General features: G+C 33.7%; 5 protein-coding genes, 2 non-coding genes and 1 pseudogene across 10 annotated transcripts; 5 read left to right on the forward strand and 3 right to left on the reverse strand.

The window, feature by feature from the left end:
* Positions 1-33,823: 33,823 nt before the first annotated feature.
* On the forward strand, positions 33,824-66,402 carry LOC149412216 (uncharacterized). Of its 2 annotated transcripts, none has more exons than XM_089645869.1 (7): positions 33,824-33,938; positions 47,369-47,551; positions 56,190-56,421; positions 59,528-59,685; positions 62,195-62,405; positions 62,716-62,830; positions 64,520-66,402. In XM_089645869.1, the coding sequence occupies exons 2-7, from the start codon at positions 47,390-47,392 to the stop codon at positions 64,758-64,760; spliced, it is 1,119 nt and encodes a 372-aa protein (XP_089501995.1). In that variant the 5' UTR covers positions 33,824-33,938; positions 47,369-47,389; the 3' UTR covers positions 64,761-66,402. The 2 variants fall into 2 exon arrangements, with proteins under 2 accessions (XP_089501995.1, XP_089501996.1); XM_089645870.1 differs by having other exon boundaries at positions 56,193-56,421.
* Positions 43,874-44,665, reverse strand: LOC149412217 (uncharacterized; annotated as a pseudogene).
* An 18,770-nt stretch (positions 66,403-85,172) lies between the features above and the next one.
* Cyp303a1 (Probable cytochrome P450 303a1) lies at positions 85,173-88,235 on the forward strand. The gene is made up of 3 exons (XM_089645887.1): positions 85,173-86,233; positions 86,949-87,066; positions 87,915-88,235. Exons 1-3 carry the CDS (start codon positions 85,173-85,175, stop codon positions 88,233-88,235), a joined length of 1,500 nt encoding a protein of 499 aa, XP_089502013.1.
* Positions 88,236-94,406: 6,171 nt separating this feature from the next.
* Positions 94,407-475,138, reverse strand: Mgat4a (alpha-1,3-mannosyl-glycoprotein 4-beta-N-acetylglucosaminyltransferase a). Of its 3 annotated transcripts, XM_089646106.1 has the most exons (9): positions 474,844-475,138; positions 435,557-435,678; positions 108,340-108,507; positions 106,036-106,357; positions 102,730-103,174; positions 101,169-101,276; positions 98,737-98,933; positions 97,605-97,848; positions 94,407-97,214 (listed from the first exon to the last, which is right to left on the reverse strand). In XM_089646106.1, exons 2-9 carry the CDS (start codon positions 435,660-435,662, stop codon positions 97,185-97,187), a joined length of 1,620 nt encoding a protein of 539 aa, XP_089502232.1. In that variant the 5' UTR covers positions 435,663-435,678; positions 474,844-475,138; the 3' UTR covers positions 94,407-97,184. The 3 variants fall into 3 exon arrangements, with proteins under 3 accessions (XP_089502232.1, XP_089502233.1, XP_089502234.1); XM_089646107.1 differs by lacking the exons at positions 435,557-435,678; positions 474,844-475,138 and adding an exon at positions 195,578-195,626; XM_089646108.1 differs by lacking the exons at positions 94,407-97,214; positions 98,737-98,933 and having other exon boundaries at positions 97,709-97,848.
* Positions 232,239-232,311, forward strand: TRNAS-UGA (transfer RNA serine (anticodon UGA)). Its single transcript has one exon. It is a non-coding gene; the product is annotated as a tRNA-Ser (tRNA).
* Positions 279,887-287,790, forward strand: LOC149412221 (uncharacterized). The gene is made up of 7 exons (XM_089645671.1): positions 279,887-279,955; positions 280,527-280,643; positions 280,726-280,887; positions 281,106-281,374; positions 281,935-282,003; positions 282,845-283,298; positions 287,646-287,790. The coding sequence occupies exons 1-7, from the start codon at positions 279,951-279,953 to the stop codon at positions 287,788-287,790; spliced, it is 1,221 nt and encodes a 406-aa protein (XP_089501797.1). The 5' UTR covers positions 279,887-279,950.
* Positions 475,139-533,764: 58,626 nt separating the features above from the next.
* Positions 533,765-533,836, forward strand: TRNAV-GAC (transfer RNA valine (anticodon GAC)). The gene has a single exon. It is a non-coding gene; the product is annotated as a tRNA-Val (tRNA).
* Positions 533,837-540,746: 6,910 nt separating this feature from the next.
* LOC149412223 (uncharacterized) lies at positions 540,747-543,532 on the reverse strand. The gene is made up of 3 exons (XM_089645811.1): positions 543,461-543,532; positions 542,273-543,223; positions 540,747-540,897 (listed from the first exon to the last, which is right to left on the reverse strand). The coding sequence occupies exons 1-2, from the start codon at positions 543,479-543,481 to the stop codon at positions 542,273-542,275; spliced, it is 972 nt and encodes a 323-aa protein (XP_089501937.1). The 5' UTR covers positions 543,482-543,532; the 3' UTR covers positions 540,747-540,897.
* Positions 543,533-576,716: the final 33,184 nt, after the last annotated feature.

The raw sequence follows: 576,716 nt of genomic DNA on the forward strand, positions 1-576,716 counted from the left end.
TGAATTAGCAAAATATAGATATGCAAAGTACACAAAACAAATCATTCTGTATTTTTAATTTTAGGGTGTTGACAGTCGAATGTATGGTCGTGATTGACAGCCGATCTATATGAATTAATGACCGATCGCTGCAAAATTATACTTATTTTTCAAAATTGTAACCGCTAATGATAAAGAAAGAAACTATGAAAGCAGCTTAAAGAATAAAGGCTGTTTTAGGTTTGGTTAGGCTAGGCTATGATTGTTTAGGTTATGTTAGATTTTGTATTTTATTTAACATTGTACAGTAATCGCTCAATGAAACATCTCTATAAGTTAACAACAACAAAAATGGTAAAATCCGCACTTAAAATCCGTAAATTAAATTGTTATTGTTAATGCAGATTTCTAGAGATAAATAATATTTTTTTAATGGTAAACTAATGTTTAGAAGACAAGAATTTTATGCATAGCAAAAATGATAGTAAATTATTTAAAGATTTTTATAATAATTTGTTATCCTTTATCCTTTGTGCTATGCATAAAAACCTTGTCTTATAAACATTAGTTTGTCATTAAAAAATAATAATATTTGTCAAGTCAAAATATTTCACCAACAAATGTAGATACAATATATCTCGACGCCATCTAGTGGGAAATTCAGCACTAACAAAGCCTTTCCTAAAAAAATAAATTTGGTTGTTAACAGGTGGAAAAAAGTTGTACATTTTGAATTATTTGGCGGGTTGGGAATAAGCCGACGTAGCTCAGTGGTCCAGAGCACCTGACCGGACATCAGGATCTTCAATTCCCGTCGGCGGCATTTATTTTTACTCGGGAGATATTTTTAATTTGTATGGATATTTCAGCGATTAGTTAATGCTTATAATAATAAAGATAAATTGTTAGAACAGCAGGGTGGAGTAAAAGTTATTTTAAACTTCCCGATCTTTTCCTCGCCCGCCCATGCAAGTGAGACGTAGGGGGCGGTGTGTGCGGCAGTAGGAGTTGGGTGGAGATGCAGGGTGGGGGTGGGGGTCGTCCGGATTCCCATCACATTGTCATATCTCGTTTTTATTAATGCCAACTTAACCCTGAGAGGAATTCGCTGCGGAGATTGGGGGGAAGTGAGACAGTTTAGTACACAGTAAGAATGTTTCATTTTTCCAATCTCGATGAGACGGTGTTAACTGGTGTTAGCTGTATCTAAAAAGCTACCAATTTAAGTAAAATGATAAAATTAATTATTCTGGTTTTAAACGTAATTTTGAGATATTTGTTAAATAATTGCACAGATAATCGCTGAAAATCTCTTTACTGATATGAAAAAAAAACTAATGTCGTCAAATTACATAAAATCCTAGGCACCAGACAAGCCAAAGAAATTATTTATTTGCTGATACTTGGAGATTGATCAATTTTAACAGAAGTAAGATGAAAATTGTGTTTTCCTGGGTCACACTTAGCCCGCAGTACACTTCTATCGGCTTATGTTATCAGTGATAATACATGAAAATACCAACCTACCTTAATTAAATTAAATTTTAAAAAGTTATTCAGATACACGTGTTCCTTGTTAAACTTTTATGTTTGTTTAAATAAAAATCCGGAACAGAAATATGGAACGTCTTCGAAAGTTGAAAAAAATGATTTATTGTGTAAAGTTATTACAAAAACTTATTTTATTTTTAAATCACTAAGAAACGTTTTGTATTTAAATATTGCCTTAAAATGTCTGGACATATGTTGGGCACACGAATAAAATTTATACGAGCGTGCTCAAACGATGCGATTCGGCCAAATTTGGGAATTTGAAATACGCCCATTTCAACTGCGTTATGAACGTTATTCTATTGTTATCCGATACTACGCCATCGGCAATAACTACACAAGAATCATATCACAAGGTAGAAGAACAATAGAGAATTGGGTAAGTTGATGTACCTACCCAAAAAATCGGTTCGATTTTGACCAATTTACGCTAAAAAAATGCGTAATAATAATTTCAAACAAAGATAGTCGTAACCAAGATAGTATGTAACAGTTTTAGATATTTGTTAGACCATAAAAAACTTAGTGTAAGAAAAAGAGGGTGCCCGGGTTCAGGCTTCAGGGGTGACGTTGTATGGGTCTTAGCGGAGGTTGTATCTGCCCACTAACTGCATGGCAGGCCGGATCGGGAGGGACTGGTTGAGGGAGACCTTTTGTCCCCTCCAGCAGGAATCTATCGGAACTTCACTGGGCCACAGTAGAAGGGGTGGAATCATGCGTCCGTCATTCCTGGACACCCTGATATCCAGATTCCCACCCTTCAGACCTTTTTACTTCCCAGAACTTCCTCTCCTTCCTTTCCTAAAAAGACCCTCCACACAGCATCCCCAAAGATTACATAGACCCTGAGGGAAATTATTTTTCTCAGCGCCTTCTGTGTGGGGTTAATGTAAAAAAAAAACAAATACAAGAGTCGGGTCCTGTAAACATTGAGAGTAATAAAAGTAATGTGAACGAGAGGTTGCATGAATTTAAATTAAGCAATGAATGTATATAAAAAATGTTTACATATTTGGAACAAAAAATCGTTCATGGTCTGTAGCATTATTCAAGATTGATGGGGCCAATAATTTTCTCAAGTGATCTTCGTTGCTTGAATCTGGACTTTGGGACTCTTGCCAAAAGGGTTCTTATGAGGGCTGCAAAACCAGGAACTGGTCCCTCCGTGTTGGAAGCACTGCAATATCTGGGTAGGCCAAACATCATTCGTAGGCGAAATGATGACTTAAATAACGTCTGTAAAAATTTTAAAATATTTTTTAAATTCCAGATATTCTAGTAAAAGTGGTGTTATTTACGTAATCTCTAGATTAGAGGTAGTTCTAGAGCTTTTCATTCTTCATATTTTCTGTTTTAGGCGGTTCCCTCACGGGCCCCGGTAAGAAATCGTTATAAATGGGGAGTAGCCTTGGAATTAAGATTTTTGAAGAGGAACTTAAAACAAATTAAAATGTTTTATTTTATTTTTCGGAATAACTTTATTGAGTAAAACCTCAAATTGTAATATTTAAATATTGAAGACAATATTAGTGATTTCTAAACGAAAATCTGAAACAGAAAAATCAGAAAAGGAAACGGTCACATCTGGGACTCGAACCCAGAACCCTTGTCTTTCCGGGACAGTGCTCTACCAACTGAGCTAATGGGACCCTATTCCCCTCGGTCACTTTTAACTGTATCATAAGGGTCCTGGGTTCGAGTCCCAGATGTGACCGTTTCCTTTTCTGATTTTTCTGTTTCAGATTTTCGTTTAGAAATCACTAATATTGTCTTCAATATTTAAATTAAAATGTTTTTGCAAAGAAATTTTTAAATGACATCTTTGTTCTGGTCCTCTAAATTTAATAATTTTCCCGTCATATCACGCTCCCCGCTTGGGTGGGTAATTTTACCGTTAGGTTATCCCGTGGGATTTCGCCTTGGCAGATATGTAAATTCTTTTTTTCCGTCTGATATTGGCGCTAGTTGGACTTAGGAGGTAAGTTGCTTTGACTGACAGAGGGATATTGCGACTATCCTTTCGGCCTTTGACAGGCACATTCGTAATGTGTATATGTTGTGGATTCGGAGGATAAGATTAGAGCGAGACACAAAACCCTTTTATAAAATATTCCATTTTAGATAGTTATTGGATTATGGTTAGAAAATATAACCCAATTTATGGCACAGAAAACGTTATTATCGAAATACTTAAGATACTTTTTTACCCAATAAAAATAAGTAAAATTTCTATTTCAAACGGACCCCAAATTATGTATGTAACTTACCTAAAACTTGCTATTTATTTGCTCCGGTCTTTGTTATCCAATGATCTTAGTTACTAAAAAAGAACAATTTTTTAAGTTTTTTTACCGTTTGCTATCAAGTTTTACTAGAAACATGATTGTTGAAGATATTTTCATAGCTTTATGCAAATAATTGTAAAGTATTATTGAAAACAACTGCGCACATCATTTAGTATAAACATGCTTAGCTTGCTTCCTTGATGCGATCATATGAAGCTTCCGCGCCTAAAATACCGTGTGCACAACGTGTCAAGACTAAATAATTGAAAAGTTTACCTGCACACGAAATGAAACTTCAATTCAATGGTCAGAAAAAAATAGTAAGACGCCCCTTATTGAATCGTCCATAGACTTTAATTTCCTAACTTATAGCTAGTATAGCTACCCGACCAAATAATTGCCGGTGCGTAAGTAAAAACTTGATATCAAAGCGAATAGTTGTAACAAAGTGGACGCAGTCACGCATGTAATGGTATGCATATGCGAGCTCAGTTCAGTGTTCAGTGTTCACCCCGTTTTTTTATTACAAGTATCTTATTTTGCAAGGGATTCCGTGGGTGGCGCATACTGACTTCCCTCAGTATGGGTATGTAGCTATACACGCATACAGGTTAGCGGGGCTTTTCACTACACGGAGCAATTTTACGACGTACCCTCTTAACTCGACGGAAGGCTCAGAAGAAAACATATTAATATTTGACGCCTTGTAGCACAACGAGCGAAATATCTATGTAAAGCAAGGGTGGTGCAGGAATCACGGTTTAATAGCTATTGTTTTCTCCTACCCTGGGTATATGTGATCCGCTTTTTTAAATGCTAGGTACCTATACCGTACCTAACTACATAATACTTCATATGTAGGACTAAAGAATCTCTACCTATAGCAGGCAAATAGTTGTAGCAAGGGAAATTGAGAAGTCTCATTAAGTTTTGCCTCTACCGCCACCAGTGTTTGTGTCAGCAGCTGGTGGAGAGTGCCACTAGCGCTTATTTTACCCAAAAAGTATTATAATTTTTTTCACTTGGTTCTTTTATCATTGTCAGCGATAGTTTCAATTAGCCATGTTGTATAAATATTACAGTTGCTGAAACTGTTAGAATATGTAGGTGGTACGTTTTCTAAGTGTTGAATTATTTCAGGAATATGCTTACCTTAAATCAAATATTTACTTTTAATCAAGCCTTCTGTATTTTTGATTGTAAATAATATTCAAATGCATGTCTTAGATAGATTAGGATTTTTTTTGTTTTAAGTATTTTATTTTTTCGTCCAATCCCAACTGCTCTCGATCGTCGAGCCAGTGAGTCTATGGCTTCCACAATTCGGATATTCCATAGTCTTCATATGGGGTGAGGAAAAGGTGAGGAAATAACTGGCTGTTCAGATCTGGTCACAGCCAAAGCCATTTCAAGCAACGTTTCAATTCTGAATGGTGGTATTACACCAGGCAGATATTGAAAATATAGTACACTGTGGAAGCTGCCGCAAATATACTATATATTATTTTAAATGTGTAATTTGTGAAATAATAATTAATCAAATAAAATTTATTACCATTGAGTTATTACTTGCATCTCGATCTGTTTAAGAGCGTCCTGAAATTATTTTTATTTTGTTTTCGGTCACATCAAATATTTCTTATATGTCCTTCCTAGTTCGCTTTAACTGTTAGTAAAAATCACACAATTGTTAACTTCCTGACGTCCTTCAAATATTCTTTGAAATGAATTTCACAAAAAAAAACTGTTAATAATATATTGTGGTTTGAAATATAAGTTTTACAAAATAATTAAAATATCTATTTTCTCGATTCATTTCATTAAAAGATATTGACGCGGCGTGTTTAAACTCTATCTTTAGCAAAGTTTGGACTAATGGCCTCCTGCAATCCTTCACATTACGTCCCGCCTAGCGAGTAGCAGATGTTTCAAAACTCAACTCAAGGGCGGATGTAATATAAAGGGGTCCTTGCGGGATTTATCTACCCCAAGCAAGTGTTTGCGTGATTCGTATTACAGATAATGACATTCAATTTACAAGTTGAAGGAAAACTTACAACAGTTTGAAGGAATAATATTCGTAAAGCAACGCATTTCCGTCAAACTTTTGTTAAAATGTATTTCTCGCAATAAAAAAATCGATATTATTTCAGATTTACGAAATCTAATCTTCAAAATATGAGTTTTGAGATTTGTGATTGAAATTGAGAAGATTGAATTCGTTGAGAAGGCTTGACATTCCTTTATCACAATGAAGTAACTCTTCTGCAACCATGACCGTTACTTTAAATGGCTTTTGTGACCAGATCTGGATAGCTTTGTACTTTTCCTCAATCCTCTCCTCCACCTTCAGCACAATATTTCTCATTTGTTGATGCCACGATTTCGCATTTGTTTGTGTCCAAATTAGTTTGGTTCTTGAAACCTGGACACTAAATTAATCAAACACTGAATACAAATACAAAGATTAGTTTTGACCCCTCGAGCATTTTATTTTCACTTATGACCGGGAAACCAAATTTTATAAAAGTGTTTTTGTCCTTTTTCTATCATGCGGAAATACGTATTTTTTTCTATGTAAGAAAGGGAAATAAAAGATGTTCTCAGTTCGATTGTATTATATATTATATAATAAAAGCAGCCAAAGTGAATAATTCATGTTTCGAGCCGCTAACATAGCATTCGGTTAAATTATTTCTTATATTTTATAGTACGAACTAGATAAAAGTTATAGTTTTATTACAAATCCCTAAGCAAAAGCAATATGGTTTAGAAACAACGAGTTCTGTCAATTTTTTCTACGTTTGTAGTAAAAGTTAAAATGTGGTAATCGTTTTTGACGACATTTTTCATGTTTGATGGTAAAACTGTATTATTTAGAATTAGTAATGTTTATTTTTAATAATTACACCAGAAAAGAATTTTTAACTAGTTTACAAAACAGAATTTGATTTCACGTAAAATTAAAATATTTGTACAGCATATTCAAAATACATCAGAAACATTGCGAACTGGACAAACATATTGAAAAGCCTTAAGGGTTAACGGATAATATATTATCGACTGTGTTTAGAAAAAAGGTAGTAACCGTCAAAATCAAAAAAATAAAATTATAAAATTATAATTAAAATGGAGAAACGTAAAATAAGTAAAAAATAAAAATAAGAGAATAAATGAGTTTTTCATATGAATGAAAAAATATTCCAGTGCGAGTAACGGATGTCGATTAACATACACCTACATTTAATTAATATTATATTATAAAAAAACATTTCTGAAAATGATTATCCTAAGGTTTGTAAAGAAAGAGACAGCCGCACCTCTTGGCTTCAAAACTCATTTGACTTGTGCGACTTCAGTTCTTGTTCGTTGTAGTTTAGAAGGCCTCGATGTCTATCTTCTGAAAGGAAATGTCACAAAAATAAGTAATTTGCAGATTATTATTATTTTACTGCAGATGAAAAATGAACATGTTTACACGACTAATTGTTCATCCAATCTATTGCATTTTAAAATACTTTTCGAACTGTTTTTACAAATAATATCTACCGTGTGATAACTGTTTAATCCGCTTACAAGAGAATACAAATAAAATATTTATTCCAATGCACTTTACTGAAGTTATCAAAGCAATTCGTTTTGATTGAAAAAAATAAGCTTTTAATCACTCAAGCCCTGGTCTTTTAAATTTATTGAATAAAATTGAAATTAATGAAATAATTTATTACAATTGGAATTGTTGGTAAACAAACTGTTTTGTGCACAAGTTTCATATCAACAATGAACTCCAGTCAATTTAAATAAATCCAATTTTCTAACTTACACTCAAGTTACGTTTTCGTAGTTAATTTTATTTTTCAAATTTTAAAAGAAAGATATCTGGCCAGGTACGCTTGAGGTCATACGTACTTCGGTTTTTTAGGATAACAGTAAGGCAATACCCATACGGGTCGATATGAAGGTCAATAAATCCCGAAATAAATAATTAGCATGATAAATATAATGAAATAATTTGTGTACCGCAGTGGTGACCCGTGTGCGAGTAAGCGGGCAGCGCGGAAAAATTTGCGGCAAAATTGCGATCGGCCGACCGACTCGTGAGGGAGTGGCTTGTGTTTAAATGGTTTTAATTATTTTCTTGTGTAATGATTTATGAATTCTACACTTACATATAAAAATATTTTTTTTATAATCAGAATCAGCGTTTGTTGATGTTTATGAATATTTTAAAGCCATAACAATTTACACTTAAAGTCCTTTTTGATAAGTAAAGTTTAAAATATTTTCTTTCATTCCCTAAGCCTTCAGTAAGCATGAATGGGGAGGGGTGGGGTGCCCAGTTTCGCACTTCTAATGCATGTGTCGTCCCCATATCACAACAGCGTCTCTAAGCGGGACTTAGCACCCATTTACGGGAATTGTACCCGGGCAGATAACACTCGTATCGCGAGTCATAATCCTGAATCCGAAACCGAAAAATAAACAAACGAAATAAAACTTCAAAAGAGATAAATCATTCACACCGGTAACTTATTACCTTCTAAAAATGATAAGACTTTTTTCTTATTTGTTATATTTTTACTCGAGTGTTGAATTGCTCGGTCGGGACAGCCCACATGGCGGATATGTGTTCACTTATCATTGACAAATAGTGTTGGGGTCAACCAAAAGTATGCTTTGCTTTTCCGGAACATGGGAAAGAGTTTGGCGCATTTACACTTTAAAGTCAAATCTTCAATCACATGGTTACGAGGGATTTAGATGCATTTTGTGGATAGGGTTAAAATTTTTCTTTCCTATTTTTATTCCTTGGATACGAATGAAGTCAGTTCGAACATTTTATCACAATTGAACACTTTACGTACTTTACTTTCTCCTGTTATTATTGTATTGAATGGCAAAAATAATGGGGGGATTCGAAGGGGTGGGGGTGAAAGAATAGGAAAACAAAAACCTTATCACTAAACATAGTTCTAACTATCCAAAAAATAAACCTTGAATAATGAGATTATTCATAAATTTAAAACTTTTACGATATTATTGAATACTTTATTAATACGCCAATGCGAACCGTTTGATATTGTAAAATAATAATTTAATACAGTGAGAATTTTGACTTTTGCGGTATTACATAATACAACAAAATTGTATATAATCATAAAAATAGCAGTGCAATATCGTAACTATATACAATTTGCATGTTGCGATCTACATACACAGGTTGAAAAAAAAGTTGAACAGTTTTGTTTTAGAGAGAACAAACTCCGATGCAATAATAGCAATTAAATAATTATAATAACTATTCGCAGACATCACACAATCAAGCGGACTTTGTATAAACGATAACGAAAGAGCAAAAAAGTATCTTAATAGCTAAGGTCAGTCGGTGAGAATTTTGTCATAATTATTTTTTAATTTTTTTTTTTATTCATGTTTGTTAACGATAATTATTTTTATTTTTTTTATTTATCAATTTTATTTTAGTAATTTGTACATTTAAGTTTACAAATAACTAATTAATTTGTTACATATAAATATACTATATTTTTTCTTTGAAACACGGGTAGGTACTGTCATTCCTTTATTTTGTGTGAATTCTATACACTGGACATGGACTGTCAGAAATGATGTAAAAATACTTTTGTGCCATGAAATACATTAATTAGTTGATTTATACATGTCGGTAATGTTACGCATTTGTTTAAAAACTATTTTAATATGTTTTCTGTTGCACACATTTTATGTTGGTTTTCACGAGAAGTTATACTAAATCTGCTAGAGGTCAATAAATTAGTTTAAAATTTATATTTAAAGTTTTGTGCTCCCCTGAAAACTTTAGATTTTGCAGAAATTTATAGGAAACGACGACGTTGACTATACGGCGTGAGGCTGGGTCATTTTTGCGACCGCCTTGCCTCAAGAATTTTCACCCCCCTTTGATACCCAGGTTCATGCTTTCAATCATTGAAAACTCCACACAACAGTCGCATTGACATTGACCATGAGGGAGATCTTTTTGAAATCAGTATACTCAATTTTCAGGGCACATAATCCTGATGAAACCTACGATTAATTAAAATAATATCACAAGGTATTATAATAAGAATATGATATTACAACAGGACAGTTCTCGAGACCCTGTACCAATAAAATTGAAATCGCAACGATCTTACCAACGACCAGTGAACGTTTGGACCGCAATAAATTAAAGCATTAGAAGCAGCTACTCCCATTGGCAGGTTCGTAATTAGTGTTGACCGGCCCCGGCCCTTTCGGCGGCAGCCGATAGACGGTGCTAATTATCTGCTACCGACTCCACCAGGGCTTAGCATCACCCTCAACTATTCAAGAAAATCCACGAGAACGTCGTCAAAATGTCACATTGTTAGTAGAGGTGTCTTGTGGTGGATATCATGGGGGAATATGCCCTTTTGAATCGATGTCGGTTGCCGCTGTTGAGTTATGTTGAACTTATCGAGGGTCGGAGATTAAGGGTGTTTGGATGGGGGTTCAAACGAAGCCTTTATCTAACCTGTGGGTTAAAATAATGAGGAGATATATTGGGAATTCATGGTGTAAAAATAATAGTAAATGAAGATTGGGTGTCTGCTGTAATTCGTTGCAAAATTTTCATCAGCTTCGTCGTCGTTGGTCGTTTCATTGATGATTTTTTTAGGATTTCATCATGACTTCACTCCAATTTACCTGGTGGACAATGCTCCTCTCTCCTCGTGGTCCTGCGCTGCGTGGAGAGCCAAGGACACTACGTTCCGGACATGGTGGCATTTAGTCATTCCAAATTATCGGTGTTCTTTTCTGGATTTTCTAGTTTTATTATTAATACTCGCAGAGCCATAAAAAAATAGGTGACCGTATAAATCATCACAATGATAATTCATCACATCTTTAAAAAGTTATATAAAGTCATGGAAAGTGATGAAACAAAAACTTTATTAACTGGGTTAAGTAGGTTAGGTTAGGTTAAAAAAATGTTTTCATCGTTTCTAATAACTTTATATCACTTTTTGAAAGTATGTTGAATTGTCACTGTGTATGGAACCAAAAAATCACTAATAGACTGAATTCTCGAAATTCAGATCTAATGTTGAAAATGGCAATTGAAGAAATTTTCTGTTCAAAAATATTATATTAAAGGTGGATTTATCGCTTTATTACAACCATTTCCTACAGGCTTCCATGGTCGAGTGGTAAGGTTCTCGACTAGGTACCGGGTTCAAGTGCCGGCATGCGCAAGAACATTTTAATTGATTAATTTGTGTTATTTCACAATTTATTCATTTAAAATGATACATTGTATATTTGCGGCACGTCCCAGAGTGGAAGTATCGCACTGGTATAAGACCACCATACAGAATTAAAACGTTGCTTTTATTGGTTTTGGCCTGTTTGGTGACCAGATCTGAATGGCCAGGTACTTCCTCACCTTTTCCCCATCTCGTTCCCCTCTCCATTACATAAAGCCTCGCAACAAACCACAATTGGTAATGCTGTAGTCATGCTGGATCCAGACGATAGGAATCAGTTGGGAATCATTAACAATTCAAAAAAATAATTTAATTCAAATCAAATCCCATATCCAGAGTTCATCGAACCAGAGTTACTGACTGACACATTGAAATAAGTAAGTTTGACGATGACTAGCGCAGATCCGTCAAAATTACGGGATATTATAATTTCAATTTTGAAAAAGGAACTAATATAATGTTCTGTTTAAATATCATATTATTGGTGGATATTTAGGTACATTAGAATCCAATGTATCGCTTGTCTCAATCCTTCACAAAATGATTTCACTTTTTTTTCAAGGTTTTTTTCTTAAATAAATATATGTTTTTAAGATAATCTCTACACATAAAATGCAGTGTTGAAAAAATTATATGAAATTACCTCGAATGAAAAAAATGCCAATACATCACCGAAATTTATAAAAAACACATTTGGTGCTGCTATTTTACATGATATGTTATAAGTACTCACATTTCTTCAAATACTTCTTTAGACGTTTGTCGAGACAATTTTTTTTGCTTTGAATAGGTCTTGCTTTATTAAATATTTTACCTTACACTCATTGATTATATCAGCGCGCTCCCTCTACCGTTCGTATTTACAAAATTTCCTTTCAAATCACCTTGTTCTTCTTTTTAACGCTCAATTTCTACAGTGAAGATTTCTCTAAGATAAAAAATCTTTTTTCCAGAAAAAATATTGGTATCCGGCAAAACGTAGGTCCTACTATTATCGAGTTATTATTTATTTCAATAAGAGTAATGAACGCTTGCTTTTTCTAAATTGAACAAGTAGAAAAATAACTAAAGAGTGTTTAGTATCGGCAAACATACTAATTTCGGTTGTCTGCGATAAACTCAAATTTGTTGTGCATTTATGCATCATTTTTTAAATTTGAACTGCTCGTTTGAAGAATAATATTCAGTTATGAAGCATTAAAGTAGGTACCTACCTATAATATTTAAACAGCAAATTAACATTTTAGTTTTTTTTTTTTTTCAAAATTGGAATTAAAATATCCAGTAGTTTTCCAGTACATATTTATAATAATAATAATTATTATTATTGGATTATTTATATAGCGTCGTTTTCGAGAAAAAAATCACCTCAAGGGCGCTTAACAACTTAATTTATGCATTGATCACTTAGACTTATAACTAATTACTTTTGGCTTATAACTAAGTTTCATGCATAGAGACTTATAACTAGCGGCTTATAACTAATAACTTTATTGATAACATAATATATATGCATAACTTTACAATTTAAAAAAATACAACGCCCCCAGACAGCTATGCAAAAATTTACAATTACAATTACCAAAGCTCTCGAAAACACTTTATTTTATTAAAAATATCCTTAGCAACGCTTTAGGAAGTCATGAAGCCTTAGAGAACATAAATTTCAACTGTCTGTTACGCGCACATGGCAAAATAATTGTATTTCCACAGATTTCACTAATTAATAAGAAGAAAATCCGTTGTTAGTTAGTTAAAAAAAGGATCTCCAAGTCAAAATAGTTAAATAAATCTATTCATCATTGAGCGTTGCTAAGTACCTACTGTTTTACCTAGAGCGCTTTTGCATAACGTCTATCTGTAATTTTTTGTGTGTTCCTTGACCGGTAAATTCTGTTAAGAAGGTAGCCGTGTTGGATAGTTCCTTTTTACTCCACAAGAGTTCGTAGCAACGTTACAAGCTGTCAAATCTGAATAATCAATTTGCTAGGTCTACTGTTCACAGAACTACTATTTATTATGTTGCAATCTTCAATTAATTGTAGATATAGTCAAACATTCAATCAAATAAAGCTATTTTCAAAAAACTCACTACAAAACAGATCACTTTTTAGGCGTATGTTAAACCATGTATGACTGTCCAAACCTAAATAAAGGTCAATGTTGGAAGAAGAAAAGAGAATGGACGGATAACGAAATATGAAATGCTTGAGTTAAGTCCTGTCAAGAGTTAGAATAATAGAAGAGTAGGTAAGCACGTGACGGTGTATGAGTGTGAATACCAATACAGAGCGCGCAACTCAATCATCATGTAGGTATCTATTTAACTCACCTTTATTAAAATCTTAGCCAAACAGGAGAAATTAATTCACTAAAGAGCATTTAACTTCAAGGCTCCCAATTGAAAATGTTAGTTATCATTCATCTTCTGCGGGACACAATGAAGCAAGCCGTATCTTATCAAATACGTGCCATGTAAGCAGAGACATGAAAATGTATATCCCTAAAGTTATAGTTTTTTTACCCCGATGTAAGGTCATAATGGTTATTAAATTATATAAATGCATAGTAAGTAGTACACAAACTAATAGATCGAAAAAAAGGAAGATTAGCAAAGAAATAGATTCACATTTCCCAATTGTACTTCTAGTTTCTTGACACCGTGCATGACATCAAAGAAAAACGTAATTTTCGAAGGATTCTTGAGTACCGATTGAATGTTCAGTGTTAGTAGGTACCTACATACATGCTAAGTACACATACGAATATATCGTTAGTTTCATATGGTTTTACGGTCCCGAACGCCTGAAGCCTTCCAAGTATATAATGTTCACATTATGTACACGTTTTGGCGTGGCACGGGTACGGAATGGCATGGAATATGGAATGAGCATTCAGAGTTTTCTTTGTTGCAGAGAAAGGCGGCTGGGCGGAGCCATCGGAGGGCGGGCTCGCTGACACCACGCCTACTTTACAAATTTATTTATTCCCGTACTAACCATCCTTGAATGTAGGGATGCTACCTTTCTTGCCACATCGATACAATGATGATTTAATTTTCCTAAAACTAAAAGGAAAAATTATTCCTCCAATTGGCGTAATTGTTAGAATAGCTACCAACAAAAATAAAAAGCCACTTATTGCTTTAGTTTATTCTTGTCCGTCTAAAATATGGGGAAACACATACATTATATACAAAGGCGATGCTATACGTAGTAATGCAAAATCATGTTATTTTGGTTTGAAAATTTGGTCGCCTAGAAATGCTTCAGATGCTTTAATTAAATACTACGAGTAGAATACATCTTGGCCTTTGAAATAATCGAGTATTTTTTAGATAAGTCTTTTTATAAGCTTAGAAAAGATAATGTATAAGGCCTATGAAAACTGCTTTAAAGTTCAAATCTTCTGCTTATGAACCCATTTTCGGTTATGATTTTATTGTATAATGTGGCAATTAAGTTATCTATAAAATGAACGAAAAAAAAATATGTATGCCTGAACATCCACAAAATAAAATAAAAGGCACTCCATGGCCATGTTTTTTTCTTGCATAAATCAAAACAGGCGGATGGTGTTAAGCTGGAATTTAAACTTTATCGCCATCTTCGTAAGGGTTGTTATTGATAGCGGCTCGATTTAAAATATAACACGTAGTAGTGCATCGCCTTAAACGATTTACAAATAAAACACGTACACGAACACTACACGAAATCAATATAATAAATTGTACATTAAAACAATAAAGACTGAAAGTGGTAAAAAAAGCAAAGGCCGTGAGAGGATACACATTTATAATCTCCTTCCCGATAGCCTGAAAACAGAGAATCAAATAAATATATATTTTTTTAATTGTTAAATTCTTTTATTACGTACAATACTTTATATGTTTCAAACATTGTTTGAAAATGTGGGCCTCACTGGGTTCTTTAGCTGTGCTGAGGAATAAAGAGAACAAATTTTAATGTACTTGTAACTGTTAGATATTGTGTTACCAAAATTAATTAATGCTCCTGCGAGTTGTACTGATTGAAGGATTGTGAGTTTTGTTTTAAGTGAGTTACTGCATTAAGCACCAATAATGATTTATATTAAAATGGACAGTTGCGAACTAAAATCATTTATAATATTTTTAAGTTCCACCCTCGTCCTCCAGCACGACCCAAGCAAAATTTTACGCCTATTATAATGGTAGTAGGAGATTTTCATAAATTGTCAGGTTATTCGTAACCTAAAAATGTTTGTCTTTATTTAAAAAAATATCCGTTGTAATTCTGTTGTGTCCTACTAAAAGCCTATCTCAACGGAAACAATAACAAGGTAGATTAGTTAATTCCTAGAAGAAACTATACATTTTGTTTAAAATTAAATGCTTTCTTATAAATGTTTCCATGCTAACTTACACAGTGACTATTCAACATACCTTTAAAAAGTGATATATAGTCATTAAAAACGATTAAATATTTTTTTAACTTAACCTAACCTAACCTAACCTAACCTAACCTTCTTAACCCAGTTAATAAATTTTTTGTTTCATCACTTTCCATGACTTTTTATATCTTTTTAAAGATGTGATAAATTATCATTTTTATGATTTATCCGGTCACCCTTAAAAATATATTAAAGTCAAACCTTTCTTAAAAATATATTGCTTGAAGAAATAAGTGGAAAAAAATAAGATTTTTTAATAGAAATTACATGGAAAAAGCTTTATATTATAAAGAACTTAAAAATAACAAGCCCATAAAAGGTTTGCTTTAAAAAATTATTCGGACAACCTTCCCTCAAAAGTATCGCATATATAGTATATTGATCCGAGATTCCAAAATACCTGTATAAACTGCCAGAAGATATATTTTTTAATTCTTCGTCTGTAGAATTACAGAGTAAATGTGGAAATATCCGATAACAAAAACTGGTAAAATTATTAATTTTTAAAATGTATTTAAATATTTCACTTTATTTAATGTAACATCGATATAATTTGAGCACCCCTAACCGCGCCGGAACCTCCCCGCCACACAGATATAAAACATCCTCCGACTAAAGCCTCCATTACTGCTGAAGATTGATGCCGCTATGCGTCACGGTGTGCCCGGCTAACCCGGGTTATTCTAGAACCTAAATAATGTTTTATTGAATTTCGGGAAAACGTTATTGAAAGGTGAAAAAATTGGATCCCTTCTCTCATTTCGAAATCGTATCGAAATCCATGTGGCTTTGCTGCCTATTGTACGGGTATTATTGTAGAACTAGTAAAGTATAACACAAAACAATGTGTGCTTTACACTAATATATATTGAAGCGGATTACATCAATTATTTTATTTTTAAATGCATCTGACACATTGGAATTGAAATTCGACTAGATTTTCTTTAATAGAGCTCCTACAATTTGATATTGATTTTGTTCAGAACTTAATCCCAGCTATTTACCAAAAAATATTGGACACCTACTAAATGAGATTATATTGGACACGTAAGTAGAGTTTAAGTACCTAATTTTGCAGAACATAATGAAACCGTTTTTGTTTGCATTGCGGGCTAAATTTTATTTCTTAAGGAGGAAGTGAAACACGGCTTAATAACCCAAAAACTAATCACGATAATGATTTCATTAGATTAATTTTCACAGCTTATATTTTTACAGTATGGACAATAAATTTAAGACATGTCTTAATTGGAAATTTTTCTCTTAATTTACTTGTTTTAAGAATAAACATTCGCCTTAACAATTGTGCAGCTTCAATATGGGTTTGTAATAAAACATTCAAACATCTTTTTAAGTCGATGTTAACTTTAAAATATTTTTTTGTTACATTATTAAAATTAAAACAATTTATCTTAGAATTCTATACCGTTAATTTTTCTGACCGTACATTGATTTCTTGCAAAAATCTCTCGAATGCCCGGAAAACGGAAAATGAAATTAGGGTATTTGTTTATTTATTATTTTTAATCCATAATTTCCAAGTTATTTTATTCATCCTGTTCCCTGATGAGATGGTAGTTGTGCTCGTTTACATTCTAATACGGTTTAACTGTATACATACCTACACTAGGAATTATAAAAAAATAAGCATTTCAAAAAAGTTACAATTTTTCACGGGCGTTGAAGTCCGTCGCTTGGCCTCGGAGTGCAAATAATGAATAAATACAGATATCGTACTAATGCTGACGGCCAAACTGTAACTGTCATGGATTTAAACTGCAGGACGGTGGAAGTTTATTCCAGTTTCCTGGGTTTGGCTTCAGTAGATGTAGGCAGTTGTTAGCTTGGGAAGCACGAAAAAGCATCTGACATATGTATTCTCAAACCTCTCTGAATAAAATAATGTTTCGTTCATAAAATTTAACTGGTTTACAATTTTTTTAGTCTCATTCTTTTTCAGATACCGCATGAGAGTCTCAACCAGTCAGTTGATCTAATTACGCCAATCCAAAAATGGGAAATGATAGTAATGTGAGAGTGGAAGAATATGAAAAATGATTTTTGTTATTTGTTTTTGGGGTATTATGCCGTGTTGCGCTAACTCCTTCTTTAGCCAACGTTTCGGACAGCATTGCAGTGTCCATCATCAGGGCAGATGTCTTATTTATAATATTATTTATAATACCCCAAAAACAAATAACAAAAATACTTTTGGCCGTGAAAATCTTAAATCATATTTGATGAAAAATGATGTTTGAGAACAAAATGGTTATTAAATTATTGACTGAATATAGCTAAAATAACTTCAAAGTTTTAATCTTAATGGTTCTTTCCAGCTAGACCGATTCTGAAAGTTCAGAAATTAGTGTCAAATCTGATTCCACGTGGAAAACACACTCATATATATATATATTGATTAAAATATTTTTACCCAGGACATCTTTCTTATTTACCTAACTGAATATGAGGTCGATTAAAAAAATACCCACAATTTAAAAAAAATTATAATTATTGCGAATAATGCGGAATGCTCAATATTTATTTAAATACAAACGGAAAATGAAAGTACAAGTTAAAAAATACAAGGTATAAAGTACACAGCAAAAAGTTTAAAGTTTAATATAAGGTACAAAGTGTTAGGTTAAATTTAAATTTAAGTTAATTATAAAGAAAACATTATAAAAAAGAATTACAAAAGGTAAGAAAAAAAATGTTAATAATGAATTAGAAGAATTATTTGTCAACTATCCCAAACATAAATTATTATCAATCATCAAAGTAACGATAATGTAAACAATATTGTATGCTGAATTACTTATCTGTTGATACTGCATCTTTCATATGATAACATATTTTTCGTGTATCAATATCTTACAACCCCAGATTTTATTACAAAATATTTTTAAAATACACTAATCGTGACGCAAAGCTTGTCATTTATTATAATACTCAAGTGAAAAATGAGCTTCATACTTAGAAGGCTGGGGGGGTGGTGGGGGTGGTACTTGTGACATCAAAGGGATCGCACTGGCGGAAGTACTGAAGTACTGAAATGTTATTAATTTCATTGGATTAATACTCGTACAAGGGGTTCGTGGTTCGGTACCGTCGCGTCGGTATAACTTTGTATCGGTTTTCACTGTACTGGAAAACTGAACGTTATTAAATAATATGATTGAGAAATATTGCAATAACTACACAACCTACGTGAGTATTTGAACTATTACTTTATTTAATTAGTCTGCCAATACGCATAACTCGAACAACTTACTTCCAACTGGATTACTGAAAACATTTCATTATTGGTTATTTATTTATTTATTTATTTTATTTATTATTGTAGAAAGCAATCACTTTGTGGTTTGACATATTTAATAAAATAAAATAATTTTTTGTTTTAAAACCACGATATTTATTAATTTAAGAACCGACCGGTTTCGCTTTACTTAAGCATCATCAGGGTACAAAACAGGGTACAGTATTAATTTGTACCCTGATGATGCTTAAGTAAAGCGAAACCGGTCGGTTCTTAAATTAATAAATATCGTGGTTTTAAAACAAAAAATTATTTTATTTTATTATTTATTTATTTATTCAAAAAACAGTTTTTACATAAAAAACATACTCTGCACATCTCACTAGGGCATTCCCGTATCAAGATGTGCAGCTTTACAATAATATCATTTAAAAAAAATACATATATGTAAACTTAAAATAATAACAACATTAAATTTAAACCAAAAAAAGAAAAGTTTATGACACGGTTGTTTCGAGACCGGTAGACAAAAATAAACAAAAATTTAGTAACAAATGTACGAAAGAATAAAAATAAAAATGTCAACAAAAGAAGCATTAGTAAGTAAGTTGGCAACAACAATACTCTTCTGTTAACTAAAGTACAAGGTACCTGTGCTGGCTTATCAGACACAAGCATAGGGTAACCATACTAACAATTACAACATGGATAGTATGAATAATAAATTATAAGAAAAAATAAAATAACTAAATAAAAATAGGTAAATAATAACCAATAAATAATAGTTATGATTTGAGAATTTCAAATTTCTTCAAAGGAGGTAGCGCAATACGGCATAGTACCCCAAAAACAAATCACTATAATATTTATTTATTGTTGAACTTTTACAACTCACAAAGAAATGATTATCATAAGTTTGCGTGGATGCACAAAATAATACAATTTTTCGCCAAATATGCACTCTTTTACCACCCAACGACACAATTATGAATGTTTTTATATATACAGGTAGTATCGCATGTTTCAAAACAGTTTTTCAAAACAATTAGGAACCAACACTTGCAGTCCCCGACAATAGTTGCCTAAATAAGCTATATGTTAGCTATAATTTTTGTGTTTGTGAATACCCTGTCTCACCTGTAGCATCCTGGTGTAAGACCACCATTCAGAATTGAAACGTTGCTTGAAATGGCTTTAGCCGTGTTTGGTGACCAGATCTGAATAGTCAGGCACTTCCCCACCTTCCACTCCCCCATCTCCTTCCACTGCCCACTACCTTCTGCCTCACAACATATCCCAATTGGGGATTCCGTAGTCTCTAGGGACTACTGTACGGTTTCACATAAAAAACGTATAAAAATAATTTAAAATATTGTAATTTAATTATTTTTACCTAGCATTAGTAATAACTAACTTACTCAGGTACTTTTTGAAGTCACCAGTTTAAATAGATTATATTCTTAATAAGTAGAAATATATCACTGTTTTCGTATATGCTAATCTCCAAAACCGTCCAACCGATTTCAATGAAATTTTGTGTATGTGGTTGGTTCTAGCTTGAAATATAGGATAGTTTTAGACCTTTTTAAAATGTTTTAATTATTTAGCATGCGTATGTTTGTGCTCACAAAACTCAAAAAGTAGTCAACCGATATCGCTGAAAATTTCAACGTTAGTTGTTATTAGTACCGGGAATATTTAGAGATGTTTAAATGATAGAAGAAGTCGGGTACGCCCGAGGAATACTTAAAAACATCGATGTAATGTAGTTTTTAACAGTAAACTTGTGGTATAGAGTAGTCAATGGTGGAAGAAGTTAGTTTATTACAAATTATTTTATTTAGATTCGAAATATATTTATAAATTTCAAAAAATAAATATATTTCTATTATAATCTATTTTTAACAGGGTTAGTAACTTTAAATAGTATATTTAAGTATAAGTGGATAAACAGGTCTTTAAAACACGCGCGATTTTTCGAGCATGAGCGTAATTTAAATGAGTAAAAAAGGGTACCAATAAAAAAAAAATATTATCTACCTTTATGTTATACCCGTTGTAATTTACATTTTATTTGTTCATTTTTTATTTATTTGAATTTTAAATTGCATTCAAACATCAAGCATTACAAGTGTAACTAACAAGCATCTCTTTCTAATGATTGTAGTTGTAGTTATTTTAGTTTTTTACAGAACCATTAAAGCGATATTTCATAGGTGCCTCAGAAATTTGCAGAGTATTTGTTTTATTTTTAATTAATCTTTTCTACAGAATCCAGTATTTTCTTTAGCTTTTGCTTTTCTGGTGAAGTAAAATAAATTGATTCGTTAAAAATACAACCTCTTGAATAATATAAATGGTTAACTCGCCATAAGTACATTAAAAATCATAACGTTACAACTGTTAATAAAACAATTTTTTTTTAATTAAAAAAAATTATTACAAAAAATAAAATATATTTATATTAACAAATGTTTCATTTAAAATAAAATATTTATATTTTGTAAATATATATATGTCTTCTTTGGGGATGATTTGTGGAAGGTCTTTTTGAAGAAAAAAGAGGATAAGAAGTTCTGGGAAGTCAAACCAGCCTCTCCAACGTTCCAATCTGAAAATTTACGAAACTAGTAATAAATTGATAGATATCTGCTATATCATGACTGCGCAGTCGAGATGTATAGAGGAAAATAAAATAAAAAATTTATAATAATAAAACTAAACTGTAAAAACCTTCAATATTCTGGAGGAAAGCATTAACACGAAAGCTGCCAGTAGCTTTTGCTACCATTAAAATTACATATGATTGATCCGCCCATGGGAGTGATTGGCACTGAACCGGTTAAGTAACTAACGACTTTACGTTTTCTGCCAGTACTAAGCTATATTTTGAACCGAATTATTACGAAGACTTCATAAGAAAACCCGTAAAGCTACAAGACAAAGGGCTGCGGTGGTAATACGTCTGATACATTACGAGGACGAGAGAGCGGCACGGCACTCTGCTCCTGCCAACTACTGCACTCCCCAATCCCCGTGCCGCGCGATGCGATCAACCGAGCGTGCGATATGAACGAACATCAGACATTCGTCCGATATTAGCGGTCTAACACGATTACAAAGCAATAATGGTACACACGCATCAGGATATTGGTTTTACGGCGGGCCGAGCGCGGTAGGAGCACGACCGCTAAATTTCCCGTATTCTTTTGTTGCTTTCAACTGTATTTTTTGTAACTGCATGGTCCAAAGCAACGGGTTTGCATTCATGTGTCCCGGGTTTAATTCTCAATAATTGCATAATGCGCATTCATGATGTTAGTAGGGTGAATTCAAACAGTCGCGAGTTATTCGTATCCCGGGAAAATTGTTTTTCTTTTAGTAAAATATTGACTGAAAACTTACAATTAAAACAAAAATTTGATAGGACAGAGCGGGTTCAAATCTTGGAGTGTTGAAATACGCAATATAAAAAAATAAAATATTTTTATTTGGGTAGGTAATTTGTGTTATTTCTCAATTATTATTTCTTAATTTTGTATACTTTGTGTAGTTGGTGAAAGACCATCATTCAGAATCGAAGCGTTATTTGAAATGGATTTAGACGTATTTGGTGAACAGATCTAAACACAGCCAGTTGGTAACCCACCTTTATATTCCACATCTCCTCTCCTTCCCCACTAATTTCAGCCAGAACATACCCTGATTGGGGATGTCATACTTTTAAACACTTTTCATTCTTTTTCTCATAAAGATTATATAAGGCCGTTAGCGCTAAAGTGACATGATATGTTCAAAAAAGTCACAATTTGAAAATATGATATGCCTATTTATTTATTGATTGAGCTTGCCGCCACTCTAAAAGGTGTTTTAGAGAATGGGAGAGAATGGTACCGCTTAGTCATTCATAGCATTCCTCAATATAGGAGTACCAGACTGCATGCTGTCACCTGGTAGTTGGTCCATTGTTTGGTCACACTGTGCGTGCCTACACTAAATGAATACTATTTTTACTAATTGATGACAGTGTGTATGATTGTTTACGTTTGTTGGACAATGGGGAGTCTCGTAATATAGATTGAATGCTACTGCTACTTAAACGATTGACCTCCAAATAGTAGGAAGTTATTAATTCTATCTATAATCTTGGCTATAATATTGTATTTTTTTAAAGTTGTTTCCTTTATGCATTCATACATTTTCATTAAAAAAATATTTTTTTTAGTATGCTGCATTAATATTTTGTTATTTAGTAATTTATTTTTTTATTTGTAATCTAATCAAGCGAAGCGATAGGAAAACTTTCAATTCTATGGTATATAAAAAATATTTATTATTATTATTTTTTTTTGGTAAACTAATGTTTAAGACAAAATTTTGTATGCACAGCACAAAGGGAAACAATTATTTTTATAAACATCATTCACATTGAAAAATCTCCTGATATAAAAAATATTTTTTTTGTATTCATAATGTACACCAATTCGTTATAAAGATTAATCAAAATAGTGATTTGGCATTAAGCTTCGCCTTAATAGGTTTTCAGCTCGAGAGTGTTTGAATATTTTTTGGGATTAAAACACCTTTACAAAAAACTTACCTACTTTATCAAAAAACGATTGATATGTTTTTCGTGGGACTCTACCTAATATGTACAAAATATCATTAAACAACACATGCAAAGATACATTATATTAGGTGGATTCAGCTGAAACAAATACTTGTAAGTATTCCGAACTACATCCATTACCCTTTCAATCTCAACTCACTTATAGGAATAATATAGAAATTAGTATTGTCCAAATTAATTTCTGCAAAGATAATAAGTTGTATGGTACTTTCTGCAAAATAATTCAAATTATGGATCATTTTGAAGACCTCCCTATTTTTAATAGTCTACACACGCGAATATGGAAGCTCTTGCCAGTATGTCAAATGAACAAAATAATAATTAAAAACTAGTTTAATGATAGAGTTTTTTCCTTTTTTTTAAATGGCAGTTGTAAATATTGCCGTATTTGGGATTTTCTTAAATGGAAGGCCATTTATGAATTTTGTTTCCTAAAACTTTAAATTATTATCGTATCTGTGTTATTTTATTTTATTTTTTTTAATGTATATTTTATTTAGTTATAAGAGTTTACATCTTATACCTAATATATTATTTACCATGACTACTACAATATTATTTACTTCTTACATACTAAAATTTAGATTTCACAACATTGAGACATAATCCACGAAAAACTGCAAGACTTTTAGCTTCCTTAACAATTACCGGGAGTTCATTGAACATTTTAAAACCTTTATAATAAATATTGTTTTGTGTTTCTGATAAGTGTGTTTTAGGAAGCCTAAAATTGTTGCAGTTTCTCGTAGGATATAAATGAACTGCACTATTAATTCTAACATTCTTTGACATATAGTCAGGTAACATTTTATTTTTTAGCTTATAAATAAACACTAAGGTATTATAAACTAATCGTTGCCACACACTTAAAATATTGAGTTGACGTTGCATGGTTTTTATTCTGGTGTACCTGCTACAACACAGTATTGACCTCATGCCTCTGTTCTGGATTACTTCCATTCTCTTAATTTGGGTTTTGTTACTTAGAAATATTACACTTGTACAATAATTTAGATGGGATGCTACAGTGGTATTGTAGACCAATATCCTTGTTTTAATGTCCAATTTTCCTTTTATCCAACTTAAGAAATTAACCTTTTTCGCCATTTTTTTATTTAAAATTTCAAAGTTAGTGTTAAATTTTAACTTGTTATCTATTATGATTCCCAAGTATTTAATTTCTTTTACTTCTTCCATATTTTGATTGTCTATATTTAGGACAGTATGTACGTTTAGTTTTTTCCCTAATACCATGAATTTACTTTTAGTTACATTTAATTTCAATTTATTTATTATTAACCACTTCGATAATTCATTAAGTTCATTTTGTATTTTTGACAACGCATCTTCAATATTATTTGCTATAATATATAAAAGTGTGTAATCTGCAAAAAGTTTGATGGAACAGTACTTTAAGCACTTCACTATAACATTAATATATAAAATAAATAGGAGCGGTCCCAAAACAGATCCTTGAGGAACTCCAATGTTGATTTCTTGTTCTTCAGAGATAGTATCTCCAATTATGTGGAAAGTCTTAAACAATTCGATTCCATAGTGTCATTTGCCTGTTGAAAAACTAGTATAATATAATTAGATGACCGTAGCCATGTTTGGTGCCCAGTTTTGAATAACTAGGCACTTCTCAACCATCCTCTCACCCCATCTCCTTTCCTTTCTAGCTCCATTTGGTCACAAAACTACCCCAATTGAAAAAACTGTATGTCCACTGACTCTGGACAGTCAGGATCAGTTAAGACTATCCTGATAAGCTAAGACACGGTTTTCACATAGCAAATAAAATGAATTAAAGTATTCAGTTTGAGAAATCATTCAAAACAAATACTTACTTTTCTTGAATGCATCTCACAATGTCAGTCGTAAAAAAATAAAAATAAAAGAGGTTTCAATGTGAAGTATAAGATGATTTAAAAAATAATTAAAAAGATAATAAGCATTTCTTAGGTACGTATGTAGCAATAACCTCAAGCCATTTATTCTTCAGCGGGAAATCCTCGCTTACCGCTCGTGCCAACAATCTAAGAATCCAAGTTGTGGCAATAACAACGGGCCCAATAAAAACTTGACAAATGGCATTTCATATCGCGGCCGCATTCCTCCGAGGACGAGCCGGCTTTGTTGGGCCGGCAACCCTCCGCGCGGCGAATCTCAATCATTGCATTGTGTCCAACACAAACCCAAACAAACATTATATCACCGGATTAAATAAATTAAAACTTTATTTTACTACATTTTCAGACATGAATTTCTAGGCCAACACTAAATATATATATATATTTTTTTTTTGTGTTAAGTAGAGCAGGGGTTCCCAAACTTTTTGGGCCATTGAACCTTGAAGATGAAGAATGCGCCGCAGGCGTCACCTTTTCAATTTCTGTATTTCTACTCCAAGATTATTTTCCTGAATCACTGAAACCAATTATCCCCAAACAAGTTAGTATGCTGCAAGAAGGGAGTGACTTATGTGTTATAACTTTTTTTTAACATTCAAAAATATATCAAAGCATGCGAAAATTGTTTAGTTTATATATTTTTTCCCCACAGTAATTTCCCAGAGCCAATGGGACTATGGCATCCTCAAACGATAGATGTGTGCCAGAAGGGAGTGGCATATAATATAGCCTTTACGAAGACATTGAAAAATACGAAATGGCATATTCTCATTTTTTTATCCATTACATTGATTTTTATCGTTCGGAAAACCAGTTACCAAAAACAGTATTAAAACAAAAGATATTAGAAGAACGAGATATGCTATGTTGGCCGCCGGACCGTAGGCGGAGTACTACCTAATTAGGGTACTTTGAATACTATCGGGACGTGTACGCACAGAAATCTGTTCTATGTATTAGTGCGGATACCTTAGCGTAAGCGAAGGTGTGCAGTAGTATTGGTGAACAAAACAAGCGAGACTGGGCAAAACAATTCCACACAGTATGAACTGCTCATAGCACATTTCGTTCTTCTAATATCTTTGATTAAAACATATTAGCAATTTATATATCCAAACAAAAACGTCGCATGAGTTTTTTTGCATGAAGATGAAATTACAAAATGATGTAAATAATTTAATATCATACATAATAAATTATACCACATACTCGTACCTAATTTACTAATTAAATCTAAACCCAATTGTAAGCTAGTTAGTAATCATATTCCTACTTCTACATCCCTCTTTCTTTTTATTTTTGTTTCATAACATTAGTAACACTTCAAAAAGTTATGGTCTTTATTTTTATGTCGTTATTTTATTGGTCAATGATATAATAAATTCCTTAAATTGTAAAAAATGTATGTGTAAAGACTCATTATAAGGGAAATAAAATTAAACTGTTCGCCGCTTCTTCTTTATATGCAATCTATACAGATGATGACCGGAGAAACAATTCAATACGCTGGACTAAAAGTGTCCCTCCTATCCACATTTTAATCGGGCTTCCAAACTCAACAAACCGTTCCAAATCTGGAATGTAGCCTTTGGAATCTCGCGGCAACACTGCGAGCCTTTTTCAAAAATGGCATGACGCCTGTAATGAATTTGGCGGTATGTGCGGTGGCCATAACAATCGTAGAGCATTCATTTCCTCGCAGACAGCCCCCTTCCCCCCACCCATCTGCCGGTCCACCGCCGCCACCCGCACCTTCCCCCCTTTCTGCCCTACCGTTCTCCATTCCCCGCCAATGGACCGACGCTAATCTGGAATTTTATTGCTCACATTATACGAAGAGTTTGCTAATAACGGCGTAGGTAGCGTTCCACCTTTTGTTGGTGGCCCGCTGCGGGAGGGGCTAACAATATGTTGTTTTTTTAAGCGTACTTTAAATCTAATATCTGAGCGGGTGATTAATGGACCGACTCTGTTTGGCGCGCTGACTCGAAGTATCTCGATGTTATGGTTTTGATTATTTTTCAAAGATTGGATGGTTGTCTAATAATCGAAGTAGATAATCGGCCTGCAGAGATTTGAATTTTCCTAAAACGAATCTTGGAAATAGTTTTCACCCAACTTTCTTCCACAAATCAAACATCAGGAGTCAATCAAATGAGATCACGTGCCTACAGCCAAAATATATTTTGTGATAAAGATATCGTCTCATATATAATTTTTCACGATATGGCAAAAAATTTTCATACGTAGAACACACAGTAATGTTAATAAAAGCTAATACTTGGACGGAAGTCAACAACATGGCTAACGTAGATTTGAACAAATTGTGTTCCATTATCGCAAACATCTGTAAACCAAATTACAGGTAAACAATAAAAACAATTCACATACAAAATAAAATATTACAATCAATTATTTTATAAAAGCCCCTTTGTAACTACGTCCTCCAACTAAATGCATTTATTTTTCATATACATTTATAACATTGTCGTACTTGTACCTACACTTTCTATTATCTCTCTATTGTCTCCATGGTTTAAAGTGTATATAACTTTGTTATTTGTATTTTGATTTAGTTATGCATGTAAATATTCTTTAAGTATCTGAATATGTCTGTCTCGACACAGGTGTGCCCTAGTGAGACAGATGTCTCGTGCCTCTGAAAATACACGTAAAAAACTTTATATTGATAGATAAATAAAACAAAAAATAAAATGTTAGTTTGAACATTTGTTGTGTGATTGAAGATGGAATGGGGAAGGGGATAGACTAGAAGATATTACAAATATATACATATTTATATTCGTGATTACCACAATACAGTATCAATTGCTCTCAACTGTCCAGAGACGGTAGGAATGAGCCATCCCCAATTGGAGTTTGTTGTGTGATTGAAGGTGGAATGGGGAAGGAGATAGATCAGAAGATATTACTGAAATGAAGAAAATATAAACATATCTCCTATATTCGTGATTACCACAATACAGTATCAATTGCTCTCATCTTTCTGGAGACAATAGGAATGAGCCATCCCCAATTGGAGTTTGTTGTGTGATTGAAGATGGAATGGGGAAGGAGATAGATCAGAAGATATTATTGAAATGAAGAAAATATAAATATATCTCGTATATTCGTGATTAGCACAATACAGTATCAATTGCTCTCATCTTTCTGGAGACAATAGGAATGAGCCATCCCCAATTGGAGTTTGTTGTGTGATTGAAGATGGAATGGGGAAGGAGATAGATCAGAAGATATTATTGAAATGAAGAAAATATAAACATATCTCGTATATTCGTGATTAGCACAATACAGTATCAATTGCTCTCATCTTTCTGGAGACAATAGGAATGAGCCATCCCCAATTGGAGTTTGTTGTGTGATTGAAGATGGAATGGGGAAGGAGATAGATCAGAAGATATTATTGAAATGAAGAAAATATAAATATATCTCGTATATTCGTGATTAGCACAATACAGTATCAATTGCTCTCATCTTTCTGGAGACAATAGGAATGAGCCATCCCCAATTGGAGTTTGTTGTGTGATTGAAGATGGAATGGGGAAGGAGATAGATCAGAAGATATTATTGAAATGAAGAAAATATAAACATATCTCGTATATTCGTGATTAGCACAATACAGTATCAATTGCTCTCATCTTTCTGGAGACAATAGGAATGAGCCATCCCCAATTGGAGTTTGTTGTGTGATTGAAGATGGAATGGGGAAGGAGATAGATCAGAAGATATTACTGAAATGAAGAAAATATAAACATATCTCGTATATTCGTGATTACCACAATACAGTATCAATTGCTCTCATCTTTCTGGAGACAATAGGAATGAGGCATCCCCAATTGGAGTTTGTTGTGTGATTGAAGGTGGAATGGGGAAGGAGATAGATCAGAAGATATTATTGAAATGAAGAAAATATAAATATATCTCGTATATTCGTGATTAGCACAATACAGTATCAATTGCTCTCATCTTTCTGGAGACAATAGGAATGAGCCATCCCCAATTGGAGTTTGTTGTGTGATTGAAGATGGAATGGGGAAGGAGATAGATCAGAAGATATTACTGAAATGAAGAAAATATAAACATATCTCGTATATTCGTGATTACCACAATACAGTATCAATTGCTCTCATCTTTCTGGAGACAATAGGAATGAGGCATCCCCAATTGGGGTTTGTTGTGTGATTGAAGGTGGAAGGGGGAAGGAGATAGATCAGAAGATATTACTGAAGTGAAAAAAATATATGATAAAAACTTCTGCTGTCAACTTATTTCTTATTGCCTATTTTTTTGATTAGCACTTCCTAAAACATGTGAAGTCGACTTAATATTTGAATTATTGAAAATAGTAGGCAGAAACTCTTATTGATGATTGATGATTAAGAAAACGTTTAAAAATAATTTTTCAAAAGTGATGTTCACAAAGGTGCAGATCCTGATGAAATACCTTCAATTTTTATTAAACGATGTGCGCACAATCTAGTCTTACCTCATCACTATATTTTTCATTTTAATATGCATCTCAGGAATGGAATCCAGGCTGTGTAAAGAATTGACATCGTCCAAAATAGATTTTTAATGTACCTAAACTTATATATTAGCTTTTTATCTGCAAGTTCTTCAATATACAATCAACTTGCCGAAGAGATGTTGTGAATTTGGTCATGTTATTTAAAATCGCACACAACATAATTGAACGTGATCTTTTTCAAAGCCTGTTATTCCTTATTCCAAATCGGGTCAGCAGACTTTTACTTTTTACTTTTCATCTCCTTTGAAATACAAACTCTTAACTATACATAAAAACATAAAAGCTCCGACAATAAATTCAAGCTTTGGACAAAGACACTACCAATACCATGCTATAAAAGCTTTCAACAGTGTAAAACTTGAAATTAAAATTGAAGAAAATAAAAATAAATTCACACACAAAATTACAAAATGGATTAAAGAACAAAAAGACAATATTACTAAAATGTCATAGCATAAAATAAAAATAAAACCTACACGTAACACACAAAACCAATATAAACACACATCACTCACAAACACACAAGATTATTTTCATGTTTTTCGTATTATTAATTTTAAATGTCTTATTTTCTTTTTAAATGTATTATTTTCTCTTTAAAGATTTTTAAATCTAATTAAACTCTTTATGTAGATTATATTTTCATATTATAAAATGAAGGCCTCAGCACGGGCAAGCCACCCAGTGAGGCCTACATTACTGGAAAACTTAAATTGTAAAAAATAATGTACCAAATAAAATAAAATAAATAAACATGTGAAAATGCATTTAACTTAAATTTTACCAAAATTATCATTTTGAACCAGACTACGCGGAACAAAAAAACGAAAATCATTCATTAAAAAATCTCAACATATTTTTAATTTTATTTTATATATATTTATACGATGTATTTATGTCTCTAAATATGGTAAAAATACCTCATACGCGGAACACACAGTACTGCTAATAAAAGCTTATACTTGTACGGAAGTCAACAACATGGCTAATGCAGATTTGAACAAATTATGTTTGGTTTTGACATTTGCTGTGTGGTTGAAGATGGAATGGGGAAGGAGATAGATCAGAAGATATTACTGAAATGAAAATAATAACAAAATCAAACGAAAAAAAATTCCACATGTAATCACTGGTCATCCTATCTGACCAATACCTACTGATTTTTGATGTTTTGATCTTTTAAAAAAGACATCAAAACATCACCGGAGACCAAAAATTCATAATTTTTTTACCAAAACTATTAAATAATATGAGGTATCAATCACTGATTAAAGTAAGTCAAGTGCGTCTCTTAACAACCTGTATAACAAATAGTATTCACTGTATTAATAAATTATAACTCCTTTGAAATTATAAGTGTTAGTGATAGAATCATCAATACTTAGAATAGTAATATAATCAGTGTGGGTTTATATGCAGGTGGGTAGATATTACCATTTATGTATACCGTATTATATATAGACAAGCATATAGTTGTAAGAAATAAATAAAGGTAATATTTTCAATTATTTAAAAAAATCTGATGTTTTGTCGAGAAATACACTCAATTTTCTTTTCTTTCTCATTTTCTTGAAAAGGTTAATTTTCCAATGGGAGTCTCAACTTTTTATTTGCTTTGCTGGAAAGTTTCTACAAATTCAAATATACTCCATATTTTTAACTTAATATTCAAATTATTTTAATAAAAAAACAACGTGTTTCTTAAAATATAAACCAATCAAATCCGTGATAAATCTGAATAACTTAACCACTACATATTTTCCGAACACAATGCTTTTAGTAATAAGCAGGTAATCACTAACGAGAGGTAAATTAATACCTTCGTGCAAAAACCTAATTATCTGCCAAAATGGTGCGTTAGAACTTACAAACCAATTGTCAGTGACCACATGCAGAATAATGAAACTAAACCAGTAACAATGGATCTTCTATAACAAAGTTAGAAAAAACAGAGTACTACAAAGATCTTGGGCCCAAAGAAGGTGTTGCAATAGAATTGTGAAGATGCATGAACTACAAATGATCATTCAGCCCCTTGTAAACCATTGAGAATTAGTTGACTACCATAACATATATTGATCACCTAAGCTGAGCATCTAAGGATATAAAACTAAAGACTTCTGGGTATTTATTCTCCAATCCAGGCCGCTCGTAATCGCCGTCGAAAGTACATACATTGGTGTACATGCTTATTCTTGCGTCTCTTCGAATGTACATAATTGCATACGCCAAACGTCAAAAGTCATTCCACTCGAACAACGAGTAGGTCAAACCACTCGTTGTTCGAGTGGAATGACTTCGTCGAGAATCGATGCCCTGGTATGAAGCATTCACTTCATATAGACCAAGGCAGAACTTCTTGGATTTTGGACAAATTTCTAGCCAATCTAGAGAAGCTGGGAAACAAAGTTTGAATAGAAAGCATAAAATCATAGAGTGACAATATTGAAGGCAAAAACTCTACTTGGGCAACAAAAAAGTAAATTTATTAAAATTTACAAAAAGAATTCAAGATCAATTCAATTCAAGAATCCATTGGATGAGTGAAAAGGATTTCACTTCCCGAAAACAGTCAATCGTCGAAATTGGTCTTTTTCAATTGATTCATTGTATTTTTATTTTCAACCTCGTCATTTTTATTTATATTGTTAGCATAATCTATTATGTATTTAAAACTTTTTGTCTTGCCAGATATAATTAGTATCCAAGGGTCACTTGATTTTATTTCTAATTGACTTATAACTTACTAAGTTGGCTTATTGAAATTAGTATTAATATAATGATTTTTTCATGTCTTAAATTCAAATAAAAATATTTTTTGCGTAAAACTTACGATTGAAATCTTTCAAAAAAAAATTACTTGACTTAAAAAACAGCCAGACTATCAATCATTAATGTCAATGTCTCGATCATACAACAATACTGCTAAAACACATGCATGTATAGTTATTTTCGTAAATAATATAACTTGTTTCATGAGATATCTCCACGATTTCTGTACCTAAAAAAAAAACCAAAAAAAATATTGTTTGTTCATTTTTGATGGTTAGATATTTTATATTATATACCTAATTTAAACATATTTTTAAAATTAATATGTTTTGTAATTTTAAGCTTTGTATAAAAAAATAATGATATTGTTTTGATAGTGAACGTGCAAATGTGATTGCTGCAGACAGATAGGGACATTTATATTTTAATGTAAATTTATTTTATATTATGCAAGAATGTACTTTAAATGTGCTGTTTGTATCTCGATAAAAAAATAAAATTACTAAACTTAAGAAAGAGGTAGGTTTTAGAAAATAATTAATAATGACTTATTATTTTTTTGACAAGTTGTCAGCAAACTTCCACCACCTATCTTTCCATTAGCGTTAAGTTAATGATAGAAGTGTGAAAAAATAAGTGATTTAATTATTTATTTACAGTAATATGTTGAGAGGGTGGGGGGAGAGACATAGTATTAGAGCAAAGGGACTAAGGACGGGGTAGAATTAAATAGGTAGATTTAGTGATCTTTTTGAATTCTCTTTGTGTGATGATTTTTTCTTCTATGTATCTTGTAGTCGAATTAAAAATTTCAACGCAACGATTGTCTTTTGTCGCGGCTTTGAATTTGAAGGATCGAAATTATTTTGGTGCGAAGGCCTATAAAATTCGTAATATTTTTAAATACAAGGAAGTATTTAAATAAGCATTATAGTGAGGAAGCTTTACGTTATGATTAACATTAAACATGATTTATCCACAATATCGTCAATCCATACCAAAAAATGATTGAATAATTTAAAAGGTGGATAATCCTCCGTCAAACTTCTAGCCGACATAAGTCTTGGCGCGGAAAGATGCCAAGGCTAAGAAAGCTCGACGGCCGTTGGCGGCGGCGGCGATAGGCGTTCCTGGCGAGGCGCCGCCCAGCGTCGCGGCGCACCCCGCTGCGCCGGCCCGCCGCAGTCCATAGCGAGCCGCCGTCCCGACGCCCGTCCTCGCTCCTCGCTCTCTACCTTCCCGACCTTACTACTTGCTACGACGGTGAAAGTTTATTTTACGAGTTTTGTGTTTTGTGTGACATTCACGTAAGTCTCTTATTTTTTGTATATTTTGACTATTTACCCTTTTCACTGATTTTGTATTCAAATTTGTGTTTAAAAGAGATTAAAACATTTAAATTACTCAATTTATTCATAATTTAAAAAAGCAAGCCTTTATTAATAGCCCCATTTAAAAAAAAAATTTTTTTGGTCATCCTTTGCAAGACATCATTTTAATGTATTTTTTACATGTTATAAATATCTACTTTTGATTTTAAAAAAATCAATGTTTCTTTAATCATTAGCTTGAGTGTGACAATATCATTTTTATGGAATTTTTAATGTGTTCGAAGCTTAAGGGCTTGCTTTTTTTCACACTCAAGCTAATGATTGCAGAAACATTGATTTTTTCTGCAATCATTAGCTTGAGTGTGAAAATACCATTTATAGGGATTTATTTTAATACTTTCATATTGTAGATTTTACTAAGGTAAATTGTTAGATAAAGTATCGTATAATTTTTCAGACGAGCCCATATCCATTTGAAATGTTTTTCTCGACACGAAAACACCTTCGGCGGTCTAATGGCCACTAATCAAAAGGTTCCAGAAAAATCAAAGGTGAATTTTTTAAAATCTTACATCTACGCGACTCTGCGATTTTCAAAGCGTTTTTCTATTTTTGCGACCGTTAAAAAACATTTTTCTTTCATTATTTTTATGTACCATAATAATTAATAATTTTTGCATTTTGAAAGTTTTCTAAAATAATAATAATAATGTATCAGATATTGAAACTTAACATTATTTTATTTTGATACCAGGATTAACATGAAATATTTTTGGGGTTTAAAACCCCATTGCAATATTTAATAATTGAAAATAAGAAAAATAAAAAAGGTAACCGTCGAAACTCGAAAGTTTTCCACACATATTTTTATCAGTTTTAACACTTATCAGTTTTTTTTGTTTCCTGTAATTTCCTGTAATGTAATTTTTCGTTAATCGAATCATATTACTTTGTTATTTTTTTTACAAAAAACGTTTTATCCTGCATACAAAGTTATCTTGTAGGTACTATTGATAAATAGACATCTTCAAAACGCGTGAAAAAAATTATTAAATTTTATCGTGTTAATAATTAATATTAATAAAAATTATTAATTTATGAAAATTCTGAATAGTGGATTGTGATTATGTCAATATTTTATGTATTTGTCTATTTGTACATTCACTCAGTCCATTTTAACAAAATTTCAATCCGTATAGTGATTTTGTTCATTTGGGCAATATTTTTTTTTCCATTCGACATATTAATTTTGTCCACTTGAAAAATGTTTTTATTTGGACAACATTTCGTCCACTTGGACAATATTTCGTCCACTTAAATTTCTCTCTATTTAGACAATATTTTGTCTGTTAAAAATACTAACACCTGGCGAAATATGATGGACATGATGAAACATACAAAGCGTAATAAGATAAGATTAAACCGGGTTAAATACATATTTTAAGACACAATTTAAACACGATAAAAATACTTTAAAAAATGTTAATATTGAAATATAAAACATGATAAAAACACACGTAAATGTTTAAAAACATGGTAGACATTTGTAGAACATGGTAAAAGCTGGTAAAATACTGTTAATCATGGTAAAATATCGTTAAAAATGAGAAAATAGTTGGTAAAAACCCTAAAGCACGTTTAAACTCGTAAAATAATCGTGCCGAGTGTTAAAATAAAATTCTTTAGAATTATGAATTTTAAGCAATTATAAATAGATAGATCTGATTGGGTCCAGTCGAGCTTGGTCAGATTGAGCAGCGGAGGCAAATATAATAGAATACATACAATTTCTTTGGGCGGAGGTGTCAATTATTACACATTAAGTTTATAACATAAATCTTGAAAGATTATTGCTAGAAACGATGAGAAAAAGTAATTACCAAACCTTAAAAAGGTTGGTAATCCCGTGCTTTTATGTTTTCACTTAGAACTTGAATTGTTCTAATCTCTTCCCTCAAATTACTTTTTTTAAATTTGAAGTACGTAAATTCTTTTCACTCCAAAATATTATTATATAAACACTTAATTTTACCTATGTAATTCTTCCCTTTTTCACCACTCCACGTCTGACGTAATAAATTCATTTTTGATAATAATCAGAATCCGTAGTTTTTACGGATCATGTCGCTTTTTAAATATAAATTTGTTAATTACCCTTAGGTAACAGAGCAATAAGATTTTCAACCATCAACATTTTTTTTCATTCCTTTCTCTATTAACTTTCGCCGAATTGAATTCCTATATCGGTGCGTACATCGTAGATAGTCACTATCATCGACACATCCCTGTTTAATCAATAAATTTTAAAACTTTATATAAAATTCATCGACCACCTACCTCCCTGCAGTATCGGCGGTCAAGCATGAAAATTCATCATTAGGTTCAAATTTAAACAAAGGTTCTGCTACTTTAATATTAATTATAATATAAAGTACGCAGTGGATTACGTCGTGTTTTCGAACGCCCAGTAAATTGGGGGAGATCTTACAAACCAGTCGGCATACTTAGTAGGAACCTAAAAGATATTTAATTTAACTTCAACTCATTTTTTTTCCTTTCTTCTTCTGCATTTTTATTACGTGACCAAGCAACTTAAATTATTGCTGCTTTTTATTCTTAGATTGTCTAATAACACGCGGTAATACGCATACTTGCGTGTACCTCAAAATTCTCATCTTAAATGAATAAAATAAATAAAAAGAGATTGACAAGTGGACTCTCGAAATAGTCGAATGGAGCGCAAAAGTGGTTTTTATGTATTTTGAGAATAATTTTATTACATTGAAAAAAAAATAATCAAGGGAAACTGTCATACATAATCTTGCAGTGTAATTTTCTGGTCAAGAATAAATTGTTTGGTAGTTTACATTATTAGTTTTTACGTTTAATCAACAACTTTATTTTAATTCTACTCTAGCAATACTATAGTTTTTCCAAAGCGTATTTATGGTATTCACAATTTAAACTAATTTATAGTAAAGATTAATCCAAATTAGTGATTTCACGGATAGCTTCGTACAAATCGGATCGTTGAGCTTCGGTTACGATTAAAATGAAATTTACTTTAGAAAGGTAAGTATTATTATTATTACTTTAAAAAACGTATTTAACTCGAAAATGAACCTACCGAAGCAAAACCTTTTAGGCGGTAAAATCAGAATCATTATTGAAACTTATACACTTATAAAGCGAGTCGGGCGATCATTCTAAACGATGGCAGAATTAAGAAAAGTAACAACCAATATGAAATTCCGTTATTTTATTCCACAGAAGAATATTTTTATTCTTTACAAACAAATCAATATTCTTACGTGAAAACCACATATATTTTCAATTCTATTTGAATTTAACTTTTTTTTTCGGTAATTAATGAATGCAAATTTTGGAAGCGGAAATTAACCAACTTCCTGATATCCGATTGAGCTGAAACTGTGGCAATCACGTACGCACACGCCGACTTTTACGAAATTCTCTGAAATAGGTTGTCATTTCACGGGTAATAATAATAGTAATATTTGAATGATTTGTATAGCGCCGTTTTTGTGCAAAATCACCTCACAGATATAAAAAAAAAACTTTATTAAATATACAATAATTTCTACAAATGTAAATAAATTATTATTCTTATTTATTTATATTTTATACAGGCAGATAATATACAGTACTTACCCGGTAGGTCATTTGAGATTAACACTGTTTATTGTTAACGAGAGAAATTTAGATACAGTTCATAATTGGACTTTCTGGTGTTTCTTTGAATAATATGTATTTACGTTCTTTAATGAGCGTGTTTAGGAAAGGAAAATAAATTTTATGCTGAGATACTACAGTACAAGGTTTTGATCAGAATTCATATTACTAAACGTGATTCGTCCCTTGAAATGTAAATTCAATAAGAAAATAGTGATTAGGATGTATTATAGCAGTACAAGAATGCTACTCTCAGGAAGGTATTTCTAATTTAAAAGTATGAGAGGTTAAAGAGGTAACTTTTTAGTTTTAATACAATATAAATATAAGTCCTGCCCAATCGGCATTTAGCGACGTTGATAGAGTTTTTGACTCCAGTTTCTGTGTAGAAAGGTTCAATCTTCAGTCAAACTTATTTTTTTAAGTTTTAAAAGATATTTTCAAATAGAAAAATTACAGTAAAAAACTATTATTTGGGTTGATTTTTTACTTATTGTAGTTGTACCTTCCGAAATTAGTGCAATTTACCCCCGGATACCTTGTGTAGATGTATATTTATGTAAGTGCTGTGGAAAGTAAAGTGAAACATTGGTTATTTATTAAACTGTATTGGTCTTTGCTTATAAACTTGTTTTACATTTTACGCAACTGACAAAAAACGGTTTACCATGCATACATTGTGGTTTATATATTGTAGGCCCTATAAATTTAATCATTGATTGACCCATCCAGACGTAGTGTGATCAATTCCTTAGCTGGCTAATTTTTTCATCAAAACACAATCAATATATTCCGCTTACTGTGGTGGTAGTAGGAGATTTTCAAATATTGTCAGGATATTCGTAACCCGGGATTGTTTGTCTTTCTTTAAAAAAATAATAATTATATTAATAACCATTCCCAAACAAAAAATGTCGAACAGAAAAAATCTTAGAACTGAAACAATTGAAACAGGCCCCTTTCTTCGATAATAACGTATTAAAATTTGATGTTTTTCTCAATACGTTATTTTATTTCACTAAAAAATACACAAATTAAATCTACAGTAATTTCAAACATATTAAAATAAAGTTACACAAATTAAAAAAATAAAACATTTCTCGTAATTTTTTTAAAAATTAAATAGTAATATAAGCAAAATGAAAACATCAAACATATTGTAATCAATTAAAATTTTATAAAGGGACAAGGATCTATTATCACTACAAAGAAAATGTTAATTTAAATCCAACAAAAAGTGTAATTTCATGGAGAATCCTATTATTTATTTTTACCGAATTATCGAAAAACTTTGAAATACACCCCTGTTTATTGGAGAATTATCGCAGCCAGATTGTTCGTGATCCGATAATCCTACTCCGTCGCAAATAGTAGGTGCGCGTCCTCCTTCGTCGTAACGTAGTGGTGTAGCCCGGTGGCTAAGGCGCGGCGTAGACGCGTAGCAGGTGCCTAATCTAGGAGAATGGATTACCGAGGGAATTGTCTTGTAATAAGTGAAAAAACCTAGTTAAACTCTTGGTTGGGGGAGGTGTGTTGTGGGAGGTGGATAAAAACCACAGTTGTTATCAAATTATTATTACTGGATCTATCATGCAAGGTGGAAAAATATATGAAGAAAAAAAAATTTGGTGACACTGTTTTTGAATCACAGGCACAAAATCTCCACTAACATAGTAGCTAAGTAACCATCACGACGGACCACCAAATAATTCGGTGTTGGCACACTCTCCTTGCCTCATTCACGTTCATACATCGTTTCATACATACTCTTCTATTATTCTGACTCTTGACATGGCCCGATATCGAAAGAAGGGTAAATGCAGGTAATTCCGTTAATGGAGGACTAAACGCCGTAGGCGCTAACAAAAAATTGTCCAAAGAAGCGAAGTTAGCAGTCCACAACGGAGTGCTGGTACCTACCTTGATGTATGGAAGTGAGGCATGGAACTGGCAAAGAAAGGATGAAAGTAGATTAAATGCTGTTGAAATGAGATCCCTGAGGCGTATGTGTGGTAAAACCATGTTTGATCGTGTGAGGAATGTGGAGATCCGCAAAGAGTGCAAGGCTGATGTAAGCGTAATGAGTAAGATTAAGAAAGGGACGCTTAGATGGTTTGGGCATGTAGAGCGAATGAGCGAAGATAGGAGTGTAAGGAGGATATATGATGCAAATGTGAATGGTAGCAGAAGTCGGGGACGCCCGAGGAAGACATGGCACGATCAAGTGAATCAGATACTCGAGTCGGGCCATGTCAAGAGTCAGAATAATAGAAGAGTATGTATGAGACGATGTATGAATGTGAATGAGGCAAGGAGTGTGTGCCAAGACCGAGTTGTTTGGCGGTCCGTCCTCTCTGCCTACCCCTGCGGGGAAACGGCGTGATGGTTAGTTAGTTAGTTAGTTAGACATGGCCCGATTCAAGTATCTGATTCAATTGATCGAGACATGTCTTCCTCGGGCGTCCCAGACCTTTGCTACCATTCTCCTTACACTTCTTTCTTCGCTCATCGCTCTCGTGATGTCAAAATATTATTTCTTCATCTACTAGCAATAGTTTGGGATATACGTGAATTCTCTATGTTTACTGGTTAGTTTATTTGTGTGTTATGTCCGTGTCTGTGTTTCTTCTAAATAAATAGAAAATAACCATGTGAAAATAATTTGATTCTGTTTAATTTATTACATAGCTAAAATTAAGCTTATTCATAAGAGTTTATCGATAGAAATTGCTTTTTGGACTTGACTTTTTAATGGGTATTTAAATTTTCTTTGCCTTTATTCAGTTAATATTTAAGGCACCAAAACAAATGATCCAAATACCATTATGCTACACTACTGATGAAGTCTTAAGCCTTAAACACCAAAACAAATGATCCAAATACCATTATGCTACACTACTGACGAAATCTTAAGCCTTCAGCACCAAAACAAATGATCCATTATGCTAAACTACTGATGAAGTTTTAAGCCTTAAACACCAAAACAAATTATCCAAATACCATTATGCTACACTACTGATGAAGTCTTAAGCCTTAAACACCGAAACAAATGATCCAAATACCATTATGCTACACTACTGATGAAGTCTTAAGACTTAAACACCAAAACAAATGATCCAAATACCATTATGCTACAGTACTGACGAATTCTTAAGCGTTAGTGGAAACTGTTTTTTTTCTTCTTCTTTTGATGGCCTAACCTGTCGAAGTGTGCTGCAATCAAGAGAATTTACGCTGTAAAGCTTCACTCTTACTAATCATGAAAATATGACGTTATAAAAACAATAAGATTTTGAAGTTTTCTCTCAGCGAGATCCTCTGAATGACAAAAAGGAATAAAAATTAACAGACATTGAAAAATACTGATTAAAAGAAATGATTTTGTTATGATATTTAATCAGTATTTCTTTCACGAATTATGATGATTCGGAGCTACAAATTTATTGTTAAAAAAAATTATAAGTTTGTTGAAATTTGTTAAAATAAGTTTGTTTTATACTCTACAAAACAAATCTTAGATGAAAGTAACCTTGTGGAAAATTTGGTACATTTTTTAGAGTGAAAACATGGATTAGGAAAATTTATTCTACATAGCTTCTCTACCGATCACTCATCCCCCTTATCCGATGACAAACATATATTTTTATGTAAATAAAAGAATTCCATGTATCCTGCGGTGTTGAAACAAATGGAGGGCGCCCCCACTCTATTTGCTCTCCCCCGGGAGCCACTGAGCCCGCCACCTGCGGCACCCATCAACACCTACTCACCTCCTCACTGGCCCTTCAAGTATGGCCCTTCTAGGGCCGTGTAATACCGACGGCTTACAACAACTTTAACTTGTTTTCAAAGCTATTATTAAAAAAAATGTGATATGAAAACGCTTTTTCATTATTAATGAGCAGAGATGTGCAAAATGGGTACCCAAAACCATTTGAAATGCAAAATGGAAATGGGTCAAAACTTTTCCATTTGAAAATGCGAAATGCAAAATGGTTTTTAGAAAAGCATTTCAAATGCAAAATGCAAAATACCTATTTTCAAAATGCATTGAAAATGCAAAATGGTTTCTCAGCAACTCAACAATCTCAACAATCAAAATAACTCAACAATCTCAACAATCAAAATAATTATAGAATTTTTAAACAATTTTGTCATTTAATAATGGACATCAATGTAGAACAAACATATTACATGATGGTAAATCCAAAAACACCACGACTACAGATTATAAAACCACAAAAAAATTGCGCGGGAATAATGTTGCCAACGTAAAAACATAGAAACTGCTATCTAACATTCAATATTACAGCGTCATGGCCCCATGTTCAGTATTTTTTGTAATGATATCACTCAATTGCCAGGGCTCCTACCAGGGAGCAACTTGACAAATGTAAATTATCTCTCATAGCGAGGTTGAGGACCGACTGATATTTGGGGCTTATGAAAAAAAGATGAGTGGTAATAGTAGGAAGTATATTGCATAAAAGCATTTAAAATATAAAATGCATTGAGAAAAGCATTTAAAATGCAAAATGGAAAATACCCATTTTGCATTTCCATTTGAAATGGATTTATTTGAAATAAAGCACATCTCTGTTAATGAGTAGGTAGGTACCGTATTTTAAAATATCTTTTTAAGATTATATTTCTTGTTATCAAATCGGTGTATACCGAAAATGAAAAGCAAAAGTTTTCATTAGTTAACAGTTGTGTACATAGAATAATTTGTAATTGAAGAAGTAATAAAAACTTTATTGTGTAAAAAAAAAAAACGAAAAAAGGCACTTTTAATGAATAAGTATGTTGTCGGTGATTCACACGTTTTAAATTTTCTTCATATGGATCCTCTTAAACCATATAGAACTAAGTAAAAAAAACTTACATTCGAGAAAACTATGGTTTTGCGTAATGATATAATCTACTGTGAGTCGTCAATGTATTACTACTTTCCAAGACAATAAACAATGTCAGATATAAAATCGACTTAATTACTTCAAGAAAACATTTATAACAAAAATTATATAAGCTTTGAAAAATACAACATTTAAAAATAATCATAAATTTATCTTGTACTCTTTAAAATGGTAACTAAATAAAGTAATAATATTTTTAGCTCGCTACACCCAACAAAAGTGGTTACCACGTCAAGTACAATCAATGATTGTTTAATGTAGAAAAACATAACAAGGTTTGTTTTTGTGTAGCAAAATAAAAAAAATATTAGGTACTACTTGAATCATGAGCGTTGGCAGGGGGGGAGTCTGCTGCCCCGACCTAGACAAATTGGTTAAAAAAAATATTTAAAGAAAAAAAAATATTTTTAAGTGGCGCCAAAACTACAATTTTTTTTTTTAAATAATAAATGTGACGAGTTTAGTGCCAGTTACAGACGTAACTCGTCGTCTCTCGACCGCCTAGGCTCAAAGGTCCGGGTCTAGAGCTCCAACAGCACGCAAAATGAAATCCTCAGCACGGGAGATCCCAGTGAGGATATCATTATATCTATTTGTCACACAAAAAAAAGATAATAAAACACTTATTATTAAATATTATTATTAAACATCAGGGCGGCGATCCCCGGCCAGATAGGTACCGTTTTTTTTTTTTAGTTTTTTTTTTTAAATTTTTTATATGCACTCCAGACCCCGATGGGAAATATGTTCCTCGAGGCATAATATGTCATTTTTACACATTGAGGACACAGGTCTCGGAAAAAATGCATCGAATTTTCCATATGGCCTCGGCTAGATTCCCAAATGTTACATATTGAGGAAACAGTAGTCGGAAAACATATTTCACGGTTTTGTAAGTGGAAAATGTTGCTTGTGCAATAAAAGCAATCTTATCTAGCAGTGGTTTTGAAGTCACGACGCCTGAGTGGAAATTCGATGCATTTGTCCACTCGGCTACTAGCATGTCAAGCTGACATGTTTTAAATGGTTCCGTTTTAAAAAATTCTAAAATATTTGTTTAAGAAAATACTAAAAATACTAAAAAATCAACTTTTTAACAAAATTTTGGCCGGATATTGTTTATAAAAAAATATATATTAATCAGTGAGAACAGGCCTTCGATTGATAACTTAAAAATATACTTAAGAAGCTTGTGTTAAAATTTGAGACTGATTGGTTGAGCCGTTTCCGAGTAATCTTGGTCACCGACTTTAAAAACACAGTTTTGTGAAAAACGCGTTTAAAGTTTGAAGTAAAAAAAATAAATTACATCGAGTTGTCTATTCCAGGGCCATATAATACACCCTCCGCCCTTTCGGCAGCTTCTGATAACTCGAGTTGGTGTTGTCTGCGGACCATTCTTCCCTCTCGTGTGCTATCATGTGCTCTGCGGTCGGAGACGGCCACGCGCTGTTTATCCTCTCTTTCGGCGTATGAATGCCCTTTGGGCCCAAGTAAAACCTCTATTGCATTCATGTAATATAATAATGAAGTTGTACCTTCATTAAATATGCCAGCAGCTATTTATGCAGCCATTTCTATAGTTTTGGAACCGGCCTGAACTATTTTTGGAGAGATTTTCCATATCAGTTGATTGTATTCGTAGCTCTCGTTGTTGTTTTGGGTGAAACCACCCACACATCTTTCTAACAATTTCTCATTGCTGAGATCTGTATAAATGGGAAGTATAGTCTCAGCAAAATCTTGTGATGATGACGGATGATCATGCTTGAAAGTGGGTAATTCATTGGCAGCTACTGACCATGACTCTGATCCGATGGGGCATTTCTCGTGTTGAGGGCTTTGGCCCTTGAGCAATAATGATAATATGTGGCCCAGATAACATTATGCATTTTTTCGACGGGATCCCGATTTCTCCTAATTGCTAAGCCATAATATACTGTCAACTTGTCGATAATTTTACCACAAAGTTTGCTTTTTCCACCAAAAGTTTTTTTTTTTGTATTTTTTTCATTTTTACTATCAACTGTTTCCACATTTGTATTCACACAATCTCTGTGTCACGTGCCCATTCTCTTCTGTACGTGTCCAATACATTATTTCTTCATAACTTCTTGATCGCCGTCAGGTGCAACTTTTAAAACCCCCGAATACGTTTTGTAGTCACCGTCTCCGCTCTCACACGTCTTTACAAATATGCGTGTAACTTCGAAAATAATAGCCGGATTGACTTGAAATTTTCTGTGTGTGTACTTAAATAAATGTTCATTACGAAAATGAAATGAAAAATATCGTTTTTTTGAAAATTCTAACTGTATATAACCCCTTAAAAATTAATATACATAAATAAGTAATATTTAATTTTTATTTAACCTTTCAAAATGTAAAATAATATTTTAAGTGCTTTCCCGCCAAAAAACGCCCCTGAATTATGAATTAATCACTAATTTCGTCTCCAATTACCGATTATTACGATTTACGTGAAGACTTTCATCATGTCTTACCTGTAAGGAAAACATTATATGTAATAAAATATCTCTGTATGTAACAAATATTTTTTTAAGCTAATACGACTAACAAGTTTCTCTCAACACAAAAACTACCATCAGGGTAAAAAAGTAAATTAAGTTACTTTTTATATGTTTAATTTTGTACTCTAATGATGCTTGTGTTAAGCGGAACTGGTCGGTAGAAATTGTGGTTACTTACAATGTTACTATTCTTTTATTTGCATAATATGTCAAACCACAAAGTGACTGGCTCTCTCTAATATATAAAAAATACTAGTGGGTCCCCTGAGATGATTCGCTATTGCTAATGTCTTTTTCGGGCAACTCTGACTTCTTCCACCATTCTCTACTGTATACCACAATGTTACAATTAAAAAATTACATTACATCGACTTCCATTCGACTCTTTATCTCATTACGGTGTAGAAATATCGTGTTAAATATTTCTCGAGCGTCTCCGACTCTTTCTATCATTTAAACATATTTAAACACTCATGGTATTAATAACAACAAATTTTGCTAATTTCGAATTTTGCGAGCTCTAACATAAGTAGACGGAATTTTAATATATTAAGAAGAAACTAGTTAGAATTTAACTCAACCATTTGGAATGCATTTTAGAATATAAATGGTTGTTCTGCCACGGACCAACGATTTTATAGGGGAGTTAAAATTTGTACTAGTATGTATTTATGGATGAAAATTCTTAAAAAATTAAAATTAAAATTTTCTTGAAAAAATGTGAAACTTACTTTTGACACCACTATTGCTTCCAAAACTATCTTATAATTCAAGCTGGAACCAATCACACACATTCACAACATTTCATTGAAATCGGTTTGGCAGTTTCGGAGATTATCATGTACGAACAAATGATTGAACATGTGATTTTAATATTTATTTAGAAAAATATAATAAATATCTTCACGCTTACGAGTAAGAAAACAAATTTCATGTCTCTCATTTCAATGAACTAAATATGAAATAATTAAGGAACCTCTTTGTGTTTCTTTTACATCGCAGGACCCTAATATTAATATCATTATTATATGTTTCACATGTTTGATTAACTATTGGTTAGTGTTAATGTTTAATGTGTGTGTTTAATATTTTATTCAATAATTCGTTTTCACTTTGCCTTATATAGATTTTCTTTTGTTAAATTTCTAAAATAAAAAAAAATGTTTCAGTCGAATGTTAATTTCTTTTCAGGCGCAACATGTAACATTTTAAAGACATCACTTAAAATAACAAAATTAATAAATCGATAGCGTTAAAATTTCACTACACATTATCTGGGTATCTTCAGTCCATTAATGATGAAATGAAACAATTTGTTCAACTTGCTTACGAAAATGTGAAGTGACATCTATGGAACGAGCTGAAATTCATTTACTGAAAGCGTCGGGAAAATTCCGCGAGATTCCGCTAGCGTAAAACTCGACATAACATGTGAAGTGAGATGCTCAAACTTTATATATACTACTTCCGACTCGATATTGTCATGGAGGTCCGATGCTCTGCAGGAAACCCGCTTGCACAGCGCGGGTGTAAACTGTGCGCCTCTAGTTAAGTTTAGACTTATGGAGTATTCTTCGTATAATGAATAATGATTTGTGTGCAAGCACATTAAATTTGACATATTGATTGACAAGGCACGGTGTCCCTTAAATGCCCAGACAAAAATATACCTACTGCGGAGTAACATAGACCTTCTGTTTTTTTGAAGTTTTTTGGAAACATATTTTTCACTTTTTTAAACATACAGATTTGTCGAAAACATTTATAATCTTATAGAACGTTCAGCTTTATAAAGTTTGTTTTTATTTCCGTTAAATCATTTAATTAAACTTAGTTTTTGGATCTATAACTTCGAAAATATAATGTTTAACACTTTTGAATCAATGACGTTACAAAATTATTTGAACGGCCTTTAGTAGATACTATTTTCAAATATATTGCGCTTTCCTTATTATATCTGCGACCGATGCGATTTTGTTTTAATAATTATGTTAGCAAATAATTATCTTGTATTTCAGAATTTTCTTCTCTATTCTACATTATTTGTATGTATTATTAAACTGAAAATCTTGGATAAATGTCAGATAGCAACATAAAACAAAGGACTTTAATGTTTTCAAACGTGCCTACATGTCAGCGACAACTGAAATTATATTTTATGATTCATTATCAATACCATTGTGATGCGACACGAATGTAATTAGTTCTAGAATGTGAAATAATTGACTGACCGTTATTCAGTTTACAACTAATTATCTTCCGACAGCAGTTAAGGCCGACCACTTAGACAATGGAAGGGTTCCTGCAACACGTGGCGCCGCAGTTCCTACACCCGGCGCTGCAGTCCTTTGGGTGTGGTGCCTTCCGACCCATCGCGGGCGCCTTCCACCCGCTGTATCCGGCCAAGGCGTTTTCAAGACACTTTACGGACCAGTACGCTATATCGCAGGCGGTAAGTAAAAAATATATTATATTATATTATGTAAGGTGTCCGGGTGTAAAGTGTTCTAATTTCGGGAAGTGATTCTACACGATAGTAAAATCAAAATAAATCAGCGGCATTTTTGACAATCCAATGTTTTAAGGTAGTTTTCAGATAAAAAAGTCTATTGAAAGAAAACAATGGTATTACGAATAAGTATAATAATAATGATAATAATTTATCTTTCTTGACAACTCAACGCAGTGGCAGATCAACACACCTCTGAAAAGTGATATAAAGTAATTGATTTCAAGTGACGAATAAAACACTTTTCATAACTTTTATAAGGTGTGTTAATTTGCACTTTGTTGAGTTGTCCGTTAATTCTTTTTTAATTTCTACCATCACCAAGAATATTTTCCCGAAGTTAGTGCAATTAACTCCCTAGCAGTGGCGGCAAGTGACTTTTGGGAGTAATAGAGTGCTTATATTGTTAAAAAATAGCATAGTTAATGCTGTTGTAGCCAAAAAAGTTTTTTTTTTTCTCAAAAATTCGATTTTTTGTATGAAGATTTTCAGGATATCTGCGCAGTTCACTGCCAAACTGAAATTTCCTGAAAATCATCATACAAAAAATTATATTTTCGAAAAATTAAAAAAAAAAACGTTTCAGGCTACAACAACATCAATAATGCCATTTATTTAATATTAGCACACATTTGCGTAGCAAACATGGCAAGACGGGATGACGCTCTTTCACTTCATTCGGTAGTCTATTGACTTGTCGGCTCCTTCCTCCCGGCCTCCAAAACACTGTGCGGTATATTTGCATCGAAAATTGGCAATGGATCTATTCTAAACGATGTTGAATTTTTAATTAATAATAATACTAATAAAATAATGTTTTACTATCAGAAATATAAAGACTTGTTTACTTTCATTTTCACTTCCTACAATAAAAATCTATTTCAATGTTTCACATCTGCTAGGCGTCCAGACGTCTACTTTTTACAAATGAATTACAATTCCGTACTACCATAAAACTGATAAAGAACGAATACATTATTTTTAAAACGGAAAAAGTGATAGTCCACGATTCATTTTTTTACAATAAGCTTGCAACTCAACGAGAACAGTAGAGTCAAAATACTTTATATCCAGAAGATGTAACTGACCACCATGCAAACTGAAGTAGAAGTACATCTAATACAAAATGCTTGCATAAAGTTTATATTATCTTCTGTTTTATTGATTCAATTAAAAAAATCGTTGATTTCGCCTCTCAGATTAGAAAGAGACTTCTCTTTCTTATGTACTATAATAATTTAATTTCCACCCAATGTTACGATAGGACGTTGTTTGATAATATGTTTTTTTATTATTTATTTTTAAATTTGATTCGATTATAACGATTTCGAAGAAATTACTGTCGCCGGTCAGGTAAATTTGATCATCATTTGGGAATTAGATTGATTTGAAAATATCGTTGGCTTTTCGATTAAACTGGCATAGTAAGTAAACTGGCATGCAGAGTGTCAGACCAATCAGTTCGCTTGCTTTATCGCCCTTTATTTATTTAAATAGATAAGTACTTTATGTTTTTTTTTATATTTGGAATAAATGCACGGAAGCATTTTCATGGGTGGGAACGCCCGCATAAGAACGATTCCGCGAGCCTTAAGATATATTCCTTTAAGAGGGGAAATTCTAAATCTCGATATAATTGGGAAACCCTCATCCAATTGATCGTTGCCTCACGTAATTAATGTCAGAATACGAAATGTTTTAAAAAGTATTAGGCTATCTTCGATTTGATAGAATTTACACGACCACATAACGAAATATGGCTTATGCACGGAGAAAATTTACGGATGTGTAAACTATTCGTAATTCTTAAAATAGAAAATAAAACATTTTTTAACTTATTTCCACTTTTTTATTTTACCACTACCGGTTTCATCCTATTATGGACATCTTCAGGCTGGCAATGATGAAGATGTTGATATTGCCAGCCTGAAGATGTCCATAATAGGATGAAACCGGTAGTGGTAAAATAAAAAAGTGGAAATAAGTTAAAAAATGTTTTATTTTCTATTTTAATAATATATAATTCCACCAAGTATAACAGTATAATAAATAAAGTCATATTCGTAATTCATTTAAAATTTTGGTCAAATTATCGCATTCCTATTTAAAAGTCACTGCAATCCTTTAACGAATAAATCGATAGATTTTATAACAAAGTATCGATAAAACGAGAATGTTTTATGAGGACGGCGGAACACGTGTTCATAAACATATTAATATTGTCGCATTTCTTCCTAATATTCATCGGGAAAAGGTTACCTGCATGAACCCGTATTCCGATATATTCTCAATGGACTCCGATCTTTTATCAGGAAATGGAGAGCCATCACGTTTTTAACAGGATTTTAATAAATCATCCATATTAATTTTTCTCTGTGATGGTTACATTTCCTTTCATCATCAAATATCGGATGTAGCATATGATTTTTTAAGTAATATACGCCCCCCAATAATGATAATGAAATATAATGGCGTGTAGCTTTCATTCGTAGGCATTCAGTCGCCTTATGGTGATAAAACGTCATTAAATAGAAATAATCTTGAATCTTTAAATTAAACTCCGAACTTGAACAGCGAATCAAACAATGTAAGAAATCAATAGTGTTCAATCGAGTAACGATTAGTGATCGTGGCCCTCCGAGAAAATCCTCACGCTTAAAGTGTATCATCGTTACCCCGCTTTGCACCACCACCCTAATTACACCCATCCTCCGTTGAATTAATGAACATCAAATGACATTTTTTTATATTTTATTTTTTTGGGAATCATACAATACAATAAATACGTACATACCTACCTACTTCCAAAACTATGCTTGTTAATTTAAAGTACAATCTTAGAAGATTGAATTATTACCAATCTTTGTAATAATTCGACACTGCTAATTGAAAAAATATGTATGAGAAAAATCCAATCAAAATTGAATATTATATTTTTGCATACAATGCACAATTATACGATATAAAATTAAGCACTTTCTGACGGTTCAGAGGATACAGAGCAATATAAACGAACGTACACCTTGCATTTGCCTTCATAATATCACACGTGTTAATTCGTTCGTAAAGCCTGAAATCCCATTTTGAACCAGAATTACCAATAATTTGTAAAGATTCTTAATAAATTAGCAATAGTCATTTTTATCCGTGTCCTACTTATAAAATCCATCATTGATCTAATTTGGATGTCTTTAGTAAATAATGTGATTCTGTACATCTATATAATATTATGATCAATTTTGTTTTGTTTCACACTTGCATTTGAAATTTGAGGTAGGCACGTGACAATTAATGTCGTGCATGGGTATATAAGGAAACGTAATGAGAGATTTCCATCAGTCGCAGCGAGAGGGGTGAGCGGTGCGGTGCGGAGAGTGCTACTCGCCCGGCCAGGCGGGTCCGAGTCTGCAATATGCCTTTTCGGTTTGATTTGCACACCCCCTTTGATTGATGACAAGTTAGTGTGAGGGTCGGCAGAGGCCAGAGGGCGATACACCCGCTCGCGTCGGGTTAGACGTCCAGTAAGAGGGGGGTAGGTAGTTACTCCCAGTGGGTACCCTAAACCGGTGCCTCACAACCTAGGCGCCTCTTGCGTACTTCCCAATGATCCATTAACCTTTCCTTATCTGTGGTGTGCATAAACTACACATTGCTTCTAATAACTTTAATAATTCTAAAAATATAATAAATTCTTGGTTCAGATTTTAGTTATTCCTCCGTTATACATTTATGCACTGAATTAAAAAACAATATTTTACATAGTTTTCAAATTCAATTAAAAATCAGAAATATTTGTTAAAAATCGGTAACAAATACACCAAAACAATCAACCGTGCGACACTGCTACGCGAAGTGTGCGAGGAAATGACACGCTATTGATGTCCCGCTTTAGTTTGCTATGCGGGAACATGAGAAATCCAAACGCCCGCAGTTTTATTTTGATTTAGACCATCGATACCTACGACTGCATAGCTGTGTGTGTGCATCTAGCGCCCATCCAGCGCCTTTTGTGCCTGTCGGTCGCGGGCCGTCTTTAGATATAGACTCATCTGCTGATGGTTTTTTCATGTTTCCAGCAATTAAATCACAATTATTATCACTTTTGGTATAAAATATAGTAATAGTAGTATAACATAAGCGATTAGCTATGAATATTCAAATTTTTCCGATATTAAATCGCTTATTTTGAGATGTGTATTGACTACACAGCACCGTAACGCGTGGATTTTTTTAGCACAGTAAGGGAAAGGTTAAATAAGAAATCAGTTTTTTTATCACTCTTATAGTACTTACATTCCAGTATGTGAATAAAGGTGGATCGTCATATATGTTTACAAATAAGTGAAAATTTAAATACAAAAATAATAATCACCGTTCATGATCGAAATAACTGACCAAAAAGTCCAGTAAGAAAAGCTACGAGTAAAGTTTTAGAATTTAAACAAAAAGCTTTTCACTGTGTTAGGTTAGGTTAGGTAAAAGCTTACAAAGTTCTAATCAATCTGAAATAGATTTAATATCAATGAATGAAAATATTTGAAAGTATATTTAATTTCTATTGCTCATATCTGCACCATTTACGACGATACTAGTTAATAAACTAGCTATAAAAACTAGACATTTTGGGGAATATCATATCTCAGTTTTAGAAGCACTGTCCTAAACCACCCACCCCCAGTTTTCTCCCACCACCTTTATTAGATCACCACGATTTAATTTTCAATCAGTTATTCAATGAAACTTCATATTATAGCAAAAACGGTGGCTAGCCGGACATTTTGTTCGAATATCTGGTTATTAATAAGTCTCCATGAAGTAATAACTTTTTTTTAAATGTACACTTATGTGAAAGGAAATTAGGTTGACAAAAAAACAAAATCATTAAGTTTTTAACTTCCTGTCTAAATGAGATGTAAATTAATGGTACCTATTACATTTTAGGGTTTTTTTAGGTATGTATATTTATAGAAAAAATATGTATTCAGCTAATTTATTAAGAATCTCCTCAAATTATTGTAATTCTGTTAAAAACGGTATTGCAGGCCTATAACGAATAAATTGACAGGTTTCCCGATAAACTTTTAGTAAATTTCGAATACATTATCACGATGTCGAAACACGTGTTCGAACAATGTGAATGTTTTAATAATAAACGAGTTAACACATCAGCAATACTAATTTTTCTTTGTGTACCTAACTTATATACCTGTCTTCACTCGTATAATATGATTTAATTATTGTAGGAAACTCTCCGACCTTCAACTCCATCTCTCCAAATTCCTTATTTCACTCAATGAAGGCGTCATACTGACGAAGTGGTGATAACTGACCACTTTACCAGGGTGGGATTTGGCTTCCTCCACAAACGTTCTTCACTGGCTTTAGTCCCTCATCATTCGCCTCAAGTCCTCAGTCCGTCCCGTCATGCTCTAATTCTCTTCCTCGCAGTATGTCCACTTCTTCCTCGATCTGCCTCTGCAACGCTCCCACTGGGGCAGGGATTAGCAGACCGCGGCTCGCGAACTATATGCAGTTCTTCAGACATCAACTCTATTTTCAACTCCACCTAACCAGTCTTATGAGGTGGAGCAGAAAAAAACGATCTTAAACGAACTAAAAGATCTAGAGCTAAATAAAAGCATCAAAAAGTAGTTCAGCTTATTAGCTCCCTTTTCAAATGTTCTAGCTCTTTATTTTATACAGAATTCACTCACGTGAAATGATAACTGTATTTTGCTTCCTCATTCCCCACCAGGATACTAAAACATTCTGAAGATCCAGTTTTCTCAGAAATTATAAAGCCACCCCCCGTGGATTATATGGCTCACGGACACATTTGTCATCCTGTTTCTTCAACAACTTGGCTATTCTACCTTGAAAGTCTTCCGATTTCTGCACTAGGGCATCAACTTCATAATTTTGAATTAAATCATGCATGACATAAAAATGGACGAAATATTTTTAACACTTAAAAATGTGTACGTTCGAATACTGCATTTACTGTAATGTATTACTAGGTACTTACCTGACTATTCATTCAACTAGTAGCAACCAAGTTTACAGGGAAACTGAATTCCCGAAATGGTTCTCCAAAAAACTGATTGACTTTATTTACGTCAAAAAAATATCGCACAATAGTTTCAAACAAAGTCACCTGGCTATCGATTATATTGCCTTTCAAAAAATAAGGGCAGAATGTAATAAGCTCTTTACTAAATTTTATAACAGTTACATGTGTGTTGTCGAAGGCTCTCTCATAGAGGAATCAAATTTCTTTTGGAAATATGTTAAATCCCAAAAAGAAAGGGGAACTTATATACATAGTACTATGTCATTCGATTGTAAACAATCACAAAATCTACAGGAAACTGTTAATCTGTTTGCTGAGTTTTTTGGTGGTGTATATGTTAGTAAAAGTGTAGACAGTAAGTAATCTTGTTCTAATTTGGTTAAGAACCTTGATATATCTGACTGCACAGTAACTATAGAGGACGTTATATCTAAGCTGAAGAGTCTCGATTCCCGCAAATCCGCAGGACCCGATAAAGTTCCACCTAGATTCCTAGTTAATTGTATGCATTCATTGTCACATCCCATACATAAGTTATTTATGAAGTCACTCTCATCAGGTGTATTTCCTGACCTTTGGAAGTTTAGTCATTTGAAGCCTATTTTCAAAAAAGGAAATGAGAGCGAAGTAACAAATTATAGGCCAATATGCATAATGTTTTCTTTACCGAAACTTTTCAAAAGCCTAGTACTGGACAAGTTGATTTCTCAATTTAAACGAGTAATCTCACCAATTCAACATGAATTTATTAAAGGAAGATCAACGCTTTCCAATTTAATATTATACACTAATGATATCGTTAATGGCTTTATCACATCATATCAAACTGACTCCATATATACTGACTTCAGTAAAGCATTTGATAAAGTAAACCACAGAATCTTAATACGTAAATTAAAATTGTTGGGAGTGAGAGGGAGCATGTTTGAATGGTTAAAGAGTTATCTGTTGGGAAGGTACTTAGCGGTAAAGGTGGATTCATTCACTTCTTACAAATTTGCGGCATCAAGTGGAGTACCGCAAGGATCTCATCTGGGCCCAATATTATTTTGTTTGTTCATCAATGACATAGTAAATATTTTTAGCAAAGTCAAAGTTCTGTTATTTGCCGATGATCTGAAGATCTACAGAATAATTAAAGATGATAATGACCGCGCTATTTTGCAGTCGAATCTGAATAAACTATTTGCTTGGTGTTCAGAAAATGATTTTGAACTAAATATTAGTAAATGCCAGATTATTAGTTTTTACAAAGGTAAAATCCTCTTCAATTTTCTTATTTCATTAATGGCGCTAATCTTTTTCGAGTTTCACAGATTCTAGATCTCGGTGTCTTATTCCACAAAAGTCTACAGTTTAACTTACACATCGATGAAACTGCTAGCGATGCAGTGAGAATGCTCAATTTTATTTTGAGAATGGGGCAAAGTTTAAAAATGTGTTAACTTTAAAACATCTATATTGCTTATTAGTACGAAGTAAATTAGAATATAATTCAACAGTAAGGTCACCGTTCTACAAAGTCCATTCTCAAGCCTTAGAAAAGGTACAAAATAAATTTCTTCAGTTCATCAATTTTAAAATGAATATTTCCATCGAATTTATAAATTATAATAACTTACGTACCGGAACCAGACTTCGGATAGAAGAGTTCTAACTGATATATTAGTTTTATTCAAAATTATCAAATCTCTCATTGACAGCCCTGAATTATTGTATTTAATTTATATGAATGTACCTGCCAGACAAACTCGAAGCAAACACACTTTTAAATGTAACAATAATCTCAATACTAACTACTCTATGTATTCACCAATTCCAAGAATTCATCACCTTGCAAACAAATACTGTAAACTTATTGATATATTTGGTGTTAATAACTTTGTGAGTTTCAAAAGGCAACTAATTTCTAACCTATTTGCTAGTTATTAACTTGTATTATTTATTAGCTTTAAAATAAAGTCTTGTCTTCATACTTTGATTTACTTTACAATTTCAAGTACTATTATTTAAATTCAATATTAATTACGGCGTTGGTATTTTGCCACCACTTATTAGTTTTTTTCTCTATAGATACAATAGACATTATTTTTCTTCTTTTTTTAAACATTTGTTTTATAATACATATCAGTATATTACATAAATTTATTTTCTAATTACCTTATGAGTAAATTATATTTAGCTATTTTATTTATATACATGTTACACTTACATACATATACTGTCAACTTACTATGTAAAAGCTCGATAGGGCGTTAATAAATAATAAATAAATATATATTCAACTCGCTCACCTGGTAAAAAAGTGTATCTCTTCTTTTACATAACTCTACCCACAGTTGTCATAAAAAGAGGGAGAAATATTCACAAATTCACATATAATACAATATATTTGTAGTATGTACTTAAACAGTCTATGACGACATTGCTTTTTGTGTCATTTAAATTAGTGTGATTATCTTGTGTAATACTCGTATCTTTAAAAATTATATTGAACGTCCAATAAACCAGCAGACGCGTGTGTACGCTGTGCAGAGGCAGCCGTTCTTCGGTGAGGTGCGCGAAGATGCGCGCTCCCCGCCGCCTTACCGCGGGGGCCAACTTGGGGGCACAGGGCCGCTGGGGAATGGACCGCTCGCCCGCCCTGGCTCCTGCAGCTCGCCGGGCAGTGCAGCCTCGTCTTCGCCCGACCCGCGCGCTAAGGAAGAGGAAACGCAGTGCCAAGAGGATCACGACTTCCTCAGTAAGTGACAACCATGAACACTTATATACATATATTTATTTTTGGAGACACTACACCGGAACCTTGTCATTATTTTGAAACTATTGATGAAATAGTAACCCCTTATAAACGGAGACGAAATTCAATTCCTTCCGTCAGTTAGTTGAAGACAACAATGTAGCTTACTAAAAATAGGACTGGGTTATTTCGTAGCTTGTTTTGCCCAATAATGGTCAATTAGATTAGCCAACTGGCCTTTGAGATTCTTATATAAAAGTTGGGGATGGTATCAGAGTTCTTATGGTATTCTTTCCCGCGATTTATCTGTTTTCTATTTAGGTCAATTTACACGGTCAAGTATATGTAAACTATAGTAGTTTACAATGTTAATATTAGTTGTAAGTTTCTACATACGTCATTAAGATAGTAGTTATAGGCAGTGGCGGCTCGTGACTTTTGTGTTACTAGAGTGCTAATATTACAAAAAATGACATTATTGATGTTGTTGTAGCTGAAAACGATTTTTTATTTTTTTTTCGAAAAATTGATTTTTTGTATGAAGATTTTCAGGAATTCCGTGCGGCGCACGGCTATACTGAAATTTCCTGAAAATCTTCATACAAAAAATCGATTTTCGAAAAAAAATTAAAAATCGTTTTCAGCTATAACAACATCAGAAATGCCATTTTTTTTTAAATATTAGCACTCTAGTACACCCAAAAGTCACGAGCCGCCACTGGTTATAGGCCTTAGTCGTAAGTCACTAGAAATAAGTCTTAGATGAAAGTCAATAGTTTTAAGTCAGTAGTTCTAGTATTAATTATTTAAGAAATATATTTGTACAGCGCCCTTGATGTAATTTTTCACGAAAACGGCGCTACATAAATTAGCCAAATATTATATTAATGAAACATTGCATTTATTTATTTATTTATTCATTTCTATTCTCTTACATACAGTTTACATAATAAGCCCCCGCGATACATAAAAAAAATAATAGCGTCGTGAAATACAATCATATTTATGAAACACTTCTCCTAATGCAGTGAAAGAATCATGGTAAAATAATAATGCTGACAGAAGACGAATCCTATGACTATGGATTTCATGGGAGCGGTACAATATTTCAGATTTGTTTGATGAATTCAGTGACCCAAGATATTGTCAAACTTTTCGCAATTTAATTGACTGATATACAAAATAATATGTCCTATTTTAACTCGACCGCTTTGTATTTCTTTGTCTGTAAATTTGTTCGTGTTATTCGCGTTCGGTCAATCCTGTCAAGATGGTAGCCGTATTTGATAGTACATCTTTATTCCACCAGAGTGCAAGAGTAAAATAGTATTACAAATATTGCGCAAAGTTTACTGTTACCATTTAGACAATACAGAAAGCATGCTCAAACATAATGCAAAAACACGCTGTGAAAACTGCTTCAGTTGCAACCACATATTATGTACTTACACCTAATAGCCGTTTCCATGGGAACCTTTAGGCTCATAGCGCCCTAGAGGCTAGGCCGCATCGGCCAGGTCGCGGCGGCCATCGAGATTAATTAACATTAATATGAAATCGCCATGGAGCACGCGCACTTGAGAGCGGCCACACCAAGCCGCAGCGGCCAGCGAGATCAAAGCGATGCATTTGCGGCCCGTGGTCAGTCGCTGGCCGCTGCGGCCACTTTGATCTATTGCATTGTAGTTAAATCACCAGTGTGCGCGCACTAGCCGCGGCGGCCTACGTATTGTGGAACTGCAGCGTGATTTGTGATCATCGCGATGTCTTTCGACACGGAAAGATTGAGATTGAGACAAGGAGGGCGTTGTGGGACATGTCCTGTGAAGACTACGCTAACCGAGACTTAAAAAGGATGATGTGGGAAGAGATCATAGAAATATATATATATTTTTTTATTTTTTTTATTTTTATTTTTTTTTTATTTAATATTAGAAAAAATATTTTTTTACATAGAAAAATACAGGATATTGACAAGATATAAAACAGTAGAAATTATAGCCTTTCCTCACCATAAAGAGACAATGCTCTTGTGTTTGGTGAGAAAGGTAATGAAAAAATATTTGGTAATGAAAGATATGATCCAAGCCACTATGAACCTATGACCAGGCACAGCTAACGCTACTTACCCTCGAAGCAGTTATACCAACCATCAGGAATATCAACAGGGATATATTACTAAGCAATCGGATAATGGACCACAATGAGCTGCCGCCCTTCTCTGTCACGTCCCAGTGAACTGCCGCCGCCATTGGATTCAGGAAGAGAAGAAAATTCTATCCAATCAGACTACTCTCAGGCCTCGCAAGATTCAGAAATAATTGAAACGTTTTTTAATAATTATTGAACAACTGCTCCTTTGATTATGATAATACAGTACTTAAATACTTTTATGTACCTACTTGTTTCACTTATCTACCTGCATCCTTTTTCATAAAACAGACACTGAGATAAAAAATAATTTGAATAAAAGTAGATAGGCATAGGCTTACCTTAAAGTTACAATAAGTTTTTCCTTGGCAGAAATGCAGGGGCGAAATTTAGTTACAGTGCCGGTGATTGATGGACTTAATTTTCTTAACAGTTATTCAAACGAAGACTTGCTCATCAGAAAATAATTAAAGAACTTGTCATCATATTGCTGAAGGTCGGTGAAATAAGTATGAAATAATCCCTTTGTTCGCCTTTCACGTAGCAAGGGATGAACCCAATATTTTTTTTCCTTTTCTTTTTCCGCTTCTTACTTTTAAGATACAAAAGCACTGCTATTTCCTCAACGTTCATTTTGAAGCGCGCTGTATGAGCAACTGACGATCGTAGCCGCGGTTTTGGCCGCGTTGCAAATCGCAACAAATAAATTGTGCCTCGGCAAAACAAGGGTCCTGGGTTCGAATCCTAGATGTGACCGTATTTTTACCTGATTTTTCTGTTTCAAATATTCGTTACACGTATAGTATATATAATATCCTTACACGTTTTAACCCAAGTGGCCATTGTCTCTGATAAGTCTGATACCGTCTTCACATTGCCTGATTCTAAATGTGTAAAAGAAAATTTACTACGTCGTTTTAGTTCTTTCTCGAACGTAATTTGACAATATTGATTGCAGAGAGCAACCAGAAGCTCCGTTGTGGCGTGTGCGGAGCCCGGCTGGGCCCCGGAGTGGCGCAGGCCCACTTCATGCAGGAACTGCAGCACCTGTACAGCCTCAGCGCGCCGCCCCGCGATCCAATGCCACCTCACCACGACGAGGACGCTCGCTGGGAAGTGAGTAACTATCCAACCATACAATTATTATGATGCAGGTTGAAACACTCTCTCGGAGTTAGATAATAATTTAATTAAAGGGTTCCATGCTAACTCAACACAGTGACTATTCAACACACTTTTAAAAAGTGATATAAAGTCATTAAAAACGTTGAAATATATATTTTTTTAACCTAACCTAACCTAACCTAACCTAACCTACTTAACCTAGTTAATAAAGTTTTTGTTTCATCACTTTCCATGACTTTGTATAACTTTTTAAAGATCTGATGAATTATCATTTTGTTGCACCCCTAAAAAATAAATAAATTGTGCCTCGGCAAAACAAGGGTCCTGGGTTCGAATCCTAGATGTGACCGTATTTTTACCTGATTTTTCTGTTTCAAATATTCGTTTAGGAATCGCTAATACTGTCTTCAATAATTAAATATTTAAATTTAAGGTTTTACTCCTTAAGTTGTTAAAAAATAAATTAAATTATTAAAAAATCGATGAATAATGAATGATGCAGAAAATCTCTAAGTTAACTAAGTACTAAGTACCTACCTAAGTTTAAAAAATCATTATTCTCACACTGTGTCCGAAAGATTGTAGTGCAAGCGGGCAACTGGATCATTACATCACATTTTTTAGATAATGTGGTATAATTTTTTTACTTTGACCTTTCTTTTTTTAGTTAATTAAGTCGGAAGATGAAATTTGTTTGTTCAACCGATTCAAAATTTAAAGAAAAATGGTCACCAGGTGGTTAAAATCAAATGTTTTTTTACAATTGGTTTTTGGTTTCAATTTGGTTGCCGAGAAAATTAGAAAAAGAAAAACGAAACTATTAGATCGAAAAAAAAAGTTTGTAGGGTTCTCCATTGACGTAAATTCACCAGTTTCCCGATTGTTCTACGAGTTTCCGGACAACGTGTATAGCTAAAAAGGTAATAATAATAATAATAATAATACCTGGATGACTTTTATAGCGCCGTTTTTGTGCAAAAACACCTCAAGGCCTAGAGACCTACCTTTTAACGTTTTCCATATTAAACTATTGAAAATATGAAAGAAACAATGTATTATTTATAAGTATGACTTTTTATTTTTAACGGTAGAAGAGAGAATGATTATTCAGTACTCACCTTTTTTTACATTGGTAGGCCCTCAGGAAAATAATTTCTCTCAGGGCTTACGTCATTGGGTAGGAATCGTTGGGTAGGAATCGTTGGGTAGGAATCTAGCTATCAGTATGTCCAAGAGTGACGGATAAATCTAGGCGATAGGTCGAGAGACTAGTTGGACAGGTCAAAGGCTCTCTCAAAACCAGCCTCTCCCGATCTGGCACTCCACGCAGCTGGTGGGCACAGGGCAGTCGCATCCTGAACACACCTCACTAGATGAACACGAGCACCCCTGCTAAACCACTAAACGTTCTGAACAACTTGGGGTGACCTATGGCAGAGGTGGTAGTTATCCAATAAATGGTTCCTGGGGCGGCGGTACCCATACCCGCCTCCCAAGTTAAAAGGATTTTTACACAACAATAAGGTTTCTTAATCGACAACACCACAGAGATGACAGAAATTCAACAAGTTTCAAGAAGTTCGCGAAAGGCGAATTAGTCATTAGAATAAAATTTTGTGAATATTGTATTTCGGTGGCATCTACAGGTATTTTCTGCAAGCTATTTTTTAACCCATGACACAAACCATAAAACAATTTGTGTGCGCGAGTTTCAATAACTTTTGGAAAGCTCCGCTAGGGTCATCAAACACACCATCCACGTATCCAACATACGCAAGAAAATTTTTCTTTATTTTACGCTAGGAGTAATAGGCAGTAAATTTCATTTTACGAATATTTTGAACGTCAAATGTTCATCATTTATTCAGGAAGCTTAAACAATTCTCCTGTAAAGGTTGGGAAAAGGGGATAGGCTATATACACGAGATTTAAAAAATATATCTTGCAGACAGTTTTGAGGGTTAAGCGTGCAAAACATCACCAATCTCAGAATAAAACTGTAGATTTATCGAACGAAAAAAAATCACGCCGCCGGAGACAATATTCTTTATGTAATAAGGGTTCCATGCTAATTCAACACACTTTTAAAAAGTGATATAATGTCATTAAAAACGATGAAAATTTTTTTTTTAACCTAACCTAACCTAACCTACTTAACCCAGTTAATAAAGTTTTTGTTTCATCACTTTCCATGACTTTATATAAATTTTTAAAGATGTAATGAATTATCATTTTGATGATTTATCCGGTCACCGTAAATAGATAGATATATTTTTTTTAATGTAAACTGTTGGTCTCCGAAATAGAGAAATTAATAAATATATGTCAACTCGTGGGTAGGTAATGCACTTACCGTGAATTATAAATCAACGCCATTTATCGAAGGAACGCTAAAACAATAACTAAGTAATTTAAGTATTTTTAAAAAGTTTTTTCCTAAATTTCACTAATAGGGTTTTTACGCAAAGTTTTGACTGATAATATTCAAATATTCTTCCAGACCTACCAGCGGATCAAGGCCAACCGCCAGCGCCGCTTGCGCATGAAGTCTCGCAAGCGCCACTCAGTGGAGAGCCTTCTGTATGATGACGACGTGCTGGACGAGAGACCGCGCAAGCCGGAGCAGCGCGCATGTGACGAGGATGAACCCGTGGACGTTGAGGGCGACTCCATTGGCTGGCCGGAGGGAGCTCTCATGTCGCACACTGAAGGTAAAATATCTAATGGTATTATTCACTAGGGAGTTCTGCTATATAATCGATTTCAGCATTATGTGCTCGGAAATTTTTGCCCACATTTTGGCCAGAGTGAGCTCGCGGCCGTTTTCAAACTGGCCAAATAAGGTCCAGTGCTTAGTAGCCTATCTGCAATTTTTTTCTTCGATTCTTCACACACAAATTAACATTAGTAGACGTCTAAAATAACTCCGTCAACAGGCACAAGCTTTCGATAAAGACACCAAAAATAATAGGCAATAAAATTCAACAATCATACATAACGATTTTTTTTCTTTCCCTGCAGTGATGGACAAGGAGCAAACGATCGACTCTGATAACACAATGCGGTCTCAGCTGAGCTATGGGGAGGATCTGGAGATATCCAGCACTAATGATGGAGTACAGAGTCCAGAACACAGGTATGTCTACATTCTCAAGTGCATATAGAACCACACCTATCTCACGCAATCATCTTATAACAGAAACAAAATTAATTTCCCATCCATTCAATCGTAGAAGAGAAAATAGTTTCGTATAACGCCATAAGCAGCGTAAAATTTTATAAGCGTTTGTATTTTGGCAGATAAATTTTAGCACAAATCTAATTATATATATAGGTTGAGGAATTTATTTCTGCTTTCTTGCAGACAACATCTACATTCTTATATTTCCTAAGTAGGCATATGTTTTTTTAAAATTAATAATAACATTTATGCATTTAATGCAGCAAAATCACCAATTTCCCTTGTTCTTCAAACATAATTCATAATCTTTATTCCAACTCAATTCTTGACATATTTTTTACGGTCGTTTAAAAAGAACATTACTCGTAACTTAATCAAAGCGCACTCATAACTCTCCTCTAATATAACATAATTGACACACATAGGTACACATATACTTACACACCAAAAACATGTTAATTATTGTATTAACCCTACCGGGTAAAACCTATACAGGTATATACTATATACTATATCTCACCATATATTTTATGGAGACATATCATTGATACTGATCCTTGTAATAATCTCTAAAATCTTGTAAACTGTTTACAATTATGTAAAGATTGTTTCTAAAATAAGAAATAACCATGCAGGTTATAGCGGCGAATCAAATATTTGTTTAAAATGTTTACTGGGTTTTTTCCCTGAATTTGAACAATTCATCAAATTTAAACGTTCATTTTCGGGTTCTGTGAAAGTCCTATTCCCATTAGGTTTTTATATCATTTTAAAAACAGAATATTTATTTATATCGTTTAATCAGAGTCAGTAATCACCGCATACTGTGGATACGTATACTCAATGATAAAATACGGAATAGTTTTTTGGGGAAACTCAGTAAACGCCAAAGATGTTTTTATCATCCAAAAGAGGTGCCTACAAAAAATTACAAACTCTGATCAAAGGGATTCATGTAGACCAATTTAAAAAAAACTCAAACTTCTGACAGTGACGGACATATATATATATATATATATATATATATATATATATATATATATATATATATATATATATATTATATATATATATATATAGTTATGCCTGTAAGTTCGATCGTCTCCAGAAAAGTTCCCTCAAAAAACTCAACACATAAACACGCTACAAGGTTCACAGAAAACTCATTAATCCCAAAAGCAAACAAAACTATATTTCAAAAAGGACCACACTATATGGCCATTAAAGTATTTAACAATCTTCCACGTAGCATCAAACAATTAACCGACATACTTAAATTTAAATCATCACTAAAAACATTTATTTTAAACAAATGTCATTACACCTTAAATGAATACCTTACATAAATTAAATACATATATTTTTTATTTTTTTATTTTCATACATTTGTTTACATGTAATTGTTGGGTTATGTAATATAATGTGTATTTGTTGGGTTAGCTGGAAGAAATAGGATGTAACCTATAAGCTCTACCCTACACCCTATATTTTTTTGAATTTTGAATAGGCTAGTTGCTTGACAGAACTGAAATAATAACAGAACTTGAAAAAATATTTCACAGAACTTCAAAATCAACTTTGAAATTTGAAGAATAGTTAAAAAAATAATAATTTTTGTGTCTAACCACAAAATTGTTTGTGTAGGGCCGACACGCCGAAGCAGCCGCGCCTCGAGTCCGGGCCTGCTGAGGCGGCCGGTTCCGCTAGCGACCGGCCCACGGACTGCGTGTCTACCAGCGAGCAGGCCAGCAGCGCGTGGGGCGGGCGGCCGGAGCCGTGGGGCGCGCTGGCCGCAGAGGCCTACCTCAAGGCAGCCTCGGCCGCGGCGCGCCAGCACGCCAAGCCCGAGGAGAACCAGCCCTCATCCACCGATCCGCACAACTAAGCTGCAGCCCACACGTTCGCCACCCCGCTGCGCTACTTGAACAGCCGCGGGTACTATTATTATTAGGTCTCTGACCGACGCTTCTTAGCATTGTTATATCCACGTCATGGACCGACAACTGACTTACTGACTAAAGCCGACGACACATACTTAGACAATAAGTTCAGTTAGATAGACGCTCAATATTATCAAGTCATTACGTGTAACAATGTAACGGCATACGAATAATTTCACCAAGACAGCAATAAACTATTATGCTTCATAAGGGTATCAAAATAATAACAGTGGGTTTTATAATAACACTGTGGAAACTACGAGACAGTCATTCTGATAACACCTGAAACTGAGTTTAGTCTCACAAGACATCCATATTGTAATTGGGTAATTTCTCACTGAAGCATCACGAAACGACGCTCATTCTTATCAAGACACCATATATGAAATGGCACTATATAGATACTTATTTTATAAGAAAGCTTCACCTTGAAAACCCTGCTGATCCTCATTGGGATTTCATAAAACATTAACAACTCTAAAAAATAATGAAACTAAGTTCATTCTTATAAGAATGAACTCGACGATAAGCTTTATCGCTTTATTAGAAATCGTTTTATTTTGTCATCAAGAGATAACATAAAATGTCTATATTAAATTACAACATGTGAGTGATTTCACTCCCCATCCCAAGGCCCAGTAAAACACCATGCTCATTTTCATTGACAACCTGATAAATTTATTAATGTTTTAATGTTTTGCTACTACTGCTTACAATCAATTTACCATAAACTTGCTCATTAAAGATAATGTGAATAAAAAATCATATAGGTAATTTTATTTAATTATTCTTGGCTAATTTATATAGCGCCGCTTTTGTGAGACATCACCTCAGGGGCGCTTAACTTTAAGCAATCCTTGATACCATGCAAATTCTCTTGTTGAATCATTGAAAAACGACTATTCACATTTTCCATAAAGAACGTCTGAAAACGTGCTTTTTGGAACTAAATTAGAATAGTGAAGCATGAAAGTTTCACGAAATGATGCTTATTATAAAGAAATAACGAAAAGTCGATCAATGATAACAAGATATCACACACCGATGCTCAAATACGATATTACGAAACGATGAGCATTATTGTGAAGGAATCATGAACGGTACGAATGACATCACGAAACGAAAGACAGACACCCATCCAAATCAAATTCACTCTAACATTTATAAATTGTCTTACCAGCGAACGTGTACATAATAATTATTATGTGGAGGCTAAATATATATTAGGGATTTTAAGTTTCTAGATAAGGTAATCGCCATTTTTTTTGCATGATGAATGTATCCCCATTTTACATAATGTTCCAAGAAACTACAGCGGGTTTCAATGTCAAAACTATGTCACGCTCACTCCTTTTTTTACGCACATTCACCAAATTTGTACTTATTTACAATCGTACAGAAAAAAAATATCTGCCATCCTATATAACTTTATGTTCATATCTCTTTTAACATACAAAAAAAGATTTAACGAACATATAAAAGTTTGTCGATTTCAGAAAAAAAAATATTTCAGAAAAATCTGCACAAGTGATATTTTGTTTTGTTTTGTTATATTGTTTTGTTATTTGTGAATATCTGTTTCATCGTCTCTAATGTAAATTATCTTAATATAATAATTAATTTCTAGTCGTCAATTCATTATAATGTATTTATATTATAAACGTAGTTATCATAAATTTTATATCGTTTAATAGTTTATTTTTAAAGATGTAAGTATTGTAAGCATAATCGGAACGATTTAAAAAGTGTATAATTAATTGGTTAGAATATTGTTTGTAAAGTAAACCCTCCCCTGTGTTAATAAATATTTATTATATTATGTGAAATGATTTATTTAAACTAGGATATAAAAATTATATCTAGGCACGGCAAATCATTTTAAAGATACCCTTACTTGTATAATGGTGTACTGGGTGGATCAAAATAATAATTTAATTGAATAATAATTTGGTTTTTGTTAGGAAGCTGAAGAATGAAACGTGAAAAAACTTAAAAATAACATTTTCGAATCGAATCGCTATTATAAATGTACCTACGTACCCAGTTTCTTTGGACTTTGGGGTAAGAGGGGACTGCGGGCGGACTTTTTTAAAATGAGTTATTTTTAAAAATTATTTGCCCGAATCTTTGTTTAATTTCACCCATTGTATATAATTATTCAATTTAAAAGTTTTAATAATTTATGTTCTTTTGTTACATATATGTATTTAGTACAATTAATTATTATAAAATAAATGTTTGTATATTTAATCTCTTTAACCAACCGAGATGTTAGAATGAAATCGTAAATAAATTCAATATCTCACTATGAATATCACATAAATATTAATATACTCTATTGTGTCTCTTTGTAAGCCTGTTCACATCTTAAACAGACAAAATATTATATAAAATTATCACTCAAATAAAAATTATATTGATTATTTATTATTAATTTTGTAAAAATGTTACAATAAATGGATTTATGCAAAAATTTGTTCGAGCATTTTAATTACCCTTTAGTATTATTTAAATAAATGTCTCACTCACAATAGGCAATAAACAAGTTTCGGAGGAAGATCCTAACAAGAGTCTTTGGAGTTGTAAAAAGAAATAGTATCTGCGGGATAAGTATTCAAGAATTTTACCAATTACTGAGTAGACGATAACATACTCAGTTATCGCAAGCTTTTTACAAAGAAGAGATATAATATTATTTTACGAGTCAGTTAATATATTACCTGCTCGAGGAATATTATGGCTTATAATTGCTTATAAAAACACAAGGATTAATTCAAATGAAGATATGTCCTTTCCAAAAAATACTAATAAATACGGCCAGCGAACATTCGCTTATCTTTTACCTTCTATATTTAATAAGATGCCAATGGATGGACCCCCCTAGAGGTCGCGACCTACAGATTGAAAAACACTGGACTAGATAAACTATTATCATCTTGTGACTAACAGATTGCATCCACCGGTTTGTTGATCACTAATACAAAACTATATGTACAATATGTTTGACCAATGAACGTGATGCTGCGTTAAAATGTACATATATTATTACTTATTTATATGTTGCACAGACATATAATGTATAATGATGCTTCTATAAAAGAGGAAAATGATTGATTGTACGTTCTGTAAAAAGTAGTGTGTTGACTTTGTAACAGGTGTAGGCAACCTTTTCGCCGTCGGGGGCCATTTGGATTTTTATTTTAGCGGCGGGGGAGAGGGGGTGTCGGAATCGTCGATATATATTATAACCTCATTTGTCTCGATTTATTTTATTTTTATATTACATCTGACGAGAATTTTTCAAATAAAAATAAATTCAAAATGCTGGACCACACGTTAAAAAAACTACAGGACATTGTATCATTGATGTAAGAGACAGTTTTATAATAAGCTTCCAAGCTTTTATCGGTAAAGTCGGTTATTTTTTGTCAAAGTTCTGCAGATTGCCAACGAACAAACATCATTTCAGGACAAAAAAATCGGCTTTAGTCGAGGTGTACCTCCAATAAAATGACTTATTTTCAACTTGATATTTAAATGCATGCGAATAAAAAGACTTTACGCAACTCAGTTTATTTGGAGGTTGAATCACCAATAAAATCACATATTTTCAAGTTAATATTTAAATGTATGCGTGTTTAGTATTGAAAAAGTTTTAAATAATATCTAACATTTTTCCCTTCATATACCTACTATCCATTTCCTTCCTTAAAAACAGCCTTACCCACACTTGAAAAGAAGAAGATTTTTTGTTGCATTGTAAATTGTCGCAAGTACAGCATTCGAATTCGTGTCGTGTAGCAAGAAGGTGCAATGATAGTGTCCTCGTTGTATTATTCACATGCTTTGTGCTCGGTTTACAAATATCAAAATCATATTAAAGATTATCTCGTTTCGGAGGAAATATCACCCCGTGAACAGCGCAAGTTCGTCGAGCGCCCTATTGCCGGGATTTTTGGGAATTCAAGGTAAGCTGTTCCTTCATTCCACGTTTTCCCGTGATTTTTCAAAACCAATTGAATGAGATTTACACTGTCGTCTTATTGTGGATTTGATGTACAGTTCATTTACGTGTAATAGAACACGTTAATAAAAAAGCTTTACGCAAATCAGTTTATTTAGAGGTTGAATCACCTATAAAATCACATATTTTGAACTTGATATTTAAATGCAAACGATTAAAAAAACTTTACGCAACACGATATATTTGGAGGTTGAATCACTAATAATCACATATCTGTCTTCAGAACATTGAGTTTCAATTTCTTTATTACCACTTAAATTATTTAATATAATTATGATTAAATCTTCATTTTTAAATATCGCATTATAAATTTCCGATGTGTGTTTTTAAATCGGGAAAAGTAATGTTTTGTGATTATTACTATAACACATTTTGGCCTTAAAATCATCATTTCTCACAGTCGGATCAGAGCAAGTACCTACCTATTCGTCAGCAGAATATAAAACAAGTCTCTTTAAAGCGGTTAAGCTCAAACTTAATGATTTTATATCACTTTTAAAAATTGATATAAAATCATTAGAAACGATGAAAAAAATAATTTAAACCTAGCCTAACCTAACCTACTAAACCCAGTTAATAAACTTTTTGTATCATCACTTGCCATGACTTTATATAACTTTTTAAAGATGTGATGAATTATCATTTTGATGATTTATCCGGTCACCATATTTACATATGTAGAAACTTACGACTAACATTAACATTTACAATCTAATTTTACTAGCGTCAGAAGAAGAAAGAAGTTCTATAACATAAGGTTGTTTTTATAATTAATTTTAGAATACAGGTTTAAAATGAGCACAATCGGTTAGCTGGATTTATGGAAGAGTATACATATATATTTTAAATGAATGGAGTGAATGAATGAAATTAATCGTGGTATGTTAGTGGTGACATTTAGTAATCTGCATAAATATTTTTTTTAAATCAACTCGTAATAAACAAAAGTTTTTTACATGTACAAATAGTCCATTTTTATTATTGTATTTAAAAAACAGGTATACATTTCTTTTCTTAGGCTGAGGATTGAAACTCCCCCCCAGGGACTGGCACTTAACTGCTGTGAACATTAAAATTAAAAAAAAAAAATGTTTTGACTGAAGATTGAACCTGGGACTTTTTTTATTTTTTTTTTTTATATTAACTCCACACAGGAGGCCCTGAAGAAAATAATTTCCCTCAGGGCCTATGTCATCTTTGGGGATGCTGTGTGGAGGGTCTTTTTGTGGAGAGGAAGGAGTGAACATGGGTCTTGAAGAGTCCCATGTTGTAGGAGGGAGGAAACACAGAGGCCGGCAGTTCGTTCCACAGCCGAGCTGTTGAACTTAAGAACGAATCGTAGAAGCGACCCGTTCTCATGTGACAAATGTCAACCGTGTACAAATGTTGGGCGCGCGTTTGTCGTGTATCCCGACTACGCACCGGTGCCGAAGGGATCAATGACGCTAGTTCCTCAGAGCATCTTCCATTGTAATACCGATAGAACAAGGACAGCATACCTACCTGACGCCTGTGCTCTAAAGATTGCAGTCCGTTTGTTAAGATTGGGGAATCTATCAAACGGACCGCCCGTTTTTGCACAGAGTCAAGGGTTTTTTTTCAGGTATTTAGGGGCTCCGGACCAGAGATGGCTGCCAAATTCGACAGTAGGGCGCACTTGCGATTTGTACAGGGTCAGCAGTTGTGTACTATTAAAGTATCTGCGGGCCCTGTACAGTACGCCCAGCTTCTGAGAGGCCAACTTTACTCTGGCTTCGATGGAGCCCCCGTACCTGAGCTGGTCACTTATAGTTACACCAAGCATATCAATGGAAGGCCTGTTCGGAAGTGACTGGAGTCAACCGTGCAAACTAGCGGAATCCCGATTGGGTAGGACTGACATTTATTTCGTATATTAATTGCTGTAATATCATCCGACTTCAGAGAAATGTTTATGTCCGCGTATGTATGTCACTAAAATGCATTGTCATCGACAACGAGTCTATCTGCCAAGTTTCAGCTCGATCGGATGTCGGGAAGTGAGTTAATATCCACTACCAATATTTGCTTTCATTAATTTAAATAGATATATCTAAACAGATATAGTTGAATGATATATTTATATTTTACAAGGTAGGGAAGTGCTTGAGTGTCTAGTCACCGCTGTCTATTAGCGCTGCCTTGTAGTTTTTCATTGAGGCAGAGGTGAAGAATATACTTTTGCAATAATTTAATTTACTACCCAATGAGGTTAAATGACAAAGTATTATTACTTTCTTTACGACAGTCTTATAATTAAAAGTCTTATGTTTCGTAATTCTATAATTCTCGTCTCATTATTTTTTTGCATTGTATATATTATTGCTTCGGCAATCTATTTTTAATCCTTTCCACACTCGCATAAATGAATCACTCACGCACACTGGTGAAGGTTCGTTCTCAAAAGAGCTGTGTGGCCATCGTAAAGAAAATAATCGTTTTAAAATAACAACAAAGAAGGAGTTAGTACTTACTTAGGAGGAACGACTCGCGACCTTCTTAAAACAAAACATAATTTAGGATTTGAGGCAAAAATATCCAAATCTGAAACAATATATTTTTTTAAATAATAAGGTAAAGCAAATATCTATTACGGATGTGAGATATTTTATTTATTTGTGTTTTAAATCATAAAATATAGGCCATTAAAGATTGTTCATGATTATATACGGAAGTTTGGCAATTTTTTGCGAGTTAATCGTAATTATTGTAATACTACATACCAACTACAGGGTGGCGCAAAACTACCGTTATGGTTTAAGTGATTAATAACTTTTTTTTTTTAAACATATTTGCTGGACGTAGAAGCAACATGCGCTACTGTTTTTCTATCTATACAGACATACTGAGCATTGCGTGGCGGTATACAGCTAGTATAAAATAAAAAAGTCGTTTTTTTTAGTAGAAATTCCAAATAAATTACCCTCATTAAAGTGGTTCTTTTAAAATTTTTATTTTGTCACATGTCACGTCTGAGGAGCATTGACCCTTGTCAATCACCAGGGCTATGATGGGGCTAAGGCAAGGAGGCAGAATGTGTAAAAGCATTGATGAACCTTGATCATGTTGTCATTTCTGAAAGTGTTTGGAGAGTCCGCCAGCGGTGAACAGGACGACATGTTCCCGCGAAATCCGTATGAGTTAGCTCCGGGTAGAGATTCGTGGGAAGGAGTGCGCGAGGCCATTTTCAATCTACCAGAATCCATTGAACGTTTGGCAGGCTACGAGGGGACAATGAAGACTCATCTGACAGCATGCTGGGCAGTCCAGTGCAGTCTCTAAGGAATTAACCTTCAAAAACACTCATAAATAAAACCATTTGTTAATCCAAATAACTGATTGTATATTTTAATCTCATCCAACAACAACACTCGAACAAAGAACAGGCCGATCTCTCGCAGGAGTCATAATGTCTGTTTTATGTTTGGTTAGTTTACACGGAGGGATCGGTTCATGGTATCCGCGTGCTCTTTTTCATTTTCTTCAATATCAATTTGTCTCGCAAAACGCAACGCCACCGCGGACTCATCCTCTACCGTATTGTCACCTCGATCTTCCTACCCGCGTTATTTAGCCCGCTCGTCCAACCGATCGCAGGGCAGCCGCCCGAAAAAACTCTCAACAAAACAATAATCGGGCACTACCCTGGTAATCCAAACTTGCACAATTCTTTAACTTTACACACATTTATAAACTAGATAGAGAAAAAAAATGTTTATCATAAACTTGCAAATAATTGCCAAAGTTAATTAATTATTATCCCATTTATGTAGATCTCATATTTCAAATACAGAAATAAAAATATTATCTTGCAACTAATTTTTCCCATAGTTTTAGAAGCTATATTTTTTAATGTTTACAAATTTCTAAAGAATTGGTTTCTGAACTAGTTAGTGTCTCGGATAAACATATCTATGGAATAAATTACACTAAACCATATTATTTCTAGCATTTTCTCAGTATTTTAGAATATGCATCTTAGGTGTGGAACCCAGGCTATGCAGTTCTCAACAAAACAGAATTGAAAGCATCCAAAATAGATTATTAAAGTACCTAACTTCAGCTCATTTCATCTCATGTTAGCAATGAAGACTCTGCGAAGTTCTTCAACTTGCAGACAGTAACCTAGTAAAGTACTAGGTAAATTTAGCAGATCCAGAAATGCTATTTTAAATCGCAAATAACTTAGTTAATAGTTTTAATGCATAAGACATATTAGGCTATATTATGCGCGTATAAATTGGGCGTGGCAAGTACGAATTATATTTTGGGCTGACACACTACGCTATAATTTTCCTCAGGAGAGGGGATCAGATCAATTGGGGGACTGCCACGGAATATCATTTCTTTGTATGGGAGCTATCACTTTGACAGATCGCATCGACAGCACATATAGCACATAATTTTTTTAGGTGTGACTCTGTATGGGATTGTATGGCGAGCAATATGGAGTTAAATAAAACGCTTTGAACTTATGCTGTAACTTTAAAATATAATTATATAACTGTAAAATATATATTTTTATTTTTGCAATAGTTAGCGTATAGACATCTTTTATTTTGTATACATATGTTCATAATTTTAAAGTTTATTTATATGGTAGTATTCATAAAATTATTTAATGTTGAAAACACGAAACTCCCTCCATAAACACGAGTTATTCTCACTTAGATGGGTATAAATAAACAGCTTGGAACATATATTATTTACTTACCCTTATGCAGATAATTTGAAATAACATACATAGTCTTTGGACGGTTGGTATATATATATACTTTGTAGTGTTCTTAATATTAACCCTCTGTCTGCTGTACACTTACTGATGTTCTTACTTACTTATATCAATATGTATTATTTGTTATTAAATGTTAATAAAAAAATAAAAGTTGTCACACTTATATTATTTAAAATCAGCAGAATGTTCATAACTGGCATAGATTCTATTCTTATTATTATACTAGCTGACGTGTAACCGGCATCGCTCGGGTTTGTGGATAATAAGGAATAAAATTTTGAGGTTGTGAGGTCTTTTTAAGGTGTGTTTCAATAGTACATTATTTTGATGTATTTCATACTATTGTTTGGCCAGCATCAACAATGTTAGACTATTCTTTACTTTCTATAAATATAATATAGATGTAATACATACAGGGTTTTCCAATAAGAGGTTTTATTTTTATATTCAATTGTAAAAGATCAATGGTTTCGTTGCTTGTGTAACACGTAGCGCCGTCTTGTTGAAAGTATTGAAAAAATCATTAATCATCTCTCGATAGCGCAACCCATTCACCGTAACTGTTGCTCCAACCTCATTTTCGAAAAAGTAAGGTCCAATGACTCCGCCGGACCATAAACCGCACCAAACAGTCACACTTTGAGGATAGAGAGGCTTTTCAACAATAACTCTTGGGTTTTCCAAGCCCCAGATGCGAAAATTTTGCTTGTTGACGAAGCCACCGAGGTGGAAATGGGGCTCATCACTCAAGATGATTTGTATTTGATTCACTCAAGTGAATTTTAATAATTACAATGCGTTGTTGAAGCGTGTATCGTTCCATTTTTATTAATAGCGTAGTTTCTACTTGTCAAGTGTCAAAAAATGGGGAGACAATGAAAGATGATAGTTATGTTGTACCACAGCGTTTATTCTGAGTCAGTGGAGTTGCGCAGTTGGGAGATGACTCTGGACCGATGAGGATGACACCAGGTGAAGACTGCGATGTAGTTTAGAAGAACTATGTGCACAAACAGACAGACGCGGATAGCGACTTTGTTTTAAATTGTTTAATTAAAGATGTTTATTTTAAAGATTGCTGTTAACTTTCCGAAAAAAATAAAATGAAATAAAAATGACGTATAATAATTAGGTCCCAATGATCGAGTGGTTAAATAATGGTGTTTGAAATGGCTTTACCAATGTTTACTTTGATATTGGTCTATCTCTTTTCTATCTGTTCTCCCTCCGATTTTTATTTTTCTCTCTCGAAATTACCAAACATTACACATAATTTATCATAATTGTGAAAAAAAAAACAGTTTGTGACTTGTGAACCATTTAATATGAACGTTCGATGAATGACATCTATGCAGTTTTGATTTCACCTTCCTTAAGTAACAGTAGTTATAGTGTTATAATGATGTGAAAGATTGGCACCGGTTCTCAAGGAAAGAAAGACTTTAAAAAAAAATTCAAAATTAAAAGTATCACTTGACTGTCGGCTCCACTATGAAATTAGCAACCAACCTAAATGAGTTATTCCCATTCCATCTCTCCACTTCATATTTTTTAAATATATTTTTACTATCATATGTAATAAAAATATTTAGGTACGTAAAAATGATCGATGTACATGTGTATAAAGAATACGCAAGTAATACTAAAACCTCATGTTTTCCTAGAGATACTTTTACTGTCAAAGATCTAGAAAATTTCCCTAGACATCACACCATCGCAGTACAGTATACTGAAATGGCCCAGCTTGAAGATACTCGTACATTCGGTAGGAAAGTCGATTGCAAGTAGAGGAACCATAACAAAAGTGGGGGTTCTTTAATATATAGAAGCAACTCCTGTCTACTTCAATCGAGTCCAGTATGTTCCGTGGCCAGTGTCGTTATCAATAAAGCCTTTCTTTTGTAGGAATGTTGCAAAAGGGACGTTTTACCTACATTCGCGAAGTGTTCAAATCCAAATAAAAATAAAACTCAATGGTTTATTATATAAGGTTCATAAATGTCAAATAATCCCCAACTAAAAAACTTGTTTTTCATCGCATTGGGAAGTTTGCAGGATACAATTCGAGTGGGTAACGAATTAAATATTTTCTTCAGCTGACAACAAAACAACAATTAAGTAAGCAGTGATTTTTAATAAATTTAATTATAATACATTTACAGTTTTCATTTATTTTTTGCCGCATTTTCGCTTGCGTTGTTTTATGTTCGCTGATTGTATTTATTCCTAGCGTGTACAGTAATGGTTATTATTAAAATTTAAATCAATTGGTGTTAAATACATTATGTAATACTGTGTTATTATTTTTGCTAACTGTTTATGTTTGCTTTCAGCCTTTATTTGATGAATCTTAACGAAAATTAACTTTCTTCTCCTTTTCTTCTCGGTTGTAACAAATAGACGAATTGGAAGATGTTATTCGGAAATAGTAATGGGTTTCTAAATAAAGTTGCCTTATATTCGTTATATTGTTCTACTAAAGATACTATTCCGTGCGAATTTAGTTACTAATGATAATATTATACTAAATCATAATAGTTCACATTAAAAGCACCGTACGAAGCTAAAAACGTTAACTATGTATACTTTAATTTAACTTAGAAATAAACTACCCTGCTTACACAGATTATAAACATCGCTAGAATCGGGTAAAGATGAATGAATTGGGGAAAAATCAGTCAATAAATATAGAAATAAAATACAAGGGTAACGTCAAGCAATTCCCGTATGAGTAGGCAGGGTTGATGGGAGCCCACATACACCTGTCTCGGTATACCGTTTAACCATTTCTGTAAAAAGTATCATATGTAATATTTCGTTATACCAACACTTGGCATAACTCGATGAAAACATTCAATCCACATGCCCGTGCTGGAACTTCTTATAAAATTGTGGAAACGAAAACCATTAACAGAGAAAGAAAACAGAGGTAAAAAGGCCATCCTACTCGGTTACATGATTTGATATTAAATTAACCCTTTACGATATTGTATATATTATTTCCTCCTTTGCATTTTGCAATAGTCTTGGGAGGTGGACACAGTGTACACGGGATGTACTCTCATTACATCCAGCACATTTCTCACGTAGCATTAAGTGGTAAGAGAAAGCGCGAGGTTGTTAGGACAAAAAGGAATACCGGCGATGCATTTGCAGCTGCGGTGACTATGTAACACAGACCAGAGTATTATATCACATTTCCTGGCAGAAAATTCCGCATTACACATTGCACCGTACAGGTTATACTGGTAATAGGCTAGAGGCGTCATAGACGCATTATATCGGTGGCCAACATAAATGCACCATTAAATTAATGCATTTGTTATATTTTATCCTGTTAGTAACTACTTAATTTTAAATAGTATTTAGGAATTAGGAGAAAATGAAAGCAATGAGCAGGTTGTAAAGAATCTGGTTTCAAAATTTAATTTATAATTTGACGTGAATCATCTTCAACTACAAATGTGAATTCCAACTGATCGTAACGAAATCAAGTGAATCAAACGCTCAAATTGGGTCATGTTAGGATTAATAGAAGAATATGTATGATAAGATGTAAATTATGTATATAAATGGAGTAAGGAAATTGTGTCAACAGAGATCTGGGGTGTCAATCTACATCCTTTTTGCATCCCCCTGAGAAAGTTTGAAAAGCTAAGAATTATTTAAATAATATTATGGGTCTGAGTGTACTTAGTTGTGGATCAGGCCATGGAGCCATTACAACTCCAAACCATGATATTGACCAATGATAAAGCGGCCTTTCATCGGGTTTGAATTTTCTTTAGTTTCAGCAATGTTTTTGGAAATTTTGTTTTAAACGTTTAAAACATATGGGAGGCATAATGTAGATTATCGATTTTATTTTATTTTATCGATTTACTTTATTTTCTTATTATTTGACTTAAATAAATTATGTTGCGCAGTGAAATGTAGCGATCACCTAGAAACTCTAGATTTAAAAAGCTATGCAATTTTTGTGATTGTGGAACTAAAAGTTAAAGAGTTACAACTTAAGCATATTATATATGTAATTATCGTTCATCATAATAGACACCAACAGACTGTGTTAGAGGGTAATATAATGAAAATTCGTAAAAATGACTTACATAAAAAATACACACAATGGTATCCGTATTTGCTACAACATATCTACGACCCAAAACGTTTATTCTATCTTCGTTTGTATTAGAACCATAAACTTCCTAAAGTTCATTAGTTGTAAAAACACTCTAATAGCGGTATCTGGGCATTTTTCATGTTTTTGACATGTCCCCCGAATTTGGATGGGATTTTTCATAAATATTGGAACGTTATACATTTTTAACATGAAAAAGTGTTAATTTACTTTTTTTAATCAGTTTAATACAACTGTCTATCCTGTATATATTTTTGATAAATTGTTTATATCAAAAGGTAGAGTATTTTTCCACATTTCTACGTTCAATGAAACAAAGTCTGATTTTGAAAATAAATTTTAAGTGTATTCACAGTGTATTTTTGGAAAATATGCAGTTTTTACAAAAATTTGGACCAACATTGAAAAATATCACATTTTAGATTTCTGGTATGGAATCAGTTAATTCCATTCCGTGACTTTGTATAAGGGCATAAGGTAAGGTACATAAGAGTAAATAAATAATATAAATCTTAAATCATATATTACATAAGAGTAGTTTATAAAATTACCCACAAATGTATAACTTACATAAAAACACTTTAAAATATATTTTTATGTACATAAATGAAGTGCCCCAGCAACAGTGTGATAAAGTGAAGATGTCATCTGAAGAATCCAAATTATTAGTAGTTAGTCCAAAAATTTCTGCATTGAAAAAAATCCCGACTTCCAGTACCAAATCTGGTAATGGTGAAAACTTAAAAATAAAAAGTATTAGTGACGGAATAGAAAGCGCAAAAATTATAAAACTGTTACAAACTTTGGCGAAAATGCTCAAGTAGGTTAAGCGTGTTTGCAAATTTAAAAATAAAGAGGGAATGATTCATAATTAAAACAATGCTACGCTACGTTACGAGATTACGCGATAAAACCTGTCTCAGCGTCTGTATTACTTACATAGTATCATATGCGTGTACGAGTGCCTTGCGCTCAGCTGATGGTCGGCTATCGAAGTGTGAGGCCGCACTCTCCTTGTCGCTGGCCGTTACCTATGCATGTGCATCTATCAGTGGCGCACCCAACAGTTTTTCATGGGGGAGGGCCGAGTAACACTTGTATTTATTGATCAAAATTTCCACGTCGAATGTTGCGTTCGAATGTTCGAACGTTTCGAATTTTCCATGGCAACGTTCCCGGAGCCAATTGGACTAGGATAATTCCCAATGGGGCGAGTTGCGAGGCTGAAGATAATATAGAATGCGCCGCAGGCGAAAATGTTGCAATTTTAGCATTTCTGTCAACAGTAATATGAACTAATCAATGCTGTTTTTCTATTATTCGCAACATACCCTATCTAGGGTGTGTTGTTGGAGAGTGTCGTATGTATTTTAATACCATTCTTGAAGACTGAAGAAAAAGAAAAAATGGTTATTTTCTGCAATTCTTACCCAGTCAAACAGATAAATGCCGTCGATTTTTTTTCGCTCGGAAAGTCTGCTATCATTTTATTCATCTATGTAACTGTCACAAAAGCAAGATATATCATTAGTTTCTCTATCGAGAATTGAAAAACATTCTTTTTTTTTTAGTTATTTTTAAAATTATGCTGTTGTTGTTCAAACCATGTTATTTTTGCCAGGTAGCACTGTTAAAAATGTCAGTGATTTTAATGTAAAACTACTGCAAGCATTAAACGCACGCTTCAAATGCTTCACTTATTCTAAGAAATCTATAGGTCTTTTTATGGAATGTTTTATTTTTGAGGCCCCGTCCTCCTTCCCCCACCGGGAGGGGTCCTGTGTGCGCCACTGGCATCTATCACGCAGTTCTCAATGAAAGCGAGCCCCCTATGTTGCATCAGCCTGCAGAAGGTACGGCTTAAACCAGTTTAGTCGTAACTTATAACTACGAGAGATTATTACGGGAACCTGTTGAAGTGATGAACAATACAGTGTAGTACAGATGGATTACGTAAATCTAGGCCACCGTAAGTGAAAAATGCAATGTGAAAAAATAAGAATATGTTGAAATATACAGTAAGGTCTGTGCATTTAAATTATTTCAAGATAGGCTATTTTAATAGTACTCAATCTATTTCCGGCTTCGATATTTTGTATGATTTAAACCATGTAGGAGAGGCGTATATTATCCATACGCTTATATATATACATCACAACGCGATGGTTTCATTGTGTTACAGATGATAATTTAAATGTAACATTTTCAATATTAATGAAGATAGACTTATTAAAAACGTATTACAAAATATTCCTTTGCCAACGTACCAATTTATCGTTCCTTTTTTTATGTAATCGAAAAATGTTGCTTTTGCATTGATGAGTGACTTAGCTAGCAGTGTTTTCAACTCGCGATGACTTTGTGTGAAATTGACGCATTTATCCACTCGGCTTCTAGCCAGTGAAATTAATATCTTTTTTTAAGGTTTCCATATTAAACAATTTTCGTCTAAATATTTTTGGGATACTGACTTTCCGAAAAATAAAAAACGAAAGCATTTATTGGTTTGCTCTTCGACCTACAAAGAAGGCGTTATTTACGCGTATTTGATGATGAAATTATTCACATTGCTTTCCCTTCACCTACACCACACAAATATCTACCCCAATTGGGGACACCATAGAAGAAATTTTTGGCCTGCGGCGACTTTCCCAGTCTCACCAACAAACGGATAATTTTTTACACTCACTTAACTTACACCAATTGCCAATGCCGACTCCAAGTTTATTGAAGGTTTGGAACTAATGTGCAGTAATCACTATTATTCAATTTTTTTAGTATCTTTTTTTTTTTTTATCTAAGTATGAATATGCATAAACTTACGAAAATTTAAAAAGAATTTCTTCATGCATAAATTGTGTAATACTCAATTCATTCATGATTTTTTTTATGAATTAATTTATGTTCTGATATATTTCCAAACCATGATTAGGTGGCAATCTTGCATGAACCGCCACCGCATACATGAAATGGAAATCTCATGATGGAAACCGACACGGCACATATGAAATGGATATCTCATGACGGAAACCGCCACCGGATACATGAAATGGAAATCTCATTACGGAAACCGACACGGCATACATGGAATGTAAATTTCATGACGGTAACCGCCACAGCATACATGAAATGGAAATCTCATGACGGAAACCGCCACTGCATATGTGAAATGAAAATCTCGTGACGGAAACCGAAACGGCATACATGAAATGATAATCTCATGACGGAAAACGCCCCCCCGTTTATGAAATGGAAAACTCATCACGGAAACTTTTTTACTTTACTTTATATTACCGTTAAATAAATTAATAAAAAAATACCGCAACCGGATACATGAAATGGAAATCTCATGACAAAAAACCGACACGGCATACATGGAATGAAAATTTTATGACGGAAACCGCCACAGCAAAAATGAAATGGAAATCTCTTGACGGAAACCGCCACCGCATATGTGAAATGGAAATCTCATGACGGAAACCGACACGGCATACATGAAATCGAAATCTCGTGACGAAAACCGACACGGCATATATGAAATGGAAATCTCACGAGGGAAACCGCCACCGGATACGTGAAATGGAAATCTCATGACGGCAACCGCCACCAGCTACATGAAAAGGGAAATCTCATGACAGAAACCGACACGGCATACATAAAATGGAAATCTCATGCCGGAAACCGAAACGGCATACATGAAATGGAAATCTCATGACGGAAACCGACTCGGCATATATGAAATGGAAATTTTGTCCCGGAAATCAAATGATAGAAACCGACACAGCATAGATGGAATGAAAATCTCATGACGGAAGTCGCCAACGAACATGAAATGGCAATCTCATGACGGAAACCGACACGGCAAACATGAAATGATAATCTCATGACGGAAACCGCCCCCTCATTTATGAAATGGCAAACTCATCACGGAAACTGTTTTACCTTACTTTATATTGCCGTTAAATAAAAATAAACAAATAATAAAAAACCGCCACCGGATACATGAAATGGAAATTTCATGACGGAAACCGACTCGGCATTTTTGAAATGGAAATTTTGAAAATCTCATGACGGCAATCGACACGGCGTAGATAAAATGTAAATCTTATGACGGAAATCGCCACTGCAAATATGAAATGGAAATCTCATGATGAAACCACACGGCATACATGAAATGGAAATCTCGTGACGGAAACTGCCACCGGACACATGAAATGAAAAATCTCATGACGAAAACCGAAACAGCAAACATGAAATGGAAATATCATGACGGAAACCGCCACCGCATACGTCAAATGAAAATCTCATGTTGAAAACCGATACGGCATACATTAAATATAAATCTCATGACGGAAATCGACACGGCATAGATAAAATAAAATTTTATGACGGAAATCGCCCCCGCATTTATGCAATGGAAATCTCATGATTAAACCACACGGCATACATGAAATGGAAACCTCATGACGGAAACCGAAACAGTAAACATGAAATGGAAATTTCATGATGGAAAACGCCACCACATACATGAAATGGAAATCTCATGTTGGAAAAGACACGGCATACATTAAATGGAAATTTTATGACGGAAACCGACACGGCATACATGAAATAGTAATATTATGACGGTAACCGCCACCGAATACATGAAATATAAATCTCATGACAAAAACCGCCACCAGCTACATAAAATAGATATCTCATGACGGAAACCGCTACCGCATACATGAAATGGAAATTTCGTGACGGAAACCGCCACCGCATACATGAAATGGAAATCTCTTAACTGAAACCGACAAGGCATACATTAAAAGTAAATCTCATGACGTAAACCGCTACCGCATACATGAAATGGAAATGTCGTGACGGAAACCGCCACCGCATACATGAAATGGAAATCTCCTAACTGAAACCGACAAGGCATACATTAAAAGTAAATCTCATGACGGAAACCGCTACCGCATACATGAAATGGAAATTTCGTGACGGAAACCGCCACCGCATACATGAAATTGAAATATCCTAACTGAAACCGACAAGGCATACATTAAAAGTAAATCTCATGACGTAAATCGCTACCACATACATGAAATGGAAATGTCGTGACGGAAACTGCCACCGCATACATGAAATGGAAATCTCCTAACTGAAACCGACAAGGCATACATTAAAAGTAAATCCCATGACGGAAACCGCTACCGCATACATGAAATGGAAATGTCGTGACGGAAACCGCCACCGCATACATGAAATTGAAATCTCCTATCTGAAACCGACAAGGCATACATTAAAAGTAAATCTCATGACGGAAACCGCTACCGCATACATGAAATGGAAATGTCGCGACGGAAACCGCCACCGCATACATGAAATGGAAATCTCCTAACTGAAACCGACAAGGCATACATTAAAAGTAGATCTCATGACGTAAACCGCTACCGCATACATGAAATGGAAATTTCGTGACGGAAACCACCACCGCATACATGAAATGGAAATCTCCTAACCGAAACCGACAAGGCATACATTAAAAGTAAATCTCACGACGGAAACCGCTACCGCATACATGAAATGGAAATGTCGTGACGGAAACCGCAACCGCATACATGAAATGGAAATGTCGTGACGGAAACCGCCACCGCATACATGAAATTGAAATCTCCTATCTGAAACCGACAAGGCATACATTAAAAGCAAATCTCATGACGGAAACCGCTACCGCATACATGAAATGGAAATGTCGTGACGGAAACCGCCACCGCATACATGAAATTGAAATCTCCTTACTGAAACCGACAAGGCAAACATTAAAAGTAAATCTCATGACGGAAACCGCTACCGCATACATGAAATGGAAATGTCGTGACGGAAACCGCCACCGCATACATGAAATTGAAATCTCCTAACTGAAACCGACAAGGCATACATTAAAAGTAAATCTCATGACGGAAACCGCGACCGCATACATGAAATGGAAATGTCGTGACGGAAACCGCCACCGCATACATGAAATGGAAATCTCCTAACTGAAACCGACAAGGCGTACATTAAAAGTAAATCTCATGACGGAAACCGCTACCGCATATATGAAATGGAAATGTCGTGACGGAAACCGCCGCCGCATACATGAAATGGAAATCTCCTAACTGAAACTGACAAGGCATACATTAAAAGTAAATCTCATGACGGAAACCGCTACCGCATACATTTAATGGAAATGTCGTGACGGAAACCGCAACCGCATACATGAAATGGAAATCTCCTAACTGAAACCGACAAGGCATACATTAAAAGTAAATCTCATGACGGAAACCGCTACCGCATACATGAAATGGAAATGTCGTGACGGAAACCGCCACCGCATACATGAAATGGAAATCTCCTAGCTGAAACCGACAAGGCATACATTAAAAGTAAATCTCATGACGGAAACCGACACCGAACATGAAATGTAAAATCATAACGGAAACCGACACAGTTTACATGAAATGGAAATCTCAGCACGGATACCGCCACCGCATACATGAAATGGAAATCACATGTTGGAAATCGACACGGCATACATTAAATCTGAATCTCATGACGGAAACTGACACGGCATAGATAAAATGAAAATCTCATGACGGAAACCGCCACCGCAAACATGCAATGGAAATTTCATGACGGAAACCGACACGGCATAGATGAAATGAAAATCTCATGACGGAAACCGCCACCTGATACATGAAATGGAAATCTCGTGACGGAAACCGCCACATCATACGTGGAATGGAAATCTCACGAAATGTAAATTTTATTAAATCCTTAGGCCGTTACTGTTTTAAATGTTTATACAGTAATTGCAAAACAAGGTGCTTCAAAAACCCCTACATAACACACGACCCCCTTAATATCGATAAGGAAATTTTACTATAAACTATATTTAGCGTAGGGACCAAATAAAATTATATAATTCACAATTTATTGACGTAATATTTCTTTGTACTTTATGCAATATCAATGTTCCCGAGAAGAAACTTTCACTTGCATAACCTGTAATGAGATATTACTGCGCTTCGAATGCACTTATCAAGCCCACAGTGCATAATATTTATAAGAGAGATTGCGAACCTAACGACAATCAATAAAATAATAATGTTCGATTTTATTCCGTAAGTGGTGGAAATAACTCTATTCATTTTCTAACCGATCAGCGATGTCCTCCGTAGAGTAGTAAGCTCTTTGCTACGTCAGATCGATATTAGTTTCTAAGTATCAGAGATTTCAGGCACTGCTACTGTTTAGGAAATAAAATGTTATGTAATAAATTATTAACTAAACTTAATATCACATAACACATTGATTAAAATTGGCGAACACATGTATCTACGTACCTAACAAACCGTATTAGTAAAATGATCAAGCCAACCATTTGGTATAACAATGAATGTGTGTGTTTCAGGATGTGGCTAGCCTTGGCATTGTTCGTGCTGATAGTGTGTCTGATCGTATATCTGGACATCTGCAAGCCCGCCTGCTTCCCGCCGGGCCCGAGCTGGCTGCCAGTGCTGGGCAGCGCGCTGGCCCTGTCGCGCGCGCGCAAGCAGACGGGATACCTCTTCAAGGCGGCGCACATGCTCAACCAGCAATACTGCACGCACGGCGTGCTGGGACTGCGCGTGGGCAAGGACCGCATCATCATCCCCTGCGGCCTAGACTCCGTGCGCGAGATGTTGCTCAATGAGGACATTGACGGTCGCCCGCAGGGACTCTTCTACGAGACCCGCACGTGGGGCAAGCGCCGTGGAATCGTCCTTACAGACGGAAATCTCTGGAAGGAACAGAGACGCTTTATAGTCCGGCATCTTAAAGAATTCGGATTTGGCAGGCGAGGCATGGTTGACCTTGTCCAAAACGAAGCCGAGCACCTCCTCGCAGACATGTTAGCTCGGGTCAAAGGACAAAACGGCAACTCAGCTCTCGTGCAAATGAACGACGCTTTCAATGTGTACGTGATAAACACCCTATGGTCCATGATGGCTGGCATCAGGTACAGCAGCGACGATACCGAGTTAAAGCAGTTGCAAGAGTTACTTTTCGAACTATTCTCGAACGTCGACATGGTCGGAACTTTATTCAGCCAGTTTCCCATTTTGAGATTCATAGCCCCAGAATTTTCAGGTTACAAGCAGTTTGTCCAAATTCACACAAGAATTCTGAAGTTCATGCGAACAGAATTGGATAAGCACCATAAAGTGTTTAGGATTGAAAACGAAGACAGAGATTTCATGGACGCGTATTTGAGGATGCTCAAGAACTCGGATAAGAAAAGCAGCTTCAGTGAGTCCCAATTGTTGGCCGTGTGCATGGACATGTTCATGGCTGGCTCAGAAACTACCAGTAAAACTTTGGGCTTCGCTTTCTTGTACCTTGTGCGAGAGCAAGGCATACAGAAAAAAGCGCAGCATGAAATCGATTCCGTCATTGGAAAAGAAAGACTTCCTTGTTTGGATGATAGACTAAAGTGAGTACCTACCTGTTTAATATATATATGTATATATTCATATAGAGAAAAGTCGATGTTTATTAATCAAGTCGTAAAAAAATATATTTGCTTCGCTTTCATTGCTAACACCTTATGAGATTAACAAAGTATTTTTTACAGAATTGAATATCTTGATAAGGCCTACAGAAAAGTCCACGATGGTATATGTTTATTTCATGTGATTATATATGATTAGAAATACAGTTACGGCATTTTTTAAACGATGTTATATATTATTATGTTTTTAAAAAATAATCTAAACTTTTGTCTTTTCTGTTATTTTTTTAGTCTTGGGGAAGACCATTAAAATATGTTATCCTTTTGTAAATATAATTACTACGCATTTGTTGTTTAGAAAATAGAGAAATTTGGGTTTTTGTGTCTTATTGATGAATTAAGTTTTTATTATTATATTTATTTATATATTAAATGTCTCCCCCACACCACGGAATTTTGGCGTACCATATAATAATTTCCTATTTTGAAGAAAAAATTATATCTGACGATTTCTTTGAAGCCTAATGCAAAAATGGAATTGAAGCATTAATTTACATTTCTATAGAAAAATGAATAATTTTTAAAAGCAAATTAAAAAAAACTAATTATTAATGGTATTTTGAGTTTCTAACCAGATCGTTATATTTTTTAACCAAACCTAACTCCTTGTAAATAATGCTTATAATTCTATTTTCAGTATGCCATATAACGAGGCGTTGGTACTTGAATCGATTCGCCACTTTATGGGAAGGTGTTTTGGGATTCCACACCGCGCCCTGAAGGACACCAAGCTGTGTGGATTCACAATACCAAAGGTAAACCGAAAATAAATAAGATGTTAAAGTCGTATGCATGTGGATGAAGCAATGAGTATATGCCAGGATTGACGTGAATTCTGCGATTGTCTGACCCTGCGTGGAAACTGTTATTCCAAAAAAACCAAGTATTAGAAAATTATTCGCGTTTGACTTGTGATGCATAGGAAACTTATCAATAAATTGTAATTTTCCAGGAATCAGTCAATTTTTTCCAGAACAGTTGTTGATTACAATAGTTAGAATTAAAGTATTAGTTGTTTATTAACAGAAGTTCCATGCACAGTTGATTATATCTTACATGAACGGTTTGCCTTTCCTTTCTTTGCACCTTTGACGGCCTCCGTGGTCCAGCGATAAGGCCATCGTGCGCAAGTAAATTTTATATGATTAATTTGTGTTATTTCACAATTTACTATTTTTATTCTATAGATACTCTCAGTATCGCCTTGGTCTAAGACCACTATTCAGAATTGAAACGTTTCTTGAAATGGCTTTGTCCATGTTCAGTGACCACATCCGAATAGCCAGGTACTTCCCCCATCTCCTTCCCAATATAACCTCTACATATTGTCAAGATAGTTTGGTCGCGCTAATGGTGTGGCATTTTATATGTGACTGATCCATTTCATTTTTAATCATTGGCATGACAAATGATTGTTGTGACAAATCAATGAAGGTAAATAGCTTTGGTTCCATCGATCATCAAACCTCAGGAATTTTCATTATACATCGCCTGACCGGTCTGTTTTGGCTAGAAAACAAGGTGAATAAAAAGGGAATGGTTGTGAGTAGATACCAAGACTTAAATTTAACAACCTTGATGTTTAAATATTACTTAATTGCAGGACGCCATGGTGATACCAAATTTCTACAGCATCCTCATGAACGATAACATCTTCGAGAACGCCCATGAGTTCCGACCGGAGAGATTCTTGGTCGACGGTAAAGTGTCCATTCCGGAAACGTACATTCCTTTCGGCATGGGTAAACACCGATGCATGGGGGAATCTCTGGCAAGGTCCAACATCTTCATGTTCATAGTCACCTTGCTGCAGAACTTCGACTTCATGGTACCACCGGGGCAGCCGATGCCTTCCGTCGACCACATCGAAGGGGCCACCCCCGCCGTGGCACCCTTCAATGCGCTCGTCATCCCGAGACATTGAAACTAAAAATTTAATAATATTATTATATTTATGAATATAAATGTCAGTAGTTGCCAAACTTACTCTCGAAATTGAGTGGAAATCCAAGCATCGAGATATAATTTAAATATACAACAATAGCTCCAATGCCACTGAACTGATGGTCACTTTATCTATAGATAACGATTTGAAAGAAAAACTGATGTCGCCAATTTGCATAAAACCTGTCCACCCCTAAGGGACCAATGGAATTGATTATCTGTTCAAGAAACAATGTCGACATTTGAAAGCAAGATAAAATTGAATTTTCATCACTTTCGGCACATGGACAAGTCCACAACATACTTTTATAGGTAAATCTCTTCAATGTTCAAGCCTAATTGAGTTCGGAGCCCACTTGACTACCATAGATAGGAACTCATTTATTGCAGTCGATATTAAAGATCATAGTACAGTAGTACTTGAGTACTATCTAATATAAATTTCAAAAGAGTTCATTATATTTTTTTTCTGACGAATCTGACTTTCCGAACGATAATAATAGCAAGTAAAATTTTGAAACAGGGGTGGGGGGGGGGCGCTGTAGAAAAATCTACATTGGGAACATGTTAATGTGTTCCATCATAATAGATCCCATCCATATATTGTCTCCATCTATCATATTATGGATATTTATAAATATAAATGGGCGGGCAGCATTTGTTTAACTTTTATACAATAATAATTTTCAGATTCTAAGAGGTGAAGTGTAGGTCTTACAGCACGTGGGAGATGAGCTTCATTGGACGAAACCTACATGACACATTTTTGCGTTAGCATCGTGATATGGGATGCAATTACTTTTCCCATTTAGAGACAGTAAAGTAGATTCACAGAAGTGAATACGCTAGAACAATTTCTGGAGGTGTTGGGAAGTCTCAATTCGTTTTCTTTCAGGCCTGATAGGTCCTTGTAGGCCAGAGTACCTTTAAGAAGTGGGTCGCCAGCTATAGGAGCATAGCCTGAGACACGCTGAGGTCAATGTTTGAGTTCTGATCACCATTCACCGTTATTGTTTGGCTAGTGTAAGCCAGCGTAGTTTGAAAGAGATTTCATTAAATCTGATAGATTGATGAAATTTTACACACTGGATCATCAAAACAAGAGGAATGTCTTATTTCGAAAACTTCTGCGTAAAGCACGAGCAAGATAAGTAAGATATTTTCAGATATTATCATTATAAATTATAAGGCTAGGTCATTTTCCTGTAACGCTTTAGTTAAAATGTCATATTTTGAATTCCGTTTGAATGCCATAATGTTTATTTTGAAATTAACCCATGCTCAGTTTTAAATTAAGATCAAAATTTTAAATATGAAATTTTAGATAAATATTATTAGTGATAATTAGAAATTGTTAATCGTATAAGGAATAAAATAATAATATAAAAGTCGACAACAGGCATTGACTGATAAATTAGGTACAATACGTTGTTTTTGAAGCAACTTCATCTGGTGAAAATAAGTACCTGTTCCGAAGCTATTTCAGTTAAAGATATTATTATAATGTTGTTAATGTTTAATCTAGGAGTTTTGTGTGGTGTATTTTTTCTGTTACCTAAAATCAAACAAGAATGCAATGTTAAATTAAAATTAATATTATTGAAGATATCATATAGCTAGCTTCTTTAGATATTTTCAATAAAAAACATGAAGACTTTATTTATTTTAACGTTTTGTTTTAAATGTTTCCACTGTACACCCTCATTAGGTGAAGTGCATACTAAAATGTTAGTATCTCCGTTGAAAGAATTTGCTGTATTTAGCAAATTTTTTGGTGTAAAATGAAACTGGCAAACTTATTTGTATATCCATGTATTCAAAAAAAATCTTTAAGGCAATGAAATCATGTGTTTTGGTTTGAAAATTTGACCACTTAGAAATATTCAAAATTCTTAAATTAAATACTGCCAATAGAACACATCTTGGCATTTGAAATAATAAAGCTTATTTTGATAATCCTTTTTGAAGTGAAACTTCTTTAGGCGCGTAATGGATTCGGGGACGGAGTAAAACCGAGTCAGGATCGACACGAAAATGCGGGTACCCCCACCACCGCTCACCGTTCACTGTCCCTCTCTCACCATATGCGCTTGTTGAGGTGGGGGAGCCGCTCACGAACGTTCTCTCTCTTCTCTTCTTTCCTCTCTCTCAGACACCAGCGAACTGCGCCACGCCAAGCATCAGCTGCTTGGTTAGTATACTGCGTCGTGAGTGTAATACGAGTGAAATACGTAATTGATTGTGGTTCATACGGTTAATTTGAAAATAGAGAGAGAGGAATAAATTAAATTTGAAAATAGAGAGAGAGGAATACTAGAAGTTTCACTTCTGTCTTGCGTAGGCTTGACACACCCACTTTTTATTGTAAACCCAGAAAAAAAAATTATAAAGCCTAAAAAAACACCGCTTAAAAGTGCAGAATCCTACTTACTTCTCGGATACGGTTTTATTATAAAAGTTGTTTAGAAAATTACTGTAATTTTTTTTTAATATTTGTGCCTGAACTTTGCAAAATAAAATAAAACCCGCTTTTTGGCAATTTTTTTTTCTCCCAGAAGTCAAAACCAGCGGCTGGTGTGAAGCGGAAATAAACCTCATCGCCATCTACATAAGGAGTGTTATTGTTAGCGACCATATTCCAAATGATAAATGGCGTGGTGCATTGCCTTAAATGAGAATTTCAACCTTATTGCCATCTCCATAAGGAAAGCTATGGTTAGTGGCCTGATTTCGAATGTTTCATTTTAAGGCGAAGCTTAATGCTAAATGACTAATTTGATTAATCTTTATAACGAATTGGTGAACATTATGAATACCAAAAAATATGCTTTAGATAAATTGAAGGTTTTCCTATCGCTTCGCTTGAGTAGAATACAAATAAAAAATAAATTACTAAATAAAAAATATAAATGTAAACTACTAAAAAATGTTTTTTCAATATAAATGTATGAAGGCTTAAAGAAAACAACTATAAAAAAATACATTATTATAGCTAAAATTATTTGTGACAGTTTAACTTGGTTAACTTTTTTGCTTTCTTATAAAATTATTTAGAAAATAAATAAAAACCAGTTTTTTGCTTGAAATAGAATGTTTCTAGACTCCGTTTGTCAACCGATTTTAATGCCTATTACCTACAATACAAGGTATACCAAGAATATACACATTTTTGACCCACTATGCTTTTCTGCATGTGCAAGGTGGTAGACAGATAATATCTGTCCTAGGTGGGTACCTAGCTCGATTTATGAACTTTTTTCATAACAATACATAATATAATAGCCTAGCAACCTTGTCAATATTTGGACATTTATAAAAAAGCCAAATGAATATTTTACCAGAATCACAAATCATTTTGTTCAATCTTTTGACCTTTTTATGACAAACATATTTACATAACTACTTTGGCATACAATGGAAATATGCTGTAAGTATCTGCTATATAGGTGCTGTATCGAAACCGCTCACACACGAGTTTGTCTCATTCTAAATTCTAATACACATAAGCCGGGAGCACCTACCTATGTTGCAGGGTGCGTGTTTTCAGCTACCACTCACTAACATCCGCAATGGGATGAAAAATAAATACATTTGCTAATATTATAAGTGATATAACAATGAATAAGGTATTTGTGCCAATCTCATTTTTATATTATTTTTCAGTACTAAAAATAATATTGGTTGTTTTCGAGGGTATGCAAACAGATTGTATGAGAATTGTGGCTTCCGCTTCACCTTTATTGTAAATTGTACAGACACCTTAATGGTTTGAAAAATGACAGTTTTAAATTTACCAGTAAATCATAAAATAAAACAACACATTTATTTGTATATTTTATTTGGGTGGTAAGTACATGTATGGAGTTTGACATCAATATTAAATGGGTTTATTTCAAATGGATACTAATACTACTAATAATATTTTTAACAAATTTTTTTTTTACAGCGAATGTGCAACAAATTAATAATAAAAAGTTAACATTTCCTGAAATCTAATAATTGAAAATACACCTTCCATGTATTTTGTTCAGAAAGTTGCCACTTAAAAAAAATACATATTATATATTTATATAAGTACACTGACTAGCAACCATTTTAATGGTAAAATACAATTTAATAAAGAATGTAGTAAACGTCAAACATCAATTTACATTATAGCGTATAACATTTATAATATATTATTAATAAGCATCAAAATTGTGCCTACACGGAAAGGACTAATCTGCCATAAAAATAAATAAATAAAAATTACTCCAAGAATGTGTAATCTGACAAAAATGGCAATAAGCTAAGAAAGTAAGAAATTAATACAAAATTGAGAACATTACTGCCATCTCTTGGTGAATCTCACCATCACAATCCGCAAAACTATTCTGAATTAATTGTTCCTGCAATTTTCTCAATTTTTCTTGGATGGTATTGAATCTTTTTCACTTCTTATGGCAAATCATGATTATGGCTGAAAGACACAAAAGCGTTAAATTGTTGCTTTTTATCTCAAAAAAACTTTACACCAGCTAACAAAAATAATTCATCACCAGGGGTCTAACACGGTGAAATTGATAACTTTACAATATTGGATTGATAGGAGTAACTACTAATGATTTTATACCAAATTCCCCAGCACGGTTGCACTATTGATACCCAGACCATTGTTGATAATGCAACAAATCTGAAATCGATATACCTGGCAACACTGGCGCATCTCTCTGTGAATTGACATTCCCAAACGTGAGACGGCTATTTAAAAGTTAAAAATACTAGTAAATTGACAATATCCGATTGAAATATCAACTTAAATTAAACATTGGCAGTCCGCATGTTCTTTTTGACACTAAAAAGGGAGTTAATTACTTCAGGTCATAAGAAATTTTGTGTCTCGAAGCTGGAACAGAATCAATTCACCGCGTCTTAGAATTAATTAAGTCTATGAATCGTATATACGATTTCTTTCAGTTCTAAGAGCTTAGTTAGTTGACCCCCATTCATTAATAAGCCATTTATTTTACGTAACAAATGACATTATGCAAAAAGGTTGTGCAATGACAGCTTATCCTGGCCGTGCTAAAAGTAGTGGCTTTTGTCATCCGTGCCCACAAATTCCGCTAACTGACCATAGACGATGTAGTTCGTCAATTTCATATTGACATAGGGCTATATCGATCGTCCGTGCTAGACCTCCAAGATAATAAAGTTTGTTTGCCTAATTATAATTAAAAATATTAAAAGCATGTACTTACACTGCTTACTTACATTGGCAATCTTTTAAAACAAAAATATATTCGTTATTCAAAAATTACATTGGGATTGATTAAACATAGTTAGCTTTATCCAAAAAATATATACAGATTGTGAAAATATAAAGTCATACAATAAGATATATAAATTATTATATATTTTATAGAAAAAATGCTGTGGCCTTAAGAAAAGTACATAATTGTATATCATTTTAAAATAAGTTGAAAGAGGCTTTTTGAAGTTATTAGGAAGAGCTTTCGCTGAAATGTTCAATAAAATTTGCTTTACAGGGAAAACACATTTTGGCAATCGAAGAATTTTAATTGTAATTTTCATAATTATTAGTTATCATATCATTGTTATGTTTTATGTCAAAGGAAATATGGAATTTGACCAAGAACTGATTTAAAAAAATATATTATAGGGAGCATACACAAGTAATTTTTTCCAAAATATTTGTGTTATATAGAGTGAAACAAAGAAGTTTATTAATAATGGGATAAGGCAGGTTCATAATATATCATGTTTTCATTTTAAGAATCACATAAATTAATGTCAAATAATTAAATACATGCAAGTGATATATTTATTAAGAATCAACACATTGAACAGTTAGAGCTTCCAAGTTAACACGAAATGGACAATACTTTTAATTTGTGCTTACCGAATTTTGTGTTAAGCAAAACGACATGAAGTTTAAATTACGACATCGATAACAAAAAATTTGTTTGTAATATTTTCCACCGCTGGTGAACATTTTTTTAAGGGTTACGACCAAAAAAACTATTTCAAATGACAAAATTTTATGTTTCATTTGAGCTGAAATTCAAATATTTATTCAGTCGACATTTAATATTATGTTTTTTTTTTTAAATATCACAGTGAACATACAGGGGATTATAACTACATATTTATACACATTTATTAAAATTACATTTATAAATTTGTTACGCTGCCAATTTTATCAATAATATATTTTACATTGTATTATAATTTGGTAGGAGTTTTAAAGTACGTTGTAGATTATTTAATCATTTTTTTAGATATTCACACATACGTAATATTATTACATAAAAAATCTTAATAGTTATGATATAATTAAGTTTAAATAGTTGCAACAAAAATATATGTTGTTGTTATTAAGTTATAAAATGTTTGAATAAAATAGTGCAAATTTATAATGAAAATGTAACTTATAAGTTACATTAGTGAAATTAAATATATTAACACAATTTATTTAATAACCTAGCTTAGAAATGATACATACATTTATTTAGAGATAAAAATATAGCCAACAATCAATAGACGGAGGCTTTAAATAGGAACTGGGTGAAAAGAAGGGATATTGTGCGTTCATCACAATAACAAGGAGGTACTTAAACAAAACACAGTACATTAGGTATACAATGATGAAGTTAACAAAACTAGGTTTTCTTTTCTTAATTGTTACACAATTACGAAATAATAATTTAAACTTGCGATAATATTATAATCATAGATTAATAGAATAATAACTTTTAAACAGCAGGAATAACAGTTGATAGCACATTCTCTTAAAAACTAATTACATATCATATATGTACATTTTTATAAAGCGGAAAATAAAAACTCAAGTTTGTGACTATAATGTCTGACCAATTAATAAATAAACATTCTTTGTATCAATATTTGAACAACGATTTAGACAATATTCTAAACAAGAAAAGGAATGTCACTCACTTGCATTAAACAAAGAACTTTAAAAAAATTGAAAACAGTTGACACCGGCGTGTTGCCATCCAATCAATAGCGGTGCTTAGCCGACAAATGAATGGCCCCGCATTGATAAGGTATGAATAATAATTTGAAGGTTATAAATATCATATAACAATGTTAAACTTTGCAATTTAATGAAATCCTAAAGTAAATATTCAAAATCAAGCTCTCAGGTTAGCGCCAACCTTCAGTAAAATATGCCACGATTGTCAGTTCTGTTTCAATCATCCACATTTATGTTATATCCAGTTAGTTAATATTCCCTCTTCACTTCTTGTCACTCATACATATACATATATGTGTTGATGCTCCATTGTTTAGCTGGATTAGCAATGCCACGAGATGGCGATTGAAAAAGGTGAACTCTGCAACGCTAATTATACTCAATCTAGTTTTAATATAGCGATTGAATTGGTCCACGAAGATGAAATAGAGAATCCTTTTTTAGCCCAATTTTTTTTTAAATGTTTTGAAATAGTACTTTTGTAGCGGGACTACATTTAGGGATGCTGTTCCTATTAGTAAGAGCTGTAGTCAGTTGTAAAGTTCTTCTTAACCCTTGAGACGTTGTTGATTTGCACGAATCGAACCTTCTACAAGCTTCCATTTTTTCAAAGACAATAACAAGCACTATTTCGTTCTCTTTCTGACATAAAAGACATAATTAATTTTCAGATGAGAGGAAGAGAGATATATGCATTTTAATAATGTGCGGTCATTCTGGGACAAATATGGTCTTAGGAGAGTATAATGCGCGCACGGCATTTGGGACTGTTTGGGTCTTAGAAGGTCCCAAGGGTTAAATTATGCGTTTCGTCGATCCTAGAACACCCTTTTCCAGAAATATTTGTCTCTGTTGACCAACTAGGGTGATTACTTATTTTTATTGTGTATCCATTGATAACATATTATATTTAATGCTATGCTGTGTGAAACTGGTAGAGCATTTGGACTCGCTGGGTTCCTGACGATCAGTGGCATATTTCACTTCATATGTAACATAATAAGTGTACGGCGCTAGCCACAAATAAAAAAATTACAGCTCTTTAAAACAAGGAAATTCAGCACTACAAAAACCATTCCTGACGTATACCTACTTACAGTCTTTTTCTGTTACCGAACCAAAGTTTCAAACACTTGGAAGGTTGTAACAATCCAACAATAATTCTTATTTAAATGGTGGCTGTGTATTAATTCTATCTCTGGATCGAAATTTTGCACACAATTATCTTGTATTTTAAACAGCATGTCTGATGTTTTGTTTGTTTTGTAACACAAATGATAAATTTGGTCCACAGTTTTTTTTCAGAAAAAATTATAACCACCAATATTTTTATAATAATAATTATCACATCACGGTTCCAAATCAAAAAAATGAATTTAACATAAAATTTGCAAAGATGTTAAATTATCTAACATTATTTCGAAAAGTATGAGAAATGGAAGGTGTGGAAGGCATGACAAAAATCAGACTGCTATGTGAATTTAGATGAGTTTTTAAAATCTACGCATTAGTCTTATCAAATCTTCACATTCCTAAATTTTGAAGAATCCAATCTCCACTTTATACTGCAGGATTTTGGTGTATGAGAAATGTACAGCCAATCTGAATAAATGTACAGTAAAATAAGACGAGCAATAGTTCCATTTCTCGCGCGAGTCTTGACTCATCATTCCAATAATGGTTTAAATTTTGCATGCAATGGATAACCACGTCATTTTAAATGATTTAAATATACTGAACAACATTGAGATGATATATAAATGGTTATCTCGTGCATATGAGATACTTTCTGTAGTACACCATAAATTCTTAAGGATTCATGACTTTGGACAAGCTTTATTTGGAGTGGGGTCGGAAAGCTTCAAAGATCCTGGGATGGAAGGCATTGGAGTGAGGAAAAGTCAACTTTCCCATCGTACCCAAATCAAATGGTCAGCTCTGCTTCAATTCTTCAAAATGAATCTGTATAAAAATACATAAATATTAAATTTGTGCATTAGGTTAGTAATAAATCATTGAACTTAAAATTTTCAGATGGACCACACAAACCAAAACACAATGTTACAAGTTTGAATCCACCTAATTCCATAATGAATGTAAGCGTAAGTGCAATTTGGTCAGTTGTTATTATGTAACATAAATGAAGCTGATGGCATCAAAGACATTATGTACCTTAGATACCTTCTAGCAGACTATAATTGGAAAGCTTAGGCATGCTAAATAAACAGGCAAGTAATTTTAATTTTTCACTTAAGTTTAAGTGTATTTCTATTAAATATTTTGAAAGAAATATTGCAGTAATTCAAATTTTCGAAGAATGCAGTTTCAAATTCTGAACAAGGCGACACTTACCTCACTCAGGATGACCCAGTTTTCACTCTCGCTGTGGACCTTGAGCCTCACAGCGTACACCTTACCAAGGGAGAGGTCGACATTGCCCTCCGCCAGTCCCAGGGAGTCGAAGCGTCCGACCACCACGAAACCATCACTAGTTATGTTCTGGTGAGTCGGCTGTTTGTTCACGGGTAGTACTTCAACCGAGGTGTTATAAAACTTGTCCGAAAGATGTTCCAAATTACCACTGCGCAGAAGATATCTAAAAAACAAATTCTCACATAAAAACATTTCAGACAGTCAATAAAATTCACCTTATAGTTGTTGAACAACATCTTAGTCACATTTCGCACTTGAAAGAGAATTATAAGTAGATAGGCGATTAACAGGTGAGGAAAAAATATCGCAAATAACAGCTAACACTGTAAGGTTACACAAAAACATACATTTGAATATTATTAAAATCGCCGCAGTTAAAAAAATACTGCTTTCAAAATAACATAGTTATATTTGGAAAGTTTGTATGCAGTACAAACATGGAGATTCTACCTAATACGTATGTTATTTACTGTGTATTATTTATAGGATGCAAGTCAGTCGCTATGATGCAGTAGAATTTAAAGATGATATATTTACTAAATTGCAGAAGGCTATTAAGTTTTTAACCTCTTCATTATGTGAAACAACATGCTTAGTGTATGCACTGTTCACTCTACAGATGGATAGCTACTTTCCCTTTCAAAAGGTGTGCAAAACAATACATATATACAATCCAATGATGGGTATAATCTAGCATGTAAATGAGATATTTTAATTTTAAATGTAGATATTTACTGAAAGAGTTTTATACCAATTGTCGCAGAGATTTATATTGTCATGAAGGACTATTCGCATTATTCGAAACAACAATCATAACATCAAATCTTAACATTAAATTACTTTGCCAGAAAATGATGTTACAAGAAGTGTAATCAATAAACATTGAAAAGCAAGGCAAATATATTTTAAAGCTAAAAAGCATTAAGAAATAAGGTTTAACTGACACAAGTCAATTTCCATTTTTCATCAGTTTGGAACACAAAAACAGAACATATAATACATATAAAGTAAAGCATCAGTAAGTTTTGATATTGATGTGTACATGAAATACCTCGAAAGCATGATGGGATTTTGGAAATTAAATGTCAGATGGTCTCCTTGTTGTGGTAGAAGTCCCCAGAAGTAAGTGTCTCCCTGGTAGGCCCTTTTCGGCGTGTATTGTTTGTAAGCCTGGATATTGCAAATTACAGAGCCCAATGGTGGATTCTCGTGTGGGAAAAAAAGGGGAACCTTACCAAAGTGTTTATCCTAAAAAGTAAAATTATAATTGAAAACTAAAAATCTAACATGCCAATATAAAATAAGTTATAGCACAAGCAATATACATAATAAGAAGGTAATTTATAAAAACATGTCTCAATTATTACCGAAATCATTCTTTAATTCCAAATTTTATATAACTTGCAAAATTGTGATTGTATTAGAACTTACTGAAGATTGACGTTAATAGACTCCAGTACTATTTAATACAGTTATAAAAAGCGTGAAAGTTAAATTTGTAGCGTTAAAGTTTATTTGAAAAAAAAACCAACATTTCATTAACATTTTTTACTCCAAACAATGTTGGGAATCATTGGTAAAAGTAAGTCAAGTATGTCCCTTAACACCTTGTATAGTGGCAACAGATTGAGGATTCCATTCAAAGATAGCCTTTTGCCCATATAAAGAAACTCTTAACCCTTTAATTTATATATTAACTGGTTTCCGAAAAAAAAGACATAATTTCATGTTGCTCCTTCCTCGGAGCATAGTTTTAATATAATATGCTGTTATTATGGTAATTGAATGTGCCCAAGCAGAGGGACGGACATGAAACAGATAATATTATTATTATATTTATAAAAGTCAACTTACAAGGTGGCGAAAAGCCTAGAAAGGTTTTACAGAAAATAGAAAACCCTTTTTAACACTAGAAGAATATTAGTGAGGTTCTTCTAGAGGCCTAACATGTTAACAATGAATACAGATGCTGTGAAAATAGACTTGGAACAAATAATAAAGCTGAAATACTTTTATCATGCCAGTGGATGTATTTCCATTAGTTATTGCATGCTATCAGCTCGGTAAGATATTTTTAAGCAAATCCATAGATTTCTAAAGCAGATGCCACGTGTCAAAACATTCAGGTTGCTGATTTGCAAACATTGCTAGGTGCATTCAGAACTATACATTGCATTAGGTAGATGTTTAGAATACATTAATGATGAACAACTACTGCACCACACCGAACATATATCTTTACAAAACTTTAATATTCAATTTTATCAATGTACACTGACTTGTGTCCCGAAATATTCTAATGTTTAGCAAATCGCAAATATAATGGCGGTGACCACTTTTGGGAAAATTGATTTTGGCACTAATAGAAGAAATAAACTTAAAACAAATAATAAATAGTTTTACCACAATACTTATAGGCGGATGTATACTTTCAAAGGATGTAATACTATTTTTGGTTTCCTTTAAGATTATCCCTGTCGATTCTTATAAGATCTTATACAAATTTTAACTTGAACGAATTTTTGGAAAATGACGTACTCTTAACTCATAACACACTATAAAATGTACTTTTTTCAATATGATTTTGAGTGCATTAGTGACTACTGGTAGTAAGAGCCGGCCATACATGGGTGCAATTGGAGCAGTTCCCTCGTGCGCCATACTGCCAAGGCTCTGTTAATACCTAAAACCTAATATTCCTAAACAGTTGTGGCTTGTGACTTTTGTGTGTACTATTAGTACTTTTGTGTGTACGTGTTAATATTAAAAAATGGCATTATTGATGTTATTGTATTTGAAAATGCTTTTTCTTTTGAATGTTACAGTTTTTTGAATGAAGATTTTCTAAAAATCGGTGCAGTGCAATGAACTGAAATATCCTGAAAAATCTTCAGACAAAAAACTGATCTTCGAAAACATTTTCGGCTACAACAATGCCATTTCAAAAATGCCTATCAACAATGCTATTTTTTTTTAAATATAATACACCCAAAAGTTACGAGCCGCCACTGTTCCTAAAACATTGTCTTTGATATTATTTTTCATAAAACCGGTGCTACAAAAAAATACAAATATTCCGAATATGATTGATTACAATAATCATCTACCTAGGCGTATGTTGCTTTTGCCAAGGGGCCCTAAAATTTTACTTGTGCCAGGCGCCATTTGGTTTAGGACTAGCCAAATGTTACCTTACCAGATGGTAAGGTAACACGTGGGGTGTAGCAGGATAGGCTTTTGGCCTAAAAGCATCTGACAGCTTTTCAAACTGCCTACAACTCAATTCAGTACTACAAGAGTGTCCCTATTTTTTTTAATTGTAATTAAATATTATTTTTAAATGTAAACTACATTTTCATCAAATAAAATAGAATTCCTGCCAAAAATGGTTTAGTTGGTGACAGAGGTGGTTGAATTTATTATGAAACAAATATGCAATTAACGCCAAAGTTCTATACATAAATGAATTAATACTTATTATACCTTCAACCTCTGAATCTTTCCCTTTAGAGATGAATAAGTACCAATATGTTGGAATAGAGACGGTTTATAGTGCACCCACACCTGGGCTTTATCCGTTCTACATTGTTTCTGAAAGTAAAAAAAAAACAAAATGTTATTTACAAAAAATATATTATAGTGTTGTATTGGTTTATGGGAAACATAATTTAAAATAAGAATGTCGCGTAGTATAATATATGAACAGACAAATAATAATTTTAAAGAGTGCACTTTTGAATGTATTTATTCACACCGAAAATGGTTCAAAATAGTTTGGAACATTCTGTTCCCTCTTAAGGCTGAATTACACCTGCCAAGAGCTCGCGAGTCATTTCATTGAGGTTAGTTAGTGCTGTTAGTTTGGTTTAGCATGGAGGGAAAAGAGAAAAATCAAGATACTCTTTAACGACAAATGTCAAACATGAAGTACCGAGTTGAGTATGCAGGTAGAGGGGTTACTTACTCGACCGAGTCATCGGGTCTTGCTTCTATCGAATGTATCGCCTGAATCACTTGCCCGCTACTAGGCTAAGTACTGGCTGTACTGACTACATCAGCCGAGCACTCGGCCGAATTCATTGTCTCGACCGAGCCCTCGGCAGATGTAATTTAGGCAATACCCCGCAGTAGAAATACGATACAGTACACCACTACACTACACATCTCTTTTAAATGATTCTACTATACAAGACAACATTATGTTGAAATGACTGCAACATGAATAAGAATAAGGCAGAGGGTTCCATTATATTTAATCAAAATTAAAATTCAACACACCTTTAAAAAGTGATATAGAGTCATTAAAAGTGATTAGATATAATAGTTACCAATGTAACCTTTTTAACCTAGTTTTTGTTTTATCACTTTTCATGACTCTGTATCACCTTTTAAAGGTGTCTTGAATTTTCATTTTGAAATATCATCTTTTTGGAGGTGTGTTGAATTCTCATTTTGATGACATACCCGGTCACCATAAAAGTTTGTTAGCTCGAAAACTAAAATATTAATTTATAGTAGAGAAGTTATGGCTGTGATAACAAGGATTGCTTTAGCATCTATTATATTAGCACAGAAACGCTTACTTCAGAGCTCAGAGAGTTGTAAATTCTAATAAATAAATCTCTGATAATAATATGAATGTCACCTAGTTGGCATTTCATCTCTTCTTTATTGATATGATTACCTACGTTATCTGAACAAATGATGGTGGTTGAAGGACAATACTGCAACAACAGATGTCGAAAGATAATAAATATTAAGTAAAATATAAGAATCTAGACATAATTTATATTTAAATGTTCATTATTGATGGCTATGTGTATTTGGCTTGCAATTATATTAGCTGTGATTTGTAACCAGAACTGAAAAGTCAGGTAATCTAAGCTTTAATTTTTCTCTTTGTGTGTTCCTTTGAATTAACAACATAACTCAATTTGAGTTGGGAATGCCACCATCCTACTGGCTTTGTTCATTTGCGATTCTTGAGTAGAAAAATAAATACTTGAGCATAATAAGTCAATACGTATATAAAAATGATACTTACAGTTCCCTTCTCCCCATAGTTGCAAATCTTGGTGATAACAAGATAATCAAGCAACCAATCTACCGGCTTATCATTGTAGAACATCTGTATGAAGGTTATAGCCCAGGGTAGTTCTGCAGACTTGAACAACTTCCCAATAAAGCCCAGCTGGCAGAAGTCAAGCACAAACCAGTTGGGCTTCTTGGAAGTAACTTCGATGGCGTAATCCTTCATGGTGGTGATGAAGTTGTGCTTGGCAAGGATGTCGTCCTCTAGCTGGACGTAGAAGGTGCCTTTTGGTTGCGCGTACGCCATCAGGAAGACAAAGTCCAGGTTCTGTTTGGTTCTCCACTTGACGCGTTCCATTGAGTCTCCGAGAGTCTGTTTCAGCTTATCCATGTCAGGATAATAAGACTCTGGTGGGGACAATACTTCGATGAGACCTGATTCCACCTGACTGGGAAACCTGAAAATAAATTTGTACAAATATTAGAGTCAGAAATATTAACAACATAATCAATGTAAAGTAGAAAAAATGTTTTTCTAAAGAAGCAAAAACTTTTGAACGGTGAGCTTCATAGCATTTTTAATCTCTAATTTCTGCCGGTGAATGCAACTATTTTCAGATGGCTATGTCATCTCCATCATAAGTTATGGAGCCTTTAATAGCATCTATTTTACTGCAAAAATAAGACTAGAACTAATATTTTTTGTTAAGTGTAGACATCTTGGACAAAGCGAGGTAGTAAAGCTAGCGCACGCACAAACGCTAATCTACAAAAGTACATGAATCGGTTCGTGTTAAAAGTTAGAATAACAGAAGGGTATGTACGAATGGAATGAAGTGAGGAGTGTTTTCCAATACCGACTTGTTTTGCGGTCCATCCTCCCCCATCCACCTCTGTAGGAAACGGCGCGATGGTTAGTGAGATAATATTTCTTGGATAACACAGGCCTGCGACCAAATTGCTTTCTTTAAAATAATGGGTGATTCTTATGTATTTTAGTGCGCTGAGTTCAGAAATGCCCCCAGTTTTTTTCCAGCACGTAAGCATTTTCCGCAAAATGCATTTTTCTGCGGGATTGCCTACCTTAAGGCGTATATTTATGAATATGTCGAAAAAAGTTGTTTTTCCTATTTGGCTTTATAGTTTTATATCAGAAACTATGAAATATGATAAAAAATATTATATTTAACAGTATTAGTTGAGATTTGGAACTTCAGTCTCTTGGTACAGAAGCAGAGAAAAACAATTTGAGCCAAATTTTTCTCAAGATGGCGAACTTGTATATTGTTCTGATGTTCCCAAGTTGATGTCAATGTTTATCATTCAACATGTGTCAGATGATTGGAGGCTTTTTATTGACTCATCAAAAAGAAGTTTAAAAGCAGTTTTGCTACACAACGGCAATAAATACGCTTCTGTACCCGTGGGGCACTCTGTGCATATAAAAGAAAAGTATGACAACATGGCTTTTATACTTGATAAATTGAAATATAAGGAGTTTGGATGGCCTATCTGTGGCGATCTCAAAGTCATCTCTATGGTGCTTGGACAACAAGGTGGCTATACGAAATTCCCCTGTTTCCTATGTGAGTGGGATAGCCGGGCAAAAGCACAGCACTGGAGCCAAAAAGTGTGGCCAACGAGAACTTTGAAGGTTGGAGAAAAAAAATTTCACTTTGAGTCTTTGGTTGATCTCAAAAAAGTGCTTTTACCCCCACTTCACATCAAGCTTGGACTGATGAAGCAGTTTGTCAAGGCATTACCAAAAGATGGCGAAACGTTCAAGTACCTTGAAAAGAAATTCCCGGGACTGTCTGAGGCAAAGTTAAAGGAGGGTGTTTTTGTTGGTCCGGACATTCGGAAACTAATGAAAGACATTCAGTTTGAAAAGGTGATGAAAAAGGCTGAGAAAGAGGCGTGGATATCATTTAAAGAAGTTGTGACTAAGTTTTTGGGGAACAATAAGGACCCGGATTATGAAGAAATTGTAAATAAAATGTTGAAATGTTTTAAAACCTTGGGGTGCTCCATGAGCTTGAAATTTCACTTTTTGAACTCCCATTTGAATTATTTCCCAAAAAACCTTGGTGCCGTAAGTGAAGAGCAGGGCGAGAGGTTCCACCAAGACATCAAAGAAATGGAACGGAGGTACCAAGGACGATGGGATGTGAATATGATGGGAGACTACTGTTGGATGCTCCATAGAGAACTTCCAGATATCCCACACAAACGGAAAAGCTCAAAACGGAGTTTTGAGGGAAAAAGATGTAGATATTATAAAGAATTATAAATCCTTATTGTATATACATATTATTTTTTATCAAATTGTATTTAAAAATGTAAATAAACCACTAGTAATATATATTTATTTTTCATTTCAAAATGCATTTTTACCTATATGTACTGCAGGTTTTGCATAACTTTCATTTTCATTTTGCGGAAAATCCCTACGTGCTGGAGAAAAACTGAGGGCATATTTGGACTCAGCGCACCAAAATACATACGATTCACCCATTACGGTGAAAAAAAACTATCAAAAAGTGTCAATTTGCAGGCCTGTGTAATTTAGGTGTACGAATGAATGTATGGAAATTTAAGCGTAATTGAGTTTTATTATAATAACCAGATTAAATTATGCCGGAAATGAATTAGAATATCTGATAAAATTTAAAACAATACCTGATGAACAAACACATTATAACAATAGACCTTAAATAAAATGGGGTATTTTAGGTTATATTCAAAGTAACTCAATAAGAAGATAATAAATTAGAAGTCATACATAATTTAAAAATAAAAAAGGCGAGGGAGTCAAGTAGATGTAAAAAAGGTAATGAAGAAGATGAAATGACTTTTTATTTGATTGTATATGAAGTTAAGTTACAGAGATTCCTCCTTTGCATTCAGGCGATCTTTCTTTAAATACTTATGGGGAAAGAAGCGGAAAATGTGGAGATCCGGAAAGAAAGCAAGATAATAATAAGAGTAATAAATAGATGATTTTGGCTTATAGAACCGTTAAAGGAAGAAAGATATTAGGGATTATCCCTCCGTTCCTGTACATACCCAAAGCCTCGACATAAGACATACCCACGGAAGGCGTTGTTACAATAAATTAAAAGATAACACTTATTCGTGTAACACAGTTAAGTGCAATCATAACTTTCGAATGAGTGACATCGCCGTTCGTATTATTCTTCTTCTAGAAAACTTCAATGGTATCTACTTACAAAACCATTTATGAATAAAGCAAGGAGTGTGTGCCGAGACAGAGTTTCTGATGGGTTAGTTAGTTAGTAAATAGATTGAGCTAACTTACTGCGTTTCAATCAGCTTGGCAGTTTGCAGCACAAACTCTAGATCTGTCTCCGCCACAAACACGATGATCAGCGTTTCGGCGGCTTCAGCCGAGTTCATGGCCTCGACGAGGTTGTGCAGCGTGGCCATGAGGTAGTTCTCTTTGTCGCGCCGCACTGTGGGGATGCCCAGCACCACGGACACGCCCGAGCGGCCGCCCGTCAGCAAGTAGGCGGGCCGCACACTCTGCGGGTCGTCCAGCAGGTGAGGCAGGAAGTAGTAGGTAGTGGGGAAGTGTAAGGTCTTCAGATTGGCTTCGTTCAGACCGTTCGCCGCGCGGAGACCTGGAATCGACAAAAAATGTCACTTGTCTTTTTGAATTGAGGGAGTCAAAACCACCTTGGCTCATGGTGAGGTGGGGAAATGTTACAGAATCTAACAACCAAGAGAATGATTCATTACTATATGAACTGATCAGTTTAGGGGTATACAAAAGTAGTGCTTTCAAAGTATAAACAAACATTTTAACAAGGAACAAAGTAAGGTCAAACTTTTTACTTTTATAATAAAAATAATAACAATGATAGAAAATAAATACTAACAATGTTAACTCATTTGACAAAACAGTCAAAGTGGTCCAAATAGTCTGCTGGGTACTCAAACTAGAGGTGTAGCATACACATATTGGATCAACATAATGGTCATCACGTCCAGTGGAGATCACATTCCTTAAACTTGGAGAATATTTCAGAGAAGACCTTTTAACTCAAATCCAATGTTTTAATATCACAAATTCTTAACTGATTTGATAGAAGACCACTTCCTTGAATATATTTAGATTTTAGCAAGGTACCATATAATATGATCTTGTAACATATGATAAGTTATTATTTATCTCTACTCATTTTAAAATTTATGCTAGCATATTTCTCGAACAAATACAATACAAAAACACTCTTACAACACAATCACACCACCACAAATATAACCAAACGACACTGCAATGTACCCAAAGCTCATACTAGATTAGAACAAAGACAATTCAACTCCCAAAAACTTCAACCTTCTTCCAGATATTCTAAAAAAACTCCATACTATCAAAACACAAATAACTTTACGGATCCTAACATCTGCAATAGATTTCAATTACAACACCCATAAATTCTACTCTTTAAAATCCCCTAATCTCCCTCCACACATCTCTCACATTCCTTAATTGACTTAATTCATATAAAATATAATATTTATCAATGTTTAATTAATTATTAACTGATTATTTGTCACATTAAATATTAACTAAATTTGAATTGTATAATTTACTAACTATTATGTATATTATGAAAATCTTCAATCTGTAAACAACACCCGACATAACACAGGGGCACCCCTAGCATTGCGGTTGAAATAACATTCAAAATGTATCATCGAATATAAATTTTCTATGAAATTAAAAAAAATTACTACCTTCTACTTCATGTAATTATGTTATTATTAATGTAAAAAGTGATCGAGTTACCAATGCCATCAGTATCCTTGAAGTCATGTTGTTGAGTATACAAGGAGCAAACATGGTCTAGTATCCTCGCCATATTCGCAAGGCACAAGCTAACAAGTTGGAAATGTTATCTAGAGGTGAGCGTTTCAGTTTATTTTTCAAAATAACCGAAGTCGATTCAGTTTCTCGAAACCAACGGTTACTCGAAACTGTAAATAATAAACTGAAAAACTATTATTGTTGGAAATTAGAAAAATAAATCATTACGGTTTAATAATACTCATATACCTAACTAAGTTTTTCGATCATTGTATTATATCATTGATCATTTAACGTTATTTATATTTAAACAGCAACTTTGGGTGAACGGTTGCAGCGAAAGGTTTCACGCGAAAAAGTTTCGTCGCAACAGGTTACGGCGTATCACGTAGGTACAGCGTTGAGGATGGGCGTTTTATTTTTTGAAGGCGTTTTTCGAAATTTTCCTCCAAGGTCGAAACGGTCATCGACAGAGTTTTGGGTTTTTTTGCCGTTTCGTAGGCGTTACGCCGAAAGCGTTTTTTTGCAACGGTTTACTACGGATATAGCAGTTTAGCAAAGGGTTGCGGGGGCAGTTTTAAACGTTTCTCTTTAGTCTTGAACATTATCAGACGAATTGTACTCTGTTGGAATCATTTCGTGCGGGTTTATTGCAGGCGTAATTACAAGATTGAAAAAAGTTTTTTAGAAGTTTCAATTAAGAAAAATTCGCGAAACTTTTGCAACCGTTTCAGAAATTAAACTGTTACGAAAAAAATCACCTCTGAGTGAAGTGTTGATGTGGTGACTTACCAGTCATGTTGTTGAGCATGGCGCGCACGTTGGGCGGCGGGTCAGCGCGCGGCGGGGGCGGAGGGCGGGGCGCGTCTTCTGCTCGGGAGCGGTACACGGCCTCCAGGTACTGCAGCCGCACCTGCAACTCAGCCAGCCGCTGCACCAAAGCCACTTCGTGCGACATGTCTGCAATCACACAACAATAAACTTTTAATATATCGTAACAATCCCAACTTTTAAACGACTACACAAGAAGTTTTTTTGATATTTCTTTTTGTAAATTTATAGCTCGACTGTTGCGAACTCGTCTAGTCAACATAAGAGTACAAACTCGACACACTAGGCAAAGGACCAATGTCATCATTCACAAACAAATTATGAAGCAAGTTATCCAATTTCTCGCCTACATAGTTTAGCAAACGAATATTCAAATGACATGTTTTCATATTTGTAACTTAACTAATTCGATGTTTAAAACGGTGACCGGATATATCATTACAATGATAATTCATCACATCTTTAAAAAGTTATATAAAGTCATGGAAAGTGATGAAACAAAAACTTTATTAACTGGGTTAAGTAGGTTAGGTTTAAATTATTATTTTTTATCGTTTTTAATGACTTTATATCACTTTCAATTTTATTTATCATGGAACCGTTTAAAACACATTGGTTATTACGTACATTGCTTATTACTAACACTTAAGTAACTAATTAAAAATTAAATTAATAACCCATTGTAAAAGCCCTACGGGCGAATAAATAATTATCGGTCTGGTAGAATAGTCTAACAGTGAACTGAAATAAACCAACGGAGTGCAAAAGCCGCATAAAATAGACCTAAAAAGCCCGACAGAGGCTATAAATAATTTTGAAAATGAGTAGTAAACGATTTGAGGCAGATCTTCAAAAAAGTGCCAGAATCTATATTTAATGCATTCTAAGCTATTCAGCAACTTGGAGAACTCAAACCTCTCTATCATATCGACCATTTCATTATCAGAGAAATAAATATTTACGATTAACGATTTAAAAAAATTACAGTTGATAACTCTGGCCCTGGGCCTCAATTCTCGATGAAGTCATTCCACTCGAACAACGAGTGGTCTGACCCACTCGTTGTTCGAGTGGAATGAACTCGTTCGAGTGGTTTGACCAACTCGTTGTTCAAGTGGAATGACTTTTGACGTTTGACGTATGTAATTATGTACCTTCGACGAGACTCAAGAATAAGAATGTCGACAGATGTATGTATCTACTTTCGACGGCGATTGCGAGCGGCCTGGATTGGAAAATCGATACCCACGTTGACTAAATCTAATCTCTACTACATGTCAACTCCATGTTGTTAAACATTATATTATGTTAACTACGTTACAGCACACACAAAACCTAGTTAAGTAGAAAAGTCGTTGCTTCATCCATATTGAATGTGTATCCCCCGAAAGCCTCTCGACTACAGATTGCAATCAGTATGGCGAAAAATCCGGACAGTCGGATTTTTCGCAACCAGAATCCGCGGAATAAATATTAGAATTTTTTTAATATGAAATCCGGATTTGATTTTCTTTGTTTTCAATGCAATGTTAATTGAAGTGAACGCTTCCAAAATACTAACAGGCATTCAATACTTAATATTACGTAGTATGACAAATTTGTAATAATAGTTCCATAACACAATAACCAAATGTTAACATTATGCACAGACACACGAATTAGTACAAACAAGATTTCTTAATGTTTTGCCAGTAAAATATTAATCAAACAAGAAAAATAATATTAAATATAAGAACGAGCAAGAAAATATTGAATATATTGAACAAAATTTGTATTGTCTGAAACCAACTATATTATGTATTAGCTGAAATCACACAGAGAGTTTCGAAATCAGACGAAGACAATAATTTTCCTCCTATTTTTAACGTCAAGTGTGCGAAATTTCATCAAAAAGGATCGAAATTCTGCTTTGAGGGAGAGGAAGGTTTTTTTAGAAATCTCATGTAGACAGTGAAATTCCTCTTGTTTTGAAAGTCAAGTGTGCAAAATTTCATCAATCTCGGAATAAAATAGTAGAATTGTATAAAAATCAAATCCACGCCTCCCCCCTGGTGTCCGCCACAGGCCCCATTCTTTTGTACCTATACCAAAAGGATAATGTTCGTATATGGTAGCAGAAGTCGGGGACGTCCGAGGAAGACATAGTTCAATCAAGTAAATAAGAAACTTGAGTCGGGCCATGCCAAGAGTCAAAATAATAGAAGAGTATCTATGAGATGATGTATGAATGTGAATGAGGCAATTAGTAAATTATCAGAAAAATGCTTCTTTTTTTCTTCATATTTGATTATTTCCGGTCATTGAAATTATAAATTTTATCTAAAAAAAATCCTAATATAATCCCGATATCCGAGTTTTGAATTCCCAATATCTTGACTCTCGACTTAAATGCTTAACAGCTTAAAATAAAACTTGCACGCTCCGAGGAAAATTAATATGCAAAGGAAAAGCTTGCAATCCATTGGATCCCAGATGTCTACAATACGCTACTCTACAGTCTACAAGTCCCGCTCCCACCTACCACCTACCAACTAGGCTAACTAGTAAATGTTTTAATATTTGATCGCGTACAATCCGAAGCGACGCGACGTGACGGCAACTTGCGTAGTAAATGTTATTAATTTATATACTCGTAATGTATTCTATCCTCGCGGCATTGTGGCTCTATGTAGACTCTTTACTGTAGAGCAGTGTTTCTCAACCTTATTTGTGCCATGCCCCACTTCAAGATTAAAAAAAACCTCCACACCCCCCACCGCCAAAGAAATAACAATATCACACAACCAAAGGGAAATGCACCGCAGGCGAAAAAATGGGGGAGGGGGGTTCGCTACGAGTTTCATTAATAACGACTAATAAAGGGATTATGATTTTTTTCCTAAGGACCGCGGGATCCTACTCTTATTGAATTACCATAGTGCGGGTAACATTTACATGGTAAAAGGGTATTGAGATTAAAAATAAAAGCAACATAGAAATAGATTTTATGAAGGAATAGTAAAAGAGAACTTGTTTACAAATAAACCTTGAATTATGATATCATTTTTAATTAAATAGAGTTCTTGAAATTAAACTAGGTAACAATAAATAATATTTAATTCAATGGAACATTCATGAAAATAAGAAAAAAAACTACACCTAATCTTACAAATCAATACAAATCTTGCAACGATGCACGACTGATTTGAATTTACGAGTAATAAAAATTGCCTTTACTCCATCTCTTTCCAATATTTCCAGCCGTCCGTCCGTTCGCCAGTCCGTTTTACAATAATTGCCCTCCAAAACATTTAGATTGCCCTCTGACAGTGGGAAGTGAGTCACACTTTGAGAAACACTGCTGTAGAGGCTATGTACACTGTACAGGAGATTTATTATATATTCAAAGGAAACATGTATAGCACACTGTAAATAAACTCACCCTGTCTGCGTCTTATGTCAAAGTAAGTCGGTCTTAGACGACTTTCTCATGTTAGTCGACATGAAGAACAATCACTTGCAGGGCATACAACGTTTAATTTATCGTCGTATCTTACGTTTTCCATAAAGGTTGTAAAATCTACTATATATCAATCAAATTAATGGTAAATTGACTTAAAGTATTTTATTGTGCCCTTTTATCTATTTATTAACAGTAGCTTAATGTTTGTGTTTCATTTACACGCTTATTCGTTTGCAGATAATGAAACATTTTAAGTATCTTAATACACAGGAAATCAACAAAAATACATTAATATCATATCCTCATCTACTCCCCCAAAAACGCCCTCCCCGCCGCCAAGCAATTGAGAAATGGTGGCTTTAGACTTGAGCTATCGATCCGCAGAGGAATGGCCCTTCCAGCCGTATTAATGTGTCTAACCGGGCCAGTGAAAAACTCTGCAGCAGAGTGAAAACATGTGCAGCGCAGACACTAAAACAAACAGGCGGATAAAAAAACATCGCATCGGCCAGAAAGAAAGTACTCGCAGCATTTCAATGACGAAGTTCAATTACTTCAGTATTTACTTGTGCCATTAAACACTTTAATTCAACTTTAAAAAATGAAACAAAGACCTTCCTATCTATTGACGACATTCAACATTTAATTTTGGTAATCGTAATAATATTAATCTTCTCAAACTCAAAATGTCAACAGCTCCAGTCTTATTCGTTAATAGTTTAGTGAAGATTCCGGAAAATGAATGAATGAGATGAATGAAATGAATGAACATTTTTTATTTTACTGTGTCTTGTTCTGTTTTACGTTTCGTTTATACGATTAGCATCTTCTTCTTCAATTATATCTTACTTAGTATATTGTTTGTAACCCTCCAGGCTGTAGGTCCTGGTCAGAAGGGGAGGGGGAGGCATAGGGCGCGGATCCTTCGACGGCGCGAGATATTTTGGAACAAGTGAAAAAATAAAATGTTTTAAATTAGTTGATATTGCAAAAGTAAGACTGATGTTCGCGGACTACGAATAGCCTGACAATATTTGAAGGCCTTCTACCCCTATAATTATAGTGTGTTAAATATTGCTTGTGAAAAGATAGTGGACATAGCTAACAGAGGATTATACTGGAGGTGCCTGGGTAGGAACCTTTGGACTAATATTATCGTTTTGAGATTTAAATATCATTTGGAAAAAAATTGTATTTATAAGCTAAAAATTCGTCAAAGTGTGTTAAAATTGAAAGTTGAAAGTTCAGCTGAAGGATTAAAAATTATTTACTTTTTTATTGTAATTTTTTTACTGTAAACGACATAAAATTATTATTATTAACGGCTTCAAAATTATGAATGTTTCGGTAAGTTTTTTTACAAACATCAATGTTTATTTCAAAAACAAACAACTCAACTCAATCAAGTTTCAAGACAACAAAATACATCGGAACTTGAAAATATTTTAAAGGTTGAAGGGTTCTGCCATGTCATTCTGATAGATGTACTGCTATCCCGATTGAAATGAAAGATACCACAAATAATAATAAAGACTTACAATTAATTAGTACCATCACCGAGGTGTAATGATAGCTGACAAATCTCCATCAGTCGTTCGGTGAAATATCGCGAGGAATAATCGGCGAATAATTTAAGGCTCGTCATTGAACGTTTCGCAAACTGGACGACAACTGAACTTGATCAGCGTTTTCGGTTGACTTTTTATTTTTAATATGTCACAGCGCAGCGGCAGAATCTGGTACCCTCTGAACTCCTCAGACAAAGAATGATTGATTAAAAAAATCAATTTGATGCAAAAGTAATAGTCATTTAAGAGGTGGCGGGGTATTTTGATGAAAAGTTCGTACGAAAATTTGAAAAGTGTTATTGCTTGGTTTTGAAATGAGAATATGCTTAGTTCCTACCGGGATGTAATTTATCCAGTTTCTACCTCTCCTTAACCATCACCTTGCTGGAAAAGTATTAGAAATTTGGAACAATGACAAGAAAATAGTGCAAATTTGAGTGCATTTGTTTTGAAAACAGAAAAAGGATTAGGAGTACCTTGGAAGGAAGTTTTTGGTGTTTTCGCGTACATAATATCGTTTTAGTACTAATTCGTTTTGTTGTGGCGATAATTACCTCGAGGTATCGTGATCGAACTCATTATATTGTGATTGTTTTGTGCGCTCCTTCGCAGAGATTGAGTGGTGAGTGATTGGTCATCCCGTTTTTCTTCCTTTCATACCTTGTTAATTCCTCCACATACACGTAAAAACTATGTACACTCCATTTAGTTTCGGATATAATAGTTATAAATATGTAAAATAATTGCTAGTTAGAGTTTTAACAAAATTTTAAAAGTAGGTAAACCGCTGATAGTTCCGTTTCCCCCAACTTTCCCATAAATGTAGCATGTAAATCTATAGTTGTGACTTACATATATGCCAAAAGTATACTATTCAAAGAAATAAGGAAACCTCTACAAGACCGCGTATCCATCAAACCAAATCAATATGACATAAAAAAATATATTTCTCTCATTTAAACCAAAACAAAAAATTGCTCTGAAATCGTAAGATTTGTAAGTAGATACTTAAATACCTTCCTACTTAATAATATAAATATATTTTAACAACCCTTTAACTTTACCCGTCGTATGCCGATACTACATTTTCGCCATGCACCAGCTGATTCTTTCGTAATAGCTCACATGTTTTTTGCATAGTGATGTTTTTGTGAATTTTACCGTCTTACCAGATAAAGTGTTTACATATATTTAAAAAATATACAAATAAACTATCTACCACAAGTATTTTCCCCAGAATGGCAATTTAATTTTATTTCGTCTAATGCGGCGCACGATAGTTTAAAACGGCCACCATCTTCGAACCGCAACCGGAACGTAACAAGCAAATTTACAGACAAATTAATGTGTAGCGGTAACAATAAGTTGGGTACAATCAACGACTATTATTTTACTGTATCTCAATATTCCTAGGGTTTGTATGCCTCGACAGCTCGTCATTAACACTATTTATGGAAAGATTTTTTCATAATGTTATTCAGTGACCAAACAAAAAATGTGGCTTAAATATTTTGTCAAATAAATTGATGTTTCACAGCACAATGGCTAATTCAGATTCAAATGCGGCCAAAGTAATATGATTGGGTAAGTTTTAAATATATCACGTACACATAATTCTTTTACCATACCTAAAGAACATAATGCCGCCTCACTTTATGAGACGTGGCACAATGGAAAATAATTTTATATGCGAGCTTCTCTCGGCGTTCATGTTTCCCATACCTCCAGAGTAATAATGAGTTCACCTGAGAGCAGCTGAAATGAGGTAAATACTTTGCAGAAAGCACAAACTTAATTTAAAAACTATATATTTATTAAGAGTTTTACTAAACCGTCTTAGCTCGAGATTTCAACACGGTCTACCCCTATTACGTTTTGTTTATTTAATACTGTGCAACGGTAGTGTTGACCTAGACGTACATGGTAGAGAACTTAAAACAATTAAAGTTTATGAAGGAGTAGAAACAATGAAATATTTTTGAGTTATAATTGTAATTTGTAGACTATAAAAATCAACGCCTTAAATTTTTTTTAACAATAATTAAATGATTGAATCTTCCTCCCCAGGGACTGACTCTTAAACTGAAGTGAACTTTTAAATTTAATAAAAATTAAAAAAAAAAAACAAAAAATGGTTTGACTGAGAAATGAATATTTTTTCACAGGGGCTGGAGTCAACCGTGCTAACAACTGCGCCAAATCCCGATTGGATAGGATCGACATTTATTTCCTGCATTCTTATTAAATTTTAGAGAAATGCGTATGTGTCCGCGTGTGTATGAGTGTTTGCCACAAAAAGCGAATGAATGCATTGTCATCAACATTATTAATCAACCATAACTTTGAATGTACATTACAAACTTTGCAGCAAATTTGAGTGGGAGCTGATTTAACATTTATACATAGAATTTTAAACAATAACATCGACTGTCCCGAGCGTCTGTCCCTAGTTAATTCTAACATACATATGAGACGTACACAACACACAGTGCTATTCCACATACGCAATTACAAAACAAATGCAGTATCTAATGCAAGTTTCTGATTTGTAAAAGAACACTATACTAGATATATAATGTTAATTTTATAACAAAATAAAATATAGGCATTTTAAATAAATCTCTGCGGAGAAATTTACTCACACAAACCCACGCACCTACTTTCTGTTCCACCTGATATCGTCATAATAAATTTTACGGTAACAATAACTTCAAAGTGAAAACAACAAGAAAAGCTGCGACACGAGAACACGATAACTAACGCATAATAGATATAAAACATGAAAGAAAATAATTTCATCCAGACTTCGTTTATTCATTATCATTGTGTAAGTTATTTCCCCGTGTGAATCCCGCCGTGCCTCACGCCGCGAGGGTTGAAATAAATTCTAGGCCTAGTTAATAAAGTGTAGTGTATGAACACGAAGACTACCTACTGCCTACTCTATTAAATAATCATAAGGATGGGTGGTTTTGTGACCACATAAAGCAGGAGTCAGGTGTTGGGCGGTCCCATTATAAATATGTATATTCCACCTGTTTCTAATAAAAATTTCCGATGGAAAATAATATTTACATGCTTACGTTTTTCATACGACGGTCATACAGGTAAAACGAAAACGCTTTATATGTATATTCTACTGGTTTCGAATAAAAATTTCCGATTAGAAAATAATAATTACATGCTTACGTTTTACATACGACGGTCTCTATACCAATCTGTGCAAATTGATCCTTTCCAAGCTTGCTTACTTTTACTACCCGGCTTTGCACGTGATGGATTAGGAATTTTTATATTCTCTTGTACGCAGAAAGTAAAGAGTAAAAAAATTGTATTTGGTAAGTAGATGTCAACACCTTTTACACAAAATCTTTATTCTTATTGAGTCATTAACTAGAGGGATGTATGAAAGCTTCGTGTATTGTGGTGGGAATTACGTAGCGACCGACCCTAAAATACTAACCTTGATACAGATATTTTTACAGAACAAACTATGCAAATCACGACGTCAGAGCTCCAGGGATCAATAGTTATAATGAAGATAAAAACACACTTTCTCCTTCACAATTTTTTTTCTCTCAATGAAATTTCTGTATAATAATACATGTCTACCACATTCTTTTACCATTTCCGAAACGTACTAATGTAGTGAAATGTTTCGAAATGATAAATTAATAATTCAAGAGAAGTATTGGAAGAGGATTACGTGGGTATTTGTTTAAATGGCAAAAGTTACTCCATACTTCGCATAAAGGTTTTATCGGAGAAGCAGTTCCGTATCAAAAGAGTTAGAATGCATACTAGTACATATTTGCAAATGGCGAAAGTTACTCCATACGAGTACTTCGCGTAACGGTTTTAAATAGTATCGGAGAAGTAATTCATTATCAAAAGAGTTAGAATGCATTCATATTTGCAAATGGTGTATCGGAGAAGCAGTTCAGTATCAAAAGAGTTAGAATGCATACATATTTGAATATGGTGGAAGTTACTCCATAATTCACATAACGGTTTTAAAAATATCGGAAAAGAAGTTCACTATCAAAAGAGTTAGAATGCATACATATTTGAATATGGTGGAAGTTACTCCATAATTCACATAACGGTTTTAAAAATATCGGAAAAGAAGTTCACTATCAAAAGAGTTAGAATGCATACATATTTGCATATGGTGGAAGTTACTCCATAATTCACATAACGGTTTTAAGAATATCGGAAAAGAAGTTCACTATCAAAAGAGTTAGAATGCATACATATTTGATGCATCGAATATTAGGACCGAACCGGAAGAAGTGTCGCCTCGGTCCACTGGGAAATGGCCGATCTTTACCGGTAGCGTACCGCTGAAAGATAACCTCTCTCTCTCTCTTTCTGTTAACAGACGAAAATAACTGAAAGAGAGGTTAAAACGGAGCTCTCAGAGGAAGGATCTTAAATTCAGGTTTTTAAAAACTTGACAGGAAATTCAGCGGAAATAAAGCCTCCCCCTTAGTTTACTTAGTGCTTGAATATACCGCTTCATAAAAAATCTCATGGTTGGTTCATCAATCTCAATTTCGTTGCAGGTTCTTTTATCACGACGCAGAATTTTCGGGATAAATATTGGGTGGTATTAGAAATTATAAAATACCCTTGACCGACAGAGAAACCAATTTAGAAGTTCTTTTTCGAAATCCATTATCATCTCAGTCACATTACGAGGGACGGTAAATACTGAATTACCCAACTAAATTATAAACTAGGGGAAGACTGATGAAAGACGAAAAGAGGAAAATTATAAAATATACATTTTTTTAATTATAATAATGTCTCCTTCAAGAATTACTTCAAAATACTTTGTACCACCTTTTAATAAATAAATGATAATATTATGTAAATAAATGTATTAACTTCCAATGGGAAAAGCGGGCATTAGTCAGTCACAATTGCCTCTGGATTGCCTGATGACTAAAAGGCGGAAAGACACCTCAAGTCGTAGCAGTACAAATAAAAGAGGGAGAAAACGCCATTTTGCGTGATCAATATTTGATTGGGTAACTCCAGGTGGTTCAGCAGGGGAAAGGGAGCGTGACCATTGACTTATAAATATGTACATCATTCAACAGTAGGAAACGTACCTACAACAATAGTGTTGAAAAGCTTGTTACAGTGCGGAAGAAAATACAAGTGGACGAAATATCCATGTGGTGAGCGTGGCCATAGACATTTTGTCATTATTTTGAAGATGTCTGATGAGGAAGAAGTGAGAGCTCTCAGTTTTGGTGTTTTGACGAGGATTTATGAGGAGGAGATTTCGGGTTTGATCGTAACTTCGACAATGAAAGTTTTATATTTATATAAGGAATTTTTATAGATTTTGTTTAGGTAATTTCAATCGGATCAAATTATATTTTCAATTAATGCTCAGCCAGATATTAAAAAAAGAAACGTAGGAAATGCGTTGTTTATATTTTGTATGTGAATACCGCACAAGACTCCCAACTGTATGGAGCCAGTAAGACTATGGCATCCCTAATTGGGGTATGTTGTGAGGCTGAAGGTAGTGGGGACGGGAAGGAGATGGGGAAAAGGAACGTGGGGAAGTTTTAAGTCTATAAGTCTATTTAGATATGCTCACCAAACACGGCCAAAGGTTTTCATTTCAACGTTTCAATTCTGAATAGTGGTTTTACATAAGGGCGATCCTGAGAGTATCTTTTACTCTGGAACGTGCCGCAAATATAATTTACTTGCGCACGCCGGATTTTAACCCGCGGCCTCCGGCTTGCTAGTCGAGAGTCTTACCCCTAGACCACGGAGGCCATCAAAGAACACAGAGGCCATGGTGTCACATCTCGATTTCTCGCAACCGGCGATTCATATACAAGCCTGATGTACTACTTGAGAATCTCGAAACAATCAAAAATTATTACGGAGGTTTGTTGGGTCCTCTGCAATAGACTTAAAAACTTTCTTTAAAGGTGAGTTTATGGTAGAAACAATCACACATAACAACATTATTTATTTATAATTTTTAAACTCGTAATTATGATGCTTGCTCACTGCACATAACCTTAAAAACTCGTACGATTTATGCTACGTGACAGACCGCACCGCGAGGCGGATGTCAAAAAAAAATCCCCTCCCCTAATTTCCCGAAATTCCTTGAATGCGCGGAGGTTGTTTTCCATCGGTCACGAAAAACACTGCTTTTTCCTACACAAAATGTGGAAGGGAACGCCCCCTTTTCGAATGTCTGAGGAAATGTTCGTCGTAATGTTTGAGGTATTGTTTGTGGAAACACTCGCAGTAGACCCCGCTTTAGAGGGACATCATCAAATAATTTAAAAAAATTATTTTTTGAATTGATAATCGATTTCATTGGGTGGCCTGGAGTCGAAAGATGTGAAGCAAATTGGCGAAATCACTTTTCTTTAAAATCGGATCACTTGCATTTTCTGATCCACGGCTACTGAAATATCTTGCAATCGTCTATTTCGAGTGCAGATACTTCTAAGAGTACCTAAATCTGTCATTTAAGGCGATCCAATACCAAGTAATGCAAAATCAGATGTTTTTGGTTTTAAATTTGATTGCTTAGAAATACTACAGATGCTTTAATTAAATACTGCCAAGTAGAAATCCAACACATCTTGGGCTTGTCAGCAATCGATCATTTTTTTGATAAGACCTTTTATAAGCCTAGAAAAAAATAAAGTACCAGGCCTAAAAAAAACTGTCTAGTGCAAAATATCCCATTTACAAACCCATTTTCGGATATTTTTTTTATTGTATAATGTGGAAAATTCATTTTTTTATTTGATAATCGAAGGAAATTTTCATATATGTACCAGAACTTCACAAAATAAAACAAAATATGCATTTTCGCGTTGTTTATTTTTACACGAATATTGATCGATTTTCGGGGAGGTAAACATTGAATTTTCCATTGTGAAATAAACTCTATGCCGTCTACGTAAGGGTTTCACGCCTTTGTATTTAGTTACCGCCCGGCGCTGACGGGGTAAAGACGTTTTTTTATCTTAGTGCCGCTCTGTTCTGTGAAATTTTTTCAACTAAAATCAGTTTACGTGTAATCGTTTATTTTTAATTCCTAGTTTTATACAATGGGGAGGAAAAATAATAAAAAAAACTGGGTACGCTCAGTGGCCTAAAATAAAATACAAAAATCCCGAGAGACCAAGATAATCAAGACCCGCATTAATAAAACCCTTCCTTGAACCTCTTCCTTAATCCGCCCCGCAACCCTGCCCAACCAGTGGCGATATAAATATAAGTATATATATATATATATATATATATATATATATACTTTACTACATATATACCATACAACATATGTATATTTGTACAGACAGAGGCGCTTTTGTGAGATGTCACATAAAAAAACGAAGAGTTTAAAAAACAGTTTTTTGTGCTTCCTGTAAAATTTGATAAATGGAAGATTTATGCATTATGCCGATATTATATTGTACCGGATTTTTGACAAATTTTACCAGTGTGCGTTTATGGGCGTAATTGGGTAAATATAAGTCTGGGGTTCGGCTTTCTCGTATTGGTTCTCAAGTTTTCTATAACCCATCCCAATAGGCCGCGCCCCTTCCGAATTCGAAGGACATCTGGAATATGAGATCGTCTTAACGAGTGGCACAAGATTTGTGGAGTAATTAATACATTTAGGTGAATGTAATATATATTTCAAACATTTACAATATAAAATATTTACATTTAGCCAAGGATTGCCAATTTTTTTTTTTTCATATTTGTCCTTTTAAATTAATGTTGTTAAATATGTCGTTTTATAATGTAATTCTTTTTTTATTATCTCTGGTCCTTTTAAAAATGATAGTTAAGATTTATTAGAAACATTAATGTAACGATATTATTCTCTCGATACATAATTTTTGTGTAATTTTTATTTTTTTTTAAATTATTAACCTCAACACAGTCTTGTCCTAGTGAGGTTAAGAATTCGAGCTTAAAAAATATACAATATAAAGAAACAATAAACTATAAAGAATAAACAATAATGATAGTTATTAGGTATCCTAGTGAGGCTAAAAATAATGCATAAAAAAATACAATGTAAAGAAACAATAATGACATTTATTATTGTTCAATAAAATAAGATAAACATATAGATTGGTATCGTGACTGTAAAAATTCGAAGAAGTATTCTGTATAATTGAGTTTGTTGTTTATTTTACTATAAAATCGTATTTTTATAGACTTCGTTGTAAAAAAAGTAATAAAATGTTTAAGTTCATGAATGTTTGATTTTTCATTCCTATAAAAACAGTTTTCTAAATAAAATAGACATGGAACAAAGGTGCAAAAATTTCTCAGACAAATTAACACAAAACTTTCAATGTTCCTTTCTAAAACATTTTACTTAAAAAAACTTTCACATACATCATTCAAACATACGCTAGCAAAAAGACAATGCTGCGACCGAGACTTAATTAGATTAGGGATAACTCATTTGTCAGAGTAGCGGAAGGTTACGTGTTAAAGTCCAGTAATTAGTGCACACCATTTTTCTTGTGTTTTCGAAAACACATTGTGAAAATTAATCACAAATCAGATCTATACATATCAATTTGAAAAAACTGATGTCACATTCTTATGTAAAACTCTTTGATTCTTAGATACTAGTAGGACAATAATATCGATTACCTGTTCAAAAAGAATTTGGGTATTTGAAAATTTTTACATGAAGTAAAAGATATTAGAGAACTTACTGACATAAAATATTGCTAATTTATTAAAAATCTATTTAAAATATAAGTATTCCTGTTAAAAACGGGACTGCAAGCCTTAAACGAATTAATGGACAGATTTCCTAACAAGATATCAGTAAAACACTAATGTGTTATGAGAATATCGGAAAAGTGTTCATAAAAATTCTAATATTGTAGTATTTCGTCATTATATTTATCAGGAACGCATGAACACGTGTTCCGATATATTTTTGTTATGTTATTAGGAATTTTTTGATGATCGGGAATGTTGTTTCAACAATCAATGTGCATTTTTAAATTTTGTTTTTAAAACTTCAACTTTTTTTTTTTGGCAGACCGGTAAGAAAATTTGAGAATGAATTCAACTTTTTAAAAGTGGTACCCTGACACAGCAACACATACATATTTCAAACATAGTCGCAATTTTTATTTATTGAATCATTTATGAATATTCGCAAAACAAATTCAGCTTGACAAGAGCGGTTCCCTACGTGAATATTCAGGCAGCCTGCTAGACTATGCACGGCGTATTAAAGATGCAGAGCCCTCCGGCCGGCATCGTCTACCGGGGGACGGCCCCACGAGCAGGGGGTGAAAGATTAATCGAACCGTTTGGACTGACTTAAATAATTGCTGCCGCTACCTCTTGCGCTCTTCTGTGTGCATGTGAGTGTGGCCCTTGTGAGCCAAACCTTTGCAGGTCGCGTATTATTCATAAAAAAACACTGTTTGTACTTAATAATAACATTCTTCAAGACTATGCTATCGAAATGAATATACTACGTTGATTAAGGTTCTCAGTATTTATATTCCTTATCTTTTTCCAAAGGAATGCACAGCTTTACGGTCACTGCATGTCAGCGCAGAAATATACAAAATCTTATAATATTGTGAATCCAGGACCCTGTCAGGTAAGCTTCTGGTTATTTAAGCAAAAGCTAAGGCGTGTATAATATGAAGCTTCCGATTAAGGTTCACTCGGAAGAAAATTTATTCAGTTTTCGGAGTAAGGTACAAATTTGTGTTTAACTTAGCTTCATGAATTCTTTATGTCTAACGCCTTCGTCGTAGGCAAATTTTAAAGCAAACTAATACAGAAACAGTAACGCGTAAATCTTCCTTTGATCTACTTACTAATAAATAATGTAGGTTTGTGTAACAGTTTGGATTTAATAAAGTTTTAGGATGGGGAAATCCTTAGTTGTACAAGACGGAGACGGTAAAACACTTAGGTACTTTTAAATAGGTTGCGCAATTACAAAATTAAATTAGAATTCCGAAAGGTCAGTCACTTAATAGAAGTTTAAAAAATCCGCCGGCACTTGAACAGTCCAACTTAGTCCAGCGGAAAGTTCTGAATGAGTACACTACCGAGTCCTGCGCAATAAAGTAGAGACGGAGCAAGTGGGCGGTCCGAGCTGAACTTCAGCAAACACGAAGAAACCGGTTGCCTACTTAAGAAACTTTACTTTTTAAAAAATCGGTCGCCTATTTAAAGGAACTTAGCTATTAAAAGAAACCCGTGGTCCATTTTTCCTGTCCGTTCCTGAAAAGGAAAGACTTCCTTAAACACGCAGGGAAAATGATCAAATAACAAAGGTTGTTTGTTTTGACTAGGTTCCTACAGTTTCAGTAAAAGATTCTGGACTTCTTCTCTTCGGGCAAAAGAGCCCTCGAACATTTCCTCTGATTCGCAATTGCGAACGGGCGGAGAAGGACGGTGGGGAAAGTGAGGATCGGAATTGGAAAAAGATTTATAAGTCCCGGGCTTTGTGCGGACAAATGATCCAATTGCTCCAGGATTTGTGTATACGTTGAATACACTAACCAACCCGCGAACGGTCGCCTTGCGTAGAAATTCAGTCGCTCGCATATATTGTCAGAGGAAAGAAGTCGGGCCAGTCTATCGTGGAGGAACTGGGGAGGAATGTAAGGGGACAGTAGAGATAGTATAATATATATAAAAAAGGAAAGTACTAGGTTAGTACAGTTTAAAAGTAAATAAGTATTCTCTCCCAGAAACACAAGAATTGGTAAAGAGTTAGTTAAAAACTAGGCACACGTACGTTACAGCAACACAGCTCTGAAATATTATATAAAGCTATCTGTATAAGCCCTAGCCTAGATAGTAGATTATCCTACGTGTAACGGACGTAGTTGACCATATTATTTAATATCATAAAAATTGTTTACTTTTATAAAATGTCCCTACTCCACGCCACTGGCAAAATCACCACTCCCCGCCACTGGTCATTTTGTCCAGTTTTCGGCCCAAGCGGCTTGAAAACTTTGTCTACGAACGGCATCGATACCGCGTCGCCGGCTTACCTGCCGCGTGGATCAATGTCCAGCATTTTTTCTATGTAAAATTTACATAGAAAAATCAATTTTTAAACATTGCAAATATGTATATTTTACTTGTTCATCCCCTCGGCGGTAGTCAAATAAACACTATTTTCGATATACTACCGCTGAGGAGATATTAAAAAAGCTGTTTTTCACCCATATGTAAACCCATTTTTGAACAATATTTTTTACCTTTTTTGCGTGTACAAAAATCCAGGAACCTCGTAGCATAGTGAATCTTATCTCTTTCTGAGCGCTATGTTACGGGGGACCTCGGAAAAATACTAACTTAACATGTTTTACAAATTTGATCGCTTGAGATCATTTTTACACATTTATTTTACAAACATTTCTTATTTTTTGTCGTATCTTGGCAAACAAAAAATCTAGTTGTCAAGATACACATTCTCATAACTACTATGCTTTTAAACTATGTAATTGTCATTCATGTAAGCGTTCAAAATCTTTTCTAACTCGCAAATTTAAGCGACCACTATCACCATTGCTGCCGACAAAATGAATATGCAACAGTTTGTCGGAGGCTATAAACTCATTGTTGGCGCGGGTACAACCCCCCACCACTTTTGGGCTCCTAGCCCAATGTCGGGCGCGAGTCAGGCTAATTAAATATAAGCAGCCACATAATTCAAAATAAATCAGTTCATCTTTACCACCAAAACCAAGCGTTTTATTATCTACAAGTGACTCCTGCCCAACATCTGCCTCACCTCGCCGAGTCTTCTGCTCCAAGATCTTCTGGTGTTACCTCTTCGAGACCAGCCGGCCCTCCTTTGGAAAACCGCCAACACCAGAAGCGAGCAGAGACGAAAGCACACCCAGTGCCCACCATTCACCAAGCCTGGGTGCGGGAGGCAGATTTCATCACAATATCAACTACAATCATCATCATCGGCCGTAAAGGAGCATTCTCATCGGTTGAAGACACGGTTTGGACCCGGCGCCTAAATCTACAGTCTTGTGCGGACTCCCGTCCAGTACAAGTGGTCCTCCGAGCCGGATTCTCACACGCCTTCAACCAGGATGTCTCCAACTTTACGGTCGAGCCGGATCCAAGACGATGGATCCTCAACACCATCTGCAGATGCCCTGGATGCTGGGTCTCAGGCCACGGCTGCGGTTCACGTCACGCCTGACGTAACCCCCATGCCCACGCCCAGCACTACTCCTGACATGGCACCACCTGCACATCATGACTCACCGCCCTCCACATCTCAAGAGGATGCGATGGAGTCATTGCGACAACAGCTTCGCAGTCAAACCGAGCACATTGAGAGACTTAAAGCAGCTCTTCAATCAGCTCCAACAGCAGCAGCCCCTGCCCCTCCTGGACCTTCGAAGCTCCTGGAGAGGTCACCACCATCATGGACGCAGCCCGGCCAATCGAGCCCGGTGCCTCTGGTGGACCAGAGGTACGAGGAACCAGCAGCAGCAGTGCCTGCCCGATCTGGACCCGTACTCCTGGAAGGGTATCCTGCCCAAGGAGGACCCTGGCGCTTCCAAGGGTACAGCCCTGGATGGGTGCAGCCCGGCCAACCGAGCCCGGTGCCTCTGGTGGACCAGAGGTACTCAGCAGCGGCGCAGCCAAGGCCAGCCGGTCCCCCGCCCTCGTCACCCTGGCCCAATGCAGGGTGGCCAAACATGATGCAGCCTGGACCCTCTGGCCCCGTACCGCCCGCCCCTCTGATAGAACAGAGGCAAGCCGTACCTGAAGTGCCAGCCGGACCTGTACCTCTGGTGGACCAGAGGTACGCATCACGAGCGCAGCAAGAGCCAGCAGGCCCTGCGCAACCAGCACCCTGGACCATTCAGGGATGCCCAGTACTGGTGCAGCCTGGACCTCATGGCCCTGTGCTGCCCGTACCTCTGCCCCACCCGGGGTACCCAGCGCCGACGCCAGGATCACCTGCCGGACTGCTGGAGCAGTGGGACGTGCCATGGACACAGCCTGGACCACCTGGACCCTCTGGACCATCTGGACCATCTGGACATGTGCCGCCCGTACCACTGCGCGAACAGGAGTATGGCGTGCCGGCACGGCCAGATGGCCCGCCCACAGCCAGTACCAGCTCCATGCCGAGATTCCCGCCCCAACCTACGGCGGATGAGACGGCCCAACATACCAGAGCCTGGGTTCAGCATGATGGCAGTCCCATGGCTCAGCTGGCCTCCGCCCTGACAGAAGCCATCAGAGCTTCAAGGGCTCAGGACAGCCCCCGTCCCACAATCGAGGACGATCCACGAATGGCGGCCCTTATTGCCAGACAATCTATGGCCAAGGACCTGCCCCCATTCTCTGGAGATCCACTGGAGTGGCCCACCTGGAGGGCACAGTTTAACCAGTCTACCTCCACATGTCGGATGACCTCCAGCGAAAACTTGATCCGCCTACAGCGGGCCCTCAAGGGGAAAGCCCGAGAAGCCGTCGGCCCCCTTCTGATGGACCCTGCCCAGGTTCCGGAGATCCTGGCAGTCCTGGAGCAGAGATTTGGAGGGACTACTTCACTCGCTGCTCTGATGCTGGACAAAGTGAAGAAGCTGCCCCACCTCACAATTGAGGCCTCTCTGGAGGACATCGCAGACTTCTCTGGCACAGTTCAAAACCTGGTGGCATCACTCCGCTCCCTCAACAATGATGGCTATCTGACGAATCCAGCGCTGCTCAGTGACATCGCGGGGAAGATGCCGCCCACCTTGCGGTTGGCGTGGCTGATGGAAGTGCGGCATTACGAGGCCTCCGCTACCATCTGCCAGTTTGCCGCCTTCCTGAAAACCGTCGCGAACGCCATCCCAAAGTCCGGTTTGGTTGACCCCGCGAGGTCCCGCCCACGCCGTGAACACACGCTCGCGACAACGGAACAGTTTTCGCGCAAAAACGGTGCTAAAAAACGTGATACCTGTGAAAGTTTCTTAAATATGTCTGCCGCGTCAGAAAAGTTTTCGCGAAAAAACAATTCGAACAAAAGTGACACTTGTGACAACAGTTTAAACACGTCTGCCGCGTCAGAACGGTTTTTATCGCGGGAAAACAATGTTTACAACAACAATTCTAGTGAAAAACAACAGTTCGCGAAAAATAATCGAAAGCCCCAAATTTTGTCTGGTAATAATCGAATGCCCCAAATTTTGTCTGGTAATAATCGAGAAAATAATCGAAGCGGGGAAAAAGTGCAAAACAGTTACGATGAAGTTCGCGAGTTCGACAACCGCGCCGGGTGTGTTCAGTGCGGTGAAAATGGCCACCAACTTAGCGAATGTCGTACTTTCGCCGCGAAAGACATAAAAACCCGTTTTGTGACAGTTAAAAGTGCCGGATTGTGCCGAGTATGCCTCAATGGCAAACATTTTACCAAATTCTGCAAAGTTAGTGACTGGTGCGGAGTGGGGGAGTGCAGATACCCCCACCACCGACTTCTTCACAACCCGAACTATCGTGAAAATAACAATACAGTGGCAAACGTTCACAATATGTGACGCCACACCGAAAGTGCCGTGTTAAAAGTGGTGGGGGTCATATTGTCGGGCCCCAAGCGACAGATTAAAACCTTTGCGCTTCTGGACGAGGGCTCAACTGTCACCCTTATTGATGCCACCACAGCACAGAAAATCGGCACAACCGGACCTACCCGTGAGCTACGACTACACGGAGCAAAAAACATGTGCTCAACAGACTTGACGTCCCGCCGCGTGCCAATTACTCTACGCGGCGCCGGAATCTCTGATGAGTACGTCATCAAGGCCAACACCGTCCAGCAGCTCAGCCTTCCTGAACAGAGGGTCCACGGCCGCTACATCACCCCCACACTTCTCATCGGGCAAGACAATGTACACCTTATTGTCTCGAGGGAAGTGCGCGACGTTCGTGACTCTACGCGAATATTGTCACGGACGGCGTTGGGGTGGATCACCCATGGCGGAGGGCCCCCTGAACACGAAGCTGAGGCTACAACACTGGCCCTGCGCGAGGAGAGCCACAAAGACGACCTCATGAGTGATCTCATCAAACACAATTTTGCGATTGACTCATTGGGGATCACGTCCGCCTCTCGTGTAACTGCGCACATAGTACGTGCAAATCAGCTGATGGAAGATACAACCCATCAACTGACATCTGGCCGATGGGAAACCGGCCTTCTGTGGAAGGAGAATAATATCACACTGCCTGACAATCGGCAATGTGCATTAAAACGACTGTGGTCTCTGGAGAGAAAATTATCGAAGGAAAAGGACTTGGCAACCGCCTATGCAGCTAAAATCAACGGACTTATAACACAAGGCCACGCACGTGAACTTACGGATCGAGAGGTAGAAAAACCCTCTGCCCGCAAATGGTACCTACCGCATTTTGCCGTAGTGAACCAAAACAAACCAAACAAGATCCGTGTGGTGTTTGATGCTGCCAGCCGCTGCCGAGGGACCTCCCTCAATGATCAGTTGCTGACTGGGCCTGACCTGCTGACTTCATTGTTAGGAAATATACTCCGGTTTCGAGAGGGAAAAATAGCTCTCGCCGCCGACATCAAGGAGATGTTTTTACAAGTGAAAATCAAAAGTGAAGATCAACAGTCACAATTGTTTTTATGGAGACCAACACCTCAACAAGAACCACGTACTTACATGATGTCATCAATGATGTTTGGCGCTACCTGTTCACCAAGCAGCGCCCAGTACGTGCGAAACAAAGTGGCCCAGGAGAATTCTGCACTATTCCCTGCTGCCGCAGCCGCCATCCAAACAAAGTTTTATATGGATGACTATTTGGATGCGGTCGATACCAAAACTGAAGCGACAGCACTCATCACTACTGTTGCCAAAGTACTGTCAACTGGAGGATTCCACCTAACAAACTGGGCCTCTAACGACACTTCAGTGATGGCTACTATCCCGCTTATAGACCGAGCCAGGTCAGCCATCACCATAAACAGCGGAGAAGCAGATACCGAGAGAATCCTCGGACTTCTGTGGGATCCTGTCACAGATCGATTTTTATATGCATTTCGCGATGCTGCCGATCCTGAACTGATCAGCAGGCCTACCAAACGCCAGCTGCTCAGCATTGTTATGAAAATCTTCGACCCTGTGGGCTTCGTCGCTTGCCTCACAGTCCGATCGAAGATACTACTACAAGCTGTTTGGCGATCCAACATCGGATGGGACGACATCATCACACCTGAACACAACGAAAGGTGGATGGACTGGCTGGGACTTCTGCAAGACTGCAAAGTTGCCATACCTCGGCGCTGCTTACAAAACAAAGAGAGCTTCGTCACCCTCCACCTCTTCTGTGATGCCTCAGAGCAGGCATGCTGTGCGGTCGCCTACCATACCGAGGAGATTGATGGGAACACCACAGCCACCTTCTTGGCCAGCAAGTGCAAAGTGGCTCCTCTGAAACCTCTTTCAATACCCCGCCTTGAGCTACAATCAGCGCTCATGGCGGCCAGACTGGCAGCAACCCTGAAGAAAGAATGTCGCAGCAACATTGCGCGAACAGTGTTCTGGACAGACTCGACAACAGTGTTGTGCTGGCTGCGCACAGATCCACGCACATACTCCGCCTTTGTGGCCAACAGACTCGGCGAGATCGACGAGCTCACCCGCATTGCAGATTGGAGATGGGTCCCTACCAAACTGAACCCGGCAGACATCGGCACCCGAGACGTCAACACTCCTGACCTCTCGCACTCTGGACGATGGTTCAGTGGACCAGCCTTCCTGACCTCAGACGAGGCAGAATGGCCGCGCGAACGGTGCAAACTGCCTCAGCCTGACGATGGCACCCTGGAAGTGAGGCCTCAATACGTTGGCATCACAACAACTGTGGCAGAGACACTGCCCGAAATCAACAGATTCTCTTCATGGCGTCGACTTATTCGAACTACCTGCTGGATACACCGTTTTATTAAAAGGTGTCGTGGAAAACATCACGAACAACCTGATAAATATTTAAGAAGCGATGAAATCAAAGAAGCAGAGGCCCGATGGGCAAGAATATGTCAAGAAGAGACATTTTATCATGACATAAATGCGCTCCAGAAAGGAGATCCACTACCAAGTGACAGCCGGCTCAAAGCCTTGAGCCCCTTCCTTGGACCTGACGGCCTGCTGAGGATGAATTCCAGATTACAAGCCCTCAGTAAAGTGCCTCAAGCAGTGCGGACACCGATCATATTAGATGGTGATCACGCCTATACAAGACTTCTGGTGAGACATCATCACCAGGAAGCCAATCACCCAAGTACGGAGAGAACCATGGCTGAGGTGCGAGGCAGCTACCTTGTGCTGCGACTGCGAACAAATATTCGGATGATCGCCCACAACTGCCCCACCTGCAAGATGCGCAGGAGCAAGCCAGCCCCCCCACTTATGGGGCCCTTGCCGCCATCAAGGCTAGCCCACCATGTTCCTCCATTCACAAACTGTGGACTAGATTACTTTGGGCCGATGGAAGTCACCGTATGCAGACATCGGGAGAAAAGATATGGTGCAATCTTCACATGTCTGTCTACTCGTGCCATTCACCTTGAGCTGACAACTTCACTGACCACGGACTCCGCCATCATGGCTTTACAACGCATGACGGCGCGCCGAGGCCAACCAAAAGCTCTGTACTCAGACAATGGTACGAACTTCCATGGTGCTGACAACGAGCTGAAGGATGCCATCGAATCACTCAAAAATGATACCCGGATGAGGGATCATTTGTCAACAAAGGGGATCGAATGGAACTTCATCCCTCCAATGTCTCCTCATATGGGGGGAGCTTGGGAGCGCCTGGTGCGTTCTGTAAAAACCGCCCTGAAGGCCATCTTGCTGGAACGAGCTCCACGCGAAGAGACCTTGAGGACAGCGTTTGCCGAGGCCGAGTGGACTGTAAACAACCGCCCCCTCACACACGTCTCGGTGGATCCCAGGGACGAAGAGCCCCTCACCCCCAACCACTTTTTACTGGGAAGAGCCGGAAACCGACCTCATCTGTCACTATACGACAGGCAGGATGAGGAGGTATGCCTCCGTCGCCAGTGGCGTATCAGCCAACAACTTGCTGATATGTTCTGGAGACGGTGGCTCCGCGAATATCTCCCCACCCTGGCTGCTCGCCAAAAATGGCAACAGCCAGTCATCCCCATCAAGAAGGATGACCTCGTGATCATCATGGACCCCGCTATGCCCCGCAACAGCTGGCCACGCGGTCGAGTCCTTGATGCCACCCCTGCTGCAGACGGCCAAGTGAGGACCGCCAGGATCCAGACGAGCACCGGAATTTACGTCCGCCCCGCTGTGAAGCTCGCTGTAATCTTGCCGGCCCCACCTACCGATGCAGCCTCAACAGTACCACCAGCCCAGCACCATCCCAGAGGGACTGGCCGCCGCGGACTGCGCCGTACCAACAAACGTCCTATTTTTTAGTTCAGCATAGCTAAACGGGGGGAGTGTAACGGACGTAGTTGACCATATTATTTAATATCATAAAAATTGTTTACTTTTATAAAATGTCCCTACTCCACGCCACTGGCAAAATCACCACTCCCCGCCACTGGTCATTTTGTCCAGTTTTCGGCCCAAGCGGCTTGAAAACTTTGTCTACGAACGGCATCGATACCGCGTCGCCGGCTTACCTGCCGCGTGGATCAATGTCCAGCATTTTTTCTATGTAAAATTTACATAGAAAAATCAATTTTTAAACATTGCAAATATGTATATTTTACTTGTTCATCCCCTCGGCGGTAGTCAAATAAACACTATTTTCGATATACTACCGCTGAGGAGATATTAAAAAAGCTGTTTTTCACCCATATGTAAACCCATTTTTGAACAATATTTTTTACCTTTTTTGCGTGTACAAAAATCCAGGAACCTCGTAGCATAGTGAATCTTATCTCTTTCTGAGCGCTATGTTACGGGGGACCTCGGAAAAATACTAACTTAACATGTTTTACAAATTTGATCGCTTGAGATCATTTTTACACATTTATTTTACAAACATTTCTTATTTTTTGTCGTATCTTGGCAAACAAAAAATCTAGTTGTCAAGATACACATTCTCATAACTACTATGCTTTTAAACTATGTAATTGTCATTCATGTAAGCGTTCAAAATCTTTTCTAACTCGCAAATTTAAGCGACCACTATCACCATTGCTGCCGACAAAATGAATATGCAACAGTTTGTCGGAGGCTATAAACTCATTGTTGGCGCGGGTACAACCCCCCACCACTTTTGGGCTCCTAGCCCAATGTCGGGCGCGAGTCAGGCTAATTAAATATAAGCAGCCACATAATTCAAAATAAATCAGTTCATCTTTACCACCAAAACCAAGCGTTTTATTATCTACAAGTGACTCCTGCCCAACATCTGCCTCACCTCGCCGAGTCTTCTGCTCCAAGATCTTCTGGTGTTACCTCTTCGAGACCAGCCGGCCCTCCTTTGGAAAACCGCCAACACCAGAAGCGAGCAGAGACGAAAGCACACCCAGTGCCCACCATTCACCAAGCCTGGGTGCGGGAGGCAGATTTCATCACAATATCAACTACAATCATCATCATCGGCCGTAAAGGAGCATTCTCATCGGTTGAAGACACGGTTTGGACCCGGCGCCTAAATCTACAGTCTTGTGCGGACTCCCGTCCAGTACACTACGCGTAGGTATCGTGGATTACAAAAGTATCCTTATAATAAAATGAAAATACGCTAATGAAAATACTGGTCAGGTGTGCCTTTTTAAGTATACGTTATTACGTTATAGTAAACAGTTTACTAAATGAAAGCATGTAAAACAATAGAAATTCATAATATATCAAATGAAAAATACACTTTGTAAAACACCACTTTTATTTTGAATTAATATTAACAGCCCTAATATTAATTCAAAATAAAAGTTGTGTTTTACAAAGTGTATTTTTCATTTGATATATAATGTCACATCACAAAGTGTTTGCTTCCTTCGATAAAAAAAAAGAAATTCATAAGTTCCTCGCTTTACAATTTTTTTTTCAAAGGATTATTTCTGAACCATCAATCAGATAGTTAACTGAATACTTTCAATTTAATACATATTTCATCATAAAGTAACACAGAAAATAAATCATTTCAGAATCGTGCTAAAAACGTACACACAATATTTATATAAAATCATCATACACCAGGAAGCAAAATAAAGCTGGTCCCTTATGAAAAATAAAAGTATGATCATTACAGAAAAAAATGCCACTATTATTAAATCAGCGCTATCGACAGTGGACTGCTAAGTGCAAGGGTTCATTAATTAATTATGCGGCGGAGACGAAGCGAAGGTCCCTTTCTTCTGATTTTAAAGGCCGCTCCGTTTCCACTTCTTTATGCATTCCCTTTGAGTCCATTCTAATTAGGTACCGCCTGCTGAACTTTCTCTCCACTTCCATTCTCCCCAGTGCTCTGCTTAATGAGTAGATTCTGCTCTAAACAATGAGGTGACGCGAGCCTCGCGATCTCGGCTGTAGCATTACTCGAGGTGTTAATAATAGGTATTCTAGTAGTTTATTTCGTTTACCTGTTCTACGAATCTAAAGGTCACGGATTCCAATCCCGGCGCAGCGCAAATAAATCACATTTTACCACTATGTCTTATTTCACACATAATTCATATAAAATAATATATGTTTACAGCATATTTGAACACAGCAAACTTGTGAATCTACAAAATCTACATCACATTTGGAGTGTTTTTTTGGACCATAATGTGGAAATTACAAACCAATGCAACAGTAGAAAGGTTAAGAAAATTAGTTTTATAAACATTTTAAATTTAAGACTATTAAGACCAAAAATATTTTTTACCAATTTAATATGCATTACAATGGGATTGTAGGCTGGTGTGGCGCATTCAAAATTTCTCTCTTTATATAAGAAAATCCTCCGAAGAATATTAATAAAAATAATTTTAAATAAGTTAAATGATTACCTCACTATCGGATTATTTAAAGTCCATTCAATGCAAATTATTTAAAAAAGTAGCCCTTTCACAAAATCAAAAAGATTATTACAACAATGAAAACTTAACATTTTTTTCGAACGGCAATAAACCAAATGTTCTTGACTCTATATTACCGCGCAGTTCGACCACTACAGCCCAACTATTATACAAATATATTTGAGTGAAATGGTTTAACCAATTACTCGTTAATATAAGATTGGAAACGAATTATACAAAATTCAAAAATACTTCTTTAGTATTTCATTGAATTATTTGTACTTATTTCTCAATTTTTATACTTTGTCATGTAATATAATTTTTCTCATTCTATTAGATATTATTTTTTTACTCTTTCATATATATTATTGGTTTTTTTTTTTTGCACTCTTGCTCCCTCTGAAAAGTTAAATTTTAAAACCATGTTATAACTTTATTTATCTACGTTTCTCCGCCCTTTTAACACGAGCGTTGCTCTAAAAAATATGTAACACGATTATTATATTAAAATATATATATGTATCATTAGTATAAATGAAGAAAAAAATATACTATTCTTCGGCAGACAGGCCAGATGGACGGGCGGTAGACGATTCCACACGCCATTTTACAAGTTTTAATCTGCATAGATCCATGCGATCTGAAACCGAAGTGAGTGGATTCCGCCAAGACCTTTGGCCAGTGGTTCCCAATTATACAAGTTTGCTTGAAAGCGTAAAATTAAAATCGCCTAAATTTATCAATATATATTTTGAATCAATCAATTTGCGTACGACAGCGTAAGTACCCAAACGGGCGAATTTGTCACATTAAACTAAAATAACAATGTGTAATTTTCATTAATATTAGAATTCTTTCGCCATCAAAAAGGAATAACATTTTAAAGTCAATAATATAAAAAACTATGATTATTAAATTATAATTTAATAGTTATTGCTTAGCAACGGCATATGCTTTGCATCTGCTCTCTGATTATTTTTGTTATATAAGATTTAGCAAAGAATTAGCTAACTTTGATCCCAAAACATATAAATATTTGAAGATATATTTAAATAACGCAATAAATAAACTGCCAGTAAGCGATAGGATATTCAGGTAAATATTTTGACCGGTCAGTGGTTGAGTGGGCATAGCGCTTGGGTCTCACCCGAGCGTCGCGTGTTCGATTCCTCGGCTGGCTAAGTCCTCCATCACAACACAAGCAACATTTTCGGCTTTCTGTGGTGGTAGTAGGAGATTTTCAAACATTGTTGGGTTATTCGTAACCTGGGAATGTTTGTCGTTCTTTTTAAAAAAAAAAAAAATATATATATAGGATTTAAAAAAAAATGTGAGGACTCCGGTAACCAAGGTAAACAACAATATTTGACATTTGTTTGAAAAAAATAACATTTTATAGGTATTTATTTATTTTGATAACGTTGTTCTGGAATATAATATATTATAAATTTGTAAAGTTGAAAGGTAGTTTAATTGGAAATTATAGATTTGTAATGTTGAAAGGTAGTTTAATTAGAATATTTAATTTGGGCATATTGAAAATCATTTGTTGATAAATGAAATTACTAGGTAACGATAGTTGCTTGGTTACTGGAATGTAGCAGTAAAGATACAATTATCTCCAAGTTGTTTTAGTTGTTCCAAATTTTTTTTTTTTTTTTTTTTTTATTTAATAAAAAAGGTAAGTGTAATATGTTTTTTTTTTTTTTTTTTTGTAATTATTTTTTATTTTTAATAATATGTTTACATGGTGCTATGTTTCATTTTACATCTTGTATTTTTTTACTACTCTTCCATTGAAAGCATTTGCTTGTGTATGGAAGGGGAGTGTACAAAAATGTTGTTGTTAGTTGGTACTTAAATAATTCTTTTTACATAAATGTATGTTTGCTGTAGTATTTTTTTTGATAGTAGTGAAGGATAATATATTAATTTATTAAATTTAAAAAAGAAAGGAAGTTATGGAAAACTAAGGATATTTGTGAGATTAATTAAGTGACAGTAGTTTTTTTTTCAGAATATTTTTAAAATGTCTCTTGACAGAGAGCAGTATTCGGGTTTTATCATTAATGCTTCTGATTTCTTCTGGTAGACGATTGAAAAAAGTTCTTCCCTGGTAAGTATAATGATGTTGTGCAAAAGACGTATTTAGTTTTGGGCATAGAAAAACATGTCTAAGTCGCGTTCTGTTTTCATTTAAAAATTGATATTTATCTTTTTCTTTTATAATTTGGATTAATGAGTTTTTAATATATAGGTCTTTAAATGTAGGTACTTGAAATTCTTCAAACAGGCGTTCTGTTGGGTAGTCAAAGGATTTTTTTAATATAATTTTAATAATTGTTCTTTGTATAATTTCAATTGGAAGAAGGTTACATTTATACGCGGATCCCCAACTAATAATAGCGTATTGTAAAGTGGATTGAACTAAGGCATAGTAAATTAAATATAGATTTTTTATCGACAGAAAGTTTCTAATTCTTAAAAATATATATATTAATTTTCTAATTTTGTTTACTACTTGACATATTTGTTCCTTCCATTTCAGATTTTTATCAATAATTACTCCTAGATATTTAATTTTATTTGTTGTTTTTAGTACTGTACAGTTTGATTTGCAATAGTTTTGGCTGTGAATTTTAGTATTATTATGTATGACAATGTTAAAATTTTTAGGAGTATCATTTGTATGGATTGCAAATGGAATTACAAATGTCTTTTCTTTATTAAGTGACAGTAAATTAGTGTCGAAAAAATTCTTGAGCGTGTTGATGTCTTCTGTGGCCTTTAATTCTACATTTTCCCAATTCGTATCACTTATTATTAATACTGTATCATCGGCGTATGACGTAATTTGACCATGTAAGGGTTGAAAAAAAATATCGTTTACATATATAGTAAATAGAATTGGTCCAAGCACTGTACCTTGGGGGATTCCAAAGCTTGTAATCTCTTGATCACTATTAACACGATTGATTTTTACTACTTGAGGACGGTTTTTTAAGTAGTCGGTGATCCATTTAATTGCGTTGCCTTTTATGCCAATATTATTCAATTTTTTTAATAACATCTCATGGGATATGCTATCGAATGCCTTTCTAAGGTCAATAAATATACCCGCACATTTTTTACCTTTATCTAATGATTCGTAAATGTATGAAGTTACGTTAGCAATAGCATCTTGTGTGCTGAGTGATTTTATAAAGCCAAACTGGTTTTTGTGTAATATTTTATTATTATCTAGAAAATTTACCAATTGTTTTTTTACTATTTTTTCAAAGATCTTTCCTATATTAGAAATTAGACATATTGGGCGATAATTCGTTGCTTGATGTGGATCTCCAGATTTGTAAATAGGTGAGATTATTGTGGTTTTGTAGTTCATTGGAAAAATTCCATTTGTTAAACTTAAGTTTATTAAATGAGTGATAGGTTTTATTAAGTGAGGTTTCATAGTTTTTAACATGTGTGTCGTAATAGAATCAAAACCGGGGGACGAACCTCCTTTCATATTTTCTATTATTTTCGAGATTTCACATTCTGTTGTTGTTTCAAACATTGAAAGTATATTACGTTTCTGTATATTTTTATTTTTATGGTTTTCTTGGTTTGAAGGCTTATGAATATTTTTCGCAAGATTTTTCCCAACATTTGCAAAGAAGGAATTAAATATGTTTGCACATTGTTTAGGCTGTATATTGGCATCTATAATTTTTTTATCGTGTTCAATGTACTTAATGTTTTCTGTTTTTTTTGTATTTTCTATGGCGAAATTAACAGTTTTCCACATTTGTTTATGGTTATTTTCTGAAGATAATATTTTATTTTTAAAATACTCTTCTTTACTTTTTTTAATATAAGATGTTAATTTATTTTTATATTTTTTATAGAAAATATATGCTTTTTCATCTCGGGGATTTTTTAAAGTTATTTTGTAAAGTTTTTCTTTATTTCTGATAGATATAATAAGTCCTTTGGTAATCCAAGGTTTTAAACATCTTAATTTTGATTTTATGTATGTTGTTATCTCAGTTGTCGAATTTTTAATGTGTTGTGACATAATATTTTCGAAGTTAGTCGAACAAATTTCAGTATCATCACTGTTTAAAACATTATTCCAATCTTCCTTTTTTAATTTTTCAGAGAGAATAGTCATATCTATTGTTGATTTTTTGGTTATTAAATTATGTTTTTTATGTTTAATATTATTATTATACAGAAGTAAGCATGAGTGATGATCAGTTATGTTAGTTTTCCAAACAATTGATTTTATTTTGTGAAGATCTTTAATGTTTACATTTGTCCAAATGTGGTCTAAACAAGATGGAGTATGTTCTTTTATTTCCCTAGTATTTTTATTTATGCAAGATATAAAATTTTGTTCAGTCATACAATTGATGTATTCATTTTTGTTATTATTTTCTATTTTTTCATTAATATTAACGTTAAAATCTCCTACGACAAAACAAAGTTTATTTTTTAATTTTAATAATATGTATTTGAGGTCATTAATAAATGTAATAATACTCGAGCCATGCGTTCTATAGATAGCTATTAGATGGTATATGGATTTGCCGAGTTTGAAATGTACTTCGATGCAGTTTACTAAGTGTATTGGATGTTCTATTATGTTAACAATACTAAATTTATTGCTTGCAAATATTATTATTCCCGAATTTTTATTGATGTCTACTTTGGTAGAAATATAGTTGTACTCAGGTAAGTGATAAGGCGGTGACTCAGCGTTCGTAAATGTTTCGGATAACACTATAAAGTCCGGTTTTTTAATTAAATTATTTATTTTTAGAATTAATTCATCTAAATTTTTTTGAATTGAACGGATGTTTATGTGCATAATAATTATATCATTGATGTTTTTAGAAATAATTTTGTTACACGAATCGGTACATATACATTCATATTCTTGAATTTTAATATTTAAATCTAATTCGTTACTTAAGAAATCATCCATTTAATGCATTTTCGGTTGTATTTTACAAAATTATTTAAAAGATTTTTATTCAATGTCGTAGTTAATTCTTTCTTTGGCTAATTTAAGCATGTAAGATCGGAACTTACATGTTTCGCTGTTTGTTCGGTGGTCTACTTCATTCATTTTACTGTTCAAGGAGTTTATTTCTTTCTTCTTGTTAGCTGAGTTGCAGTTAGCGCATTTGGGTGGCAGTTCCAGGGATTTACACTCGGAGATGGGATGATCTTCTGAACAGTGCTTGCATGTTGGTTTATTCATTCTATTGTAGCATTTTTGTGCTGTGTGTCCAAATCTTTGACAGTGGAAACATTGGGTAAGAGGATTGCAGTCTTCTACATAGATTCTCATGAATCCTAGATGAATTTTTTTTTTTATTAATAAGATGTAGTCTCATTTCGGGATTTGTTTGTAGTATTAAGTTTTTGCTGTTAGTTTTTTTGTTTGTAATGATGGCCTTAACTTGTAATATTTCTTTATCTTGGTATTTTTCACATATCATTTTGATGTCGTTGTTTTGTTCAATGATGTCTTCTAAGAATTCTTTTTCGGTATAGTCTTTGTCAAGACCTTTGAATATTACGCATGGATCCGTTTTCAGAAGTACCTCCGCTATTATGGTTTTGTCGACTTCATTTATCTTATCTTTTAATTTTTTTGCGTCTTCTTTTTCTGGGCATGTTATTATAAGGTTTTTTTTTGTTTTTTTAATTTCGCATACTCGAATTCCCAACTGCGATATTTTAATCTTTTGTATTTTCTCTTTTATTTTTTCATTTTAATATATTAACAATAATGATATATAAAAATTAGTTTTCACAATTTTTTTTGAATTTTTTGATGTTTCTCCTAATAAGTATAAATGAAAATGATAATAAAAATGACAACAATGTAACCAACGTAGATGATCAGAGGATTATTATGTCATCTGCACAGATGAACATGGATAGTCTAAGACAACAAAAAACAAAAACAGGTATTTCTAGACAGCTTATGAAATGGACGAACGATGTCAATATGTTCATTGTTCGTTCATATTTTTATGTAACCATGACTAGATGATCATTTGTGGAAAAGTGTGTGGAAGGGTTTAGTTTTTCCTGTGGGGAAGATTTAACCCGGTTGATAAATTTATTATTTTGGCTACAGATGGTACTCGAGTAATTAGAAAAAAAAACTAACTGTTAATTACCAATTGGTAACTTCTGCCCTAGACGACATATAATGATTTTTTAACGTCCTTCGATACAGTTAACCGTGGCTATAGTCGGATTCTCAATAAGACTTCTCACATTTTTTGCTAGCTATCTCGCCGACAGGAAACAGCTTGTGTCTCGTGAACTATTTTATCTATACTATTTTGTTTATTTATTTTATTAGGTTATTTTATTTTTTTATCTATACATTCCCACTGTCCGATGGGACATTCCCACTGTCCGATGAGACATTCCCACTGTCCGATGGGACATTCACACTGTCCGTTGGGACATTCCCACTATCCGATGGGACATTCCCGCTGTCCGATGAGACATTCCCACTGTCCGATGGGACATTCCCACTGTCCGATGGGACATTCCCACTGTCCGATGGGACATTCCCACTGTCCGATGGGACATTCCCACTGTCCGTTGGGACATTCCCACTGTCCGATGGGACATTCCCACTGTCCGATGGGACATTCCACGATCAGGAGTAGGTACTACAAGGCTCTATAAAGATAGTTGCCAATAAAAATGTGCGGTGAAGAAAATGAAGACAATGTTGGTAGTTCTTATTCGAAGTATGATACAGTTAAAAGTGACCGAGTAGGATAGGGTCCCATTAGCGCAGTTGGTAGAGCATTGTCCCGGAAAGACAAGGGTCCTGGGTTCGAGTCCCAGATGTGACCGTTTCCTTTTCTGATTTTTCTGTTTCAGATTTTCGTTTAAAAAATCACTAATATTGTCTTCAATATTTATTAATAGTATTGTTGACTGGAGTAAAAGGAATCGGATTGAGTTCAATGTTTGATAATTCAGCTATCATGAAGAGCATTCATTCCTATGTTGCAATGAATTCATCACTGATATCATGAATTCGTGACTGTTTATCTCCTAGCTGGAAGACTAACTTGCCAATGGTCTTGCCGGTGAGGAGAGCAATCTTGCTGATTGAATCAATTTGGAAATCGATATTTCATTAGTGAAACTGCCTTTAAAAGGCAAGCTACTAGTAAAGTTGATATACCCACAGTCTATAATTATTATATAAAAATTGAATTAAAAATGAACTCAAATGAACTAATTTGTAAAATAATTGAATTGAATAGGTGCTTTAGGCGAGGCTATACGATATATAAATATTAAGATAAAATACAAATGCAGAAATAGCCAACATGATGATCCATGTAATATGTTCTTTAATAATGAACACTTCTATAACCATTCTATTATCAATCTTTCCATTTCATATTCGCATGGTTTTCGGATCATTCAATGAATACGTCTTAATATTACGTACGCCGGCATCCCCTTGCTATCTCTGTATTTATTGAAACTCATTAATTTCAAAGACACTGCAAAAACTCAACACTCCCAAGCAAAATATACTTATCTCGATTGTTCTATTAAATTTGGTTCTCTGGATTAAAGATGGTTTCTAACTTAACAGAGAACAGAAAACCTACTAAGCATCTAAATACTCTAACGTGTTCCATACTCCTTTAATAGGTTAACAAATAAATGATTAAAATTAGGCGAAACCGAACTGTATTTTAAAGAAAATCGGCATTTAGCTACAGGAAAAATAAAATTAAGCAATTTGTTATCAAATTATTCGCAGATTTTGACACCTACCTAACATTTTAATCTTAATTGTTTCACGAAATGTGTATTTTATGATCCCTATAATTTTTCATCGGGAAATTATTGTTTTTGAATGAAAACTAATAGTCACACGGACAATTTAATTTAATTTAAAAATAAATGTAAAAAACAAATTGCAGTAATGTTTTTCAGGTTGTGTAAAAGTTTTTAATTGCGACACAAAAACCAAAGTGTGTCCTCAGCATAAGAGAAACATTAGAGGGAATTATTATAATAAAAAACTATCATAGATAATAACATATAATAAAGAAGAACACAAGATACTTGGTGGACGTGTTTCATATATTTGTCAAAACCGTGCCTTAAATTTCCAATACAAAACTGTGTTTACGAAATTCAATTGGAAAATTAAAATGGGATGGAGATCTACGATGGTGACAAAACTCTGGGCTAAGGAAATCTGATATTATGAATCAGCACAAACTCTCGAACGGTGAGCTCTGGAGTTGTCAATTTTTTTACAGTTTTTGTGTATCGATTTTTTGCTGTTCAAATCGTAACGTTATTTCGATCATGAACTATGAAGTTTGAAACATCGATGTTACAGGACAAATAAAACGTACCCCGTGAAAACACCACTATTTTCAGATCTAATATACGTAGATACAATAATTGAGATGTATTGCCTTCTTATTTACGTTATTAATCGAATTATCCCGCTTGTACAAGATATCATAATGATTTCCGTATCTTTTTTACTAGTTTTCCAATGCAGGGCGCTCTCTCATTTTTCATTCTTTGATTACCATCAATAAGTCTGAAAAAACAAAAACTAAGCACAAATTAAGCAAAATTACAAACTCTAGTTACTACTACTAATTACTACCCACATTTAACAGCCATTAAAATCAGCTGAAAAACACGCATTACCTTCGTGTTTATTTCAGTTATTCCGCTTGGGCAAGACATCAGGGCCACTTACCGGCGTTAAATTACCGCCCATTTCCCGTGGGGAATGACATTTGCATCCGTTGCAATAGCGAAATATATTGACAACAACAACATAATATATCTGATTGCCCCCCAGTGGAGAATCACACTATGCTAGCGGCTATCCAATAGTAATTTACGCTCATTCAAAAGGGCGTTGTCGAGGAGGGAAAAGGTGAAGGTGGGAGTGGGTTGGGGAGGTTATTTCATAACATCAATTTGAATACAATTCCTCCGTCTGGAACTCGCATAACAATATTCGTGTACAAGCTATTGAAAGAACACAACATAAATTCTTACATCTTTCAAGTGTTAAAATGGGTATTCCAGCAATTTTGTTGAACTACAACATTATTTTAAATGAAAACAATTTGCTCAAATTGTCTTACAGAAGGATTCTCATTGACTTGGTATTTTTACATAAAATTATAAATGATGAATTTGACAGTTCAGAATTGCTTGCATTGATAAACATTCGGATTCCACTATATTCCATTAATAAAAATCGGGATTTATTTCAGTGCAAAAATTATGGTACTAACTACCAAATGTATTCCTCAGTATCCAGATTACTTTTGGAAGGAAATAATTATACCGAGGCATGCCGAAGAGATCAATGACTCTAGTTCTTCGGAGCATCTTACTTTGTAATACCGGTAGAACAAGGACAGCATAAATACCTGACAATAGGGAAATCTATTAAACGGACCGCCCGTTCTGCACTTAGTCAAGGGTTTTTCAGGTATTTTGGGGCTCCGGACCAGAGGTGGCTGCCAAATTCAACAGTGGGGTGCTCTTGCAATTTGTACAGGGTTAACAGTCGTGTACTATTAAAGCATTAGCGGGCCCTGTATAGTACACCCAACTTCGGTGAGGCTAGCTTGACTCTGGATTCGATGGAACCTCCGTTCCTGGGCTGGTCACTTAGAGTTATACCAAGCATACCTATATAATAGGAAGGCAAGTTGGGATGGTTGATTCTTTGCAGGAAACTAGATTGTCATTTCGATACCTTTTAGACTTCAGACACGAATACCCAAAAACAATAGTGATTACCTAAGGACCTATTATTTATTAATAACTCTCAGCATTTTTTCAATGGAAACATTGTGAATTCGAAATGAAGTCATGTGTGAATTCAAAGTTTGCAGCCGACAAGTGAACAATGTATGCATTTGAATAAATGACGAGGCTTTCTGTTAATTACTCCCCCCGAGCCACCCTTTGGTGGGGAACTTCTGATAAATCACGACTAATAATCAGCCCTACATGGAAACAATTATTCGACGTCAATTTCCGTTAATTTGGTACCTAATGACAGCGAAAAACGATTTCTAATTAACTATTAACTGATAATAGATAGTCACTCTGTGATACAATTACATTAAAAGCCATTTTCACAAAATTATCTACTGGTGGTTCTAATTATATCGTGGCACTTCGCGTGAGTATAAATGTTTTGAAATTGTTCATTGTTTAGTGCTTTCACACAGAACATGATTATTTATTCATCAGTCAGTTGATTTTATTTTTGTGTTTTTTTTTTAAATTTTATTTTCACGGAGATAAATCGATTTTTAATATAAATTAACAGGCCTCATTAGATTTTTTGATATTCTTAATTATAAGCACCCGTTAAACTGCTAAAACAGTTTGTCAGACAATATATTCGTAATTTTATAAAAGTTTATCAGGAAACCTGTTAATAATAATAATTATAAGAATTTATTCCAGAATGTATGCAGGGGTAGTGCAATGCAATGCATTCCATATTTGAAATAGTATACATAATAAGTAATCAAAATAATAATAAGGTAGGTAATAACATAGGTGATTCCGACAGGCACAAAAAAGCGGAATTTAAGTGAAAAAAGATAAAATATAAACACAAAAATGATTGTGAACAGCAGTTTATGGGGGATATTTGCACATCTCCCATCTCCAGAGGGCCATCAGAGGGGACTCCATCCAGGCAACCATGGCAGCGATGATTTTGTTACTTGATTGGCGCAGTCTGCGCCATAAGCTTCCCATGTGATGGCGGAGAAGAGCTCTGAAAGAGTGATCTCATCCCTCCAGGAACATTTCCGTGGCGCTGCAGTATCTCGGTAGGCGGAATAGTTGGCGATAAGCATTATTGTGAGCGACTTTTAGCTTATGCCATTGGGATGCAGAGTAATCCACCCACAGTTCTGACGTGTACCTACAGCGAAGTGCAAAATGCGTTGAAAAGTATATTTTTCACGTTTGTGCTGCAAAAGTGAAAACGCCTTTTCATTCGTGAGGCCTGCAATCCCGTCACGAATAATTTAAAAAGATTTGTAATAAATTGGCAATAGTGGTTTTACTTCTTGTAGTGTTTGGCAGAATATATTGCGAAATACATGTTGTTGAATAATTAATATTTCTTTTTAAGTTTGTTCAATACCAAATCGAACCATTATAACTATTTTGACTTTCCTCATAAGACGGATATATCCCAGCGTATCTTGGAAATAGCAAAGGAAGGATGAAAGCAGATTAAATGCATTGGAATTGAGTTCACTCGAGATCACACAGAAATATCTTAACTTCTACAATACAATACAAGTATCTTCCTATATATAGTACCTTACCGAGAGGAAAGTATACTACAGAATATATTGAAAAGCTAGTTTTCCCAATAAAGAGAGAAAAGAGGATTTCGAGTGATTTAGTTACGAATAGATTACGAAGTTCTTATTTACTACGGTCATATATCGTTATGTAATGACGTGAGAATGTCTGCGCCAGTCGAGGACAAAGGAAAAAGATTTCTTTAACTTGGTCAAAACCAAATAATGGCGCTTTTTTGAAGTTTCAAATCAATATCTACGTCCAGGGCTCCTGTCTCCCGCTGATACTGAACTCTCTGAAAACTTTGTCGTATCAACTTTCCAGTTCCCAAAGTGGAAGAAAATTAGACACGTAACGCGTCAACACAAGTTCCATACTCCTAAAAATGTTTTTTTAAAGTTTTGGAAATTTTAACGTTCTTTAACATTTGTCACGTAATGTTGGATAGTACCAACATAATAAATCACCTACATGTGTGTATGAGAACATATCTATCGTGCTAAGCATAAAGATTACAAGTTAAAAATAACAACTTTTTAGAATAGCGATTTAAATTTACAAACTGTGATTAGTTTTATTAACAAATATATAAGCTTATAAATTAAATTAAATTTTTATTTTGATATCACGTAAAGATTTTGTCCAGAGATTGAAAAAAAGAAATAATTTGAAATTTCATTTTTTTGACTTACACTATTTATATATACCTAGCATGACAGAAAAGTTTGGGAAAATTAATTGTAAAAATATTTTTTTTGTAAAAATCCTATTTTTGTGATAATTCACCTAATCGTATATCCGTTTTACAAAATAGCAAAATATAATTAAAACATAAAACCCTTTAATTACAACTTATAACTATTTATCTAATATACAGGATGTTAAGGGGTGAACTTGACTTACTCTAAACAGTGTTTGCTGATATTATTTGGGGTTAAAAAAAATAATTTTAGTCTCCAATGAAATTTTTGATGTTTTTTTTTTTCAATGTAACATTAGTCCCTGACTTCTTCTATCATTCACTTTTGCGGCATATAGTCTCTTGGCACTCCTGTCTTCGTTCATCCGCTCCTCGCTCCGCGTGTCCAATCCAATTAAGATATTACAGTAACTACTTATTGTCAATCAATGTCACTGTCCAGTTATAGAAAAAAAATATAAAGCATAAAATATCTCGGGGTACTAATTGATGAAAATCTTAGATGGGACCTACATATCAAAGGTATCACGGAAAAGAAACTAAGAAATGTAGTAAATAAAAAGGACATGAAAAAGTTAGTTAACCTTTATGTCATTTTCGAATTGAATAGAGAATTATAGGATGGGGATCTGCTGTATCTAAGTATATACATAACCTGAATATAATTAAAAAAGGAATCATAAAAACCATACCAAAAGTACCCATAAGAACGCCTTCCATTGAAATTTTCAATGGTTTTGATGTACCAAATGTACAACAAATATATGTTAAAAATATATCCTATTGAAACTAATAAAAAATACTGATTCAAATCACAGTAACATAAAAATATTCCAAGTCATAAAATCACATTCGGACAAAGAAACTACATTTATTTTGCGACAAAACTCCACAACATCCTTCCCCCAGATATAAAGCGAATAGAAAAAAACTCAAAAAACATAAAAAAAATAACAAAGAAAACAAATAAAATAGAAATTAATAACTTTAGTCCGCCTCGCCACATGTCACCCTAGTGAGGAAGAATAAGAAATACAATTTACTATACACATTTTGTGTGTGCAACGTTTAAATAGTCACTTTAGTAAAAAATAATAAAAAAAATGAAATAAATTCGTCGTCAAATATGTACTCATACTACAGGAGTTAACCAATTATTTGAACCCACTATTTGGAACCAATTATTTGGAACGAGGAATATCGGAAAACCATTATCCGGAATAAGAATTAATCCCAGTTCTACAGTGTGGTTTTAAACTACGAAACAACCAACTCCCCCCGCGTCCGGCGGCACCCGGTACGTCTGGCATTATTATGATGCATGGAATTAATCGAACTGGAACAAACGTTGCAATGCATTTAAACGATAAGCTGCCATTCCCGGTAATACAATATCGTTTCGCATTTATCATTTATATGAAAAACTTTCTGCTTGAACGCCCCATCGTATTCCGTAGGAAATTGCTAATGTTTTCTTTATTTTTAAATTGATGAAGCCATACCGTGTTCTTTAGTAAAGGGAGGAAAAATATGTTATTGTCAAGAAGATAATTATTAGGAAAGTTTTAAAAGATTGTTTTTTGTTCTCGTGGATGATTGCCCGTTGTTATTTATCTATTTGATTTTAGCTAGGGTTTTTTATTTTGTTTTAAGACAAAGAACATGTCATGAACAACAACAAAAGACCTTAAGGCGAAATAGGTAGACTTGACCTGAAATTTGGCATTTTTGAGGCCAGTTTTAGACGTATGGACACTTTTCTAGAGAAAAACACAAATTGATTTCGAAAGATCGTTATTTTATCTATTAAAGTAAGATGTTAAATTTTGAAAAATAATATTATTTTCATACCACAATAAAGTGTTACCGTTGGACGATGCGCAGATTTGTTGCATTTTCAAAGGCGAAGTTGTATTATACAACAAATATTTCAAATCATATAATAATACAGTAAAACAATCAATAAATTATCTATCATATGTTTGTATAAGAATTTTGTTTTTATTTCAAATAAAATTACTAATAAATAAATCCGAGGACGCGTTTTGTGACGAAAATCCCTCAATTTGACTATTTATTTATGACCTTACAAATTGGTATAGTTGAGATTTTTTTACAAAAATAATTTACTATGATATTATTGAAACATTAAAAATAATTCATGACCAAGAAATATATTCTTAAAGTATATAATAGTAACTAATTTCGATTCGCGTTTATTGTTTGTTCGTTGTTTGTGGTTACTCCGGCGCAAGCCGAAATTTTATCATTCCCCGCTGCGACAGGGCGGCGAGCGGACGTCTATTCAACGCCAGTCTACTTAATAACATTTTAACGAAATTCCTCGTTTAAAAATTGGGAGAAAAATACTATCGGACAAAAGTTTTATAAGAAAACAAAAATTTCGTCATCAAAAACGTACATGGGAGAAATATTTGCAGAAAAAAAAGGGTTAGTCATATTTAATTATCCTTGTACATTGTACGTACTCTATATGCTACAGGGTCGTTAAAACGAATCAGTCAGAATACGCATATATTTTTTATAACATTTAGCGATAATTTTGTATTGTTTAATTTTCAGGGAAAATAATCACCTAACGACGAATGATTGTGATTCTGAAGCAAATATTGTTTCTAAAATTCCGTCGGTATGTGTAATTTACATTAATATTATTATTATTTTATTATGTGAATAGGTAATACCTACAATATATTGTGAATCATGGATATTATTGTGACCGAAACCGTCAATATCGGGGTATTTATAAACTGGCAATTATTCCCGGCGTTACGCGAGTTACACGCACAAAACCATACCCTTGTATACATCAATTCAATTCAGTGCCGGCAACCCGGGCGTTTATTTATTATTAGTTATGTACATACATGATTTTTCTCCTTACCCTCCTCACTAGACAAAGTCTGTTCTGAGGCTGGTAACTAACAATTTCTAATTACATAAAAACAAATAAGTGGTTAAAAAAGAAAAAAAAAGAAATATAAATATTATAGTAAAAATAATAATAATAAAATAAGAGGAAAATCAGAAATTAGAAACAGAGTAGAAAAAAGAAAATATATAATTTTAGATATTAAGAATATTACTTATCTCTCTTCTTTCTTTGACATTCAACCAGTTTAAAAATCTTTTGAATACCCAATTCAAATTATTAGATGCGACATAGGTCTTTGTTTGGGCTACAAACTTATTGAATATATGTGGTGCCAAGTAAGATTCATGTTTTTTGGCAAAATTTGATTTGATATATGGTACTTGTAATTGATTGTGTGTGTTTGCTCTTGTGTTTTGCGAGTGAGTTATGAAGTGTGGTGATATTTTTATGCAGTTTTTGTAGATGATCTTCTTTATGAATAGTTTATTTATGTCTAATAGGTTATTGTTGATCATTAGCTGTTCTGTCGGATGTTGATAAGGCTTTCTGAACATAATTCTGATTATTGTTTTATGATTAATTTTAAGTGATTTGAGATGAGTCTCTGCTGCTGCTCCCCATACTGAAATACCATACATAAGAATACTTTGACAGAGTGCAAAATATACATTTTTTAGCTGAGGTAGTGACATAATGTTTCGAATTGTTTTGAAGATGTAAGAGAGTTTCCGTATTTTTTTTGTAATTAGGTTGATTTGGAGATCCCATTTTAAGTTATTGTCAACAGTTAAACCGAGATATTTAATATTTTGCGCATAATCAATTTTGTCACAAACACAGCGTGAGTTAGTTAATGAGGTAACTGTGCAGGGGTGAAGATGAAGTTGTGGGTGACTATCTGGCTGACCAGCTAATGTTTTACTGAAAGTTAAGTATTTAGTTTTAGAAATATTTAGTGTCAGTAGATTATTTATTAGCCATCTATTTACTTCAGTCATCCCTGTTTCCGTGTGTTTGAAGACGTTTTCCCATGATTGGGCTTTGAATAAAATTACAGTGTCATCTGCATAACTGATTACTTTGTACTCTATGTTCCCTAGGCTTATCTCAGTTAGACTGTTTATGTAGATGAGAAACAGTATGGGACCCAAGACGCTGCCTTGGGGTACTCCATACCTGTTGCCTACTTTGTCACTTTCTTGATTATTTATTTTTACAATTTGTTGTCTATTTTCAATGTAGCTAATGAACCATTTTAGTGGTGGACCTGTTATGCCAATGTTTTTGAGTTTTTGTTGGAGTAATTTGTGTGAGATGGTGTCGAAAGCTTTTGCTAGGTCTAAGAACACTCCTAACACCTTTGAACCGCCATCTAGGTTTTTCACTATGTAGGTGGTTAGTTCCGATAAGGCGTCTTCTGTTCCCATTTTCGCTCTAAACCCGAATTGACGGGTGGAGATCAGTTTGTGTTTATCAAGGTATGCGAGCAGTCTTTTTTTCATAGTTTTTTCTAGTAGTTTCGATAGCGAATTTAGCAGAGTGATTGGTCTGTAATTTAAGATAAGCGTTTTGTCTCCCGATTTATGTATTGGAGTAATACAACCTATTTTTAGGTGATCGGGGACAATGCCGAGGCTGAAACTTTGGTTGAAAATATGTTGAAGTGGTATAAGTATATGTTCTCGGAGACTAATCAGTATATGATTGGAGAGGTTATCTGGGCCCACAGCGCAATTTGGTTTGAGAGAAATAATTAAATCTGAAATTTCCTTTTTAGTTATTTTGTGAGCATAAAACGAATGATTTGGTTGTATGGTAGAGGATAGTTTGGTTAAAGAGTCTTCTGTTGTGCCGTTTTTTAGAAGAATTTTTTCAGCTAAGTTAGATCCGACTTTTGCAAATTGGGAGTTAATAAAATTAGCTATTTTACCAGGTTCATTTTTTGTAAGGCTTTTGTTTCCATTTATTAACAGTACTTTGATCTTCGAGTCTTTTTTCGGATTGGAGAAAGTAATATCTTTGACGATTTTCCAGATTTTTTTGGGATCGTTTTTGGCGGATTTTATTTCTTTTTTGTAGTACTTGTATTTGGCTTGTTTGATTAATTTATTACAAAGGTTTCTATATAGCAGGTAATTATTTTTTAGTTTGTCGTCATATGGGTTTTTGCGCACTTGCATGTGCATTGTGTCTCTTTTATGAATGCTGTTTACTAATCCTTTCGTGATCCAGGGTGTTATTTTTTTTTCTTTATGTGAGTAGTTTTTCGGGGTATTTTTTGTTGTATGTTTAGCAATGTAGGTTCCAACTGTGTTCATAAATGTGTTCAGCGCGTTGTTTGGGTCGGGTTCATTTATTACATTTGACCAAGATTCCTTATGTATGTCCTCTATTAGGCACTTAAAATTAATTTTGTCTTGTACGGAGTTGTTTTTTTCATCTTTTTGTTTCTCGTTATGATGTATGCTAAGTGTAGTAGTGAAATGATCTGTGACCGTTGATCGAATAATGGATGAAGATGTTTTTTTCCTAGTTTTAACAAATATATGGTCAATACAGGATTCAGAGTTTGACGTAATTCTTGTTGGTGAGTTGATTGTCGAATTTAATCCATAGTGAGTAAGTAGACTTAAGTATTCTGTGGTTATTGGTTGCCCGTTTAGTAAGTTAATATTCATATCCCCTGCAATAATTAATTGTTGTGTTTTTTTTATTTTTATCGAGAAGTTTATTTAAGGAGTTGAGAAAAGGTGAGAGATTGTTATAGCTTGGGGGTCTGTAGACGGCAAATATGGAGATGTCTGTTCCGAGGGAGATTTGGATACAGTTTGCTTCGGTTAGGTTGATTTCTGTTATTGATGGGTTTAGTGAATCTTTGGCAAAGATTACTATACCGTCGTTTTGATTTAGATGTTTAGTGGAATGGAGAGTTGTATAGTCTTTTAAGTTTAGGTTTGTGTACGAATCATCTAACCAGCATTCAGTCAAGATAATAATGTCGAAGCTTATGTTTATTTCGTTTAAGAGGACCGAGAAATTATCGAAGTTCTTTCGAATACTTCTAATGTTTTGGGAAATTATGTTTAAGTTGTGTTTTTCTGTAAACAGAGAATTAAATTCTGTCGCTTTGTCAAAAGTGTGTTCTGAGTTGTTAAATGTTTCTGTATCAATATTAAGTTGAGTGATCATGTTGCGGTTGCGAAGTTACATAAGTTGATCCATACAAAGTTCACACATTTTGCTAGTGGTGGTATATAATGAGTAGTATAGGAGTAAAAATTGAGAGTAAAATTAATCAAATACTTTGGATAATATAAACTTTTAAAAACATAAAATTTCATGGTAAAATAATTAGAATACTTTGGATAATAAAATAAAATCCTTTTAAACCATAAAATTCGATGGTAAAATAATTCAAAGATTTTGGATAATAAAAAATATTTAAAACAGTTACATTTGATGTTAAAATAATAGCAGTATTTTGGATAATAGAAACCTTTAAAAACATAAAAATGGATGGTAAAATAATGAAAATACTTTGGATAATAAACACCTTGAAAAGCATAAAATTTTAAAGGGAAATAATTTAAGTACTTTGAATAATAAAAACCTTTAAAACAACGAAATTTGACAGTAATATTATTCAAATACTTTGGATAAAAAAAACCTTTGGTACAATATAATTTGATGGAAAAATAAGTTGAATAATTTGGATAATAAAAACTTTTAGAACAATAAAGTAATATGGTAATAATGATGGTAAAATAATTCAAATACTTAGGATAATTAAAACATTTTAAGCAATAGCATTTGATGGTATAATAATAAAAAAAACATTGGATAATGAAAACCTTTTAAAACATAAAATTTCATGGTAAAATAATTAGAATACTGTGGATAGTAAAATAGAATCCCTTTAAACCTTAAAGTTTGATGGTAGAATAATTCAAAAACTATGGATAATAAAAAATATTTATAACAGTAAAATTTGATGGTAAAATAATAACAGTACTTTGGATAATATAAACCTTTAAAAACATAAAATTTGATGGTAAAATAATGAAAATACTTTGGATAATAAAAACCTTGAAAAGGATAAAATTTTAAAGGAAAATAATTTAAGTACTTTGAATAATAAAAACCTTTAAAACAATAAAGTTTGACAGTAAAATTATTCAAATACTTTGGATAATAAAAACCTTTGGTACAATCTAATTTGATGGAGAAATAAGTTGAATAATTTGGGTAATAAAAACTTTTAGAGCAATAAAAATTGATGTTAAAATAATTCAAATACTTTTGATAATTAGAACATTTAAAACAATAGCATTTGATGGAATAATAATAAAAATACATTGGATAATAAGAACCTTTAGAAACATAAAATTTCATGCTAAAATAATTAGAGTACTTTGGATAATAAAATCCTTTTAAACCATAAAATTTGATGGTAACATAATTTAAAATACTTTGGATAATAAAAACCTTTAAAGGTATAAATTTGTTGGTAAAATAATTAAAATACTTTGGATAATAAAACGCTTTAAAGGTATAAAATTTTATGGAAAAATACTTAAAAAACTTTAGATAATAAAAACCTTTAGAGCAATAATATTTTATGGTAAAGTGATTAACATAATTAGAGTAATAAAAACATTTAGAATAATAGAATTTGATGATAAAATAATCAGAATAGTTTGGGTAGTAAAGACATTTAAAATAATAAAATTTTATGGTAAAATAGTTAAAATACTTTGGGTAATAAAAACCATTGGAAAAATAGAAATTGAAGTAAAAATAATTAAAATACTTTGAAAGACCTTTAAAACAATAAAATTTGAAGGTAAAAATGTAAAGATAATTTGGGTTATAATTTGGGTTATAATAGAAAATGATGGTAAAATAATTAAAATAATTTGGGTTATAATAGAAAATGATGGAAACATAATTAAAATAATTAGGGTTATAATAGAAAATGATGGAATAATAATTAAAATAATTTGGGTTATAATTGAAAATGATGGTAAAATAATTAACATAATTTGGGTTATAATAGAAAATGATGGAAAAATAATTAAAATAATTAGGGTTATAATAGAAAATGAAGGAAAAATAATTAAAATAATTAGGGTTATAATAGAAAATGATGGAAAAATAATTAAAATAATTTGGGTAATAAAAACATTTAAAACAAACAAATTTTATGATAAGATAACTTAAATAATTTGGGTAAAAAAAACATTTAGAATGATAAGGTTTGATGTTAAAATAATTAAAATGGTTTTGGTTATAAATACATTTAGAGCAGTAAAATTTGGTGTTAAAATAATTTGGATAATAAAAAGAATTAGAAAGATTTTTGTAAACAAAATCGGTAGAAATAATTAATGAAATGGGACTTGTAGGGGAATAATATAGTTGCAATGATTGCAATGTGTTAAATAATTCTGCCATTATGATTTATTGCAATACAGGAAGTTTATAATAGAATGCTCAGTTATCATACATGGTGTCGGGAAACGCGTAGTATATTACTGTGACCGATTCAACTCCAATTACCGCGGTAATTATAAACAAGCATTTACTACCCGGTGTTGCGCGATTTACGCGCATGCAACATTACCACGTGAACACGGTGTCGGGAAACTCGTGGTCAAATTACGGTAACTGAAACCGTGAATATCGCGATAATTATAAAATATCAATAATTCCCGGCATTACGCGAGTTACACGCACAAAACCATACCCTTGTATACCAGCGCCCTTGAGGTGATTTCAGCGCCCTTGAGGTGATTTTGCACAAAAACGACGCTATACAAGTCATCCAATTATTATTATTATGGTGTCGGGAAATGCATGGTATATTACGGTGACCGATTCAACTGTAATTACCGCGATAATCATAAACCATAATTTACTACCCGGCGTTAACAGTACCTTGTACACACGGTGTCGGGTAACTCGTGGTAAAATGTTTCCAGTCATGGATTCAACGTTGGGATAAGTATATCTCTAGTCAAGCACAGTACTTCGAAGGAGATTAATTCCATTTCCATGTAAACTTATTTGTAATAAAATTTTCTTAGTTACACATTAAGCTGTACAATTTCTGTTTCGAAATCTTCCTCATATATATATATATATATATATATATATATTTAACTGGCTACAAAAGAGCAGGAAATGCCGCATTTTAGTCTATGCGTATATGATTCCCGTCAAAATAACGGTTTTGATTCGTGATGTGCGATTCAAATCATGTTTTTGTTAATCATTTCTATTCTATTGTCCAATTCCCTATTACATTGGTATAATTCAACATATTTAGTATTTTTCGTGTTACTTTTTGTCAGTTTCATAATGTCATATTGTTAATTGAGCTTCTTGTTTTAAAAGAAAAAAAACGAGTTTATTTTGGTATACTTACTTTAGGTATTAGAAATAAAACTTACTGGTAATACCTATCTTACAAACGGATAAATATGTAAGACGAGAGATTTTTTACAATCAAACTTAATGTTAATCACTTTTGTAAAACCTATGTAAAATAAAATTTAAAAAAAAACAATTGAATAAAAATATTTGAAAAATTAAAAAAAAATGTTTATTCAAATACCTACCTATTTTGTACCTACTATGTCAACGCACTGCATTTGTATTTATTTATGTTTACGCACTCCGACGTATAATTTACAAATATGTATGTAACTACTTATTAGGAAGAAAGCTACAACCGAAAATTCAAACACAATAATTGTTATTTCATCGGAACCATTCTGTAGGTTTCGACCGCAGCGCGGAGAGGACGGCTGGCAGTGGAATGAATATGGTATTTCTGTCTCGTTCTAAAAAACGTCCGATCGTGAGACTGTCTTTTGACGAAATTCGAATTCTCGGTCGCTGGTTAATACGCCTTAAATGTTCAGTTCTCCAGAAAAGAGACATTTTCAATAATAACCACTCGGGTTACGTAGTGGCGAATTAGCCACGAAAAATCTTATTTTATCGTCTTTTCTGTCATAGTCAGAAATATTATGATAAACCTTAACAATTTTTGAAAGAGAGAAAAGTAAGCTATCTCTTTGCATCTAAAGTCTTACTATAAGTTAGAAAATTTAATTTAATGTCATTTAAAAATATTTATAAATAAATATCTAATCCACAGATTTTATAAATAACATGATATTGTATTGTCTAAAACCGAGGGGTTAAGTGGGATATTTATAATAATAATAATAATTATTATTATTATTTGTTTTATAGCGCCGTTTAGTGATCAGAGCATGTTAAGAGATCCTTATATTTTGTACATAAAATAAGTAGTTTTTTGTTTTTGTTTTTGGATCTTTATTGAAGTTTGTGGCCATGTGTACTAAAACATAATTTCGCAAAAGTAACTACACAGACAAAACTTACCGATTTAAAATATTGCTATTTTATTAAAAAAACTATTCAAATCATACGCATTCCTGTAAGTACTGCAGGCCTTTAACGAATGAATTGACAGATTTCCTGACAAATTATTTATCAGTTAAGCGAATATGTTGTGAGGATGTCGGAACATGTGTTCATAAAAATTCTAAAATTGTCACATTTTATTTACAATTATTCTTTATTATATTTATCAGATATATTCTGAACGTACCAAAATTTTACTAAGAAATGGCTTGCCATCATGCTTTAAACAGGGTTTTAATAAATCAGCCGTATTCATTTTTCTTCGTGTATTTATATCAGAATTAAATTATTTATAATAATGGTGTTTGTGTTGAAAAAGGATTGCCATAATATTGTTTCATCCTTATCTTTCCTTAAATAATAAGGTTTGGTCTTCGAGGCTTCCATTTTTTTTATAAAGATAGTCACTCTGCCCGGAGAAAATGATCCTGTTAAAAAAGCAATAGCATACAAATTTCCTAATAAAATATTACTCATTCAAAATATATCGAGAACACGTGTTCTTTTCCAATAAATATTATGACAGAATGCGACATTATCAGTATTTCAATATCAATATAAATATTTGTGCCGCCATTTTCTATAAACATTCGCTTTTAACTGATACTTTGTTAGGAACTGCCAATTCATTCGGAAAAGGCCTGCAGTCCCGTTTTTAACAGAAAAACTAATAATATGACCAGATTATTAATTAAAGCTCAAAAATTGATAATGCGGACTATTTACAAAGTACACTATATTCACCCCACGAAGGACTTATTTAACGACTTCAAAGTACTCAACATAAAATCCTTATAGGTCAAAAACATATCCTCCTACTATAAATTCAAACATACGAAAAAAAATATTTTTAAATCGACCCATAATACAAGATATTCCAACAAATCCAATTATACTATTCCCCCAATAAAAACCTCAATGGCACAAAGACAATTTAACTTTCTTGCTCCAAAAATATTCAATAATTTAACGTTAGAAATAAAACAATAGCCAAATACGACAGTTTCAGGAAAGCGCGCGGGGATTTTTTGATGTGTGATTGTATAGTGTTAGTAGCCTATTCCAAGTACTCAGATAGAGATGTATATATTGTTTATATGCGTGAGGATGCGTCATATGGGTGTATGTATACATGTGTTGTTATATGTATATAGGTATGTCTGCTGCTATATACACATGTGTGCTTGCATGCACACATATTAAAAATTATATATATAATTATGTACATTTTTACAATCTAATGCTAATTTACTTCTTTCTCCTTTCTAATTTCTATCTTCTACTTTTTATTACAATTTTTCCAAAATTTTAGCTTCATCTATAGTTACTAATTTCATATGTTTACACTAGATTGCATATTTCATACAAAGTAATTATTACACTCAATTGGTCACCATGAAACAGGCAGCCGCCTAGTATGGTGATTCATTATATCTACTTTATGTAAATTTCAAAACAATGTAACATGTATTAAATAAATAAAATAAAATAAAAATTATAAATAAATTAACAGTATTTTATATCAGTAAGTTTTCTCCGTGTGGCTGTTGTCATGCTTACTGTGTTTCTTCTTGAGAATAAAGATTTATTATTCTGATATGGTTAAAATATCGTTATAGTGATGTCTTCATTAGTTAAGAACCGTTTAGATTAAGAACAGTTTATATTCCTGGCATAATCATTTAATTTAATACACCTATCATATCACTTGTATGATAATGTACTGTGTATGTCTTAATAAACAAATAAATAAATAAAATACAACGCATTCTCAAAGTTACCAAATGGCCACTCATGTAACATGTTTTTTCTTTCTACTTGTAATATTTTGTGTACTACCTACATGCATACCTTTATTGTTTAACCTTGCTTGACGCAAATGTGTTAATTGTTAACCATGCTACAGGCTTTGTCATAGTGAGGTTGATTATTACGTGAAAAAGTATGCTTTATATTCAGTGAGACTAAATAAATAAATATATATACATAATTTTTTTATTTGATTTTTACTATGTTGAGTGTGAAATAAGTATTCACTCACTTAGTGCATATTTCTTGCTTGCATCTCTGAGGCGATGGAGAAACGCGAGAGTATTATGATACAAGATTTCTATGAAAATACTTCCCTCATACTTTGAATTCCTCCTTTACGATTGTTGGGAGTAATGTCTAATGGAGGTATTATTAAGAAATTCTCCTCGCTTTCAAAGTTCTCACAGAAACAACACATTATTTAATTTCTCATTAGTGAAATAGATATTATGCTTAGGTTAGGTATCTAGGTGGTTCAGATCGGTGGGCCATATCATTGAAGGTTTTGAAAAAAAATTGCTTAGTAATAAAACAGATTGACAGATACCTTGCCTACTTTACGTTGAGAGCGTCGCTGAATTTGTTGTAATGTCAAACTGAAATGTTAAGTTTTATTGAAAAAACGGATTGTGGAAGAACTGACATTTAGCAAGTGCCAACAATCGAATTTTAGCGGTTGACAATTAAGGCGATAATAACAACCCTTACGTAGATGGCGATAAGGTTTAAATTCCCGCTTAACACCATCCGCCTGTTTTGATTTATGCAAGAAAAAAACATGGCCAAAAAGTGCCTTTTATTTTATTTTGTGGATGTTCAGGCATAAATATTTAATTTTTTTTCGATCATTTTATAAATAACTTATTTTGCCACATTATACAATAAAATCATAACCGAAAATGGGTTCGTAAAGTAGGAGATTTGGCACTTTTGCAGTTTTCATTGGCCTTTACATTATTTTTTTCTGGGCTTATAAAAAGACTTCGATCTAAAAAATACTCGATTATTTCAAAAGCCAAGATGTATTTTACTCGCAGTATTTAATTAAAGCATCTGAAACATTTCAAGGCGACCAAATTATCAAACCAAAAACACATGATTTTGCATTACTACGTATGGCAACGCCTTAATATGACATGTGTAAATTTTGTGTACATTTATGCATGCAATGGCAATCAACGGTCGATGCTGACTTTTATCAGAATAATTATTATTCAGCACAACGAACTATCCCGGTAACAGACGATTGCCCAGCTTATAATATAATTCAAAATAATAATTTCGGTTGAGTGTTTTATTTAACTACGGCATAATGGCGTCTATTAGATCTGGGTTTTGCTTCGATTTTCAACATTTTCAACTGATTGTGTGAATGATTCAGAGAACCGATAAAGTAGGTACCAACATCAATAATTCTAAATTTGAAGCGCGTATATCTTTTGTTTCGTATTCAATACCAGTTGGCAGGAATTGTATTATATGTGAGATTTTTTTGTAAGATACACACAAACAACACGCGGACACGCCGATAAAACTCGTGGATTTATCATTTTAGTGTGTATACCGATTTCAAAGAAAACTAATGTCGTAAATTCACGTCAATCACATACAACGAAATTGATTATGTGTTGGAATGATAATATCAATATATGAAATTATTTTGTTTAAAAATTAGACAAAAGAAGTTTTTTCGGATTCAGGGACACGCCATCATTATACTATCGGTTTATTCCTTCAGTGGTGGCATATTTTCAACGGAGGATTGACAACCATCAAAGGAGGCAAGCAAGCAGAGGGAGGGAGGCATTGTAGGCACTACGAGTACTAACTGAGTAGGCACTCAACAATGACATGTTGGCTGATTGGCACCGCGCTGTAACTCATGTTACCGATAAAACATTTTATTGTGTGAAAATCGGAATAAATATGATTTTGTAAGTTTCCAAGTTTCCAGTGTTATAATATCGCTATTTTCCAGAAAAAAATAAAATTCATTTTGTGCTGTCGAGACTTTTTCATCATTACCATTTTTATAGAAAATATTATCAGAAAAGATACATCATTAAGTTTTTATTTAAATTTTAAAGTCACATCTGAGGGCATTATACTAAACTACCTTCAAAAGCCGGGTTCGACTAATTCGATTGTAATTATTGTGAAATATGACATATCTGAATACAGTTTTTCAAAAGCCATGTTCGACTAATTCGATTGTAATTATTGTGAAATATGACATATCTGAATACAGTTTTCAAAAGCCATGTTCGACTAATTCGATTGTAATTATTGAAAAATATAACATATCTGAATACAGTTTTCAAAATCCACGTTCGACAAATTCGATTGTAATTACTGGGAAATATGTCATATTAACTAAAGAAAGTTTTCAATATCCATTACAGCATTACACACTAAACTTTGAAAATACAGAAAATGAAACAGTAAAATACATCTATTAATAAAAATTTATCTGTTTTAAGTAAAAAAAAACATTGTTTTTACGTGTTGTATTTTACTGTTTCATATTTCATGGAGATATTCTTATGATGTATATAACTATTAAATATTACATTTACATGAAAAATCTTGCAAAATTATTCCAACAAATTAAAGACAGAAATTGCTCTTATATAATATGTACAAAACTGTACCGAAAACACAAATGAAATAATAGATAATATTGACGATTGGTGGGTTTGTATACATATCACATAATATACATAAAGCTGGTATTGAACATACGAAGATTGAAAGTTTCCCGATTCGAGTCAGACTTTTTAATATTATTCGTATAAGTCGCCAGGTAGGTACTTAAAGATCAAGATTTTGAACCCTAAAGCCGGGAATACACATGCCTGTAGCTGGCACACTTGCATGCAAGCTCCTTGCACATGCCAGCTACTATCATGTGTATACGCTAACTTGCATGCCTGTACCTGCCTTGCAAGTAGATTGCACAACATTTGATTTACTGGCATGCAAGTGGAGGGAGGGGACGAGGGGGGCTATGAAACCGGCATGTTTGAACGTCGTGACAGGTACGGGCATGCCAGTAGCTCAGTCTCTCATTAAATTAGCCACACATTGTACTGCCAATTGCAATACGATGATATTTAATTCACTTCGAATGTTTTCCATTGCCAAAAAGCTTGAGACTACTCAGTCTCAGAGTGATTTGAGATACGTACTGTCTAGTGACTGGCATGTGTATACGTCTTGCAAATACAGGCATGCAAGGACGCAACTTGCATGCAAGTTTAACTTGCATGTGTATTCTCATTGCGCCAGTAACTTGTACATGCCATTAACATGCATGCAAGCTACTGTTCCATTTTACAGGCATGTGTATCGCCGCCTTTATAGAAGCTAATTTATCCATCCAGTCCATCCAGCTTTTGAAAGATGTAGTTTCTGCAAAAAATATCAGGCCACATCAAAAACAAAAATAAGCTTTGAATGATTCCATAACAAGGGCAATGATGATTTGATTTGGTAAACCTTCGAAAAGAGGATTTTTACCTTGCTATAAGTACTTTCAAATGATTCCGCCTGAGGCGCTCTCACTCCAATCCCCGATAAAACACTATCTAATTTGTTGCACGAAGAAGCTCTTAATTTTCTATCCCTTCCAAATGACGCCATTCGAGGCACAATGTGGAACAGGGAGGCAAAAGGAGGGATACAACAAAAAGTTGGGGAATCACGGCTTTAGCTGATAAATATAACTTCAAATTATCACGGACGTAGAATTTTAACTAAAAAAGTTTTAAAATTAATTAAACTCCAGCTTGCGTTTACGGGGTGGGAATATCAGAATATCACGTTTACAGAGAATCGCTTAGAAGTTGGACCCACTTGAAATTCTTAAGGGAAGTCCAAAAGAGTTTCCAATGCCACAGATTTTAAATTAGTGCCGGGATATTTTGCAAGCAAAAAAAAATTAGACAGAGGGTGACTCCATTTACATAATGGCATTGTGACGTGGGTAATAGCAGTGGACTGACTTTCCACTGTGAATAATGAGATGAATTCTTATTATCTGGGTGGAATATTCCTGGAATTGTTCGACCGTAGACATGCGTTATTTAGAAGCTTGCAGCCACTTCGTTCTGTAATATGCTACATGACTCCTGTTACATCGCTTTTTCGTGGAATATTGCACAAGTATTTCCGCTGGCGGCCATATGGCCGGTTCACAGTACGACTATTAATATTATTTAAGTGTTCGAAATTTTCAGGAATTTACAGCAAAACACCGGCATTGTTTTTCAGATACCGAAATTCCGTGGCCATTTGTCAGATTCCTGAAAATCGAGAGAACAATGGCGAGCGCACGGCAAAATATAAATATTTAATTCGTTCCCAAATGGTTGAACCTGTGGAGGGATGTATCGCTGGGTCAAAAAATATTATACCTTGTACAATATTTGCAATCATTTAATAGAGTATAAATATTTATTTACGTGTGGTTTTTTGTGATATGTCACACTCCATGCTAGGGATGACCCTGTGTTATGGCATATATATATATGGCGTATGGTCGCAAATACCTCATTTGAATTATTATACCTCATACTTGGAGCAATCTTTGAGTAGAGTATCAATATGGGTCGCAAATACCAAATTTGAAATAGTATACCTCGTACTTGGAGCAATCCTTGAGTAGAGTATCAACATAGGTCTCAAATACCTTATTTGAAATGTTATACCTCGTACTTGGAGCAATCTTTAAGTCAATATGGGTCGCAAATACCTCATTTGAAATTCACAAGAGAGCACAATCTTTCCCTTACTTTTCCAATATCTCGGCAGAGTGGGAAGAGAGCGTGTAGAGTGAGTGGTATCGGGGGCGGATTAGGGCGCACGGCTTCTGCATATCCACATGTGAGCCTCGGCACGGTACAAAATATATTTAATTATATGGTAGGTAACTTCTTGATATCTAAACAGTATATTACAAACAAAGAATGATGTTTATAGTTTTTAGATAAAGTGCTTTATTTTCGTAGAATTACAGAGCTATACAATATTAATAAACACCAGTTAAACCGGATTGGCACCAAAGACATAAAAAATAAAGTTATAACAAAGTCGCTCCACTGTCTTTCATTTAGCATTAAATTTTATGCATTGATAATTATCCATTATTGCTTCACACCAATATGATAAACACTAACATACAACAGCCGATTCCATTGAGGAAAAAAACAAACAGAAAGTGGTTCAATGGAAACAATAGTAATAACACATACTTCCATGTCTCTTTGTGGTTTCTTTATAAAATATTACATCTAATGAGTTATAAAATTTGCAAAGATATTATTTTAAAAATTCAACGAAAGTATTTCAGTTCGAAATGTCATTATTGTATATTCCACAGTTTTCAAGTGTTCTTGAAAATGTATTATTTAAAATCAACCTGTAAAAACAAGTATGTGTTTCTCCAATGCATTAATTTTTTTTTATCGAGATTTTTTGACCGACATTTGTGGCGTGTATTAACTGCTGTTCTAACATCAAATTTCAGACAATTCGTTTATTTTTCAGAGCTCTAAATTGAACCTTTCAATCATCTCTAAAATAAGTAAATTACTTATTCAATAATTGTAAAATTACTTTGTTGCATCATTTTGATTATATATAAATGAAACACTCTGTTTACACCACCTTGAAAAACACCCGTTTACACCTCAAGTTAAATACTTAGATTGAACCTTGAAAACTTCTATTTATTTATTTTAACTTTACCCTAAAAACAGGGACGAACCGCCACTGCCTAGCAACAGCGAAGTGAAGCTCACTTTAAATCTGCCTCTATCTGTTTTCAAAACCATCCAAATCCAGCGAGAGACCTGGAACTATTTCCATCCTGGTCTTAGATCCTTAATCCGCTCCTGTAACATAGTAGATCGGCGCGGGGCGAGCCGTGTTTGTTCAATACATGCGGATTTGCGAGTGGCAACCGGTCGATTTGTCAGTCTTTTTCCCATTATGAAACGGCACGATTTAGCGAACAGTGAAAACGCGTGTTTTAGTGTGAATGTGCCACTGCCGCCATCGAAGAGAAAAAATTAACGATAGAATGGTGCAGTGAGCGTTTCCGTGTGCCTGAAGAGAATTAAAACTTCTCTTACTTACGTTTAAACTAATCTTCCTTGAACTGATTTTTGACTGACAATTTATTTGTGGATCGATACAAGAGTTCTAACTGCCTGATGCCAGCGGAAGTATGGCATCCCCAGGGTATTTTTCGAGCCTAAAGGTGGTGAGGAAGGAAATGAGACGAATAATTTATATATATCTAACATCAATGAAGTTGCCATTAAAAGGAAATCTCTGTTATTACTAGTACAGTTGTCATACCCACAGTTTATATTTCCGTAATTTTGATTACATGTATTTGAAAACGCACTCAATTTTAAAAAAAATGTAATTTTTAAAAATAATAAACTGAATAATAAGTCACTAAAAGCTTTTCTATAAATCTAGGGATTATTATTAAATGCCCGCGGCTGACTCGTCGAATCTGCCGGAAATGATTAGCTTTTGTTGGAGCCATTCTTCGGGAAATAAACGGTATTATTTTCGAGAATCACGAATTTATATTGAACAAAGAATTTCCATTGAATGGGAAGAATTGGGCTTTGGTGTGCAATCAGTTCGCTTGAGAGCAGTTGCAACTCATAGGACCTAATGTTGAGGTGCGGGGGAGGTTTTCCAGATTCGGGTCAGTAACCTTTTTCAGCTTTAGACAATCACAGTGGAAGGGGAGTAAGCTTCTTGGCTCTGCACCCATTGGTTACAGGTTCAAAAGACAACTCGGACAACATAAATCAACTCAATTTTAATAGTTGTTGAACAAATACGATCCAAATATGTATATATTTTCACATTGAGATACTGGAATCGACCTTGTCAGACAAAACCTTTCAGAATCGATATGACTTATATTTAACTACTAGCACTACCTACCTTTTACAATACCTGATACTATGGCACGTAAACCAGTAGTTCTGTGAACTGTCGCCTTGCTTCAAAAAGTATATTTCTAATTTTCATTTATTTGATAAATAAAATCAATTTCCTTTGAAATCTTAAGATTTGTAGGTAAATAGGTACTGATATACCGATATACTTAATTTTAAACCTTATATTTTTATTTCAAATAAGGAATTATACAATTGTTAAAAGAAATGTCAATATCTTAAAGACATTACTGTTTTCAAAGATTCTTTAGGCAGATAGGTAAGTTCAAATAAATACGACGATAATACATTAGTTTTTTTTTTACTGCATCATTAAAACGGCCACGATCTTAAAACGGGTCTTCGCTACGCGTCTATGCAAACTATGAATGTTTTGAATTAAAATAATTATTGTGACTTCTAACAATCTTTGTACTCATACATATATGATATTCCCCAAACTACAATGCAAATATATTGTGATATATATTATAAAAAAAGAAACCCGTGTTTCCATACCCGCATAATTTTCTTCATAACCAACCGCTGCCACCCACTGGTGGTTATGGTGTTAGATAGCCCTTGGTGTCACATCGAAAGTAAGAAAGTTTATTTTGGGTGGCTAAGCGTGGGCAGGAGTGGGGACGAAAATGTGCTGTGTTATGAGAAAGCCGCGAATTATTCAGATTATTTCAGAATGAAAAGGTTTTGGATGGAGAAAGTTCGAGAAGGTTCCAAACTGAGTGGCGGAGTGTGTCGATGATTTTAGAAGGTTCCGGAAAGTTCGAGAATGCTTTTTAAAGTTCTGGAAGGAGCCACAACAACGAGTGACTGGCATAATAAACAAAAAAAAAGTTTTTCTGTTGAAATTTTAATACTATTTACGAATAATTTGTGTTTTAACCAAAATTAGTCATCCGTAATTTAAATTTAAGCCCACCAGAATGTTTTTTAGACAATTTAATATTTTTCTTTGTATTTCCATTATATTTACAAAGTAGGTAGGGTTAAAACATATTTAAAAAAAAAATATATATATATTATTAACTCACAAATAATTGCCGAAGTTGCCTCTAAAATCGTAAAAAAACAATTTATTTTGTGGTATATATTTTATAATTTGAATAAAAAATAAATAAAGTAGACATATCCTTTGTAGATATTTGCTGTATCTTTTGACTGAAAAAATAATTGTTCAGTAAGATCATGTATTTTGGCTCCATTTTTATGAAAAAGTCAGCGCTACTGTACCTCTTAAAACAAAGTATTAGATGTGAATAAATAATATCGAGGCGTGTCGCCACTTTCCGCAGCTTTTGTGGTAGTTTCCGCGCCCTATCTCTAGGAATATTACTTCAGTACTATTTGTGCGGAAGCAATGTACTTGTCGCTTGAGAACGGAAAAATTAAGCTAAGCTGGGTCCAGACATGTTCTTTTCTCCGTACCGTACCTCCGTTTCGTATCAGCGTCGCGATCAAGAACGCTAGTTTGGACGCCCGTTCGGTACGGTACGGTGGTACGGCGTCTCGATACGGATAGAGGTACGCTCCGATCCATCGCGAGTCGGTTTTTCGACCCGTTCAAAGGCGATACGGTACGGGTCTGCGCCAGTCTGGACGTGTTCGCGGCGTGCATTGGTCGTGTTCTCTATCACTACCCGAATCAGCGTGAAAAATGCAGTGGGATAACTATAATATTGTGAAGCCTATCGATGGATATAGGGCCAGGGAAGTTCTGTGGGATCCCGGAAACAGGAATTATTACAATAAAAATATAAAGCAAGATGCATGGGAGGAACTGTCTTTCGGTGTCGACGATATGAAGAAGAAGATGGATGCTCTTGATCGCGACGCGGATACGAAACGGAGGTACGGTACGGACAAAAGATGATGCGTCCAGAGTTTTTGGATCGCGACGCTGGTACGAAACGGAGGTACAATACAAAAGAACATGTCTGGACCCAGCTCTAGACGTTTAAAAGCGACGAGTGAAGCCGCGAGATAATTAGTTATCGGAAACTGTAACTACCTAGCTTTTAACTGATTTTTTATACATTAAACCAACATAGGAAGCCCTGAGAAAAATAATTTCCTCAGAAATTTCCCTATGTCATATTTTGGGATGCTGTTTGGAGGGTCGTTTTAAGGAAAGGGAGAAGATGAAATTCTGGAAATGTAAAAGGTGATGATGGTAAAATAAAGATTGGGTAGAAATCTAAGTCGATAAGTGTGTCCAGGAATTGCGAACCCGATAAACCCGGGCACCCCTGCTAAATCACCAAACGTAGCGAACCACTTGGGGCGACCTGTGGCAGAGGTGTTCGTTACCCAATAAATGGTTCCCGGGGCGGTGGTACACAAACCCAACTCCCAAATTAAAATGATGTTGATATTTTTTTATACAACAAAATTTAGAGGTTCAGTGAATAAAACCTGCAATAATTGAGAATACTGCTCCTGTTGGTGTCATATACACACATTTACCATTTTATTTAATTAAAAACATTCCTCAAAATATTAATATGAAAACATATGAATGCAGATTCACTGCGGTTTTAAGCTAATTAATTCACCTAGATTTCACCGATTATCTATATTTTCAGGTTCTATAAATTTGGAACATTATGGCAAGCGAACGCTCAAAACGTTTTTGCGAACTTGGGATAATATACCAAAAAACGCTGGAGTAGCTAAATAGGAACATCCTTACTAATAAATGGGTTTTATATTTTACGTAGGTAACTCGTAAAAATATATTTATGTATCATTTAAAACACGTTTATTACCAAGGGAGTAAGTATACTGCCATGAGCCAGTAGAACTATGGTACTAATCCCTATTTGATGTATGTTCTGAGGCTGAACATACATCAAATAGGGATGGCTGGGGGTTTAAAAATATCTAGCTTTTGAGATCTGGTCACTAAAACAATTGAAGCAATTTAAAGACGTTTCGATTCTGAATTATGGCTGAAGGGCGCTCGCTGTACTGTTAATAGGTAATAGTGATTACAAACGATTCGCAAAACTCGACACCATAGTCGAAATAAACAAAATCAATTCCATCTCCCAACAATCCCCGAAATGGGGTACATAAGTACATGCCATGGTTGTACGGGCAGATAAATGTATTGGAGCATTAAGATATGCGCTACTGGCATTTCGGCTATCTTGACAGAAACGACAATTAAAACACATTAAACGAATTATCTTTTTACGTTTGAATTAATGAATCGAATCACACTTAAGTATCAAACTTCATCCAGCTAATAGGTAATTCATCTCTCTAAAGTCGTTTAAAGCGTAACGCTGGTAAAGCGTAAAGTGGTAGCTTAAAATTCAAAATTGGCCATCAACGGGAGCAGCGCTGGCAAACGATGTCCCACCATCCGAGAATGATTTATATTACATCGATGGGTACGTCGCTCCAGTTCCTACTCACCCCACCCCTGTCTCGGCCCAAAACCGGCGCACACTGGGCGAAATGAAAAAAAAGACAACACATTTATTTGCTACGCAATGCAAAAATATAATGTTTGCTCGACTCTAAAGACGTTTTTTCAAACGTTATTTGTTCGTTTTCTTTGTCAATCTCAATTAATAAAACACTATGCATACCATTTTATTTATTGGACGTTTTGTATAGCGCCACTTTTGTGAGATATCACCTCAGGGGCGCTTTACAAAAATCTCAAAGTGAGCTCCGAAAATTATTAAAAACATGTTTTGTTCTAATAATATTAATATAATACAGGCATGAAAAAATTCAGTGTATTTTTAAATGCAAGTAAAGAATTTATCGACAAATTTTTGCTATTTTTAAAACTAGTCGTGTTTTATTAAATATTTTCACCATTTTCGCTAAATTATTATCGTATTTTAACATTCGTATGTACATATCTCCCTTTTAAACCATCTTTGATTGCTTACATAACAGAATTATAATGTTATTTAATATAAAGTGATTGTTAAGATGCGATGTTACGTGTTATTGTTACATTGTTCAATTGTTATGTGTAATAATATGAAGTATGTAATTAGTTAGTAAGCTAAATATTATTTTAACTATAATAAATAAATATAATTAAAAAATACAAAAACGACTCAATCACGTATGATATACAGGGTGACCGGTGAATAAAGGATAATATTTCAAGTGTGGATTGAGTTAATCGTGTTTTGTAAAAGTTCCACGGTTTTCAAGTCAATTGACTTTTTATTTAATTTTCTCAAATTGACTCCCTTGTCATTATCACAAATGAAGTGGTTTTCACTGTCATATACATACATATTGTTAATTTTCTTCTTATATAACAATATTATTATTCTTGAATATTAGTGCTGTTAGAAATACATTCCCTATCATTATTGTTACTGGTGTAGTTTGTTTGAGAAAAGTCTTAAAATTTAAATATGTGTTTTGTTATTTTTTTCACAATTCAAGTGATATAATTTTTTATGAAGACTTGATGGCCAATTGGCTAAAAGATGCTTATTTGAAAGAGATTCTTAAATAGTATCACACCAAAAAGTGTTATATAACGATTTTTTCTCTTGTTTTTAATTTTGTCCACCGTGCGGCGGATGGGAGCTCACCATTGACCGTGGCGTCATGAACCTTCAGTGCGATTACGCCTGCGTTAGCGGAAGAACTCTAAACCTATATAATATTTTATGCGCATGCATACTTTTCCACATACATATTTATATCTCTGGAAACTAAAAATACCGAAGAAAAATACACATTCCGAATTTGATTATCAACCATTTCTCAGAAGCTCTCAAATTGATGAGCAGTTGTAAAACTGCGTACCTACTTTTAAGTCTTTCGCTACGTTCGTGTTTCGAATGAACAAATTGCAACATAAAATGCGAGTAGTATGTGTGCATAAGCATTTAATGGGAGCTCTGAAGAATTCTCCAGAACAAAGGTATTTGGTATTTAGATACTTTCCTATTTGTGGAATTTTGCAATTGTGCATTTGCATCCAATACAACGACTATTACAGTTGCCACATTTCTTGAAACAGAGCAAACCGTATGCAGCAAGTTCATGACAAACATCCTGACTGTTGTAAATTGTTTCCTTCAATAACGATATTATACAAATTATACTGACCGAACAATTTCAATCGATTGAATTGAATTTGTTGATATTTAAAAACAAATAATTGATTAATGAGAATTGAATGTTCCTATTGAAAACAGAAAAAAAACTGCCGGTTATTTTATTTTTTTCAGCAACAAAGGGCCTTTGTTTAGTATCAGTTCACACGGTCAATATTGTAAACGTGTTCTTGAACTGTTGTCGTAACAACTTTGAAAATTTCATAGCTCTTAAAAGTTTGATATCTAAGGTTTAAAGGAAAATATATAAGGTTTCCAATGAAAAAAAAATTCTCAAACTATAAGCTTTTAAGTAAGTACTTTTTAAGGAATTTAAGATAAAACGTTCGAAAACCTTGATTTTCAAACTGCACTGTTACAGACATTTTGGTATGTATTTCATAGAAACTAAAATATTAAATTTTGAGGACATTTGTCACTGAAAACCTTAGTTATTTTAGTATACAAAATCTACAAGTATAAAATTTAAATGTTAATCGTTATTTGTAGTATTGACGGCGTCCGTGGGGTAAGATTTTCGATTAGCGATCTGGAGGCCAGAGGTTCATATCTCAACGTGCGAATTTTTTCTTTCAAATACTTGTTTTGTTTCGAAATATATTCTCAGTAGGTATCCCTCTGGTAATAAACATTGTTTGAAATGACTTTAACCGGGTTTGGTGACTATATTTGAACAGGCAGGTACTTCTCCACATTCTTCTTCTCCATTTTCTTCCCCTCCCCACTACATTTAGCTTATAGTTTTATTTAATTCCTTAGTAAGGATTAGACTTGAAAGTGGGTCGGTGATTTGGAGTCCACACCAGGTAAAGTATTCTCTCATGTTGGAGAGAGTTCAGAAGAAATTCTTGAGATTTCTCTACATGAGGGAGTATGGCTACTACCCGTGGCTCTATCGCACTGACTTTCTTTTGGGTATGCTCGGAATGAACTATCTACGGGTCAGGAGAGATGTGCGCATTGCTACACATTTCTTTAGACTGATTCGTGGATGGTTTGAAAACTCGGTCATCATGGAGAGCATTCATTTCTATATTCCCGATGGTTATCTACGTCACCGACAACATAGACTATTTTATCTCCCGGCCTGCAGAACTAACTTGCCAACTAACAGATTCAATTCGGATATCGACATTTTTAGCATCAATGAAGCTTCCTTTAAAAGGCAAGCTTTACTATCACTGTTAATATTAATCTAAGAATTCTTATTACAAAAATATTTTAAAACGCATTGAAATTAACAATTTTGTAATGTTTTTGAAATGAATAAACAAAATTGAATTGAATTGAATTCAGCCTCGTAAAGTATCCCGATTGGATCAATGGTTCCATACGGTTGAGAGCAGTTGGGATTCTTGTGCGATGTTCACATACAAATATATTGCGTGAGTTAACAAATTACAAAGTGATGGTTAGGGTCGCATTAGTGTTCAACCATGGAAAGGATGTGAGCAGCTGAAAATGGTTCACAACTGAATTATCTAGAGACCAATAATAATTACAGGTTCATCTGTTTGGTTTTATAAATACGTTGTGGTATCTATTAATTTCTGTAAACCAATAATAATATTACAATACAATGCCTCCATTTCATACAAAGTTTCAACCCAAGGCACAGAAATTATATATACGCGGAATACAATTATTAATGTCAGAGTAGTAGTTATCATAACTATTATTGTCAATTGAAATGATTCGCCAATTCTGCAGTTAATACTAGGCCACTGGTGATTACCGATCAAGGGCAAATATCGTTGTCAATGTCACGGGCTCAGTACTCAATGTGATCAATGGATACAATTAATATAATATGTCCTGCTGTGGCCGATCAATCAACAAATCGCGCATGTAATATAAAATACATGTTTGTGCATTTCTCAAGCATTGAGGAAACGATATCTGAAGATTATTTGACGAATATTTGTAATATTTTTCAAAAATGAATTAACTAGAATAAACGGATGGTTTGTTAATATATTCGATATAAAATACTTTTACAAAATACGTTTAAAAATATATTAAATTTGTAATAATTCCAAATAAACATTCTTAACAATAACGGTGAAATTAAATAAATGGCAGATTTCGTATTTCTAGATAATAAATTTTGAACAACACGAGTGAAATGACAATAATAGGAAATCCACCGAAACCTAAAATTTATTATGTGGGATTATTTTAAACAGGCTGATTTGAGAGAATTCTTGTTTTGATATAATTTCCAAATACATGAACATTGATTTACCTATATTTATTAGTTTTTATATTTCAAAAGACTCTACATCGATTTTAATAAATATATTGTAGCTGTTTGCGTTATAGAGCAACATAACCACTCGAGCGTAACGAACTCTAGCGTAGTGAAAATTGCACGTTTTGTAATTATCTTCAGTAAGTCATTTACTCGTATATCAAGAGTTATGTAGTGAAAAAACATGTCGATCGTGAATACCAACAGATATCTCATTTACTTATTTTATTATAAAGATATTAGTACAATATTTATAAATCGATTAGTGACTTAATAACCGACGGATTAAAATGCCTCTAACGTCATCATCGTGAACACTTCAAATCGGGTCCGATTAATGTGATATGAAACAAAATAAAAAATTGTTTTGCTCTCAAAACGTGCTTTAAATACGAAACAAAAATGTGCTGTAATTTAGGTTTGGCTAGATTTCCTAAAACTAGTTTATTTTTTTATTTAAGCCTACCAATTTTAATGCTAAAAGCAATTCATGAAAAAAGTAATATAAAAACCATAAATGTCATGACAATTTCTTAGAAGCCTAGGTTTTATCATAAATCAACAAACATTACAAAATTAACGTCGCGTAATGTATTTGAAAAGCGTTTAGCGGTATTACTTGAAAGGTTCGCACGGCGCATCATTAGAGAGGAATTAGCGTATGGCCTGGAGTCATTTTATCTGGATCAAAGAGCCCCTTTAGCATGGTGCCGTAATTAAAAGTTAACACCAAAACAATGATATTAAAATCTATCTTTAAACCGTGATACGCTATTCATTTTAATTTAACATGGCCAATGTACGAGTGATGCATAACCTTATTTGCCGAAGGGCAAATTTTCAATTTGTTCCCAGGAACCTCTCCTTCTTTGAAAAACTCCTGTTGGTCACAACTCCTAGAAATCACTTGATTTGTGAACTTGTAAAATGTAAAAATAAGAGTCACGTAGAGTCGTACAGTAAAAAAATACAGTGTGTGGCAAGCCTACGCACGACGGAAGTGAAACTTTTAGTATTCTTCTCTCTCTCTTTTCATTTCATATTATTATTATTCAGAATTCTGTAGGTACATTATAGTTTTAAAAAACCATAAATTTATTTATAGGCGTGTTGTTAACAAATGAACGTTTAGCTAGATTCCTAATATTGACATATTTATAAGAAGCATGTGATAAAAAAATTAAAAGTTATAAAAATATGGGATTCGAACCCGGGTCCTGCATAACGAGTGTCGAACGCTCTGCCTCTAGACCGCGAGGAGAGGTATCTCGAGCGACGAGAACCGCGTATACAACGTGTACTCCTCAATTTTCGTTTTCAAACACAGCAAATAATATCATAAAACGTCTCGTTAACGCTTTATACAGGGTGTATCGGCACTAACCCGACAAACTTTAACCAGCTATTCCTTAGCACATTTGGAGTAAAAAATGTTATGTGCACTTTGCTGTCCGGTAACGTTTTTTTTTAATAAAAAATTAATTAATCATATTTTCACCACATGTCACCACTGTTTTATCCTTTGTCAAAATTTGAAAGCAACATCGCAACTTAACTCGCGTGTCGCTGCGAACGAAGCCCGTATTACATAATCCAGTACCAGAAAATAAATATTTTATTTAACAATAATGATTATTCACATTTTTCGTATGCGAATCACTGATTGTCTTCTTGTATTGTACACATTAGTTTTATTTTTGTATCTAAATTGTTTCACCTCTGGAATGCTCTGGTTTCACCTCTTACGCGTTTCACGTATTAAATAGTCTAATTTTGAAACTAAGAAACTAATTAGTAGATTTCCTGAATTTATAATCGAAGTCCAATAATTCTGAGCACTTTTAAAAACAATTTTCCTCACTTAGGTACTTATCAATAATAATAATTGGATTATTTGAACAGCGCCGTTGTTTTTTAAATCACCGTAAGTGCTCTGTCAAAATGTTACTTGCTAGGCTATCCTACAACGTATATTTTTTAATAAATTTAGTTATTTACAACTTCGCGGAATGTGATTTATGAATATTATTGCTTATGTTAAAAGCCTTCCAGAATTACCGGAATATAACGAGCAGCTTGACACACTTAAGTTTATTTCCACTAATTTGAAGGTACAAAGAATGTAGAGTTTTAAAAACAATCCCGATGAATCAAAAAACGGTTCATATAAAACTGCTGCGCAACACACTCACACAAAGGAAAGCACTCACACAAACGTCATGACTGCATTGGATTGACCACCTGCAAATGAATGCTGCCAGATTGCTAATTTATTTACATAATAATTATTAAATTTTATTTAAAATATCGCAAATTTTTTAAAAAATCGACAATAAATTACAACTATAATTTAAAAAAATTTTCTTAACCCCACGCTTTTTCGTAATTGATTAATTAATTCAGAATTTAAACGTTGCTTGAAATAACTAGCCGTATTTGGTGACCAAATCTGAATATCCAGGTTTAGAATTTAAACAATGCTTGAAATAACTAGCCGTATTTGGTGACCAGATCTGAATATCCAGGTTTAGAATTTAAACAATGCTTGAAATAACTAGCCGTATTTGGTGACCAGATCTGAATATCCAGGTTTAGAATTTAAACAATGCTTGAAATAACTAGCCGTATTTGGTGACCAGATCTGAATATCCAGGTTCAGAATTTAAACAATGCTTGAAATAACTAGCCGTATTTGGTGACCAGATCTGAATATCCAGGTTTAGAATTTAAACAATGCTTGAAATAACTAGCCGTATTTGGTGACCAGATCTGAATATCCAGGTTTAGAATTTAAACAATGCTTGAAATAACTAGCCGTATTTGGTGACCAGATCTGAATATCCAGGTTTAGAATTTAAACAATGCTTGAAATAACTAGCCGTATTTGGTGACCAGATCTGAATATCCAGGTTTAGAATTTAAACAATGCTTGAAATAACTAGCCGTATTTGGTGACCAGATTGAATATCCAGGTTCAGAATTTAAACAATGCTTGAAATAACTAGCCGTATTTGGTGACCAGATCTGAATATCCAGGTTCAGAATTTAAACAATTCTTGAAATGACTAGCCGTATTTGGTGACCAGATCTGAATATCCAGGTACTTCCTCACCTTCCACTCCTTCCCTTAGCCATAAAACTTTCCCCAATTCAACATAAAAATTGTGTAGATATATCGGATGTTATGAAATGCATGATAATTAGACCCCAAAATACTTAATTATTCAGGGAAATAAACCCCTGAGTCATCAGTTGGAAATACCAACGACATTAAGTGAAATTTTAAACAATGCAATAATAGGAATTAGCAAATAATAATTTACGACAATTTACTCGGAAATCAATAAAGCCAGGATAATAAAAATAGAAAGTTATCACTTACGTCGTCTGTAAGTGGCTTCACCACAGTTTGATAATGCCGTCAGAAGGTGAAACAGCTGTCACGCGTAATAATAATTACAACTAGCAGAACTTGTTTATAAACACACTGTTTTTATAAATTTAATAATAAGACTGTTAAAAATTTAAAAAAATCTCTAAATTGAAATGGAGTTCTACAAACTAAACTTAAAATCAAATAAATTTATTGCGAAGGTTCAAAGTACTGTACTGTAATATTATATTAAATAATTTTTACGTGTTTAATTATTGTTTGAAGTCAGATTAAAGCGATTAAAAAACCCACCTGGCAATTCTTATTCGAGTTTCGTTGTATACTTACGTATTGGCGCGCTTTACAATCACAATGGTATGGCATCATTCGTCTCATTTTTAACTATTATTATTTAGTGTGTAGGAAAGAGCGAAGATGGTTTTCGACACACTTGCTTATAAAAGCCCACACGGGACTTGAGACAGAATACGTGTGAAAGAGATGGCAGTAGCGCGGCGTTGCCAAGTACTTTACCCCTATACTGGAGGCAGTAACGGAGTGTGGAAATTTTATTTATTTTTTGTTTTTAAAAGAAAAAAAATGTTACCGGACAGCAAAGTGCCCATAACATTTTTTACTCCAAATGTGCTAAGGAATAGCTGGTTAAAGTTTGTCGGGTACGTGCCGATACACCCTGTATAGGGACGAATCGAAGATATATCGGCAGTGTGAAGTCATATCTGTCGGTTTTCAAAATATTTCCGTATATTTGTCGGTTTTGGAAAAGATCTATCGTGTTATAACAGTCTCAAAAACTCACTTACGGCTGTGTTTTTTACTAAAAAAAGTTGTCACGCACGTCTGCGGGGGAAATGAGTCGTGTTATCGGCCTTAATTAGTAATTTTAATGATTCAAAATAAAAATAATTAATCAAAATACCGAGCGACTCTACCGGCTCGATTTGTAAGCTATATTTCGACCAAAATATCATATAGATACCGACCGTTACTTCTAGCCAATTACTCGAGTGAACACCTGCCGGTCTAAAGTCTCACTAAATGGAATTAAACATTTCGGGAGACTCTCGGTTAAAATGAACAATTTATGTAATTTTTTACTACATGCCTGACAAAGTCGCAGCACGAGAGCATTTTATCACTTTTTCTCGTATTAAAAAAATCACAAAAAGAAAAAAAAAATAGTTAAAGCGGGGATCGAACCTCGGTTCTTCACGACGATAGTCGGGCGCTCTGCCTCTAGACCGCGAAGCTGAGTTTGGAGAGTAACCTAAACTAGTTATATCATATTAGATAGGCTCCTATAGCGAAATGATCACGGTTTTTCGTGACGGTCATGAGTCGGTTTTACTCTGGTCCACGAAAATGCATAACGCGCGTAAAGAAGTTTCACTTCAAAAAAATTACACTGATTTGAATTTAGCATTAGATGCCATATTTAAACAGTAATTTTATGAAATAATTCTCAAGATTAGGCAATTCAATATTTTATACAACACATAAAATTACAAAAACTTCATATTGTTTTACTAAATACCTGTCATGATTTAAAATAAAGTTTTTATAAAAATAAAACTATACCTTCCAAAGTAGCCTTAATTTTTTCAGAAGCGAAGATTAACTCTTTGAACTTTAAAAACACAATGAGCGAAAAATTGCAATTGAATTTCAATAAAAGAAAATGTGTGTGAGTTAGAATTGATTACATTGATAATACCAACGCATGCATTCGTCACACTGTCTATCTGGTAATAATAATCTGGTCTATGGTAGACTACGACATCGTTCAAGACTTCGTAAGTCCATTTTTAAGCGTCGAACAACGAAAAAAAATATTGTGGACCATTCTTCACTGGTCACATGGAACGACTGAACCGACCGATAGTTTGAATCACAATATAATCGGATGTAATCCGGCGTCCGGTGGAAAGTGTTTAGATTTTATAAATTACTTCAGAAAAAAATAATTAACGCAATATACTAACAGCCCAAGAGCTGCCACTTGGTTTAAGGTGGGTACAGGTCGCCCAATTAGCGTTGAGACGAACACATACGTAGATATATATTGGTGCAAATTATATTATGTGTACATCACTGCTGTTAACGGGAAAGGAACAGTTAGTTAATTAAGAATATGTGAAATATATTTACACATTGTTAATTTTTTTTCCGAAGTCAAATATTGAGTTAGAAAAACGCTGTATGAAATTAATGCATATGTAGGAGTGCTGTGTTTCAATGAACTCTGTAAACAAATGTCACTACACTTTAAATGGATACATTACATAAATTAAATACCTCTGTTCTTTATTTATTATTTACATACATTTGTTAACATGTAATTGTTAGGTTATGTAATATAATTTGTATTTTTTGGGTCAGCTTTAAGAAATAGGAAGTAACATATAAGCTATACCCTTTGTACTCTGTATGTGCAATAAATGTTTTTTTTTTTAATTTTTAATTTATCTGAAAAAATATGTTAAAAAAAACCTTTTAAAGCGTCTTCGCGGTGATTTATTTATTATCATTGATTTGGTGTTCTTTTAAAATAAAATAAAATTCAGTAATTTCCAAACACAATACATAAAACGCATTAGGAAATCATTAGGAAACAGCGAAAACTTTAAGGAGAGGCGATAAATCGATTTGGGATTTTTGATCAGAGTTCAAGTTGTTTTCTCGTTTAACGAAGAAACAAACGCCAATAGCCGTAGGATGTAATGGTTATTGCCGTCGTAAGCGGTGAAATAAAACAAGCGAGTTAATTCGATAGCGTCTCCAGCACACTCCCTCGGGACTCGGCTTTATAATGTGTTCCCTTTTAAGATGTTGAGCAGCGATCATGAAATGCTGCTGTGCCTACCAAGTAACGAAATGTTAGCAACTGAAATTTTATTTGCCTGTCACTTCAATCGACTTAATTATTAAGTACAGTGAGTTGGTTTGATTACTTTCAGATCGCAAACGTGTGTATAATAAAATAATAAATATAAAGAATTAAGAATTAAGAAGAAGAGGCAAGAGCGCATAGACATATGAATATTACATAGTAGACCTGCCCTAAGTGATTAAAAGCGTATTATCCCCACTCCCCATACCGGTTCCATTGGAGCCGGCTGGTTTGGCGTATGGCCTCAAGTGAAATTTGAAAACGTGACGTCATCATTCTTGTGCGAACTATGGTCGAGGCATCATCGGTTCATTTTACGAAATAACACGGCAAAATGTTGACTTGTACTTGTAATGATCTGCCCTTTCTACTTCAAACTTTTCCTTCTCTTCTTTCTACGATACATTTTCCTTAAGTCCCGTAGGTAACTTTTCCATAAGGCTTTGGTTATATATATATCCGGGGTAGGAAGGTCCTCCCTGCCGTCTTTTCTTTATTACACACCCCTTCAAGTGTGTACATCCTAGTTTGTCTACGTGACGTACGACCTTGAACGTACTCATTTCACGTGACGGTTCAGTATAAAAAGGCTTCACCGAACGTTGTGTTGGGTTTTTGTTTCTCGGTTTAGAAACCTAGTTATTTATGTTTTGTGTGGTATCCCTTGGTTCTTTTGAGATAGAGTGAGTTGAATCCATTACCGCTGTTTTTCAAAACCATTTTATAAACCTTATCTTCTAAGTCGCCTGCTCACCCCCCCCTAGCTACTCGATTCTACCTATCGTAGGGTAATGTGAATATAATAAAGTGTTAGATTTTATATATGTGATATACATACGATAAATTTATGGTGTTAGTTGTCGGCGCCATCCATGTATATATTTTGGGAGGGGAAGGAGAGGAAAGGAAATGAATTTTTTTCAAGTTAAGATTGGCTCCTCCGCTTACCAAACAAAACTGATGGATGATAATTTGAGCAAGGCGATCGATATCTGCGTGTCTGGATATCACAACCGGCCGGGTCTCCCCTTGTTCCAAATCGGCAACCTTCACGCCAGAATAAAGAAAACCAGGTCTCTTCACCAATTTCAGAATTGCCCCAATCTCAAACACCTCCAGGATAAACTACTTTACTGAGTGTAGAAGGGGAAAACCATAACATCCCTTTATCACGAATCTAGTCGCGAAAATGTGACACGCAAGGTCCTAAGTTACGTGCCACCTCCAGAAAACGTTGTAACTCCCACGCCGTCGGGGATTTACATCCCTTTCTAGGTCAATACACATATAACACACGACGATCTTGTCGACATTCTGCCTGCTTATTAACGATAGGTTGTGTGCCTACCCATTCAGCCAATTATCATGTGAGATATATGTAAGGTCTACTCGATATGCCAAATTTGGGATGAGGACTGTCTGTATTTTAATATTTGGTTCCAGTATTTATTTTATGAGGTTACTAGCATCCTCGTGTATTAGGTATGGGTAACTTCTACTGAATACCTATCCTCTCAGGTAAGGTATAAACGGATAATTGGTTTGATTTTTTTGCATTTAATTTAAAGAGGCTGCCTACCTCTCGAAAGATACCTGTTGAGAAAAGTTGTTCGGTTGGTAGTTTTATTTCGGAGATTGCCATCTCCCTCTTTCGACTTTAGATTTGTTTTTGTGCATCCCAATTCGTAACTTAGAAAGTCAAATAATAGATGAAAAGTATTAAATTAGAAAGTCAAATAACAGAAGAAAAGTTTTCATTTTGTTCCGTCTGGTCGCATCCGATCGCTTTCAATTTGGGACGGCATACGCTAGCAAAACTTCCCCTTTGACTGACTGTACTCCGCGCCTCTCGGCCTATATATGAAAAGGTCGTTGACTCGTCTCTCGCTCACAGCTGATTGACAATGCGTCTAGCGTATCCCTTCTTATGGGAAGATTATTTGGGTTGCAGGCGTTGCAAACTCGATTCCTGTACCTCGGTTGTATCCTATTATTAAAAGGGTCCTCTGAAATTTAATAAATAATGTAAAAAACTCACCCTGTTAGTCACCTCCAAATCCTCGTGTGAAACTTACCTGGTTACACTATATAGCTAAATCACTTTAACTTTCGACCTCCTCCCTACGCTTATAAAAGGGTAATTAAATATTCCTGTAAATAAAATTGTACCTCCCTAATCTGTTAGGATTCGAACCCACAGTTAATAATCTATTTGATTCTCTGGTTTTCGGTCTCCGTGGATAGAATGCCATCTCGCCAAATCAATAACTTAGCCCGATTAAACACTTCCTGCCTTTAAGTACATTCACTCTATTTTAAAACGCAATCAATATTTTTATTATTTTCATGTTTTTAAGACAAGCAATCTAGTTCGAACTGTATACGAAATCACGTTTAAATCAACACAACTTTATAACACAATCGCGATTGCACAACACCTGGCGCCCCTGAGGTGGGTTTTTACAAAACGGCGCTCTACAAATTATCCAATTATTATTATTGTCATTATTATTAATTGTTTTCTCACTGAGTCCAACCACTTTCACTTCGCACAAAACCGGTTCAATAATATTTCACTTTAGTTCAAAATTCCACAATACTATTAACACCAACTGAATCCACTAATTCACTGCAATTTCACACAACACTTCTCATTTGTATAGATTTCATGGAGCTGTCAACGCACTCAAGTTCCAAACCCGACTGTCCTCCGGTCTCTCCTTTCCCGTGGGAATCTGTTTACTCAAGGCCTGTCTGTCAATAAATCTTCCGTCGTTGTTTAAACAAAAAATTTTTAGAGCACGTTATTTTATTATTTATCGTTTATTTTTGTGGATGTCCAAAACATCACATACTATAGTCCAGTCAGTGGGGAGTTTTACCTTGCAAAAGGTTAGGTAGTAGCGATTTTGATATATGTTGTTAAGATTGGGACTCTAAGGAAAAAAAAAAGTTTTCGACCTTGGGAGGGTCGAGCTCGACCCGCCATCTTGGATTGAAGGTGCCAAAATTTGTTTTTTTCAAAATATTTGTGAAGTGGTCGTTTTTACAACCAAATTGTTGAAGGCAAACTTAAAGACAACTAAATTACCTACATTTTTCAAACAGAGTTTTTTTTTGTGAGTCTAATAGGTAACGAGTTACAGTGGCGGAAATGTGAATATTTTTCTAAAAAATGATGAAATTCCCAACTTTGTAATTTTTTCGGGATATTCATTACATAATTTTAATAATTTTGCTAATTTTGCTCATTTCCACACCACCATAAGGTAGAGAACATGGCGCATTTTTTTATTGTGGTATCCCCAGTAGGTCTACTCCACAGATATACCAGCGATGGTAGATTTCGAAATTATGTTACATTACTATGAATTATGTTACTATAAATTATGTTACTTAATAACAGTCTTCGTCATCAATGTCATCATCTAACTCATTGCCTGTGATACTGAGATTGACAAAATCTCTTCTTCTTCGTCCTCGACATCGATGTGAACCTCTGGCGAATTTCGGCATGTTTGACCATTACAGCACCCACATACAATAGAACACTTCAATCCAGCTTTCCTGCAGCTACATGCAACGCCGCATTCTTTTTTACAATTGCATGAAATAAATTTTAATAAAGTCTCGGGTGCTGGTTTCTTTGTCATTCTTACTGGAACAAGCCCGTTGGTGTCACGTTTCCAGCCCGTTTTCTGGATTTTTTTGGATTCCATACCATTTTTGGACTTGATGGTACGTTCTAAATGCATGGTACCGTGCAGGGTCGTTCGTTGGTGGCAAAGAGGCAAGATTGAATTTGCTTTTTGTTGTCGACTTTGCGAAACGTTTGTAGCGGACTTCTTCCAAGGTTTCCTTATCCATGTCACCCCCGTACAAAGCAACAAGAAAGCGTTTTCCCGCAACTGCTATGTCTTCTGGTGTTGCATCATGTTGTTTGACGATTCCTATCATGGCATTGAGTCTTGTGTCGTTTTGCACAAGCGAACAAAATTTTGTTTTTCCTTGGTTGAAGAAGGACGATGTTGTATCGCAGCCGCTAAAGGCATGAAGAAACAGAATATTCTCAGCCGCCTCTTTGTATTTCACACTATTCGTGGAATACGGATTTGCGAAGATATATACTACTTTTGGGTGGTGCTAATGCTGTCAGCAGAACTAGGAGATCAACGTCTTCGCCAATAATGAAAACAGCGTCATATGATGAACACAAGGAAATCGCAGTATTGACAATCAACTCATCAGCATATTCTTCAGCCTGCTTAACTGTAAAATCATCCTGTATAAATTGCTTTGTAAGCATCGAAATCAGACGGACTTTGTTATTTTCATTGGCTAAAAATCGTTCTTGTGAAACTTGAACTGGCATGGTTTCATCGAAAAGAACATCTGCAGACATATGCTTCTTCGATCGGCGAAGTCTTTCTGCGGTTTTCGTATTTTTTTCAACATCATCAAGCGGATATCCATCAAAAACAATGATTGCATGTGATCCATAGTGATTTCTTACATAGTGAACGTACTTCTCGCAAATTGACCCAAAATAATCATTCCGACTCCATACAACTTTATGTAAAAGATATAAAAGTATATTGTAACGTAGAAATACGTTAAAATGATATTGTGTAATATGTTCGTACAAAATTTATCAAGAAAACTGGAGTTTTACAATTTTTTGTCAAAATTTTCTTCTTTCAACCGCTTTAACTCGTTATCTATTAGACTTACAAAAAAAAACTTTTTCAAAAAATGTAAGTAATTTAGTTGTCTTTAAGTTTGCCTTCAACAATTTGGTTGTAAAATCAACCACCTCATAATTATTTTGAAAACACCAAATTTTGGCACCTTCAATCCAAGATGGCGGGTCGAGCTCGACCCCCCCAAGGTCGAAAACTTTTTTTTTTCTTTAGAGTCCCAATCTTAACAACATATGTGAAAATCGCTACTACCTAACCTTTTGCAAAGTGGAGCCCTTTTTTATCCCCCACTGACTGGACTACTATGAAAACTTGTAAAAATAGATGTGAAAAAGAGAATAAACCCAATTGTCGTATTACATTCCATATACAAGCATTATTTTACTTTATTTTAAGCATATTCACATCGTATAATATAGATCAGTTTTAGAAACATATACAATCACATCGAGAAACGTCTGGACGCGAAACACAAAGCTGGTTGGTTGCTGGGAAGTAAATTATGAACATTTATAAAAGTGTCTTAACTAAATACTTAAACGAAACATTCGACTCTGAAAATAGAACCGAATTTTTTTGCCGAATTTGGACTTCGCAAATTTGTTCATAACGTGGCGAGTAATTTGCGCTCCCATGTAAAAATGTCTATTCATTCAAAAGCAGATTTTACTTTTAAGAAGTAAATGGTGATATTATAATGCGAGATGCCTATTTACTGTCAGATTGATTTATTGACGAATCACAGTCAGCCTTACGCCCTTCGTTCTTCAACAGTTGATTTTACCCCTCGCCATTATCTTCTCGTCTATTAATTTCTATGTCTGTGCAAGAGCGACAATATGAGGCCAGAATATGGCAACAATAGTAATTCTATCAATTCATTTCCCGCAACATCCTATAATCCTACATTGCACAGTGTTTCGTTTCATACAAGCTAGACGGAAAAAACTCTTTTATAATTTTAAAGTGTTTGGAACCCTCTTGTGGGGAGTATTTAATCTGAATGTATTGAAAATTTGGGTTGAAAGTGATTAATTTAATTTTTTTCTAAAAAAAAAAAAAAAATCGGAAAAAAATCTTTTAAATAATTAATAACAGTATTAATACCGTATTTGAGGTTTTTAAAGAAAACAAATTTAAAAAGTTAAGAATATGTCTATTTTGAGAAAAATAAAAATGTAAAAGCACAGTCAAAAATTTAATACAAATCACGAAACAATTGCGAAAGTATAAATAAATGATAAAAAATAGCTAAAAAATAGTCGAAACAATCATTATAACTAATCTAGGAAAACAATTTTAGCCATATTTAGCAACAGAACTTAATAAAAACAAGCATTAGTTGCAGAAAGTACAGTCAGAAAATAAAATAATAATATCAAAAGTTATGCAAGAACAGTAACGAAACAAAAAAATATTACTTATCTAATAAAGTGCTATTTGAGTCATTTGCGGCGAGAGAAATTAACTGCACATAAACATCTTTAATTTTTTTAAGACAGAGTACAGAACCAATAGATTTGTGAGAAAGTGCTTAAACATAATGCTTATTGAAACTAGATGCTATCTGAGTTATGTTCAGAGGAATCATCAGAATAATGTTCAGAGGAGTCATCAGAATATTGTTCAGAGGAGTCATCAGATCGCAAACATTGTGTTCTTGACTCGGAATTGGGTGGAACAAGTAAATTTAACACTTCAGAGGGAAGTGAGCTCGATTTTTTTCTTGGAACCTCTCTAAAACTATTTATTATTGGATCTGATGTAATTAAGCATGGTTAACATATCTCTGTTTGTTGATGTTCGGTCGATTTTTCTGGTGTGCAATTACCTAAATCTTCTACAGTCTTTATTCCGCGCCTCTTGCGCCTCTTCTGACAGCTGCCCAATAGGTACAATGCACGAACTAATCGCATCAAATGAATGGTATAATAGTTTATGAACAGTTGGTGGCATGGTATACTAATCATATAGGTTAAGATATAACTCCTTAGTGTCATGCACATACTATTCAAAATGTTCGATGTTAATGCTTTACCCAGAAGCTATTGTTCTCAAAATTATGCAAAACCTCTTGATGAGCCCCGCATTTACCCCCGTTATCTCGGCTCTCTTTTCGTGCTCTCGAAAAAACCAGTGTTTGTGTTGCCAAACGCAGGTTTTGGCTTATCTACAATTAATCTCATTTCACTTTAAAACCGTTCCTGTAATTCTTTTTTTCTAGTACTTAAAATTAGTTTATTTGCATCCCCTCTGACTTGCCAGAGTTGTATTCGGTAAGCGATATGCAAAAAACATTCAAAAGTTTTTATCCAGGCATGCAATGTAAATAAGCCGAAGGAATAAAATTCTTGTCGTGGAACTCTATTGATAACCGTAGTATTCATTTCACTGGGTTTGGCACCACAAATATAAAACGACATAGTCGACTTGTTTACAGTCATTACATTGCAAATTTTGCCATCTACCATAGTTAATAACATTTTAAATTTTACATTCAAATCTACATCTTCAATGTTAATTCTAAAATTCATCAAATCCGAGAAGCTGCGAGCCACTTTTTGGTTATATTCAAAGATATTAACTGTACTTGGCTTTTCAAATTTTTTTCACTGCTTGCACTGAGATTTTGACGTTCAAATTTACTTAAAATATGATTATATATTCCCTGAAACCTTGCTTTCTTGGGTAAACTTCTCCGCGTCTCGAACAATTCCTGCCTGGAAATCTGGTATGTGGTGCCTGTGAAATGACAAATTATGATTGGTGAGCATTAATGAGCAAAAATATCGAAACTGATTTGAATAGAAAATTAATTGTTCAATCTACAAAAAAAAAATCACGGAACCTTATTGATACTTTATCCGAAAAAAATTCTCGAGAAGTTAGAAATTGAATATTTTTAAACCACAAAAAAATACACAAGTTAAACATTAATTTTTTAAATAACTCTAATGTTTTATATTAAAATTTTACAATAATAACATACTACATACCTTTCAAAGTAGTTTCCATTTTTTTTTAGAACCAAAACACATTATTTTAAGCACATAAACAACCTTACAGCTCGCCCGACAAGATGCGAATAAAAGCAACTGATAATTCATTAATTAATTTACCTAACTTTGGGGCTTTGGTATGAGTCAACCCGTGCATTAATTACCCCAATTAAAAAAGCATTTGTCACACTAACTACCTGTTAATACCCCCATGACGTCATTTTTCAAGAATTCCAAAGTGACTTTTTTCCGTCTAGCTATATGAAACGAAACACAGTGCATTGTCTCAAAATATCATTTATATTGACTGATTTGACTTCAAAACTTAAAACTTACGTTCTAAAAAGAATAATGTCTCCCAGTGGACTGGACGCACAGAGACAATATTACTCTTGGCTGGGGTGGTACATTTGTATCGTATCGTAGGCACATAAATACCTCCCTCATAGACAGGATCCGGGAAAATTCACAATAGTGCATAGAGTAAAATGGTTATATACATAGGTACGCCTTTATTTCTTTACATCGGATCAGATAAAGATGCTAGATTTGAGTTCCTTTCTCCCATGAGAATACGCTTTTCAGTCCATATATCATTCTCCACGAGAGTGTTTCTAGATGTACGAGAGCGTATGTATCTCGCACTTTTACATATTGAAATATGATTTGACTTACCTTTTCCGTTCATGTGGTTGCAATGATTTCCTTTCAAGCGCAAAACTACGCAGAGATATATGCATACGTGACTTTATTTCTTACGATTATTCTTGTATACAAATCTACAGTTTTAACCCAAGGATCACGAAATTTGACACACTTGATCTTCAACACAAGAGGAAGGTCACTGTTTACACAATATTTTTAAAAACCGCCCCATCCTCCTTTCCCACTTCTTCCCACGAGACAGCAGTCGTGCACAAATATATGCGACGTGCGGCCCTTGTGTATTGGACAGACCTGCGGTTGAATTCGCCCTATCAAATCTCTAAAATAAAGTGGTAATCTTAACGACATGAAGCCGTATAAAAACAATACACATAATAAAAACATAGACCTGCTGTCGACTTTGCACTAGCAGTCATAGAACATCCATCTACCTACAGAGGGACCCCTCGGGAAATTTCTAATTCATCGTCTAGAAAAATAAAATCTGGTGCTTACCGCTAATTTTATAGTTGAAAAACGTTTTATAAACTTTTCAAACCGTTTTTCATAAAATATTTTCATGGTAAGGTCCCGTTTTTATTTATCTTAAATATAAATTTCTTATCTCCGTAGCGGTCCCCGGAGAAACAATTGATATTTTAGAAATAAGTTCATCAGAAATAATTAAAATGTGAGCGTGGAGAAAACCCCCGTTATTATGTCGCCAGCACGACAACATTGTGATGCTTGGAATTAAAAATAAAACCAAAATTATTGTCTAAATCCGATCCGGAGATCGGCTACATAATATCGTGGGGTTACTGACAAAAATTGGTATACTTACAAAAACATATGCTGAAGTAAACTTAATTTTAAAGTTTTATCTTCATTATAAAATCAGTGTTACGGGAAATAAGTTAATTTAAAAATGATTTTTTAAATATTGTTCATTAAACAAAACAAGCTTATTTTTGTAAGTGTTTTAATATTATTTTTCTTGTCAATTAATTATAAAAAAGCCGTAGCTAAACCATTTAAATCATCATTAACTCAAAAAACAAAAAAAACTACAGTAACCACACGAAATTATCTATTAATATTTACGACAGTTTCAGGAAAGCGCTCGGGGATTTTTTGATGTGTGATTGTTATAGTGTTAGTAGCCTATTCCAAGTACTCAGATAGAGGTGTATATATTGTTTATATGCGTGAGGATGCGTCATATGGGTATATGTATACATGTGTTGTTATATGTATATAGGTATGTCTGCTGTTATATACACATGTGTGCTTGCATGCACACATATTAAAAATTATATATATAATTATGTACATTTTTACAATCTAATGCTAATTTACTTCTTTCTCCTTTCTTATTTCTATCTTCTACTTTTTATTACAATTTTTTCAAAATTTTAGCTTCATCTATAGTTACTAATTTCATATGTTTACACTAGATTTCATATTTCATACAAAGTAATTACACTCAATTGGTCACCATGAAACAGGCAGCCGCCTAGTATGGTGATTCATTATATCTACTTTATGTAAATATCAAAACAATGTAACACGTATTAAATAAAATAAAATATCTATCTACATATATAAATAAGTGCCCTGGTGTGGCTTGGATTTGCACATAAATCTGGAGTTTTATTACGAGATGGATGAAATTTTGCACACTCGACCATCAAACCAAAATAAATGTTACTTTGTTTTTGAAATTTCTAAAACTACCCCATCCCCTTTACCCGCCTCTTAAAGCAGTATTCTAATACTTGTTGATAAAATTTTGCAAATTTGAGTTTCAAAACAAAAGGAACGTCACCGTCTAGTCTGTATAAAAAAAGTGTGTAAAGTCCGAGCAACGCTGGGACGTTCAGCTTATTATTCCACATAATAGATTCAATTAATACAGGAGACATTAATTGATATTAAGTTTCTAGTAATTTCCTAAGTTAAAAGGACATTAATTTAATTCTAACACAAAATAAATATCGTTGAAGTCGTAAAAATCATATCTGGTTACTTATGATTTACGTCACAAGTCAAGTAATGACAGTAGTCAACTGCGTAGGTGTCCTACGTAAAATAAAATATTTTCGCCGTAAATAAGTATTAATTAATGTTACACAATGAAAAACTAAAATGAGTATACTTACAGTGAAAATTTTACAATTACGAAGTTGTAATATAATATTATACTATATAGGTAAGTACATTTTAGCGCTGGATATTAATCGAGATGATAATGTTAATTTATTTATATATTGATAAACTGGAATAATGCACCACGGGATGGAAAGATAAAGAAAGATGAAGAGTTTTTCTGAGCTCGTTGGGTATCGAAACCATTTTTACAAAGCCAAAGCTCAAGTTAAGCCGGCTTACAAAAGCTCCCTATCTTTACGCTCTGGCGGACCTCATAACCAACCTTATATTATAATTCTATGTTCAATGCTTAACATAATCATAAAAACCTACATAGGTGAACGAAAATCGTACAACAAAATTTTCATTTGTTGAATACCATTATTTGAAAATATTTTAAAACTTTATTTTCACAATACATAGATATCTATTTTTTTTCACGCGTATTGACGACCTTTTCAATCTGGTTAATTTATTTATTTTGGATTGTCTGTGATACCTAATATTCACTTTTCAATATTATTTGTCTATTAAACTATGGAAAAACAAAAATAAATGTCTTTTATACAATAAAAATATTTTTTCTTATTCGATTCCGCGTTAATTGCTTCTTGTTTAACTACCATATTCCAAATACACGAATGATCACAAGAACTCCACAACATTCAGCTTTGAGTCATTCATGCATTCATCTTAGAGTCTAAGATTTGCAAGAAAACGTAAGAGTAATTGCTTATTTCTTACGGGAAAATTGACTACTCAGATCGGAGATTGGCTTAATTTAAGAGCTTTTCGCGAAGCGTGGATCCGAAGTAGCTACTACCTTTTGAAATAAGGGAAAGAATTGTCAAGTGAACCTTTTTGAAAATTGAACACTACCAAAATCGTAAAAATAAGCCGAAAGTTAGATGCGACAAAGCTTGCAATTAAATTCCGGCATCGAGTTTTAGCCGTGATCTGAATTCCATTATTGCGATTGAATCAACCGAACAGTTTGAACCAATGACTAAATAAAATAATGAATTGAACTTACGACAAAACAAAGAAGATTGATGAAATTGTTGGGGATGATTGCGTAAACGCTAAAAAGCGGCAGATTAAACCGCTCGAACTGCCGCAATGAATTGGTTTCTGCTGTGCGGATACCTAAATCAAACGATGATCGGATCAGCCCATTTTGGCGGTGGATTGTCTTAAGTTTAACGAAATTATTTTCAAAAACAGAGAATTGTATCGATTAACCTTTAGAGATTTGGATTGTTTGTTATACCAGAAAGATGAAAATTAAAGAATATCGTAGAACCGAATAACAAATCATAAATAAGCACCCGATCGTTTTTTAATAACCACTCTTGTTACAAGTTCAGTTCCGTAGAGCTTTCCCGGGCTGTAATCTACAGGGTGAAGATTGCTAATCTACAGGGTGAAGATTGCTAGTCAATCTCCGATTGCAGATGGCACCAGAAGAAGATCTGCAACTATTTCCTCGGAATTCCCGGGGATTTTGTTTAATTGAAATTGCCGAGAAGAAAATTTGATATGTGAGAAACGTTCTCTTCACTTATGATCCATTTTTAAATTAACTGATTACCGTTACAATACACAATATCAATCCGCGATATACATAATTTTATTTTTATGTTTGTTGAAAACTACGTGCAGGGAAAATAAATCTAGAAACATATTTAAAACACGTCTGTGAAAACGATACGAAAGCCGAAGGATTCACACATCGGCATGAGTTTATTGTACTTATGCTCGTAGGTCGCATTGGAAGCCATTCAAATTAGAGTATCACAGAAAAATAGCCGGACGTGTCAATAATATTATATCATGCACACGCTGCAACCCGTCAAATTCAGGTTTTTAATCAATTGCGTTTGCGCCTGTCAATACTGTTGAAATGCCTTCATAAATTTAATATTTAAAATAGTGTCACTTAATGGGGCTGACAGATTACGCTATAAACATACACTATACTAAAATATTTATCAGAAATTTTTGGACCGGAGTGGACAAATAAAACAACGTACCTACATAATTATTTTGTTTTTTTCGTTTGTTAATAAATAGTAATTATTTATGAACACCACACCCTTATAGCTATAACCTACAAAACGAGATAAGTTTTAGAGAAATAATTACCCGTAAAAAACAAAATGTTTTTACCGTAACAAGTACAAGTATTTTTGTTTTGACTGGGGATTGAATCTTCCTCCCAAGGGACCGGAGGTAACACCTAAGCCAAATCCTAATTGGTTAATTCGATCCGATGTTGGGAAGTGGGTTAATTTCCACTTCAAAGATTACGAAAATTTAAGAAAATAAAAACGAAATGGATGTATTTTTAATAAAACCTGCCCAATTCGATAGGTTCATCATGATTAGGCCACACATAAATTTGATACACATATGAACAGCATTACGAATTATATATATATATATATAAGAAGGCTGTAATTAAGGCAAGTCGCATAAACAGTGTGAAATTCATTGTAAATTGGCGCCACGAGAGATTAGCTGAGTACATCAAATGATAAAGCACTTCAAATGCTCCGAAATTAACTGTTTACTCGTGTTATTGATATAATATCATACAGTTATAATGATAATGGTACTTAATTAAGCTGCACAAGCAATTTCAATAAATACATATTTCATACTTAGATACCAAACCAAAATCACGCCCTACTTGAAAAGTGGCTGATTAATATCATTTGTTTTTGATAATGAAAAGGCATTCTGAAAACCGACATGAAATTAAGAACTCGTTTGTGAATTTCTACCATCCACTTACAAAAGTTCAAGTATAATGGATATGAAAAATACTTCACAATTCTGATTATTATTCACAAAAGTTCGCGGTTAAAAATAGAATGATAATCAATTTTCGGGGAAAATAAACGTTCCAACTTCTCCTAGTGTAAAAGTATAACCTCCACCAAATGGTTTTTTTGAACGGAGATGAAATATTGCTAACGTTTCGTTTCGTAAACGTTTAAGCTGTGATTAAAAACTTTCAAAGCCATTACCTAACTTGTGAGTGTTAACACAGGGGGAACAGCAGATAATAAAGATAGGTGAGATTCTCTTTAGGATGGTACTAACGAGTATCTAAAGAATCCTCATTAAATACATTTATTTCAATAAAATATAATATTTGGATGATTTGTATGGCGCCTTTTTTGTGCAATATCACCTCAAGGGTGCTGTACAGTTATATAATACCCTTCTACAATGATCTACGTTATTACTAACTATATATGGAGATAATATACAGTACAATATTTACCTGGTAGGTCACTTTAGATTAATACTTAATTAACATTAACTAATTGTTTATTAGCGAAATTTAGATAAAGGATTTAGGACATTATTGGAAAATTGGATATAATTGGACTTTTTCTCAGAAATGGTATATTTAATTTAAGGGTATAACAGCTAATAAGGTATGTTTTTAGTTTAGACCCGAATTCTGTTGGACTTGTTATGGATCTTAGTTCCGGAGGGAGTTTATTCCAAGCCTTCGGCCCAGATGCTCCGAAAGCGCGATCAGCAAACTTAGTATTTGGCTTGCGCTTAGGTTTCATCAGTCTACCTACAGCTGATTATGTTGCTGATCTAAGAGTTGACTGACTCAGACCAGTGTTTTCCGGGACGCATAGTTCAGAGATGCAGGGTGGGGCCATTTCATTGATGGATTTAAACAACATCCAGCACAATTTGTACTGGATTCTTTCAGGGCATTTGAGCCAGTGAAGGTTAGAAGGTGTTCTGAAATGTGCGAATATTTAGAAACCCCGGTTATGAGCCGTGATGCTGCATTAAACACTGATTGAAGTTTGTCAAATTTGACATTTTGGGAGGCTGGCGTAAATGCCGTTGCAGTAATCGAGACGTGACAGTACGCAAGATTTGATAAGTAGTTTTGTTGCTACCAAAAACCCTTTCAAATAAAATACTAGCTTCGTGCGAAATTGATATCTTATAAGATTTCAATTTTAACTCCAAACTCCAGAAGAAGAATTCCAAACATTATTTTCACCACCTTCTTTGCCCTTACCACTATTTTCTTGACCACCTTCAATAATTAACTATTATTTATAAGTGTTCTTGTACCGCATCCCCGCAATTACATAATATGTCAAAAAATGCACGTTTAACAAAGTTAAGGTACTTTAAAGACGTAATTCGCTCAGTCGTTTGGATTTTGCTAAACCGTCAGAGTGCATAGTTGTTATTACTTATACCTTCAAGATGAAATACACATTTTTAAATAAACACATATACAGTAAAGACTGAAGATTTAACTGCAACAAACAGTTTGATAAAGAGCTGTCATGCTAGTTAGTACTTGTGGAATTTAATTAAAATATAACATTATTAAATTTGACTTAGTTAAACTTTTTTTAAAGAAGTTGAACAAATTAAAATAAATTCACTATTGTCATTTTCACCACTTGAAAGAACTGGAGAAGTGGAAATTGAATAAACGATTCGCGAAATATTCTTTATCGAAATCAATTTCCTTTAGAAAAGCAATCAGAATACTTATTGTAACCGTATAGAATTCCGAACAAATCTTAGGGATAGCTTTGTAACATGTTTGGAGTGGGATTACAGTGTAGCGATTCGGAGACAAGTTATTCTGTTCGCTGATTTGATTTTAGTCTTGGGAAATTATACGAAAAATATTTACATGAAATCTTTACAAAACAAATAAAAGGTCTTGATCATACTGAAGGAAGTTTCTGTTGTATTGCCATGGGCTTGTAGCGCTATGATCAGGATTTTATGAAGTGACGATTCATCTTTATTGATGAAATCAAAGAATTAACAAATGTTCAATGTATAACAATATAGAAATACTCGACAAGGCGTAAGGGCCGTGTAAAAAGGTAGGTAGTCATTGCATAAAGGTTTCTAGTTAGAGGCTGTACAATTGTAAAATTTTTATATTAAACGCCGCATTTTTGTGCAATATTCTATACTAGGTATTATAACGTTAATTTTTATATAATATCGAGATATTTTAAGTGTGAAAAACTTTGGAGTTTAAATAGTGGTAATAAAATAATAAATTAATAAATATATAGAAATCAACATATCAAAAAAATTCTAGGTGTTTTTGAAACGAAATAAAAAATTATGTTAATAAAAAATAATTAAAAATGTTCTTTCTCGCAATTTTCTAAATTGAATAATCATTAACTGATGATTAAACGAATTTCCTACTACGTAATTGTCCTGGCGTGTCATTACCTTTAATGTGAATAACAGACAACGGCCCTTTTCATTTTGTTACGCTTCCATGGACGTAAGTACCTACATAATTATACATTACATCGTATTTAGGGCCAGGCAGTATCACATTTCAATAAAGACCAAAGAGCACCAAAATTTTTGAAATTGAAAATAAACTATAAAAATAAATAGAAGGCTCAATGACATTCAAATTTACTAAAACAAAATTTGGTGAAATCTTTCCACTTTTGGAAAATCAATGCTTAGGTACTCCTGATGAACACAAAGTTTGAGAATCTCGCATTTTACTTCGATGTTTTTAAAAGAGAAACAAACATTCCCGGGTTACGATTAATCTAACAATACTAACATAATTGTATGGACGACTTAGCTAGTAGAGGATTGAACCCAGAAGGCCTGAGTGGGAACCCAACGCCGTTTTCCGCTCGGCTACTAACCGGATTAAATCCTATTTTTCAAAAACGATGTGCCAAAAGATAAAATGTATGTAGACATTATCTTACCATGTTTTTGCTAAGTCTGCTCTAGGGGGTGATTTATTTGGTTTTTACCTGTAACAAAGAAAACAAATATTATTGATAAATGTAAAGTAGAGCAGCAAAAAAACAATACAAGAATAATTAAGAACGGATTGTTACGCAGAGATTCAAATGTAACATTGTCATTAAATGGCCACTCAGCGCCAATTTCTTTATTAGACTGTTGGAAGATGTCCATTCAATGCCGATTTTAAAGACGGGTTGTTTTACAGAAGTTTAAAAAAGCATCAAATTCCAGATCTGTGGAACTTCTAATTAAGTTCTGTTATTATTTAATCTTGGCCCGGTTGATTCAAAGTACTTGGATAGTACCAGAACTTGAATGGGACTTTCATAGAACTTGAATATTAACTTTGAAATTTGATGAATTGTAATTTGATGAAAATAATGTTCATTTCATTGTTCAATTCATCTTTTGGATAAATTGTGATCAGCAGAAGAGGATAACTATCATTTTGTTAAGCTTATCAGCTTATAACAATTCGACAGAAAGCGTAGAATCGGAGGTTAAAAATATATTAAAGGAGCAAAAAGGCGCTGAATTCCCATTCGTGACTTTGTCAAACAACTTGGTCTTAATATCAAACCTCGGTCAATGCTTCTACACATATATTAAAAGTTAAAATTACGAGAAACTTTTAACCACTGAAAATCAATTAAAGATAACAAGTTTTGGTAAGTTGGTACCGACATAAATAAATAAAAAAAAATCAAATCGAAATGTTCAGTTACATTCCAACAAAGTGATCAATCTATCTAAACTTCTTTTCTTAATTTTGTTTAATTTACACCGGTCTTGCACAAAATCAATACATCCAATTGCCAAAATGGGGTTTTTAACAAACTATAAATACCGTTAAAAAAGCGTGGAAGTTTTGAAAATTATTTTTCTGATTATGATTATCGTCCTAAAAATATGTATTTTTTTTTATTTTCACTCATAAATATTGATTTCAAAAAACGATCTAAAACCGTACATTCCAAATCGGTTCAAACTTTGTAGCCAACAACGTCATAAGGGCATAGAAAACGTCAATGTCTGGTAAAACGACTGTCACCAACATCGCCCGGCATGACGTCAACGTAGCCGAATTCATGATTGAAGATTTTGGCGGCATATCGAAAACGGCACATTTTAAATCGTTGCAGAAAATTTATTTGTCAACCTAAAAATAAAATTAAAATACCTTCCTAAACGCAATTTATTTCGAAAAAAACCATGAATCTGAAAATCCATGTTCAAGTGGTTCAAATCATTAAAAAACAGTGAAAATACCATGTTCAAGTGGTTCAGAACATTAAAAAAACAGTGAAAACACCATGTTCAAGTGGTTCAGAACATTAAAAAACAGTGAAAACACCATGTTCAAGTGGTTCAGAACATTAAAAAACAGTGAAAACACCATGTTCAAGTGGTTCAGAACATTAAAAAACAGTGAAAACACCATGTTCAAGTGGTTCAGAACATTAAAAAATAGTGAAAATACCATGCTCAAGTGGTTCAAAAGATTTAAAAATATTAACAAGTAACCAATTAAAAGTGTGAGATTTACATCGTATTCTTCTTATTTTAGTTTCAAAAATATGCTATAATCAAAAAATTATATTACTAGAAGTAGGCTTCACAATTTTTTGTTTGTTTAAAATTAATTAAATGAAAACGGAGGAATAGAAGGTTAGACAAGTGATTGAGTTGGGTAACATTTCATACACAACATGTTGCTTATTTTGTGCTGACGTAGAAAATGTATACAAAAAATATATTACAGTATTGTGCGAATTAATAGAAACATCATTTATTTTCTTATAAAAATCATTCCGCAGGACTGACGATGGACACTGGATACATGGACACACATCTGCCCTGATGTTGGACACTGTGATGCTGTCCTAAACTTTGGTTAAAGAAGTAGGTAGCGCAACACGGTATAATACCCCAAAAATAAATCACTAACACTTAATGTAGTTATAAAAATCAATTTATTTAATGTTATATTCAGTTACAGGTGATATTTAATCATGCAATATAATTTTATTTATTAATACGATAATATATAAATAGCCTCTTTTGACTTTAACGACAGCTTAAACGTGGACTTAAGCTCGACGTGGAATTTAAGCTTTTGGCAGTTTTCCATGACATTATATCATCCCGAAACCAGATCTGAATTACTGCTTCTATCATCTTTCTCCTGGTCGTGAATTCCAATACGCGTATCGCATCTTTACACATTGCCCACACATGTTTTATAGAGCTCAGATCAGGTGAATTACCAGTCAATTATCAGCGAGTCTAAATAAAGTTTGTTTCCATTAATTCGCACAACACTGTACGTATTATGTTACAGATGTGAGCAAAATTCAATTTTCAATTGAATTTTATAAAAAATAGATTCACTCCGGGGTGTCGTAGCTGGGTTGTATTATTTATTCGTTGATGATATTACGATATTATCTTGTTCGTATTTTAGGTTAGGAGTCTGAACCTGGTACTCATTAAATCAAGATATCATCAGTGATACATTATTATAAGATAGGGAAGATTCTAATAATTTAGAACTAAATTTAATTGTATTTTTGCCGGTTGTAGATTTAAAATCTACAATAATTGTGGTTGAATACATTGTATTATTATTATATTCATATTTGATTATTTATCAATTAAATTTAACGTGGTTCTTTTGCATGCATAGTCCCAACGCATGTTTTCAATGAAGCCATATAAAATAGTAATAAGCAAAGATATTAGAAGAACGAGATATGCTATGTTGGCCGCCGGACCGAAGCCGGAGTACTACCTAATTAGGGTACTTTGAACGGTATCGGGACGTGTACGCATAGAAATCTGTTCTATGTATTAGTGCGGATACCTTAGCGCAAGCGAAGGTGTGCAGTAGTATTGGTGAACAAAACCGGCGACACTCGGCAAAACAATTCCACTCAGTACGAACTGCGCGTAGCACATCTCGTTCTTCTAATATCTTTGGTAATAAGGGTTATTGACATGGAGGCGTGTTGACTGTGGCCGTACTATGACCAAAATGCACGAACTAAGTAAGCGACGGAGCCAATGAAAGTTGTACGTTTGGTGTGTAGGTAGATAAAGATGGGCGCCGCTGTGCGTAGATACGACTTGCAGTAGTATGGGTGAACGATGTTGGCGACAATCCATTTAACAGAAAAAGTATGCAATTAAAATAATTTATTATGAGTTATATCTATAACGTTGTGTTGAAATTCATACATTTTTCAGAAAATGATTAAGGACGAGCTGAAGTGTACCCGGTCTTGCTCGGGGTACGTGATGAATACCAATAGCCCAGTCAATGAAGGGAAAAAAAGACCCAATGTCGGAACTAATTCCCCGGAAGCTGAATTTCTCACAGACGTTAGAAGACCTTTAAACATGTATTTTTACAAAAGTCCCCGACTTTCCCCCTTGTGCTTCCTTCCCCACCCCCTCTTGAATATATTTTTCAAAGCCTTTCGGAATACGCTAATATCTCCTTAATGGTTGTATCAAATCAGATTATTTATTTTTTGTTTAGTTTTTAATTAGTTGTTCTATAAAATTGTGTTCTTTCATTTTTGCGAGAAAAGCTATACAATCTCTACAATTTATTAGTAAAGGAAAAATATCAGTTTTTAAAATAGTATTTCAGAATATATTTGCATATAACTTTTTTCTGAGCCTGTTAACGAAAAAAAATAAATCAACAAAACTTGTAGACAATATTTTTAGCTATAAAATAATGTATATAATGATGGGTTTCAATTTATAATAAGGCACGTAGGCTGAATAAGGAGCATGGCGCGCGGCAGCGGCTCGAACGCGCAGCGGTTCGCGGCGCAGCGAGAAATTACAAAAACCTAAGTAAAGTAATGATTAATTCATGTGTTTGCTTTATTTTTATAACAAATTCATCTAACGTTGAAGAGTTTTATTGTTATTTACCAGTTTTAGTTCGGAGGGGGGGGGGGGGGGAATATAAATATTTTCCCCTACCCAATGAAGCGCTTTCATTATCCACCAACCGCCGTGCCCTGGTCTGGCTAAACAGTCATATTATGTTGTATGATTGTTTGTAACTTATTATTTAAATAAAAGTATGTGGGAAATTTTTGAGAATCAGTTTACGCGTCCTCACAAGTCCCTGGAGCATGTGGGTACATGCTCCAGGGTCATGAATATTCTCGGGCAAACAGAGCCTACACTTAAACAGCAGCGTCTCTTTTCCACGTAATGAGAGAAGAATAGCAAGATATTGATGGTAAATTAAGACAAATAGAAATATGTATCAAGATTTAGTTACGCGGAAAAAAGATATGGAGGAGTTTAATAATGATGACAATCTAAAAGAGACGATTCCATATACTGAAGCAAGTGAAGACAGGATTAAGGAATCATCGAGTAGGACTGCCAAGTTGTGGCTTTACCTTCTACATTGCATCGACCTCATGCTTAGATTTATATTTGCAGAGAAGTCCGGGAATCGGAAAATGCACCTAAATACTATTGTTGATATGCTTCCATTTTTCAACTCGGCAGGACATTTACCATACGCAAAATCAGCACATATGTACGTTCAAAGTATGTTGCAACTCGAATCAAGAATAACCAAAGAATAATATAAACTATTCACTAAAAATGGGTACTTTATAATAAGAAGAAGCGACAGATATTGGTCCGGTACGTGGACGGACATCATCATCGAGCAGTGTCTCATGCGACCAATGAAGTCAGTTGGCGGTTCAAAGTGGAAACTTGGAATCACTTACTGCGTGAAAGTGCAACAGAGCATTTAAGAATTCATAGGTATAGAATTTGATTTTAGTGAACAGCATGTAGAGCTGCGCGAATCACGGAAGAAAAGGGGTGAGCTAGATATAGGAAAATATACATCATGGCTAAGACAGCACAGCCCGTTCGCCAAGCTCTCAGGGGAGTTGATGTCTTTATCTTTAGGGTTTGTTTCAGATAATAGTGTCAATTGTGATAATGCTTATGAGGTGGGCCTGGCAGCTGTTCAAAAAATGAAAGGATGTAATTTTGGATATATAAGACTGAAAAGGAAAGACATGGTGACTACCTAGCAAGATTCAAATCCGCAAGTGTTAGGACGAGACAAGTTGCAGTAAACCCCCAGCTGTTATTTAACAGAATACTGTGCATTAGTGATAGTCCTAGCAAGCTTTAGACCTACTTAGGATATGAATTGGCTTCAAGACCCCCGTCTATTTTTGATGAAGTCTTCCTTCGTAAAGGAACAAAATCATGTATGGCGAAAGTATTTAGCGAAAGTATTCATGACGAAGTTAATTTGGAAAATGCTGCAATAGTCATCGATGGGGGATACCTCCTACACTCTGTTGTTTGGGAAACTGAAACTTCTTACGGAGACATCATTAAATCATACTCACGTTTCGTCCATACTATATTTGGCAAATATTCTATTGTCGTTTTCGATGGATACCCTGAAGAACCAACTGTAAAATATGAAGAGCAAAGACGAAGGTCGGCTAACAACTCATCGTGCGATATTGGATTAAAATTCACTACACGTTGTTTGACTAAGAAGGAAGCTTTCTTATCTAATAACAACAAAAATAATGATTGAAGTACTGTGTCTTGAATTTAGTGAATCTGTTTTGAAAACAGTCACGGCCGCAGGTGATGCCGATATTGACACTGTACTAACCGGCATCGAAAAACTCAACATCTTCTCAAAAGTGATTGTTGTTGGCACGGATAGTGATCTTTTGGTATTATTTTTAAGTCTTGCTCCTGAAGGAAAATCTATTTTTTTCTGTAAAGATATTGGTGGAAAGGCCCCTTCAAGAACATTCTACATCATAAAGAAACCTTTAATGATACATAAATATATTCTAAATCACATGCTATTTACGCACTATTACTGGCTGTGATACGACCTCACCTTTATATGGGTTAGGAAAGCTAAAAGCTATTGACATGATGAAAAACAATCCCGAAGCAAAACGCGCAGCTGAGGCATTTATGGAAAAAAGATGCAACTGAAGAGAACTTGTTGCAAAATGGAGAAAAATTCGCTCTCGCCATGTATGGTCTTGGTAGCTTCTCTAATTTAAACGAAGCTCGATACTATAAGTTTACCAGACTAACGACAAAATCAGCTTTTAAATCTAAATTTGACTTGGCAAAACTACCACCGACTTCAGAATAGTGTCATCAAAATTTGTTGAGAGTTTATATGCAAGTACAGTTTTGGTTAGGAAACAAACTAAACCCTATAAACTGGGGATGGAGGTATGAAAATGTAAATGAAAATGGTGGAAAGAAGAAATTTATGAAACCATTTGCTCCTGATGACCTTCTTTCTTTGGTGTCCTGTTCCTGCAAGTCTGGATGTGGAAATTACTGTGGCTGCAGAAAATCTGGATTTACCTACTCTGCCATGTGCGACAAATGTAACGGATTATCATGTCTGAACACACCCCAGTATGACGAAGAAATGGAAGACTCCCTTGACTAGAAAATTATTTGAATATTTGCCTAATTTTGTCATAGATAATATTGATAAGTATATAATTTACAAACCGTTTTGTCATTATAATATTTTAAGAAGCTTGTTTGAAAGTAAACCATTTTAGATCTATGCACTATTTTAAGTGATTTGTTGTTTCGGTATTTTATTGTTGATAAGTGCACATAATAAAACAAGTGAGAATTTCTACAAAAGATTTTTTAGAACTTCGCCATAACATAAGTCTGCAATATTTTAATGTGATGAAAGGGTAATCCCACGCTGTCTTAGGTATTTTTGGCTTCTTTCACATAACTTTATTAAATAATAAGTTACAATCATACAACATAATACGACTGTTTATCCAGACCGGGGCACGGCGGTTGGTGGATAATGAAAGCGCTTCATTGGGTAGGGGAAAATATTTATATTCCCCCCCCCCCCCTCCGAACTAAAACTGGTAAATAACAATAAAATTCTTCAACGTTAGATGAATTTGTTATAAAAATAAAGCAAACACATGAATTAATCATTACTTTCCTTAGGTTTTTGTAATTTCTCGCTGCGCCGCGAACCGCTGCGCGTTCGAGCCGCTGCCGCGCGCCGTGCTCCTTATTCAGCCTACGTGCCTTATTATAAATTGAAACCCATCATTATATACATTATTTTATAGCTAAAAATATTGTCTACAAGTTTTGTTGATTTATTTTTTTTCGTTAACTGGCTCAGAAAAAAGTTATGTGCAAATATATTCTGAAATACTATTTTAAAAACTGATATTTTTCCTTTACTAATAAATTGTAGAGATTGTATAGCTTTTCTCGCAAAAATGAAAGAACACAATTTTATAGAACAACTAATTAAAAACTAAACAAAAAATAAATAATCTGATTTGATACAACCATTAAGGAGATATTAGCGTATTCCGAAAGGCTTTGAAAAATATATTCAAGAGGGGGTGGGGAAGGAAGCACAAGGGGGAAAGTCGGGGACTTTTGTAAAAATACATGTTTAAAGGTCTTCTAACATCTGTGAAAAATTCAGCTTCCGGGGAATTAGTTCCGACACAAAACCTTCATTGACTGGGCTACAATAGACATTCAAATTAATAGACGAACCAACCAGGGAAAGGCAATCAAACCAAAATGCGCGGTGCGCAGGAGGCGGCTTAACCGTCCCACTTTCAGTGACTTGTCAATGGAGAGCGTCTGGTTATTTTAATGTGCGCTCTTCGATGATCAATATACGACTGATGTCATAGTTTATTCAAAACATACCCTAACCTTTCTGGTGCCAAAAATATGGTCACGTGGTTTGTTTCCAACTCTTCGAGGTGATAACCAGATTTCATGTTAAGGCAAGTCCATTAATTTTAATGTTTATTCCATATTTTGTGGTATAAAAAACTACTGCAAATTGTCTTTAAATCAACCCCCTATCTCAATCTAATGCTGAGATAGTGAAACAAACATAGATACATTCATTTATGTAAATCCAATGACTTCACAACGTCGTCATCATTTAAATCATCCAAAAATTATTATTACGACTTCGATCCCTTTGTAAAAACATGCAAATGGCTTCTTTCGCCGGACAGTAAAACTCAAATGGCGCCACAAAATAAAGTCTGATCCACAACTTCTAGGCGAGTAGGAAAAACAACGTCGGGACTCTTATTTGTTTTCTTTGAATTCAAAATGGGGCATATCTTTTTACAGCGCCGACTCAAAGTTTCGATATGGCAAACTTATCGACGGTAAATGATGAATAATAAAGAGATTTACATTATCAGCTTACCTACTGCAACTTTCAAAATATTTAGTGGAGGGGATTACGTAAGGTAAGATTACATAAATTCAGTACAGTAACGTATTCTTCAATTTTTTTGTTTTTACTATTAGCGACGGTTTTCATGATTTAAAAAAAACGTTCAAAAGACCCAACCGCCATTCCGGGAACCAGTGGGGCTATGGAATCTTCAAATGGGGTGAGGCTGAAGTATAGCGAGGGGAAGGAGATAAGAAAAATTAAATTTTTACATCCAACACATTAAAGGGTTGCTTTTGTGTCAATATTAAGTAAAAATCAACAATGAGAGAAGAGCATTCAAATTTGACTTGTTTGACATTACAAATAAAAAATAACTAACAAAAAAATAACACACTTATCTTTGGAGGCGACACACTTATTTTTTTTTTAAAACGTCAATTTTTTGGTATCTGACTACAAATTTAAGTAAGTCGAACTGCAGTCATCGCAACTGTAGATTTTGCGCATAGATAGCTGTGTTGGTAAGTTCTTATTTCAGCCGTTTAAAGAGATAAGTTTTTAGGAATGTGATTCTTGTTGTAGTCAATGGAAACGTCAAAAAAACATTGCTAAAGATTAAAACAGTATTTCGAGTTGAAAAAAGTAGCACTGACCTAAAAATTACGTGTGTTACGTGTTCCATATGAGAACTTTTAGTGAAAAAGACAGAAAAGTAAACCAAAATAAAAACAAGCTTTGAATTACGTAAAATTCAACGATTCCGACAAATAATATATCAAAGAAAACAGATAAGTTTTATGATGTAGGAGAAAATATACCGGACATTTATATTACGATCCACGTAGAAAGTTCTTACGCACCGACAGCTTGAAAAGTGCTCCCATAATCTTGAAGTTTATTAAATTGGACTTTACAAGACTCAGTTATAATTATTACAGTCTTAATATATACATAGATACGTTGCAGCTGATCACTCTGTAGAAACGGATTAAGTTGTCAAAAACAGTGCATTGGTAAGAGTAACGTCTACATTATCTATTGATTATTTACCAAGCGACCAGAGGAGAATGATTAAGAAGTATCTACTTACTTCACAATGTAGATTTGTGATATATTTAAAGGGGATAATATGAGACAGTTTCACTACCTGGGATCAGTGTGAATATGCCGCTACAATTTTGTGAGGCAGAAAGAATATCTTGGTTGAAGAAATTGGGGACGCCCGAGAAAGACATAACACAATCAAATACTTGAATCTGGTCATGTCAAGAGTCTAATAAGAGAATAATAGAAGACTATGTGAAGAAGTAAATGAAGCAAGGAGTGTGTGCCGAAACGTAGTTGTGTGGTGATAGATTCTCTCTGTATAGCCTTGTTAGTTAGTTCTGTAGTGTTCGAACCACAATGGAATATTACGATACCATTCTTCATACGTTTGTTCTTTTTACTTAATTGTATTAAACGGATTTTACCCTACTGAGGGCATCTTTAAAAAGGTAGCACATATGTTCATATTAACCATCCTGGAAATACCCGTGGGAGGGTGAAGACGGTTCTTTCTCAAATAAATGACTAAAAAAAAATAATATAAACATGATGAAACCAACAAGTACTTGCAAATTCGAACCCAGCGCCACGAATTTTACCCTCAGTAAGTCGTTACCTTAAGGCCTTAGAGCTTAGAGGAACGATGCTGTCACCTATTTACACCATTTAAATATTGGCTTTGGCACGAAAAGAAGGGACCCGCTAAAACCGCCGAGCAATTTGGTTCCGTAAGCTATTTGCCAGCGATAAAACACCATTACGGTGCTGATTCGATGGGTCTCGCCCGGACCAGGAAATTGTTTAGGTTTCAGATCAAAAAGAGGTTTAGCGACCCGCAATATATACCCGGGCGGAGATAAGGCCGGGTAGTGACAAAACCCCCTTAACCTAGGTCAGGACACTGAATCAGGACCGCCTTTTATTTCTGTATGTTCCTCTCATGGAATTATTTCATAAGTCAGTCTATGTGCGTTTGTGCGTTCCATTTTCTTTTGTAGATGATGGCCAATTTAATGGTTCAGTATATTTTTTTTGTGAAATTATCGTATTTTTTCATTAGTATGGTACCTATCTACGAGTATCTGCCTGAAGGAAGTATGAAAAAAGAATTACCTTTGGGATAGTGATTTTCTTTGGACAAATTATATAAAAAAAGTTACAGAAAATATGTTTTATATTGAACTACCTATTTACAAATCTTAAGGAACCTGGTCCGCCATCAATAGGTTAAAGTGCTCTCATAGCCGCTGTGTCCACATGATGCACAGATGGGGCCTTAAAAAGTCGTCCGCTCTTACCCCCCACCACACGAAAGAAAAAGAAGAATGAAAACATTGTTTTCATTCTTCTTTTTCTTTCGTGTGGTGGGGGGTAAGAGCGGACGACTTTTTAAGGCCCCATCTGTGCATCATGTGGACACAGCGGCTATGAGAGCACTTTAACCTATTGATGGCGGACCAGGTTTTGCGAGGCAATGAGAACCCAGGCTGTATCTTGGTGGGGTACTGTATGATATGGGCATTTCCCACGTTGGCCGTTTGCCACTCAAGTATCCACCTATCTTCTAGGGTGAGAGGTAATCGAAGGAGCCTCTCTCCTTCCGCCCAGAAGGGCTTTCGGGACTTCAAGCGGCATGTCGGGTGGGAGACGACATCTGCGTGCAAAGGTATTGCGCTTTTTTTGCAGCGCCTTCTTGTATTCCCCCATTGTTCCAATTTCTCGCCTGATGTATGGCGGGGTTATGTTTGCAAGTACGAGGAGCCAAGGGAGAGAAGTAGATTTTAAAGTCCCGCTGATGGATGAAAACCAGGGCAATGGATGCTGTTCTGAGCGTGTTGGCGTCACATCCCCAGCTAGTTCCAGCTAGCTTATTAACTAAGTTAAGCCTTGTCCTAGTTTTTTTTACCCACTGTTTTCATGTGTTGCCGGTAGTTCAAGCTCCTGTCCAAAGTAACTCCAAGATAGCGGGGATGGGGGTCATGGTAAATATTTTTTCCATCAAACTGAACACAGAGTTTGGCATTCGCTTGTGGATTTCTAAGATGGAAAGCTCTCGCAACTGTTTTCGACCCATTTAGCTTTAGTGGCCAATTGAGGAAATATTCTTCCATGGCCTTTAGGTCAGAATTGAGAATATCTTCTGCTGCTTTAAGGGTTTTGCGACTTTAAGGACCGCGATGGCATCTGCGTAAGCAAATTTTCTGCCTTCAGTGTGAGGTTTTCATTTATTATATATGATAAAATTAGAAACATACTTTTTTGAACGCGAGGTCTATTTTTGGCGGAACCATTAGTAAAACTATTCAAAATGTTTTAAGGAAGAAGTCATAATGGTAGAATGGCTCATAACATGATTATGTAGAAGGATTCAGTGTCCTGGCCTGGGTAGAGGTGGTTTTGGATAAGGCCGGGTAGTGTTGGCGCTAGCGCCCTCGAGAGATTTTGGCGAACTAAGGTCGAGGACGAACTGTAATCGAGCATTTCTTTTAATTTATTCAGTATTGCAGACATAAATATATTACATTTGGAGTCGGTTTAGTGACATGATTTTTTTAATTTTAGTTTTCGTTTTCGAATAAATCGGGACCGAAGTTGGAGTCCGAATTTTTACCTAAAATTTGAAAAAAAATCATAACTACGGGGGTTACTTTCAGCTGTTTATAATAGTTAAAAAACCTCCAAAAAAAAACTAAATGTTCTGTTTTAGGGTTTCTCACTAAGTTAATATGTAAATTCACCAGTTTACTGCTTGTACCACTAGTTTCCGGACACTGTGTACATGTTACACAATTATTATAATAGTTGACCCATTAACATACACTTATCGTTTTTAATATAATAAATAATCAACCCGTAAAAACAAAAATGGGTTTTTTAAAACTATAATACGTCTATTCTAAAATTTTAAAATAGTTTGACTGGTCCTCCCCACCTAGGAACTAAAACTCTATCAACCTCGCCAAATGCCGATCGGGTATGACCGGCATTTAATTCACATTGATATTTACTTTGATTGCTTTCAGAAAAATGCGTATATATCCGCGTGTATATATGTCATTTAAACCAAAAAATGATAGAATGCATTATCATCGACGAGTTTATCTGCCGAGTTTCAGCTCGATAGGATATTGGGAATCATTCATTACGTAAATAAAAATGAATTTCTAGTTGAATAGACGTTTTCGAATGATCAAATTCAAACACCGTGTATCCACCTATTCATTTTTAATTCCTTTTTCGCTAAACAGTATTCATACGCAAGACAAACGGTTGTTTATCAGAAATGTATCGAAATACTGTCCTTATCGACTGACGTTTTTTGTAACACTATCAGTGTGTATATCTGCACCAATACTTGCAAATACCAAAAGCATAGTGTTCACACAACTTGGTTCACTGTGATGTGGCCCATTCTCATTATATCTATTCTGGATACTACATCGTACTAATAATAACTCTAAAGAATAACGCACCATATAACATGACACAATAAAAGACACAATAAGATACACAATAACACAACAAGTAATAAATACAAAGGCAATAAATTATCACCATTAGCACAGATGGAAACGTACAACTAACTGGCAGTTTATCGCAAAAAAAACCATGCGGGTTGTCATGAAATAATAATAAATGTTTCTACATTAACCTATATTCACAGCAAAAGGGAAAATCAGCACACGAAGATGAGAAATCAAGACCCTTAAAACACACAAATCACAAAAAAGTACGACGAAACCATCTAATGATCTATATATTGCAGAGAAAATAATATACTTTTTGATGTAGTGTCGGATGCTATTCAGCAATTTGCGCTGGGTGGACAAACCTCCGATAACGTGAAGGTGCGTAGCAAAAAACCTTCGGAGAATAGTACCTACCCTAGGAGTTATACCAAAAAAATTCTTCCTTTGTGAACGAATTTTCTCCTAATCTAATTTTTCCCGCAGTGCCTTCCCTATTTTATTTTACGATCGGTACTTTGACAACAAGCAGGAAAAGGATTTTTTTATGAGATTTGGTTCAGAGCGAGGACCCATTACAAGGATTCCCCATCTATTTGTTAATGGCAGATTTCGGGCTGGGGAAATGATGGGTAGGCATTTCGGGACAGTTGAATAATATTATCAGATAAGGTGGCATTCAGATGTCCTCTGTTATTCAGTCACCAGGTGTTCAAAAATAGAATTGTACCTATATTTAATACCACTACCACATCTTGACTACACCGACATGAGCAATTTAGACATAAACACAAGAAAAAAATATAAAATAAAGGTATAAATACCACTCTCTTTGAGAGTTCAGGTATCAACTCTGGAACAATATGTCCCCTGATATACCAGTGAACTATCAAAAATTACGTTAAATAATAATATATTTCTATTCCCACCATCATAATAGTTCACAGCAACTCAATTTAACAATAAATATGTCGTCAGTAAGTGCCTTTACCACAGTTTGAAGAAGGTGAAACAGTTGACACGCGTTATAATAATTACACAGCAGAACTTGTTTATAAATAAGCTGTTTTCCATGAAATAAATTGTAATATAACTAAACATAAAACACTTAAAATTAACTCATTACCCCTTCTTTCCCCGTTACATGAATACACGTAATTATATAATTTTATTTATTTTAGTCATTATCGGATACTAATTAGTAGAGACCGGATTATATGCAACAAAAATAGCCCAAAATATGCATGCAAATATGCAATAAAAATAGCTAAAATATGCACGAAAATCCATAAAAAGGGTCAAAATATGCAAAATGAAATAATACAGGAAGTCGTATTTTTACATATTTTTTTTTATTTTAGTAAGCTATTAGTTCTTAGGGATAACAATTATATTTTCGAAAATATCAATTATAAAATGTATTTAACAATAAAATTAAGAATTTACCTTTAAAAACGTATATGACTAAGTACTGTTCTAAATGTTCTGTAGACAAATTGTGTCTACGATCGCTTAATATATTTTTGTAAGCGGAAAAGGAACGTTCTACGTCTACTGATGTGGCTTGACAGAATTTAAATTTGGGTGCGATTTTTGAACTTATTGTTCCGGGCAAAATTTCACCTGCCCCGTTGATGAAGTTATCAAATTGGCACAAAGGTTCAAACCCTGGGTTATTATTCAGTATGTTTTCAAATTTTTCTTTGAGTTTACTCGGGAATAGCTTTGGAAACGAGGAATTCATAAGGCGAATTTCCTTCATAACCTGAATAGATGCATTCAACGCCAATCCATGAGTTTCAAGCGTTTTTATACTTGTAGGTATGTAGGTGAAATGAGTGGTAATCATAGCTAGGTTTTTTTTAATACTGGCGTCGTCAAACGATTCTTTGCACTGGAAAACTGCCAAAGCCTCTGCACTATCGAAGTCATTGATAACACCCTTGATGGCTTCAAAATGTTCATGGTAAAACATCGCAGCTTCGATCCATGTACCCCAACGTGTTATTACTGGCTCAGGAGGTAAAGGGATATTTGGCAGTTTTTCTTTGTAGGCCTTTATACGAGCAGGCGCCTTAAGAAACACTTTCTTTGCTGATGAAATCAGGTTATTTACATTCGCAAACGTGGATCTCACTTCTTCGGCGAGTCTGTGAATTACGTGAGCAAAACACGTCACATGAATCAAATTGGGATAAAATACTTGGAGGGCTTTGCCTGCTTTGATCATATAGAGGTAGGGTTGCCAGACGTCCTTTATTTTAAAGGACGTCCTCTATTAAATTGATCTTGTCCTCTAATTTAAAATCTTCAATAGAGGACAACACTTTGTCGTTTAATTTGGAAAAAATACATGAATCAGCGTGATTTCGCGCGATGTGCTGTGAGGCGGCGGGCGGAGGCGCGGCGCGGGCGGCTGAGTCGAAATGCGGGGGAGGAGAACACGGTCGGGCAAATATTGCTCAGCGCCTATTTCCTATTTCCTCTGCTAGGTGAGGTGACACGTGACGTTAGAGAGCGTGTTATTTCGTCTGTACGCAAGTAAATCGAATTGAAGATGCCTTTTTTGGAATGGCAGTCCAGCAAATTCTTCGAAAAATGTCTACTTCTCAGGCTGAAAAATACACTACTATATTTTTGGAGTGGTATCGAAATGTACTGACATATATAGAATCGCGATTCGATTTCTCAGAAAACAGTAATATCCATTGTTTGCAGCTGCTGACACTGACGAAAGAAATTAAGTTCCAGGATTTGTGTATCATGGTATCAAAACTACAGATACCTAATATTAACCTTGATGCATTGTATGAAGAGTTCTGTATATCAAAGCCTCTCCTGACGAAAATTATAGACGATAAGAAAATGTTCTTGAAATTTGGAATCAGATTCTCAAATCTACGGATGAAAATAAGAATCTGCTAAAAATAATACAATACGTATTTTTCATCCCTGTTTCTAATGCCCAAGCCGAAAGGATTTTTTCCTTGTGTACGAATAGGTGGACCAAAACAGAAATAAGTTAAATATTGATACATTAAAAGCCAAAAGTAATACCATGTATTAACTTTATTTATTACTTTAAATGCAAAATGACTAATTAAGGTCGTACTACTTACTTGGCTTCGATTAACATTGTTTTTTTTATTAATAAATGTAACTACTGATACCATTACAGCATTTTATTAAAAAAATATTGATGTCCTTTATTTTCATCATATGTCCTTTATTTAATCGTATCAAATCCTTTAATTCAGAAAACGGGAGCTGGCAACCCTATATAGGGGGCAGCATCTGAGAGCAACACATACACATTTTCATCCGCAGAAGATTCAGGAAATATTTTTTTTATACCCTCATTCACAAATCTGGCAATCGTAGAATGATTTGCCTTTTCAAGTTCTCTGCAGGCCACCAAATAGGAAGGTGAAGGTTCAAGTTTTAATGCACCAACAATCAAATTTGCAATGTAACGGCCGCAAGTGTCGGTGGTTTCGTCAGCTGAAATCCATATGATGTTATCCTTAAGTTCATTGCGTATTTCTTCCAGCACATGTAGATAAATTGATGGTATGTAATTTTTACGTAAAGTAGATTTATCCGGTATATTTTGATTTATGCAATATTTTCTGAGAAAATCCTTCACGGCAGGATTTGTCAGTTTGTAAAGAGGGATATTGCTTGCAAGAAATGCTTCACATAAATCCATGCTAAAGTGATTTTGTTGTTTACCTTTGGAGGTTACTTCACTGTTACTGCTACTTGCCACTGTAAAAACTTGTTTTCGTGGGCCCTTCTTCTGCACTCCTGCGATATGAACACTGGTTTTGACATGCTGGTCTGTTTGGAACTTTTTTGTGCTAGAAATGTTTTTCTCGCAAACTCGGCAGTATAAAACTTTTCCGTCGTATGTAAATATTCCAGGATATTCAGCTATCCACGTATGGGCACTTTTTTATCAGGGGGCATGGTTCACTTTCACAATGTACAACTTCGTGCAAACAAACAAAACACTAGACGAAACTCTAAAGAACAGCGCGTGCGACCAGTCAAAAACAAAATTCTCAATTCACTGAATTACCATAAAAATATACCAAATCACCCCTCATACGAATGAATGAATTGTTTTCGGCAATTAGCCGAATTAAGCCGAGTAGGCGCGAGCGCAGGCGAAGCTGAGAGAGGTTCCCCCCGCTCCGGCCGCCGGCCGTAGCGATCAGTAAGATCAGTTATCAGTTCTTCGCTCAGCTTCGCTGGCCGCGCGCCTTGCTTTCTGACGTCTATAGTGTCGCTATGTGAGGCATCTGAACGATATCAAGCGTAAATATGCAAGATCTCAAATTATTTGCTAAAATATGCAACTACCGCTGAAAAGGGTCTAAATATGCATTTGCATATGCAAATATGCAAATGCATATAATTCGGTCTCTACTAATTAGATTCTTACAGGCCGGTTGGTGTGGCAAATTGTGTTCCGATTCTTACGATTGGTGTGACAAAGCCGGCCTTTAGCCTGGTTAAAGACCGTTTTAAACAAACACTACGATAATAAGTCAAGTTGAACTGACCTTACGCGCCGCGTAATATTTACACCACGTTTGTAAGTAAGGGGGCTGGTGTAAAATATAATATTCACGCCGTGCACAAATTGAAAATTTTTATTTTATTCTCCTAAGAAACTAGATTGATAGTTTGGCAGAAATTGCCATCTGGCAATCATGTTTCAACTGTTATGCAATGTAAATTTAACAACGAACAACAACTAGAAATAAGCTCTTCATTGAACATTGTGGCGGTACATACTAAAACTTCTTTTGGTCAAAGAAATTATTTATATCAGGCACCACTTATGTTTAATATTCTTCAAAATCATATTAAATCTACCAATTCCTTAGTTAAATTTTAAAAGTTAATTGAGGTTTTTGTATTGACAGACGAGTGTCTTAATATTTTTTTCATCCTTGTCCTTTCTTAAATAATAAAATTTTATATAAGTCCCAATTGCTAAAAACTGAATGTCACCCTATCTGTCTTTATTATCTACTTTGCTTCTTCTTTTGAATAATGATTAATGATTAGTTATGGTTCAAATAGTGTTACAATATACTGACAAATTACCCATCTGGTAACACATCTAATACTTATTTTTTCATTAATATTGAAATATTTTGTGTTTGTATGTAGAATTACTTTATGTTTGTGATTACTCTTATGTTTGCTCCACTCAAATGTAAATTGTTAACATCGATACAGACTAAGTCCTAGTGAGGTTGATTTTTATGTGAAAAAAAAGTGTTTTATGTATAGTGAGATGCAATAAATAAATAAATGAAGTGTTAATAAATATAATAAAAAACATATACGAGTAACATCAATGCGAACCGATTCGGACGATACATGTATCGTATTTATTGATTCAATGATTTACGATTCGGCCACTTTTCTTTTTCCAGAATTTCCACGACCTTTTACGTGTTCTACGTTCTATCAGGCAAATATATTCGTGCCTTTTCAAGGTACTATTCGTGTGTTGATTTGTTGAAAAGAACCACTCATCGGAATTCATATTAGATTCGATATACCCAAATCAAATGTCAGTGTTATGGTTTTGACGTTGAATCAATTCAATATGTTATCATAATATCTGAAAATTTACGAACGAACCGTTAATATAATTTATCAATTCTTCGAGTGGGTGAGCAAACAACATATCTGATTCTGTTTGAATGTGCTACCGAAATTTTCTTTTGATGTAAAATGAAATGTGTTCTTCACGGGTTCCAAAAACGGACATGTCATGATTGATTAAATTACTTATTTAAATCATCGGTTTAGGATAACCCTTCCATCTGACTACAAACGTGAATTTACAGAAATAGATGATTTCTAGTCATTGCGTTTTGAAGAGGAAATAAATCACTCGGATAAAAAGTGCGACAGAAGTAGAGCGGTTTTCCGCAAACATCTTTTAAGAATGAAACTTTGAAGAGGCATTCCAATAAAATCACTACTTAAATCCATATAAACGACAATTACTGTTAAATAATAATATAAATTAAACAAATCATACAATTATGTAAATTAACATCTTTCGAATTAGATAGAGGTAAAAAGACCGTTGCTTATAGTGGGACCTACTAGATGGACCAAAAAAACTTATTTAAAAAATAATCCTGGTTTTGATAGGAAGCTGAAGAAACAAACAAAATAACATCGAATTGAATTGAATCGCGAGTCTACATTAAATGAAATTGAAACACATCGCCACCCATTTAGTATCGTTGCGCATTTTCGGGGTAAGGGGGACTGCAGGCGGGCGTTCAAAGCTAGTTTTTAAAACATTTTGAAACTCTTTAAAATAATTTTCCTCCACCAACCTAATTCATTTCTTTTTTTTCAGTGATTTTTCGAAATATCGAATACTAAAGTGTGATTGAATGTTCCCCAATAAGCGGGGTGATTTCGTTACCCTTCAGTTTTGTTTGAAATTGGTTATAAATATGTTTGTAAAAAACATCGGCTATTAGATTAAGCAAGTGCATAAATCCATACCTTTATGTTTTGACCTGTGCACTAGATAGTTTGCAGCAAAACTATTATATTGAACACTCATCATTTTGCGTTGGGTATCTATTACAATTTAGACTCCAATTGGTTAATATTTAATTTTTTTTAAATATTAGAAATTTGTCGACTGTATCGCACCCGATCGACTTCACCTCAGTTTTCCAAATTTTTTTTTTTTTCTTTATTTATTTTAATTTCTTTACATATATTATACATAATAATAGACAGTAAATAATAGCATAATATATATTACCAAATTGTATACACAAGAAATGAAAACCCACTAAGGCACTGCCTGAGTGTGGGTAATATAAAACCATTACTATATTTCAAGTACCTAAGTATAATATATATAAGTAGAAAAAGTTTTTTTTTATAGTTATTATAAAGTAAAGAGAAAACATTATGTACAATAGTTTACAAAGTTTCAGCAAGTGAGTTGTAGAAAGGATCAATAAATTTATATAAAAAGCGTTTCAATATCTGCGTCATTCAGCCATAATTTTACCTCCTTAACATATTCTATTGTTTTATTTATCATTTGAGTTTGTAGTGGTAGAAGGTTAAATGTACGAGGACCAATGAAACTGCTATGTGTCTGCATTAATTTAGTATTTGTTTGGGGGGTGTAAAATATATGATTTGTTCTTTTGCTCATTCTGTTTTCATTTATTTTGAAATTATTTTTGTTTTTAAATAAATATTTCATAGTTTGTAATATAAATAATTTACGAATGTTAAATAATTTAAATTCTTTGTATAATAGGTCGCTCGAGAATGTTTTGTTTTTGTTATATATGACTTTAATTATGTGTTTTTGAATTATTTGTAGGGGCTTAATAAATGTATCAGGTGCACCACCCCATCCTATTAAGCCATAAGTGAAGTAGAAGTAGATCATTTGCAATTTTTCAGCGTTTAAAATTTCCTTGAGTCTATAAAATATGTAGGTAAGATATCTTAGTTTAGAAGTGGTTTGATTAATATTTGATTTCCAATTAAGATTAATATCTATTGATACTCCTAAATATTTTATATTTTTGACATTAGCGAGTTCGTTGCACAGGAAGCACATGTCTTGATTGCAAGTTGCATTATGGATTCTAATTTTAAGGTTGTCTTTTGGTTTGTTTTTTATGTTTTTGTAAAAAGGTAAGTAAAATGTTTTGCTGTAGTTCAAGACAAGTTTGTTGTATTTGAACCATTTTGAAACAAGTGAAATACATACAGTTGCTTTCGAAAAAGTTTCTGTCCAATTATTACCATCCACTATTATTGCCGTGTCATCGGCGTAAGAAACAATTTTACCGGGGATAACAAAATTACATAAATCATTTATATAAATTAAGAATAAAATCGGGCCAAGCACAGTTCCCTGCGGAACTCCGTTTTTTATCTGTGTCTCTGAACTATAATTATTCCCAATTTTTGTTTTTTGTGTTCTGTCTTTAAGATAGTTTGATAGTAGTTTTAGTGTGTCTTTTTTGAAACCCAGTCGAGTTATTTTTTTAATGAGTTTATGATGATGGACACTGCAATGTTGTCCGAAACGTTGGCTAAAGAAGGAGTTAGCGCATCACGGCATAACACCCCAAAAACAAATAACAAAAATGTAAGTTTAGTTTATAATTTATGTGTTTAAAAATTTTTTTGAATTCTTTCTATTCTTTCGATATGGGCTTGGTATAAAGGAGTCTAGATCGCGGTATCAAGACGAAAAAATATATTTTCGGGAACTACATTGCTAACGCTGGCTAAACCTCATGAGATATATCAAAATAATGTACTACGGTATTGTATACTTTAAAAAGGCTAACAGAAAAGTCCGCGATTGTATATGTCTATCACCTGAGGATAGCCCCCAGTAACGCCAGGTACACGTCAGCTAATTTTAATTATATCAAAAATATTTAATTTTTATCACTTTATCTGATATTGTATTAAAAAAAGGCTGAAAGCAAAAAATACATATGCATGAGTACATACTGTGTTCGAGTAAACAAAATATACATAAAAAGGCAAAAGAGTAATATATTAAGTCAATGACAGGTCGGTGGCTAAGTTGGTAACCCGTCGGGTTCTCACCCATGCGTCGTGAGTTCAATTCCTCGGCTGGCTAAGTCCTACATCACGACACAAAGCTATTTTCACTTAGTGCGTTGGCAATAGGAGATTTTCAAATACTGTCAGGTTATTCATAAAAAAACGATAATAATTTACAATCTTTGAACGACATGCTCAACGAGGCATCAAATTCGCAGTACACTCAAATTAACGTTCGAATTTACGAGTTACTCTACATAGGGGACATTACGTTGACACGTCCCTAATAATGGCTTCACTAATGACCGCCATATGAGAGGAATGGACCACGGCAACCCGAGCTCGCTGCGCTGTGTCTGTCTCTATTTGGGGTATGTCGTGTGATGTCGCGAATGCGCTGAGCATTGTGCCCAAATATCTTTGATATAATACAATGGTATGCTATTCGCTACAAACAAGACCAAACCTGTATAACCTTGTCTGGTAAGTGATTTTATTACTCTAGTTAAACTTTTAAAAGAGATTAGAAAAATTCTTTATAATTCAAATTAAAATTTTTCTGCGGAGATAAATGGTATTAAATACAAGAATGAACTCGATCATGCTTTGAAAGTGTCATTTAAAAATAAGAACTGATTGAATGAAAAATAATTCAGTAAAGCGATAAAGTACCAAAATATAAAGACTGAATTTTTAAAGGAAAATATATTTCGCAATTTTCAATATTGGACATTATTTGTTAAAAATTCAGAGTGTCTTGTGATTTTCACGGGTTTGCGTTGGTATATATTAATACATACCTACTCGTGATTTATGAAATGGGGAAAGTTGAAATTTAGAGTCTTCAGAAATTATCAAAATCTTAAACAATTTTCGTTTCTAGCAAATGGCGGTTTACTAGTTTACAATCGAATTAAAATTTCACTGATATTTTACTGGAAATTCCTGTTTTATATTCTTACGAGCCACCTTACTTTGCCACAAGTACAAGTACTTTTTTGCGCTAAATAACTAAGATTGTATAACATATTATCAACGTAAAGAACGTATAAGTACTAGTACTTAATAGAACAAAACAAAAAAAAACACATTTCAGCAGAATTTTGAAAGAACTAAACCTACTGGAATTCTTTATTTGATGTAATATATTGCCATTGAAAAAATACGTAGTGACAAAGAAACATATTAAAAGGAATACAAACCAAGTAACTTTACACTCGCAAGAAACTCCGAAGTCGAAAGGCTGCTGTCCACTGTTTACGATTTTCTTTTTTCATTTCCTTCATGAATTTTAAATATGCAGAGGGATCTTACGGCCATCAAACTGGGCACTATGCTCGTACCACGGCTATTTCCTGAATAATCAAAAATAAAAAAATAACATCCGACCAGGTACAGTAATACTCCTAAGATATCTTTAATAGACCCAGTAAATCAGGCTTCCAAAAAACTTGGCGTCTTGTATAAATAGTGACTATCTGCTAATCCTGTACAAATCTAAAATACGCCCAATAAGTGAAAAGGGAGCCACCTCTTAATTACCAAGTAACATATTCTTCCAATTACTATAATTACCTCCGAACTGTTTCCCTGATTACTTACAGGTGAAAAAAAGCAATATAAAATTAAATTGTAAAAGGCAACTAAAAGTTACAACTTATTAAGTTAACTCACACTTAAATATAGCTTTAAGGGGTTGGTTTTCTCAAATTATATGATTGATTTTAACATGCCTATTAAACTTCTAACGAGCGAGGTTGTATAGGGGTGATTGTTTTACTTTAATGCGCATATTAAAAAGCCTATACAACACAGCCTAATTGCCCTCCTACCTTTGCAAAAACAGCAATGAAAAAAATACGACGTCAACAATTTCGGCACGCCAAAATATTGTACAACATTTTGTCGGGCATTTCTGTTTGATTAGCATTTGTTACACTTATTAGCAATCGGGAAATTTGTTGATTGTATTTGACATGCATGAAATACAAAATATTTTAAATAAAATAAAAAACTGTTGGAAGTAAGTTTTTACTGGGAATTTCTTATACGGTAACTTTAAAGCCGCAAACGTTGGCCGGCCAACCCGATTATTGTTGATTTTCGTGTACCCATCAAATGATCTTGGCGCCAACCTGCCAACAGCGTTCACACGTTGACGCCAACGTTGGTCTACGGGCTTTACGATATGTAGGTACTTACATCCAATAGTTTGTACTTATCAAGTCGCCGATTGTAATCTGCTTCAACGATAAAACTCTGCAGCTCGCATGTCGTTTGTATTGCATGCCGCATAGTTATTTTTGGAATGAGACTCGAAAAGTCGAGGAAAGTGTTTGAATTCGAATTGTTGCACGTGTTGAAGCTGTGTGGAAAATGCATAAAACTCCTAGAATATCTGACACAGGGGGATGAGGGCGCGACGAGGACAGGTTCAACTAAATATTTGAACATTTTATCGTAGCTTTTACCTGGAAAAGCACTTGCGCCTTTTTAAAATCAATGCAGAGAGACAAAAATGGGAGATATTTTTTCAAATATTATAAACGTATTACTATAAAATAGCAAAATCCTTTTTTTTGACCTTACGTTGAAGTTATTTTTTACAATCCCATAAAAATGGCATTAGCGTTCTGAATTTGAACGATTTATTTCTAAAATAAATTGTAGCCACATAACATTGAACAGCATTGTGTTTCTAGATAATATTATTAAATCCTTTCAATACAAATTCGATTGGTAAAATAAAGCAACATACTCGAACACGGTAGGTTGGTATATTACTGGTCAGTTTTCGTCACCAAACAGAGTAAATTGGCGGTACAAATAACAAATTATGGAGGTTTTTATCTGCTACATTTAAGAGTTCCCTTGTGTACTTTACAGACGTTGTGAGGTCAGAGAATCTACGAGTATTTCGCCACCCGGTTGGGCAACGCTGTGAGGCGGGAAGTGGAAGGCTATGTAAAGGACTTATGCTTATAAGTCGGTTTTGAAGAGCATCGAATTAATGATGGAGGATAGACGATTTTAAATTATACCTTGAGGACAAATATATAAAATAAACAATTAATACAAATTTAATGAGACTCTACAATTTTTAGGTTTATTTTATATATTTTCAGTTGAAAATGTCTACGTCTCATAGGGCGTTAAATGTTACGGATATACGTAGATTTCCAATGTGGTATTTTAAATAAATAAATATTTTGTTGTGGCGTTCAGGACAACGAAAAGCTATCCTTTCTAACAAGTATTTTTTTATAAGTTTATATAGAGAAATGGGATTAACACGTTGACTTCCAACTACAAGATAACTCGTAGATTCCGTTCTTTGCTAGGACGCCGACTACGAGATAACTTGTAGTGTGTTTACTTGCCATGTTCGCTAAAATACGATAAAATTCGTAGTATATCAGTGCTAATATGAATAGATGGCTTCAGGGAAGAGAACAAAAAATCAATGCTGGCTCACAGAACACAAAATTTATTAACGTTATTAACACATGAACAGAAAATGTAATTTTTAAAATATTGAGTTTTTAATAAAATAATATGATTAAATGAAATTGGCTTTTGAGACTGGAATTCAAAAAATTGCCGTGGCAGTCAACGTGTTAAATTTATGATTACTAAAGCGATATGATTTGATATATATGAATAACACATATAAACATATACCATTTTTTTTTGTTTGTTCTCAATACAATTAATTGCATTTGACATTATCATGCTACAAGCTTCTGGGGTTTGTAATAAGATGTTGCAAACAGTTTTCTAATCCCGAAGCAATGATGGCTATGTATAATTGCATTATAAGGTCTAAAATTGAATACGCCTCAGCTGTATGGGTCCCATGTGAACAAAAATACATTTAGAAATTAGATCAGATTAAAAATAAGTTCTTTAGATACCTGTATATGAGAATGCATGGATAGTACCCGCGATTCATGCATCACGAAGATTTGCTCGATAAAACGCGCTACCAAACTCTCCAGTCGGGGAGGAGTTGGGCCCTAACAGTAACGGCGTATAAGATTTTGAATAATTTAATAGATATCCCATATCTACAGTAATGCTATAAGTTATTAAAACCCAACAACTACAGCCAGGGACGTCACCATTAACCGCTTTGTATTCCACCTAGCAGAACGGACGTACTGGATCAGCGTAGTATGAGACGAGGTATGGCGCTATTAAATTAATTTTCATAATTTTAACTCCCTCCAATCACGACGTCTAATTTTTGATCAAATCTTATTGTTTAAAATCCTAAATAATGGTCAGCACTCACCAGAACTTACCAATTTAATAAATCTTCATATTCCGTCTAGATCAACCCGACAATCTGATTTATTTTATCTACCCTCGTGTAGAACAAACATTCGAAAAAGTTCCCCAATTCCTCGTATATGTGCACAATATAATACAAAATTTTACAGCATTGACATTTTTGGTAATTTCCTAAAGAAATATCGATATGAAATAATGCGTACGATCGATTATTAATACGAGAGTATGTTATGTATCGGGAGCATCTCCTATCCTCTTCCTATTTTCCTCTTCCTCTCCCCTTCCTTTAACACCAAATTAATTTTAAGATATTAAAACTTCATTTCCAATGAACTTTAACATAACAAACTTCTGTGGCTTGACTTCAGTTAACTTGTATATTTATATCTATCATTGTATATTATATAAAAACTGTTTGTTTCTTACAAAATAAATAATATGTCTAAGACTATTACATTTTTAACAGTAGCCCTGATGTATTCAAGAGGCATGGAAATGCCATTTATTATTCATTATAAATATGTAATTTATGTTACATGTGCATTGTAAATAGATGAAAAGTCTGTTAGGCACTAAAAAATAACATATAGTTTAATATTGCTTACAGTACTATCCCATTGTAAAACAAGACGTATTTAAAAAAATAATATCTTTAGTTATGTTTGATATTAGATCAGAGTAGCTTTTACTGGTATCTTCCCACTTACAATTCCCTTGCACGGTATTCACTCATCGACATAATAATAACTTGGTCGATATATTCAATTTATTAAAGTTACCGCTTGTTTGATTTTCGATGAAAAATTTCCATTTTCAATCAACAATCTCTGGTAGTGAAGTAAATAACAGGTAAACGGCGCTTTGAGGTTTCGATTGAGCGTATGTACAAAGGCTGCAGTGCAACACACCATTACCTATGCATTAGGGTGGACCGTCAATATATTATAGAACAGCGTATCTAGCGCGGTCGATCGATAAAGTATTTATAGATAATATGACCGTTTCCTAGCACGACTGCAGATTGCTAACGCAGAAACAACAGGTCACGTCGAATAAATTAAAAATTTTTTTTTGTTCATCGTCGGAAATGATGACAAGTTACCGACATTATCGATAATACCTTTATCAATCGATTGTGCTAGATGTCCTGGTAGTCTAGGAAAGCTTTGTAGCACAAACGTCAAAAAATACGATTGGCTTTGTGCAAAGCATTCAGCACAACTCTGTGTAGATTACACTGTTTCAATGGCGTAGGCTGAAAGTCACTTAAAATAACGCATATCGCCAACTATTCCACTCTTCCAGAGTGCTTCTCCACCGTCGAACGGGAAGTTTATGGTGCAGACTGCTTCAATCAAAAACATAATCACTGCCATGGCTGCCCAAATGGAGTCCCCCTGGCCGTCACAAATTCATCATTTGAAAAAATCTTAATCAACAAATGTACCTGTTTATTTTGATGTTATTCACGATATATTTACATGAACATAAAACCGGTGTTTTGCCGGTAAATAATAAACTAATGATAAAATAATACATATAAAACGTTAAGGAAAAAAAAAATTTTGATAGAGGATCTGTATTTATGAATTTACGAGTATGCAAATTCGTAACTTTGGAGGCCCCAAAATATCCAAATAAGAAGAAAAAATATTTAACGGCCCACCCTAACGCACTAAGCCTTCCGTGTAACACACATGCATGTACAGGTAAACATAATAGTATCACTGCAGGATGCATACCTGGAAAATTTTATCGAACGAAAACCAATTACAGCCGTGAAAAGGATGTGAATGCGATGTAGGAGGACCTGATTACGTCGGAGGCTGCTGAGAGGAAGCCGATCGGAAATAACGTCTCGAGCAGCATCTACCAATACCTATACAGACCAGTAACACCATGCCACGTTTATAGGGAAAGCACTATGTGTGAAAGGTTCCATGACAAACAGAACAATGCAGAGAAGCGATAAAAAAGTCATCTAATCTCTAATTTTACCATTTTCCGTTTTGAATGAACAAGACCTTTTTTGATCAAATTAGATATACATTTCTGTAATTTTCAAACTGCAGGCGAGTTACGCATATTCATATGTAGCAACCCATACTACCTTTCGGTATTTTAACGATACATTTGAACTGTCCCTATAGGTCCCAATGAACAATGTGGGATATTATACTATGTGGTGACTTTGCATTAGAGCTGTTTACAATTGATAAATTAATATTATTTCCAACGAAATTAATAGAGGTTTATACGAAATATCAAATGACAGTCATTTGTATTGCTCTCAAAACAATAAGAAAGTAGACACGAAACCGTAAACACGTAGAAAAGTTACCTATCACACATCCGATATTGTTCTTGAGGATAGTTGATTTAAAAGTAATACTTCATCTTTATGTTATTCAGCTAGTCGTCGGAATAGGGAGTCACTTGGTTCCACATTCACACAATTCAGAACCGTCAAGGCCCCCTTTTATGCATCATACATTATAAGAACAATGGTAACTACCGGGAATATAAAAATAATAAATATGTATGTGTAATGCATTTTTCTTGAGTCTGTTTCTCATTGCTGAAGATCGTGACCCTGGTGGACAAGGTTCATCCAGTCCCCGCGATACTAAAGGATACCGAAGTACTGGACACCAGTGATACTTGGTCACTCCAGCGCATTGATGACCATCCTCTGCTCCTCCTACAAAACAGTTTGCTATTGACTATGAGTTTCTCCAAAGTCCTCAGTTTGACGAGCAAATAGACTAAAGTATCTTAAAATCGAAGGCAAAAGGTTGAAAGCCTATTGAGGATGCCAAGTTCTTTTAGAAAGGATAAAGTTGTGCGTCTGGCTGTCCGTGGAATCCTGAGCATAAATCTGAGATGCATAACTGCAGTTGGTACCTACCAACTGAAATTGCTGAAATTAATATTATCTGACCGTTAATATTATTAACAACCGATTAATATTATTAACAGACCCATCATTTTGGCCACCTTCGTTTCTAGAAACGCCAATTTCACTTGATCTACAAAGTATGTACCAACCATAAAACTAACACCTTAGCAGTAATAGAATGCAGCCTATGTATGAGCATGGCGTATGAACTTTAATTGGATTATGTTTCGAGGGTAGTGGCTTTGGAGTAGTTTGAAGCGGCTAGAGACGGAGCAACAAGCCTGCGGCGCATAAATTTATAAATACATCGACACGTGGATGAACGCGCCACTCCTCCTTTGGAAATGTCTATAGAAGCGTAGCATGAGCTGCGATAACACGCCGATTTTATTATGAATTACACGCTTGTGCAACTATGGCTTCAGAATCAAGGCCCGGAAGGTATTACACTCCGCCATAGTTACTCTTAAGCGGGTATCTCTGCTGCTAATGAATGGTAATTTGTAGATCAGTGATGGACGACCATTTAAACACATTTTTAAATATAATTAAATATTTAAATATAAAACATTGCTACATGTCGTATTATCATTTTGTAGTATAACTGTGTACTCATTTTGTAGTATAACTGTGTACTCTAAATAGTGATTGTGGGATCTTAACACCGATTGACGGTCTCCGTGGTCGAAGGATAAGGCTCTCGGCTAGCAATCAGAAGGTCGCGGGTTCAATTCCCGGCGTGCGCAAGTAAATTTTATTTGAATAATTTGTGTTATTTCACAATTTAAAAAAAATTATATATTATACTTGCGGCACGTTCCAGAGTGCAGAATCGAAACGTTGTTTGTAATGGCTCTAGCCGTGTTTCGTGACCTGATCTAAATAGTTAGGCACTCCCCCACTCTTTCCCATCTCCTTCTCTTTCACAACACTTTCAGCCTAACAACATACCCTAAAATAGTCATAGTCTCACTGGCTCCAGATGGTAGAGAGCAGTTGGGACTCTTGTGCGGTATTCACATAAAATATAATAAATTAGCGGTTTTGTAAAAAATTGGAACACAACAACGAAAATTGTAGATAATGCAGATTACATCTTTTAAAAAAAAATAAAATGGATCACAAAGTACAAAGTTTTTACTGAAATGAAAATCTTATCAGCTCCATAACAATAAAATATAAGAACAATGAACAAATTTTTTCACCGCATGGACAATGGAAACGTTCTTTATCGATTGAAAAAATTGTATAGCATTTAAATGGCAAGATTCATGCACTAGAAAGAAAGGTTTTAACGGAGCTCTCAGCGGCAGGAACATCGGAAGTTGGTATATTATAGTATATTTGCGGCACGTTCCAGAGTGGAAGATACTACCAGTATCGCCCTGGTGTAAGACCACCATTCAGAATTGAAACGTTGCTCCAAATGGCTTTAGCCGTGTTTAGTGACTAGATCTGAATAGTCAGGTACTTCCCCACCTTCCTCTTTCCCTTCCCCACTTACCTTCAGCCTCACAACATCCCCCAATTGGGGATGCCATAGTCTCACTGGCTCCAGACGGGAGCAGTTGGGACTCTTGTGAGGTATTCACTATAAAAAAAAAATAAAACATTTGTAATGATATAATTAAACATTCATTACCGCTTATAACAAGCGACCACTTTGAACAAAGGCGTATAAAATATTATGTGAAAATTTTCTCAGCTGGTTGTGCATCGCTGATGTACCTATACTAAAACTACAACACTTGAAATGCATTCAATTATTCATATGAAGCGCGCGAAAATTGTGTATGCTAGAGAGTGAAATATGCACACTAACCTAGCTCAATTATTGCAAAACTAGCTTGAGTAATGTTTCTCAATAAGGGCTGGACAATCATTGAAAGAAAGTCGTAATTTGTACATTTGTCAGCATAAGAATATCTTAAGAATTTAATTTTATTACTTACTAGCTGACATTTATCCGGCGTTGCTGAGGGTTATCCTTAGGACAGGGCTTCCCAAACTGTGAGTCGCGACGCCCCGGGGCGCCGCGGGATCATCCCAGGGGCGTCGTGAGGCAATCTTTATAGCGTCTTCCACACGCACACTTCGGAGCGACTCCCGCGCCACTTCAGGCCGACAGGCATCAACACTTTCGACAGCAGAAGAAGAACAGTTAATAGAATTGTCCTGTGACTCCAGCCTTAAGCTGCAATATAATAAGGATAAGCTACTTAAATTTTGGAGCTCAGTTTATCAAGAATATCGTTCCATCAGCACTGCAGCGTTAAGGTTTTATTACCGTTTGCGACATCATACTTGTGTGAGACAGGTTTCTCTGCAGTTGCAGAATTTAAGAATAATACAGATCAAAAATAAATTTTATAAGAGGCCGAGACGAGAATCGCGTCGCAAAAATATGGCATCTTCCCAAGGGCGTCACAGTTGATAAAAGTTTGGGAAGCCCTGCCTTAGGAGATATAATATACCACCGCGGACTTTTCTATACGCCTTTTAATATATACAATTTTGATGTATAGTTTTGGAGGAATCTCATAAGGTTTAGCCATCTCTAGCAATGTAAGCGCCCGAAAATATTTTCTTTGTACAACTTTTCTCTACTTTCTATAAATATTATTTTTTAATAATAAACTAATGTTTATAAGACAAGGTTTTATACATAGCACAAAGGATAACAAATTATTATAAGCAATATTTAGTCGCTTGAAATATCAATACGAATTGAAAATATCTCCGGGGTAAAAATAAATGTACCTTCTGATGTCCGGTTAGGTGCTCTGAACCACTGAGCTATGTGAGCTTATTTCCAAACCGCCGAATAATTCAATGTGTACCTTAATCAACAATTATTGCTTATTATATTTTTTTCACCTGTAAACAACCAACTTTATTTTTGTAGGAAAGGCTTTGTTAATGGTAAATTTCCCACTAAAAAAATGTATTTATTATATACATATATCTTCAATTTGTATTGATATTTCAAGCTACTAATTATTGCTTACAATTATTTCTATAAATATTTTATGAATGTATTTTGCATATAATTTCCAGAAGAAATTAATTACATGATAGTGAAACCCTATCAACTTCTGTTGCGTAGTTTAGAAGAACTAAGCGCACAAACATACGCAGATAGCGACTTTGTTTTATACTATTTAGAGATATTTTTGTTTTTAGAATAAAAACATAATATGTTTGGAGTAATTGGACAAATATTTTGCTGAAGGTTATCAGGGTTTTTTATTCCATGTGGTATACTGAACAGATAATCCCTAGTAGTGTGACTAAGATAATAATAATTATATTTGGATGATTTGTATAGCGATTTGTAAATCACCTCAATGGCGTTGTACAAATGAACAATATATTTCTAAAATGCTCTATCTTATTTTAAACCGTAGATTGATAGACGGTCAGTATCGGTTTGAAAAAAAAACGAATCTGGTTAATTTATATTAGATCTTTCGACTCCGAGGTTGAAAAGTCAATGAAATTGGATACCTATTCAAGAAGAATTCAGATAAGACAATATTTGGTAATTTTCACCAGAATTACGACAAAATTGGCCTTATTTCACACGCCTGACACGCCTACAACACACTTCTACGGGGTTTTCCCTTCAGTAGTTTGTATAATACCTGTTATTTTACAGTGCATCATTATAATAACTTAGGAAACTATAAAAGCGATTCACTTCAGCGCATAGTATAGGGTTTTCAAATAAGAAGCTGTCATTTTTTGACATTTGACAAGTAATTAATAAAAATGGAACGATAAACGCTTCAAAAACGCATTGAATTATTAAAATTCACTTGAGTGAATCGAAAGCAAATCATCTAGAGTGATGAGGCCCATTTTCACCTCGGCTCGGAAAATCCAAGAGTTATTGTTGAAAAGCCTCTCTATCCTCAACGTGTGACTGTTTGGTGCAGTTTATGGTCCGGCGGAGTCATTGGACCTTACTTTTTCGAAAATGAGGCTGGAGCAACAGTTACGGTGAATGGATTGCGCTATCGAGAAATGATTAATGATTTTTTATGGCCGGAATTGGATAGTATTGATCTGGACAACGTTTACTTTCAACAAGACGGCTCTACGTGCCACACAAGCAACGAAACCATTGATCTTTTACGATTGAATATCAAAATAACACCTCTTTTTTGAAAACCCTGTATATAATTATATGTTAGATTATTAAGGAACTCAACAATCACAGTAAGTAAAGAAGTAAATTAATTACTTGCTGTGCTGTTCCTCTCGACATTAACATCAAGGAGAAATACAGTAACAACTTTAATAAGAACCCGGAAACTGAACACAAGCGCGGTTTTTGCTCAATATACAGATAAAAACATGAATGTTTTCGATGATAAATTGGATTAATAGTAGCAATCAGCCTAATTATTGTAATATCAGTTATTTTGGACGGAAACGTTGAGTGGCTATGATTGATTGGCTTACATAAAGTATGAGTATCGGTTTGACATTTGACCTTTACAGGTTTATTGTGTTGTATTTTATTTGTTTCGATAATGATTCGTATTCCTAACGATTTGATTCATTTGATAAAAGCTGGACGATGCAGGAAGACGGATTTTTAATAACACTTTTTTTATAAACTATCATGTGCAGCATACTAGATTAAGGTTTCCCGACATTGTGTCCTAATTGTGCAAATCAAATTGTACAAAGAGGATTCGCTAAGACAATATTCGTTAAAACAGGAACAAGCAAAACTAGCCATATTAATAAACGTGATGAATATTTAATACAATTGATAAACAACCGTGTATGTACAATCCTTACTAATATAAAATAATATCTAACGGCCATAAAATAGTTCATGGATATAAACAATACATTGCCAAATAAGGTTGTTTATCTGTTGCATTACTTTCTCATCGAATTTCGGAATATATCCATGGTATTTTAAATGGGCTGTATATTTCTTCATTTTGAAGATGATCAAGTCAAAGATGTTTAGAAAAAGGTATAATTACCTATTAGATTTTGGATTTTAAATAATATACCATAATATCTAAAAATTGACTTATTTAAATGACAAACATGAAGAAAGAAAAAAAACATATACATATTTTTACTTTAACGTCAAAAATTGTAGAAAACACGAAATTTGGAAAAAAAATTCTTTTATTTAGGCAATCTTTAAGAAAATTGTCACTTCACTTTTTAACGCTTTTAGACAATATAAAATTTTAATAATAATTCCCAGAGAATAAACAAAAACATGAAATTTAGGATTCATTGTTAGCGCAATTCGATGTTGCCACTATTTTTGGAGAAGAGTTAAAGACATTTATTTTATTAGAACTAAATCGATCTAAGCTTGTACAGTCTTTATTCAATTTGTAAGAATAACTGAAACACTGTTTAACGGTTGGGATTTAAAAAAAATATATTTTGTAAGGCTGTGTAACGCAAAACCCGACTTTTCTCCTCTTTATCCGAAGTGGTTACCAGCTCGGCAATGCAAAAAGTGCAATAGATAAGTCACTTACGACAAACGGAAGAATTGGAGCGGCAATTTACGCGCTGCGGTAGACCCACCCCGGGATATCTCTACTTCAATTTTATTTTATATAGATATACACCATCCTTTTATACTATTATTAGGAACTGTAATCTCTGCTTTGCATACCAACGATCTTTGAACAAATATGATTTAATTTTTAAAAAATATTATAACTTCCTATCACGTCGCTTCCCTGAAGTTTTATAATGTTTAACAAGGGACAACGCTCGCGGTATTACTGAACTAGGTTCAGTGCACATGCTTTAGGGGCTCGTTCATATACATCTTATTTGAATGGCTATCTTTTTCACAAGCGGTGCTACATTTTTTTTTATCAAATTAGCAAGAGTACAACGTTTTTTGTATTTTTATAATGAATCATTGGGTAAATCAAGGGTAAATTTTTTCTTTTGAAAGGAAATCATGAGGCAAAGTTTTTAATACTTTCAGTTTCACAAATCCTACAATGAGAATATCACGTGATTTTTCACGGATCTGCGCTAGTTTTTCACTAAAAGCCGTCGAACAAATTCAGGTCATAATTTTTTTACTAAACTTAAAAACGTAAACTAGACTAATTACGTGGAAAATATCATATTTCGGTTACATTTGAATATAGAAAAAATATGTGAAACATTTTCATTTAAAATGCTGTGGATTTTCCCTGAATTCCTCCAAATGAATTCAGATTGAAAAATAGCAAACGAGCTTCAGAAAAACATAATATGTCAATGTAAAACATTAATTTGTAATGTGAGTGTATTTTTATCAAACACGTGTTGGACATAGAAAAGAAATTTATAAAAAAATACGTAACGAAAGAGACTATACATATATCACACAGCGGCAATCAGGTACCTATATATAAAGATATCATACCTATATATAAATACATTTTGTAATGTACTGGATATTTTTAGAAAAAACTATTGCCTACAGCCTACGTTATGGTTTGAAGAGCAAAATATTCTCTTCCTTTGGTCACTAAACGTGAAAGTATTAAATGATTTTCCACTCGACTATTCAAGAACAGCCCAAGAACAATTTTACACGCGCTCCGTAAAGTAAAATAGATTTTTCAGCACAATTTATAGATTGAAAATGCCCCTTGCGCCGTGGAATACGAAAGTGCTTACGGAAATCATTATTTACCGTAAACTCTCTTGTGGGAACCATCTGTAAAATTTTATTTAAAATATAACAAAAAATTTCAAATTAATAATCACAAAAATTCAATGTATAATTATATCAATATATGTTCTGAAACAGCGTTTGATAAAAAAACTTGCTACAGAGAACACACCTCTATGAATATCGTACTCAATTTATGGAGCAACGGTAAACTTTGTGGATAAAATCTGAATCTGCCTTGCCATCAAATATCAAAAACAGATTTTTGATCATTATAACTTCATTTTCTGTGTAAATTCGATTATTTCTGTGAAGTATTTTTGGTTTACGTGCAGGGTAGGGTTACCCACGTGATGCATTTTTCGTGTGAACGCGTTTTGCGAGGTGTACTGAAATTGAAACGAGAAATTCATAAAAAAACGCGGGTTGCTCCGCCACTTATTTTTTAATTCAAAATTTTATATTTTTTCTCTTCGCATTTGATAAGAATTTGTAGTAACATTAAGATGCAATGCTTCCAAAGATGCACTGAATATTCACTGGCTTTGATTAAAAGCAGGCAAGTAAACTCAAAGCATAAAACATTATTAAAAATGACAATGTGGAGGATTTGTACAGATTTTAAATGTTATAAAACCTAAACTTTCCTTAATAATTAATTATTATTCGCATGAAATATCCATACAAATTGAAAATATCTCCCGAGTAAAAATAAATGCCCACCAAATATTGAATTATTTGGCGGGTTGGGAATAAGCCAGTGGTCCAAAGCACCTGCCTGGACATCAGATGGTGCGGGTTACAAAATACTAAACTTTCCTGTTTTTCAGTTGATATTTATACTATTTTTTTGTTTGTTTTTCTTATTTTCTAGCCACAAAACTGGCCCACTGCAGCTGAGTACAACCATTTACTTTACATTAAATTTAGGTTATCAGTTGTTAAGGGTTTAAAACACGTTTATTAGTAAGGCCCAAAACCATTAATTATATTAATTATTATTTTTTTTGGTAAACTAATGTTTAAGACAAGATTTTTTATGCATAGCACATATGGTAACAATTATTTTTATAAGCTATAATTATTAGCCTGAAACACTCATCCACATTGAAAAATCTCCTGATAAAAGATACATGACGACAACGGGACTTGAACCCGTGTTCTTTCGATTTCCGATCGACAACTCTGACCACAAAAAAATGTAGACAATTTGTCTCGACGCCATCTAGTGAGAGAGTTAGCACTTACAATGCCTTTCTCATATAAAATGAAGTTGGTTGTTTCAGGTGGAAAAATGTAACAAGCAGTAATTGTTGAATGAAACACTAGTAGGTATATATTGAATTATTTCGCGGATAAGAGATAAGTCGCCATAGCTCAGTGGTCAGAGCTGTCGACTTGAAATCGAAAGGACACGGGTTCAAGTCCCGTTGGCGTCATGTATCTTTTATCAGGAGATTTTTCAATGTGGATGAGTGTTTCAGGCTAATAATTATTGCTTTTAAAAATAATTTAATTATATTGTTTTCTCTTTATTCAAAATTACTATAATGTATTGGTTCCGTGAAACAGCCAATTGTCTATTTTGGTGATTCAATGTATCAAAGCCGTAAAAAGGCAAATTATTAACAATGTATTTTATAAATAAATAAACTGTTTGTATATTACTTATCTTCTTATTATTTTATGAATACTATTTCGTTTATCTATTAACCTATATCCTTGTAGTTTTATTAACTTTATTATTTCGATATGACATGAACATTCGTAATTGGATTATAACCTAATTACTAAAAATACCGTTAACTATTTTTACTCATGATAAAGAACGGGCTTTATAATAAAGATCTGATTGTTGATTCATATTAGTTCAATTCGTGGCATTCATTAATTTCATCGCTTAATTGAAATCAACTCTAAATCAAAAGTTTAGTGTAAGTACTAACTAGAGTATTTTGATCATGATATTATTATAATTCTGTGTGGAGAACCATTCTACAATACCGCGAAAGTTATAATAATACGTAACTGCGGTCAAAAAAACATTCAAAACGCTTGGCAAAGATAAATTACAGGGATGGGATGGTGTCATGCGGCTGAAACGTGTTGAAGCTTTATTTCTTGGTGGAATTTTAACAGAAGGAATAAATCATATTGAAGTAACTAAATTACAGCCTCTATTCAAAATCAGTTGAAGGCCATGCCAATTTTGTTCTAATATTTTATTATAATTTTGTAATAATAGCATGGTAAAACACAAAAAATATTGTTTTAAAAATTTTTATTAATTTAAAATTCTTGAAATAATTTTTCCACTAGTTATTAGGTGAATCCATGTAAATACATTTATAAGAAATTGCTAACGGGTTTCGACACAACTTACACATCGTCAAGGCAAATTAATCATTACTATCAGCCTAACTTTTGGAATGTGAATTCATACACGGTCACTTTTTCCTCATCGCCCAGAATACTACCATAGGGAAATAATTATGCAGAGTCAGTTATAAAAGGAGAACAAACAGTACAATTTTTTTTTATTCCTAAGTAAAAGCCCCTAAAATGGGCGTTAAAAATTAAACAAGTATAATTATACAATTATAATCATTTCAAATAACTTGTGGGTTCTATGTTATTGCGTAAAACGCGACCTCTGTTTCAAGAGACGAGGATCTTTATGAAATAATTGATGAAAAATCGGTTAACACGAAATAATATTCCGTTCCTGACGAAATGCCATATTATTTCATAAATTTGTTTTCTTATAACAAATTTAAGAATTTACATCAAAGATTTAGATTTAGTTAACATGAGTTCTATTCGTCAGAGTAAAATGGACAAGTCTTTTGTACAACCTGTGTAACAACTATACCAAGAACTCAATTGATAAATAGTGGGCACCTAACCTACCAAGAAGGGAATTACTGAAAAACAGCCCAAGCGAAAACACCTTCCCGATACCGCCTTTCCTCGAAAACCTTATTTTATGAATATTACATTTTCAAATTTTCGCCTTTTATACGTAATATTCCAACAACGCGAGTATTATTTATGCCTACGATATTAAATAACCGCGCGCTTACAAAATATTATCTCTATTTTTTAATGGTAATAGGTGGGCAAAACAGAAAAAGGTCGGCCTTTTGTAAATTCATACAAATATATACACATTGTCTTATCTAATGGATTTTTTTTGGTAAAAACCACATTTTTGGGTGGTAAATAATCTAGAAAATGTATAAATCAGAAATCTGTTTGTTTATCTGAAACAGAACGGTGAGATCCGGAGTGATGAATTGTTTACAGACTTTTCTTATAGGAATTTCAAGGTCAACGCAACTATTAAAAATAACTACAACCTTTTTTATTTATTTATTAGGTTGATTATTTATACACGCTTACGGGAGGGTAGAAACATGTATACGTATATATATATATACTCTACATATAACATGATACATATTTATAAATATTTATATTTCATGTTATCTGTGAGCTCTGGCATCTGTAAGCATTTTCTGTCAAGGGTTTTTTCATTTTTTTTTTAAAAGACAATATTATAATGTTCAATATGAAACACGTTGAAATACAGACGAAGCGTGATAGTACTAGCACTGACGAACAAATTCTGAGATTTTTCCTAAGCCTGGTAAGGTAAATGTATTCTGGAAACAGTATCTATTTACCGCGGAGGACTTGAAAGGATCTGCCTTCATAAACGAAGTCCTTGTTCCCCGTTCGGGAGACGACTTTCTAATCCTAGACAGAGGTAACTGCCAACAAGGTACAAGAAACACTGAACAGAAGCAGGTACACACTATTCAGTTAGTAGGGTGGGTTCATCGATGTAAATGTGTGATGGATTTTTCGCTGCTGTGTTGGTAAGACATGTTTACATTACAACATAATATAATTTATTTTATACTCAAAATTAATATTTAGTCCTTAAACCGAGGTTTCTACATACTCTAATAGAGTGGTCCTCAGTAAATTTAATTGAATATTATAGTTCGTATTTTAATAATAATATTCTCGTTTCAGCAATTTGAAAACTGATAAGCAACGGGTTTTCCATGGGTTCTGTTAAAAATCTTGAATTATTGAAGGTATGCCATGAATATCAGAGCTATGTTGAATAGTCCGGACGGTTCCAGAAGCTGTGGATAGATCAAAACAATTGCCGGCTGCTACAGAAAGACACATTTAAAAATGCATTGAAATTTTCACAAAAAATACAAAGATCTAAAATATTTTAGTTAATTTATGGTGGTGGAGGATGTATGTTTTCATCTTTTTTTAAAGTAAAACCAACATGCCCGGGTTGACCTGATAATATTGAAAAAGTTTCTAAATGCTGAAGGACTTCGTTAGCAGGGAGATTAAACCCACGGCGTCATTGTGGGAACCAGACTTACTTTTTCACTCAGCCACTAACAGGTCGAAGGTTACCCACATAATATGATTTTTAATTATTTTTTAATATATACGGCATAACGTTGACACCAACAAAAGTAAGAATAGTGAAAGAACAAATACTCAAACAAAAGTATTAAGGCGATGCACTACGTCGTGTAATATTTTAAATTAAGCTGCTATCAATAACAACCCTTACGTAGATGGCGATAAGGTTTAAATTCCCGCTTAACACCATCCGCCTGTTTTGATTTATCAAAGAAAAAAACATGGCTAAAAAGTGCCTTTTATTTTGTGTATGTTCAGGCATAAATATTTATTATTTTTTCTATCATTTTATAAATAACTTAATTTGCCACATTATACAATAAAATCATAACCGAAAATGGGTTCGTAAGTAGGAAATTTTGAACTCTAAACCAGTTTTTATAGGCATTATACATTATTTTTTTCTGGGCTTATAAAAATACATCTTAAAAATACTAGATTATTTCAAAGGCATGTATTCTACTCGCAGTATTTAATAAAAGCATCTGAAACAAAGACAAAACAAACAAAACAAAAACAATAACACTTAACATATCAAAGCCAAAATTCACAACATACAGTATAAATAGCACGGGACAGCCAAAAAACAACACAAACACCATAAAAATACAAGAATTTTTAAACACCAACATCTGCGATTGCCCTTCTCTAGAAAAAACAGAACAAATAAAGTATCTAGGAATCGCAATTGACCATAACCTCAGATGGATACCTCACATCAAACAAATCAAAAATAAACTTCTCAAAACAATACACACTTTCTTAAACATAAGAAACATATACAAAATAAAACAATTGAAAACAATATATTTTGCACTTTGCCAATCAATAATATAATATGGAATTATTGCTTGGGGAGGAGCAACAAACTCGGCTATCAATTACATAGAAACCGCACAGAAAACGATCTTAAAGGTAATACTAAAAAACATAGACTGACTGATACAGACCAAATATTCAACAGCTGTGACGTACTAGATATACGCCAATTATACATTAAAACACTACTAAACTTCATTTTTGACAAAAAAAATTTAAACATACACAAAATAACACTAAAAGACCAGTTAGACAAGCGTACAAAGAAAACATAAAAACTCCGACAGTAAATTCAAGCTTTGGACAAAGACACTACCAATACCATGCAATAAAAGCTTTCAACAGTTTAAAACTTTAAATTAAAATAGAGGAAAATAAAAATAAATTCACACACAAAATTACAAAATGGATTAAAGAACAAAAAAGACAATATTACCAAAATTTCATAGCATAAAATAAAAATAAAACCTACACGTAACACACAAAACCAATATAAACACACATCAATCACAAACACACAAGATTATTTTCAATGTAGGTACTTACTATTTTTTTTTAATTTTAAATATATTATTATGTATTTTTAATTTTAAATGTATAATTTTTCTCATAAAATGTATTATGTAGTTTATATTTCATATTATAAAATGAAGGCCTCAGCACGGGCAAGCCACCCAGTGAGGCCTACATTACTGGAAAACTTAAATTGTAAAAAATATTGTACCTAATAAAAAATAAAAATAAAAAAAACATTTCTAGGCGACCAAATTTTCAAACCAAAAACATGATTTTGCATTACTACGTATGGCATCGCCTTAAGTATATAGCATAAAATGTAAAAGTTCAACAACTCACAGAAAGGTATAAAATGGAAAAGTACAACAACTCAAATAAAAGTAAAAGTACAACAACTCAAAGAAAAGTATAAAGTAATAAGTATAAAATGTAAAAGTACAACTGAAAGAAAAGTATCAAATATAATAGTGCAACAACTAGAAGAAAAGGATGAAGTAACAAGTATAAAATTTAAAGTACAATTGAAAGAAAAGTATCAAATATAATAGTGCAACAACTAGAAGAAAAGTATAAAATTTAAAAGTACCACAACTCAATGAAAAGTATAAAGTAACATGTATAAAATGTAAAAGTACAACAACTGAAAGAAAAGTATAAAATGTAATAGTACAACAACTAGAAGAAAAGTATAAAATGTAAATGTTCAACAAATCAAAGAAAAGAATAAAATGTAAAAGTACAACAACTCAAAGAAAAGTATAAAGTAACAAGTATAAAATAATAAAATGTAAATTTAGTCTAGTTCGTAAATAATTATTGAACCGTATTCAGAGGGAATATCTGTAACAGCTGTGCCTCGGGTACAGGGAATATGCCACCTATGAAATCCGTTACATATTCAAAAGCTATTGACGACCCACCCTACTTTACACATGGGTATCTAGTATCACGTATCTAGAAGTCACGGATCGTTCAGAGCGTCAAATCTCCCGCACGAAAGTTACATCACGTTTTCTATCAACATCTTCCGAGAATGATTTTCGTATTTTTGGCTTTTAAAGGGCAAGGAAAAAAACACGCATTGATATAATTGTGAGATTTGTCAAGCTGAAAGTATTTACATAATAAACAAATAAATGACTTATAATCATTGCTTATCAAAACAAATATTATCAATTGTCTGTATAGTATAACTTTTTTGACAAATTATTAGAGAAATGCATTGATGTATTATACAAGATTAGCCCTGTCTAATTAAATTCATTTTAAAAATAACGCCACGTAGCGTACGTCACAAATATGGAGATGAACTTAACAACCCAACTCTGTTTAAACTCCTTGTACAAGCGTTCAAACTCGTAAGCGAAACCACGGAGAATTTGTTGTCAGAGGTGTCGTAATATGGACATAATTCAAATTTAAATATTTGGAACTCGGTAATTTTTGTGATTGAAAAAATGAACTTGCCCAGCATATCTGAGAAGCAAAATAGACCAACAAAAGGTAAAACGCAATGCACAGTGCCCATTTCGCATTGCGTCATAATGCGTGGGCCTTTTCATAAATGTGCATGTGAACCAAACCAAAATTGTGTTGGGGTTATTTTTAAATGAATATACCGTGTCTAGTCTAATTTAGTCTATGGAGAAATGACCTGAATTATTCAAATAATGATTCATTAATTGATAAAATAATTTTGGTACCTACTTTAACGCTTGGCTGATACGATCTATCAGTACCGATTTTGAAAAATGAAAGTTCATTGAACTTGAATAATTTTAACCACTACGCAGGAATACAATACATCTCAATTCACAAACTCATGCACCAACAACCGAAATAAGCATGTTTAGTAAATTATTTTGAACATGACAATATTTGAATACCAAAATACTAAGCGGAAAATTTTGCTTACGTGTTAATGGAGGACTTAGCTAGTAGCTAAATGAACCCACGATGCCTGGGTGGGAACCAAATGAGATACGGAGTCGAATTAAGGTCTACATATGTAATATCGCTTTTAAACTGGGTATTTTTCAGTCGGGGACGCCCGAGGAAGATCAGAATCAAATAATTATTTGTTGTAAAATGAGGCGTACACGATGACCGAAAAAAAGAGTGTAAGTAGAATGTATGACGTGAAAGCGTGTATAGAGAATATATGACGTGGAAGTAAATAGTTGAATGTCGAGGGCGACATGACAAGATCTAGTAAAACAACCTTAAAACTTTACTACAACCCAATCATAACCCTGAGCAATCCCGGGTACTATTTTGAAACAGACATGAAGAGGCACTTTATGGAATAAAAGTCTGTTTTGTTGGAACCACTCAGTCTTTAACTACCCGATAGCGCGTAGATATTCTCATTTCTCAGTTCATTTGATGTGCGTTTTCGGATCTCCTCATAATGAGGCCATGCATGGTTTTAACGCACGTACCCTTCAGGGATTTCATTAAACTATAATAATATAGCTGCTGTGGGAATGGAAGCTAATGCCAAAGCGTGAAAATTACGCAACGGAGGCTTTCTGAGAATGTAGAGGGTAGGTACTAACACATTAGAATCCTACTTAGATTATTATTATTATTATCATTTCTCGTCTTACCATATTTTAGTATAGTCTCTGCTCTTGGGAATTTATGTTAAATTTTACCTGTAACAAAGAGAAAGAGAAAATGATTACTGAGGTTAACCGACAAGCATTTTTTTATCAGGCCAGTATTTTATTAATCAAAGCAAATAAGGCAATCAATAATAATATGGTATGTACCTTCATTTTAGGAGAGTGAGTAACTTTCTTACATTTCCAACAATATCATACATAAAAAAAGTTATTTTATTTATTAATTAATTGACACCTTGATGGTTTTTATATGAAACATATTTTACTGCATAATACAGAGCCTACAGAATAAATAAACAAAATCATAAAAAATAACATAATACCATGGTACATATAATTATCCATTTAGATGTACATAATATAAGAAAAGGGAAAAAATAAATAAACCAGTTTTAAAAGTGCATTTTTTTATATAATTTATCGAAATTTTACTGACAATTTTTAACTTTGAAAATATTTAAAGGTGACCGGATAAATCATCACAATGATAATTCATCACATCTTTAAAAAGTTATATAAAGTCATGGAAAGTGATGAAACAAAATCTTTATTAACTGGGTTAAGTAGGTTAGGTTAGGTTTGGTTAGGTAAAAATATTTTTTTTATTTCATCGTTTCTAATGACTTTATATCATTTTTTAAAAGTGTGCTGAATTGTCACCGTGTTGAGTTATCATGGAACCATATTCCACATGGCAGAACGGACGTTTTGGCCCAGCAAATATCTAGGTCTCTTGATATTTTCAACAATGGCCTCGAAGGTTTCAAGCGTCATTTTAGGCAAGGACTCTAAAATATATTATTTCAAACATATAAAGTTTTGTAAATAATGTCATGTGTATTGTATTAGTAGCATTAATAAATCTGAAACACGCATTTAAAAAAAATATATGTATATTATTATTGTCGAAAAGAATAACTCAATTATTCTAATCACTTCTCAAAACCTTCAAAAGTTATCCGTTTCCATCCCTAAAGACTGAAATAATTTCCGCCAAGCGAATACGAATAATATTCAAATAATTTCAAAAGAATAAATTAATTAAACTTTCATTGGAAGAAATCACTTTGTGGAAAGATATGATTTTGATTTGAATAAAAATACTTTGTATTAAATCATTTATTTATTATAGACATGCCAATTGACTTGCCAACATTAAATCTGGGTATCATTTCGACGAGCTGTGACCATATTTTTGGTAAAAGGGGGTTTTGACTAAACAATGACACTTTGAGCGCACATTGAAATAACCAGACCATGAGTAGAAAAGTAAAGTATCATTAAGTAAGACAAAAGTATCAGCGCTGTCCATGTTTGTCCTACGAATCGCCTGGCGTAGCGATGCTAAAATTGTGTGAGGTGGGTAAACTATAACACATTTTAGTATGTAACTAAATAGTGTAACGATTGGGGATATGTAGTGTAAGATGTCTAAATCAGCCAGCATTTCGTGGACCGAATGGTGATATTACAATTAGAGTTGCCCGTATATTATCATTAATTCATCTAATTCATTTAATTAATAACAATTCACCGAAAATGGGACGGTGTTCCCTTTTCGCTGATTGGCTCTTCAATTTCTCATAAATTTGAATGTATATGGTATTTATACAACTTTGAGTTAAGTTCAGGCTAAACCGAAACCGATTGGTCTATATATCCAATAAAGTGTTGTATAAGCGAAGTATTTTAATTCAAATCAGAAAAAATTAAATTTAAAAAGTTTATGGTTTCTGAATCCATTGAAGGAAATTCGCTAAGAATTATTGCAAAAGTTTGTCAAAGAAAGATTTACTGGAAGAATCAACGTTTATTTTCTAATTATATTTTAAGCAAAAACAACAAGAACGAACGGATAAGGAAGAATTTTCATAACTTGTACTAAAGAATGGGGAGAATTTATTATTTGCAAAGAAAACAAATATAAATGACTTTTCAAATTAGGTAGTTTATATTACTTTGCTTTGTGTGAGAAGTAGGTAGGCAACTATCTCGAATGCTACTGCTGGAATAAAATATATTTAAACTAATTAACTAACTACCTTTCGCCGTTTCCCCGAAGAGGTAGGCACTGTAGGCAGAGAGGACGGACCGCCAAACAACTCGGTTCAGCACACACTCCTTGCCAATTTCACATACATACATCGTCTCATACTGACTCTTGACATGGCCCGACTAAAGTATCTGATTCAATTGATCTGACTTCCTAGAGCGTCCCCGGCTTCTTCTACCATTCATAAATTCTCTTTACACTCCTTTATTGTAAAAATAATAAGCTTTTTTTCTTGTTACATACTAATTTTCCTGGATTAATGATTCTTCGAGTAAGTACTTATTGTTAAAAATACTGCCGTGTATTTTGGACCTTTTTTTCTTTTCTAATGATTACAGTGTTTGGATTTTTAACTACGATTTTTACATGAATACAATATAAGATATATTTTTTTAAATAACTCATCAAACTTAATGGTGTCTAAGATTAAAACTAACGCGAGTGAATTGACCCGAAAATCACAAAGAAAAACACGCCGAAAGGGGTAGATAATAATTGAGTTATTTCGCACAAAGCGCGAATGGGTCTTATTTCGAGCGTGTTCATAAAAAATAGCATATCACCCCCGCCCTACACCCCTTTCCTCCCAACAAACCCGAGGATAGGTAACCGACGTAGAATTTTCAATGGGCGCATGTGCGGTGAGACGAAGAAGGCGAATTTAGAAATTCACCCCGCGTCAGATCTTGCGGGGCCGGTCCACTCACTTTAAATAGCTCCACGCGTGATAAAAAGGAATGTCTTATTACAACATCAATAAAGTGGCTGAAACTTCTAACAAAACCTTTTCTGCATCAGCCACTTGAATATCGAATCGGCTTATATTTTCGCCCTATTGATAAAAAAACTAACCCGTGTAGAAAGACAACATCGTGATTGCGTGACGTTTTTTCGCAAGAGCCTAACCAATGGAGTATTTCTAAGGCTGTGTGAGGAAGGATGCAACGGGTAGAGACATGTGATGAATGGAAAAATACAACCTTCGTCACACTGGATAAATGATGGGAGGACCCGCGAACTGACTACCGGAAAGTAAACACGCACTTTAAAACCCCGATAGGACGTTTTTCTCCCGATTTTTATTTAGCTACAACACTTATTATACAATACATATACGGGCTGTTTTCAAAGATGGTTCCCCCATTTCGTCACATCATGTGTTAAAAATATCAGTGGTTTCACACATTCTAGTCGATCAGATAATAATGTAGAAACGATTCCGTGGGGAAGCGCTCGAGACTTGAGGAAAACGACAAAAAGCTCGTAAAAACTATATCCAATTTTCTCTCATGTCACATAATACACATTATGTATTATCGTGTTCGAGTGTATGTATATCATTCTACTACGTTTTTCAGAGTTTCATATTTCATTTCCCTTACAAATTTTCGAAATTTTAATCTTGTATCTTTCTCGCAGAGTACGTAGATATTTAAACTACTTTGTTCTCAAATTACAACCACACCTTGCCTACGAAGAAAATAAAACAGCACATACTTAATTCCTGACTACTCCAGTATCTTTTTTACGTAAACTGCACTAAATAGTCCATAGATAACTAGGTAAGCAAATTCTCTCTTAAATAATAAAATTACTATAATTTATTTTGAAATATGAGTTCGACAAACATGAAGTTTAATAACTAGGTACCATTGCTCAAGCGGTTAAGACGCTGTCCCGGTAAGACAACAGATCCTGGGTTCGATTCGTAGTTGTGACCGTTATCTCTTTATTTTTTGTGCCGGCAGGTTCTGACAGCACTTAAACGGTTACCTCCGCGTGCTTTAACATTTTTATCATTTTTAGAATGCGTAAAATTTTAGGCCAAGTTGCGCTGCATATACTCGCACACGTGTTACTTTTTTGCTTTGTTTACACACCGACCAGCGTGGGATCGATCTTAATGCAAATCGACAAAAAAAAACTAGATACGTATGACGTCACGCGTACCGCGTCAGATTTTGATCGTTTCAGCGGGCTTTGAAAAATGCAAACAATTTTAACAACGAAACCGAAATATAAAAAGAATTTATGTTAGAAGGTTAAAATTCTTAATATATATGTTTTTAATTGGCTGGAATTCATTTTTGAACATCACTTTCATAGCAACTTATTATATTTTCATAAGATCGTTTTTATTCTTTCTTATTCTACCTCCTTTTCATCAGCCTTGGAAAATATATCTCAGATGTAATATTTCCAATTCTTGGAGGTTCGTACACAACTGAAGTGGGCAGATCTCTCTCATTCGCCCCCATCTCTTGTTACCAGCTAAAAGTATATCAGTGAAGGGTAGATACCCAAATAAGTTGATTCCTAAATAAACCGAGTGCTATTGGAGAAATCAAATAATCTGCCTCTAGTTGGTATTCTCAGGAATGAATCGAATGGATAGGCAGGTACAACAAACATTCAATTACTAAGTATAAACATTACGGATATGTAGTTACTAGTTGCGAGCTGAGATGTGAGAGGGAGATCAAACTAAAACATGGGCTTTTATACAACTATAATAAATCAGTCTAGTTCTACACTGACGGAGTAAAGCATCTGACTTTATTGTCCCTCAAATATATCTAAAAAGACGCCATACTCTCTACGCCGTATTCTTTAAAATTAGGTAGCCTTCGAAGATTCCAAGGCCAGAGAAACATTCCTCATCTCCAAAGAGCAGAATTTTGAAAGAATGAAAGGGATTGGGTTCAAAGAAGAGTTGGAGGGAAGACAGGTTTTACATATATTAGGATCGCTAAACATAGTAATTTTAAGTAACGTTTCTCCGCAGGTCGATGGAAGAGAATTTTAAATTTACATTCATTTAAATTATACACGTTTGTGGAAAAAACCTTTGTAGTTATAATAATGTAGCAATGTTCATTAACCAGATAGACATTAGACATTCCAACCACCATAAACCCCACCATCCACCATCACCCACGACTTCCGCCAGCTTCACAGCTCCCCCTTAAATTGGGGATGCGAGATGCGATAGTCCCATCGGATTACAGCTGGTTTTTTACGGTGTCACATTATAAAAACATAAAATATACACGACACGAAAACGACATCCTGTATTCTATGACACATTTTCCGGCGTACATTGCCGGCTTTAAAAGGAGTGGCTGACGTTTCCGCGGACCCGTTTTTTGGTAAAAAAAATTCTATTTGGAAGTGACATATTGAAAAATAATCCAAACCATAACGTGGAGGCAAACTTCGTTATTTTTACATTATAAAAAAATCCCGTTATTCAGCTCAAGTTCGATACAGTAGGCCAGTTTTTTACAGGGTTTGTAAAAAATAGGTCTTCACATTAATGAATATTCTGTGAAATGTAGAGTTTGTAATAGATTCCCAACAAAGATAGAAATGCGTATTTTTACTATAATAATTGATGTAGGACAGGCTACTGCACATACAGGAAAAATGACAGCACGTACTATATAAAATGATAAATTTCTATATATTGTTACGTAATACAAGTCACCATACATAAAAAAGGATGCTCACTTTAACCCCACTTTCCCCATGCAAGCGGTCGCGGCATACGTGACGGACCACCCACAGAGTCCACGGCTCGAGACCCATCGCTGCCCGCCGAGCCGCCAGTCTAATTTTGACCCCGGTCCCCTAAACAGCGTGGCCGCTCGCGGAACAAATTCAGCAACGCTCGCATTGATTGCCGCGCAAATTATGCATTATTAGAAACAGACGTGATCTTGTTCTAGTTTATAATTAATATCACACACCCAAGTCACAAACATGTGCCGACATCTCCACTCCAGCTTCACCGTCGGAGCCTTGCTTCCGGTAAATTCCAAGTGTGACGCAATAACGATTGACCGTTGCGTACCCCGGAGACGCAGTACATCTACGACTCGACACGCCATGCCGCTACCCATCATCAGAACCTGGAAACCTGTAAGCTTCCGTTACACCTCTTTCTTGTATTCAAATCATTAATACATGTGAAATCCTCGTTTCATTCGGTCGTTACAGAGAGAGAAGAGAGTAGAGATCCAATTCAACCCTGTGTTTTCTTTAGAAGATGATTAATATACCTTGTGCCTTTTACTCGTGTGTTATTATTGTGATGGCCTTTTCCAAACTCCTGACCGACGGACGAACTAATGGATAAAGGAGTTCCTCACCCCTGATTGTATCCGAGTTCTCATCTGCTTACCCTTTCACTGAGCTAGCCAATTTACAACACGGGTTCAAGTCCCGATGGGTTATAACCATATTATAGCACTGAGCTCTGTGTATTATAGCAATATACAATGTAAAGCGTAACGGACATATCAACAGCATTCAGTGATTTTCAAACAAAATATTACAACTTGTTACGCCGTGCATATTTTTACCTACATTCAAAAAGAATTTACAAAAACAAAAATAGATTAATATCCTGCAGCAGATTAACGACTACTTATGATTTTATATACTAATGAGAAAATATCACAGAAAACAGAGGTGAGAAATAATAATACAAAATAAAGAGACACATTTTGCAAACTAACGCGATAAATAAAAACACCGCAAAAACAACAAAATGACGCGACAAATGATACAAATGTTTCAAAGAAACAAATTAATGCGACAAATTCTGTAATAAATAATAAATGATACAACTCAAAGCGACAAATGTACAAATGAAAACGACAAATGTACAAAGCAATGCGACAAACGATGCAAAGCAACGCGACGGATGCTACAAGAAAACGCAACAAATTAAAGAGATCAACCCGACAATTGATACAAAAAAGGCGACAAATTATACAAATCATCGTTACAAATGCTACAAAATAGTGCGGTGAATGCTACGAAGCATCCGGAAAAATGGTTTCGTGTACCCTAGAAGCATTAAAATGACGAATACACCACTTTATATTATTTATACCCGTCAAAACGGTTCATATGACGAAGACTGAAAGGGTTTCATTATTTACTTGAAGCCAGCAATTTCACAATGTTTGAACAAAACCACCGCTCAAACAAAGTTCAACCGTCGCCATTGCCCAGTTCTGTCAACAATACAATAATAGGGATAACCACTAGACCACAAATAAAAAAATAAAGAAATAAGTACTAACTCAACTAGACTCGACACAAAAAAATTATCCATACACATTGTGTTGTCTTAGGTTGGTGTGTTTAGCAAATATTTAAATTTAACATGGTCATAAAAGTCATTTTTAAAACTAAAAACAAACAGTTAAATTCTGACTGTGGGTTCGTTTCAGTTTAATGTCAAATTGTGATGATCAAATTCTGTCAGATAAAAAACAAGACAACTCGAGGGTTGTGCAATTCTGTTCATCTCAATTTGTTCAAAAGCTAGATAACAGACAGCAGGTTAAGTAACCAATATGCAGCAGCAGATATTTTTAATATCACCGAAAGAACTTGTACCGTTAATAAATAATTGTTTTTTTAATTTAATTTATTTAATGTAAATAAAATTATTAAGTTCTGCAAGTATTTTAGTTTTTTTTTATTATTGTGACATCTGTTTTGACGTTCAACCCAACTTCCAACTAGGCCACGTTGAGACTTATTTATGTTATTTTAATGATATGTAAAATGATTTATTACAGGTTGAACCGATTTACTGAGAAAATAATTATGACTATAGATTCCATATTCTGTGAAATACTTTGAAATCTGTTTTCCACACATTAAATGCGACTGAAGGAAAGGGTCCTAGATTAAAATTAGGTACTTGAACAATTGGAAATCAATAAAAGAACGAATGATCATAATGGAACATTAATTAATAAAGTAAGGAAGATTATTTAATCCCCACTTTTCAGTATGTTCAGAAGACCTAAACAATATAAGTTCAAATAAGCTAATAGCAGTAAAGTCATTATTAGTACCAACCCTAATCCTGAAATAAGTATATTGCGGTAACATATGGTATATATACTATTAATATTACGTAGAAGATCATTATTATTTGCTTTCATCGCATTCATAGGAGGAAAACGAGACATATTAACTCAATGAACGAGCAAGCCGAGCTTAAACAAGCAAAACATAAAAGCGCTCTTTTGATGAAATGGAACTTTATGTATCTATCTTAAAGGAGACTTTCATGGCGGGAAGTCTTAATATAATGGGACATAATATAAATATGTATAGAAATATGATAGGTAGCTTTCCATATTATTAAAATATAATGAAGATTAATAAATATCTTATTTATCTTAAAGTAGACTTTCGTGGCGAAAAGTCTTAATGTAATGGGATTTAATATAAATATTAGGGTGTCCCAAAAAAATTAAAGTTGTTATTTTTGAACGCATACCCTCTAATTTTGTTTAAATAATGACAAAACACTTATAAACATTTTTTCGTTTACTTTGGACAACTGCAACCCGTGCCGACTTGCATCGAAAGATGTCAGTACTTGTACATTAAGACGCCAGCGAGCAAACGTGTTGATGAGCTTGTAGTAACTTGCTATTTTGTTAGTAAACGAAAATCACTCGTTCAGGCAAGATGTTGTTAGATTTACGCACTTCTAAAAAGAGTATATTTTTAATAGGAGTCATAAAACACCAAATATCGGGTTCTAAACTGCTATCTAATGGACAAGTTCTTGAAGTTTTGTTCTACAATATCCGGAAAGTGAATTTAACTGTCAATATATACCAAATATAGCCATAGTTGGTATTAAAAGCTGTGTTTGAAGTAAAAATCAGTCAAGTGACTACAAGCCCTGACATACCACTCTTCAAAAAGTTTCGAGATAACTAAAAATGTTGATCCCGATAAAATTAAGTGCTATAGAGAAAATCTCACATTGCACCTCACCGCTTCCGAAATCGATGATTTGCTTGACTTTTACCGTACTGCACTGACAGCAAAAATACTTGGAGATGACTATTGAGAGTTTTTAGAGCTCTGTGTGATAGTTTTAGGAGGAGATACAGCGAGAAAATTTAGGATTCGGCCTCCAGGTGCTCGATGGATGGCAAAGGCACTTTATTCCTTGAAAATATCATTAATTTGTGCGCAATTTAAAATTACCGGTAAGGATAAGGCGGCACTTTTAGACGTTTGCCTGTTCATAGTAACATCCTATGTCAAGCCATGGTTACAATGTATTATAGCAGTTAAAGCACCTTACCAGGACTTGTGCTTTTTGAAATCGATGAAGGCTTAAGAAAAATTGATGAAACATCTCAATGGCAGCTTTATTTCTGTTCAGTAAGCAGTTATGGTATTTGACCGATGAAGGATCTATTTTATCGCCGTTTGACGACGCTGTGGATCAAACAACTAAAATAAAAATGCTCGAAATATCAAAAAAAATAATTTATCAACCCATGACAAACGTTACATCCCATCGAAGGAAGATCTTGATGGTAAATTGTATGGTAAGTTTATTAAGCAGTTTAAATTATGTTTTGTATTGAGGTTTTTGTTCATATCGTATTCGTAAAGTGACTTTTGTTTCAGAGAAAAATATTTACGACTTAATTTCAGTCAAGAGCAAGTATTTGTTAGATCGTCTGAAAATAGATGCCAGTTTTCTTAACGGATTCCCTACGATGTGGTCAAATAATGCTTCGTATCAAGAAGTCAGAAAGAAGGTGTCGCCGCTGAGGGTAGTGAATGATACAGCTGAAAGAACTGTTAAGTTAATTCAAGATTTTCATGGCTTAATCTCACGGTCGAAGAGGAACAAACATAATTTTTGTTACGATGCATTCAGGAACACCGGAAGATTTATCCTGACTGTAAAAAACAAACTATGAAGAAAAAAGTTAATCAATAAACCATTTTTAAATATAAAATACTACATAATTGAACATTTGTGCATTTTTCAATTTTATTTATCCGACAAAAATGAAAGTTGAAAATCCTTCCATATTAACTCTGTACCATATGTTTGGCATCAAGTCGGCACGGGTTGCCGGTGTTTAATCAAAACAATATTTATTATACAAGTTATTGGGATTGAATGGAATAAAATAAGAGGGTATGCATATTTAAATTCATGAAAAAAAAAATCTTCCTTATGTCCTGGGACACCCTAATAAATATGTATAAAAATATGGTAGATAGCTTTCCATGTTATTGTAATACAATGAAGATTAATAAATATTTTATTTATCTTAAAGAAGACTTTCGTGGAAAGAAGTCTTAATGTAATGGGATTTAATATAAACATCCATGGAAAGATGCTAGATAGCTTTCAATATTATTATAATATAATGTAGATTTATAAAACATCATAACCAAAAAATATTATTACTAGTACAATTTCACAATTCATACATTAATAAATCAACATACCCATTAACGCGATAGCAATTACATGGTTAGTGAAATTACTGATAGGAGTGCAGTGAAAGATTTTTATTACTTATAAATTACTAACTTTTATCGTATAAGACAAAACTCGGCATAAAGTGTAATGAAATAAAATTGATATGTTTATCTTATATAATAATAGTTTATTAGATAAGGAAAGATATCAGACACAACGAAGTGCAAAGCAATATTAATTAAAGTGGAAAATAAGAAAAAAAAAAACTTCGCATTGAACCGGCAAAATCGTTCCGTCAGATATTTTCCTTCACTCAAGGTATATAACTCAAAACCATCTCAGACCAGGCCATTCCACTGAATCAAATCAGCCTTTCATTTTAAAATAATCTAATAAGCCATTTTACCTTATACAGGTAACTACTTCAGTAAAACAGTAGTTTACGGAAGTAGTTTACTGAAGTAGAAGTAATTAAAAAATAATATTTATCCATATATTTTTTTTATATTTACAAACTACAGTTTTTGTTATATTATACCACCATATTATAACAACCATATTAGGTATATGCCTGTGTTTTGGCATTCGTATATCCACAAAAGGAAAGGAAATATGGAAAAAAATACATTTAACTATATGAACAATAATAGAAATAAAAATAATGATAAAAAGATATTTCAAATGAAAATCAAAATATTAAAAAGTACGAAATTCATACAATATTATTTTTTCTTATGGAAGGTAACCAATCTAGAAGAGTACATGTTTACGGTCACATTTGAATTTAGTGATTTGAAAAAAAATTGAAAATTGAGTTTTTTTTAATTGCTAGAAACTCAAGTATTCTTTAAAAAAGCTCATTCCCTTTCAAATATCCAATGTCGAGCACGGATAGAGATATATAATTATTTGAATTTAAGTCGGTGCTCAATGCATCCTTTATTGTTATTATTGTATATTTTAGGAGCGATGAACCATAATAGTGTTTCAGCGAATGTGGTTCAAGTTATAAACCTTTCTATGGAAATAAGAGTCCGTGGCCTGGGTTAAGGTGATTTTGATTCACCTCACACAGGCGGGAAGTTCCACTTCAACCGGTTCTAATTGCAGGCTTCGGCCGTTGCCGACTTTAAACTGCCCCCTGCACACTCTGCCCTCCACATCGAAAACAGCAAATACAGTACACTGAAACAGTTAAACAGACTCCATTATGTCGTTTCCACTGAAGTGTTCATAATTGAAAACCATTCAGGTAATTTTTCCTCTTGAAAAGGGCAGTTTCTGTTCGTTACACGAGGTCTATAAACTCAATAAAATATTTATTAATTAATTATAACATATTATTTTTAACAAAATTTTAAAAACGTTTTGGGCGAGTTTGAGTGCGTAGAGAAAGCTCAATTTTTCTATTACAGCGGCCTGTCTAGCAGTACGGATCAGAATGGATAATAGGTAATCTGTTCAGTGATCTCTTCAGTCAACTGTGAATTAAAGACGGTAATTAAATAGTGACCGAACAAGACGTCACACAATAAATTATAATTATATAAACTCTCTTGACGCTATATTTCACGTAGAAAACAAAACAAAAAGTGTTGGAAGTTGGATGAATTAGAACGAACATTATATTATTTACCAGTTAAAATAGTAGTATAATAGTAACCATACACTTGTTAAATGTAATTTAGTAATATTTCTCCCCTGCTACACTAAATATCACGCTTCTTAATTTGCTAAATAACTTTGTGGCATGAATATGAAAATAAAATAATTTGTGTACACCACTATTTAACCAAAAAGGATCTACATGTTTCAAAACCAATGGTTTCTTCGTCAGCATAAACTTATAATCAATATATTCCGTGGCTTTTAATGCATAATATTTGCTAAATATTTTAAATGAACAAAATTTATACAATATTTCTCACTTATTATTAAAACTACTGTTGAAACTAGAGTGAAAAAAGTAGCTAACTAAATAAAATTATTGATATTTATAGGAAAATAAAATACTTTATATACACCACTATTTAATCAAAAAGATTTGACATATATCAAAATCAAAAGTTTCTACGTAGAAAACAATATTCGTTAATAATAATATCTTTATTTAAGAAATTGGCAACCATAAACATGTAAATACATAGAATACATAACAAATAGATAAAGTTTAGTTTTCTCATAACCTGCCTCACTAGGCTAGCCTGTGTTGATGCAGTCATTTTAAAAGTTAATTTAAATACTTGTGAGTATACCTACACTTATATTATAATATAAACACTCAATATTTTTGTTGGATCAATAGTTTCGAATTTGGCTGAAGGCACTGGTAAAGGCCATATTATTACTTTTTATCCAAATTATAATGTTCCTTTGAAATTTGTTTGAGTATCACATTTTTATGTTCTTTGGAAGAGTAAATCTTTTTCCAATATACCTAACATTTCTTAGACCGAAAGTAGTAGGCATTACAGGAATTTGGAGTAAATCTTTATTATGTTTCGAGTACAGCGAGTATATAGTACTTTTGTGTGGTATTTATGTATGTTTGTATAAAGGTGCGTGAGGATGGTTTTTACGTTTATCTGCCGAACTTAAAAAACATTAAAGATTAAGTTCGAGTCTGTGATTAGAGGTAGCATAAGGTTTATTTTGATTATGGTTTTCTGTGCTTTTATGATTGGGTTTAGTGCAGATGGGGTGCCACCCATGCTATGATGCCATACTCAATGATAGATTGACAGATATCAAAGTAGATGATTTGCAAGTGTTGTAAGTCGAAAAAAATTCGTATTGTTCTGAAAAAGATATATCTACATACACTATACGTATATATTATACACTATAATACCCACACTAGTCCGTAGTTAGGTTTCAACATTATTTTTTTAGAATAATTGAGAAATATTGTTCAAATTTTTTTTTCAAATAATTGACATTTAGTAAATACTAAGTCACGAAAAAGTGAACTTAAAAAAAAACAATATTTGCAGCTACAGAAAATATATTTCTGTTTAGAAGTCAAGATAAGCAAACTAATGAGTTATGCACGTTATTAAAGTTAGTATATTGTAGTATTAACGACTGAAACCTTCAAAATGCAGTCTAAAATAGAAACCTTGTTCTGCGCCGTATTCCGCACCGAGAAAATTTTACTTTATAATATATTGCTTTAAATTAAAAGTTTTTTTATATATATCCAGTTTCAGAAACGTCTAAAAAAATAGCTAAATTAGATTTTAATAAAACATATTACATAATAATAATGATTTATTACAAATTTTAATAACATTTCCGATATCATATATACATATATATATTCTGAAAGGACGAATATTTTATTAGGCTTAGCTTAGCTTGCCATTACGTTTTTAACGGGATTTTAATAAATCAACCATACTTATATTATTTCTCCGTGTAAGAGCTCAGTCGTAAGGTTCGCTCTAACGAGTTCTTTTGCCGCATACCTATCCCTGCATTATAAACTAATGCGTTTCAAACTCTTTGTTTCTAATTATATTCAGTCCAAAGACTCCATTTTAGAGTTGTCGGATACTCTTGTCATACCTCTACGTTAGTTACTCCGTATTTATGCAGGAAATTCTCAACAAGTGACGTTATACCCAGAATTAGAAAAGCTTTAAACGATTAAACTTGGTGCTTTAATAATATCCGAACCGTGAGCAAAAAGCACTAATTTTTATCATCAATTTTATATTAATCACAAATGGAACAAGTTCGAATTTTATATAAATATATTTTTAATGTGAATAACTTCCTATGTGTTGTCCGGAGTCAATGGGTAGAGAATTGGAAAAGGATGGAAATGGGGAGAGGAAGGTTGGAAAATACCTGAATATTCTGGTCAGCAAGCACGAAGCAACAACACAGAGCCTTTGAGGTGATTTTTTAAGCAAAGTTTCGATTTTGAGTGGTGGTCTTTCACCGGGGCGAAACAGAAAGTGTCTACAACTCTGAACTTTGATTAACATGAACTTATTAAATAAATTGTCGAAAAACTAGTTTCCAGGTATTTAAAACATATTTTATTTACTTTTAAACGTTCTTTATTACAGATGTCAAGCCCATTATGCAATGTCATATAAACTATACAAAGAAGATCACCATAACAGATGTGCGTATGTAAATATCCTTGTCAAACTGAGATAAAATATATTGGCTCGTATCTTTGATGTATCTGTAGTTTGCATAATATCGTTATAAACTTTGTTCAGTATTATAGCACTACTCAAATCAATGCGAAGCACGATTATTGGAAAAATGACGCAACCCGTGAAACTGGAAACCAGGCGTGTAATAAAATTAATAATAGAATATTCAATAAAATATCACATTTCACAATTTTTTCCTTGTTGATACAGTTACAGAAACGTTTAAAAAAATAGTTAAATTAGATTTTTAATAAAAAATATTACATAATAAAAATGATTTATTTCAAATAACAATAACATTTTAGATATAATCAACTATAATTAATTCTTTCCGGGGTGAACGCTTCCCTAAGGACTAGTTGTTTAACAGAATTTGAACAATTCATCAACTTTCAAAGATAATGCTTCGTTCAAGTTCTGTTCGCATATTAACGGACTTTAATAGAACCTTGACAGAACTTGAAAATAAGCTTCGAAATTTGATGAATTGTTCAAATTCTGTGAAGCGACTCACCCATCATGAGATTTTTCTCATTCATTAACAAATATTAAAATTCAAAGTAATGTCTAAATTTGAATTTTTTTTCATACTGCATTATTTGAAATTTTAAAAACACATACGATTTACTTCATAGTCAAGAAAGTTCTATGGTCCTTCACTTGTGATATACTGATTAGATAATTAATTTACTGTGAAAAAAATATAATTTTTTAAATTATCACATAGTTTTCATTTCTGAGCTACTTTTGACCATAATATAGAAATGTTCAACTGTACCTTGAAATAATCAAAAATGTTTGAATCTATATCTTGATGCAATAATTATAGATACATGTTTACTGTTCTTATAATATCCTATTATTTTATTTTATTTATTTTCAGTTGAATTTGTTGATATAATATTTTACTTGTTTATTTATTACAAAATTTTATAACATTTTAATATATTTATGCAAAATTAGACATATTAATTAATACCTTATTATTCAACTTTTCCTTAAGGGGGGTTACAGTAGCTCCTGTTTATGGGAGGAATATCTCTAAATAGTATAAAACAAAGCCGCTTTCCGCGTCTGTCTGTTTGTGCGCTCATCTCTTCTAAACTATCTAACGGATTTTAATAGGGTTTTCACTATACATAATACATTCATATTATATTTAAAGAAAGTAGAGAAAATCGATCTTTTGTAATCGAGTCGTAAAAATATATTTTCGGGCGCTTACATTGCTAACGCTGGCTAAACCTGATACATCAAAATAATATACTACGGAATTGTATATCTTAAAAGGGCCTACAGAAAAGTCTACTATGGTACATGTCTATCCAGAGGCGGATTTGCCCTTAGGCCTATGTAGGCCCGGGCCTAGGGCGGCCAGATATTAGGGGCGGCCAATCGTGACAAAAAAGTCACAGATGATAACAAGAAATTACTTCCTAAGTACCTAAATATTCTACGTACGAAATAGCGATATGCAAGAGCGTGTTCACACACAGCACACAGCGCGCCCCCACGCCCCGCAGCCGCCCTCGCCACACCTATTAAATGTATGTAATATATGAAACTAGTTAAATAAATTAAAGCTAAAACTGTTTTAAATGTTTTATTCAAACCCTTGAAACCTTAGAAAGTATTACAAACTAGCAGCTATTATAGTTAACTAAATTTCTGAATCGATTTCGATAAAAGTTGTCAATAAAGTAAATTCATTATGTAGTCTATAGTCTATATCAGGGGTCTCCAAACAACGGCCCGCCAATGTCATCGATCCGGCCTGCGACAATCGACAATTATACAGTAATTGAACTAGCGAATTTAGCAAGCGTATTTTTTTACATTAATTCCACACAGGAGGCTTTGAGGAAAATATTTTCCCTCACGACCTATGTCATCTTAGGTGATGCTGTGTGGAGGGTCTTTTTAAGGAAGGGAAGGATAGGAAGTTCTGAAAAGGAAAATGTATGAGGGGTGGGTAGGAATCTGGGGATTAGTGTGTCCAAGAGTGACATACGTATGAATACATCCCTCCAACTGCGATGCAAGGCGATGGGTCAAGATAGTCCGGCTGGAAAGGTCAAAAGGCCTGATCAATATGATGGGTACTGAGAAAGGGGCGGCTACATGGTCTGGGGCCTAGGGCGGCCAAGACTGCAAATCCGCCTCTGTGTCTATCTCCTGAGGATAACCCCAGCAACGCTGGGTATAAGTTAGCCAGTTTACGTACAAAAAGAAAAATAAAACTTAAAAGTAAAAAGAGAGTACTTAGATAACTTATGGAGCTTAATTGGTTTTTTCACATATTTAGTTTACAATGTACATAAGTCTTTTAAATAACTGTTGGGTTCAAAATATATAAAATAATTATTTAAGTTATTTACTGTGAATGGTGATAGTAAACTATGGGTGCTATTAAAAACATGAAAAAGATTTAAAGTTTATTCTTGTCTATTCTAAAAATGTGAAATTTTATTCATAATTAATGATTTCAAAACCGATATAATACAGCACATTCCTAAGCGGTTCGACTGGCTACAACTTCGTTATGATTAACGCTACTGAATTTCACAAGGCTGTCGCCGATGTTAGTCGGCGTGATGTCAACAACTCCATATTCACAAACATAAAAGGAACCTGCCGTTTTGTCGGCAAATAAAAAGTGGCACATTTTAAATCGTCGTAAGAAAATTTATTCCTCAACGTAAAAATAAAATAAAAATGATGTAAATATCATAATTTTTTTCGACGGTAAAAAAATACTCTATTGGTGATTGATGTCAAAATTTAATCTGTTGAGAGTGTTTTATGGTGTTATCCGTTTATAAGGCTCTGTTCATCAATCTAGATCAAAATTTTGCTTAGATAAATAGAATCAATCCACGACACAACGTTGTAGAAATATCGGTTAAATATTATAAGCACATGACTCAAATTATATTTTCGGGGTGAGTACGGGGTTGCCTTAAGAGAGCCTAATCGTGAATGAAAAGGGCGCGATTCCCCAAGGAAAGGAAACATCGGAATCTACGAGTAATAAGGACGAAGAGTGATATGATATGTACGTAAATGTAGCTATGCCCTAAAGTGATCCTTTTTGATGGAGATTTCTTTTAATACAACTTCAAGTGAAACATATTAAACATTGTAAAAATTTATAATTGTGTTGTGTGAAAAATAATGTATCCATACTGTATGAAATATTGATTAACTCTGACCATTAATTGGCGAAAGTTCCATCCTGATGAAAAAGGTAGGTAATGTTTGTCCTGTTCTACAAAGCTGAAGCCAGATCACACGCCCGTTAGTTTTAATTACTGGTTATCCGTTGCGTATAAAAAATGTTCTGGTTTATTTTTTTTCATTCTCTGTATACTTACATATCATTTATATTTCCCGTGGTAAAATTACGCACCGTGTTTTTAGGTTTTGTGGCAATAAACACTCTGGTAATGAAACTAACTTGACAAGTAAATAAATAATGAAATAAGTAAACCGCATAAGTATTTACCTAGTTAGTTAATTGAATTTAACTATTAATGAATGCAAAGACATTATATTATACTCGTATACAACAAAACGGAAACCGTTATTGGTTAAATTGGTTTATCGGGTAAGGTGTGTTCAGGATGCGCCTGAACAGCTGAGCTGCGTGGCATACTAGATCAGGAGAGGCTCGTTTGGGGCGACCCTTTGGCCTCTCCAACTGGTATCTCGACCCACCGCTTTGCGGCGCAGCGGGAGGGATGTATTGATACGTCTGTCACTCCTGGACACAATGATCCCTAGATTCCTACCCACCCCTTATACCTTCTCCTTAATTTCCTTAAAAAAGACCCCCCCACACAGCATCCCTTAGGTACTGAGGGAAATTATTAAAAATATTGGTGAAATTCTTAAAAATATTTGTTATCTTTGCCTTAGAATTAAAATATACGAAACACCCGATGCTTCATTTTAGGAAAAATAATATTCTGCAACATTTACCACCCACCTGATAAAAGCCAGCTTCCTTGAATTCCGCCCGGGAGGCGATGCCAGGCGGGAAGAATAAGGCACATGGGTGGAGGAGCGAGGCGGTGGAATGCTTTGTAAAAGAATATCGAATAAGAAGAAAAACAGCGGAGCACAAACAAAATAAGGATACCCGAACAAGATACCGCCATGCACCCTTACGAAATAATGCTTAAGAACATTTCCCATAGCAGTACGTTACACAAAGACAGCGATTATTTATCATTTTACCTGCGATGTTTAAACCCAGACAGGTAACAAGGTAAACCGATACGTTTTATGAAAACTTTACCTTTTTTAAGCAGCAAACAAAATATGCCATCAAGTAATATTTTGAAAAGTGTTGTTTATATTTTATAGTTTTTGTGGTCAATCTGATACACTGACCCCTATATTCTTGCCCACACCTTCAGAGTACTTCTCTCCTTCCTTTCTTCAAAAAACACCATCCAAGATGACATAGGCTCTGAGGGAGATTATTTTTCTCAGTTCCTCCTGTGTGAGATAATTAAAAAAAAAATTGGTGACTAATGAGCAATCTAACCTGTGGAAAATGTTAGATATATTTGAAAATAATAATAAAAGCATTTGTGTAAATCTAATCTGGAATTCTTTGTAAGAATTTTAAAACTTATAACATTTTAAGGGGATAAAGTGTGTGCATAGCTAAATCTGAATTTTTATCAAGAACACGCCTGAAATTAGCGTTCCTTTCATAAATAACGTAGATTATATAAATTGTCGAGATCCAGCTAGCAAAAAATGCTAATTATGGCAATATGCATAAATTGTGGGAGCGCTGTTTTGCATAAAATCCGATAAAAGCCCAAAGCAGAAACAATACATTAAAATGTATCGAGATATTCTAAGCCTCCATTGTTTATTTAACTGTATATTGTACCTTCCGCTTAATTTGTAATGTGCACAATATGCAAATAGATGAACCAGAATTGTAATTGCGACGGTCATTGCTAAAAGGGGCATCTATGTATCTCTTCTATCTGTTGTTTCGAAAGAAAATGCAAAAAGCATTTAAAATTAAATTTCAATATAAATCTAAATGTAGGAATGTATAAATATTATTTAACAGTTTTAATATCTGATAGTTAGGATCTAGAAGATTTGTTTTTTCAAACAGCCGAAACTTTCGATTCATGAACTCTGAAATCACGAAATTTGCAAGGCTTTTAATATCCGAAAATGTAGGAATATACAAGGTGGGGCAAAAGTAATCACTCGATTTTATTTTGCCGAAATTTTTTTTAATGATAAATTTTGGAACTGCTTGTAAAATTTGTTTATTTAATCCATTTGAATTTATTCCATCAAGTCGAGAAAATGATATCGGCCGAGTGGCCACCGCCAGAGTTGATGACCATACGGGCCCATTTTATGGCATTTTCCATCACTCTTGCCAGAGCTTCGGGCGACAGGTTCTCGCATTCTTGGCGAATATTCTCCTTAAGGGCTTCAAGAGTCTGAGGCTTGTTGACGTAAACCTGCGACTTCAAAAAAACCCATAAAAAGAAGTTGGAACGATTAAATCGATTGATCTGGCCGGCCAGTGCAAATCACCAAAACGAGAGATTAAACGACCCGGAAATTCTTCCCTCAGAATACCGGTTGTGTGCGTCGTTGCACCGTCCTGTTGGAACCACTTATTCTCCAGTCCTAATTCTTCCCTCAGAATATCGGTTGTGTGCGCCCTTGCACCGTCCTGTTGGAACCACTTATTCTCCAGTCCTAATTCTTCCCTCAGAATATCGGTTGTGTGCGCCCTTGCACCGTCCTGTTGGAACCACTTATTCTCCAGTCCTAATTCATCCAATTGAGGAAGAAAAAAATCGGTAATCTTGGCTCTGTAGCGCGCGCCGTCCACAGTCGTCGTTTTACCCGCGGCGTTCTAAAAAAAAATGGCCCGATGACTCATCCAGCGTAAACAGCACACCACGCAGAAACTTTGAGCGGGTGTAATGGCTCTTCGTGGGTGATACACGGTTTATTTTTTTTCGGTGCCCCAGAAACGATTATTTTGTTTATTCACGTAACCGCTAAGAGGGAAATGAGCTTCATCGCTAATGATAATTTTCCATGAAAAATCTTCCACCTCTTCGTTGAGATTCAGGAAGGTTTGAGCGTAGATTATACGCGTTTGGCGGTCAACAGCTAACAGCTGATGCACTGTCTGCACTTTGAAAGGGAACATCTTCAAATCTTTCACCAAAATTCTGCGTAAGGACCGCCGGCTAGTGCCCAATCGCGTGGCACGTCGTCTGGTCGATGTTCCGCGCTTATCTTCGACATCTTGGGCAACAGCAGCGATATTCTCAGCAGAACGGCTGCTCCGGGGGCGGCCAGCCTTGGGAATATCTCGTGTTGTCCCAGTCTCTTCAAGGCGAGTGGCCAAACGCCGCAGTGTTGTCCAGTTGGTGTCGGACGGCCGGGAAATCTGCGACAAAATTCACGCTGCGCCAACACAAAAAAATGGAAACAATTGTTCCGCGTTCTTGCGGAATAAACCGATTCGATTTATATTCTGCGTTTGTTTACTTCACAAATGTCAAAACCGAATAGACATTTGGCGCCATTTGCAAAAGTTATAGCGTTTTCCAATAAGGTGATTACTTTTGCCCCACCTTGTATATATAGCTTTAGTGAAGCTTTAAAGTTTAAAAAAAGATATGCACCGATTTCCTTTCGGGCGCACCCCTTCAGAAAAGCCAGGACTTATTATATCTTAGAACTTGAGACTGAGACAACTTAATAGTTAATTTATTACTCTCTATCGTGATAAAATTTCACGCTTCAGATGGACAGGTACTCTATTCATGTTTTCAGTCTTACTGGTTTGCAACAAACATACTTACTTTATATTTGCAACTTTGCTTTATTTACAATATTAGGTGTTATTATTTGGATTTGTTGTTAATCTTATATTGTTATGCTATTATCAATGTATTATGTTACATTTACATGCATAAATTGTCAATTTCCTCTGTAAAAGCTCGATAGGGCGTTAATGAATAATAAAATATAAAAAAATAATAATAATATTTAATGCCGAAATACTCAAATATTATGATTTGTATGAAGACTTATCCCGACATCATAATAATACCTTCCATTTTTACTTAAAAATTAACCGAAAAATCTATCAATTCATTCGTTTAGGGCGTGCAATTCCGTTTCTTACCGGATTACGAATAATTTGAAGAGATCCTCAATAAATTAGCAGTACACATTTTTCTCCGTGTGGGGTGGGGTGGTGTAGGAGAAATGGGGGGAGCGGCTCAACAATAATTGCAGCGAGCTTTGATAATGCCTCCGAGACTGCAACTCCCGGCGAGGGTTGACGTGTAGGTGAATTTCCCTTTGACGACTTAATAACTAAGATACCCGCCGGAAAATGAGCACACACTGAGCCGTATAAAGGGCGTTCAGGAATATTTCAACCATGCAAATTTCCACTTCCACGGCTGATATGCCGCCGTACTCATACAAGATTCAGCACAAAACATGTCGGCGAACAAAGCCTCATAATAAATAAGATATTACCAAGTTAGCGAGTTGATTGTTTCTGAAAAGAAAAGTTAATCCAGAGAATGCCCCGACGCTGAGTATATGTGGGCGGCTTATACGCCGCGCCTGGTGCCCGGGTAATACTTGGCTAAATATTATGTTTAGCCAAGTTTCTACACAACTCATTAGTTAATCGGATCATCTCAATTAACGCATGGTATTGCCACTAAGAGCGCCATTCTAATCTGCCTTTGTGATAGGGCAGTTTTTGGAAAAAGGTTAACTTTTATTTTTTATTTTTTTTATTATCAATATAAAGTTTCTTTTACAGGTTTTTTTTTTCGATGTCTGTCTCACTAGGATAAACCTGTGTCGAGACAGACGTATTTGATACATTAAAAATGTTTACATATTTTTTGATACATTAAATATTTCACTACATTAAATGACATTGTGAAAAAGATAGAAAATAATAAATAATAATAATAAATGATACATTTGTTAATCAGCATCTAGTTGGAGTACATACTTATGTAGGGATTTTTATAAAAAAAATTATCATGGATCTGTCTTGGCTGATGATCCAAGATTTGATGTCTGTTTTATATTTCAGAAAAAATTCGTTCAGTCTAATGGCTAGTGGGAGAGCATTATATAGCCTTGTTGCAAAATATCTAAAATTTCTCTGGCCAAAAGTTGTTTTAGCGAAAGGGATTTGTAAGAAATTATGTCCTTTTGTTCTAGTATCACGAGCAGTTTGGATATTGTCAAAAGTAGTTTTGTGTTTGAAGAGGTATGTTAGTATGTTTTTGGCATAAAGTTGCCTAATGTCCATAACACAGATTTTCCTAAAGATTTCATCCGAACTGCTTGTGATTGGTAGTTTGAGGATAATCTTTATTATAAGTTTCTGAGCTTTAGATATTGGATCAATGGCGGCAGCGTTTGCTCCTCCCCATGCTATGATACCATACTCTATTAAAGATTGACAAAGTGCATAGTAGATTGTTTTGAGCTGGCTTAGGTTGAGAAAGTTGCGAGTTTGTCTAAAAAAATAAATGAATTTTCTAAGTTTGTTTGCTGTAGAGGTTATATGTTCTTTCCACTTTAAATTGCTATCAAAAATAATACCTAAGTATTTAATTTTAGTTACCTGTTCTAAATAAGGGCAATCACATATTATCGGATTTGTCAGGTTGCAAGCACAAATTTTAATTTGATTTTCTGGGTTTCTTAAGGAAGGATTAATACTAAATTCAATGTATTTAGTTTTGGTCACATTCATTGTTAGTGTATTATTGTTTAACCATCTTTTAACCACAGTTATGCCCCTGTTAGCTTTTATGTATACATCATTCCAATTGCTTGATTTGAAGAGGAGAATCGTATCATCAGCGAAACTTACAATTTTGGCATCTATTTGAAGATTACATAATTCATTTATGTATATTAAGAACAGGGTAGGACCTAAAACACTTCCTTGAGGCACGCCGTAGCTAATTGGTAATTGATTGCTATTGCAGTTGTTGATTTTCACACTTTGCTTTCGGTTTGACAGGTAATCGCTAATAATAGTAAGTTCATCACCATTTATACAAATATTAGATAGTTTTTGTAAAAGTTTAGAGTGAGAGATAGTATCGAATGCTTTGCACAGGTCTAAGAATATTGATATGCATTTTGATCCCTTGTCTAAGTTTTCATTTAGAAAATCGGTAACTGTTGCCAGGGCTTCGGAGGTGCCTTTATTTTTCCTGAATCCAAACTGGTTGAGTGATAGTATGTTATTTTGTTCAAGGTATTCAATTAGTTGATTATTAATAGTTTTTTCAAAGACTTTAGATAGTGAATTTAGTAATGTAATTGGACGATAGTTCGTTATGTCCGCTCTAGAGCCTCATTTATGTATTGGGATTATGATTCCGTGTTTTAGATTGTCGGGGAATCGGCCTTTTAGGATGCTTAGGTTAATAAGATTTGTTAAGGGAGTGGTTATTTCTGATACAAGTTTTTTTAAGGCAATATTTGATATATCGTCCAAGCCAGTTGAAGACGAGTTTTTTAATGAGTTTATGATCAATCTAGTATCTTCATTTGAAATTTGTTTTAGACTAAAATGCAAGTTGTTGGGCAAATTTGTATTACAGCTTAGTGAACTGGAGTTGGTATGGTTTACATCGATATTTTTTGCGAGTTGTTCACCTATTTTTGAGAAGTATTTATTTGCATGATTAACAATAATATCGGGATTACTAGAAAAACTAAATATTTTATCATTTACTTTTAGTTGTTTTAAGTCATTCGTAGGATTAGGTTGAGAGTGCGTGGCTTCTTTAAGTGTTTTCCAAAGTTTTTTAGGATCATTATTACAGTTTTCTATTTTCTGTTTGTAATATATCTCTTTAGCCTTTCTTATTATTTGGGTACAAATGTTTCTATATCTTTTATAAAAGTTTCGAAGTTGTATATCATAAGGATTTTTAATAACGTTTTTGTGGAGTTTGTTACGTTTACGGATAGATTTAATAATAGTGTGGTTAATCCATGGCTTAATTGGTAAAATATTATTTGGTATATGTTTTATAATTATGTTTGTATGTTCGTTAATGGTAGTCTGTAAGTAATTGATAAAGTACGTCCAGGCGTCTTCTGGATTTATAATGTTAAGTAATTCTGACCATGATTTACTCATCAGAGATTGACGAACACAATCATAATTGATTTGAATGATTTTTTTCTTATTTGTTGTGTTTTTATGTTTGTCTTTTCTGTTGCATGTTTGTATGAAAAGAATAGTGGTGTAGTGGTCGGTAAGTGTAGATTCATATACAATAGATATTACTGGGCAGTTGGATTTGACCATGATGTGGTCGATGCATGAAATGGAGTCTAATGTAGCACGTGTGGGAGTGTTTATGGTGCTTTGGAATCCATGGTAAGTGAGCGTATTTAAGTATTCTTGGCACTGAGGATGTTCGTTTGTGGGCAGAATATTTATGTTGAGGTCACCAGCAATAGTACAATTTTTAATATTACATAATTCAGTTAAACAGTTATTAATTGATTTAAGGAATGGTGAAATATTATAAGAGGATGGAGAACGGTATATTGCTAAGATACATGTGTCATTTTTGAGAGTTATTTGCAAACAGTTTGCACCGCTGACTTAGATTTCCTTGACAGATAAACCAATCAGGTCAGTTCTGGTATAGACAACAACTCCATCATTTTGTTTAGTATGTATTGAAGTGCTGTAGTGATCATACCCTTTCAAAATTTTAGGAGCATAATTTTTTGGTATCCAGCATTCAGTAAGAATAATTATATGAAAAGAGGTTCCAATATTATCAAGTTGTAGCAAGAATTCGTCAAAATTCTTGGAAATTGATCTAATATTTTGCTGTAAGATTTGAAGAGAGGATGAGTGTGTTTGTAGTACATTTTTACAGAATTTAGGATTTGACGTCCTATAATTGGTAATACATTCCATTTTTAATAATATCCATTACAGTAAGGGTTTTCTCTAGAATTAAAAATCTACAATACCATTTTTTTAATGTCACTTTCATGTTTGACTTGAATGATTTTTTCCCCCGGACCCTTACGAACGAGTAATTTATTGGCTTTAAACCACACAAATTCGAATTTTGTTTCTTTAGCCTTTTGTTTTGCTTTCCACAGCAATTCCTTATGGTAAGGCGTGAGCACTTCACTAATATAAATAGGTGATTTTGGGTTAAGTATTTTGGCTGTATTTTTGAAAGATAAGACCATAGAAAGATATGACCGAAAGAAAGATATTATGACAAGAAAGATATGACCGGCTGGAGTACATTACACAGATGTGCAATATCGACATCAGAGGCATCCCTGAAGCAAACAATGAAAATATTATGGAAACTCTTAAAAAAATATCAAAAATCATAAATTACGGAGATACCACGATACCTTTACAATCTGAAATCAATAAAATGTACAGACTAGGACCAAAACTGTCCGAAAAAAATCCCAGATCTGTAATAGTGTCGTTCAATAGTATTAAATCTCGAGATGACTTCCTACTCAAAATCAAAGACTATAAAAAATCCTCTACCTCCAGTTCAAGCAAACTCAATACAGCAGATCTAGGGCTATCTCAAGAAGCAAAACGGATTTACGTGTCAGATCATCTAACGCAAAAAGGAAAATTCTTACTCTCCCAAACTAAAAAATTCGCCAGAGAAAATAACTACAAATACTCTTGGTCATCATCGGGGCGCATTCTGCTAAGACATACGGATACATCCAAAATTATTACGATTAAAAACATCACTGATCTTGATCGAGAAAAACGCCAACAACTGTGACAGATGATAAAAAGTACCTCAACATTTACTGCACTGCTAAACAAAAATAATCCGGATAATATCATATTCATCGCAAGTTTTCTCATGAGTTTTTTCTTTGTCTTTAAAAATAATAATGTTTTAATTGAAAATAATGCATTCTTACTCTTTTTAGGAGTTCTTTCATGTAGCAACAATATCAGTGTGAAAATTGTTTATATCAGTATTCACTATTTTTATTATAATTTACCTCCTTTGACTGTAACTCACGTTTCTTTTGCTCTCTCTAAAAAAAAATTATATATCTCCATAAATAATACTTTCACTACAAGTTTTTATTTGAATATTACCGCTATATACTTTTCACACACCCTAAGCATAATACCTAATATTTATCAAAATAATTCATTCTTACTTTCATTAGTAGCTTTCCCTAGTAACATCAAAATTATTATAAAAATTGCGAATCTTACAATTAAAAATTCTAACCATACTCTTCCTCTAAGCAACAAAAACCACGCTGTTTTAGTATTCTTTAAAATATCTGTTTACTGTGTAAATATTATTCTTCCTGCATGTTCTCGTAGGAATCAGAGTAGTAATATCTTATTTACTCACTATATGATGCTCTTATTTTCTTCAATAATCTTTTTATTTTGGCTAACTTTTATTATATTCACTTGTATTTACAGAATTTACATTAACTACAAATGCTCGAGCTCTGTCAAAATAATGTTTTTGTATTTCTCAAAAACCTTTACTACTGTTTTATTTACATATTTTATTTGCACATTTTTAATCATACTTTTGCATTTTTCACATGTTACTAAATTTAATTATTGTCCTTTATCACACCTAACAATTACAATCAGAAGCATTATACACTATAGTATGCACTTTACGGTTAAAATATATTTTAAGTTGGAATGTATCAACATTATCATTCATGTTATATAATGTTCTCTCATTATCTCATAATAATGCACTCTCTCTATTCTCTCTCTCTGTGCTTCAATCAAACTCTTATGTACGTATCACAAGCAGCGAGAGTCTTTGTAAGATTATGTTCCCAACAAATCTATGTAAATCTGGAAAAAATCTTAATTTACATAAATATGTCCTAGTATTGATTCTACTTTGCATTTTTCGCATGTTATGGTATTTAATTATTGTTTTTTGGCATTTTTTTTCGCATCAACTCCTCTACAGAATCAGCACATACTTTGCATTTGGCCATTTTATTGATTTTATTGTTTTCATATTTATTGTATTTGCAGCCTTCATGACAGATATCTACATAATCATCAACTGCTTAGATTGCTCTATACGAAACATACCAACACCATCATCTTTTATAACATCTTTTATATCTAATATAATTAGTGGAATCAACTTTCATCTCGAAGTAAAATACGCATCATACTCGAATTATCAGAACTCACAATCTACTATACAATATATTAATAAAACACTGATTAACAACACAGTAATTTACACTTTCGTTTTTAACTTTTTGTTTGCAGACTTTTCGCAAAAGAACTACGGGTTCACCACCACACATCATAGTAAATTTAATCATAATTATGTTTCAGTTACCTTCGGATAATTACAATGATTCTGTAATTAGCATTAATATGAATATAATTCGAGATCTGGAGAATTTAAACAACTATAACTGGGACTCATATAGTCTAAAAATCATACACCAGAATATTAGAAGCATATCAAATCTCGATGACTTTACAATTTTTCTGGATCAATTTAATTCATCTTTCGATGTTATAATATTAACCGAATGCTGGTTAAATAAATACTACACCGTAAAATCAATCCACAATTACTCTGAATATCACACCACAACCAACCTCAACAAATCCAGTGGAATTGTTATCTACATCAAGGACGGAATTAAAGCTCATGTAGAGGAAATTACTTTAGCACAATCAAACTGTATGAAAATAGTATTGAATAATAACATATGCATATTTGCCATTTACAGATCTCCTTCCTTCATCAATATTGACCCCTTCCTTTCTTCATTGCAAGCAATTTTAAACAATGCGAAAAAATTTGAACAGCAAATTATAATGGGAGATTTAAACATTAACACTATCCCTGACTACCACCGTCAATCAATCGATTATCTATGTCTACTCACGGAAAATGGTTTCACACAGACTATTAACAGCGTTACTCGTGAACAGGGCTCGAGTAAATCCTGTCTTGATCACATCAATGTAAAAAATATTAACTTTATTGACACTTTTGTTATACACTCAACTATTTCAGACCACTATACAACATCTCTTTGTCTTAAAAACAAGCCTCCCACTTCTTCGAAAATTAAATACGTTGCTAAAACTAATTTCAACAAGTTAATTGAGGACTTGAGCGCAGAAAACTGGCTAAATGTTCTAGATAAATCAGATACTGACTTAGCAATGAAAGAATTTATTATCAAACTACACGAGTATATATCAAAACACACAAGTAATATAACCGTATCTAATAAACAAATTAAATTCACACCATGGATCACCCTGGGGCTAGTTAAATCGATTCACAGAAGAAATCATCTTCATGAAAAGGCAAAAACATATCCTGAGAATTTGATATTACAATGTTATTATAAAAAATATAGGAATTTGTGTAAGAAATTAATTACATCGACGAAAGAAAATTATTATAAAAAACTCATTTACGAAAACAACTGCAATCCAAAACGTTTTTGGGATACCTTTCGCAACATAACCAAATCCAAAATCAATAAATCTTCTGAAATAAAATCGCTATACATTAACACATCAAACTCTGAAGTCCCCAAAGATATGGCAAACTTTGCAAACAGTTACTTTTCATCTGTGGGTGACACACTTGCGAAAAAAATTCTCGATAAGTGTAAGAAATCAGAAACCGCTCTCGCCAATTTAACTATCCCTAGGATCGGTCACAAAATAGACTCAATCACAACTTCAACTAACGAAGTCATGAAGATAATTGACGACCTTAAGTCATCAAAAGCATGTGGTCCCGATAAGATTTCATCAAATCTTCTAAAAATCATTAAAGTATACATAGCCATACCGATTGCGTTCATTGCGAATCTAAGCTTTAAATCAGGGAAATTCCCTAACCATTTAAAGCAGTCAATCGTAATTTTACTGCATAAAAGTGGGGACAAATCACTGATACATAATTACCGGCCTGTTTCCTTGCTCAACTCTGTCTCTAAAATTATGGAGAAAATTGTAAAGAACCGTCTCATCCTTTATCTCGAAAATAACAACATCCTTTCTAGTAGACAATTCGGCTTTCGCAAAGGTTTAAGCACTGAAAACGCCATCGCTAATTTGACAAAAATCATCTCTAATAATCTAGATAAAGGTAGTAAATGCATTGCACTTTTTTTAGATCTAGCTAAAGCGTTCGACACTATCTCGCACAAAATTCTGCTGAATAAACTACAGCGAATTGGGATACAGGGTCAAATTTTCAAGTGGTTTGTTAGTTACCTAGAAAACAGGAGCCAAAGAGTGGATATTAACGGTACTCTAAGTGATCCAGCCAATATTAAATATGGCGTACCGCAAGGAAGTACACTAGGTCCCATATTGTTTAATGTTTATATAAATGACTTATGTAATACTTCATTTGCAGACCACATTATTACATTTGCTGACGATACAGTACTTTTATTCGAAGGCAAAACCTGGAATGAGTCTTGCATTAAAGCTGAATTTGGCATAAACAAAGTTAAACAGTGGCTAGATAGTAATCTCCTCACTCTAAACTCGGATAAAACGAAATTCATCTGCTTCAGTTCAACTCAAGCGGGTCAACCACAAGAAATTATTAACATTAGAATACACCATTGTTACGACACTATTACATGTAAATGCAATACCTTAGAATGTGTGGACAATATAAGATACCTAGGAATTATCATTGATAAATTTCTGAGATGGGACAAACACATAGCCTTTACTTCCACAAAGGTCAGGAAACTTACACATCTGTTTATAGCAATAAGAAATATTCTATGTCTAAATGATTTGAAACGAATTTACTTTGCAATGTGCAATTCCATACTAGACTATGCTTCCTTAGGTTGGGGAGGTTGTGCTAAAACCATACTCGATCCCTTAGCTAAATCCCAGAAATCGCTTATAAGAGTCATACTGAAAAAACCTTTCAGGTACCCCAGCGATTCATTGTTCGCAGAGTTTCGTGTTCTTGATGTAAGACAATTATATATGAGGAAAATCATATTACATACTCAAAAACAGAGGCACTACTTAGCTTCCGTAAACCACTGTCATAATACAAGACATGCAAAAAAAAACCCAACAGTTCCGCCCACCACTTCCTCATCTTTAGCACAGAGACAATTCTCATACTTAGGCCCTAAACTGCTCAATCTCATACCTGATGCATGGAAGGCAAAGAGTACTAATATTCTGCGTATGCAGGTAAACAATTGGCTTCTGGTCTTGGGGAGAGCTGAATGCGAGAATATGCTAAAAAACAGTAATTAAATTGTAAATTTTGTTTTCTTTACATTCTTCTTTACATTTTAACTTATATTGGTATTATATTAGCATTACAGTAACTGTATTTTTACATAAAGAAAGTTCGAAAATTGTTCAATTCTTCGTGATATTTTTCCTTAAAGGAAAAGTTCCTTCTTTACTTTCATTTTTTATTTTTTGTTATTTTTCATTTCCTTGTTTTATCTATTAATATTTCTTTAGTTTATTATATCAGCTAAACAATAGTAAAAAAAAAAAAAAAAAAATATGTCGTGGTATAACTGAAAGTATACTAGATTATGAATATACATTTGTATTACTTTACCAACAGAATTTCTTCAATTCAGTTTCATTTTCAAATTTATTTTCTTGTTTTTATCTATTAATATTTCTTTAGTTTATTATGTCAGCTAAACAATAGTAAAATATGTCGTGATATAACTGAAAGTATTCTAGAATATGAATATACATATGTATTTTTTTTAGCAACAGAATAGTCAACACTATAATTTAGTATAATTTTACATGTAAAAACATTATCATATTGGAATGTCCTAAAACGGGCAATCGCCTAGTTGGACATTTTAAGTTCATTAATTGTATTATGTAATATTTACAAACAAACAATAAATAAATAAATAAATATCTCTCGTTTTCTGGTTGTAGAAATTAACTTGCAGTTTATCGGGGGCGTTAGTTCTGCGGTCCTGGGTCCTGGTCACAAGGCGTAGATCCTGCTGCAACAATGGCATACCAAGGGAATTGGCTACCCGAAGAACGGCTTCAGCTGGTTGTTCTCCCGGCCGCAATTCAACACCCGCCATTTCCACACAGTCGCAGAGATTATTTTGTTCCATAGCGGCTAGTCTGGTTTCCAGGCTTGAAATTCTTAAGTCATTCTTTATATTTATTTCACGTAAGGATTGTGTATCTTTTTGTAGGTCTTGTAGTACTTTAAAATTTGATAACAGATCTTCATATTGATTACTTATAAATTTGTTGCTTCTCTTTAGTTCCTTAATTTCGAACATTTTTTTAAGTTCAGTGACCTTTTGGTCAAAATGTTTGGTCAGACAAAGTTAAAAAAATATAAAAATATTTTACGATCTCCTCTCTCTCTCTTCCTCACACAGGAAATAACACACAGATTTAGTATAAACCTTATACTCCAATACAAGATAAAGATATCTGTTTGTCGAGTTTGCCTATGAAAACCATTAAATTCGAGTACGTTGCGTATAGGTATATGTGAACGTTTGAAATTTCCCTCGCTCGTTTTCCGTTTGCATGAAAATAGCTTGATAGCGATGACTTCCCCTTTGACCAATTTCGGGTGAATTTCTGACCGCTAATTAAATTATTTATGAAAGTCTCGAGAAGTTTGTTTTAACGCGGGGTGCGGCCGATCCTATCCAAGCGACTTAACATCAAAATCAATATTATTTACCCCTCTATGTCTGTAATACTCCCATTATTATAGATTCATCTACATTAATAACTACAAATGTGCACTTATTAAGGACGGCTTGTTTCAGAGAATTTGAACCATTCTTAAAAGTTAACAATAGATGATGACCTAGTCATTCCGCCTACAAGGAGCTTTGCAAGTTTTACTACTCTAGGAGAGATTTTTCATCATCAAACATAGAGATTATCTGTTTGATAATTAAGCTTTAACTAATTTTAATTTAATTACGAACCTATATTTTAACAGCAAGTAATTAATTGTTTATGACTATTCATGCTTAAGTCTTAAAAATTCATTGACACATTTCGAGTAGGTATTACATGAGATCTTACTAGGTGATAAGAAAATGCGTGCTAGTTTTTCAAAAGCAATTAACGTAAAACGCCGTCGTTACATTTTTGAAGGCACGATATACATCTACCAAACGCACGTTAATTAAGGATTTTTATTCGGAATTAACGTGTACAATAATAAGCTTTTTAAGAATTAAACGAATAACGGGACAATTTTCTCTAGTTAGTGAAGCTCGGCCAGTCAACTGGTCTAAATTCTAAACATATATTATTCACAGGGCTGTGGGTCGTGTAATTGATCTAAAGTAGACAAACGATTTAAGGCCTCGTAGTAAGCGTTGCAAGATGGTTTGAAAGGGAGATATGTAAATAGCTAACTCTTCATATCTAATCAGTAAACACGGGTGAGGCTGTCGTAAGGTTGGAAATGTTTTCAATGCTGCAGGAAGGCTGATAACCGGTGTTTTCAAATATTCCTACATCTCACAACATCTGCGGAACCTTCATTGCCTTAACAATCATTATTAAATAGTGCCACGCGAATCGTCCGTCGACCAACGACGTAACGACGACCGTCGGTCCTGCTTCTCAGCGCGTGGCACTACAACTCTTCATTTATTCACCTACATATTGCAGCAAGCCACCGACGCACGCTACCAAGGTTCCCTTGGCACTATTTCCAGCATAAAGGAATTTTAAATCACCAAGGGCATACAAAGAGTGCAACGAGGTACAAATGTCCTACAGTTTAGGCTATGTAAATAGTTAATGCAATACATAACCGAAAACATAAAACATTATTTGAAAAACATTAAACATTATTAAACATTAAACATAAAACATTATTTGCTAAGTTTGTAACCAACGACCTTTGGCCCGGGGTCAAGAAATTTATGGAATATTTTTGAAAACTTGTGCCTCGTATTTGCACAATGTTGATTATTCAGATTTGACAGCTCGAGCGCTAAAGCGCACGATGGTAAGCCGGCGGAATAAAAAGACACTGTCAAACACGGCTACCATATTGTCAGGATTGACCGGACCCAGAACACACAAACAAATCTACAGACAGACGAAATTCTAAGTGTCCGAGTTGAAACAAGACTTCGCTACGGTCAGTAAACTAGCGTAGACCCGTGAAATATCACGGGTATTATAATTGCAGAAATTTTGAAGCTGAAGGTATTTCTAATATATTTTTATTGTTTATAATGTCTTTCAAAAACAGATATTGTCAACATTATTTATGCCTAGTATAGTCATGTTTTTGTTGTTGACAATAACCGTTTCTATAAAATTGACAAAACGCAGACCCTTAAAAAATCACAATATCTTTAAAAAATTTAAACAAAAATATACGGATTTCCAATATTGAAATATCAATTAATTGATTATAGTTACGTCCCTGCTTTACCGCTTGTGTGAATTCTTCAGACAATAAGTTTCATATTTGAAAATGACACTTAAATTCAAGCAAATTTGAGTTCATTGGACCAGATTCCACGCAGGGCCAACTAACGCACATCAAAGACAACCGAAATTCATATGTCTGATGATGTAAAGATATTAGATACCAACTAAGATTATTTTTCTCTTAATCACAATTTCTTGCAATATAAAGTATTTTCAATCTCTTTTTGGTAATCAATGTAGTTAAGATCTGCCCACACACCCGTTTAACAAACAGCATGCCTACAATGTTGTCTAGGTTGTAACCTCTCTGATGAACTACATGCGTAGTTCGTTAGAAAGGGGAACAGGATCCAAAGGAGCTGCCTATTTATTATCTTTCGGTTGAGCTGCATTGCCAGAGCGGAAGAATTGAGTAGAGCATGCAATTATGTTGCCATCAAACGCTCTTCCAACAAGAAAAATAAATTGGAAAGAATTTTTTTTTTACCTTTATTTCTGCGCACAGAGCCCCCTAATGGAGAAATTGCTCAACCGTGTTCATTTGGCAAACGGTGAACTTAAAATAAGGAAAGTAACTTGGTTAACTGAAAAGTTTAATTATACCTTATCTTTGGGGTACTATGCCGTGTTGCACTACCTCCATATTTAACCAAAGTTTCCGACAGCATTACAGTGTCCAGCATCAGGGCAGATGTGTGCCTGATCATGACTTTTACATGTGAATATCCTAAATCGTGTACGTACATCACTGCAGTGAAATATCGTTGTAGGTATTTATAATAATATTTGGCTGATTTGCAAAGCGCCTTTTTTGTGAAAAATCACCTAAAGGGCGCTGTGTAGTAGGTAAGAAAATATATATTGATTTTTTTTTAAATTAAACGTTTTTAGGTAGAACTGTTCTGTTTTGGCTTAATTTTCTTTGATTAACACTACTATATAAACTCTAGAGTATACAAATTTTGTATCCAATGTAAGCAATGTATAAAGAACAAAAAAGACTATATTACAAAATAAATGTATCTTAAAATAATATAAAACCTGCCTACATAGTAAAAACATTTTATACAATGTGAGCAATAATACATATATAATATATATAATGATTAGTTTTTACACCTCTTTAATTTTATTATTTTTCCTAATATTTAATTCGTTTATTAACATAATTTTATTACAGTAAATTATTATGTACATATATAATTCGTAATATAAAATTGTAAAATGGGTTCCTCAGCACGGGCAAAGAACCCAGTGAGGCTCACATTACAATTAATATATAAAAAAAAATAATTGTAATGTATCAATAAAAAGAGTTCTGAAATCACGAAAATTGCAAAACTTTTTCAGTTCACAAGACCATTTATTTACCTACATATTTAGTTTTGCTACCAATGGTGATAATAACACATAGTTAGGTATCTACTTAATTAAATAAATAATGGATTATTCGAAAATTTTCAATGAAATAAAATTAAAATTGCTGACATTAGTGTATGGTAAAAGTACTCAATGGAGCCTGCAAACGATATAATTATGTATTATTTGTTCTAGTTTTTTTTATTAAATCGCTGCTAAGCCGGGTAAATAAAATAATACAACGTTTGATACAAGTCGTAATCGTATAACTAATTGTAAATTTTCATACAAAAAATCACAAAAACTGGCATTAATTTTTGCTCTTTTTCAACTTGTTTCAACGAGTTATAAAAGGTAAGTTTTCACTTGCTTGCCTTGGGACTGGAAATGGTACTGCTACCATGTCTCGCGGGCTTTAGGGGAAATTGAAATCACTCCAAGATTCACTTTCGTAAATAAGTACTTGTGCTTCCTTCGTTATAACAATAATAAATTTCAATGGAACAAAACTTTCCATTCAAACTCAACAGACTGAACCCTGGTTGAATTAACATAATGTTCAACAAGAATAAATCATTAAAGTTAACGGAGCCCGCGTTCGTTAAAATAACCATTATTAATAATGAATTGTTTTATTATCATCACCAGCACTTGTTAATTAACGTTATGCTTTTTCAGTCCTAATATAAAAAGGGTTGAACATTAATCATTTGGCACTGGTCATTTTTTTGGGGATGACACTGTGTCATACAGTTGCAAGTAATACTTTCGCAAGAAAACCATGTTAGAAAACCACCCCGCTCGATGTGAAAAGACAGGAAAAGCCAAGAGATTGACCGTTGTTTAAGTAAATATGACGTATGAAGCTCTCAACCAACAAAGGGAGTATTTAAGAAGTAATAAGAGGATTTGGAGAAAAGGATGACATGATTAATACTGTTACCCACTTTCAGTTCTAACCTAACTCCTAATTGAACATGACTTGAATGTTTACGTCACCTTTTTACTTTTATAACGCATGTTTCCAAACTGAACCAAACTGAAGTTTCAAGAAGATGCTAATGATGCGAATGGCGATGTCACACATACCTACTGTAAAAAAGATGCGCTTCTAATGCGTGTACCTATATCCAATATTATAGACATATATCAATAATTCTTGTTGTATTGTGGTGAACGAATATTATAACACGTTTGTATTTGATATGTTATTTATTAAACCAGCCCAGCTGGCGATCTGTTGACAAGTGGTGACAGCTAGGGTTTGTGTAGCACAGACAATATATTAGGAAATGGCCATAGATAACATTATACTAATAACACCAACAATTCTAAAGCATGGCAAAAAACAACTGCTCTCAGGGTGATTTTTTTAGAAATGTTAAGCGATCAATCACTGTTGCGAAAATATTATTAGAAAGTTCTCAAAACCAATAATTAAAAAATAACTACTTGATGTGTTTTACAAGAAATTCTAAACAACCAATAGTTGTTTACGTAAATATTAATATATTTTTAGCAATCATTTGAATCTTTATTTTTATTTCCATAGTGGTTTAGAGAATAATATTAATTTTTGTTTTACCATAATGTATCCTTTTCTATCACGATTTATTATTTATTACACAAAATATTATTCTATTAGTTCTTAAATAAATCATGTACCATAATAGGGGCATTTTTCTAATATGGTAGTTGAGAAAATCATCAAATTTGTAATTTTTTATATATATATTTATATATGTATTTATATTTATTTATTTATTTATTTATTCATTTTTGGGAAATCAACAGTTTATATTTTTACAGATTGTACATAAGTAAAGTAGCCAAAATAAAACCAATTACGGATTTCCTCCTTGTGACTTTACGTAAGACAGCATTAGAAGAAATAATTAAATTTATGAGAAATGTGAAGTTATAATTATATAAAATAAAAGAATTGTATAAAATAATAGAACAAAATAATACAACAAAAATAACAAAAATAAAGGGAAAAAAAAAACTAAAATTAATATAAAATAAAAGATTATCAATACATTGGTAACCATAAGAATACAAACAATATTGTGCATATTAGTTGGTATGTAATTTATTTTAATATTGTTCAATATGTTGTAGAAGACGTCAGTTGCGGATTGAGTATTCAGATGGTTCAGATTATGATCCCAATCAATTTCGTTTAGTTTTGTGTTTATCATTGAATAATCTGCTTTTCTAAATTGTAATACTTGCTTTGTGTTAGTTTTCAGGTTTTTATTTTTATTTTTAATAGGAATTGAAATTAGCAGTGTTTTATGATAAATATCTTCTGGTACTAATGAAATGTTATTGTGAGTAATTTTCAGTTGTATGTTACTTAGAGCTAAATCAAGAATGCGATTATTTATATTATTACTCTGAGAGTTATATTGTTGCAGATTATTAAATGATAAAAATTCTATAAAGTTAAAATGGGCGGGATTTAATGAATTGATGGGTTCAGTGTACATATAATCACAGTTGTCATTTATTGGTAACCAAAGTAAGTGAGGTAGGTTGTAGTCTCCCACTATAATGAAACTGTCATTATTGTTATCCGTCATAATCTGTGATACTTTGTTTATGTGAGAAGTAATATTTATAAGATGTATATTGTCAGGTGGGATGTACGAAGTAGATATGTGAATTTTTTTACCAGGAAGTGATATAGTTACCCATATGTCTTCCGCTTCAGAATCCCATTCTAGTTTTTGATCAGAAATTAATTTACTTTTGACTGCAATTAAAACTCCACCACCGCGATTTTGATTGAGGTTATGATTGATAGTATAATTCTAAAGATTCCATTGTATTAAGTATATAGTGCAGTTAATATAAAGTTGCTGGAAAGTTAGTTGATGGAAATATTGTATGTTTTTAGTTTTTCTAGATCATTATAATTATTTATGCAATGGTGATTTGTGTTTTCATTAAGTCTTACATAAATTTTACAATTTTTGATCCAACAGAATTTGAATTTATTAATTTTGGTAAACTCTCTGACCTTTTTGTAGAGTACTTTGTTTTTATGAGTTAAATGTTCATTTATATAGATCCGTTGTTTTCCATTAAAGTTAATATCCTCTGCTGTTAGGCCCCTTCTTGTCCGGATTGCTGCTATGATTTCGTCTTTCTGTTTCCTGCCCTTTAGTTTTACTATAATATTCCGCGGTCTTCCTTCAATCTTCTCCTTGGGGGTGACTCGGGTGGCGTATTCAATGTCGTCGCTTACTATATTTAATTCTGAATAGATCATTTTGATAATCTCCGTCAGGTTCTCTTGTTTTTTTTCTGGTATCCCAATGATCTCTATGTTATTAATGCGTGCGTGTTGTTCGTTAGCATCCAATTGTTTTTGTAATTCTTTAAATTCACTTTGTATTACGGCGTTTTGTTCCAGAGTTTTTTCAAGGTTGTTGTTATTTTTCGTATCAATTTTTTTTTCTAGAGTTAATATTTTATTTTTTAATTCCTCGATTTCTTCTTTATACTCGTTTCTGATGATTTCCAGAAATTGTACCTTAAATTCTTCAAACTTTTTGTCAAGAAGTTGGAGGAGTTGGGTGTCCGTAGTATTTAGTGTTTTTGCAGTTGCTCGTGTAGTCATTTTGGCACGAAATATTAATTAGTATAACTTCACTTCACTATTAAAGCTATTAAAATATAGATATTTAGATTTTAGCTAGAATTTTTTATTTTATTTTGAGATATTTCAAGAGTGAAATAAAAACACGACAGCTGTCATTGAATGTTATTGTTGTATATATATATATATATAATTAACTCTTACAAATTGTTGCAATGTACTTATTTGTAAGAGTCGAGTCTTGTAAAGGCTGCGTTAATCGTCATACTAAAACTAATATCAATAAATCACGCGAACGATTTTTGGCATATTATGGCATTTTTGCAAATGCCTCGAGAGATCGCTTGCCATTATGTGCCAAATTTATACAGAACCTAAAAATATGGGGCAAACGGTGAAATCTAGGCGGATTCATTGGCTTTAAACCGCAGTAAGCAGTTCCTATGTTTCAATATTAATATTTTGAGGAGTGATATTAAATAAATCGAATTGCCTAATCGAAAACCGAACACCCATCGCTTTTGAGTCTTTACTAAACACAAACGATCCGGTATTTCGCGAGGAATGCAAACATCATCGAAGCGCTTTAACAGAAAGGGAGCCCAAATAACAATTTTAAATGGTTAGTGTAGCTAGCCTTAATATATAGGGTTTTCCAATAAGAGGTGTTATTTTGATATTCAAAGAAAAATGCCATTTTTTAATATAAATGATCGAATGTTTATTTCATTATAAAGAGGAAGGTATGCCGTTAATAGTGAAAAATAACATCAGTCAAATGACCACCACGACCACACCTACAGGACCATATCCTTTTCATGAAATTTTCCATAACCAAATGCCTTATGTCCTCGATAGCCTCACGAATTCCATCTCTGAGGTCTTGAATCGACGCTGATCTGTTGGCGTAGACCTTCTCTTTCACGTGGCCCCAAAGGAAGAAGTCGCAAGGTGTTAAATCACGAGATCTCGGTGGCCAATTGTGATCACCTCTTCGAGAGATAACACGGTCCGGAAACTTTTCCCGTAAAAGATCTATGGTTTCGTTGCTTGTGTGGCACGTAGCGCCGTCTTGTTGAAAATAAACGTTCTCCAGATCAATACCATCCAATTCCGGCCATAAAAATCATTAATTCCTTAATTAATATTCAAAATAACACCTCTTATTGGAAAACCCTGTAGATCCATGATAACGGGGAAACATTTTCATCTAGAAATATGAAAATAACGTACTTTTCACTGCAGCTCTGCTGCAATGTTTGCACTAGTGTTGAATATTCCACCGCTTAATTTAATTAACTGTGTACTCAATTTTGTAATAAGTTGTTTATCCACTGGAACGATTTCGGTCGAAAAATCGACCACTTTTATTTTTCTGCGATTGATATCGGTCCAAAAATGGACCGATTTTTCTACCATTCGTAAAATATTTATTGTAATTATTTAAAACGTTTCCATGGCCAGCTACTTGTTTTATCGAATAGCTGATAATATATTCTCTTTGTCTATGAACTTATCCGTTGTCTTTGAAGTGTTATTTAACGAGTTTTCGCGGTTTTTTTATGGCGTCCTGTCAAAAACAAAATTATAAATTTTCAACATTCACGAAATTTTGGACTCTTCCTAAAATGCCGTAAGTAATTAATTTATTGGGTTTTTAACGCATAATTATATATCTGTGTAATCATGATTGACTTATCTATCTTTGAAATGCGTTTTTAATTCGTTTGTTTGTATTATATTGTTTTGGTTGAAGTTTTTGTGTAAGATTACGTCAACTGAAGACGTCATCTGTTTTTGATTTACAATAATGTCTTAAATACTGCACTCGCGCGTTTGAAATATAGATATTCCATCACAGTGATTCAAAACAAAGAGATATATATAAGTTTTATTTGAATTGGTTCATTATTAATACAGATATTTGCTAACCAATTATTTTAAGTCATATGTGAAAAAGTTGACTCTTTTTCACATGTAAAATGGTGTAAAGCCTTCGTCACACAATAAAAATTTTGTAATTTAGTTGTATAATTAATTAATTTGTTTACTTTTACCAAATTTGTGCAGAAACAGCTGTCGTCCAGGGAAAGGGATCACTCCACAACCCAATAATTATTTTCAAATTTTATATTAGTGCAATATTTAACAAAATTTAAACATTTAAGTACTTACATTAAGTGTTTTCAATTTAAAATTTATAGAGCGGTGCTGACTGCAAGAGGAGGCAGAGGAAAAGGGAGACGTGGGGTACGAGCTGGTGCCGGACTACCTGCACGTGGACATCAACGCAGAGCTGCAATTGCAGCCTCGTCTGGAGTGTTAGTATTTTTTAATGTTTTTTTATGAAAGTACTTTGCTGTGGCCGTTGAACTCATCATATATTTGTATTTATTTAAACAGCGACCCTGCTTTGCTACTGGTGCGAGAAGATCGCGTCAAGGCCCTAAAGGCTGTTAGGGCCCTGCCTGCTTCCATCCGGCTAGAGCTGGAAAGCCGAAAATTCAAGAAGCAGGCGGCGCGCATTTTGCTCCCTACCGCACCTCCAAGAAAAACTAAACAAAAGTAAGTAATCGTATTTAGATGCTTGGTACAATATTATTGTTTTTTCCTGACAGCGTTCCACTCTTACAGTGAGAGTTGGTAAGTTCAGCGCTCTGTGCATTTGGCACATTCAGTGCATATTTTACAGAGTTCTTATTTTATTGTTTATTTACATACTGTACTTACTGTTTCACACGTGAATGAGAACAATTTTCTATGATTTATGTAAATGTTTTCAGAATTCCATCTCCGGAGAGAACAACGTGTCCCTTTTCACAAGGGACGCCTTCACCGTTGCCACGACCCGTACCACCACCGTGGATGTCCACTCCCGCACAGACCCAATCAACGGCTCCCAATGCACCAATTATGCCTATCCGTGCAGCATCTCCCGAGCCGTTACCTGGGACATCGCGGAGTGGGGAACTCTTCTCTCCGGAAGCCGGCTATCACAGCGAGCTGTGGGTGGACGTACCATTCTACGAAGAATTGTCGGCGTTTGGGAACGGTGAGTTTATTTTTTGAAATGTCATACCAGGGGCTCAATATAAAATCAATTATCTATATTTTATATTGATATCCCTAGCACAGTTTCACTGTTGGTATATTGGCAGGAAATAAGCATAGTACTTAAAAATTCCACATAACAAACATACAAAATGTATTGTTGTTATGTCGTGGATGCATCATTACACATATTTTTTCTGTAACGGGTATTGCAGAGTGAGAAATAAGACATGCCGAACTTCTTTGCGAGGATTACATTTGATTCACCGGCTTCTAAACGGTGTAATACAGCATTTTTTTCTTAAATTGAAAAAACACTTTCGCTTCACGGGACTCATTGTGTTGCGAGGCTGTATTGGTAGGTGGGTTTTGTAACCGGACAAATTATCATTAAAATAGGTCGCTTTACGTAGTTGGTCACTTTAAACGGATACGTTTTCCTACTAAAAGCTATGAAACCTTACTAGAGTTTACATTATCGTCACTTAAAACAGTAGACCGTTAAATGCAAAGTCATTATATCCAAATTCTACTGTAAATTTGTGTTTTCTTTTATTTCAGAGTCAGACATGGGCAGAAAAAGTAACGTGGACGAGGCAGCTGTACTAGAAGAGTCTGTACTTGGAAACCGTGAGTTATAAAACTAACTAACTTACCTTCACGCCATTTCGGTAGGCAGAGAGGATGAACCACCATGCAACTCGATCTTGGCACACACACTCTTTTCTTCATTCCATACCTACCTGACTGTGCTATTCTGACTCCTGACATTGCCCGCCTCAAGTATTTGATTAACTTTTTATATTTTTTTTTATATGAATACCTCACAAGAGCCTCAGCTGGAGCCAGTGAGACTATGGCATCCCCAATTGGGGGATGTTGTGAGGCTGAAGGTAAGTGGGGAAGGGAAAGAGGAAGATGGGGAAGTACCTGGCTATTCAGATCTAGTCACTAAACACGGCTAAAGCCATTTGGAGCAACGTTTCAATTCTGAATGGTGGTCTTACACCAGGGCGATACTGGTAGTATCTTCCACTCTGGAACGTGCCGCAAATATACTATATATTATTTTAATTATTATTTTAATTAATTAATTGTGAAATAACACAAATCAATCAAATAAAATTTATTTGCGCACGCCGGGTTCGAACCGGCGACCTTCGGAATGGCAGTCCAATGCGTTACCACTGGACTATGCCGGCCGTCAAAAGCCATTTCAAGCAACGTTTCAATTCTGAATGGGGTCTTACACCAGGGCGATACTATGGGTATCTTCCACTCTGGAACGTGCCGCAAATATAATATATATTATTTTAAATGAATTTTGTGTGAAAATAACACTAATTATTCAAATATAATTTATTTGATTTGATCCCGCGACCATCGTATTGCGAGTCATAAGCCGTACCAGAGGCAGTGGGTTATCGTAATATAGACACATTAAATTAATTTGGGTTTTCTGTTGTTTCAGAAATGGACAGATCGAGCGACGAGGATGACGAAGCGAGTGACGTCGACCACGAAGAGAGCGATGAGGATACCTTCTGCATGCCGCCAATACCTTATCATAAAATTATCAACGTTTCACCTAACTCCGCTATGGCCATAGACTTTAGTAGACAAGACCAGGTAGATAGTGAGGCAATGCGTTTGATTCTGCCGCCTGAAGGTTACTCTTTCGATTGGTCTAATGATATCTTACGTTTTACTGGGATAAGGGAGACTTTCACAGGCACGCCGGGACCAACTTTCAATACCGACGAAATGGGCAAACCTGTGGATGCCTTTCTTAAAATCTTTGATGCAGATTTCGTTGAACTGATCGCGAGAGAGACCAACAGGTATGCAGATCAATGGATTGCGAAAAAACAATTTAAGCGTCATGCGCGTACCAATAAATGGGCTCCCACGAATAAAGAGGAAATGTATGTATTCTTGGCAATTTTAATGTATCAAGGTATTAGTCTTTTCCAGATCTAGTCACTAAACATAACTAAGCCAATTCAAGCAATGTTCAATTCTGAATGGTGGTCCCTCACCAGAGCGATACTCAGAATCTCACTCTATAGCGAGGCACAATGATATTATTATGTATTGATTTTCTTAAATTATGAATAAACCAATAAACTGAATACATTTTTATTATGACAAAGTGTGTAAACAATGTTTAAATCAAAATACTGCTCTTTCATTGTAACCATACAACTGTAATATTGATTTAAAAGGATATTAGGGCTTAATAAATAAATCAATTATTGGTTCCATCAATTATTTTCCCCTCATCCATTTTTTTTCGATACCTTTGCGTTTAGATATAAAATTATCACTATGATTTTATTTGCCATTCTACGGTCATACAAAGGTTTGATATATATATACAAATTTATCATCATTTTACATATTGCGATATACCCTATGTAGATTGACCTTAAGGTAGCTGTCAGTAGTGATTTTTCGTCAAATATTGGTGAATTTCATCAACTTTCAAAGTATCCCCCTGAAATATTGGCAATGTTTATATCTATGATGTATATCTCATTTTAAGCCTTATTTCCTCGTTTTGCACGTTATATAAAAACATGGTTACAAATCTCCAGTTCTAATTTACAATTATTTAAAAAGTAGCACCATGATTTTGACATCGTGAAATAGGCTCTCTGTATAATTCATCAAATGAATAAAATAAAGCCAACACGGCGACTATGCTTATTAATAATTGTAGACAGTTAATGTATCTTCCTAACGTAATACCAGTTTTTGTGGTAAATTTATTATATAGTATAATACAGTGATTTCAATTTTGACACGTCACGCACTCAAATTTTAAAAAATTATTTTCTAACCAAACTTTTGAAGAGAGCATAACGTACAAAAAATTATTTTCCCATTATATTCTTGCATCTGTGGTTATCAAACAGGCCATAGAGAACATAAAAACGTAGAAAATATTCTATAAAGATATTTAAAACTGCCACTGGCGGCAATTTCAAATCACAAAAACGCTAATTTCGCGCATTCATAAAGTTTAAGATTTTTTAATAATTTATCTATCAATTCTAAAAATATAGAATAATTATAAAAATATAGGTGAATTCATTGGCTGTATAGCACTACAATCAGTTTTATGTCTCCGTATTAAAATTCGGAGGTTTGATTTTTTTAATGTTGGCGGAAAATATTCAAATTCGTCGCCAAAAAACCGCGAGCAATCGGAGAAAAAAGTTTTTTGACGCGCGATCGTTCGAGTGGTTATAAATGCATAGTTTACGTATATTACTTATGATGCTTTTATCAATTGTGAACACGGGAAAATGGGCATAAGTAAAATATTATACATTAGTGCTGAAAACGACGCACGATGCGTCCATTTTAGCCGACAAACCACTGACACTAATGACAACCTCGCATTTCAGCAAGGTGCTGCGATGAGTGAAACTCCGTACCCACTACCAGGCGAACATATTAACGATTTTTTCCGGATTTTTAGTTCGTTATATACTTATATATTTTAATCAACAAATAAATGTATTGCTGATAAATAATTTTGTTTCTATTTAAACATTAACAAGAATATTGAAATAATTAAAGACATGTCAAATCAATTGACAGCACCGAAATGAAGAGGTCATCTCGATCGTCTTCTCAGAATTGCAAACTTTTGTTCCGTGAGTATAAATTTAATAATGAAATTATTAACAAATATCGCATATATAAAATAGGTTTTGAGATAAGAATTTACTATTTTAGTACCTACGTGCGTAGGCAAGAGTAGTAGATGGGGTTTTCTAGTGGCAGGACGCCCCCTACACCTAAGATGGAGAATTTCCCTCAAGCGACCGTAGTTCAAATGCTAAATAGGAGTATGTTAACCATTTATCCTATATTCAATTTAATTTAATTTAAATGTTTGTCTTTACATTGCAGACAGAGTATTGCACTCACCGCTCTGATCAGCAGAATTAAACAAACATTGTTTTTATTACTATTAATTTATTAATTATATCGTATGCACATGAATAATCGCTGGATACCACCGATCACTGATCACATTGGATCACCGGAAGGCTTGATTTTATTGAAAATACAAAATAAGAAAACATGATCAAGTTATATAACTTATTTATTGTTATTAAGTTTAATTTGTAGAACTCCATTTTAATTTTAATTTTTTATATATTCAATAATATTGTTATTGGGTTTATAAAAACTACTAGATATCTTCAAACCTAGTACAAATATTAGTGCACTATGAAGTACTTAATTATGCTATTAAAATAACCCTATGGGTCATCGTTTGGGAATAACTAACATAAAACATTCAGTCAAATTTAAACATTACAGTAATTGGGGAAACTTTACTGGGGTAATAACGATTAATAATTTCTAACATTTTACTCAGAAATCAATTAATAAATCAGTAATTGAAATTAAAATACCTAACTACAAATAATATAAATGTATCGTCTGTAAGTGGGCTACCCACAGTTTGATAATGCCTTCAGAGGGCGAAACAGCTGTCACGCGTAATAATAATTTCACAGCAGAACTTGTTTAAAAATAAACTGTTTTTATAAACCCAATAACAATATTATGGAATATATACAAAAAAATTAAAATAGTTATATAATACTTAATGAAATAATATCGTTATATATTTGCAAAGACAATTACTGTTTTATGTGTTTTTTGATCACCCTACATCACAACTAAGCTCAAAAATCGAAGAGAGTTTAGTTATTATTTATTCTATGAGAATTTATTACTAGCGTTTGAAACGGAATTTTAAATAGAAGGAATAAGTAGGTAGATTTTGTAGGTACATACCTAGACTAATGCATTACAGAAACACGCAGTGCGGATTGCACGATATTTTTTACATCCAAGCTTCGTCCAATTTTCCCAATTATTCATTTTTTCGTATTAAACTATTGAATAATAAAAAACAAACGATATGAAGAAAGGATTGTTAAATAAAAATAAAAATTGTAGAAATTTTCTCTGTAGTTATGTCGTAAAATGACATTACACGCTGAGAACAGTTGTATTGTAATATAAATTCTATACAGGAAATGCTGCACTCCACCACTCAACCACCCGTATTGGATCAGAAAAAAATGTTCAATCCTCTCTCTGACTGAGGATACTTATAATTCCGGTAGGATTGCGATACCCTGAACCAACGTACAGAAAAACAACGCGAGATTTGCACTTGCCAGGTTTGATGATGCTCATGTATGTAGATGTCAAATGCGAGCCCGTACTGCGATATTGTTCGATAACTGTATAATTATATAAAGTCTAATAATAAGTCACTTTAAAACAGAACCAATGCACGCACACACGCGGCGATCCCTTAATAATTATGATGTAACGGCGGTATCACTCTGCGGTACGTATAATCATTCGTTACTGCTCTCAGAACGATTAGATATGTAAAATGTCACTTTACGGCGGTAGTTCTTTTCATGTTTTGAAAAGACCGAAGTTAAACGATGACTCATTTAAAACAATCACGTTAAAATTCATCATTACACAAAACGCTGAACATCACTCGCAATGATTATTGCGTTTAGCAGCGTTTTACGGCGGGAAATATCTTCTCGATCGATATATTGATCGTCTTCTTGACTCGTTTATCGATTACTCAAACTGCATTTAGCTGCGTTCTGAACAAATCGAAGGAGAATTCAATAGTACATTTTGAAATCTTACTCTGCGGTTGGCGGATGCCGAACGAAGTTACCGGTGTGACGTAACTACAATAATGACAAACGTCGTGATGAAACGGTAATAATTGATACAGCGTAATTTTTTATGAATTTGGAGTCTTTTATCTGCACCTCTATCTGCTCATTGACGATTTATGTATGACGATAAATCAACCGCCGATAGTCTGTTTTTGGAATATAAACGTCACTCGGCACCACAACCCTTGGGCCACAAAATATATTTAAATATTTGGCGGAAAAAAAATCGTTTCATTGCTAACTCTGGCGGGAATTTGGGAGCCTTTTACTAAAACGTTTTCAAATTGGTAATTATTGATTCACTTGGTCGTGCCGCATCTTCCTCGGCGTCCCAGACATCTTTTACCACTGAGCTTCACGTAATCCATTCTCCCCTTTTGCCGTTCATCATTATAAAAACGTTTTTTTTAATTCAAACAAAATCATGTTGCGAAGAATCGACTAAACGAAGCGCGCTTCCAATTCAATAAACACCGGAGAGATCAAGTGATATAAATGTTCGTGTTTGATACTATTCAATTACAGTCCAAGACTAATGGCCCTCTGGACGGTCAGTGCGACGCGGCAGTTAGACCGGCTGAGCGGACGCGCTAATAGCAGGTCTAATAAAACGACGCGACCGGGGCTGGTCGGTGTGACGCGTGACGCGCTAGTTCCTCTGTGGAACTGATTCCATTCACTCACTCACTGAGGTGATGGATTGAATAAGGTAGGAATACTGTTGTGTTATGTCACTAATCCGTAATTGAATACTTGTAGTGAAATATAATCGCTAGTGATAGGAAGGCAGTCGAGTTACATCCATTTTTTAATTACATTATATTATATACAGGATTTTCCAATAAGAGGTCTTATTTTGATCTTCAATCGTAAAAGATCAATGGTTTCGTTGCTTGTGTGGCACGTAGCGCCGTCTTGTTGAAAGTAAACGCTGTCCAGATCAATACCATCCAATTCCGGTCATAAAAAATCATTAATCATCTCTCGGTAGCGCAATCCATTCACCGTAACTGTTGCTCCAGCCTCATTTTCGAAAAAGTAAGGTCCAATGACTCCGCCGGACCATAAACCGCACCAAACAGTCACACGTTGAGGATAGAGAGGCTTTTCAAAAATAATTCTTGGGTTTTCCGAGCCCCAGATGCGACAATTTTGCTGGTTGACGAAGCCACCGAGGTGGAAATGGGACCCATCACTCAAGATTGATTCACTCAAGTGAATTTTAATAATTTCAATGCGTTGTTGAAGCGTGTATCGTTCCATTTTTATTAATGGCGTAGTTTCTACTTGTCAAATGTAAAAAAATGACAGCTTCAAAAGTAACATATACCGAAATAGCGGGCTATTCAAAATAACACCTCTTATTGGAAAACCCTGTATTTTTAAATTTTTACTAAGTCAACGTTTACGGAGAGGTTTTTCGAAGACTTGGGTTTTGAGTATTTGTGTCAAAGAATTTAAATATAGCAATTTACTATCTTTTGCCGACCTCCGTGGCCAAGGGGTAAGGCTTTCAACTAGCAGGTCGCGGATTTAAGTCAAAATTTTATTCAATTAATTTGAGTTGTTTCACAAATAATTAATTTAAAATAGTATGAAGTATATTTGCAGCACGAATGACCACAACTGAATAGCCAGATTATTCCCCACCTCCTTTCCATCCCCACTTCGACATCGCAATATACCTCAATTGGGGATGCCATAGTCTGACTGACTCCAGACGATTGAGAGCAGTTGGACCTTATGCGTTATTCGAGGAAAAAAAACATATTTTTCAGTGTTATGAATAACGTTTTTTAAACTTCTGCCACAATCACGGTAAGTGGAAAATGCTGCTCGTGCAATGATGAGTGAGCTTGCCCAGGAATTTAATAATCGTCGTTGTCCACTTAGCTACTAACCGGTACTGTTTGTCCAAAATTAAGTTCGATTTTTCGACGAGTCTTCGTTTTTTGCGACAAGGCGTGTTACTACAATATGTATAAACATCAAATATTTTATTCGTATTATCTGCAGATATAATTATTTGTCGATGGTATTACCATTACCACATTTAGTGATCTATGCGGTTTTAAAATGTAAACAATATTACGATGGAAATTTCATTTGACAAAACCAAGTTTTACAGTATGTACGCAAACATACGAGTATATGTGGCGTTATTTCAGCAAAAAAATTGTAAAATATGGAGATGGGATGGTAGGAAAAGGTAAGGAAAAGAATCAAGATAGGAAGCGGAGCATTAAGCTGGAAGGAACACAAAGTGCTACTTTAATTTAGCCTCGAAGGTGGCGTTGAAAGAGCACCCCATATATTACACGGCAACAGAATTCAAAGGCATGGTGCTTGAAGGAAATGCGTGACAGGTGGGTCCGGATTTCAAGGGTTCATTCAAAACTTAAATGAAAGTCTGCATGTTTGGAAAGAGAGCGAAAAATTACACTTAGATTAAACAAGCGAGGAAAAGAGTTTATCTTGCATAGTTTTTGATGAGACTATATGTATTGTACTATTGTGTGGTATTCGAAGGTGTTCGAATTCACGAAAAACGAGAAAAAAAAATTGAACAACACCGGTTCAATGAAGTCAAATTGAAGTATCGAAATATTTACAACTAGTTCGTGACAGATACTGGTTAATATTATCGAAATATGGTGGCAGTAAAACGTGATGGTTTAAATTTAAATCCTACTCAAGCTAAGCCCCAATCAAAACGCGTCGACGGTGCATACAAAACTTAAACCATAGATTTTCGATATGAGAACACACATTGGTAAACATTAGGAACGTTGTTGGCATTTTACTTGCGAAATCGATACAAAAATATTAGATTAGACAAAACGCGAAATGGGTGTCTAGCAAGGCCCCAAAATAAACGATTCAACAAAAGTCGGATATCGGAAATACAATCGGGGGCGCAGTTATTACTTGAGCGACCCTTTTGGGCTGAATGGGAAACCAGTATCTAGTTAAGGCGTTTGAGCTTCCCCCCGCTCCCGCTAGTGTCGCGTTATATCTTTAACTGGGGTGATAGATATTGTAATCGAGTTGCAACAAAGTTTAAAAGTAAAAACCCGACCGACACTTTAATAGTTCCAAGTCTTGTCTCGTGACGTCTGATTGTTTCCGAGCTATGCTCAACAGTGGATTCAAATCAATACAAAAATAAAAAGCAAGCCTTGGTGACCACATTGAAATTGTTGAAATGTTGTGAGGCAGCTGAACAAAGAGAAATACAAAATATTTAAAATTATTGATAGTGAATATATAAAGAAAACTTTTAATGCAATGAAATCACAATCATCACCAGAAGGAATAACAATTAATGTAATAAAAGATGCACTGCCCGCTATGGATATCATAAAAGATTCGCTGATGAAAGGATTTATTTCAAATTGATGGAAAACATATTTAATAACGCCAATTCCCAAAAGCATCCAAACCAAATATTTTCAAGAATTTACACCAATAAATTGCTAATAGCCAAATCCGAAAAACTCAATCAATTAGAACGCGGTAAAGATCAACTAAATAAATATTTTAGAATTCATCAACTCGAATGTCATTTTTGTTTTCGGTAATGGTTGTATATATCTGCATTGACCATCGACATTTTTAACGTAACCTACAGGCAGTTTAACAATTATCTTTTGACGTATGTCACAAAGTAGTGAAACTGACCTTTTTATGTGTTTTGCTATACTTTTTGTCTAATTTGTAATCTTCTCCATAATGTATTGGTGAATAACCGTTTTACGGAGAACATGAAAAATAAATAAATAAATAAATAAGTATGTAAATCTTGCAAGCGGAAATTAACCCATTTCCCGATATCCGATCGAACTGAAACTCGGCAGATGTTGTCGATGACAATCACTTACATAATATAGGTACTAAATTCTCCGAAATTGGATCTCTGACATTACAACAGTTAACATCCGAAATAAATGTCGGCATTTAGCGAGGTTGGTAGAGTTGTAGATTGTTAAATCCTGCTTCAAACCAGATTTTCATTAAGAAATAGACGTATTAAAGTTTAAAAAAGGATTTTTACGCATTGTTTTTTCTAAATCAATGACCAGAGAAGTATAGGAAACTGTAATCTACAAAAATTTACGATATACACAAAAAAAAAATATTTTATTAAGTACATACTATATATTTTACACCAAGGGTTCCCAACCTTTTACTCATGTTTCCATGGAGATCGACTTATTTATTTATACACCAGAAAGTTAAAGCTTTTACATAAAACTGATGCACGATATCAAGTACATAGTGTACAAAGAAGAATATCGGCATTCAATTGGAAATAATAATAATAAATGTAGATGTAATTTTAAAGTAAGAACAAAATAAGTATATGGATATACAAAAAAATAATGTTTAAGTGATGAGAATAAGAAAAAAAACTATTTTTTTTATAATCAATAGAAAATAATCACATGAATACTGCTTTTCTAAAAATTTTTTTTTTGTTATTGTAAATTTTGACCAAACCCGCTTGATTAGGAGATAAGAATCGAATGTACTTACTTGTTTTTAGAAAAGAGACTAAGACTAGTCATTAAGTCTACCTATATTTCACCGTTTATCCCACATATTTAGGTTCCATAAATTTGGCACCCTATGGTATGCGATTGCTCAAGATGTTTTTGCAAACTTACCATAGTGTGCCATAGTGGATAATTTTTTTTGTTATTGTAAATTTTGACCAAACCCGCTTGATTAGGAGATAAGAATCGAATGTACTTACTTGTTTTTAGAAAAGAGTATTAATTTAAAATGAAAATTTCACTTTGCTGTCGACTGTTTGAGAACCCTTGTTTTACACGATAAACTTTTTAACGGACCCTGCTTTTATCCGCCGCATTACTCACTACAGCAATAATAATAATAATCTCCCGCGTGATGTTATTACTACCTGCCTTCCGCAGCGTCCGCGGGATCATCCGTATTTACTATTCGGCAGCCTAACCCCACAGAAAGTCCGAAATGGGTTGAGTTTTCCGGTCGCTACACCTCTAATCCGGCCGCTCTGTTAGTGTTTACCCCATCCGAGCGCCTCCTCTACTTTATGGTTCCCTGGCATTATCCTGGTATCCGCCTCCGTTCGACACGGTTATTTTTTCCTTCCCCACACCCACCCACATTCCCAAAGCACAGAGGGTCGGGTTTGTTTGCACTTCTAATGCTCAGTTTTCTCTTCGATATCAACGTAATGCTGAAACAAACACAGGTAGACGGGAACCAAGGGTGTGGGGTGGCTTAACGTTGATCAAGGCATAAAATATGCATACGTATTAAACCGATACTAACAGTCTGGAAGATTAATTTATTCTACGGATATTAGAGGCAAAGTGAAGTGGATTTTTATACAATCTTTCATCACGCAAAATAGGAAATTGTGTACCAAAGGTAAAGCGCTCGTCGTCGGAGTTTATAAACACCAAGGTATTCAATTTACTTCACAGGATGGTAATCGAATACTGAAAAAAACATCTTGATTATGAACCTACTTACCTTGCTATTAACCTAGAATGATCTTGGTAATACGTAACTATGGATCTAACCTATGTAACTATATTATTATTTATTTTATAACGATGTTTAAGTTACGTCTCTGCTCTAAGGATAATTTGTTAAGTTTTACCTTGAACAAAAAGGGAATGTTATTAATAAAAATATAAAGATAAATTCAACAAAAAACGCAGGGAATACCTACAGAAGATGATTTTTATTTTATTATCAAACCAGTTTTTTTCAAGCATTTTAAAACTTACTAAATAAAAGATACTCACTCTTGCATGACGGTTGGATTTTTTTGGTTTATCATACTTGTTCTAGTAAAAAGCACACACATGACCGGACTCGGGTTTATGATTGACTTGATCATCACATGACTACCAGGTACCAATATCACCACTATCAATAGTTTTTTTTTTTTTTTTTTCTTTATTCATAAAAATATATTTGGATACAGGTGTTTTACATGCTTCTCGACTACCACACTAGACACATGTCCGTATTATGGTAGTCTGATAGTTATTACAAGGCTTCGTCTATTTTTTAACGATTTATTCGTAATGACGTACCATTTAATAATTAAGTTATGAATTGTGTTAATTTATTGATGCCATAACTAACTCTTTCTTATTTTTACACCGAAAGATTTTCTGCTGTTTACTAAAATGATGTTCCACCGCATAACATAAAATGTATGACAGTTCATTTTCATCTTACGATATTACGACATTATCTCTTTCCTGTAAGAAAGGAGACAAAAAGAAGCATTTATTGCGGGCCGGTGGAAGTGACAATCCAGTTATTACCAATAGGTCTGTAGGACCATTGTCACAAAAATGTGGGAATTTCTCGGAATCCGCCAACAACACACGACAAAAACGTTCCCCGGACACAATAAAAAAATACCGATGGAATTTGTCTTACTGACCTGGTATTTGGACTTGGCAAAAAATTAATGGAAGTTTTTGTAAGTCTTGAATTTACCGTGGCACAAAGTATCGTATCGTAACTTCAACCGGCCAAAAATATGTGTGAAAATAATGGAGATTATTACAGAACTGTTTTTAATGTGGTAAATGAACATATTTTATTATTTAAGGAATCATGATAAACATATACCACACTTTCCAGAGAGTTTGAAGTCCTATTTTTTTCTGAAACACTGAACATCGTGCAAGAAAAAAGGGAGTTTTATCTGAAAACGATAGAATATTTTCAAGGGGTATATTTAGAGCACTCTTTAATAACAATTTAAAACATTAATTTTACATTTTACACAACTGATAAACGGGTTTTAAATTGTACTTTCCTTTTCCATAAAACAAAAGTATATTTTCATACAAGATTACTAGGTTACATAACTACGGGAGGTGATTTTCAAAATTCCATTGTTAGAATTGTTTTTCTTTATACAAACAACTCGCCTTTTTTACCTGAAAACTACCTTAAAACGTAGGAATATTGAATTTTTTTGCCTTTTCTACTTGTACTATCATGTAGAATCTCACTTCCTGAACAATCAATCGTTCAAAAATTGAAAATATTAAAAAAAAAATAAAGAACGTAGAATGAATTCCATCCAGGGGGAAAAGTCAAACCACTTAAAATTTGTTTCAAATTCACAGATGCGATCGACGGCTAAATCACAAAAAAATGAAAACATATAAGTACCTTTTATTGATACTTGACTCTCCTCAAGATAAATATAATAATTTCAATAAGATTTTTCTCTTGACAAAATCATATTTTTGGCCATCTTGTGTTGAGATCCGGACGTTTGTGCACGGCTCCAATCAAAACGGGAATTTATTCCGTAGTGCGAGTATCTCATTCAATGCTCCTAGCGAGGTGACTCTGTGTGATACTGTAATTCCCACACCGAGTCGCAGCTGAGTCTTTGTTCAACAACTCTAATGTGATTGTTAAAGTTTGAAACTGTCAGTGTTGGTAAATACCAGATGCATAGGACAAGAACTGCCACATTATTAGATCTCGCCAATGCTTTAAAGATAAATTATTTCCGAAAGTCTGTCAAATGCGTGATTTAGAGAAAATATAATAATAAAACATAATCGTGGGAGACTAATAGAGTGGCATACATACATAAAAAAATAAATTAATTTTTATTAAGATTTGAGAGTCAACCAATAACTCTATTTGTCATGTTTTTAATTCCTATCGGGACGTCTACGTTACCTTCGACGATGGAAGATGAAAATGGACCGCCTTTAATGTTTTTTTGTTGTTTGTTTGTGGGGTGTTATGCCGTGTTGCGCTAACTCCTTCTTTAGCCGACGTTTCGGACAGCGTTGCAGTGTCCATCATCAGGGCAGATCACATCACATCTTCGCATCTACCGGATCTGCCCTGATGATGGACACTGCAACGCTGTCCGAAACGTCGGCTAAAGGAGTTAGCGCAACACGGCATAACACCCCAAAAACAAACAACAAAAATGCTTTTGGCCGTGAGAATCTAAAAACTTACCCGCCTTTAATGTTGTATATAATGTAATAACAAAGACAAATTATTATTTCATGATATATATTTATTGAATTTTATTAAATTGTAAAATGGGGGCATCAGAACGGGCCAAGTACCCATAAAGGCTTAAATTATCAAATAATATTTGAAAATATGCAAAATTATTGTATAATTTAAATCATTAAAAAAATATCAGATTACCTTGGGTTATCTTATTACTTAACTATATAATATAATATAATCTAATCTAACCTAACCTAACCTAACCTAACCTAACCTAACCTAACCTAACCTAACCTAACCTAACCTAACCTAACCTAACCTAACCTAACCTAACCTAACCTAACCTAACCTAACCTAACCTAACCTAACCTAACCTAACCTAACCTAACCTAACCTAACCTAACCTAACCTAACCTAACCTAACCTAACCTAACCTAACCTAACCTAACCTAACCTAACCTAACCTAACCGAATAAATAGATAGATCTAAAAATAGCCGAAATTAAAAATATCTACAGAATAAACAGAAGAGGAATACCCGCTCACTTCTTACCAGCTGACAGGGAAATAATGACCACATGCTGTATAAATGAACTACCACATCCAGGGAAAATAATGAAAGAAAATATAAAAATCGAGTTAGAAAATGGAAATAAAATTAACGAGGATCCAATACAAATTTATACAGACGGAAGCAAACAGGACGGTAAAGTGGGCGCAGGAGTAGTAGGGTAGACCGAGGCTATTCGGATCGGGTGAGTTATTCGGATCAAGCTAAGCAATATGGATATATCTCGGCTATTGTAATCAAATGACAAAGAAAAAAATTGGACACAGCGTCCCCATCTACCGTATGTCATAATAGTAAAATTACCGATATTACAGATTGCGTGGGTTGACTGCTAAAAATCGATATGTGTGAAGATCATCCAAGTTACATCTCAAATAAATGCCTGACGTAATATTGTTCTCTGCGTTCTTAGTGTTTTTTCTGAAAAGGTAAGCTATTCAGTCATGTTCATATGTTATATATGTATCAATCAAATGCACAGTAAACAGAATCAAAGCGCAATAAATTGCATTTTGTATGTTTTTGTACTTTACTTTGAGTAAATATCATATTAATAAATGTGAGGTTAAACATACCGACGGTGGGGGGGCTATTTGGATCATATTTTAATGCTTTTAAAATTCGATGCGTTAATTGTTTTATTTTTTTATTTGAAACAGATGGTGCGCAACTATGTGAAAATGACGACTAATCAATCATGGTCGAAAATTGCAATGGATGAAACCGTTAGGAAAGTAAAATCCGTTGAAATGGGATTACGCAGTGCTGCTGTGAACTACGGAATCCCATACACGACAATTTTAGTTGGCACATCCTCCTGAAAAGGTGCCAATTTTTCATATTACATCTCCAGTAAACGTTTCCAAATTGCGTAAAGATACTGAAGAAAAAATAAAAGCCTCGAACGCAAAGGAAAACAAAAGATCTCTCGCCAAAAACCGCACAAAATTACAGTTCAAAGGAAAAGGTACCCCGGGACTCAAAGTTAAAAAATCTTCCAAAACAGCTTCTTCATCGGCTGGGGCTTCAAGAAAGTGGTTTTGCATTTATTGCAATGAAGTTTTTGTACATCCTCCAAAGGAAGATTGGATTCAATGTTCTTCTTGCGAAGAATGGTGCCACGAAAAATGTTACGACAAGAAAGTTTTTATTTCTGCGGTGTGTAAGCCAATAAGAGTGTAATAAGTGTCATGATACTTTCATATAAGTTATGGGTTCTAAAACCTATTTTTGGTTTTTGTTTTTTTTTCATACTTAACTATTTTTCCGGTATTGATCCGAGTAGCCCCACCACTGATCCGAATCACCACATATATATGGTCTACAGTAATAGTCATATGTTTTTTTAAGTTACTTTATGTTATGATCATTAAAATAAAAACATATAAGAATGTCAAATGCTTATTATTAAATTTTTTTTTTTTTCGAAAATGCATTAGTTTTAATTTTGTTCAAGAAAACATAAAAAATGATCCGAATAGCCTCGGTCTACCCTAATAAAAGAAAATGGGAAAGATTGGGTGTCAAAATCATTTAAATTAGAAAACTACTGCACCGTTTACCAAGCAGAAATGTTAGCAATTCAAAAAGCCATAGAATGGGTTCAAAGAAAGGGAATAATAGATAAAGATATAACTATAAACTCAGACAGCAAATCATCACTAGAAACATTAAGGGACGAGAGAACTACGAACGATATAGCAAGAGAGTGCTTGGGAAAATTAGAAACATGCCGTGAAAATAACAACCGGGTAAAATTTCAATGGGTTAGAGCCCACAAAGGCTTAGAGGGAAGTGAAAAAGCAGATGCGGCAGCAAAGAAGGGAAGATTACTGAAAAAGTGTCCAGACTACAGTAAGGTACCTCCAAGTTTCACTAAAATAACATTAAAGAAAGCGACGGAAGAAAAATGGAATATCAGATATATGGAAGAAAGCATGGGCAGAATAACTAAGAAATACTTCCCAGATATTTACGCAGCAATTCAAAAGAGAAAACACGCGGAAAATAGCTTCCATGCGACACAGATGCTGACAGGACATGGATGCTTCAAAGAATACCTGAAACGCTTCAAGATAATAGACGATGACAAATGCCCGTGTGACAAAACTTCTATTCAGGACATTACCCATCTTTTAGAAAAATGTACAATTTTTGATGTAGACAGATTTAAATTAAATTACAAAGTAGAAAACCTTGGAATCACTGAAGAGAATAGGACCGACATATGGAAACGGAAAAAAACAAGCGAAATATACATAGCGTACTTAGAAAAAGTCAACAAAAGAATTAAAGAAATAAATGTAATAGATGGAAATTAAAGAAAATCCTGTGAAGGATAAGGAATATTTATAAAAAAGAATTAGGAGAAACCTTGTGTGTAACAAGCAAGGTACCCACGGCAGATACTACAAATCCATACAACCTAACCTAACCTAACCTAACCTAACCTAACCTAACCTAACCTAACCTAACCTAACCTAACCTAACCTAACCTAACCTAACCTAACCTAACCTAACCTAACCTAACCTAAGCGAAAATATTTGCATTGGCCTGGAAAAAGCAGAGCAGAAAATTTGTTATAGCTCTAGAGTCAATAAGGTGAACCAACGGCTTGATTGGCACTTAACTACTTTCAACCAAAACCTGAATATAAATGCAAACATTTTAGCTATTGTAATATATTATATCATGTATCTATACTATCATATATTTCAATCAATACTAATCTAACCTAGTCTACCTATAAGTTTTGCATGTACTTGTGTCTCTAACTTTTTATATCCATCTAGAGTTTCTGTTAATTGTATATTTTCTGATGTCACTGTTTATAATCTACTGTATATGGTATATTTTATACCGTTGATATTAAAATAAATAAATAAAGATAGTGGCTGTCAGTTTGGGTATTGCTATTCGATTGTTTAAAAATATGAATTATTTTGGATGTTACTCTACGAACATATACATAACGGTTTTACTTCAATGTGGTAGATTTCTTTTAAAGTCAATTAAAAAAATTACTACTTAGTAATATTAATTTCGAGTTCAATATGTTCCTCGAAATTAAACTTGTAGCCTTTCTAAAAAAACGTGGTGTAAGTATTACGCGGTGCGTAAGGTAAGAACAACGAAAAACTCGACTTATTACCATGGTTTTCGATTGGTTAAAACGTTCTTAAACCAGGCTCAAGGCCGGCCTTACCACGGCATGTAGATTTGGGTAGCTCTCGCATGTCTATGTCCACTCGCAGATATTGGATTGAAAATACGTAGAAAACCGCACGGAAAGTTTATTGAAAATTCACTCTGGCGGAGGACTAACCATTTTTTTTACGTAAATACCTTTCACAACCAGTAGAACTTTTCCAACCGCTGCGGGGATGGTAAATGGGAGGAGTGTTGAAAATGAACAAATATTCTTTTTCATTTAGTTTTCATGTTTCAATGCTCGAAGATTATCTGTTTTTAAAATTACCGACGTTTTCCTCAGGATACGATGTGTCTGAAACGAAAATAACACATTTTTTCATAAAATATTAAGAACCTTATTAAAAAATCTAGAATGGCTACCGCTGTAGTAGAGCAATATGATTCTTTAATAAGAAATTCCTATTAAGAAAAACGGTTTTAGCTATATTTAGCCATGATTTGGATAGTAAGGTAGATACGTGAGTTTCGACCAATTGTTAGATCCAATATCTACCAAACTGACTGATCTACTCGATCAGTAAGCTTATTTGCTCAGATTTATTCTAAAAGGATGGTTAAATCCATCTTATTTACTACATCTCAATTTGACAATATTGAAATATATAATAACATAAATTTATTGAGAGTCGTGATAATGATACGACATTACATCTCCCTCTTTCCTATAACAACGTGACAGAAATAGCAGGACCAAAAATAAGGTGAAAGTGGGGTAGTCCCTTATAACCTCTTCAATACTCTTCATATGTTCCAAAAACCCATAAACGACTCATGTATCAAAACTATAAGTAACAGCGGAGCTTTCGTACATAGTTTTCGGAGATGGAAGGTATTCTTTTAGAACATAATGACAATAATAATAATTTATAAGAAATTATATAGATGTAGTAAGATTTACAAAGATGTGCAGTACACACCTTGACACTTACCACGACAACATTACAACACACAATTAAACTCCACATACTTACGCCATATGGCAAGCAATCATTAGCTACGAGGAAGCAATTTTTATAATTGCCTCCCAGAAGACATTAAAAAAACAAAGAAATTTGTACCCGTAGGTATATTAAAAATATATATTCTTCTGCATTTAAATTAATACAATAATAAGAGTAGGTACTTATAATATTGAAATGTATGTATTTAGGTACCCACTCTAGTTTTAAGTGAAGATTTTATTTTATCTCTGGTTTTTTTTTTCAAAACAAATTGACGAGAGTATCTTTTAAAAATTAACAGGATTTCTTTCAAGAATGTCGATATCGGAAAAGAGATGTTATATCAGAGCTCTTAGTGGCAGGGTAGTAGAGATTTGGTCAAAACAGGTTAAAACCACTGATATATTAGTCGATCGATGGTTACAACCGAGCTCTCACCAGCAGAAAAACAGATGGTATTGTTATTCATCGATAGCAAAACGTGTGATAATAGTATCTGGGGTCGAGTGGTGTAGACTTATAACTTATCCCCCCATAAAGACTTATCACTGATAGCTCTGTTAGGTTGTAAAACATTAATATTTCTTATAAACAGCGCTTGCAACAGAAATAAAGGTTACAGCGGAGGTTTCAGCGGCAAGAATACAGACGGTATTGTTATCAACCGACAAGAAAACGTATGGTAATATCGTCTGGGGAGAGCGGGATGATGCATATTACCGTGTAATTTAGCAATACGCCACGCCATCCACCGCCTTCCGTTCCATTCCGTTCCTTCACGCTCCATCAGCTTAATTCCGTCCGTGCCGTTGCAGGTCGAAATCAAACACGCCCGGGAGATTAAAACCGAGACCTGGGAACGTCAACAAACTAACATAACGTGCCACAGTTAAGGGCTTTCGTTTCAACATTTTTTAGAGCAAAACTGTGTCGTGTCAAAGGAATGATAATTATTTTATGCGTTTTATAAATTCAATATCTTGACAGTCGTGTGCTTCAGGCCTCACATTGCTTTAATATTGATCAAATAGTTATAACCCGGCCTCACCCGAGTTTTATCAGTTGTTGATATATCGTCATATCTTGTGAGAGTAAACTAGATTTTTCAAAGGTGCAAAGCTCATGATAGAAATGATTATGAATGTCAGATTTTCAAGTGTCGGAAAATTGTTTGTATTTCGAACTTACAATCCCACTTTTAACTTCCGAGTAGAGTTAAATTAGCCTAACAGATCCAAACAACGAGTACACAAATGCAAAAACTAAACTTAAGTGCGAAGTACAGCGACGGACAGGTCGGATTACCCGCCCTATCTCACCTAGTACACAGTTCGTACGGTAATAAAAATTAGCCGCTGGCGACGCGAGCCACTGGCCACCGCTAAGGGCGGAAGCCATAGTATCGGCCACAGGAGTGGGTATAATGAGAGAGGTTGCTCCGACCTACCAACTAACCAGAGGTGGAAGAACTATGGAGCTGCAGTCACACGGATATTATTCGAAAAGCCAGCATACTTTGAATAAGACGAGGAGACAAAATAAATATGATTAATGAGAGAAAGGTCACTCCAACTAACCAACAAACCAACGATTGAAGAACTAAGGAAACATATACAACATAACATGTGGAAATAATTATTATTGAGATGAAAAAACTGAATGTGAATTGTCCGGCCGCGAGTGACCTTATTAGACGAAGATGGCTCCAACCAACCAACAATGATGGTTGAGAGCACATAGATACTATTGAATAAGTAAAGTAAATGAGGAAAAAACTTGATGGTTAGAACCCTATCGATATTGAGTTGAGTTGGTAATTATTTATTGGACTCTGAGGTACAGCTCTAATGAGAGTAATCAGAAAGACAGTTTAAAGAGAGACCAAGTAACCAACAGTAGAAGAAATCTCGAGCTTGCAATCAGCCTGACAAAATTGGAATAACCAATTTACTAGTCTTTGATTCCGAAAGATGGATCTCTGTCATTATTGAGATGAGATGACATTTTATCTATCTAAGGACTGGCAAGGAGTTGGTATTATGAGAGAAAGGTCACTCGAACCAACCAACGGTGGAAGAACTATGAAGTTGCAGTCAATACCATTCGACAGACCAAGTTGGTTTGTACTTTGAACTCCAACGTTAAAGAGATGATATGAAGAATATTTGAGCCTAAAGGGAGAAAGGTAGCCCCACACAGCCAACTAATAATAATCAAAGTAGGTGGCCTAATGTGAGGAAAGTTGATCCAACCAAACATGAAATTGAGCATTGCGGCCACATAGGCACTGCTGTGGCCAAACCGTCAATACTGTCATTATAAGGACACTAGGCGGTTTAAACCCTAGCATTCATTTATTTATTCTTGGCTAATTTATATAGCGCCGCTTTTGTAAGAGATCACCTCAGGGATGAGGTAACAAATACGTATTGGAAGATACCCTTTTAGTAGAAGTCGTTAAAACGACCTGAATACAATATGGAAGAGAGGAAACTAAAAAATGGACGAATTCTTCCTCAGTCTTGTCGCTGTTTAGCAGGTACAAGAACATGATGTAACGACGACCTGTTCTCAAGCGGAAAATGAAAACCGTAAACAAAATGTTAATGTTAGGCACGCGTTTGTCGTGTCTTCCAACTGTGTACCAGCGCCTAAAGGATCAATGACGCCAGATTGTTTTAATATTCATATTATCATTCAACCGAAAAGAAAAATAAGTTTGGTAGAAACACGTGCCAGGGAGGGACCGGAACCGAGGAGCAGGCCAACGACTAGGTAATGATAATTACGATTATAAATTTATCTACTTTATCTGTTATATTTGTTGGTTTAAGCATTGTAACTTTTTATGATGTTTGATAATATTCTGGCAATTATAAAATCTCAAACAGGGTCACCGTTGTTTTGCTCTGTATCTAATACAGGGATTTTAGTATTTTTGAAGCTAATTCGAAAGGTAAGTGCATTTCTTACTAAATGTTATAACCGAGGAATCATGCCTAAGTGTTAGGTAATTTTCAAAAATAACTTTTGTAATAGTTGATTGTAGGTAGTTAGTAATGTAGTATAAAAATGGTAATAAGTATACGCCTGCTATAACTATGATGACACACATAACTCTCTTACACAAAAAATATAACTATCTTACACATAAAAATGCTTTACCAAACCAAAGGAAGGAGTAAAACTGGTTATTTTTATATCTACAGGAAAAAGTATTAAAAGATCCGAAATTTTGCAAAGAGATGTAATTACGCACCAAGTTCCCCATGATTTCAATTTGGTAAGATTGATCTGCTTTCGCACTTGGTGAGAAAATCATCTTCAATAGGTTCATCCATCAAATGGCTTAATTTTCTCAAACATTTGACTTGTAATTCCATCCGATGCTGCGTCAACATTTGCATGCTCAACGGACTAATGAGAGACTGGATGGCGAGACGAGCGGCTGACCCGAGATAATCAACCTTCAAACACTATGTTCACCACAAGGACGCAAAAGACAATACATGCACATACAGGCTCAGGTTACGACCATAAACTTTTCACAAAAAAAAACTATTTTGTTATTTGTACCTTGTTCTTAAAATTGTTGAACTGCAGACATGATAGTAATGTAATTGTTGTAGAATATGAATCAATAAAAAATATTTAAGGTAAATATATTGAATAATACAATATTGGCATGTATTTATGGGTAAGTGAGGAAACTGATCCTAGCATGACTATTTGATGGATTGGCATATTATCAGACTATATATCTCATGATCTTTAAAAAAAGTGAATCATAGGTTGTTAATATCGGAAATTTATGTTTGTTATAAGAAATTATCGCATACTAAATTGCGAAAATGGCTGCAGGACGAAGGTCAAAATATTTTTTGTCTTTTTAAATTTAGTTTTCACCCATAATTCGTACACTTTCGTCACACCGGATGAGGCTATTTTTGTGGACGCTTTTTCTTTGTCGGATCTTGAAAAAAGGGGTACACATATAAATGTTCGTATATGCGGGTTGTTCTATCGTGAGGTGGTCGTAACCCGAGATTACAAATAAACACACATTCTTACACAGTCATAATATTGGTAGGCGTACGTTGACTAAGCACAATTACGGCTGTTTCAGAAGAACCACTAATCATCAGCGGCGCACGTAGATTGCATCGACCTACGGCTGTCTTAACTTATGGATTATCGGTCATTATATGGATTTTGAATGCTTCAAAAAGTTTGTAAAGTCCTGGGTAGAGAGATGGCCTGTGCTTAGAGTTGCTGATTTAGATTAAAATCATCTTTGTTTCAGGTGCCAAGCGTATTGTTCCTGTCACTCCACGGTTACTCCTCTTATAACAAATTTAATATTGTTTATGCGCGATTGCTTTATGTTTTATTTTTATTTTTATATACTCATTAGTTTTACTTTCTTTGTCTTATGGCATGATCGCAATGCATTTATTATTTTATTTGTTTGTTTTATTATTTCTTATTCATTTATTGTGTATACTGGCTTTTTACACCGTTTTTGCCAATTCTTTACACTGTTTTTTTTTAATGCACATTCTTCCTTTAACTTTTGAATTTGGGCCTTATTTATTTATTAGGAACGTTGATAATGATAATACTGTTTCTTTTTGTGTTTTAGCTCTTTATTACTATGTTAATATTTTTTTTCCCTTCTTTTTTTTTCTATTATGAACGGTCAATTTGTTGTTGATCACAACTTATTTTCTACGTTTGTTATTTGCCTTTTTATTTGTTACTAACAAATTGGTTTATGAATAGGTTGTCGAACTGAACTCTATCGTACTGTATTGTTCATTTCCCCACCACGGGGGCGGATAGACCCTGTTCCTGCATCCAGTAAGGTGACATTAATCCGGGGCGGCTGTCCCACGAACCACGGGTGCCTCCCCCGGCATCATGAGCGGGCCTGGGGAATGTTTGCGCGAGCCCGGTCCCCTTCCGTCCTGCCTCCGGTGACCTGAGGCTCACTTCATTCCCTAGGGTCTTTGGGAGTATCTCCCCCCCCCCCTCCCCCCATTTACATTTCTTCGAGGGTACTCTCGGAAAACTGGCTAAGGGACGCGGGTGCTTGGGATCGTTGTGGCCAGGCCGCTTGCCACGCTCATTCTTGCCGGGACCGCCCCGTGATAGTGGGGTAAACTGCCCTCGATACGCGGCTTGTATATTTTTATGTTTCAATCATACTTCCACTTATAAAATTTGTGCTCCTTATTTATTATTTAATTTTAGATGCCAAACCACCAGGCGAACACATTTCATATGTGTTCTTATTTTGTGTTACTATTAATGTAAGTATGCATACATTATTTCGTACTAACAATCATGCATGCAGGGACATTGGAGGGTCTAGATTCATTTTAAAATAAATGTAGCTTCTTTTTTACAAAATTAGAGTCCTGACGTGTGCGGCTAAGGAGGTTAAACAATCAGTTTCCTCACACAGCCGTCGGGAAAGGGTGGGTCCCCTCCAATGTTGTTTTGGCGTGAAGTGAACGGTCGTATAAGCAAGAAAACTTATCAGATCATGAGTTCCGGCTATAAATATATGGTTGTATACCCGGGGTTACAACTACATTCTTATACAGTAATAAAGAGACGTGTAGATGCGGCAGGATTACGAGCCATCGGGTTTACGTAGAGATGATGGACTAACTGCCAGGCCAGAGTAGCGCGAGCGGCGTAAGAAAAATGCATCGACGGCGGGTTACCTCTGTCGGGGTCAATCTGGGACACCACATCAGGGCGATACTAAGAATATTGCCACTCTGGTTTCAGCTGTTTTGCTTCCCGAAAGATAATTATTTTAAAAACAGTTACAAACAGTATTATAATGCCTTCGAAAGCCGAAAACTCTATCAGGGGTAAAATTTTTCATGATTTTAGTCATGATTTTCACAGTGAAATAATTAGTTTTTTACGGGTAAGAGATTGTTTTTAGTTTTTACTTGTCCTGTTAATTATTCTTATTAGTTTTGAACAAATATATTACATAGTGCAATTTGATTGTATTTACCATGTAAAACTTACTTTAACGTGATCTCGTTTCATGCAAGACAAGAATAAAGCCATTCAATTTACAACCACTACACCGGACGAATTATAAAAATTATTGCAAGAATAAATAATTTCTCCCAGCTTAGTCAAATAGCGTACTGAGCAAGGCATCTAGGCAAGCTAAGAATTGCAAAACTAAATCGAGTGTAATACAAATGAATAAATAAAATAAAATAACGTTTCGTAAGGGGGGGCTTCAAATCCAGAGGCGTGCAGTGAACTTTACATGAATAAAATAAAAAAATCTTGCGGCCAAAAATCTGAATATTTTATTTTTTTTCCACCGATGTTTTTTTTTTCACGTATAAATTTACGCTCAAAAAATTTTGTTCTAAAAAATTGTTAAAAGGAAAAAGTTCAGTTATCGCCCGTGCTTGAATGTAAAAATAAACTACGTTCGAAATTATAGGGGAAAAAAACTTCTTGAAAGGTTTCCGAACAGGGTTTGAATGGTATTTCTGCAAAATAAAATAAGTAATTGAGGTTTTCAAACAGGGTTTGAGTGATATTTCTGGTAAATAAAATAGCATTAAGTACCTGCCAATAGAAGTTAGGACTATTATAATACCACGTACACCATAGTATCCCTATTTACCATAGAGTTGGCAGAATTGTTTAAAATTTATTTGTTTGATTGCAGCTTGTAAACCAAAATATCGCTCTGATGATTGCCAATTTCTGGTAGGAGAGATGTCTCCACAAGAAGATTAAAATACGCTCCGTATTAAAATTAGGTATCTATATACCTTTTTTTTGTATTTCTTGGGCATTAACTATGTAATAATTTCTGGAAATTTTTGTTTTATTGAGATTTATTTTTCAATGTACATTTGTTACTTAAATTTCGTTTACTTTGGTACCGGTTTCGACACAACCGTGTCATTAGTTTTAAGATTGCTAGTTAATGTCACGGTTGTGTCGAAACCGGTAGAAAAGTAAACTAAATTTAAGTAACAAATATACATTGAAAAATAAAACTCAATAAAACAAAAATATCTATATACGTACTATGTAAATTTAATAAAATACTCTAATACAAACTAGTCACGTGACAATATGTATAATACATGAGGCATCTTTAGGCAACACATGCGTTCTCCACGTTTGTCATATTTATACAGATTTTATAAAAACCACGACTTGAAACAATGATTGAATTTATAGAAAAGTTTCCAGTTTAACCCATTCATTGTAGATGTTAAAGTGTGGTCTGGATTGTAAATCTTTGGCTCAAGTTCATATGTTCCAATAAGTTACCGACGAAGTTACGATGGTCATTAAAGGAACGTATACGAAATTCGTTGGTCGCAAGATCCAGATTTAACTACGTTTCCAAAATTTCAGACCATTGAGACATGCAGATCCTGAGAAAAAGGCTGAAAAAGTTCGAACCCAAGACTTGCAATTGGAACCGTAAGAATTATTAATTAATTTTCACAAATGCTATTTTCTGCAGATTTTATCATCAATTTAAATTCAGACCATCATTTCTACTACGTTTCCAAAATTTCAGACCATTGAGTCATGTAGATCCTGAGAAAACGGCTGAAATAGTTCGAACCCAGGACTTGCAGTTGGGTCCGTAACAATGATGATATTTCCTCAAATGCTTTATTCTGCAGATTTTATCATTGATAAAATTCAGAACACCATTCTTAATACGTATCCAAAATTTGAAACCATTCAGCCATGTAGATCCCGAGAAAATGGCTTTAAAAGTTCGAACCAAGTCTTTCATTTGTGCCCGTAAAAAAGAAGATATTTCCACAAATGCTAATTTTCGCAGATTTTGATCAATGATTAAAATTCAGAACATCATTCTTAGGACGGGTTGTTTCGGAGAATCTGAACAATTCATCAAATTTCAACGTTCATTTTCAAGTTCTGTGAAAGATTTTTTCAAGTTCTGTTTTTATTTCAGTTTTGTCAAGCAACTAGCCTACAATGATATAAAAACAGAACTTGAATAAGTCTTTCACAGAACCCGAAAATGAACGTTGAAATTTGATGAATTGTTCAAATTCTCCGAAACAACCCGTCCTTAATATGTATACAAAATTTGAAACCATTCAGTCATGTAGATCCCGAGAAAACGGCTTTAAAAGTTCGAACCCAAGTCTTGCATTGTGCCCGTAAGAATGATGATATTTCCACAAATGCTATTTTCTGTTGATTACATGAAATTATTGAAAAGCAAAGAGAAAAAAGTTATTGGAATTTAAAAAAAATGTTTTTTAATGTCGCGGTTAAGCTGAACCCGGCATGTTCGAGAGCCTTCGGTAATTATTTTAAAAGACAGAGGTGTTCAAGTACTGACCCGATTCGTACAGTGCGATAAGCAAACAGCGCCGCCTAGAAACAAGTCCAGCTACAGGCCATAAATCGACCTAATCGAATTGACTTTCAGTATGTTTAACGTGTCAGACAAACAAAGGTCGACACTTAAATGACGCCGAGTACACAGCGGTGAACAAGGTCAACAGAGCGCACCTATTAGCCCGTCAGAATGCATGGACATTATGTTATACTTTATGGTCACAAGTTGACATATTGCGGTAGGTACTGTTGTACTAAAATTAAAACACTCGCGGGTTAAGAAGACATATCGCTTTTTTCAACTTTATTGGTAAAAATTTGATATACTTAATCGGTATACAGAATACCGGGGCCCTCGGCTCTGTTGGTGCGTTGTTAAAGTGTGATAAATTTAGAAGCGGGTATATCAGCCACTTGAGCAAAAACCTTAATGCATCTCCGTCAGGGAATTGTTTTCGAAAACTGTTTTTTGGTGAACGGTTAAAAGGATGACCTCTTGTCGTATTTGTGGTGACGTTCACTCAGAAATTCTTAGACAACAGCTGTTTATTTCATAAACATGCAATTTTCGTTCAGTTTTCGTGCCCAGCACAAAAAATTTTCCGCTTTGTAGATAACATGAGTCAAGGCAATAAGAAAAAAATAAGGAATTATTTTTCTTTAGATCAATTAGATTACAGTAAACCCCTTCTGTGGAATTCAATATTATCAATATTATAGATTAGATTTTCTTCTACGTTAACTAAAATCTCATAAATTCCGTATATAAAAAATATAATCAATGTACTTTGGATTACTCCCGTTTTTTGCCTTGTACCCTCATTAACTAGAACATAGGTATAGAGGAGACAATGTTACGACCAAAACAAATACAAATATACTTTTCTAAACTTTGTAACTTGTTAAAAAAAACATTTTAGCAGAGAGGTGCCGGTTCCCGTACCACCATTTGAGCAGAGCCGTCTTTATAGGTATTTTATGTATATTGGTGGCGAGACCATAGCGTTTCTATTTTTACTCAAGGGGGGAGGGGTGAGTGCTTTTTGCTTTCTACCCCAGGGGGCATTTTCCAGATAGTTTGACCCGAGAAAAGGGTGTACGGTAGCTACACCGCGAGAGGCTAAGCAACGACTGCAATTAAGGTTATGCAATGGCTGCGACCCTTCGCTAATTGCGGTCATTTTTAATGATAAACGTTAAAGTGATACTTATTAGAGCTAGATAGTAGTAGAGTAAGATATTTTAACAAACTTGCTGAGAGACTGTAAGCTGTTATGCTAAATTTTATAAAGTTCATTTTGGCAACAGAAAATATACGTTTTATAAATAAGTGTTTTGTAGTTACATAATAAATATACGCAATAAAAAAATTGTTTTATAAATTCGAAAAACTAACTTGTACTAATTTGGACTGTTTTTATTTAAAGTATTAAGAATTATTCTAACAGTCGATCGAAGATAGAATTTATGAATCGTTACAGTGTCAATCATCAGTGCATATCTGCCTTAAATGGCTAACTAAGGAGGAAGGGCAACACGGCATAATTCCCCAAAAATAAATTACTATAATTCCTTTGGCCGTGAACATCTACAAATTACATTAATATATGTTTTAAAAAATGCTAAAGGTGGCAGTCAAATCACAATTTGTGAAAAAATGGTCTTGAATGGAAATTTACTGACTAAATAGATGTCCGAAACTCCCCTTCCTTCTTATCTATCACCACCTTCCGCTACGTTTCATCCGCTAACAGACAAACAATGGAACCGCAGGTTTCGGTGGGACTATTTCACTGTAAACATAAACATATTAATGTATGTAGCCTTCGAGCTTTCATTCTGCCCCGCGGTTAGTTCTTAATAGTGATGGGCAGACAATTGCATATTTCATTAATCGAAACATTGCTATGTTTTTGAAATAAAGGAACGAATAAAAGTAACTTGAAACGATAACGAAGCAAACAAAGAAATTAAGGATATTGAAGATAAGGTTTTTGTTTCAGAGCATAATAATATTTTTTGCAATTTATAATATATAAACCAGTTGAGTAGTGAAAAAATGAATAGCCACTTTATCGATAAACACGAAATTTGTGGCAGAGTATTGGATCCATGAGTCAGGGTATACATGTTACAAGTTCAAATCCTTAATAAGGAACAAAAAGTATTAAATAAAAATTATGTTTATACTTTTTTATTAAAAAAAATGTTGGATTCGTGTTAAGGCTCTTTCAATGAACCGCGAGTATTTGACAAACGACAACGCTTTTAAAAAAAGATTAAAAACCATAGTTGATTCGTTCAGAAACAAACCCGTTTTGTTTCTGAACGAATTTTTTCGTTCCAAACAGAGATTTTTTCGTCTGGTTCGAAACATCATTCGAATATTACAATGTTTCGGAGTTCGAAGTATTTAGATCTGCCCTTCACTAGTTCTGACGGCAGCCACAGGTAGTTTACTTAGTATGTAAGCAGTAGCTACAAGCTAGTAGGTAAGTACAGTTATAGCGCTACCTTGTTCCAAATCGTAAATGTTTAACGAATCCCTCCATGAAATTAATTGTTTATGCTCTCCGAAGGTCGAGAGCATCATTTACCATTTCTACTTGCCCGGTTTTGCTGGGGTGCCTCGAGAACACAAGTGGCGTGAATAACTTACGACGCTTAAATAACTCAACATCTACAGCTGTCCTTAAAGGAATTTTTTTAAAATAGGTGTATGAAACTCCCATAAAATATTATGTTTAAAAAAAAATACTAATAAAAGTAAAAATTGATTGAACACCACCTAGTTAAGATCTTTAAATTCCCGAGAAAATTAGTTAAACATAAATGTTTCTTTAAAATTTTATTTTGATTTCCATCAGTTTCTGGCAGTTAAGACTCTTCTGCGGTATATGATTATTAAATAGAAGAAATAACATTTGTAGGATGGTGTAGGATTTACGAACAATTTATAAAAATACTTCTTCCCTCCGAAACAACAGAGTTTTAACAGGGTTCAAACATTAACAGAAGGTGTGATAGTAAAATTTCATAATTTCAAAGAAATTTTTAATTGCCGCGTGAAGAAATACATAATTCGCAATATTTTCATTATTTACTGCAAAAACAATGCATAATATTTTAGTGTTACTTCCACGGGTTTTATGGAGTATTGATCGTAATATTAAAGCAACAATTATTTTTTGTCCCTTTTTATCACTAAGTAAAGCAGCCTTTCCCATAATTCGTTTGATAGTCAATCGATGGATAGTGAAGTGGAGGGAGAAACTTTTCCACAAAATGCAAACAATGGATCTATAAACTTTTCCGAGAATTTAAGGTACAGCAACCGTCGCGTCACCTTCCATCGAAAACTTCAAACTATTGTCAAAAAAATGAGGTCGAACTCAGCTGACAGTACTTAATTCACGAGGACTCTTGACGAATAATACATCTAGCTACAGTGTTGGTAAAGTACAAGATAGGTATCATCAAAGCCTTTTGAAGCGTAGTACCATCGAGGGTTCACCCTTTCTTCGCAACTTTGTGACCCCTGAGGGAAATCTCAACAACTCCTCATTATTTGGGGTCACTTGATACAAATTATATTCAATACTTTCTTCGATAGCCGAACAAAGGACCGTATTTCCGGAGCCCTGCCCTAGGCCGTGTGAAGCCCAGTAATTATTGAAAGTGATCGCTGCTCAGCCCGAGAAGGATCCTTCAGCCAAATTGATCTGGAGATTTCACAAAATCCGCAGCCCACAATTAAACGATCGTCATCAATAACGATTAAAGTAAAGGGAAAATCAATCGAGTATAAAGCGAACGATTCAAAGTCTAGAAACCACCTTGGAAGCATTCTCAATCTTAATATTTCACTAAGACAGCTACATTTATTCCTAATCCAAATAAATCGTTACATAATATATTATTATGTTTTATTTTCCGACTTATTTATAGGAAAAATAAATTAAAGACAGACATTCCCTAAATAAAATTCTGAATTCATTTTATTACATCGCATTAAAGAGAATAATGAAAAATAAATTGCGGATTTCCAATAATTGGATGCCAAACCGGCGGTTTGGGTTGTTGACCCTCTCGTTGAATGACAATCAGTGCTGAAAAACTTTTGATCCCTTGGAAGTCCAATTCAATACCCGATGTTGTCCTGTTCAATGGGCCATAAAGTGGTATTGAGAATAATTGGAGTGACAGCGCGGAATAAAGAGTCGGAAATAAGGCACACCGACATGGAAATAGAAAACCCTCGGAAACAAGGTACGACCCACAAAGCTACGGGGCAAAACGAAATAAAGAAATAATTTTACGAATGAACCTAACAGTTATGTGCGTAATAGAATATGCCGGAAGGCCGGATGTTTTGTAAAAAGCGGGGACTTCGTGTGTTGGCTCGTTGCTCGCTGGCAAGACCGCACACTGGGCGAAGAACTGATTTTGGGAACCAACAAGTCCATTATGATGGTCGCAATAAATTGTAAAAAACCCAACAAATATATTTGTTCAATACGAATAAGGAAAAAAACTCGGCAAACATAGGTATGTTGAAATTACTAGTTCGATAACGAAATCTAATTTATTCATCTACCGTTTATTGTTATATATTTTTGTGAATTTAAAAGTTCAAGGTATGTACTTCGTAGTACTAATATTATTGAAATGTTTTTAATTGCCCTTGTTCTTATTCTGTCCGGAATTTTATTTATTCGTTGGGTTTTTTGCCTTGCGATTTTGCATATTATTTATTTTGATTAGACGTGAAACATAGATTCGCCTAAATTCGGAAAGCATGGTATTGTAGTAGTAACCACCAATTAAAATTATACTACGCGTTTAGAAAATTGCTCTCTTTGCCCCTTAAATTTTTATACAAATCATGTCAGTTTTGAAAAAAGTTGTTTGGGGATTGTACAACAACGATATTATCTACACATCCTGCATTTGTCAGGTGTTGTAAGAACCTTTAAGCAAAATAACTTATTCCTAGCCAAGACGAAAAATTGGCCACCGAAGTAAAAATAATTCAACCACTATTTTTAAAAACTTTCTTCCACAACATACTAAATTTAAAACTCAAAGGCCAAAATAATATTATAAAATAGCAACAAAATTCACAATTCAATACATGACAACTTGTTTGGTCCTAGAATCGGACTTTTTAAACCACTGTGGGCCGGGACGCCAGTAAGAGGATAGGATGTAACGGACGCAATAACTTTTTTGTCAAAAAAAGTTATTGCGTCCGTTACAACGTGCCTTAAAAAAATATATAAAATACTGTACCGCTATCTGGCTTGATATAGTATTGCGATGTCTCTTTGGCGTTCTTCGCTCTTGCATAATAGATGGAGACGCAGCGGCCGCTCCGGCATAAGGGTTGCTGTATTTTTTACACGGTAAGAGGTTTCTAAAGAAAATACCTAGATTCCATCGCGCTAGAACAAGTTTAAATTAAAATTAATTTGAAAATAACTCATGCTGTTATTACGGCGGGCGTAATATTATTCAACTCTTCCCTTGCTTAAATAAAGTTACCGCATCCATCTCGTGTGACATGTTAATAATTCCGTTTGTGTTATTTGTAATTAAACTAAACTTTTGATCATTAGGAAGAGAATACGGAAAGTGTCAAAGTTTCTTAGGTTGTCGCTGAAATTAACTCCATTTTCAGACATTTAATTTAACAAAGTTTGACTTTAAAAAATTACTACAACATTAAACAGATTCGTGGCGCAGACGAATGGCGTAGAGTCTACAGTCTATAGGACTCGATAAGCGTTTGAACGAGTTCCATCGGCAAGATAATAATTTATTAGAGAGTAGAGAAAAGATTGTTAATCAAAATTTATTTTGAAAAGCTCGTCAATACCTATCCGACGATTAGTTATTTAGGACAGTTTGAGTTATAAAATAACATCAATCACCCAAAGAATAAAATATCGAGCAATAAATTTAATGTCGCATGAATAAAATGAAAATCGTTACATTAATTAGACCATTTATTATGATTTATTTACGACATTTCGAAGACATATTTTTTTCAAGAACGTATTTTCGAGTCAAATATTTAATGTAGAGACGCAAGGAATACAAAAATTAAAATCTCCTTTTCAAAAACAGTTTCGCCAAACTTCAATTCATTTTCATTTAAATATTTGACGTTTCAATGAAAATTATACGTAGTAGTCGTTTAAAAGGGAATTTTCCGGGAATTTTTCGAGGGAAGGGGTAAGCCCCTGAAACCTTTCTAAAAACCTTTACAAAAAATTTGGGACACTGGAAATACTTTTGATTAATATTTATGTAAGATTAAAAAAAACATATTTACCTGTTTATGATGTGATCAATTACTGATCATGCAAGATTTCATAAGAGAGAGTATAACATTATATATTTATGTAGAGCGTACATAATTAATACATTTAGAAGAACCTCAGCATACCCTACCCAGTAAGCTTCTAGGTTCAGAACCCAGAAAATGAGGGTTGAGGGACTTTGACTAATAAAAATGTTGTTTTTTTTTACAAAGAGAATATAATATTAGTTTTGCCCTGCTTAGCCCTTTTAGTCCCGAGTTAAAACTGGCTGTGGTAGAACATGTGCTTGATAACAATTGGTGGAGTTATTTGATTATTTTTTTAAATAGTTTATAAGTCAAAGCTACTTTCATTTGAAAGAATATTAGCTATCAGAGGTGTGTTTAACGTAAAATATCAAAGGTAGTTCAAAGGTTTTGAATATAGGCTTAACTACTTCTGTTGTTCAACTTCATAATTTGGGTAGGGTTTTCGCAGTAATTTCTATGACAATATTTTAAAAATACTAGTTAGTTATTTATTCGATAATTCCATAAGCAGAGATTTGAAGCAGTTATTTTTTATTATGATTTGTTTGATATTGGATTAAAAATCAGAGCTAATTTGTCCAAAATTAGTATTTCACTTCATTCGTTTGTCTATTTGCTTTGCTCTAAGTTTATGATTATTTGAGACTCTTTGCCTTTTTTAGGTATGAACCAGAATATTTTTGGCTTAGAATTTTTGCAGACTTGGAACGTCAAACTGCTTAAAGATTTATTTTGTTGAAGTCCATATTGTGTCGAACTTTGATATGGTGTTCGAAATGCATTTCTGTTGTTAAAGTCAATATGGCCAACTTTAATATGGTGTTCGAAATGCATTTCTGTTGAAGTCAATACGGCGACCAATATGGTGTTCGAAATGCATTTCTGTTGTTGAAGTTCATATGGCGAACTTTAATTTGGTCTTCGTGGTGCATTTCTGTTGTAGAAGTCCATATTATGGCGAACTATAATATGGTCTTCGTGATACATTTATGTTGATGAAGTCCATACGTCAATATCTCAATATCTGAAAATCAATGTGTAGGACAACATATTATTCCGGTTATTCATTTGTTTATTTATAAAGTCTCTAACCTATGAATTTAATAATAAGATAGCCGAGTTTTCTACCTATTGAAACTATTTATTTAACATAGTAGAAGGTTTAAAGGTAAGTATGTTAGCTGTAAGTTTCTACGTATTTATTGTTTATTAACTAACGACATTTATTGTAGCTTTTACATATGATTATTAAAATATTTATCAACTAAATGATTTATCAACTAAATGATTTATCAACTAAATGATTTATCAACTAAATGATTTATCAACTAAATGATTTATTCTCCTTTCTGACAATTTGAGCATATTCATATAATTTAACACAGTTTTTTAGTTCAACATAATTGCTGGAATACCCATTTTAAAATTTATAAAACGTAAGAATTTGTTTTGTATTCTTTCAACAGCTTGTACATGTATATTATAATGTGGGTTCCAGACAGGAGAATTGTACTCAAGTTGACTTCATACATAGGCAAAATATAACAATTTAATACAATGTATATTGTTAAAATTTCTGGTAAGCCTAGTTATAAATCCCAACATTTTTAAGCCCTTATTAGAGATTTCTGTTATGTGGTTAACAAATGAAAGATTTGATTGAATGATGCCTTAGTCTTTGATTTGTGTTAATGTCCCAAGAACATTGTTATCAATGTTGTAATAAAAAATCACTGGATTTTTTATTCGAGAAAATCTAACTATTTGACATTGTTATGTAAATATATATGTCATTAAGACAATAGTTATAGCCCTTAATTGTAAGACGTTAGATATTAGTCTTAGTTTCACTAGTTTTAGTATTTATTATTTAATAAATATTTTTTTACAGCGTACTTGAGGTGATTTTTCATGAAAACGGCGCTGAATAAATTAGCCAAATATAATTATTATTAATGTTTACTCACGTTGTAAGTCAGTTTGTTTTTAATGAGTTTTGAAGTACTTTCAGGCAAAGTACTGCTGGAAGAAAAAAATTAGATAAAAATGATCAATTTCACAAAAAATAAAAAAATGTTCTGCTTAATTTGGACACATTGACACGCCCACAACACATTTCTATCATGTCAGTATCTGCCTATTACTTGTCACTAGGTGTACCACAGTCATTTTATGTACACGTCCATGTAAAATGGGCCATTTGTAATAGGGTCTTATTGTTTTCGGTTTCACGCCTTGTTAAGGATTGATATTGTTCACGTCCTTCATTATATTATATCTAAATTTATTGAAATATGAGCTCGAATGAGAGGTCCTAACCTAAAATACAAAACACAAAGCACGAAGAAGAAGATGATTACATGAACAAGTAAATTCAAAATACTTCCCAAAAAATTTGAAGAATAAACACGAGATTATGAGGTCGTCTATCTAACTAAATTTATTGTTTGTTACAAATGTATTACATATTAATTAGAACACGTTGATGACATAACATTAAAACAATTAAAATACTGAATAGTATCGAAGATTTAAGTCGTCAAAATTTAGATTTTTTGTGTCGTCACGAAATGCATATTCGCAAACACCCGACGCGTTGTCCACTAGGGATTTTTCGGCAGCGCTCGGTAAATGCCCGAAGCCTCGTGATGATACGTCAGCTATTTACCTCTATCTTAAGGTTAAACGCAACGCTCGTTGTATTCTACGTGTTCACAGATGGCGTTAATTAATTAATTTTGTTTAAATACGCTTTTGCAAGGTATTGCTTTACAGTATTAAGACAAATTATTTGTTTGCGCCCTCATATACGCAATATGAATATGAATAAATAGTTTTGTCCATATAAAAACTCAATTCTATCGAGAAAGGCATACAAATACAATATTGGATTGAATCATCGGTAAAATATTGTATTTGTGTGCCTTTCTCGAAAGAATTAAGTCTTTAAACGAACAAAACAATTGATTCATATTCATATTGCGTATATACGGGCGCAAACAAATGATTTGTCTTAATATTGTAAAGCAATACCTTGAAAAAGCGTATTTAAACAAAATTAATTAATTAACGCCATCTGTGAACACGTAGAATACAACGAGCGTTGCGTTTAACCCTAATCAGAATTGTTTTAAAGTTCAAAAGACGTGCGTTGTTTGTTTACAAGTAACGGCAATAGCTGTATAGAAGAACATCATAACATAAAAGTTAAGGTTAGTTAAGTTTGGTTTAGGTTAGGTTAGATTTAGACAAAGTTTTTTTTTTTTGACTTTTTTTTATTCTCGTCGTTTTTGTGCTTAATTGTCCAAACGACCAATTAGCAAATTTTACAGGATAGGAGGTTTTCTCTCTTTATTTCAAGGAAACTTTATTTGTGCTATGCTTGTAAAGGCAAAGGTTTCATCAGCTTAGGTAATTCTTAGTAAATTGACTAATTATCATTTTTGGTACTTTATTTTCGTTTTAAAATGAAGATTGAACAATTTTCCAATTGGTGGTTTGGATAATTATGCACTTATGCGACGTTCTGTCTTCTTGTCCGTTGGCCCCAACAATATATTTCATGCATAAAAATATACTTTATTAATAATGTTTCAGGATCTTCAAGGAGGGCAGTGGTGTGGAATGATCGATCAATAATGACCTAGGCTTTATTGATTGTGGTTATTATTTACAGTTCTTTATGCAGTGTGATAAGAAACGAAAGCGTGTCAGGCGGCAAAAAAAACGTTGACCATAAAAAATCGCCACCCTTACTTAATACGCGTATGGAGCTGTCATTTAGGATTCCGTGAAAAAGGGTTAACTATAAAGGCTTCAAGAATTACTACCCATTAATTTATTAACTTCGGTGTTTTATGCCATGATACATTCACGCTTATCCTATCTCTGCTGCGTCTGGGGCTATGCCCCAAAGAAACTGATAGCTGACCTGCAGGTGGTCCAAAACCGAGCTCTTAGAAATGTTCTTGGTCTTCCATGGGACACACATGTCAAGGACATCTATTTAATTTCCAATATCCTTCAAATAGTCCTTCTCAAACATGAAATCACGACCATTATTCTACAAATTACCCAACAATCAACCCACACTAACATAAAGCTACTTTACAATCAAGACATCCACGATCACAATACTCGGAATAACAATAAAATCCGCATTCTTCTCACACACACTACGAAACATGGAATAAAATCTCTTAACTATATTGCCTACACACTCTATAACTCTCTTCCAGATACGTATAAAAACATCCAGCATAATCCAAAAATTCAAAGTAAGGCTTGAAAAGAATATTTAAAAAACAAATAAAAACGAAAATACGTAATTCTAGTCGTCTCGTACTTTGTGTTGTTTCTTTCTCTCTCATTTTTATGCCCTGTATTTGTAATTAAGCATAATCTATTTTTACTAATGTATTAGTAGGTACCTTCTTGTATTCTTACCTTAGCTCTGTGCTTATACGTATATTCCTGTCTGTTTCCTTTTTTGTTTCTTCTTGTTTGTTCTACTTAACCTCTCTTTTTCTATTTTTGTACTGTTGAAACTTACAATTTTGATATAAAAATACCAATGTAAAATTGTACCAATTACCTCCCACCTATGTATTGTAAGTTCCTCTCGTCCTACAATGAGTTTTGTAACTCATCGGGATTGCTCTAGCAAGAAATAAAAATAATAAATGTAGAAAAAAACTCCTAACGTAATGGGTCACGCGTATTATAAAATATAATGTTTTGTTTTGTCACTGATCTGTTTAATCCGGTTACCTTCAGCGTGATGGGTTTCATGCTGTTTTACTATCGATATTTTTTTTTCATTTGAGGCCAAAGGAATAGTATTCGTTTTTACAAGATGATTGTTTTAGTATAACAAATCTGAATTTGAAATAAATCTTTTCGGCTACACCTAGTGAAAATACGTGTATTCTGTAAAACGGTGAACGTTGAAAATTTCAACTTTATATGAATCTTGGCCCAAAGAAAAATGCTAGTAGTTTAATAATTATATCAATCTCAACATTCATGATTTTAATGTCTATAAGCGAAATGTGAGGGGGGATTAAAAATAGGTAGATTTAGAAAAAAAAACAAGTCTGATGTAAGCATAGTTAACAAGATAACGTTAGGGGAGCTTTAATGGTTTGGACATACACAAAGAATTCTATTCCACATCCCACACTCAAAAACTAACTATACACAACATTAATTTTACAGAAGCACATGAGCAAAATATAATAATAACTTTTAAGACGTCGATATTTTCCATTTGCCGCACGGCCAAGGAGCCAGTCGTATGAATATCCATGAGGCGCATATGCACATACCAACAACACTTTGGATGCTTTCTTGTACCCAGTATCCAAAAAGCAGCATTAAATTAATTAATTAAATTCCAATTTAACTCCCGCCCGCCTCAGACAAGGCCAAATTTGAATAGAGCATTCAACTTGTGAAAACGACTTTAATGCCTATGCGTATGATGGACAGAATTAAGAATCGATTGGATTAAATTAGTCCGCGATTGCTTGATGCAGTTTGGCTTGAATAACTGTAGTTGAAAAATATTGACAATTAATATCATTTGATTAGTTATTTAATACACTTTATTTAGATCTGTATTGACATTGCGGAGCGAAACAGATTTATAGAGCTAGTTTGATTTTGTTAATTTTGATTATTTTTGTCAATAACATCTTTTTTGTGGGCTATCTAACTATAATTTATACCTACATACTTTCCATCATCCCTTCTACAAAAAGTCACGACTGCCACTGACAGGTATTTAACCGTTGTCACATTTATTAGACATATTAAACGTTATCTGTTTCTCAAGATTTCATTGCTATTTTTTTCTTAATATTTTCATTCTGTAAAAGCGTAATGGATTCCCGTTGCATTCTTGATGTTGTTTAGAGGAAAATTTCTAAAATAACAAAAAGAATTGTCAAACATGCCTTTTGACCAAACAATAATAATATAGCGCAGTTTTATGTAATTTCATTTAATTACTCTCACCCAGCTGATATCATCGGTAGATGTCTCCCAACGATTTCACTCTATGACCTCGCGACCAAAGTATGTTTCTAATTTTCTCTTATTTGAAAATCAGAATATTTTTTAAAATTTAAAATAAGCAATTATAAAATCTGTTCAAAGAAACGTTTTATTCAAACTTTTTTCATTAAATTAAAAAATGCGAACAAGAGAGTCCAAATTAGAACGACAATTTCACATTTGAAAAAATAATTTCCGAACTATTAAAATGGCCACCATCTTGAAACGACAACAGGACAAATATTTATACGGACGAAATTCAAAACGGTCGAGCTAAAACAGGACTTCAATGTGCTCAGTCAAATTTACCCAAACACAATGAGGTAGCTTTGGTGTTCGAAGTATGGGCCACGCATACATACGCAGGCGGTTACAAGCGCTCTAAGAGCGGGAGCACACAGAGAGCGGTCATAGTTCTGCGTTCTAGTGACCGTTGACCGCTCAAGAGTTCCAAAGCACACAAGCGGCGTTCAAATTCTCGCGTTCTAGTTTCGTTTGGGTCTTTGCATATGCAACATGTCACTAGAAAGTTCATCATGCGATGAAGAATTATTGCTCTTGTAGAGCTTAGCAGCTTCTAAAAAGAAAAGGAAGTATTGGGTGCACCCAATCAACACAACGCGAGAAGAACAAGGCGAATTTACTAGTATTTTTCAGGATTTACTTAAAGATGAACAACGATTCAATATTTATTTTCGAATGTCGATTAATAGTTTTAATGAATTGTATAACATCATACAACCCGATATCGAAAAACAAAATACTAACTGGAGGAACTGTGTTTCATCAATAAAAAGAAAGGCTGGCTTTATTTTAAGGGTATGTATTTATTTATTAAGGATAAGAAAAGACATTAGAATATTTAGAAATAATAACAAAATATACGAACAAATAATTTACATCACTTAAATCGTATAATAAACTCCTTTCCCTAACCAATTCAATGAACTTTTCCGTGTTTGTAACCTCAGACATCGCGGCGTTCTGGCGTTCTCTGCCTCGGCGGCAAAAGAACTCTTAGAACGCGACGTTCCGTTTTGACCGCCGCGGTCTGACTGCCCGCTGTGTGCGTTGTTGTTATAGTATCAGTACATTCTAATGTACGCCGAACGCGGAACTCGGAACTCCTGACCGCTCTCTGTGTGCTCACGCTCTAATGGCAAAGGTATCCGGTGATAACTTCAAAATGCCTGTGACATGCACGCTGAGATATTATACAAGTCTTACTGGAAAATATTTAATAATTTCATCGGTAAGTAGGGTTTTAACATAAACAGTAGTCGTGTAAATTGAATTATTGATGTTAAAAACTCGTGAAGCATTTGCGCCGCCAGCGCCGATCACCTTCCACTCGTTTGTTGAGTTCGTTCGCGGACGGAAGAATTCGGGCGACATCGACAGCCTCCACACCCCCTTCTTTATTCCCTATTAATATTTCACACTGATGTAGCTAGGAATGTAGACTCTATTTATGTATAACTCAGTGCCCACACCCAACAAGAACAGACACGCAAAGGAATCCTCTACCGAGAATTCCTTTGCCAACTAGATTCATCTTTGTTCGAAGAATAGACACACTCATTATTTTTGCTTTCCTTTGCGTTGAAATAACGTAATAACATTGTTAGAGCAATAATAATTGCTGTTGTTATCGAAGGAAGTTTGTTTCACAGCAATGATAATTAAATTAAAATCAAGACGTGGAAATATTTTCAGTTAGTATTGGAAAAGAAAAATATTTCTTACCTATTTTTTTCCGCCATGATACTAGAAAATAATAAGAAAACTATGTTTTGGATTATGAATAGGTAAGTACTATAAAAAAGGTGAGTATGTACAGCTTGACAGACTTAACTTTACAGACGGCCAAAGTCGAATTAAAATAAAGGCGATATTAAATGACCTATTTTTTTACTATTAGCAAACAGCCTACATATTTCTATAATTTTTAAACAAAAACATCGATTTCGGCTTTTGAATGAAGGATTAGATACAGAATAATACTGCAGGCTTTACTTTCCAATTTTGAATGATAGAAGTTTTATCCTAATTTTTAAAGAAAAGTTACGGGTTTGCATGAATTTATTTGTGAACTGAACCAGAATCAAGTCAAAATAGAATTAAATTGTGCCCGTTCTAGCTAATATAATTGTTATTAATTGTTAGTTTGATAATTTGTTTAATGGACCCTGGATATTAGAGTGACAGCGCAAATACAAGGGAATGATTAACGAATACATAACTCAAATATTTGAATCTCATCCCTTTCAAATATTGTATTCGGTACGATTATCATTTCGTTTGAAACGACTTCATTGCTTAAGACTATTGGTTAAGCACCATAATATTATTTATTTTTGTTTCAATAAGTTTATAATTTCCTAGTATTCTAAATAGGTACCTCAAAGATTGTATGTATGCCCCCACGTATGTATAATGTGCGTTTATCTGGTAGGTACTTACCTGAAAGCATAACAAATGGCTTAGGACGGGTTGTTTCAGAGAATTTGAACAATTTTTCAAATGTCGAAGTTAATTTTCAAGTTCTGTGAAAGTTATTTTACTATTTCTGTCAAGTAACCGGCGTATAGTGATATACTAACCGAACTTGAATAGGACATTAACAAAACCCGCAAATTAACGTTTAAATTTGAACAATTCAACAAATTTCAACGTTCATTTTCAAGTTCTGTGAAAGATTTTTTCAAGTTCTGTTTTTATTTCAGTTCTGTCAAGCAACTAGCCTATAATGATATAAAAACATAACTTGAATAGGACTTTCACAGAACCCGAAAATGAACGTTGAAATTTGATGAATTGTTCAAATTCTCCGAAACAACCCGTCCTTAGTCTATTTTGATAAAATACTTCAAAAATAGAACTATATTATCTATTACTATTGTTTTTTGGAAAATTTGGCATCTGCAAGAATGAATATTTTTTTGTCTTCATCACCATATAACAAATTGATTGATGTGCCACCTAATAAGAGAAAAACCTGCTGCAAATGCTGCATGGGCCAGACGAAGCCTTACTATTGCAGGAAGGGATCTCCATCAGGTTATTGCACGTTTACTATCATAAGTTCAGGCAGTTCTTGACCATAATCTTTGAGGTGAGAACGCTGCGTAATAATTTTTCAGTTGATATATTTTATAGGGTATAAAGCCCGCCTTTGTTGGGGCTATTTACGCGCTCCAACAACTATTATATTAAGAAAGCAGGGGAAAACAACTTGTTTGTTGTTACGACTGACTGTTTTAAAAAACTGTTAAACTGGAAAAAACCTATTAAATTCTCAAAACGAAATGTACCCTTGGCTATGTAGTATGTAAATGGAATATTATAAACATCAAAATCCGTGGGAATTAAAATGTACCTAATAATATTGTTGTGATTGTTTTTGGGTAAAAACAACACGATAATGGGGTTACTTCGATTCGTGTCGACAATCGAGTCGGACTTGTTGTTTCACAGAATTTGTACAAATCATCAAGTTTCAAAGTAAATATTCAAGTTCTGTTATCATCCAAGCACTGTGATACAACCGGTCTACAATTAAATAATAACAAAACTTAATTTGAACTATCACAGAACTTGATTCGTAACCTTGAAATTTTATGAATTGTTCAAATTCGGTGAAACAACCCTTTAAAAGCGTGATTTCAATTTGTTTTCTCCGGAGTACGTCAGCATTTGATTCTTATCATCATCACTTTGCCACATCACAGGGTGGAATTTACTATTCTCAACATTATGTGCCCCACTGGCAGCGATCCCTTGCCTTCTTCTTCTTTCAATCATCTTCCAGGCAGTCTAGTTCCTCAGTTTGCCTCTTGTTTACACTGGTACACCACATTGTCATCATTTTCTATCTCCTGGCATTATTTCTACATCACCCGCAGACTTTAGGATTTACATAATATTACAATGGTCTCGTGGTCTATAAGATTTTCGGTCCCTACAAACTGGAAATTCGAAAACATTAAAATCGGGATTTCTCTAGAGAGCATCATCATGTGAGCATACATGATTTAATTAAAAGAACACAAATGAAAGCATTCGAAAAAAATTAAAAACTTTCTACGGGAGTACGTAAGCATAGTGAGCGTACAAGCTTGGATGTCGAGAACATAAATGTATGCTTTCGAAAAATAGTATTTTTTTTCTCTGGAATGCGTTAGCAATACGATAGTGTTTTTTTTTGTTATTCGGGCACTTCTGCAAGTCTAAAGGTTTTAATATCAAGTAGATGAATCTTTTAATTTGATTTGGTAATACCTAATAAATACAATGGCATCAGATGTTACAAAATTTGTAATAATAGTCTAAAGATTGAACAATAATCGGTTCGCGATCCACCTTTTAGCCACCCCTTCCTTGGAGGAGGTGGGAAATTTATTTTTGAGAGTTATTTTCATTTCGGTATAATAAAACCCCGACTTCTTGGTATTTGACCGGCGTTCTTCGTCCAATCAGCGATCCGGAAGGCCTTATTGTAGGTCAAATATATATATTAAAATATTTAATGCCCCTGCGAACTTCCGTCATAAATTTTCTACAGAGCCATTTAGGGGAAAAGGGAAACGAAAGAAGTATTCTGATGATGTCTTTTTTCCATAATAATTTTTGTAATGCCAAACTTTTTATCGATTAGGGTAGAAAACACAGAAAATAATAATGACATAATAATGGTAGATCGGGGATCTTTGACCTTTAGTCAGGTGGTAGGAATAGTTTTTATTTTGGCTTTCTTCTGTTTCTCCTGTACAGGTACACAAAATAAATAAGGGTTTTGGCCTGCGTATTATTAAGGTCACTCAGTTAAATAAGGATAATAAGGAGCGGCAAGGTATGTTAGGCACAAATTCGCCTTGGGAAAGAAGGTGAATCGCGGATTAGTTTTTAAATAAAAATATAAATACATTTTGTCTGAAACAGAAAACTTAAGAAATATATATATTCTTGAATAGTGAAATTTGCGATTCTTGTCTTAATAGGGACAGTATTTAAAACACCATTTTTACACAAAGCGTGATAATATCCATCGTGTGCTTTGATCAAATATAAATATTTATTAATTGTTTTATAAAGAAATTCTTATAGGTTTTAAAATTCGGGCGTAAAGTCAGATGGTAAAATCGGTATTACAAAGGTGGAACACCAGCATCATTCAACTTCATCCAGCAAAGGAAAATAATAATATTATTATAAATGATTGTGTTGAAAACTGCCTAATAACAACATAGGTCTGCGAAAAAACGGGGTAAAATTTTCCCCCAAACCGATTTATGTCGTTCCTCAACGCACTGATGATTAGTCAGCCCAAAAGAAGTCACCGCTTGAATAATCAATCTGCCGCGGCTTCGATGAAGTATTATTATCCTAAAATCACGGCGCGGAGTTTACCCCTTGCTATGACTGGTTGGTGGCCGAATGGGGGGTGGTGGCAGCCGGTACGGGGGGTGCCACGCCGCCGGGTAATTCCGTCATGCCGCCACCTCCCCACCCCCCTCCTCCGACAGCGCACCACGCCGGGGGCAACTAAATAACCGAATTACCCGCGAAGAACAGAGCAGCGAAGCGGAGAACGTGCTGTAACTGTTTGGAACCATAGGTAACGCAAAGAACAGGTCAGCAGAAAATTTGCCTAACCTAACCTTCAAATTTGAAAACCTAACCTGAAAAAAAATAGTTAACTGAAGCAGTAGGTACGAACACAGGTGCGGCATAGTTGTGGATAAATTGGGGAACGTTACGAGACCGAAAGGAATTGGGGCAAAAGCATGAGCACTAAATATGGTTAAAATCGTATCAAGCAACGATTTGGTTCTGAATCACCAATCATAAGATCGTCAAAACAATATTTCAATCCGGTACATTCTGTATTTAAGAAATGTATTAAAATATTTTTCGATGCCGGGATGCGAATCCGTTATATCTAGTTCAAGAGCCAACGAATTTACCGCTCTACAAAACAGAACAAGTTACATTGCAACTTATTTTTAGGACTGGCTTATCACATTACCTCACATAATCATAATAAAAAAATCCCCACGTAACTGTAATTTACACTTTTAAAAACACACGAACATAATACGAAAGTGCTGAGGTGATAATTTCACTTTCCCTACAGCAATAAATGATATAAAGGAAAGCGAACTTAACAGTTGGGAACCATTTATTGGATAGCCAGCTGAGGGAAATTATTTCCTCAGGGCCTCCTGTGTGAAAAGAAAACAGTTTAACAGATTTGATACTATCAAAAACAGTTTATATAATTTTTGCTTTGATTTCAGAACCGATATTGTTTATCTGCGAGATGTAATACAGTTTTTAGGAGGTATCTACCTACACAACACAAATGATCTGAAGTTGATATTATGCTACGTGTACATACGCGAGCCGAACGCTCGAACTGAACCTTTAAGTTCGCGTTTAAGTTCGCAAGTAGTAAGTACCATTACATACCTCGAGGATTCTAGCAGTGGCGGTCCGTGACTTTTCAGTAAGCTATAGTGGTAAGATTGAACACTACGACATTATTGATCTTCTAGGAGCTGAAAATAATTTTTTATTCAATGTTTAATGTCTTCAGTTAGGTGAAGCGTCGCGTCGCCAAACTTCCTTTCTTAAAAAATATAAAATTAAAAAATGTGGTTTATCTACAACAACGTTATCAATGATTTATTTTTCAATCTTTTTACGCTAGCTTACTGAAAAATCACGGACCGCCACCAAAAACAAGACAACCATGAATAAAGTTTATTGATGACAAGGTCTGGTTGTTTTACGAAAATTCAAATCAATCAAAGGAACATGTGGATTGTTTGAACGGTTGAACTGGGTTAAGTCTCGCAGCAGGAGAAATGTAACATAATTAGTCATATTATTATTAATTAGCGCCCAGTGATTCTAGAATGTACCGCAGTCCAAAATGGCACTAATTTTCCATTTGATGGCAATTTACATTTAATTTTTTGTGAAACAACCCAATTTAAGCCTTTTTGGTATTTATACCTCACAAGAGTCCCAACGTCTGGAGCTAGTCAGTGGGTCTATAGAATCCACAATGGGGGTGTGATGTGGGAGGTACCTGCCTATTCAGATATGTTGTCACTCTAAATGGTAATCTTTCTCCAGGACGACACTGAAAATACCTATATTCCCCTCTGGAAGTCTACAGGAATAGGATTAGAAGACCTAAACAACTTAGGTAAGTTGGAAGAGGTGACCATTTTAAAAAGAGTTGTGCGTAAATTTTACTTTGCGGAAAACGCAAAAATCCGCACTTGCCTGGGGATATTCCCTCGAGAGAGAGGCTAGAAGAAGGTCTCTCATTTGCCATTCAAATAGCCAAGTAAATTGGTAAGGAATCCTAAAATCTACTGGCAGGTGTCCAGATTACCTTTCTGCACGGAAAAAATAATACTTTTTTCGAGATTATTTAAAAGAGACGTGGAATACTGCGGCGAGGAGATGAGGGTTGGACTAGAAACCTGTATCAATCACTGAACGACGGGCAGAAGAATTAAACTAGCCTCTACAAAACTTAAACAAACTGTCTGTAAAGTGTTAACAACCACATCTACACAACTTTCAGATTTTATTTGATTTTTAAATGATGGGAGAAAATAGGCACGGCATCTGAAAAACGAGATACAATCAAAGATTTGAGAATATTTTCTTTTAGAATCAGGGTTCCCCCATGATTTAGCATATTTACTGTAAATTTCAACACTATTTTAAACCACTTTTTAAAAAAATCACATTTCTTCTTGTTCACTGGACAAACAACCAATTTGAATATTCTTCGTCACCTTAATTATATGAATATAAATGTACATTTAAAAGATACGGAGCTTTTGATTGAAAGTACACTGTGGGCCAAAAACAATTGTGTTAGACTAGGAAGAACTGAGCAAATTTCACGACGGCAGAATAAAACATTGGAGAGTTTTAGAATAATATACGTAAATATCTGTTTAGCGTGTTAATCTGTTTATGTGTAAGAATATTGTTTAAAAACACGAGAAAACGCCTTAAATTTAAGAAAACATCAACGATGTTTTTACGAAATGTGTGATGTGTGCAAAACGTTCATTTCTTTGATTGTTTGATATTCCGCGGAATCCAACTGTATTTTAAACAGAACTTCGCAGTAACCATTTGGACTTCATGATTTGCCGACTTCTGTGCGTAACTGAATTTTATTTATTATTTTTTTTACTTTTGTTGAATAATTCAGAGCGATCTCCTTAATGATAAACTTTGGTAACTAACGAACGAAATAATTCTGGATTAGTAAGCAGTAAGCGTAAAGCGGGCTTAAAAATTAATTCGTTATATTTTAGTACATTTGTACAACGCAAGTAATGCTAATTTATCAGAAGATTTATATTCCTAATGTAGCTTTGGGTGGAGATTGCTTTAATTTATATTATAAACATAGTTAATAAATTTTTCCCTTGGAACCCATAAGGTTATTTCTGCTATTTGCATGAAAGCTGAGATAATGAGATGAGGACTAAATTTTGAATTGCGAAAGAAAAAAAAACATTCTTAAGTAAAAGTAAAGAAATTATTGAAATCGAATAAAATATATAGGTAGTCAAGAATCTTCTATGCAAAAATACAACATTTAGCCAAAAAAAACTAATGGTTAAAAAAAACAGATAGAACCTTGTTGCTTTGAAAATTAGTATAACTCAAAGGGGCTCTATATGATTGTTTCAATTTTTGTTGGCTAACAGCCCTGTTATTTTTTTGCATACATTATTCTTAAAAGTTAAGATAATACAATCAAAATATGTACTTCTGCGTATTCACTTTTTCATTAAGGTCAATTTTTTTTTTCAGTTTCACGAAAATGGTAAATGATACTTTGATGTCAAAAATGTGAGTTCAATCAAATATTTTATCCAGGACAGATAGAACTAAGTTGCCCGTAAAATTTTCAATTAAACCGTCGTTCTAAAACAATAAAATAACACATAGATAATTATTTTGGAATTTACATGTTTAACATACATTTGATTTGATTATGAAGAAAGAATTTTGACCAAAATGTCTAATAGAACCTTGTTGTTCCGAGGTCATGAAATAATATTAGTTTTCTTTTGTATTTTTCTTATTATTATTTAATTTATTATTATTTGATAAATAATATTATAACGGTTTGCTGTTTATGTAATTAAGCTATCACACTTCCGAGGTGTTCATATTTTGAAGAAAAAATTAAAATTTATTTGTATTTATGATATAATATGTTTGGTGTTTAAAAATTTATTTTTACGGAGTAAATAAGGAAATGGTGTGTTAGATTTTATTCTCCTGTTATTTTCTGCGAAAAAAAAGGAACTGCACAATGGTACATCTTCCGTGGCTGAGCAATTATCTCCTTGATTAAGGCTCAGAGTTCACATGTTCGAAACCAGGCTTGCATAAATAAGATTTAAAAAAAAGGTTAGGTACTTCACATACTTGTATATAGGTCTGCTAAAATATTTGCAAGTCGATTCAAATACAATAGTACAAGATACCCTCGGTCTTGGTGAGAGACTAGAATTCAGAAATGATATAGCTTTAGATATATTAAGTGACCGCTTCTAAAGGAGTCAAGCTCCTACTTTCACTAACCTTGCCAAATTTATTCAGATCACACCACGGGCGGAATTTCGTAAAAGACATTATAAAACGTTTTTAAACATTTCTTTGGCCTCCTTCATTCCTCTTACGAGAAGCCTATATATTTCAATCAATTCAGAAAGGCGAACGTTCACTCAATCCTGTCCACCTCACCAAGCAACAAAAATAACGTAACATCGGGCAGTTCACTCAGCCCTCCAAGCACTTGAAAGCGCGAGGAACTTATGAACCCTTCCACCGCCCTCGGCTAGCGGCACGTACCACGCCGAAGGACGGTTTTCGGTTGAACCTATCAACCCAAGCAAGCGCGAGACTCCGGCCATTAGCGGCTCAGTCCCCCGTCCCTTGGCACTTACGCCAAACTATTCGCCTAATGCAGAGTACGGTTACTTTCATTAACTGAGAGCTGCTGAACTCACGAATTAAATAAAGTCCCTTCGCACGCTAAATATAACATTTATTTGGAGAAACTCATTATAACGAGCTGACAAAAATAGAATAGAAATCACACATTATCGAAATACAGAAATACGATTCACCTACATACTAGTTATTTTTAATGAACCATCACTAAAAAATCAAAACAATGGAGTAAACATAAATACCGTTAAAAAAGGGAGATTTAAAAATTATTTTTGTGACTATGATTATCTTAATAAATTTTTTTAATTTTATTTCTTAGTTATTGATTTCAAAACGATCTAAAATCGCACATCCGAAACGGTTCCAACTGGTTACAACGTCATTACGACATAAAAAATCCAATGTCTGGTGAGACGGCTATATGACGGCATATTGCCGTAACATGTAGATTTGGCGGTAAATCGAAAATGGCACATTTTAAATCATCATAGAAAAGTGATATGTCAATATATAAATATATTGATACCTTCATTTAATTTTAATTAAAGAAACTGAAAATACTCTATTGAGATCGAAACACAAAGCCGGGTAGTTCAAATTAAACCTTTTTTTTATATTTACACATACATTCATGTATTTTGCTAAATTTTCACATTTAAAAGCAAGCATTTTTTAGGTGATTCCTCATAAAAGCGCCTCTGTCTGTTCAGTGTAAAAACACGGTAACTATGCTATCGCCACCGGAAGGGTAACATTGTGAGGAGGGTCAAGGTAAGGGCTGTAGTTTGAAGAGAATATGAAGGAAGAAAAACGAATTCTGACAGTTCGTTTCGCAAACATGTCGTAGAAATGACCCGTTCTCATGAAGCCAACGTCAACTGTGAACGGATGTTCCGTTGTCCGTTGAGTTTCGTGTAAGTGCTCCAGTGCACAGGGTATCAATGCTGCAAACTTTTTGGAGCAGGCTCCATTGAAATCCGGTTCTGTAGAACAGACTCATGCGTGATGTGACATTGCGTATGTCCATTGGATATAGCATGGGTTAGACATTCCAGTCAGTTGAAGGCAGTGGTTGTTAAATCCTTTCTAAAATTTTAAGCAACTCGTCCTAAGACCGAGTTAAGTATAAATTAACACTTTTGGTCCTGATAATGGAAGGTTCTTACGAAACGGGTGGCCAGTTTAAACAAATACAACATGCAACTTTATTCATTCTCTTTTTAGGCAGAACGTTTTCTAAAGCTCTAGTATCTACCGTTAAACATTACTGGATTATGATGACTTTTCTCAATTGATTTTATATACATAGTTATTATTTTACATTCTCCGGACTGAGAGACAAGTCAATATTAATTAGGTAGATAGACAGCTTCCATAAACCATAAAACTGTCTTTTCTTCAACTGATGTTATCGTCTTAAGGCGATGCACTATGTCGTGTAGTATTTTAAATTGAGCCGCTATCAATAACAACCCTTACGATGGCGATAAGGTTTAAATTCCCGCTTAACACCATCCGCCTGTTTTGATTTATGCAAGAAAAAAACATGGCCAAAAAGTGCGTTTTTTTAATTTTCCACATTATACAATAAAATCATAACCGAAAATAGGTTCGTAAGTAGGAGATTTTGAACTTTAAAGCAGTATTCACAGCCTTTATACATTCTTTTTCTGGGCTTATAAAAAGACTTAAATACTCGATTATTTCAAAGGCCAAGATGTATTCTACTCGCAGTATTAAAGCATCTGAAACATTTCTAGGCGACCAAATTTTCAAACCAAAAACACATGATTTTGCATTACTACGTATGACATCGCCTTATCGATTCAAGGTTTTGAGACTAGATGCGGTATAATGAAAAACCATTTTGTTTTGTTGCCTAGAATCTGACTAATAACTGTTTTAGAACTTACCACAATTCAGCAAAAAAACTCGGCTGAGGTGAGAAATGTTGTAAATCTTACCTGTAACAAAAAAAAATTATTAAAGATTGATAAATTTCACATTGAGTTGGGATTTTTGGGCGTAGACAAAAACATGTGATTCAACAATTCTAATAAAAGGTTCATAAATAATTAATATATTATATTTAATAAATAATTAATGTATACCTAATATGTATAGCAAATAATAATATACCCAGTAATATATCTACAGAATACGTAGTATCTTGCTGAAGTTTGTGAATTATTCATATTGAAAATAATACGGTGTTCCTCAAATTATAAGCCATTTGAATAAATCTCCGAGGGAGATATGGATAATATAAGAAGATTTAGGGAATCGTTTGCATAACTAAATACATTATACAGGGTAACTTTGTCGTGTTTTCACATTGTAAGTCTCCCGTGGAAGACTAAAAATCAATTATTATTTTACTGTTGACATTTCTTACGGCCGCTTTTGCCAGCCAAAATGAACAATGTTTGAGTATGTAGATATAATGTAAGTTAGAACACACAATCTCAGTGTTACCAACGCAATTTCCACTCAGAGGTATCTACAGTTAAAGTTCAGCTGTATTACGATCTGTTAGTGAAGGCGTCCTAGTTTTTGCACGTCAACAACATAACTTTGTTCCCAAAAAATATATGATAAATCACAATCAAAATTGGTTTATGCTTTACAGGATGTAAAATGTTGCATTTTTCCATAGCTAAAAGAGATACTGTTTAAAAACTCATTCAGCATATGCAGACGAAACACATTGCATGCACCACTTTGAAGTTTTATTTTCGTATAGTAAAATGACGCCACAAAAGTAATTTTGCAACTATTGAAGAACTATCTTTTATATATTATTATCTTTCAATAAATTATTGCTATCACTCAGTTGATCCGTTGCTCAGTTATGATTGGTGAAAGCGGAAGTTAGTATTGTTTATAATAAAGGCATTTTCATTCGATCGCATTGCTTCTAGTTGTAAAACAAAGTTATAAAGTTATCATAAAATTGAAGTTCTTGTTAATGGCATCATTTAGCTAACAATAAGTAGCTGTTTAAGGGATTATCGGCTAAAACAGAACATGATAAAGTAATAGGATAAGTTAAATATAAGAATGTTAATGAAGCAACAAGTGTGTGCCAAAACCGAGTTGTTTGACGGTCCGTTCTCTCTGATTGTTAGTTAGTTAGTTAGTTATTTAGTTAGGTTAGGCTGGTTAGAATAGTTGTGTTTGTTCTTTAAATGAACTTTTCTTCAATGTTCCGTATTGTAATACGACCGAATTTAAGATAGTATGAATTATATACAATGTACGAGCAAACAACTAAAAATGTACAGTAATACAAGCTGTATATTGCAAACTGAGGCCATAAAATCCTAACATAAATAACTCACTGCTCACTCCACCCATGAACGCGCATAAAATAAAATACAAGTACCTAGAATTTAAAGAGCGGTCAGCTGAAAATATTGCTTATGACTTATCACGTGCTGAGCTACTAAAACCGCACCACGAATTTACAAAAAACGGCCGAGAAAAACAGTGAATGCAGATGATATACGAGACCGAGATATTTCTATCGTAGCTCGCGATTCATTCGCCTGAATGTACATAACTGAAAAACTCCCATAAAAACGTAGATATTCATGTTGTTATGTTTACTATCTGTACTCTAGATGACGGCCTCCGTGGTTAAGAGGATCATTAGCTACTAATTCGAATTTCATAATTTTTTTCATTAAAAATAATTTACAGTACCTTCCAGATTGGTAGATACTTTCAGTTTAGCCCTAGTGAAAGCCACCATTTATAATTTAATTAATAATTGGTTATGTTTTTAAATTCCTGCATTGTGCCTCTGTAATATTTCAGCGCCCTTGAGGTGAGTTTTTACGAAAACGGCTATATATAAATCAGCCAAATGTTACTATAATGTAACTGTTACAAACCTAACACGTACACAATACTACCTGTATGAGTGGAACCACAGTATCCTCCTTGATAATCTGAAGGACGATGTTTTGTTTGTACTTATGACGGCGTAATAACACCTTAACCAAAAATACTTACACCTCAGCAAAGTTTATCCTAGAGAGGTCTTCACAAAACACTACTACCTACCCATACAGATACTGACTATTAACATTTTTTTGTTTAACTGGTACTTATTATGTAAGATGAATGTAAGATAATAGAAAGTAATAAATAAATAAATTAAACACTTCCTTTGCACAAAATTATTACACTTACCGGGCAAGAATTTTTTTCAATCGACTACCTGAAGAAATTAGAAACATTAATGATAACATCCAAATAATAAACACTGTGAAAAAATATTTTAAAGACAAACTTACAAAAAATAAAAATGTTTCCAATTGAATTAATCTTAAGAATAACTCACTTCAAATAAGTTTAAAATCATTTAATTTTTAATTACTTACTTATTGTAATAAAACAATGTACACTCCTCTTCCAGTCACAAGCTAATGCTTCTATGGAAGAGGGGTCCTGAAATATTGATCATATATTGTAACAAATAAACAAAAATGTACTTATATAATAAAAAAATAAAAAAAAATAAAAATAAAAAAGGTCGTAACGTTGCTTGAAATGTCTTTAGCCGCTTTTGGTGACCAGATCTGTATAGGCAGGTACTTTCCCGCCTTTCTCTCTCCCCATCCCCTTCTCCTCAACACTACCTTTAGCATCACAACATACTCAAATGTAATCTCACTTGTTCCAGACGTTTGGGAGCTTATGCGATTTTGTGCTGTAATTAAGTACAATTAATATATTTATTTATATAATTTATGTATGTATATGAATGCATATACATACATATATATATATATATATTTTGGTTGGAGGATTGAAGCATTCTCCTCAGGGACAGTAGCTAACTGCTATGAAATTTAAAAAAAGTCTAATAGTAATAGTAAAGTTTAATACTTAAAAAAAATGGTTTGACTGAATTGAATATTCCTCCCCAGAGACTGCAGACAACCGCGCTAACAACTGAGCCAAATCCGAGTTGGGTAGGACCGACATTTATTTCGTATATTAACTACTGTGACGTCATTCAATTTCAGAGAAATGCGTATAGGTTAGCTCGATCCGATGTGGGGAAGTGGGTTTATTTCCATTTCCTGCGTACATTAATTTAAGAAAACAAAAGTGAAATTCAAATAGACGTATTAAAAAAAGCATTCATGATAGAGGACATTGTGAACCTCAGCCGAATATAAAAAAAACACAATTTGGAAAGAATGTTAAGGCGATGCACTACGTGGTGTAATATTTTAAATTGAGCCGCTATCAATAACAACCCTTACGTAGATGGCGATAAGGTTTAAATTCCCGCTTAACACCGACAGTTTTGATTTATGCAAGAAAAAAACATGGCCAAAAGTGCCTTTTATTTTATTTTGTTGATGTTCAGGCATAATTTTTTTTTTCGATCATTTTATAGATAACTTAATTTGCCACATTATACAATAAAATCATAACCGAAAATGGGTTTATAAGTAGGAGATTTTGAACTTTGAAGCAGTTTTCATAGGCCTTATACATATTTTTTTGCAATACTACGTATGGCATCGCGTTAAGTTAGTTATTTGTACCTGTTATCCGTCGATGTATTTTTAATGCGTCATAGTTGGCAAATAAATAAATTGTTGAGAAGAAGGTACCTCAGGAATCATGTTGTGAAAGAAGTATCAGAAAGTGGCATCTTGGAACATCCACTGACAATCCTCGTGGACTGTATTAAATTGTCTGGCTCATTGTCAAATGAACAATGTTAACTACGGGAGATACGCATACCACATACATACAAACACAAAAATGTGATAATTATTATAAACAATATTTTTTAGAAGCAATATTTTTCTTGTACATATCACATATATGTAAAATCAACAAGATATTGTTTGCAGACGACCCAGTCTTCGCGTTGACACATTCTCAGCTATGCAAATCGTTTATTATGAATCAATATCATCTTACCGCTGAACCTTGACTTTACCTTACTTCGTCTTTACCTTGACGAGATATTCATTATGACGTTAATTAACACCGGCAGTCCACAGCTCGAAAGTTCGTCCTCTGACAAAATATATCAACAACATGTTATATTATGTTTCCAAAACGTGACTACATGTCCTAGAGTATTATTTCCATTATGTAGATATATTATAAACGTACAAAATATACATTAAATTAAATTTAAGAGTTTTTTTTAACTCTTAGTTTTCTCTGGGCGTGCGTCATCATCGGGGATGATCTGTAAACGCTATTTTAAGGATGTAGGAAACAAACAATAACCATGCCTAGTTTAGCACGCGAATAAAGTATCCACAAACGACACGTCATTGTCCGCAAAATGTTAATAGTGTACCATAGTGTAAGAAACGTGTTTGGCGGGTTTTCCGATTGTGCACTGGTGTCAAAAGGATTACTAAAGGTAGTTTACGAAAAATTATTCTGATAATGATAATTTTTCAGTTATTCCAATTCTGTAAAACCTTGAACTTTGTGATCTGGAAAATAGAGAAAATAATAAAAAGCAACTGATCGCTGCCTGCGGTTACAATAAAATAATAAGAAAATAGAGTAATAATTGAGTACGCTTCACGCAAACCGCATTGTAGGCAGTATATCATATGCTTTCATTTTTCTGTAATATAGCTTGGGAATAGGAGGCACTTGACTTGTGGACAAAATTCGTTGATTATTTAGCGCATTAAATATATATATTATTATCTAGATATGCATCGATAAGTGATTGATGATCCTTGAAAGGTGACATTGAAAGATAAAGCCAAGGACAAACGAAGAAACAAATTTTACAGTAAATAAAAATAATTAATCTTGTTTAAATGGCTATTTTAATAAAACCAAAACCATGTCTCATTCGAGAGGGGACTAAGTAAATTTTGTCAATGTTTCAGCGCGTGTAAGGTTGTTTCATCACGATACAAAGTATACATTTTTCAATCAAAAAATATGGGCGTTGGCTCGTCTCGTGTTTCAATGTCCATTATTATGGATTTGGAATACTTAAAATCTGTGATCAGAAACGTAGACAGTAAATAACTTTTCAATAATCATGAAACATTAAAAATAATTGGTCAAAAATTTCCGAAGAGTAGACGTGACGTTAAATTAATGAAGCCTGTCGGAATACTCTACTGAATTCGGTGAGAATACTAAATCAATTGGCCCGCTGTGAATACCGAGCGAAATTGACGGCCGACGGATTACAGAAAAAAAAAATTGAAAAGCAATTTCATAATTCCGCGATAAACCGACCACAATGAATTAATTCCATGCAAATAACAACTTGTCTATTGAACAACAAACCATCAACATTTTGGTTTTTTACGATATCAAAGTCATCAAACCAATTTGAAAATAATGAAGCACTGAAAAATAATGTATTTGAATTACGTAAAACAATGTACACTAAAACTATCCCGCAAGCGTAAAATAGCTTTGTGACAAGTATTTTTAAAATGATCAAATCAATGTAATTTAAAAGCGTGTATTTGTCTTTTCTGGTTGACGTGTACAGATTAGTGTGTTATTTGCTGTTATTGATGGAAGAAGGGTAATAAAAACGTTACAATTTTTTTAATATTTTTTTTTATGAATACCGCACAAGAGCTCGGTTGGTAGAGCGATGCTCGTCATTTCTGAGCTCGACCGTATATTTTTTCTGTTTCAATTTTTCCTTCGCTAATATTGTAAATTTTTTTAAATAAATGTTTAAATTATAAACGTGTTACAATTATGCTCCTAACTCAACATCAATTATGTAAAACGGTCACATTGTTTATATTTCCTTTAATTGCATAATTTAATGCTAAATAATACACTGTAAGTAATATTTTCCAGGAATATTATGTATTATGGTAGTGAATAAAATTACTGTCAATGACATATATATGTACCTATAGGTTAACAATTGAAAATGTAAAAAAAAGATGCACGAGGATCTTAGCTTTCATTTAGAACTTGTAATTTGTGAAACTGAGAATAAAAGTTGCTTACTGACATTTTTAAGTCACGCATTACGTAGGTACCTTAATCATAACTAAAAAATCGACCCATTTTCTTAAGCCCCCGCATACCCAAATCCTATCAACGTATAACAAATTAGTGGTTAACTTTTTAATTTAAGGTTAAACGCAACGCTCGTTGTATTCTACGTGTTCACAGATGGCGTTAATTAATTAATTTTGTTTAAATACGCTTTTGCAAGGTATTGCTTTACAGAATTAAGACAAATTATTTGTTTGCGCCCTCATATACGCAATATGAATATGAATAAATAGTTTTGTCCATATAAAAACTCAATTCTATCGAGAAAGGCATACAAATACAATATTGGATTGAATCATCGGTAAAATATTGTATTTGTGTGCCTTTCTCGAAAGAATTAAGTATTTAAACGAACAAAATTATTGATTCATATTCATATTGCGTATATACGGGCGCAAACAAATGATTTGTCTTAATATTGTAAAGCAATACCTTGCAAAAGCGTATTTAAACAAAATTAATTAATTAACGCCATCTGTGAACACGTAAAATACAACGAGCGTTGCGTTTAACCTTAAGTTCCAAAAAAATTGTTCGATATTTTTTAAGCTCCGAAAATTATTTAAAAGACGTACGATTTGAGATATTTGAAACACGTTTGGTTCTTTTAATTAATATGTTATAGACATGAAAATATTCACAGTGTATCTTTAAATGCAACTAAAGCATTTTTCTAGATTTTTGCTCTATTTCAAACGAGTCGTGTTTTATTAGATATTTTCACCATTTTCTCTTAATTATTATCGTTTTTTTTTTAATATCAGCGCGCTCCCTCTCCCATTCGTATTTACATTTCTCCCTTTCAAACCATCTTTGAACGCTTACTACGGGCCTTAACGTGAGCATAGTTTTTATGGACTGGATGCCACAGTCTGCCACTCACCACTACAAAAGAAGTAGCAGAAGAAACAGACAACTGAAATCCATGTCCATGATTTGTGAAATTATCGAAATTGACATCAGTGGCCTCAAATGGCGGGAAATCAGTGTACCTAATAATCAATTAAACATATTGTGTATCCTTCAAGGTTCTTTCATCACCACGCCGAGGCTACTCAATTACAGCTCTTCGTTTAGCGATTTCCCATTAAATCGTTTTTATACTTTTCCATCGATAAAAAGCCGAACGTTTCGTTTAAAGGGGGCTCATTCGAGTGGACAGGCACTTAGTCAGAACATTCAAAGTTACTTGATGAATTATTGAAGCGTGTGTTCGAAGGCGTATTCTAGGTAGGTACTTAAGAACCATCACAAAAAATGTTTAAAAATATATTTTTACAAGTGCTTTTATAATTTTTTAAGGTGCTCCTTATAGGTCAGGTACCTACTCAGGTAAAACAACATTTAATGGAGATTAGGCGTCTAATGTATATATATTTGTAACTTTTGCAGACAATATGTAGTAACTTTATTAGGGGGAGGTTGCGATCAATGGACCAGCGCAGCGTAACGATTGGACCACTTCATTTTTTCAGAATCTAACTGTTTCTTAAGTCCAGAGATGTGCAAAATGGGTACCCAAAACCTTTTGAAATGCAAAATGGAAATGGGTCAAAACTTTTCCATTTGAAAATGCAAAATGGAAAATGGGTTTTAGAAAAGCATTTCAAATGCAAAATGCAAAATACCTATTTGCAAAATGCATTGAAAATGCAAAATGGTTTCTCAGGTCAAACAATTAAAATATTTGTAGAATTTTTAAACAATTTTGTCATTTAATAATGGACATCAATGTAGAACAAACTTATTACATGATGGTAAATCCAAAAACGCCACGACTACAGATTATGAAACCACAAAAAATAAGCGCGGGACTAATGTTGCCAACGTAAAAACATGGAAACTGCTATCTAACATTTAATATTACAACGTCATGGCCATGTTCAGTATTTGAATCAGTTTTTTTTGTAATGGTATCACTCAATTGCCAGGGCTCCTACCAGGGAGCAACTTAACAAATGTTAATTATCTTTCATAGCGAGGTTGAGGACTGACTGATATTTGGGGCTTATGAAAAAAAGATGAGTGGAGAAAGTAGGAAGAATGTTGCAAAAAAGCATTTAAAATGGAAAATGCATTGAGAAAAGCATTTAAAATGCAAAATGCAAAATGGTTTTTAGAAAAGCATTTAAAATGCAAAATGGAAAATACCCATTTTACATTTTGCATTTCCATTTGAAATGGATTTATTTGAAATAAAGCACATCTCTGCTTAAGTCCAAGGTCAGACTTGCTTCTCTACTCTCAGTGTCTTCGTGACTTCTATCGGAGTGAGATGTATTTCGGTATGTCACTGGAGCTCCGGATACACAATTTACGCTGTGGACACATGTAAATATGATGTTATGCATTATCTGTAACTCGTCATTACTATTATAATTTATTACTGTTGTTATTTATACTTCAACATATTCGAAAAGAAGTTTAATTTTTACTAAAGCATTTTTCTGTTGTTGAAAAAACAGCAATTCGCGATGGTTGGACCGTCGTGGTGGCTCCACTATTAAACCGGTCCAAGGGTGGAAATGATTTTTTTGCATTATTAATGTTTTTTTTATTTTTTAGGATAGCAAAAAGAGGGACAGTGGAATGAAACCAGCATTCTCCTGGCATTGTCAGGTTTATCTCATAACCAAGTTGCTCTAAACGCAGCAAGTAGGATGTATGGAGTACCTAAAGAGATATTAAAACGAAGACTCTACGGCGGAAAAGAACAAGCGAATAATGAGCAAAAACTAACTGTAGCTGCAAAATTTGTATAGATTATAATATGTGTGATGTATGTATGAATGTGTGTAAGTGCAAGCGAGATAGCATGCTTGCGAAACGCTATAAAAGGCGATGCATACTAGGATTGTCCTTATTTTGTTACAAGCAGCTCCCCAATAAATATCAGTACAAGATCTAGTATAATTATTGTGTACGTCCTTCACCCGCTACAATACTTCATACATTACAATATGATACAGTGTCTTATAATAGAAAATGTGGCATTTAATTTTTTTTTCTTAAAATGTAAAGCATGTAGCGGAATTATGACTATTAACTTAACAATAAAGACGTATATGTGAAAACTTTCGAACCGTGAGCTCTGGCGTCATGAAATTTAAATTCATAAATTCCTATTTTTGAAAGTGTTAGGTAACGCAACTGTTTTCAGCTCACAACGACAATTCTAACACGAGCTATGGACTTACGAAAGTAAATATAAAGTAGGTAGAAATAAAAAATGGCAACGGTAAAATTTTCCATTGTTGTCAATTATTCAATTATGAATAATTGACAGCACCCCGAAGCCGGGTTGTAATTAATAGCGATATTCAGTAAAGAATTATTGAAGTCACATTTATCAATGATTGACAAAAAATTGAGATACATCAGCTTTTCATGAAATGTCCGAACTAAAAAATCAACTAAAAAATTTCATCACCCAAAACTAGCGGAGTCAATTTATTATATATAAATATGTATACTGTAATATGGGGTGACATTCGGATCGGGGGCGACTTTGATAATTGTAGATAACTGCATATTCTCGCTACCACCCAGAGATTAATCACTTTTCATACATAAAAAAAACACTAGGCAACGTGGATACAATGACGTTTTCAAATAACTGTCAAACCAGATATATACAAACATATTGAATGTTAATAAAATTCTCATCGATTATTCTTATCATGTCATTTATATTTTAAATACCATAACTTCTAGAATATTCGAAGTCGCATTTTTTAAAGTATTTTTTCAAACATTTTTTTTGGAGTTGGTGTAGATATCACTGTAATAAGCTCATACATAAAAAGGCGCCCTACACCGAAAGGCGGTTTTATTCACCATTTTGTTTTTCTTGGCAAATATTTCGATAGTGTCTAAAGAAGTGCTATAAATATGACATAAACTATGACGTATCCCACACAACTGATTTTATAAATAACATTTAAACAATTTTTTTTGAGAATTAGAGAAACTGGTCAAAGTTACCCAATTTTACCGTTATATTACGACGCTATCTGCAAAGTACTAGGTACACCTAACCAGAATCATAAAACACTTAATTGACAGCCGTGCCATCGTCGCCACTATTAAATTAAACACAAGACAAAATGTAACACTCTACTAAAATACATACACATACAACTATCAGACACACTCGCCAACCAATAGGATGTATGATCTAGACTAGACAACAAGGTTGGGGATACTATTGATGTATTTACTCACATCATTAATAATAATAATAATAATAATAATAATGATTTATTGTCTTCTTTTCTTATTAACACATAGATATAATGATATCCTCACTGGGATCTCCCGTGCTGAGGATGTCATTTACATATTATAATTTAATTATAAGAAATTAATATTACAACAAAGTATAATGTAGTATATATATATTTTTATAGAATTAATTTATTAATTAATTTATAGAATTAAGCGTAATCTGTATAGATTACGCTATTTAGATTAAGCACTCTGTAAATCCTACAAATTATAGTTACATTGGTAATGTAGTTGTAGTTTTTTTTTCTATTTCTTTAAAGTTACTGTTACGTGTTTTACTAATAAAGTTTCATATTTAGTTTATCAGTTTAATTTGATTTCATGCTTTCAAAACTTTGTGTGTAATTTTCGGTAGTTAACTTTGTGTATAATCTTAGGACGGGTTGTTTCAGAAAATTTGAAGGATTCATCAAATTTCAAGCTCTGTGAAGGTTTTGTTATGTTCTGTTATTATATCATTGTCGGCCAGTTGTTGGTTCTATTCAATTATGTATAATAACAGTGCTTGAATAGAACCTTGACAGAACTTGAAAATAAACTTTGAAATTTGATGAATTGTTCAAATTCTTTGAATAACCCATCCTAAGTATTATTTGTTCTTATAATTCATACAAAAGCCTCGCTGGGCGATAAATAAGAAGAAATAAAAATAAAATAAAATAAAACACCTCCCTGTACCTTCAACTCAAATGCGTAAATAATTTTATATCCAATTTATTATTTTGTAAAGAATGGAGACATAATTATCTTTCCATATTATTATTATTGACACTCGTCCACATCGCTCATGAAATAATTCAACAAGGCCAAAAGGGAAATGATTATGGAACCGTGAACCCAAAGCAAATGTGCGTAACGTGAAAGTCAATAGACCAAATCCAATCCATTACCAAACAGACAGATTGTCCTTTATTTCATTTGAAGCGTATTTACTGTCATTTAACCTGTGCCGTATTCCCGTTTCGGAGACTCTTGACATTTGTTTGAAATAAAATGTTTCCCATATTTTCTACGCCTCTCAAGTCTTGATATAGGTAAAGCACTGGAGCAAAGAACTACAACTGCCTTTGATATGTTTTTGAAAAGGAAACAGCGTAAGGATGAATCAGGAGCGTACATATTTAGAATATGTTTGGGACACATCATGATCTAGTTTTCAATCAGTTCATAAAAGGTTTTATGATTAATTAAGCTCAGACCCAAGAAAAATCATGGGATGGTCTCAATTCTCGACAATTCGGTAAGCATTTTGAAAATATCAATTGTCATAATTTACTATGAAAATATTATGTTTTATGTGGCCTACTTCTTCACTCAATCAGTTCCAATTTTAAAATTAGACTTAAAATCAAAGCAAATTCCAGTTCATTGAAACAATGTTACGCAGGACAAGTGTCCGACAAATCGAAATTAGTATTTTCGATTTGATTTGATTTAATAACCAGAGGAAAGGTTGATGAAAGACGTGTCGGGGAAAGATTTAGCACTTTAATGCTTCGAAATCTACGTGACTGGTTCGAGTGGAGTTGGAGTTGTGCTTGCACGGTGAATATTGCGGAGATGATTGCCAAACCTTCGACAGGAGCAAATTAAAATGAATATTAATAATTATTATGTTCAAAAGTCTAATTAATATTAAATAAAATAAAAATATGTTATTAGTGACTAATACGTTACTAATCATGCTAATTGATCAAAGGAGAGTTACAGAATTTACGTAGCTTATAATCAAGAATCTGCCAGAGCTTACCGTCCGAGTTCCTCGCGACTTCAGCTAAACAGATATTTGGCTTTGGGGTAAAAATAATGTTGTGTAGTTCTTTCATCGTGGCCGGTGGAGAAGCGGGCATCAATCTAGTGATTAAAACTGTCATGTTTGACAGAAAAAGGTTCCAGCAAATGAATGGCCACGCATAGTTAAATCTATGTTTATTTACCTACATGTGTTTGTTTTCATAATAGTTTTCCGCTTTAGTACAAACAACTGCTCATATTAACTCTTTTTTATCGAGTAAATGGGTAATTTATTGGTTTTCAACCACTAACAGAGCTTTATTACACAAATGTGTACTAAAAGCCTGTTTGTTTGAGTGGCCATATGTATTATTTGTGTTTTAAAACCATAATTTTAAGTAAACCCTGATGAAGTGAATGTTGTTCATGAAATATGAAGGTTGTATTAAAACTGACCGACAAAACATTTTAAATCGATATGCGAATTAGTGAGTCTATTGTATTCCATCTCATTAGTTGACAAATCACGAGGATGCATTACAAATTGGCCAACATTACTTCCGTCGTAACCAACCTTTCTCTTCCCCAACTCCTCCTCCCCACTCCCTTCAGCCTTACAACATATATGAGGTAAAAACTCTACACAAAATCCCGCTGTTATTCAAAATCCTATAAAATTTGAATATCCAATAAAAAAATGTTGAATACACAATATAGAGAGAACAGAAAACAAAAATGTTGAATACACAATATAGAGAGAACAGAAAAGAAAAAAATGTTGAATACACAATATAGAGAGAACAGAAAACAAAAATGTTGAATACACAATATAGAGAGAACAGAAAAGAAAAAATGTTGAATACACAATATAGAGAGAACAGAAAAGAAAAAATGTTGAATACACAATATAGAGAGAACAGAAAAGAAAAAATGTTGAATACACAATATAGAGAGAACAGAAAACAAAAATGTTGAATACACAATATAGAGAGAACAGAAAAGAAAAAATGTTGAATACACAATATAGAGAGAACAGAAAAGAAAAAATGTTGAATACACAATATATAGAGAGAACAGAAAAGAAAATAAACTGACACCAAATAAAAATTGAAACAGAAACCACTCAACTTCACAAAAAAACAACATGTTATATATTTACGTATTTCATTTCAGATAAAACACCACATAATATATTTATAATAACTGCAGGTTATTCATGCTACTAAATTTTAAAAACATGTAAATGAAATCCTCAGCACAGGAGATCCCAGTGAAGATACCATTATCTTTATTTGTTACAAAAACATTTATTATTATTATGTGTGATGCCATAGTCGAACCAGCAGATCAGTTGATACTTGTGCGGTATGCACATAATCGGTAGGTACAATAACAATTGTTCTCATAATTAGGAGATTCTGCGTATCGTTGATATTAAATTAATTCTTAATTGAGCTCTAATTTGAGAAGTTTAAACAGTAACGATATTAGAATGGATTCTAAGGTCCACAGTGGTAAATCCTGTTGTACTAATTTATAATTCTAGTACGACCTCAGCACACGAACCTGCGGGCTCTTTGAACCACTGACTGTTTCTGACACATGACAGTCTATCCGACTGAAGGCAAGGCGGCCAATACACCAGACGATAAACAGTGTTTTTACAAAGCAGGCTTTCTTGGAAAACGTTAAAGGAAAGCAAAATGAATAAAAAAGACAAACCAAATTTTCGTAGAAATACTTGTTGATGGTTTTAGAATACAAAGTCTTAAACTTTTTGTAATGAAAATATATGAAAAGTAACACGGCCTGCTTTATGTTAGGTACCATAAATTCTCCATTATCTTGAAAAAGTAATAAAAATCCAAACAAATTAGTGACACGTTAATAAATTACAGAATCCTTAGGTAGGCACATTTTGATTATAAAGATTAGAAGTGGGACAGGAACAGGAACAGGAACATGAAATGCCTTTTTTCGACTTTCCAGAGAGAAAAGTTTTCAGTTTAAATTTCTACACCTGTATTTTTTTTATCAAATTACAAGATTTTGTTAAAAAAAATCTGAAAAGTAATCTCCGGCCCGAAGTCAGACAGCTTTCCCATCCAAAAGTTAGAATTGAAAAACTTTTAGCCCCAAGAAATCGCCAAAATCGACAAAAAAAGTCATGACACGCATCTGGTAGGCAACTCCTAACGTAGTTTATAAAATTAAGCACGCGCTAAATAAAATATTCTCTTTAGGGAATTAAACTAGTCCAGTCAAGCGGAATCCTTAGAGGGTCGTTTCTCAAATTTTGTTCCGGGTAATGTAATAATATACATAAGAATGAAGCGGTACGAGATAAATCGCGTTAAATCATGCATTATTAAGCAGTAAAATGTCCTTAATAATAAAACAAACATCACAAACAACATCCGTTAAAATTAAATATCGTGTTATTTTGACTGTGGTTTTTTTCCTCGAAAGAGTTGGAAGAATCTTACATTCATTCCCGCTCAGATGGCAGAACATGGCGGCATGTTTGAGAATTAATCATATCCTTTGTGCGCGGGTCTTGCCAAACAAATTATTGCACTAAAATAAAGAAAACAGGTGTAAATCAGGAGGATTAGGCTTGCGCCGTTCCTAGTTCCCCGGCCATGGCGCATGCGTCTCCCACCCTAGAGGAACCTCGTCAATAGGTCATTCCATGTTCACTGTTAACAACATTTTCAATCAGCCTCATCCTGTCACTTTTCAAAGCCAAGTACATAGTTAAAAATGTAACTAGTTCCGTATTAAAAGTTTTTATTGAAATGAAGCTTAAAAAAGGAATTTCGGGTTCCGTGTTCGCTAATAACCAACCCCGGGCGGTTGGCCATTGAATTCGAGCGGAAAATGTTTTTAATTGGATTCTGTTTGCTTTGAGCCTCGACTAACTTCGTTTTGCAAACAAACAAAAAGACTTAATTTTTTACCGCAATATAAGCACACTTTTACAGGTTTATTACAGGTTTATTATCGAAAGTTACGTCGATCAGTGGTGGTTGGAGAGTTTCTTAATACACAAATACACAGGGAAATTCAAAAATTAACACAAAAGACAAGAATATCGAGCATTTAAAAATATTTTCTGTATTCACTCCATTGGGTTTAATGCATTACAGCGAGTATCGCCGTAATATCTTGCTTCAGTGTTGTGCTTGTGAAATGTGAGATTCATTTCTTAAAGAAATATGAACCGGAGAATTAAATGTTTAATGTGGCTTCGGAAGTAACAATTACATTCCACCTCAGATATTTTTGAAATATTAATTATGTTAAGGTAGGTAAAAGGAAAATGTAAAAATGAATTGTAAATTGAGTTTTGTATTTTAATAACAAAAATGTTCACAATAATAAAGTGAGATACGTTTATAAGGGGTAACCGTATTCTGAGAAATCCTGAAATTCGAACCCAAGATCGGGAGTTGGAACCTTCATAGATAATAACTTTATAGGTAGGGTACCAAAGCGATTCGTGTAATCTGAAAACACATGAAATACAATAACTCATAGCTACCTATATATGTTGTATTAAAATAGTTCGAAGAAAACATAGTATTACTAAAGAAACAGGAAATAAAATAATAAGTCAATAATTTTAGAAATATTTTGCCATTGAACTTTAAAATTTAAAATCCTAAAATCACAATACCATGTCATATTTTCTGACAGCACAGTGGATACTACATCAAAGCTTCATATACCGAAACGCAGATAAATATGCGAGCTGATTTTAGTTGCTTAAAATCCAGACTTAAAATCTAAAAAAAAACATGAAAGATTTTAGCTCTGTAATTAAAATACGCTGTTTACATAGTTTGAGTGTTTACGTGTATATGTACTGTTTAGTATATGTATTGGAACATTTACAGTGCTTGCCTACATACTAGGTAGGCAGGAATAGTACCTACCTATGAGTAGACACACCTACCTCAGCAACTCCTACAGTGACTACCTACAGTATCTAACTACGAGTAGGCGGTACTTTTAATTAAAATAATAATTCCACGTGTTCTCCGCCTCTTCTGTTTACAATTCCCGAATTATACTTATTAAATTCCACAACACATTACTCAAACCCTCAAACAATCTCAAACCTTTTTATAACCCTCTTGTCTCCCCCCTAAGCTGCGCTTTTCCCTCCCATAATTCATCTGTCGAAATAACAACTTATATTTTGTTTAAAGCACGCTAAAAATGGAACAGATTCAAATAAAAGGGAGAAGAAAAAGGTTATTAGATATTCCTTAACTTGTAAATTTATTAAGAGGTAAAATTGTGTTTTTGATTTTCTCAGGAACTAAATTCTGACGCGGAACTATACTTTAACACACCACCGTAGATGTACCTACGTCAAAAAAAAAAAAAACAGAATTTATGATATTAAATTGTTATGGACTATAAACAAAAAAAATGTAGGCTAGTGCAACAAAAACTCTCTGACGATGAGCTCTGGCGTAGTGAAATTTTCTTCAGCCGAGCCAATCTGTTTCTAGCCTAATGAGAATATTTTAAGCTCGCTACGACATTTTCATCACAAGCTCCGGACTTTTTTTTCCATATCGTCTTATATACTCGCAGAATTACAGGAAAAAATATCAAACTATTTCAATAACGACATTTTTTTGAAAAAACAATCATTTCACTGGCCTATTAATCAAAAGGTCTTATATATATAAATTTAAATTTGGGAGGCGAGTATGAGTACCGCCGCCCCGGGAACCATTTATTGAAAACTAACACCTCTGCCATAGGTTACCCCAAGTTGTTCGATACGTTTGGTGACTTAGTGACGGGTGCCCGGGTTCAAGAAGTGAGAGGGAGACCTTATGACCTCTCCAGCACCGCAGTAGGATTTATACATCCGTCACTCTTGGACACACTGACCCAATCCTCATACATTTTTTCTTCACAGAAATTTCTTTCAAAAAGACCCTCCACACAGCATCCCCAAAGACGACATAGGTGTTTGAGTGGAATTATTTTCTTCAGGGCCTCTTGTGTGGAACTATTTTTTTTTAATAGCGATATCTGTTTTCTTCCAAGTCAGTACTGAACAAGCTTCTAGGTATTTTATGTTCAGTATCGCTGACATAAGAACCATTACGTAAAATCTGAGTAATTGCGTAAGTTAAAACCCATAACCAACAATGAAGGCTACCCGTGGGGTAATGAGCCAACGGGCCCAAATCCAATACGGAAAACGAACAGCGAACAATGAAGATATCTATCTGGTGGTCTTCTAAACTGAAAGTAAATAATAAATCCCTAACAGCGGAATGCATGAATAATGAACATGTACAGTTGTAGAGGATAAAGAACAACGATGGATTATTGTAACGGTGGTCCATTTTTTACATGATTAAAACTGTTATGAAGCAATGACACACCCAATATACTTCCATGAAAAGCATCACATAAGGCATTTTTTTCAATCTTTATATAAAACATGGACATTTTTCTATCTGTATATAAAACATGGACATTTGTTTATCTGTATATAAAACATGGGCATTATTCTATCTGTATATAAAATATGGACATTTGTTTATCTGTATATAAAACATGGGCATTATTATATCTGTATATAAAACATGGACATTTGTTTATCTGTATATAAAACATGGGCATTATTCTATCTGTATGTAAAACATGGACTTATGGAATTAAGTGTAGGATTAAATTAAATAGGTAGGTACCTGTTTAAGCGCCCTTGAGATGATTTTCCAAAAAAACGGCGCCATACAAATATTGCAATATGATTTGAATTATTTTATTACGGCGCAGACAATTCATGAGATAATATTTCATGTTAGGCTCCTTGAGCAATCTAGGGAATTCAAATGCAGAGGAAATAAAACGAATATCAAAAATAAAAACAATAACGTAAAGCTAACAAATTCAAACCGTCTAAACAAAATCAATATGAAATGATTCGTCGACTTGCGAAACCCGCTCTGGAATTTTTAGGAAACTGTAGATGTAACGAAAACAGTTTGGAATACTTTGAACGTAAAAAGCATACACCTTATATGCTAAACATAAATATTATTATTTATTTATTTTCAATTTCTTTTTTGTGAATATATCAGAACTAGCGAAATTATTCAGAGCGGGTTTTGCAAGTCGACGGCTCAATTAATGTATAGGGCAGCGGTCGACAATTAGTTTTGGTGGCAGGCCGCATGAATTTGTCATTTTTTGCAGGGCTACGCGACGCTTCGTTTCGTGCCTAGCATCGTAAAGCACATAGGTTTTCACCTTTATCTGACTCAACGCCCACTAAAAAAAAAAGTATTTTTTTAACCCTCCTCACCCAAAAGGCGCCGTAGGCGAAAACATTTAAGTGAAAATTACATGTTTTGAAATATCACAACTAACTATTTGGTAGTTATTGGTTCACATGCGGGTGTTGCGGGTTTGATCCTTTACTAGTTTAATCATCCATCAATAAGCCACAGTTTCCACTCATAATGATGTAAATGGTGTTTGTAATCCGTAAATGTAGCTTTCTAAATTAAATAAGGTTTTTTTTAAACACTATTATAAAATTAACAAAAATACTATTAAGAGGAACAGCTGCGCGGCCTTCTTCATACAAAACTTTAATTTGAATTCGAGGCTATAATAATTAACCAAATAGAATTACATATATGTTATTAAATAAAAGTTTTTTTTTTTTAAATAAATGTATAGTACGGATATGTGCTGTTTTATTTATTTGTGTTTTAAATTATAAAATAAACGTCATGAAAAAATTTTCGATTCTCGATTTTCATGATTTTAGAAGCAACAGGCAATGGTGAAAGTTGCATAATTCGAGAGGAATAATTGTTTTGTTTTATTTATTTATTTATTCCTTAGTATTCCAGTACAATATGATACAAGATATAATTTTTAGTGAATATAGATTATTGTACCTTATCAGGTCGAAATTATTGGTTCCTAACTAGGCAAATTGCCCGTTCCAAGGAACCAAAAATATGTGAAAGTAAGTGTGTGATTTGTCTATGTCCATATATACCTCATAAATGTTTTAATTTGTTATGTTTAATCGTTACAATCTTATGATAGAGTCGAACTTGAGCTGTTGTGTATGTTTCAATTGTGTATGAGCAATAATAAGAATAATGGAAGATACATATATAGTGTGTGATTAGTCTATGTCTATACTATGTCTATTTATTATGTGACGTTTTTTAACATTTTTTCAGATTCTCCTCTACCCAGTCCAATCAACCATTTAGTTATTATTGGGCCTATGTAGGAAATATTACAAGTTTTTATGTTTAATTCAGGGGGGATTTTGTTGTACAGTTTAGGTCAAAGTATGTGTTTGTCTTTTGATACTTTGCCGTATTGCTCGTTGGGATCATAAGGTCATTTCTACTCTACTTAATTACTCGTTCGTATTGCTTTTACATATTTATCCAACAAAGGGACGAACTTTACAAATAACTTACATTTAAGTTTCCTTCACAAGAACTAGAAATGGAAAAATGATCGTGACCGATGGTGCGCCAAGAATCGTAGACCTGCGGGTCAGAATGTATCACTTCGCCGGCCGGTTTTGGCCCGCGGGCCGTCATATGCCGATCACTGGACTATAGGGTATAGCAAGATAAGAATGACATATTATCAATTTTCGCGGAAACTAAAAGGAACCGGTTTAAGGCATGCATAATTAAAACACATTATTATAAAACTTGTGTGCAATAAATTATTAATTATATCGACACATATTGATGGGAGATAGCGTAAGTGTCCAAAGCATTGAATAGAGAATAAACTCTGATGTATTTTATTTGGTCATTGATCTAAAGCAATACAAATAGCTACGTAGAATGGAGAATCGCATTGCATGACCAAGCTGCTTATTCTTAATACATGCCTCAAAATGACATAAAACGATGACAAATCACAACACTTTTAAAGGGTAATTTCACTACAAAAACTGGTTTTTTGAGTTAGGCTTTGTTTCAGTAATACCATCATCATCATCTATCTCATACATACAGTTGGGCATATGAGCATTCCAGTTTTTATTTGCGTTTATCTCTGAATTATGTTTTTGTCCCCTGTGATCCTAAAACCTCGCACTTTTATAATTTATCCGGTTACTTACATTTATAACAAATCCCGTATATAATGTTAACATAGCCCCCATGTAATATTATATAGTTCTTCAATCATTAATACAATATACCAACGCGGCCTTTCCAATCGAAAAGTTCACTTGTATATTACGAAACTTTAACACCGTGAAGCCGTCGGGATGATCACAAACGTTTAAATGTCAGACGATGGGAGAATATCATGCTTACCTTTGACTTTTCCATAAATAGAATACTTGTATCTTCTATACAGACAGGAGGATCTATTCCAAATAAATCTACGTAGATTTAGTGGCTTTTTTAAAGATATTATTCTAAAATTTATGATTGGAATACGATGCGAGCTGAAAACACAAATTCACCTAGTAATAAAAAATACAAAGAGAAAAAAAATTGTGAGGTTCATGATGCCAGAGCAACTGGCGATAGTGTCATTCAGAATCATGGAAGATAACCAGTATAAGCGTTTTGCGGGCGTGTCAATGTGTCTGAAGCACCTAAGCTCATTTTTTCCTGACTTCTAGCGAAGTTGTAAAATTCAAACGTTTTTCTTAAACATATATTATTAATCAATCAAATTTCTTTGGATTCTCTGTTCAGTGTCCAGAACTTCGATTCTCTACTTACCATTTATTTGGTACGTAAAAACTTTATTATTAGGATTGAGAAAAGGATCAAAAAATGTCAGCATTACTGAAAATATAAAGGAATACTGTCATCTTTTCAGAAACAATCGTCAACGCATGACGTGAACGAGGGTCCAATTGAGTTCAGAGCAGTGATTGAAATCCTGATAAAACAACTTTTTCAACAACTTCTGCAAAAGAGAATAGGATACTTTAAATCGTTAACTAACCTAAAACTTAGAATCGACCACATCAATGTCGACAGCCAAAAACCCATGAAAGAAAAATCGATTCCAGGAAAAGAAGGTTTGAGTAATTAGAAAATAATTTAACTGCCTTGTAAATTAGTCAGTCATACTGACAACAAAATTATAATTTTAAATAATAGAATGGAAAATGTTAATGTATTGACTATAGAAATTCGATGTAATATAATTTTAAAAAACACCGCGTAGCTAATTTCCACTTGTATTTTTGTGGAAATTAGCTATGCGGTGTTTTTTTTTTGTAATTGTTGTAATTTCCACTTGTATTTTTGAGTGGATTAGTTTTCTGCATGCTCATACTCTGGACACCTTCGTACTGACAAAAACATACCTACAATTTCAAAATTTACAATCGTTCTGATCACATAATTAAATATTTTATATTTTATATTATAACCAACACATCAAATTATCAAAAGTCCTCATTTGAACAAGTAATTTATTTCAATTATATTTCTGATAATACCTCTGATAACTTGTTTACCCCTGATAAGATTCACAAACGTTTGAATTATCAATTTCAAACACAATAATCTTATGCACATTTGTAACGTGAAAACTTAATACAACCCGAAAACCAGATTAAAAGGCAACAAAAAAATTGTTAATCATAACATTATAATAGCCTACGTACAAAAATAATATTGAATGCTGTAAGCATAGGTATACTTTCTTGCAAATACATAATAAAAAGTATATTTGCTGTCATTAAATTCACTAACCAACTATCACGCCGTTTCCCAGCAGTGCGAGGCAAAGAGGATAGACCGCCACTTATCTCTTTCTGAGAACACGCTTCTTGATTCATTTACATTCATACGTCGTTTCATACATCATTATAAATTAAAAGAAAAGTCTATAGATATAATAAATAAAGGGGTATGTGGATGGCTATGTTTTTATCACTAATCTACAGTTTAATGTTAATATTGATGAAATATTGCACACTTGACTTTCAAAAAAAGAGGACTGGCTACATGAGATTAAAAATACCACACCCAACCTCTTTTTCCACCTCAATGAAGAATTTTAATACTTATTGATGAAAATTTGCGCATTTGACGTTCAAAATACAAGGTATATTTCTGTATACATCTGGTTTCGAAAAACTCGAAAATCTGGGCAACGCCGGTGACTTCAGCTAATCATGTAATACGAAAAGTAAACTTTAAAACAAAAAAATCACCTGGCGGACTCTCAGGTCGGTGAGCGCGTTTATTTTCAACTTCCCTGAACACGCGAAATTTTATACGCCGTTATAGAACTTTGAAAAGTTTATTGAAGTCATTATTTTTCACAACGACAGTGGAGTGTCATTATTGTATACCACGCATGCACAAATACGATCCAAATCATGCATGGAATGACAGAATGACATGCAGATAAATTATTTTTATCGACCATAATCATTAATTCAGATGTCACCAGCGACGCCACCCACAGTAACAGCAACTAACGAGCGACGTGTTCTGTGCTCCGTGTTTACCAACTGACAGGTGCTTGCTCTCGCTTTTGCTGCACTACCTGCCTGCATGAGCGAAAACGTATTTCCTAAAGCCCATCAGGCAGCGCCAATCGGCCATTACGTTATAGACTGCTGAAAGCTGCATTCATATATATTTTTAAATGCGTTACCATTTTTTTGCACAGCAGTTGAAACGCATTTAAATAAAACTTCGTTTATCTGCTCAACTACATGGAGCTGTCCATTATACATCATTATTTATACATAAAAACATCCATCTTATTGATCTTGGCAATATTATTCATATATTTCAAACACGTTGTTCAGACACGTTTACCAGTAAACCTGTATTACAGTTCAGGTTTATCGGGAAATGATGTCACCCTTTCAGAAGCCGAGAAATTGAAACCCTTTTTGAGAAAAACCCATTTTAAGAAAAACACAAAATTAGATCTTAAAATGTACAGTACATTAATAAAGTTTTACTAACTGGCTGATGCTGACATCCTCCGTGGTCGAGGGCTAAAGCTCTAGACTAGCAAGTCGCATTGGAGGTCACGGGATCAATTCCCGGCGAGCGCAAGTAAATTTTTCTGTTATTAATTTTTGTTATTTTTACAAATTATTAATTAAAAATAATACACAGTATATTTTCGGAACCTTCCAGCATAGAGAAGATGCTCTCAAAATCGATCTGGTTAAGACAATGAAACGTTGCTTGAAATGGCTTTAGCCGTGTTTGGTGAACAGAAATGAATAGCCAGGTACTTCCCCACCTTCCTCTTTGACATTTCCTTCCCCTCCACACTATCAGCATCACAACACCCAATCACATCAGCAATTGGGGATGCCATAGTCTCACTGGCTCCAGACATTTGGGAGCAGTTGGGACTCTCGTGCGGTTTCACATAAAAACAATAATACTGCTTTGACCTTATAATAATAATTGGATAGTTTTTAAAGCACCATATTTGTGAAAAAATCAAAACTTTTGGTAGGTATGTAAAAAAGGGCGGATAAAAAAAAATATAGCCTTAGTTAATATCTTATAATGTTAGTTACATTATGTAAAACCCGAAAGGGGTTCATGATACAAATAAATTAATATCAGTATTTAAGTCTTGGAAGAAAGAATAGAAAAATAAATTACAACCACAAGATACACTGAAACGGGACGAGAAATGCAAGAAAAATCAGATTGCCAACAAGAAAAAATCAAGCACCCAGAAATCTCTCATGTACCAGACCGTTTAACTGTATAAAAAAATCCCGAAGGAAGATATTGAGATTGAGAAGATGGTTAAGTATAAAACGGGAATTGAGAAAACATATTTTCTTCAAATATTCATATTTTTTTATGACATTTAATTTGTACTTGCATTCAAATATTTAAAGATCTATTTTTGGCCAATTATTGTAATTTGTTTATATGTTTCTAAAACTATTAGCACACACGATGATGTGAGCTAACTTAAGATTAATAAATAAATAAAATTTTGTGGTACGAGGTCATTCACTATGTGCAGCAAATGCAGCAATACTTAATAGAATAAATAAATAGAACTGTTAGCACTGTTTTTTTTTCACCTAAGACAACTGAAGTCTGTCCGAAGAAACCTTCCTACAGAAGCAACAAAACTACTTATCAACTTGTATTCTCACGTCTCGATTACTGCAACGGCATTTATGTCAGCTTCCAAAATATCAAATTAACAAACTTCAATCGGTGTATAATGCAGCAGCACGGCTCGTAACCGGGGTATCTAAATATTCGCACATTTCAGAACACCTTTGTAACCTTCACTGGCTCAAGTGCCCTGAAAGAATCCAGTACAAATTATTCTGGATAGTGTTTTAATCCATCAACGAAATGGCCCTACACTACATCTCTGAACTATGCGTCCTTGAAAACACTGGTCTGAGGCTGAGCTGTAGGCAGACTGATGGAACCTAAGCGCAAGCCAAATACTAACTTTGGTGATCGCGCTTTCGTATTAAGTAATAATAACTCCCTCTGGAACTAAGATACAAAACAAGTCCAAAATAATTCAGGTCTAAACTAAAAACTTACCTTTTTAAGCTGTCATACCCTTAAATTAAATATACCATTCCTGAGAGAATGTCCAGTTATATCCAATTTTCCAATTATGTCCTAAATCCTGTATCTAAATTTCGCTAATATACAAATACTTAATGTTAATTTAGGAGAGATCGTGAGTCAACCAAATCTGAGTCTAAAGAAGGTGGCGGAGTTCTAGCCACCGTTTCTAAAAAACTGCTTCCAGAAAAACGGAATGGGAGAGTGACAATGAAGATTTGTGGCTTGTAATTAAATCTCGTTCCAACTCGCTCATCTTTATTTGCATCCTCTATATTCCTCCTAGTGTAACTGTAGACAATTATTGTAATCAGATTGAAAAATTACAAGATCTGTATTTAAAGTATTCAATTTCCAATTCACAGTTTATTATTATTGGTGATTTCAATTTGCCCGAAATAAAATGGTTACCTGACAATTCATTTAAAAATAATGTACTTTCACCTTCTAATTATAAAAGCATGAAAGCACACAGTCTTGTCAACCTTTCATCAATTTGCAACTTGTATCAATTCAATAATGTACTAAATACAAATGAAAATTTATTGGATCTTGTTTTCTCTGATAAAGTTAACATAGATATACATATAGCACCAGGCTTAACCAAATTGGATCAATATCACCCTTCATTTGAAATAATGGTGAAACAGAATAAAGATCAATTTTTTAGAAATCAATAGAAGTGACTCAAAATATAGCTTCAGGAAGGGAAACTTTCATGAATGTCGACAGGATCTATTATCTGTTAATTGGATAACTCTTTTTAAAAATGAAAATGTGAATAGTATGGTGATCTTGTTCTCTGAAAAATTATGGGAAATAATTGACAAACACTTAAAAAAATATATTACTAAAACAAAAAATCAATATCCTGTCTGGTTTAATCAGCATTTGATTGCTCTTCTTAAGAAAAAAAACAGCGTTAGACTTAAGGTAAAAAAACATGGTAACGAGTCAGATTATAGAGAATTTTCTTATTTAAGGAAAGTTACAAAAAAAATACAAAGCGAATGTTATAAATCATACATCAACTCTGTCGAAAGTGGTCTGCAAGGTAACATAAAGGTGTTCTGGTCATACTCAAAATCATTACGAAAAACCAATTGTATTCCTAAAGTAATGCATCTTGACGATATTTCCGCAAATGACGGTGAACACATAGCAAACATATTTTCTAAATATTTTTCATCTGTTTATACCAATTCGGAATCATCCACTAATGATTCAATGCCAAACATAGCTGAACACAATCAAAGCAATTTGGGTAAAATACATATTGGTGCAGATGAAATAAAACGCACATGTGGTACCAGTATTAAAATCGGGAGACCAATCTTTAGTAAAAAATTATAGACCAATCAGTATATTATCCTGTTTTGCTAAGGTTTTTGAATCTTTGATATATAAAAATATTTTTTCGCATTTTAAGCCCCTTCTCTGCACTAGGCAACATGGGTTTGTTCCTCAAAGATCTATTAACTCAAATCTTTTGGAATTTTGTAATTATGTATGTAATTATTTTAATGAAAGATTACAAGTAGATGCAATTTATACTGATTTCCAAAAAGCTTTTGATAAAGTTAATCACTCCATCTTATTAAAAAAACTTGAACAAATAGGAATACATGGAGATCTACTTCGCTGGGTGAAATCATATTTGTATAACAGAACTCAATTAGTTCTTATTAATGGATACAAATCATCCCCTATAATTGTAACTTCCGGTGTACCACAGGGTTCAAATCTTGGCCCCCTGCTTTTTCTTATATTCATAAATGACCTTGGCTCGAAATTAAATTGTGATTATGCTTTTTTCGCCGATGATCTTAAAATTTTTCGTAAAATCAAGTCTGTTTCCGATCATCAACTGCTTCAAAACGACCTCCACACACTTAATAACTGGTGTACTGTCAATGATATGCACTTAAATGTTGAAAAATGTTACATTTTAAACTTCACTAGAAATAGAATTATAAAGGATTTTTCCTATGTTATTAATAATATTATTCTCAAAAAAGTATCTTCAATAAGAGATCTAGGAATCACTCTTGATTCTAAATTCATATTTGATGTACACATTAACGACATTAAGTGCAAATCATTAAAAATGATGGGATTTATTCATAGAATATGTAAACCTTTCCAAGATCCTCAATCAATTCTAACTCTTTACAATGCCTTAATTAGAAGTAAACTTGAATATGGAAGCTCTATTTGGAATCCACATTACTGCAAATATGAAAATATTGTAGAATACATTCAAAAAAAAATGCTAAGAATGTTATCCTTCAAATGTGGATTACATGACCATCTAAGATCATATGACGTACGTCGTGATTACTTCAAGATTGATACACTTAAAACTAGAAGGCAATTGACTGATCTCATATGTTTACATAAAATTATTCACGGTCAACTTGATACTACATTATGTCTTAGCAATATTAAAATAAATGTCCCCAATTCGCATTGTTTAAGGCGCCATAATATTTTTCACCTGAATACATTTATAAATAATATCGCCTACTTTAGCCCTCTGACCCAAATGTGTCGACTATATAACAAGATAGAGTGTGCTGAAATAGATATTTTCGTGGATAATTTGTACGGATTCAGAAAAAAGTTCTAGCGCTATTAAAAAATATTAGCTAATTCATTGTGTCAATTTTCTCTCTATGCATACCTCTCGTATTTCTTATGCCTCTTACCACTTGTAATAATGTATAATGTAATGTGTTACTTGAGCGAGCTTGTATATGATTGTGTATTTTATTTTTATTTTTTGATGTTTTTGTTTTCTAATTGCATGTATCTGTATTTAATTGTATGTATCTGTATTTAATTTATTGTATCTTTATTTAATTGTAGATTTTTGTAATTGTACAATAACTGAGTTTTTATAAGTGGATTGTTCTCACGTAAGTGTGATCATCTGTAAAACCCAGTATAAATAAATAAATAAATAAATGTTAATCGCAAGTGACCTACCAGGTAAGTATGGTACTGTAAATTATATCCATAATATATAGTTAGTAATAATGAAGATAATTGTAGAAGTGTATTTTATATTTGTACAGCGCCCTTGAAGTGATTTTGCACAAAAACGGCGCTACACAAATCATCCAAATATTATTATCATTATTAATCAATATTTCTTACATTAATTTACGGTAATAAAATCATTAATGCTAACAAAATTTTTATGTACACTTATCAATCAATGTATTTTGTTCGCGGCGGGAATCAACCCAGACTAAAATTAACATGAATTGTGAGAACAGGAGACTCAACATTTTGTATGGAAATATATTCTAGATATAACTTGTCAATACGAAAGGAAGTGGCATTCGAATAAGTGATTTTTTAGTATAAACGAGAGGAGATACATACTTACTGCTCAGAACATGAATAAAAAAGCCATTTTAAACAAATTATTTACATCTCTTATCATTTGATAAGGAAATAATACGATCAGGAAAATAAAAAAGACAGATAACACAACGATTTTGAGTAGTATTTGAATGTGCATTCATTCTACATTAGATAATATTATTATAGACTGAGCGTAGCGAAGTCCTTTTTTAATTCGACCGTTTCATATCATCTCTCTGCAAATTTGTTTGCCCGTTCTGTTTCCGATTTATAAAATCTGCTGCATGCAATTTGTTATTAAAAACAAGCATTTCTTTTGCTGATGACAATCTTATGATTTCAGAGAAAATCTTGGTTTTGATTTATTGTACAAGAAAAATTAGTAACGTTCTATTCTTAGACGCTAGGTCTAGTATTCACAAAACTACTACTCGATGACACCGCAGACATAATAACGAATCGAGAAACTTACGCGTCAAAATAAAACGATTTAAGAGGAAGCTACAAGCCAAAAATGTGTATATTCTTGGTATACCTTATATCGTAGGTAATAGACATTAAAATTGCTTGACAAACGGAGTCCAGAAACGTTCGATTTCAAGCAAAAAACTGGTTTTTATTTATTATTTAAATAATTTTATAAGAAAGCAAAAAAGGTAATCAAGTTAAACTGTCACAGATAATCTTAGCTATAATACTGTATTTTTTAAAGTTATTTCCTTTATGCTTTCATACATTTATATTGAAAAAAAATTTTTTAGTAGATGCATTTATATTTTTTATTGAGTAATTTATTTTTTATATGTATTCTACTCAAGCGAAGCGATAGGAAAACCTTCAATTTATCTAAAGAATATTTTCTGTTATTCATAATGTACACCAATTCGTTGTAAATATTAATCAGAATAATGATTTGGCATTAAGCTTCGCCTTAACGATGGGAGGAAAACCAGGATAGATCTTTATGGGAAGTTTAAGACGAGAGCCAATGAAAAGTCTCTAGAAGAGGTATCGGTCGTTAGTCGTTAACAGGGATACAGTTAAATATAAAACGCTATTCGCTAAACTTTCAAGCAAGTATCTGGAACTTATTTGTTAAAAGTGTAAGATTTTTCGCATGCAAAATATTGTAGGTAGATGTTAAAATTGAGCTCAAACTATTGATGAAAAAATCATATTAACTTAAAGCACGAAACCAGGATATTGAACATTTTAACAGTAATATAAAGCACGAAACCAGGGTATTGAATATGTTAACATTAACATAAAGCACGAAACCATGATGTTGAACATTTTAACATGAACATGAAGAACGAAACCAGGACGAAGAGAAATCTAAAATCTCCTTTGAAGAGAAATCTACACTTCTATCTTTGATACACAGTTTAATACAGGAATACAAAATGAATCAACCTGTAACCTAACCGCACCGAATTTTTCCCACAAACACCAAAATGCACTAACAATCAAGTACAGTTTTCTTCTATGTGGAGAAAAATAAATACGGCTTTTTAAAATCAAAATACTGTTAACAATACGACTCCATGACCATTTACTTATCGTATATTAGTCATTTAGAATATATCTGAACGCGTGTTTACGCGGGTGGCCTTGTCCGAATAAATATAATGGACGAGATGCGAAAACATAATAATTTTTAAGCACACGTGTTCCGACTTCCTCGTAACATATTAGAGCTTTACTTATAGTATTTTATTGAATTTGTCAAGTCATTCGTTATAATATTTCACATCAGTAAGTTTTCTCCGTGTACTGGCCTTTGAGGGTGGGATAACATAACATCTAGAACAATCTAGATACCGTAATGTCCTAATAATGTTTTCATAACATTATTACCAACAATGAATTGGGATGGCGAAATAATAGTTAAGACGCTGTTATTAACAAAACGTATTATACATCGGATAACCATTAACACCCTTTCTAGTCGCGCTAATACTTATTCTACCTTCTAGCTCTCTTGTGTCGTTTCTTTTATACTAGAAGTCAGGCTCTGCTCATAACAAAACCTTATTCAGGTGCCTCCGCATATCGGTGGTTGGGCTTTACCCGAACTATAATATACGACATTTACTGCACAGTACAGACATAACAGAATAATAAATGCAATTTTAAAATTGCTTTTTAATGACCTTAAAGTGTAGCTGACCACAGTAACTGTGTAACAAGGTAATGCCGCCATGCTCACAGCGCGGTAACAAACCCCCATGTTTATAGTAAAGTTGATACGGCGACCGGTGACACATTCACAATGCTCTCGCCCGAGTAAATTCAGATGTGGCATGGTCAACAATAACACTTGTATGTTAGGGTGGGCCGTTAAAGCTTTATTTTTACTTTAGTTCAGGGGCCACTGAAAAGCTGACTATTAAAAGTATACCTATGTCGCCAATTTATGTAGGACCTTTCGAATCCTGGGCCCCGCACAAGTCATTGAAAATGTTTATCTCATAAAAATTTCAACAAAGGTAAGACAAAAAAATGAGCGTGTTGTTGGAGTACATGGTTACGCACACAGGTAAATCTATTTAGTAGGTAATCAGATAAAGTATTCTTCCATATTAAATTGACGATCAACCTTATCCACTCGATTGATTTTTGGCATATTATGCCGAGTTTACGAAACATCTTGAGTGATCGCACGCCATAATATGCCATTTTTGACTCGCAGAATTCGCGCATTTTTGATTTTAAATAACTTTTTGTAAATCCTGAAAATGTAGGATAAACGGTAAAATATGGGTGAATTCATTGGCAATACGAGTATGTCTCCGTATTAAAATTGAAGGCAAGAAATCACCAACTAGAACACCAATCACTCAACTCATATTCCAGTTATTGACGCGAGCACTCGAGTGGTTATGTAACTTGTAAATTTATTTATTATTTATTTATTTATTTTTTCATGTTCTCCATGAAACGGTTATACACCAATATATCATGGAGAAGATTACATATTAAAATTTTTACACATGCAGTTTTACTATTTTGTCACATGTGTTATAAGATAGTTACTGAATTGTCTGAAGGTGACATTAAAAATGTCGATGGCTAATGCAGAATCGTTAAGCAGTTGAGTTGCTCTGTTTATTGGCGCGTTCTGATAGGCAGAAGTCCTCGCTTTCGAAGCATATAAGAGTGCATGGGATTTCCCTCGAGTATAATTGTTAGGGACATAAAAGTTAACCTCTTTCAACATAGGCGGATTGTGTATTGTCCCAGAGATTAACTTAAAAAAGTGTTTGCCTAAAAATGTCCTTCATAGGATGAAAACCGCCAATGCTGAGAAGTTTAGAGATATCTTTATGTTTACTACTAATTGGGCAGTTATCAGAAGAGGCCCAAATAAAGAAAAAATATGGGGAATGGCATATTTGACAAATTTTCAAGGAAACAGACAGTGGAAAAAAATGCTTTTATAAAAATATATATCTAGCATTCAAGAACTTCCAAAAAGAAAAATTAAAACATTTTTAGCGAGGTGTTGGCGATGTTGCTGCCTCCAGAAATAGGCAAACTTATCTTCATCCTGTGAAGATCGAACTCTAATTAGACAGAAGGCAAAACATATTTATTTTGGATTACAAAGTTTAGATTAGTGTCCCATTCAAAGTGAGAGCCACAAAATAAAAACAAATCCTCGATTCATTAACAGGCCACCCTAATGTACGTTGAATGTAGAATATAGTAAATTTTGTGTGTAGTGTTTTGTATGTTGTATGTAATGCCCCCTCAAAGCGAGCACCATATTACGGTACCTGGTTATGCGCAACACGCAGCGCTAATAGTCCCACAGAAGTCACAATAGTCACAACCAACTATCGCATTCTGCCATTAACAGTTAGACGTTAGACGATAGGATCTACCCAACTCTCAACTCACGGCAATATGTTTTCCTCAGAGACAAGATATCTTTTGAAATAATAGAGAATAGGAATCGAATTCGAAGTAAAAATAAGAATACAAGAGATATTATTGCCGCTGAGAGTCGTGTTGTAATTTCTTTAAATTCGTCTATGTGAAAGAGGGAGAGATACGAAGGAGTTATCACCATCGTACTATCAAAAATAAATATTAATTCCTATTTGAATGGATTCTATTTGAATGGGTTCCTAATTGAATGGGTTCAAAGTCTTGTATCGAAAACTGTGAGAAATTAGTTATGACTGTATGTAATATTTTGTTGTAAAACTTTTATTTTAACTTCTAATGCGTTTTGACAACTTTTATTGCAGAAGGGTAAACCAATTGGCTCTAGACCCAGAGGTCGCAGTTTGGACCTAGTGAAAAAGACCATTCAAAACTGGAAGTTTACATGAACAACTGAGGTCAATAAATATAAACAAAAACCTGAAAGATAATATAATATCTTGTTTACAAATAAATTCGTACAGAACTTTAGAATCATTCATACGGGTGCATTAAAATACATAAATGAATTGTTGATATTATTATTATGCACTCAAACAAAAGTTTCCGTCACGAACGATAGTTCAAAGGTTTTAAATTCACAAATATAAATCGTAAAATCTTAAAAATAAAATCAAAAAAAAAATACCGCCGACGGGCATTTATTTTTACTGAAAAGATTTTTTCAATTTATATTTTGTTTCAGGCTTATAATAATTGCTTATTATAATTTTTTTTTTTTTCTGCTTTGCATAATTACCATTTTTTGTAAAAACGTACTTTAACCTTTAATTAAATATAATGGTTTTAAATTCATTATAAAATTCGTATTTTAAAAATGTTACTAGATTTCATTTACGTTATTTTATTCTTAACTCTTGGCTCTTTTTTATATTACATAATATACGATAGTTCAAAGGAGAAAAAAATCGTTTATTTTAGTTTATAAAAAGAATCTGCAGCTGAAAACATTGTTAAAAGTTTAATAAATTACCGGCAGTCTAAAAAACCCTACAAGAAGAGAAAAAAAACTTTATGCTAGCGGCTCATTATGCAACATGTAATCATAATAGAAAAGGTTTAAAAAAGTTGTTGTGGTTTGGTACTTTTTTAGACCGAGCTGTGTTTCGTATGGTTAGATACTGAACTCGAATGAAATTACAAATAGTGACAAAAAGATAGAAAACAGTCCGATAGCAATCGCACTCTAGATTTATGTAAAGGTCTACACTTTTTATGGTAAACACTGAATACTGATAACACGGAACACTGTAGAGGTGATTTGTTATTACCATAATAAAATCATTTTAAATCAGTTTTTCTACTTTAATACATCTATATTTTTTGATTTTATTTTTGTTTGACTGAGGATTGAACCTTCCTCCCCAGGGCTTCAACCACGATAACAACTGAGCAAATCCCGATCAGAACGTATTTTTGATATTTCATCAAAATGACAACTAAACACACCTTTAAAAAGTGATATAACCTAGTTTTTGTTTCATCACTTTTCATGACTTTATATAACTTTTTGTAGGTATGTTGAATTGTCGTTTTGATGAGATACCTGGTCACCATTTCATATATCCTCTCGAGCGATCGGTGTCATATATATATTTACCATATTATTCAATTAGTATCATTCCTCAAAATATATAAATATATTTTAAGAGAAAGACTTATATTCCCGGGTCAAGAATAACCTAAAATATTTGAAAATTTCCAACTACCACAACATTGTGATGGAGGACTTAGCCAGCCGAGAAATTGAACACACTACGCTTGGGTGGGACCCAAACGCGATGTCAACTTAGCCACCGACCGGTCAATATGGCAACATATGAACTGCGGTTTAAAGCCATTGAATCCACCTAGATTTCACCATTCATCCTATATTTTTAGGCTGTATTAATTAAATTTTGCTTACGCAAGCGATCGCTTGAAACGTTTTCGCAAACTTAGCATAAATTGCCAAAATTCGCTCGACTTGAGTGAATGAGTACACGTAATTATTAAAATTGACATTAATTTTTGATAGAATGCATTGTCATCATTAACGAGTATATTTACCGAGTTTCAACTCGATTGGAAGTCGTGAAGTTGGTTAATTTCTAAGATTTAAATTCGTTCACGAAATCAAAATCGAATTTCAACTACTTACATACAGGTATTTAATAATAAAAGATTTTTGAAGAGTACGTGGCATGTTTACACTACTACTAAAATTGAAGTATGATTATTTAAAAATACTATTCTTTCCAGTCTTTATAGACTTACTTATTAAATGCCCCGGTACGCCACTGCTATTTTCCAACTGCTCTATTCTGGATGACATGAACACGAGCTATTCGCCTATTCGTATTGGGACCATTCTTGTCGTATTCCAATCTTGCGTACACTATACCGCCGATCACGAATGTCTATGGTAATATCGCGTGAGGTGAACAATCTCCCACAGTTACAAAAGCTAACGGTGCCATTGAAATTTCGGCTGTGTAAAGTGCAAACGTTCGGTATTCGGTATCGCATTATTTTATACATATTGGGCATTTGGTTTATGGTGTAACTTTAAACGCGGCGTAAACAAATTACATGTTATTTATGGAATTTTTTATCGGAACAAGAAAGCACTTCACGAAAATTTTGTTATTTTATTTGTAAAGTTGATTATTCAAGTTTAATGCGATTGAGTGGCGTGTACTAAATTATTCAATCAATTCGTTTATTACTACTTACCATTAATTCCAAGAGTCGTATAAGCTACTAATGAAATATGTTCTTGAATTGCTGAATTTTTTTATTATTTGTTTGAAAAGTTTGTTTTTCAACACGGAGAAAAATTAGTGTGCTTACTTATTAACAATCTCTTCAAATTATTGGTAATCCGGTTAAAAACTGGATGTTTTCTGATATATCGGAACACGTATTCATGCACCTACATCAGCCTTAATAACACTTATGACGAAATGCGAAAATATTAGAATTTTTATGAACACCAAGAGCACTGATTTGTTAGGATTGATCGTGACAATATATTCGTATTTTACTTAAAGTTTATCAGGAAACTAATCAATTCATTTGTTAAAGGACTTCAATTCCGTTTTCAACCGAATAACGAATTATTTGAAGAGATTCTTAATAAGTTAGCAATACTCATTAAGTATCGAAAATATTTTATTCCTACCAATCCTAAGTTACAATAATCCCTCATTAGGTTGTCCCATGACCGGCCGATTAAGGTCCAACCTCTTTCCATCCCCAGAAAGTCCTAATAAATCACTGCCCCTTGTGTACCGTTTGCACCGGGATAGGAGTGCTCCTGGCCGGATAGTATATTCGTATAGTGCCGTATTGAATTATGGCTTGGTATTTGACAATTTAAATATATATATATATATATATTAAAAAGAATATATGTATATAGATATTCAACACAAATTTAAATAGTACGAATAATTCATTTTTGTGTGGGTAGAGCAACGGAAACATTTTATTTTGGCTTTAAAATCTCCGTGAAGGTTAACCAAATTTGTATAGAGTTCAAGATGGTTTGGTTTAACTAAAACCAATTTAGCTTAAAATCTACAATATCATCTCGAAATATAAAATTTTTACAAGTTGATTTTCGTGAATGAACATATTTTGTTATATTTTGGTAGTAGGTAGTCACTTTGTGATTTTATTTTATTTTATTTGGTTTTACGCACAGCTGGGCTTTTACATGGATTATAAGAACAGAATATACGCAGTGAGCTGTCAAAAATTAAGCACAAAGTTTCAATGCATGAAAAAGCGTTACAATAAACTAAATATGAAACAATATTAGTAAAACATCTAACAGTAACATTAACTAGAAAAATACTACATATGAGCAAAATTTGTCGATGGATTAGCGCACATATGTGCAATTTGAAAATTAAATTTATTATATATTATAAAGCAACAAAATGAATGTGAATATATGTGAAAGAAGTAATGTTAATTTCAAACGGAACATGTTTTAAAAAGTAAGTAATTTTGATAAATGCTACAAAACACGTAATTGTTTTTACACAAAACTGCACTTCAAACATGTGTGCGATAGGCCATCAATATATAACACAATATTTTCCCGTACATAAAATAATAGGTATTGTGTTCAACCAGCACTACTCTACGAACGATACGTACTGATCTCAAGACCTATAACACCTTCACTCTTAAATAAAAGTAACGGTATGAACACTAATAAAATTGACCAAAGAATTTACAACAGCTCGGCTGTGGAACGAACTGCCGGCCTCTGTGTTTCCTCCCTCCTACAACATGGGACTCTTCAAGACCCATGTTCACTCCTTCCTCTCCACAAAAAGACCCTCCACACAGCATCCCCAAAGATGACATAGGCCCTGAGGGAAATTATTTTCTTCAGGGCCTCCTGTGTGGAGTAAATATAAAAAAAAAAAAAATAAAAAAAAATTGACCGTTCAGTGGAAGGAATCCCGTCTGGATCGCATTCTGAGTTATTTAAAAAAAAAATTGAGTGATATTCACTGCAATGAATTTAGGTACCTATTATTTGACATTTTAAAGTTAGGTACGCTCGTTGTCTCTGAACTTCAAATAACTTCTTAAACGTTTTCAGCTAACAATAACACTCCTTACGTAAATGGCTATAAGGTTCACATTCCCGCTTGACACCAGCAGCATTTTTTGATTTTAGCAAAAAAAAAACATCGCGAAAAAGAGTGTTTTATTCTGCTTTTCAATACAAATTTCAAGGAAAAATATTTAAATGTTTGGCTATCATTTTCTAAATAACTTAATTTGCTACATTTTACAGTAAAACAATGACAGAAAAGTAGGAGATTTTAAAATAGTTTAAATAGTTTAAAGTAGTAGTAGGCCTGATACTGGGTACTTTCCTGATATTTTCTGGGCTTATAAAAATACTTATAAGAATATACACTCCAAGTTCAAAGGCCAATGTGTGTACTGATTGCAGTGTTTAATAAAAACATTTCAAAAATTTCTAAGCGTTGAAATTTTCAAAACAAAAACGCATGTTTTTGCAATACTATTTAGTTCAAAATGAGAAGCTGTGCTTCTTCAAAATGGCGTTGTAAGTACCATCAGATACCATTCTCATCTCCATTCACTACCCCACATGAGACTGAATGCAGTCTCGCAACATTCCTCGAAATTGGTTTCAGGAAGATGAAACTCTATAATATTCAAATATTTATCTGCATATTCGTTTAGTATAGAAGAATTTATTCATGGGCGTGGAGTTGAATAATTTATTCAGAATATAACTTGTTGATACAGTATAAGTATTCAGCAAATGACTTCAAATTTGCACTTTTAGCACGGATCGTTTCATTATAATTGCCGATCGATGTAGATATTAGATATGTCAGTGATCTGCTTCCAGTTTCCCAGTTTCAGCGCTGCCTTCAGTGGTATAGATGAATAATTTAATTTTAATACTAGAGTTAAGGAGAACCCGAGTAATAATAATTATTCGGAATTTTCACATTTTGAAAACAAATCATAAATAATGGGTTCAAATTTGTATATACAACGGGATTGCAATTAAATAACTTTGAAATTTTAGAAATTAAAAAAAGTGTTAGTAGTCAATTAAATACTAAGAATTGCCTCTCTTGAATGTATTTTCACCGATAAATATACAGATTATATTTTGTTTGTTTTTAATGTAATCAATTTTTATTGTATATTAATAATAATAATATCTTTATTTAATAAAGTTGCAACTATAAACATGTAAATAGATAGAATACATAACAATTAGATAAAGTTTTAAGGATTCTCATAAACTGTCTCACTAGGCTAGCCTGTGTTGAAGAAGTCATTCAGTTCAATTATTGAAAAATGTTGATGGCTACACCGTAACTTCACTCTCGTAAAGGACGGATGTCACAGAAAGAGAGGAGGTCACAACGGAGCTCTCAATGGCATGAACATGCAGGGGTCATCGCTACGTGGAGATATGTGGCACCATAATCATACCGCTCAATACGATTACAAAATATAATATATTTTGAAGTTGGATAGTAGTTTTATTATAACGTAGTAAATGATCACGGATTTCAATTATCTTAATTACAGTTCATATATGTTTTACAGTTAGTATTCCAAATATTGTAAAATGGCGTTTGCCACCTCTTTATCTGTAATACAGGTAGTATCACTTGAATCTAAAAGTGTGTAAAGCCATGCTAATTTAAATTAGATGTACGAACTGCGTGAATAATCAATGTCATCTATCATATATAAAAAAATAATATGATTGTTCACCGGTTGTAAACAACGCATGCATAAATTAATACAAATTCAATGCGTCGTCGTAATTCGCTTGTTGAAAATTCTCTTTGCAAACCAAACACTCCTAATGTGTATCCACGAGCAAATTAAAACAATTACAAAACTAATACTGGACATCTGAACAGTATTTAATGATAACTCCAAAAATATGCATTCTACAATAAAATGGTAAAAAAAAACAGCAAAAGCAATGTAACCTTAACATTTACTTTGAAAAGAATTTATATTATTGTGACGGTAGTTAATAGTTCGTACTTAATTATATCAAATGGTAAATGGTATGATCTCGTATGGTAACACTTCCCAGTGAAGGGCTTCTAATTTATCTCATGGCATACATTTGCCGTGATGTGTTATAATATTCGAAGCAAACGATGCGTAGGAAAATCAATTAATTACTATTACTGTCACAACGTTAATGGGCTCCATTTTGGAACGGTTGTGTTTTAAATAATAGTGTGGAATCTGTAATAGAAACAACTGATAAACCCGCGGTAATATTTTTTACTAAGAACACATTTATTTATTTATAAAATCATTAACACAGGTGTAGTTATAAGTACAAAGTATAAAGTTAAAGAAAATATAAAAACACAAATGGTAAGAGAAAAAAAAAACATAAAAATGACTAATATAATAAATTATTTTCCATTGATGCCAATCTGTACGAACCCGCAAATAATTGTTATTATCAAATTATATGTGACTCTTAAGTAGCGTAGTTATCTGTTTGTTGTCAGAATAACCACTTATTTTTTATGGTTCAAGAAATGACAAAAAAAAATAAATATAATTGTAAGAAAATCAATAATCTCAAGTGAGAACTTTAGTAAGGGACAATACAAACGTAACACTGTCAGATAATAAACAAGGCGATTAAAATACCTGGATCAAAACAAAAAAATACAATAGGCTTTACAAACATTGTCATATCAAACAACTATTCTTTGCATATGCGTGAATTGAGCGTTATGACTATGTGGGTTTCATTTATGCATTACATATTAAAATATATTTAAAAAATATAAAATATTATATAAATAAAATTGAATCTAATCAGAAAGTAAAATAATTTTTTCAAATTTAAAGCTTAAATCGAAAGGCCTCAAAGAAAATCGATTGAAAATTCTTAAATTTTCTGGAAAAAGCTTACTATGCAAATTAAAGCTTGCTTGTTTGCACAAATAACCATTTGTACAAAAATGTAGAGAAATGAAAACTTTAAATAGGTGGGATAGCATGATAATTCTGAGACATGTATGAATGTAAGAAAGAAAGTATTTTTAATATGGAAAAAAAACTTTTTTTTAAGTCATAAAAGCTATAAAAGTATAAATACAAACTTTTGCTAAGGGCAATCATGAAAAATTAATCTAACAAACCAATATCTAATCTAATTGTTTAATCTGTAATTAATTATCATGTGTATTCCAAACTGTACACATATTGACGTATATTTAATAGAAACACAGATTACATGCAAAATAAAATAATAACTGATGACTCGTAAATACTCGTAACATTATCATTATTTGTATTTATAACATGACGTTTTCGTGAAAAGATGAGGTGAATAACTTATACCATTACGCGTGAAATTGAAAACAAATAATAATCGCGGCATTACACAGAACTTTTCTAAATCAGATATAGACGGCAATTTTTCTCTTATTTTGTTCGTCAAGTGTACAAAATTTCGTCTAGAAATATCATAATTCTGCTTTCAGGAGTGGGAAAATATAGTGGGGTGGTTTTATACATAATCTCATATAGGCAGTGAACTTCCTCCTGTTTTGAAGGTGAAGTGTGCAAAATGTCATCAATCTCCGAATAAATTTGTAGATTTGTTTAAAAAACAAACCCACACCAATACGTGGAAGAGATAATTTAGAATGTATGTCGTTTTTTTATTCCAGATAGACTGCCATCCCAATTGGGGATGGATAATGTTGTGGAGCTGAAGTTTGTGGGGAAGGAAAGGAGGAAAGTGGGAGAAAGATGGGTAAGTACCTGGCTATATAGTCTGGTCACCAAACACGGCCAAAGAATTTTAACGTTTATTTTCTGAATGTCGGTCTTTCAAATAAATTCTTTCTTAAAAATATCTACCAATCTGGAACGCAAAATATATACATAACGTCAAAATAACACAAATCAATCAAACAAAATTAATATGAACCCGCGACCTCCGGATTCGTAGCCATGGATCGTGACTGCTCAACCACGGAAGCCGTCCGTTATATCCGACGCGATTATAGTAAAAAAAAAAATTTATTAATTAGAGTCAAATTTAAAAAATATATTTTTTTTAAGAAAGACAAACATTTCCTTGTTACGAATAATTTGAAAATATTTAAAAAATATTCTACTACCATCACAGAAAGCGGAAAATGACGCTTGTGTTGTGATGGAGGACTTAGCCAGCCGAGGAATTAAAATCACGACGCCTGGGTGAGAATCAGGCGCTGATCGGTCAATTATCGATCGCGACATGAGAAAATTAATGAGTTTCGCCGGAGCAACCGTCCTATACATAGCGACGTTGACTTTCGCATGTTTCCTGATTTTCTTGTGTCGCAAATCTGTTGAATTGATTTTTAGCAGTTGCCAGATGGCGGGTTACCCGCCATTTGTGGTTGATTATGCACAGTTCAATTTCTTTCTTCAAAATGACAACACGTCTGTTTGGCGAATAGTTAATTTATTTCTGTTTTGGTTACAGAATATAAGGTGGGGTGAGATTGCATCGTCACAAAGTCGCAAGGTCTACATAGATTCTAAATCAATTTTAACTGATTAAGTTTACAGGAAATGGTTACTCTTGTTTGTTCTATTTCGTAGAAATCAAAATTAGTTAAGTACTACCCGAGCTTTGGGGCGTTAGGTACTAATGGTACATTACGCAATATATTATGCAATAGGTAACTCAAGTAGTCGCCATCCCAAGAAGCTAGACGGATGTAGATGGAAATTGAAGTAATGACGCTTGAAGTAAGTGGTATGAGTTCCTGGGACAGATGTTAGTCGGTTCGGGTGTGTATGCTAAATTCGTGAAAGTTGACTTACGGTAAACTTTAAAGAATACTGTTTCAATATACATATTCACTAAATTATATAATAATAAACAGTAAAGACTCACCCAATTAATCAATTACTTACAATGGAAGACCGTATTTTTAGCAATTACCTTAAGGCGAAGCTAAATGCTAAATCACAATTTTGATAAAAAATAAATTACTCAATAAAAAATATAAATGTAAACTACAAAAAAAAACATTTTTTTAATAGAAATGTATGAACGCATATAGGAAACAACTATTAAAAATACAGTTTTATAGCTAAGATTTTCTGTAACAGTTTCACTTAATTAACTTTTTTGCTTTCTTATAAAATTATTTACAAAATAAATAAAAACTAGTTTTGTGCTTGAGATCTAAATTTTCTAGACTATAGAATATACACATTTTTGGCTTGTAGCTTCCTCTTTACAGCAAAAGTGTAAATCTGATAGCTCTGTATACATATTACCCAAATCTAAACACTGCCCCCCTTACTAATAAAGGTGTTATAAATTGTATACAACTGATAAACAACCTTTTACCCTAAATTACAGCTTGTTTAACGATTGTGTCATTAGCATAATGTAACATGGCCTTGTGTGTGCAGGATGTATAGTGATTTGATTTGGGGAATATGTTGTACAGTGTCTAGTGTATTAATTTTGTTCTCATGTTTAATATTATTCTCAAATATGTATGACTCACTTCATGATTAAGCTCTAGTGTATTTCATCATTATCGATTATTCGTAGGATTATAAAAATACAAGACAAAATACAGGGTTTTCCAGTAAGAGGTGTTATTTTGAATAGCCCGCTATTTCGGTAGATGTTACTTTTGAAGCTGTCATTTTTTGACATTTGACGAGCAGAAACTACGCCATTAATAAAAATGGAACGATACACGCTTCAACAACGCATTGAAATTATTAAAATTCACTTGATTGAATCGGTGGCTTCGTCAACAAGCAAAATTGTCGCATCTGGGGCTCGGAAAACCCAAGAGTAATTGTTGAAAAGCCTCTCTATCCTCAACGTGTGACTGTTTGGTGCGGTTTATGGTCCGGCGGAGTCATTGGACCTTACTTTTTCGAAAATGAGGCTGGAGCAACAGTTACGGTGAATGGATTGCGCTATCGAGAGATGATTAATGATTTTTATGGCCGGAATTGGATGGTATTGATCTGGACAACGTTTACTTTCAACAAGACGGCGCTACGTGCCGCACAAGCAACGAAACCATTGATCTTTTACGGTTGAATATCAAAATAACATCTCTTATTGGAAAACCCTGTAATTGTTTAAATACAGTTCATCGTTCAGTTTCAAACAGGCAAACCGCATTCACACATAATAACACGTATTAAATTCACGCATAAAAGAAAAAAAATGGAGTCGGGTAGGTCCCAGAAAGCCATACAATGAATAAAATACTAAGGGAAGATAATTATAACAGTCGTTTAAACGAGATAGTGTATATAAACGACCATAAATTAAGTAAGGAGCTTGTGTTAAGAGGAAGCTACAAACTACCAGAAATGTGTATATTCTTGGTATACCTTATATCGTAGGTAATAGGCATTAAAATCGCTTAACAAATGGAGTTTATTTATTTTGTAAATAATTTTATAAGAAAGCAAAAAAGTTAATCAAGTGAAACTGTCACAGATAATATTAGCTATAAAACTGTATTTTTAATAGTTGTTTCCTTTATGCGTTCACACATTTCTATTGAAAAAATATTTTTTAGTAGTTTACATTTATATTTTTTATTGAGTAATTTATTTTTTATTTGTATTCTACTCACGCGAAACGATAAGAAAACCTTCAATTTATCTAAAGCATATTTTTTGGTATTCATAATGTACACCAATTCGTTATAAACATTAATCAAAATAGTGATTCGGCATTAAGCTTCGCCTTGAAGTTATAAGAGGCATACCTGGGTCTGATTGTAAACTCATCATATGTCTCATTAAAGATGCATGTCAGGTCCGACGGAGCAATTAATAATGATTCAGCGCCCTGTGTGAGGTTTTTAACCGGATTACCAATATTTTGAAGAGATTCTTAATAAAAAAACTCTAATAATCAATAATTGTTGAACGAAAAATACTAATATATATATTGAATAATTGGGAGGGTTTTTAATAAGCCGACCTAGCACAATTGGTAGAGCACCACAATCAGAAAGTTGAATCAACTCCCGTCAGCGGTATGTATTTTTTAAATTTATATAGGTGTTTCAGGCTAATAATTATGACTAAAAATAATATGTTATCCTTTGTGCTATGCATAAAAACCTTGTCTCGTAAATATTGGTTTATCATTAAAAATAATAAGATTCTCAATACATTAGCAATATTCATTTTTCTCCGTGTACTATTAATTTACTAGCCGTATTACGTTTCATCACATACAAGTTTCTTCGAACAATCCCAATTATTGGCACAATCAGACGGCTGTCTTCTCCAAAAAAATTATGATTGTCGTCAAAGGAAATTGTTGGTACCTATAGAGTTTAAATATTGCTTATACCTCTGAACTGAAAATCAGTCTGTAAGTAACGGTTTGTAAGTAAAACGATGTTGCCAATTTGCATGAGATTCTTAGGTCCAAAAAACTATATTAATTGACTGAGCGTGGGAAAGTCCAATTTTATTTTATTTATTATAGTCTGTCTATTTATTTATTTGTTTTAAGGAACATAAACAGTCTTAATATTAATTTAATATACAGTAGACGATGTAAAAGAAACAGACCAATTATTAATGTTCACAGATGGTTGAATTGGTAATACATAAACAACTAAGTATTCATTAAATGTAGACTAAAATATAAAAAGCAGGACTAAGTAACAAATTTAAAAGCCGAACTAAGTAACAAGTATAAAAAAGTATAAAATGGAAGTAGAACAAATTTAATACACCTATATTATACATTATACAAGAATATATGTGTTTATAAGTATACAGGACGGATAGAGTGGGAGACTTTGGGAGGCGTTGTAGGGGGATGGGGGAGGAAAGGAATGAGGGAATTTTGCCGCGCAAGTGAAATTAAAAAAATAATAAATTAGCAATTTAAAGATAAAAGAATGTACGATTAATTTAATCATTATGATTTTGTGCTATTCATACCTAAAATGTGATACAACGAACTTCTGTAACGATAGTAACTATAAATATAAATTTGTTCGTATGTTCAGGGTCCGTTCAATCTTGTAAAGATGGTAGGCGTGTTTGATAGTACCTTTTTATTCTACCAGAACTAGAAAATAATTTATGGCCAGAAACAATTTCTTGATTAGAAAATTTTTGACAAATTTCAACAAAAATAAGTAAAAATATTACTTATTATGGCAGATGGTTGTTAAGATTTTAGGAATAGATAAATATTTTATTTGTAAATATTTTTAACTTACCACATCTCAGCTAAGAGGTGTGAGACGTTGTAAATCTTACCTGTAACAAAAATAAAACATTATGGGAGATAGAAAAAAAAATCACAACAAATTGTCATCATAATAAAAAAAATCATTTTTATCACTATAAACCTGGAGACATAAAGAGGCGTAATATGTAGGTTAGAAGAAAACCAGTTTTCTTAAATCACATAAGACCTTTCGACTGCTAAGCTCTTGACAGGCCAATCAAATGGATCAATTATTCAGGATAGAATTTCGACAGTTGAAAATGTCAAGAAGAGATAAAATTGATATGTTGAAGCCTTGATTGAAATAATATATCTATTATTACTAATTTCTATCTTGTTATTAATGTACATTTCATATAACCTAACTAAACTTATGCGGACGCAGAACTTGAAGTGGCTAGCAATTAATTATACCAGTGGCGTACCGGCTATTAAGGTCCCAGATTCCCAATTTCTACCGATTTAAAATATATTTATCGTTAACTCTTTAGTTAAGTTTTTGAGTTCCAAAAGAATGTTACTTTTGAAGATAATATATATAAATTTTTAATGTCGAAACGGTAATTATACAAAATTCCCTCGATAGAAAAAAAAATCGTAAAGTAAACTCTGAAAATTATTAATAACACGTTTTGTTATGTTATTTAATATGTTATAGGTATGAAAAATTCACCGTGTTTCTTTAAATGCTACTAAAGCATTTGTCGAGAGATTTTTGCTTTATTTCAAACGAGTCGTGTTTGATTAAATAATTTCACCTTTTTCACATAATTATTTTCATTTTTTAAATATTTGCGAGCTCCCTCTCCCATTCGTATTTACATATCTACCTCCCAAACCATCTTTGAACGCTTACTACGGGGCCTTAAGTAGTGATTATTCGATAGTGCATTCTCCATTATGTAAATCTGGCCCATTTTCAGAGTGATCAAATAAATATGGACAGAATTATTTTCATTATTTAAAACATGAAAACCTTATTTTCAATTCAATAATATAATTTAACTTACTTAATGTAACGTAAATGCATAATAAAAATAATAGAAGAGGAATAATTTTTTAAATCGCCATTTCGTTTTAAATACTTCACTTCCACTACCACCCGTTGCTACTTCATAAAAAAAATTCCAACGCCATCACTTTTTGCTACAAAACTTTCTCCTTACTCACTTATTCTGTGATTTTAAAAATTTAATAATATAAAGTAAACAAAAATTAAATAAAAAAATAAAATACAGATAGGCGTTCATGTTTTGTAGCTTTACACGACTAAATATATTTTTTTTGTTATCGACGTCTCATAAAAATAATACTTGAATTAAGCACAGTATAAAATGTCCTCGATTAAAATAACAATTTATATAGTTAAATAATTTATTTTTTTAATGGTTATTTACTTGAATCAACTTGTTTTTTTTTTATCTGAATATCACCAAATAATAGATTACAATCAAAAATAGATCAGTGGTGCACAACCGGCGGCCTGCGAGTCTATGTCGCTTGACATTGGTCTTACATTTTTTTACTACTTTACAATACGAATATTGGAGTCGAGCTCAGACGTAGAAGAGATGAGATGTTGAACAGAGGGAGGCAATTTTAGATGTAACCACTTCTAAACCACATAAAGAGAGTAAAAGCTGGGAAAACACGAATTTAAAAAAGTGAGAATGAGGAGTAATGTCCAATTCTCAATCGAAAAACTGAGAAAATTTATTTTTTGGAAAAATAATCAAGGCATAGGATAAAATACTTGCTCTCCCTTGGATAAAATATTAGAAAAGTGAAATCGATCAAATTTTATTTGAAAACACTGACTTTTAATATACATACATATTTTTAAATATACATTTAATATATATAAAATTATTATAAAATCTTATAGTTTAAGTATGTAGGTACCAAGTTCAAGGTTATATTTTTAAAGATATCTATATTTCTACACACAAACAAAAATATATAAAAATCTACACGGACAACGCAATCGACTATGAGGTTAACCATGCCAAGCCGTAGGAACCCTATTTAGGTATGATTCATAAACTTGCCCTCCGGCTAAAAAGGTAGTACATTGCTTAATTTACTTATCCAGATGACCAATTACCAAATTGTTAAATCTCCATTTTCAAACTAAAAATAAAGTACCAGAAACAATAAATAATTATTCGATCGCCTTAGAATGGCTCAAACTAATGTAACCTTAACCTTTACGAATAAAGCTTCATCTTAAATACCTATTATGTTGCTTCATTGTAATAAAGAAAGAAAAGTCCTCTCTTGTAAAATTTGCCAATTAGTCGTTTAGACAAATACGTACTACGGCGATTCTCTGTAAGGAAAATATTGAAAATACGCTTGTGTAAGATGTACGTGCGCTTTGCATAATATTGTCATTTTTGTAAATTTTAATGACCCGGGATATCTATCACCCAAGCCGTCGCTACGCCAATGGAATTTACAATGTATACGCCAGGGAAAACTTTTTTTATCGACTTTGCATGCAAACAACGAGCTTCAGAGGAGCCCGACACAGGTTGACGGTGATGTAAAATAGTAACGGTGAGTGTGTCGTAGGTTCGCATAATGTAAACGGTGTAACCGTGCCGTGGCACAAGCCGGGTGTCAGACTAAGATTAAGGAAACACCAACAATAATAGAGAATTTAGTTCTAATGTTTCGCTGTCGATGCATTATAAGCTTTGTCCAAAGCCTTTACCAGAATAACGCTTGTCATCAATAAATATATTACTTTTAATCATTTTTAAGTACATCCACTAACATATGTTGACATTTCCATTAATGTTCAACTATTGCTTGATAGTTTTACGCTATTATCTAGCTCATTCGTCGCACGCCTTTCGTAGTCTGACGAAGTTAATGACGATAGTCGTTTACAACATCACTTTGATTTTTACATTGCGTGCTTAGATTATGAGCCTCAACATAATAAGTGATTATGATAACTCGCAATTAAACTAGAATGTGTGCTTTCATTGAACCCTGCAAAAAATTAACAGATAGATTCCTATAAATACACGGATATATAGGCAACAGCAAAGTAATGAGATAATGAACTAGCTTTCTCTCGAACCCATTATTGCATGACATTACAATGTCAGATACAACCTTGTTATTCTAATGGATCGAGATGTAGATAAGGGTCATTTAACTAGTAAAATATAATAAAACTACTGAATATTTATTTTATAAGTTAAGATAACCAAGCGATGAGTTGATTTTGGGTTTGTTTTAAAGGCGTTTCGGGTCTAAGTAACAACGCTGCAGTCGTTATTTAACTCAGCTCTGGAATGAATTTCCTCCATCCTTTGCCATGGCTTTTGACCTGTGTTCTCATAACTTTCTTCCTACATACAATAGACTTGCCATAGGCCCTGGGGGTCCCATGAAAGCCTTCTGCGTTAGATGAATAAAAAACATTTTGAAACGTAATAAAAGATTATCCCATTTGACATTTTCTCTTTGTAAAGAATTGTAAATTGTCGTTTCTCTAATAGTTTTCTTACGAAAAAACTGATTTACTACAGTCCGCCGTACTCGTTTATAAGAAGAACGTATTTTATTCAGCCTTTTCCCGTCTACAAAAAAAAACTATTCAAGGGAAAGTAAGTACCGCCATTTCCGCAAATAATAATGATAACGTCCAACATTTTGTTTTTCTCTTTCTGCAAGAATAATGCTTGAAGGAACTTTTGTTTACATTATGTAAAATTTATTTTAACCAACTGTACCGGGCAGTAAGGCTTTGTTCAATATCAAACTTTTTACTAAAATCATCAATGTTTTCATGCGTACCTAATCTGTTTATCTTCTAAGTTCTATATTGTAAAATGATTCGTTTATTTTTATTTTTTTATTATATGTATATTAAAAATAATACAGTTTCTATTGTACGGTACTAAACTGCCTCGATAACAAACTTTTGTATTTGTTAAGAGGAAGCTACAAGACAAAAATGTGTATATTCTTGGTATACCTTATATCGTAGGTAATAGGCATTAAAATCGCTTGACAAACGGAGTCTAGAAACGTTCGATTTCAAGCAAAAAACTGTTTTTTTTTATTTATTTTGTAAATAAGTTTATAAGAAAGCAAAAAAGTTAATCAGGTGAAACTGTCACAAAAATATATTTTTAGTAGTTTACATTTATATTTTTTATTGAGTAATTTATTTATTTATTATTAAATTTATCTAAAGCATTTTTTTGGTATTCATAATGTACACCAATTCGTTATAAAGATTAATCAAAATAGTGATTTGGCATTAAGTTGAAGATGTCCACTGACTAGAGGTATTTTCTACCCTTCATTAGTATTCTGGGCAATGAATATTTGCCTTATAAATAGTCTTCTAGCACAGACATAGGAATTAATAGACGAGAAGATAATGGCGAGGGGTAAAATCAACTGTTGAAGAACGAAGGGGGTGAAGCTGACTGTGATTCGTCAATAAATCAATCTGACAGTAAATAGGCATCTCGCATTATAATATCACCATTTACTTCTTAAAAGTAAAATCTGCTTTTGAATGAATAGACATTTTTACATGGGAGCGCAAATTACTCGCCACGTTATGAACAAATTTGCGAAGTCCAAATTCGGCAAAAAAAATCGGTTATATTTTCAGAGTCGAATATTTCGTTTAAGTATTTAGTTAAGACACTTTTATAAATGTTCATAATTTACTTCCCAGCAACCAACCAGCTTTGTGTTTCGCGTCCAGACGTTTCTCGATGTCATAGTAACAACTGATTCATATTATACGATGTGAATATGCTTAAAATAAAGTAAAATAATGCTTATATATGGAATGTAATACGACAATTGGGTTTATTCTCTTTTTCACATCTATATTTACAAGTTTTCATAGTACAAGTCAACATTTTGCCGTGTTATTTCGTAAAATGAACCGATGATGCCTCGACCATAGTTCGCACAAGAATGATGACGTCACGTTTTCAAATTTCACTTGAGGCCATACGCGAGCACAGCCGGCTCCAATGGAACCGGTATGGGGAGTGGGGATAATACGCTTTTAATCACTTAGGGCAGGTCTACTAATATTCATATGTCTATGTCTTCTAGTCATATTTTACAGCTTCAGGATTTTTATCATCATTGAACAATAATACAACGACATTAATTTACGCTACAATATACCCGCATTTTATAAATGTATATATTTTTAATTTGTAATATATTTATTTGCGTAACTTTTAGTAATGCTAAAATAAAAGTTTTATTATAAAAAATTTCGACTTGTTACACTTTTCTGAACTTTTCACTTCCTTCAATAAAAATCAATTTCGAAGATTTTCATCTGCCAGACGTCCCGTGAAGGCTATTTTTACAATGATGAAGATAAAATACCCTTTCATACATTTTCAGGTAATCTTCGAAGTTGGAAAAGTTTAATATTTATGGTTTTTATACTGATAATTCGTGGTGGGGTTCCGTTATAATGATATATTGAAATTATTAAAAACTATTTTTATAAAAGAAAAAAAAATTTAAAATTATTTCAATATATGATACGAAAAACTTTTTTGAATCGATTTACGATAAAAATAGCCAATAAATATCGACGATAAAAACGATATCAACGATATAAACGATATAAACGATATAAACGATATAAACGATATAAAAACGATATCGACGATAAAAACAACGCCACGGCAAAATCTGTCACGATTATTGGCCTACAACAAAAGGTTTACTTGCCAGCCAATCACGGTAACTGTTATCTAGTCTCAAAGTCTCCAGCAGAACCAGCTACCTGCTGAGTATCATTATCCCCTGGTATCGAGCAATATTGAAGGCGTGTGCCAGATCGTATATAACATCACAATATATAATATATACATATCTTAATATATAATATCACGTGTCACTGTGTTCATATTGTGATTTCAATACATACAAACATAAAATGAGTGGTTGAGTTGAATTCTAATTGTTTTCTAATCTTAATATATAAAAATTTTGCCAGCGTATGCTTGCAAAACGAAAAGTAGTCAACCTATTGTACTAATTACACTGGTCAACACATTTTTTGTCCCTTTAACGAAAGTAGCCAAATCCGACAGGAAATTTCACGCTGATTTCAGATATGTGATTAGTTTTTTTCTATCACGTCAGGTTTTTATGGGATTTAAGTTTTACTAAAATGTGTATTAATTCATTTTTATTCGTGAGTTATCATTGATTTTTTTTATGTTTGACCATCCATTCCATTTGGTCATGCTGCAAACATGAAAGAGAACTATGACAACATGAAGCTGCTGTTAACAAAAAATAAATTTGTAAAATACGAATGGAAAATATGTGGTGATCTAAAAATAATAGGGCTCCTACTAGGACTGCAAGCGGGATACACAAAGTATTGTTGTTTTCTGTGCGAGTGGGACAGCAGAGACAGGAAAAACCACTATACCAAGAAGGACTGGTCTACTAGAAAGCACCTTAAACCTGGCATGAAGAATGTTCAACATGCTCCCTTAGTAAAATCTAAAGATATCTTACTTACACCCTTACACGTTAAATTGGGTTTGATGAAATTTTTTCAAAAGGCTTCTCTAAGGATGGAAATGGCATGATTTACTTAAAGCAAAAGATTCCTAAGGTCAGCGACGCAAAAATTAAAGATGGAATATTTGTGGGACCACAAATAAGGGAGGTCTTGACTGATCCGAATTTTATAACAGTGTTGAGAACAGTCGAGCTAGCCGCTTGGTCAGCCTTCAAGAATGTTGTCGAGAACTTTCTTGGAAGTCATAAAAGTGAAGACTATATCAGCATTGTGTCTGAAATGCTCATAGTCTATAAAAATATGGGATGTAACATGTCACTAAAAATACACATCCTTCACTCTCATTTGAATTTTTTCCCCGAAAATATGGGAGATGTCAGTGACGAGCACGGTGAACGATTTCACCAGGACATTGCGGATATGGAAAAGTGACACCAAGGAAAGTGGAGTCCATCTATGCTAGCAGACTATTGCTGGACCCTGCAGAAAGACTCTCAAAATACTCACAAGCGCAAATCAGGAGCAAAAAAAAAATTGAATTAATTTTAAAATTTTGCTTCATACTATGGATGAATTATGTAAAAAAACTTTGTTAAATAATAAAAAAACCTGACCTTTTAAAAAAAAATTTTGTTTCATTTCGTGTTTATGGATACTAAATACATATAAAAAAATTAGCTATGCTTAAGGGACAGCACAAAATAAATTTCGACCAGTGTTATTTCAAAGTTTGTTGTTATTAGTACCAGAAGTGTTTAGAATGTTAAAAGAAGTCGTGGACGCCCGAGGAAGACTTAATACATTATCTCTGCACCGTAATGAGATACGGAGTGGAATTAAAGTCGATGTAATGTAGTTTTTTAACAGTAACATTGTGGTATACAGTAGTGAATAGTGGAAGAAGTCGGAGGCGAAAGAGAAAGACATTAGAAGTAGCGAAGCATTGCGGGTTCCAGTAGTATTATGTATAAATTATTAATTATTAAATAACGATCAAATCGGGAATCAGCGCCATTACGAATTATAATACATGAACGGTCCATGTTGTAAGCCGATTCTAGTCCTGTTGCAGCTTTTATTAAATTTCTGATCAGCTGACGAGCTTGAAAAACATAATCATTATTCTTGGCAGAAGGTGTTTTTTGATAAAATCTGAAACGGGCCAGAATCGGCATTTAATTGGTTCATATTATTTTAAAATAAACGGATTAAACTAACTGATATAAAATATTGTTAATTTATTCGTGTCCCTTCATCTTTAACTAATAAATTGACAGATTTCAGTACAGTCATTAAAGCAGTGGAGGGTGTCAGAACACACGTTCATAAAAATTCTAATACTGTCGCATTTCGTCGTTATATTTATCAGGAAAAACTCAGCTCCATGAACACGTATTCCGATATATTCTGAATGGATTAAAATTTTATTAGAAAATGGCTTGCTATCACGTTTTTAACAGGACTTTAATAAATCAGCCGTACTCATTTTTCTCCGTGTGAATACAGCAGAAGAGTAAAATGTTCGGAATCAGCGGGACTGCGGCATCCGCAATTAGAGTATGTTGTGAGGCTTAAGGACACAAAGGAAGGGTGGGATACGATAAACAGGAAGGTTGTTAAATTTCTGGCTTTTCAAAACATTTCAAGCAATGTCTCTATGAAAATCAGCACCATTTTTAAATTTAAAGGTTTGAACGGCCCCCATCTAACGTAGATTATCAGAGCATTTTATCAGCTGACACTGGCAGCATAGATAGTTGGTCATAATTTAATTAACAGTTCGAAAGTGCCAAGATTCCGCGTGTCGTTCAACAGACCGTTCAAACGACAAAAAATCAAAATTGTGTTAATCGTTGTCGTTGCTGATAGTCTTTAAATGTGATAAAACACCCCGCCCTAAATCTTATTTCCTATGTATTGTGGTACCTGCTTCTTGAGAAAAGGTATTATACGGTGGAATATCACACAAAGGCTAGATGACCTTTTCCCAAGAAGTCTATTGTGTCTCAGCCAAATAATATGAGATAGCTCGACTTTTGTCAACCCGGATAATATGACAAACACTTGACAAAATATAGAAGAAAGCCGACCGAAAATTGACAGACACGAAGGAGATTTTTAGAAAATGTTAAGTTAAGATCACGTTAGAGATATGGAAAACAATGAGAGGATGCTATAAGTACAAGTAGCTACACTTCTCTTCACTTTCTCTACAACAGAAAATTATATCCATAAATTAATAATAAAATTGTAAATTTATTCAGAGTATGCTCAGGGTAGATATCTAAATTGAGGTATAATATTATATTTTTGCATTCAAATTCGGATCACCTGTTTTTTTGTAATACATACCGCCTTACTAATAAACCTGTTTTCAATCTTGCACAACTGATAAACCACAATTTACCATACATTATTGGTTGTTTATCAGTTGTTTGGTAAGGCCCGTAATTCATTTATTCCACAAATTCCACTGTGCCCATTTGCAGCCCGTGATATTATCTGTAACTACCGGTATACTTGATATAAACACAGGATGTGAGTTCTGTTTTTTTAAGATAATTTAAGTAAAATAAAACTTTTTAAACAATGTCGTAGTTGGGGACCTGTTTGGGACAAGTGGAGCCCGGACCGATACTGTAAATTCAACAGGACGTCGGCACACGTGGACACCTTGGTCCCTGAGTTGTTTAAGACCCGTTCCCACTTCCGTTTTAAAAACGGAGGCGGGTCCCGTTTTAAAAACGGATGCCCTAGTGGCTGTAGTGGATGAATGGAGCTGTTCACACTTGTCCGACACGATTTGAAAACGGATCCGACATTTTTTGTCGGATGTATCGCCGGCGCGGCGCGTCCGTTTTCAAATCGTGTCGGAACACGCTCGCTCATAGTGTTGTATGGAGCTGTTCACACTTGTCGTCTAGTCGTTCCGGCAGAGTCTCCGCCACACCCCGACCCCTCCCCGCCTGCTCACAGTCGCAAGGAAGCAGGCACGCTGCGTGCTTGTATTCGGTTATTTTGTTAAGTAAATAAATCAAAACTACAATAATGGATAAGGAAATAAATCCCGAAAATTTAATTCCACTGGTCGAAGATAGAGTATAGTAATATTTTATGTTTAACTAAATAAAAACAAAACACTTGGTGTACACAACTTTTATATATCAAAATTTATATTTTAATTTTTTAAAGTTTACTTTTTTTTAAATTTTAAAGCTTTAATGAGATGCACGATGCACGGAAGAGGGTATTAGTTTAATAAACACATAATAAAAAATATTTGAGTTGTTATTGTTTTCTTACTTTAAAATATCGATAGCCTTTCTTCAGGACAAAGGCACTCTCTCAATTTTGTATTTTGATATGTTAAGCTCTCTGAAACTCATTCCAGTAGATGGTTAAAGGAAGTGATAGACATTCTCTTAAGCCATTAAGCGCCCTTGAGGTGATTTTCTCACAGTGAAAACGGCGCTATATAAATAATCCAATCATTATTATTCTAAAATAATTAAAGAACTTTAGTTCATCACTTCTCAACTCACCAATTAACACTTGGAAAATTCCTACAGAAAATCATTCGGCTATGATTGGGTGTACCCAAAATTTTGTTTTTACTTTTTTCCTTCTTTTTAATAAGTACCACATGACAACAAGAGCTTCATCGTCGTCCATTGCGCACCATTACTGAAGAATGAGCAAATAACATGTTTTTGTTGAATCGACAATTTTTTTTTTCGTAGAGTATGGTCCGTTTTTAAAACGGAAGTGTGAACAGGGCCATTGGCCATCCGTTTTTAAAACGGGACCCGCCTCCGATTTGAAAACGGAAGTGAGAACGGGCCCTAACCCTTTCACACCCGCATTATTGTTTCCACACATATACAATATGTAATGCTTGATAATACCTCAGAAAATTATTTGGAAATTTTTGGCATTTAATTTTTTTTTTTTTTTTTAGAAATTTTGATTCATTTGGATACATTGGGCGTCAGAGGGTATTTTTTAAATAGTAACGTAAAATAAACATTACACAAAAGTAATACAAATAACTTTTTCATGTCAAAAATTAACATTGACAATGTAGTGATAATCTCTAAGGTACAAACAAATAACATTTTAACTAAAATTCATTCATAAATAAAGAAATAATCTAGGATAATAAATCTTTAAAAATTCACCATACTAGTCGAAAACATGCCCGTCACTACCAGTGTTAATTTGAATGAAAATTGAAATTCATTTACAATATTCTGGGAAATGACTGTGATCAGTGAATTGAACTGATGTTATTATTATAGAACACATCTCAATGCGTTAAAATATTTGTAATTCGAGTATAAAATATTGATATCTCACCTTAAATTAAGTAATCAATGACGGCAGAAATTCGATGAAACTCATAATCAGCAGATGTCAAAATATTTATCGTTGTTGTGGCGGGAATAAGAATTTCAACCGAGCGGAAAAAATAGACGCCACAGAAAAGACTACAAACTATAAGAAAACGAAAACATGGCTTTTCTAAATCGCTACTGTTACGGTAAAAAAATTCACAAAGTTCATGTTGATTTTTTATTTTTTTATTTTGTACAATATTTTTTTACGTTTCAAAGTTTTCCAGAAATGTTGGCCTCACTGGGTGGCTTGCCCGTGCTGAGGCCTTCATTTTATAATATGAAAATATAATCTAAATACAATTTACAATATAAGATAAAATAATACGTTTAATATATAATCTTGTGTGTTAATTGAATTATTATTGTTATTTGAATTAACACTGGGGCTGAAAGGGTCAAGGAGAGTCCAACTTGAAATGGCAACAGGAGTTTTGTTTAACCAATAGGAAGATGGTCAGTTAAACAACTTATTACTTTTCTCGAGTACTGTCGTACGAGGAATGACTGCTTGTACCAGTCACTTGTCTATTTATTGGACAAAATTGTACATTTCCCACATGTGTTTAATATTGGTGACCATACTTACCTCCTCAGAGGAATGCATGAAATAGCAGAGTTGAACAAAAGACATTATTTTTAAATGCCCGATAATTCATTCAATAATAATAATAATAATGTTTATTTCAGCTGGACAGAGCGGTGTGCGCAATGCTCTTTAAAATTGATTGCATTGGTCTCAGCTCGAGGAAACGGAGATAAGGATTGATAGTACGATATGATATGATAGTATCATATATACAGTATTCAGATATGATAAGTATTTTATTATTATTATTTGTATTAATTAACACCCTTTTTACCAGTTTTTACATACATTATTAATTGTACATAACTGAATTGTTCATTAACAACATTTTATATTAGTTTAAAGATAAATTGAAGATGTTCACTGACTTATTATAATTGTTTCCCTCCATTAGTATTCTGGGCAAAGAGCAATACAAATGGTAGTTAGTCCCAGAATTTCTGCACTGAAATAAATCCATACTTCTAGTATTACGTTGTGAAATCCGGAAGCTTATTAATTCTAGCAATACCGGACTATCAACTAAATGATTTAGAATTTTATATAGAAATACTAAGTCAGTGAAAATTCTTCTGTCTGACAATATGAGAATATTCATATAATTTAACAGAGTGTTGCAGTTCAACATAATTGCTGGAATGCCCATTTTAAAATTTATAAAACGTAAGAATTTGTTTTGTATTCTTTCAACAGCTTGTACATGTATATGTATTATAATGTGGGTTCCAGACAGGCGAGTTGTACTCAAGTTGACTTCTTACATAGAAAAAATATAACAATTTAATACACTTTATATTGTTAAAATTTCTGGTCAGCCTAGTTTTTAATCCCAACATTTGTAAGCCCTTATTAGAGATTTTCTGTTGTGTGGTTAACAAATGGAAGATTTGATTGAAAAGTGATGCCTAAGTCTTTGATTTGTGTTAATGCCTCAAGAGCATTGTTATCAATGTGAAATCAAAAATTACTGGATGATTTTTATCAGTGACATCGTAAAAAATTTAGATGAGCAAATTTGTATATCACACCCGATATAAGACTTTTGTATATGATAGAGGATAATTTACTTTGACGAAAAGGATAATTTAATTTTTTCTCTTTAATTTACTTTTTTGTACTTCGTTAATAGCCAGGTTTTCCCAACCCATCTTTTACAGTTTTTAATATTGAATATGCCATTGTTTTTCGCTAAAAGATATCCAGTACCAAAACGGTACCTCATCACTTTTTCCTGGTTTTGTTGGGTCATCAGAAAATACATTTTTATTTTTAATGTAGAACCAATAGGCAGTCGAAGAAAGGAAACAGTAACAGAAATCATAAACAAGTCGAACCCATTGTTATTGAGACAAAGATGAGTACATTTTATCTTTCCGATGGATACGAACTCAGCACTGAAAACTGAAATGGCTTATTTTGAGTACCTTTTAGCGTTTCTTCCTAATTAACTGTTATGTTTTCAAGACGTATAATGTAATACTTTACGTACATACTTTAAATTATTATTATTTAGGAGTAAATTTTCTGTTGTTATTTACATAATTCTGTTAACAAATTTTTTTACATCTTGCCTTCTTATTACAATATAATATTATGGGTTTTTTGTTATATTTTGTTCTATGTAATTCTGTTTTGTTAATTCTGCTAATTTCTTATCGTAAGCAGAAAATCTATGATTGTTTGTATTTTGGTGTAATGTAAAACAAATAAAATTGTTAATTCACTGTTGATTTCCCAAATAATAAAGATTAATAAAAAATAAAATTATATTCTTAAACATACAACAAATACCTACCCAACTCATATGCGACTAATTAATAATCACATTGGTATCTGACATTTAACTTATAGCCAATACTAGGATGATCGAATTATATATTTGAAATTATAATTATATTCATATGTATATATGATAAAAGTTCGTTTAAAAAGGGATCATTTTTTCAAAACCATCCGCCTCACAATTGTATGTACCTGGAGGGATTAATATACATAGCTCATAGACTTTGTGCAGTAGAACTGTTGTATGGTGGGGGGTTAGAGTGGGAGAGACTGCGAGCCAGTCTAGGACCTTAGTCGTCGCCCTGCAGACCTCGTCAATCCCGCTGGGGAATGGATGGAGCATGCATTTGATGACAATATTCTCAGTGGTCTGCATATCACTGCATTCATATATCGCAGACTCTTTAAGGCCCCACGATGTGGGCACAAGGGATGTGGAAGCACCTTGTCCTGTTGATTGAGGACCAGAGTTTACGGCAGTTAGAACCCAGGATATCTCTCTGCTGGGTCGTGTACGCATTTCTCATGTCAACCGATTGTCACTCAAGTTTCCACCTTTCTCCTTTGGATTGACAGCTATCAGAAATACTCTCTTCCTTCCAACCAGAATGGTAAACGGGACTTTAGGCGTCATGCAGGGTGAGAGATAAAAAGGAAACAAAGGTATTGCGCTATTGATTTTTCAGCGACTTCTTGTTTTCCTCCACCGCCGAAAACTCTCTCCTGAAATTAGGCGGTATTATATTTGCTAGTTCGGGGAGCCAATGGAGAGAAGTTCTATGAAACGTAATCTTCACATAAACGTAATTGAAACAGATATCCAAAATAGAAAACTTATAGGCTTATTATTTTCGTACTTATAACAAAATTGTAATCTCATCAAAATTATCGTTCTATTATTTATATTAGCATAATAAATTATTATCATCATTAAATATGTAGTTAGTTACTACTAATAACATGTAGGTAGTTAGAACAGAGTGTGTGCGGGCAATTAGCTAATTAATTATTAACTCTGGTTCTAGATATTGGTATTTACAGAACAGAGTCTATAGTATCGGTAGTCGGTATTCAAGTAGGTGCGTTTGGGAATATAGTCCGATTCAATACATTTTGGATAATTGGACAATTTCCTGATACAATTACTCGCGTTCGCATCTGTGCGCGTCATACTTAGGTTGGGGTGTTAAAAATTTATTATTAATTAATGATTAATTATTTCAAAATTGTTTTAAAAACCTCTGCCGAAGACATCTTTAACTTTACGACTGTTTTAATACAATTTATCGCAATGGATTTTTTTATTAATGCATTTCAAATTTTTATTTTTAAATAACGTCTCCACTCTTACTAACCGGCGAACTTACCCCTAATGACCTTGTACAAAATCTGTAACAACTTTATCGACTGTCCTGGCTTACTCAATCTAATAAACTTTAAAATACCACCCAGAACGACGAGGCTTAACGACTTATTCCATATTAGCCGGACGCGCACAAATGCTGGTGTCAGGGATCCAATCAGAAGAATGTACGAATTGTATAATAAAAACCAAAACCTCAAGGATTCCGACATAGTTTTTGATACATATAGTACTTTTGGTAGGAAATTGAAGTCTTTTTTCCTATAAAAAAAGAAAATGTATACTTACTTCACTCACCATACTCTTTAAGCACTTTTTTATGATTTATCTCTAAACTTGAATAAAAAATATTTGTACACTTTTATTTAACACTGAGCATTATCTATATTCAAAATAATTTTCTTTTATACTTTTTCCTTATTTACATGTAAAAAAATATTTAAAATTGTTATCTACCAGTCAATCTGTGAGAAATAGTTAGGATGCAGTCGAATTCTCAAGTTATTGTTTTACAAAATTATCTTTTAATTACTGTCTGTATCTGTGTTTTCTCCTTAAATAAATAAATAAAACCAAACAGGGTAAATTCCTGTATCATGGTAATGACAGTAATAATAATAATAATAATAATAACAATTTCGCATTTATTATTTATGGATGACATAAAATTATTTTCGAATTCTGAACAAAATTTAGAGAAAATGATTGAGGTAGTTAAAAACTTTTCAGATGATATCAAAATGACTTTTGGTTTAGATAAATGTAGAACGATCCATATAGAGAAAGGCAAAATTGTAGATGGGGACGAGAGTATATTTAGAAATTTTCAAATTACTAGTATGAAAAGGGATGAGGTTTATAAATATTTAGGATACCCACAATCAAATAGATTAGACCATACTAGTATTAAAAATGATATTAGGATTAAATTTCAAACTAGGATCAGGAAAATTTTAAAATGCAATCTATCCGCTAAAAATTTAGTAAAAGCAATAAATACTTGGGCAATACCTCTATTAACGTACTCATTTGGCATAATTAAATGGTCTAATACAGATTTAGATAACTTAGAAAGATTAATTAGAACTACGCTAACAAATTTTAATTGCCATCATCCAAATTCAGCTATAGAACGAGTTAATTTACCTAGAAATTTAGGAGGTAGAGGTATAGTCAAAATAACTTCTTTAAAACATAGTCAGGTAGAAATGCTAAGAACTTTTTTCTATAGGAAAGCTCATAGCTCAGAAATGCACAAAATAATTTGCAAGGCAGATAGAAATATTACACCTTTAAATTTATACGATGAGAATGCCAACATATTTATAAATCCCAACCAGGAATTATTAGATTCCTGGTCAAATAAAATTTTACACGCAAAACACTTCAATTATCTCAACCAAACATATGTTGACAAATTTTCGTCAAACAAATGGTTGAGTATTGGAGAGTTGAGCGCAGAAATAGAAGGATTTATGCTTGCCATTCAGGATAGAGTCATTAATACTAAAAATTATAGAAAGCATATAATCAAAGATACAAATCAAATTGATGATTTGTGTAGAAAATGTTTGGCTTTTCCGGAAACTATAGAACATATTATTCTGGATGTTCTATATTAGCACCGTCCGAGTATACATTTAGGCACAATCAAGTTTTAAAAATAATTCACCAAAATTTGGTAATTAAACATAACTTGATTGACTGCCGTAATATAGTACCATACTATGAATACGAACCAAATTCATTTTTAGAAAACGAATTTTATAAAATATATTATGATAAAACTATACTAACAGACCGAACGATTAGTCATAATAGACCCGATATAGTTTTACATGACAAAATTAAAAAAATAACTTATATCATTGATGTCGCTATTCCAAATTCCTGTAACATTCAAAAATCTGTTAATGAAAAAATAAGAAAATACACAGATTTAGGAAACGAAATAAAAAGAATTTGGCATTCTCAGACTATAAAAATATTACCATTCGTTATTTCGGCTACTGGCATTATACCTAGCTCTCTCATTAAAAATTTAGGCGTATTAGATCTATCAAAAAATTTATATATAAAGATGCAAAAGTCGGTCATTTTGAATACATGTAGGATAACGAAAGATTTTTTAAATATTTATGTTGAGGGATCAGTAGGATTTATAGGCCCTGTTAGAAGTACTACCGAGCCGAACCCTCTGATATGAAAATATCTGGAGTCGGTGAATTTTTTTTTTCCCATTTGATCTCTGGTGAGTTGACGTGTTGTTGTTCTTGTATTGTTTTGTATTTATTTTACTTATATAATGCACTTGCATAGTGTTGATTGACTAGCTGATCATTTGTGGAATAGTGAGTGGAAGGGTTTAGTTTTTCCTATGGGGAAGATTTAACCCGGACAACAAAATCGGAAGCATAAAAAGAAATGAAATAAAAAGAATTTGGTAAATTCCTGTATCATGGTAATGACAGTAATAATAATAATACTAAGAAATGAAATAAAAAGAATTTGGCATTCTCAGGCAAAATATTACCATTCATTATTTCGGCTACTGGCATTATACCTAGGGGAGACCCAGGCAAAGCGGATATGTTAAGGGAGATATTAAATAAAACACACAATGTTTGCATAACATAAAAACTTTATAAACAGTAATGTTAAGAAAATATCTGTCTTCAGACGTAAAATAAATGAAAAGGTAAAATTAATTATAATTATAAAAATAATGCAAATTTAAAAAAAAGTCTTCGTCTTGTTCACTTTGCCCGGGTACCCGGGCAAAGCGAATTTGGACTCCGGGCAAAGAGAATTAGGAATCACAATCGTAGCAGAAGTAAGAACCATATCCACTATATGACGTGCATGATTCGTGAACCCAACTTTTACACTGGCTGCATTGAATCCAATCCTCTGTTAATGGTTCAACATAATTTTCGTCACAAATAAAGCATTTCAAATTTTTATTTTCATTTGTTTTTGCTTTGACTTTTAGTCCGCTGGTAGATGGGCCAAGTTTTTTTTTCTTTATGATTTCATTTTTTTTTTTTTTTTTGGATGTTGGCTTCATTTTTCTCTTTTTGTATGTTTTTTTATGGGAGAAGAAGTAAGAACTTCTGACTTTTGGCATTTTTTTTTCTTGTGGCCAAATTAAAATTTGCTTTGGGCATTGGTCTAATATCATATGGTGACTTTATTTTCGTTGATGATGAGTGCGTAGATTTGACCGGTGTTTTTTGAATTTCGTTGATGATTTCTGTGATGATTTCAGCAGGAGGCAAGGAAGCTTTATCTAAAACAGGCACAGAATGCGGTGGTTGATTCGTTGGAGATGTGCGGCCTTCTGGTTCAATAGGACGATCCGTCACTGTAGCAGGAGCATAATCAATGTCACTAAATGAATTCCGATTGTAAGGCCATATTCCTGGTTTTTGAAAGCCACTGACTGCATTTTGTACAGATGCTCCTTTTGAAAAACTGGGTGCAAAGAGTTTTGCCATGTCATATTGATTGACTATGCGTCCAACATGATTCTTTTGAAACTTGTTTAGTTCTTGTTCAAAGTATTTTTTGATAGGCCCGTAAACAGCAACATCAAGTGGTTGCATACGATGTGTTGTATGGGGGGCAAAAGACACAAAATGCACATTATTTTTAGAGGCATAATCCAAAGCTGGGTAATATTTGTGAGCTTCATGATTGTCCAAGAGAAGTAATACCTTGCTGTTGGAAGACGGTCTTACAGTTTCAACAAAAAACTGCAGCCATAATAAAAATGAAGAACCGTTCACCCATCCATTGTCCGTGCAACAAGCTTGAGATCCTGGTGGTGCACCATCGAGTAATCGATCTTGCATCCTTTTCTTGGCGAAAATAAAAAATGGTGGAATAAAAGATCCCGCTGCATTGCAGCAGCAAATAACTGTTGTCAGTTGCCCTCTTTCTGTACTGCTAATAACTCCCACTTGCTTCTTGCCTTTTAATGAAAAAATCTTTGGAGGCTTGTTACTTGAGGTTTTAATACCTGTTTCATCCATGTTGTAAATACGAGTGGCCGAAATGTCATTTTTTTCAATTTGATCCCACAAAATATCATAAAATCTATCGACCTGAGGACGATTGAATCCTCTTGCCCTGGCTATTGATGTTGGTTCCGGAGAACGTAACGATATCAACGGATTTCTCAATTGAAATCTATGGAGCCAATCTTCTCCAGCTTTTCCATTTTTAAAGGGATGTAGAATTTTATTTTCTTTAGCATAATTATACACCAATGAAAGGAAATCACAACGCGTTAACCCGTAGAAAACGCTCTCCATTTTCAGCAAGTAATCGCAGAGTTCTTTTTCCTGTTTAGAAGAAAAAATTGTAGAAAAACGGCCTAACTTCTTCTTTGTGGATCCCGATTTGATGTGGCGATAGAGTGTTGCATAAGGAATTTCATATTTTTTAGCTACGGCTGTAATGGATTCCTTGTCTTCGGTCACCTTTTTCATAGCTTTGGCCATCGTTGACTCAGTCCAACTTGCCTGTTTTTTTTTTCGTACCTATGTATACACCATCTATAAAAATATAAACATTGTAAATATGTAATACGCAATTGCACATAATCAATCAGAAAGTTCATTCACTCGGGCAAAGCGAATGGTCCATCCGCTTTGCCCTATTCGCTTTGCCCAAGGCAGTATCAAATAACATTTTGTTAAAAAATACTATGTGGGTGCTGTATTTCATAACTAAACTAAGTTTTTTTAAATAGGAAACAAATAAAAATTGGATGATATAAACTAATCTTCACATGACATATAACCAAATAATAATAATCACAAATACCTTACCTTCGTTTATCGTAAGAAAATTCAAAAAAATCGTTTTTTTATCAAAAAAAGCGTGCGTTCCTGCCAAACGACAAATATTCACTGTCATGGCGTCGGTAGCGCTGCGGTACACCGATTGTGAGACGATTAGCGCCTTCTAGTGGTAATTTTCGGAAATATTCAAGTCATCCGCTTTGCCTGGTCCATTCGCTTTGCCTGGGTCTCCCCTAGCTCTCTAATTAAAAATTTAGGCGTATTAGATCTATCAAAAAAATTATATATAAAGATGCAAAAGTCGGTCATTTTGAATACATGTAGGATAACAAAAGATTTTTTAAATATTTATGTTGAGGGATCAGTAGGATTTATAGGCCCTGTTAGAAGTTCTACCGAGCCGAACCCTCTGATATGAAAATATCTGGAGTCGGTGAATTATTTTCCCATTTGATCTCTGGTGAGTTGACGTGTTGTTCTTGTATTGTTTTGTATTTATTTTGCTTATATAATGCACTTACATAATGTTGATTGACTAGATGATCATTTGTGGAAAAGTGTGTGGAAGGGTTAAGTTTTTCCTTTGGGGAAAATTTAACCCGGACAACAAAATCGGAAGTTTAAAAAAAAAAACATGATAGATGAAATTGCTGCAAACCAATCCCAGGATTGAAACCAGAGAGAGAGAGAGAGAGGTAATGACATAATACATATACAATAATACAATGACATGTAGTAATGTAGTATCAAGAAGGATGTGAATTATGTTGTGTTACCGTATAAGATCTGTCGATTGCCTTCTAATGTTAAATGTATTAAAGGACCCATCAAATATGGTCATGTAAACCACATTTGAAAGATTTTTGTGGAATGTGGATTCCAAATAGTGATTCATGTTTACTTTATTTAAGGTATTGTAAAGGGTTTGAATTGGGTACAATGACATTGGGATAATTGACAAAGGACATTGTACAATGTATATTAAATATCAATTTAGAATCACGCTATGCAAGAGTCGGTTTTACCCCCCCTAGGAGCACTAAAAGTTGTTTAACATCAAAAACATTCCATGAACATCATTACGCTAAGATAAGTTGGACATTCGGAGTTTAGAGTGGCGAGAAATATGTATAACAGTCGGTGGTGGGTGACAAACTAACGGACAAGGTTAGGGTGATGTAAACTTCATCACTTTTGATTGCTTACACAATTTGAATTTGAAGCGAAACGGGCTGAGAATCTATCTTGGAGTTCGAAATTATCTTGGTTAATAATTTGTGCTCAAATATGTAACGATGAAAAATTTAAGTACATTTATTAATTTTTCATTTAAGAAAAAGATTTTTGTTGTTTAAGAGTTTATAAAAATATACCTTCGCGCCACTCACGATTATTGTACACTTGGTGTTAAGTACACTCCATGTAAGTACACTATTCCTGCTACTTGCTCCGATCGTGTACCTAATGTTTAAACAATAAATTAAACAGACAAGAATGCGCTTTTTGTACCGTATCACGCAAACATAACGTAGAACTCACTAACTACATTTACCTGTTAGTAGTTACTTAGTCCTATTAACGACGGATAGGTGTTACTTAAAGTAAGAAAAGGAAAGATATCGTGAAAAGGGGAACATTATTATGAACATCGGCAATGCACAGGATACAGGACTGCAGGCCTATAATGAATGTATTGAAAAGGTTCCTAACAAAGTATCAGTCAAAAGCAAATGTTTTGTGAAGACGGCGGAACACGTGTTCATACAAATACTGATCTTAATACTGAGATACTTTTTTTATTGAAAAAAATTATTTTCTCTTTTTGCTAGAGCAATACCGATGAGTTACAAAATTTATTGTAGGACGAGAGGAACTTGCAATACATAGGTAGGAGTAATTAGGTACAATTTTACGTTGGTATTTTGATATCAAAATTATAAGTTTCACATACGAAAAAGTACAAACACTAAAAATAATAGAAATTATTACTTTCACATACAAAACAGTACAATAATAGAAAAAGGGAGGTTAAGTGTAAGTATTTCACTATTTTGTTTTTGCCATATCTTATGTTTATTACTGTAACGATGTTATAATTTAAACAATAAAAAAAATTTTTAAAAAAAAACAATAAGAAACAAAAAAGGAAACAGACAGGGATATCTAAGATCTAAGGATCTAAGGCCTAGACAAAACCACATCCCATAAACCCGGGCACCCCAGCTAATCCAACTAACTTAGCGAACCTCTTGGGATAACCTATGACAGGGGTGTTAGTAATCCAATATTTTTTCCCAAGGCGGCGGTACCTATACCCGCCTCTCAAATTAAATGTATCTTGATTCAAATCAGTAATAATGGAAAAGCTGAACAGAGAGCGGTTATGCCCAGTCAATTTATAGCCATTGTAAAGAAGAAAGAACACCCATTTTTTGAGGGACGAGAGAAAGATATTCAATTCAATGGATGGACCAGAGAAATAATACAAAAATCAGCACAATCTAAAATCAATACAAGAGGCTTATAAAGAAGTTAAATATCTTATTATACTAAATTTACCATGTTACTATTACAAAAGGCACTCCAACAGATTTTGAAATAAATGCAACAGCGTTGTTAAGAATCAAAGTGAATATCTTTAAACACTAGATGGACTAAAGACTACAAAAGGCCTACCAACAGATTCCGAGATAAATACAAAAACCTTGTAAAGAAGCGAGGTGAATATCTTTACACACTAGATGGACTAAGAACTACAAAAGGTCTACCAAGAGATTCCGAGATAAATACAAGAACCTTAAATATCTCATCACATTGGATGGAACAATTAAATAGTACAAAAGGCAAACCAACATGTTCCGAGATAAATACAAAGCCTTGTATAAACAACGATCGCATGACCACGAGACATAGTAAATATAATTTGAATGCAAGTTTTTTTTAAAGTCAGTCACACCAGAGATAACGTTGATAGAATCATACATTCCACCAACATTACAAGTTACAAGATACCAGTCCAGTTCCATTATACAACGGCAGCGGCGGTAATGTAACAGGCAACAAATAATTGGCCTACCATTCACCGAATGAGTTATCTCAGTATGTTTCAATTATGCCAATTAGACATTGTTGAAATAATGTAGATGTCTCAGGGACGATAAAATATACAGGAATGCACTTATTCAGACACGCATCTACCGTGTTCTATCTACGAACATTCAATCACGACATTTTTTTATAATTTAATGTTATAATTTGATGTTTATCATAAAAGCATTAACAATCGGTTGGCTAACTAATTTATGCATATTTCAAATAAAACTAGACACCGTTTTGTGAAACTAAACATTATTGGATATTTTTGTACTCTTAGTTCAGTCCCAATTAAAGATTAAAATGGGTCTGTCTGAAAAATTAATATTAATAACGCTAGAGCATAAGCTGGTAACAATGTGATTACCACACTCCAGGCCACTTTAAAATAATCGAGCCTAGTTTTGAGATGCGTATTGTTAAAGTTGTTGAATAGGTGGTGCATTATACACTAGATGAAGTCCCCGGCTTTGAAGTTAATACAAGAAGAAATGTTAGAGAAATTACTGCTATGACAAAAATAGGGCACATTAACAATACAGATAATGTCAAGTCAAGTTAGGAACAGGTTTTGATGGAGTTCACGGCTTTGGCCACATAAATATAAAATATTGGGCACGTAAACAAAACAGACAATGTCAAGTCAAGACAGGAACAAGGTTTTGATGGAGTTCACGGCTTTTGCCACATAAATATAAAATATTACTTGCGTAATGACTGAAAAAATCATTAAGGCGTACACCAAAAAATTCAAGGTCCTGATTTGAGTTGACAAGTTTTGCCATTCTGGACATTGGTGAATGGTATCCATAATTTGTGGAGTGTTGATTGAGGAAAAGCAAATCATTATTTCTGAGTCTTCGTGAAGGTATATTAAATGGGATGAGTTGCAACAAAGTAAGTGAGTCAATTATCCTGTTAATCATTTTGAAAATACAGATGAGATCAAAGTCCTTCCTACGTTTTTTCTAAAGAAGAAAAAATTATTTAATATTACTTCAAGTTCATCGTATGAGTAATCAGACTATTGTAGACAGTGACCTTTATCTTCTTTTCAAAGTGGGCATAAATTTCACCAATCTCGGAATAAAACAGTAAATTTGTATGCCGCCACAGGTGGCTGAAACTCTTCTTCATATAAATAGATACAACACATTCTTATAAATTATTTTTACCGGTATTGAAAACATTTTCAAAGCATTTTTACGACGGCAACTTCAAATTAAATTGGATTCGATCAAGAACACTAATATTATTCTTGCATATTCCAACCCGAATTCGACCTACCGAATGTGTGACTTTTTGTAGTCGTTGTTTTTATTATTCCAACTTTAAAAAAAAAAATAATACCTTATTATAAAAATTCTGTGAAAACAATTTCATCCAAAAAATTTAAATACGAAAAATCGCCGAAATCGGAAGAAAGGTCAGCTAAAACTCTTGCTGAGTATGACCGGCGAGTTATTGACCTTTAACCATGATTAAGTACCGAGGTAAGTCCACAAAAACGTCCACCTAATTCTTTTTACACAAAAAGTTGTATAACTGAGTCATGTTCGCCTCTAATCCGCCCTTGTAATCAGGAATTAATTTACAAGCTTTTCGCGCAGTTACTGCTTACGTTTTTCGAATAAAACAACGCAGTGTGTCAAATGAATCATCTAGTATTTACCAAAATTAAATAAACTTACTAACATTAAGTTGACTGCTGGAAGCGGGGGTTATATACTATCATGAATGTTTAAAACAATTTTACCCTGCTTCCTCAAGTAAACACTTTTATTTATTTGGAACATTTGAAAACTGTGTAACAAAACAATATGTATAAGGCAAAATCTCTTCACTAGAATGAGACACGGATTCGAATTAAAGTCTACATAATGTATTTTTTAACAGTAACATGATACTATATGAAGTGAATGTTAGAAAAAGTCGGGGATGCCCGAGGAAGACATGAATCAAATAATTATTTTTGGTAAAATAAGATGTATCTACCTAAGTGATGAACAAATTAAGAGATATATGGAGAATGTATGACTTGAAAGTGAATGGTTGTAGAGGTCGAGGACCCCCGAGGGTCAAGTAAAACAAATACTTATTACAATACAATATATTATTTCCACCTTAAAAACGCACCCGGTTGTAAGGTACTCTAGAATTCACAAACTCAAAACTTTACCCCAAATCATTTAGTCCCCGAGCAACGCCGGGTATACTTCAGATAGAATTTCTAAAGGAGGAAACACATTATTAAAACGCGACGCGACGCCACGTATCGACACCCGATGTGCACCGTGCACATTACCAACACGCGACGCCACGACATAGACAGATGAAGACTTTGAAGAAGATTTGATGCAAATTATGGGTACATATATGATACTTAAACGACTCAAGAAAACGAGAATAACTAGGGGTTACTGGGTTCATGAAATAAATCAAAAGAGAAGTATGTGTGGTGAATATCATACTCATGTATCCAGACTTACTTCAATATAATGAAAGATTTCATATGTATTTTCAGGTTACTAAAACCTAATTTGAAGAAATACACGAATTTATTCAAAGTGACATACACAAGATTATTTGTCACAGTATGATCCCTGTATATAGCTAAACTCATGTCATATAGAACAGGATATCGTTTTACCAACTCAATTAATTGTTCGTCGGTCATTTCGCTAAATAAATGCAAAAATAATATTAAATTGGCATAAATTCCGTATATGCTCTGTGACAGTTCTTGAACGACTGACGCGTGGCGTCGGGTGTTGTCTAGAAACATACTGCGCAGGCCGCGTCGGGTGGCGTGTTTACCCCCACCATGGGCAACACACCGACCTGGCACGTCTGGATCGGGTGGCGTGTGCGCGCATGGCGCCGCGTCGGATGTTCATAGTGTGATTCTGGTCTATAGAAAACGATACAATTGATTCGACTCAACACGCATCGCGTTTCATCGGGTCGCGTCGGGTTTTAATAATGTGTTTCCACCTTAATAGTATATAAATAAAATTAAATATATTGAATAGATTTTGCTACTTAAAATAACTCACAATTGGAAGACCCATTAAACAAGCCATTCAGTATTGTTTGATAATGTTATTTATTATGATGTTATAGTTATATTTTATGTTTATTCGCTTTGTTGTGGTGGTCAAGCGTTAGCAAAATATTACGTTTAACTGACAGTCGGATACATTGAATATCCAGAGTGACACCGTCTCACCTCTTTAACAGGAAATTTTAATGAAAAAGTGTGTAACCTAATTCCCTGAATAAATGGTTCAAATTAATTACAAAAAATGTAACAAAATATAAATGTCCAGATTTACCAACCATCTCTTTCCTCGTCCCCACCCCCATTACACGACGCCTCATGACATTCCACAGTATTGCGGAAGCTATAGTCCCGGTAATTCTGGGCGACTCGGACTTGGTAACAGTGGCGATACATCACTAACTACTACTGTACTAACTGCTAGAGTATTTAGATCGAAAAACATATTTTGTACGTATAAATAAATAAATCAGAAACAGAAAAATATATAAACACAATTTTTTTATGTGGCACATCTTTTGCCGATTCTTTCGTAGCAAGCGGGGCAAGACGGGACGACTCTTTCCACCCGGCAGCTAAAACTCTGTGCGGTATATTTGCTTATATTCTCACTAAAATTGGCGATTCTAAGTGATGATGAATTTTTAATATGTGAAATATTTAGTTCTGGAAATTTTAATAATAATAAAATAATTGTTTTATTATCAAAAAATAACGAATTGTTTGCTTACATTTTAACTTCCTTCAATAAAAATCAATTTCGATATTTCACATCTACAATGCGTCCTATTACGGCTATAAATACAGAAAAGCCACCAGTCGCCACTGCTTATAACGGGTGACCGATAATTTATCAACCAAAATGTTTTTATTTTTTACAGAAATATTTTTTCAACGCATTTATTAGAAACTCAAAAAGTTCTGTAATGAATTGCCACTGCCCGCTTGGGTTATAAAATTGGGTTTTATTTTTAAAAAAAATTATACGTGTGATGCAAATGTTCACAATCCTCAGCAATGGGGAAACGACTTAAGAAAAATATGTAAAAAAAAACATTACATAATAATGCAGGAGATAACGATGTTCTAATTCGTGCTCTGGAAAATAGGAGATTAAATTTACTTTATTTCGTAGTAACGTCATTCATAATTCGACGAAAATGTGTCATAATTGTAATTACGTTTAATCCATTACTACGCGTTTTAACACACCCCGTATTATTGAATAATAGGTGAAACATTGCTTCTCCGCGAGAAGGTACCCGCAGTAATGTAAGGCTCGGTCACACTGAGCGATTTCGTAGCTGCTATTTTTTTTTAATATTTATTTATTGTATATTATTATTAAATTTTACATTATAATGACAGCTTTTCAACGACGGTGATAGACTCATGTCCGTATTTTGGTAGTAAAAATATGTTATGCAATGCAATATCGTAGTATGCAGGAGAATATTATAAATTCCAAAGCATATAATAAACCACAATTGATATCAACTGTAAAAATGGAATAAAAATGTATAAACCAGTGTTTAAAAGTCACTTAAGACAAAATCGCTTCGTGTGACAAGTAACTCAGTGGGTGAGTTGGCTATGAATTGATCGCTAATCGCAAGTTGCCTTCTCGCAAGTTGTTATTAGTATAGTAAGTATTAGTAAAGCAAGCCTTGGTCACATGGAGAGATTTAGCCGTTGCTACTGTTTTTATTTATTGCATACTTTAAGTTTTACATAATGACTGACCGTAGGATAATTCACTGGCTACTACCTACTAGCGTTTCCAGTGTAACTCTAATAGTGGTTATTAAAAGATGTGATCAGTCTTCGCGGTAAAATAGCAGCTATAAAATAGCTCCGTGTGACTGAGCCTTTACCGATATTGTGTACGGCGCTAAGTTACGAGAAGGTCGCCACACTCATGCGCGTTATTTCGAACATTAACATAAGGGTGGAGAATTTATGACGAACGTAAATAATGTTATGTTTTCAAATAGCGTAGGTACAGTGGTATACATTTCCTGCTACACGGAACTTGTTGTAATGGCATAATATGTAAGGTAATTTATTTCGAAAAAGCAATATGTCGAAATATTAGGATTTTGACAGTGTCCCAGGCTGAAGGACTTCAACATGAAATTGACTCCATATTATGAAAAACTTCAAACTAATTGAAGTACCCGAAGTTTCTCTTCACCCCCTCACCACATCACTTTTCTTTATAGATTTACTTCTCAAGTCACAATTTAGACACATATCTTAGTTACTGGTGTAGAGGGATGCGCCGCACTTTACAGCATCGAATAGCATTACTATATAATATTTAACATTAATATGAAACTGGGGGGGAAAAATGGTAAGTGCTCTTATTTACTTCCCACCGAATAATACCAAATGATACCGAAAAAATACTGGTAACCCAACAATGCTTTGAGAGACTACCGGTATTCTGTTCATATTATTAGAGCCTTCTTAATTGCCAAACTTATCAATTTTCGACGCGCCCAACGCAAAGAAATTAATTTGAAAATATCTTACTTGACAGGAGGACACATCGAAGTTTTTTTTTTAAATCTCATCGTAAATTATCCGTGTAATTGAGATTGAGAAAATATTTGAAGATAATCTACTTGACTACGAGTGTGTCCTAAAATTGTTTGCCTATATCGCCCCCGCGAGAGATAATAATTTTAGTAATATTTTTTGGTTGATTTGTAAATCGCCGTTTTTGCGAAAAAATCACCTCAATCAACAAATAAATATATAACATAATTGGTTTACAACTAAGATTTCTAATTATAACCAATGGCTTAAATCTAAGATTTATGATTAAGAATTATAACTACTGGCTTGAAAAACTGACTTAAAATGACATACATATTTACAACTGTGGCTTAAAGTTAGAGACTTACATATACCTAATGTAATAAAAAAATATAGAAAAAAAAAAATTATAGCGAGAACTAAATTTACCTTTACAAATACAGATTGTAATGCTTTCTGCCCGTGGTGTCAGTGGTAAGGTATTTATTACACTAAAGAGGGTAATAAAGGAGTAAAATCCCCTGGACTGAACAATGAAATACATTCATCATTATTCTGGATACGACAAATTGAAATGGTGAATCTTTAGTTTTTCTCTGAACTCAGATGAGCTGTCGATTTTTCGCAAATGTGAAGGGATTTTGTTCCAAGCGTTGGGCCTGCTACTGCAAAAACCAGGTCTGTAGTTATAAACATAGCATTGTCTGGATGGCTTTAGCAGTGTTTAGTGGTCAGATATAATTAGCTAGGTAGGTACTTTTCTTCGTCTTCCCCAACCTTCTTTAGCGCCCCAACTCGTTTAGATTCATAACAAATGGGAATGTCGCAAACCCAGTGGTACTGACAAATTTAATTAACTATCAAGCCGTTTATATGGGAGTGGGCAGAGGGAACACTGTTTTACTTCATTCACATTCATGCGTCGTCACAAACATATTTTTTTAAGTGTTGAAATCACTTGGTCGTGCCATGTTTTCCATGGGATTTTTCTACCAATTACACTGGCGTGATTAAATTCTCTTTGCGATCTTTAATAATATGAAAAGGGAAGTCTTAATTTTAGAATATATGATTTATAAATAATCTATTACATTATTTATAAATCCCATAAAACTAAGCTTAGACCTCACATCCTAATTATTGCGATACGCCTTCGCAGCCATTTAGCGCGCGAATAATCGAAAAGGTACAAGTTGAAAGAAAAACAATTCCGAGATACTTATTCCCACTTAGGTACACAAATTAACGGCTCACAGTGAGTTAAGCGACGCTTAGCTTCAATGCATAGTAATTCGTCGTGGCTTTTCAGCCAACAATGCCATTATTGGTAGCAAACTGGTAGCCAAGAAAAGGTAATGGTAATTTTTTGTTGTGAATTACTATGTTAATGTTACGTTTACAAGTTTTGTTCTATGATAAATGTATTATAAGAGTATGAGCTAGAGTAGTAAAAAAAATGGGTGGAAAGTTTATTGACACAATTATTACTTTTTTGCAAAAAACGCCTTTCGTTCGTCACTGGACATAATTTATGTTTGTTCTGCTCATATTACCTTTTAGAGCACCTCAAGATCTACACGAGGACGCACGAAAAATTCTTTTAACTTACAATGAATGAGAATGTAGTGCAATTAGTACCTGCAACAAGAGAAAACAAATATTTAGAACATTGTTAAAAAATATTCGGATTACAAAATTAAATAATTTGCCTAGGGATTGAGTAAAATTTAGGAGGAATAGTGAGTCTACCACACTGTGGGTCTATAAATTATGATAAATTTAGAGCATGAACAATTGTTCAACTTCAGCGGAAGTTACTGACAAACTTTCATTGTTTTTGGAATGGTTAATACATAACAGTCGGCATTTTACAAAACGACTTTGAGTAGTAGGTCCAAGTTACTTATACGTTACTTGAAATGTTTATGGTAGGAGTTGATTAATCAATACATGTTTACGTTTAAAGAAAACTTATCTAAATTGAAACAACAATCCAATGTCAGAAAACTTTCGGTCTCATATTTTTTACATTAAGTCCCACATAATACCGAAATAGGGGTATATTACCAAAAATATACGAAACTTTAAAACAAACATTCTAAATTTACAATGAGCAAAATAATGTATTAAGATCATTTCAGCATTACCAATAATGCAACTCTGAGCAGTAGAAAGATACAAAAAATATTGAATAAGTTAAAAATTAGCTATTACTTAGCCCCACGCCATAAATATGAAGTTAAGATATAGGTAGCCCAGAAAATAAAATGATTGTATAAAAAAATATCTGTTAAAACGTACCTTTCAGCGGCAGTATCAAATTAACTAACAAAATACTATTTTCAAGATTAAAATCGAAAAGGAGTTTCAGAACGCCACAGATGACAAAACATCAAAGTAGAATCTCTCCAAATTTTGAGTCGTTAAGTGATATCTAGTTCCCTAATCACTGCGATAACCGCCGAATTAGGCAGCTAGCGGCACACGGAGGTACCTAACGGTGATGATGGCATCGCGGTGCCATTATCGGTATGCCAATTACTCTAGTACCAAGACCTAGGTGAATCCTTGTTATTTATTCGGCTTGAGATGTCCAAAAAACGAACGAATCTCAACATTAAGTGGACAAAAACACGATTCGACCAAATCGAACTAACAATCTGCCTAAACAAACTAATGGACTGACGACAAACCCGCGGCGGCGCATGAAGCATTATGGAAACTACAATAGTTGAACATTAATAGACAGGCCCAAAAATATCTTTAGTAGGTATTTATCATAATATTATCGATGTCATACTTATTACATTGCCGTTTTTTGAACAGCCTCATACACAGGCTGGAGAAAGATATTCAGGCATCGCCTTTTCTTAATCTTAATCTGACTCTTGACATGACCCGACTCAGTATTTGACTAATATCTTCGTCGGGTGTCCCCGTCTTCTTCAACCATTCGCTTTCATAATTGTGCTCATTACACTAATAACTGCTTTGCATTATTTCTGCCTTGGGTCTTTCCAAGACCAAAGTGTCTCCCTCACGGGTCGGAACGAAAACTTTAAAAATCGAATTTTTATTTTATTTAAAAACAAAAACGTTTTAGTCACCGGTCTGGTGATCTGTGTGGTTTCGCATGAACCGAATGCTATAATACCATGCGCAGAAGAGCCCCACAATGAACTGGGCTACATACTTACTGGCTTACTTTAGTAAACTGCGCAGGGTTTTACAGCACTCGATTTTTGTGAACTTCTTACCGACCCATAAGGTAGCCGCCAAAGAAAAATTGTACCTCATTGTAATACCAAAGCTGCTGGAATGAGAAATATTTACGCGTAAATTTTGCAAGTAACATATGTTATATTTTAATCAAATATTTTTGGCCAAGTAAGGTTGCAATGCGGACCTCCGTGCATCTGTTGTTTTGGCAGTACTACCTAGAGCCGTACTAAAAACACTACTTCACAAGCATTAAATGGTGTTTGTGTTACACATTGCAAAAAGACTAAAAGTTTAAATTCGAGTTGGTACTAATAGATAAATTTAAATCTGAATGACGTGAAATTTTTCTTTCAAATTCCTTAAATAAAAGAAGTTATTTTTTAGATTTGTAATCTTTGAAATTTATGTACTTATGGATTTAAACTGTTTTGGTAAACTTTTCTTAATGAAAATATATATACAACATTAATACATGTACATGTAAAAATTCCGACATTCGAAGAGAAATTATTATTTTTTCACAAACAACCCTCTTTGGCTGGATAAACAATGAATGTATATCTTTCCATGAACCGTTATATGCCAGTTTCTATTTTACGTTTCAATTAGTATAGTTTTCACATACACGGTCGTTTATCAATTGAATACAATTTTCACCACGTTTTTAGTATGGCTGCTAGACAGTAGTCACTGTTTAAATCGAGCGAGCCGTCAATTGAATGATCTATAAATAAACGAAGGTATTCGAATACACGGGAGAAACAATGCAAATATTGACACATTTAGTTTATTGATAATTATTTTTCCGCTGCTGTATAACAAATATTGATGTTTAGAATCTGAGTCACCATGTTATCCATTGTTCGACAACACTATTGACACGAAATGATTTAAAATCAATAACAAAGTCTGATTTTATATCTCTACGGCTAATTACAGATAATTTCAAATCATGAGCGTAGGTAATATTGAAATCAGCGTATTTAAAGCAAGACAATCCGTAAAGAAATTTTTGAAAGACGTTGAAAAATTATTAATATTATTTCAATTACTTTTTAAAATGGAATATCTCGAGGATTAAAAAACTTTGAGAAAAATCTGTTCAAAATGTTTAAACTTAATTTAAATGAGTAGGTAATCATGCTTTTTATTGCTTATTAGTACTTATATTTTAGAAAATCGTAGTTTAATTTCCTAAAAGCAGGACTAACGTAAATAGTTTTTGCTGGACTAATTATACAGAAATTCTGTCTGGTACACCGGCCCACGTAAATAATTTTTCAATGGGGATGGGGATTACGGGATCAATTCTCTTCGGAGTGATGTACAAAGTAACTATGTAAAACGACAAGACAAATCTATACTATAAAAGTAAGTGTACAATGTGCGTGCCGGTAAAATTCAGAAACGAGTCCCGGTACTATCAAGGTAGTTATATGGTGTGGTAGCCCTCTATCCCCCATCCATGAAGAAGGTTCCCGTTTTTTACCAGAAAGGCGTGCTTTTGAAGATATAAGGGCTGAAATTTTCGCCCTTTAGACATTTCTAGAACGTCCAGAACATTCGAGAGTATTCGAGAGCATTCCACAACATTCCAGAACATCCCGAAACATTCTGGAATGTTCGGGAATAGTCTGGAACGTTCGTCAACATCCTGGAACATCCCAGATCATAATGAAATAAAAACGGGATTACAGGCCGTTTCCTTTTAATCTTTTAGTAAATTCGTAATCGTGACAATACATTGGTATCTCTAAATAGTATAAAACAAAGTCACTGTCCGCATCCGTCTGTTTGTGCGCTTAGTTCTTCTAAACTATGCAACGGAGTTTGATAGGGTTTTCACTAGCACTTAAAGAATTTCTACCGGAAGGTTTATATATATATATATAATACATGGTTATTATATTTATCGAAAGTAGTGAAAAATCGACCAAAAATGTCAATGAAAAATCGACAAATAATGTACACTGTATTAATATACATTATTTACATGATTTATGCCAGGTCTTATACAAACCTAGCATTAATTCAGTTATTATTACACTAGCAGATATTTATTTTAATTATATACTGTCTCACTGAATTTGTATTAACAACTGTATCACTTGCAATAATATTTTTGTGTATACATTACTTGTTCTGTAATTTATTACTAATATTCTCCTGTGCCAATAATTCGATGAATCGTTCTATTGTAAAAGCCGTTTTATGGCGTTTAAATAAATAAATTAATTAATAAAGTGTATCTTAAGACATAGTCAAACAGAACCTATCTAAGTGGTCAAAGTCCAAACTCGACCATAGTGCAGGTAAAATTTCACAAGAAGGTTCTCTACATGAAATACATTTAATGTGGGAAAACATGTTTTTATTATCTCCAGGGCTCTTTTTCCAGTAAAACACTCAAAGCCTCCTAATAGCTAATATATACTAGCAGAACTAGTAATACTAGTGTATTATACCGAAAAGGACATCATTTCATGGCAAAAAAACGATTAACCTTAAAATATGTCAAAACTTGTACCTAACACATGCTACACGGATTAAAATGAGAACGGTTTTTGTTATCAAGATACTGTTAAAAATGTAACTGCGTGATCATTTCCTATTAAAATATTAGTAATTCTGAATATATCTGAACACGTGTATGCACTTGCCCTTGTCAGAATAAATATAATAGACGAGATGCGAAACTATTATTATTCTGAAGAACATGTGTTCCGACTTCCTCGTAACATATTCGTACTTTACCGATAGTTTGTAATGATAATTTTCAAATCATTCGTGTTAAGCCTCTAGTCCCATTTTTAACTGGGAAACGAATAATCTGACCAGATTTTTAATAAATTAACAATTTTGCATATCAGTAAATATTCTCCGTGTAGTCACAGTTTAGATTTTGAACGTTCCTCTTTTCCTTCTTCTTACACTGCCGATATCTTTCACCCCACTGAACAGATAAACCATTGGAGTGTTATCTATACCAATTTAAAAGAAAACTGATGTCACCAGTTTAAACAAGAACTTTTTACTTCTAGGTCGCAGACGGTGCAACGAAATTGTAAATCCGTTCAAGACGGCATTGTGATATTTGTAAAAGTTTTGACAATTTACTGAAAGCAAAGGAAAAGATTCGGCCACTAGAACATGCCCACAAAACTCCTCTATCGGCTTTGATTCTTACTTTTATAACAGACTCGTTTAAAGAGTGGAAATATCGGTCCCATATATATTTGTGATAACTTTAGAGTGGTTCATTCGCTCAGCGTGTATTGGTATTGGTTCTTTTAGTACCGATAGATCACCAAATTACAACATAACCTTGTGTGTTCCACGTTTTATATAATAAAATATTTTTTCGGCAGTTTGTATAGAAAATAATATCGATATTAAAAAAATATATTGGTAGTCTATTTATAAAGTTGGATTTCATTAATGTTTATATGGCACAAGAGTCCCAACTGCTACCAACCGTCTGGATCCAGCGAGACTATGGCATCCCCAATTGGGGTATGTTGTGAGACTGAATGTAATGGCGAGGGTAATTAGATGAGGAGGAGGAAGGTGAGAATGTTCCTGGATATTCAGATCTGGTCACCGAACACGGCCTTTACATTTCAAGCAATGTTTTACACTAGGATGATACTGATAATATTTTCCACTCTGGAATTAAACTCTTATTTTTACTCTGTTTGTTTTAAATAATAACAATTCAAATATACGCCATTAGCAAAGCCTAATTTATTTTTGTATTTATGCTGTATTGAAATTTAAGATGGCTAGGTAAAGTCGGCTTTTTTTCAGATCTATACGCCATTTTCGTAATACGCAATTCTGTGAACAGTTTAGAACTCGCGTCCGCTAGCATTTTTCTAATTATTTCTTATTTAATAAATCAGAAACAAAATTTCCTATTTTTCAGATTTGTAATAATTAACAACTATTTAATTATAGGCCATTCATATTTTATGTAACATAATATATATATTTTTATTACCATAAACTTTTTTTTAATTTAACTCATCACCATCTCAATAACAATTCTTTTTTCAAACATTCTTCAGGCCAGTAGGTACAATTATATGGATTATTCTGATTTGACAGCTGAACTACGATTATGCGAACTCTGACGGGTTAAAAGAGTAATACTATCATCACATACTACCTTTCTATCCCGTACACTATCGTAGTAACACAATCTTTAGCCGGAACCGGAACGTAACAAACAGTTTTCAGACAGATGAAATGCTAAATTGTCGAGTTAAAAGAGGACATTGCTACGCTTAGTCAACAAAATCGTTTGTTCCACTGAAGAGATAAACCGATAGGAGCAAGCGAGAGGAAGCCTGTTTTTACTATATTATGATAATTAATAATCTAATATTTTTAATTAATATCGAAATTCACCCTTGATCAAGTAATCAATTTCGTTCCTTTATCTGGGACTTTTGTGTCGAAAGGTATTATTAATCAGTTTTTTTTCCAAAACGGTTTATAAAATTTTCATTACTGTTCAGGGATTATTTATTTATTTATTTTGTAAGAAACAAACAGCTTTTATATAATATACAATGATAGATATAAATATACAAGTTAACTGAAGTCAAGCCACAGAAGTTTCTTGTATTAAAGTTCATTGGAAATGAAGTTTTAATATCTTAAAATTAATTTGGTGTTAAAGGAAGGGGAGAGGAAGAGGAAAATAGGAAGAGGATAGGAGATGCTCCCGATACATTCCACACTCTCATATTAATAATCGATCGTACGCATTACTTCATATCGATATTATTTCTTTGGGCTATTACCAAAAATGTCAATGCTGTAAAATTTTGTATTATATTGTGCACATATACGAGGATTTTTTCGAATATTTGATCTACACGAGGGTAAATAAAATATATCAGATTGTCGGGTTGATCTAGACGGAATATGAAGATTTATTAAATTGGTAAGTTCTGGTGAGTCCAGACCATTATTTAGGATTTTAAATAATAAGATTTGATCAAAAATTAGACGTCGTGTTTGGAGGGAGTTAAAATTGTGAAATTTAATGGATTCGGTATAATTTGAGAAGTGTAAGTATAGTTGATAATTGTAATATAGTTGATTATAAAGTTATCTAGAATATTCACATTAGAAATATTGCGGTTAATTGCTTATTATCTATTTTAAAAAAATGATAGCGGATGATAAACATCGGACTATAAAGAGGGGGGGGGGGGTGTAGGTTAGGTTGCGCAAAGCGGACCAATAAATTTATTTTGAACCACAACATTGGGAATGAAAGCGATCCATAAATCGTGGCCATGGCTGAATCGCCGCGGATAGAACCGAGCGGAATTTACACCGGGCGACGCCGGGGGTGGGGTGGACGGGGTGGTAGATACCTACAGGGAGGAAAAAGAGATAAAAGGCGGAGAAAGCGTGATGGCTTAGATCAGGGGTGAGAAACTATGGCCTAGACTATATATATCCCACAACACAAACTTACATTTAATAAAGCCGTCAAAGGAGCAAAATGAAGCTTCTGAAATCATTTGTGACGTATTTATATATTTAATGGAAAGTTTTTGGTACACGTTATGGAACAGTTAAAAAAAAAATAGGCAACAAAAATCCCACAAATACGTGCGTTGTTAGAACAGTATTTTTTTAAAACACATTTAAAAATGATATGTAAAATTAGTGATTTTATTTTAGGAGTTAAATGATTATAAAATTAAGTCATTAAAAAAACCTTTGTTAAATATGATGTTTTCGGTGGAAGTTTTAAACCAAACAAAGATAAAAATATGGTAGGTACCAACTTATGATTTAAAAATAGATAGTTTTATAAAAATATAAACATCAAATCAAAAAGGGCATAAAGTATTTAAACTATAGACTATCGTAATAACTATATTGGGACACTCCCTTAGCGTTTAGTTATTGCATGGTATTTGTTTGCTATAGTTTAGCGAGTCTAATCCATGTGCACTCCTCTGGGAGTCTGAACTACGCTATTTGGGTATGTTGTAAGGGTGAAAGGAATGGTGAAGAAATATATATGGGAAGAGGAAGGTTGCGAAGTACCTGACTAATCAGATCTGATCTATAAGGATATCATGATACGGCTAAAGCTATTTAAAGCAACCTAATTTACCAGGGCGAAACTGAGAATATACCACTCTGACTTTAATTCGACTCTGTATCTCATTACGTTGCAGAAAGAGCATAAGGTATTCCCCGCTTTATTCTACCATTTAAATACTTCTGACACTAATAACAACAAAATATTTCAAAATTTCAGCGATATCATTCGACTACTTTTCGAGTTTTGCGATCACAAACATACGCATGCTGAATTTTTATATTTTAAGATTAGTTAGACCAGTTAAAATTTAACTCAACCATTTGAGATGAATTTAATAATATAAGACGTTGTCCTGCCACAGACCGCATTCCATTTACGGAAGTTAAAATTTGAGGTTGTGTATGTTTTTGGTTGAGAATTCTGAAAAAATTAAAAAAAAATTGTAATAATAAGAAATTAAAATATATATATTATCTCGACAACAGCGCCACCTATCGGGTCCAAAACGATCCTATATTTCAAGATGAAACCAACCAAAAGCGGCAGCTACACTACTCGCTTCGACGCTTCGACGAAGTCCTCGACGAAGTTAGCCGAAGTTCGAAGTGCGTGCCCACACACTCGTGCAACTTCGCGAGTAACTCAGTCCAACCAGTCAGTGATTGGTTTATTTATGCCATGACGCTTCGAGTCCTTTGACTCGGGCGCATTTACCGACAACAATCGGAAGTCGGGCGAAGCGAAGCGAAGTTGCCCGAAGCGAAGCGAAGTTCGTGCCCACACTATCGTATTCGGTCAACTTCGATCAACTTCGCGAGTAGTGTAGCTGGGCTAATACACTTTCACGGTTTCGGAGATTAGCGTGTAAGAACACAGTGACACTTGATTTATATAATATATAGGTATATAAAAACACACAACGTATTCGAATGAAACGTTGTGTCAAAATTTGAAAGCAATCGGCGAAGAAAAAAGAATTGGAATAAACCAACATTTACATTTTTATACAGGGTTTTCCAATAAGAGGAATTATTTTAATATTCGATCGTAAAAGATCAAAGGTTTCGTTGCTTGTGTGGCACGTAGCGCCGTCTTGTCGAAAGTAAACGTTGTCCAGATCAATACCATCCAATTCCGGCCATAAAAAAATATTAATCATCTCTCGATAGCGCAATCCATTCACCGTAACTGTTGCTCCAGCCTCATTTCTGAAAAAATAAGGTCCCAGGACTCCGCCGGACCATAAACCGCACCAAAAAGTCACACGTTGAGGATAGAGAGGGTTTTCAACAATAACTCTTGGGTTTTCCGAGCCCCAGATGCGACAATTTTGCTTGTTGACGAAGCCACCGAGGTGGAAATGGGCCTCATCACTCAAGATGATTTGTATTTGATTCACTCAAGTGAATTTTAATAATTTCAATTCGTTGTTGAAGCGTGTATCGTTCCATTTTTATTAATGGCGTAGTTTCTACTTGTCAAATGTCAAAAAATGGCAGCTTTAAAAGTAACATCTACCGAAATAGCGGGCTATTCACAATAACACCTCTTATTGGAAAACTCTGTATAAACGGAAAACACTTGAAAAAATGTTATTGGTCTGACTTTTCTGTTTATTGTTTGTCTTTCCGATTGCCGGCCGGGAATTTATCTCTGTAGAAATATAGTTATTTACGTATAAATATATTTTACTGGATGAGCTGAAATATAAAAGCTAATGTTTTATGCCATTGCAAGAGTTGGAATTTCAGTAATTGAAAAATCGCCACTACCGGAGGGGAAAAAAGGAAATGCGAAATTTCACGGGATAATGCCAGACTTTACTTAACAATTTAATACGATTTTAATTGCAGCAAAACATTAAAAAGAAAGAATTAAAATGTTCATGGAAAATGCAAACCATATTTTTCTTTAGCTTTTCGGAAAAAAAATTCCACGCTATTTTCAGATTAACAAACTTCAGAATGTAAACAATTTTATAGTAGTAAGTACCTACTTTTATGAAAAAACAAAATAAATATGTAACTAAACAAACAAAAACGTGCCGTTCATAAAGTATTAATTCCCTTCTTAAAAGATAAGGAGGAGAATATTATGACTAACAGTATGACGAAATCGGGGATGTCCCAGGAAGATGTAGTAGGATCGAGTGAATTGAACACTGACTTGATCCGGGTCATGTACCGTATCAGATTATCAGAATATTACGAAGGGGACTATTTAAGAATGTGGATGAAGCAAAAAGTGTGCAAGTTTGTCTATTGCCCTTCCTTACTACATCAAAAAATGTGATGTGTAGTTGGCAAATGAATCACCTTAAAAATATGTGTATTGTAAACCCGTATGTGTTTTTAAAGTTTCAACTGTCGTCAAGTTGAAAAAATGATGATCAATGTCAACTTGTTTTGACTTTCGCCAACGAGTTTATCGTTATCCTTATAAGTACATTCTCACAAAAATAATTACACGCATTGATACCGGAAAAAGAGTGTATGTGCCAGAAAATATGCAACATTTTGTTTTCATATTTATATATAAGCAATGAAGAGCATAATATCAACAGGGTTATATTAGGGCTGCTACCCGGCTCAGAACAGATATTGTCTAGTGAGTCGGGTAGTGCACATGATTGTAAATAACCCATTGATGTTAGTAAACGACCGGGCTACCGGCAATATTAAAAAAAATTATAATTATTATTTGAAACTTTGCTTGAAATGGCTTTGGCCGTGTTTCAGATTTGAACAGCCAAGTAGTTTCCCACCTTGCTCTTCCCCACCTCCTTCAAATCCCTACTACCTTCCGCCTCACAATATATCACAAAAGGAGATGCTATAGTGTCATTGGCTCCAGATGGTTGGGAGCTGTTGAAATTTTTGTGAAATATTCTCAAAAAAAAATTATGAAAATATTCAATGAACCTTTCCGTCATGCATCAAAGCAAAAATAATTATTAATGTATAATACCTAGAGCTGCTGTTACTGCACAAGCAGTTAAGAATTTCACACAAATACGAACGAGGTTGTTTTTTGCAGTTGCAGTTGCACCAAATCAAGGGCAATGTATTTTGGAAATGAGTTCCAAACATTCAACTACGCAACTTATCAGTGCCCAGGGAATCTATGTAAAACAAGGATATCTACCGAAAACTAAAATATATTTGATAAATTATATCATTGATCCATGTTCATTATTATTATTTTTTGTTTAATTAAAATCAAATTTAATAATATAATTATTAAGTTTTGTAAGTATTTTTTGGTTTTTGTTATTGGCAGAACTTAATAATTATATAATTAAATGTGATTTTAATTAAATTACAAAAAATGGAGTTCTACGAATTAAACACAAAAACAACAAGTTCATCATGTTTTACAACTTTTGTAGCAACTATCAAATAATAAAACTGCCCCCGTGACATTTTTAGACTTACATTTACCTCAAATATGTAACAATTTCCGTAATATTATATTGATGCATTACTTTTTCATGGCGAACATGAATAAATAAATAAACTATAATATAACTAGGTACAATCAACATGAATAAAAATGTGTATATTTTTTCTGGCACTTACACCCTTTTAAGCTTCCGGTATTCATTACATTTAATTAAATTTACTATCAACATACAATACAGATAAACAGCCAATTGTCGCCAGACTGAGGATATGGATGACGGAAAGCATTTTGTGGGCAAAAGTTTGCACCGAAAGACCGAAGCAACGTTGATAATAACATAAATCAAACATATTCTGATTGTATGATCCGGTTATTGCAGCAGAGTTGGTTTAGTTATAAGGTACGGAAGGCAAAGCGGCGCTGGTAGATAGATAGTGTAGGTTCTGTTCTTCGCTATCGAGGATACGAACCGGCATTTCGGGTTTTGCAACGCCGAGCTGCAGTAAGCTGCATGCTAGGAGCCAGTGTCGTGCCGAAACATTTTATGCAATTACTTTACATATATTTTTTTAATATTTTATTTTGAATACCGCGCAAGAGTCCCAACTGATCCCTATTAACCAGAGACAGCTGGGCTATGGCATCTCCAATAATTGGGGTGAACGGAGAAAATTTGGTACTGCTGATTTATTAAAAATCTCTTCAAATTATTAGTAGTCCGGTAGAAAACGGGATTTAAGGTCGTTTCCTAATGAACGTTTAATACATCGAAACACTATCTATCTATCTATCGGTTTCATGATAACTCAACACAGTGACTATTAAACTTATATAACACTTTTAAAAAGTGATATAAAGTTATTATGAAAAAAAAATTGTTTTAACCTAACCTAACCTAACCTACTTAACCCAGTTAATAATTTTGTTTCATTACTTTCCATGACTTTATATAACTTTTTAAAGATGTGATGAATTGTCATTTTGATGATTTATCCGGTCACCCTCTCTTTCTAACCTATCATTAATATGTAATGACGACATGCGAAAATACTAGGATTATGAACACGTGTTCCGACATCGTGATAATGTTTAACAGGAAACTTATCTATTTATTGGTTAAGGACATGCAGTTCCGTTTTTAACCTGCTTACGAATAATTTGAAGCAATATTTTATATCGGAAAGGTTGTATCTATGTGTGTGATAGGAATAGGAAAAGGTAGGAGATAGGAAAGAGTAGGATTGGGAAGTACTGGGCTGTTCGGAGGTGATCGCTAAACACGGATAAAGCCATTACAGTGAAGTGATCAAATTATGTTTAGGGGTAAGAAAAACATCATTGAAATATACTTTTTATAGTAGGAAATGGGTAGAACATACGGTACGCCTCTGTTTTATGCGAGAAACAGCCTTTACGATACCAACAGGGTTAGTTGACAACAGATCGAGTGGGATGACTAAGAACCAACAGTGGACTGCCCAAGGAAATAATTCCGACAATATTTCAATAATATGCACGTACGTTTATGAACGACTGCCTCCGTAGTCGAGGGGTAGGGCTCTCGTCTAGCAAGCCAGAGGAGGCGGGTTCAAATCCTGGCGTGTGTAAGTAAATTTTATTTGATCAAGTGTTGTTCACAATCTACTAACTTAAAATTATATATATTATACTTGCGGCACGTTCCAGAGTGGATGATACTCTCAGAACATTGAAACGTGGCTTGAAATGGCTTTGGCCGTGTTTGGTGACCAGATCTGAATAGCTAAGTCTCTTTCCCATCTACTTCCCGTCCCCACTACCTTCAGACTCGAAACATACCCCAATTGGGGATGCCATAGTCTCACTGGTTCCAGACAGTTGGGAGCAGTTGGGACTCTTCTGCGGTTCACATTAAATAAAAAAAGCACGAAGCAAATAATTAATTTTACCTATACTACCTACCCGTCTTCGCCCGAGTTTGTTCCTTTAAAAAAACTGTTAAAAACTGTTAAAACTGTTCCTTAAAAATATTATATTATAGTTGGTGATTATTGAGAACCATGGTACCAACAGTAATGTGACACATTTTACTTTTTTACCTAAAGGCTCATTAACTCATTATGGAAATAACTTTGTGAGTCTAGAATAGTTGCATTAACCTGGAAAGAAAAAGACACACATAAAAAAGTTAAAATTAAACATCCAAAATTTAACGTTCGAGAGTTTTTGCTTAATCAAACTAGTTTTTACAGTTATGATTAAGTTACGAAATCGAACATAAGTAGCATTGCATTTATATGTTTACTTCTTAGCGGGCTCGACATAAACCGGGTGTAGTAAGAAAAGCTTGATACCGTGTGCGCTCCATTCTATGTAATATTCCTATTGGAGCCCACTAACATCTGCTGAACCCAGTGCAAGAAGTCCGAAAACAGGGCCTCGATTCTCGACGAAGTCATTCCACTCGAACAACGAGTGGGTCGATTCACTTAACGTTGTTCGAGTGGAATGATTTTTGACGTTTGGCGTATGTAAGTGTGTACCTTCGACCAGAATCAAGAATAAGAACGTGACTTATATATGTATTTTCGACGGCGATTGCGAGCGGCCTGGATTGGAGAATCGATACTCTGATCTCGTAAACGAATCGGAACGGTTTGGGAGCGGTGTTGCGTTCTTCTACTGCCCGCATTCTTTACGCACCTAGTTTAAGCGGGGTTAAAATTATTTAAGTAAATTAGGTTGTTGTAAAAACATAATCTTCTTTGTTAATACTAAAAAGTCCCCTTTCAGGGTGGTGCTTCGTAAACTACGGGTCGCTAAAGGGTAAAACCCTGAAGCCTTTTTGTTTGTTTTAAATCAAATCCTAATTTCATATTTGGGAGGCGGGTTTGGGTACCGCTGCCCCGAGAACCATTTATTGAACTAACTGCCATAGGTCACCTGAAGTGGTTCATTACGTTTGGTGAATCAGCAGGGGTGTCTGGGCGCTTGCTACCAGCTGCTTGGCGTGCTAGATCGGGAGAATGATTGATGGAGAATTGTGATAGCTATTTCCAGGGAAGGGAGAGACCTTTTGACCTCTTCAACTGGTCTCACGACCCATCGCGTGGGAGGGATATATTCATAACTCCGTCACTTCTGCATACACTGATCATTAGATTCTTACTCAACTCTTGTATATTTAAAAAACTTAAAAAAGACCCTCCACACAGCATCCCAAAAGATGGGAAATTATTTTCCTCAATGCCTCCTGTGTGGGGTTAATGTAAATCCCAAATAATTTAATAAATTATTTTTTGCCATTCACCATTGTATAACCCTTAGGTAAAAAAAATTGTAAACGTTTCAATATATCCGAAGTAAAAGCCCCATAGGCGTAAAAAAGGATTGAATAAATTAAAATATTACTGAGAAGATTACAAATTTAGAAAACAGGAAAAAAAGGAAAGGTTAACAGTAAAAAAAATTAAAAAAACAACAAGTAGTAGCAATAACAAATAGTAGAAGTAAGTACAAAAATAACATATTATCTATATTGGATATTAAAACAATACTCAACACAGCTGTATTTATTTATTTTTATTTGGTAAAATATTTTTTTACATTTCAAAGTTTTCCAGTAATGTTGGCCTCACTGGGTGGCTTGCCCGTGCTGAGACCTTCATTTTATAATATGAAAATATAATCTAAATACAATCTACAATATAAGATAAAATGATACATTTAATATATAATCTTGTGTGTTTGTGAGTGATGTGTGTTTATATTGGTTTTGTGTGTACGTGTAGGTTTTATTTTTATTTTATGCTATGAAATTTTGGTAATATTGTCTTTTTTGTTCTTTAATCCATTTTGTAATTTTTTGTGTGAATTTATTTTTATTTTCCTGAATTTTAATTTCAATTTTTAGACTGTTGAAAGCTTTTATAGCATGGTATTGGTAGTGTCTTTGTCCAAAGCTTGAATTTACTGTCGGAGTTTTTATGTTTTATTTGTACGCTTGTCTAACTGGTCTGTTAGTATTATTTGTATCAAATAAAGAAGTGAGAAGTGGCATTATTGTGTTAAGTTACGTTGGTACAATTAGAAAAGGGTGATATGAAACAGAGCAAAGAAGAAGAATTATAAAATGCTCATGGGAACAGTTTTACTATTTTGTGAAATGCGTCAAAACATAGTTGCTAAGTGAAGATGAAAATGTCAACGGTCAATGCAGCTCAGCTATGTTGATTAATTAATTCATGAATTAATTAAGCAAGTAATTAACACCCATGAAAGTACTGAGCCGCATTAATTTCGTAATTAGTGCCTCACCTTCCTTGGCCAGAGCTAATTTAATTATTTTCACACGCATGGGAGCCGTTCTCATTTCGCTTTAACTCAACTCAACTCTTCGCCGTCATACCTATTAAATTCCCATAGGAATGATTGACTAATAGTTATAAAAAAGTTTAAATACGTAAATAGGTAAAAAATAAAATTATCCACTTACTAAATACAGTAGTAAAGATTGACCATCGTCCTTAGGAGGCTTGAGTTCAGAGGACCGATTTGCCAAAAAAAAGCAAATACATATACGAAAATTATTTCAAACCAACTGATGAACTGGAATGTTTCAAACCCTGTGATCGATATTAAAGGCCATTTTGAATTTTGTAAATTATCATAATAATAATACGGGTTTTGTTATTTGTTTATTGTAACAAATAGATATGATGATATCGTTTTTTTTTTTTTTTTTTTTTTTTTATTATTTTTTTTTTTATAGTGAATACCTCACAAGAGTCCCAACTGCTCCCGTCTGGAGCCAGTGAGACTATGGCATCCCCAATTGGAGGATGTTGTGAGGCTGAAGGTAAGTGGGGAAGTACCTGGCTATTCAGATCTAGTCACTAAACACGGCTAAAGCCATTTGGAGCAACGTTTCAATTCTGAATGGTGGTCTTACACCAGGGCGATACTGGTAGTATCTTCCACTCTGGAACGTGCCGCAAAATATACTATATATTATTTTAATTAATTAATTGTGAAATAACACAAATTAATCAAATAAAATTTATTTGCGCACGCCGGGTTCGAACCCGCGACCTTCGGAATGGCAGTCCAATGCGTTACCACTGGACTATGCCGGCCGTCAATCGTCACCGGGATCTCCCGTGCTGAGAATTTAATATACATATTATTATTAAAAAAATAGGAAAGGATGATATAAAATATTCAAAAATATAAAAAAAGTGTGTTTTCTGGAATAATTATAAATATATTACGTGGTGTTTTTTGTTCAGTTGAGTGGTTTCAGTTTCAGTCTGTATTTGGTGTCAGTATATTTTCTATTTCGTATCTCCCAATGTTTTGTATCCAGCTTTTTATTCGAGGTTTAAATGATAATAAACTATTCTTGTGAGTTTTGAATGAGAGGGGGATTTTCTTGTAGATTTTAGTACCATAGTATATGAAGTTTATTGCCCAAATGTTGAATTTGTAGTAGCAGGATAGATATGTTTTTGACCATGAGATCTAGTGTTTCAAATATATGTGTTTGTTGTTATTTCTTGTGTAATATATTGAGACGATTTTAAATTTTGATTTATTATTATACCCAGATAAGTTACATCATCAACGTTTTCCAATGGGTCCCGTTAACCTTCAGTTTTCGAACAAATTGTGATATATGTATATATATAGATATTCCCAGGGTCAATATGTTGTCAGTTGATAACAAAAGCCGAAACGAACCAAGAATCCGCGTTTGACGGATACGATTCAAGATGGTCATGATGGTCACCAAATATGACAAAAATTTGAGAAAACAGACCGTTTGAACCGTTCGGAATCATTTAGGTAAGGGTTCCTTCTTTTCAAATATTTGCAGTGAACCCATGCATTCGTTGGTTTTAGTTAACAGCGATAGTGAGGAGAAAGTCATTTTTTTGCTCGAATAATCGCGTCTGCCGCAGTGTTCTTCTCAATATTATGTTATCAGAACGACTTTTTCTTAAAGAGGTAACCCATACCTACATTTGGCATCGGTTTCATTAGGGTGGCCGATAAGCTATTTTACTGCCTCTGGAGGTTACCTTCAAGGTCTTCTGCCAGGTGCTTCTCCCCATACAAATATTGGCTGAGCGCATTTTTTACATTTTAACTAGTTAGTAGTCAAGTTTTCGCATTACTTTTAATAAATTGGCACGTTGGATATTTTTTAGAAGTTTAGCTGAACGCTTTTTTGTACTTATCTTATTTGTGGTTAGTGCTACATATAAGATTACCTATCTGTACTGCACTCATTTGGTTGATGTAGCCTATCGGTTATAATTTTTACGGTCATCGCTTGGACTAAAAGGATAGAGAGTATTTTTACTTTACGTAATGAAAGCCATAAACATGGTAACTTTTTAGCGTGGTTGGCTTCGATGTTCCGTGGACAGAGACAGAGGTAGGAAGGTTATTCAAAATTCCAAAGCACATGGCAAATTTTCGTTCAAAAAGTTGGTCACTAGAGATTTAAAATATTGGGAAGTTTACATTTTTTACAGTTTTCGCTATGTTTCTCTGTTTGAGAAGCATAGCGTTCGGTAATAACATTCGCGAGGTTCATGTCCTATAGACCTATACAAACAGTGAAGTTGGATAAAAACACCTAATTGAGTCGAGACAATCAAAGTTAAACACTGATAACGTCGTGTTTATACAGCAGTATCTTCGGCATGTGTAGATCAGGCCCGAAATCAACATAGAGGTGACGGGACTGTAGTACGAGGCTCCCAAATTCACGTGACCATAAAAGGCCCTCCGCTACAGTGCTTTGCTAATTGTCACCTTTGATTTTTTTATTAAATCGCAAAAAGTCGATCACGATAGGGATATTCAGTGAATTATTCATTTAAAATTCATAAAAATATACCAAGGTTGTCAATATATTTAGGACCTTAACAAATATCTAAATAAACCTTAATGGTACGCCCAAATTCTTGATTCTGATTCACGTAAAAATTCTTGTACCCTACGGATCAAATTATCTTGTTTGTGTACGCATTCAAAAGGCGTATCGCTGGTAGGTACATTGAAACGGTGCCATCGTACTTACAATTTTGTGCGAATGTATTCGAGACTTTGTTGTCCAAAAATATAAAATGCCTAAACATGCAAAATTAAATATTCTAAGTATTTTAGTGTTACATCTAGAAATAGTACTGTTACCTGTAGTCGTTTATTATTAAATACAGATACATATACTGACACTTCTCCCATTACTAGCACAATCAGAGCGTTATTTGATGTGTTTTTAGTTGAAAAACTAGGAGACTAAGAAAATCACGGCTCCACAGGGGTTGGTCAGTTAAATAAAATACAGGAATGTTTATAAATGAAACGATGCCCTCTTTAGAGACCTTTATTGCAGTATAAAAGCTTTAATCGCTTTGTGGACGATTTCAAAGTTAATTTACACATACTCTACAACCATTGGAATCGCTTTGAGAATATTTATCAAAATCAATAATCCGTTAAATTTTTCAAACATGCGACTTACTTCTCGTGTGAGAGAAACAGCATGAAAGAGGTATACACAGAGTTTGCGTGACTTTCCGATATCTTTTCATCATCACTTGTCATTCGATATAATACATAGAGTTACTTACAGTCTGTTGATTATTATTCCGCAACAAGTAACATGTATTTACAACAAGAGCGAGAAAATTATTTTTTTCAAAAATTTAAATGATTAGGAGTAACCGGCTAAAAAAGCACAGCCACAAAACAGAACACAATCGATAGGTTAGTTAAGGTTATATTATGTTAGTTTAGGTGAAGATAGATTTTTTTCTCGTGTATTTTCAAAGTTCTGATTTTACACGGGAATCATGATTATTTCTTAAACATATCTAAGTGTCACTCGATTACGTTTACTAGAAATTAAAACAAAATCAGCTATCCATACAACTTCACGTAAAAAACCTTTACAACCTATGTCCACGTGTAAATATCTAGGTGTTTACTTAAACAGCAAATTAATTTTTGATAAGCACATCGAACACATTATATCAAAATCCTACAGGATGCTAGGTTTCTTATTAAGAATATGCAAAGTTTTCAAAAGCGCTAAGACTCTAGAAATGTTGTTTTGTTCATTAGCCAGAAGTCCACTGGAGTATGCTTCCACAATATGGAATCCTCAATATAAGATATACATAGATTTAGTAGAAAGTATCCAGAATAAATTTTCGAAACATTTACTCAAAAAAATACAACAAAACTACAAATAATATGTTAACTTTACAAAAAAAGACGCTCATTGTAAGATCTGTTGTTTCTACATAATCTGCTAAATAATAAAATAGATAGTCCCCAATTGCTATCCGTAATTGGTTTAAATGTTCCAACGAGGCCTACCAGGCACACAACACTTTTTCATATTGAAGCCAACAATACCAATGCAGCAAACAACTCAGTAATTACTCGCGCAATCACAACTTACACCCACTACGAAAAATTACTACATTTAGACATCTTTCATGATTCCTTTCTAACATACAAAACTAACTTATTAAATTTATTAGCGTGACATATTTCATAAACACTTTCATTTAATTTTTCAAAACTTCTATGTATTAACAGTCAATTCGTGAGCATATTATAATTCTTGATTTCAATTTATTTTTTTCTCTCCATACACTTTCTTTCTTTTATAACTATTATCTACTCATACATAAACTAAAACTTAAACTCATTGATTTTAACTTAAAATCACTAGTTTTCAGAACAATCTCAGGTGAAATTACGTAATGCTATTTTATGGACGTAATAGGTACTAAAACTAAGTAATAACGAAAAATATCCTTGTCTGTATCTTATTGTACTGTGTATGTCTTAATAAATAAATAAATAAAATAAATTAGATGGATGTCGGAATTCGTCACCTAAGGTGCATTCAAGGCAAAATCCGACCCTGTTGGAGGTTATGTCGGAAATAGTCGCATAGCCATGTAAGGATAACGCCTTGGGTCAAAGTAAATCGTGAGTAATAGCCGGCTACGTGTTTTACATAGTGGTGTATATCACATCCATCGGAGGAAATACGCAGCTATGCGTTCGATAATAGCCGGTTATGTGTTTTACACTGGTGTGTATCACATCTAGCGGAGGAAATACGCAGCTATGCGTTCGATACTAGCCGGCTAAGTGTTTTACATAGTGGTGTGTATCACATCCAGCGGAGGAAATACGCAGCTATTCGTTCGATAATGCCGCCAATGGCTTCTGCTTTTGGCTATCCACAATGCTTCGGCGTGTTCAACACTCATCTCCGCCATGTCGGGGTGGAGAACTAGCTAATGAAATTTTTATTTTTATTATTAACATAATTGTGTGTATTGGTGAATTATTATATCTACTCTACCAACAACGATGTCTTTACCAAACGTCACTGAGTAACATCATTTTATTGTTATTAGTATTTATACCCCAAAATAGGCAAATGCCTATATTATGGTGGTAATAAAAATAAAAAATATAGAAACCATAATACAATGTTTTACATATAAAGTAATACAAAAAAAAACACAAAAATATATATATACGATAATAGGGATAAAGTCGGAATGATCTGACAATGATTTCATTCAGGAAGCTTTCCGATTTCTCTCTGCCGCTTTCTATCAGCCATACGGTAATTTACTTTTTTGAAATAGAACGCTATGATAATAAAATTAAATAAAGAAAAAAAAGCAATTTATTTTCAGATTTTCGCACCAAAAGTTTTTTTATTTTTATAAAGGAGTATTATGCCGTGTTGCGCTACCTCCTTCTTTACCCTAAGTTTAGGACAAAATTACATTGTCCATCATCAAACAAATCACGATTAAAAAGCAATGTTTATTTTGCATCAAAACAGATATAATCTAAAGTATTATCATTAGGTTATAAAATAAATAATTAAGTCACATGTCAGTTATAACATAAAATTACGAATCTTTTTAACTTATTGAAAACAACAAAACACCGGTAGAATTTAAATGTACGATAGATTACAGTTATTATCTATCTACATAGATTAGATTAAACCTACTTAATCAGATTGAACCAATATTTACAATAATATTATACACTTTTAGAAAATATGCGAAAAGCGTTTCGAATAAGATTCTGACCTATAGCCGAAGACAAATACAGTTTTGTTAAATAAGAGTATGTTTTAATTTTTTTTTAATATGCAGGATGTATCAGGGCGTACCCGACAGACTTTAATCAGCGATTTATGAGCTTATTTGAAGGAACAAAAATACAGTTGTCATTATATTGCCGGTGTCATTGCTTTTCAATTAAAAACATAAACTATATCTATCTATTACGTGCCGCCACTGTATACTACCTAACGGATCACGTGGCACGCGCTAGATCTCTCGCCTGTACGGTGCTGCTGGAATGACACGAAGCGACGTTTGATAGAAATTCATAGTTCATTTTTTAAACAAGTTTAGGATTTCTTATTTATGTGTTTTTGGGTTAAAACAGATCCTAAAGGACTCTCAATATCAGAAGGTTGTTTTTAATAAAAGAATATTGAAATTCACTGAGTTTATTTGAACACATTGTTATACGCGACAATAAAATTTACATGGACGATTCTAGAATGTAGACGGTATTCTAAAAGGCACAACCAGTCGAGACAAAAGGGAAATCAAGAATGATTCGGTCGGTGGACTGACAGACCGTTGTCTTGGACACAGAATGTTGCCATAATAAGGAACTTAACTTAATAATTATTTTGTGCTGTTCGCTGGTAGGTAGCTGGTAGGTACCGTCTACACAAGTTTAAATTTTTAACTTTTGAGATGCACTTTGGAACTGCTTTACTGAATATAACGCATTGTGTTGTTAAAAGATTTAAAAAAGCATTTCCCCTCGACCACTGTATCAAAGTAGATATTCAATAATAATATATGTAATTAGAATAAAATAACTTTGAATACAACTTTATTGGTAAAAGTAATTGGTATAAATATTTATTTAATAACAACGGTATAAATATACCATAAACAATAAATCAAATACAATGACATCAGAAAGTATAAAATGATCAGAAACTCTATAATGATATTAAAATAAGAGATGCAGGTACACGCAAAACTTATAAGTAGACTTTCTAGGTTTAATTAATATTTATTGAAAATATGTGATATTATAGCCTTCTTGCAGTTAAATAGATCCGCCACATCTGCTTATCTATATTACTAACTACATGTAATTTAGGTATAAGTGAGTATTTTCAATGCTCAACCCTGGTATTGATACATTTAAACATTATTTTGGAACGAGTAGCTCGCGCAAGTACATGAAATTCATTGAGGTTAAGTAAATTAGGGCTGTCTATACTACCAATTATGATTTTGAACATAAATATTAAGTCAGAGAATTTTAAAAAGTGGTATTCAAAGTAAGTAATGTTATTCTAATAATAATTAGTGAAAATTTAATAAAACATATATTTTGAAAAATGCTGAAAGGTGGGATTCAAAACCCAATTTGTAAAAAAAAATGAAGACTCGTAAATATTACAAATTAAGGTGACGATATAATTTACTTCAGAAATAAACAGAGATTGCCGGACAGTTAGTGATTAAAATTTTATGTTTGGTTGAGCGGGTACATACATACTTCTTCTACTGCGCCGTAATCAAATAAATAATGCACGACTTTAAAAAAATTGCATTTTAGCACAATACTGTGCCTTATCATAACGCAGTGCTAAAAGGTCGCGGGATTGTAGAGATGAATGAAGATGGACATTCGTTAGGTAGCTTGTTTTTTATTTATTTAAAAACACAAGATGTACACGCGAAATAAAATTACAAGAAGGTGAACGCGGGAAGATATCATCGACTGCTCGGATCGGAATAATTTCGTTCGGGTGACAACTGACAGGCGACCGAAGTTCGGTGTGGCAACCTGATAAATCTTGCCAGTCATCAAAAATGAAATATGTGCGGGCAGTTCACAGACATAGGAATTAATAGACGAGAAGATAATGGCGAGGGGTAAAATCAACTGTTGAAGAACGAAGGGGGTTAAGCTGACTGTGATTCGTCAATAAATCAATCTGACAGTAAATAGGCATCTCGCATTATAATATCACCATTATGTTCTTAAAAGTAAAATCTGCTTTTGAATGAATAGACATTTTTACATGGGAGCGCAAATTACTCGCCACGTTATGAACTAATTTGCGAAGTCCAAATTCGGCAAAGTAAATTTCTTCTGTTTGCAGAGTCGTAGTTAGTTTCAGAGTATTTAGTTAAGACACTTTTACAAATGTTTCATAATTTACTTACCCCAGTAAACAACGATGAGCACACTTGAGAATCGCTACATTGTGATGTGATAGTATATGTTTCTAAAACTGATCCATATAATACGGTGTGAATAAGCTTAAAATAAAGTAAAATAATGCTTACTTATGGAATGTAATACGACAATTGGGTTTATTCTCTTTTTCACATCTATTTTTACAAGTTTTCATATCACAAGTCAACATTTTGCCGTGTTATTTCGTAAAATGAACCGATGATGCCTCGACCATAGTTCGCACAAGAATGATGACGTCACGTTTTCAAATTTCACTTGAGGCCATACGCGAGCCCAGCCGGCTCCAATGGAACCGGTATGGGGAGTGGGGATAATACGCTTTTAATCACTTAGGGCAGGTCTACTAATATTCATATGTCTATGGGGCAGTTGCATTTTTTTTGCATTAGAGCAGAATTTTAAAAGGAAGCTCTTCTGTCCAGAAGTTTTTCAAACTGAAAATACAACTCTTTTTTTTTGGTAAATAGTAAATTGTTTAAAAGAAAATAGCCGTTATTTGTGAAAATTTGGTGAAGTCAAAGTTAAAGTCATTAATATATTATAATTATTTCAATGTGTTCTTATGTAGGATTGATCGTATGTTATTCATTAGGTAGTTGACACATATACGCATCATGACTTGGCCCATTTCAGCGTATCGCTCGCCATACACTACCAATGGGAATGTAAGGCGAGCGATATGCTGAAACAGGGAGAGCCACGCAAATATAGCACGCTTATAGCGTGGTATGTCGCAGGCTTTAAGCGTGATCATATTACCAAACATACACAAACTAAGACCAAAGTTTACCCATTAGTTGTTAATCGAAAAAGCAAACATCAATAGCTTCGAACCTGAGAATTCAGTACCTTATGAACTTAGTAACTGAAGACGAAAAATTCATTAAAAAATAAATCGCTACTTGAAGAAAAGTTTGTACCTAAGTATTTAAAAGATGCTTAATTATAACATGACATACAAAGTTACTAAAAAAAACAGTAATTCGGTCCAAATTGTAATAAGTTGTTACGTGGAGAAAAATGACTAGTGATAATTTATTAATAATCTTTTTAAATTATTTGTAATTCAAGTTAAAAGTAGGATTGCGGGCCTTAAGAATGAATTCCTGTTTTTCAAATATCAAATTCTTTCCTAAAGAGATAATCAATTTAATCAGACTGTCGGGCTAAGATTTGAAATAACCTACGTAAATTGGAAGTATTGGTTTGATTTTCAACCGATATAGATTATTTAATTCTAGGGATTATCTGTTCTGTACGACACAGATAAAACGAGTATTGCTGATTTATTAAAATCCTGTTAAAAACAGGATAGCATGACGTTTCCTAATAAACTTTTAGTACATTCATAATAAATCAACACACGTGTTAATACATAATGACGAAATGCGAAATTATTAGAATTTTTACACGTTTTCTGACGTCGCCAAAACACCTTCGTATTTTACTGATTGTTTATTAGGAAAACAGTCAATTTATTCGTTAAAGGTCTGAATACGAATAAATTGCAAAAATTCTTAATATTCTATATCAGTAAGTTTTCTCCGTGGACGCACGGTCGTAACGTATGAGATGTTTCCTTCCATGTTTCATCACGAAAGCAAATTATTGTCTATATACGGTGTCCGGAAACTCGTAGTAGAAGCAGGAAACAAGTGAATCTACATCACATTCAATTTCGTGGTACAATTTATAGTTGAACTTTCGTTTTCGAGTAAATCGAGCCTTCGATTTTTTTTAATCAGTCATAGGTGTGAAAAAAATCGAAAAACTCCAATAAAAGAATAAAAAAAATGTTGAGTTCTCAGGCATCCGCCAGGGATAGGCTATCAACGTCGATCACGCGTATATTCAATAAATCCTCTCATATTTCAGTTATATATCAAACCGAATGGCTGAATAAATCAATACTGTATGATTCTGACAAACGCTTGATTTATCAAATACCTCTCATGTCATTATTATTGGAATCTGCGATGATAAGGCAGCTACAAGGTAAATACTCGTAGATAGCTTCCCGAGTTGTATAATACAATATTAATATCTAAAGGTGTACAATGTACACTAGATAGTGTTTGAGTAGAGCTAGTACTGTTAATAATATAATAAATATCTAGTTATGCAATGTATATTATGTCATAATTTACACAACCAAGTAGATACATGGATACATGGCAGTAGTACTTGGTAGTGACTTGCAACAATTCTTCTAAATAAATCATATTAATATCATTAATTTAAATTGTAATGAAAAAATTGTTTTGAAATAACAATATGCATAGTTCTTACAGGCATGTCATTGATCCAGTTCCTACCAATCTCTAACCATATCCTTGCTGGAAAAGGATTTGAAATTTAAAACAATAGCAAGAACACTGAAATTCGAGTGCATTTGTTTGGAAAAAAAACAGAAGAAGTACTGGAAGCAAGTTGTTTGTTGTTATCGTGTACATAATCTTTGAAATGAAGGAATTATTGAAAATACTTAATATCATATAAGTATTCGTTCGTTGTGTTGTGGCGACAATTACCTCGAGGTATCACGGTGGAACTCATTATATTGTGTTGTGTGATGCTTCTTGTAGTGATTGGTCTCCATTTTTTTCCTTATCTCCATACCTTGTTTTTCCTTACACATATTAACACCCAATTCCAACAAACATCATTCATTTCGTATCGCTTTAAATTCATTTACAGTCTATAATTTATGCCCATCTGAAGCTGTAAATCGGAAGCAACACGTATGGTATTGAAATTGATCAACAGAACTGCAATACTACAATATTATTATTATTTGCAACTAAATGTTTTGTTTTGATTGTATTCAACCTACATTGCATTGCATTTTAGACTAGTTCAGACGATATACTGCACAAGAAGCAAGTAATCTAGAACATATTTGTACATTGAGATTTCAACATCGTTGATACACATTACGTGTGCACAAATATTTTTATTTAAATGAATTATTCATATCATCAAGTCAAAATACGTACATATAAACACGGTTATCAATGTCCACCATCATGCATTTTCTATAAATTTGACTAAATGTTACTAATGTTAAAATTAAATTAATCTCGGTATAAATCATGATATGTCTTGTTAGAGGTATATCTGACAAGTTGTAGAGATTATTTTATCACTCACACTGAGGTATATAATATCGCGGGTTTTGTTAATTTATCTAAGTACCTAATCCAATATCGGATAATATGTTATTCTGTTTGCCCGGCTTATCTAAAAGTTGGCTGTTGATGTCGGGGTGAGCAAACCAATGTGGTGTGTCCCCAAAACGCAACATAATGTTGCCAACGATCCGAGGATATTTTGGAAACTCCTAAGTAGGTTTTGGGACTCGACCGAAATTTACCTCGCAGTCAACTACTTCGTTTTATTCAGTTGAAAGTCTAATAAAAACATCACTTGTTGAGTTTGAGGATCATATAAGACTTCAATTCCTTTACCTGCAAAACGTTTGCCTACCAATTCGACGTATCGATGGATAAAATAATTGTTATATTCCTTGCAAATAATCGATATTTTAATTCCAAACACGTTTGTTGCTATTTGTTACGTCAGTTGCTACAATCAAACAATCCATTGAGGTTCCTATAGAAACCTGTTTAGCTCGTCAGCGACATCTGTATTTATAAGCATCAAAATGGTTATTGTTTTTAGACGTTCAAACGGAATTCATTCACATCTGATCAATTGATTCTAAATATTTCGAGTTTAAATAATTACCGATTGACCTTATTTCGGCGTGAATCGAGTCCGTATTCTCCGAAAACACCAATTATATGTTAATGTTACCTACAACTCCAATCAGGTCTTTATCATATTCGTACTTTAATAATACGAATATAAACTAAATTCTAAATAATTGTGACACTCCTACCTATACCTATCCCAACTTTGACATCATTATTTATACAAGTTATATATTTTCTGTAAGGTCGACGTTGTGTCGTTATTTGCATTTTTAATATGCTTTTTATTAATTAGCAAAGTAACTCAACATAACGCAGATACGGAGGCAATAGCACAGCCAGAAGCAGGAGGCCGCTGTAAATATTTGATTCCATTAGGAAATTAAAATGAAACACGCCCGGCTTAACATAATGGCACAGTGAGTTGAAATGAGACGTTTGACGCTCCATTTATCAACGATACCGGACCTCTGGAAACATAATACAGAGGATATTGATATGAGAATATTAAAATACTTACGTGAGCCAGATGTTCGAATAATTACTGTATTATCTCAGTCAGATATGAGCTTATTTTAAATACTTTAGCAAGTTATAAATACTTAAGAAAGGGAAAAGAATATCATAAGGTAATAACCTCTCAGGCTAATTTGTTCGGTTTTGCGAACAAACAGTTATTACCAGTACAGTAAATTCGTTCGCTTTTGGGCGAACAGCTCATATAAATCGTTGTCTCTCTTACTGTTATGGTGAGAAATATGATCTAAACTCTAAACGGTGTTAGAAAGAGGAAAAAAAACTACGCTTTGTATTCAAATCTAGAAGTTAACTACAGACAAATTAACATCTACTCCTCTTTAAAACCAGAAGGTTTCGACTGCAATTTGATAATAATTTATGACATTGTGAAAATACTTGAATAATTAATTATATTTGTATGGTATGTTAGTGTTACATGTTTTACTAATATTGTTTCATAATCAGTTTAATGTTATTTCATGCTTTAAAAACTTTGTGTATACATTTCGATGGCTCACTAGGTATATTCTATTCTTAAAATCCATTTAAAAAGCAGGGCTGGGCAAAAAACAAAAAAAAAATCTGGGAACATATTGATGCGTGTGATATGAGAATACTGAAAGTATTACGTTACCTGAGCCAGATATGAACACTATTACGCTGAACGGGACGAAAAATATCAGGGCGAGGATAAGCAGGCAGTTGCGCCTTCGCAAGGGCGGCAGCGGTGGCAGTGCCATTTTTCTCCGGATCGCACTGCAAAAAACAAACAAACTTCATTACACAAGGAAAAAAAGCTCAATTTTAATATTGTGATGCTGACTTCATTCCAACGATTTTTTTAAACAAAGATACATAAAATATATTTTGACTCAAAATTCATCAACTTAGTGTGAAAAAAATAAATATTTACACGAAATTAATTGACAGACCACACAAACTGTAACACACATTATAGATTTTAAGTATTCAGAAAAGTTCTCAATCTGATTTTAAAGATGGGAAATTATTTATGCAGTTATAAATATCGTATTGCACAATTTCAATGCAGACTTGATAAAGTGGTTATGCAAACCTAACTGCAAAAATATAATCATCCTGGGTGGAATTAAACGAAAAAATGGTATATTAATATAAAAAAAACATCAACCAAACAAACTGCAACCTGCAATCTTGGGTGCAATTAAATGGAAAAAGGTGCATAATCACATTATATACATATTTTTAACACCGAAACCAAAATTCAATCCTGGATGCAATTAAATGGAAAAAAATTAAACATAATATCCATCTATAAAACATCGTAAAGAAACTGCATAGCAAACATTTAGCAAACTTTAATACAATCGTAAAAGAATCTTTATTGTTACAAGATATTAAGCTTTATTGTGCCTCGTTATAATATATATTATTATTTCGAAGGAAGTAATTACTGTGGGGTGGGACCATAGACTAAAAATACATCAATGGGTGGGACATTATATATTTAATAAAAAACACACATTGTAATACACCACCAAAAAAACACAATGATTGAAAGTTGTTCCCTTACCCTCAGCTGAAACTGTTTTCCATTCCCCTTACCAAACTTACAAACATTACAAACATTTAACTTTAATAGAATCGTAAAAGAAGCTTTATTGTTAAAACATAACTCAATTGTGCCTCGTTATAATACTTTTTTTTCGAAGGAAGCAATTACTTTGGAGTTTGACATTTTAACACACTTTGATCGGGTTATTTTTTCGCCGGCTGACCGCTGAAAACGGGCGAAAATAAAGGTCCCGCGCGAATTTGTGTAATTTGTTTTAAATCGCCATATCTTCTTAAATAATGGAAATATTTCAATAAAATTTTCTACATACTAACTCAGCATACCCAAGCTATAAAATTTCTAGCCGAAAACCAAGTATTATTTCTAATGCAACATAATAAATCGAAAACAAAGTCATTGTTGTGTCATTAGGGCTCAATTTTTTAAGTATAAACTAGGTTTCAATTTAATAAAATTACAAATTATTATATTTTCACCAAGCCCAAATCATTATAAAAACAAAAACAATTGCCACTTCTCTAGTATCGTCAAAGTAACACATTATTACCCATTGAAATACCACGTGTACAATTGCTCCTCGCACGGTACAGCGGACCAAAACCATCGGAACATGCTAATAATATTGGTTATTTTTTCAAATGAAATTTAAAATAATCACTTACGGTAGAATGCTTCTCGTATTGCTCACGTAATATTGTTTATTGTTTTTCACCATACACTATTAGGTTTTAGTTTCTAACCACTTTTATCTAATCAGTTTCAGTTCACGTCTAAAAATTGTTCATCTAATATTTGGATACGGTGTGATACTTAGTGAAACATTCCCCCCTATGAAGAGGGACGTCGCAAAATTGACACATATAACTCGTCAGACCTTTCGTTTTGTGCGCAGAACACACGCGACATTGTCTCTGGGGATATTTCTTTTTACCGCCGGTGACAATTTTTATCGCTTTATGTTTTTTCGTGTCCATTGATAATCTCCCTGGAGGATCTTTTTTCAAGACTTTCCTTTGTAATTGTGAAGTGGATGGTCTCGGTTCCTCAAAATTTGCATCAGTTTCAGAAATCTCGGTCATTATCCAATATTTGGCAACATTAAGTAAAAATTGTTTATAAGTCAGTCTTTTGGTTGCATTCAAGGCCTTGTAAACTTTGTAGGAATTAAACAGAGCACAATTCAATAAATACATCACAGCTCTCTTAGTCCATTTTTTGGTTCTTCTTATTATTGAGTAATACGAAAGATACTGATCTGCACGATCAACTCCTTTCATATATTTGTTATACTCAATAACACTCTGTGGTTTCCAGATTCGTAGTTTCGTCTTCCAATCGATATTGCCGCTTTCAAGTATGATCGAAGAATGTATAGTTGAAATCATTCTGACGTCCCTCTTAGATTTCCAAATTTGCAATAACACATCATTTTTTCGACGGAAAATACTTTGGCCTGGATTGAGTTTTACGTTTTTAAGGCATTCGGGAAAACCTCGATTAATTCGCATTGTTCCGCACGTTCTTATTTTATGTTTCAACAACACTTCACTAGTTTTAACGCTATTATAGTAATTGTCCATATATACATGATGCCACAAATTTAGGTATGGATTAAGCAATGTTTCAACTGTATCTATTAGTCGCTTTCCTTGCCCACAGTATATTTCCAAATTGCAAATATATCCCGTAGGGGCTTCACTAACCATTCGCACGAGAATACCATATCTAATTATTTTTGACGCATTGTATACTTTAAATGCTAGCCTTCCCCGCCACGGTATGATGCTTTCATCTAGAGAAAGCTCCCTTTGAGGCTTGTAAACAGAATTAAATTTTGGGATGAGATATGTCAAAACGGGTCGAATTTTTTCAAGGCGGTCGCTGGAATCGGTAATGTTTTGGTTATTTGAAAAGTGCCAAGATCTCCAAATTTGATTGAAACGATCACGGCTCATTGTTTTTGAAAATATGGGCGTCTCGATACATTGGTCTGAAGACCAATAATCTTGTCTCGTAGTTTTTTGCACTTGACCCATAAGCAGAATCAATCCTAACATTTTTTTCATATCTGGAATGTTTATGGGCTTCCACTTGATGGATTTGTTCGTTTGTTTGAATCTTGATTCATTTTGAGCATGGTAACGATTGCTTTCTTCTACCATCATTTCAAACAAATCATTTCCAATAAATAGTTCTACTACTTGCATAATACTTTTGGAATCAGCTGGTGTTACGCAAACACCAGGATGACCTAAAAATGATTCGATATTTGGCGGATTATCTATTCGAGACCACTCTTCTCCTTCTTGCTCCATATCACTTTCTTCAGAATCACTAAACTGTAATGGCATCACTGACATTCTTCTCCTACAAGGAATTTCTTCACTTCCACTAGATTCTTCACTTTCACTATCGAATTCAGGCAAATAATTACTAGAACAGGCAGATAAATTATCTGCAACGATTTCGTCATCACTTTCGTAATTTTCAGAATCCATTTTGAAAGGTTTGAAAAAGCTAATATAAATATTATCTCCTCAGAACACAACCGTACGACAATTTGCGTTTTAAAAACTGACATGCACTTGTCTTGTAAATATTTATTAGGGTCCGCCTAACTGTGTTTGCCGATACCTGCTTTTGTTAGTCGCGTCAGACACTGTGCGCTCGCTCGCACCTAGGAGTTGAGTGGGTGCGGAACAGAGATAGAGAGATTTGTTTCGGGTTTCATGGTCATAAAAACCCTCATTCCAAGAATTGAATTATTAGAATAACAGAATATGTCATCTAAATTACTTATTTCGTTGATCTTCAAATGAAATACCTATCAAGTGTCAAGTTTTAAATAATATAGGTCATTTTAGTTGAAATATCGATGTACACAAAAGACTCCAAGATAAATATTAAAAAAAGACTTGCATTACAATTTGATAATTATGTACGTATAGTTGGGACCTTTACAAAGAGATTGGTATATAATATTCATATAAAGACATCGGATAATTTCTTCTTTTCTGCCATTGAAATGAGGCGGGCGCAGAAGGTAGAACTACCCTTCCCGACGTTAAGCATCAATCGACCGAACGGGTAGAACTACTCTTCCCGATTAAAGTGTGTTAATATAAAAACAGACATTTTAATACACCACTAAGCAAATACAATGATAGAAAGTTGTTCCGTTAACCTCCGCTGAAACTGTTTTCCTTTACCTTTACCTACACCTTCTTTAATATATTGTCTCTTTCTATTTGTATCTCTTTATGTGTCCAATAAGATGTCTTCTTCTACATTTGAGTCTTTCTCTCATTGCATTTTATTATGTATATAATATGTGTCTGTATGTAATTATAATTAGGTAATATAATAGCCCTGATGAAGCTTGAGATAAGCGAAACCTGGTTGGATTTGTGTATTTCAAAGTGTGTTGATTTCTTTTAAAATATAATAGAACTTCATTACAGTAAATTACACGTCTCCAAAATAAGCAAAACACTTACTTCACCAGTATGGTTTCATAATATCCCTAGGAAAATAAATTAAATGTTTATAATATCAATGTATTTGTTAGATTTACGAAGATTTAAAATTGAAGTACCTATCATAGTCATATCATGTGTATTGTGGGCCTCAACAATATTTATTTTCGTTTTAGGGTAGGGTGTGGATGAATTACTTAATCCTTAGAATCCAAATGATTCTGATTTGTATTGTGATTATGGTTGTGAGGGTAGTTACTTATTAAGGACGCGTTGTTTCACATCAACTTTGAAGTTTGGTGAATTGTTCAAATTCTGTGTCAACAAACCGTCCTAAGTAAGGTTAGGAGGAATTCGAAATTCATCGAATCGAATCGAACCAGTATCTTGAAAATGTCAGTCGGCAAGACCCAGTAATGTGTGCTAATATAAGCAAAATTAAATGCCTACAAATTAACGTTACATCAATAGTAAAAGCAGAAATCCAAAATTTTGAACTAATGGACCCATCGACTATTATTTGACATCATTTTTGTAGCATCTTGGTTACAAAATAGAATTGAAAGCCAACAACATATTTCCAAGAGCAAAGGACTACTACGATTCAAAAGGGATGCAGCAAATGTATTATTAGCCGGGTTAGAATCAAGGATTTGGTATTAAATGAAACTGATGGTGGTCTAATTTTAAAATATTTAAATATGTTTAACTGTTAAAAAATGATCTTAGGGTGATTTTGAATCAGAATATTAGAACGGATTTCACAATGGAAAACAGAATAAAAAATAGAATTATACGTGAGACGAAAAACAAAAACTTATTGTAGAGATAAAATAAATAAATAAATATATTATTGGATATAAATTTGAACTTATCCTCATAAATTAGATGGCAAGACAAAATAAAGGTTTTTATTCTGTTATTTATTTGGTAAGGTTTTCTACGACATATATATCAGTATAATTAGTAATAGGTGCGTGCTGTTAGATAGGTATAGGAGGGAGGGGGGAGTAGGCGTATTACCATTTGTGGTCGGATAATTTTAAGGTTAAGCCGGTTTGTTTTCGAGAAAGTTGAATAGTTAAGGTATCTCTATCGAATAGAATTTCCAACTAAAACTTCAAACTGTACTCCGGTTAAAATTGTAATTACTTTCCAATAATTTTATTGGATTTCAATTATTTTACCGAAACATATACATAAATGAAAACTTCTACACTTGAACACGATAATTTCTAAGAGGTTCCACAAAACTTTATAAAAATAAGTAAGTTTTTTTTTTGCGATAATTATTTACTTTATTCTCCATTAGTTTTCGTGAATAGGGTTTTTTGAATTTCGCTTTTGTGAAGTTCTTCAATCGATGTTTCAAATTAATGATTAGGCATCGGAATTATTACAAATGGCAGAAAATAACAAAATCTTCCATTGGTAGATACCAAAGCAAATCCTTTCAACTTGAGACTTTGACGTTTTCCTTGAACGAGATAATTACGTACATATATTTCCATTAAACATTGAATGAAGTCTCGAAATTTGTTGACGCAAAACGAAGCACAGGAATTATATAAATATTATTATTTGATGTTATTAGATTTATATTTCGAATATGAAACATATTCCAAATTGATATTGTTAGTGTCTAGGGCTTTAATCTAAAATACTCTTGAAAACGACTTGTTAACGGCCGATATTCCAAACATTCCCTAGTCGCTGCTAACAAACAGATAAATAGGTATACCACGAATCCTTCATCTATTTGGCTGTTTCCAACGTTAAAGGTTAGGTAAGACGGCACCACAGATGTTTTACCTATTCACATTGCTCAATAACAAACAATAAATTAAAGCTGAACGATCGCTAAGTTTGATTTATTATTTGAACCGAGCAAGAGTCCCAACTGCCCAAAGCCAGGTGGGTCTACGGCATTCCCAATTGGGGTTTGTTGTTAGGCAGCAGAGAGTAGGGAAAGGAAACAGATGGAGAAGAGGAAAATTTTTGAGGGTATATTTTGTATAATTTAGATAGATACGTGTTAAATTTTATAGTAGCTTCGGCAAGATCCAAATATTTTATGAACGAAAACTTTTAAAAAATAAACATAGACTGTTTTTATAATTTTTTTTAATTCTTTGATTTTATGTTCAGTGATATATTCTGACTTATATTTTTCTTATGTCTTGTGGATGTTGTCCGTGTTTGGGTAAGACAAACAAAGATCGCCCACAGATGAGATAAGCTGGTGGCCTAAAAAGAACTATCAGCTTTGGAGGGGTAAAGGCAACGAGATTCGGCAAAACTGGAGACATTTGATGGAGGTCGATAAATAAAACTGGAGATCTTTGATGAAGGTCGATATACAAAACTGTAGATATTTTATGAAGGTCTACGTACAAAACTGGAGACATTTGATGGAGGATGTTCAAAACTCGAGATATTTGATAAAGGACAATTTACAAAACTGCAGACATTTGATGAAAGTCAATGAAGAAAAATGGAGACATTTGATGAGAGTCGTAGAAGAAAACTGGAGACATGTGATGGAGGTCGATGAAGAAAACTGGAGATATTTAATGAAGGTCGATGAAGATAATTGGTGACATTTTAAGGGGGTCGATGTACAAAACTGTAGTTATTTTATGAAGGTCTACGTACAAAACTGGAGACATTTGATGGAGGATGTTCAAAACTCGAGATATTTGATAGAGGACAATTTACAAAACTGCAGACATTTGATGAAAGTCAATGAAGAAAAATGGAGACATTTGATGAGAGTCGTAGAAGAAAACTGGAGACATGTGATGGAGGTCAATGAAGAAAACTGGAGATATTTAATGAAGGTCGATGAAGATAATTGGTGACATTTTAAGGATAGTCGATGTACAAAACTTGAGATATTTTATGGAGGACGTTGTACAAAACTTGAGATATTTTATGGAGGACGTTGTACAAAACTTGAGATATTTTATGGAGGACGTTGTACAAAACTTGAGATATTTTATGGAGGACGATGTACAAAACTGGAAACATTTGATGGAGGTCGATGTACAAAAAGAAATCAACCTACCCATATTTGGCCAACAAACGTGACAAACGTATCGATTCTGAATTACATTTTTCACAAGGGTGATACTGAGAGTATCCACACATTTGTAGGAGTTCTCTCGTAGTCTCGTACACTACAATTACATTTCAGTCCTCTCAAGGAATCATAAGCCACGACGCAACAAAACTCATTTTTTTAATTTAAAAAAAAAAAAATAGTTTAAAATCACACCACACCTTTTAACGTCCAAGGTTCAAATAGCGATACCAATTTGGACTCGAGATAAGATTTATAGAACAAGTGATTGACTATGCAATTAGGTATAAGATACTTCATTCTAGCGACACGCCGTAAAATTACCGTATTTATAAATCTTATCAAGTGGCCGAAAGCAACGACAGAATTCCCAACAAAGTAATAACAAAACCCAATCACGAACATACTTGTACCTTTTATTTGCCATGCCGATAGATTTAATGAATTCATTGAAAGCATCAAAGAGTCGGATAATTCCAGTTCTTTAAAGAATGTCTGAAAAAAAACACACACACATGAGAATGATATTATTATATATCGATTTACAGTAGATTCTCGATTTACAAGGTTCAGTTAACCGAGAAACGAATTTTCCGTACATTTCATATCCACCAATTTTTTTTGTAATGCAAAATTACGTGCTCATAAAATGTTGTCGCAGTCGCAAAAATTGCGCAAAAGAATTGGGCGAGCATATTTAAAGCAGAAAACAACTGCTGAGCGGTTTGCTAAGCGAACAACCGTTTCGTACAAATAGTACGTGCCAGCATATCCAGCGCGAAGCTGTTATACAGAGGTCCGGGGATAAAGTATGCACAAACTTCGGCAGGTTGTTCTTTAATTTTCTTTAGGTTGTTTTAATATAGTTGTCAGGTACAAAATTGGAGTTGTTTGTATTGAAAAAATTATATTCTTCTCTGAAAAAATATTTTTGTATAGAAAAAAAAGCAACGGAATTTAGAAAAAGTTATTCAACCATCATATAGAAACCTTCATTTTGTGCACTTCACACCGAACACCCTGTAAAACTTTATCTGACTCGCGCAGGAAACTCTCATACACAATTTGAATTAATATTTTATTTATTTATTTACATTAATCTTGAGTTAAAAAATAACATATACCATATACTCTATAACTCTTGAATAGTCCTGACCCCTGTGGAAAGCGCTTTTACTCCTGAAGGAATGATTCTTGTACGTATGTTTTTTTTGCTAACCGTTTTTTTTAACCGGTTTTTTAAACTGTCCGTCCAATCGAGAGTCTACTGTATATACATATAATAATTGTTAATATTACAGATTAACACAGTTTAAAACTATTGTGGGTAGGTACTTACTATACACAAGAAAACAAAATTTTAAGCTTACTATTATTATGTATGTATGCGAAGAATTTCCACGGCGTATCTCATTTATTCAAATTCAAACGAGTTAAAGATTTTAAAAAAATTATTAAAAACGTTTTTTTTCTCTTGCAAAATTATCACATGTAACAGAAAAAAGTATTATTATATATAACAAAAAACACAAGTTCGCCTAGTGAGGCAGGTTATGCACAACTTAAAATATAGTATATTATGCCATATCATATTTACTTCAAAACTGTTCTATTATTGTAACATTAGTTTTTCAACAATGTCATTGTTACTAACTATATATTATTTTACTTTATTTTGGTATTTTACCTACTAATGATACATTATATATTCTGTAATTTTTTTAATGAAATAAAATAAATTAAATTTAAAAATTATTTTTTGGATTAAGGCGAGAGTAAGATGAGACTAATAACAGGGGTTTGCTCGAGACGTAACGATGATACATATGTATTTTTAGACCGATCCCTACGGATGTGAGTAATTTAAAAAAACCGCACGGAAAGATCAGTTTGCTGGGCCTGCTTGGGCAAATTCCACCGTAGGTCCGTCCGTTACGCCGGGCCACGCGCCGAATATTGTTTTACACGACTTTATCACAAATTCTGTCCAATACACAAGACCACGCGTCGTATATTTTTGTGCATTGCTTCTGCAGTTGCTTCGTTAAGACTCCGACATTATTTTAGGGTATTGATTCGTCTTAACCGGATCCGGGAAGTTTTTCAGCATCTGTCCCAGTCAATCGAGAATCTACTGTACACATGTGAACATTATATTACACGTAGGTAATGGTTATTGCAGAGGCATGGTTCGTTTGCGTGGTTTATTTCGGGTGCAGGCCGAGTGAGTGCAGAGCGTTCCGTTTGTTATTTCGGCGCTCGTTAAATAAACTCGTTAAGTAGGTACACTCTTACAATATAAAAATAATGGTTTCCCAGTTGCAGCAAAGAGATCCGGCAATGACTGATGATAAATGATATTTTATATATAATTTTTTTTTCCCGGAAAATCGATAACGCCAATGAAAAACCTATTCCAGATATCGAAACTATAATTTATTATTATTACTAAAATTAGCTATATACCGGTTTTCTTTGTGTTTTCTTCCGACTGTGATGTCTTTACGAAACGTCTCTGAGAAACAGAGTTTTGTCTCGCAGAAGCCTACTTACGTTTTTTTTAACGAGAAGGTGACAAATGCAGATATTTGATCAATTTGAAAAAACCTGTAACAAGGATGGGTTGTTTTGCGGAAATTTAAATGAAAGGTCTTCGTCGAATGCGGATTCGAAGTCTTTTTGTGAATTTTAAGAACATTGCGATTAGCAGAAGAGGACAAATATCATGTTGTTAAGCTTGTGAGATTATAACGATTTGATAGAAAGCTGAAACGGGAACCCTTAAAATATAAAATACAAAATGGTGCTGAATGGCCATTTTATGACTGTGTCACGCGTGAATTTCTGCAACAACTGGGCCTAAAAGTTTTACAATGAGTTATTTTATGTATATACAGGGTGTATCGGCACTAACCCGACAAACTTTAACCAGCTATTCCTTAGCACATTTGGAGTAAAAAATGTTATGTGCACTTTGCTGTCCGGTAACGTTTTTTTTTAATAAAAAATTAATTAAACATATTTTCACCACATGTCACCACTGTTTTATCCTTTGTCAAAATTTGAAAGCAACATCGCAACTCTCGCGTGTTGCTGCGAACGAAGCCCGTATTACATAATCCAGTACCAGAAAAGAAATATTTTATTTAACAATAATGATTATTCACATTTTTCGTATGCGAATCACTGATTGTCTTCTTGTATTGTACACATCAGTTTTATTTTTGTATCTAAATTGTTTCACCTCTGGAATGCTTTGGTTTCACCTCTTACGCGTTTCACGTATTAAATAGTCTAATTTTGAAACTAAGAAACTAATTAGTAGATTTCCTGAATTTATAATCGAAGTCCAATAATTCTGAGCACTTTTAAAAACAATTTTCCTCACTTAGGTACTTATCAATAATAATAATTGGATTATTTGAACAGCGCCGTTGTTTTTTAAATCACCGTAAGTGCTCTGTCAAAATGTTACTTGCTAGGCTATCCTACAACGTATATTTTTTAATAAATTTAGTTATTTACAACTTCGCGGAATGTGATTTATGAATATTATTGCTTATGTTAAAAGCCTTCCAGAATTACCGGAATATAACGAGCAGCTTGACACACTTAAGTTTATTTCCACTAATTTGAAGGTACAAAGAATGTATAGTTTTAAAAACAATCCCGATGAATCAAAAAACGGTTCATATAAAACTGCTGCGCAACACACTGAGACAAAGGAAAGCACTCACACAAACGTCATGACTGCATTGGATTGACCACCTGCAAATGAATGCTGCCAGATTGCTAATTTATTTAAACAATAATTATTAAATTTTATTTAAAATATCGCAATTTTTTTAAAAAATCGACAATAAATTACAACTATAATTTAAAAAAAATATTCTTAACCCCACGCTTTTTCGTAATTGATTAATTAATTCAGAATTTAAACGTTGCTTGAAATGACTAGCCGTATTTGGTGACCAGATCTGAATATCCAGGTTCAGAATTTAAACGTTGCTTGAAATGACTAGCCGTATTTGGTGACCAGATCTGAATATCCAGGTTTAGAATTTAAACGTTGCTTGAAATGACTAGCCGTATTTGGTGACCAGATCTGAATATCCAGGTTCAGAATTTAAACGTTGCTTGAAATGACTAGCCGTATTTGGTGACCAGATCTGAATATCCAGGTTTAGAATTTAAACGTTGCTTGAAATGACTAGCCGTATTTGGTGACCAGATCTGAATATCCAGGTTCAGAATTTAAACGTTGCTTGAAATGACTAGCCGTATTTGGTGACCAGATCTGAATATCCAGGTTTAGAATTTAAACGTTACTTGAAATGACTAGCCGTATTTGGTGACCAGATCTGAATATCCAGGTTCAGAATTTAAACGTTGCTTGAAATGACTAGCCGTATTTGGTGACCAGATCTGAATATCCAGGTTTAGAATTTAAACGTTGCTTGAAATGACTAGCCGTATTTGGTGACCAGATCTGAATATCCAGGTACTTCCTCACCTTCCACTCCTTCCCTTAGCCATAAAACTTACCCCAATTCAACATAAAAATTGTTTAAATTATCGGATGTAATGAAATGCATAATAATTAGACCCCAAAATACTTAATTATTCAGGGAAATAAACCCCTGAGTCATCAGTTGGAAATACCAACGACATTAAGTGAAATTAACAATGCAATAATCCTATTATTGCATTGTTTAAAATTTCACTTAATTATTAGCATTAGCAAATAATATTGGGATTAGCAAATAATAATTTACGACAATTTACTCGGAAATCAATAAAGCCAGAATAATAAAAAAAGAAAGTTATCACTTACGTCGTCTGTAAGTGGCTTTACCAAAGTTTGATAATGCCGTCAGAAGGTGAAACAGCTGTCACGCGTAATAATAATTACAACTAGCAGAACTTGTTTATAAACACACTGTTTTTATAAATTTTTTAATAAGACTGTTAAAATAAAAAAAATCTCTAAATTGAAATGGAGTTCTACAAACTAAACTTAAAATCAAATAAATTTATTGCGAAGGTTCAAAGTACTGTACTGTAATATTATATTAAATAATTTTTACGTGTTTAATTATTGTTTAAAGTCAGATTAAAGCGATTAAAAAACCCACCTGGCAATTCTTATTCGAGTTTCGTTGTTTTTACGTATTGGCGCGCTTACAAGCATCAGTCGTCTCATTTTTAACCATTAATATTTAGTGTGTAGGAAAGAGAGAAGACGCTTTTCGACACACTTGTCGAAAAACTTGTTGAATGCCGACGGGCATACTCTTCTACAGATTTTATTAAATATTGATATGTAGGTAATATTGATGTGTAAATGAATGACATTGTGAGAATTTTACCAATAAATAATAAATGAAAATGCGGACATGTAGTTTATGTTAATTTTTTTATTGGAGCATTTGTTCGAAGTGACTACCATTATTTTCGATGCAAGCGTGTAGTCTTGTTATATTTTGATTATTTAAGTTTGCAGGATTTGCTTTAATTTCTGCAGCGGCTTCCATCACTCGTTCGAGCAGTTGCTCTCTTGAGGCTATTGGCTTAGCATACACTTTTTCCTTGAGAGCCCCCCACAGGTAGTAATCCAGGGGGGTCAGGTCGGGTGATCTTGGTGGCCAAGCAATGGCCGGACTTCCACGGCCTATCCAACGACCAGGAAACTCGACATCCAAGTAGTTCCGCACGGCAATCGAATAGTGTGGTGGGGCTCCATCGTGCTGGAACCACATTCTCCGTAGTAATTCGAGGTTCACATCTTCCAGAATCTCGCCCAGTTGCACTTGTAAGAACTCCAAATACATCGGTCCATTTAGTCTGGGAGGCAACTCGATTGGACCGAGTATTTGATTTCCCAGGATTCCTGCCCACATGTTGATGGAAAATCTGTCCTGGCTCGACGACTCCCGAACAAGCTTGGGGTTTTGTTCAGCCCAATGGTGCAAGTTGTGCACATTTAGCACTCCTGTTTTAGTGAACTGTGCTTCGTCGGTAAACAATATGTTTTTCATGAAGTCTGCATCTCTTATGACATTATGCAGCATTCTTCTGCAGTACACGACTCTGGAAAAGTGGTCATTCTCCATGAGGCCTTGGCAGCGCCTATAGTGAAAAGGTTTGAGCCCGTGCTTCTTCAGAACTCTCCATACCGCCATGTGTTCCCTGTGTCCTATCATCAGAGCGACCCGACGCACGGACAGCGTGGGGTCTTCGGTAATTAAGTTCAGGATTCTCTCCTCAACTGCCACAGGAACGATGTTGTGTCCTCCGCCGGCGCCTTCAATCCGTCCGATGCCACAGTCACGCAATTGTTGATACATCTGAAACAAAACAACAAATAACAACTGCTTTTATTATTCAGCTCAGTAATAATGTCAAATAAACAATCGCGGGCTTTTTCACTCATTTTATTTTTAAAGAACACTTATTTTAGGCACATATCAGAAAACTTACGTTTTCTCTTCATTTATTTCATTTTTTTATAGTAAAATGTATAACAAAGTGTTTTAAATTATAATTTTCTTAACTAGGTACGGTTGATATCTTGGATTCACAGGGGTGAAATTGAATTCAAGTAATTTAAATAATCCCATGGTGAGAAAGGGAGTGAATTCAATTGCAGTGAATGATGCATTTATTAGAGATTAAAATTAATTAACTTTTTAAAACGCCGTTTAGTGACCACTGAACACAAATCACCTAAAGTACAATTTACATTTTTAAAGTTGGTGGCCCCTTGTTATGTTTTTAATGTTCCCAGTTTAAATTTCAAAAGCGCTTTTTGGCATTATCAATGAATGTAAATAGTTTCAATAAACAATTGATAGGGTACAAACCTGGACAAAGGTAGCATGGTGTGGGACGCGTCTTCCAGGAAACCTCATGCGATACTCCCTTACGGCTGCTCGTGAATTTCCATTGCAAAATCCATAAACAAAAACAATATCTGCTTGCTCGGCAGGTGGATAATTGAGGGGCATATTTCAACAGTAAAAACTTAGATAACAAAACAAAAACGAAACTAGAAACTTGATGACATGCGAACTCCCAAAACAGCACTGACCACTGATACGAGACGGGGTGGCGGGAACCACACGGGACTTGAGACAGAATATGTGTGAAAGAGATGACAGTAGCGCGGCGTTGCCAATTATTTTACCCCTATACTGTGGGCAGTAGCGGAGTGTGGAAATTTTATTTATTTTTTGTTTTTAAAAGAAAAAAAATGTTACCGGACAGCAAAGTGTACATAACATTTTTTACTCCAAATGTGCTAAGGAATAGCTGGTTAAAGTTTGTCGGGTTAGTGCCGATACACCCTGTATATATTTTAATTAAACGGTAACTTCCTTTGATAAAGTTTTAAACATGTTGTAGCACGAAAGTGTAGTGTGTTCGCATCAACTCGGGCTATTGTAAGTACCTAATAAAACAAATTGACTAAGCTACAGCTTTAGGGTTGAAACAATATAATGGCTCAACCAAATAAGAACCGCTCAAAATATATTGCTACCATTACCGTGCGCAGGGTTAATTAATTCGCCGAGGAACCGTGTCAATTCCTTCGGAGCGGCAGCGGGTGTGTACCGGGTTTAATCAATTCCGCGGATCGAAGATGAGCCTCCTCGCTGATTGATGGAAAATTGATGTATGTTTATAATGTACTATAATAAATCATTGTTTTTATCTCTTAAATCTCGCTAATGGAACTAATTGGAAGATTTTGCGGAGTAACGACATTTTGGCGAAAATTTTCTGGGCCTTAGCATGACAGCCCAACATCGACCTTATAAAAGTTTTAATCAACAATGTCGGTTATTTCTCAACGTTCCAGAACACAACCTCAGATCGCCAATCACGTGTAACAGTTCGAATTGACTAAAATCTGCTTAATTTGACGCGGTACTATCGTAAATACCGACGAAGTTATCTCTATATCTGTTTTTTTAGGAATGAAGTCAGATTTGAACTTGGGAAAACGGAGTCTCAATAATAAATATTACTAAGAATGGCCAACGTAACAGTTAAAACAAGTATACAGAAGAAAGTAAAATCAGTTTTGCAAAATTATCTCTTTTGAGTTGACGTTTCAAAACGACAAGCACAATATATAGAATAATGTGTCACTTTTGCCATGAAATGAATAGCCCTTCATTGAAAGATACGGTGTAATCAAAAGACGGCGAGAGTTACTAGCGAATACCGGAGAAAAAACACGGGATATTATTGCAGGATTTGTGAGGTTGAAAGTAAATGTATAGAACTTGGCATAAATATCACTTCCAATATTGAAAACAACAGTTAAATTACTGTCTGTTAAAAATATTATATTTTAGGTAGGTACTTTATCGTTTGTTTGAATTCTTTACAGAATTAGTTGTAATTTTGAAAAAACTCGAATTAAAAGAAAATCCAAGTTCATTGAACTAGAGTTATAACCAAAATTTGTGTGTTTGATGTTATTAATTTCATAAGGATCACCTTTTTACGCTCTTTTGAAAATATAGAGAAAGATACACAAAATTCTTAACACAACAACAAACAATAAATCGAGTGGAATTTTTTTATTTATTTAATCTTTGAAGAGGTGTGGAGAGGAGAAGGGGCAAACTGAATGACTCGAGATAGTAGACAGAGGTCCTTTTAATTATTTTTACTGTTTCAAAACTGACTATCGTAACTGCCAGGGCCAGCACACGACTAAGGTATCGTGTTAGAAAATAAATTAGGGATATGAAAAAATTAACCGGTAAAAAACTACGTTTTAAGATAAAAATTAAACAATAAATAAATTTGTTTAAATCTTTGTACCCAGGTAGTGGGGTAGAAAACTCTACCGACTTCGCCAAATACCGATCGGGTGTTGTGTTGCGATTTGTTGTAATGTCATTGGATTTCAGAGAAATGCGTACACGTCGGCATGTGTGTATGTAATTGCCACTAAAACAACAGTTTCATCGTGATCGGAAGTTGGGAAGTGGGTTAATTTCCGCATCCAAGATTTGCATTCATTCATTACTGAAAACAAATGTGAAATTCAAATAGATATATAAAAAGAAGGGAAACATAAGGATCTACCTTCATATTTTTTTCTTTCAGATCTAGTTAGAAAACGTCGTTAGTCATTCCAAAATCCCATTAGATTTTAATTTTTATCTCTTCCATTATTTTGGTTTTAGCTGTCTGTGACAGAGAGCTAAAACGAGAATCAATTTCCATCGTAACACGTCATATTTTATTTGGAATCTGATGCAAATACGCTTTGAAACATTTGTAAAAAGATGGAGTACATTCAATAACGGAGTTTTACGCTTTGTAAATGAATTCAATGTGTATTACGACGAACTTTTTGACAATTATTGGCGAGTAACACGATACAGGTTTTTCTAAATCTCACGTAAAAAGTCACCTTCCTCTTGATTTGAAGGTGAAGTATGAAAATTTCATTAATTTCGGTAGACCCGTGAAAAATCACGCCATAATCAAAATTCTTGATAAATGAATTTTTAAATTGACAGTTAAAATAATTTTCTATAAAAATATTATATTATAGATAGGAACTATATCAACTAAAGGTACTATATAGAGACAGCCTGGGTTCTCATTGCCTCGCAAAACCTGGTCCGCCATCAATAGGTCAAGGTGTTCCCATAGCCGCTGTGCCCACGTGATGCACAGATGGGGCCTTAAAGAGTCGGCAATGTGTGCATGTGGTGCGGTGCAGACCACCAAACATGTGTTCAACGAATGCCCGCCCCATTAAGTCCCCGGCGGGATTCATGAGGTTCACATGACGACGCCTGAGGCCCTAGAATGGCTCGCAGACCTAGATGTACCCCTCTGACCCCCCTCCACCATACGAAAGAAGACTATATCAATTCCCAACACAATTGAATACCAATTTTTTAAAATGACACTATATTCAAACTATCACGAGTTCAAAGAACCAGAGTTGTGCAGGACGCACAGACAACCTAGATTAGTATTTTTTTAGATGTACTCGAGATCGTGCACAATCCGCCCCTGTTCGAAGGCTTTGGGAAGGGAAAGCTCCAGACCTTTTAGATCTAATAACGTTTAATGAAGCAAGTTCTGAAGCCGAATAATAATCCAGCTCACTTCTCGACTCGGAAACCTGTGATTACTGAGCACCCACTTCAGCTGTCATCGTTCGTATTGAATTCTCGAGTATTGTTACCGTCACAAATTTAATTAATTTGTCTGGCTGAAGACCTTTTGGCTTTTGAACAATAGCAGAACTTTGTGAAAACAATGGTGGTCTTTTTACGTGCGTCGTTAAACTTTTGCTACTTGTGATTGTTAGTTAACTTACAGGTCGCGGCTATTACAGCAACACTTAGGATTATGTATTGGTACATATATAGGTAAATTTTAATATCCGACAGCGATGTCCTTGCCAACGTCATTTAGAAACAGCATTTTACCTTGCTTAAGACTACTTATTGTTTCCTAGGCTTTACTCAAAGTTTTTCTAAATCAGATGTGGACAATAATGTTTCTCTAAGTTAACAAAATGTCATCAAGAAGGATCTAAATACTACCTTAAGGCTTGGTAAAAGGGGGTGGAGGTGGTCTTCTCATGTAGACAGTGATCTTCAACCAGGACACTCTTATTTATGTAATAGGTACCTATATTCATAGCTGTAATATTAATACTAATATTATTCATTGACTTTCCGAAGCAAGCTTAATGCTCCGGTGTAAGCTTACACGGAGAAAAAAGAGATGGCTGATTTATTAAAAAATCTCTTCAAATCATTGGTAATCCGGTTAAAAATGGGACTACAGGCCGCTTCCAGGTAAACTTTTAGTAAATTCGAAATAATAATATCGGATTACGTATTCATGCACCTGCGTTTGACTTAATGATTTTTATGAACACGTTTTCGGACATCGTGACAAGATATTAGTAATTTTACTAAAAGTTTATCAGGACACCTAAAAATTCATTCGTTAATGGTCTGCAATCCCGTTTTTAACCGGATTATTTAATTTAGAGAGATTCTTAGTGAAATAGCAATATTTTTATCACTAAATTTTCTCCGTGTTCTTTCGTTGCATACGTGGTTCGATCATAGACAAATGAATTAAATCACCTGTTTGTTCAATTTCGTTTTTTTTTTAATATTAGATCACTTTCAATGGAAGTGCGATAAAGTTGAGGTGCTAAGGGCACATTGATAAGCGCACTATACTTTCCTATATTATCTTCGGTAACTGCCGATTTTCCCATATTTTATTGATACCCATAGTGCCCATAAGATAGGTTCATTATCGAAAAAGAAACCTGGAGAAATATGTATCCATTGTCGAGAAAAATTTCTCGATTGAGGATAGTGGTGGGTCTAATCCACTTTAATTAATAAGTAAATAGGTACGTTTTCGAAATAATACGTAGAAATGTTAAAAATTCTATAAAATGTTTGAGTGAGGCCTTTTCAAAATTATTATGGATATTAAGTTGAGAGTTGAAAATAGCTACCTAACTACAGCTCCAGACAGAAAGAAAGGAGAAAATTGCTTAACTATCGAGTTAACCATTGATTCAAGACATGATTCAAAGTTCTGTAGACTATTATTGAAATGGGTTCCATGATAACTCAACACAGTGACTATTCAACACACATCAAGTGATTTAAAGTCGTTAAAAACGATGAAAAAAAATTAAGCCTAACCTAACCTACCTAACCCAGTTAATAAAGTTTTTGTTTTATCACTTTCCATGACTTTATGTAACTTTTGAAAAATGTGATGAATTATCATTTTGATGATCTATCCGGTCTCCATTGAAATGATATCGGGAGCTGAAACAAATTATGTTGGCCTAAATATTGTAGACAATTAAAAACTGTGATAATTGCATGTCGCCAGAGCTCACCATTCCATCATTTCAGCTGTTAGAAATAAAAGATCATCACTATTATAATTTTGAAATCATGTAGTACAATAATATAATCTTCACATAACGACGTTTGAAATAGTGTGGATAATGTAATACTGAATGGTCGTGGGCGGGTCGCGTCAGTTAAGTATTTCCGTTCCGCACACCATACGCAACCCTAAAATTACTTACACAGACCTCTGAGAATGCCATTAAGAAGTGTGTTACATCTTGGCTTTAGTGGCCAGACTTATACAACTCACGTTAGATTCTGGTCTGTTATAAGACAGTTAACAATTATTACTCATCATGCTTAAGACTTGAGACAAGTCTAAGACAAGTCTAACTAACATGCTTTCATAAAACCAACCAGTGAGGCCACTACCGCAAGAGTGGTCTAACCCTTACTCTTTTAAACAGAGTTATTGATCAAATCTTACAGAACTTAGATTCTAGTTACTTATTAGATAGTCGACAATTATTATTACTCACCGTGCATAAGATTACTGAAACATTCTTACATTCAGAAAACCTATTTTTTCAAACACTGGGGGTGAATCCGTATCTTTTCCGTTAGCCTAAAGCCAGGATCTCAACTGATCTATTTCACAGATTATCCATGAGAACAGGCTTTTTTATGTTATGGAATCCAAAAGTTGAATGGACTTTTACTTTCGTTTTTGTCCATAGTGAATCATAGAACAGATTACGCAAAAAAAAAGAATTATTGGTCTGATCTACACGTGTATAGTTCTTTCTTGAGCTGGTGAACAATTTTAATGGCAAGTTTGGGAGTGGGAAGTTCTTGAAAAATGTAAATTAACGATAACAGTTTTCTCTCAAATCGGTATAGATCACACTTACCGGATCAGTGTTAGTGAAAAAAGTTATTTATCATGAACTCTCAATTCCACAAATAAAAACATATTTTGTAATAGTGGTGTAACGATAAAAAACGTACACTTGATATTATGCAATCTTCAAATATAATATTATAAATACACCCCAAAACAAACAAGGTTTATCGAAAAAAATTCCCTTACCAACGAATTAAAAAGTCGCTCTATCGCTCTAAATTTCACCAGAATCAAGTTTCATTTCGGCGTATTTCGGACGACCGGACAGGCCCGTAACATATTTCTATCGATTTATATCAGTGTTCGTGGGAATATTGCTCGGTTACCTGTTCTATTCACGATTTAGGTAGATTAAGGGTGTACAAAATGACGTAATGCTTTTGTTCACTCTCGAAATAATTTGCTGAAATATTTTATTTGTTATAAAATGTTGCAAAATTGTTTTAAAGCTATCGAGTTATTCTTGCACAGTTCCTGTTCTGCCGGTTGAAACCGGTTCATGCGAACCGGATTAATGTCGCGGGTTTTGGTACCAACACAGGATATAATAAGTTTTGGATAACTGCAGTTGATTTGCCTAAAAATATGCATCCTTTTTATATTTATTATAATTTTAGTGAGAATAGAAACAGAATGTACCCCACAGAATTTTGACAGCCGGGCGGAAAGTGCCGACGAGTCTTGAGGTGAGCCGAGTAAGAAAGTGCAAAAGCGATGTCCCGTCTTTCCACACTACTACGTTTTACTAGGCGCCCCAAAAATATTTCATTCTAAAACATTGGGAGTTTATTTAGAGTGTAGAGCTTAGTCAAAAAATAAACTTTCATAAGAAATGTAGGAACACGAGAAAAGAAATGGAAAATGCACAAAATTATCTGCAATGAAAAATTAGGTAAGAATTAATCATATAAAAATATATTACAATCCGACTTTCACAAATTAACGTCGGAGAATATTACATAATATCAAAGTTGAACCAAAACGTATGAAGAAACGTATGCAAATAAAATGTAAAGATTATTTTCAAAGTTATAGGTAAGTGTATTTAATAAATAAAGACATAGGCTTATCTTGTCAAATAAAGATTGTATATATTCCATAAATTCTAGGTGCAGTGAACAGAAAACTCCTAGAAATGAGATGCCAACTTTGGGTCAACTGAAATCGGAATAGATACTAAAGATGTCATCACTTTAATCGAGACCTTCTGACTCATAAAACCCAGACACGCCAATGATTTGATCATCTTTTCAAAATATATTATGAATATTTGATCAATTTCTCCCAAAGATCAAAATTGTCATTGTTTTATCAAGCCCACAACTCACTGCAATAACTTAAAAGTAATCGTCAATGCGTTTCGCAAAAAACAAAGTGCCGGTAGTGCAGATACACTATCCACTCCATTTTTTTTTGCAAAGCACTTTTTGTCTCTGGCAGCAAATACTAACTAAATTACATAAAACTATTGATTATATTGTTCCCGTGCGGGAAGTAGGAAGGGGGGTTTGGCAGCTGTCGATGTCGCCCGAATCCTTCAATGATTCTTGAATTCAAAGTGACCGCCCGCCGCACCACGGCTCGGAGCATTTGGGTTACCGGCGCGTTGATAATTTTTTACATTAAGAAGCTAATTTATACTCCTGATTATGGTAAAACCCTATTTACCGATGAAAGGTTATACCATTGCTTCCCCTCTTTTTCAGTGCGAATGTACAATATCTTAGCATGGATGTTGGCATTCTGAAGTTATCGCCGGAGACCAGTGCCCGGTAGCGCTTGTAACCGGTAGACAATTAACCGATGTTTGTGACTTACTTCGAACGCAAATGTTAGCTCTATATATATAGAGAGCTTTTGTTACTTGTCCGCTGTCAAATACCACCCGTGGTATTGTTATGTCATATATATCATTTGTTATGTACACCTTATCAGAAAAGAAGAGTTCTTGTGCCTGATAAGGGAGCCACGATTCTTACATAAATTTTATTTTATAATAATATTTTTGTAAAGAAAATTGATTTTTCAATGTAATGTTAAATTTAAGTTTTTTTATTTTAATTTTATTTCATATATTTTTTCTGTTGGTTGACAATACAGCGCAGTTCAGAAGGGAGATTATTGTAGTTTTTATGGATTGTTAAATATAATGGTTTCGCATTTGTGTTGTTTTAAATTTAGGTGTAATAAATTGATCAACATCATAATGTGCTCTATTATAATGCAGAAATTGCTAGCTCTTGAATAGATGGCTCTAGTGGAACAACTGTGACCAAGAAACCAAGTAATAATTATAATAATTGAATTATTATTTAAAATTTGGGAATAATAACGAAAAGTATATTCACGTATCAATTTGCAAGCAATAAAAAATTAAAATAAATTTGAGGTTTTTTTTATATAAATGAGAGTGTCTGTGCGTTAGTGAATGGATTAGATTTTTTTTAATCTGTTTTATTCCGACATCGATGAAATTTTGCACACTTGACATTCAAAACAAGAGGAAGGTCACCGTCATATAATTATAAGAAATAAAAAAAAAACAACTATGTTTATAGCCCGGGCAAAACCGGGGAATTCACCTAATATATAATAAATGTTATGTTAATTTTTGTTGCACAGTATTATTATGTGGGTAACGCCTCTGCAGGATAATAGTATGCAATAATAAACAAAGTGTTCTACGCTCATACCGCGAAACTTTGGGGGAGATTATTCAATGCAAACTTAAAATAGTTAAGATAAATTCCTTAAATTTAAACACACCTTTTTATAATAATTAATTTCATACATAATAATTCATTGCTTCCGCCCGATGAGGTGTTCTATAAATTATATTGATTGATTTGTAACAAATATATAGATATTGTCTACAGAATAACTTTTTTTTTAACTTAAAAACTTAAATAGTTACGAAAAACTTGTTATAAATCGGTAGAAATTGAGTATGCGGGAGCTTAACCTAGTTTTGTTTATCACTTTTTAAATTGTCACAGTGTTAAGTTGTCCGGTTACCGATGATAATAATACATTTAGTTATGTTAGTTTTGTTTTACTTACTTTTCCGTTTTGGTCACTGTTTTGTTTTGTATCGGAACCATAAAAAGTGAATGTTCTGTTTGTCTCAGAGAAAATAAACACTTCTATCGGTGTATCTCTTCAGTGGTGCATGCTACCTATTTGAGAACGAGTTTTCCCCGTTCCAATATATTTCGGGTTCTTCTTCCTGTGAGTATATTTACGACCACCAAAAGTCCCCAGTGTCTTTATACAATATCCATACATCCTGTATATGACAGAATCGATGGCTATCGCAATTTCCTCAATATTCCAGCATATACTCGCAATCTAGAATCGTGTCAACATAATAAAAATATATATAAAGTGTGCTATTATGGAGTAGTAAAATTTATTATTGGTGTGAACGGCAGTGGAAATAAACATAAAATTAATACCCTCGCATAGTACGATCAAGATAATTCTAATATTGTATTTACTTTACCTGACAACTAGCGATAAAGTTTCATTAATAAAGGCATTATTTTTTTAAATTCCAGTTGAGAAAATAAAGTAGGTACTGATAATGTTTCTTTTTCTTAGTACAGGTATTGCTGCCAAATTCGGTATGAACTGAACATAGTACTCTTTAATACTCAGTAATATTTATTTATTTTCTTTTTGTATGTACTTACTCCTACCATAAACACGAGCTACTAAAGCTCCCCTAATAGAGTAGAATAGTTATGAAAAAAATGGTGTATTGTTATAATTTGAAATCTTGTATTATTTATTTAATTCAAGATTTCAAATTATAACAATAGACAATTTTTTTCATAACTATTCTACTCTATTAGGAGAGCTTTAGTAGCTCGTGTTTATGGGAGGAGTAAGTACATACAAAAATAAAATAATGCTTAAAAGGCGATGTGTATACAAGAAACATAATTGATATGCGTAACAAATTAACATAAAAACAAATTAAACCTCAAGGACTCTGACTTATTTTTTGATACACGCACTACTTTTAGTAGAAAAATGAAGACTGTTTTCCTACAAAGTTCAAAGTAAACAACTTAGACATACTTCGTTGAAACAGAAAAATCAGAAAAGGATACGGTCACATCCTAGATGTACCTATTAAGATTTCGAGATATAAAACATTATATTTACGATTTAGTTTAGCGGAGTACGTATTACATCTAATTTTTGGAATGAATGGCTTTGTCAATATTTTTTTGGCACTTTTGGCACTTCTTGCAGAGAGAAGGGAATATAATAAGTTTTTTTCTATTTTGAGTGATAATATATTGTTATCGAACCATTTGTTAATAACCTTCATGTCTCGATTGGCTACATTGGTAATCTCGTTCCGTGTCTTTTTTTTCGATAACGATTGCAGTGTCGTCAGTAAAAGATACGAGTTTACCATGAAGTGATAATTTAAACATTTGATTAACGTAAATTATAAATAAAATTGGTTCAATGATAGTCCCTTGCGGAATTCCAAAAATTCATCTTCACTTAGTGTGTTATTTAATTTTACCTTTTGACCTCATTGAGTTATATAGCTTTGTAACCAATACCTAACCTTGTCAATAATGCCGATATCATTTAATTAATTTCTATATGGGAGATACTATCAAATGCTTTAATTAAGTGCCATAGTTTAGTTTTTAATCTAAAGCATAGTATGTAGTTGAAGTTGTTTCTGCAATAACATCATGAGTACCTAGTCTATTTCCATATAATCTATATTTTATTATTTTACGTGTATACTTAAATATTTTCCAAAAAAAAATAAAATGTTTGAGACAAGGTATATAGGAATAGGCATAAAGACTGGACCGCCACGGTACTGTCTTGACCACACTCCTTTCTTCAATAGCTCTGTTCACTGTCCACCCATCTCACGAATAGAGTTCGCGGCACGTACAAAAAAATGAAAGTCTTAAAGGCGAACAAGATCAACTGTATAAATGTTGATACTTTCCGGCTCGAAGGACCAATATCTGCGATTCAACGTTCTCGATTTTGGCTTGGGGTTGTAAACCCTGAACCTCGTGATGATGAATTGTGTTAATGGTTGACGAAATGATTGCCGCAGATGGGTTCATTAACTCGATTGATGAAAACACTTTATTTACAGACAATAGTATTTATTAAAACGCAAAAGATACAAATTGTCATTTAAAACATAGCTTCCATATAAATACATATAAATGAATACATGCATATTTCTAGTAATTTTCAGGGAAGAGAAGAAGGAATTGAATTCGTGTGCCTTATTTATAAAGTTTGATTTTATGAAAACCATAGAAAAAGCGCAAACATGACTTGCATTATCTGAGGTACCTAATTGTTTATTTTGGTTGCGTAAATTCTAGTACAAAGGTGCAGTCACATATTAATCAAACAAAAAGGTTGAAACAAAGAATCACATTGAAAAGAAAACCAGGGCCGGCCCCTGACGGCCAAACGGCGCTCGGTGAAAGTAAAATTTTGGCGCCCGTTGTTAAAACCAGTTTAAACACCAACATTTTCGAAAAACCATTTCTAACCCAAAAAACAACCTAAAACGCACTAAGGGGATTTCTGTCCAGTTTTTAATTCGACATTAAAAACAGCTCCATTGTATTTGTAATAATAATATCATTAGTTATTTTCCACATGAACCCATAAATTTTACCAGTTGTGATGTTTTTTAAACTGAATGATAATGCCTTTATTTGCAAACCCTTTATGAGGTATTAGATAAAATACAAACAAAACTTCCTGTACATCGTATTAAATACATGTAGATAACGTTATACAAAATGTCATGATCACAATATGTTGATAACTCCTTTTTGTAAGGTTTCCCCTTGGAAAATAAAAAATCCACTCTGACAGATTCATAATTCATGTCGTTATAGTGGTTGTAGAATATGCCACGATTTATACACGATAGTATGTATTTATATCATCAAGACATTTCAAATCCCTATTTAAAATGAGACCAAAAAAATATCGCTATTACCAAATAATTTACAACACAAACCGTGTACATTCATTTTTCTTTTGAATATACTAGCCAATCCTATTAATCGAATCATCGTTTTCCTTGATCTGAAATAAAATACATATATACCTATATATACATATATATATATGATTTCAAATATTTAACAAGTATCTTTATTAGTTTAACAAAATATGTTTATGGTTTGTAAGTATTTCAAATTATGTTGGAAAAATATATTAATTAAATTTGAAAGGAAACAAGAATACGTAACAATAATTATGACCTGTGTGTTGCAGAATAAGATATTTTTTGTCGATCTTTGGGTCAACTGAACCAACGCAATTGTATAGGATATATGATGGAAGTAGCTAGATGCCTCTTACCGATTGTTCTAAAAAATAATAAATATTTTTTTAAGTTGGTATGCAAAAATGAACTTTATGTTCTATTTAAATACGTTTCGAATTCGCTTTTATTCGCAGTATTTTCGCAAATCATTCTTATGGAGCGCTGGAAGTACAAGACAGCAATATTATTTCTTATAGCATGATCTCACTCTTTCATCAGAACATTCGCTTGGTTCTACGCCTACGGGGATCTCTTCCGTCACTGTTATTTTTTGCATCTTCCATCTCGTTTTCACGTTCGAATATATTCAAGTCTTCTAACTTTCCTTAAAGTTAGAATATTTTAGCTTGGCGCCTATGAAATAGATATTACTGGTATAATATACTGTATATAATATACTAATACTACAAAAATGATACATACCTACCAATGTATCAACATCTGCTTTTAGACAGGTTTTATTATATCTACAGGTCATTTACAGAATCTTAGAAAATAATTTATTCTGTAATAATATAACAATATTAGGTAATAATATATCCAACTCCAATAAAGCATTAGCAGTATATTAACAAATTTACTTATATTGGCTGGCAACTCTGTCCGCTTGAGGCAATAGTGTAGCATAGCGTAATCATGCATAAAATCCATTAAAATGCATAAAATCCTCACAACTTTAGTTCGCGGCTAGTATAGCATACTGTCATCGGAATGTATGGGAAGTGTCAAAAGTTAGAGAAATTATAACTACCTACAGTATGTAGTAATACCTATTGTCTATTCAATACCACCACCCAAATCGTGTCTCTTTATTGCTTTGAGTGGGATTAACTGAAAATTTAATGAGTATTTTAGTGTAATATATACGAATAAAACAATCCAGCGTTATTAGTTTTAACTATTTTTAATTAGTTTTGACTATCGAGGCTTTTAAAAATTACTGCGCCAAAAAGATGTTTTGATTTTAGAGCGAACGATTTCAGACAAAACAAAGATAACCAAAAAACAAGCGTGATCACAATATTAACCAGCAGTTCTCATACATATCAAAATATACAAAAACTATACATTTCCGTTTGATTGAAAAATATTTGAGAACACCTTGGGGATTGGATATTTTATTTGTATTCCTAAGCCGAAGCCTTGGTTGGCTTGGTATTTCACATCGCAAGAAGCAGGCAGTAGTAGTAAAGAGTAAAGGAGAGGATTTTAGGAAAGTAAAAAAGGGTCAGATTTAGTTAAAGAGAGAATGCCACATGAGAGGATAGTGAAACAGTTCACACAAAGCAAAAAATATTGATGGGAGAAAAACAATGGGTCAGTTCAGAAAACACTGTCATAACCAGAATCAACAAGCCTCAACTTTGGGTAAGGGAAAAATACATTACGTAGTCTTGTGTGAAAAGGATAGGAAACAATAAGGATTTCCTTTTTTGCTTCGGAATACTACGAGAACCGTAAACTTTTACTGAACGGGTAAAACAGTGATTCCCAAACGGGCGGTTCCACCGCGGCGCCGAAAGCACTACGGGAGGCATGAGGCGGTAAACCGATGCGGAACAAATGACGCATCGGTTTTTATTGTTCACTATAGTTATTTTCTGTTTAGAATCTAGTAAATAACCCCATTTAACGCATCTTTTATAAAAGACTAACATTCTCAGATTGCGAATAAAGACACATTTTTAAATACTCCTACTACCATATGTACACGTAATGTAAGACTTAGCTAGCAGAGGACTGAAGTCTAGCTCTTTGGACTAATCGGCCCATAACCAATCTTTATAAATACCAAATCGAGTGAAGAGACTTAAGATGAGTTTCGAGTAATTTGTAAATGAGTGTCTAGCTTTTTGTTGAACCATTAAATGAAATACTGCAACTTTCTGAAAACAGTTCATCACAACACGAAAACGGTTTAGGTAATTAAATTTGTCAATTATGCCGAAAGCTATGTAAATAAAGATGCAAGTACATAAAGACTTTTGTATGCTCAAATACTAGGTACAAAAATATCAAGCAACCAAATTTTCAGATTGTTAAAATGGCGTGGTGGCGGGATTTATAATAACACCTCGAAGGTTCACAATAATTCGTTTATTATTTACGCGACATAACGATAATACTCGTAGATGTCTCTGAGACTAGAGTCTATTCTACACGGAGAAAAATGAGTATTGCTTATTTACTAGAATCTCTTAAAATTTTAAATCTGGTTAAAAACGGGATTGCAGGTCCTTAACAAATAAATCGATAGTTTCCTGATAACTTTCAGTAAAATACGAATGTATTATCACGATGTCGAAACAGGTGTTCATAAAAACATAATATTTTCACATTACCTCATAATATATTATCAAGGCAAATGCAGGTGCATGAACATGAACATTACCAGGAAACGGCCAGCAATCCTGTTTCCAATAGGATTACGAATAGTTTGAAGAGATTCTTAGTAAATTAACATAATAGTAATAATTAGCGTAATAAGTTAGCTCATTTTTCTTCGAGTAGCTGAAAGCTGAGATGAGAGAGCGAGCCTACCCAAATGCAACGATTTATAAACAGTGAACTCTTTCTATCTCACTCTAATACTGCTGGAGTCATATTAGCACTTTACTCACAGACATAGGAATTAATAGACGAGAAGATAAAGGCGAGGGGTAAAATCAACTGTTGAAGAACGAAGGGAGTGAAGATGACTGTGATTCGTCAATAAATCAATCTGACAGTAAATAGGCATCTCGCATTATAATATCACCATTTACTTCTTAAAAGTAAAATCTGCTTTGAATGAATAGACATTTTTACATGGGAGCGCAAATTACTCGCCACGTTATGAACAAATTTGCGAAGTCCAAATTCGGCAAAGTAAGGCAGCTTCTATATTCAGAGTCGTAGTTAGTTTCAGAGTATTTAGTTAAGACACTTTTATAAATGTTCATAATTTACTTCCCAGCAACCAACCAGCTTTGTGTTTCGCGTCCAGACGTTTCTCGATGTGATAGTAACAACTGATTCATATTATACGATGTGAATATGCTTAAAATAAAATAAAATAATGCTTATATATGGAATGTAATACGACAATTGGGTTTATTCTCTTTTTTCGCATCTATTTTTACCAGTTTTCATAGTACAAGTAAACATTTTGCCGTGTTATTTCGTAAAATGAACCGATGATGCCTCGACCATAGTTCGCACAAGAATGATGACGTCACGTTTTCAAATATCACTTGAGGCCGTACGCGAGCCCAGCCGGCTCAATGGAACCGGTATGGGGAGTGGGGATAATACGCTTTTAATCACTTAGGGCAGGTCTACTAATATTCATATGTCTATGACTTTACTAATCCCACATGTTACGCCAAACGGTTTCGACAAAATCGCGCCCTCATCAGTCACTTCCACCGAAACCGGACGGCATGTTAGTATAAATAAAGCAATGTGCACACAGTTGAAGTGTTTCAATTAACTAGGCACAGATATTTTGTGTCAGTAAATAATTAAAAACAAACGCCTCGGAGCCATCCAAATTAGTGCGGGAAGCGTCAATGCCTGATGTTTGCTCCGGCTTGTAAACATGCCTCGGGGTTTTTTTAACCGTAACGTAATTTCCCTTGTAGCAGGACCAGCAAATAGTGTAAAATTACCTTTCCAACTCCCCTCCAAATAAGCACGGCCAGTGCGGGCGGCGCCACGTTTCAAAGTTTTAAGCGCCTATATTAAATTATACACATAAGGGCTGTATATTATCACGTCCAATCTAAAATCAGAACGAAACGCGGTGCATATTTTAGCTTAATTCATTTTTGTACAACATACTTTACGACACCTAAAGTTGTGCCTGCAAACCAATTACGACACTTAACCAGTTATTTTAAACAATTATTATAATATGGCAATTTAAATTCGTTTTGGTATTTTATTTTAGTTTTGAACTTAAAAGTAGTTGATTTTTGTGTAGTTTATAAAAATGGTCGACGTGAAGCATTTTCAACAAACGCAAAGAGCTTGGAGTCCAAGAAGTACAGGGTTTTCCAATAAGAGGTGTTATTTTGATATTCATCGTAAAAGAACAAGAAAGTAAACGTTGTCCAGATCAATACCATCCAATACCGGCCATAAAAAATCATTAATCATCTCTCGATAGCGCAATCCATTCACCGTAACTGTTGCTCTAGCCTCATTTTCGAAAAAGTAAGGTCCAATGACTCCGCCGGACAATAAACCGCACCAAAAAGTCACACGTTGAAGATAGAGAGGCTTTTCAACAATAAATCTTGGGTTTACTGAGCCCCAGATGCGACAATTTTGCTTTTTGACGAAGCCACCGATTTGTATTTGATTCACTCAAGTGAATTTTAATAATTTCAATGCGTTGTTGAAGCGTGTACCGTTCCATTTTTATTAATGGCGTAGTTTCTACTTGTTAAATGTCAAAAAATGACAGCTTCAAAAGTAACATCTACCGAAATAGCGGGGTATTCAAAATAACACCTCTTATTGGAAAACCCTGTACTATAAAACAAATGGCATTTTAGTATGAATTCTTTTACAGGTAAATTACCTCAATGTGTGGAGATGAACTGAACCCGACAAAAGCTCGGTCGACATGAGAATATTGCTTACGCTTCAAATGTAGTTCGTCGCCTCCTACATGTTAATTTTGTGACTATTGCTTCATACTAAGAATTCATATCCTATAACCTCGCCCGTCTAGTCGAAGCTAATACACGCAAAACGCAAGTTTATTGGAAAAATACATCCATTTATCCATCCACAGCTCGTGTTTTTCTGTATGCCGTCTTTTTGATCAGAAAACAGCCACTTCACTATCAAAAAATCATTTTTATCACAGTTTAGTTACTATAACATTTGACATGTTGAACCGTTTTAAACATGTTAAGACAAACCATCAAAAAAGTGACAACTTCATCAGCATCGCAGTGTGTTAAAATTAAAATCATTAAAAAGTACTATAAAAATGCAATAATTCAAATTCAAAAAAATATTTATTGGATAAAAAAGAGTACAAAGGGTATAGCTTATAGGTTACATCCTATTTCTTCCAGCTAATCCAACAAATACACATTATATTACATAACCCAACAATTAAATGTTAGATGTATGTTAGTAAAAAATTAAAAACAGATGTATTTAATTTATGTAAGGTATTCATTTAAGGTGTAGTGACATTTGTTTAAAAAATGTTTTTAGATATGATTTAAATTTAAGTATGTCGGTTATTTGTTTGATGCTACGTGGAAGGTTGTTATATACTTTAATGGCCATGTAGTGTGGTCCTTTTTGAAATATAGTTTTGTTTGCTTTTGGGATTAATAAGTTTTCTGTGAACCTTTTAGCTTGTTTATGTGTTGAGTTTTTTTTGTAGGAACTTTTCTGGAGATGATCGAACTAACAGGCATAACTCCATTATATATATGTCCGCAACTGTCAGAAGTTTGAGATTTTTAAAAATTGGTCTACATGAATCCCGGTGATCAGAGTTTGTAATTTTGGATGATAAAAACATCTTTGGAGTTTCCCAAAAAAACTATTCCGTATTTTATCATTGAGTATACGTATCTTTAGTATGCGGTGATTACTGACTCGATGTTTAAGATATTTTTAAGGGTGCCTAGAACAAAAAAGCTACTGATTTTTGCTACAACTTTAGATACACGTTCTTTCCAATATACTTAGTCAAGTATCAGAATTTTCATATTTCTGAGTTCCTGGCAAACATTCTTAGATATTATTATTGAGTCTAGGACTTACAATAATATCGAACTCCACTCAAACTTCTAACTTATTATCCAGTATTTTTAACGTGAAAACGTTTTTAAAATTAATCACATACTAAGGTCCCGCCAGAGTTAGTGATGAAATGCTTTTGTTGTTGGCAATATATATATTTTTTTTTTTTAAAAGAAAGACAAACATTCCCAGGTTACGAATAACCCAACAATGTTTGAAAATCTCCTACTACCACCACAGAAAGCCGAAAATGTTGCTTGTGTTGTGATGGAGGACTTAGCCAGCCGAGGAATCGAACACGCGACGCTCGGGTGAGACCCAAGCGCTATGCCCACTCAACCACTGACCGGTCAGTGGTTGAGTGGGCATTGTCATATTCATATTCATAGTCATAGTCATATTCACAGTCATATTTAAATATTTCTCATGGCCCAAGGGTTGTGACGCCAAGTGGCATGTCTAGTATAAAATAGACGATTTTCCTTTGCTTGTTAGTGCACTTACGTCATTAAGCGGGGTGTGGGGTCAGATAAGACCATTCCCACACGGGTCGGTTTTAAATTAACAACTCTAAAATTAATACTTTTTAAATCATTTATGGTGACCCATGTGAGAGTTTTCATATATACAATAAAGACACGCCGACCAATCGCAGGGCGTTTAAGTCAATTACGTGTTAAATGGTTATATACATAAATACATATTTACTATTTATTAGTTCTACTTATGTAATATAATAAAACATTCAGAATCGGTGTTTGTTGGTCGATATGACTTTTTTCAAGCCATAATATTTTGCATTGAAGTTCCTTTTTGAAAAGAAAGGATGGACCACGACTACAGACTACTGGTAGAGAATTTGCAAGTATCTACAATGAGACATTATACAATTTGTGTGAGAGTAAGGAATAAAGTCCGAGGAATAATTTTGTTCTGAGCCGACCGGCAGGCCGGGAACTCAATACTTTGGGAATCAGGGACACCTGCCCTGGGGATGAGAAGGTTGGGTTTTAATCAACCGGAATAATACACGCCGACCCAAAGTCAATAATGAAACGCAAACTGAGATCAAGGGAACGAGTGAGCATTGAAGTGAACGTTCTAACCTGCAATTGAACTTCCGGGTTTCCTTTGACTAATGTTGATTGGGATATTGTGTTGTTTGAAGTTACGGAAAACGCAAGCTCTTATAGAGAGGTACTGTATTTAGTATACCTATTCACCTTTTGCTCTTTCAAGTGAAATCCATGGGGTCTCACACCTAGACAAATTTCTTTAGTCGACAGCCTACCGTCGATGGTTCTTAATAATACATCGGAATCTTTGGTTTACAAGCAACCGACACAGGGCGGCATATTCGCTGCGCTTACTGAAGATAGCGGAAACAAAACGAATCCATGGTCTCCTACCCGAACCACGTACCTTCCGGCAACGAATTGGAAAATGCGTTGAAGTTGCGTCTGTGTGGGCCGACAACTCAATTATTATATTACTAACGCAGACCCGTGAAAATGCACGGAAGAAGATGTATTTTTAAAATGTAAATGATTTCCTCGTTATGCGATTTAAACCAATATCACTAACCTATAAATGTTTATTATAATAATCAAATGAAAATACCCAATCATTACCTTGTTATTCGGTTATATTTTTTTATGTGTCAGTGTGTTATTAGTGCCATTGCGGAAATAAACACAAATTATCCCATGGCATTTCTGTACTCCTGGTGTTTTGTTCCCGCAGACATTGTCAACTGTCGTTTCTCATCTGTAAAATACCTACAAAGTAATGAAAAAATTGTCCAAAGAAGCGAAGGTAGCAGTCCACAGTGGAGTGCTGGTACCTACCCTGATGTATGGAAGTGAGGCATGGAACTGGCAAAGAAAGGATATAAGTAGATTGAATGCTGTTGAAATGAGATCCCTGAGGCGTATGTGTGGTAAAACCGTGTATGATCGTGTGAGGAATGTGGATTTCCGCAAAGAGTGCAAGGCTGATGTAAGCGTAATGAGTAAGATCAAGAAAGGGACGCTTAGATGGTTTGAGCATGTAGAGCGAATGAGCGAAGATAGGAGTGTAAGGAGAATATACGATGCAAATGTGAATGGTAGCATAAGTCGGGGACGCCCGAGGAAAACATGGCACGACCAAGTGAATCAGATACTTGAGTCGGGCCATGTCAAAAGTCAGAATAATAGAAGAGTATGTATGAATGTGAATGAGGCAAGGAGTGTGTGCCAAGATCGAGTTGTTTGGCGGTCCGTCCTCTCTGCCTACCCCTGATGGGAAACGGCGTGATGGTTAGTTAGTTAGTTAGTTAGTTATAATTCAAATATCGAAAAGAAGATTTTCAAGTGTGTAATTATTTGTTAATTAATTATTTAAAATAACATTATTTTGGAACCTACTTTAACGCTTGTATGAATTTTTCACGCAATCAGTTACTTTTTGAAAATGACTTTAATTCAAAGCAAGACTGATTTCTGTAGTTTATCAAACCGGCGCTAAAGACACTATCAAAATACACTAAGATATTCCAATGAATCGCTTTTCTACTAGACGTTTATTGTAATCATTCTTAGAGTATATTCTGGGATTTCTTAGCGTTCCACTATCATTTCGAAGTAAGTCAAAATATATCAGATCATGATCGCATTTCAATGAGTATTTCTACGTCATAGCCTACCCGCTTTGCTGGCGCAATAAGCAATAAAGTTAAAATGCTGTCAATTATAGACACGCTTCAAAAATAATAACAAGGAAAACCATTTATATTTCTCGTACGTATAATAGATTAAAATAGTCGCTAAGAAAGTCAAAGTTTGCAAAATGCTAATTGCTGTTCGGATAATTCTCTAAATCTACCAATAAGTAAGTTTGATGACGATATCACAATCATTGGAAAGATAACATTTTTGAAAAATACAGCCCTCCTTAATCTCATTATTCCAGTCAACAGTGTAGACTCCAAAAAATGATGTTTCCCATTTTCTTGTATATAATAAAACAAAACCAAGATGTACTCGAAATGATAACATTTGTAAGTAGATACTTAAATATCCACCCACAAATTTATAAACCAAAAATTTTATATCAAAAACGGAATTATACAATTTGTCCAAAAATGTGAATTAGAAAGTCGAATTAAACACGACGACTTTACATTCGAAAAAATAAAACTTACTGAACCATTACGGCTACCATCCACTTTCCATGAAATTGAACGAAAACAAATTTTATAGACAGATGAAATTCAAAACGAACAAGTTAAAATAGGACTTCGCTACGCTCAGTCAATAATAAAATAGCAAGACCGTATGTTTCTTACATTATAAGTAGTCGAAAAATATATACGTGGGCCAAAGGATAGCATTCGATTGATTGAAGAGTGATCATTGATAGAACTCGGAGGGTAAATATGTTTAATAATATATTTGAATTGAAAGGTCAATTAATGATAAGACATTTTGTCTCGGTTGAGTTGTCTTCAAGACACGGAAAATCTGGCAAGTAGAAGAAGACGTGTTAGATGAAATAAGGAAATTCTCTTATAATTTATTAAGAATAACGTAAGTCTTTCACAGTTTGCCGTACGAATAGATTCATAGAAAACAATTTCGAAATACATTTTTATTCAATCAGTTAGGCTATTTTATTTGGGCGGTTATTTGTTAGATTTTTCCCTTAGGTATTTGCTATTCCCCTTACTTTGTTTGAATCAACATTTGCTGCGATACCCATACTTACTATTTAATAGAAAGTCTGTGTAGTTTCATTGATTGATATTTTCTTTTACATGGTTATAAAAAAGTTTAGAAATTATCATTGCTTCCAATCACTTCATGATAAATCTTTCGAAGTTAGTCCTATGAAAATACAATAACACCTAGACATAGAATAATATTAAGACAATGGAGATGAAAATCACGATTATGCAAATGTTGTTTACATTTCGAAGAGATCAATCAGATTCTAGAATAGGCCAGCCATGATGGCCTCCAACCTAAATTACTTTGATTATTTGACAATGAAACATAAAATCAAAGCAAAGGTTCTAGAGTTCATTGAATTAATGGGTATTTTTAAGAAAGCGGAAAAGATAGGTACCCACCATAAGCGAAATGATGAAATAAGCCAGCAAACAACTAACGATCATTCATTACGACTCTCTGCGGGGAATAAAACTAGACGAGACACTTTGCGTATTTATAACTTATTAGCTTATTAGCTGACGTGTACCCGGCGTTGTTCAGGGTTACCAATGGTTTGTGTTCAAGTTTTGAGGCTGTCTTGTTGTCTAGTGCACCTGAAAACTGGGACTATTTTTAAGGTGGAAATAATATTTTTATAAAGGATTGAAAAAGTTAACTTTTTATAAGTTTTTGTTTTACTTGATCGTGCCATGTCTTTCTTGGGCGTCGCCGACTTCCATCATTCACTACTGTATACCACATTGTTACTTCTAAAAAAACTACTTATATCTACTTTCATTTGACTCCGTGTCTCATTCCAGTGATGAGATAATGCGTTAAGTCTTACACGGGCGTCCGCGACTTTTTTTACCACCCAAACCATCTCTAAACACTCCTGACATTAATAAGAACAAATTTTCAGTGAAATCGGTCGAGTAGTTTTGATTATATAGGGGACAAACGATGAAACATTCTTTTTCATATTATACCTATATATATATATATAGATACTTACGTAAGAAAGGCAGACATTTATTATGTAATTATACTTTTTGGTTTGGTATATGTGTTTGGTGTGATTGACTGCCCTTTGTTTGTCTTTGTTAGTTTATCATTTATTAAATGCAACACCAGCCATTATATTGTATACTGAAGTGATGTGTGTTTTCCGACGATCAAAGGAAGCCTGTTTGTAGTTTTCAAGTTCGGATTAAAATTGAATATTTTAAAATGGCAATTATTGTGGCCATCTGAATAAATTAAGATACAAGTTCCTTGCCCATTTGCATTTCATTTTATTTTTATGTTTCGTTTATCATTATAACGAAGAGTTGGGTAAATTTTTGCAGCGCTGTCCGTTGTGGGACTTTTCTGCGCAGGATCTGAATGTTCTTTCTTAAACGAATCGCCTCGCGTAGGGACGCAAAAATTGAGTGAGGTGGGTAAATTATAACTTATAAAAGTTAACTAAATAGTGTAGTAAAATTTTAAATTTTGGAAACAAGGCCTAACTTTTGTTTACCCGACTTGGGATATGTAGGTGAGGTTTTTAAGCCAGCAACTTGTGCGCCATTGTAAAAAGGACTAGTAATTTGTTAGCAGATTTTATTTTCGAGGACGGAATGGTGATATTACAATGCGAGTTGCCTGCATTCTGTCAGATTCATTTATTGATGGTCCCCGTCTGCAGCGCTCCGTGAATTTTGGTTTTTTCCTCCTTTACTGAATGGATTGTTTATTAATTTGAATGTCTATGATCTGCATGAATTATTTCTTAAACTGAAATTGGAGCAATTATTTCTTAAACTGAAAGCGCAATTGGAGCAGTCCGCTCCAGGCGCTGAATTGCAAAGGCGCAAAGGTACAAAATTAAGAGGAAGCTACAAGCCAAAAATGAGTATATTCTTGGTATACCTTATATCGTAGGTAATAGGCATTAAAATCGCTTGACAAACGGAGTCTAGAAACGTTCGATTTCAGGCAAAAAAAAGGTTTTTACTTATTTTGTAAAAGTTAATCAAGTGAAACTGTCACAGATAAACTTAGCTATCATACTGTATTTTTAAAAAGTTGTTTCCTTTGCGCGTTCATACATTTCTATTGAAAAAATATTTTTTGTAGTAGTTTGCATTTATATTTTTTAATAAGTAATTTATTTCTTTATTTGTATTCTACTTAAGCAAAGCGATAGGAAAACCTTCAATTTATCTAAGCATATTTTTTGGTATTCATAATGTACACCAATTCGTTATAAATATTAATCAAAATAGAGATTTGACATTAAGCTTCGCCTTAAGTTGATATGAAAGCTAAACATTCAACGATGTGAATAGCAACTTTTTTTAACAAAATACTTAAAATACCTTCATGAACCATCACGCCACATCTATAATCGTTTATCAATCGGTATCAATAAGAACTTGACTAGCTCAGTAACAGCGCAGTAAACTCATTGGCTTTGGATCCAGGGATCACAGATTCACATCCCTGCATTGGAAAATAAAACATTACATAGTAGGAATATCAGATTTAGATTTAAATACTTGTATTGTTGTTCTTCCGCGTTCCAGAGTAAAATATTCTCTCAATATCGCCTTGTTACATTACCTGTGATTTTAATGATCAGAGCTGAATAGCTAGGTATTTCCTGAGTTTCTCCTTCCACTTCCCTCCCCCACATCCTTCCTTAAATCGGGAATGACGTGTATCCAATATTAACAATATATTTTCAACAATATGAGACTAATTTAATTACTAAAATAAAAATTTACTTTATACATATAATAATATTCAAATACTGTCCTGAAATCAAACTGTTACTCGCTAGTCATAATATTATATTAATTAATTACTATATATTGATTCATCGTAATGTTTATCATTTATAAACATAAAATGACAATTGGCTTGCATTATATATTGTGCAATTCAGGTTTTATGCGTTCAAAATATTATATTTTATGTTAATGAAAAATAACAAGTGATTAACATTTTAAATACATAAAAAACAAGTCAAGTCCTTGTTGACTATGTAGAATTAGGAAGAGAGAATTAAACTCGGATCCTTAAATTCTAACCTCCAATCTGCGATTGCCAATTCTTTACACCATGTATAAAGTGATTATTTGCAATGGTTATATCAACATTAGTGAAAAGTATGTAAACAGGTGATAATTATTTTGTTTTAGTTTCTTTTAATACGTTCATGTGTATGGATGACTTACCATTAAATCACTGAAGAAAACTGTTGAAAATTCACCATGTAAACTACTGTTTTGTTGTCATAAAATTTCGTAAATAAAGACGAGTCCCGCTATTAATAAATTTATCCCCTGTGAAATAACTTGCACTGTATAGTTCACGGGTTGGTCTCCATTTGTTCTGTTATCAATTATGGATGGGGAGTCGGGTAATTTGAACAGAGGCCGAGAAAGATAATGAATTTCAGTCCATGTGTTGTAGTATTATTACCCGCAAGGCTGGCGCTGCGCTGACAGGAGCACCTATCGTGAACGTCGCCCACGCGAAACTGAGCGGAGTCGGAGCGAGCTTACACAACTGAACTGACGCATGAGTGGGGCCGGCCCGGCAGATTCCTGTAATGCCGGGCGGCGCGATCGAAACGAAAAGATAAATGTTTGCTCCTCTAAAATTCTGGAGAATGCTGCGATATCTGTTCAGTTCAGTGTGGTGGTAGTTATCATACTAATACTGATACAAAATCACTGTGCATAATCGAAACGTCGATTATTATTACTGCCCGTCTTCATGATCGATTAAACGCCATTCAAATTATTAAACAGGCGCCTAAAATGCAAGATATTAATTTTACAGGCTATGTTTTTTTTTTCATGTTGACATTTATTTTAACACAAAGTTATTACAATTGTAAAATTACGGGATGTAACTGGACTTCCCAAGCTGAGAATAGAATACTGATACTTTATTAAAAATTGTTTCCAACGAAAGTTTTCAAAAATAAAAACTAAGTTTCTGAAAGTTATTTGAAAGAATATATAAGTTATAAATCATCAGAATAGTTTTATGAGATTTTATAAGTGCAACTTATATACTTAAAAATAGTAATATGGATTACGCGTCCGGACCAAATCGCTTGAACCTAGCCTAACCATAGACATATGAATATTAGTAGACCTGCCCTAAGTGATTAAAAGCGTATTATTCCCCACTCCCCATACCGGTTCCATTGGAGCCGGCTGGGCTCGCGTATGGCTTCCCGTGAATCTCGAGAATGTGACGTCATCATTCTTGTTCGAACTAGCGTCGAGCTGTGGTCGAGGCATTTTACGAAATAACACGGCAAAATGGTGGCTTAGCTATGAAAACTTGTAAAAATAGATGTGAAAAAGAGAATAAACCCAATTGTCGTATTACATTCCATATGTAAGCATTATTTTAAGCGTAATTACATCGTATAATATGGATCAGTTTGTAGAAACATATACTATCACATCGAGATATATCTGAACGCATCGTTGGTTACTGTGAACTAAATTATGAACACTTATAAAAGTATCTTAACTAAATACGTAAACAAAATATTCGACTCTGAAAATAGAAGAATTTTTTTTTTGCCGAATTTGGACTTCGCAAATTTGTTCATAACGTGGCGAGTAATTTGCGCTCCCATGAAAAAGGTCTATTCATTCAAAAGCAGATTTTACTTTTAAGAACTAAATGGTGATATTATAATGCGAAATGCCTATATACTGTCGGATTGATTTATTGACGAATCACAGTCAGATTTACCCCCTTCGTTCTTCAGCAGTTGATTTTACCCCTCACCTTTAATTTCTAGTCTATATATTCATATGTCTGTGAGCCTAACCTTACATTAACAAAGCTAACCTAACCGAACCACCCACCCTCGGAATTATTACTATAATTTAAAAAATAGAATAATACCAGCCACTAATGATAATATTAATACATTGCCTAAATTTCATCAACGCCTTATTATTCCATAAAGTTTTTCTTTATTGATAAAGTCTATTTTCTGGTGGCTTGGCCTATTTCAGCATATCGCTCGCCACCTTTAGTTTACGTAGGCGACACCTTATGGTGCGTATACATTTGCGTACTTAAACATGAACTGAACCATGAATTACGGGAAAGGAACGAAGCAACTGCAAGCGACGTTTCGCGCCATTTGCGGTTGCTTGGTCCCTTTCCCATAAGTTGAGGTTCAGTTCGGCAGTTCGCTTGCGTATATATACGTAGCATTACGGTATTCGTATCATGGTTTAGTCAATTTCAGTATATAGCTCGCCATACACTACCAATGGGAATGTATAACGAGCGATATGCTGAAACAGGCCAAGCGACGAAAATATCGCAAGCTTGTAGCGTGGTCTGTAACAGGCGGAAAAGGAATTCATTTTAAAAAGGAATTAAACCTTTATGTCTACCTCAGAAATTGATGTTTTGTTTGTTTAGTTTTTTTTTATATTTAAAATGAAATTTGTAGTATTTTTTATCAAAAAATGTTATTTTTTACATGTATGTATTTAAACTTATTAGATCAGACGACGTTCTCAGACAATAAATAAATTAAAAATATTTATTAATAAAGAAAATCATCATAAACACAGAAAAAATCATCTTTTAATTATAATTATCTGATTACTTATTATTTATATTAATTAATTAATGCCCTTTTTCGTGGCTTTTACATGTGAATTTAAAGAAATATATATTATTTTTTGCACATAACTGAATTTCTTCATTAACAACATTTTATATTAGTTTAAAGATAAATTGAAGATGTCCACTGACTTGTTATAATTGTTTCCTACTATTAGTATTCTGGGAAAAGAGAAATACATATATCCCACAAAACTCTCGTTTGGGAAAAGTATTAATATAAACTTGCAAGATATTAGTAATTTTCGCTGTACATGTTTAATAAAATGTATAAATATATTTTTACGCATTTAACTACAAAGGTTTTTAAATTTATGTTATGTTTTGATATCTAATTAGGGGCATTGTTGATTTTTTCGACAAATTTTATATATTCTTCAGACCAGTGTTTTTCAATCTTTTTGAATACGCGACCCCTTTACAGGTTGAAAAATTCTGGCGACCCTATTTGGCTATAGATACAGACAAAAGATAGTAATTTAAATATGTTCTCTATTAATTATTTTCTCTATTTTGGTACCCATATTCATTATTACAGACTACACTCTGCAAGGAAGCCGCGAGAGCTTTGAAATTAAGTACGAGGTAAGTTGGTAAGGCTGTGTGCGACTTTGACTTGGACGCCCCAAAGTTTTTTGGATGAAAACAAAAGAAGAGTCTACAGAGCTGGCAAGGGAAGCTCTAAAATTATTAGTTCCATTTTCCACTTCATAATTATGTGAACTGACATTCTCTTCAGTGGTGGCCATTAAAACTTAAGAGAGAATCAGACTTAACTTAGAAAATAATTTGATTATTAACATATCAAAAATAGCACAACGATTTGAAAAATAAACAAGCTCATCCTTCTCACCAAAATAGTGTTTTTATTGTAGTTAGGACCTCGCCTTTTTCCTTTTGCCGGCGACCCCCCGGGAAGGCTTCGCGACCTCCCTAGGGGCAGCGACCCACAGATTGAAAAACACTGCTTCAGACAGTTAGATTTCAGTGGGTACACTAAAAAAATATCGGTCCCTAGCAATGAAGAATTGCTAGAGCCGGCATTAATTTATTGTCTCTGTTATTCGAACGATTTTCAGTGTTTGATTTTTGTGGAGTAGGTATGTACATATTGTACATACCAAAGAAAACTATTATATTTGGTACTTACGGACCAAACGTATAATAGTCGAAATGTTAATGTCTCATTTTTTTTTCAACACCTCTGAGGGTGCTTATTTTAGGCCAGTTTTGAAAGGGGACATATAATTTTCTAAAACCAATTTGAATCATTCCGTGATTTACATGTTTTGATTGGCAATGACCAGTATGTGCGTATGATAACACCGATTGAATGATGAAATTACGCCGGACTGAAATCACATACCAATATTGCACTCCCAAAATTACACACGGACGTAATTCGCAGGGACGAAATTACACATGCAAAGAATTTTATTTATTTATTTATTCATTTATATTCTTTTACATACAGTTTACATAATAAGTACCAGTTATACAAAGATATAATAATCACTATTTGTATGGGTTAGTAGAAGTGTTTTGTGAACACCTCACTAGGAAAACCTGTGTTGAGGTGTTTGCATGTTTTAGGAAAAGTGTTATAATGCATAAATAAAAATACAACATCGTCCTTCAGATCCTCAAGGAGGATACTGTGGTTCCACCCTTACAGGCAGTATTGTATACATATTAGGTTAAAAGTCGTTACATAAGAATTATTACATATTATATAGAAACAATTTGTGAAATTCAACCTACTGGAATTACAAACACAATTTTTTTTTAAATCAATTTTAATTTTACATTTGTTTAATATATAATGTAGCTACCTATTAAAGTGTATGCTAAAAAATATCATATCCGAAAAAAACCATGGCAACAATATTTCCCTTAGTATTTCAAATTATGTGAATTAAAATTTTCTTCTAACTTGGATCTTCTCATGCTTTACAGTCGGACAGCAACTGCTGTCATATTATTATTTTTTAATTAGTTTCAATTGCAAGGAATGTAAATGATGTAGGTATAAAGTATAAATTCTTTTTTATCACAGTTTTCCTCACTAGGGTTTCTTTTTCTGAGGCGGCTTCTAGTTTTTAACGTTTTGTATTTAGTTTCAAGTTGTCTTTACATCGTCTTCATAATGTTTGTTTATTGAATGGCCATGTGTCTTTACATCGTCTTCATAATTTTTGTTAATTGAACAGCCATGTGTTTAGTTTTGTTTTAAATGTATTCATTTCCGTTATTTATTTTGTTTGATTTAATGGAGCATTGTATTATTTCGTAGCATAGAATTCAATATTTCTCTGTCCAAAAGATGTATTTAAACTAAGAGTAACCAGTACAATTCGGCTTATTGATCTGGTTGGGTATTTATGTTGGGCAGTGGAGTATTCAGTTTTTGTTTTTATTTTTATTTGAATAAAATATTTTTTGAATGAAGTTTTTGTACAATGTAAATATTTCTTCTTACGGAGTTCTAACCGGAACTTTTACAATTGTCTTTAGTACTCTTTTTAGGACTATGTCGATCCGCTGTGTGTAAGTGCTCAAGGCAGACCGTCAACTAGTTTTCCCATACTAAATTAGTGATTGACACAATCACTATAGACCTTTTTGTTTATGATATAACGGATGATGGATATAAAGAAGTATATGTACCTGGTGAGTTTTTTGTAATGATATCAATGTGTGAGTTCTATTGGAGATTATCATCGATTTCAATTCCAAGGTATTTGATGCTTTTGGAGTGTTCTTTAGTGGAACAGAGGCATGATAAACCTTTATTAAGTTGATAGATTTCTTGACATGTATGTAATATGAGAATAGTCATCCGACGGCTGTCCTCTAGCTGTTATAGAAAATGTCAGATATTTTGTTTTATTGATGGAATTTCTTTTAAGCCAGTTTTGCAGGAGACCAAGTCCATGTTCCTGTTCAAGTATGAACAGAAAGTTTTAACAATAAAAAATAGTGCATAGTAATCGTACTATTATGTATTGTCACCGTTCTACAAAGTCCATTCTCAAGCCTTAGAAAAGGTACAAAATAAATTTCTTCGGTACATCAAATTTAAAATGAATATTTCCATCGAATTTATAAATTATAATAACTTACGTATAGAAACCAAACTTCTCAAACTATCAGAGAAGAGTTTTGACTGATATATTATTTTTATTCAAAATTATCAAATCTTTAATTGACAGCCCTGAATTATTGGAAATAATTTATATGAATGTACCTGCCAGACAAACTCGAAGCAAAGACACTTTTAAATGTAACTATAACCTCAATACTAACTACTCTATTTATTTACCAATTCCAAGAATTCATCACCTTACAAACAAACACTGTGAACTTAATGATATATTTGGTGTTTATGATTTTGTGAGTTTCAAAAGGCAACTAATTTCAGACCTATTTGCTAGTTAATAATTTGTATTATTTATTAGCTTTATCAAAAAAAAAGTCTTGTCTCTATACCTTCCAACGTTTAACTCACATACTCCTTAGTTTATTTGTTATTTATTTTAGACGCATATTAATGACTGTATGCATGTACGGTCACACTTGATATGTATATTATACTTTGATTTACTTTACCATTTCAAGTACTATTATTTAAATTAGATTTTAATTATGGTGAAGGTATTTTGCCATTATTACAACAGACATTATTTTTATCTTTTTTTGAACATTTGTTTTATAATACATATCATTATAATATATATATATTTATTTTTTATTTACCTAACGAGTAAATTATTTTCCTGTTTTCAATCTTACTGGTTTGTAACAAACACGAATAATTATATGCATATACGAATATACAATGTACATAATTAATTTATATTTTGCTTTATTTATAATATTAGATGTTATTATTTGGATTTGATGTTAATCTTAGTATAAGCATTTGATTTTTTTTTGTATATAGGTTATGCTATTATCCATGTATTATGTTACACTTACATACATAAATTGTCAATTTCCTCTGTAAAAGCCCGATAGGGCGTAAACGAATTATAAATAAATAAATCTGAATTCTTTGCATTAGGTACCATCCGCGTAAAACTTCATACTCATTTTTTTGCTATAATTATTATCATTCACGCCTTGGAGGCTTATACATGTATACATTGTTATTTATGAGTACAATAATAAGTGCATAATAAACCGAGTATGAACAATATAAGCAAATAAAATACAATTCATTATCATAGATAGTTCTGTTGTACAAACGAGTTCAGTAAATATATCTAAAAACAAAAGTACAAGATAAGCACTCACTTTACCATTAAAGTACTTACAGAGCAATATGTTATAATTTTTTTATATTAGTAAAATAAACATGAAAAACATGTTGTAAAGCATGTTTGTATTCAGCAAAACCTTTATTACGCCAGATTGGATGTTTTACGGAACATAGCTAAAACTTGATAACTGTATTATACGAGGCGTATCCAGAAAGTAAGTGTACTGAGGCTCTCACGACCGAATGAATTTTACTGTCGACATGTTGGCTACACTTAGGTGTAGCCTGACTCTTCCCCTCCATAACGAGACCGGTTCAAGGTCAGTACGTTGAGAAGTGTCGACGCGACAACACGTTTCGTGAAAAATGTCTATCCAATCTCCCGTCGTAATAGATGTAGTAAATTTAATGAACTAAACTGAAACTAACTAGAAAAAGTACTCATCCAACAACAAAAGTCCCATTTTTATACAACAAATATGCGCCAAAATACTACATTAGGCAGTTGTTCCATCAAATTTAACTGTCGTATTTTTTAAAGTGATATTTATGTGACACACACGACAATACTTGTGAACTTTAATTTAAACGTTTTAAAAAAAATTTTCGACATTTGTAATTTCGGTAGCTGTAATTCACTCCACGTGTAATTTCATCCGTGTGTAATTCTATTCGTGTGTAATTATGGTGAAATTCACGATCGTGTAATTTTGTCCTGACATCCATTTCCATATGTAAATTATTTAGGTTTGAAACTCCGATTTTACCGTACCAATCTCGTAGCTGTGCCTGCAATGCTCGGGAGCTCAGTAGTAATTTGCATTTAATCAACAAATGCGAATGGTTGTTATTTGTATTCCACATTGGAGCAAATACTATTATTATCGGACTCATCGCGTAATAATGATGAAAATCAACGTTGTCACATAAATATAATTAGTTATTATCTAAATCATTATCATGGCGCATACAGTTGGTAATTCATAATGACAGAAATACGATTTTAAAAAGGCTAATCATTATCAGAGGCAAAATTGTAAATTGAACCAGGTTCCCATCCGGGCATAGTGAGTTTAATTTTTCTGTTAGATAAGTCCTCTATCATTCATCAACTACTATTACCTGTATCTCATGGTGGTTGTAGGAGTTTTTCAAATATAAATAATAATAAACTGATGTTTATAAGACAAGGTGTTTTATGTTTAGGTTCAATTTTTTGTCGAGAGAGTCATATACATGGAGATGTCTCCATTTACTTAAACGAAAACATTGTATTTAAAGAACTAGAATTTGTTAAACAAATAACAAAAGAATTTGTATTTGAATGTGTTGGTATAGAAATTCCTAAACTTAAAATGATAATTTGTACAGTCTACTATAATGACTCTGATATTAATATTTTTTTTGAACAATTTGAACTTTTACTTAACAAAATTTGCTAAAACAACACAAAACAAATAATACTCTGCGGTGACTTAAATATTGATACAAGCTACAAGAACAAAAACGCAGATTCACTTTAAAACACACTAAAATCTCACAACATACGCTTGATTGTTGATAAACCTACTCGTATACAAGGAAATAAAAAATTATAATTGATCATATAGGTACAAATATATCAAAAAGCTCTTACACATGGGAAGTCACAGAATTAGCTGTATCAGATCATATGGCACAGTTAATGCACGTAAAAACAGAATATAATATAAACCAAACGTGGTGTACAAAAAAAAAACTATTTAACACAGAAAACACAAACATTTTTAACAATTACTTATAGTGTTTATGTTGGGAACCACTGAAATCCTTTGAATCCATTAATGACAACTACGAATACTTCACTAATGAAATAAATAATGGTATGAAGCTTTGTTTCCCCTTTAAACAGTATAAATATCGCCAAAAACGCAAAATAAATTGGGTAACGACTGGTATTAAGATATCTATTAGACAAAAAAGACATCTGTACATGAAACAAAAAAACACAAAGGACCTCACAATCATAAACAATTACAAAAAATACAAAAAAATTCTCAGTAAAGTAAAACAGGTAGCTAAACGGAATTACAATAGTAAACGAATTCAAAACGCGCAAAATAAAACCAAAACATCCTGGAACATAATAAAAGAGAACTCAAATAATTCTAATTCTAAAAGTGAACCAAAAATCTGTCTTAAAATAAATGATAACCTGGTATCAGAACCAAAAAACATTGCAAATGAATTTAACATTTTCTTTGCACCACCGCCACCACCACAAAATACATCTCTACATCCACAATCTGTCAAAACAGTCAAAAACAAACAGTCGCGATCATTCTTTATAACGCCTGTAAACAGGAAGGAAATTATTAAAATCATCGTAAAACTGAAAAATAAAAGCAGTGTCGGCACTGACAAAATCCCTATAAAAATTATAAAAGCATGTGCAGAAGCGTTAAGTTACCCGTTGGAAATATTAAATAACAAATCTTTTGAATCAGGAACCTTCTCAGAACAATTAAAACAATCTGTTATTGTACCTTTGTATAAGAAGGGTCCTAAACAGGAAATCTCAAACTACAGACCGATATCCTTATTACCAAATATTTCAAAAATATTTGAAAGAGCCATGTACAATCGCATTTATAACTTTCTCGAAAACTTTGAGATAATATGTCCACAACAATTTGGATTCCAAAAAGGCCGTTCAACAACACAGGCAGTATTCAATTTTTTGAACTAAATTCTAGAAAATATTAATATTAGTAAAAAAACTGTAGGTATCTTTCTCGACCTCTCAAAAGCATTCGACAATGTTGATCATGAACTTCTTCTAATTAAACTTGAACATGTGAGTATTAGAGGTTTAGCATTAAAATGGTTTGAATCGTACTTAAAAAATCGTCAGCAGAAAGTTCAAATTTCAAATATCAATGAAAAAATGGTCCAGTGCATGGTAGAATCCAAATGGAGAACAATAAACAAGGGTGTGCCACAAGGAAGCATTCTTGGGCCTCTCCTGTTCCTTATCTATATAAAAGAACTTCCAATAATTGCTGGCACAGAATGTTCAATGTTTGCTGATGACACCGCTTTGTTGTTTGAATGTAATGGAGACGTTGACGAATTTAACAAACAAGTTAACGAGACTTGCCAATTAATAGCAAACTGGCTGTTATCGCAACATCTATCACTCAACACAAACAAAACCCAAATCTCAAAATTTTGTCCAGTGCAAGCTACACCTATAAATATAAATGTAAACATTAATAATAATATTTTCGAACCTTCCCGAACCTGTTCACTACTGGGAATAGAATTAGATATAAACATAAACTGGAATGAACATGTCTAAAAAATTGTAGCAAAAATCAGTAGTTTTTCTTATGTTCTGGGTACCTTGAGAAAAATATTAAACACCGAATCAGTAATAGCCGCATACTATGGTTACGTATATTCAATAATAAAATACGAGGCGTATCCAGAAAGTAAGTGTACTGAGGCTCTCACGACCGAATGAATTTTATTTTCGATATGTTGGCTACACTTACGTGTAGACTGACTCTTCTCTTCCGAAACGAGACCTGTTCAAGGTCAGTACGTTGATAAGTGTCGACGCGACAACACGTTTCGTGAAAAATGTCAATCCAATCTCCCGCCAAGTGCGAAATACGCGGCGTCATCCGTTATCTCGTTTGGAAGGAAAAACTTCCGTTTGAGGTTTATAATGAGGTTGAAACTGCATATGGTGATAAAGCTATGAATTGTACGAGTGTGCACAAGTGGTATCGCGAGTTTAAAAACGGTTCTCACCTCTTCACCCTCCGCCAAAAAGTTCAAAACCACAATTTCAGCCAAGAAAATCGTGGCATCCGTGTTTTGGGACTGTCAAGGCATAATTTTGATTGAATATCTGCCTCAAGGGGAGACCATCAACTCTGCAAGATACTGTGAGACCCTAAAAAAATTGCGGAAGGCGATTCATAACAAGAGGAGAGGCATGCTGACAAAGGGAGTCAGCCTGCTGCACGACAATGCCAGACCACACACGGCCAACGCCACGAAGGAACTGCTTGCCTCGTTTAAATGGGATGTCCTGAACCACCCCGCGCATTCCCTTAACCTAGCACCTTCAGATTATTATCTCTTTACCTTCCTGAAGCTGTACATGGGTGGAAAAAGGTTTTCAACCGACGAGGAGGTAAAGGAGGAGGTGGAAAAGTGGACGAAGGGGTTGGCGGGAAACTACTTCGAGGAAAGTATCAAAAAGTTGATCCCCCGCTTCACCACCTGCATTGAGAGGAATGGCGACTATGTCGAAAAATAGCTTACATATGTACTACGGTAACCATGTAATTTTTTTGTTTCATTAAATAAATTTGTAACCTACAAAAATTCAGTAAACTTACTTTCTGGATACGCCTCGTTCGTTATTATTTTTTGGGGAAACTCGGTAAACGCTAAAGATGTTTTCATCATACAAAAGAGATGCATAAGAAAAATTACAAACTCTGATCGTTTAGATTCATGTAGACCTATGTTTAAAAATCTGAAAATTCTGACAGTCACAGACATATATATATAATGGAGTTATGCTTGTTAGTGCGATCATCTACAGACAAGTTCCCACTAAAAAATTCAACACATAAATACGCTACAAGGCTCACAGAAAACTTACTAATACAAAAAGCAAACAAAACAATATTCCAAAAAGGACAATACTACATGGCCATTAAAGTATATAACAACCTTCCACATAACATTAAACAAATACAAGATACACACAAATTCAAATCGTTACTAAACACTTTCCTTGTTAATAAATGTCACTACACTTTGAGTGAATACCTCACGTAAATGAAACGCCTATTTTTATTGGTATATATATTTTTATTTTTTCATTGGTATATTGTTATTTTATCTGTATTCACATTGTTATTATTATAATAAAACAAATAATATTATATAAACATTGTAATTAAATAAATGTGGTTAGCTGAAAGAAATGGGATCTACCCATAAGCTACACCTTTTGTAATTTTTATTTTACAATAAATAATTTTTGATTTGATTGATTGATTTATGCATAGCACAAATGATAACAAATTATTATACGCAATAATTATTCGCCTTAAATATCCATACAAATTGAAAATATCTTGGTTGTTTACAAAATATAAAAAAAATATTATAAAAAATTGAAAAAACTATTTAAAATTTACCTACACAATAATCGATGATTTTCAGATATACACTGTTTTCTACTTTTATCCTTTTATTACTTAGATACTGTATTTTTGTTGTAATAACGATGTCCACTATTTATGACCACCTCAACTATCTATAGATATTATGTATTTAATTAGTAAATAGACTAGCTCCCCAGTTAGGCCCGAGATTTCTCTACTAACTGAGTAATTTAAATGTTCAATGAATATCACGTGTAATAAAAATTATCCTGTATTTACTTTATTTAAACAAAATAAAAATAAAATAAAAAAATAAGCAGTAATTGTTGAATACATGTTGAATTATTTAGGTTGGAAATATGCCGACGTAGCTCAGCGATCCAGAGCACCTGACTGGACATCAGAAGGTGCGGGTTCAATTCCCGTCGGGGGCATTTATTTTCAATTTGTACAGATATTTCAGGCGACTAATTATTGCTTTCAATAATTAATAATTCAGAAGTTTTCAACAATATTATAACCCCATTTACAATGCGATTAACGATAAGACTTGTTTCCATAAACTTAATAACTTCAGTTTATAACTTTTGAGGGTGGTATATCAATGAAGAAATAGATAACAGTAATAAAGGTAAACGAAATATAAAGCGAATGTTACCTTTTTTATTTTTATTTTTATAAGTCTTGTTCCGTTTAGATTTATTAGTATTATCTTCCTGTCTTTTACCTTTGCAACTTGGAACGACGCGCGACATCAGTAAAGTGGTTTATTGAGTGGCGTAGCAACTCTACGAACCACTTGGTGAATGATGAATCTGCGCCAAGACAATTAACGGAAAAACATATAAAATGCAAAAGGTTGTTGTTTAAAATGAGTTTTTTTATTAATATACCAGGATAAAAGTAGAAATTATCTTCACAACATTGTGGTTATCTGGAAAAATAGCATCTACGTATAAATATTCCCTTCTGCCAAAATACCAAATATCTAGATATCACATATTTATTTACGTCCGATTTTAAAGAGAAATTTAGGCAATTCTAAAGTTAATAGGATTAAGAAATCTGGGTCATGAAATGAATACGGTTTTATTAGGAAAAATAATTAAGTCAACACATCATTTATCAGCTCTCAATGTCATTTCTCTAGGTTGATTTCCCTATTTGACCCACTCGGCAATAATTTTCGGTATCCTAACATTAAGCATAAGCACCATAAGCATTTTTTATACATGACAGAACCTGCTAATGACCCAAATAAACTTAAAATGGTATTATGCTGTGTAAGATTAAAATGTATATAATTGAATGAATAAGAGAAAGTTTTTTTAATGCGAATACCAAACCGTCTGCAGCCAGTGAGATTACGTCATCCCCAATCTGGGTATATCGCGATGCGAAGGAGATGGAGTAGATGAAGGTGGTGTAGTACCTGGATATTAAGATATTGTCACCAAACACGGCTAAAGCCATTTCAAGCAACCTATCAATTTTGAATGAATGTCTTACACCGCTGGGCTTTACTGAAAATCAATCAACGATGTTTTTATTAAATTTAGCTGCCGAAAAACAAAAACAAAATGTTGCAACTCGGGCAAAGCTAAGCAGTAATTAATACTTATCTAGAATAAAATAGAATCATTGAAGAAGAAGATAAGAAACGAATAAATCTAACTATCTATAAGATACAGAAAAATAAATAGGTAAGACACGGTAAGATTGAGATCATGGGTTTGATTCTCAGTGGGGCCTTTACCTATTTATTTTTGTGTGTATTATTCTGTTTCACGTTATGTTTAGATTTATTAGTATTGTCTTCTTCTACAATGATATATTATTGCATATTGCCTTCAAAAATTAAAAGAAAGAGAGTTATTCCAAAAAAAAATTAAATAGAATCTATTCATCGTTGACACATTTATAAGAACCTGGGGTCCGAGAGTGATTAGCGACGCCACTGGGTTGGTTTAAAACTACAGTCAGCATTCCGCTAGGAGTTAATAAATTAAATAAATTTTCGTTTTTCCTGTATTTTCGCTGTACTTTTCAATTGTTTCCTCTTATTTACATGCATTTTGCTATGCTACGGTCGCGTTAACGCCAGTAACAAACGTTACGGTTTAATTCAGAGTTTCGCTAGAAGATACGTGGAAACTAACCATTGTAAATAAAATAAAAAAGCTTGAAAGAGAACTTTGTTAACCGCATGGTTAGTTTATACGTTTAGAGTGTGGTATTTATGTAGAAACTCCGTTCCGTATTTATTCATACAATTACATGGAAAGTTTTACTGAAAATTCAAACTAACTATAGATGTTTTCAGGCAAAGTTGAAGTGCATTCTGGAGTTATTTAATTTAAATTAGTACATGTTACAGACACGAATTTTCTCAACTCACCAATTTATTTGCCTCGCTTTAATATTACGTGTTTCAGTTTAGAACAAGAACATTGATAGATGTATGATCATTATAGAACATATAATAATATTACACTATTCTACTTACCCAAAAGTTCCAAAAATAGTATTATAAACAAATTTGGATTGAATGGGTTGAGTTGCGAGACGATAAGCTAGGTTAGTACAACTATGCTATACTTATAATGAGTAATCAAGATTGTATACCTGCCTACATCGGTAATTTTGTATGCTTTATACATACCTGCTATTACGTAGATATACAAAAGGCGTAATAATTTGTTATTCAATTTTCATATGCCACATCAGATCGTTTTCCATGATCGTTAACAATGTATCGTTGTCCAAAAGGTTGTCTAATAAAGGAGCGTAAGATAATATCACCTAATGATAATAATAACCCAAAAAATAATAACAATAATCATTTTGGCTATGAAAATCTCAAATCATGAACAGTGAAATGTATTTAATATCAGCTGACGTGTACCCGGCGTTGTTCCACTTTTACCTACTTTCTACCAGAGATGTGCTTTATTTCAAATAAATCCATTTCAAATGGAAATGCAAAATGCAAAATGGGTATTTTCCATTTTGCATTTTAAATGCTTTTCTAAAAACCATTTTGCATTTTGTATTTTAAATGCTTTTCTCAATGCATTTTCCATTAAAAATGCTTTTTTGCAACATTCTTCCTACTATCTGCACTCATCTTTTTTTCATAAGCCCCAAATATCAGTCGGTCCTCAACCTCGCTATGAGAGATAATTTACATTTGTCAAGTTGCTCCCTGGTAGGAGCCCTGGCAATTGAGTGATACCATCACAAAAATACTGATTCAAATACTGAACATGGGGCCATGACGCTGTAATATTAAATGTTAGATAGCAGTTTCTATGTTTTTACGTTGGCAACATTAGTCCCGCGCAAATTTTTTGTGGTTTCATAATGTGTAGTCGTGGTGTTTTTGGATTTACCATCATGTAATATGTTTGTTCTACATTGATGTCCATTATTAAATGACAAAATTGTTAAAAAATTCTATAAATAATTCAATTGTTTGACCTGAGAAACCATTTTGCATTTTGAAAATAGGTATTTTGCATTTTGCATTTGAAATGCTTTTCTAAAAACCATTTTGCATTTTGCATTTTCAAATGGAAAAGTTTTGACCCATTTCCATTTTGCATTTCAAATGGTTTTGGGTACCCATTTTGCACATCTCTGCTTTCAACAAATATAATTTAAATGTATTATATATAAACCTTCCGTAAGAAATTCTCTAAATAATAATGAAAACACTTTTTCATTATCAAGCTCCTTTGCATAGTTTAGAAGAACTAAGCGGACAAAGAGACAGACGTGAATTTCTTTTATACTATTTAGAGTTACCAATGTATTGTTACGATTACTAATATACTAAAACTTTATAAGGAAATGGCCTGTAATCCCATCTTTATTTAATTATGATCTGGGATGTTCCCGAACGTTCCAGACTATTCCCGAACATTCCACAACATTCCAGTATACTCCGAGATGTTGTGGAATGCTCTAGAATACTCTCGAATGTTCTGGACTAATCTAGAATTTTCTAGAGGGCGAAACATCCAGCCCTTATTTATTCAAATCACGCACTAAGATAAAAACGGGAACCTTTTTCATGGATGGGGCATAGAGGGCTCCCACACATTATAACTCCCTTGATCGTACCGGGACTCATTTCTGAGTTTTAGCGGCACGCACATTGTACACTTACTTTTATAATATAATATTGATGTAATCATTGAAGACAAAATTAATGACTCTCGAATGAAAATTTGAAACACAAAAATCAGAAACAGATTCGGCCGCATCTAGAAATCGAACCCAGGACCTTAGCCTTACCGGGGCGTTGCTCTTCCACTGAGCTACTTCGATCCTACCCCCTTCGGTCATATTTAACTAATTTAATTTAAGCACTACCAATATTATCTTAATTTTTTTTGAGGGATGTTTTATTGGCCGCTATCTCGATTCCTTTTTTTTAAAGAAAGAAAAACATTCCCTGGTTATGAATAACCTGAGAATATTTGAAAATCAACACACTACACCTGGGTGGACCCAAACGCGATGTCAACTCAGTCACCGACCGGCCAAATCTTTGTCTATGATTTTCTCAACATAGGTCGTGGGTTCAATTCCAAATGTGACCGAAATTAATATTTGGTCTTTAAACCATTAAGTTATTCAAAAAAATAAAGTTCAAAGGTAGATGAGGAACAGCTATTATTATTTACCTTGATAACACTGCATAATATGTATAATTGTATATTTATTGTAAAAAACATACAAATATTAAATAAAAAAATAAAAAAAAGATACAGCTTAAAGGTAGATAATATAGCTTATCACCAAGCACTCGTTCAGAAGTTATGCTATAATGTGTAAAAATATTAGTAGGTCCGATAGTTACTATATACAAGTAACCCTATTATATTTATAGTCAATTTAGAATACAATATATTTTTCTATAATCATCATGACTACGGGAAATAGACTAATAGAAATGCCACTAGTTGACAAGTCTATGATGCTTTGACGCATGAACACATTGTTCCCACTGAATTATTAAATATAATTAGTACCCTACATAATTTGAAAATGTAGTGAAAACCACCGTACAATTTACTGATACTAGAATAATGCTGAATATATAATCTGCTCCCTCTTACTTTCTCTGGGTGGTGATCGGGAGGAAAGAGGGGTGTCTGCTAACACCCGGCGCGGCACACTCCAACTCGTGAACAAGGTCAACAACCAAAAGCTTGCCCTAAGCGCCACCTATTGCACGTTTCGAGTTCTCTCAAAAGTAACCAACGCTTTGAGTTTCTGCCAAAAGATGCCGCTGCCCCAAATACACACTAACAAATTATTCTTTTCACCGTTTTGGAATAAAATTATTAAAACTATTTTCTGGTGTGATTAGAGTACGTTAATCTCTCTACATTTCTTTAGCTTATTTCACATTGAATTATTAGATTTTGTGTGAGAACAGGGACGTATAATATAATAGGTTAATTAATTTTATACCTCTTCTCAATCTATGTAACAGGCAGTCAGACCACTCATTCCTGTATAGGTACACATAATCGATTTGTATGGTGTTCATAAATATATTCCATCTACAGCCTATAGATGGCGTTGCACACTAAAAGATTTAAAAAATTCGTTTTTATTGTATCTTCTGTTAGTTCACCACAGATTTTCTCAAATTTTCTTATTTTCCCGGTAGATTGTTAATTAATATATTGTTGTTCCTACTGCTTTGGAAATAATTGAGTAAGCATAATCCATAGTTCCCGGCGTTGCCCGACCTTCACAAAGTTTTGCGAAATCAACAATTTTTCTCTTATTTTGAAAGTCGGTGTGCAAAATTTTATCAATAAATATCAAAATTCTGTTTTAAGTAGTGGGAAAAAGGGATGCTGTGGTTTTTAGAGATCTTCAAAAGCACCGTCCTTTTGTTTTGAAGGTCAAGTGTGAACATTTTCAGCATTCTCGGAATTAAATTTGTAATTTGTATTAAAAAAGTGAATTAATCAATTTAAAATCTCTTTTCGACCTATGAAGTTAGACAGCAAACATTCTTGCATAGGTACACGTAATCGATTTGTTTGTAAGGTGTTCATAAAAATATTCCACCTCCGGTGTATAGATGGCGTCGCACATAAAAACGATTAAAAAATAATACTTCGAGTACCAATCTACAGAACCAATTAAACACTCAGATGTTATAAATAAGATTGTTTTCACATAGGTTTTCTAAAATTTACATAATATCGTAAAATTAATTTAGAAAAACTCATAGTTGTCGCCTGTTTTAGTAGGCATAACATAAAATATGGACTATTTAAGAATTTGAATAATTTACTGTAAGTCAAAGTATAAACAAGAAATTAGACATTTAATCTTCTGCCTTTTCTTGATAAAGTTTCTCTTTGGGGTACAAACTATCCCAATAATCTAATTTCTATTTAATTAGGTACCCTTTTCTTATTTATATTTGTAAGACTTTTATATATGTACTAATAATAAGTACCTACCTAGAAATGCCTAGGATTCCTTTGTGTTTGAATAATGAATTTTTATTTTATGTTATACGCTTTTCAAATGTCATTGATGTGTTGTCTTGGTTGAACATTACAGCATTATTATGCTCGCTATGTGGCTGACATGTGAGTGATTGAAATATTTAATATAAAAAGATCGACAATTGAAGTTTAAATGTCGTTTTGGTAAATTTTGGATAGGGCCTGACACGCTTATTACGAATAATTTTTAGAAAAAACTTTATATTCGCCTTAATTACTATAAAAGAAAACTTTTTGCATTTCGGGCGGCGGAAAATTATACATTTTGATTTTCAATGGCGTAAAACCAAAATTCACTTCGCGAATCGATGTGGCGACAACGCGCCGCCATTAGGAACGCACTGTTATGTTGGTATCACTGATGCATTAACAAGAGCTAAATACGACCGTTGCTATCTTCGTGGGATACCGAGGTTTGTGTAACATGGTTTGTGATACAAAATAAAATGCCCCTTAATAACGCCTGCTCGCGTCACGGCAAGAAAAACATCCCAGTTTTCAAGTAGTTTACCGGCTACGCTAGGTTTGTGTAACATGGTTTGTGATACAAATCCATTGGTATTACACGAAGTTAGCCATAGTCGTATCTACGCAATGTATCAGGGATACCAATATAACAGTGACGTACCTAATGGCAGCTGATTGCCGCCGCATCGATTCGCGAAGTGAATTTTGGTTAACGCAATTGAAAATTTAAATTCATAATTTTCCGCCGCCCGAAATGCGAAAAGTTTTCTTTTACAGTAATTAAGGCGAATATAAAGTTTTTTTCTAAAAAATATTCGTAATAAGCGTGTCAGGCCTTATCCAAAAATTACCGTTGTTTTTTTGTATTTCAGAGCAACACATGGTTTAATTTGTCTTATAAAAAGATAATTTTAGTGAAGAGAAATGGAAAAGTTACGATTTACTTTTACAGTGTTAGCAGCATTGGATGGAAAACCCAATATGATATGCATTACATCAGTCGAGACACCCGATGGACATTTATATTCCTGATGATTTGAAACTTGCAAGCAAACACACCGCCATAACAACTACGGATGTTTTTACCAATATTAAGAATGCTCTAAAGAAAAGACATTGGTAAAGGTTACGAATTCCGCTTCACAGTAAATATTTATTTATTTATTTATTTATTTAGACGCCGTAAAAGGCTTTTACAATATACATGATTTATGTTTACAGTGGTTCACAGGAGCGAAACAGTATTATGTTAAACAAATAATTACTGAGAAATTATGTTGAAAATTAAACAAAAATAACATCTGGTATACCTATGTACATTAGCATTTTTATTTTCAATCCGTACAGTAGTTTAGTATTGAGGTTATTGTTACATTCAATATTGAATTTGGTTGAATTTGCTGAGAACTAAGAGTTAGCTCTATTGAATCAGGGCTGTCAGTAAGACATCTCATAACAATTTTGGAAAGAATTATAGTTTTGATTAAGTATATAAAATTATTAGATAACACTCTTCTGTCTGATATCTGATGTAAGTGCATAGTTTAGGTTCTGTGATAACTTATGAATAGAATGGTATTATGCCTAATAACATTGATAATTACGACAGAGGTATGTTATTATAGCCTTCTTATAACTATATTCCGTGCAGTTGAACACATCTACTACTTCTGAGAAAGCATTGCCAACTGCATGCAATCTAGGTATAAACGAGTTTCTAAATGACGCAGTCCTGATATTGTTATTAAAATTAAAAAGAACTTTGGATCGAGTGGTTCTAGTGGGTATATGGAAGGTAATTAGGCTTAATATATCAGGGCTGTCTATAATACCATTGACAATTTTAAAAATAAAAGTCAAATCGGAAATAAGTCTTCTATCTGATAGTTTAAGTAAGTTTAATTCTTTCATCAAGTGATTGTAATTTATTGATTCTATAGGTAGACCGAGTTTATAGTTAATGTATCTTAGGAATTTTTGCTAAATTTTTTCAATAGAATCGGAGTGGATTTTAAAGTAAGGACACCAAATAGGAGAATTATATTCGATTTGACTTCGAACAAGTGAGGAATATAAGATTTTTAGTGTTGAAATATTTTTAAAGTCTCTGCCATTTCGGAGAATGAAGCCGAGCATTTTTAATCCTTTGTTGGTGACTGTTTCTACATGTGAAAGAAAGTTAAATTTTGAATTGAAAATAATGCCGAGATCTTTAATTTCACTTACAGAGGCGAGAGAAACATTGTTAATTTTGTATTGATAGTTAAGGGGTTGTTTTGTTCTGAAAAATCTTATAATGTGGCATTTACTAATATTGAGATAAAGTTTGTTAGTTTTGCACCAATCTTGAAGTTTATTTAAATTTATTTGAATATGAATACAGTCATTTATTGTTTTTATAATTTTAAATAGTTTAAGGTCATCGGCAAAAAGTAGCACTTCAACATTTTTATCAAATACAGTAACAATATCGTTTATGAAAAGGAGAAACAGTATTGGGCCTAAATGTGACCCTTGGGGTACACCGCTAGTAGCTATGAATTTGTGTGAAAGGTTAGAATTATTTTTTACTTGAAGATTTCTATTTGTTAAGTAGCTATTTATCCATTCCAATAGTTTACCCTCAATTCCGATTTGACTAAGTTTATTGAGAAGAATTTTGTGGTTAACTTTGTCAAACGCTTTTACAAAGTCTGTATATATTGAGTCGACTTGGGTTTTGTTTTCGAGTGAACATGCTATAAAATTTTCATATAAGGAGAGATTTGTTAGTGTGGATCTGCCTGGCATAAATCCATGTTGATTAGTTACAATGATGTTGTTAATATGTATGGAGATTTTATCGAGGATAAGTTTTTCAAACAGTTTGGGGATAGTTGAGAGCATGCAAATGGGTCGGTAATTAGTGACATCATGAATATCGCCTTTTTTAAATACAGGTGTTAGATAGCAATTTTTTCATAGGTCGGGGAAGCAGCCAGAATTTAATGATTGGTTAAATATATGACATAGTGGATTGGCTATTATTGATGCACAGTTAATTAGAAAGGCAGGACTAATTTTGTCAGGACCCGCTTTTTTCTTTAAGTCGAGTGTTTTTATTTTGCGTATAACATCAGGAACATTTTTTTATATGTAAAGCGGGAATGTGGACCGATTCCTTTGGATGAAAGGGTGGAAGTTGAACATTTGGGATATCATTATCGTAAACATTTTTGAAGAAGTCGGCAAACAAATTAACGATGTCATTAGTATCACTACTACTTTTCCCTTCGAAATACATGTATGTTGGTAGGCTAGGTTTGTTTTTTCTTAGTGAGTTTACATGTGTAAAAAAGTTTTTGGTATTTGAAGGAATAGACTTTTCTGTGTTGAGTATGTATGATTCATATAATTTTTTGGAGAGCTTTTTACAGTCAGTTCTATATTTATGAAATATTTTGTAGTCTGAGATAGAGTTGCTCTCTTTGAAATTTTTGTGCCAGATTTTTTTGTTAATTATTAAGTGTTTTAAGTCATTATTAAACCATTTGGGGAACTTTGATGGTTTGAATTGAATTAAGGGAACATATTTTTCAATAGCCGTGTTGATGATGGAGTAAAAAGATTCAAGATTTTGGTTAACATTTGTGTTTTTGTCTAAAAAGGACCAGTCTGTACTTTCTAAGTATTTTGTTATCAGTGGATAATCTGCCCTTGCAAAATTGTATGAATATTTAGGAACACTATTAGAGTAAATGTTTCGGAAGTTGTTAGTAATGGTGATGTTTAAGGAAGGATGGTGAGAATCTTCGGGAAGAAGGGGGTCTATGGATTTACATAATTTTACTGAAGGATCGCTACTAAATGCAAGATCTAGTAAGTGGTGATTAGAATTGTATACGTTATTAATTTGTTTAAGACCTAGGAAATTTGACATATTTATAATTTCACGAACATTAGCAGATGTATTAAAATGAGTTGTTGAGTTATCACTATGGGTAATCCAGTCTATATTGGGAGTATTGTAGTCGCCGATTAGCAGCATTCTAGCTTCCGGATATTTGAGCATATGGAATGCTTACTTTGAATTAATACTTGAATTTAGTTATATTATTACTAAAAGTTACTATAAATGTTGGGGAACCTTTAATAACGCCTGCTCGCGTCCCCTGTAGAGTTATATCCCAGTTTTCAAGTAGTTTGTGGGCTACGCTAGGTTTGTATAGACTGGTTTGTGATTTAATTCTAATACGATATTATGAATATAATCCAACTCTTGATATGAACATAGTCGCCGCCGGCTGCGACTAGCATACTAATTGACATATCGCGTAAGTGACTTAATAAACGAAATTAAAATTAAAAGTGCGTATTTTTTCGTCTCCCCCGACATAATAAATCATGTTTTTAATTAATAAAGGTAAATCCATTTATTTGAAAGTGAAATATTGCGTATTAAGAGTGAAGCGGAATAAGAGAAAAATAATAAGACATCAAACACGGAAACTATGGATTACTTTAACCCAAGATTTGAGGAAAATTTACTTATATGAAGGTGGGAATTTACAATTTGGTGATGTTTTTCTGATAAATATAAACCTACTTAGTACAGTGAAATCGACAACTTTACGATATCGGATCGATAGGTGTAACTTCCGATAATTTTATAATGTTCCATAAATCCCTATGTCAATACGATATTGCCAAATCCGTAATTTAAGGTCAGTTAGCGATCTTCGCGAGAACGGTCAAAATGTGATTCCGATAAAAGCCGCTAGTTGAGAGAAAAGGTCATACACAATCCATGGACGATCAATTGATTCCATTTCAACGCGCAGGAACAACAGTTGTTAATCATAACTAAAGACCTCATGAATTTATTATCACCAGTGTCAATTCATGGAGAGATACGCCAATGTTGCCAGTATATATCGATTCTGATTTATTGCGTTCAATCATCGCGACTATGCTATATATATCCGATATTGTAACGTTATCGATGTCACTGTGCTACACCCCCAAATATCATATATCTTTTTCTCTATTTTAGCAGCTGAGTTTTGCAAGCTTTTTTAAACGAATATCATTTCGAGTTAAATTTTTTTTCTGTGGTTTTCATTCAGAAATTAATCTGGTTGGGTTGCAGCAGGAATTTGTTTTAAAACCTTTTGTATTTTTAGTTATTTGTAAAATATAGCAATATATAGGTTGCGTTTCGTTAACAGGAGTGGACTGGCAATTACAAGAAAGGGATGCCTGAATTGTTACCATTTCCGAAAAAAAAAAACTCCGATCACCTTGAACTAGGTATTCAATATATTCAAACCATAAAAAGAGAGTTTTTCCTCAGTTTAATATTTAAAAGCGTAATCCGTCACATTGACAGGTTCCTTAAAATCTAGTGTTAAACACCCAAAATAATGTATGCTAGAGACCACTCCGACTAGGTAAATAAGTAGGTGCTTAGGTATGTCGTTTTGTATTTTTTGGCAGTCATATTTTGGGGGTTTAGGATCACAGGGGCCTATCTACAAAAACATAATTTAAACGGCTGTATGTACGAGATAGGGTTTCGCGTCACTAATAAATATGATTATGGCAATACCGAAACCATGCATAACTCAAAACAGTAGTTTCTTTAGGCCCCTGTGATCCTAAAAAAATATATATCCATGAAATAATGTTTTTTTTTCCTAATTAGAAAACTTTTGTTTTAGTTAACTAGAAACGCATTTTTAAGATTGTACACAATTTTTGATTTGTGTTGTTTTATTATTTATATTTTTTATAATAAAGACAAACCATTACGGAGAAAAACTTGGAAAAACTTTTAAAAAAGAGAGCTGTCAAAAGCGAGCAAAACCTCGCAGACATTTCAATTAATTTTCACCGTAAACTCCAACACAAAGTTTGCAATCGAGGTCAACATACAGACACAGCCATTCTAAGAATAACCCTCCATACAAGCGTCATTATGGTTTGATATCATATGATCCTTAAAGAAAGATTATCAAACCGAAGTCGAAATCGAAGCCCAATCAGAGGCCTGTTGTTGTACAGCGAAGATCCGAACATTTCTCAAGAAAAGTGGAACGAAAAGTTCCACGAAGGTCAACAGATAGACATAGCCAACCTAGGAATAAGGCTACACAAGGAGACGTTATAATTGAAGATCGAGTGATTCCTCGGGAAAGATTATGAAACTGAAAATGAAGCTAAAGGATTGGAACAATCTGCCAAAACGCTCATAAGAATGCCATACCACTGAGAAAAAATCGACGGGTTGAGATCTAGCAAGGTCGATCGATAAAGGTTTTATCGATAATGTCGGTAACTTGACATCGTTCCCGAGCTAGAATGCATATCGCTAACGCATAAACAACAGTTCACGTCGAATTAATTGAGAATACTTAGTCGTTTTGAATTGTAGTTTGTTCATTAACAATCTGCAGTCATGTTCGGGAACGATGACATATTACCGACATTATCGATAAAACATTTAAACATGATGCCCTTAACAGAGAAGATCGCGTTAGGGCAGAAAAGATATAGTACAACGTTTCCAAATTAATCAAGATATATTGCGATAGTTCGATGACAGAACAGAATGGTGAATAAACAGAACATTGAAGAAAACATGAGAAACAGGACAAACAAACAATACCTATACCTAACCTTTTATTTTATCATGTTCTGTAAGGTTGATTTTCAGCTACATCCATTCATCTGCAACCCACCAACACACCGTCTACTAATTTGGTTGTTCTAAACATAATGTCAGAGTGGAACCGGTCGTTGCAACAATTATAAATATAACCTTACCTAATTAGATTTGTAACTATAATAATGTTAATTAGTAACTAACTTAATGTTAATTCTTTATATATAATTTAACAATTCTACAGTTTGAATGGGTATTTCCTTTTTTTGTTATTTGTTTTTGGGGTGTTATGCCGTGTTGCGCTAACTCCTTCTTTAGCCAACGTTTCGGACAGCATTGCAGTGTCCATCATCAGGGCAGATGTGTTATTTATATTACACATCTGCCCTGATGTTGGACACTGCAATGCTGTCCAAAACGTTGGCTAAAAAAGGAGTTAGCGCAACAAGGCATACCACCCCAAAAACAAATAACAAAAATACTTATGTCCGTGAAAATCGTAAATCATATTTGGGTATTTCCTTTGTATAAATTTTTACAGGTTTCGAGATAAATAAAGTTTACTGACGGTATTAATTCTAGAGGTAAATTTCTGACCATCTCTCTAATTTGTCAACATGAAAACATGATTTTAATATCATAAATAAAATTGACAAATAAAATTTTGAAAGACAATGTCCTAATGCAAACATTTTTAACGATTTATGATTTTTCGGGGGTCTGCTCTGAAATTACATAAAAGCAATGCCTTTTCTCAATTTTCATGTTCAATTGAATGTTTTTTCGGGCTTTGAATGGGTCCGACATTTTTTTATTTATACTGTGTTTTTAGAGATGTTCTCACTTACGTGAGAACTATCCAATTACAAAAACTCAGTTAGGTTACAGATAAAAATCTACAAATTACATACATACAGGTAAACATGCAATTAAATTCAGGTTACGTACAATTAATAAACCAAACAAATAATAATATAAAATTATACATAAGGTCAGTTAAATGACAAATAATACTGGGAGAGTTACAGTGATATAATTATCTAAACATATTATTTAGCAGTAGCAGAACATCAACTGATTATGTCGGATCGAACTGATTCTTGGAATATTTACAATGATATAAATTACACACTAAAAAATCTTTATATAGTTCATGACGCCAGAGCTCAGAGTTCGGTTGATTATGGTGGTACATGCCAACGGATTGTGTATCTCTTTTAAATAGGCACATGTTTGAATATTTAATAATTAAATAGTGTTAACATATTTTAATTAAAATATAATAGAACAAAAAGATAGAGGTAGCAATCCAGATTCTCTAATGCTATTGTCAGTCTGCGACCAACACTCTACCATTTGAGCAACCGAGACTAAAATTAAATTCGGTTAGTAATATAGAAACACATAGGGACTTACTAATAAAGAAGCACTACGAAGTAATTCAAAATGATGCATTAATTAAATTATTCTAATACAACACATCATGGACTTTGATAAGTAATCGAGCGGTATTTAGATATGGAGTCTTTTTACACACCCAATAAAAATATCAGGCTAATAAAAACGGCTTTAAATTTCTAAATCTTCGACTTATGAACACCTTTTCGTCTTTTGTTGTACTGTATAATTTGGCAAATTAGGATCTTTAGATAATTATACATTTACAAAATTATAACTTCTTAAAAGTTCAAATACACGATGTACTCGAAGCAACAACAAAAACTTACTACAAATACCGATAGCACATACTACATTTGGTCAACGAAACTTTAAATACTTTGCGACAATAGGCCACTTGCATCATATTTTTTAATTTTTTTTTCCGGTTAAGGAAAATATTCTAAGACATTCTGTATTATTATTATTATTTTTTTAATCGTATTTTTGAAACCCTTGGGATTTTTTGAAAATTTCAATCCGAAAAATCAGACCTTTTGTTATAAACCGGAAAGACGGGACATAATTTTATAGGTGAGAAAAAACAATGATTACATAGCCGAAAATCATTTTAAAAAAAAAGAACGTTTTCCACACGAATGACACAGCAGAATAACGAGGCATACCAAAAATATTACATCTCATAAATATTTTTTTCCTTGATCCATCTTATTGATCATAAATCATTATAATGTACAACGTCTATATTAATAAATCCAATGTAATATACTTGTACTTGTAAATTATAATAATAATAAGAATGTTATAAAATTTGATTTTGATAAAATCAGCACCATAACCATTATACCTCTAAAACACGTACCGACATCTAAATTGTACGGGGTTCTCTTCACATCTGTCAAAAATTCAAACCAAATGAAAAGTTCGCAGAGAACAAACAATAAATCTAGTGAACGAATTCAAAAATTCGCCTGAAATCAAAGTGATGCCATATAAAAAAATTAAATCAGTGTGGAATTTTACAAAATTAATAGGAACATTTTCAGTAGACGGGACATTTTCATGTAGTGACGACACGAGCCCAAATAATAGATTTAGTTATTTAAAAATAAAAATAAATGTACATTTCTACAAAATTTTACTAACATTTTCGTAATCTTAGTAAAAAGATCTATCCACACGATTTTTTCCAAGTCGTTATGAAATCCATACAAGTGGCCTATACTCTACAACTTCTTCCAGACAGCATAAAACAATGTGATTCACAAAAATAATTCAAAGATAATGTAAAAATTTGGATCAAAAATAAGAATAGGGCCTGAGAACGAGATGTGCTATGAGCAGTTCATACTGTGTGGAATTGTTTTGCCCAGTGTCGCCGGTTTTGTTCACCAATACTATTGCACACCTTCGCTTACGCTAAGGTATCCGCACTAATATATAGAACAGATTTCTGTGCGTACACGTCCCGATAGTATTCAAAGTACCCTAATTAGGTAGTACTCCGCTTACGGTCCGGCGGCCAACATAGCATATCTCGTTCTTCTAATATCTTTGGTATGTATAGTTGTAATGTGTAAAAAATCCTAAATAAAGATATTAATATTATTATTATAAAATAAAATAAAACACACTCTTTGGCGTTTCTTATATGCATCAAAATAGGCGGCTGGTGTTAAGCTGGAATTTAAACCTTATCGCCATTTACATAAGGAGTGCTATTGTTATCGGCCTGATTCAAAATGTTACACGACGTGGTGCGTCGTTTTAATGTATGATCGTTTATTAGTTAAGTAAAATTTAAAAAAAAATTATAAAAGGGGATATCTTATTATAGAAGGAATATGTTAGAAGTGTATAGCGGACACAAAAGAGAATGAGTCTAAAAAAATATTTTATTTAGCAATAAATTATTTTTAAGTTTTTTTCGAAAATGCAAGTTACTTGTGCTTTATTAAACTTAAGTTTTCGTGACTTCTGCCGATTTGATCAAAGCTTTTTAATTCTTTCTTGATTGGAAAACCAATTTTCGTGGCCTGTCTGGGGCCTAGGAGTTGAAATTTCTTATGTAAACTGGTGAAGTTAGTTTCCCTTCAAATCTATGTATTATCACACTGATCAGTGTATAATCGGCATAGATAATAGGAGAAAAGCGGAATGTATTTTCTTGAACAATGCTATATTTTCTTTGCACTAAATGGCATCTTATTACGTATTATAAAACAATGGCCATATCGAGACTGTTGAATCTAACCGTAACAGAAGATGAAACAGGGTGCAAGATGTAACGTAGGTTTTTAATTTGCAGACGAGGAATTCAATAGATGGTTAAATTACAATAGACAATGAATCAAATGTTCAATAACGTTGTTAGTGAAGACTTCGACCACAGTTAAAATAGATCAAGATTTTATTTAATATTTATTGCGTAGATGGGGTTTTATCTAAGGAGTTATTTTTTTATGTTTAGGATTGTCAGAATAGATGTCGAACAGTTTTTGCAAAAGGAGAGTTCTCGTGAAAGACCATAATTCAGAATCTAAATTGCTTCAGCCCATCAAACATGATGACCAAATCTGAATATCCAGGTAACCTTCCTCTTTCCCATCACTTTCTCTCCCCACTTCAGTCTCACAACATACGCCAATCGGGAATGCCGTAGTCTCACTGGCTCCAGATGGTTGGGAGCAGAAATAAATCTGACCGGTTTTTAGCTGAGTAGACAAATTCCCACCCAGGCGTCTTATGTACAATTCTTCTGCTAGTATGATTTCTCCACTATTGTACCAGCAACATTTTCTTCCTCGGTGATGGTAGTTGGATTTAATAAACAATACAGGTTATTTTTATAAGAATTTAAAAAAACGAATAAAGAAGTTGGGAGATAACGAAAAATTTTCAAAAACTATATTTAAAGTTAAATGTTTTTGTTGTAACAACAAAAAAAACAATATGATTTTCCGACTGCAGAAGAACTTGTCATTTAAATGGGACTTCTCTACTAAAAATGAATGCCAATTACCAAGACTACTCGATTCAAAAACGGAATTGCTTTTTGCACTAACTTGCAAGACCATATGCAAGTCCTGCAATGTTTGGAAGATGATAAGATGTATGAAATAAGACGAACACTAAACAAGACATTATAATAAATTGTACACTAATACAATTTAAACTGTAAATGGCAAGAGAAGCATATGCCATAAGGGTTTAAACATTTACTGTCCTTAACACTATCCTACATTCAAAATGTAGATTTTTAGAAATTACTACGTGAAATATTATACAAAATGTTCCACATATAAATCACAATAAATTTTATATGTTATCTAAATTACTTTCTTAAGCGTGTGTTCCACTTTGAGACAGCTTTTCCCATTGCGCAATCTGCTTTTTATATCATCATCATTCGCAAATAATATTTAATGTTTAAATAAATATATTTAATTAAAACGTTTTTAACATCACAAAAGAAAAAAATAACAATGCTTTTGGCGGAATTCGCTTTCACAAAATGTATATTATTACGTTGAGAATTTATTCTCGAAAGTACCTACCCATATAATATATGTGGGTATGTGAAACCTGGAAATATATAATACTGTATTGTAAAGTTTGATAATAACTTCATTTATTATCTTGAGACCCATTATAAATAAGTCTTCCTCAGTTATTTATTATATTTGTTCGCATAAACCTAAGCAATCCGGTTAATTATTATTCATTTCGCTTTCTTCGCAATCCACGATCTCTGCCATTTAAATAATTGTACAGCTCCGATATGTTCTAGCAACCATAACAATCATTGGGACACACATGTAGTCAAACTTACGACCATCTCAATGATATGATTGTGTTATACTAGAATACTAGAGGGTCCCTCGGTTTAACCCAAAGATATTCTCATATCATTGGTTTAACCCTTCAAATGAATTAATTATAATTTTGTGGAATTTCGTAATGCTCCGGAGGTATTTAAAATGTGCAAGATATTTCGTATTTATGTAGTTGTCGTAAGAAGAAATACCATTTTAAAAACAAGATTAAATAATCTTTTGAATGTTTATATTTGAAACGTACATTGACATTTTTAAGTAATGAAATTTAAATATCAATAATGGAAATTTAAAAAAAAATACTAACCAAATATTAATAATTTTGAAAGAATTCTTTTTAGAAAAAAAAATCCTTTAAGATTTTAAGGAATTTTTACTTCACTTTTTAAACCGTTTATACAATTAAACATTATAAATATTTGTTTCACTATAACTTAACTTAAAAAAAACATTTTAATTTTTTTACATAAAATAATAATCTAATGGAATATAATGTTTGTGGCTAGTAATGTCCTTCTGAGGCTCGAAGGGATAAGCAGATGTGAATATTATTCACAAACCATAACATTTCGTCATATATATTTTTTAGGCAATATTTCTTCATTTGTGCCGTAAAGGTCTATCTAGTTTATTATATTTCTTTCCAAAATATGTAGGTACCAAATCGATAGATAATAATTCATCGTGATTGTTTGACGCCGCTCGTATAAAATTATACAACTGGTTGAACCGTATCCAACCAAAACGTTGTAACTGCCAGAATAACAGTTGCTATAATATTAAGTACCTATTTAAACACAAATAAGTCAATTTAATTCTGGAAAGTGACTTTTACGAGAGAAATATTGAAAGCCTTTTATTCATACAACGGCTTTGAGTACGAATTTACTATCTTATAAATGTATATAAGGACGGGTTGCTTCGGAGAATTTGAACAATTCATCAAATTTCAACGTTCATTTTCAAGTTCTGTGAAAGATTTTTTCAAGTTCTGTTATTATTTCAGTTCTGTCAAGCAACTAGCCTATAATTATATAACAAAAAAACTTGAATAGGACTTTCACAGAACCCGAAAATTAACGTTGAAATTTGATGAACTGTTCAAATTCTCCGAAACAACCCATCTTTAGGATGATAACAAAATTTTCGTTTGTTCAAAATCTTAAATCTCCGAACGTTCTTCACCGATTGCTTTGAATTTTTGACATAACGTTGCATTCCAATACGTGTATGTTTTTATATTATGTAGATATGGAGATAAATGATTGACTCACCGAACGTCACAGCGGTGCTGCCAAGGTCTGTTATCTATGTGAGGATATTGTGTCAGCGCTTTATTAGCAGTAGACATATACATACCTATACGGATGACAAACCTCCTGCTGGCGTTGTTGGTGGACTCTCTCGCTGCATAATCTCCATCTTCTATATTCGCGTCACCTGTTCCTGTACTTCATTTTACTTAATTTAACTTCTCTTTATTTTTATATTAATAATTTTTTTGTAATACCTGCATCAACCTGGTGTTTTTTCTTTAAATAGCGCAATCTATGCTATTGTATCTGCACAGAAAGAATGCTAGTCATTCATAAATTTAATCATTAAATTTCTCTGAAATTCGATGACATTACAGCAATTAACATACGCACTAAATGTCAGGTTGGTTGGTGAAGTTGTTGACTCCAGTTTCTGGGTAGGAAGGTTCAATCCTCAGTCAAACCATTTTTTGCCATTTAATTTGATAATAGATAAGTATTAGAAAATAATATTTATATCTGTCTACCTAAATGCCCAGTGGCGTAAACATATTTTTAAACTGCCCTGATGTTGGACTTTGTAAAGAAGGAGGAAGCGCAACACGGCAAAAACAATATAAAACACAATGCAATTCCGAGTTATTGATAAAATGTTTATAATGTTTACATAAATTAACAGGTAGTATAATAAATATTTTTGGCTATACATATACAGGATGTCCTGGGGTAAGTGCACTAACTTCGAAGGGAAGCAGAAGGAGGGGGTTTATACATATAAACGCCCGTCTTGGTGGAGTGACCCGGAGGTTAAGGCAAGAGCGAACGGTAATCCGAAGGTTTCAAAGTGCGCTTGCTGCGTACGGTAAGTACTGCAAGTCTCTAATGATTTAGGCTCTGTTGCGTGCATTATTGTAGTAACTTGTGGCTCCAATACTCTTAATATCGCCCTTGTGAAAGACCATTGTTCAGAATCGTTGCTGGAAATGGGTTTAGCCTAGTTTGGTGACCATATTAGAAAGGTCAGGTACTTTTCCCCATCTATTCCCTTCCCTACTTAGTACTTAAGCCTCACAAAATACCCTGATTAGGGTGCCACTATATTCATATTTTGTATATTAAAATAACATCTGATTTTCGGCTAATTCCTAATACTGTATTGAGTACAATATATATTGTAGCGACTGCAAAATAGGTACATGCAGCTATGAAAAGGAAGCGTTAATAAATCAGTGGTATCCAATGACGTTACAGTTATACCAGTCTAGTTTACACTAGACTTAAATTCAAACAAACCATTCCTCCATTGGGCACCATGAAACAGGCAGCTGCCTAGTATAATGCTCTAAGGTATCTTCTCTAAATAAATGTATTAATCGTGTAACATGCACTTATAAATAAATAAAAAATAAATATATATATATATTTATACGTGCTTTAGAAATCTCAAAGTAGCAAGCAAAAAGTACGTCAATTGTAGTGCTTTCGATTTCGTAGTTTAAGATCTCGTGCTACCTCTAAGTAAATTGCATTAAAAAAGTGGTAAAATGCCCTCATGTGTAATAAGAAAATGTTTCAACTACTCGGCAAACACCAGTAAAAGCCAATGAATAACATTTCAATTATAAACACAGGAAACTTACTTATTATTATCGATTATCGAAAATAATACGATTGTTTCCCGCCCAAAGACTTTATGCGTCGTTGTAGAAAATGCAAGGCCAATTAGTGTACATGTCTGGACGCGCATCTGCCAAATTACGAAGTCAGTACTGTCGCTAAGTAATCTTCACTGTTTAAAATAGTCTCGTCACAATTTATTTATAAATACAGCAAGCTTATACGCTTGTGGTAAAATAACACAACCAATAGTAGTAACACCGAGTATCAACCATCACCGCCATTTGCAAACTGTCGTTGCTCTATTGTGGCACCGCATTGGTCTATTTTCACCCCTCAACATCGATCAGGCACTCATGCCTGTATTCTAGTCGGCCTCGAAGTAGTATTCGACGCAACTTTCGAATGATGACAATTACTGCATATTATATTTTTTCCACCTGTAAACAACCAACTTAATTTTTGTAGGAAAGGCTTTGTTAGTGCTAAATTTCTCACTAGATACCTTTATTTATTTGTGAAATATTTTTGACTTGTCAAATATTATTATTTTATAACACAAGGTTTTATGCATAGCGTAAAGGATAACAAGTAATTATAAGCAATAATTAGTCGCCTGAAATAATAATTAAACCGCCCGGTCCATTTGTAAATATATATTTTGAATTTCATTCTTTATCGTACATGAACAACGTTTGGATTAAGAATTTTTTTTTTTAATTTTTTTTTTATATTTACTCCACACAGGAGGCCCTGAAGAAAATAATTTCCCTCAGGGCCTATGTCATCTTTGGGGATGCTGTGTGGAGGGTCTTTTTGTGGAGAGGAAGGAGTGAACATGGGTCTTGAAGAGTCCCATGTTGTAGGAGGGAGGAAACACAGAGGCCGGCAGTTCGTTCCACAGCCGAGCTGTTGAACTTAAGAACGAATCGTAGAAGCGACCCGTTCTCATGTGACAAGTGTCAACTGTGTACAAATGTTGGGCGCGCGTTTGGCGTGTATCCCGACGTATCTACGCACCGGTGCCGAAGGGATCAATGACGCTAGTTCTTCAGAGCATCTTCCATTGTAATACCGATAGAACAAGGACAGCATACCTACCTGACGCCTGTGCTCTAAAGATTGCAGTCCGTTTGTTAAGATTGGGGAATCTATCAAACGGACCGCCCGTTTCTGCACAGAGTCAAGGGTTTTTTTCAGGTATTTTGGGGCTCCAGACCAGAGATGGCTGCCAAATTCGACAGTAGGGCGCACTTGCGATTTGTACAGGGTGAGCAGTTGTGTACTATTAAAGTATCTGCGGGCCCTGTACAGTACGCCCAGCTTCTGAGAGGCCAACTTTACTCTAGCTTCGATGGAGCCCCCGTACCTGAGCTGGTCACTTATAGTTACACCAAGCATATCAATGGAAGGCCTGTTCGGAAGATTGCTTCCGTTGAAGGAGACTAGATTATCATTTGGATCCCTTTTAGACGTAATCAGACAGGATTGGGTCTTTGAAACATTAAATTCGACGAGATTATTTTTACCCCAGGAGGAAATACTCTCGAGATAACCGTCCATTCTCTGCTTCAAAGCCCTCCGAGCCGTTGGAGTTTGTGTGCCCTTTGGGGGCTTGTCAAACAAAAAGCTATCATGAACTGTACTCTCATCCGCGTAACAATGAATCGGTGCACATGTCAAAAGGTCATTGATGTGCAACAAAAACAAAGTTGGAGACAGAACCGATCCCTGTGGGACGCCAGCATTTATGGAGTGCGAGGAAGAGGTGAAACCGTCAGCAACCGCCTGCATCGACCTATCCCTTAAAAAATCAGCAATCCACGTACACAGGGATGCGGGAAGTCCGTAAGAATGCAATTTGTTGACAAGTCCTCGGTGCCAGACCCGGTCAAAGGCCTTGGATATGTCTAGTGCGACCGTTTGGGTCTCACCGTGACGTTCCAGGCACCGCCCCCAAACATGCGTCACATACGCGAGAAGATCACCGCACGAGCGGTTCCGCCGGAATCCGTATTGACGGTCGTTGATAATTTTGTTTATTTTACTTGAAACATAAACAGGGTTTCTTACTTGCCCCATTTAATCTTAATTTTGAGAGACAATATAACTGTCCAAATGTATTGTAACGTCATTGGTCGTATTTGACAATTTTTAATAATCAATTAATAAATGTTTCTAATAACAGCATTGGCGCATAATATTATGCCTAAAGAATATATTACATTATAGAGTTAGCATATCTATGTTTCAATTATGGTACCAACTTACCCATATTGTTTTTATTATCCAGACTAGAATTTAAAAATATACAAGCAGACGGAATCAATGCGTCAGCATTTGTGGGAATTGCCACTTACAGCGTTATGTTAAAATGTCAAACATAGGAAAGTGTTGTATTTACACATCTAGAAATGCTCATAAATTAAAGCCAGCGACTGTAATGACCCGTTAACGTGGGTAAGAATAGATTTGAATAGTTGTATTGATTGAGGACTAAACATGGCTTAAACGGTAATGGGGCGATAAATTTGAATGGGTGTTAACAAATTATTGATACGACACTTAGTGTGATGTCCGCTGTTCACGCATAAATCTGTTAGATTTTGGATGGTGATACCATTGTGATTTTAGAAGCAGAAATCTGGATCGGGTTTCGGAAAAATTGATACTTTTCTTTTAGAGATCTAATAGCATATAGTCCCCTTTCTCCGATTTTTTTTCAGTGAGGTAGGCATGTGGTTATAAAATTTAATAGCGTTTTCGTATTGAACATTGAAAGTGACTAAAGACTGCAAGCAAAAAAAAATAACGAAAAAAAAGCTTTACATCCATCCTTCGATTCAACTTACCCTCATACAATTAATTATTCATTAGTTTAGTTCTGATGCATTACCTCTCGACATTATTATTGTTTAGATTAGGTCATTCTTTTGCTTTTCGCCTGGTGGCTATTTTTCTTATTATCGAAACGTCCGTGTCATTAACTAGCTATTTTAAAACTAAATTTTTAAGTGCAGAAATATGGGGTTTTATTTAGTTTGGTTCTTTGGTGGGAGAGGATTTGAGGGAGGGGGAGGGTGTTGAGGTGTCGAAACCGGTCGCTAATTAATAAAATTTATACGTAACAAATGTACATTGTGAATAATAAAACTCATTAAAAACAACAAAAAAATGTCTACAAATTGTTACATAGTGAATGCCAAAGAAATACAAAAAACCTGTAAAATCTATTAAATCTTTTCATGTAATCAACTGAGCGAAACGAAGTTCTGTTTTAGTTCGACCATTTGGTATTTAATAAAGTTCAAGATGGTAGCCCCTTTAATACTTAAAGTAAATAGGTATTTAAGTATCTACTTACATATCTATTATTTCAGAGGAAATTTAGGTTTTGATTTGAATATTGAAATAAAATTAGAAACACACTTTTTTGACGCGAGGTTTACTGTAATGTAACTCTAACTATGAAACTACCAATTGCGTACATGCTGTTAATTGAAACATGATGATTTTTATACATAATTTGATTTCCAGTCGTACTCAGAGAATGTGTGATGTGCAAGTGGAAGAAAATGGCGGAGACCAGAAAAGACCATAGCACTAAAATAATCAAATACTTATAAAAACACTCAACACACAATCCCTAAAATTTTTAAGTTGATTTTTAAATTGACTCCTATAGAAGGATAGACTAATAAATTTACTAGCAAATTCAAGAAAAAAAATCGGTATTTGAAAGAAATCACTTTCACCAAAAGTAAGATTATATTGACTTTACTAAGGCCGCACAGACGCTCCCAATATAGAAAAATGATTATGGCTGATTTAATTATATATAATCTTTCCCAATTAATTTCATTTATTTATTTATTGTATAATCTATCCCAATTAATTTCATTTATTTTTAACTGTAGAGATTCGGTAGGTACGCTCTTCTTATTTACATTTGTTTAACTTTTCGGATATTTAACCTAAACTAGAACTTTTTCCAAAACAAAAAATAATATAAACCTACCTGGGGGTCTACCACAGTGAAATCCAATTACGGTTCGTGGTCTTTTTATCTGGGGGTCTGGAAATTCATGATATATTTTATCAAATGTGCTAAATGTACCGTTATTGCACTTCATTGAATTATAACGGCAGTCGCATAATTTAAGTTAAGTTGGTGAGAGGGGTACCTATTATGTATATTCCGCCATTGTGAACAGATTTATGACAAGAATATTCGCGAAAATCAATAAACACAACCATGGGCGCCCGCAGAAAATAGGGGGGGGCAAAATATTTTAAGTAATGTTTTAATGTAGTTTTAATTTACTGTAGCGTATTTTTATGGGGATGATGTTGCTCCAGGCTGGCCAATGTTCTGTCTCTCCACACTTTATTTGTGCTAACACAAAGTGATATAAAATAAAAGTAACATTATTTGACTATTTTCGTCAATCCAGGGGGGGGGGATAACTAACGACTAATGGCCGTTTTAGTTGACATCTTTTTCATCCAGTTTGTCAAATTGGGTTGAATAAAGGGACCTGTTCTATGTTGGTAGTTGGTACCGTGAGAGACATGTGTTGGTATTACTAATTTTCGTACATTATTCGACGTCTGACACCTATCGCTGTTTTACGTAACTGTGTTAGGTGAAAATGTTGCTCGTTGATTCAGTTTTATATTTAAAATATTACTAAAAATACTACAGTATCCATTTATTAATGATTGTGAATGTGTATTACTGATAATTGATGATTGACATTTTGTTTCTACCATCTCTCATTGTTTTAAGTAAATATATTACGTGAAAATGTTGCATTATAATAATTTTACATTTAAAATATTAATCAAAAGTTTAGTATTAACTATAATACGTATTTATTACTGATTTTGAATGTGTATTACTGTTAGATATTGTAAATTTCACGTGTATGTTTGATGATTTGACATTTTATTTTGAGGAAAGCACAGGAGATACTTTACATACGTGCTCATAGAATAAAGAACATCTATATGTAGTGGTACGCAACTACTTCATTCGAACGAAATTCTAGAAGTCTCGATTGTTCCAAACAAGCTTCTTGGATGTTCTTTTATTTTTTATTTATTTGTTTGGAAAATTTTACATAGCAACCAAATTGTTCCAGAAGCTTCTTCACCTTTTAAAATCGACAGTATGAAGAATCTAATCAGTCAGTCATCAATCTACCATCAATTAACAAGGTGCTCAACAAGTGATAATCCGCGCACCTCACTTGCGCGAAGGACATTCTTCCCGGCTCTCATCATGGACTCCATCGGGACATCATCATAGCGCTTTGGCCCAGATCGCCTTTCCTGGCCAACGCTACGTGGATTACAGCGCCCTGGTTCCAGCGTCTCTGACCAGCGCTTCATCCACTCACCATGACCACCACGAGGACACGCAGCATCCTCACTGGTCAGCTCAACTCCCGCTCAACCGCCTAAAAGGTCCACCGCACCTTCGGCCTTCCCGTCAGCACTGGAGTACTGATTGCCAAGATCGCCAGTGCCTGACAGTCAACGAGTCCGGTCACCAGCGCCTGGCGTCGACTCACAGACCCGCGCTTGACCAGCCATCACAGCCAGCATCCGGAGAATACAACATCAGTCCTACGCCCATTCTCATCCCAGCGTTGGCCAGGAAAGGCGATCTGGGCCAAAGCGCTATGATGATGTCCCGATGGAGTCCATGATGAGAGCCGGGAAGAATGTCCTTCGCGCAAGTGAGGTGCGCGGATTATCACTTGTTGAGCACCTTGTTAATTGATGGTAGATTGATGACTGACTGATTAGATTCTTCATACTGTCGATTTTAAAAGGTGAAGAAGCTTCTGGAACAATTTGGTTGCTATGTAAAATTTTCCAAACAAATAAATAAAAAATAAAAGAACATCCAAGAAGCTTGTTTGGAACAATCGAGACTTCTAGAATTTCGTTCGAATGAAGTAGTTGCGTACCACTACATATATGTATTAACTTGATATTATAACATTATTTTTTATTAATAAATTGAAACATGTTGAGTGGTTTATTTATGGAGACGGGTTTGTGGAAGCTGTTGCTTTGGCATCTGGGCAATTGTTGGTAGTTCCACCTCATATGTTATACCAACAATTATCTATATGAAATTGTAAGTATGAAAATGATGATCGTGTAAAGCGATAAATTGTCGTGTGGGTTATGGTGTAAAGCAGTCATCAGTCAATACGGCATTTGCCGAAACTTTCTTAAAAGTAACTAAGGAATAAAGCGTCTTATCTAGAAAATGGTTGAATTTGAAACATAAGTTTAGATATATTAAAATCTTGGTTGTAGATTTACAGATGCCATTAAGCTAACAGTTGGACCAATACAGGAACATACATTTTGTACAAAGAGTTAATAACTAACTTACCTTGTTCATAATTCACTAGATAAATTGTTGAAATGTATTGGAATTTCTCAAAATAGCGTTTGACAGCATATCACATGATAAACTTATAAGTAAATTAAGAAACATTGCATTAAATAGAACAGATCTACAATGGAAAAAAATATACCTTTTCAAAAGCACTCAAGTCGTAAAAATCAACGATGTTCTTAGTCCGCCAAAAATAAGTCATTTCGGCATACCTCAAGGTACAGTCCTGGGACCTTTACTGTTTATCATCAATGTAAATGATCCAAACTAAACAGAAAAAATAATATCTTATGCTGACGATACTGTCATAATAATTGAAGGTACTGATTATTATGACAGGTACTGAGTTATGAGGTATGACATGACTCATGACCTCAATAACTGCCTTTTTAGTATCTAAATTCTTCTGGACTGCCAATTTAAATTAATGATATAATTTCAATGCGAAATTTTGAATTAAGTATTATTTTTAACTTTCACGTAGCCGTCTGACATTTAGGAATATTAATTCATGGAAAGATACACCAGTTTTGCCAGTGTATATCTATTCTGATTTATTAAGTTATCAACATCGGTCCGGATATCAATAATCGCGACCGTGCTTGGGAAATCGGTTTTAAATCATTCATAGTTACACCTATCGATCCTATATTGTAAAGTTATCGATTCCACTGTGCTATTCCCCAAGATATCATAATTATTTTGGTCTATTTTAGCAACTATTTTTTTTGCAAGTGATTTTTTTAGCGATTTCTACTTTTTTCCTATTTCATTCAGAAATTAATTTGGATCTGATTGGGTTTCAGAAAGGAGTTGATTTGAAAACTTTGGTGTTTTTTGTTATTTTTAAATACTTGTATAACAGGCGGCGTTTTGTTACCATGAGTGGACTGGCAATTGAGCTTGCTTTGAAAATAAATGGATACTTATTCTTCTACTGTCTTTTAATTTCGGAGGTTGCCTAGAGTTAGGGCTAGCTTTGACCTGCAGATTGCAGCACGGAAAACGCACAACTTCACAACTGCAGGCTACAAGGGACCCCTTAAAGAGCGTGATTGTATGCATTTTCAAAACATATATATTTGAACTCCTATAAAGATTGAAGAATAGAATATCTTAATCAACAGGGGAAGAAAGCATGCAAAAAGACGTAACAGTAGGCAAAAAGAGCCAAGAAGAGACTACTAGTGGCAAGAAGATACAAGAAGAGGCAAGAAGAGGCAAGAGGAGCAAAGAAGAGACAAGACTAGCCATGAAGGGGCGAGAAAATGCAAGAAGAGGTAGGTGGAAGCAATAAGAGCTAAGAAAAGACAATACGAGCCAAGAAAGGGCAAGAAGATGCAAAATATGTAAGAAGAGCCAAGGCGAGTCAAGAAAAAGCAAAATGAGTAAACAGAAACAAGAAGAAAAAAAAAGAGACAAGAAGATATAAGACGAGCCAAGAGAAACAAGAAGAGATAAGAAGAGACAAGGAGAGAAGAAAAGTCAAGAAGAGACAAAATGAATCAGGAAGAGCCAAACAGAGGCAAGGAAACGTAAGAAGAGGCAAGAAGAAGGAAGTCATAAAGATTAAAGAACTACGCTCAATCAGTTCCTTTATTCCTGCCCTCTAAAATTTAAAAAAATGGCTTATTAGGTTGCCTTGTATACCGGTCCATTAAACTTCAACCTCCTTCCAATCCTCTGAGTACGTGCTCCAAGTCCTAACAAAACATCGTATTAAAAGCGAATTTCATCAATTTGACGGTCCGTACATCTAGTTTAAAACACCCATAATAACTCAAGCTAGCGACTACTCCGACTGGGTAAATAAGTAAGTACGTAGATATGTCGTTTTGTATTTTTGGCAGTCGTTTTTTTAACCAAATGAAATCTTTTTTTGTTTCCTAATTAGAACATTTTATATTTTTGTTTTCGTTACCTAGTTATGCATTTGTTAGACAGTACATTTTTTTTTGATTTTCGTTGTTTTTTTATTTTTTTGCTGTCGTAATTAAAGCAAACCAATATGAAGGAAAAAATTGAAGAACTGTTAAGAGAGTTGTCAGAAGCAACCGAGGGGGCAAAGAGATTTCAATTAAATTTTATACGAAATTATCCTTCACACAGTCTACAATCGAGCTCAACAGATAGACACAGCCATCGCAAGAATAACCCTCCAAACAGGAGTCGTTATAGTTTGAGACAGTGTGATTCCTCGGGAAAGATTATTTATTTATTTATTTATACGCCCATTGGGCTTTTACATACATAGTTGGATGGCTGTGTCTATGTGTTGACCTCGATTGTAGACTGTGTGTTGGATAATTTCGCATAAAATTTAATTGAAATCTCTTTGCAACCTCGCTTGCTTCTGACAACTCTCTTAACAGTTCTTCAATGTTTCCTTCATATTGGTTTGCCTTAATTATAACAACAAACAAATATAAAATAACGCGAATCAAAAAAAAAATTGGGTAATTATTTGCCTACGCACGACGGAAGTGAAACTTTTAGTATTCTTCTCTCTCTCTCTTTTCATTTCATATTATTATTCAGAATGCTGTACATTATAGTTTTAAAAAGCATAAATTTATTTACAGGCGTGTTGTTAACAAATGAACGTTTAACTATGTTTAATTGACATATTTATAAGTAGCATGTGATAAAAAAAAATTAAAAGTTATAAAAATATGGGATTCGAACCCGGGTCCTGCATAACGAGTGTCGAACGCTCTGCCTCTAGACCACGAGGAGAGGTATCTCGCGCGACGAGAACCGCGTATAACGTGTACTCCTCAATTGACTTTTAACGTGTAAATTTTCGTTTTCAAACACGGCAAATGAATAATATCACATAACGTCTCGTTAACGCTTTATATAGGGTCGAATAGAAGATATATCGGCAGTGTGAAGTCATATCTGTCGTTTTAAAAAATATTTTCGTATATTTGTCCGTATATTAATTAATAATGGGTGTGTTTTTTACTAAAAAAACTTGTCACGCACGTCTGCGAGAATAATTAGTCGCGTTATCGGCCTTGATTAGTAATTTTAATGATTCAAAATAAAAATAATTAATCAAAATACCGAGCGACTCTACCGGCTCGATTTGTAAGCTATATTTCGACAAAAATATCATATAGGTACCGACCGTTAATTCTAGCCAATTACTCGAGTAAACACCTGCCGGTCTAGAGTCTCACTAAATGGATTTAGACATTTCGGGAGACTATCGGTTAAAATTAACAAATTTATGTAATTAAAAAAAAATTATTTAAAAAAATGTAGATATTTTCTTATATGTATGCCTGACAAAGTCGCAGCACGAGAGCATTTTATCACTTTTCCTCGTATTAAAAAAATCACAAAAAGAAAAAAAAATAGTTAAAGCGGGGATCGAACCTCGGTTCTTCACGGCGACAATCGGGCGCTCTGCCTCTAGACCGCGAAGCTGAGTTTGGAGAGTTTAGTGACCTAAACTAGGTATATAATATTAGCTAGGCTCCTATAGCGAAATGATCCCCGTTTTTCGTGACGGTCATGAGTCGGTTTTACTCCGGTCCTCGAAAATGCATAACGTGCGTAAAGAAGTTTCACTTCAAAAATAATCATTTGATCAACTTAATGAAATTTTTGTTGGTAATTATTCGGAATCGCTGGACAAGGATTATATAAAATATTTTTAAATAAAACCTTCTGAATTACCTTAATTACTATAAAAGGAATCTGACTTTTGTTTATTCCAGATCTTGGGGAGGGTGGTACAATCCCACGAGCTCCATATTATACATAGAATATATAAATTAAATATAAAAAAATATTGTAATATAACACAGTAAACGAAAACGAAAACGAAATATATTTGGGATATACCTACATAAAACATTAGGAATAATAAAACAGTCAAGAATATATCTAAGAGGAAGTTAAAATTATATGGTGATACGACAAAAATATGATTTAATTTTGGTTTTAATTTGTCGAATATTTTTTCTGTTCGCATATCAGCTGGTAATTGATTAAATAATTGTATTTCTTTATAAACATAGTGATTCTGTGCTGTTGTGGTTTGTACGGGTTGCACAATCCAACTCCACCAACAGAAGTATTCTTTATGCTAATATTTAGCAGTGGGGTATTATTTTCATTGAAAATATCTTTGTGTAGCTGAAGTTGTAAGTGGGGGAACTGAATTTTTTGTAAGTGGGGAACAGCGAATTCTTGGAATACATTTGTTGTTGGGTAGTAATAAGGTTTTTTAGGATAATTTTTATAAGAATTTTTAATTGTTTCAAGTGGGAGAAGGGATGATTTATATGCACCCCCCAAGCTATGATTCCATATTGTAGTACTGAGTGCGCAAGAGCAAAGTAAATTTCTTTTAATATTTTTAATGAAATAGTATTTCTATGTCTGAAGAATATATATTAGTTTCCACATTCTGTTTATTGTGGAGTTTATTTGATTTTAGTGTCAATAATTATTCCTAGATATTTTATTTGTTCTTTACTCCTAATATTTAGACAATTTAAGTTACAGGGTGTGATATTAAGTAGACAATTTCTGTCGTGAACTTTAATGTTTACATTTATATTTGAAATATTCTCTGTTAGGCTCGGAGGTAGAAAATGAGTTTTTTCAACATTTAAAGAGAATAAGATTCCCTTAATTATCAATCTATGGATTATGTTAAGCGGATATAAAATATGTTTCTCTTGCTTCTTGCTGAAATCATGATATAACTTTTAGCCTGAAATATTCCGTTCAGAATAGAATATTGAATATTTAAACGTTCAATCATGTAGTACCATTGATCACATACGTACGACCTGCTAAAATAATATCTTATCTGTTACGCCAGAAAGTGCATGCACAACAATATCAGGATGAGTGATGGTATAAACCAGCAATCTAAATAAATAGCAGTGTCCTCCTGTGATTGCCCTATAGACTCAAAAAGTACAGGACCGATTTCGCTAATATTTTAAAAGTTTGTTCTTCTTAGTGCCAGGAGTGTTAAGAGTTGTTTTATTAGCACCTTGATGGCACTGAATTGATAAACTAAGGTTGAGATGTAAAAAAAATTGATCCTGCCCACCACTACTATTAATAGAGTCTAAACAAATTATGAACGTTCAAAAAAAGAGTTAACAATTAAGGTACTTACGAACAAAGTATAAACGAAAAAAGCTGAAACTAATTACCATACATTGAAACAATAATAAGATCATGCAATATAATCTGACTTTTCTAGTATTTCAACACGATGAATCCGCCAGGGCTATCTGGTCACCTGGTGAGCTATCCTACAATCTAAGAGTTCCATGATTGATGACATCGCCTAACCTTTCCGTTTCTTTACAAACACCAAACCTATTCTATTGAATCACGAAAAGAGAAGACTTGCCCTATCGACCATCGACAATGATCGTAACCTTCTTTGATAATCCCACCGAGTGTTTCAACTTCTTTGTTGTGGTATTAGCAGATTGGAATTTTCTTAGAAAAATGTCGATTGTGAGAGTTACGTAAAAATGAAAAATGAAAAAAGAAATTGTACGCCTGCTATTATTCCTCAAACAATCATTAATTTATTGTTTGCTTGCATACCTTGCGCGTTTGTTGTTTTATGGATTTTTCCTATGATGATTTACATGGTTTATAAAAATAATAATAAATGATCATCATCTTTATTCTAGAATGTGGGGAGGTTAGTGCTATCCCACACATACCATAGATATCGTAAATACATAATAATATGTAAAAGTTAGTAATAACATTAATTTTAAAGATTAAAAAAAAGAATCCTGCTGATGAAACCATTGACTTTGAAATATGTTAATATTTATCTTGAAATTATCATTAAATTGACATGTGACAATATTTATCAAATAGTGGTGTAAACAAAGTTTGTCATTTTCAGATTATTAAAATGACGTCACGAAGGGAATTGACAACAATTGAAAAAGTTAATATTTCTTTTGAAAAATAACAGATTCTTGAAAATAAAATGTTAGGCGAGAAGATCGATGGTTTACCAGCAGCATTTTTGTTGTAAGGCTTTGTTCAAAAGACAGAAGGAAGAAAACCGTTTCACTGCCAAGGAGCTTACGGCCCTTCTACGAAGGTCATCAATATCTGAATTTGTAAACTTAAAAGAGTTTCTGCTCAAAACTAACAAAACATTTACTTATTATCTTGAAACAACCAGTAGTATTTATTTAGGAAGGGAATATTTGTAGATCTTTATTTATGGAAATTCCTATCGACAATCTTCAAGCACTAATAATTACACCTTGGTATTGACCAAGTGTGCCCAAACAATGTTTACGCACAATATTTGTACATTTGTAAAACTTCCGTCTATTACGTAAATATTTATTAATAATCATTAGAGGCTTACGCTTTGTGTGCTCATTATACGATTTTATTGGTGAAAATTGAGGAATTAGGATTTCTTTACCATTAGAACTTATCACTTAGTACCATTAACGCTAGAACAAATTGAATCAATGTGCGGATTAAGCGCTTTGTCCTTCTATTGAGTAGGTACTAATTATTCAATAATTATTTTTGGCAGTCATATTTTTAACTACATGAAGTTGTTTTTTGTTTCGTAATTAGAAGATTTTACATTTTTGTTTTCGTTACCTAGGAATGCATTTGTTAGACAGTACATTTTTTTTTGATTCGCGTTGTTTTATATTTGTTTGTAGTTATAATTAAAGCTAACCAATATGAACGAAAACATTAAAGAACTGTTAAGAGAGTTGTCAGAAGCAACCGAGGTGGCAAGGAGATTTCAATTAAATTTTATGCGAAATTATCCAACGCACAGTCTACAATCGAGGTCAATAAATAGACACAGCCATCCCAAGAATAACCCTCCAAACAGGAGTCGTTATAATTTAAGACAGTGTGATTCTTTAGGGAAGATTATAAAACCTAAGTCGAAATCGAAACCCAGCCAAAAGCCTATTGTTATACACCGAAGATGCAAAAATTTCTCAAAAAAAATAAATCCACGAAGGTCAACAAATGGACACAGCCAATCTAGGAATAAGGCTACACACAGGACTCGTTATAATTTAAGACCGTGTAAGAAGTGTTTTCCTCGGGAAAGATTATGAAACCCAAGTCGAAATAAAAGGCAGGTTGTTATGGTTGTTATACACGGAGGTTCCGAAATTTCGTCTCGAATTAATCTGCCAAAACGCCCACAAGAATCCCGTACTACTGAGAAAAGTTTATTAAAATTTCCAACATCTGAAACGAGAACGTTACGTCGGTGTAGTAAAACATGTAGTATAACGTTTCCAAATTAATCAAAATATGTTGTGATAGATCTACGGTTCAAACAACGGTTTGATGACAGAACAGAACAACAACATTACTCTTCACCCTCGATATCAAAATCTGAAATGCCCGAAAATCCATCAGCGTCATCTTTAATAGAGTTTTTTTCAAATAAATTTTATATGTAGATCTTGTGCATCTTTTGGAATGAGAGGTAGTAAAGATTTCAAGTCTTTGAAATTTGGCTCCGGAATTTGTTTACCATTCTGTCAATGAGGTATTAGCATTTCCAATGTTAGCATGGCAAGACGACAATCGAAAATTTCTTCTTATTATAATTTTATTTGTGTATTTTACAATAAATATACAATATTTACAAGTCATACTGTTTTAATTTATACTTCACCTCCATTAAAAGCATTTGCTTGTGGGTAGAAGAGGAGTATACATTTGCAAATTTATTGTATGGATTTTAATTTGGTGAAAAACAAGAACATTAAAGAAAACTTGAGACACAAAACAAACAAACAATATACCTTTATTATCAACAAAATGATTAAATTGTGTTATGTTTAATAAATTAAAGTAAAATGGTCGATCCTGTAGACAAGCTGCTTTGTGGCAGAACAGAATTTTATCAATGTTTTATAATAAAACTAATAAATAAAGTTTACCTAACATATTCTTTTATCATTTTCTGTAAGGTCACTCAAATCATATTTACCATCCGTTCATCTGCAGACTGCAACCCACTAATACACCGTCTACTAATTTGGTCGTTGCAGAATGTGTGCAACAATTATATATCCTATATAATGTTTAGATTTGTCATTTTGTATTTAATTTATTTGTAATTAATAGTATTTTTTTTAAAATAATTACTTAATAGCCAGCTATCTGCATTTGGGAAATTTCAAATTTGAACATTCTAATTTTTAATTACGTAAAATGAAAATTCGCTTTCGTTGTATTCCACGTCAATGTGCCATGGTATAATACACCGAATTTAGTAAATGAATGGGTAGTAATCCTTGAAGTCTATAACGTTTTTTTGCTCAGCTCTGAGCTCTTGCTGTAGTAAGTTTATCAGTATAGTGAGTTTGTCAGTGTGAGTTTGTGAGTGTGTTAGTTTTTCGCATCCCCGATACAACAATACTAAGAGATGGAACACCAACATGCTTCTTTATCAGCGTGTCCCAATCATCAGAATTTTTCCCCTCACTAGAGCATGTTGCTTATTTTCGGCCTGGCTGTAATATTTGTATATTTTATATTTTGGTCAAGTTTAACTTTGATTTAGATTTGATTGGTGCGAAAACCATTTCCAGTGGTTTTGATGACGAGGTACATTCTTGCACCATAGCCTCTAAGTCAGGGGTGCTCAAAGTTGAACTGCTGGCGATCTACCTCAATATTATTAGATTCCGATCGATCGACCTGCAAGTATACGTGATGCAGGATTGTCGTCTATGTAGGTAGGGTGTATCGTGGCGCAGGTATAAGTGTATATATAGGGACGTTGCATAATTGCATGGGCACGAATCCACATAGCATTTGGAGGAACGACAGAAATTAGTTCGCAATATACATTTTTTTTAGTCAAGGTAGGTGGAGGTCTGCACTAAAAAGTCAATAAAAAAACTTATATTTATTAAAAATTGCAACTTTATTGGTTCTTACAAAAAACAAACGAGTTCTAGTTTCTAAAAACCAAATAATGACTTTGGATGTTGAAGCGTGGCACTGCATGTCCTCAGCATACTTTTCATACGATGGTACGTAATTACCGAGTGCTAATCGCAAGCAAGATGACATATGTTCGTCAGTTAGTCGATTGCGATATTTTGACTGAATTATCTTCATTTCAGAAAATGCAGACTCGCACAAGTAAGTTGACCCAAACATTGCCGTCAAGTGAAGGGCGATTTGCCTTAGATTCGAATATTTATCTTCAGATATAAAACACCAGAATTTTGTATCAGATGCTGTGGCTTTGAAATGTATATCTGATATTATCTGCAATACCTCATTTTCAACAGAAGATGAGTCCATGTTCAACTGACTTGCTATTTCAGTAGCAGATTTCTCAATGTTTTACACGAAAAAGGGTAACTCATAAACGATGCGATATTTGCCAATTTACTTAAATCATAAAAACGTCTTTCGAATTCACCCAAAATATTTGATAATTCTTTCTCATAAATATCCAAATTCAACTGAGGAATCCTTCCTTTCAAAGACGGAAAATGTTTCAGATCCATTTTTTTCAGTTGATCTATCATAAGTTGCAATTTACTTTTGAATGCTATTGCGCTAATCATCTCAATAATAGTTTTTCCTTTAACTTAAAGCTCCAAGTTAATGGTGTTTAAATGCATTGTAATATCTGTCAAAAAAGCTAAATCAGTCAGCCATTTTCCGTTTTTCAGCATCTGAGTGTCATCACCTCTTTCGTCCAGAAAAGTAATTATTTCGGGCAATAATTCTTGAAACCTTTCTAGGAATTTTCCGCGACTTAACCACCTGACGTCCGTATGAATATCCATCGTTGCAAGCTACGGGCACGGATGAAATTCACAATTTTTATTGCTATGTCCATAATCTCCTTCATATTTAGAACTTTTGAACATACAACTTGTTGCAATGGAATGAGAAAAACGAAAGGAAATCGTCGTTATTTCGACACAAAACCATTTTTGTTTCCAGTCATTGCTGGTGCTCCATCGGTTGTGATGAACACTAGTTAATATATTGGTAGCTTATGGTTTGTTACAAAATTGAAGAAAACGTCATATACATATATCTTCGCCACGGGTCTTTCCTTTCAGAGGAATCATTGTCAAAAACTCTTCTCAGCTCACAGCAAATACGAAATTTGCCAGCAACTGGAACAACACTCCGTTCAGTAACTCAGTCCGCTCTACAAGCTACAAATAAATAATAAAAAAGAAGGCATGAAAATTGGGAATTTTTTCTCGAGATCGACTCAAAAAGCACTCGCGATCGACCGGTCGATCGCGATCGACCGTTTGAGCACCCCTGCTCTAAGTGATCCATAATTCTATTTTATATCAGTAAGTTTTCTCCGTGCACAACACACTAGGTTAATTTATTTAGTTAGAATTACGGCTAAAAACCTATGTAAAAAAGTTTATTTGAATTTATGCCAGTTAACCAAAGAAGCATATGTTTGTTCATTAGTTACATATAGTTTCTTGGCTAGATCGTAAAATAACACTATACTAGTATCATTATATCAAGAGCCGGAAAAACCGAAGATGGTTATTATTAAAAACACGTACTTTCAAACGAAGGTTAGTGCCTACTTGGGATCTTTAAAATAGCAGTTTTTTAAATTTATTAACTACTTCATAATTCTAAAAGTAATGAATCTATCAGCCGACTCGTAAAATATAATTCATGGATCAGTTAACACTGCTGGACCTTTAAAAATAGTCTTCTACAGTAAAGTTGTCTAATTCAATGATCTTAAAGTGCTCAACAAGATTTTATTTCAATTGTAAGAACGTAATTATTTAAAAGTAATATCTGCTAGTGACGTGCCTTCATATTACATCCGGTAATAAGTTCAGGATTTGTTCCGAGGAGTTTAATACACTGGATAAACAAAGTTTAGACAGATTTCAAAGTTTACCTAGTAATTTATTTTATCTAGAGCAATCCCGATGAGTTATAAAACTCATTTTAGGACGAGAGGAACTTACAAGTACAATTTAAAATTTTTACTCCAAATAATCCAATTAAGAGTGCCCACCAGACAAAACTACGCATTAAACGTCCCTCAATGCGATACTAATTCAAACAGAACACATTCACTCACTGCGCTTCATACATGTTTAGCACTTCATGCAGTGAATTCGATTTATTTAATACAGCACCTCACATTTTTAACCTGAAAATCAATAAATAATACAGATACAATACACATTACTCAACACAGACTAGACCCATCCCCTTTTTGTTGTAATTGTATATTCACAAAAAATAAGATACGTCAGTGAAAATCACTTATTGGTTCAACAATTATACACATTTCATGAATAATAAAAACCTGTGGATTTTCCAAAATAAATAAAAAAAAAAACACTAAAAAAACCCAAGATAGTTTATTTATTTGAGGAACATAAACAGTCTTAGTAATACAATATGCATAAGAGGATAACAAAAAAACAGACGAATTATTAATGTTCACAGATAGATATTCAGAAACATAAAACTAACCTGTAAACTAGAATATTTAATAAAAATAGAAAAAAAAACAGAATAAAGCAGCAAATAAGAAAAATAACAATACGCATGTAAATTCAACAAACAATAAACCTATAATATGCCTACAATAGTTGAAGCTCGAGATATTGATAGTAATGTCAGCCACCTTAGACTTGATACTTTTCCGTTTATTCGACTTTCTACCTTGCAAGGATACTCGTATATATATAAGGTGGTTCTTTATGAGGCTTTTTTTATTCATTAGCAGGTCATAGGTGTGATTTTTCTTTGGAAGCTTTGAACCCGCGACCATATAAACCATGAGCGTATTAATCTACTCAGAGTATTAACGCTCATGGGTAATTCCGAAATTCACTTAGAGCTCCATGGCCAGTGCCAGAGGAGAACCCGCGCTTCTTGTTCTCCGCATTCTCAAATCATATTCTCATGAATATAAATTACCCACCTAAAGATTTTTATCAAAAAACCGAAGATTAACTGACATGGAATTACCATATTTTTGCTACCTACCGCGGAAACTGACTAATAAAAGCCATTCTTCGCGGGTGTAATCAGAATCAAAATATTAAGTAGGCAAGTAGGTACATACGTAATCACTCATTTTAGCAATTATCTCAACTGTTCTCTCCTTTGTTATGTAATACACGAGATTGGTCTCTTTCGAAGTCAAAGTGCGACCTCCCGGTCAGGTGGTTGTTGAACGTGAAATTGATTTTAACAAGATAATGTGTTTACGGGTTAAAGATGGGTAAGGTAAGTTTGGGTAATTCATCCATTTCAAAAACGGATTCTCAACATAACATAACTAAAATAATTAAAATAAATATCTGGAAATAAAATAAAGGTCTGTCGTAAAAATACATGCTAAGCCTGTTCATTGTGTTTCTTTCGACGGCTTCCCTTATTCTCCTGAAGACGATGACTTGAGGCTAGATATTGAAATTCGCCACAATTATAATATTTATTCGCTGAGTCATGATTAAAGGTCCATAATTTCAGAATTTCATTGGTCTTTATCGCCTTTGTGCACATTTCAGATGCGAAGAGAGATACATACATACTATAGCAAGATTTTCTGTTTCATCATCGCAAATGTACATTGGATCTGTTATCGCAATTATATAAATACCGAATTTTAAAACAAACGCTGGTAAAATTCTCCGGCTGGACTGACCATTTTACATCGCGTTTTTGAGTCTTCGGTTTTTCCCACTTTGCCCACGGCCCTGTAACAGAAATAGAGAGGGCATTGGGCTTAAATGCGCCTTGCAGCGTGATACCCTGTGGCGGGTCCCAATTCAGGAGCATCCCGTTATACATTTTTAATTGCGAATTGCATTATTTTCACTTAAGCGGACGGAAGAACCTTTCGTTTTCATTATAAAACTAATATGTAACCATTTATGTAAAAACTACATGGAGAAAAATGAGTGTGCTGATTTATTAAAAATCTCTTTAAATTATTTGTAACCGGTTAAAAACAGGATTGCAGGCTATTTCCTGATAAAATTTTAGTATATTCGGAATATAACGAAACACGTTTAGGTGCACCTGCATTTGCCTATATATAACGAACACGTGTTCTGACATCGTCATAATATATTCCTCTTATACTAAAAGTTTAGTAAACCTATCAATGCATTCGTTAATGGCCTGCAATCACGTTTTAAACTGGATTACGAATAATTTGAAGACATTAATTACTTAATATATTAGCAGTACTTATTATTATTCGTGTATTATCTATGTTTTTTTTGCGAATGATTTGAAATGATTTCCATTCTTAAAATGATTGACCGTTTCTGAAATGATACCTCGATTATATCCGTTGAAAATTCTCACCATTCATTCAAACATGTCATCAAATTAATCAGACATGCCAAGAATTCAAGTGCGCTGAACTAGGAAATCATTAACGAAAAGAAACATCAACCAAAGCCAAAAGCTCGGAGAGTTGAAATATGCATTGTTTTGTTTGCCTCTTACAATCCGAATGACAAATTATCACTTTGTCGCTTTTCACTTTCATCTTTTTTGATACAGCCGCAATTAAAGTTGTGTATCGAATGGAATCAAGGAAGTTAGTGCTCTCTGATTGTGGACTCAGGAGCGGATTAAGACATTAAAAAATAATTTATTTTTTTTGTGAACACTGCTAAATCCAATTCAAGCAACGTTTCTGTTCTCATCTTAGGGCGATACTGACAGTAGGTATCCAGCACTACGAAATGTGTAATAAACAACATCTTCATGCTTTGACTTTGACTGTCATCTCTGTTTATAAAACTTATTCGTGTAATTAATATGTTGTTAATGGACTATTTGTCCGTAAATAAATAAATAAATAAATAAACACAGTCGGTAGTTTTGAACAAACAATAATTTTATTTTCTCAAAACAAATGCATGTAGGTACACTAAGTTTCCTATAACTTATCCTAGATGGCGCTAGGTGTATCATTTTAATTATTTTATTAACATAGACTGTTAATGTAGGTATCGCAAATAGCTATCTTCTTCTTCAATGGCGCTACAGCCCATTTCGAGCCTTGGCCTCCTTTAACATGAGCCTCCACCGCCCTCTGTCCTCGGCCGTCGTCTTCCAATCTGCAACATGGAGTAGTCCTCTGGCATCTTTCCTGACATCGTCCTCCCATCTCAGCCTAGGTCTGCCCGCCTTTCGTTTGCCTCCCGGGTGTCTTGTTAGAACCTTCTTTGGTACACGTGTGCTTGGCATTCGGTGCACATGTCCGGCCCATCTTAGTCTTTGGAGCCGTAAATGAGTAGTGAGTCTGGGAGCTTGGTAGATGTCATATGGCTCCTTATCGCAAATAGCTATATCAGTACTATTTTCATAAAAAATGTTTTGTTTCGACTTCGATCATTTTCTCATTAAAATTTTTTCTTCAGAAACCCTATATTTTTCGTGCACTGATTCTTCGAAAAGGTTGTATAATTATTTATTTAAAAGAGGAAATTGATAATTATTAGTTTTTGTAGATGGTTGTGCATCAACTGATATCAAGTGCAGATTTCATTCCTATTCACCTGCATAATACGTGTAATATTATGTTTAAGGTGTAGGTACTATCTAGACGTATAATGTAATCCTCAATACCTATCTACTTCGCGGGTAACAAAATTCTGACTACAGAAATCCTAAAAACCGAATGGATAACGTTACAATGCGACAATTTTCCGATAGTTTAGGTTCCGATTGTGATAAATAAACAAAACTTTTTAACCACTACTGTGAAAAAATAACGCAGCAAGGTGAATTTAAGTCTTGGTAAGATCTTTAACCACTTTGGGAGTGCGTTACGATGTATTTTCAAAAGACATTTAAAAAAATCTATTTATATCTAGAATTTTAGTCATTCGCGATCAACTCGTAAATTAGTTATTCGTGATTTCGGCTTTCGTGATGTTGGTTTCGTTAAACAGTTTAATATGAACGCGCCACTGAAGAGATACGCCATGAAATGACTGTAGGTACAAAGGGTAAGCATCACCTGTCATCCAAGATAATACTAATTATCTCTTGGCTATTATTCTACCATCTTAATATCACAGTAAAGCCTTAGATGTAAAAGGCCATAGTGCAAAAAGCAAGGATATTGAGGTAGGAATTTACGTAGTTATTATATGTGGATTGTGCAGCGGGCAGCGCTCCGGATCTGCCAATTGTTATGAGTGAGTTGTGTGAGACTGGTTCACACGCGGAATAATGGTGTCCGGATGCACAGCTTACCGCGGAAGTCGTCATTCATGGCGTGTGAGAGATTGATCACTGCCAGAATCACAATCTCACTCACTTAGTCGAGCAAATTATTAGCTAATCGAAAATTACCCGCGAACCAAAATAACCGGCGCGAGGCACGCAATTACAAGCATTAACAACTAACCCTGTAGTCAGTCACAAAGCAAACATAGTATCATAGCTTCTGACAGAGATATTTTAATACGATCTATAAGGTTATAAGTGACAAATGTGCGCAGATTCAAACTGGAAACTATAACAAAAACAATGTCAAAGGCAGCGAAGCTCTAATACCCTGTTGCTAGGTGAATACCATAGAAATGAGATCTTTGAGGCGTATGTGTGTAAGATAATGTACCATCATACGTAAGAACGGTGAGATCTGAAAAATAATGCAAGATGAACCTGACGGTGACCGGATAAATCATCAAAATGATGATTCATCACATCTTTAAAAAGTTATATTTAGTCATGGAAAGTGATGAAACAAAAACTTTATTAACTGGGTTAAGTAGGTTAGGTTAGGTTAGGTTAGGATAAAAAAAAATTTCATCGTTTTTAATGACTTTACATCACTTTTTAAAAGTGTGTTGAGTTAGCATGAAACCGTAGGTACGGTACCGCCGTTAAATACGCATTATGACCGGTCGGTGGCCGAGTTAACATCGCGCTTGGGTCTCACTCATTGCGTAGTGTGTTCAATTCCTCAGCCGGCTAAGTCCTCCATCACAACACAAGTAACATTTTTCCGCTTCGTGTGGTGGTAGTAGGAAATTTTAAAATATTGTCAGGTTATCCGTAACCCTGGAATGTTTGTCTTTCTTTAAAAAAAAAAATATATATATATTTCTGAAGCGTAATTCTTTAAGAGTTCTTCCATAGTAAGTACATTAAGTACCTACCGCCGTTTAATGCAGTTAATTTTGTGTAAAGCAAATAATAGACAGTCTTTCTCAATGCGCATAAATCAATGAGAACAAAGGACTAATCAGTTATAAGTATTTCCTCGTTGGAAGATTTTGCAAACTAGGTAGGTACCGCTGTTCTGCGCTAAGTATCAATTATACAAGAGTGAAGGAATAAATAGAAAGTAGGTGAACTATTAACTAAATCATACTAAATGTTTCTTTAAGTCAAATGGCAATATATGCCTACATACAAAAAAAAGAAAAAAATGTATGTGTTTAACTACAAATTTATTTCAAGTGCTGGTAAAAAGACACGTCTATACTGTCTACCTTGGAATCCCATAAAAAAAGTACCTTCTTATATACATAGTAAGAATCTTATAGAGTCTCAATATAATTCATATTTTGAATGGTAGTGCTGCAATACCGCTGCGCATGTCACATGAAGACACATGTTTTTCGGACGGCCGCAAAATCCAACATTTTGACGGCTCATATCTAGTATTTTTCGTTATTTTCTAAAAATGAAAAGATTTCTATCTTCAATATTCTCTATTTAATATGATACGTTAGAAAAAAACGATAATTTGATGAGGAAGGCGATCTCATAAGCCGAATGTTACTTAGTGTGATGTATGGTAATAAGTTGAGTATTTAAGCGATAGATGGCGCTAGACATAAAGCTTACTCTAGAGTCCGTCAGATGTCGCTAGATTGTAACAGATGCTTGTAAGTTTATAGTGACAGGGAACAAGCTTCTCGAACCAGAGAATTATCAACCCTCGGGTAATGAACAGTGTAACTAAATCCAGACCAATTATTTGTAACGTAAATAAACACAATTGTAAGTAGAACCTTTTTACTTTTAAACAAAAAATTCCCAACCCTTAAATCTGATGAAAGAAGACAGATATAACACTTAGCTAGTTAGCAGAGTGTTGAATCCGCGATACCTGAGTGGAAACCCGACGCTTTTTACCTCTTGGTCACTAGCTGGTCGTATATAGAAGTTTATTTTTTTTGCTGTATTAGGAAAATTTAAGTGGTTTTTATTTCCGCTAAGCTAGAAATAAATTTTAAACTCTTAATAGTTTTGGCAAAAATCAGTTCTTTATAGCATATTTCTAAACAATTCTAAATATGGAAAAATATTACACATCCCGATTTCCCGCAATTTAATTACAGGTAAATGACGAAATGATAAAATAAACATTCTTATATTTTAAAGGCATCCATTTTTTCTCAATAATTGTTCACTAAATCGTATGATATGTTTTTTATAAATTAAATTTATTAATAAACTACAATAGGTACGTAGATACTTGAGCATTTTCCCATTGCTTTCTAAAACCTAACGTAGGTATAACGTTAGATAATATATCATTTTATCTTATCTACATTAATAATTAGCAATCTCTTTAGAGGAATTGCGTATTTTTACTGTTCATTGTCGATTTGATATGTTCGAATAGTGTTGCGTAGACGTTCTTCAAAACAATTCCACATTTATATTGTTATCGTAGGTGTGCTAGTAGAAATGCTCGTAGGATGACTCCTCGAAAGACGAAATCCCGTGACTATGGACGGGTTGCTTCTTAAATTGGCAATGTTGGCAAAAAAATTACAGGGAGAGCGTAGTGAAGTCCTGTTATGATTCAACAAGTTAGCATTTCGTCTGTCTGTACATTTATTTGTGTGTTCCGTATCCATTCACTCGTATCAAGAATCTGGACCACTGCTGGAACATGATAGTAATGAGTATGACCACAGGTGAAGCTATCTCTAAATAGTATTAAACAAAGTCAGTATCCACGTCTGTCTGTTTGTAAGCTTAGTTCTTCCAAACTATGCAACGGAGTTAGATACGGTTTTCGCTGTCATTTAGAAAATTTCTTCCAAAAGGTTTATATATATTTAAAACATGCATACTATATGTATTGAAAGTAGAGAAAAGTAGAGCAACGTTGGATACACGTCAGCTTTCATAAATGAGTTTCTAGATATTTACATTGATCTTATTATCGACACAAAAAAATCATAATCCAATAACAAAAATTACTTAAAAGATTTTAAAAATGCATTGACATTGATAAATCTAAATATCCAGGCATTTTCTAACTTTTATTAACCCCTTTTCCATCCCTTCCCCACTCCCTCAGCCTTACAACCTACCCCAATTGGAAATGCCATAGTCCCACTGCCTGCGGGAAGTTAGGACTCTTTTGCAGCAACTACATTTAATTTTTTGAAGTGAAACTTCTTTACGCGTGTCATGCAATTTCGAGGACCGGAGTAAAACCGACTCATGACCGTCACGAAAAACCGTGATCATTTCGCTATAGGAGCCTAGCTAATATTATATACCTAGTTTAGGTCACTATCCAAACTCAGCTTCGCGGTCTAGAGGCAGAGCGCCCGACTGTCGTCGTGAAGAACCGAGGTTCGATCCCCGCTTTAATTTTTTTTTCCTTCTTTTTGTGATTTTTTTAATACGAGGAAAAGTGATAAAATGCTCTCGTGCGGTTTAAAATTCTACCTTTTTTATTTATGGTGTTGCTTCATGAAACTCGTAACACTTGGGAAACTGGAAACCTTTGTAGCATGCAACTTCTTTCTTTGTATCTCCCTATCCTTTATCATAAACTATAAAGGAAATTAGATCGCATTTGGTACAGCGTGTAATTTCCCCTAAGCAAATTAAACTAGATCGCCCTGTGATAATATTGTCACGGCCGGACTAGGTAGGTCCACGCTAATAATTAATGCAAATTGTAATAAAGTCTGTTGGGTGTCAGTGCACCATTATTATTCACAGTCGACATCCATTTGTCATTGTGGCAGGTCGTCCAACTTCAAACGCATGGTTATCAGTAATGATGTATGTAATTTAATATTTTTTTTTTTTTTTTTTTGGAATAACTTTATTGAGTAAAACCTCAAATAGTAATATTTAATTGCAGAAAAGTCAATAGATGTCGCACATTAAAATAAAACATAAGAGAGGTTTATCTAAAAGACGCTGTCTAGATTGCATTAAGTTCGGATTGAATCTTGCGATCGTACATAAAGATAGTTGCCAATAAAAAATGTGCGGTGAAAAAATGAAGACAATGTTGGTAGTTCTTATTCGAAGTATGATACAGTTAAATGTGACCGAAGGGGATAGGGTCCCATTAGCTCAGTGGTAGAGCGGTGCCCCGACAAGGCAAGGGTCCTGGGTTCGAGTCCTAGATGTGACCGTATCCCTTTCTGATTTTTCTGTTTCAGATTTTCGTTTAGAAATCGCTAATATTATCTTCAATAATTACATTTTTTTTACTTCAAAAAAATAATAAATAACGAAGACACGGAAAACTTTGATGAATACATTTTTTTTCGCTCGCAATCTTCTAGAATTCTAATATATTAATCCGGTTCGGTTTTACAAACAAACAGCTATTTTCCTTATAGTCAATTTGTTCGCTTTTCGGAACAGCTCGTGTGGTTTTCTAAATATCGTTGTCTCCCGTACAGTGAGAAATATAAAGTTAGCAAAAAAATTACACTTTATATTCAAATTTAGAATTTAAGTACAGAATAATTAAAATTTTGCTCCTCCGTCAAACCAATTTGAGAAAAAATTTTGTGATTTTTTTATTAATATTTTCATATGGAACGACAAAATATGAGGTAAAAGTTTATAATACATTTATCCAAAAAATTTTATTTTTATTTTATTTGTTCCGTAATTTTTGTGCAGTGTTAAGATGTAAAAATATATGATGAGCTATTTAGAAAAACAAATATTTGCATTCAAAATTAAAATATTTCGAAAATTATATGTTTATTTTTATCAAATTTCTGTCGGGTAAATTAAGATATTTTCTATTTATTTGGATTTTATTGCAGAGCGGAAATACATTTGAATTCTTCGACTTTCTGACAGCGTCTTTAAAAAATATGATGAGGGGTTTATTAAAAATACTTGCTTTTGAAAACTTGTTAATATATTTAAACACACATTTCAAGACGCTCACGTCGACTGATTAAACGGTAGGTACAATTTATCACCATGTAAGAAGGACTATACTTGCCAAACTACCAAAGTTAACAAAAAATAATAATGATACTAAAAAATTATTAATTAAAAACTTATATATTAAAATGCAAAATCCGTCATTTTAAATACATGTAGGATTACGAAAGATTTTGTAAATATTTATGTTGAGGTATCAGTAGGATTTATAGGCCCTGTTAGGAGTTCTACCGAGTCGAACCCTCTGATATGAAAATATCTGGAGTCGGTGAATTATTTTCCCATTTTATCTCTGGCGATTTGACCTGCTGTTCCTGTATTGTTTTGTAAAAGTATTTATATCTCTTTCTCTCCAATTGCGATGCTAATATATATTAACAAATCATAATTAAGAAGAATCTCACAGATAGTGTTAGGAAGGGGTAGAACGAAAATTTAAGAAAATAACTAAACAAAGTACTAAATTCATCTTAATAGTATATACTACCAAGGATATTCAGAACTTATTGAGCTATAATTACAACTGAAATATTTTTAATTGATTTTCGCTGCACGAAAACTTTTCACTAGATTTGTATCCATAATATTATCAAACTGATAATTTTACCTAGACATTTTTTTTCATTTGTAAGTTAATAGGTATACATTGTCAGAAAATGAAATATTTTTATGTAATGTTTTTTTTACCTAAAAATAAATATATTCGAATCAAATTCTAATCTAGTAGAAAATACTTTTAGGGATCTATTTGCTGAGGGATTTTCTCTATACATGACCTAAATACTGTCTAACACCGCAGTGATGTTCCAAAACTGCATTGACACGAATTTAACCTTTTATGGCGAGGAAACCGCTCAGTCCCTGGCCACTCATCCTCTGGCCGCTAAGCGCAAGAACTTAGCGGTGACTAAACCATAATTATTTTAACATGCAGCTGTAGGTACAATAAAGAAATCTGTTAGTTTCGCACGTGTGCTTGCTTCCGACATGCTGTTCTTCCTCTCAACTCACTTCTATTGTTTGATTTGGTCTGATTATGACATGTCAACGCCATATGTATATGCTAAATCTACGTTTCATCAACAAGTCCCGTTTTCCTTAATGTAATATATCTACTATCCGGTATCGCTAGATATTTATAATGATAAAAAACTTCTATAAAGTTTTTTTCGGTTTAAATTTTAAATACCCTTTTAAAACTCCATAACCCACGTTGGAAGATATTTTGCCGTCTGAAAACACGCATTTTGACCTCGATATTTGAGATAACAAATCTTTTGCCAAAACTCACCGTTCGATTTTTTTTTGCTACTGCAGCACTCACTTAATATAATTTTACGGGAATTATATAACATTTGAGTTTGAATCCCGTGAGCATAATTTATTTTCTTTCCCGTGTGTTCGTTTATAAGTGGATTGGTTGAATATTATCAATATTGTATCTATCAATAATATCATGCAGCACTCAATCGTTAAAAAGGGAAAATTACTAAATATTTAACACAACCAAATTAATATTATACATAATTTCCTAATGATATATGTGCATAATAATAAATCTAACACGATTTCTACAAAAAATCACTAAAAACGTCTTTCGTATCTGAATTTTTCTTTATTAAGAATACTTTTTAATTGTATCACCAAAATTAAGCATGTAACGTTCCATGGTCTGACAAGCATCAGATTAGATGGATAAAGACGACCACCTTTCACTTAACTTAAAATTGCTTTAAATATTTCTTATTATGTAGGGCGTTTGAAATAATTTTTTTAGGGTGGTTCAAAAGTTATCAACATTTATTTTTTATTTACTTTATGTTAGACGTATACCTGAAAAAACATACCTTATATTTATTAAATCCGGGTTTAATGCTCTGTGGAAATTTGTATTCGTGTTTTTATAAAATGTGTAATTTAAAGATAAGTTAATACTCAAAAGGTAAACAATGTATTTATTTATTTCATTTTTGTTTTACAACATGCTATTTCTGTAAATCTTAACATTGTAATTTAAAGCATTATGACCATAATACGGGCATGAGCCTAGTATGGTAGTTTTAGACAGCAAAATATTTTAAATCATTTACATTTTTATGAATAAAGAAACACAAAAAAATGTACAAGCAATGCTTCCTTCAAGAATAAATAATAGAACTTAAAAAAATACACAGCAAACATATTATTACTTTATGCAATATCTACAATATATTTGTTATTTTAAGTAGATATTAAAATCATAATTTCGATTTGGCCCGTTACCAAATGTTACAAATTAACTAAAGAAATAATTATATTTGTATAAATTTTTTTTTTTTAATTATAATTTTTTTTCAGATAAATTTTTAAGATTAAATTGTTTTCCTTTTTTAAATAAAATTATTATGCCTCTAACGGAATATCGGCGTAAGCATTAACCTTGCAAGCGGAGATTCCAAGTTACAGTCCCAGTTGCGTCCAATATTATTAATTTTCTACTTGTGCTTTGGATTAAAATTATTTGAACCTAACACAAATAGTTTCAGATTTTATTAAGCCATCTGTTACAATAAACAATCATAGAAATACCAAACATAACGGTAGAAGCATAGATAATACCACTGATAGATGTGAAATCATTTCGTCGGAGGCGTGATGCCATCCCTTCCACCTTTACACGTCCCACGCCGATCTGGACAGCCCAGGTCGGCGCAGCAATAGAAGCGTGGGTTTGCGTTGGGTGTGACAAGTGTATTTCTAGAGCATCTATTTTAATAGAAACTGTATGTATTGTAATTAGTCCAGCTATTTTAGTGTGTTGTTTACGTGGCATACGCCAACCCGTTGTATTTCTACCTTATCTCTCTCATCGTGGTACTTACTGTCATTAGATATTTTGTTTATCTTAGCGACTGAGTACAATAGTTTTTATACATGCGTGTTTTATTGGATTGGACCGATTGAAGACACCCCTTTAGTAAAAAAATCAATAAGATTATGTGGCAGAATTTATCGATGTTTCATTCGAAGTATGCCTTACTACTATAATTTAAACTACGTAATATTATACAGTGAATAATATACTAAAATAATATATTCAGAAGTCTGCTTGAATACATTGCAAAAATAGTTGATTCCAATTTAAATTAAATAAAAAAATATTTTAAAATTTTAACCACCCAAGTACTATTACTTGTTTATCAAATATACGAGTTTCACGCAACCATGCAAATGAGAGTTGACGTTAGATCTAAAAACAACTCGAAGAGATACCCACCCATTCAAATTTAAATATAATATTAAAATATACTAACTTCTCTTAACTTTGTTATAAAATGTGTCAAAAATATTTTTTATCTATGCATTAATTAGTATAATATTATTGTTAGTGTGTCCCAAATTATGTGAAATATGTAAATATGATGTCCCATTAAAACCATAATGCAGTTGCTTATATCAAAGAGTTTTGAATGGAGTATATTGAATGGCGCTCAGATCTCTTCATAGTGAGCAGACTTGTTTACATAACAACGCAATGATGCGTTGATCGTGTGGATAAATATGTTTGTACCTCGTGTCTAAGGAAGTAGGAACCAGATGGCAGGCACCTGCATTGGACAACTTATGGGAATAAAAATCTGTTCACATTTCTTCTTAATCGATTCTTTCATATACAGGCATTTTTAATTAAAATTAATTTTGGTGTATTTGTGGCACGTTTCTGAGTAGTAGATACTCGGCATTATTTTGCCGTTTGCGGCGAAATCTTAACAGCCACGTTCTTCCCAACTTTACTTTTCGCACCTTCTTGCCCTGCACTGGCCACTCCCTTCAGCCTTATGTCATACGCAATAATTGGAGATGCTATAGTCTCACTGGTATCGAGCAGCCGGCACCCTTGTGCGTTGTTTCAAAATGGGATCTACGTGACAATTGAACCTGTATACATTAAGTTCTGACCAAATTTCTTCTCGAGCTTTGATCGAAAGTTAGCAAAAAAATTACACTTTATATTCAAATTTAGAATTTAAGTACAGAATAATTAAAATTTTGCTCCTCCGTCAAACCAATTTGAGAAAAAATTTTGTGATTTTTTTATTAATATTTTCATATGGAACGACAAAATATGAGGTAAAAGTTTATAATACATTTATCCAAAAAATTTTATTTTTATTTTATTTGTTCCGTAATTTTTGTGCAGTGTTAAGATGTAAAAATATATGATGAGCTATTTAGAAAAACAAATATTTGCATTCAAAATTAAAATATTTCGAAAATTATATGTTTATTTTTATCAAATTTCTGTCGGGTAAATTAAGATATTTTCTATTTATTTGGATTTTATTGCAGAGCGGAAATACATTTGAATTCTTCGACTTTCTGACAGCGTCTTTAAAAAATATGATGAGGGGTTTATTAAAAATACTTGCTTTTGAAAACTTGTTAATATATTTAAACACACATTTCAAGACGCTCACGTCGACTGATTAAACGGTAGGTACAATTTATCACCATGTAAGAAGGACTATACTTGCCAAACTACCAAAGTTAACAAAAAATAATAATGATACTAAAAAATTATTAATTAAAAACTTATATATTAAAATGCAAAATCCGTCATTTTAAATACATGTATTTTAAATACATGTATGTATTTAAATACACAAAATATACTAACTTCTCTTAACTTTGTTATAAAATGTGTCAAAAATATTTTTTATCTATGCATTAATTAGTATAATATTATTGTTAGTGTGTCCCAAATTATGTGAAATATGTAAATATGATGTCCCATTAAAACCATAATGCAGTTGCTTATATCAAAGAGTTTTGAATGGAGTATATTGAATGGCGCTCAGATCTCTTCATAGTGAGCAGACTTGTTTACATAACAACGCAATGATGCGTTGATCGTGTGGATAAATATGTTTGTACCTCGTGTCTAAGGAAGTAGGAACCAGATGGCAGGCACCTGCATTGGACAACTTATGGGAATAAAAATCTGTTCACATTTCTTCTTAATCGATTCTTTCATATACAGGCATTTTTAATTAAAATTAATTTTGGTGTATTTGTGGCACGTTTCTGAGTAGTAGATACTCGGCATTATTTTGCCGTTTGCGGCGAAATCTTAACAGCCACGTTCTTCCCAACTTTACTTTTCGCACCTTCTTGCCCTGCACTGGCCACTCCCTTCAGCCTTATGTCATACGCAATAATTGGAGATGCTATAGTCTCACTGGTATCGAGCAGCCGGCACCCTTGTGCGTTGTTTCAAAATGGGATCTACGTGACAATTGAACCTGTATACATTAAGTTCTGACCAAATTTCTTCTCGAGCTTTGATCGAATCATGGAACATGTTGTATCATCGGGTGTGTCGTTTCTGTAAGCTTCCTGGTGGAAGAGGAATAGTCACGACCACGGCACGACGCGACACGACACGACATGGCACGGAAGACTGCGCGGATGGTTCCGTCACATCCGGCGTGTTGTCGGACGCAGCACGTGGACTCAACGAGGAACTCATCTAAACTAGACAATGCCCCGCAAGATAAGATGCGCGATTGACCGCGTTGTGCAATATAAAGAAAGTTACGTTGCGCCTTCGTGAAACAACAGCATTTTGGCCAAGTTCCAGCGTTAGGTCATCGTCGTACTTTGGTTACTTAAAAAAAACTTTGGCGCCACATTTCGCCATCGCACTTCTTCGAAAGTAGACACCGCACTCTATCGAAAGCTTTACGACACCAATTTGAATCCATAAATTATCATTAATCGCCAATTTCGTATCGCGCTGTATCTGTATGTACATATCTTATAACTGTGTGGTTTATTGAAATTTAAAAAGATCTATCTAGAAAGTCACACCCATGGTCTTTCTCTTTCCTTTTTTATCTTCTCAGAGTTGATTTATTAACAATAGTTTTTTAAGTAGTATCTTAAATATAGAAAAATCATCAATAAATATTCCAATTTTGGGTTAAAAAGTCGTTTATGAACTTAATCTAACAAATAAAAATAATCATATTATATACAAAATATTTACACATTTCCTATTTCATACACTTTTTCACTTCAATGATATAAAACTCATTGTCATTTCTGGTAACTTTAACGATATATTTTTAAACAAATATAATATGGCTTGGTGTTTTTTATACCCAAACTATTGCTTCTTACACCAACTGTCGTCGATATTGTAGTAGGCTACTGTAGCATTGTTGTCAACAGAAAGTATTTAAATCTGTCGAAAAGTCCTCCTGTGTGCTCCGGATGATTATTCCACTGAATTTCTTGAAGGACCTGCGTTTAAGAAAATACTTGTTTAACTTGGTGTAAAGAATTACCGATATAGTCATAGTAAAAATATTTTATGAACGCAAATGTGAAACATTAAAAGCGACGAATTAAATCACCCATTAAAATAATAGGATGATTTTAGTTCCAGTCTGATTGCGAAGAATATATTTTTATGTAATTATTAATATATTTATATTAACTTATGTCGGCGGCATGTTTTTTTTAAAAATTTTAAAGGTGTTTCAGGCTAATACTTAATATTTAAAAATCATATATGAAAAAACAAAAAAATTTAAAAAAAACTTTTTCTCTTTAAAATTAGTTTATCATTAAAAATAATATACATTTTTTACATCTTTTATGCACTTAGAGACATGGTTTTGTTCAGAGTTGAATTAGTTGATGAAATGACTCTGTTCTTTTATTTATACACATTTGTTTTTGGAATGATTTATTTTTCATTGATATTGTGAGGGGATGGTAAAATATTTGAGTTAAAATTGCAAAATTTTATGATTTTTCTTTTATTTCTTATAAAATTAACAAAACAAAACAGAACATAAAAAATATAAAAATACAATGCGAATAAACAAGCAAAACATGGTGATAAAAAAACATATCGCTATTATTAGACTAATGGTAACATTTGACTACTTTACAATGCTGGTAATTTTACCTACATAAATCTGAAGTCTTAAAACTGTTGAAGAATTTACTCACAGAGCGCACCCAAAAAGAAGAAATTTTCGCATAAGAGACATAATAAATACATTATTCATGAGAGCATAAAAAATCTCGTCTTATTATGGAAATGTAATTTTAAATGTGCCTTATATGCTTTGAGAGCCATGCTTAATTATAAATAAACTTCATCGTTAAATTATCATTTTAGAATAAATAAATCATTGTAAAGAAGTCTTTTATATTTTATTTACGCGGGTAAAGATTCGCTGTGATGGGAAATCAATGTGTTTTATGAGTATTTAAACCCATTTGATGGTAGTTTGGTATTTGTAGAATCTCTATTTACGTTTTACAGTAAATATGTTGTTTCATTACCAGTCGCATGTATTCGTCCTTATAATAGATTAACCTTCTGAGATTTTCATAATATATGTAACCCTCAAGAAGGAGAAGTCATCGTTTTGTACTAGCATACAAAACACACCATTATTAACTAACATTTTTTTTTTATATACAGAAAATGGCAAAATAATATAAGTACGTTTTAATAAACAAAACGGTACTCCAGTGGAATATCACATCGTGAATCTATTGTTATTAAGATCACGTTGCGCAAACAAGGTATTAAGGCGAAGGGCTGCTGGGGAAGTATATAAAGTTCGCAACAATTAATTTAAGTAAGCTTTTCACCCACCTAGTCCCAGCCGTGGTGATCATGGTGCTCGTGGTGCTCGTGGTGGATCTGCACCCACACCTTCTCCCAGACGGGCTTCCACACCTTCTTCCAGGCAGGGACTTGGATCTCCTTCCAGATCGGCACCGAGATCTGCTTCCACTCATCCTTCCAGATCAGCTTCTTCTCGGAAGCCCATTCTTGCTTCTTCTCTGTTTTCCAGATCTGGACCTTCTCCTCAACCCATTCCTGCTTCTTCTCAGTTAGCCAAACTTGTTTCTTCTCCGTCCTCCAGACCTGTTTCCATTCCTCCTTCCATTCCAGCTTCTTCTCAGTGTTCCAAATTTGCTTCTTTTCAGTTCTCCAAATTTTCTTCCAGTGTGCCTTCCATACCATCTTCTTCCTCCAAAGATCGTGAGATGTGTATTCCCAACCGTGAGGATCCTTTCCTAGATATTTTTCTCCGGGAACTCCTTCCTTAACCCATTCTGGAACCCAAATTTGTTTCCAGTCTGCGACTTGAACTTCTTTCCATGCAGGAACTTGAATTTCCTTCCAGACGGGTTTGGATACCTTTTTCCAATCGGGTACTTGGATTTCCTTCCAACTTGGAACTTGAACTTCTTTCCATATGGGTTTTTGTACAACTTTCCAGGCTGGAACTTGAATTTCCTTCCAAATTGGGACTTGAATTTCTTTCCAGATCGGAACTTGAGTTTTCTTCCATTCGGATTTCCATATTAATTTCTTGTCGGTTTTCCAGATTTGTTTCCAGTCCTCTTTCCAGACTAGTTTCTTCTTCCAGACGCCTTCGGGCTCATGCCAGCCGTGCGACCGCTTTTCCCTGTTAGCGTCTTCCGCCGTGACCAGGTCCTGCGGCTCCTGCTTCACTAGCTCCTGCGCTTGCACCTCCTGCTTCGCCACCTCCACGGGCCCAGCGAACGTTGCGACGAGGACGCATCCCAGAGTTACCTGAAAAAAAATTCATTTATTATTATTAGGTGCTAAATTATAACTGGCGAAAACTTATTTATGTTTACTATATTATATTTATAATCCATGTTGGTGGCGGGTGCGCATAGCATGCATTAATAAATTCACTGATGGCACTTTTAAATTCACTGGACAAAGATCACATTACACGAAACATGCGCACTGCTCACTGCCCCTGACAGGTATTAATGACAAATAAAAACATCGAAAACTAACCAGAAGCGTAAGCGACTTCATCTTAACTCCGGTGTCGGGTCTAGGACTGATAGTAGTGGTTGTGTTTGGACCGTGCAGGTCTCACTGCCGACTGGTGACCAAGAGGAAGGTTATATAGGCGGGCTGCAGCTAAGGGTACGCGCCCCACCACCACCTGGTGGTGGCTGGAGGGAGCCCGCACCGCACCGCACCGCGCTATTTCCCGGGCCTTTACATTCACACTCGCTGTGCAGTGTTCACTCGCTCAATCCGTCCGCGCATGCAAACAAACAAACAAACCAACCAACCAACCAACCAACCAACCTACACACTGCACATTAGAGGTGAACATTTTATTACCCTCAATTTACAATGTTTGAGGAAACTATACATCATCTTCAATTGTTGTTTATACCTGTATAAGCTTTCCTTGGTTTGTAATTAACACTGGCACTTGTAATATAAACATTACATTATTTCACAATCACCGTATTAAATATCACTTAAATTAGTTTTATAATGATCTTAACGAAAAACAAAATATTGCGACATTTTTAATAGTAACAGTATTGTTGAAGCTGTCGTAATATCTGAATAGTGATTGTGCAATTATTTTTCAATAAAAATATACAAATATACATTAAACAAGAGATTTACAGTTAAAAAGTGTTTGAATTTGTTTTTATGCATAAGGGTAAACTTGACTACACCATTGACAGCATGTTGCACGAAGAGCGCCATTAAATACATAATTCAGCACTATCGATTAACATTATATAATGTCATTTAAGTGTTGTATTTGTCAGGTTGGAAAACTTCTGTTTTTGTTTAATTATCTACCTTTTTAATTATTTAACTTAATATTACATATTAATTGGTAAATCTACTATTACTGATGGCGGTTCTACCTTATGAATTCAAACAAAGAAAAGACACGTAAGTCATCCATATATTTTATACATTCATAAACGGATATTTTTTGCATAAATTATTGTATACTTCTACACTCTTTTTTTATGTTTTCATTGTTTATGCATTGTCATTTTGTCCATTTTGTTTACAACTTAGATATATGGAATTTATTTCATTGCACTACTCCCGCATAAATTCTGTAATAAACTATTATTATTAACTAATGAAAAATACCAGTACATATTGAAAAATAAGCTGACGTAGCGCAATTGGTAGAGCACCTGACCGGCAAACAGAAGGCTCCGGATTCTATTCCCGTCTACCGCATGAATTTTTTCTCGGAAGATTTTTTCAATTCACAAGGTGTTTCAGGTTAATACTTACTGCTTTAAAAAAATATGTTTTCCATTGTGCTATGCATAAAAAAAACCTTGTCTCGTAAACATTCGTTTATCATTAAAAATAATATTTTTATATTACCAAATAACGTTATGTTTTCGAAAAATAATAGATCGCCAAAAATTACAATTCGAAAAACTTTTATCGCCCCCTTATAATTCACATAAATCCTTTAGAATAATTTGGACTTTAACGACCATGATTTGGTAATATCAAACTGAAAATATTAAATGAATAATATGTTGGTGCATACGCAACTTTACTTAGAAATGTTGACATAACCGTCATAGAGATTCTAGAAGGTCAAAGATGAATAGAATTCTTTCCAAATTAATATATCTTTATACCTATAGCTGAATAGAAGATGCAAATTTTAATCTTCACTTGATTTAAACATTTTATTTTTGGAAAACAACTTTTAAGTACCTAAGTATAATTAGTATGGAATAATTCGCGCTTGCTTGTAATTATGTGGGTACATACAAATCAGGTAATTATTGCAAAACAAATTAATAATTCGGACATTCAATCAATTATTTGGTGTTATTGTTCAATGCGCGTGTGCGTTGATGTTCACGCATTTTGTGTTGATATAAGATGCGCAAGGTTGGCCAATGTTATTCGAATATGATGTTTTCAGCTCAATTTGATCTATTATTGGTTAGGTATATGAACTAAATATTTTTCTGGTTGCTTAGTTTATTTTATACCTCAAAATAACTGTATAAAGAATACTTTTTTGAACAATTATCATTAATATTGTGACAAATAGTTCTAAATTTCAGGATAAAATCATACTTTTCTGTATATAAAACATTTTACACTTGAACTACTATATATGGCATAGGTAAAATCTCATCTCAAATTTACATCTGTCATTTGGAATCCTCAATTTCAAACTTAACTAAAATGAAAATATTCATAAAATAAATTAGGAAACACATCTCGTATCGCTTTAAAAAACATCAATGTAACCCTCTTTACAAAAGAAGAAAAAATTGACGTACTATTTCTATATCAGATCGTGAACTGATTTATTGACTAACCAGTTCTATTATAAAATGTTGCATTTCGTTGCCCTCAACGCAAAACCAGATCGAATACCTTATTTTACATTCAATCCAAGTCAAAATACGCCCAAAACTCTTTACTCAGACGTATCTGCAAAACTTACAATTCACTGAGAGATATTGATATTTTCCAATGTTTCCTTAAAATTTGAAAAATCATATTAACCTCTCAAGTACTTAAACCATTTTTTTTTTCATTATTCGTCTATTCATTTCATGTTATTTTTACATTATAACTTTAAATGTCTAGTTTCTTAATAACCTGTAACCATAAAAAATGTGGTTAATAGAACTTAAATATTTTTTTTTATACTCAACATCTTAAATTCAAAAGTAATTCACTTGTATAAATGTATATTTTCTAAATTACTCAAAAAAATGTATATACACGGTGTCCGGAAACTCGTAGTACAAGCGGGAAACTGAAGAATCTACACCACATGGGGAACCCAAAAAACATAAAGTTTTTTGATTTGAGCATTTTCAAAAAAAAAAAAAAAACCAAAAAAAAATATTTTTCGGCTATTTTAGGGTTAAAGTTTTTTCTGGTGTTTAGGGTTGAATAACAGATGTTTTAACCCTGCAGAGCAGAAATATTTTATGATTACACCGGGTTAAATGAAGGGTGATTTCAAAATAATGCTTCAAATCCGAGTTTCTTCATTTGTTTTACTTTCAAATAGTTTTAATTAGTTGGGTTCTTTGATCTTCAGTAATAATTTATAAGAATTATATTTAAAAAAAAAAAATAAAAAAAAATAAAAAAATCAACTTCAAACTCGATTTACTCGATAACGAAAGCTCAAATAAAAAAAAAATATACCACAAAATCGACTCCAAATGTGATGTAGATTCACCAGTTTCCCGCTTGTACTACGAGTTTCCGGACACCCTGTATAATAAAATTGATAATTATTTTTTTGTCCCGTAAGCATTCCAATACTATTCATCTGATCTAGCTTAACATTTAAAAGTTTTTTTCTTATTAGTGCTAGGAATGATAGAAGAAGTCAGTGACGTTCGAGGAAGACTTAACGCATTTTCTCTACTTTACTGGAATGATATAAATTGTCGAATTAAAGTCGAAGAAATGTAGTTTTTTTAACATTAGCAATGCGGATTTCACTATACTATAAATGTATGGTATAAATGTAAATGGTAGAAAAGGGCTGAAATGCCCGAGGAAGACATTAATCAAATAATTATTTGTGATGAAATGAGACGTGATGATAATGTGATGAACGAAGAAAGAGATGTTAGTAGAATGTATGACGTGGAAGTGACTGGTTGAAGAGGTCGAGGAAGACATGGCACAATCAAGTGAAACAAATACTAATTATTATACAATAATATTATTTCCACCTTAGAAAAGGTTTTTTTCAGTTGGTTTTTCATTACACTTCTGAATCTCTTTGGCTCTGGCTCTACGATTATAATCGAAGAGCCAGGAAGAGGCAAGAAGAAGCAAGAAGAAGAAATCAATAGAAAGACAGGAATAGAAAATAAGGGCTGGAAAGAAGTAAAAAGACACAGGAAGAGATAAGACGAGGCAAGGAGATGCAAGAAGAGACAAAAAGAGCCTAGAAGGTTCGAGAAGATTATATTAAGAGGAAAGAAGAGCCAAGAAGAGACTAAAAGAGTAAAAGAGACTATAAAAGATGAGAAGCGGCGGTACAAAGTTAAAAGATGTAAGAAGGGCATAGAAGAGATAAGACTAGCCAAAAAAGGGTGAGAAGATTCATGAAGATGCAAGAAGAGCCAAGAAGAGCAAAGAAGAAACTAGAAGAAATAAGAAGAAACAAGAAGAGACAAGAAGAGACGAGAAGGAATAATTAGAGCCACGCTGAACCAAAAAGAGACAAGAAGAACTAGAGCCAAAAAAGGTAAGGAAATGTAAGAAGAGGGAAGAAGAAGGAAGACGTGAAGAAGAAAAAAATACGCTCAATCAATTCCTTTATTCTTACCCATCCTAAATTCCAATATTGGCTTATTAGGTTGTCATGTATTCCGGTCGATGCATAATCAGAGCACGTGTTCCTAGTCCTAACAAAACAATGCCCTCAGGTGTACCGGTCGCATCGGGACAGCAGTGATTCTGGCTAGGGTGGTACGATCGTATCGTAGAAATGTCAACTAAACCAAAATCTGTAACTATACGATAATAGATGGTTATGTTACATTATTTTCGGATTAAAGTAGCCTGGTTGGTTAAAATAAAAATACAACTAATCGAACCGTTCACGTAGGGAATGCGAATTGCAATTCAAAAGGCTGTAACAAACACGTTGATATAATTGCCACAAAGTTTGTAGTGGTTATTTAAATATTATAATATTGCATAATATGCATTTACCTCTAGTCCGATGCGTGCTATTTTTTTGAAGGAAGGAATTAGTTTCTGCCAGGATCCAATGCATGCACCAATGTATGGAAATAATATTTAAATTCGAAAAAAATACGGGTTAAGTGTAGGTACGTAATTAAACTTTCAAAAAAAAAAGCTACTAAAAATTCAACCAGTAAGGAAATGTAGTTGACAACCTCGCCAAATGCAGATCCAATAGGACCGACAATTATTTCGCATATCAACTGCTGTAATGTCATTCGATTTCAGAGGAATAAATAGCTTTATTATTGTGGTTATAAATAACATATATATTTGTTTTTGAAAAAAAAATAATGTTACGTCATTTACATAAAATATGTTGCAAAGTACTAAGTAATCATCTCACATAGTGTAATATTTAATATGTACTACCATAATAATGTTAGACTTGTGTGTATGGGGCGTGTGTATTATGCGTATTCGTTCACGTGTGTGTACGTAATTGCTACCAAAAATTGATTAAATGCGTTGTCATCGACATTCATTCTCTAAAAAAGTGAATGTATATAGTGTATTTAATAAATAATTCAACCATCAAAAAATAAAGATTTTTTTAAATTAAAAATGTCATCCCTTTAGGTAGCTTTTCCTGTCGGAGGTTAAATTTTATGATGTTAGATTAGGTTGGGTTAGGTTAGGTTAATTTAGGATAGCTATAAACCTTTAACTCTGCGGAACTAACAATTTCGAAGTCATAACGTGCAAGTGTTCTCATCTGCTAAAATAAAAGAAATTATTAATTCATTTATTTGTAGTGAATATGAGATTTTTATTTATTGATTTTATTTAAGACACAAACAGGACATTTAAAGTACATTCTTGTATAGTATAAAATAATTTTACATACAATGTCCCAAGACTAATGTGTCTGCAGCAATCACATTTGCACATTCACTATCACAACAATATCAGTATTTTATTTTACAAAGCTTAAAAATTACAAAAATTACAAGACATATTGGTTTTTTATTTTTTTTTTAGGTACGTAAATCGTGGAGATATCTCATGAAAAAGGTTATATTATTTACAAAAATATCTATGCAAGCATGTGTTTTAGCAATATCGTTGTATGATCGAGACATTCTAGAAATAAGATTAAAATAACCAGTGTTATTGGTAAAAATTTCGGTCCAAAATATGTTAAGGTTTCTAGTGAATTTGGGCCTGGCGTTCAACTTGATTAGATGGACTATGTTACTATCTACTTGATTATTCACAATTTTGTAAAGCATTAAGAGGTCATTTATGTTTCGTCTTTTAACTAGACTGTCTAATTTGACAGATGTAAGTCTTTGTTCGTAACCGTCTAGTAGATGGTAGACACCTGATCGATAAGACAAAATCCGTGTTAACTTTCTTTAGACAGATTCAAGTCTGGATACCTGTGTGATATAATGTGGATTACAGACTGTTGACCCATACTCAAGAACACTGCGGATTAACGAATTGAATAGAATTATTAGGCTATTAGAATTGTTGAATAGTTTGGTTAATCTTACAATAAAACCAAGTAATTTATTTTATTTACTTGCAATGTATTCAATGTGTTGGTTGAACGTTAGTTTGTTGTCAAAAATAATTCCTAAATCTTTGATCGATTCAACTGTTTCCAGATTGTGACCACATATTATATATGAATATATGGTTTTGTTGGTGTTCTTAGTGAAATTTATAACTTTGCACTTAGCGATATTCAGTTCCATTTAGTTGTCAACACACCAAGCAGATAAAAAGATTGGGTATCAATATATACTAATAAATATAAAGAGACAAATTAAAATGAATTATATCTAGAATCTGAAAAAGAGCGAAGGGCTGTCTAAGAATCAAGAAAAAATAACAGGGCAGGTTGAATTTTGCTGATAATTCAATCTGCGTTCACCACAAACTCAATTTAAAATTTATAAGTCAGCCCATGGCACATAATCGAATTAAAGTCTGTCGGTAGCCACGAAACTTTTGAACTTTGCTTCGACTTATCATAGAATGTTTACTTCAGCTTTGTATACAAAACGTCAGTCAAAGAAAGAAGCACAGAACGTCTAAAATGCCAGAAGAAAACTAGAGTTATTATACTTACATAGTAGATGGAGCAAATTTAAAAAAAATACAATTAACTCACAAATAATTGCGATAGTTGCCTCTAAAATCACAAGAAATCCATTTCTTAATTAAACTTTATTTTATAACTTTAAACAAATATAAATTACAACACTCCTAAACAGTACTAGATATTTGTTATGTCTTTTGACTAAAAAAGATCACGCAAAATTATTTTTTGTATAAAAAACGACGCGCAGCCTTTCCTCTTGGTTTCATAATCTACATGATACATACGAGTGCAGTTCATAACCAATGGGATAAAAGCACCAAAAAGTGAAAAATATTTGCACAACATAGGAACCTACGTTATCTCTAGATTTTTTTTGTCGTAAAGGCACAACCAAAATATAAATTGATATGTTTTGGCTGTCTTTCATTTGAATTAGATCTACAGTATCAACAATATGACGATCATCTGATATTACTTTGTGTATGATGCCCAAAGGTCTTTGAAGTTCCGTCACTGCAACCTAAATTCTTTGTTGCCAAAATTTGGTCCACATAACCTGCAAGAATCCACCTGCATTTCTAATTTCTATTCCCTCGTCGCTCTGAACCTTTCATCACCCGGTGATTTAGTCTCGTTTGCATCAGAGACCACGTGTCTAGCTCTTGTCATCATCATCATTTCATCGCTTCATCGTGTCATAATTTCATCAGTGAGGGCGGGCTACGACGAACAATGGGCCTCGGTTTTGTGCGGCGAATCAAACGGAACTCGGTTAAGCAGTTTCACCACCTCGGAATGATAACGGTGGGCACTCTTTGTTATTCGTTAACTAATTGCGACCTGCGCTTTTTATCACTAGAAAAAGGCAGCACGTTCCTGCGCAGAATATGTTATTATATAATAATTTCACACCTTGGTACCTATGTACGTCGTAGTACAGTTTAAAAATTAAATTAGTTAAAATACTATTAATTTGTTTGTTTCAAATGTATCTAAATATAATTCTAGAGAAGTACTTATGTACAGCTAGCTACACAAGGAAAATCTTGGACTAACTCGCATTATTGAAAAATTACGCTTGTACCATAAATTGTTAATTCGTTTTTATTTTGTAAAATGTACACTTCTGTTCCATCCCCAAGCAAATACATTTAAAACCTGGATTATTATATGTACAAAAGTTTTGTAAATAAAATAAGTGCAGTAACTTTCATTTAGATTTGGTATGAAAAGGTTTTTATACAGTAGAGATATCCATTGTTTTTTGCAGAAGGTATAGCATTATTATAATATTTATATTGAGGAATGTATTTTCGCTTTGTTGCTTTACCCGAAGACTTTTATCTATCAGGACAATCGTTTTCGTGTACAAAATTATATTTTTATGAAAAAAAAACCTACATATTGATTCTACCGGTTTCATTTTTATTTTTTATTTTATATTCAATAATATTATTATTTGATTTATAAAAACAGTTTATTTTTAAACAAGTTCTCCTGTGTAATTATTAAAATTGTCGAAATCAAACTGCCAGTTTGATAATGCCTTCAGAAGGCGAAACACCTGTCATGCGTAATAATAATTTCACAGCAGAACTCGTTTAAAAATAAACTTTTTTTTATAAATCTAATAACAATATTATTGAATTTATACAAAAAGAAAATTAAAATGGAGTTCTATAAAAATAAACTTGATAACAATAAATAAGGTGCATACCCCAATTTCTTCGAACAATAAAGTTAATAATAGTACTATGCACACCTTCTTTAACCAATGCAAGATTCTTAAAGGCATAATCTTAAATCAAAAATTTCTTAAATCGTTTGACTTGAAGAGTTACTATACAAACCTGCCCACAAAACCCTTACTTGTACTTGTCAACAAATTGCATTCTTACGGACTTCCCGCATCCCTGTGTACGTGGATTGCTGACTTTTTAAGGGATAGGTCGATTCAGGCGGTTGCTGACGGTTTCACCTCTTCCTCGCACTCCATAAATGCTGGCGTCCCACAGGGATCGGTTCTGTCTCCAACTTTGTTTTTGTTGCACATCAATGACCTTTTGACATGTGCACCGATTCATTGTTACGCGGATGACAGTACAGTTCATGATAGCTTTTTGTTTGACAAGCCCCCAAAGGGCACACAAACTCCAACGGCTCGGAGGGCTTTGAAGCAGAGAATGGACGGTTATCTCGAGAGTATTTCCTCCTGGGGTAAAAATAATCTCGTCGAATTTAATGTTTCAAAGACCCAATCCTGTCTGATTACGTCTAAAAGGGATCCAAATGATAATCTAGTCTCCTTCAACGGAAGCAATCTTCCGAACAGGCCTTCCATTGATATGCTTGGTGTAACTATAAGTGACCAGCTCAGGTACGGGGGCTCCATCGAAGCTAGAGTAAAGTTGGCCTCTCAGAAGCTGGGCGTACTGTACAGGGCCCGCAGATACTTTAATAGTACACAACTGCTCACCCTGTACAAATCGCAAGTGCGCCCTACTGTCGAATTTGGCAGCCATCTCTGGTCTGGAGCCCCAAAATACCTGAAAAAAACCCTTGACTCTGTGCAGAAACGGGCGGTCCGTTTGATAGATTCCCCAATCTTAACAAACGGACTGCAATCTTTAGAGCACAGGCGTCAGGTAGGTATGCTGTCCTTGTTCTATCGGTATTACAATGGAAGATGCTCTGAAGAACTAGCGTCATTGATCCCTTCGGCACCGGTGCGTAGTCGGGATACACGCCAAACGCGCGCCCAACATTTGTACACAGTTGACACTTGTCACATGAGAACGGGTCGCTTCTACGATTCGTTCTTAAGTTCAACAGCTCGGCTGTGGAACGAACTGCCGGCCTCTGTGTTTCCTCCCTCCTACAACATGGGACTCTTCAAGACCCATGTTCACTCCTTCCTCTCCACAAAAAGACCCTCCACACAGCATCCCCAAAGATGACATAGGCCCTGAGGGAAATTATTTTCTTCAGGGCCTCCTGTGTGGAGTAAATATAAAAATAAAAAAAAATAGCGGTTTCAATATTACTCGGCGCGTAAGGTCAGAACAGTAAAAAAAATTGACTTACTACCATGGCGATTGCTTGGTTAAAATGGTCTTAAACCGGGCTCAAGGGCGGCTTTACCACACCAAAGTTGAACTGGCGTTTAAGAATCTAATTAGTCAGACGGAAGATAATTAGCTGTTACTTAAAACATTAAGCGGCCAATTCAATTTATCGGAAAATAATATTAATTAATCAAGCAGAGAAAAAAAAAACAGTCCAGATGTTCTTCATAGCTTCATTTTCAAAGGAATCGGTTGCCTGGCCCTCAAGGTCTCTTGAATAATATATCTATCTTGACAGCAGTTCAAAAAATAATCATATCCCATAGAGTTGCTTTTTCAAACTTTGGGGAAGTTGTTCAATGCCCACATTGAATTACAATTGGTAAAGTAGTAATTTAATGAATGTCGTCAAATAGGGAATGGTTGTGTAAGGGCTATGTAAGTAATGCAAGTCGAAATAATAATATAATTTAATAAATGTCGTCAAATAGGAAATGTTTGTGTAAGGGCTATGCAAGGAATGCAAGTCGAAATAATAATATAAATGCTATTATTACCGGTAATAAGTAATTTTATAATAATATTATTGTTATATTTTTTGCCTTGACCGTGGCGTATGAGACGCCTTACGATATTAGTTTCAAAAGAGCAACTTATTTCAGATTCACGATGTTTGAAACTGTGAAAGATTGGGAGACTGATTAAGCATGTTGTGTGGACACATATAAAGGGTGGCCATTGAATAAATAAACAGATACAAGCTAATATTTATTTACTTTTTGTGAAGATGATAAAAAACTTTCATATTTCGAAAATCTCTATGCATAGGTAATCAATTGTATAGGCTGGGTCATTAGGGTCTTGTGTGTAAAAATAATTTTTATGTGAATTAACGATATCACTTTTCAAAATCATGTAAAATACAATTATTTTCTTATCAATAGATGCGGATATTATGCTAATATCACATTACGCAATAGAGCTAAAAACGACCCCCTCTCCTGCCATAGGGAGAGTAAGAATATACACGTGTAATCTGTATAGGCCACGCCCATTTTTTTTAGATGCGTATAACATAGTGCGTCACAAAGCAATAATCGTGATCTAATTTAAAAAGCAAACAAAAAATACCTTTCATTCTTGTTTAGTTTCGGCCTTGCTGTGGTTATCAGTAGTAAAAATTTATATAAACTTTTGAATACCTTTTTTTACAATTTTTTTTTTCAAATAAAAACCCTTTTTTACGCTTACGTGTTATTTGTTCAAACTTTAAAAAATAACACCTCTCTCCGAGCTGGTAGTGTCTACCAATCACCAATTTTCGAGATGGGGTTACAGGTGGGTCGGGGTAACACATCACTTCGGGTAGCAGATCACGTTGGTCTGCAGATCACATCGGGTTACCACTTTGGGGTAAGGAGACAAATGAAATATGTAGTGAGGTCACAGAGTTTATTGAGTCAGGTAAGTAACGAGAGATGACTGCCGGCCCAAGATCGACACCGCGTCGGTGGATCCGCCAGGTAGAAGATCGGTACCAGATGTACTCGTAAGCGGAGATAAACGGTGGCGGAGTGGTCGAGGCGATGAACTTGGTGGCTTGACACCGCGTTGGTGGAGGCCGGACTTGTAGATGGTGTTCAGCACTGGGGATGACGTTGAGTGTTACTCCACAGTGAAGTAAGAGAGCCGAAGGTATGATTGACTTGGTCGGCAGATGATGCGAGCGCGGATGAGCTCGCAGCGCGGTACATGCAGGCCTGCAAAGATGTAGCAGGGCAGACCAGTGAAGATATTCGTAACGCTATTCTTATTAAAAAATTGTCTAAAGCTGGAGTTGGTGGAAATATGTTGGCGGTTGGCGTTTGCCCTGACTCACTTGAACCAATCTGAATTATTACAGACCAAATCTCCTTGCATTTGTTTGACGCGGGTGTTTCTGGCTGCCCGACACACTTTTGCGTTTTATTTTAAGCAAATTAAATAGAAATTAACATTTTTAATTAATGCACTACATTTTAGGTAACTATATTGCAGACTACCACACTAACTATTTAATATTTTTCGAAATATATATAGTTTTTTAAGTCTATGGAACATGTTTGAATAACTTAACCAATTATGCTCCTTTAGAAAAGTATGATCTCCAAAGACAGATTTATATTTATGATAGTTATTTATTTTCCTAGATAAATAACTTTTATTTATTTTCAATTAAAGAACTATTGCAAATTTCTAACAATGGGTTTCTTTCCTTACTTCGTGAGAACTTTTATACATTTTATAACCTCTCTACTAAATTTTTATTAATTTTTGTTTGTTCATTGCGACTTGGCGGTCTTTTCTGATCATGAATGAATTATTGATGCAATGCAATTATTTACACGCGGTTATGTAACCTAATAAGATGATATGTTCTGGATTGGCCATCAATACCACGTCCTTCTGCTTCATTCTGCGAATGTATCCTTGTAGCTGTTGTAAATATGTAAATAGTCGCATCGTGACATAAAATTTACCGCGAAATGAGCAATTTCTGTTAAATTGAGTGACTCTCCCTATAATAACTTTCTCTTTAAGTTTAAGAATCATGACTTAAATCTAATTAATGCAAGTACTTACCTAATTTACTACTTTCTCTATTTCCGCTTAAGGAAAATAATATTATTAATTATTTTAATTAATAGAGGTACCTTGTTTTCTTGTTATTTAGAAACAAACATGTTTTTTTGTGGTTTTTCGTGATAATTCCATAAAACATTTTCTTAATATTTTTATAATTACTTAAATATCTACACCCTCGTAAATTGTAAATTTATTTGCCGTGCTCATTTATAGGTAAGTACTACAATTTAGTGTAGACATTAGCCCTAAAAGCATTTGGAATAAATAATAAACTTGTTGAAGTTTTCGAATGAAACGCTTCATGATCATGATTTTTGTGAGCTCATTATATTTAATATGTTGAACTATAAATTTATGACATTATATAATGCATAGAAAAGTTTAATATAATAACACATCTCTAAACCTAGAGATACCCGTTCTAGAGTTGAATCGTTGACTTGCAAAACAAGCTCTCTAATAATTCTACTTGTTCTAATCGATCGCGAAAAGATATATAATAAATTGAAAATAAATATTTTTTTTCCCTAAATATCAAAATAGTAAGGATTTATTTACTTTATTCCTTTAGATTTACACACAGTACAATATGATACAAGATATGTATAATTAAAATATTTTTAGTGATTATAGATTATTGTACCTTATCAGGTCGAAATTATTGGTTCCTAACTAGGCAAATTGCCGGTACCAAGGAACCAAAATATGTGAAAGTAGGTAAGTGTGTGATTTGTCTATGTCTGTATATATTTCATTAATGTTTTAATTTGTGATGTTTCATCGTTACAATATTATGATAGAATCGAACTTGAGCTGTGGTGTATGTTTCAATTGTGTATGAGCAATAATTAGAATAGTGGAAGATATATATAGTGTGTGATTAGTCTATGTCTATACTATGTCTATTTATTTTGTGACGTTTTTTAACATTTTTTCAGATTCTCCCCTACCCAGTCCAATCAACCATTTAGTTATAATTGGGCCTATGTAAGAAATATTACAAGATTTTATGTTTAATTCAGGGGGATTTTGTTGTACAGTTTAGGTCCAAGTATGTGTGTGTCTTTTGATACTTTGACGTATTGCTCGTTGGGATCATAAGGTCATTTCTGGTGTGGCTTCTTGTGATATGTTTATGGTCAATTTTATTAATACTATCTAGATTTTTATGTAAATGGATAGTAACCTTTTTTATATAGTTTTGACTAACATCAAGTACATTAAACTGTTTAAAGAGCTCATCGCTAGAAAAACTATATGGTTTGCGCATTATGACTTTAATTATTGATTTCTGGGCCTTCATAAGCGGATCTAGAATTGATCTTCCTGATGCTCCCTAGCCAATGCAACCATACATTAAGAGGGGGTTGCACAGTCCGAAATATATTTTTCTTAGATTTACTTGTCTAATTATGTTTCGCACTGCAAATAAAATATGAGTCAGTTTTATTACCCTAGTTGTAAGATTGTCAATGTGATAATTCCACTTAAGGTGATTGTCTATTATAACACCTAGGTACTTGATATTTTCCACACATTCAAGATCTTCACAATTGCAGTTAGGTTCAGTATTATAGGAGTTACAGTGTTATGTGTTTTTATTGTGTGTGTTGTACTAGGTTGTCCCTTTATAGTTGAGCTGAATCTCATGTATTTGGTTTTAGAAGTGTTCAGTATTAGTAGATTTTTGTTAAGCCATTGTTTTATCACATTAATTCCACTTTCAGCAAGTTTGTGTGTGTCAGTCCAGTCATCTCCTTCAAAGATAGCTACCGTATCGTCTGCGAATGTAATAATTTTTCCACCGATTGGTAGCTCGCACAACTCATTGATATAGATTATAAATAGAAGGGGTCCAATTGTGCTTCCTTGTGGTACACCAAAGTTAGTGCCTAGTGAGTTACTCAAAGTTTTACCAGTTTTGAGTTGCTGGCTTCTACCTGCTAGGTAACTCTTTAGCCATTCGTATGGCATACCTACAATTCCAATATTTTGTAGGCTTTTGAGGAGTATTTTATGAGAAATTGTGTCAAAAGCCTTGGCTAGGTCTAAGAATATTGCGATGTTTTTCTTTCCACGATCTATATGATTAGAAATATGTTCTGTGAGTTGTGCTATGGCGTCGTCCGTACCTCTCCCTGATCGAAAGCCGAAGTGATTTTTTCTTAAAAGTTTTCTGTTCTCTATGTAATTACTTAATCTATTTTAAAAGATGTTTTCAATAATTTTTGAGATAGCGCTCAACAGGGATATCGATCTATACTTGTTAACTTGGTTTTTGGGTCCACTTTTGTGGATTGGAACTACTATAGATTTTTTAAGATGATCGGGTAAATACCCGAGGAAAAGCTTTTATTGATAATGTTTGATAGAGGCGTTGCTACATTGTGTTTAATGATTTTAAGTATAAATGTGTTTAGATTGTCAGGACCTTTAGAATGTGTGGTTTTAAGACTGTCGATGATTTTTAAGACCTCTTCGTTTGTCGTAGGTGTAAGTTAATTGTTTTGGTATTTAGCATAAAAGCAATATTCTTTATTTTCAAAGTGTTCCAAATAGTTTTTGGTGACATCTACAGATTTCTTCTCGAATTAGTAGTTTAATTTTTTTTCCACTTTTAAATGTTTTGCAATTAATTCAACATCTTCCAAATGTATTCATTGTCTTCTATCACTTCTGTTTTTCATGTTCATTTTATTATTCACCAGCTGACAAATACCCGGCGTTGCTAGGGGTTATCATAAAGATATAGACATACACCATGGCAGATAGGTCTTTTTAAGCTTTATAATTTCGTGGTACATTTAGATTTAGCCAGCGTTGGCAATTTAAGCCCCCGAAAATATTTTTTTACGACTTGATAAACATCGAATTTTCTCTACTTTCTATAAATATAATACGCAAGTCTTATATATGTAAACTTTTTGAAAGAAATTCTATAAATGATAGTGAAAACCCTATTCAAATACGTCGCGTAGTTAGAAGAACTAAGCGCACAAACTAACAGGCGCGTATAACCACCTTGTTTCGGAGAGATTGGAGATTTATGTATTCTCCATGCTGACAGAAAATCAATAAAAAAACACATAAATTTTCTTTCCTTTTCCTTCTACAAATTGATCTCATCAATAAAATATCGCCTTTTATGCAATAACAAATAATAAATTTAAAAAATAATGTTTACTTTGTTGTGATTTTTTATCCTCTTTTCGCCCAACATCTTTGGATTATTTCTGTTCTTGTGTAATTACTTTTCAAGAACTTAAGACAAGATAGTGGTTAGTTACTTGTGCTTAAAAATTGGGTTGAACTTAAGAAAAATACACGAAATATTTTTTATGATTATTTTTTTAATGATATAATAAAGTTTTTAAAACAAGTTTTTTTTTGTGCATAATACAAAGGATAACAAATTATTATAAGCAATAATTAGTCGCCTGAAATAACCATACAAATTGAAAATATCTCCCGAGATAAAATAAATAAATATTTGTTTTTTTTTATGAAATCGAATTAATCAGTAGTATGATTTTTTTTCTAAATTAATCATGTTGTACTTTTAGTAAGGAAAAACAATTATTATTTCAAGTTAACACAGTTTACAATGAAACGCATTTTAAGATTAATTATTTATGATTTATTTTGTTATTTATAAAAAGGAGCATAAAAGTGAGGGCATTGCACTTGACCTTCATTGTTCAACTCCAGCAATGTCAGTTTTGACTAAAAAATAATAAAATATGTACTCTCATACTCGATAGAATAATATTCTTAGTAATATAAAAATAATAATAGACCGCTAATTAGTTCATTATTGAATGAGTGTCTTTTAAACAAGCGTTTTTAACAAATTATATAAGCGTTTATTTCTAGATGGCTTTGCAGTCAAAGGGAGTATACTTACATCGCGTAATTCCACAACCCGAACTCGATATCATAATAGACATCATTACAATATTCTATTTTGATCTACGAGTATAATAATGCAATTTAGTTGATACAATTACAAGCGACAACTCGAACCTACTTATTTAAAACAAATTAGCAAAAAAAACATGAATAAGTTAGCCCCCGAGCCATCACAAGGAAAGTAGTTATATATAAAAAACTAACAAGAAATTTTACATAATACTCATTACCTGGGTTTGTTTATGGTGTATGGTTAAATATTTGCAATGAAAATATGCAACGTTATGCTGGAAGCATTTTTATAAAATAATTTGTTTCGATTGTAATAAGAATCTTATAATTGTATTATTTTTTTTATATTTAGCTCAGAATGCGGATTGAAAAATATTTTAGAGGTGTATATTTTCCGCAACGATGTTAAATTAAAAATGTTCAGCGTATCTTAATTCATTGATTTATACTCATTTTTAACTACTTAAAACATAAGTGTGTTGTTATGTTAAAAAAAAATTAATAAACATGGGCATGAATGGGAAAGTTATGTTTTAAAAAGTAAATAAATCAAGATTTATAATTTAGATGCTTACTTGGAAGAAAATTTATTAAATTGTTTATTATGAAAGATAAGCCACTAATAGTATTAATTCATTTTGGCAGTAAATGATCTAGTGACTGGACCTTAAAAAGCAAATTATCCTTAAAATTTAACTTATTAGTTTGATTCGCGGAACAACGATAATGTTACCAATTAGTCGATGTTTTTTTTACAAACTTGACGGTAAAAATGAAGTTTTTGTTGTAATTTTTTCAAAAATTTTGTACTATGGTATTATTTTGATTAAATCTCTTAACAGACAGAATTTTGACATTAAACATTGTGTTTCTTTAATTTTTCAATTGAAACAAAATATAGTATAAACGTAGTCAAAGACTTGACTACGAATATGTTAAAATTGTCCCATAGTAAAATATTCGTAAAAAAACTTCCTTCCTTTTAATAGCTCTCGAATAAAATAATATGTTTTTTTTTTAAATAATACATTACTTTAACGTCTTGACAGTAAAAGTTTTGTTAATTATTATTTTTCGTATTTCCGCGCTATTGTTACGGACACAGCCCGAGTAGACATGTAACATAGCCGCTGATCAATGATCAGCCAAGGAAAATAAAACAATTAAATTTATCTGAAAATTATGTTAAAACGCGATATTGTTTGGAGTCGTCTTACGTTACACTCATAAAAATGCTTTAATCGTCGGTTTTGAAACGGAAAGCTTTGTTCGAGAGAAGTGTGTTCATTTGCATTAAATTTGGCGCTCAGGGTCTAGGAGTCAAATAACCGCTACAAAATAGAGTGACCATTGTGACGAAGAATCAGAATTTTACCCGGAGTCACTCTGAGCTCCGGGGAGTTTTATAATTTACAATATTTATTATTACCGGCTTCCTTTCAGTGATTTGTCAATAAATGAATCTGACAGTATACAGGCAACTCGCATTGTTTTATTCAGTCGTTTTAAATAAAATACGCTTACCAATTACGAGACCTGTTTACACTGGCGCGCAAAAAATCCCGCAAATCCTAAATCGGGTAAACAAAAGTTCGGGCTTATTTCCAAAATTGAATATATATTGCTACACTACTTTGTTAGACGCTTTTACAAATGTGTGATATTTTACCTACTGCCTTCACTTTTAGCGTCGCTACGCCAGGCGATTAGTTTAAAAACGAACATTCAGATCCTGCACAGAGAAGTCCCACAATAGACTGCGCTATAAACCTTTGTTTTACTTCCGCCAATTTTACTTTTCTGCGCAGGGCTAAGTTATTTAAACATGCGCTCTCTGGCGATAAATGTAAGAATAATGTCATAGTTTATTCAAAGCATCGTCGAACCCTCCTTTTGTCAAAAATATTATCACATGGTTTGCTTCCAGCTCTTCGAAATAATACCAAATGTCGTGTTAGGGAAAGTCTATCTATTTGAATGTCTATGGTAGGCCGACTTTTCGCAAAGTGGTAATTATTTTATTTTTATTTTTGTGTTTTGTTGATTAATTTCTTTATTTAATATACTTTTAAATTTACTTCTTTGAAGGGTTAGAATCCTGTAAAAGAACTACCATTGCTAAACGTTTTGTTATAATTAATTTAGTATTCTGAAAAGCAGATCGATTATTTAAAAATATATATTATAAAAAAGCTGTTCCCCTACCTAACCATCATAAACGATTTTTTATTATTAATTTACTATTTTTACTTAAAATTGCGCGTTGTTGTGATTTGATGGTGTTACGTAAAGGTTTTTGTAAAAACAACATAATATTATTATATCAATACATTTTACCAACACTAGTAAAAATATTAGTTTTGGGAAAATCACAATTAGTAATTTTAAATATTTTTCCATCACAGTAAATTTTAAATAAGGCTTCAAAATTTGAGTGTTAGGTACAATAAATAATATTTGGTCATTAATCGTGTAACTCCAGATAATTATAGATTTAGTGCAACATTATAAATTTACTGAGCATTTGCTGTAAATTTTTGTTTGATTTTATATTCCAAAAATCAGCTGGGAAAACTTTGAATTTAGTGTATTACTCCGAAATTCCTCAATTTAATTCAATTCAACGTTTTACCAAACCAATACAAGTGATAAAAATCATATACTTCTTATTCAAGAAAACCTTTTTGTATTTTCGAAAAGGTTATAAAGGTTATAGAATTAAAACCCGCAATATTGATGTAGCAACCATAATGTGAATGGTTTATCAAAAGTATCAGTAGATGCAAAACATGTATGGATGCATCAAGGTTACCCTACCCTCTGCGGTTATTAAATTATTATGTCCGTGTCATATTAGTTTAAAAAAACTGTTTAGTAATCTGTGTCAGACAGAACGTATAACAAAAATACAAGATACCAAATATTACGCATTTTTAGTACATAAACCACTATTTATTCAGTATATAGACGCCTTTATGACGATTATTGGTAATATTACGACACAAAATAAAAAAATACACAACAGCATTTTATCAATAGTTAACTCATAATTAATTGATACTGATATAAGCTATTATACACACACAGAAAACCATTATCATAAAATTTTAGACAGGTATTTAGTATTTTAGTATTTAGTAATAATAATAATTTAGTAATATATTTTTAATGGCCTTGGCATTCCAATTTAGGATAATGTTCCAAAGCTGAAGAATGAAAAAGAGGGAAAAGAGATGTGGAAGAGAAGGGATATTCAAATCTAGTCACAAAACTTACATTATGCCACTTTTAGAACTGTTTCTTTTCAGAATTATGGTTTGTAACGTAGTTGAAATATTGTAACAATTAATTTACTTAAATTGTGTACGATGAATAAACATCAGGACCTTACTAATAAACCTGTTTTAATTTGTGTTAAATTTAAAACACTTTTATTATATAAATATCATTAAACATTCCAGGTTTCGAACAGGTGACCTCTGAGCTTGCAGTTCTACCACGGACGCCGCAAGTCGACATTAAAATACAAAGATTAAAATTTAAAATATTGGAATATTTTTTACCTTAGAATAAATTGATAATGTTATTGGTTTTTATACAAAAATGGAATTTGTATAACGTTTAGAAGTTATTCGATTACATCAAATTAATCCTTATAATTTTTTTACTACGCAGTGAAATGAAGCAATTGAAATAAACAAATTAGGTATATGGTTTCATCGACTTACAATGTTAACTTTCTTATATAAAACAGTGTGAATTTCAAAACATTGTACATCACTTTGGTGAAGTGACTGTGTGATTACGATTAAGATAAAAAAAACTCATTGCGTAATGATTCACAATCAGCTAGGCGAATAGTTAATTAACAACAAAAAATCACGGCAGTTGACTCCAGCAGTCGTTGATTAGTGTAAAAAAACATTTATTTGCTTAGAGGAATCAGAGTGAATAGAGTTATGTGACTGACGCACTTGTGTTATACTATTATGGCTTGTCCTATTCCAAGCCACGAAAATATAGATTGCTTTCAGTGTGGTCTTTCACAGGCGTTAAACAAGTTAGATGAGTGAAAATGTTTTGTTTTTAAGTAGGTAGGTATTTTTGTAATTTTCAATGAAATAAAAATCACAATTAGAAAAAGAATAAATAAATGCAAGGCCTAAGAAGTGTCTATTCATCACTGAAGTAGTAGGCATAACAAAAAGTAATTTTGTATTTTATTTTATAAATATAAGGTTGTTAACGAGGTTAAAGTGTTTTTCATTAATCCACATAAATTGATCATATCGTGTGCACCATGTAAAAAAAACGAATAAAAATAAATATTGTACTTGAATGGGTTTTGAACGCTAGAATCTTAAGTTATCTGGGCGATTGTTCTAACCACAATTGCGATTATTTATGGACCCACTGCGTTACTCCAGTGCATGCCTTTAGTTTATATACTCTCACACTTCTACTCACACTTTTTATACTTGATATAAATCTATGATGTTTTATTAGCAAACTTTGTTTGGAGGTAGGACCAAAAAGACGTTCAGGTCGACTAAATAACATGAGTAAAACTGGCTGTAATTTGATGGTTCAAAATGTTTTAAATGGCATCATTGGAAAATGCGTGTAAGTTTAAATCAATACAATGGTCTAAGTAAAAAAAAAATGACTACTAAACGGTGTTCACAAATTAGTGGTAGATACATTACTAATAAATTTGTTTTTGGATCGTATTCTAAATCAATTTTAAGTTAAGAAAAATTGTTAATTTTTAACACTTCCTAAAGAAGATAATTAAATAAAAAGGCGATGTAACAATTTTTTTAAAAGATGTTAAATGAATAAAATCAAATTCACAGGTTGAAATTACAAATAAAAAAACGTAACACAAATTGAGTTATTTCGTTTGTCCTTTGAAAGTTGATGTTTGCTTACGAGGAACTGTCAAACTCGGATGTGAAGATTTTTTAAGGTAGGTAATTAAAAAATTTCAAAGACAAAGTTAATAGATCGCTATTGCCATAGTAAAGAAAATAATTTTTGTTGTTTGTTTTTGGGGTGTTATGCCGTCTTGCGCTAACTCCTTCTTTAGCCGACGTTTCGGACAGCGTTGCAGTGTCCATCATCAGGGCAGATCCGGTAGATCCGAAGATGATCTACCGGATCTGCCCTGATGATGGACGCTGCAACGCTGTCCGAAACGTCGGCTAAAGAAGGAGTTAGCGCAACACGGCATAACACCCCAAAAACAAACAACAAAAATGCTTTTGGCCGTGAGAATCTAAAAGAAAATAATTGTACTCGTACCTCTCATTTGAAAAAAATTCTAGATTATCTTGCGGCATGTGTTGGCATGTTTAAAAATAAATAAAATATCTCTTGGAATTTTTTTTACGTATTCTGTTCCTTTAAAAAGAATCACAATAATATAATATAACCAGATAAAACAGAACGTAAGAACGTAGAACGTATCTAGGTTAAGTTACATTTATTATTTTATTTATTTATATTAGATTAATTTTTGTTAGGTTAGGTTAGGTTAGGCAAGGATTGGTTAAACTAGGTAAGGTTAGGTTCAATTAGGTAAGGCTAGGTTAGAATAGTCTTTAATAACTTTGCAATAGTTTTTTTTTTGTCATGGAACCCTGTTATCGTATCTACAGCATCGACTTATAATACATCAATGATCTACAGTTATTGTTTTGCAATACGTAGTTAGGTGCTGCAACTGCAACGGAATCGCGAGGTAGGTTCATAGTAAGGTAGCAACACTAACACCAATTACCCGCTTGTCTTGCCTTTACGGATGAGCAGCTTCCAGGGGTCACTTCTCGGACTTTCTGAGAAGAATTTGTATTGAAGTGGTCTCAATTGCAGATCCGGGCACTTGAATAGATCCGTTGCATTGTAATAGTTTCCTCTGGGTATCTGCGTAATAAAACGAAATTAATTTTGTAAAAAAAAATAATGTTGGTTTTTGCACATCATAAATTTAGAAAGGATAAAATTTTACCATAAATTCTTAAGAAAGGGACTGCAATAAGTAGATATCAACTAAGTTTATGGTCCACAAAAATAGTAAGCACCATTTAGTGATTCAATAACCTCTAGGACTCTATAAATTGCTTTTCGCAGGTAGCCTGTTATAAAAAAGAGTTTAATTTCTTTAAGGCGATGCCATACGTAGTAATGCAAAATCATGTGTTTTTGGTTTGAAAATTTGGTCGCCTAGAAATGTTTCAGGTGCTTTAATTAAATACTGCGAGTAGAATACATCTTGGCCTTTGAAATAATCGAGTATTTTTTAGATAAGTCTTTTTAAGTCCAGAAAAAAATAATGTATAAGGCCTATGAAAACTGCTTTAAAGTTCCAAATCTCCCACTTACGAACCCATTTTCGGTTATGATTTTATTGTATAATGTGGAAAATTAAATTATTTTTAAAATGATCGAAAAAAATTAAATATTTATGCCTGAACATCCACAAAATAAATTAAAAGGTACTTTTTAGCCATGTTTTTTTATTGCATAAATCAAAACAGGCGGATGGTGTTAAGCGCGAATTTAAACCTTATCGCCATCTACGTAAGGGTTATTCTTGATAACGGCTAAATTTAAAATATTACACGCCGTAGAGCATCGCCTTAATTACTCTCTGTTTGTGTCAATTCTTAGTGATATGCTTTTTAAAATGTTTGATGCTTCACGACGAATTTTTACAATCTTCGACGAAATGAGGTTCGTTTTTTTCGAGAGAAGATTTTTTGGTTGTTATGGATGAAAGCTATAATTCTAGCAAGAATAATTTTATTTTCTATTTAAAAAATAACGGCGACTTAATTCATGAAATATAATTGCTATACCGTTTAAGAAATTTCAGTTTGATAGCGCAATTTTTTTTAAGTCAACCTTATTGGATACGATATGAGATTTTCACTGCCAAAAGTAATATCGTTATTAGTGTTTGGTTAATTATGCAATGCTGTGCTTTCTTCTTCTTTACACCGTTAAAGTGTTCACATCTATCCTGATTATGGATCCTGTAAGCAAGAAGCTCGGTATAGTTACCCAAAAACTAATCACGATGGTGACAATCTCATTATTAATTAACTGAAAAGTTGAACCGTATTTTCATGTAACGGCCATAGTATAATTTCATAGCTGAAAACACAATATTACCCAAGAAATTTTGTTTACACAGATATATAATTTTATTGAAATTTTACATTTTCACGAAAGGCATAATAGAGACTCCGCCTATTTTTGTACAGTAGACTCTATGTGAGAAGGAGGATAATCTGTTATTTATTATTCAAGTTCGTCTCTGCCTCTGTTTTGATAACGTTAGTTAGTTCCTTTTTCGACCAAACCCGATTTTGTCTCTTTAACTCAGAGTTTCTAGATGAAAGTGTGAACTCAGATTCGGTGTTCGCCAATGCAATGTCGCTTTTTTGGAAATATGCCGAAGTTTTGCATTAATCGATGTGATTTTCAAATGATTTTCTTTCGTAACCAAACTTCCTGGTCGATGGCGGCTAAACAATGAGAGCTAAATAAAATTAAGTTGACAATTAAATTTTTTACATAATCACTTATATGTATATTGTTGAAAATTTGTATTAAATATTGAAACTCTAACCGTCCAAATATAAAATCAATCAATAAAGAACTAGAATTTTTGCAACAATTTCTATGTAGCTGTACCGGACAGCAGACGGATGGACATAATCATTAAAATAATTAAGAAAATGAATATTTACTGTTATCATGCAATGAACGATGCTGAATCCCTTTTGAAGCTTATCACCGGACACGTATCATGTGTCAAATGGGATTTAACCGTAGTAATTAAAATTTGGTTATTTTTCTTGGTTCCTTAATGCTCTCATGCATCCTGTTTAGAGATAAGTAATATAATTGCTGTACATTAACACGTGTTGGATTTGAACTTAATAAATATGCAAACAAATGGCACAGCCAGTCAGTTGTCCGACGACATTCGCAAGTTGTGTTTCTTTGAAAATCCTTACCTAAGGTACCCCCAAAGGAAACCGGCATTTACAGTCAATGTTACTGGCGTAGGTGTCCAGTACAGTAGCCTTGTTATATCTTTTTTCAATATATTTTTGACTTTCGCCCTTCAAGGATGTTCTAGGCCGTCATTACAAATTATGGAGAGAGGAAAGATGAAATTATATGTACCTATATCAATTTTCTTTTAATTGGCAAATTTTAAAATTATTTTTAAAATGAAATCCAATTCAGGCTTAGAAGAGATGAGATATTGAATAAAGGGGAGGCAATTTTAGGTGAGGCTTGATAGAAGAGAGGATATTTTTTTAGAGAGGGACAAACAATATGTTATCTATAGTTCCTACTTCTAGACCACGTAATGTAAAATCTGAGGAATTTTAAAAAAGATGAGTAAGAACGGAACAATGTCCAATCCTCAATCGAATAAGTGAGAACATTTATTTTTTGGAGATATGTGGGAATTGTTGAAACCACGGTTTTGATGGGAAAGTCCTTTGTATTAAGGCAGGCTCCCTTGGATTGATCAGCAATATGCCAATACTCTGACCAATCATTACAAAATATATCTTTGAGGATGGAAAAAAATTAAACATAAGGTAATGGTTGACGGAGATATCATTAGGGTTGGGTGCTCATTGTTTATCCAAGCAATTCGCAATTTCGTTACCCACGTTACGGTTTTACCAGAGCTTTGAATGGAGGCTATCAGCACTCGAATAAGGTACACAAAATGATCATCAGGATGAAAACGAGGACTGGATTTTAGTTTTTGGAGGGAACTGAGAAGGTCAGAGAGAACAAGAGAATGTTTAAAATTATTAATTATATTAAATGAAATTTGTAAATATAGAATATTTGTTTTGAATGAACATAAAATATTTTGTTTTTATTAAATAAAATATTATACTTAATATGTATTAACATATTTCAATAAGAATTTGATTGAAATAATTATACTAAATTATGTTTTATTACTAATAGTTATTTTAATTTAAAAAAATTAAATACTCAATAAATTATTTTTACCGGCATATTATTTGCATTGAATAATTTGGCCATTTAATTCTTTAACCTGTCCGATTAAAAATAAACATCCACCGATAATCATAAAAAGTCAATTTATTAATTTTATCACCAATAGTCAGTTCCAAAAATAGACGAGAATTGAAATAATTTTTTTTTTAACTTTTCATCAATTTATTCTAAAAGAAAAATCGCGTAACCTACAAGATAATATCAACGTCATAACGACATAATGTAATATTTATAACAACTATTATATTGCCAATTACAAAATCGGTCGTCGATAAATAATATATTTTTCACTTACATACATTAAAAATGATTAATTTATGGTAATTTTAGTGAGAGATCATTATCGACAATACCTGGTCATTCTTGACCCCCGAATATAGGCGAGTTATAATATAAATTCCATACAAAAGATAACCTTATAGAAATTTTTGTGACACTAGTACTTTTTTTATACTCTTCGCAAGTTTTGGGTCATGGCTTAAGAACACTTGACAAGTGTGATTATTAACGACCTTTTATTAGCCAACGATAACGTAATAAGCTTTTGTACCTACAGCTAAAATACTTAATAAAATTGTATTCATGGTTAATACGTCAGCGCCGGTCAGTTACTAAATGACACTCAATTCACTGTCGTGATTCCCTAATTTATTAGTCAGCCCGTCTGAACTGTGATCCTATGATAATCATTTTCGTATCCATTATTCAGGAATAAATGGAGGAAATGAAATGTTGGTTTATTAAACTTTAAGAAAGATATATTAATTTCACGCAGAGTTTCTGTGTCATGCGTCATTAGGGATGCTGTGTGAGGTGTCTTTAAAAGGAGTGGATGTTATTATTCTTTATCTTCTCTTACTATTTTATTTTATTCTTCAGGTCAAAATAATAATATATATTTATTTTAAGAAATTTTGCAAATATAACTAAATTACATGTGTGCACACTATACATTTGTTGGTAAGTAAATAAAATTAACAATAGAAAATAATAATATTTAAAAAGTATGTAACAAATAGAAATGTATAGTTATAATTTGAGATTTCTTATAACCCGCCTTAATTGTTTTATAATAAGTGTCACAAGTTTAGTCCCAGATGCAGACGTTACGCGTCGTTTCGGTTAGGGTCGAAATTTCGCTTTGGGCCCGGCATTGGGCCCAAGCCTCGGGGTTGGGGGCCCCGGCTAGGAACCAATTTTTATTTTATTTTTACATTTATATTCAAACAGATGATAAATAAGTTCCTTCAGGCATAATATGTCAATTTGTGAAAATTATACACATGATGGGTGCTAATGTTATTCAGCCAATTGACGAAACCGGGAATCGTTTTAATCAGCACAGATTTGCCACCGGGAAACTGTTGAAGAGGACTATGATATATTCTGTTGTTTAAATTTGTTAAAATTCACACATTTAGCCCCAATTGCAGCCCTATCATACAACACGCATAGCCAGTGCCCACAGCCATTGAAAAATAAAATCATCAATACACATAATTTCATGTTTTAGATTATTTGCCGGACCTGGGCACGAACCAAGGACTTTCTGTGATCTGGACGTCTGCTGCAACAAAGACATATCTCAGTTTGAAAAACATAATATGGTACTTATGGTACGCAGAAAAAAATATCCGTTAAGAAAATTAAGAAAATGTCGGTTGTACTTAGTCGAAGTATAAAAGAGTTAATTTAATATGACTGAAGGGGATAAAATACAATGATACATCTCCATATTCTCTTTACTAGCTCTATGATTTGACTGTTCCACCTTAATTTTTGATCAATGAATAGATATTTATTTTCGAAAGAATTGTAGTAAATTGTTTACTCTATCGTATTTTCATTTTGATTTATAATATTAACGTTTTATTTAGGCATATTCTGTAAGGAGAGTAAGAAATCAATATGTGTTTTTTTGCTATACATGTGAGTAGGTTATTATCAAGTTCCCATTTTGGACCTCGTATTAATAAAACAGCATCATCCGCATAAGATCACTTTCTTTGTTAATTTTCCATTCATTTTCTGTAGGAAAATGTTATTAACATATTTAAATGTATATTAGAAATAATAATGGTCCGAGGGTAGTGCCTTGAGGGATTCCAAATTTATTTCATTTATTTATTTATTTAACGCCCAGAGGGCTTTTACATGGTTGGTAGTATAATTTTAATTTGACAAATACTTTGAAACATAAAAAATAAGAATACAATTACATTTGATAAAAGCTATGCAATATTATATTTATATTTACTTATACTGTTTGCTTTAATTTTACCACTTGAGCTCAATCTGTTAATTCAGTTTCTCTACATTTATAGGTTATGTGGTTAATGCCGTTTCCTTTAATTTTAATATAAGTTTTTCATCGCAAATGCCAGCAATAGCTTTCTTTAAATAATTGAAAAAACCGATACATTTTTTTTGAACTGTCAAGTTGATTTTTTTTGCAATGGTTACTTGAGTGGTTTTTCAAAATGTGATTTCAAACTGACTTATATTAAAAATAAGTATGTATGAGCGTTATTTATAAATGTATTTTATAATCTGATATATAATTGAAATGGGACTCAATGGGATTATTTGAATAAATCGTCTTTAGGGCTACCGGATTAAAATATTTTTTGTGATTATGGTTTTGTGTACATGCGAGCAGAGCCACACTCGCACAATTTCGGACGGTTAGTTCATAAAATTCCAGTTTAATTTCCACAATTGGGGTGTTTTGAATACAAAATTTTAAGTAAAATTTATCTAGCTTATCGGAAGAAATTATGAAATGCTTATGAAGGAATTACTTATTGTTTTATTCTTTTAATGAGAAATCCACATTTAAGTGAGATGTTCCCTCAATATTCATGGATAATATTTTTAATTGTTCCTGATATTTAGTGATTCCAATTGGCCGATAGACCCGTGGTCTTCGGCCCCTTAAGTAGCGGCCTACAGCGAGTTATCACTGCCTCGCAATAGGATAAGGTCATCTCACAGCTGCTGTACCTACATATCTTTGGGTGGGGCTTTAAAGAGTCAGCGATGTGTAAATGTGGTATGTTGCTAACCACAAAACATTTGGTCAACGAATGCCCGCTTCATTGAATCCCCGGCGGGATTGATTACAGGTACACAGGGCGTCTCCTGCGGCCCCAGATTTGGCTCACAAACTTAGATGTCCCCTTCTGACCCCTCCACCACACGAAAGAATAAGAACAGTTTTAAAGTATGCTCAAAATTTTTGTTTTTTTACAAAACTTCACTAGTCATAATCACAACTCTCTTACCATCATTTGAGAATACTAAGGTTTATTTATTTCTTTAGATTTTTTGAAGACAGAAAGAAGAATAAATTTGTTGAATAAGCTAAATAATTTTGGGATTATAGAAAATGATTGTTTAATAATGTGTCTAGTGGTTTTATAGGTTACTTTGTGAAGCCATTTTTTATTTATTTTGGACACAACTAGTTCGTGTTCTCCGCGGTTTAATTTTAAGATATTTTGCAGATTTTAATATAGAAATATATTTTTAAACTATTTTTATAATGACATGTTTATCTATTTTCAAACATTTTACAGCCATCGTTGGCGTTTTAATTTTGCAGTATATCCAACAATAATTCAGATTATTATTTTTCTATCTATCATCTTATGAATTTTTGTATTTTTGAAATATCCACATGACTTTTCGTCCTTTTGACTCTGGGGACTCTTTATTAGAAGTGAAAAAGCGTTAAGCAAAAAGCGGATAAATAATGTAGAGAAGAAGGAAAACTTTTAATTATCATTCAAAAATGCAAATGGTTTTGACTTTGTCTACAGGACGCTGAGATATTATGTAACCAGTCATTTACTTTATATATATTGAAACTCCGAATATGCTGGATGTCATATCACATACAGCATTTAAACTAGTTGAAATTCAAATAATGGCATTAATCAGTTAAATTTCCAATTATAAATTTATTAACATTGCTAATTTATGGATATTAATGAGAATCAAACAAAAAGCACAAACAGAATATATCATACGAATGACATCACTATTAAAATATACCTTGATTGTTGTGACATTTATATCGGACTTATTTAATAACACATTCATGACGAACCCTGTCGGATATCAAATTAGAGATATCTGACTCTCTATTAATTACAAATGACCAGCTATTGTGAACAATTTGTAAATGCGATTATTATCGATTACGTAGAGTTTTTTTTTCAACTTTTAGCAGTGCGTTTTTATCGTTTCAAAATATCTTCGTAAAGCGGAATAAATATCAAATGGAAATTATATCAGTGGAATTTGAAACGTTACTAAACCAAATACCTACTATGATGTTATGTTGACTCCTCCCACCTTTCTCGCCCCTTTCCCACCCTCCTCCCACTAATCTCACCAAATAAAATCACCAATCTTTCAGTACTTGTATATTTTTTAATTTAGTTTTAATATTGATAGTTAATGACACGGTTGTGTCCAAACCGGGTAGCAAAATAAATAAAATTTAAGTAACAAATGTACATTAAAAAATAAACAATCATGCCAACAGTACCAATGCAGCAAACAACTCAGTAATTACTCGCGCAATCACAACTTACACCCACTACGAAAAGTTACTAGACTAAGGACGGGTTGTTTCGGAGAATTTGAACAATTCATCAAATTTCAACGCTCATTTTCAGGTTCTGTGAAAGTCCTATTCAAGTTCTGTTTTTATATCATTATAGGCTGGTTGCTTTACAGAACTAAAATAAAAAGAGAACTTCAAAAAAACTTTCACAGACCTGGAAAATGAACGTTGAAATTTGATGAATTGTTCAAATTCTCCGAAACAACCCGTCCTTAGACATCTTTCATGATTCCTTTCTAACATACAAAACTAAATTTTTAAATTTCTTAGCATGACATATTTCAAAAACACTTTCACTTCATTTTTAAAACTTCTATGTATTAACAGTTAATTCGTGAGCATATTATAATTCTTGATTTTAATTTATTTTTTTCTCTCCATACACTTTCTTCCTTTTATCTATCTACTCATACATAAATTTCAACTTAAATTCATTGATTTTAACTTAAAATCATCAATTTTCAGAACAATCTCAGGCGAAATTACATAATGATACTTTATGGACACACGTAATAGGTACTAAAACTATGTAATAACAAAAAATACCCTTAACTTTATCTTATTTTACTGTGTATGTCTTAATAAATAAATAAATAAAACTCTCTAAAAATAAAAACTATCAATTTGATTATCTTGAAACGGGAAACCTTCACAGTTGGACAGTTAAAGATCAATTATTCTATAACTGTATTTTTTAGAATCTAATAAAAAAAAATTAAAAAGAGCATTGGCTAGTAAGCTTATAAAGTCATTAAAATCCTCATTCAAATTTTCCTCCTTCTTGTAAATCTAGCGAATAGTGAATCTAAGAATATCATAACAGTGTCCACCAACGTTATTACTAATTTCATACGAAGGAACGTACAAATGTAAATACGTGAAATCTCCAATTAAAACGAATATTGCCAAAACATAAAACTGCTGAACTATTCGAAAAACTACTAAAATAATGATTACGTTGATAGTTTTAGTGGGAATTTCAATGATATATGCTGTGTTTTGAAAATAAATTCTTGTTTAAAAATATATTTAATTTAGCGATAAATCTTTGTTTGACATTTTATTCATATTATAAGAGCCATGGTTTTCCTGGCAATAATAATTAACAGTGTGTATTCATAGAAAAACTTGATTTTAAAAGAAAAGAGAAAAAGAATCTCGCGGAGAGGTCAAACAAGCGTTCAAAATAAATTAATGGATATATTGCATTACGTTATACATTGCGATGTTTGTTAATAATACGTTTACCTGTAATTGGTTCTATTCCATTATAATGTTAATTAAGTTGTACTTTGTCTTGTCGCGATTTCTCCTCAATGGCATTTTGAGACTTTTTATATTATTTATTGTTTCTTTACATTGTATCTTTTTAAGTTAGAATTTTTGACCTCTCTAGGACAAGCCTGTGTTGAATTTAATAATTTTACAAAATAATAAAAATGACAAAAAGATTTTGTATTCAGAGAATAATATTGTTACATTAATGTTTTTAGAATTGGATACCTATTAAGCTGATTCCATCGAATTCATTACAGTATAATGCAGTTTACATGTACGGTGACCATGATACAGATTTATATTTAGGTGTTTTTCATAATTTAGACTAATATAGAAGTGTTTTTTATTATGTCACATTTAAAAAAAAAAACACTTTTTGGTCACATTCCTAACCAATTTAGTTCGAAAGTCATTCGCCCGTAAGGGTCATCTGCTGAAAACGACTGTTTTCTTCTACCAAGAAGTGATGTTTTATAAAATGTGGCATTATGAGAATACGGATTTTGGGAAGAATGCTTTCTATGCTGAAATTTTTTTTATAATTTATTTTTACCCAGTTTTTAAACTGGCCAACTGGAAATACAAAAGCTGATTTCTAACACAAAGACTTAAGTAGGATAAAAATCCTTTCAATATACAAAAAAAATAAAACTTCAATCATCGCTTCTCTCAAATTCGACTTTAAATTGTACATTAGTATTCACTTAAGAGCAGTCTTGTAAAACTAGGAGTACTAAAAGTACTGTTAATAAGTACTAACAACTCTTAACAACATTGCAAAGTATTCAAACCGGTTTTTCTAAACATTAATGCATTGTTCAAGTAATAATATCATTTATTTATTTAACGCCCAGAGGGCTTTTACATGTAGGTGGTACAATTTTAATGACAGACAGTTTTGAAACAAGAGAAAGGAATAGTAAAAATAAAATTACATTAAAAAATAATATTTGAAAGAAACAAAATTAAAAATAACAAGAACATAAATTAAAAAAATACAGCGATTTGACTGGTTTACAAAAATATAACTTTTATTTAGGAATAGTGTTGAAATAAGTCTTTTACGTGATCCACAAAATTCGCAAAGTTAATATTAAATATATCGACATCACCTAAGTATTGGTTTCCCATACTGTGAAACCGTTGTATTGGGGAGTTCGCAATGTAATTGCGATTATGTGTGTTGCAGTGAAATAGTGTATTTTGTCGTGTTGTTATTGTAGGCATTCGTAAGTTTATGAGTTGCAGAAGTTCGCAACAGTCGAATTTAGAGTTTAGAATCTTGAATAAAAAAATTAAGTAGTTTATTTTACGCCTTTCTTCCAATGTGTGTATTTTTAGAGTATTTAATAAGAAATGATATTGTAAGTCTTCTAGTGGGATATTTAATTGAAAATTTATAAAACCTAACCTAACCTAACCACTTCCTTCCCCCTCTTCAACTCTTTAAAACAGATTTTTGATTATGCTTGATGAAATTTAGCACACATGACTTTAAAAATTAGAATAAAATGGCTGTCTAAATCTGATTTCGAAAAACTCTTAAAATCCAGAGAAACGCCCGGGAGTTCAGCTAGTCTATAATAAAATGTATAATAAGCTAACGATTACATAAATTCATATTTAACGAAAATCGAATAAATTTGATGCTAACTCCTACCTAATCTACTCTGTCCTTGAACTTGGTATCCACAATCTATTGCAGCCATATTATTATATTTCACACGTGATTAATAAAAATGTCTCTGACATTTCCTCTGACAGTGACAGTGAACTTTCAATGTCGTGCCTTTAACTTAAATACGGCAAATTAGTAAATAGGCAATATGCTAATGACATGAAGAAATTTCAACTCTGTCACCTTGGAAG

This window comes from Hesperophylax consimilis, chromosome 23 (assembly GCF_061612785.1).
Source record: "Hesperophylax consimilis isolate HC1 chromosome 23, BYU_Hcon_1.0, whole genome shotgun sequence".
NCBI classification, from domain to species: Eukaryota; Metazoa; Arthropoda; class Insecta; order Trichoptera; family Limnephilidae; genus Hesperophylax; species Hesperophylax consimilis.

What these genes read in the sequence shown, in the direction of transcription:
- LOC149412216 (XM_089645869.1), top strand. Translation starts at nt 47,390, where the DNA reads ATGGAAGGGTTCCTGCAACACGTGGCGCCGCAGTTCCTACACCCGGCG. An exon ending in ACGAGGACGCTCGCTGGGAA is followed by an intron (nt 59,686 to 62,194) that starts GTGAGTAACTAT and finishes ATATTCTTCCAG; the next exon opens with ACCTACCAGCGGATCAAGGC. An exon ending in TCTCATGTCGCACACTGAAG is followed by an intron (nt 62,406 to 62,715) that starts GTAAAATATCTA and finishes CTTTCCCTGCAG; the next exon opens with TGATGGACAAGGAGCAAACG.
- Cyp303a1 (XM_089645887.1), top strand. Translation starts at nt 85,173, where the DNA reads ATGTGGCTAGCCTTGGCATTGTTCGTGCTGATAGTGTGTCTGATCGTA. An exon ending in TGTTTGGATGATAGACTAAA is followed by an intron (nt 86,234 to 86,948) that starts GTGAGTACCTAC and finishes TTCTATTTTCAG; the next exon opens with TATGCCATATAACGAGGCGT. An exon ending in GTGGATTCACAATACCAAAG is followed by an intron (nt 87,067 to 87,914) that starts GTAAACCGAAAA and finishes ACTTAATTGCAG; the next exon opens with GACGCCATGGTGATACCAAA.
- LOC149412221 (XM_089645671.1), top strand. An exon ending in CCAAGAAAAACTAAACAAAA is followed by an intron (nt 280,888 to 281,105) that starts GTAAGTAATCGT and finishes AAATGTTTTCAG; the next exon opens with AATTCCATCTCCGGAGAGAA. An exon ending in ATTGTCGGCGTTTGGGAACG is followed by an intron (nt 281,375 to 281,934) that starts GTGAGTTTATTT and finishes CTTTTATTTCAG; the next exon opens with AGTCAGACATGGGCAGAAAA.
- Mgat4a (XM_089646106.1), bottom strand. Translation starts at nt 435,662, where the DNA reads ATGGCACTGCCACCGCTGCCGCCCTTGCGAAGGCGCAACTGCCTGCTT. An exon ending in GCCAAGCTGATTGAAACGCA is followed by an intron (nt 103,175 to 106,035) that starts GTAAGTTAGCTC and finishes ATTTATTTTCAG; the next exon opens with GTTTCCCAGTCAGGTGGAAT. An exon ending in ACTGGGTCATCCTGAGTGAG is followed by an intron (nt 97,215 to 97,604) that starts GTAAGTGTCGCC and finishes ATTTTTATACAG; the next exon opens with ATTCATTTTGAAGAATTGAA.
- LOC149412223 (XM_089645811.1), bottom strand. Translation starts at nt 543,481, where the DNA reads ATGAAGTCGCTTACGCTTCTG. An exon ending in TGAAGTCGCTTACGCTTCTG is followed by an intron (nt 543,224 to 543,460) that starts GTTAGTTTTCGA and finishes ATTTTTTTTCAG; the next exon opens with GTAACTCTGGGATGCGTCCT.